Source organism: Dromaius novaehollandiae, chromosome 3, assembly GCF_036370855.1.
Source record: "Dromaius novaehollandiae isolate bDroNov1 chromosome 3, bDroNov1.hap1, whole genome shotgun sequence".
In the NCBI taxonomy this organism is placed as follows: Eukaryota; Metazoa; Chordata; class Aves; order Casuariiformes; family Dromaiidae; genus Dromaius; species Dromaius novaehollandiae.
The window spans coordinates 76916685-77493400 of NC_088100.1; the positions used below are offsets into that span (position 1 = coordinate 76916685).

Below are 576716 nucleotides of genomic sequence, written 5' to 3' on the forward strand. Positions count from 1 at the left end.
CTGCGATGACAGACGGGAAGGGTAATGGCTGCAAGCCCATCTGGGCCCTCAACCCACTCCGTTCTGTGACTGGTGCGGCGGCAGCGTGTCAGTCTCAGGGCTCATCCTGCAGCTCTCCCACCTCTGTGGTAGTACAATACATGAATTACACAAACTGGCACCACCATCCTTAAGGCAAATGCAGGCAAATGTACTGGTGGTTCTAGTGACACACAGCACAGTCGTGTGCAGCTACAAGCATCTGTAAACACTGTAGCTCTGTTCCTTCCATGGGGTCATACCACTCTGCCATAAAATATTGCTCTTTGAAATTGGTAAAGCATTCAAAGCAACGGTGTGGACGGACTCCTCAACCACGAAGAAGCTCTAGGAGGTCTCCGTATCACAGGCAAATCTTGTATAGATAGTGTACAGCACTTGGGCTCAATGGTGTTGGATGCCATGGCCAGCTTGGGGTGGGTCAGGCAAAATTTAGGCCCAGTAACTTCATGTCACACACTTATGTTAAGCAGGAATGGCCCTTGCTTAAAATGTACGATCTTTCCAGTTCTCTGTCATCCTTCAATGTCTTTTTTCTGGCTGTAATTCCTAAGCCCTTTCCCAAGGAGTAATTACCAAAGAGCAGCTCAGCTTCCCTCACTGGCTCTAGAAGCAGGGAAAGAGAGCCTCACATCTTGCCATCTCCATCTCATGCATTAGTGCCATTACTTCATTTCTGAGTGTTCACACTTCCTGCTTCTTCCAGTTCCCAGTGGCGTTGCACCAAGCTGAAGAGAGAAGCTGTGAGAACTGAGCACGATAAAAAAGCCATGAGGGATCAGCTATTCTGGCAAAGGCTTTTCCTTTGCAGCTTACATTTTGGAAAATACAAGTTTTGGGGAACTTGCATCTTTCCCACCCCAAAACTGCTCCCTTGGCAGTAGTGGAGGCAAAACATTTCTGGAATTAAACCTCCTCCCTTCTCCTCCTACGTAATGTAGCAGTATATTGGGAGAAAAATATCTATTCTGCTGAAGCTGGGGGACTGGAATGAAAGTAAATGGCGGGAAGCCCTTGGCAGGCTCATGAGATCTGAGAGGCTGCATTTCTTGGGCTTTTTTGGGCCCTTCTGGCCGTGCATCTCAAACCCCAGCTTCACAGGGCCTCCTCCCAAACACTGTCAGCTATTCCCAGTACTGAAACACATGTGGCTTTCTGCAACAGAACCTTTCTAGGCTCACAGAAGCCTAACAAACTGTGTGAAGAAAAGTCCCTTTTCAGGGAGTCTGAAGCCAAATACTCAAGTATGGATCATGGTCACCCATAGGCTGTCCCCTGGGGTGTGGTGATGCTTGCAGGGCGTCTATCCACAGCTATGCCAGCCATGCAGTCATATTCGCTGGCCCTGTGGGTGTCGAATGAAGGTTTCTTGTGTTACTGTAAAGTCATATTTTCTGTGTGTTCATTCCTGCCTCTCCCACTTCCCAAGACATGTCTTGTGGAGTTTGGGGTTTTAACCCCCCTTCCCAGCAGGCAGATGGTGATCCCTGCTCGGGCATGACACATGCCAGTGCTTCTCCCAGGCTTTTGCCAAAACTTGGGCTGTGTCGTAATCCCTCCTTATTTACTAAGCAAAGTTTAGTGTGTGCTATTGCAAAGGCTTCTGTATAAATCTAGGATGCATGAAGGCTTGATAATGGCTGCCCTTTAAAGGTTTATGTTAATAGTGGGTGCTGCGCGCTTCCTCTCCAGCCCTGTCAGCAGCATAAGGAAAGGGAGAGCAGGGGTTTGGCGCATCCCGGCTTTTGTGGCCAAAGGCTGCTTCTTGTGGCAGGGGCTCGCTGTGCCCCCCGCTCCCCTCTGCCAGCTTCCCGCAAGCTGCCCTCGCCGCTCACCGCTCCGGAGGCCGGGATGAGCCCCTCCACCCAGGATGGGATGGGCATCGCGGGACTTCACCACTCCCTTTGCAGGTGGCTTACGGGGTGTGGTTGAAGCTGGCAGGGCCAAGGAGCACACTTTTGGGTGTCTCCGCCTCCTCCGGGTGCTCCGGTCTCTGCCCAGACCTGCCTGCAGCAGCATCTCCTGGTCTTATCGGTTGGGCATGTGGCGTTGTGGTTAAAACTTGGCAAACGCTGCGGAGCTGAGCCCAGTTTCTCCTGGCTGACAGGCAGGGCTGATGGCGCAGGTTGTTGAGAGCATTTGCCCGTTTCCCTGCAGGGGCCCGACGCAGCCCCTGCGGAGCTGTTGCCTGGCGGCTGTGGCAAGCCCAGTCCCAGGGCCGCTTGCGGGTGGGGCGGGGTGAGAGTTGGTGCGTGAGACCTCCTGCACACCCACGGCACGCGTCGGACTTGGCCTTGGGTGCTGGGTCCCCACAGCAGCCTCGGCATCTCGCACCTTGCGTAACCCCCGCGTCCCCCTCCAGAGCCCAGGACCCCCGACGGCCCAGGGAGCCGGGGGCCGAGCCGGAGAGACCTTGACACAGTGCCACAGCGCCCTGTGGGGCACGAACGGCTGTGCTGGGCGGCTGCAGGAGGGCGAGGGGTGTCCATCAGGGATGACCACCACCGCTGGGATGAACGGTGCCCTGCGGTTCCCCTCCTCTTTGGAAAGTGACTGAAACTCTTGCTGAGTGGAGAAAAAAAAAATACCTAGCAGAAATAATGCTTTAAATCAATTTCTGTAAGGCCAAGGATAAAACCCAGCTCTCTTTCAAAATACTCTCTGGGCAGAGGGGAGTACTTGGAAGCCTCACTGCTAATGCTACATTTCATGGTGTGCGTTTTATTCCTCAGCTATTCACTTGAAGAACTTTATGCTCTAAACTTTTTTATTGATACTGAATCATTTATGTCTGTTACAAAGGAAGAAATTGTTACTGCACTGCCTCAAGAATCAAAGTAAAGGGAACATCTGCTCTAAACTTCTTGCATCCAATTATTGCTTGCTATGCATTATTACCTACTGGAGTAATGTGACTAAATTAAAGCTTTTTTTCTTTTGGCTGTTTTTATACATTGCTTTGGTATAAAATGTGTGGCTTGCTTAAACGCAACCTACAGCTAAAACTATGTCCATATGCAGCTGAGCCCACATGTACTTTGATGCAATTAAAGGGCACAATAGGAGCATTCTGAAAGACGGCCTGTAAAAGACCTTTTGTTCACTCCCCCATAGAGGCTGGGTGTGCAAGCATGTAAAAATGCAACCTTAAGGAAAAAAGCCTCCATGAAGAATTCTGTAGATACAGAGCTAGGTTTTCTGCAGCTCAGCAGTTGTCTATTCAGAAGTGGGGAAATAAGCTGTGCTGTGAGGGTTATTACAGTTTTGCTAGGAATCTCCCACATCACATTAGCAGAATCCTTTGGATGGAGGAGGAAAAACCCACCAGAAACATTCCAGGGCTGCGAAACCATAAACAGGTAAAACCAGCATCAGAGCTGCTCTGCTTGGAGAGAGGCAGCGACAACAGCAGCAAATCAAGCTAGTTGCACACAAGATAGAGACAGTTAGTGGTTATTTTTATTTTGCTTCCTTTTTAAAGTGCATGCGATATTACCAACTAGCTTAATTGATTGAAAAATATCTGGAAAATAAAGCTCTTGAACTTGCATGCCTGAAACATAACAGCATCACGTGTATAGCAGAGGCCACATATCTCACAAAATACCACAACATTTCACAAAGGAGGTTTAAGAGCTCCAATTGAATAAAGCTTTCTCTGTGAAATATCTTTATGGATCTACAAAGCAGTTAAACCCTCGGTGGGAAAAAAAATGTATGCATCTCTTACAGTACAGCAGCAATGGTGTAACTACCACTGAGGCCTCATTAATAAGGTTCTTCCCTTATCAGTAGAAGGAAAAAAATAAATCCTTCTTGCAGAAAAGAAATCTAAACTACTAAATTCTGACTATTTGCTTTTGAATCCTATGTATATAAAAAAATCCAGTTTTACAGTGTCCTGGCCTTTAAGAGATGGATCCTGCTACTTAAAGGCAATAAAGACTAATGGGGCATAAATAAACTATGTAGGACCATTTCCTATCAATAATTTTGCTGTTGACATAGTATGGCACTGGGTTTCATGGTCTGTATGATAGCAGCTTTTAGTTATAAGACAAATTGGGTACCATGTGCAGTAGGAAACTGGGGCAGTTGCAAACCCTGTAGTGTTCCTTCTTTTATACTTTCATGGTTGTTTTTTCTCCTTAAAGAAAGAAAAATAATGTTCCTCTGTTTTCAGTGGATTTTTTTTTTTTTTTGAAGCTTTTATTCCTTGAGCATTTTTCAGCTCCCCAGAAGGTGTTTGCATTGCCCCTGTTCATCGGTTTCCTTTCTACTGGCAAATATTTCCAACTGTTTATTAGCAGCATGTAGCGTTGGGCTGTCTTTGCATGTCTCCCATATCCTTATAATTATGTTTGGGGAATGGGGATGGATGGTGTCTTGAGTATATGTTTTGTTTCTCCGCTGCCTTCAGTCATTGCTGTTCTCTATAATCTGATCAACAGAAGGCAGTTGTACAAACAGTAGTTTTTAGTTTTCAGTTTCAGTTTCTCATGAAAATTTAAATGCTGCTCTTAAATCATACTGAGCAGTTTAATTTGTTTTGCCTGAGCCATTTCATGACATTTGTCTTCCTCCTCCTGGGGGAGAGGCAGAGACCTGGGCAACCTCCTTGCAGCAGTGGGGTAAACGGAGCCACGGCACTGCGGGAGCCGGGTGGAGGTGGGCAGGCTGCTGGAAACTGGGGAAACAAAAATTAAAGGAGGGCCCAGCCTTCCTCCCCGAGAGCGGGAAGCCCCAGGGCCTCCTAAATCCAGCAACACCGCAGGGCCATCTCCCGGGCTCTTGGTCCCTGGGGACGCCCACACCTGCGACTGGATCCCAAAAGGTCAGGGAAGCGGCTGCTCCTTCAAAAAGTAAGCCTCAAAGTGAAAATGGTGTGACGGAGATCTGGAAAGCAGCAGAAAGGGCTGGAAACTCGGCACAGGTCTGGCAAAGCTTGACTCACCTTTTTAGGAAGTCTCCTTGGAGACCACAGCCTGGAGTACATCTCCCATCCTCGCTGCACGAGCCCGGCCTCTGGGTTGTGGTCTCCAAGGAGACTTTGTGAAAAGGTGGGGGGGCCCTTTCCGATATTAACCAGTGAATGAGTCGAGTTTACCTTCTGCCTCACCCGGCTGCTCGTCAGGCCAGCTAGAGACAAAAGCATGTCTTTTGACTACGCCTTGAGTAGACTCAAATAGCAGATGTAGCTGAGGACGACTCGTTTGGTGCCACCTCGGGGACCAAGGCTAGAGAGCTGATGCCAGTGGGTCCTTGTCCCATGAGTGCGCAGCAGTGCTCGTCCACACCCACACCCGAGCCTGGTGCCTTGCCCCGGGGCCAGCAAACACCTCCTTCGCTGGCCAGAGCTGGCGGGCTACCCCGAGGAAAGAGGTCTTCTCCGGGACAGCCATGGCACACAGCTTTAGCCGGGGTGGGGGAATAAAGCCGGAGCAGTTTTTCTCTGACACCCCCAACCATGACTGACAAGAGCTCTTGCACCACCTGCAAATGCGATCATCTAACCTTTCTCCAGCTACGCTTGTATGGCACAGTGCTTCACATGCACCGAGCTGCCCAAGTCTCTGTACGTCTGCTTCTGTCCCTGCCGTGACAGGGAGTAACAGTAACGGAGAAACGCACATGCCAGGGGGCCGCGCTTGGTGCCCGGAAGGAGCAGACTTCGGAGCAACAGTGTGAACACAGCAATATTTCTCTGAGAGCAGTGTTTCCTCTGCTCCTCTTGACTGACTTTGCTCCAGGTAAGTGTAGGAGCTACATGTATGCTATAAATATGAAGAGACTGGGAAAGACCTGTGACCGCTCACTTCCTGCAAAGGCCAGTTTCTCATTCACTCCTGGGTGGAGGTGATGGAGCATTACCAATAGCACAGGGCATGGCTGGAGAGCCGCCTTCTCGCGAGGGGAGACCAGTGAGACCTGCTTAAGTCTGAAGTGCTCCAGCACAGAAGGGAAGCGTCACTGTTTCCTTTCCGCTTATAGCTGAGTAAACTGCAGTCACACAGAAAAAGTGTGTTAGCACAGAGGTTAAAACCTAGTCACTCGCGCTAACAACTGCTGATGCTCTTCTGGCGTCAGACCTCGTTGTCAGTGCTCGGCCTCAGTGAGAGCAAAATGAGGAAGCACTGCCATGTGGCTGCCTTGGTTTCAGGTCAGCATGGACAAACCCGGTTGTAGCTGCACGCAGCAAGTTTTGCAGCTGAATATGGCTTGTCTTAGCCTTGTGATTGGTCTTAATGAAGTCAAAGGGGCTATTCATATGCAAAAGAAGAGCAGGAACTGGCCCCCTGACCTTATGTTTAAACTTATGTTGTTGCTGTATAATAGGCTGCATATTTTTCCTGGGTAATTTGTTTTCTACCTTTAGCAGCACTTTAGAAGAACTGTATTTGCATTTTAACCATATCTTTATCTTATTGCTGTAAGGTCATTTCATTTGGCTTCTCTGCCTCACTTTGGTTTGTGTTCTTTTAATCTGTTTTACTCATTAGCTCTTAACCCGCATTTGTATATCTAAATGACTTTCTACCAAAAATTTCAGGAGGCCGGAGAGCTCTGTCTCTTACATTGTTTTGTGATTTGATATAAAAGTAGCACACACCTCGCTTTAAAGAATGGCGAAGGTTAAAATCAATCATGTGATCTATTTGATGTGGTGTGTTTAGAGACTGGAACAAAACTGCTGTTATCAGACAATAATGGGAATCCTGAAATTTGCTGTGAAAGACATTTCTTTTCTTTTACTGTGAACTTTACACCTCTTCACTTATTTCAATAAATGTTCATAGGAGTGCAATAAATCCAGCAGTATAGGAGTATGTATGAAGGGACATGGCAGTCTTTGCAACTGCCTGATTTTCCTACTGCATGTGATACCCAACTTTCCCACGGCACCAAGCCGTATGGCCTGGCTCGAGGCTGCCTTGTGTGGCATCCCCAGCACGTGCCTGGGAATGTGCCTTGTCTCCAGCTTGTGATGCACGAGCACATCCGCCTGTGGGTGGCCGCCCTGATGTCGCTGCTCAAGGGCTGGAGGACAATAACATAACCACAAAAAAATGGGGGGGGTGGCTGATGCCCAAAGGCCAAAGGGCAGCTGGGAGGGGAGTGGGGCTAAGACTTCAACCTCTGTGGAAGGGAGGAGGTCCTATAAAACCCAATTCAAATAACAGAAATGAGGAAACGAATGATAGATAAACTAGAGCTGAATCAAGCTGAGAATAATTTGCCTGCTAGACCCACTGTAAAGAGGCGTGTGTGACACTGGGGATGTCACCAGAGGCAAGGGAGGGATGTGACCATCTGCGTGCAGCCAGAGAAATAAGTGAGAACCACCTCAAAAGTCCCTGTATTTACAGCCACTTCCTCGTCTGCACCTTCCAGATTGGTACGATTACTTCTGCCAAAACTTCCTAGGGACAAAGATGCAATTTTCCTCACACTGAAGTTTAATGCTTAGCACCTCGGGAGGTGGTGCCCTGACCACAGCCTTCGCACCTGCAATGTCAGTTAGAAACTGGCCCAGCCAAAGCCTCGCTGCTGGCTGAACTGGCAGCAGCCGCGCTTGGAGGAGCCATCTCTCTTGAGTAAGATTAATAGGTCAAAACCCAAATCTTAAATCCCCCCCAGGAATCCTAAGCTGACGGCTCACGGGTTTTGACTGACGAGCCGAGGGCAGTGTCAGTCCCCACTTGGACTCAGCCTGATCCCAGGCTGACTTGTCCTGCGGCCACGGCTCAGCCTGTGGGCCCCCAATTGGGCTGGGGCTGCCTCTGTACCGGTCAGTTAACCAGCATCAGAGCACAGGCTTGAGCAGAGTCCCGTAACTGGACATACTGCGTGAATGTTAGCACCTCAGCATGGTTTTGGCCAAAGCCAGCTCACATGGTGCAGGGGCAGGATGCACTGTGGAGGTGGGCTGTATCGATAGGGACATCACACTTCAGCCCAGAAGCGTTCAGTCTATGGTGCAAGCTGAGCAATAGCTTTTGCCCTCAGGGCCTGCTTTCTTCACTAGAGCAGGTACAGAACTAGGGGCTGACTTGCTTTTTTGCTAGAGACCAATTTGGCCCAAGAGCTCCCCTGCAGCCCTGAGGCCAGTGTCCACCTGGGCAGCCTGCTGGGCCTGCACCTGCTGGCCAGGACACAGGCACCTGGGCCAGCAGGGTATCGCTGCGTGATCTGGTGATTGAAAAGATGTCGCAGACGGATGTCGCCAAGAAGGAAACATTTGCTCTACATTGTTTACGCCCCTCCAGTCATACATACCACAGTGAATTATGTGTTTCTCCCTCTGCCTCTAGCCGGGGACTGTGGTCTGGAGGGGAAGCGTTTCTCCTCACAGACTTCTCTTCCTTTTCCAAGAAGATGAAAGCTACCTTTTCATCAGCAGACCAGGCCTTTACGGGGAAATGCAGAGACCTCTTCTCTTGCCTGTAACCAGTTGCAGTCCAATCTTGCTTTTTCTACTGTGGAAGCAGATGCTGTACGTTAGGAGAAAGAAATTCCTAAGAAACAAATCCTATCCTTTGATGGCCTATTTAGGCTCCAGGGGGAACATTTATGGACAGCTCTATATTGTCGGAAGAGAAATAAAAAGTTGCTGTTTCAGAGGAGTGGATCCGAGCTGACCTGCAGCAGGGCCAGAATAAACTCATTTCTCAGGTAGTGGTCTTCCTGCCAGGCCACGGAGAGGCAGCAGAAATGCAGTGAGAGTGGCTTAGATCTGGCCATCCCATCCTGGTCTGTCTCCTCCTCTTCTCTCTGTGATGTTTAGCTCAGCACACTAAGGCACATTCAGAAATGCGTTTGAGCGGGTACAAAGCCACTCTACTAACAGGAAAAATGGGCCAGAGCTCCTCTGAAATGAAGGTTTTCAGAGAAGACCCAAGGAGGCAGTATGGGAACATATGAGGAAGCTCTCAGCACTAAAGGGTGGAAGGATTGAGAGATTTTACTCATAAAGAGGAAGGTGACAAACAATGAGAAAAGGAGGAAGTGTTTTGCGAGAAGGGAAAACAGACCAGTAGCGTAGGGTAGGAGAAAGGCATCAAGGCAGAGGTCAAGGCAAGGATGACTCATGGTGGGGAAGAAGGAGGAAAATGCAGATTAACAAAGGAGGGAAGAAAGATACTGATGCCTGTGGTCAGTGGGCAGAGATGACTGAACAGGAGGCAGAACTCTTGGTATGCTTTCTCTGCTCTTACAGTAGGACGTGGCGGCTAGATCTCTTGTTGAAGCAATATCCTTGGAGCCACCTGCCCAGTCCTGCAGGAGGTAACAATCTTGAGCTCATACTGAAGGATCAGGGTGCTGAAAAATGTTAAGTGCATAAAATTGTGATACAAGACAAATAGATACTTATCGCTGCACAGGAAAGAGAGAAGCTTGCTTAAATATTTAATCATGTTTTGGTTTGCAATAGTTTAATGGTGTTAAAACATCTAATACATGCTCACAAAAAAAAGCAGCATTTTAGATCTATAAATTATTCTGGTTGATTTTTCCTTTTTCCCCTCTAGATAAAAGTAACCATTTGACAACAGGCTCCCTCAAACAATTCAGCCCATGATAGTCTCATTACAAACTAACATATTCTCTCACACGTCTGAACCAAACCACTGAAAAAGTAATAAGGGATCATTCATAGATGCAGACTGGTGGCTAATAGCATCTTCACTTACCTTCCAAACACTGAGCACAGTTAAAATAAATTTGGGATGTATGCATGCGGAAAACTCGATTGCAGTCACATCAGGAACAAGCCAAAAATGGAAACATTCAGAATTACTAGCATAAAATTCAAACAAAGACCTATAATAGATGTCAGTCTGAGAGGACAACACATCCCCTGTAATCATCTCAAAGGGACTTTGTCAACGTGTCTGAGCTCCCACCTCGGCAAATACCAAACAGATAAACTGTATAACGGAGTGGTGATGCTAGATACAAACAGGAAAGACTGTCCCAGTGAGTCCACAAGAGTTTCCCTTTCCGGACACGTTTGGGCTTCAGTCCCTGCTGTGTTACTGGAGATGTATGCCAATGCATGTACCGTATAAGAAGAGTATGGTGGCAAGAGAAGGTGGATGTGCCAGTTTGTGTTTTTCTACTGAGGCCATCAAGATTTCCCTTTCAAACAGGGAAGAAGGAAATAATTTGGAGGTCCATTTTTTAAAATTATGTTAAGGAAGCAAGACAGGTGAAGAAAGGCCTATTTATACCTTGCAGTGCTGTGGTAGATGCTTCCAGCCATCAGCATTTTGAAAACCAGCCCTTCAGATTTGTCATGCTGGACCCAAGACTGCTCCTTCGCCAGGGGCAGAAGTGCTGGTGCACTGCAAGTGTGTTACATGGATGCCCCCCAGGTGGCCAGACAAAATAAGAGAGCTGTCACCGGTTCTGTAGTGCACAGAAATGGCAATTTTATAGATAATACTTGATGGTGATTTATTAAAGGCTGTGATCCTCCAACAGTTTTTACTATATCATCATAAAACGACACTCCTATATAGTACATTAGGCTGGGTAATTCTGTTGGTTCTTCGCCGGGACTGACAAAACTGTTTTTAAGGTTGCTTCATGTTGGCTGGTGAGATGAAAATATTTTTACTCTGAACAGATCACCAAGAGGGAAAAAAGCCATTTGGTCAGCACAGTATGGACCTTTCAGAGGGCAAGGAAAACCTGGGCATAAAAGGGAAAATCCAGCTGTCAGTTACATCAGTCTTAATGCAAAGTGAGCACCTTTACATAGCTGGCGTGACTCTGTTTCAGCACAAGTGAAGATAATAGCAAAATTTGTCTCTCTGGGTTAAATGCTTAGGGCAGGCAGTGAGAGCTCTTTGATTCCCGCCCCTACTGTGCTATTGACTTGCTGTGGGATATTTGGGTTGCAGTTTGACCTCTTTATGTCCTAATTTCCCCTTCACTAGCATAGAAATACTAGCTGTTTTGTTGTGGTGTTGTGGTGCTCGGTTAATGGAAGGAACATGCCAAATGCATTAAATCTAGTGAAAATGGTACTTGCAATGCAGCATTATTAGGATGTATGCATGTTTGCATTTTAGGAAACATTTAAATTCCAGCTCTTAAACATCCCTTGCAAATGGAACTTGCAAAAAAGCAGGGCGAGCATTGCTAACACAGCTTTGCCACACACTGTCAAGTACTTATAAACCCTATTTATAGCTACAATTAAAGATTCAGATATGCAAGTACTCCATTAAAAGACCACATTAATGAGCCCTCAGAGAAAATATCTCACAAAGCCTTTTGAGCTCGTAACTGCTCAGTTGTGCAGGGCTTCTTGCTTGTTAACATTCATAAAATATAAATACTGTATACTAAACACCAGCACTTTGTGGATGGCAATGACTTATCTCACCATCAACAACTTAACTTACTCAAGTTGGAGATGCAGCAGCAGAAGGGTGGTCTCCACTGCAGAGTGTCAATCTGCACCAGTTGCTCACATGCCATCTTATTTGGGGGTCTTCCTTATTAGCTTGAAGCTGAGTGTCATATGGACTTGCAGGTCAGTATTTGTGAGTATCATTTCAGAGCAAATGATCAAGCCTATCAGCTGAAAGTGGCAGAGCTGTGCCTACTCACAGCCACAGCTCCAGAGCATGGCAGGTATTCAGAGCAAAATCTAATAGATAAAAGTCACAGGAGATTTTTTTCCCTTCAACATAAACTAGCTGACGAGAAGTGTCATTTGGGAGAAAAAAACGTTGCTGTATTCAATTTGTCATTATTTCCCCATTGTCCTTTTCTGTTTGTGATTTTGTGTTTCCCATTTTCTCTTTTTTTCCTCTCTTGGAACTCTGTATTTTAGGTTGTGACAGACGTTCTTGCTTAAACATTTTTGATACATGCTTTATCTGCAATTGCTATATAAAATCCACACTGTGAAAATAAACATCACCTGAGCTCATTGAAAAATAATTCTCTGTAACCTTTAATACTGTATTTCCATCCATCCATGATTCTCAAATGGCTTTGTGGATTGAGCACTGGAGGAGACCATTTGTGTTTTATATCTGGCTGTCTGTAAGCTGAAGAAACTCAGGCACAGAAAGATAAAGTGACTTGTGGGAAGCTATTTGCTGTCGCCTGTTATCAAACAATCTAATTTCTTTTCTTCATGCTTTGGTGCAGTTGCCTTTCGAACAGAGCATGCCCTTGTGGAAGAAGCACTTGTGCTCCCAAACTGAAAAATAAAGACAGTATGTTTCAAAAAGCTTGAGGGCGGTTCTCACTGTTCGGATATGTCATTGATTTCAGTAGTACATTAGCAGGATTGTTAAGCAGGATCTTGAGTGCTTTGCTTTATTTTATAGCGGTGGATATTGTATAAATGGCCATACCTGATTGTTTAAAATACCAGCATCTTATTGTAACAGTAAGCTGGCTAGTGCCATAAAACTGCCTGACACTGTATTTACTGTGTGATTACTAAGTGCCTGATAAAACAGGGTCATTCAGGACCAATTGGTGATGCAGCTGAAGGCAGGGCTCTGGCACCATTGCAGAAGACCTTGCTGCTGTTTTCCTCATTACTTTCCTGTTTGTTAGCTGTGATGTTTCTTCTTTCAGGAGAGCGTTGCTGTGTCTCCTGCATGCTGGCTCTGCCTGAATCCCCTGCCCTGAGCACCACAGTGCTTCTGCGTCGCCTGGGCAAAGTCTGTAGGCGAGACTTGGACGTGACCTGTGCAGACAAACTTGAGAGCCTTCAGGAAAATCCCGTGGCCCAAGGGGTGGCCTGCCCAGCTGGGAGACCTGGGCAGGTTTCACCTGGTTGAGCTTGAGGTGTCCACCCTGTGCATGTCCACGGCGAAGTGGTGGCCCCTGCTTCTCAGATGATCACAGGACAGGGGTGTAGTGAGCGCAGCTGGGGTGTACCGGCTGGCCAGATGGACGTCACTGCTTCAGAGTGAGGTGTGCTTTCTCGACTCCGCTAAGTACATGGACTAGATCTCAATTAACTAAAAGGGGAGTGTAATCCCTGGTTTCCAGGTTTGTGTTCAAACATATGGCAAAATTTCACAGTGTGGAGCAGCTTTAACAGCAAAAACAGAGAGAAATTCAGCCCAGAGTCCCTACACTGCATGTCCTCTACATGCAATGAGAGTGACCGCGGGTGTTCTTTCTAAGGGGAAAATGGAAATTCAAATCTTCTGCTGAAACTGGAGGAGAAAGGCATTCGATCTGCGGTTATCCGTGCTGGGTCAAGGCTTCTCAGCTTGAGGCTGGGGTAGCCAGCCTCGCTGGTGAGCACTCCTTCACTGGACATACCCGTAGGCGCCCTGCAGGCCTGGCAGTGCTGCACAGCGGTGCAATTGTTTTTTGCGCCTTGGGCGTTGCGTGTGCCCAGTCATGGCCCTGAGGGCCCCAGGGCCAGAAAGCAGGAGGGAGCCAATGGCGATGGGGCAGTGGCAGCCCTCCGGGGCAGAGGGACGCACTCCCTGGGACCAGACTGCGGTTGGGCAAACCCCTCTTGGGCCCTTGGATAAGGAGGCTAGTAGGAACAGGCTGTACCCCAGCTTTGGGGATTTGGTCAGCCACGAGTAGCCCCAGTCCTTAACATCCACAGACTTGTCCATGGGATGGTGGGTGCCCCCTCTGGACCATTTTGGCAGTGAGCGTGGGTGCTTGGGCAATGGGCAGGAGAGCAAAGGTGATGGGGGACCCGGTGGAGGGGTTAGGAGAGACCTTGGTTTTGTAAGCAAACATCTTGGCAGCAGCAAGGGTTTTGTGTCTGTCTGCCAAGGGCAGGAATGGCTCTGTGGGGCTTCAGTGGAAATGTGAGAAGCTGCAGGTTTTATGGTCTCCCAAGATGAGCTGGCAACAGGGCTAGGGAGCTCAGCAGCGCGCGATTTGGGGCTTGAGGACTTACAGCAGCAGTAGGCTCTTACATCCATTGTGGATTGTGTGTCTGGGGTGCTTGTCCTGCCGTTTTTTTCTGGATGTGTAAGAAGCAAATTCCTACCGCTGAGGAATTAAACACTTTAAATCACTACAAAGCAAACAGGTCGTATCCATGTCCTTTGTGCTTTAGGTGGTGTGGGGAAACAAAAAAGGCTGGAAAAAACCTGCCATCTCAGAGGCAGCGATGCAGTCTGCAGGCTGGCCAGGCCCTCAGTCCGTCTCAATTAAGTATGTATAAATTAAGGTTCTGCTTGAGAGCAGAGGGCAAGATGAGAGAGAATTACGTGTGCATGAGGAATGAACAAAGCAGCAGCACTGGTGGAGGCAGGATCTGCCTGTGGGACAAGGGAGGCAGAAGGAGTCTGAAAACGGGGAAACTTCTTAGACAAAAGCAGTCAGGCTTTGAAAAAAAGGAATAACTTACACAAACAAAGAATCAGACAGCAGTTTTTATTCTGAGCTGGATTCTAGGTAGGCACTTAAGTGCCTTCACAAAGGCGGATCTTAATTTCTGTATCTTGGTTTCCCATAAAATGTAAGTAATAATACTTGCTATTCTCACAGGGTAGTGTGAAAACAAGCTTGTTCATATCTGGGAAGCACTCACACGCTATATGGGAACTATAGCAAAGATTACAAATACGTAATTAAAGCTGTGGGCTTGCATTGTGGAAGCTGGCATCTACCCAGCTTTGCTATGCTTCATGCAGAAGGGCTAACAGAAGAGGATATAAAAATACAGGCCAAAATTTAATGAGTTCTGAAATCAGGAACTGGTGACTCCCCCAAATTGGAAGTGCAAGAACATTAAACTCATGGAAAACACTAGCAGAGGCATATGTATTTTCCAACAAATTACAAAAGACAGTGAAGCGGTAGACTACAATGGGAAAATACTCAAAGCTATAGTCCACAGAGTTCAAGAAATCTGTATACCATTGAGAAATAAATATACTTGGAGTAGAAATGACCACTGTGTAAGACAAGGGAAATACAAAGAGCAATAAAGAAGAATATGAGACCTATAAATCAGCAGGGTCAGCACTAGAAGAATTGGTACAAGAGCCTATTGTGAAAGAAGAATGCGAGAAAATGATCCAAAAAGCTGAGACAGGAAAAGAAGATGAGAAAAGATGTGAACACAATAAAAGATTTTATAAATTTGGTGTATAGGAAGCCAAAGGTCACTCAGGAAGACAGCTATCACCTTCCTGAGCAACCGGCTACCTTGACAAAAAGGGGGATATTGCTGGGAAAGTGAATTACTACTTGTGTCTCAGTATTCAGCAGGGAGAGGTGGAAAGTCTGTCACAGTCTTTACACATTTTCCAGGGACAGAAAATAAACAATTATTAGCTCTAAAGGCTACCAGGAAACCCAGTAGTTGACTAAAAACACTAAAATCAAAAACTATTCCAAAAGAGGGTTGTTTACTCCCCAAATTTATTTTTTAAAATAGATGCCAAAGGGATGAAGCCAGCAGGGAAATATCAGTGGGCTATGGGAGAGGTACTTCGGAAATAAAGAAGCATCAATGCATTGATGCACCATTGCATCCCAGACCTTAAAAGGAGAATAATGGGGGAAGAAGTGTATATGAGCTCCAGGGACCACTCTAGACAGCTGATTACCCTTACCAGAAAGACAGATACAAAAGGAAAACATTTTTTTTTCCTTCATTAAATAAAATAAGGAAAAAAGGGACTTAAGAGGAATAAAAAAAATGACTTGTGGTATCCTTGGACTTCAAGAGTTTAGGAGATCCATTGCTCCATGAGACCTTGCTGTGTAAGATTAGAAGTATGGGACTGAGTCAGTAAATGCTTGGCTTGATTATTGAATCCAGGTGGTGATAAAAAGTATGCAGAAATTGTTTAGGATAGGGGTGGATAATGGTCTCACACATGCTTCTGTACTGAACTCTCTTAACACCATACAGCAGTCACCTGGAAGGAAGAACAGAAGGAAGTGAGCCCATATAACCGACAGCAAAGAGAATGAAGTCTTCTGCAAGCACAGGTTGTTTGCAACAGTATGTGGAATTTAACTAGAAAGAATGTGAAGCTGGGAAAAGAAAGTCATAGTAAAGGTCCCTTAAAGAGACAGCTGGGGAAGGTCAGCACTGGAAACGTATCTGGGGATAGTAGCCAAGTGTCTGTTTGCATTCCATTTTAAGGTTCAGGGAATGAAAGAACTAGGTGTGAACATTGCAATTTTTATATACTTTAATGGAGTTCATAACCTTGACATATGCATGTACAATCAGTAAGGAAAGTCAGGCCCCTAGGAATGGGATTCAAAGCTTGTTTCATGCTAAGTGGGCAATTAATCTACAAGGAATGCTGAGAAGAGGATATGGCTTAGATCGCCTTAGAGGGTATCTAAGTCCCTCTAAGGGACGTAACTACCTAGTGACATTAGGCAGTACAGTGCCTATGTCTGCTTGGTGTTCATGGCTGCAAGGGTGGAGCCCTTCTGGAGCTTAGTCATTTGTACTTCTTTCAAAAGCCTTCTTGCAGTCTCCCATTATGAGGGTAGTTAAAGCAGGTAGCTAGGACATGGGAAAAGTGAGTTCTCCGCCTGAAGATATTTCAGCCCATAGGTCTCCTGTGTAATGCCTTCTTGGATGTGGCTTTTTGAATTCCTACTGAGGAAAGATATTTTAATTTGCATGCATTGTACGTGGTCCACAGAGAGATCAAGATTTGAAGAAGCCTATGGCCCAATCAGGCATGCCCATGTGGCCCAGGTTCCCTGCCTGACTGCTGTTCATATTTCAGTATTATGTTGTATATTCAGTATTAGAAGTTGTGCTCAAATGCTGAAATCACCAGGGTTACAACATCTGCAGTATGTGGGAGGCTGAAGGTGAGGGAAAATGAGCAATCTCAACTGTATGTAGAGCTCTAGTTTAAATTTTGAAAGAAAGATATTCAGGTACATGAAGGCAAGCAGAAAATGAAATAAAATGCTACATTTGAGGCTACTGCAATAGATTATGCCAGAACTACAGATATCTTTCTTTGATAAAATTTAATTATTTTCTAGACAAAGGAAATATTTAGTCCTCCTGCTTACAAAGTGCAGATGACTGGTGAAGCCGGGGGACCTGAGGATTAAAAGGGTAATTTTGAGATAGACAAAGTTTTGGCTAAAGGAGAAATGACAATGGGTAAATTTGAAAAGGGAGGTAGTGGAAAGCAGTTAACAGTGGATCTCCCTAAGAATCAGTTTTGGGACCCCATAACCTCAATATGAAAGGGAGGTACTGATGACATTTTCTGCTGCTACGGTATCAGTTTAGAGGGAAGGCTGGGAACTCAGGTCCCTGTGCCAATCACCAAATGCTTTGGTATCAATAGAGGCAGCCTGATCATCCCAGATAGACACTAAAAGTAGACATTTACAGTTTGCTGCTGTGAATAGCTTGCTTTCCCCTTGAAAAAATTCTTCCCTTAACAAATGGACGTTATTTTGTCAATGTCCCCATGTAGTTCAAGTTGTTATTCTTAAGCTGTTTGCATAATTGACTTGTAGACTGAGGTGCAAAGGAAACCCATGAGATGCCAACGGTCATGTCTATAATCCCCATGCATGTTTTTGTGTATCTAGTCCAAACATGATGTCAAAATCTCTATTAACTCCCAACTGTGACAAGGCCAATAAGGGATTCCGTACTTCTAATCTAACTGCTGCTGGCATTCACCTATCTTCAAAGCTTTTTTTCGCGCTTTTGTGTGTAGATGTGTGTTTTGTGTGTAGAAATGAAGGGATGCTAGAGCTGCATATAGCTGTTGTTATGGTCGTGAAGCCTCCTTGGGAGTTAAAGTTTTCTGTGCGGTCTAGACATTTACAGTGAAGACGTTATACTTCCATCAGCAGGTGTAGACTTCTCTTATTGACATGGGAGACGCTTACCAGTAGTGAAATTTGGCAGTAAGATGTCAGGTGTATACACAAGGCCCGTACTACTTAAATCTTACAGAAACCTTATTTTGAAATAGGATTCAGTCCTGGTGGACTTATATGGGCAAAATCAGCCCACATTCCTCAGTACTGAGGCAATTTTTATCCCTGAGAGACTGGGATTTGCTAATATAATAATGCATCCTCACCATATTGATCAAAATGCACTACAAAACAACACTCTATACCATCTTTTCTTTTTTCTTTCTTTCTTTTTTCTTTCATTAATTTCAATCGTGTAATAAGAAAAGCCCAGTTATGTTAATTGATATGACTCCCCCTCAAGGGCATTGTGAAGCACAAAATAATTCCATTCATTACTGACAATGTAGGGACATGAATTTTCCCTTGAGGATCTGTCTCGTGTGGTGATTTGGTGACCATATAGAATGGCAATAGGATTAGGGATATATTGTTTTAAAATTAATAGTTTGTCTGGGGGCTGGAAAGTGGTGAGGAAAAAGGAAGCTTAAAATTCCAAAGATCACGTTTGTTCTCAGAGTCTGTTGCTTCTAACTAGTATTTATCAGGCAAAACTGGTCTGCTGAGACACCACTAGCCCCAACTCCTTTTTTTCTTTTTTTTAAGGCAGCTGAGCTGGTATTTGAAACATTCCACATACAAGCAGAAAACTAAATAAATGTAAAGCTGGTCAGATTCATTTCCCCTTTTTTATTTTTGGGAGCCAGAATTTCATTTCCCTAAAATGCAGTAAGTATTCAGACATGAGCTCCCAGACTGTCCTGAGCTCAGTGCAGTAACTGAGCAGCCGCCACCAACATGCCATGGTTTGTCTTCTGCTGTAACAGGTAGCTGGGAGGTAGGCAGGTGAGCTCTGCAGTCTTCGTGTGTGAGTCATGTAAGTGATTCTAACTGAGGAGGGAGGAAAAACAAATCCTCATTTTTTTTCTTTTCTTTTGCAGAGCCAGCAAAAAAGCATCTATTGCTACTTTTGCTGCATATGCAACATTTTCATTAGCAAAGGTTATTTTTGGAAACCCGGCTGCTTTTGTGTAGAGGAAGTGAACCTCCTGATGGCTATGTCATGTCCTTTGTTTCCACATAATTTTTTGTCTGAGCATATAACCTCCACCTCACTCACCTAACATCTGGCTGTGAAAGAGCAAGGAAGTTTCTGTTAGCTGTTCCTCTGGTCTTTTCCTAGCTGCTCCCAGCTGATATTATCAAATCTTCACTGCAGCTCTAATTTTGCTGGATTCACATGCATATTTTTGGGTATTGTTGCTTCTATGTCCTGGATGGATTTAGTGGTTTGACGACATCCTTCCTCACCATTGAAGAATAGGTCCAAGCCAGCAGTGACCCTTGCTGTATGGGTGTGTTCATTAGCTCAGTGAAAAATACCAAACAGTGTCAGACATGTAGATTGTTCCATCCCTTGAGCAGCCTCTGTGCTGAGGATTAGTTATAAAAAAATAATCAGTAAAACATGTTACAGATGAAGGCTATGACTCCAGAAAGGACCTTGCTATCAAAGGTCCCATGATGCAAGCACGTCTTTCTCAGGAATGGAGAGAAAGATAATGCGTCTTTTAACTGAATCAACAGAGATCAATACAAAGGCAGTAAGTCAAGAAATGGATGCATTAACCAGAGAGTAAGAACCAGCATACTCCCAGGTTAAACCATGGCCCCAGAATTAGAGATAATGAAGGGATACGGACCATATCACTAATTGTATTTGAAACCAGAAGCAAAAAAACCAAAACATAAAATAATTACAGAGATTCATTTCAAACATTTGCTATGGTAGGAGCTGGGATTTTCCAAGGGGTTGAAGAAAAAATTAGCGTCATGATCAGGAGTGAAGGACCTGTTCGCTCCTTGGGGTTATCTGCAAGTCAGTCATCTGTAACAAAGGATGTGACTAACTGACTTGATGGAAAAGGAGCAACATCAGCTGTGAACTGCCTAGTCACCTTCTCCAGGGTGCCCTGTGTTGAGAGAGAGCGAGGAAGAGAGGGAGCTTTCCTGTTGCCCTGAGTAAAGACTGAGAATCTAAATTTCATACTTCTACCCACCTGTTTTTAGAAAAAAACAGTAGTAGGTTCAACAAGCCTTTTCGAGAGGTTTGTGTAGTTGGAAGAATGACATCATACCAAACTAATATGCATATAAGAGAGCCGAAAGGCCCACTGAAATAACTGCAAAAAAAAAAAAAAAAAAAAGGGAGGGAGGAGGAATGCCACAGTAAATGTGGCATCTGACAAGTGCGGTTGTTGGTATTGTAGGTACTCCACGCATGATGAGATTGCTGAAACACTGTTTCGTAGGTTGCCACCCCAAGATTTGGAGAGAGCTGCTGGCTATATGCAACTCCCACTGTAATCTCTGGGAGATGTGACTGCCTAGCACTGCTGGAAAAAAAAACAGCAGGCTATAGACTTTTGTCTAAATGCACTCATTTCATAATCTTTTCTGGGTTTTTCCTTTCTTTGTCAAAGAACAGAATGAAATCCAAAGTTATCGGGAGTATATGTTTGCGTTCCTTTGCCCTGATCTCACACCTATGATTGCTGTTTTAATTTAAATGTCTTGCTTATTGCATCATGCTTTTGTAGGATGTTCTTGAAAAAATAATCCTGAATAAGCCAGCAGGCTGCTATATCTCTGCTGTTCTCTGCTGCCCGCAGTTGGAGTGGCCTAGCACGGGACGGCGGTTTGTAAATGGGGAGAGATGCTTTTGAGCAGGAACTGCAACACACAGCAGGCTGGAGGCAGCATATTGTGGGAAGCAGGATCTGAGACATTTACTTGACTCTGAAGTTGGCTACTGCAGAGACTGAAAGCAAAGATTGCAGCACGCAGCTGATCTGCCAGTCTTCTAGTGGTGATTACCGTTTCCTGCGGACTGACAGAGATCTTGGGGAGGCCCTTATTGCAGATAATCTCTAAGGCAGTACAACTACTTACAAAGATCATTTCCAGCATACTTAGTGTACGGAACAGTCGTAGCAGCCCACTGCTTGGGATACCTGGGAGCTAATGTTTGATCACTGGGAGTCCCCACCACAAAATCGAAGAGAGAAAAGCCAAAAAGTAGAAATCAGTTCCTGGAGATGCAACTACTCATTTGAAGTACTCACTCCACTGTCATAGAGCAAGCAGAAAAATCTTAGTAAGAGACACTTGAACCTTTTAAGCATCATCTCTTGGCAATAATGACCTCTCATGCATATTTATGTACAGCACTTAGCTTTATAATGGCCACTTGAAAGACATTTAATTCTTTTTTGCCTAGGAATGAAGCTATGTGGAGTGTGACAAAAATGTTCAAAGGTCCACATATTAAAATACAAAAATGATCCTGATATTTCCTGTATGCCAGCCAAAACTACCTTCAGGGAGTATATGGTTTAAGAATTTATACACTTCTTGATTAAATGTGTGTGTTTGCAAGTGTGTATACATACACATAAATGTTAGTAAAACTAGGTATTTGCTACAAGACATCATTCAGGCTTTTCTGGAAGAATTTCAGACAGGTTATATGGTCTGGTTTGTTTTGTAAAACCTTTTTGTTGCACAGAACTTAATGGTATTCATTATGCACTGAAAGCAAAATCATATGACTACCATTTCCTAAGTAACATAATTATCTTATTGATTCTTATGGGGCAAAACACTACTTTTATTGTTAATTAATACTGCCAAATCTGGTTATGCAATTTTGGATATAGGAAGTTCAGTTTAATGTGTGTTTAGGGGGAAATAGGCTAAAAATAAATGCCTTAAATATCTTTCTTTCTTTCTTTCTTTCTTTCTTTCCTTCTTTCCTTCTTTCTTTTTCTTTCTTTCTTTCTTTCTTTCTTTCTTTCTTTCTTTCTTTCAGACCGTGAGTATAGCCACTTGTTTGTGTGATCTCTGTTCTTAACTGCTACAGGAAAGTATGTGATATAACCTATTATCACTTTTCATCAAGGGGAAAGAAAAACAGACAATGAAACAAAATAGTGCCCTGTGAAAAACATTTAATAAAGCTTTAACTAGCTGAACAGAAATGTGCAAGGCAGTGAAACACAATCCTGCTGTTTCAGAACTCCCCAAAAATATGGAAAAATTAGAATATTTGCACTAATTTCAGGTGTGTACACTTTCATTCTTTCTTTAAGTGGAAATATATCCGAAAATGCTTGCACAGAGGGCACATAAATAATATTTTGTCTGTCCCATGGAAAAGGCAGTATGAAAGATTCATTAGACACTAGTACATATAATGACTTCTTGATTCTTTCAGTTCTTAGCCAGTGCTCTAATGAAATTCAAACCTGCTACATCTGCCATACCACACTGTTAATTAGTTTTCTATTTATTTAGCAGATCTAGAAGTGGAAAGCAATCTATTGCCAGTGAATTGTTTGACTCCTATGCTAAGTAGGCTGCATTCCAATCCTCTGATGTTGAAACTAGCATCAATCCAACTTTCATCTCATTGCCATGTCAAATTAGCACCCAGCAAATTCTAGATACAAAGACTTTTTTTTCCCTTTGGTTTGCAAAAGACCAGTAGCTCTTGGAAGTCAAGAAAGAGAAGCTAGGCAATATTTTTGTGATCTCTCTTTTTCCCCTAACTTGCTAAAATGGATTAAATATAGGAGGTATAGAGTGGTTATGGTTTATTTAGGAAGAACATGATTTCAAACAGACTATGTTTATTATGTAAAACAAAAAAATATTGATGCATATTCTGCCAGAGTTTGAATACAATACTACCCAGCCCAAGAAAACCCGGAATACCTTGGCAAAGTTTAGGAGATGACTTTTGCACATGCTTTGACATTTTCTATTTCTGTCTGTCTGTATCCTGTAATACACTGCAGCCTCTAAACATGGCATTCTTTATGTGACTTACTCCCATCCTGCAGTGTCAACAGACTCACTGGATTGTGAAAGTATAAAACAAAACCAGATAAAATTAGAAAAGAAATTGTTCGGAAGCTAAGCCATTAATCCTAGAATAATGCACTATGGGAGCTACAGTGTGTTAGAGTGGGGCAGCTATATACAAACCTATACCCAAACTTTAGAGCTGTCCTTGGACTTCGGGGTTTGTCTGGAATCCAGATATGATTTTGAAGAATGTGGTTTTCAATCAGACTAGTCCTAAACAATCTGTAAAATGAGTAGATAAACAGCTGTACTGAACTTTAGTAAAGCAATGATAAAGCTGATCCCCAACACTGCTATTCTTTGTAGAGCACCCTTGACAAAATTCTTAACACAAGCAAGGTGTCGGTTTTGAGTAACTTACCATGTAAGTCAGAGAAACACAATTCATGGTGCAGGACAGCAGTATACAAAACCAGGGTCCAAGAGCTCATTGGTGGTAGTGTTCACAGAAGAAAAGCTCCTTTGAAGAGAGATAATAAATCTTTTTTTACTAGACCAATAGATATTTTTGGAAAAATGTTTCTGGATTGCAAGTCTGAAACAGAAATAGTGACCTTTGTGTTAAGTACTGGTTGAAAACCAATCTACATGAGTTTAACTTTATTCTGTTAATTGATTAAATGGCTTTAGAACCAGAGAAGAAAAGTTTTTTTAAAAAAAATAAAGATGTGATATATTGAAAGAAAGTTCAAAGCCAGGACTTGACTCAGACAATGAGAAAAGAAAGGAGAAGAAACGTGAAGGAGACAATGTGTGAGAGAAAGTGGAACAGGAAGGGGAAAATGTGCAGAGTTTTGAAATGAAGGAACTTGATCTCAATTCAGGATAGAAAATTCATGTAAAGGGTCAAAATGAGACAAGAGAACCTGTTTTCTGATTGAAATTCATTGCTGTCTGTCTTTGCTCTTTTGAGGTTTGAGGGTTTTTTAAGTGATAGATACTGTCTTGACTCTGCTATTATTTTTTTGCTGTGATCCTCTCTTGTACCTTTAGAAAAAGCAACCTACCTAAAAAAGTGATATTTCTGAGTCTGAGGGGAAAAAAAAATAGCACAGCATAGTGGCATCTGTAACTCAGATTCAGCAATGACATGAATTCCCTAGTGCTCCCTGGAAGCCTCCATTCTAACAGCTCAGTGTTTCATCATTGTTGAAAAAAGTATTAAACTGAATAAGGCAGAGAGAATAATTTTCCTAAATATTTTAAGAAAGTTGTTTTCCTAGGCTCCTGGCATATTTACAAGAACTGAACAGCATTACTTAACAAAGCATTACATTAAGTGAATGTTGCATTTGTAATGGTTGGATTTTAATAGTCAGGAGAGGGGAAGAGTATAAAGTAGGATTTGTTAATCTTCTCCAGTGTTCATAGAGCTGAGTGGACTGAAATAAACAGCTGGGGTTTAAGAAAGAAATCTGAAAGCTAGAGTTCTAATAATGAAGCTCTGCAATGTATAACCATGTCTTCTGATGATTAGGAATAAATCCATGACTTTCAGGAGCCTTAAATATACATGGTCTGCAGTTTTTTCAAATGGATAGATTATCTGCATACACATATGGAAGAACTGCCGGAAAGACTTCTGCTTATTATGAACTGCTCATAATCTTCCTGTAAGTTGCCAGGGCTGAATCTCAGCCACAGCTCCCCTTGTTTCTGCCCAGCTGGGAAAATTTGGCTTTATCATACCTGTCCCTGGGCACTCCAGGTGCATGGTACAGTATATCCTCTCTTACTGATTCCATCTGCCCAGCACTAGTTTGGAGGAGGCAGGGAGCTCATCCTGAAAACAGAGCTGCTGTGGTGCTCCTCTTTTCTATTAAGTTATGCTCTTGTTTCTTATTTTGTGCAGTAGCATAAAAAGGAGTTTGTCTAATGCCCATATGCAACCGACAGATGCTTGTGACCATGGATGTTCCATAATCAATGAATGATAACTCATAATATCTTTAAATTTGCAGAAAGAAATCAGAATTTCAGCAAATTTCTGTCTTGTCTAGCTGTTCATTTTGATTGGCTACAGAAAAAACAAGCCAGTTGTGCATAAAACTCCATCTGTTGAGTAATATGTATGTGATTGGGAGGAATATTTAAAGAGATATTTGAGCAGTGTTATTGGAATAACACAGAAACTGAAGATGGAATCAAAATTCTATTTGAGAACGTACAGAGTAGGCTACAACAATCAGTATTCAATATTTAGCAAAAATATGGTAAAAGCAATAGATCCTGTAAATACAATGTCTAATGCCTTGGAAGCAATTGTGTAAGCTGTTTAAATTATGCCTCCATTTTACAATGCTGTGTAATTTGATTATACAAACTACACCTCTAGCTCTTCCCTATGCAGATGTTGCATCAAAATGCTTCTCTCAGTATTCAGTAGAGCAAAATACAGACTTTACTGAATAGTAGAACAAAATGCAGAGTATGAGGAGTTCTTTCATAATGTGACTGACATAACTCAAACTAACTGTTCTTCTGCTCTGTGATGCATAGACACAGCAATTCTGTGACAAGATTTAGCTGAGAAACATCCAAAATATGAACTAAGATAGTAAAGTATAATTTTAATGGTAGGAATGATTAAGACTCTAATAGTCACTGAAGAAACCTTCACATTTTTGGGGGGTCCAATTCAACTTCATAGAATTGTGGAACAACTCTGGTGAAATCATGTATGTGCCAGGAGAGGAAAAGTAAAGGAAAGAGAGGGGAGGAGGGGAAGCAATAAGCTCTACTTTCCACAAAATAAGACTGCTGGAAATAAAATGGTGTCAAGATCACTACTTTTGTTATTACATGCCTAAAAGGTCTTCCATAGTTCAGGCAAGAAAGTTCCTTGCCCTGGCAAGCTTACAAGCTAATTTAAACCCTTGTATTTGTGTGTTTAGTACACAGGAAAATGCAAAGCTGGAGAAAGGGTGATAATGGAAATATTGTGGCACTGTTCAGGTCAAAATACATGTTCCAAGGGTATCAGCCATGAGAAAAGATAAGGGTGGAAATTACTGTGGGACAAGGGGACATGTGGAGTAGAGAAGCTGTTTAGAGCAGCACAGCTTAGGGACAGTGGCATTCAGAGAGAAGCCTGGATAATTAGGCAAGAAATAACTTATGCAGGGCCTGAAAGACAAGAAGAAGCTTGACTTTAGCAGTGGAAAGTCAGGAGTTATGAGATAAACAAAAAGAGACATAGTAGGCCAAGAAACAGATAAGATAGTTTCAACAGCTCAGTTTTGTGTTGACCCACAATCAAGACAAGAATCCATAGAGGTATAGCTCCCCAGATGGAGAAAAAAGATCAGATTTTTAGAGATGTAAAGTCAAAAATAACAAAATGAGACACCACTTAAGGGGAGCAAATACAGGCAGGACCTGCTTGTACATAGTTACAGACTTCAGTATTACAATTTTTTTTTTTTTTTTTTTGTAATCAATCATTAGAAAGCATGGAGAAGTTTTAAGAGAATAGTAGGGACTTTTGTTTTACCTCACCAAAACTTAATGTGAAGGAGAAATACCCAGGAAGAGAAGCTAGTAAAACAAATGGAGATAGAGATTTGGATGAAGTGACTGTGGTTAGAAATGGAAAGCCAGAGGGGGTTCTTAAGTGTAACACAGTAGCCAGTATCAAAAAGTATATGATCATATAAAACACTGTAGAAAGATCATGGCTGATGAAAAGAAAAAAAAATTGAGGAAAAGCCTTGATGCATTTGGAAACAGTGTTCAACATGCAGTGTACGAAACGGGAACAGAATCCAGACTGAAAGAGTGTCTCTAACAACACTAGAAGATAGAAGTAAGAGGCATTACTTCTCAATCGCAAGTTTGAATTACAGGTGAAAGGAATAAGGAAGATGTAGCAGACCAGAGAAGCCTTAATAGGGAACATCTGAAGCTCAGAGGCAAAAGGAAGGTGAGAAGTTTTTTTTAACTTTAGGAAGCAAACTGTTCAACTGAAAGGAGCAAAATGAAGTTGGGGAAAGCTAAAAATGAGGCATATGTATTCTGGAGTTAAGTATGGTGGCACGGCTTTGGAAGATGGTAAGTAAGTGGAGGGTTAGGGTAAGGAAAACAGGAAAATTGAAGAAAATGGGAGAAGTGTATTGTGGAGACAGGAGAAGGAACAGAAGCACTAGAAAAGGGAGGAAAAATGTCTCTTGGAGGTAAGAGAACAGGAAACACTGGATCTAGTGAATTATCTATTCAATATAATAAGCAAAGTAGTAGTGAAGGACAGAGGGCAGCAATTGCATTTAATGGCATATCCTAATCCATATAGCACACAGTTTTATAGAGTAGGGCTGATTTAAGAACTTGCTAGTAAATGGAAACACAAGAAAAACATTCAGCTGAAAAGTTATAGGCATGATGTGCTAGGCACAACAGAGGAAGAACAGGAAGAAAGTTTCAGTGATGCAAACCAGCATGTGGTCTTCCATCAGAAAAAGTAACTTTTAAGGAAAAAGTGGGTTAACTTTTCAGGGACAAATGGTTCCCTAAAGTTTTGGGCATCATGAGCTTTGCACTCAATGAATGAATCAATTCTTAAAATGCCTGAAGTTACAAATTTTCTTTTCCATAGACCATGCTGTCATGCTTCTGGCATTCTGTTTATTGCATGCTTACTGTAGCCACTCTATCCCATTTATGATTAATGTCCTTCACCACCACCCTCTGAATTTCTCTTCAGTTCATTCTGTTACTTGGTAGAGCCTTTAAAATTTCTCTACTTCCATACTAGATTTTTGCCACTGTCAAGTCTGGCATGTGCTTAATGTTGTGTACTAAATCCAGTCCTTTTTTGTTAGCTCCTGACCCCTGTGCATGCTGATGAATGTTTTTCTCCTTGTTCCAAAAAATGCTTGCTTTCGTAGGTGATTTGGCATCCATGGCAGCAAAGTTTGCTTCTTGCTTTCTCTGGCTGCTGTTTACACTTCCCTCTCCTTTTCCTTAGATGTATCATAGCTTCTGGTGAATAGTTGTGTTTTCTGGCAGCAAGAAAAAAAGGCCTACTTCCCATCTGCTGAGACAGACTTTCTCTGAAAGGTGGTAAAGTCATCTCAGCGCTTTTTATATTTTGGAAGCCCTGACTAGGTCCTGAAAAACAAACAAACCAAAAAAACCCCAGCTCTACTTCTGAACCTGTGGAATGCCCTGTTCACGTTATTTTTCATTTACCTTTGAGAAATCAGAGTGTCAAGCAGCAGTGTCTTTCCTCTGAAGACTTAAAGGGCTATTGATTTTATAAATAAAATTGCCATAAATAAACACATATATTTGAAGAAGAGAGACCAGGAGTGAGAAGCACCGAAGTTAAGATCTCTTTTTTCCCCTCTCCTCCAGTCCCCCTCCAAAGACTCTATGATGCATTGACTGCTTCTCTGTACTACAGTGGATTGAAGGGAAATACGCACATAGCCCAGCACCACGTCCGAATCAGAGTTTTGCAAAAGAGGTTAACATGATGTCCTTAATAGGACACTATGCAGTATTCGTCCTTGTCCACTAAGGATTGTATAATGGCAGCCTGGGGAGTTCCACTGATTTTTTTTTTTAAATATAAGAAACATTGCTAAAATGTAGGGTTTGTGGGGTTTTTTTTTGGTGTTTTTTTTTTCCTCCCAGTGTGGCATAGTCAGTAATACGGTAGCTTACAAAAATTTCTAATCACTTCTTTCGTAATAAGCTTGCCTGTGTCAGTTTGTATCTGCATGTATGTGCACTTTTTAAAATGTGTATTTTGCTTTTGATTTTTGCCTCTCTAAAAAGCTAATTGTGTCATGAAGAAACACAAAATGCCGAGCTTAGGACTCAGTTTATTTGCAGCTATTGATACTGTGAAGTTTTCTTGTGTTTTGTTTTCCATTGATGCTTTTCCTAGAGTCTTCTATTTCACCATGTTTATATACCCGATATAATAGGAAAAAATAATGCAGAAGAAATGCCTGACATATTTTTACTGTGCAGGTCAGCCACCATCTCTATGGCATCTATTGAGACACAATTTTAATGCCTTTCAAGTATTGTCTTTTGACTTTAGAATATTTTTTCTTTTTAAGAAGTAATATATAGCCTCTTTAAGGAAAGATATTGTCATTTTACTCTTTAGTCTTGAAAAGCAGGGGTGAAATCCTAGCATCATTGAATCAATAACAAAATATCCACTGACTTCAGGGGGCCTGAAACTTCGCTCTAGCCTTAAAAAAAAAAAAAAAAAAAAAAAAAAAAGACACCTAAAAACCTTTTACATGTTTTTATGAGCTGACTGTAGTATAAATCCACTATTGACTTTATACTAAAATATTCTTGCTTCTGAATTACAAGAAACTGGAAAAATGTAATTGTATGCTTTGCATCTTGTGAAAATAGAATAACTGAGACCTTTCACACTCCTGCAGGAAAAAATAGTCCACCAATACTCAGAAATCATTTTGAGAAAAGCAACCAATATTGGTACAGATCCAGGTAAGCATTTTCACAGGTTGCACTCATGTGGGACTACTCATTCTCCTTTTCCCTGTTGCCAAAGAAAACAGTCTCAGAGTAAAGAGATCTGCTTGTTCACAGAATAATTATGGCATAATGCGAGCTTTAAGAATCAAGTCACTACTTTATTTCACATCCATTACTGGCTCTAGAGCCAATCTCTAACTTTTCCTGTGCTTGGGGAACTACATTGTTTCCCTCTTTCTTCTAGGACCTCTCCATGAAGGTCTCTTCTATCATTGCCTCTTATATATAACCAGTAAGCCATTGTTCAATATACAAATCAAATGCTCTATGCTTAAATTGGAATAGAAACCTTTCTGGGAAGAGATACCGGAACTTCATTCTTTGCAATTTTAAGGTGCCTGCATGCCTTTTTGTGGTGAAAATAGCTGTAAAGGGAGTACAAGTACTTCTCTGAATGAAGCTCTAGCTAACACAAAGCGTTATTTGAAATTTCTGAGAAGGTATGCCATATATTGTTTGCTTAAGGTTTCATAAGGTGATAGCCTGAGCTGAGAACTGTTCACAGTTAAAATGAATACCATACTATTACCAGATAGCTACACAACAGATGGGATGATTATATATATTTTGACCTCTCCATTTCCACTTCTCAAATGCATTTTTAAAACACCCCCCTCCCCAAATAAAACCCAAACCCTTTGTATGTGGACGCTGGTCTTCAAATTTATTTTCTAATCCACTGCTAAGACCTAAAGCACCTAACACATTTTGCTGCTTATATAGCCTTCTATGAACTAAGCTACTGACACCCAGAAGCAGTTTTTCAAGTTTCAGAACCAATTATTCTAAAAACTAAGCCTTTGTCCTGCTTGGCTGAAGCTAAATAAACTTGAAATTCAAATATTTCATTTAAAAGAATAGTCTGTTAATTGGTGTTGAGGTTTAAATATTTGAATTTGTTTATTTCTCCCTCTCCTCTAAACTATATTTCAAAAATATTCGCCTGTTATTACAGTCTATTAAATCAGACTTATCATAAAGGAAACATTTATTGCTATCTTGAGAGATGTGTAATTAAGATTGTGTTACTGCGCATATTTTACATTAAAGTAAATGTTTCCTGCAATTTGACTTTAATCAGGTCTAAAGGGCCTTAATAAGTATTCAGCTTATTTATTTATTTCCTCTGGACTAAGGGAAGATGTAATGTATCAGTTGGTTAAGTAAGTCACCTCACTTGCCATCACTTGAGTTCTGCCCAAAACAGCAGTATTTATTCCATATGCTTGTTTCTGCAAATGTTGACAGCTGGTACTAATGGACATTGTAGATGGAGGTTGCAAGCTCTGATAAACCCAGAGGAAGTTTGGAGCATTTGTAGCTTCCATTCTTGAAGCATGATTGGATGGTTACTTTAGCTATTTCTTGGCTACTTTACCCAATTTTGCTTGGAGCTGTAACTACTAGAAAGAAAGAAAAATTGCATAGGGTTTTTAAATTCCTCATTTAAAGTTGCCAGTTTACAAGCTTGTGTGGTTGTTGTTGCTCCCTCTTCATGCACTTACTGTTGTTCTTTACCACCTTCTCTGTTTCATCTACAGCTATTGCTGGAGGGAAATCTCGTCTCAAGCATGCAGCCAATGGAAGACCTGTTCTCTGCCTGTGTTCTATTCTTGTGCTGTCCCTCAGCTTGGTAGTTAATTTCATCCTTGATAAATATTTTTTCCATGGGGTAATTCAAGAGATATGATATGCAGCTTGATCTAAAAGATAATCAGAAAGATGATTAACAGATAGAGACTAGCAGGAAAAAAAAATACTACCTTTTTCTCAGTAAAACATTGCCAATTTTGAGTGGAGATGTGTCGAGATTTTTAGAAAAATCATTTATGAGCAAGAACAAGTTTAACTATAAAATTTCCATCAAGTAGCCTTGTAATACGGTATTATCTTAATTCTGCTGGCAGGGAGATGCACTGTGCATAAGAGCCCTACTTTATTGTATTGTAGTATATATATCTATATATTTTAGTATATTTATACATACACAAACATATTTGCATGGGTAATCTGAGAATTCTTCTTATCAGACTCTTCTAAATTTTGGCAATATTATTGTTACTGTTACTCTAATTATTGTACTATATAATAACTTCAGGTTACATCTATGAGCTTATTGCATGTAACAGGTAGTTTACACAAAACAGGGAGAGACAATTTTACCCAGTGATATCATAATCCAAATAGAAATAGCAGATAAGAAATGGAAGAAAGGAAACAGTTATTCTCCACTAACGGGAGACTTGAGGATAGAACAGTTCTCTGCTTTGCTTAGACTCACACAGGGACTACATCTGCACTAATAAATTTAGCAGTGAGAGGGATTGTATCCTGGTGCCTGTACTGTTCAAGGGTTAGAATAGCCCCAGGACAGTTTTCATGCAAGGCCAACTAGCACTTTTCCAAAGACTTCCTGGGCACAGTTTGATAGCTAGCATGGATGAAAAATCATTTCCAATAAATAGACTGCATGCAACCCCCCTGTGTTCGACAAAAGTTTCAGTTTGAGCATGCCCTGACCAGGCTGGCTGGCCTTATGTTCAGATTTTGGTTCTGGTCCTATTTAATTTATAAGACTAGATGCAGCCAGAAAGGCTGTAGCAAAATTTGACATTAAATCCAGATACCCTCTGTCTCATTACAGTGCCTTTCTAGCCTTTTTCCTCTTTTATATGACATTATTCTTAAAATCACCATGGTAAAATGACAATGGCTACATAAAAAACATTTTTTTTCCTCAGATTGATTAACATTTTGTGAAGTTTATCTCTTGTTTTCAGCTTTCTTTATTTAATACTTAGTGAAAATCAAGAAGATAAATTAAAGAAAGCAAAAGATAACTGATTCAGAAATAAACTTTCGAAGCTTTTAAAAAGCTCCACAATTAGATCATGTAATTAGTACTCAACTTATGAGCACTGACATTTGGTGGAGTTACATTTATGCAAACAAGTTCAGTTCACACAGTTTAGAAACACTAAATGATCTTTAGGAAGGAACAATGCTTGAGGCTTATGTAAGCTTCCTCCATAGATTTGCTTCCTCATATTCAACAGTTCTTAAAAGAAAAATTCTCACAATTTACAATGCAAAACTCTTGACAAACAAACAAATTAGCAATGGTTAATATTAAAAAAAGGTAGAAATAGAATAGTGCTAAATTATTGTATTTCTATAAGGAATATATATTCTTGAAGTAGACACTGCAGGCACCATATTAGTTTGTTTTATATTCCTTTTCAAATAAGTCTGCCTGTTTTGTCTGTGGTTTTTCTCATCTTTCAGCTGATCACCTTGTATTTATAAAGCATGTAGATTCTGCAGGTACAAATAACAAGTGATAAAACAATTCTCAGACAGACTCTGCCCCCTCCATGCCATGGAGAAATACAAACAGGAGTAAACAGGATAAGAAAAATACTCCAAAACTCTCCCAAATTCACTTTCATTCTTCCTAAGTGGCCACTGTTGATACTGGAAGCTGCTTGCCTAGAACAACTGCTAGACTCCTGAAGATTCGTGAAGAAATTTGGAATTGGTTTGTATAAGAGGGAGAAATGATGGTTTGTTTTACTCCAGTAGTATCCTGTTACCTTGATGTTACAACATTTAGCTTTTAGAGGACTTCTGTACCTACAGTAATATATCTTCATGGCTAGAATTTGGCTCAGGCTCCTTCACCATACCATGGAAGGCTAGTTACCTCCGAAGAACGTTTTCAGAAACTGTATTTGCCAGGGGTCCCAACAGAATTTGTAGAGCGTAGATTAGGCCTATGCCTAATCTTGATATTCCGTGGGTGATGCACAAAACCACCCATTTTCTTCATTTAGTATTAGAAGAGCATGTGTCTTTTGGGGAAAATAGTTTTAGGATATCTGGTGCTAGACCACCAAGCAATTTGGCAATTGTAGCTCCAGCACTTTGTAGGCTTTGTCTGTTAGGAGCTCTGTCTACCTACCACTAGAAATTTAGGCATTTGTGAGTACAGAAAGAGACTGAGTGATGCCTGATTTTCACGGTGTACACCTAAATCAGCTTGTTAGGTATTAGGAATACAGTAAGGAGGTACATCAAAACTCCCCCCTCCAAAAATAAAATTAATGGGAAGTGCATTTCTATTGGTTAGGTTCCCTTTCAGTTCAGTGGTACTCATGGAGAAAACTTGCTGTGAGGATCCATTACGATCTGTGAAGTGATTCTGTTACATTAGTGTGGGAACAATTTGACTCCTCCCTTCAGATAGGGCGACAGACCTCCTTTAGAGTGCTGTGATTCAGTTGTAGGAAATCTATTCCTTTTGGGGTGAAAAAAAAACATTTGGAAAAAAAACTATGCCTATTAAGCAGACTCTGGAAATGCCAGGGAAAAAAACAAGGCCGTACCCCACTGCTTTCAGGAGAAATGCGATGACACAGAATAAATGTTAGGGAAAAGGAAGATTGCTCATTTGTACATTAGCCTTAAAAAATGAATGTTGAGAGAACTTGCCTGCAACTTCCTGTGGATTTTTTTCATCCTTTAGGTGTATTGTGATTCTGAATTTGATCAGAGTTCTTAGGCAATGGAAAATAGTCAAAAATGCAAAGTTCACCTAGCAAACAACTTAAGGGAAGCTCTTGCAGTTCTAAGTCTTGATCAGTTTGGTAATCCTGACAGCACTGTGATTTGGATCCTTATAAGCAATCAATTCCATGACATTTTTATTTTTTTTTATTTTTTATTTATGATTTTGCACTGGGACCTGGAGTCTAAATCCACTGTGGGACTTGTGATTTAGGAGAGATGAATGTGCTCCTATCCTTCACAATTTTGATGCAAAACTGAATATGACAGACGATCACTAGGTAGCTTTGGTCTTGCTTTTAAGAACCCACTGAACACATTACTGGTTTACTTGTGCAATTGTATTTGTGCATTGCTCTCTTTTGGAAACAGAGGTTGTTCTAATAGGTTAGAAATCTGTGGATGCAAATGGCTTTCAGAGGAATAAAATAAGTGCTCAGCTCAGGTAACTAGCTTATGTCCTATATTCTATTTAAAGAATGTGAACTAGCTAATGTATAGATTGAAAGTCCTGCTGGTCTAGATGAGACTTTCTGGCTCCTCACAAGTAGTCTCTTTCTACATGAACTTCAGAAACTTAGGAAAAAGGCCTGTCCTTCCTGTCAAGGTGGTGAACTGATATTCAGCTGCTGGATGTATGTGTATGATATCTAGCTCAGGCTATAATGCCTTAAGCTGTCTTTGTAAATTCTTGTATTTTCCTGTTCCATTTCCCTTCGGGGAAAAATGCATATAATTGTTTTCCTCATCCCTAATCTGACACTCTTGTAGGCTATTACCTCTTTGTTTTGAGAATTTATATATATTTATATGTGTGTGTGTGTGTATATATATATATATATATATATAAATATAATTATATATATATTTCCCTGGTAGTTTAAACTTAAGCTTTTTATGTGGCTCTGACATAATTGCTTCCTGACTTAAAGGGGATTTAAGAACTTCAACAACATCTGCACTTGTATCTATAGTCCTGACTGGCAACATAGATTTACAGAAACAAAAAAGCAAGGGGGAAAAGGATGCAAGTCAAAGGATGAAAAAATCAACAAAAGTGATGCAATTTCAGTTCTCAAACACTCTTTATTAGCTTGTATGGAAATCCAGCATCTTGAGACATACCAAGGAAAATGGTACCTTTGGGTACCATACCAACCTTTGGGTATCCCAGGCAGAGTCACTGAAAATAGCAAAGTCAATATTCGGAGCTCACATAAACAATAGCTTTAGAATAAATGAAATGTAGATGGCTTTATTGGATTCAGTTACATATGAAATTGAACGTCTTCAAAACAAAGTACAATAAAAACAAGAACATATTTATTAGGGGTAATGTTTTATGAAATTCAGATAGGCATATTATAAATATGAATAACAGGGCCCAGACAGTGAAATACTATTACATTTTAAGAGCTAAGAGTTTACATTCTGCCATTACTTCAATAAGTCTTTTAAATGATGGCACAAAAGCACATTTTAAAATCTCATGTCCTGATTCATGATTATGAGATAAAACTGCAAAATTACTGTCCCACTTCTGTGAGCAGGGCCTTGTCTGACACACCTATATGTGCATAGGAGAATAAAAAGGGTTGGGGGAGGGTAAAGATGATTAAAGGTTGAAAAGAAGACGCTTTTAGACAATGCAATATTAAAAAAATTAAAAAGCATATTCTTTAATTTGCAGTTTTGAACTACCCATACTTAGAGGAAATTTATATTCTATTACATCTAGCTCTAATCTCAGTATACACTTATGTAGTTAATTTAAAAATAAAAAACAACCTGCCGTTTAGTTTCCAGAAAACCCCTAAGTGTTAAAATATTTAACCATCCCAAATAAATTTATTGAAAAGTCATCAAAATCACAGCAGAAAGTTTCATTTAATCACATGATTTATAACTCAAACTAAATGATGACACCTACCTGCACCTTTTATCATGGAAAAAAAAATTTGGATCATGTTTATTACTGTTGATGTTAAAGAAAACTGTATGACACTGAAGCTTCATCTTTACTTCATTACTGAGAGCACAAATCTAGTTAACACACTTTTTAGGCTTTCATTTTTCAATTAACATGTTTTATTTCAAATTTATTCTGAGTTGAAAAGAATAACATTTGCAGCTGAGGAAAGCAAAGATGAAACTTTGTTCTTTCTTTTGTACTCAGCTGTACGTTATTTTTCTCCTGGCAACAGATTTTAAATCTCTCTGCCTTTTTCTTTTCTTTTTCTCTTTCATGGGAACTGTTTAGTAAGTGCCAACATTAGAGTTGACAACGCTTTGTGTGTTTTTTTCCCTTTGCCTGGTTTCTGTGTGTGTGTGTGCAGGCATGCATTCATTAACGTATTTCCTCAACATTCAACAAGAGTGCATCATAAACCAGAGGAAAAAAGCCTCATAAATATTTAGATCTTCCCATCTACCTTCCAAAACTAAAATGAAAAAGAGTATTTAGTGAGGACTTGGTTTGAGTTAATCTGCATATGAACTGAAATGGGGTACAAAAGGATGAAAAGGTGGTGGAAACTAGCCTACAAACCCCATAGTCTCCAGGGGGTCATTCATCTTGTTCTTGTCAATACAATCTCTGTCTCACTACTTGGCTGTTTTCTGCGCATGACCCAACCGACCAGCTTTGCAAAGACAATGTTGCAAAGGATATGCATGCTTTGTTCCTAGTTTCTTTTTTTTTTTTTCCCTCTCTCTATTGGAAAATTTTTCTCAGAGAGAAGCAAAGTAATTCATGTTTTGGGAAAAGCTGGTTTCCCTAAAGGCTCCTCTATTTGTTGTCCATGCATTGACATCTGAACTTAGAAATTTATGTAAAAGGACAAGTAGGTTGTATGAAAAGCAATTTTAGGTAATTTGATAATTAATGAGAGAAAATACCTAGGAAGATCACAATGTAACTTAAAGTTTATTACAATAAACTGCTATACAGCTATGAAACTGTACAATTTGGACTTGACTATTTAATTTTGTGTATATTTATTTATATACAACCCCCCACTATTTCTAATGTAAGCCAAACTGTCAAAAAGTCAAAAATTATCGCCTTAAAATAGAAATTCAATAAAATTCTGTATTTAATATATTTTCATAACTATACCATAAATGGAATTCTGCAAAAGAATTTAGTATTTGTGTTAAGAACTGAGGGCATATGTAATACATTGAATTATTTAATTTTTATTTCATGAACTGAGACCAAATTAATTTTGAAGGATTACATCACATCAGATACAATGATTTTGGACCTATGACTGCTGTGCTTAGATGTCCTTTTCGGCCAAAGCATACAAGGATCACTAAAAAGACACAAGTAACGATTTCACACATGACATAATTCTTGATCAGAAACAGCCAAATGACAGCAGGTTTTTTTGACTGTTGTGAGAACAAAGTCAGAAGGAAATAACATAAGTAGCTGTCTTTCATCAGACAATCTCCTCATCTATAGTATGAAGATAAAACAGGACAATTAGATCAATACTATATGTCAAATGGTCATTTAAGTCACATAATCTATTTGTAATGTTATCTTACTACATGGCTAATCGACTATTTTGTGCGTGTGATAACAGAGGAGTTCAACTATGTTTTTTCTCAAATGTCTGTAATTCAGTCTCCTCATTAAACTAAGCTCTCTTTGTTTGTTTGTTTTGTTTTTTAGGTAGTTAACAGAGACCTCCCCAAAACTCCATTACTGGAACAAAACAGTGAACATGTCAATGTAATATCTTAGGTACAAGCCTCAGCATACATTGCCATGACTCCTTTACTAATCACTTTAACTGTTGTCAGTCTGCCATAAAGAACTCCACCTACTCTGACAAACTTCTAATGAAGTACCAAGATGCCTCTGTAGCCAGAGGGATAATTGATTTCACTACCAACCTGCAAGACAGGTGTGTACAAACTTCATAATGGGACAAAAGATCAATTACGTCTCTATTAATGAAAATGAGAGAGAGAGAGCTATAAATAGACTACCTGGAAGGAAAACTAAGGTAGAAATTTGTAAGTTTAGGTTGACTTGCAAAGGGCATGAAAATTGGCCGATTGGATAAATCATGACTTCTTGAAAGCAGGCAGAAAATTTCTGGAGATGAGGAAATGCCTTAAGCCCAGCAGTGCCTCCCTTCCTGCCTGTAACAGAGAAGTGGTTTGCAAGCTTCCCAAATGACAGGGGCTTTCCAGACCTTTCAGGGGTGGGTAGAGGGAAGGCTGCCTAATTTGGACTTGTTAATAACTGGTTTCATGTTGCCCTTTTCTAATCAAAACACAATTATAAAAATTCAAGAGAACTTTTTTCTTGCCTTGCCCCAAGTACGGTTACAGATCCTGCTATGACCTGTTGTTTTTTGAGCATATTGCCATACAAGGCTAAATATTAACATGTTAATACATAATAAAACAGCACTGTTATGCAAACTGGATAGTGAAGTATACTATCTGGGAAACCAATTTTTGCAGCTCTCAGCCCCTTAAGCTGACAGGACAACAGTTCTTCAATTGTATCAGGATGCAGAGGTGGGCGCTACAAAACATCTCACTTGTTTTTACAAAACAAAAACTGTAATCAGTATTAGAATTGCAATAATCTTTATTTTTCTAGTTTGACAGATTATGTGAACACCTGAAAGGTAAAGAAAACTGCCCATAAAACTTTCAGATACAGTATTTTTAACAAACATGATGACAAAAGAGATAGTATTAATATTTTGGTAGTCATCTTTTATTTAGGAATGATGTAATAAATTCTGAGATGGAACTACCTACTAGATAAAGTAACCTTAAAACTTATCCATAAGTTATAAGAAAAGTTGAAATATGTGTACATGGAAACGTCTCCTGTTGTAAGTGAACACAAAAATCTAGACTCATGAACTGTACAAAAGTCATTTGAATATACAGGAAGTATATTTCTCCTTGTATTTCAGTTACAAACAGCTCAAACATGAAACACTTCAACCTAAAAAGAACAATAAAAAGTTATGAGAACTGAGAGATGGTCAGCATGGTAAAGTATCATTTCCAAAACCTTCAAATTTAGCTGCAGTGACTTCTATGTCAGACAATACCATGCCTAAATCTAGGCCATTAGTCAATATTGCATACCATCTCTTTTGCCCCTAAACCATTAACGAACTTTTCAGTCCACTCCTCTTCCCTTCCACTCTGCAGTCTCTCCAACACAATGAATTTCTGAATGTAAAATAGTAATACATTCCTGAAAGCCAAAACTAGGGAATGACAGCATTATATTCAATAGCGTGATTTAATTCTTGTCAAAATCCTGAATACAGGCTGATGTTCACACTGAGAGAAAAGCAGCACATGTGTAGACTGTGTTTCTGCAAAGTGAGTTTCAAATGTCTATACAACTTGTAGTGTCATTTCAGATGTCCTAAGGTGTAAGAGACATCTGCACAAAAGTGGCAAATGTGATACAGGAACTTTGAGAGAAGAATGACCTTCTGGAGATTTAGGTGGACACCAAGTGGGATATCATTAGGCAAAAGAATCCCAACCTTTACGGTGTTGTTATAATTCTAACAAAGAGAATTACTGTAATGAAACAGTGAACTCCTTTTAAAATAACAATCAAACACAGTATTATCTAAATAGTACCATATGATCTTGAATTAAGTTTGTGTAGCTCAAAATGAGCCAGCCAGATTAAATAACAACCCAGAAACTTTCACCTTTTGGCTCAGAGTCTGAGATCCCTCATTTTACTGATTGTTATGACTTGTCCTTTGAGCTCCAGTGACAGTCAAACAGGGACCTAGGATGCACTAGTCTATAAATGCCAGCAGCCATGCACAAGCTTTGGAATGCCTCCTGTTTCTATGATGAGATCCTGGATCTATCCCAGTGCTTAAGTAATAATTCCTTGCACTTATATAGTGGCTTTCATCCAAGCATCTTAAAGTACTTTAGTACAAAATGTTTCATAGACTCTGAAGAGCAGAAAATGGTGAAAAGGACTCTAGGGCATATCATAACTACAACGTACGTGGCTAATACATCCCAGGAAAGAACCCCCACACTCAAATGAAAGTTTGTGGTAGGAGGAAAAAATGTGAAGGAATCAGTCATCTGAGAATAAAACAAAATTTAGGCTTCCTGAAGCAAAAAAAAACCATAAAAATATTATGAGACTGGACAATTTCTGCTGTTTCCTTTTAGTGTTAGTGCACAAATGCCCATGAACAAATAAAGCAGAGAGCAGGCTTCTGAACGTACTGTAGCATCAAGCATAATGGTCTTTGTGTGGGAAATCAATGATCAGGGCAGCACTGACTCTGTCCTTTGCTTCGGAGAAAGACTGTTGAGCAAGTCTGTCCCATCTCCAAAAGCTTTTAAGACTTGCACTGCTTGGTCCCTTTCTTTCCTCACAGCTTTAAGTCCTGATACTTCTTTTCTCCTATTCAGCCACCATTAAATATACTATAAATTATATGCATTTAATAGAGGTTTGGAATTTATAATAGATTTTCTGAGTCAAAAAATATTTCTAGATAAATATAAGACTTGAAAAAAACATTCTGGATGTTTCAGATGGACAAATCTTATCTTATTAGAAGGCTTAGCAAATAAAAATGAAGTCTGCTCATTACCAAAATGTTTAAAAATTCAAAGTTTTCTTATAATTCACGTAGAAAATTTTTCTGTGCAGTTAAATATAAGCTCCTTGGGTAAGGACTGCTGCTTTAAGCAACGCATCACCATCAATCCCTCAGTGCAAGTCAAAATTCATACACACTCACATTTCTGAGAGGTTAAAAGGAAAAAGTAAATTAATGCATCAATTACATTTTAGGCTCTATTTCCTTTTAGTAGTAATTCAGATGAATGATTAATTTAAATCTATTTACAAAGTTAAGGCTGAAACCCTTTCATGTGTATTCAACAATAACCAATATAGTATTGCATTTTATACCAACCTGGTGCACCTGAAAAAAAAAGAAAAAGAAAAAGACTTTCCAGTTTCTGTAGTTGTTAATTCTTTGCCTCTGTGGTCACCAAACTAAATCTGCAAATCTCCCCGACATGAACATTGTCTGTTTTTTTATTTTAATCCTATAATGAATATAAAAATACTTTTGATTGCATAATATCTTATAAAGAGATATGCCTTTCAACATTGTATTTTTAGTTATTTATAGCAAGTGAGAAAGCTGCTGATGGTACTACTGTAGTTGAGATTACTACATCACTTAATTAAAATGCAGAATGTTCTCCTGGACAGGTTTAAGATTAGCTAGCTAGTGTAAATCAGACAGATGATGAAAGACAAACAAGTATGTCTGAAATAACTAACAGTTATGATATATTAATTCTTCATTTCCATATATTGTAATATTTCAGTCTTTTAAAATAGAATGTGTGTTAACTGGACTCTAATGACAGACAGTTCACTATTAAATTTAGTAATGGTCAGTTCAGTGCCTCCACAGAGATAGGCAGCACATATGGTAGTACACGCTCACTGCTGCTGCCGTTTCTGCAATCCGTAGCACAGGCTAGCTTACAAAGTGTTTCCCTACATGAGTTCTGCAAAAGGGATGGGCCCAGAGCAATTTGAAAGCCTGCTTCCCTGTGCATGCCAGTAGCTGTTTAGCCACAGTAGCAATTATGTAACTGTACATGGATGTACATGATGGAAAGCAGAATGCCCAGCATACCGACTGAAGATAGGACTGTACATGGGATTGGAAATGTTGGGAACATGTGCATAGTTTATATTTCAAGAGATTATCTGGCTTATTTTAGTGAACTAGGAAGAATATTGATTACTTATTATCCGATAGTATAATACACAAAAATAAAGCAATATTATATTATGAATGTATAAATTACAAGATGTGAAGGCATCTATGAGCTTAGGGATAAGACATACCTTCAAAATGCCTGTGATTTAAACTGTTCAATTTGTTCTGTGAATAACTTTGTTGTTCTCCTCTGGCTCCTAAATTTAATTGCTGTTATGAAAGAGATGATAGAGTAGGTAAATTTTGTGTTTACAATATAATATCCCAATTCAGTTTTCTCTGCATAATTGCTGGTAATTTTTCCTTTTCCATCCTTTCCGAGATTGCTTTTCTTTCCCTCTTTCTCACTATATTCTGCCTTTCTCAGTAGCTTAAGGAAAAACAGGCATATATTAGACTTAATTTTTGCCTCCTACTACAGAGTGTGAAATTAAAATCAAACCAACCTAAACTTTGGTTTTGGTGCACAGATATTCCTCAGGAGCCTAGCAGAACTACCACCCTCCCTAGATACAGAGTTTTTTCCCCCACTACAATGCTATCTTTTATACAGGAAACGCCAGAGTTTCCTGTATAAAGGAACAGCATTTACAGATGTTACATATTTATGGAAATAACATACCTGAAGAGAGATTACTAGGTGATTACTCCATGGCAATCATGAACACTGTTTTAAGACCTTCTACTATGTATTTTATTTACATATATAACCATGTATAACCACAACTATCTGGCACTTAGGTAAGGTGATGCCTAACAGAGGCTTCACTCACTACTAAGAGTTAAACAAAATGTTTAATATTTTATGAAACAGATCTCCATCCTATCTGCACAAACCATAGTAACCCAAGGTACCTTCCTTTCACAAGGTACCTTCCTGAGAAAATGAGCAGGCACAAAATTTACGTAAAGGGTAGAGAATAGTTTCTTTGATTTAGCATTTTCTTTTCTCCTCAACCTAATAACTTGATAGACAGAGTAGAATACAGGTCTTTCTACTCTTGCACAAGTAGGCTAATCATGACAATCTGTCTTCTTCTGGCACCTTTTCTCCAACCTGTGGAATGGCTCAGTTCCAACAGGAGAGATTTTGAGGGCTATTACCCTTTTCTTCCCAGCTGTTGTACAGGTTAGCGCGCCTTAGGTATACAAGATACAGATCTGAATCCTTCCAGACTAAAGTATGCTTAAATCCCAGATCTTCCACATCTTCAGTGACCACTTTGCTGGTGAGCAGAACTTAGGCCATTATCTTTTCCAGGATTAAATGCAGCAGTGGAACTTAGGTCTATCTGTTGCGATCGGGCTATGTTAATGGATCAAGCTTATCTTCGGATTTAAACATCTTTTCAACTCTGCTGTGTAAAGGTAAACTGGAATTAAGTGCTCATTTCTATAGCCAGGATACACCTGGCATGCAGAGTAGACAGGTAAGCTTTAACATTAATATTTAATGAACTTGAGGACTACAACAGAGGCTTTTTGGTGGTTTTTTGTTTTGTTTTGTTTTTTAAACTCTTCCCCTTTTTTGGCTATGAGTACAAGGCCCTTCGCTTATTTGAACAATGCACTACAATGGCTTTTGTTTGAGAAGTTATCTGACAGCTTAACAACATAGGCAAAGGAAAGAGGTTTTCAAATGACAGTTTTAAGAGGCAGTCAGACACATCACAATCTCGATACAGTTGATGCTCTTGAGCTTTTTAGTCTGGCTCTAGATCTTACTCCGTTCATGTGTTAATCACCTTCCAGACATCAATGAAGACTGGATGTCCATCTGGTAGTGGCCATATCTGACTGCTGCACCCCAGGTGCAGTGTCTTATATAGCATGAATGGGTTGATACCGAATGACAAACGGACCTAAAGTGGCCTTTTTCCTTAAGTGACTGTAATGGGTAATTGAAGAATTGTTCCTTTTCCTAAAGAAGGGTAGTACTGTTACCTTATTGTTATAGACATTATTTGCAGAAAGCTGATGATGTCCAGCTGTAATTGCCTATGACTTGGTCTAGTGCCCCCGTTAGCATTTAGAAGAGATTATAGAAGAACAGGCTCGTAGGCTGGAAGACCCAACCAACAGAAACAGTGGAAGCAATAGCCAACACTAACTGAAAGAGTATGCTTCCCAGTAGTTATCAGCCTTCAGCTCTCCTATTTCCCATGCTGCTATCAGATATGAATGTTACAGCAGTAATTGAGTTTGCTTTTTATGATCAGTGCAAGGCCTTTACTGTAATACGCAGAGGCGGCTGCTGGCATTATCATAGTTTTCCTTATTTTGAGATTAGATTAACGCAATAAAACTTCCACACCTTAAAAGAGAAACTGCTGGAGAATACTGCAACTTGCTTGATACAAGAAGGGCTATGCAGATGAAAGCACAGGAGTTAAATACCTGGATTTCTGCTTGTGTTCACACTCAATTTAAGGTTTTGGGTTGTTATCTACAGAACCATAAACAGGACTGATTAGAAAAACAAAAAAAGCCCACATATTTTTCCTCTTATGGGAAAGCACAAAATCCAGTACAGTGCAACGGTATTTCTAGCTCCTCTGCAGATCAGGCTGCAGGCACACCAGTCTTCGTGGGAGCCTTCTCATAACCCTTTAACCAGAACTACTTCAACTTCCATCTTCCATGCACTCTTAAAATCCCCCTTCTGGGGCATGGAAGTACAGGAATGAAAAGGCAGAGAGGAACATGAGAAAGTATGCTTAAACAGTCTTTTAGATAACACTTTCTGTTTTTATTGTATACATGATAAAGTAAGATGTCACACAGACTTGCTTATTTAAAACTGACGGTGAGTTATCTGCAACACTTGTCACAACAGTTAGCTTCTCTGAAGGTATTTTTCCAACGACTTAAATTCAGTCTTAAAATATTTGTGGAAAAATGAAGGATGAGAATTTTTCCTAAGTCAGTTATGCCTAATTACACTGGCAGTTTCAGCACATAAATTTGACTCAATTTTTGCACTGTTTAGACTGAAAAAACAAGCCAGATTAACAGAGTAAGCTAGGGCTTGAATTTTACAATGCAGTAGCTTTTCCTCAGTAACTGGTGGCATGCACCATCTTATTCCCCACTAAATAAATGTAAAATAGCTTAGGGATGAGCTGTTTTGCTTCTATTGGTATGTAAGGCAATTGGCAGTTACTGTACAATCACTTGTGCTAGCATTTCTTACCTTAAATTATGTGCTTGTTTTGTCTGCTCAAATTCATACACTGGAAGCACTTTATGTGCAGGGAGCAATAACGAAGTGGTATGGGAACAGCTGCACCAAGTCTGCTGGAAAAGTCTCCCTTTGCTATTTTTACCATGAGAATCGGCAGTCCAAAAGGACTATTCTAATATTATTTAAGTTCATCTCATTTTAAGATGAAAGACTGCTGGCTAAGTGATATCTTTAATCAAACTGAAGGATTTAATAACAAGTTTTCTTATGGTTACAAAGAGCTTTCACTCACTGGGTTAAAAACAAGCAAATAAACGGCTACAAACGAACATATCTTCTTTCACATTGATCTACAATAAACATACAAGGATGACAATTTTGTTAGGTAGATATGGTATGTTTTAGCTAGGCACATTTTTAAAGCAAGAGGGAAAAAAAGCAACAGTATCCTTGTTACTAAATAGAAAGGGTATTGTTTCATCATCCATAGCCATACTGCAGTGTGTTTTGGGCACACTGTTGATGGACTAAGAATCCGAATTGAAGGAAAAAAACAGCTCATAACATTGTTACTGTTTCCTTGGTAATAAAACTAGTAAGTGCTTTTAATGAGATTATATGCGTTGTATGTTTTAAATGACAGAACCAATAAATATGACTTATATAAGCAAATAAATTTTTCTTAATATAAGCCAAAAAAATTCTGTTGTTCACACAAAGAGTTTTAAATGTTTACAAGAGAAAAATCCAACATGCAATAGAAAGACGACAATAATCCAAGGTAGATTTACTAACACGAGAAATACACTTTCTCTAAATTTTTGTCAGTGCATATCTTTTAGAAAAAGTAGAATAACAGTGCTTGACAATACCCAATAAAACTGCACACCTGTCAAGAAGATAATGTGGTCATGCTCCTTTTTAGTTTTGGAAGCAGTACTCATCATGATGAACTTAGTTTTTCAAGTTTTTTCAAATACTGTACAGTATATATGACATAACATTTGCATTTTGTATTAACTTCAAGCAATATCTAGATTTATATACTCCTGCAACAAGCAGTATGTAGACATATATACTCCTACAACAGAGACCACTGCACGGCAAGGCACATGAATAATGACTACGTGATTTCAGCGAACTAAATGAAGTGCAAAACAAAGAGATTTTATCTAGTCTTATAACATAAGCTCTACCAAACTACTTAAAATTTCATCGAGGTCTTCTGATGATATCCTAAATAATAAAAACCAAACAAGAAAATGAAGTAGCAGCGTGGGGAAGACGACGACCAGGAACACATACAAACGACCGTGTCATGCTACTTTGCCTCTGCGGCTGAAGCGGAGCACGTTAATTTTGATGCTGGCAGCCACATACCGCTTCTCCCATCACGTCTCCCATCCAAACCCGTCAAACAAGCCTCGAGTGATTCGCAAATGCGGTGGTGCCCTGTAAGCAAGACGGGCGTCTAACTGCCTGCCGGCACGGCTTGGGCGCGTAGGGCGGCCCGCGCTGCCGAGGGCCGAGCCGGCCGCGGCCTCTGCGGGCACTGCTCGCGGTGCGCTGAGGTGGGCGGACGGTGCCCCTGGCGCACGATACAGCGCGGCATCAGCCAGGCGCGGGAGTCACCGCTTCTCCGGGGTTGGTCAGGGTACGGGAGGTGTCCGGAAAGCTGAAGGTTGGACCGACACCACCTGCCTTCCTCCTTCGCTCCACGCCATCGCAGCCAGCCCCCTCCCCAACGGTCCATTCCGCGCCGTTCCGACCCCGAACGGGGCCGTTAAACCGCTCCCGACGCGCGCGGGCAGCGGCACGCACCACCTGTCCGACCGCGGTGGGGGGCTGGGGGAGGGAAGGAACAGCGCACACTACCCCCCCCCCTTTTTCTCCTCTGCCTTCCCCCGGGGGCTGGTTGCAGCGTCGCCCCCCAAGACCTGCTGCCAGGCAGCTCCCTCCAAACCAGCCTCAGCCCCCCGTACCTCAACCCCGCGCCGCTTTCTCCTCCTGCCCCCACGGCCGCTTTAAGGATTAGAAATTGCTCCTCGCGCCGCACCGTCACGCGCACCGCCCACAAAGCGCGGGCGCATGCGCATGCGCGGCGCCGTCAGCCGCCCCTCCCCCCCTCCTCGGCTGCCGTTCCTTTCCCCTCTGCCGCGTGAGACTGTGGCTGCGCGCAACGGCAGCCGCGTTGTAGGCGAAGGACGCACGCGCGCCGCGGCGCGGCTCGCCCCCGCCCCCTGGGCGCGCACGTGACCTAGCCCCGCCTCCCCGCTCCCCCTGACGCGGAGTCGGTGAAGTAGCAGGACTTTGTTTAGAAGAGTTTCTGTGCGCGCGCCTGCTTCCACGGGGCGAGACGGGCGGGCGGCGCGCGAGCGCCGCACGCGACGCTCCGCGCCCGCGCGCTTGCGCCACCAATCCACGCGCTCAGGCTGGGAGGGGGCGGGGCTGGGGGAAAAACCCCCTTCGGGCCCTCGGCTCCCCGCCCCTCTCCCGCCCCCCCGCCGAGCTGCGGCCGCCGCCGCCTCCCCAGGGCCTCGGAGCGGAAAGGGAGCGACGGTTGGCTCCGCCAAGCGGCGCTGCCGCCGGCCGCCAACTAACGGCCGCCCCGCCCCTACGGCCGCCCCTCGGCGTGCGCCCACCCCCGCGGGCCCTGCCCCCTCCCCTCCTCCTGCCGCCGCTGCTGCTGCTGCTGCCAGCGCAGCCTGAACTGAAGCGAACTCCGGAGCGAACTGAGGAGAAGTGAGGAGGCGGCGGCGGGGCTGAGACTCACCAGCCACAGGCGGCGGCGGCGGCGGCAGTGGGAGGGCGGGCGGGCGGGGAGGCGGAGAGGACACACCAGGCGCAGCGCGGCGGCAACAACAGCGGCGGCGGCGGCAACAGCGGAGAGACACCGGCGGCGGCTCCTCGGAAGCGGCAGCCTCGCCAGCAGCGCCCGCCCGCCCGCTCCCCTCCCACCCTCCCTCCCCCGCCGCGGAGACAGGGGGCAGCGCCGAGGAGAGGAGCCGGGCGCAGCGTGTGTGTGCGCGGGAGGAGGAGGAGGAGGAGGGGGACACATCGAGGACTGCACCGGCCGAGGGCGCACGGAGCAGGGAAGCGGCCCCGGCGGCACCGAGAGGAGGCGGCGGCGGGTCCTTGTGCCCGGGGAGGAGGGCGCAGCCCGCGAGGGGGTTTCTATCGAGTTTCCTCTTTTTTCGGTCCCTCGGACTCGGCGGCGGGCTCGCGTTTGTCTCCGGATTTGAATCCTCCTCCTTCTCCTCCTTCCTCGGGGAAGCTCCCCTCCCCGCCCCCTCCCCTCCCCCACCACCTCCCTGCCCGCCCGGATCCAGCCGGGCGCCCCGTGCCGCGGTCGCGTTGCTCGGCGGAGCTGGTGCGGGCGCTCGCCGTCTCTGCGCGGGTTTGGAATATGGTGGGGGAAATGGAAACCAAGGAGAAGCCGAAGCCGAGCCCCGATTACCTGATGCAGCTCATGAACGACAAGAAGCTGATGAGCAGCCTCCCCAACTTCTGTGGGATCTTCAACCACCTCGAGAGGCTGCTGGACGAAGGTAAAAGCACTTCCCTGCCCCCTCCGCCGCGCCCCGCCGCCTGCCTCGCCTCGTCTCCCCCCGGCGCGGGGCCTCCGCGCTGCCCCCTCGCCCCTGCCCCGGCGGCGCCGCCGTGGCCGTGGGGAGTTTGGGGCCTGTTTCCCTCTCCCGCCCTCTTTTTCTGACTGGTGCTCATCGCTCGCTCTCGGCCCTCGCCTGAGCCCTTAAAACAAAGGGGAAGTGCGGGATCTCCCCGCCCTGATTCCTCCCTTGTGGTATTGGGGGACTTGGCGAGAGAGTGGGAGGAGAAGAGGGAGCCCGGAGCGTGCAGGTCCCCGCTTTAGGGGCTTTTTTTGTTTGTTTGTTTAGTTTTGTTTTTCTTTCCGCGCTGTCTCCTAAAACCAGGGAAAGAGTCACTACCACATTGAGGGGAGGGAGCGAGCAGAGCCGCGGAGAGGAGCTCAGGAATGTGCTTTGGGGGGAGGCAGGGGAGGAGGCAGAGCGGCGTCCGCGGCTCCCGCTCGCGGCGGAAGGTGCCTGGAGGCGAGGGGGTCCTGCGGTGCGGGCTGCGAGCCGGCCCGCGCCGAGGGCCTGTGGAAGGGGGGTGCGAGGGTGTTTGGTTTCGAGATTTGGCTCTTCTGGAAGCTGCTTGAACTTGAATGACTAAGACCGAGGGGGCTGAGCTCTTTCTTTGGCTTCGGCACTACCCCACCCCAGACTGGCCACAAACTAATTACAATTTTCCTGTATTGTAAGAGAAGCGAGCAGATTCTTCTCTCGGCTAGTCTTACCTTTTAAAGAAGCTAACTCGAAAGACTCCTACGTATGACTTGGGGGGGGGGGGGGGGGGGAAGAAATTACGAAATTGCCTCCTCTGCTGCTGCCAAACGTCCAGTACTGCCACTAACCGTCGCGCCGTGTCCAGCCCCGCACCCAATTCCTGCTTCAAAGTGATGTGGGCCGGCGCCCCCCCCCCCCTTTTTTTTAATGCTGCCTTGAAGGGTGCGTCTTTACAAATACATGGCTACGTTTTGAAAATACGTTAAAAGCTGGGAACTTCACACGTCCCATACGTCTTTCCCTACAGTAGCAGACTACCATGTTGAAAATAAGGCGACCCATTTTTTCTTAGCATGTTGGATTAGCTTTGTTTGGGTTCACAGATTTGCCTGCCTTTCTTAAAAAAAAAAAAATTCCTTCCCTACCATCTAAACCTAAGCTTTCTGGAGAGTTAGACCAGTTTAACTGTTTTTGGTAGCTTTATAAAATTTGTAAAACCAGAAGTTAGTTATACAGCTTCAACTTCTTGAGAATCTTGGCATGAAATACTGAATTTTGAGGTTGTGAATTAGAATTTTTGCTTGTAGCTGTATTCCTCCTGGTTAAAACAACTTTGGGAAGTTGTTGACCTCAGAAGATGAAAGAGCTGATTATATTTGGTAGAACAACTCCCCGCCCTCTCCCAAGACTGTAGAAATGAGATAGTGACTGTAGTACAACAAAAAATAGCATATCGATAAAACTCTGCTTTCTGAAATAAATGATAGAAGAGTGCAAAAAACGGTGGAGAATATTAAAAGATGGAGTATGGGGAAACTATATGTGAGAGATTCTATTTTTATTTTGAAGAATTTTGATAAATTTATAGTGAATTTATAGTTTTACTTTTCACATCGTGTTTGTTCCACTGTTTAGAACATATGTTCTCTGTCACCATAGAAAACAACCTCTTCAGAATAATTAGCAAGGTTTTATTATAAACATCAAGAAGAAACTTGACCGAGAAGACTTTTTAGCACAAATGGGCTTTTCATACGTTTTAGGTTTTCTTAAATTCCTGAATCTCTTCAAGTTTATATATTTAGCCAGGGAAGGCCCAAAACTTATTTTGTCAGAGAACAAAAGGAAAAGAAATGTCCCTGGTAAGGAAAGGACACTGGGGGAAAAGAAAAGGAATGTCCGAGATCCTTGCTTCTTTTGAGATTGTTTAAATTCTAGAAGTTCTGGAAATCTCTGTTTTGTGAAGTATTAGAATCCCAAAATGAGGGAGATGGAGACTCTCGCTGAAAAAGTTCTTTTAAGAATTAGTTGTGTGGAAGCTATTCTTCACCCCTTCTTATTAAAAAAAAAAAAAAAAAAAAGTCTGTCTGTATTTCTAAGTAGCCTTAGAAAGAATTCTGCTATCCCTTTAAGCTTTTTTGCTTTTCTTGTTTACGTTGGCAATTGGTTGGAAGTATTGTGGAGGCAGAAAACTTTTTGGAATGTTGAAAAAAATGTTTCATGCAAATCTAGTAAATTGCTTCAAGACTTCAAAATTTGAACACTAAGGGGCGCCAGTTATTTTTTTCTGACACCGTGAAACTGGCTTTGAACTCCATTACTAATTCGAATAGTGAAATTAACAAATCTAATAGAAGATAGTGAAGTGTGACAAAATATTTGTGGATTTGTTCCAGTATATCTACTTGCATGCACTTACATATATTGTATGTTTGTATGCAGCATTACATAGGTGAATAGTTATAGTGATGTATAGCTGAGAAGTTAGAGCAACTGTTGACACAAATCACAAGAGTGTGAGAGGATGTTCTTTAAAACATCTGTCCTGATTATCAAAGGGGTACTATATTAAGTATCTTTAACTATATGCTACGTTGACATTCTTTGGTAGTGTATTATAGATTGCTAGAAATATCTTCAAGATTTAGAACATTTACTTAAAAGAACTACATTTAATATTTTCGGCAGTTGTTTTATAGTGCCTTTGAAAATACAAAATATTATGAGCAGCAGGGTGTGTGTATTTATGTATATAAAAAGTTACAATGTTCCCCCAGATTTGGTTCACTTCTTCCAGTAGATAATACTATGTTTTGAGTAGGGGTTTTTTATTTGCTACAAAACAGTTTTCCTGAAGATTGATTATGGTTGAGAAGAATAATATTCCTAGACAACTATCAGCCTTTGTCTTTTATTTTCTACTGGTCTAACTGAAGAAGTAGTCACAACTGTAAGATTTCAAACAAACAGAACATGAGATTGGTTTCTCTACCGCAATGCTACGTTTTTTTTAATGCACACCAGTATTTAAAACCAAAAATCTAATAGGCTAATGTTTTTATTACTTCTTGCAATTGTATGCAACAAGAAATATGAAATGGATCTGTCAATTTAGATAAACAATATATGTAATCTGTTTAGGCTTTAGAATGTATATCTCATTATTTGGGCTGTTACTGTCCTGTCTGTGTTATCTAAAACACTTTCTCCCTTCTGAACTTTTTCCTAATGTTTGATCTTTGAAAATCATAGTGCTTAATTTAGTAGATACTCTCTGCCTTTCGGCATTTGGTTTTGAAGATCAACTTGAATACGAGAGTTATATGGAGGAAACTTTTTTTTTAAGAGCTACTTTATAATAAAATATGAAAGTTATGGTTTTGTTTAGATTATAGATACCTTTACATATGTGTGCTTTTAACTTCTTAGGTATAAATAAGGCTTTTGTGGATTAACAAGGATGTTTAAAGTGCACATCATAATAACTAGGAAGCTGGATTGTTTTTATCAGGCTAGTGCAAACCTGTGGGAAGAGAGGGCTCTTCCTGAACGTGAAATAGGCTGTATTTCCTGTAATTGTTTGCTCCATCAAATGTGACCTGAATTTTTTGTATTTCAGCTTCTCAGATACTAACTTTCATGATTCTAACCTAGATTGTTTTTTGACAACCTGTGTATTTTGCTGGTCCCCATTGTGCAAAAATGAATAAATTGTACCTTTTATTCTTGCACTGCATTTTTTTTAAGAAGTCAGACATTTCAAACTTTAATTGCATTCCAGCCTTTTAAATTAACGCATTATTTTGTCTAGTTTAATCCTTTTGGCAGGTTGTAAACAAATATTCCTAAATTATTCAAGGAGATCTGAATAGTGTTTTTTCTGGAAAAATAACAAACAGCAGCCCATCCCCAAGCAAGGAACATTAAAAAAAATTAGGCTGTAAAGAATACAGAAACTTAATCAACAAATACAGTAATAACACTAGCTTGAGATTGCTCACTATGTGGTGTGTTACCAACAGACATCAAAAATATTTGTTGTCATATTTTTAACTGTGTATTTTAGAGGTGTTTTGTCCTTTTAAACCTATAGCTAACCAAAATGTTGTACTCGGTTGGAATGTACACAGATGGAATCTGTGGTCCAGTCTTTTTCTTCTTTAGAATAGGTATTTACGTAAACTTTATCAGGAATTCATTCTTTCTCTGTAAACTAACCCAAACTTCAGCCTTTGTGTCAACTAAGCTTGTCTTGAAAGCAACGTACAAGTTCTTGTATGCATTATGTATGCATACCTTTACATGTAAATTGAGCCATGAATCTGGCTTTTTAAGATAAGTCCAATTTAATGGCACATAGGCTGCTTCCTTTTGAACAGCAGTTATGATAAAAATAACTGTTAAAATATCGAGCAAGGGGTTAAGGAACATTAAACTTTCTGAGCTCAGTGCCCGAAAACTGCAGTTTTCATGTTAGTCTCATTGACTTCAACTAAACTCTCTGCAGAAGTAAGGACTGAAGAACTGTGTTCCAGTGTTGTAAATAACTTCCCTCTCAGAAGTAGTCTAGCTACTTTTGTACATGACCTTATTGTTTGTGATTATGTAAAGTTAGCCTGTATTTAGCTACGGTTTTGCTGACTTGTCACATTTGATGAAGGGGCATTGGGCACGCTAGCATGTCTTTTTTGTTGTTGTTTTTTCCAATTATATCAGATGATCCAATAAAAAACAGTATTTCGTTACAAACCGTGCCTCTTAGTGCAAAGTTAAGAGGAGACAAACACTGTTAAGATAAAAGCATTGCGATCTGTTTTTGCCCAGAGACTCTCGGGCTAATTTTTAAATTTTGAATAGTAATGTTAAAATTGTACAGTAAAAAGTAGGCAGCAAAAGCATTGTGTTTTTTTGTGCTGTTTATCAATAGTGCTCTTTTGAATTTTGTTCTTTGATCATCTTTAAGTCTTAGAAGAGCATTCTGAGGCATTTTCTGATTCACAATTGTGTAGTTACAACAGTGTTATAGAGCTTCTTGCACTTCTGTTTTCAATAACTTCGTGAAGTTGTTCTGTGTTGGTTTTGTTTTTAAATTTCATGTCCTCTATTATAACATTTCCCCCCCCCCCCAAAAAAAAAGGCTGCATTGCGAGTCATAGGAAAAAAGACCTTCATTCTTTTGCTTGGGGAAGAATATTTAAAACTTTCTGTTCATTTTTCTTCTCTTCCAGCAGCAGTTCATGTTTTTTAAGGAGTTATTTTTGGGGCAGTATCTATTGCAGCACTTACAGGGTTGCAGTTACCTGGCATATAGCTTTAAAATATGGGTGTTCTTTTGCCTGAAAAGAATCCAAAGTTAATAAAGCAATTATTTTAAGCTCATGTTTTGAAAGCAGTTCATTCAGTGTTGCTTACCAGTAATTGATTATTAAAATCTCTGTAATCAGAGTTGTTTTATAATAAACAAAAAAAGATAAGAGTAAGCTTACTATATTTAGTTCTGTATAAGAGCTGCTGACTCACTTGTTTTTAAAACAGGAGAAACCTGTTTGAATTCTTTGTCATTTTTTTTCAGTATTACTTGTTCCTTAAAGTTTGAATTCTGAGTTGCATTTTGTTCATCTGAAATTGTACACAAATGTTTTCCTAGTGACTAGTGTAATAAGTCTCTTGCCCTGGTTAGAAAGAAATAACCAAGAGCACATTAGATTAAGGAGTTGTAGATGGTGTTTTCATTGCTCATGAAGGAAAAAATTGAAGGTGTTGGTTAATATTAATAGTAAAGTGGGAAAAAAAGACCTTGAGAAACACTTAAGAGATTTTGAGAGCACTCTTAGAATGTCTTTATTATGAAAATGGGGCTTACATGTGTCGATAGGTAAAGGATCAAGTCAGAAAAAAAGTTCCTGGTGTTCCGTGAACATTGCGTGTGTGAAGAAGATGCTGGATATGAAATGGTTCCTTTTGTAGTTGGCTGACGTTTTTGACCAGCTTATCTGTACCAGTTCTTAAGTTAACTTTCTTTTTCTGAATACATGAAACAATGACAAATCAGAAATGGGATACTTTATTTTAAATGCTTTAAATAACGTAGAATTCAATTAAAAAAAAGGAACATTATGAATTGTCTTGAATTACTTTCTGTAATCTTAAGTACTCTCCTTATTGGAGAATGCATTATGATACAAAAATGCTATTAATTAGATGTGTTATTACATGCTGATCTGGTATATACTCCATGGCTGACAGGAGAAACCTGTGTTAGGCTAATTACCAGACCATCTTGACAGCTCAGGCTGATTGAAGTACAGCAGGAGTCTGCCATGGAAACTGATGGGTTATGTGCTGCTACTTATATGGGATGTCAGGGGGGAAGGGGAGATGTCTTGCCAAGAAGGCTGTGAAGTAATGAAATGCCCTCACTCCCTGACCCTTATCTTTATTGAGACATTATTCACAGCTTCTCATTCAGGCAGTGTGAATTTTTCTGTATTGATTTTAATCAAAATGCATATTACAAAATTTTTCTGTTGACTTTGACATTTTATTGAAATTTTAATTATCCAGTGCTAAGAAAACTGGTAGAAACAGTAAAACTGCCTGTGCTTTTAATATTAAGATGCTTAATGCAGTTGGTTAGGTCAGTGCAGGTACCACATAAGATATGTCTGCAGTTTTGTAGGAGAAGGGTTTAGGTCTGCTAAGCACATTGAAGCTATTCTTTTAAGCTTGAAACAGATGATAGGTGTAATTTTTATAATCCGCATTAGATCCCTTTGCTGTGATGATGCAAAGAGACGGATGGCTGGAAGTTAAGTAACGCTCTATTTCTGCTCTTGATTAGAGAAAATATCCAATGTTACCTTGTCTAGAGCAGTTAGGTAAATTTGAGATTTGGAATTTTTCAGTTGTTTTTATTGGAAACATTTAATGGAAGTAGAGTTAGCTTTTTGTAATAGTGAAGCTTACATTTTGAGACAACATATACTTGAATGGGCAGAGCAACACGACAGCTTTAAATAAAAATAATACCCAGCTTCATTAGCAGAGCTGCTTTATTTCTGTTGTTTCCATCAGAAACTTGTCTGTGCTCATTGCTTGGGAATCTAACAACAAAGTGGTACAAGTTAAAGCATTTTGACTTCCCTGTAGGTAGTTACGTTACTAGAACTTCTGTTGTTTGGATCTAGAACTGAGTTTCAGGTTTTCTTGATACTCTGCAGTGCTTTAGCAGCTGTTATTGTTCAGAATTGTGATGGTAAAAAGCTAACAGTTCTTTGTTATTTTATTGTGCAGGCTTAAAAGTACTAAGTAAATACCACTTGTTTCAAGATTGATATTTATATATATAATATATATATACACACAAACACATATATAAAAAATACTCAGGCACACGCGCACACACACATTTTGGAGTGCCAGAATGACAAATTTTACTTCCAGTTCACTGGGAGAAATCATTCTGGTCAAGGAAAATGACAGTAGGTATGTATTAATCGGTTTGGTCTGTTGCATTTTCAGTGGTTCATAGATGACTGCATAGCCCATTGGAAGTCAATTTTTGATGCATTTTTAAAAATATTTTTGACTGTTTTGCTGCTGCACCTGAATACATTTATTTTATTCAATATCGTAATAGGTTAGGGTAGATTTTTCTGTGTTTCCAGAATAATGATATACAATGTATCAGATCATTCCTACGGTAACTTCATTGTAATATTACAGAAAGTGCATCAGCTTAAAGTGTCTTGAGGATACCAGTTTTTAAAGGAGATAATCCATGAAACAATTTGTATAATGAATGACAGACATAAGAGCGTATTAGTAGCAGGGCAGTTAATGCTTTTAATGGCATATAACTGTATAAATGTTAACACTTCTTTAAATCTTGATTTGGAAAGGGAGGGGGGAAACAGCGTGACAAGCATTTAAAATCTGATTGCTTCTTGGGGGAAGTTATATTGAGGTGGTTCTGAGGTGTAACATATCCAAATGTCTGCTGCTATAAGAGTAGAGGCAATAGAAGATAATACAGTATTTTACCCTTATCTAGTGAGTCTGTTTCTAGCTTAAAAGCTCAGCCAACATTCTGGACTGGTCAGTTTTTGGTTTTGTTTTTTTTGGTTTTGTTTTTTTTGAGTTTGTTTTTGTGTGTTGCTGGGTTACTTTTCAGCCAGATCAGTTTTGTGATCAAGCTCTCCGTATGTGATCTCAGAATAGTTCTGCTGGCACAATGGCTGGGGTGGCTCAATGGTGAAGATAAATAGTAGGGCTTGGGGAGGGAAATAACTTGTTTAAACATTTACTTTAGTCTGAAACTTCTAATTGATGTAAACTGATTGCGCATCTGGTCCATTCAAAATTTTAAGGAGCTGACTATTTTCAGACTAGCTGATGCTTGCTGGAAGCCAGACTTAGCTGAATTTTTAAAATCTTTCAGCTATTGAAATAGTTTTTAATTGTCTAATTCAGATTAAAGAAGCATTTTGGAAATCTCTGTAACCTGTACTTAGTGGAAATGTTACTTTGCTCATCATTGTATATTTTCTTCATTAATGTCTGGGAGCCAGAATATGCCTAAAACCTAAAGAAGTAAGGAACAGATCTCCAGCACAGGTGTTAAAAATAGGCTTAATATTTTTGTTCATAATTTAAATGGCAACTCAACCAGAACAATTAACTGGTGTTGCTTAATGCTTCTATTTGTTTACCAGATTTCAAAGTGGTAGGAAATCTGTTAGTATTCTCAAAATTGCAGTTTAATCTAATAAACCTGTAAATAATTATATCAAAAGTTAATGCACAATTCTTAATTTTTAGATGCAGAATAAACCAAATCTATTGCTGTTTGCTGTGGAACACTTCCAATTTATTTGTCAGGAAAGGGAAGGAGGAGAACACAAGGAAAAGTTGTATGGCCCTGTGCTGTTTGCTTTTGAGTCTTGTTAGTCTTTTATATGTACTACCTCGAGTTAATTTCAGTTTGTCTCTGTGAATGAGTATGAGCAGTACCGGTAAACCACAGAAACTAATGCGGTAATTCTTTCAACAAGTTGCCACTCCTTCCCCCTGCCCCTCCAAAATCTCCCAAACTAACTTTTCCTAAATACTACATGTATAGTCCATTGACGAGTATTCACTACAGTTTGTGTGTAGAAGTTTAAGGTTACAATGCTATAATAGGCCCAGCTGTCCTATGTAAAGTATGAGATTTGTGCTCTGAAAATTCTGTCTGTGCAGTGAGAAAACAGTACGTGTTAAATGATGGTAGAACCAAGTTGTTAGTGTTTTTATTTCATCACTTAAATATCGTATCATGTAAAGATACATATAATCAGAGGCAGAGGGTCATATCAGTCAGTATAATGGAATTACTGTTTCTTTAAGTTACCTTTATGCTTTTTTGGAAATCTGGTACCATCTCTGAATCAATCTGAAGCTAAGAAGACTTCTCGTATGGATTTGTTTTTTCCTACTTTTTATGTAGCTCTGCCTTTTTTTTTTTTTTTTTTCCTCTCGTTCAAGCCTATTATTACCAGTTAAATGAAATCTGGGTACAGATAATATAATAGGGATTAGGAATGAATTTTAACCCAGATTCCATCAGGAGGATTGTATGTATAGTAAAACATCTTAGGACTAAGAATGATATTTTAATATCTCTTCTTTCAGGTATATAATTAACAACTATTATTATAACAACTTTTAGAGAGAAGTACGGTTAGCTGTTGTAATAGTGTGTTCATAGAGATTTGTTGATTCTCCTTTTTTTGAAATTTGTTGCAGTATTTTCGTGTTCATTCTCTGTGGATAAGTTTTCTTTCTGTGACAAGCCAAACATAATCCTTTTGAGAAAACTGGAGAAGAAATTAACAAAATACTTGATCTAAAAATCAAATCCACCTTGTTTGGAAGGAACTGAAAAAGTATGACTGGCTTTCTTGAGATAAGCCTATTAAGTTTACAGAATTTAAAGAACTTGCTTTTAGAGACCTGTCACTTTTAAAAAATATTGATGTTTTGGGGAACAAGAGGAGAAAAACCTTGCTGTATCAGCTTAATATAGGGTTAACTGATGTTAAATTCTGTATGTATTGCAGTACTTCCAAATTCTGATAATTCAAGTGTAGCTCCCAGGCAACTAAAGAGTAGTGCCTAAGCTCTATAGGTAGCAGGATACATAAACCTAGTTCCCATTGATTTAGTAACTGTATTTTATTGATAACTATTCATGAGGAAACTTGTTGGTTCCAAATGGGAGGTTTAATGCACACTGAGAGTAGCACAGAGTTTTAATACTGCTAAGTGTCTTCAGAAAGGTACTCTTGCATCAGCCTCAGATTAACATAGGATGAATAACAGAGCAATTTATCAACAAGGCAGCTCTGAAGAGTGTCAGCAAGAAAGCTGACGATGATGAAGAGAAATGGATGCTGCGGTATATAGCCACTACAGTTAAAGCTGGAGTTTTGAGAGATGGCAGCTGATATTTAGGTGTATACAGGATAATTAAGTGAGGAGGAACTGCACTCCTGTGCTTGGCTGACTAGAAAAGAAATGTCTCTCTGCACTTCAAGAAGTTTAGCAAATACAACAACTTAAACTAGCAGGTAGATGACTGGATTGTACCTTATGGAGAAAGGCTTACCTCAATCTTCAGGACCAATAAGTGAAAATTATGTTTTGAAGACAGACTCCTGAACTTCCCTTCTTGTTTGCAGTCTTAGCAAACTTACTTGGCAGTAAAGATTTGAGTAAGTTAGCTTTAAGGCAGAATGAGTTTGTTCTGAACTTGATGTTGGTTCAAGTTTTGTACTCAACATTCTTAGATTTTACAGCTTCAGTTACTTTGAATTTTGAATTGCTTTTTTTTTTTTCCTTCTTCCAGAAAGGATAAAGAAAATCATTGTGAGTTGCAGGAGATCAAACCAGAAATAAAATTGCCATTGTTTTTTGCTTCTTTCAGTGTAATAGGATAGCTATGTGGTGTTTTTTTTTGTTTTTTGTTTTTTCCCCCTGTCATGTGCACAGGTCTTTCTAATCCCCTTGAATTTGCTTTGTATTTAGAAGGGCTTTTTTCTTTTTTTTTTCTTTGCCACTCACTGTTATATCAAATTGTTGAACATGATACATTGAGGGCAGTTTCAAATAATCGCATTGAAGTTAGTGTTTTACTGTGTCTGTGTGTGTGCGCACGTGCGCGCATATGCTGTTTGTGTAACGAGTTTGTTTGTTTTGCTCTTTGGACTGTTGAGATACTGCAGGTACTCTTGGTTCTGTATGTGCAGGCTTTTCTTCAGCAGAACTCAGTAATGAGATAAGCATTGAAGATAAGTATTTCAGTATGTACGGTAGACATAACTAATATAGTATAATGGTAGTTATAGTAAAAAGCTACACAGATTAAACTGTTTTAATTGTTGTTAACGGTTAGGTCTGCTGCTCCAATTGCTTTCATATTTTAAATGTTCAAAAAAGTTTTTGTACTGGTAAAATCAAATGAGATTGTGTTTAAAAATATCTTTTTTTTTTTTCCTTCTCCTTTCTTCTGGATTAAGCAGCTTGGTTGCTGAAATTTTTGAGCTCCTGTTAATATCTAAAATGTGTTCCAGAATAATCAGAAGGACAGTGTGTTAAAAACAGTTCTCTTTCCTCAAACTTCAATTGTGTGGTCTTAGTGTTAGGTTTCCATGTACAAAGGAAAGATACTAATACAGTGATAATATTTAAAGAATTTTCTTCTTCTGGTCTAGTTACGGATTAGTTGTTTCTTATAGCATGTGATATATAGTTGGCAGCTTAATGTTGCTATAAACCATTCTTTGCTTGAAAGGTGAAGGAATGAATATAGCTTGTAATGAAACCTGGATAATTTCCAGGCTGTTAAGCTAATTGGCGAAACTTAATGCCATAGATATGAAAGCAAATACTATGCGCCTATGAATATTAGTATCATGAAAAAACTAGGACAAAGGATGTAATGTGATGAGTTTAAAGACTGTACGGTATAAATAACTACAAAAATGTATTATACATTGTTTTTGAAACCATTAAGTGACTATATGAAAGAAGCAGAAAAGTCAGAATACTTTTTCTCGCAGTGCTTGGCATTTTGAACTGAAGTATGTTCTTCCTCAGAAAATAGTTCCAATTTACACAACTAGTTTAACAGTTCAAAGTTAACCTTCAAATATTGAGATTACATTCTGCCTTCCTAAATCTGGACAGCAAGCATAAAATGGTGTTGAGGTATAAAGGTGTCAGTAACTGTAGTAGTGCGAGAAGTGGCTTGTCATCTGGTTCTTCAATATTTAAATACTTGAAGATCATAAGTAATATTGGGGGGACCAATCTTATACTTAAAATGTTTTCTGTCCCATAGTGGTCTCTTTTTTTATAGCTTGTGTTCTTTATGCATAAACCATCAAAATGTATTGTTACTTTGCAGCATTTTCATGTTAAGTGGTTTCAAATGTTGTAGGTTGCACATTAATGACTTTATTAACTATATTAAGTTGATTTAATGAGTGGTTTGCAGTTTACTTCTAGTTTGCTCACCTTAAGGAGCGGAACTAGACTAGTCAGTTTACAGTTAGTTTCCCTAGGATTCTTCAGCAGTAGCATAGCATAGTGTAGCAGTTTATTGTGCGCTTTTGGGTAATCTGTTTGGCAGAACCTTTTCTTGGAAGAAGAGAGATAGAGGTTCTTTTTATTAATGCTGGTACAATCTAATTGTCATTTCTTTTGCAGATACTGAGTTTTTACAACTTTATACCTCTTTTCCCTCCCCTTTGTCACACTGAGCTACTCTTGTCTCTCCTTTTCCTAACCTTTTCTGAGATTGAAATATACCTACTTTGTAATTCTTTACATATTGTAGCAACATCAGTGAAATTCTGCAATCCCTTGCACAAAAGGTAGCATCAAAATTTTTTTTCCTAAACTTAGCTTTTAAAGTTTATACTTTGCTATTGCATAAAAACAAAATAGCTTTTGTTATGAGACTTCCGAGACCAAATTCTCTCTAAAGTAGGAAGCATCTCCCCTGTCCCCCTCCCCAAGTTAATGGAGCGAAGTACAAAGCAATATGAGTTACCAGAATGGGATTTTCCATCTGTGGTTTGCAGACCCACTGCATGTGAAGAGTTGCTGAAGAAACAAAGAAAAAGGAGGTCTGTTGTTGGAAGATTAAAATTGGCTGTACTGAGCCTTCGCCTCTTTTTGGAAACTTTTTGTTAGTCTGTAAATGGAAAAGGTCGAAGACCACTGATTTAAAGTCATTTTCATCGTAGTAATTGTCCTTGTCCATGGGCTGAAATAAAATGTTGAAACAAGAAACTCCAAGGAGACAATGAAAACTCATTGTGTTCACAGTTCTGTTAGGTGAAACTTGTTTTGGCTATTTGGACTTACTCTTTTTTAGTACTTGCTGCTCTTACGTATTTACTGAACTAGTGATTATTTTTTCCCCTAGGAGATATAAAAAAAAATGTAATTATATTTATCAAAAGTGTAGTGAAATAGAGTCCAGTCTGTGGTGCTCCAGAACACTGGTTTTTTTTTTTTTGGTTGTGTTAATGTCCAAGAGTAGGTGTAAGGGGTCTAACCTACTAAATTCTGTCTAGTTTGCTAGTATTATGCAATAATTTTAGTAGCCTATATTTAAGGGCATCTGTTGCTTTCTGTTTCATTTCCATTAAAACCAAAAATATAAAAATGATAGATGTTACCATTCATGAACAAGGGTAGTAAAACAAGTTCCGTATGTTCATGTACTATTAGGTGTAAATATTTCAGAACTAACCTTTTTCTTACAGACTTTTTTTTACACCTACGGACAGTTTTGTGAGCAGGTAGGACCTGTTGCTTGGTGTTAGTGATAGATGAACCAGCAAAAAATAAGAATGTAATTTACAAGTAATTATAATATTAGCCTGAACATTTAGTGATCCACATATGGATTCTGCCTATGTAGTTAATCCATTTTTTAAAGCTATTCTGAACATAAAGTCTTAATTTGGAAGGTCCTTCTTGATAGATTTAAGAAATAGTTGAAACCACTGTAATTTCTAAGTTAAAATGACTCTATTGTTTCAGAAGCTTACACAATTGTGTGTTGAAGAATTGTGTGATTTACAGTTAGCATTTAATTTAAATATTGTATCTGTAACTTATACATTGGTTTGCACTTTTGCCACATGTTTTGTTGTTGTTGTTGTTGTTGTTGTTAAACTAACTGAAGTTTGTCAGCTGAAGAGAAAATTGATTATGTAACTACTTCATAAAAACTTACAGTATCTTAAACAGTTTAGTTCTTTAAGTAGCAGAGATCTTGGCTACCAGACTGGTAAAATAAATACTAGTTTTGTGTTCATATTGTCTGTCTGTCTCTCCCCTTCTCTCTCCGCCTGTTAAGGGAGAGGTTACAGAGTTATGAATTACTGTCATGGACAGGATTGAATATGATTTAAAATCATATTTGTCTTGGTGTAATTACAAGCTATACATAAGATTGCTTTAGTTGTAAAGCTAATGGAGGGGAAAAAAGTCTGCTTAAGACTTTGCATATCTGGCAGTTTTTAATATGGTTTGTTTCACTCTTCTTAACATGTTGGTGTGCTTCACTCTAGCTGAAAAGATGTATTATTGAGGGAAGAGTATTTTCATTTGATTATAGGCTGAAATCTATAATTCTGATACTTCAAAGTATTTTTCATTAAAACAAATTTTCTATTAGTTTTTAAGCATTAATATAAATAAAACATTTTGAATTTGATTGTTAAATTGAAATGAAATTTTTTTTTTGAAAAACAATTTGATTCCCCAAAATACAATATTGAAATGTACTCATGTCTGAGCATGGTGGATATCATTCTGGAAGCTTGCATATGGAATATTTTTTATGCTACAGGCTGATGCCTGTCTTCTGATATCTCTTGGCATGATACAGAGCACTTTCCTTTGTAATAAGCTGTATTTTAGTTAGTTCTACAGATTTTGACAAAACAGTAATCTCCCTCTTGTCATGATTTCTGTTAGAAAAACTCTGATATCAGCTCTTGCTGTAATGGCAAGAGGTAAACACCGATGCTGCATTATCTTATCTAGTTGATAATTTCATCTAATAGTCCCGGAACTTGATGTGCCAATTTTAAATGCACTGGGCTGTGAAGTAATTGGAACTTCAGCTTGCAAATACCAAGCTATTGTTTTCAGTGAAGTTGAGTTGAAATCAGCTTTCTATGCTGCATTGCAGTAGAAACCAATTAATTACAGTGTGACAAGATGCCATTATTTTTTTATGACAAGAAAAAGTTTCTAATGATATTCTGCAATATGAACAAATGTTTGGCACTTTTGGCTGAAATTTAACTTTAAATTAATTTTATAGTCATATAGGCTAGAGAGTCTCTGATTGTTTATTTTTGATTTTAAAGTCCATGTTTATGAAAAGGCTTCTAAGATTATTTCTCTAATTTATACTGCTGCTAATGCCATGCTGCTATTGCCTTTTTATTAGTCATTGAAGTGTAGATGGGTCATATGCAATAAAATGAAAATGCCATCTAATGTGGCATAAAGCACCTCAATTGTGTAAGATTTAAATATTTTACGTGCCCTAGGTTTAATTAATTTTTGAACTTCTACCAGTTAAATATCAAAGATTAATCGTTTGACAGTTTTGTATGTCTCAAGGCATGCAAGAATTGACTAGGACAGCAGTACTACTATATCTGATGTTGTTATCTTCACTTATCTGGCCACATAGTGAAATGAATTAAGAGGACATCACAGGAGAGATTGGCTATTGAAATATATTGGCTTTGTATTAGATGTTGGTTGTTTGCCCATTAACCAAGTATTTTGAAAGAAAAAAAAGGTCTGAGAGCAATCTGAGATGCGGCATTAGTTAATACAAGCAAGTAATACTTAAATAAGTTAAAATGTGAAATTAAAAAGCACTGTGCACTTCATAGTAAACATAGTTAACTGTATTAGTAATAGTAAGAGGTAACTAAACTATTTCACAGGTTAAAGTTACATTTCTTTGCTTTTTTTTACTACAATATTAGGGGCTTTTTTTTTCTGATTTGATACTGTCATTGCTGTACAGTAATTTAAACTCTCCGATATTCCATAAAGCACAAACCAATATGAATTTAACTCCTGTGCTTCATAAAGCTTTGGTACCTGGCTTTTAATTGGTTCTTATTTCTGTGGATCACTATGATTTTGCTGCTTCAGGATAACAAATAGTTCCCAATATCTCTGTTTTCAGTAGATTTTTGGTTTTAAGTATAGCATTTATGTTATGTGTTGTTTACCTTTGGTAGCATTTTTAAAAAGAAACAAAATTAAAATAGAACATTTGTTTTGATCCATTGGGAAGGAGAACACTAAAACACATGGCAGAGTCTGTCTGGTTTGCTTGAATTTTGTTGGTTCCTATGACTTCAGTGTCAAGAGACCGCAAAGATTCAGTATTTTGAGTATGTTTCAAGGTTGTCTAAAAACTTTTAAGGAAAAGTAGGTGACTTTGGTGGGGAAATTGGTTAAAAAAAGGAAGTTGAAAAGAAAAAGTAGGAGTGAAAGAGATGCAGAATGCTTAATATAATGAGGAAGTATGTTTAAAAAGTCTATTTTCTTGAATATCTGAAATTGTCTTTACTCATTTATTAGTGAGGAGTGCAGGATGTCAGCTGAGATGTCAGTTTGATGATTAATTTTATTTTCAGAAATGTTTTGATTAATGCAAGCAAACAATGTCAATGTATTTACTTTTAAACTATCGTCTGATAAAATCACTAAAAGTAGGATGGAATGGTGGTGTTTATTCAAAAAGTTGAACTATAGGTACCACCTATGAAGAACTTTCTCTGAGGTATACCCGATGTTAGGGCTTTTTTGTGTGAGTGATAGGTCCTTGCATTACATTGGAGACGCTAATGTCTGAATGGATGTGATGGCTGCTTTGGAATGATGCTGCTGTTAGCAGTGAAAAATGTCTTCCTTACAATTCATGTGCAGCAGGCCGTGGAGTGCAGCACATTTTTATAATAAAGGTGATGAATTTAATCACAAACTGGCAGCCAAATGGAAATTGCAGACCTTGATACTGGGAGAAAATTGCCTATAAAGCAACTCCTGCGAGAGCAGGCTTTAAATTTATCCACCCATTTCGACATTGGGGAGAGCATAGGAATTGCAGGGTATTTCGCTTGGCCTGTTTAGTTCAGATGGATGACACTTCAGTCTTCCTTTATTTAAGAACTAGATATAGTTTGTTAAAAGAATGACCTTGTTGCTTAAGCTTTGCATGGTAAGGCTTTTGGAAAATCTGTTCCTTTATTTTCTTGAAATATTTGCTCCTATTATTAAGTAGAACCTAGTATGCATCATGGGCTTAAACTTGACTGCTTCACAGTTTTCCCCTTATATAGGGGATTTAGCTCTAATGTGGTTTGAGAGAGAGTTAAAAATATATATACAAATATTTGAAGACTGGTTGTAGGGTTATGCTGATGTGAGAAGTAGTGTTGTAAATGATATAACTGATCTTACAACCCCCCCAGTAGTTGTGTAAGTAGAATGTTTTCTCTAATAATATTTAACATTCTGTGATAGAGGCACAGCATTTTACAAAATGTGTTGATACTGATAAAATTCAGCAAATTAATCTATTATATTAGTTTTAATAGTAATAAATGCTGGCATTTTTCAGATATGATAACTAGGAACTGAATTTACAAATATGATTTCCATTTATGGAAAACTGTATAAAAAAGCAAAACATCCCTTAGACTTACTAAAAGATGATATAGGTATCTTTTTATATTGAAATACTTGCAAGTAAATTAATTTAGAAATAAATACCTTTTTTGTTTTATGCTTACTGAGCTTCCCTACCATAAAGCTTTTGCACAGATCATCATTCAAACAGAATTAAGCATGTGTAGCTTTGGATTTTGTCACTTGCTTTAAGGTGAGGAGAATAGGAACACTTGTGGACAAAACATTGAGTTTGGTATTCAGAACAATGTAGTAAGCACATTTCTTTCAAAGATTTCATTGATTTGGTTTCTCCTCTTCAGTGGGATCAGAAGTGTGATCTGTACTGGAATGATTCTTGGTTACAAGTTCCCTAGATCAGTTGACAAAGCGATAATCCTAAATTGTGAATAAGTAGCCCAGTAAATCCCCACCAAAACCAAAATATCCCCTAGAAAACCAAAACTGTGTTAAGCAATCCTCCTAGATTATTTCTTAAAGAAAAGCTTCGGAAGAGATAGTGCTCTATATTAACAGAAGTCATTAGGATTATTAAACAGTTGTGTGGTGCACAGTTGAGCATTATTACTGACAGTTGTCAGAAGTTTGGAAGGCCCTGTGTCTGTAGTTAGTGAGTGGCTTCTCCATACTCCTTTGTCTGGAGTATAGATTTGTAGCAAAAATAAATGAATGGCTAATGAATTCTTTTGAATGTGCTTCACTACTTTGGCTTATCTCATTTCTATTTTGAAATTTGATGTTAAAGGAAAATCATTGCTTAAGCTGCTTCAGAAATGGACAGTAGCATTTCTAATCTCATTTTACCCAGTGCTAATCTGCTGAGAGATCATCAGGTTCAATAAACAAATTAACTTTACTTCCATGCTTCATTGTAAGCGGGACCAACTTTTCCTTAGAATTCCTTTTTCACCTAAAGCGGACAGGTTCTAATGTACACAGACATCCAGAGTTAGCTGGTATAAATCTCACTTACGTTCTTGTGCTTTTTATTGCCTTCTGACTCTAAGCATTCAGAGGTGCCCGTTCAGTTAGGAAAGACAAAGTGCAGGTCTTGGGTAGAACTGAAGCTGTAATGTGCATGTTGAGTTAACAGAAAAGAGAGTTTATTTCTAGTCTGCTTACTTCAAAAAAAGAGTAGGATCTGTCTACTTGTTTTAAATGACTGGAAAGCCTTGGAGAGAAGTTATGGAAGGTAGTTTTGAACAGATGTAGTTTTGAACAGTTTTTGAGCTTGATGATGCCAAAAGGAGGCTCTTGAAGTCTGGGAAGGTGTCCCTGTTGGTTCCTTTCTGCTAATTCTGATATTCAGTGGATCCTACTATGATCTATTTCAGCTCAGTAACCTGGGAGAAAGGTAACCAAACAAAAAGAGAAAATGTATGAATAGTCTTTTGCTTGATTAGTGAGTTGAATTGACTCAGTGAAGCAGAGTTGGTATGAGAGATGTTGGGGAACTATGTAGCTAGGAGTGGGAAAACAGTGATTCCTTCCTTCTTCAACAGCAGTGTGCTGTTAAGATTGGTTCAGCTGTCCTATATAAGTGTTTGCAGTTAATGTAGTTCTCTCTTTAATCCTGCATGGAAAGGAGTAGTAGTATGGCCAGCCCAGTTTCTTGGAAAGATGCTCTTCTGATGGTCCAAACTTCTGATTTCTTCTGGACTTTGAAGTGTAATCTGGGATATACTGTCTCTTTCCTTTGAAAACCAAATGGTTGGAAAAATGATGGATTGGTGTTAGGGTTCAACCCAGACCTGTTATATAGCTGCTTCCTAATACAGTGTTTGCAAATTTATGCATGTTCACAGCATAGTAGTTAAGACCTCTTTCCAGTCTTTCTTTTGATAATTTATGTAATTACTTATGTTCTTATTGCATGTAACTTAATCCTGATATGTTTTTGGAAGTGATTTCAACATGCTGATCCATATTGCATCAAAATGGGTTTTCTTTTGCTGCCTTTTTCATCTGCTATTGCCTGCATTTTAACAAGGCAAATCAGCTTGATTTACTTTCAGCTGTTCATCCTATCTCCTCATCTTTATCTTCTGTCTATTTTTTTTCTTTTAGGGCTCTCCTTATAAACAGATATATTGCACAGACTACTGCTAAGGTGTGTTTGTTTGTTTTTTTTTTCTTTTTTTTTACTTCCCCATATTGATACCTATATTATAAGCTTTCAGCAATTGATACCTACATTATAAGCTTTCAGCAGGAGCTTTCTTCCTTGAGATTAAGCAAGAGGTTCTCTATACAGTTCTCAATACGAAAGGGCTTGGTCTATGACTGAGACCTTTAGACACTGTTATAATACAAAGATATTCTGTACCTTTTTGACTTTTTAAAAATTTACTTAAGCTTTGATATGTGGTCTGTGCTGCTCATCTACCCTGTAAAAGTGAACATTGTTTTATATTAGTAATGCTCTTTTTGGTATTTTTCCATTATGTTTTTCTCTGTGTTCTAAAATTCAATTTTTAATATCTAATGTGTTATGTTACTCAGAATGATGTGGATTTCTTTCCGAATTGTTGCTATTAAACCTTAGTATAATGTGTAAGGAAGCACAGAATTAATCTCATGTAATTTACTTGATATGAAAAACTGAATTTAATCTGCCACTTTTTAAATATTTTTGAAGAATCTCAATCTATTCTGACATTTCATGGCTTTCATAAGTATTGTTTACTGCAACCTTACCATTCATAGTTTAACTCTGCTTTGCTTTGTTGACTGAATTTGTAAAGCCCTATTTTCAGTTTGTCCCTAGTAAATAAAAATATATCCTGGCATTTGTCCTTGAGGAAGACTTTTAAGGATTTTAATCTTTTAAGAGTGTAGGAATTGATCTCTGCATCAGTGGGCCAAAATCTATTATATTTTGAGAAATAATTATTTTGAGAAACTTTTATGAAATATTTCATGGAAATCCAGTTTTTATTGTTGTTTTGAGTAGTTTGTTGAAATGTTGAAAAATTCCTATTTTAAACTCTCCATCATTCAAATTCTGCCCCAGACATGAAACCTGTGTTAGGAGCAGGTTATCGCAAAAAGAGAAGACTTTTGATTTGGTACTATTTACTTAAATAAGGGAAAGGACTAAAACATTGAGGTGATGATGTGGATCTGTAAAATTAGACTTACCTTCTGGTTACTTTTCTTGCAAAAATGGGAGATGAAGGGAAGAAGATAAGAAACTTGGTTTACTTCCCAGTTTTACTGATGGCTGCTACTTAGAGAAGTAGGCAAAAAGAGAAAAGAAATAATATTTTCTCAGGTGGAAGCTACAATTTGTAATCAAAATTGTTCGAAATAATTTGTTAGAGTCTTGGTAAATATAAGAAGTAGGTTGTTTAGCTACACTGGTTGCTGTTAATGTACTGTAGAATGTGCTTCTGTATTGATTCCAACTGAAAACTGACTTTAGGATCCCTTTCCCAGTATTGGAAGTTCTTGGGAGAGTTATCTCGCTGTCTGAAGAACTTGCTTTTCCTCCTTGATCATTTAATGAGCAAATCTCCATGCTTCACTTAAATCATGTTACTGTCCTAAAGGGGAAAACATAAAATGGATAAAGTGGTGCTGCCCCCCCCCCCTTTTTTTGACTTGTTCTTTGTGGAGGTAGGAGCTCATGGCAGCCATTTCATGTTGAAAATTAGGCTTGAACTCATTTTTTAACATTCTTTTTCAGTAACTGTTTAGCTGATCCTCTTGACTTAGTCTATCATAGCAAGTGAATGTTCTTACAATCAGAATGAACTTTAAGGAATATGCAAATGTAGTTCTAAAGTTCTAGTTAGTCTTATGCAGAAAATCTTTTTAAGCAGCAGTCAATTCCATATGATGAAAATTAGCAAAATTCACTTATGTACATGGAATGCAGCGGCCTTAACATTTATGTCCTCATTTAAGGCGCACAGGTACAACTAAAAAACAGTCCTTTACAGATCACCTTTATTTTTTGAAATTTTTGATTTTTAAGAGGAGGCATGACGTTTAACACCAATAATAATGCCGCCTATCTAAGTTTGAAAAATATGCCAATGAAGATCATTTCATTCAATACTCATTATATTAATGAGGGGAACTAATAAAATCTACTCCTATTGCAAATACTTTCCTGTCAGGCTGTATTGTGTTCAGCATGCATGCAGGCTATTTTGAATAATAATTATAACTAGCATTGCCTGTTGTATTCCTCGTTCTTTGCTATGCTGTTTGGAATTTTATAAACTTTACCTAGAGTGCTTGTTTGTACTTCCAAGAGCATTTTATGATGTGACGACACCTTGTCTCATTTTCTGAGAGAAAATCATGCTGAAATGAGCTGTTCAAGTAGCATTGAATGGACAGAGGACCCAAAATATCACTACTTTCTTCTGTTCTGTTTTTTCACAGTACAATTTAATTGAAAGCAGTCAAGCTCTTACTAGATGCTCTGCAAGTCTAATGGCAGGAGGGGATTCACTGTTTGCCTATGCTTTTTTCTCTACTTCTTCAAAGGTGATTTCGAAAGAGTATTGTTTCCCCCTGCAGCCAGTATGTGGGGCAAATGAGGGTTAAAGAGAAGAGTTGGAGTGGAGGAGAGAGAGAGACTAGAAGAGAATACAAGCCTAAAAGGCTATTTTCAGGTTTTGATTACTTTTGTACTCCAAGCTTATAGAACAAGTCTGGAATGTTAAATGGAGGAAGAAAATGAAACTTTCCTATTCCCGTTTGGCATAGTAGGCGTTAAAATTTTATTTCCCTTCTGGTAACATAGCCTAAGCTATGTACCATTAGGAGTTGCGCTCGGCTGTGATTTAATGAACAACAGTTCATCTACTCAGGCGGAATATAGTTTTGGGCAATTAATGTTGGAAGCAGTAGTATAGGTTGGTGCATAGTTGAAGCCTCATCTTGGTTCCATTTCAATACCTTATATTAAAAGTTGAATTATATCTTAGAATAGCTTTTTTTTCTTTTTTTCTTCCTCTCTCAAGTTTCATAAGGCAAACCATGAAGCAAAGTTCAGGTGGTAACTTTACGGATGGGCTAGCAATTGTGATATTATAACTTTTACTGTAGTGTCTGGTACTGACCACTATCACACCAAGGATAATATTGTTAATATACCAGTAATTCTATTTTTAATGCGTAAGTTGGAATCTTAATTCATATACTTCTAAGAACCATAGCCATATTCTGGATGACTGAAATATGTAACTTAAAGCAACAGAAATGACATGTGGAATATGTCACGATGTCATACATCTGTTTTTCCTTAGCTGGTGTTTTTAGGTTGCTTTCTCTAAACTAAACTTTAGATTGGGAGCATCTTGTCCAGTAAGTTAAGCAGTATGGCAGAAGTCTTATTACACAGGCTTATCAATAACTCTGATAAAACTTATGAGTATGTCTATATTATATGTCCCCCTAAATGACTTTTTTGCTGTGTGTAACTTTGCAGAATGTTAACCATTTTTGCCTAAAACTTTTCATGCCAAGTATGCGTGGCTTGCGCTGAACAATATTGAAAGCTACAACTGAAACAGTAAAAAGTTTTCGAGAATGAAATAGGGGAAGGTCTTGGTGCTTTCAAACAAACAAAACCCTGCAGCCCCTCACCTCCCCCCTTCTTTTTCTTAATGAGCTTTGAGAACTTGCTGATGCAAGTGCTTTCATCATTTTGGTTTGAAAATCAGGCTAGGTTTGGATGAGACAGTTTGCATGTTTGTATTTTAACACTGAAATGTCCAAAGAGTCTATGCTGCCGAGCATATGCTGTACCTCCATCCAGTTTCTGATAATGAGCTCTCCTGTCCTAGTTAGGTGTGCTTTACTGAGACTTGGAGGCTGTATAATCGCAGCTGTTGGTTTCTGTGGAATGGGAATGGACTTGAGAGAGCAGACCCACTTTCCTGTGGTGTTATCGATTGCTTCCCTTTCTGCTGAAACTCCAGTTTTGAGAAGGAAACTTTGAATTTCAATTTAAAAAGAAAGCCAGGAAGTCTGAATGGAAAGGCTGTATTTGGACAAAACGTCTGATGATATAGCCATCCCTCATGGTTTTCAAATGTCTTGGAGATACAAGGGGATGTTGGATGGGAACTAGAACTGACTGGAAAACTGAAGGAATGAGGAATTCATACCCTGCATAGATGAAAAAATGGGATTTGAATAGGGACAAAAGATGGTCCTGCTGGGGTAGGAGATAGTTTTGGAGGAGGAAATCAGACAAAAGCATATGTCTACTAGAGGAAACTGCTTTCCAGAGCCTGGAGTAAAGCTAAAGTTTTGGAGTCTTGCCATGTCTTTGCCGTCAGCAAATATCTCTGAAACCCAGAGTCAGATTGTCTCATTCCTCCTCTGTTGCTGGACAGTATCTTCTTCCGCTGTCAGTTAATACCTTATTTTGTGTGGCAGAGGTCTTTGAATCTAAAGATGCCAGCTAGAGCTGACTGGTTGAATTTAAGAAGTTGCCAGATAGAAGTGCAATTGTTTTGCGTCTGTAAAGCTGATCCATAAGATGCTCATAGATAAGTACTTGCTTGTTTTTTCTCATATGAAGAGTGATATTTCTGATGCAGCATTCTCAGGTAGCAGTTCTCCTAACTGCTTTTATCTACGAAGGAACGAGTGCCAGATCTCTCTTTGTGAAAGATACAGTATCCTAACATCTAGCCACAGAATGTGGGTGAATATATGTGGCAGGTGACTTGTAGAACAGTGAGGAGCTTATAATAAATAGGAGATAAGTAAGGAAGATAAAAAATGATCTCATCTTGCTCGATGAATATTATTCAGAATTACCTGGAAACTTGTCAATTATGGTAAATATATTGCTTAACACATCTGTGTCTGTGTTATGCTGTGGATGTGTATTGTACTGGATTTTGCTGTCTCAAAGTAGAATTTTTGTAGAAAACAAAACAAATCCACCAAAACAAACAAAAAGCACCCCAACAAACCTTTAACTAGAGAGGATTTATTCCATAAAGGAACTGAATGTATTTGGAACTGAATGTATTTGGAAGTGTCTTGTGCCCTCAACTGCATCATGAAGTCTTATGTTTCTTTTTATTTGTAAAGTATACCAAAGTGTACTGTGAGTATATCCAGTTTTCAGCTTCAAAGATGAACGTGGGCACTGAGCATTTTTAACAAATACTGAAGCTTGGGAGGTGCATTCTAGGATCAATTGTCCTGAGTATCTTAAAAAATAATCACACTTGCAAGCACACTCTTTGAATTCTTGATGCTGTTTCATGAGATTGTTCATTAAGTTCTACTTCTCCCCAAAGTGGGATTTTTTTTTTTTTCAGACTTTTTAGAAAACATCTCTTGGTGCTGAGCAAGGCAGTCTTAGCTAAGTGAAATCGTAAGATATTGACCAAGGTGGTATATATTTATTTACACGGAAAGAAACATTGTGCATGTTCTTGAAGATGACATCTGTTATTAATGCTTTGTCTCAAGGCAGGGTTTAAATATCTAACAATAATTATTATTACTAATTAGTAGTAAAAATAATTGTGTATTAGAATTCCAAAGATTTATTTCCCTTCAGTAAATAAGGGTATCTTTGCTATGTGAGTATTTTGAAATCAAGGGCATATTATAGTATTGTCATAGTTCTCAGAATAGTTAAATTGCTCAAATATAAAAAGTCACCAGTAATTTCTCAAGAAGAGAAATTAATATTATGTAATATTTTAATCTCTTTGGATTGTACAGTTGAATGTCTTTGAGAAAAGATTGTGGGTGGCTTTTATTTATTTATTTATTTATTTTTGCTTAATTGCTCTTGTCACAGCCTAAATATCCATGCCACTTTGAATCTAATGGCAAAGAAGTGTGTAAGCTACCTCTGATGTACCTGCAAGTGATGTATTTTTATGAAAATACCTTCAGGGTGGTTTTGACTTGTACTGCCTGGAATACTCTGAGGGCAGTTTTGACAAGGACTTTCTCACTTACTAAAGCAAGATTTCAGCTTGCAAATCTGCCTGATGTTGGCCTGATGTTATGTGCAAATCAAGTGCTGTATGTAAAAGGCGAAAGAAGGATGTTTGGTAGGCTCAGCCTAGTCTAATTTTTCTGAGTAGTTATGGATGGAAGTAAGAACAATATTGCTAACCAAATATTTATTACTATTTACAGAGTAAATCGATTGAAGGGAGTGAGCATGGTTCTGTCTTATATTAATCCAAATAAGAGTGTATTTAATAATGGAGCAGACAACAGTGTAGCTCCTGTAAAATGAGGAATATCATCTATTCATCACATAAGTGGAAGAAACTTTCTTAATCTACCTATGCCTCTAACAGCCAGTGGGATTTCATGGGGGGTGTGTGTGTGTTTATGTGTGTGTGTGTGTGTGGGGGGGGAATTTGTTATTTTTTCTTTAGTTGAAGAGCTTTATTATTATTGAAAGTCAAACTTTGATATGTTTAACATATCCAACTACCAACTAGACTGAACATTCTATTCACCATGTGCAATAAAAACAAGTAAAATGGGGCAAATAAAAGCTAGTACCTTTCACTGCAGTGAAAGAAACCTAGGTAGAAGTGTTCTTGTTTTTTCACGTTATCAGATGTTGATGTTTTAGTGGTCGTTAATTCTCTTCATTAAAATTTTGCTGACTGCACAGTTAGAAAGAGCTAGTTGCCTTGCTAATTTCCTGCCTCCTGGTATTATGTTGAGTCAGATGGCTGAACTAATGCACAGTACAAAAGGATGGATAACAGTAAGATTAGTATACTAATGTCTCTTCAGTTTAACCCATATTCATGTCTGGAAAAATACTAAAGTTTAGTAAAAAAAACCACAGTTACACACATTAGTGTTTCCCCTAAGCTTGAAGCTAGGCCTCGGTCATTGGTTATAAGATTTAATTTGTTTCCAGGTCTCAGTTCCTGGGAGAACCATGTTTACATAGGCATTTTTGTGTTTTAGAAAATTATTCATGTGTATATATTTGCAATGAATTCAAGCGCACTTTTTCTCTAGTTTGATGAAAAATGAGCAGTATTTCAAAGCTGGCTGGTTATCTTAATCACTCAATGTGAAATTCAAATTGTTTAACAATTGTAATAGAAGAACTCAATGACAGTTTTTAAGTGGTGCTAGTTTCTGTCTGCATTACCTGGCATAAATACAGGCGTTTCTTATCTCCCTCTTTTCAACATCTTAGTTTAAAGTATTTAGTCTTGCCATAATGATGTTACTAAAAGTTTTTGGTAGTTATGTTTCTCACATGTGAAGTTCCATCACTGATTGTGCTTGTATAATAAACTACGATTTGTGTTAAATGAAAAATCTGTACTTATTAGCATATATAGTGTTTTTGATGCATTCTTTTTAAGACTGATATTTGAAATAAAAAGCTGTTGAGTAACTGAAGTTTGTACAAATGATGAGTGTGGGTTGCACAGCAGCTGATTAAACCATTTTTATAAAGTTATTTTTCCTTTCTCACCTGTCTAATTTGGCATAACTTGAAGACTGTCTTGCTCAGGAATTCCTAACCCACGCTATGTATTACATATATTATTTGAAAACTGATCATGCTGTGATTTTAATAATTTTTTTCTTACCTCATACCCTTCAATGGTGGACTCCTTCAGAATCTCGTTTCTCAAAAATCTTAAATTTTCTTTTTCTCCTAACCTTACCAGTTTCCATCTGTTTAATTTTTAGAGGAAATGTTGCCCTTTGAACTCTTCTTACACTGGTGGTTATTGTCAATGTATTGATAGTGAGCAATCCTATCCCGTACATCTCTCTTCAAAGCCAGTCTCTTTTTTTTTATGGTGGGCTGCTGTCCATTTCTACATGATTCTAATATCCTTCCATGATCTGAGTATTTCTTTGTGAATGTGGTTGACCAAAATCATGTATAGTGTTCTAGCTGAGTTCTTCATGCAATTATTTATTGTTGAAAATGCCATAGAGAGCTGCATCAATTAAGATATTTACTGTTCCACTGCTGTCTCAGATTGATCCTTCCTAGTTGGTTTGTGATTGATACAGGTTTTCTGTCCTGTCAGTTTCAAAAAGAATATTCCCTACTGGTGAGGCAGGAAAAAAAGAAAAAAAACCTTCTAGTTTTACAACATTAACAGTGCAGAGTGAGATTTCACTAATTCATGTTTAGAGATCATTCAGCTCATCCTGTACGAGGTTTTCCTCCACCTCTGGTCAATCTCTTTTTAGATCTACTTTTAGCACAGCTGTTGTCACTTTATTTTAGCTTATCCCTTATATACCCTTTGTAGGAATCCTCATTTCTCTGATTAAAATTCCATGTGGAGTATTGCATGTGACGCTCACATTAGTACTGCTCTATTTTATTCAGCACTCTCCTAAAGTTATTAGATTAGTCCAGCGCAGCATAATTTTGGTAAATCTTTTTTTATGTTTTAAAATACAGGAGTGAAAATTTTTAAGTTCTTCAGAATTTCTGAAATTGAGCATAGTAACAAAATTGGACTGCTAAGCCTGACTGGAATTTTTTTGTTAAACTAAATTTTGGAATCTCCTACTGCACAAGTATCTGTTTGGTTACTGCACTTCCAACTGCGAGTTTCCAGTTTTTTTCTGTTTCCAGCATTTGTGTTTGACCTCTACCATTGGGATGATTTTGCTAGCAAGTTCTCTTACTTCACCAAAGTCAGCTATTTTGAAATCTAACCTTAAAAAAAAAAAAAATGTTGTTCTTCTGTTTGAACAAAGCTTATGACTTGATTTAATGGCCGTCCTCTTTTGAAAAAGTATTCTCCATTTACGAAAGCCAAATCTTAACACAGTTTTGTATGTTGAGTCATTAACAACAGCATAGATAAATCTCAGTTTTATCACACCCAGGAATGTCTGGCTGGCTGCTGCTATACTGAGTAATTGATTATTACTAGATGTCTGTGCAAATTAAGATTTGATAATTTGTATTTGTTAATTTGAAAAATATAAGCTAAAATACATATTGGATATGTATAATCTTCTATTACAGATGAGTAATACTTGCCCTGTTGTTTGGTCAGCTGCCTTATCAGGTTTCTTAACCTACAATGTTGCCTATGCGTTCAGTTAGTAATGGCTTTCTTGTGATTCAGCAGAGATGTTGTGTATGTACTGCCTGACTCTGGGAAGTCTTACAGTACTTCCAAGTTTGTTTGAAGTTACTTGATGCATCTTGATGATGTCTTTAGAGCAGAAAAGTGCAATAGTTAATATGTGGATGACTGTCTTGTCAATGTCAGTGTTGGTAGGTGGCAACCAAAACTTGTTACTTTCTGTCTGGTGAACAAAGCACTGACAGAACCACATCTTTATGCTGGGATAGGGTAGCATAAAGCAAAATCATGTGATAGGGAGCAGTGTTTTTAAAAGTGGGATTGTATTACTGTCAGTACATTATCAGTGTAAAAAAAATGAATTGGGAGTGAGAGCAGCAAGTCCATTTTATTCAAACAGATTAGATTTTGGATGAAGCATATTTGTAGAGTTATGAGTGCTTTTACAAATACTGGAAAGGCTTTGTTTTGATATGCTGGCAGTTTAGAATTAGAGATGTTCACTTTCTGGCTAAATCACTTTCTCATGATAGATGTTTATTCTCTTTTTTTTTTTCTTTGGTGCTTGATATATTGCAGTATTAGGTTGGATCCTCATTTGTTAACCGATGGTTGCAATTTTTGTCTTAGATGCAGAAACTTAATGCTAAAATCCAGCTTTGTGTGATGATAGGTTTACTGAGACTATGGCAGTGATAAAGTTCCTTCATCACCATCTCAACAGAAGTGTAGTATAATTATTTTATAAAGAATATATAATGCTAATTCTTTGTGACTGATCAGTTTATGTTGATTAACCAAGTTTTACTCACTACCAAAGAATTGTGGTCCATGTATGCAACTTTTTTTAATGAGTCAGGTGCTCACTGTACGCATATACTATAGGAGGATCCATTTTCCGACAAGAAGACTGAAGCCAAGTTCTATGGAAGAGTTGATAGAGGATGTAGAATAGGCATTTCCATTTTTCCCCTGCAATTCCAGAAATACTTTTTAAGAGCTTTTGTGCTCCCTTAGATTACCTTTTTACATGGAAGACATGGGAAAGTTTCTTTGGCCAGAATAAAAACAATTGTTAATTGGAGAGGAGACTTCCACAACATTACTGTGTTAGTGGAAAACAGTTAATTATTTCTGGGTGATTGTGGAAGAAAAAAATACCCCATTCCTTTCATACAAAAAAGAAAGAGTGCATTACCTATTGGAATTTTTTTTTTTTTGTGTTTGCTAACTCTTGATTATGGTTGTGGATGACTTCTGAAAGACTGAAGAAATAACCTGCATGTGCTTTACGTGGTTCTATGTGGTAAATGGTTAGCTTTCAGACCCATCAAGGAAAGCAGGAAAGAATCTAATGCTGCTGCTATTTAATTCTTTGAAGTAACTTATGTAGGTAGTTTTCACTGATCATTTTCTTCTCAGCTCACGACTAAGGAAAACTGAAATTTAGAAGGCACCATTCTTCATTAAATTTCAAAATTGATTATTTTTGAGGGCCTCAACCAGTAATTTGTTTAAATTAGAGCCTTTTTAAAGGTTATGAAATAGCATCTTGCCTTATAGGCATTCCTTGCCCATATTCACGGGTAGCATAGTGTGTGGGATTTCTTAGCTGTTGTGGAAGGAAGTATGATGTGGATTAGTCTATTGTTTTCTGAAGTGCTTGGTATACTTTCTGAGTGAATGCCCTTCTGGCTTTAACTAGAGAACTTTCCATTGCATGATTTCATTAGCTGTTGTTCAGTATAAGAAGAATTTATTTCATGTGCTGAAGATGCCCGTAGAAATTGAACAGCAATTGACTTTGTTATGAATGGATAGGAAGGATAGAATAATGTTTCAAGGGATATAGATGTTCAGTTTGTCTTTCTCTTAATGGACTTTCTCTACCCAGAGACTGTCTAACTGAATTGTTCACAAGGAGCGATTTTGAAAAAAAAGACGGTAAACCAAGAGAAAAGGATTTTTTGGTTAACAAAGATAAGCATCTGAAGAATTAAAAATAAAAGTTCATTTAAGCTAATATTTTTGTGCTCTATAACTCTCTCAGAATAGATGGCTCCTTTCTTTCATCTCTCTGACCATGATTTGTAATTTGGACAGAAATGTATTACTGCCAACTGTCCTGTACCAAAGACGTTCAAATCAATTATTATGGCTAGTTGCCTAACGGGTGATTTCAGTTACAGGCTATTAAAAAAAAAAAAAAAAAAAAAAAAAAAGCTAGAATAAATTTAGCAGCTTGATGGGTGTGTAACTGTGCTACATGATGTAACCAAGTATTTTGATAACTTTATTGCAAAAGGAGCTGGAGAAGATGATTTCTGAGTGTTGTGCTTTAGCCTGTTACAAATGTGCTCATCCAAATCCACTTCAGTGGTCATGCTGTTGTGCTGATGGATTCTACCAGTGGAAAACTTTGGGGAGAGTTTGAAACTGTTAACCTAACCCATGTTGTCAGGAAATTTCTTAACAGAAGGCACAGTATATGTTCACGTACTTTAACTGAGTTATCACGTAAGCTTGATCTAATGCTGACACATCTGAGAAAACAGGTGAATATACTGGTTTCATTTTCATGATTTTAATGCTGACTTGTAAAACACTGAATTTCCTTGACTCTTGGAAGTTTAGTTTAGATTTACTATTTTCTGTCTACTAGCTAATTATTGATCTCAAGAAGCTTTCAGTTTTACAAAGACATGAGTTTAAATGTGAATGGATAGTGCTACATCCATTGCTATGATGTTAGTTAAGGATGGCTGCTAGACAACTGGAAGGTGCTTTTAACTATTCTTTTAGGAGCTTTTAAACTGATTTTGATGTTATTAAAGATTTTTTAGTTTTTATGGAGCGTAATACTAGAATATGAAGACACATAGCACTTCATTGCAAGTATATAGCGTTTAGAGTTTACCAAGGAAAAGAGGAGACTATACTTATTCTTCATATATTATTTTCTTAAGTGTTTACAGCTTGTCACTGTCAGAAATAATATGGGGTTGATGAACTTTTGATCAGACCTGTTGTGACTGTTCTCATATATCAGCATATTAAATAACATGACTACAAGTTTTAGCAAGTAGAGACAAATGCATAAGGCTGTTTTAAGTTTGCCAGCTAGTTATGTCAAAGTTCAGTGTCATGCTATGAACCAAAGCTGCTGATGGTTGAAAATTTCTCAGAACAGTAGTGTCTGTTTTTTGCACCATGGTTTTCACAGCTTTGGTGCTCGATCATGTTTGTCTAAATCTCAATTTTTAGTCTGTATTATTTTTTGAAGGAAAGGTGATAGGAATCTTATTTGCCTAATGCTCAGGCATTTCATTGATTAATAGCAGAGGAGTGGGTAAAGTAGATGCTTGCCATCATTTTAGTCTGGATACTGATGATGCTTGCAGGCTACAGGTCTATGTGGCACAATATTAAAAATGATGTGGTTTCCTTGCTAGCATTGCTATTACTGCTGCATCAGTGATAGCAGCAAGCAGCAGCGGTGTTAATGGTGAAGACTGTTAAAATTGTGATGAATAAAAACAACTATTTCTTTGTCAAGTAAGCATGCTAGCAGTGCTAGATTAGAAAAAGCATGAATTACCACCAGTAATAAAGCACTTAAAAGCTTTCTGTTGACATTTATAGGAAGAGAACAGACTGAGTATGGCCTGTTTGTTTTCGAAGTCAGTTTGATGCAAACCTTAAACTGCTCAAAACATAAGGAGTTCTGCAGGCTCTTCTTACAAAGGAAATGATGGAACTTTGATATTGAGAGAGCTGACAAATCACCGAAAGTGCTGCCTGCTAATCATTGGACTGACAGTTTAATCATCGAAAGTACTGCTAGATTGGGCTCAGAGGAACAAAAGAGAATAAACTAGAATTTTGCCAAGGCAACAGAAGATAAATTGAAATCTTAAATGCATACATTTCTTTTGGTGAGACTGCTGCGTGACTGTCGTATGACATATTCTCAATGGCTATGTCCAGACCTTTCAAAAGCAATGAATAAGAATCAGTGAGAAAGTGCTGATCAATTTGGTGTGTAGAAGGGGTAGATCAGATGATTCAGTCCTCCCTGAACAACTGTGTTTTAGGGCATTTGTGTCAAATCCTTTTTGCTGAATGAGCTGTTCAGCCTGTTTCTGTCTTGAGAAAGCACTGCATGCTCCTGTTTCTTCACTGTCATTTTGGTGTGGATGTCTGTGGTATAGTTAGTAAGCATGGTTGCTTCTATGGTCAGTAAAATACATCCAGCCCACTCACGTTTCCCTTACCAAACGGGCCAGGAGAAGTGGGTTGTGGGCCATGAAATTCTTAGACAGTTGAAGTCTGAAACACCACTGTTTTGAGGACTGTGGAGGGGTACTAATTAAAGAGCAGAAAATCTATAGAAATGTAAGAAATGTATGAGTTCTTGTTTATATAACCACCTTTTATAGTGTTTAGCAGTAGGGGTTTTCTTAGTTTATGTTTGTTTTTAAAGTCTCTTTTGAAACTTGATAGAAAGGAACTAACTTGTTTTCCCACTACTGCTTGGTTGCAGTGATTGGGACAGTTTTCTGTATATAAAGGACTGTTTATTCTTTTGAAAATGTGATAAGATTTTTCCCTTAAAAACTGGTAGTTTTATTTCGTATCAAGACTTGAGCCCAATTTTAAGTAACTTGGAAAAGGTAAAATCTATTTAGAGTTTTTTGTTCGTTTTCTCCCTTCTCTTAGGAACACTTAGGTCTTTTACTGGTTTTCTCTAAAGCAGCACACTTGAAGATGGGAAGAAAGATGCACTCGATATAGGAAGTTCTTTGGAATTGCTGAATATATTCCAAATAGAATTCTCTTGGCTTTAAAAGTGTTGAGAGGGTTCAGGCAGTGTTGTTTGATACTAATGGTCTGTGTTTCTTTCAAATTTCTTGACAGCTTATCCTGGGAATGGGGTCTGCCAGGATAAACCCTAGACGCAAATTCAGTGGACTTGGATTCTCCAAAGTGGTAGTCTATGTCTGAATGTTTGTAATGTTCATTTATCAGCTGACCAGTCTGAATGCAAAAGAATTAAAAAAAAAAGTGTATTTTCTTGCTTAAGAACACCACTTAAATTCTTGAATTGATGGTCCAGCAGCAAGTGTTGCGTGCAGTAAAAATACTTCATAAAAATATCAGCTTTTCCCACACATTTTGCTGCCTATAACATTAAAATTTAATAAGAAGGGACTTGAGTCAGTTGTTCCCCATCCCCTAGCTCAGTGAATTTGTGAATTTGAGTGGAACTATTCAAGTCTTCTCTGACAACTTTCAGAGTTCTTCATTTTTCACAGAAATTATTGTGGAAATATTGAAAGCATTAGTTAAGCTTGTTTTTTAGTGTCATGATCTGTAGTTGAAAGAATGAACTTTTTCTGTCAAACTACATAAAATTTTATGCTGTATGTAAAATTTTGGTGCCATTGATATTTCAAGCATAACTTGATTTGTGTGAGGAAGCAGAAAACTGAAATCGAGTATTCTATGCATCGCTGATATCGAGGCACCTTGAAGATTTTTATCTATATGAACATTAGTGGTTTTTCTCACCATACCTCTTAAAGCTTTAATTAAAAGAAGATTGCTTCCCCCCCCCCCCCTTGTGGGAGCTAGCTTATGATTGAGCATCTTCAAGTGTGTGGAGCTTTGCTTTTTAAGGAAGTATGGTGACTGGTGTTATAGGGTGGTTGGTGTTTTTTCATTCTGAATTTATTGCTGATCATGACTATTGGTTTGTTCCATCCCCACCCTGCTTACTGTGTATTGTAATCAAGAATGATAGATAAGTAGGTCTTACGACAGATGAGTGGCTCTTCTTTTCTTCAGTGTAAAGAGTTAAATGCTGGGCAGCAGTGGCTTATACTGTATTAGGCCTCAGAAAAGGATCACGGACAGAGTTGCATCAATTTAGCTCTGACTGTTTAAATTGTAATTAGACCAAACTGTTAACCTCAGAAGATTGTTGCGGTTTAATGTCTTCAGGTTCTTAGTTCTGATTTAAACTGCAGTGAGGAATCCATTGGTTTAAATACAGTGTCCAAATCTGAGCTTTTTTCAACAGATAAAACTTTCCAGTTTAGAAACCTTCCTACTGAGAAATTCTCTAGCTGTAGACACTGAAGATAAGATGTTTTACAAGTCAAGAGGTAATTTGAGAGGAAGAATTTGAACCTTTTCAGTGTTTTCTTACTTCAGATATGCTTGCTAAGAGGTTTATGTAAACCCATTTATAAGAGGTTTATGTAAACCCATTTTACCCTGCAATCCGGCAGCCTTAAACACATGTGCAGATTGTTACCTTTTTTAAGAGAATGGTAATCGACAACCAAAAGGCAATAACCTTTTGATGGTTTTTAGTGTGATCGCAAACGTTTATCTGAACACAGTCCTTCATGTGCTTAAGATGGAAGAACACTTTATCGTAGGTGTTATGAAGAAATCCAGAAAGTACGTATCTGTAGACAAATGTCATCAGTATAACCAGTGTACCCTACTTCAGATTATGTCTTAGAAATATATTAGAGACTGAAAGGGCTATTGGTAGATGAAGGAAATGGAAGATTGCTTGCATAGTGTCCAGGGACACAGGAAGAAAAATGTTCTCCTGGATCAGAATACATTCCCTTGCCATCATAGGTGACTACATCATGTAATCTTAAGATGGAAGAAGATAATTATATAGAAACTCGTTTGTCGTCTTTTTGAGTCTATTCCTCCCCTGCCCTCCTGTGAGCAAGACCAGTTTATCATTTACTGCTAAACTTAAGTCGTTTATAAAGTACAGACCAGACTATTGTTAAAGGTGAGTGGCATGGATTTTGAACTTCTTATTTTTACACATTGCTGCTGCTACCTATGGTAGAGGTGGGTACTTAACACTTTTCAAAAAGAGGCCTATTACTAGATCTGCAGAGCTCACAGGTTGGAGGTATGGCGAAGCTGCTGCTGTGTGCTTCTACCCCCGTATCAGCTATTATAATTAAGTATCTCTCTTTAGTAACTCTTTTAAATCCCTGGAGTGTTATAGAACATAATTACCACTACAGTGTTAAGATAGATGTAAAGTGGTTAGAACTGTACTTAGATGTTCGCTTTGAAAGTAGAGCCTGCGTTATTTTTAAATCAGTTGGCTTCCTGTGAGGTATCAATGTTGAAGAATTAGTAAAGAAACATGAATGTGGAGAAGCTAAAGCCTTGTGTACGAGCTCTGAAAGTGTTGTTTCATGAAACTTGCCAAAGAAGCCTTTGAGAAGGGAAGACAAAACATCTGTAAACGGTAGAGTGTAAGAAGCAATGTGAAATACACCTAAATGAAAGCCTGTTTACCTGAGTTCCTCTATTTTTGCTTTGATAAGTAGATGAAATAATGAAAATAAAAAGGCATTCTCTGAGGATCTGACGTTCCTACTTCTGTACTATACCTATCCTCAGGTTCTGAGTATTTCAAAACAGAGTAACACTGATACTTGCTAAAGGTAACAAGTGAGTAGAGCTTTTGGATTTTTCTAACATGCTACTGAATAGGCTCTCTGGAATCTTCGTGCACTCTTGATAAACTGCTGTTGGAGTTGCAGAAAACACAAAAGTAGATACTTCTATAGATACATGTAAATGCTTAAAATGATTAGCAAAGTTACAAGATACTCTAAGACTAGAAGCTTGAATTTGGCTTAATGGAGACACTAAAAGGAAAGATTACATCATCAAAATTCAGTGCTTTTGTATGGACTTAAAGAAGGTTATTGAGAGAAGAGGTACAATTAAATAAGAACAAGTGTCTGAGAAAACTGCTCTTGATCTTAAAAGGAAAAAAATCTTGAAGATATGGAAAAAGAATCAGCAAAATTTGGAAATGACCAGAGTGTGTATAAGACAGCTAAATAAGTTAGAGTTAAATATTTGGGAGAGTGTTTGTGATAGACTGGGCTCACAAGATGAGAAGGAAGCTAGGTTGTGCCTTGTCCGTAGTTAAAGCTAATGGTATGGACAGTTAAGGAAATCGGCAGAGATGAGAGTGAATGACAAAGCTTGAGGTTTGACCTAATTATTTTATAGTTTAAGCAACAGTCCTTCAGTTCTTCTAAATAGAAGATAAGTGAAAGGAGAAGCTCCTAGATTGTGTATTCTGCAAAAAGATTTTGGAGACCTGATGAGCAGTTGAAGAACAAATGGGAAAAACACCCTTTTTATTTCATCTATCCCTTCTGAATCTTTCTTCTGACATATCTGGGAAAGTATCTGAGCAAAGAGAGATAAAGTTTCAAGGAGCAGAAGAAACCATAGTACTTCAGAAGAAGTCAATGATGATGTTGGTGTCTGTTAGTGGTTATAGTGGCTTGAATGTAGGAGTGAGGACTATAAAACCTAGCAAAGAAAAATAAATTTCAGCTATCTGGCCTGTAGTGGAGTATAAAATCCAGAGTTAGTAGGTGTCTTAGCTTCATATAACATTTGAGGCATGATAGATGTCTTGGAATAGGTTTCACAAAGACCAGAATTTAGTGGTAGTCCTCAAATCGGCTTATCATACTATCTAAGTGTGCACTGAAAGTTTGGCTCCACTGTGTCACAAATGTGAGATGAGTATTTGCAAGGGAAAGATTAAAATAGATTTTTTTTTCCTTCCTGTGAAATCCAAGGCATCTAATGTTAGTGTTTGTTATATATGAATGATGCAATTTAAAATGAAACTCTTAATGCAACGCTTGTAGCTGCCAAATATAAATAAAAGTGGCCATATGCTACTTATGCTTCAATACTTCAGCAGACTGCCTAGCTTGTGTTTCAGTGTAGTGTAAGTTAATGGAAAATCTGAAGAGAGTGAAAAGGAAATAAAGTCCACCAAAAGATGATAATATTAGTTCAAAAAGATGTGCTGAAGAATTTCTTTAGATATTGAAGCCAGTATAAATAATGCTTGCAGTTCAGAGGATTTGTGCCTGTTGCCAAAACTATCAGCATGGAAGAAGCAGTGGGTTTTTTTCTTGGACTGTGATTGCATGATGACAAAAATCTGTGTTCTTCATGATAAGGAGGTGTTAACCACCAAATTATTCTATAGCCTACGTGATTATGTATGTCAGTTCCCAGTGGAGAAACCACTTCTTGAATATGCGGAATAAGTTTGTTAGACTGATTTAAAAGAACTCAGTTGAAAGCCGAGTCCGCACCGTTTCATAAACGCATTCATCAAATCTGAGGCCTCCCTGTCCCCCAGCTTTTCAAGTGATGGAATCTCAACTATAAATCATTTGGCAGAAAACAATTGTGATTATGAAACAGGAGGTCCTATTAATCTCTTGTTTGCTGCTGGAGTTTAAAGTGACTTCTCATTTGTGTGACTTCCTGTGGTCAGATTAAAACATAAAATTTCTGTTTTCACTTTCATTTTAATTCTGAACATTTTGAAAGTAGCTCTAACAATTCTAAATAAAAGACTAAATTAGTTTCTGTTTTTAATTTACAGCCCATGCTTTCATAAACTTAAAGGTGTTTCTTTGGTAACAATGCCTATGTAAATGTTACAGAGTTTTCAGTTTGGAACTTTGTTAATATGTTATTTCTAAGTAATTTTTCAGTTATATTGAAATAAACTCATTGAGAGTTTTTTATACTAGCTGAGTTTTTGTAAGTTATGAACTGTGTCCCCCCACCCCTAATTATAACAGTGATTTAAATACTTTCATTTCTAGAAAGGAAATATAAGGTCTTGATATGGTTTTTGGTTAAATAAGAGAAAACTTTGTCTATTCTCATATTAGGTTGAAATGTAGTGAAATTTATCTGGATTTGAATTATCTAATCTATTTTTAATTACTTTGTTTATAACTTCTGCAGGCATTTTGCAACCAAAAGTAGTATCTCAAGATGTGTAATACAGTGTAACTCATAGAAACAGTGCTTATAAATCTGCATTCCCTGGTGATGCTGAGGATTTTTTCATTAATTTACAATAAAGTAGTAGCAAAATCTCTGGACTAGTGGAAAAAGTATGGTAAGTTGACAGTGTTGGTGAGAAAGTAAAAAAACAAAAAAACAACAAAAAAACCCACTTCGATAATTTGATGAACCTTCCTTAACAAGAAAAAAAAAAAAAAAGAATTGTACTGCATAATTATTTTAGAACTTACAGAAAGCTATGGGCTTAATTAAAAACAAAGTGTTCTCAAGTCTTATTGATTCTTTGAACTCTGCAGCAAGGACAGAAAGCTGAGGAACAAGAGTATGATTTAGGTCCCTAGCTTATATTTGATTGGAGAACAAAGTCTATGTAGTGATCTTGGTTTTAGACTTCATAAATTAAAAATCTGAAAGCTAAAAGGTTCATTAGCTCCAGCCACATCTTCCCACAAATCATGTAACGTTATACGTTTTTATTTTCACTAGCGTTTAATTATGTTTTCATCATTTTTATAGCCTTTTGATTGTGGGGTTTTTTTTGTCTTGCATCAATATCTATTCTTTAATTCTTCCTTACATTGTTAATTATTTGGTATTGCAGCAAACTGGGAAGACTGGGGCAAACTTAGCCTTTTAGCTACTTTTATAATGTGATAATTGATAAATGTGTGGGGATTCTTTTTGTTTGGTTGGTTTTTTGAGATGCAAAGATGAAAGTATGATGCTCCTGTGTAGTGATAGAAGTCCTGAAAAAAGATCCTAAATGATTCTAGTGCTGGATCTTGGATGATGGAAGTGAAAATTTTCCTTGCAGGAAAATCACACGCATCTCTGCTTTGTTCTTGAAATTCCATCAAGATACTTAGTAGCAAGTGTAACTTTGTCTTTCTAATCTGAGACAATCATAGACCCATCCTGAGAACTGTTATGTCAATTAGTTCAACAGTTCTTGTCATCTTTTAGCTCAAGGTGTACAGAGATAAAGCACTGATACGCTGATTGCAGTTTCAGTGTTGGTCATGATATATCAGGCCAATGTAATGGAAAGAGATGGAATGAAACAGAACTGTGTAGTTCATGCTTATCCCTACTTCTTTATAGACAGAACTTTGGAAAAAATAGTAATCTTGGTTGGAATTGGACTGCTATCATTCCTATATGACTTTCTGGGGACTACTAGACACATGCTTATTTGTTTATCATATGCACTTTCATGTGAATATTGCTGTGTAAGACACAGGGTCAGCTCATCTACTTCAATGTAATGTCACGTCTTGGCTGAGAAATCTTAGCATGCATAGTAGCTGTGTGTAGAACTGTTTTGGTTTGCCTAGGTCTTAGTCCACATGAGAGAATTCAGATTTGGCACTGATGGTGACTATTTGTAGCTAATAAAACCCTTCTGGACCTGAGCTGGCTCCTACCACTCATGATTGTCAGTGCTATGTTTCTAGTTGCAGTGGACTTTAATATTATTGGGGTGTGTGTGTAAATATTTGTATATATATGTATGCATGCATTATAAAAATGTTTGTGTCTAGGCATGTACGTAATATATACATAAAATGTTATTCAGTAAAACTGACTGAGGTCTCTGATACAATACTTGTACTTTTTTCATTATCAGAGTAAAGATGGTCAGTAAAACTATTTATTATTTGGTTGTCACTCTGTGCAGTCAGTAACTGCTCCCTTGAGCTGTCAGATTTCTCATTGCTGAAAGATGCACCATTTCATTTCCAGATAGTTGATCTCATAGCTAGCAAATATTTATTTTATATATATATATGCATGCATTTTTGTGGGGGTTTTTTATGTTAGATACAGATTTTTATTTTTTGCTTTCTAGCAACTTTGCTATACTTAAAAGAAGTTAACTGTATTTTTACACACCTTTTAAGCCACATGAACAATTTTTTGTTCTCAGAAGTTGCAGATAATTTTTACCTGAATAGTGGACTTTCATAAACAGGATGAGTAGGCAGCGAATTTCCAGATATGGAGGAAACACTTATGATGGTCCCACAATGTAATTAACAGTATGTTTTTTGTTGTAAGTTACCGTAATGCTCATGGAGAAGGGAAGAAAATGGCGTTAAGATTTGGGAAAGATTAGAAAGAGGTGACTGTCATATAAGATTATAAGCTGTTACTGTGTTTAAGATTTAATATACATGTTTTTTTTCCCCCCCACAGAAATTAGCAGAGTACGGAAAGACATGTATAATGACACGTTAAATGGTAGTACGGAGAAGAGAAGTGCAGAATTACCAGATGCTGTGGGACCTATTGTACAGTTACAAGAGAAACTATATGTGCCTGTAAAAGAATATCCAGATGTAAGTATCTCTAGTTCCTAAATGTTGTTTTTAATTCTTGTGGTCTTCTCTAAATTTAAATTTCATGTGATGCTACCCTTGGATCCCACTGAATTGCTTTTAACAAGGTGAGACATTTCTTTAGGTAGGAGTGTGTGTACCACATGGTGGCTTGATATGTAGTAAAGCAAAAAGTGAGTGGGAGAAAGTCATGTTAAACATCAAACCAGTATAGATTATAATTTGAAAGATTTAAGATCAGAGTTTCTGCTTAAAATATATTTATCTTGTTTATGCAGTACTGTCAGTGTTGAGTCACTGTGGAACGAGTTTTATGGAGGAAGTAGTTATTAGGACAGTACTTTCCTCTTAAAATGTATGTCTCTAAGGGTCAGTAGTAGCATGCTTTTAGACCCTTTAGTCTGTACTTAGAATCTTTAGTGTTGTATGTCCTATACATGTGCAACCACTTCTGTTATGTGTAGAAATGTGCTTATCTTGTCCGCCCCTTAAGTTAAGCTCTGTTCTTGCTTGCCACTGTTATGGGTGCCATGGGGTGATCCATTCTGTTGTACACCTGCCTTTTTGAGGGAGAGTGGTTTCATTTAACTAGAAGAAATACTTAGAACTCTCTGCTCCAACTGTTTTTTTTGAAATGACTCAGAAAAATATGCCCTGTCAGAATCTACCCCACCCCTTTTCACTGATCACTGACAAAATGAGAAACTACATCACTCCTCCCTAACAGAATTTAGAGGTCCTGTTGCAGTAAAAGGATGCAGGTTTCACATGAGATATTTGCACATTGAAGTGGTATTAAATGGAAGAAGCGAAAAAACAACAAAAAATGGAACTAACATTTGTATATGGTGGCTGGTTTCTTGTGGCTTTTCCTGTTTTATTATTAGATCAAGTTCTCCAAATTGGGATGTATTATTTTGATGTCGCTTAGAACATACAGGTCGCTAAATAGAACCTCATTATGCCATACTCTACTGAAAATATTAAGTGCAAGTCATTACTCAGAATTGAATGTTTAGACAAATATCTCCTCTCCCTTTTCAGTTCTCACAAAGTTGATTTACAGCTTTTAAATTAAAAATACTTGCACTGGGAAAAAAGTTCAGAGAATTTGCATTAGCAGTAGGGACATGTCCTCGCCCACTCCTTTTGTTCTCCAAGTTACATATATATAGATGTATCTATATGCATGCGTGTGCACGCGCGCGCACACACACACACACACACACACACACACACACACACGTGTAGTACAAATATATACATGCACACGAAAAAACTGATCCTTGTGGAACTCCTTGGAATTCTAGATATATGAGAGGAACTGTGCTACGTGATTTCTTAATTATTCAGTGAAGCGATATAAGTATCTTTGTGCTAAACACGTGCACACGCCTCCATTAATGGCTTTTAAAAAAACAGCTTGGTTATTGAAGTCTTTGCCTTGTAACTGGACAATGTATCATTTGTGAAGGGTCGCCTTAGTTATCAGTTGCAGTTTCTACAGAACTTGATGCTGGATGTAGTAGAATCACTTAGTGTGAGGTAAGAGGAGGAGAAAGGGATTGGATTTCATATAACTTATTGTTAAGCTTTTCTTCCAGAAAACAAGGGCTCAGTAGCTCAGTCCTTGGCTGCCAGCTACTTATCAAATATAGTGCAAATAAGCAGGGAAGAGTTTGTCTGTAGTTGCTGTCAAAGCACTTGTCTAACTTGGGGTGTAGTGTTTCTTGTCTCTTGCTACTGCTAACTCTTTGTGTGCCTTCAGAAGAATGCCCTCAATTTGGTCACTTTATTTTATTAAACTCTTGCAAATTCAGAAGTTGGAGAGACTTGTGCGTTGTTTACTTGTGACCTGGGAGAAAAAGGTGATCGGTTCTTGTGACACTGTATGAAAGGTTTGCTAGAAAAGGTACAATTTCTATCACTACTACTTGGCTTGGCATTCTAGCAAATATTTAAACTAGTTTAACACATTCCTCTGACTGTCATTTCTGGGATTATTTTTAGCTATCTTCTTTAAATGAAGAAAGTAATAGTAAGTTTGATAGGTGGTAATTAAGACTGACCTATTCAGGATGTTTTGAGTGTTTAGACAATTCTGTGCTAGAAGGAGAAATGCTGCTTGTTTGATGGAGCACTGCTTGTTTTGGTCATGGTGGCATCAGTCAGTAAAACTCCTCCCAGCTGTGCTAGGTGTAATATTAGGTGCTTTTAGATTTACTTTCAGCTGTTAGGATATGAGTGTGTTTTCTGGACAGGTTTTGAGCGTGGTGGTACTCTGCAATTCCAACTTCCCGGGGGCCAAGCCCAGTGTTCTCTGTGCACTCCCACCTGTCTGTATTGTTCTTAGCTACTCAGCATGGCACCTCCACAGTTTAAATAATCAGTGAAGTAACTAGAACATGCCATTAGGTACAGTAACAGTTGTGTTCAGCTTTTTTCTTTTTCTGTCTGTCTTTCCTGCAAGTTGCAAAAAGAATATTCCATCTTGCATTCAGGCTAGTTGGAAAGTCTGCAGTGCGGTGATGTCAGCTTGTCTTAAAGAATTTAAAATTCACTAGTAAAGTTCATTGTTTCACTGACAGCAATTGTAATTACATAATGTTACATGAAACTTCTTACTTGTATCTAATAATGACTTTAAGTGTGGTCAGATATAGGGAGACATACTGTGCAGATTATTAGAGAGAGTTTGTATCAAATAGATCTGGTTAACTCTGTCACCATCATTCTTTTCTAATTGACAGTCTTTCATAAGATGATTAGGAGAAAAATGAGCAGAGATTATTTTCTGATGTAGATTTCTATCCTTTTTTTATAACAAAAGGAAAAATAAACATCGTTAAGCTTTTATGATCCTCTTATAAAGTTTTATTCTGGTAAATATTTTTAATTTATAATTTTAAGCATATAGGTTACCTGACTGTAGCGGATACTGCATAGTACAATAGCGTAATTCTGTGCATGGAATCCAAAATTAATCATGAGGCGTAAAAATGATCCGCCGTGAGTTTAATCCAACTTTTACACACTCACTCTGTTGTTTGTGGGTGAATAGTTAATGCTCTTTAGCATTTCTTATGCTTCAGATAAATGATTAATTTTCTTGAGTTTCCCAAAAGAGCTGAGACTAAACTTTGATATCAATTTAAGCAATTCTCAGAATTTGCACGTACAAATGTTGGACTGAATAAATGTTTTTCTATTATAATCATGGCTTTATTATTAATAAGTGCCCTGTTAGCTCTGATTAATGTGAAATTCTCTGTTGGAACTCTTCTGTGCCTCTTCAGTAAAAATGTAAGAACTCAGTAATTATCGCATCTTAAAGTAGCATATCCTTTGAGTATACTGCAGCTCAAAGGCCAGCAGTGATAAACAGCTTGTGCATACTTTCTGACCATTTTAGTTAAAACTGTTTAATTAGTGCAACCGAATGATGAACACAGGGATTCATTTTACTGTGGGGAACTTACTGACAAAACATTTAAATCCTTTTTCAATTTGGTAATATCGAAGTTTAATAGCATCCCTAATATGGATTAAGAAAATGATAACATCCTCTTTATTTATTGTTCAGATTCTTTTACTTAGGCTCTTATTCTCTAGTGGCAAACAGGCTTATGAAAGGAGGCTTAAAAAGCTGGCTTTGTTTACCTTTGCAATAGGAAGGCAAAGAGGGAATATAACTCTTCTCTGTAAATAAACTTGGGCTAGAAAGTAACCAGCAGCATTGGGGGAATATTTGGTGAAAAAGTCAACTACTGATGCAAGAACAAATGAGTGTGAAACAACTAAAATAGCTTACTTACTAATTTTCAGTCTGAATGAGATATTTGGAACAGCACTCCAGTAGAAGTAGTGGGAGTAAAAAAATGAAGGTAATTTTGAGTTGGAACTTTACATATTTATGAGAGGTTTTATATGCTCTGGTTGCAAATGGTAGGGGAATAAATATGATGAGAAATATCCCCTTTGTTTAGATGTTGGGAAGAATGGAGACCTGTCTTAATGTTGTATGAAGCCTTTTTTGCTTTGTATGAAGCTTTTTTTTTTCCTCCTTGTATCTTATGTTTTATTAGATATGCTTCTATTACTGACCATCTGATTCACACTTTGAAAGATAAGTTTCTTTTGAGTTCTGATTCACAGTCAAGAACTTGGTTTTTTTGGTAGCATCTTGCTGAAAGATGACACATCATGATAGTTTTGTTCAGAAATAAGCCTCTCGAATCTCCAGAGCATGTATTATCCAAGGAGACAAAAGGATGGAAGAGAATCTAGAAAACATTGGCAATAATCCTGTCCTTCAGTCTCTGATAGTAATCTTGCAGGTTCAGCATCAGATCAGCAGTATCGACAAACTCAGTCCATATCAAATCCTTGTGATGGAATTATTTCCTCCCCATTGAACTGTTCAAGCATTGAGGGAAATTAAGTTAAAAAACTGATTACCTAGTCATTTATTTGCTAATGCTCCAGTTTCATTCTTCCTTTTGGATTCCTTTCCTTTGGCTCTTTGCAGAAATTCTGTTTCTTGAAAAAATGGAAGGTGAAGGTAAGAAAAATGAAGACTAGATAATAGCATCTACTTCAGCTAGGGACAGTGTTTCCCTTAATATTTTTCAAAGTAAATTCATAAATCTGAGAGAAGAAATAAGTCGTACCCTATACCAGTATGCAAGTTGAACATTTTTGTTAGGATACATGCTTGTTATGGTGATACTCATATTAGTAACTTCGGATTAAATCATAGTATTAAACTTTTAGTGATGTCCAGCATATTGTAATTGTGTGTATATGACACTTCTACAAGCAAGTAGTGTTTTTCTTGTTTAGTTTCTATCCAGTTCCAGCTCGTAAGGGTAAAAGCTCTCTAATCTAACATTGACAGCTAGTGCTAGACATTTGGGTGCCTTCTGTACCCATGGAGTAGGAAGGCAGTGGTGGGGAACCCAAATGCTGGAGGAGGATGTTAGTCTAGAAAGCTAGTCTAGACAGTTTGTAGATACCTGTGTTTTTCTGTAAATGAAATAGCTAAGGTTTTATCTAATTAGAGGAAATTAGTCCTGCTCAAAACGGTTAACTTCGGCAGTTAATAAATCTGAGGTGGCAAAGCTTGTGTCCAACTGAACTTTTTAAAGAGCGGCTTAGGACCTAGTAGTCAACATCCGTCATGCTTGTTTTAGTTCATACAGTGCCTTTTATAATGGCTGGTCGCTCGCTGGCACATAAACATAGTAACTGTCTCTGTAGTTAGGCTTTCAACAGAAAATTTATTTCATCAGAGCTGTCATCTTAATTCCCTCTTTTGTTTGAATGTTCTAGCATTCTGTGGCTACAATTGAACATCTACTGCAACTGTAACTCCTCTGTCATTTTGTCTATGCTTCCTTTTATTGAAATGTTTTCCTCTCAGTGCTTCTACTTGAGTATTTTATGTAGTAGCTCTTAGAAGACTAAGAAACACAGAAAAGTTATGTGCAAATATCTTAGTTCAGACCATAATGGAAAGCTGACATGCATTGTGGGGCAGAGAAATTTGTGGAATGCGGATTTCGGTTTTCTGTGTTTTTTGCTCAGTCTGTTCTTTCACATGTCTATCAAAGTAAAGAATGGTTTTATATTGAGAGGAGAAAATACTTCAGCACGGTGTTTTTGTTAGCAAAATTTTGTGAATGTGTTGAGTATACTTGTTCGTATACACCTGATGAACTGCATGGCAGTTTTTTGTGAGTTGACATCTTGTGTACTTTAACTAGGATTGGAGAATGAGATAAGCATGGAAATACACTACTAAAGGCTAAAACCATACTTGTGAATAGAACAAATTTTAATGTCAGCACATGACTCTCTTGGGATGGGATGCGCATCCACTGTTCCTATTAACAAAATCTGTGATTCATATTTGAATGTGCCAATACATTTGTTTTCGGTGCAGTAAGCAGTTTAACTAAATACAGCACTTACCAACCAGCACTGGGGAAGAGGGAGATAGGGTATGTTTTACTCACTGTATTATAGGTATACTAAAAAGTAGTGAAAAGTAGGTTGACCTTCTGTGTTCTTTCTCTGCCTTACAGACTAGATAGAAATTCTGAAAGGTAAAACTATCTACCTTTTGTGAAATCTCATTTTGGTCAGCCTAGTTCTGAAGAGGAGTGGTATGTCTCCATTCTTATCTGCTGCTTACCAGATGCCTCTATTTCTCATTTCTAATTTTGAAGATAGAGCTCTATTTAAAATATATGTGTATTTGCAGATTCTTGTTTAGACACAGGAATCTCCAGTAGATGCACTTAATTGTGCCAAGTCAAGAACAGACCTTCTATTTTCTTCAGAGAGAGAAAGTTGACTCCTGAAGAATGAAGTCTGTAGCTGAGAAGTACAGTATGCTTTCAGGCAGCAGGAAATACAGAGAAAATTCTTTTCTTGAAACTAGAGTTGTTTTTAACTTTTTTAAAAACTTTTTCCTTTGGTAATTTTCAGTTGACAAAAGAGACCTTTAGCACTTAGCTGCTGTACTTTCCCTACAAACTTAATCTGGCAACTATAATACCATACTGTCTGTCTTCTCCATTTTTTTTGCATGTTCAGTGGTCAGTAAGCTTTTGAAAGACATATTAGATATTTCCTCCTTTTTAGTAGCTCCATAGTCTTAGGAATTACTGTTTGTACACTCAGATTTATGGAGTTGCATTTGCAGAAGTCATTCAGCATCATCTTGTTAGAGAACAGCATGAGTTGCATAGCTTCACCTACAAAGGTCAGCGAAATGCAAGTCGTCTTTAATAACGTTTGCTCCATGTTTCACCCGGACAAGACGACACTGAGCCTGCATCCTGGATTGCTTCTAAAAGTAGTTTTGACTGCCATTTAAATATCAGTCTGGTATTTTCCTTGTATCTCTCCTAAATCATACACTCTGGTAAAAATCAGATTGCTTTTCCTCAATATTAAAAGTTCTACTGGTTATTACTAGAATAAGTCTGTCTACAAGTGGTGCACTTTAATAAAAAACACTTTACCTTTTAAGAAAGAACATGGACTAGATTTTTTTCATAGAGGTGTGACATTTCTAGGTTTTGCTGTTTCTGAAGATCTTAACTCTCACTAATAAATTTTAAAGTGTATATGACTTGTCAAGGAAAAGTCTTCAGTATAATGTTGCATTTATAGCATTCATCTCTTATTTGAATTTTATCCATAATTCAGGAGTACAGGTTTGTTCTTTTCTGCACTTGCATCTCATCAGGTTGGTCCTTTATTTATTTTTGCTCTATCATTCTTGTTGAGAGAAAGATTGTATGCAAATATCAGCTTAAGAAGTAAACTTTCCACTTAGACCTTTGCTTTCCTCTTCCATATTTTGTTTTATAGGTTAGAAACTATTTTTTATTAACTTAGCTTGAACATAATAATAAAAGATATATGCTGTCTTTTATTAGAGATCTCTGTATGGGAGATTCTGAGTTTGTATTTAAGTATTCATCCATTGTATGGATCTACTCAATTTATTCAGTTAGTTTCTGCTACTTTTTAAGAAGCCAGTCAGAAGAGGGTTTGGAGATAGTTGTTTCATTTCAGTCACTTTGACATAATATTCAAGCACAATTCTAAGTTTGTGTATGAATATTTTCCCTTTAAAAGAACAGTTTAACATAGTTGAATTATTATGGGAAGGATCTGTTTCCTTTTGAAATTAAACTTATTTGAAACTAAATGTGTATTGTTTTTTCCACATGCATTCAATACTTCAGGGAAAATAATGTTGGTTTCATGAATACCCTGTTCCTTTTTGCAGCTTACCTGAATTCATTTTAATTGTCTATTGTTACATAGCATAGTGCCCTCTGCCCTTCAAAAAAGGCTCACTCACCTGTCCTAATTGTGTACACTCATCCACCTAACATTTAATTTTGTTTAGGCTGATAGATACTTTTTCGAAGGGGCATCTGTTTCTTTGGAGTACAGGCATAAATTTGACAACTCTACTTTAGGTATGTGGTTTTTAAACGATCAGAACATATTGACCTAAAAATTCAACTTTGTCCTAATTACAAGCATTGGTATGTGTAGAGTCTGAGGACACTGAGGGCTTTACCTTGCTGTCTGTGGTGCAGGGACTGCTTGGTCCGGGAAGATATTTGATTGAGTTATGATTGAAAATCATCTTAAATTAATCAGATTATTTTTTTTCTGCCAAATCCAGGGGGGTCTCAAACAAGTGAATGGATGCATTAAATAAATATGTTTGTATTGCTGTTGCAAATGTAATATAATGAGTAGTATAAATGACACATTGTTCTACTGTGGATGTATCTTAAGTACTGATGACAATGTGTTTATTACTCAAATCAGCATATTAAACTTTTGGTCCTACAGTGTATCCTAATTGTTTGAGTTTGACTTAATGGTATTTAATTGCTATTATTTTTAAAGTGAATGTCACTTGTATTAAAAGTTAAACAAAATTACTGTCACACAACACATACTAAAGCAATATTTCCTGGACTTTGGTCTATTCAGATCTTTAAAGCTAGCTAGTCAGGCCCAAATAATACCTCACGTTTTTCTTTTCTTCCACAATTTCAAATGCTTGTTGTCCTTGAGATTGTGAAGCTTGTAAACAGGGGACTGTGAGAGTCTTTCTGAAGGATTTCAGTTTCTTGAAGGAAATGGAAGCAAGTTTTGGAAAAGTTGAAAAACAGACAGATCTGGAAATGTGGCTTTGTAATACAAGCAGGGCTGGAAGAACTTTAGAATATGGAGATACCCATTACTAATGAGCTTGTGATCCTAAAGCGCATCAAATCTTTATGGTAACTGTCTTTCTTACATCTTTTTTTTCTGTGGTTCGTATGAGGTAGCTGCTCTTTTGTTGCAAAGAATGTGAGAAGTGTTTGTCTCCAGTGATAAACTGCAAGGGTGGTGTTCCTAAAGCTCTTTGAAAAGCCAAGAGCTGGTCAAAAGGGAAGCCGAAATGTAGTATATGCTGGTATCTTGATAATACTGTGATACTGTATTATCAGTAGTGCTGATGCCTTGATAGTACTGTGAATATTTGGGATAATAGTTTCAACATGATTTGATAGGCAAGGATGCTATCGTAATTGTGATACTAATCTTAACATGCTGCTCTGTGCCACTTCGCTGACTGAAGTACACCAAGGTGTGACTAAGTTGCGTGAACTTGATACAAGTGTTCAGGATGGCATAGTGCATATGTGGTGAGACTTGTACCCTTAAAATGCTCCTGATCAGTTTGGATTTCCAAATTTTCAAAATCTTCAGTTTTGTCTTTTTTGTCTTTTATGTATTACCTTCTTGAAGATAGAACAAGGAGTTAAAGTTTCATAATGTAACAGCTTTCAGCAGAAATCATTTTAAAAAAGAAGGTGGATTGGGCCTTAAAGCAATAAAGGAAATATTCAAAGGGTTATAATTTGAAATATCTTTTGCATTTTTGACGTGTACTTCAACAGTTTTTGGCTTGGATTTTGCAGGTGTACGTGTATATTGCACACGTCTGTAACAGTCTTTAGAAGGTGAATGGGATTGTTCAAGTTCTGACATTAAAAATGGTCAACAGTGGTCGACCCACTTGTGCAATTTTTTATTAAAAAAAACCCCTAGACAAACAGCATTTTTTTTTTTTTTTTTTTACTACATAATGTATAACGTAACTATAATGTGGTGAGGTAAGGTATACTTTTCTGTAGTAGAATCACATTGACGACTAATCCCTTTCTGTTTTTAACTTTTGGGAGGGGGTTCACTTTTATAGTTGCTTTGATCAAATAATTCAAAATTACTTTCTGTGAGTTGCTTTAGTATTTTGTTTACACGAAATTTTAGATCTGGCTTGGTAAATCAACAGAGAATGAATCTAATGCAGTGCGAACTACTGACTTGGAAATTGGCTGTTATGTACAGAACAGCTCCTATGGCTAAACATTTTCATTCTCTGTTTAAATCTGCTAGGGAAGTTTTTGTAGTTCTGACTGATGAAATATTTGGAGCCTTTTCCATATATTTAAAGAACTAGATAGCTATTTCAGGCAGCATGAGTTATTTTTTCTCAAAGTAACTAATAGTTCTGATTTCTACTGTAAATTTATATAAATTAGGAATTTTTACTATAAGCTTTAATTGTACAGATCACATTGCAGTATTCTTACAAATACTGTAATGTGTGTGTACAGGTAAAGTAGTAACAATTATCTAGTATTTATTTGGTGGTTGTTATAAAATACAGTTAAATCAGCCAATTTGGGTAATTAACATAGTCACATGAATGGAAAGCGTATTTATGTTTAGGAAGGTTAAATACATACCTTCATTTGTCAGTCACTTCAGAAACTGTGTTTTCAGCATCTCTTAAAATAGGATGACCTTTTACGTACTGAAACTGTAAAATGTTATTAACTTTATAAAACGATTTTTTTTTTTCCTCAAATGCCTTGATTGAATATGGAAGCTTTCATCGCAACTGCGGCTACTAATGTCTTAGTTCTTCCACAAAATAATACTGTGCGTTTTGACCATGGGTCGGTATCTCTCCTGTGTGGTATGGTGCTTGACCATTTTCTATTTTATGGTTATCAGAGTGTTATTTTGGAGGAAAAAAATAGTAAGTACTATTTATATAAATACAGCGTTTAAGGTCTTCTGATTTGACAGCATGTAATTTCTGTGCTTCCTCCCACCTTTAAAGGTGTCTAATAAATTCATTTTTGGAACTTAGAATTCAAAATCACTGAATAATTTAGCATAAAAGTCCTGCCTGAAAGTTATGCAGAACTTGACATCTGTAAAATTCCAGCAACTAATATGAAAAAATGAAGTGACTGCAGAGCACCTCTCCTCCAACATAATCTAATAAATTCATTTTTGGAACTTAGAATTCAAAATCACTGAATAATTTAGCATAAAAGTCCTGCCTGAAAGTTATGCAGAACTTGACATCTGTAAAATTCCAGCAACTAATATGAAAAAATGAAGTGACTGCAGAGCACCTCTCCTCCAACATAAATTGAAGTATAACATCAAAACCTGTTTCTGTTTGGTTAGCCCTTTATTTTTGGAGAAGGAAAAGTGACTGCATTTCTCTGATAATTTAAAAGAGGGGGAAAAAAGGGAATGATATCCCCTGAGCACAAAGATCTCCATTTCTGCAAAGTATTTATATCAACAGTATCATGATCTGCAGTGGTGCTCTGATTTAAACATACCTTTCTCAATTCTAATTACTGAGAATTGGAACTAGTCTACAGCAAAACTGCCAACTTTAAGTGCCTTGGGTAATGTCACATGCAGTAGCATCTAACTAAAAGGTATTATTATGGCAATTAGTTGTTAGACTGTATATCCTGAGGATCCTTTGTTATTGGAATATGAGTTTAATGATGTAAACTGTGATGCTTAGAGGGCAGTGCTGGAACCTTCGATTAGGTTGTGGAGACGGATATACACACAGCACAACTTGTTAGTTCTCTAGATAAATGTGTCTCGATTCCCAGGTACAGCACAGAATTGGGCAAATTTTACTCATCTCCTAGTGTTACTGATTTCTTGTCACTGTTCTGAAAACCTCATCTTAGTGAATAGGATAAAAAGATTATTCACTATCTCACTTAAGCATGCCTACTATTAGATTGTTCACGGGATCTGATTTCTTGAAAGGGTTTCTATTAACAAATCTTTCAATTACCATTTAAAGGTTTTTATGACCACTTAAAGGAGGGAACTACCAAACGGTACTGTGGGCCTTTAAATCATTGCAAATGGGCCTCTAAAGACTCCTATTTTAAAACCATGAAATTGTTAATTTGTCTATCTTTACAGCTTTCTCACTTATGTTGATAATTCTAAGCAATTTAAAATCCAATTATTTCCAAAAAATGACAATAATTAGATTAGTATTTTTACATGAACAGATCATGTAGCATAAAATTCTTTTTGAGGGATATTATTTTATACATACTTGAAATGAAATTGAAACAACCCTGTTAAGACTTTTTTAGTGGCATGAAGAAAAGGGTTAACCTTTTAAGACAATTTTAAATGGCAAGCAAATGTAACTTTATAGTCTAATGCACAGTTTGTATTAATATGTATAAAAAACATTGAGAAAACAAAGCAAATAATGCAAACAAATGTAGTACAAACAGGGAAGTTAGTTATGTGAGTTCTTTCCGTTAAGAACGTACATATTCTGGTTACTACTAAGGAACTTAATACAAACAAACTCAGTGAAAAGAAAAATGCTAGGTGTACTGTGTCTGATTTATTCAGAATTTATTCTCTCCTGTGTTGCAAAATTCATCTTTATGCTCATTTTGTATCCTTTTAGTCTGTTCGTATACCCTTCTTATCTTTTGATGCTGTTTTTTCAGATTATGCTGACAGTAACCAATGAGTTCAGAACAAAAACCATTTTGAAATAACTCATTCTCCAACCCTTATGAAATGTGGGTTTAGTTAACTTTAGACGTGCCTACTATTTATCCTTTTTAAAACTAGATGAAGCTGTGATAGCGAAGTGAGTCACTGAAGACAGTTGAATTGTTTTTCAGAAATAAACCTAACAGAGTTTCTACGCTAGTATGCTTGTAACAGAACTGTGATTTGAGACAGATGTATGTTTATCTGAGTTCATTAATGAACTCATTAGTATTCTGTGGAAGATATTTTAATGGTATGTTACTTGGAAACATGTTATGGGGGAGGGAAATCTCATCACACAACTTCACAGAATCAAAAAATTCTTTTAAATTGGATATATTGATTAAATCCCAAATGTTAAGTTTTCAATTTAGTTTTTAATCATTTAGACAAAGTTATTCATATTGAAAAGGGAAGAAGAAGACTGGTAATGTGAAGTGCTAGCATGGATAGAAAAATCAAGGGAAGAAACTCCTCCTGTAATTCTGTCTATTCTGATGTGTTCAGCCATTTTAATCAGCATAGATATAGTCTTATTTTGAAAATAGGAACATTTAGTTAAATACGCCCTCAATAGTTAAATACTCCCTCAGTACGTAGAGTAATTTGTAATGACTGTCTTGAGATGTGATTTGCAATCCACTAGCCTTTACAGAAGTGTTCATCTATGGGAACAGACTCAAAGTATCAATTTCTAACCTGTATTTTAATCTACTATTTAGAGATTCCAGCTTCTTGTTTAGAGCTAACCAAGTAAAATGGTGTAATTTCTTTAAGAAAAATGAATAAATAATTAATGATAAAATGAATTTTGAACATTGCTTTCTTGACAGTAAATGTCTTGGTGTTTCCTGGTACTGTGAGGACTTCTGTCTAATTAGGTGACGACAGCATAATGTTAATTAAACATACTTAAAGAAGAAATTGCTGTTTCACTGGAGAACTGAAGTTAATATTTATATAAACAAGTATACAGTTCATAAACAATGAAAATGAGATTAGGAGTTGAAGAAAAAAATCAAAATGTTTTTTTCACCCTGAGTACCTTTGACAAGGCATGTTTTTTTTTGCCTCTGAAAACTGATAAGGTCTTTCCTTTGTTGCTGTGTGTTCTTACATCTCCTAACTGCTGATCCAGCCAACAGTGTTGTCAGCTCAATGAGGAATGTCAGTAGACTGAAGCAAAAAGGACATTAAGTGGCTGACACTGAGCGATGGCAATAAATGAGATGGGAGCTAAATATATAGGTTTGTGACATTCTAGCAGCTGGCTTAAGCCCTGCCCTGCTGTTTGTTGCTTGGGTATACTAGCCTTAAAAAGGAAGAGAATGCATTGTAGCACTAGGAAGAAAAAAAACAGCTGGTGGCTTATCACTCAAGCTAATGACAGAGAAGGTCATAGGAGTTTGGAAGGACGAACTTTGAAAGACAGTGCTTTTATCAGTTATATAAATTCTTAATTTTGTATAAATAGGTCTGTGAAATGAGTCTCAGACTTGGCCATTTTCCATTGCTCCTTTGCGGGCGGGGGGAGACCTTGCCGTGCAAAGAAAGTTGTTTTAAAAGAGTTGCATTATTTTGCTTTTGATTCGAGGAGTTTTTTTTAAGATAATTTTACAGTAACATTCTTTTGATGTTTTCTCTTTAATGTGACTTTGGAAACATTTTAGTACTTGATTATGTATCTTGCAGCTTAATATCTTTAATATTAAAAAGTGTTTGTTTTTCTAATAGAAGAAAACAAATGCTCTCAAATGGTTCAATCTTTTATGTAGTTCTTAGTCCTCCTTTATTAATCAGTGATGTAGAAAAGTGTCAAAATAGTGTGCATTATTTTTTATGCTTTTTCAAAATGAAGGGTAAAGTTTCAAAAAATTAGTGTTTAACTGCGTAAAAGCTTCCTATTTGAAATATAATGGTAACTATATCCACTACTTTTACATGCAGTGAGGACTGTTAGAATTGGAAGATTAATCCTGCTTGGTTTATTTTGCTGCTTCTTGCTACATGAGTTTCTACTCTTTTTTTCCTCAAGAACTTGTTTAGTTCTTGAATCCAACGTTGATCTTTAAGCTGACCCAAAGTGAAGTGAAGAGCAAGACCTCTTTCTTGCCTCCTCAACAGGTAAACAAGCCTATGAATAAGCCTTTCTCTTCCCCTCTTTCATATCTGCAATGTATGTCTGTAGTGGTGGGGCACCCCAGGGGCAGTCTTCTGCTGGATTTAACAGGTGAAAGGGAGAGTGGTCTGTAGCTTTTCCAAAAAGAAGAAGCTATAGGCTTCTTACGCTGAACGGCTGAAACTTGTTCTCCAGCTTAAATCCTTTTCGTGGATTGGGCTCTTCTGTAAAGCTTTCCATGCTGTTAGTTGTTTTTAAGTGTGGACAGGCTCCTTGTCTAGCAGCGTGACCTGTTATGGAGGCAAGAGATCAGGAAATTCCAGCTCCTGTCCTATTAGGAAGAGCAGGCATTTCCCCTTCCTTTAATCCTTTTGGAGTTTTTGTAGAAGGGAGGTTTAGTTGAGGAGCTGAGTGGCAGCTTTTAGAAAACTGGAACAATAACAGATGAGTCTCATTTATCTTAACGTTAAGACCTATTTTTCCCCATAACAGAAACAGCTTCTCCTAGTTGTGATGGTAGCATCAAAGTGTTTTTCTACTGTTTTAGGGTAGTCTTTCATTAACTTATTCTCTTGATACGTGTTTGTTGTCTTTACAGGGATTACTAGAGTAGGTATTTGAAAGTTCAGGTTGACTGTATGTAGCCAGATAACACACCAGATATGTTTTTCAGACCTTGAATAAAAGAGATTAGAGATTGTTGAGCTTCTTTGCTCTGGGAATTTGATGTATTGCATTTAGTCAGATTTACTTTTTTTATATACCTCTGTATAAAGAGATTTATGGATATGGAGCTATAGAGTCATTTGAAAATCTTCTCTTGCATTAGTGCACAATACTATTCATGATGTGCTTGTTACCTTTTGAATTAGCCTGGTGGCACTTTGGATGTCAGTTTTGAATTCTGTAAGTTTTTTAGGTCAATGCAAACATCAGTTATGTAGTCTCGTAAAGAAACAATGCTTGCAGATTTCTAAATTGTCAAATTAATTTATTCTAAATTCACTATTTCAACAGTAACTTAGGTATAATGAAATGTAGAAAGAAATCTTACCATATTTGTGTATGCATGCTTGTGTGCACTGGATAAGTAAAAATTATAGGTAACGCAATAAACTTGGATTTATTCCTCCTACCTATGTCTGTGCTACTGTTCTATAATACTAACTTTTTCCATGGGATTTTTTTTTTACAGTAAAACTAGAAGCACAGAGCTTGTATAGTTTTGTGTTAGAAGTAATTTAAAGAAATTATTCTTAAATTATTTGTCAAACTTTATAGTCCATTTATCTGACTTCTGCTGCTTCTGTTGAAAGTAACTTGACCAGTGCAACTTTCACAGTGTTCTAAAGTTTCTTACCTCTCGCACAGTGTAACAGGTCTTCATGGCAGCAATATGATATACTCGTCCCCCCGCCCCCCAAGAAAAAACAAAAAAGACAACCTTCCATTAAAGTGTATTGCTTTCTAGCTTTCATCTGAATGCTATATGATCAATTACTAAAATTATCTGATCAAATGATATAACTGTAAATTTGATATAGAAAAATGTAAAAATCATAAAGATCCCCTGTGTATAATCCTATGCCAGTAGAAACCCTAAGTAGTCCCTTAATTTTAAATTAATAATTATGCAAAATTTCTTTGCACTAATGGTTAAATCTTGGGTTAATTTTTAGAAAACAATGGAGTATCAGTTAGTTGTGGTAATTTTAGAAGGTAGTTAAGTAGGTTTTGGATAATTAGTTTGTTTGATACTTGGTTAGAACAGCCTTAAAATTAGCAAAAGAATTTGTGGGGAAAGAAAGATATTAATCTCTTCCAGCACTTATGCTCTGGCAGAGCAATGCCTTTGAGTTAATGATATCTTTCTGTTAACATATAGAAACTTTTTTTTTAATCTCCTCCCCCTTCCTCACTGGGCAACATAGGCATTCATTGCATGGCAAAACAAGGTGGAATCTTCTGCCCAGAAGTACTGGAAATAAATTTTCAGAGAAGGCTATACTGTATTTTTTTTGGTTGAAGGTGTGAGTTAAAATTATGTTGGTACATTAGATGGCAAAATACTTTTTTTGAAGATTATGATTTTTTTTGTGTGTACAGGAATTACAACATTTAAATGCTTACAGTTATATTTTGGCCTAGACCTAGATCAAACAGAGCAGCCAACAGTTTGCTATGTTAACTAGTTTTAATGCGTTCATTTAACTAGGATTAGCTATTGCTAACCAATTCTAATGCTGTGCATTAGAATTTCAGTGCTAAAAAATAAATTTATAAAAGTGTTATTTTGAAGCTGTTATAATAACATTTTAATAAAAAATCTTTAAGCATATCTGATCAGTTTACCTGATAGCTTGCTTGGAGGTTCTCTTAAAAATGCAAGTTAAGATTTCAGAGAAAAAAGTTTTTATACTACAGTGCATGTCCATAACTGCCTCCCATGCTCTGACAAAATCTTTTTTATTTAAAGAACAAAGAAGTCTGTATTAACATTATTAAACTGACCTGGAAAGCTAGCCTGTTTTTTATAGATCTGATCCACTGTATGTACATGGGGTTTGTAAAGCTGTTTGTCAGTTAACAAGCTCTCAAAGCCCTCAGCACAGAGGTTATTAGAGGTGAATAATATGGATTTAAAGGATTTAGCAATTCATTCTAAATCCCTGCTATATTTCTAAATGCATTTTTATTTTTTACTTTTTTAAAGAAAGCATATTAAGCATTAGGATGCCTTCCGAATATAGTCTGTATTTTATTGAAATCGCATGGATAATCTGGTTTGTCTAGCTTACAGCTGCAATGATCAGAAAAAGATTCAGAGCTTTTTGAATGATTGCCAGTGGATGTTGGTCCACTGAGGCAGAAATGAATATAAATAATCTGGTAATTGAGAAGTCAAATCTAACAGTAAAATTTACCTTGTAGAATTGTGGCATCTTTAAATGCAATACCTTGATATTTTTCTTTTAGGATGGTTCTATTTTCTTATGTTGCTGTACTGTCTTGATGCTTGAATTGTACTGTACTTCATAAAAACAATTTTGTTTTTATTTTAGCAAGGAATATATTTATTTGTCACCCAATTAAAAAATATAAACAAACTCAGTTTTCTATCTAGAAGTAGAAACATGGTGTGCTGTTTATTTTGACATATTTTCACCTAATTTCCTGAACATAATTTGAGGTATAGTTTTTTAATTTGTTACATATGTTGCAAATGGAGATTCTAGTATTTGACTTTTCCCATAAGTATTTTTGAAATAGTTGCCCTCCATAGTTACTGGTTTTGACTATAAATAGATTAAATAAATTTTGACTATATGTTGATTTTAAAAGTAGTAAGTTGCAGATCCTAAGAGTGGGTCATAAGAAAACTTTCTATTCTAATTGAAATAGGAAAAACCTCCTATCTAGTTTGAAGCTCTTCTATCATGCTAAGCGTGAGCTTGTTAATCTTCCACTAAATAGTAGGAATATAGGTATTAGCAAAGAGTACTTGATTGTTGAGTAGGACTTGGGGTTACCTTCTGGAAGATGTAATATTTCCTTACATGATTGTTGTAATTAGTAGCCTACAGATTGTGTTTTGGAAAAGTGAAAAAAGAAAGTCTAACAGAAAAGTCCTGGTTTTAGTATAAAAATCGCTTATTTAGAATAAGTACTTATTCTAACACCTGCTTTAATATGTTACTCAGAGAACTTCACTAGTGTGACACAGTAACAAATTTTTAGGTGGACCAACATGTTCATTATAGTAATCCTTCCCTGAAGTCATGAAAGCATGTATTACTGATGTCCAAGAGGAAAGGCTGCAATTTTCAAATCTTTTAGCAAGAATGAGGTGTTATTGTTCATCATGGAATTTTTATAGTCTTATGATTAAAGCTTTAGAAGAAAAGATGACAAATTGAATTATTCTCTAAGTGTATATTTGACATTTCTTACCAATAGACTGTGCAGTCTCTACATAACCAAGGTCTTACTAAATAGACAACAGATGCTAAATATTATCTTCAGCTTTGTTCATAATAAGGTGGGTTGTATCATGTGCACACTCATTCAAGAGGTTTTAATTGTGAGCATAGCATAACCATTCATGTCTGAATTATACTGGTGCCCTTTTGTTAGTTCCCTAGATGACGCGAATTAAGGCTTAAACAACATGGAGAGTGTTTCGTGCAATATAAATACCTTGGTACTTAGAACTGAGATTTAAGTTGTCTGCCCAGTCCCCACCTGCTGTTATAGTGTGCTCAAAAGACTGGCTTTCTGGAGATCCTGTGGGATCTATACTGATGCAGTTGATCTAGAAACATATGTTAAGAAAAATAAAGGTCTAATTGGAATGAACTCAAAATGTTACCAAGATTACTACAATAAATATATTATGTGATAGCTAGGTTAAAGGTAGTCTAGAAAAGAGTAATAAATATAAGTAGTTGTATGAAGAGAACTCATTTAGTTTCCATTGCTAGCAGATGTTTTTCATTGTCACCTCTGAGATGTGTAATATACGCAAACTGCTTGTACTAATGTCCTTTTCATATTCCTTTGGATGCTGACATTTTTGTGTGATGTATCACAGACTTCAAATGACTGGATGCTCTCTCTGTTCTCCTGCTATATACGTTTTAGTAATACGTTTTAATTCTGTTCGTATCCTTTGGTTTTGCATTAACAAATACTTTCCTTACAGAAGTTTTTGAACTTAACTTGTCTCACCCCACAATATTTATCAGATCTTGCAACAAGATGAATTACTACTCTCTGGATTTGATGTTGAAAAGTGATTATGGTAACTGAATTAGCAAGCAAAATTAAAAAAAAAAATCCCCAAGTCTATATTGAAATTATATAATTAAATAAAGAACAAGCTTTAGTAAACTGCGTAAGTACATCAGACATAACACTTGGCTGCTTACTGAATTAAGAAAAACCCTTTCATCATCTTTGTTTATGGGTGATAAACTTTTTGCTGTTTTCTCTGTGACAACTCATATTTTCAGAGAATTTGAACTATTTCAGGCACATTCTTTCTGCTGTAACCACTCTTTTATTAAATGTGGGGGTTTAAATTTCTCATGCTTGAAGTAATCTCAAAGGTGTCTGACATGGGGTGCTAGGGGTTTTGATTTTGCTTATTGCCTAACCTTTGGTACCTAGTTGCAAATGTGACAGATCATAACTTTTTGAAGCTTGATATGCTGTATCTTGTTCCCCAATACTTTAAATGGTTTTAGTTTTAATACTTCAGTGCTGAAGAAGTTATTTCATGAAATCAGCTTTTTGAAAGAACTGCGTTATATGCCTAAGTTTCTCACAGCACAGTATTTCTAATTTACTGTTAACTTCAATGCTTATATGCTTCAATAGTTCTTGTTTAGCTCTGATTATAATATTAGAATGATGTGTGTCAGATATACCCAGCTGATACAAGTGAGTCTGTCTGACATAAGCAGATTATACATGTTGTGCTGGTATTCGCTACATACGTACCTGGGCATTTATTAGTTATTTCCCTTAGAAAACATGCTGTATAAAGGGATGGAGTGAATGTTTCTCAGGCATTGTTGTCTGCAGTTTGACTTTTAATTGCCAGTAGGACTTTCTGGAAGAGACTTTAAGAAACAACTTTGCTACTGTCGCCAGTAATCTTAACAACTACCAGTTTGGGTAGTAAAAATTAACTTCTATATGTGTTTACTATTTTGGCAATGGTAGTACCATCTGTTTTTTCAGCTTCCTCCCCCTGTAAAATCTCATCAGATAGTCTGGTTTTCTCAACTACGCAAGGAGTTGCCAAATTCCACTGGAACATATTTTTAATGCTCAAAATACATGCAAATGCAGTTAATGAAAGATTTTGCAATTTCAAAATTTTATTTCTGAAACATATCTTTTCTACTTAATTTGTTAGGTGTGAGTGAGTGTCACAGATGCGTATGTAAACTACTCATTCTTTATTTTCAGTGAATCTACTGTGGGGTCATTGAATAAGCTGTGTAGATGATACGCTTGTTTTTATTTGGTAGTAGTTCTCATTACTGCTTTTCTTGAACACGTAACTATGTAGCTGTTTACTGTTGTGACATGTGTGGTGTTGAATCACTAGAAATATAAAATAATGCATCAAATATGTTAGAGATTTTCTTTCCAGAAGAAAAGAGACTTTCCATTTCCTTAAATTACCACATACTAAAAATCTACTAATGTCTTTTGTACTGGATGAGACACTGGCCATACTTTTATATTTCAACAAAATGTCTTGACTGGATTAAAAAGGACTGTAATGTATACTGAAGGGCTGTGTCTTCTATAAAGCTCAGTTGGTATCTTACTATTGATGGCAAAAGTTATTCATGATAATTATGATTTAAAAGATTTCTTAGATGTGTGTTTTCTTGAAAGTAAGTGTGTGTGTATACATATATATCTATGCACGTACATATAAACATTACTATTTTTGCTGCTGTAAATAAAGCTTTGATAAAGTTGTAGTCATTGCAAAGATGGGTATTTGTTTATGATAAGTGAACAAACTTAAGAAAATGTCACTGCTAGAAGGCATTTTCAGTGTAAGGTGGACTAAATTGTCCATTTTAAAACTATTTTTACTCTTCTGTAAACTGCTGGGGATTCAATTTCTGATGCTTAAAGTAATCTCAATGCTATCTATAATATTATGCTAGAGGTTTTTGTTTTATTAAACACTAAACTACCTAACTGAAAGTATGATATTAACTGCTCAAAGTTTAATATGATGTATTTTGTTTTCTAGTCTCTCAGATGGTTTTATTCTTATTTCAAGTCATATGGCGTAATTATATTTTTGTGAAAGCAAGTATCTGATAATTTTTATGATTACCTAAAAATTAGCTTAAGGAGTGATAAGTGCGGAAATATTTATGGACTAAAAAGTGTGTTAGCAGTACCATAAATAAATGTGCCTTGAAAAACAAGAGAAGAAAAGCTCTGAAACCTGCTAGTTGTGGTAGGTCAGTTGAAGTTGGTGGGTTCAGGGTATCATCTTCTGACTGGTGCAAAGACCCCCTTCCATTTATAGTATGTTTCATCAGCATAATGTTATCTTTTATCTTCTACTGTAGTGTTTCTAATTTAACTCTTTTACATATAAAGCTGTTTCAATTAAATACATATATATATGCTTTTCTTTAGTAAAAACATACATGAAAATAAGTACTTCAGAATAATTCAATTTTAAGAAATATATCAGTACTTAGGAATAATGCTAATGTCATTCATGAAAAGGGTATTCACGTTTACCGAACAGTATCTTGAGTGTTATACACATTCATCACACTTTCTTCAGGATGCCTTTTTATTCTTGTTGCTGTTCCCTTCTACTTTTTCATTCTTTCATTGCTACGCTTCACGTTTTAACCTGTAACACTTGGTTACAGTAAAACTTGGGAGCATTTGGGAGTTTGAGTTAATTCCTGTTTTAGTGTATAATATGAAAAATGATTTGAGCATGGGAAGGGTGCACGTGAGGTACAGTTTTCTCTCCTGATGAAAATCCACTTAAAGCTGGCAGAATTATGTCTAAAGTTGACTGAACTGGAGAGAAAAAGATTGTAATTGAAAAAATATAATTAAGGAGAGGGGTAAGCTACTTTTTAAATGATGTAGAGAAAATCTGAAGTTTTTGTCTCCTGTTTTGATTTAAAAAAATAAATAAAAGAATTTATTGTATGTAAAGGTAGCAATCTCAGAACAGTAAAGAGAATCCAGCATGGCATAAGTATACTGAAACTGATTTCTACAGGAAGTTAAGAATTAATTAGTATTCAAGACTGGGCACTTATGGCTACAAGTACTCAGTTTTAGTCATTATGGTGTTGGGCAGTTCTCAGGACTTAAGCCCTAATGGGGATCAGGAGGATGGTGAGACCTAATATGCATTATGCCAGATTGTTAGAAATCTGCACGTACCGTGATAGTATGTTTTCCTCAGAGGTGTCCTATGCAGATCGTTATCAAAGAACAGACTCTTATATAACTTGAGGATTCTGTAAGGCTCAATTTTTTTGTTTAGATTTTTTTTTCAGATGTAAAGGGGTTTTTTGAAGATTTTTTGGTTTTAATTTTTTTTTTTTGAATTTCACTGTGTATATATATATAGTGATTATTATGTTTTAAAGTATTTTTAAAGTTCAGAGAGTGGAGCATCTTTTATTATCATGAGGAACTACTGAGATTTTCCTGCAATTTAAGTAATGTTTACTCCATCAATAAAACATTGGCATCTTCAAACGTATTATATCTGAGGAAGGTACAAGCTTTCTGAGGCGCCTCTCAATTTGTTTAAAACTGAAATAGATTTTAAGGGATAGCTCATTTGGGCTTCTTTCCAGTAATTAGTAACTAGCTCTGCAAATTCAATGTATAGCAAATCATTGGAACATTTGCTAATAGGACAGTAGAATGAATTAGTTTTTAATTGAGCAAAGTAACTTTTAACCAAATGCATGTGTTCATGCTCTTTCTCTTGCTAGATCTGGATATTTTAATTAAATCAAATTTTTTTCAAAATTCTTCTCCAGCAATAAAGGTGGGAAAAAAAAACCTTTTAATTGGATAAATTAGGCTTTCCTATATTTTATTTTTGGGTTTCAAGAGAAAACACAAAATACAAGAGGCACAATAAGAATGTGAAACATAACACTCAAGGCCCTCGTGATTTTAACTTGCCTGCAATTTCTTAAATACTGTACATTTGCCATACCCATATAAAAAATCAAACAGGCTTCTCTGCAACCTTTTATAAGTCAGTAGCTGTGAGTCGTTAGAATAATTCATTCTTTTTTCCTTTATTTCTTTTATTGGGGGTTTAGGGGCTGGTGTGGTGTAGAAAGACTAATAACGCCTGGTCTGCCTGGGGGATAATTGCTCTCAGCATAGGGAATGCAAGCTGTTTTTATCAGAGGATTTCTGACACGGAGTGCATGTTGGGCAGGATAGAAATTTTGTCAGCTTCTAGGAGTGTCAGTTGCCACAGAGCAATCATTAAAATCCCACAGTGGGTGCAAACATTAGAAGTCAGAGGAGCTGTTATGCTTCTCCTGATGTATTTGGTTCTGCTTAAACTCCTTCAGTAACCAAGAACCTAATGTACGGTCTCCAACGTACTGTTTGTTGTATTAGAGTGTATTTTGGGCATTAACTCAAAGAAGTGCAACAAATGGCTGGCTTACAGGATCTTACTGACATACATTTTATATGTGCTGAGGACTTGAGAAAATTCAAGAGTTTAGGAAGCTGAGGAAATGGGAATGAAAATGCAAAGAAGCAGGCAAAGGCGGGGGTTAGCAACATGGTATACTGGCTGAAAGTTTAGCAAGTGGAGGTTAAGAGGAGCAACTGAGCTCTGCTAGACACTGTAGTTTTTGGCTTTTTGTGAATCACATTCATTTCTTATGGAGATTGTTTCTTGAGTTCTAATTTTGAGCTTATACAGGCAGATGTAAGAACACAATAAAAATAAACTTAGTCCGACTCTTCTAATAAACAGGAAAATGATTATGAAATACTGCAAATGAAAGTGTTAGTCATAAAAACACCTATTAAGTACAGAGGTCCATTACTTGGGAAGGAGAGGCTAACACAATGAACTAAAACAAAGTATTTGATTGTTTATTGTTTGCTTATTGTTGATGTAGGGACTGTTAATCTTAACATGGGATATCTGCTTTATTTTTTAACATGTTCTCCCATTTCTAACATATGTGAGTTTGTATTCAAACGGATACAGTCTGATCACCTTAAATTGTAGATTAAATTAAATTATAGATAATTATTCCTGGTTTTGGTTCCTTAAAAGTGGGAGAACAAACGGTATTCCTGAACACAGATGTATTATTTGTAGGGGAACTCATGGTGATGAAGATGATTGTAATTGGTGAGAACACAGGACAAAGACCATGAGAAATATTGAATGAGAATGTGATAAAAATGGTCTTTGAACTTACTAGATGGATTTGGTTTCAATAATTGTGTTTGACAAGGTATCTAGCCTGGCAGATAAGAGAAGCAGTAGGTGCTGATGCAACTGGTTTCTGGTAAAATTTTTGACTCTGCCCCACTAGCAGGCTTGATCTACACTGTGTTTCCAGAGTTGTGGTCTGCTGCCCACTGGTCTGTACGTGGCCCGTTCAGAAGAGAATTGTAAATGTTTCTTTCTTACAGAGTTTTCAGCTAGAACTCTGAGGTAGCAGCCTGAGAAATTGAATGTTCGCAATGATCCATTGGTACAGAAAGTTTGAGAATCACTTGTTGAAATAACAGGAACTGGCTTAAGCTGTAATAATGGAGTACTGATGACTATAGAATCAACTAAGACTGCACCTCAGGTGGGGTCCTGCAGAGGTCTCCCTTGGCTTGGATCTCTTAATACGTTCAAGACTAATTTGCTCGCTGGAATAGAAGGTATACTTAGAGAACACTTAAGTCATACCAGATACTTTTAAAGACAATTAAAATTCAAAATGATCTTGATAAATTAGTGCCTGAAGTCAACAATGTGAAATTCATTAGACAAATGTGTTGGTGAGGGGAGATCATAGTTGCGTATAAATACAAAACTGGGGGAAGTAGGAGACATCAAGGTTGCATATGAATATAAAACTGGGCAAAACTGACTAGGCAGAGACATGAGAGAAAAGTATCTAGGGTTAATGAAGATTGAATGAAGTATAAGAACTGAAATTCTTTTGAGGGAGGAAAAAGCTGAGATGCCTTAATAGGAATATGGTTTGTAAGATAGTTGTTCTGAGTAACTTATCCTTGGTGAGGTCTCAGTTGAAGTACTGCCTTGTCTAGGCATCCTGCTTTAAGAAACGGAAATTGGAGTGTCCAAGAGAGGTAACAAGAATGGTCAGAGTTTTGGAAAGCATACCTATGCAAGAAGATTGAAGGCATTAATACATGCAGTTTGAAAAGAAAAGACAGTGAGGAACACAGTTATCTCAAAACAATTTATAAGGGCTTTTTATAAGAAGAGGATCTTCTGGGAATAGCTGGAAAAATAATTGGCTTAATTTTTAAGAGAATGTATTGTGGTTAGATCAGCCGTTCCTCAAGTAGAAGCCACAATTCTAAATGGCATCCTGACAATATGAATAAAGCTGCAAGCTTGAGAGTAATAAAGATTTCTCCTTCTCTTTTCTTGGAATCAGGAGTTGTTTTATTTTCATCTTTATCCAAATTATCTTATGTCTTATAATTTGAATTATTTCTCTTTTAATAATGATCCAATCTAATATGAGTAATGAAGTGATGTCATAGCTGGTATTTAATAAAATATTTAAGGCTGCTGTCTTTCTTGGAAGACAAAGAATGTAGTTGCAGTCATATTGGTAAAAAGAGAGCTTTCAAGTCAGGTGCACAGTATTCTGTTTTTGCCTTTTCAGTGGAATGGGATACATATGTAAAGATCGAGTAGTGTGCCAGAGGTGCAGTTGGGGAGAAAGGCAAGTTAGATGCTGTATACATAAGACTGCTGTGACTTTTGGTATTAAGCACAAAATGTGGAAGAAACACAGCATTTGATAAAGATTCAAGAGAGAACTTTTATCACTTCTAGCTGCTTTGTAGCCCAGTCCAGTCTTAGTGAATGTTGCTTAATTCTTAATTTCCTGTGATTCACAATTTGTGCATGCATTCACAAGTACCCTTAATTTTTAGTTGTTCCTCCCTGAGGGCTGATTCAGACTTCATGATGTATCTTTGGTTTTTTGAGCTTGAAATACTAAATTACTTTCGGAGTATATCTTCCTTCAGAACAGTTTAGCCATAGCGAAGCATAAACATTTTTGTTAAAGAACTTTAATTTGCTTGTGTTCATAATTTCTGTTCACTCCTAAATTATCTCTGTTTTTTGCAGTTTTATACGGATTTCAAATATGTTAAGTTATAGTACTTGAAACCAATTTTAATTAGATGGGGAAATGAAAGCCGACAGCTTTGCCATAATTCCATTGTATAGCTTTGTTTACAAGGATCCAAAATAACCAGACTTCAATCTTTACTGTGCGGTTTCTTTTCTTTTCATATGTATTCTAGAATTCAGTGTTCAGTCTGAAATTTCTGGCTTTATGCATATTTCGAACCCAATGCTACATGTTTGCACTGTAGTTGTCAGAATACTGCTATATATTCTTAATGCCATCTCCTCTTAATGCATTTTTTTTTATTTTGTAGTTGTAATTTCCAGGGTGTGTGATTGCAAATAATGAAAGAAAAAAAAACACCCTGAAATTAACTATGAAATAATGTTTCATATGTCAGAAACAGTTTAGTAATGGCTAAATGCCAGGATTATTGTGTTCTAATGGGGGGGGGGGGGTTGTCTCATGATATTGATGTTAGCCATCTGAAATGGAAGGCTTATTCTGTATGTATACTCAACTGATTAAAATACACGGCTTACAAAAAGTCACATCTGTTTGTCACTTCCACTATATATATGTGTGTGTGTGCATATATATATAAATAAAAAAAATTAAACATTTTCTAGAAATGTTTCCTGTAAAACCTAAAAATATATACATAACAATCTTCTTTTTTTTTACCGAAGGAACTTTTATAGAATAGGGTGATAAAGAAGAGAGTTTTTGTAGGAGATGGGTGGTGGACCAGCAGCCTGCTGGCCAGATGGAGTCCACCAAAACAATATGTAAGGGCAAGAGGGATTTTTTTTTTTTTTGAAGGCTTTTACATGTAGGTAAGAAGCAATTGAACAGGAGACCTAGAGGACTTCTCTGAAGGGCTTGTGGCCCCAAGCCATCATGAGGCTGGACCTACATGTGTAACTTGATCAGTTGCACCACATGGAAGTTGTGCATGTTTGGTCATGCAGCAAGAAACTGTGGGTTTCCATGATGTGATGCGCCTTGTCGGTCATGTTAGTGGTGAGGAAGGAAGGAGGCAGATTTTATCATGTGCCTTATAGTGCTTCTGTAAGAGGTGAGGTGACTTAACCTGGAAAAAATTATAAATACCAGTGCCTTAGACTACCAGATGATAAATTGAAAGGCTGTTTTCACCTGAAATTAGCCTCTTCCAGAGTAGAGGTCACATAGGTATCTAATGTACTAAATCTGAAATTGTTACTTGTCTCATCTCATTCTTTCATCTCAGGTATTTAGTGTAGTATTTTAAATTGGTAAACACTTGGTAATGTCTTAGAGATTAAAATACACCTTGTTGGATTTTAAATTAATTTTGTTTACTTTTGTTTTATAGAAATATTTTTTTTTTCCAGTTTAACTTTGTTGGAAGAATTCTTGGACCCAGAGGACTAACAGCTAAACAGCTTGAGGCAGAAACAGGATGCAAGATAATGGTCCGAGGGAAGGGCTCAATGAGGGACAAAAAGAAGGTAAGCTCTTGAAAGGTAGTATAGTTTCAGATGCATAGTTTCCTTTCCTAATGCAAAGGAAAAGGGAAGGATCCCTCCCCTCGCCGCCCCCCCCGCCCCCCCAGTAATGTTCTCCTTATGTGCTGCTTTAGTATTAGTATTTACAGTCTTAGTGGCTAACACTTACAGCCTTTCCTAAAGAAAGTAAGTGTTCATGCCTCATAATGGTGCAATTGGGAGTCTAACTAGCAATTGTATAGTATTTTGCAGTAATAAACTAACTTCTAATTGTGTCAAATGTTTCACAACGTAAAGGTGAAACTGAAGTTAAATATTTTTTTTAAGGAAGGATCGTTAACCTTTCAGGTGTTCTTAAGAGCTTTCTTGTATTGAAATACCAAAACAGCGGCTTTTGCAAGTCATGCGGATTGGAAAATGGATGTAATGTATTTGTGGCAATGAATTTTGTCTGTAACGAGTGAACAAACGAGCGTCTCATTTCTGCATTTATTTTGAGTTGGAGGAGAGTTGAAATGTAATTAAGGCTGTTCCTTGCTCTCTACTGCAATACATATGCTCTGTCCATATAAATAGGGAAACTTTTGTTTTCAGGATAGAGCCTTCCTGAAGGTCAAGTTGACATGATGGTATCTCCTGGAAGTCATTGCTTTTTGAAATTTTATTTTTTAGAGATTTTTTTTTCTCTCTGGTTACTGCTTGCTGAACTTGTACCTGCATCTCCACTTCAGTTTAAGATGTGCACTTAATACTCTTTTCCTTTTTGTTACCATAATTGTTTCTTCTTTTGGTTCGTTCTTTAGAAAACCCTTTTTTTCTTACCTGATCTGCCACATAATGTGTTCTGTTGCTATGTATGTAGCACATAGCAATTAAAATAGAAAGCTACTGCCTACTCGATTAAAAAACACAGATTTCTTAAAGCTACTGAATGACTGTTTCAAACTTCATGGCCTTTTTTCTTATCCTACCTATAGCTATTTCTGTTATTTAGATTGCTAACTTCTGAATAGAGATCTGTTCTGAACTGTGAGGGGTTTTCGGTTGTCTAGGTTCTGTAAAAGTGAGAGGGTGGTGTTGTCTTAAACGATGCTTGATTTATGGAGTTAGAGGAATTTCTTTTTAAAATCATTCTAATTTACATCCTGAATTCCTTCTACCTCCTAGTTTGCATGAACATTTAACATGTAAACTAGTCTTGTTATTATGGAGTTTTAAACTGTAAATTGGCAAGAAGAACTTTTTATAAAGTTCTTTTTTTAAAGGATTTTGAAATACAGGTTTCCTATGATTCGGGGTGGTATGAGACATTAAAAGTTTCATGAGTATTTAAATTTCAGCATACTTCAGTTGTCATATCAAATCGTGTGGGTGTTGATGTTGTGTGTTGAAGCAAAGCGTATGGTTGCCAATATGTGAACAGTCTTAGTTCCGTAATTTTGCTTATGACTATTAATAGTATTCATTTTTTTTTATACATTCTACTATATTGTAGAAAAGAGACTGTTCCGGGGCAGAAGATTTAGTGGAGATGCTGCCTTCCTTTTACAGTTTGCAGACCTATCTTAGTTTTCATTAGAGTATTCCAGCTATGCTGGAAAACTGCCACTTTTGGCTGGTAGAGTAATTAAGAGTTAAGACTTCTGATTACACATGCATAACATCAACAACAACAAATATTCTTTAAAATGTGGAAGATTCCAAAATTTACATTAGAAAGGATGAATTATGAAACTACTAACCTCAAAGGAGAAGTATTAATCCCTTAAAGATGAGGATAGTTTAAAGTTCATTCAGCTCTTTCCTACTTAACTATAGCTTTTAAAATACAGATTGCAGTTTTATAGCTAGTACAGTTCTTCAGTTCTACCCATAATTGAATGTCTGTTTATCATCACCCCCTTTTTAATTTAGGAATGAAAATTCTGGGTCTGGGGTAGTTCATCAGGAGTTATATAATCTAACTTTTATTCTGGATAAAATTATTAGTTTTGGTTCATTTATGTTCATAGACATTATAAGCTAAAACATTTCAGACATCTATTCTTCAGCAAGCTTGTAAGTGAGGCCCCAAACTTAATGGTCTAGAAATAATGCTTCACTATTAGTAGTAAACATGTATATTTAAGAAAGACATTAACAGTGTTGCTCTAATATATCCCTAAAAGTTTTGCAGATTGGCTTTGCTATGTGGAAAAGCATCTGATCCATTTAGTTGTGTTAGGAATAGCTATACTTGCAGGCAATTATAGTAGCAAAAAAAGAGAGAAGTTGCATCAATGCCTCGGATTTCTCATGGAGGCACCCATTCCCCCATAAATGTTCCATTTGCAGATCCTGTTCTGAAAAGCACCCAGAAGAATGAAGATTGCTTCAGACTTGTGGAAACTGCTGCATGCGTTTCCTGGGACCCCGGCTTGTACCCACAGTTTCCCCCCTCCAACCCCGCTGTCCCTTCTCTTCTCTTTCCTTCCCTTCCCATTCAGACTAGCCTGAACAGAAACCAGTGTGGCCCAGTGAATTCCAGATTGGCTGTGGGAGCCATTCTCCAAAATGTAATCAACTGTGCATTTTGTTAGAGCTATAGAGCCTTCATTCTTTGAATGCTTTTCCATTTAATAAGTTCTCACTGAAGATACGTCCGGGTAGTTAAGACTGAATGTGTTCTGTTTCAGTGCTATCTATAGGGCAGCACCTATGTTCCACCAGCAAGTGTACTGTATGTGCATACATTCTGTCCTGAGTTCACATGAGAACATTCTCCACTATCGTTGTTGGTCATCCGCTTGTGTTGTGACTTTATCCATCCAATGTTCATCTAGCTCCTAAATTCTGTAAAAAGTCTATCATGTTTACTGCCTGTGATTGCCTTCCACTATGCTTCAAAATTCACCCTTTCCTGTGGGGAGCCATTTGTCTAGTTAGCATGGGCAGATTTACTGTCTGGGGAAATATCTTATCCTTTGGAAGTGGTCTTTTTGCACTTTTTTCTCCTTTTTTTGAAAAGCTCTATTCCAAAGAGAAAATGCAATGTAAGCTACTGGAGTTTTGTCTTTGAGGAAAAGCTTGTAGGAACTGGGACCTTCTGAATATCAGTCTGCTTCTTTCCTTTACTTTGAAGTAAGAAAAAGCAAACTGTCTGCAGCAAAGTCTGGTTCCAAATGGATCAGATAGAAGGTAGTACACTCTTCAAGCACTGACTAGACCAGTGCTTGGGATGTAAGGATGTCTTAAAGTTATTGTTCCCATATAGGACAGGAAAAAACAGAAATCTGTTACCTCTTCTAAGACATCCATTGTCTGATACTTTTGGAGCACAGGGTGCGTGACAATTGATAATTTCATGAGATAATACTACAATTAGTGTTGAATTGCTTGATAGAAACTATTTTCATGCCATCCATTTCTAGTCTTTTAATAGCTCTTTTGCTGTTCCGAGGTGATTTGTATTAGTCACTTGCCTGATATATTTTTCAGTCACTGGACTTTTTGTCTGTGGTACAAAATGTTCTCTGGTATACTGTGTGAACTACTATTGTTGCTGCAGTAGCAAACCGCTTAAGCACTGATTACAATGCAGTTTACAGTGCACCTTGTACCCCAACTAGAATAGATCTTTTGGACTGTTTTTCTTCTGAAAATAAGAACAATTGGAAGCTTTATTCAATATACAATCACAAGCAGAATGAATTAAGAACCAGTGACATCTATCAGTCTCAGAAGTAAGAACACTTCAGGCGTGGGGCCTGTACTCCTTTTCCTTATGAATTGATGTTTACAGATGAACTCCTTAGTATAAGGCAAACAAGTTCCTTTGGCAATCAGACGTATAGTAGCCTCTCATGGAAGATTAGGTTATGCTTTGTTTTGGAAAGTCCTATTAGCTCTTCTAAAGGCAATGCTCTAAATAAGGAGGAGGCTTTCAGGGTTTTTCCTGTTTGCTTGAATTGCTTTGAAATTTTTAGGAGGTTATAGGTAAAGGTTAGTTCCTATGCATACTTCATAAGTATATTTGATATCTGCGAACTTGTTTGCCCAGTGCTAGTTATAAAAGAAGCTTTGCTGGAGGTGCTAAAGAATCAGTTGCTAACATGAGAGTTAAATGACACCAAATACCACCTTCTAGTGTTAATTATCCATCTACTTCTCTCTTCCTACCTTTCTAGTAGTAGCAGAATGCAAGAGAAAATAAAGAAAGACTGAAAGTGAAAACCAATGCAGGAAGATAAACCATCTTGATTTACTCTGTAGAAAATTTTACCCTCCTGTGCTAGCCTGTAAACAAAAATAATGAATTAGAAATCTTACAGCCACATCTCCACATGGTCAAATCACTTGAACTGGCATCAGATCTTGAAACTTGCTGACAGCTTTCCCCCCAGAAAGCAGGGAAAACCTGAAGTCATATGTGTCTGAGGCTCAGCTGGTAGTCAGGACAAATTCAAAATCAAAACTTTAATTACTGAGAATATTTGATTAGAACCTGGAGGTACTTTCAGTAGGTTGGAGGTGGGGGATGAGGGGGGGGCTCCAAGCATTCATCAAAGGCTAATGAATCTGTAACTTTATTAAGGCTCTGAAGCCATTCTTTGCTTAATCTAATGAATGTACCTGTCACTAGGTAGAATGAAAAATAGCAATTTTCACACCAAAGAATACTGTTTTATAAAAAGGAAGACTAGCCTGTGATGGATAACCAAAATGTTGGTTCTATATCTTTCATCTTATACAACTACTTTCAAACATTGGCACAGTCATAGAGACCTGACTCTATTTTCCTCTAACATGATCTCCCTTGATAGATTATGGGGCACCAACTCTTTTAAGCATCAACATTTTACTGTCTTGTATTTCCACCTAGATATATTAGATGGCTTTCTGGTTGCTTTTTTCCCACTCATTGAAAGTTACATAAGTGACCAGGACTTTAAATTAGATTCAAGTTATATGAGAGAGTATTTCTTAAAATAGCTGTCCAGATAAGGGTGGTGACTCATCTGCTTATTTCTTGAGGTTTTGACAGACTAGAGTGTTAAAATTTTATATGTGAATGTTTGAAAGTTGCTTTTGGCTGGTAATTCCATGCATTAAACACAATTTTGTCTCTTTTTGAAGCTTAATACGCTTTTGCAGAAGACATAAATTCCCTCTTTAGTAAAGTATAAAGTTTGCTACCGAGAAGTCATAAGTTGCTCAAGCACTGAAGGAAAAAAAGAGTAGAAAAATTTAACTGTCCTTTGATCAGGTTGTTTACTACATTTACATACTATATAGGAGTGCTGTATATTTGTGACATTTTAATACTTTGGGGTCTCTGAAATACCATCAGATATACTCTGTCCAATAGAATGCCTTAACATACATGTCATTTAATTTATAAAGTGAAGTAACGGTCATTAAATGATAGCTCAGCATACTTGCAGAATGTGTTGTTAAGTCCTATTAACTGCGGTTCTAATTATAGGATGCTCAACATTTGCGTTCTGTGAAAAATGCTGTATATGTGGAAAAATAATAAAGCTATGATGCTGGCACATATGTTGAATATATTTAGCAAATTGTAAAGTTCTGTATTTCTGAATGAAATGTTGATCTGCCATTGATATCCCTGTCTTCTCAGAGTAACTTGCGTGGTTCAGGCCCTTTACCTGTAAAATCTGCCTTGTACACAAATATGCTGCTGCTGTTTGACAATTTCATATATCAGTGTTGTGAAACCTGGCCGTGGTTCGGAGAGATAATGTTTAAAAAATCTGTAACTGCTTGCAAAGATGGGCTTTTGAGTACTTTTCAGTATGGTGAGGAATAAGGAGAAAAAAAAAAAAAAAAGCCTGTTTTAAGTGCTTGGTGACATAGGCATATGATTAACGTGAAATGCAAGCTCACGTATGTAATACTTGACTAAAATTACTGTCCTTTTATGAAAATCCCTTTCTGACAATGTCAGGGGAGCTTCTGCAGGTCAGATGCTTGCTTTTACTTTTATAACAGCAACTGTCAGAGTCCCTCATAAATATCCACAATGAAGATTACTAGTTGTGAAAATACCTCAAGTTCTGCTTGCCAGAAACTCCGTTACAGGCAGTAGGGACTGGCAGTCCAGTATGCTGAATTTCATGGACTGTGCTTTGTTACTTGTTGTGCTGCACGTGGATGCTGCAGCTTCTCTGTATAAGAGAGTGCCAAACTGATGGTTATGCTCACTTGTCACAAAAGTTGATAGCAATGACTATACTTTAAAGTTAATTGTATGAACAGACTGTGCAGCTAAGACTGAGGTATTATCTATACATCTATTATTGAATCTGCTAAGCTCAGGTAAATAAACTTTATTTACATTTCTCGTTAATAGAAGAATACTTCTGGCATCCAGAGTGCAGCATTTAAGTTATTACTCTGAGAACAATAAGCTAATGACTTCAGAAAAATGTTTGCAATGTAGCTGTGTGATTTCTTTCTAAAACTCATATTGATTTTTACAGCAAAATTTAATCACATTTTCTCATTGATATACATATCAGCATTAAAAGCTACTCTGATTTATCAAAACATTTTGAAACTTGAAGTTTTCTTCATACTTGCTTGTTGACCAGTATAATAATACACTTATTTTAAAAATTAAATGTAAAAAAAATATTAATTTAAAGGCAGTTTAACTCACCTATTCAACATATCACAACAGCCATTTTAATATACAGTGAAGAATCTGCCATATTAAGATGTATGAAAACAGGAAAATTTTGCATGTAGATATGTGGCAGAGAAAAATCCTCTAGCTTAGAATCCAAACCTATTGAAGAATATACTTATTTATATAATTATGGTATAGAATTTTAAGAATATTATACTTTGTATTCTATATACCTAGAATATACTTAGATACAACACTTTGCCTTCCTAGAGGCTCAATGTGAAACACAAGATGTGATGAAAATAATCTTGGTTGCTTGTCAGCTAGTATTTTTTTCAATAGTGAGCACTGCAGAAAATACGCTTTTTTATTCCAATTTTAATACCTTTATTGCATTTGTAGCCCCTTGTTTTGAATGCAGGAATTGTTGTAAAACTGTTTTTCTGCTTTTTTTTTTTTTTCTTTTTCTTTTTTTTTTTTCCTTGGAGAATTACTGAAGCGTGGCCTGTTTCCCTTCTCACCCACAGAACATGTCTCTTGAATTATGTCCATGTTAGTCTGGGAGTGGTGACCCTCTATAATCCTGCATCCCCTCACAGTAGCTATTAACTAATAGTGTTGGGCAGTGGTGGGGGGAGGAAGTCATCAACAGAAAAAGGTTATTCCTTAGCAAGTTGTGGATTTAATTACATAGGATAATTAAATGCTAAAGGCAAAATAGTAGAACAGGTATTTCAGAAATTTCAAAAGGAAATTGTGTTGAAGGTAGTATTTAGACATTTCTTGAATTACTCCTAACCGAAGGCCGAGTTCTTTTAAGTCCCTTTATAGGGGACCCTTTATAGGTCCCTTTATAGTCCAGAGTCTCTTCTAGACTATATCGTCTTTGACTGTATATCTTTCTACTTTCAGAGCAATTTCCTTTCCTTATTATATTCAGTTTATATTGATAGTAATCAAGTGTAGGCACAGTTAGCTTGCTTAATTATGGGAGTGTGAATTTTACAAGAAGGGAATATTTTCCTTAAATTTTATATAAAGCTTGACAAATACTCCCTGTTTGAAATAAGTTATTGCGCAAGTCTTTTTACTTAACAGATTGAGGAATGTTCCTCTTTTTAAGGGCAGAATGATTTTGTTTTGAAGGATAGAAAAATTTAGGTGCCTGAGGGCCATAAGAATAACTGCAAACCAATATTAGTCTTTCAGGAAATATTACTCATACATATCTGATGCAATGTATCTTTAAACAATTTAGATAATTTTTAGATAATTTTTATATGTGCTTTTGATTTTTATTGGACTGGTTGCTTCTACAACATGCTCAATATAAAGTTGCACCTTTGAGCAGGTTTTTTTTTTTACATCATTAAAAGATGTATGCTGTCCTTTATGATGTGAAAAGCAGCATAAGCCTTTGACTTAGACATGAAAATAGGTGAGCTAATGGCAATAAAGAAACACTTTAATAAAGACACTGGAAGCTGTAGACTACCCGGAGGGGTGTAATCTAAGCCACTGTAGTAGAAACCAGCTTCTGCACTTCACTCTCCTTTTGTCTTTTTTTTTTTTTTTTTTTTTTTGTCAATTCCCTGTGAGCAAAAAAAATAACAAGAAGCAAGAGAACCAAGATTATCCCAGAACTGGAAAGAAGTAGCATGGAGTGTAGTGGGGAAAGTATATATCAAGGGAATTTTGCATTGCTGTCTGAAGATTTGTGTATAAAGAAGTCTCTCTTTGTAAGTTTAAACTCTACATCTGTAAACAGTAATTGACTCATCTTCATCTATATCATGGTAGGAACTGTCTTTCGAAGAAAGTATTCATAAGCTTTTGTTAGGTGGGAAGTACAGGGAGTGTTAATTATTTTATAAAAAGCTGACTAGGCTACATCTCACAGCTGTTGGTACCTGCCACTTGAACAGAAGTTTTAAAAGGCTTGCAGAACTATTCCTACTGAATTATTTTGAGGTATTTAAAAAATCCTCTACAAACATACCTACATTTTTACTTAAGGAGTGAACAGTTTAAATGATGAAAAATATTTACTGAATTCTGAAAGTTTTATCATAGCACAAGACTAACAGAACATATTTTGAGAGGATTAGCCATACACATTTTTTTTTTTTTTAAATCAGTGAAATAACTTATTTTGAAATTAGCCTAAATCTTACAGGTTAGTCAATGGTGTGGATATTTTAGTAGTGTCAGTTAATTATCTGTGTCTAAAAGGATAAGTTGTTTCCTTTAAAAAGAAAAGAAAGGGGAACCTAGATTATTACTGGATGTGGATAATGAGCTTCTTCAAATTAAGACTTGATTAGATCTCAGTCAGTGTTGTTAAATAATATCGAACCATCTTGTACTTGCATTGTCCTTTAGTTGCAATAGATTTTCTTATGAAAAAATAATCCAGTCAGCAGGCAGAAGTTAGCACTGATGTGTTACATACGTATGTTACTACACAGAAAGCTTTTTTTCCTCTTAATCCTAAGGGAAGGATTTTTGATTTGTAAAGAAACTTTATAAATTAGTAGACTTCTAAAATATCTAACATGTAGGCAAGTCTGTGGAGTAGAAATACTTATAAAAGGCTGCTTTTTTTTTTTTTTTTTTTTTGAACTTGCTTAAGAACTAACACTGCGACTTTATGAGCTTGCTTACCAGAAATGGTTTGTATTCAGGGCTGGGTTTTGAGTAGTTTTGCTGAGTAGCATGAAACTGTACGTGAATTTCCATCTGGAAGAGACTCTGGACTTTGCTTGAGGCTCATCTGGATTTCCCTGAACTGCATGAAGGGTGAGTGTGCTCGAGTCCAAGAATAAAGGCTGAACTTTGTTGATTCAAGGAGAAAAGTACCATGTCTGTGTTTCCTGAATGTTCTTTGCAGCTCTCAATACGGATTTTATTTTCAGCTGCAGGCCGGCAGAATAGAATCCAGACAGTTGTCTGCCATCCTGCGTATGGCTCCTTAGGGTCAGATTTAGCAGTTTCACTGAGACTGATACTTAAACTCTTTTGCATGAAGCAAAAAAGCAAGCACTAAATGAGATACTACTATTGATGAAACTAAGCAGTTGTTATTAACGAATTACTAACTGAGCATTTAAAAGAGATATATTTGACTTTCTGCTCCTTTATTGTTTTCCAGATAGGGAGGTAATCTGCAGTGTTGTATTGTGGCAAGATACTAGCGTTCCTTTTCACCTTGGAAAATCATAAAGTATGATAACATTCACAATTTGTAAGTCATAATACGTTTCTGTATAGTTTGCTGTTCAAGCTTGTTTTTAGTTAGTAACAATTTTCCCTTTTTCTCAGGTCAGCTGGCTCTGCTTTAGCCCTTGCCTTGCCTAGACTTGGATTAAAACTGATATTATTAATCATGGGTAACCCTTTCACTAGACATGTCCTATAATAGAGCATATTAAGGATATGAATAAAGTTCAAGTAGCTATGCAGATGTTAATGGTTATGCAGTGGGATGGTACCCTTACTTTACAGTTTTTCCAGGTATATTTGGAAAACTTTTATGGGTAGTCTTTACACTTTTCAGATATAGAGGTGAATTTAGTTTTATTGATGGACAGTTGCATGCTTTCATTAGACTTTTCTGAGTCGTCAACAGCTTGTTCCCGCTAATTTTATATATTTGCCACATCTTTCTTTTGGTGGACAGCAAATGGGAAATGTGCTGATGGATGCAGGACTCTCCCAAAATTTTTGTGCATGCTGTGAATATACCTTAGAAATATACATGTGTTTAAAACTCATAACAACTCAGTATATAAGTATGTATTAAGTACCTGTATGAAAGGATTAAAATTTACTCAGATGTTTGTTAAGGCCAGATGCACAAATCTGTTTTCTTGTTAAAACTTGTTACTCTTGTGGTGATGTGGAACACTTAGTAAAACTTACCAATGACTGCTGAAATTACTTGGAGACTGTTTAACTTTATTAAAAGAATGTGACATTCTGTATAAATTGTCTGATTTGATTATTTAGTGTCACAAGCTAGTTATGGAACACATGCACAGTATTCATGGTTGCTTGATGACTTTATTACTATAGGTAACTCTTGAATGTAATTTGGGTAATAAATCAATTTATGGTTCTATGTTCCTGCAAGACAACTGAGAATGTAATCTTGTCCTCTAACCTTTAATAGCCTGAAATGGAGAAAACATTAAGCTATTTTTGACTGTTGGAAGTGGAATCTGCAAAACACTGACTTCATTCAGTCAGTCGTCAATAGCCTGCAAGTGCATGACAGAATGGGATAATTGGCAGCTGAAGTAGCTGGAAGACTCTGGCTCTAACAATGTCGGGAATATGAAATTCTTGGTTGCTTCATTAGAAAATGTTATTATGTAGAATGCTTGAGGAGAATGGATTCAATCGGCACAGGCAGGAAGTTGTCTAGGTGGTACAAAAGTGTCATGAATTTGCTATAGAGTTGGTGGCAAGCACCAGGATGTCTTTGTGAGTGAAGTAATAATATTCCTGGGGAATGAATCTACATGCATTGCGTGTATGAGAGCAATAGAAAATATTTTTTAGAGCAGTTATGTTTTTGGAGCAAGAGCTAGAGGAGACTTTTCTCCTTAAGGCTTTGTAGGATCATTAAGCACTCTCTCTCTCTCTCTTCTTAACTCTTTTGTTCTTTTTTCATCTAGGTCGGCATAAACTTTTTTCCTCTTTCATGAAGTTCTCCCTTGTTTCATAAGTTGTCTTCATTGTCCTTGCTTTGACATACAGTTCCTCTTGTTTTCTCTAAGAAGATCTCTGGCTGTCTTTTTCATCAGTATGGGAGTGTTGGTTCTGCTGACCTGTTTCTGACTGATGATGTGCTTTGCTGATCATAATAGTAAAAAGAGGGTTAATTTCCATGGTGCTTCATGTATCCTCTGCACATATAATGAGATGCCATGAAAGTAACTAAACTGAATTTTGAATTCTAGCAAGACTTTACGTATTAGCATGAAGGTAGAAAATGATATAAACACTGGAGTTAAACTAGTATTGCAAGTGGGAGAATTGGGTTTGAGTAAGAAAGATGAGATGCAGCTCAGTGACAGTAGACCTCTCATGCTATTAACAAAAAAATACTTAAGAGACATTTAACATGCAGAAGAGCATCTGAAGGTGTGTGGGGAGGGCGGGGAGGGAGGAAGACAACAAAAACATCCAAAAAATCAAAATTTCCAAGAATCCGGGTGATTGGTGAATTTACACTTTTTACTTGCATAGAAGTTTATTGGAACACAGTCCTCAGACTTGATTGCAGGTGAGAGGTCTCTGTAGGTAATTTGTAGGTATGACATGAGGAATAGGTAAAAATTAAAGGTTAAGACTAATTGGCATCTCTGTTGTAATTCTCGAAATGCCTTTTGATTCCTGACAGTGGTAGAATAGGCAATATAATTATCAGCCAAGCTGTCCTGGCTCTTATGCATCAGTTTGCCAAGTATGTTCAGTGTAGTATAAATCAGTTTATAGTTACTCTTATTAGGATAAACCAGTTTGCTCAAGTATTCCCATGCACAAATGGAAAGAATTAACTGTTACCGAAAAGAAGATACAAGCAGTCTGTTAGCCGAACACCTTGACCTGCGTATGGATGGCAAATGCATATAATCTAAGTGGTTCGATATAATGTTATTATGCAACATATTGTAATAAAGTTTTCTGTGATTAGTAAGTCTGGTGTAGGTGTTTGGTTTTGTCGTTGCTCTTCTCCTCCCTCCCCTTGCCCCCATCCTTTGGTACCGTTCTGTGTCATGGCACAGTAAGGTGGGTACGCCTGCTTCTGATGAGATGACACTTCCTGGAACCCAGAAGGAGGCAGCTGTTCTGGGAGGGATGCAAAATGACAGAGGAGTGAACTTTGCAGTTCCTATAGGGTGCTCATTGGCTGTCTACAAAGAAAGGCTGAAGCTGAGAGCTCTCTTTTTTTGAAATCACATCCTTTGATTGTTAGTAGTGTTGATAACAGTTTATCTTAAGAAAACTTCCTCCAGCCTAGTAATCAGCAAAATCAGACCCTGGTGCTATGAATGAAAAACTGCAAACTGTTGTCTCTACTCTCGAGGTCCCCAGTTGCTGTAGACCAAGTGCTGCACAGTTATCTGCTGTGCATCCTGGCACGCTCAGAAGAGTTCCTGAAATCCTGTCCAAAGCATGGACATCACTTGCCTTTGTTTCCCTAGTTTAGAGTTAGGATTTTCTGCTTTTGGCTCCTGCTCTTCATCATGTCAGCATGCAAGTTCCTGTTCTATCCATAGGGTCTTTGAACTCTGGAGGGCAAATACTGAGGTTTTGGCCTGGATGGAAATGTTTCCTTGGATTGTGTGGTCCTGTACCTTGGTCCTTAGTGCTTGCTGCTGCACTGACACTACTTGGCCCATTCTGTTGGCAAGTTGTTGTCAACTTTAGCAATTGCTAGATTTGTCCTGAGTAAATAAAGCAGTTGTTTAAAGAGTGCTGACCCAAACACATTAATACCAACGCTGTCACCATTTCTGTGCTGTTTGGACTGTTTGGGTAAATGGTTACTTGGGATGCTCAGTCCTGCTACCGTACAGAAATGATTAATGCTTCTCTGGCCTCAGACATTGCTAAAGGATTGGAATGCCAAACCACATTTAACCCACTGTCTGAATCCACCTGAAGTACCTGACTCTTGATATAATTGATCCATTTAACTGAATTATTTTGGAGCCACTATAAGATGCAGTACTATTGATTCTGGTGCCCCACACATCTAAAACTAAAGAGGATATTATTTTTAGGTTGCTGGGGTTTCTATTTTAACTAGCATGCAGAATTGGCAAAGTGTATAATATCATATAATTTCAAGAATGAAAAAGCTAATTGTTGACAAATGAAGAACTTTAAGATTTAGAATGGGTTTTTATAGAGAAAAGTGTAGGCTATTTTGTGTTGAGAATAAATGTTGTATTCACTGGCCATCTAGTGATTAAATGAGCGTCAAATGACCAAGAAGTCTGTGAGGTGGCTTTGAAGCAGTCGTTTATGTTTAAAGTTGACATGCTGAAATTGAACATTCCCATCTATTTTGATTGACAAAAAGACTTAGAATTTAAATCTGTGGATTCACATTGGCTCATACAGCATTCAGTAGAAAAGTCTTAAGATGAGCTGTGTTACAAGCCAAATGAGGGGATAAATGTAATAGTTATTAATGCAGTTTGAAATACTGTAGGTGATCTGGAAAGTAGTGAAATGTGATGGGGAGATGAAGGTATTGCAAGGACATAAATTGTTGCAGCCTGAATAGTGGAATTGCTCAGTATCCAGTCTTTTATAGGCAAAATTCAATTCAGCTTGAAATTCACCTTTTTGGAATAGTTAATTTGGTAGTAAAATTAAAATTCTTCTAAGAAACTTCCTTTTCTAGGAAGAATGAGATCTTTTGAATTGCCATGTCTTTTATATATATCTGAAGAAACAAATGTTTTGAAGAGCAAAATGCATTTCCTATTGATTGTATTTCAATTCTCTTAGGATAGTCTGATTTTTATTTGGTAGTTGGTAGCTTCAGATTTGTTACTTGCCACTTAAGTGCATTTGTGTTCTTGAAAGACTCTTCTACTATAAAAGTCAGGTAGGATAAAACATTACTTGTGTTGCTATTAAGCGCATTTTCATTTGGCTTTTTTCGCAAGAAAAGTAACTTTCTGAGTTGGAGTAGTAAATATACTAAGCTTGACTAGATAATGCTATACGACCAATCTTGCCAGCTGCAGAAACTGTCAAGGTCTTGGCATTTTGAATCTGAGTTTGGGGATCCTGGCCTTTCCTTCCACAATAGCAGGTGTTGAACTTTGCCACTATCTTCCACAGAGAACCACCTTCACAGGGAGAGGGAATTATTCAGCTCCCTCTGTCAGCAATCTAATTCTTTACGTCAGGCTGTAGCAGGTAGGAGTTGAAATATTCAGGTTGCATTTGCTGCTCAAAGAATGGTTCATAGTGGCCCTTAAGGAAGAAGCAATGGAAGGAATGCAAACATTGCGTGGGCAGCAGTGAGTCGATGGACAATGAGTGTTGCCTTGCTGGCTGCTAAGTAAATTGAGGCTCCCTTATGAGAAGAAGAGGAGAAAATAAAATGAAGTTGACCATTTAAAGGAAGAAATAAAGCAACTATGAAGACTCACAAAATGCCAAATAGTTTGGGTCATACACTTTCCCGTACTAGCTCACAGCTGTAAATGCTAGTTACTGTAAGAAGCCTTTGCGGTTTCTGTTTGGATTTGAGTTTCCAGAACACCTTGAGGCTATAGCATTTTGTCTGTGCTGGGCTTCAGAGTTAAACTTAATTATTCAAATTTTAAAAAGGCCTCTGAATTTAACTTGGGAGCCCAGGCCCTTTCTCACCTCCCGAATGGTGGTTGGCAATCGCAGAATTGACTAGGAAAACATTTTATTTACTTGCTTAATCTGATTTAAGCTATGCCTTTAGGAAGAGGACTGTTTCAGCTTCCTTTCGTAGTGTACGCTTCCTTACAGTTGAGTCAGTTAAAGAAAACACGAGAGTGTTTTAGAGGTTTTTTTTTTTTCCTGTTAGCTTCGAGGTGATTTGTGCTTAATTAAAAACAAACAAACAACACTATTCCTCCCCAGATCACTTCCTGTTCTTTCCTGATGTGAGTTTTGCAAGAGCAATCTTTCAAGCTATCAGTGGCAGACCAGAGTTGTAAGTAATTTTTTTTTTTTTAATAGACCAGTCCATCTACTTATTACAGTAATTCTGCTTTTTCCTGCTCTTTAGAGTTACTACCAAATGTTCTTTCCCACCTTTTTAACCTGTGGTCAGTAAGTCTTTGAAACTGTAGGCTACTCCTCTGTGAAAGCGTCACAGAAAAGAAAGTTCATATTGTGATCTAGATGCATGAAATTATAAGAGTTTATGCTTCTGAGAGAGGATATTTGTGGGCCCACAAATTAAAAAGAATTGAAATTGCTGTTCTTACCAAAATGATAAATCAAATGATAAGCTAATGACAGTGTGGTTTGATAGTAAGGTAGGGGCTTTTTATATATGAAGATATCTTCAAAACACAATGAAAAAATAAATGATTTTCAGTAATTCTGCATTTTTGGCTGTGTAATTTAACACCATGTATACAGTATCATGAAAAATACAAACTAAAGAGGTTTTATTAATTTGAAGTTACGATGAGCTTAGCCATTGATAGCCTTGGTAGGGAGTACAGTGCCCCAGTGAACATGGTATTTACTTCCAAGCTAGTTAACCACTATCATACATATATATATATATATATATATATATAAATAAAATTAATTGTAAGATTGCTTTCATTCCCTGATGAGCGATGTTCTGTGTAATGTGCGCTCACATATTTGTCTCTAAAACCCTGATAAATGCAATCTGTTGTAAGGTTTTTAAGACAATAGCTATTTAATGAATGGCTTGTGTGTACAGGAGAAAAGAATAAGCCTGATTGCTTACAATCTGACATTTGAAAAAGCATTTTTTTAGATCTCTGTTATTTGCATATCTAATTGCTATGTAATCAAAACTAAGTGAACTGTAGCTACTTGAAACCAAAAAAATGAAAGGCAATCATCTTTACAGGGGAAATATCCCACTCATATGCAAGCCTGTCTGAATATTAGAATTATATTCTTCTTGTGTTTAATTATAGGTGTCTGACTGAGCAGTAAATTTATGCTTGTGTATTAAAGGAGTGAATGTGACCCTGAAACATCAGCCTTCCTTTGTTGTAGCAAAGCGTTGGCATTGAGCGAACTTAACAGTGTTGTGTATTTTGGTGATAAGGGATTGTGCCAGAATAGCTGTTAATTACCTGCTTTGTTTGATATGGAAAGTAGTGGTTCCACACTTTTCTTCCCACCACTGACAGTACTCAATTAAAACTTGTATTAAACAGTGATAATGCTCTCATTTATCTGGTGGAGGAGAAGTGAGGTGAAGAAAATAAACAGGATTTTTTCAGCTGCTTGGAAGCTGCTTTGTTTTTTCATGAACCTACTGACAGTAAAAAACTGTTTAGTACAAGGTATTCTTTTTTATTTTTTAGAACTCTTAAATACTGCATTTTATTAATTCTGGCTACAACGGAAGTTTTTAAAATATCTTTAACATGGAAGTTATAAATTTGGAAGATGCGTATCCCATCTTGTTTCCTGCCATTCCTCTTTGTGAAGCATCTGTTGTCACGGTTTCCTTATTTCCCTGTATTTTGAAATCTTGTTAATGGAAGAGCTCTAACATAGCTAATGAACATAGCTGGTTTTCTTGGTTTTTGTTAATGTTTGCTTCTTTCTAGAGGTAAAAAAAAAATTTCTTGTGAATAGCATTCTTTCCTCTTGGATGTTTCTTAGGAATGGCGACCAAACTGTGTTTTGGATGGGAGCCTGTCACTTAGCTATGATTCTCTGCTTAGGAACTGTTGTTTTTCCATATGTAAACAGAAATATCAAGGAGGAATAAGGCAGGAAAGTGAAGCTACAAGACTTAGTAATCTGCATGTATAGTTCGTTATCTCCTTCTGGTGTTGATGCTATGTGAAAGATGCTATAAAATTGAAAGTATACAAAATCAATAAATAATAACAATGGACCTAGAATTGTTACAGTAATGCTTAAATTCTTTTTTTTATTTTGTTCATCCAAAGAAATTGGATTGCATTCCCTAAGTAGTTGCAAAGTTTTACATTCTGTAAAAAGCTTAATAGGCTTCTCACTCCAAAATAAAGCTATTCAATGGCTGGATGTTGAAACTAGGCCAAAAACGTGAAACAGTAAGTGAAGAGTAACAACTTCTGGAAGAGTTTTAAAGTGGATACACTAAATTCTTTGAAGATCTCAATGAATATGGAAATACACTGTAATTCCAATAGAATGTTAGACCTAGAGGTAAGAAGTATTAGGTAAACCTAGGTCCCATGCAGAAAGTAAAGATGGGTTAATTGCAATAATTAGGCATTATTAATGAAGTTTGTTCAGGAGGCATATCTCACATATTGAATGGTTAGCACGATCAGCTAGTCTTATATGTAAACTTAAAAAGAATATTTCAAAGCAGATACAGCAATATTTTAAGAGGTTTTTTAAGGTGTGGAAAATTTGAAAGATTTCCTTCTTCTATTAAAAACCTAAACAGAGCATCGTTGTTTAGGAGTAGAAAAGGAGCTGTTGCTTTGGTATTGAAACTGAGCAATCCCACAAAAAGCAAACAAAACTGTCGGGAAAAGTCAGTTTTGAAAAAAAAAATGTTATAATTGTGTAAATCCTTCATAGTCTGCAGAAGGAAAACTGTAGAAAGTCTTGTTTAGATAGATGACATTTCGCAAATGGTATATTTTTGAAATAGAATGCTTTTCTTGTAAATAAGAATGTATTTTGGGGTGTATTAAGTGAGAAATTCCATGCAACGAGTTAAATGGATGTAAGTAGCAATAAAACATTTTCATGACTGTGGAATATACTCTTCAGATTATTCGTAAGGCAATCAGTATAAACTTGTTTCTGCCCCACACTCGACTCCCCTTCCATGCAAAGTAAACAACTGAGTAAATAGTGAACATTAAATAAAAACTTAAGGTATTTATAATCTGGCATTTTGAAATGGAATGAACTCTGTCCTTTTCTTAGTTGTTCTTCCAATTTTCTGTCTTCTGTACTGTAAAAAATACTTGTGGAAAGTGAATTTGAGGTGTATTTAGATTCGGGTAACTATTTCATGGCATTCCAGTGTTGCAATACAGTATCCATATACCCCAGTCAGCTGCCCCACATAGGATTAGTTTCTGCAATGATTAGGTAGCTTCCAGTGTTCAAGTATGTTTCCTGAAAGGTAATTTTGTTTTTCAGATGAGTATTGCAGCCCATACTGTCCAATCGCAGCTAGTGTTTCTCTACTACCTAAGCTGGTTTGTTTTGATGCTTTCTTAAATTTTCATGTATTTCGTATAAAATCCCAACTTCAGGTAAAGTTGAGAAATATATTCTTGCAGAATTAATTTTCTTAAATGGACATGTTGTGCTTTGTTCTCCATGAAGCAAGGATAATGAGTGTATCTGGTTCTTTTGTTTAAATTAAATTTAATCTTGATTAATTTTGACTGATTTTGGTCATTTGAAAATAATCTACTGATTTTTTTTATAGCACTTTGCTTATATTGGAGTTGAGATTATGCATTTGAATTATATTTTTGAGCATCTGTCTGCTTCCTGTTTTCTTAGGTGAAATTTCCTATTTTGATATACAAAATTTCAAAATAATGTTGCTATAGAGAGTTGAAAATAATTTGTCTATATTTGGATAGCTATTAATCTACTTTAGTGTGATATAATTTCTACCTCTGGCTTTTCTATTCTCATATACTACTGAAATGTTTAATAATTCCCGAATAATGTTGAATTTCAGGAGTTTTTTCCCTTACTTTGCTTTGTGTGTCATGGACTTCATTCATATACTCAGATATGCTTAAAGGAAAATAGTTTATTGGTGAGGATTAAGCTAAAATTTGGGGGCTGTTTTGCTCAGGTATGGTTTATGCCCATGGAATCTCAGAGCACTCAAATGTCAGTCCAGCAGACTGTTTTGTGTGTGAAGTTCTGTCGCTTCGGCCGTATCCTGAGTGAGGCACTGTCGCTGTAGTCCGTGCCTCATTAGTGCTGAATTCAAAAACAGTGTTCAGAAACAAGTTTTAACGACTAGAGTGCTGGGCCTTTGCTGTGTGTCATGTTCCTGGCCTTTATGACTTAGTTTAGAAAAGCTTTTTGGTTTAAATAGGCTTAACTGTTTTTGGCGGATTTTTTGCTTGTTTTTTAAGTAAAGAGGAGAAGAAAAGCATGCTTGTCTCTGTGACCAATTCCAGACTGTTTTCACGTATTTTTGAAGAAAAAGGGAAGCATGATCACGGTAATAGGGAACAGGAAATAAAATTCTGCAACAAGTTTGATTGAGTCATAAATCAGATCAATTGGGCCAGGCCTGAGAGAGCAGGTGAAAACAGGCTGCAAACAGTATGTTAGAAGTATTCTCTGCAGAATAGTGGCAGTGGTAGCAGCAAGTATACGCTTTTCCTAAACGTATACATAAATGGTTATTTACCTGTGATTTTTACAAATATGTTTTGCATGAACATAGACAATTTTTTGCTTTCTGCAGCTGAAAAGAGTAATTTTCATATGTATCAAACTAGGTATTTTACAGTTCTTCTGAATTTCAGTCCATTCTCTGTCTTCCTACCAGCAGCTATAGTGGTATAGTGTTGAGATCTGTGTAATTACTGTGAGGGTGAGGGAGAATATTAGGGGATACAAAACTTGCAACCTTGATGGGTTTCAGTATCCTGGAATGATCTAGCTAACAGGACTGTGTCTTGTTATGTCTACATCCCACGGAAAATATTTATGCTCCTATGAAAGGGAAGCATTTAAAAAGTACAAATGAAAAACTCAGTATGGAGCTGTGTGCTAGTTATTTCTTTGCCTGGAGTTTCAGATGTGCTTATTCAGAGTTAATTTGGCTGTTTTTTGAATTATCAGTAAATATATATAGTGCAAACTTATTTCTTAGTTCAAGAAAAAGATGTTAAAATTGTGTGTCTGTGCCTGTGTGTGTGTGTGTATATATTAGCAGAAAGTGTTGACATGCCTGTGTTTTTGAATATTTGATATGCACGATATTTTTCTTTACTGTTTGGTTATCAGATTTAGTGGTTTATTTGTTGATAAGTAATTGGAATAATATTTCTGTCATGTACTCCTCTAGGATGGGACAGTGTTTTAAAGCTATTAGAGGAAGCTGTTAAAACAATTTATATCTATTTAACTGCCCAACTAAAAATGCATTTCACAATTATTAAAATGTTTTGAGATTTGTTACTTGTGTTCTGCAATCTGTGGATACAAGTAGAATAGAGATACTCTAATTATTACACTTTGATCATTTCAGAAGGCTCACTGAATTTTAAAATGCAGTTTGTCAGTAAATTGTTAGGTTTTTTTCTTCACCTTCTTCTGTCAGCAGTGATTTCAATTTACAGTACAGATGAGTTTTAGAGCATATTTGCTGATCTGCACTTTGTAGTTTCACAAAATTATTGTTCATATGTGTCTGAATATATTTTTAGTTGATGTCACAGGTCTTCCAGGATCAGCTGCTCAGCTAATATGTTTTCTGTACTCCCACTCTCCTCTTTAAGATTCACTCCGAAAATTTGGATATGGAAAAGGTTATTTAAAAGATACAGAGAAATCAAGATAGCATGTTTACATACATGTTCTCTTCTCTAAGTCTTTTCATCAAGGCTTGTTAAAACTAAGGCATGTCTGATTTCAGCAAGCAGCATTGACCCCTAGAAGCCATGCTTACTTACCTTCAAGGTTCATTCGTACAGAGTTACGCTAGTAAGAATGGGTAAATGTTCTTCTCCAGCCATTTGCAAATCTATGGCATATTAGTTTTTGCCTTTAAAAAGGAAGTTGTTTGTGTATATATTGTCATGACAATAGTCCAGTAGTGTTTGTCAGTGATTTTGGGGGGGGGGGGGGGGGGGGGGGGGAATCACAATTAATAGTCCTGTGGCTCAACTTCTGTTCCTTTCATCCTTCTCAGTTTGGAAATGTGATCCAATTTTATTTTCACTTGACATGATGCTGTACTTTAGCAGTACTTTCTCATCAGTCTTTGAGACGTCTCATGTCTCAAAGACAACAACTTTTTTGTTTTTGAGTACTTTGTTCATCCATTGATTTATCTATGTATTTAGCCTGTTCATATGCTTCAACTTCTTTATGGAAGGCAAGCTGTGCTCATTGGTTGCTTGGTGTATGCTGGACTGCAGTTGCATCCGTTTCTTCTGTGCTGGAGCTTGAGTGCTGATGTATTAAGTAGTTGTATGTTGTCTACTATGGCAGTTTACTGCCTAAAATTTTCTTGTAGTTTGTTTCAGACCTGATCATCTAGATTAAGAGAACATAGCATGCTGTTTACAAAAGTGGCATGTATATCAACCCTGCTTGCAGGGTATAGGGGAAGGGGATAGAATGGGAAGGAAATTAAGGTGAGCCTTAATGAGGATTAGCATTAACAGCTGCATGTATTTTGCTGGTAAAGTTGTTTTCTTGGGGATGGGGGAAGTGCTTTGTCTGACTGTTAATTTCAGTTCTGTAAAGAGCTGATTATTTCCTGTATGGTCTTTATTAAAATGAGATCTTTTATGAGTTTGCCTACATGTAGCAGCCTGTGCTTAATAGCAATTTATTACAGTATATTTCTGTTACACTTTTTACCAGGTTCATGCAAAAGAAATGGATGACTGTAAAGCACAGGAGCCTTTTTGATATGCATGTTTTACCCAACACAGAGTTATGTATTGTAATTTAAATTCAGTTTATATGGCATTCTTTTGAGTAATAGTCTCACATAGGTCATATGTGAGCTTTGGTTTCTGATCTACTGTGTGAAAATAAAAATTTTCAGAGTAATTAGTAAGGATGCTGTGAGACTCTGGTTCGTAGCAAGAACTCTGAATGTATGATCTAAGATTTGTATCGTATTGAAGGTTACATTACAGCAGAAGAGGAAACCTCTTTCAAATTACTATGTATTACTGGGGAGAAAAGCTGTGTGGTTAAAGCAGTGAAACTCGAACTTGGTATACTTTGATTTAATTCTTAATTCTTCTTTAAAGTCTTTCAGTCACACTTCCTCTGTTCCCCAACTTTTAAATGGGATTCCTCTCTACTGTGGAAATGTCATGCAATTGAGCGGATGCACCTTTAGTCCTCTGCTTAAATTGGCTTTGGTTTATATATGCAAGGGTGCTTGCTGTGGTAGTTTGCCAATTTCTTCACATGTAGAGCATCTCAAGATGTTAATGAGTATTTGCAAAGCCTTCTTGTATATAAGCTACCAGTATTTCATCCTTAAAAGATGGTTCTTGTTTGAAAACAAACTGTTGTTCTGGGATTCCTTAAGAATTCCTTAATTCCTTGAGATTTGTTATCTAGTCTGGTATAAAAGTCTCTGTACTTGTTCATTCCCCCCTGAATTATAAGGGGTTAACTCAGTATTGGCAGATTTCATGCTAAGTTCAAATATGTTTGTTGTCTTTCGCTGTCATGAACACCTTGTGTTCTGTAGTGTTGATCACTTCATCAGAAACGCAGTTTTGTGATCTACTTGATGCAGATCTAATTTTTATAATGGTCTGTGAAGACGCAGATCCAGAATGAGTGGCTGTGAGACCACGGCCTCAATCAAGAATTGCCTTAGAGTTCTTGTAGTTTGTCTTCAGGATTTACAGCCCTCCGCATTTAATTCTTCTGTGTGAAATATTTGCACAGGTAGGAGAGGTTATCAAGTTAAGTAGTTGCACAGGTAGGAGGTATTGCAGTATAAAAAAGGTATTAAAAACATTATTAAAAAAGGTAAGATATTTTGGTATCATTGATTTGTTAAGTAATCTTAAGGTGACCTTGACACAATTTGAATATATGTAGATATATATATATATATTTTAAGCTCGTGGTGTAATGGATATTGAAATAATCATAGATGCTGTTAAATCAGAATTGAATTCAAAGGTTTTTTACTTGCATTTTTCCTTAAATTATGTAGGATTGAAGAAGCTCGCATGCTCTTGAACAAAATAATTCCCGAGTCTGTAAGATAACCATATCAGTAGTCCTCAAAAGGTAAAATATTTTTGCTATCACAAAATATGGAGGGTTTTCTGTGAGTGGTATGGCACTGTTTGGATTGATCTAATGGCCAGTTACCATAAAGATTTTTAGGACTTCTGTTCCCACTGTTTCCTATACATCTTCCTGAGTCTGTTGATTTTGAGAGTTCCTTGAATTGGCTCCCTGAGCAAGTGTCCACGATGCAGTGGCAGCACAGGGGAAATGGAAGAATCCGGATCACCCTTTTCAGTGATAGCTAGTTGATTCCGTGATTTGATACACGAGTGCCTCCATTCCAAATGTGTTGACTTCAGCCTCCGTCTTAGACTGTTATTTCGCCATTGATTTCACCCAGCTTCTATATACCAAGGCGTTTTGATGAAGCAGGTTCTTGTTCATCAGAAAGGAAGAAACAGTGTAATTTTGTGGAGCTTTTTTAATCATAGCTTTGAAACAAAACCTTGTGTAGGATCACAGAATCTTACACTTTGTAGAATGAACCAAGCTTCATTTTCTTAATTTTATATTACTTTTATGTAACTTATTTTTAATATATTATTGTCTATATTTTTTATTTTAATAAAGAAGAATTTTTTAGTTCCATCCTCTGTTTATACTTCAAGTTGCTGCTGAAAAATAAACTTTACTTTGAACTGTGATGCTCTTTGAGCATTTTATTCAGTGCCAGTATTGTTGCAGTCAATGCCTGCTGCTTGTGCAGCTGGAGAAGTAACATTACAATTGTTGCTGGTATTATACAGCTAGTTAAACTGGGGAACAGGCCTGGAGTAAAGATGCTCTGTTTTTTGGGCTGCTGTTGTGAGGAATTCAGGTTATGTGAGCAAGTGGCCTGCTTAAGTCAGTGCTGTCCCTGAGAGAAATGCTTACTAAACTAACTTTTGCACCAGGTGTTGCTATATAATTAAATAAGATATTCTTTTGTCAGAGAAAGGTGTTTAGGCTGTCTAATTCTGGTTTAGCATTTCAGCTAGATCATGCTCCGTGTATGTAATGATAAGGAACTTCCAGTTCACTGATTTGACTTAGTTTTAAACATGGGCTACAACCCTTTGCTGGGTGAGAACAGTTTATTTAATTTAAAATAAATTGAAGGCAACATAATGAGTTACAATTTTAAATTTAATTTTAAGTAGGTGCATAGTTTTTAATGTACTTTGCATTTTATATTTTTAATCTTTTTAGGCATCCCACTTTTCTTTGATTGCATGTTTATTTTTGTAAGCAACTTTTTAAACTTCCATATTAAAAAAAAAAAAAAATGTGGGGGGCTGGGCATCATGCCTTTTCTCTCTCATACATATTAAAGTGTGGGTGGAAGGAATAGAAGGGACTTCAAGAATCCATTAGAAAAATGCTTTATATTGTCCAATCTTACCTAAAGTAGACTTGTGTTGTCAATAGCAGAAATGTGTAAAGGGTAGCTACACCCATTTAAGTGTCTGTTTTGAAGAATACCGATACTCATATCTACAATCTGGTAAAACATCATGCTTTTTAATGTAGCCAAAACTGACAGAGAAAGCATTCCTTTCTCAACTTTCTCTCTTCTCTTCCCTCTGCCTCCTCACCTTTGAAGTGTTATGTAAGTCCCAACAGTAACTGGTTTATTAGTTAGAATAAACTATCCTTTTTGCTCTTTTGCATCCACTATGAATTTGATTATTAATCCCCTCCCACACTTTTTTTTTAATTAGCATCTTGCTATCACATAAAAGGTGTTATTTTTTTTAGAAAAACTTTTGAAAAAGCTTTTATGTCCTGATGACTGTATCATTACAGCATATATACATACTCTCTTTTAAAAGCAGATTAGTAGTGGATGAGGACATAATGCTTGGTTCCCTATTTTAGTTAGCCAGCTCATGTTTATTCCCTCTTAACCAGTAGATTTTTGAGTCCTTTTGCAAAGGGCTTCTAAAAACTGAGTTTGTACTTTTTGCTATTTTGCTACGTAAGAAGAGGGCCTGAAAAGGATTTGAGACTTTCTTCTGATTGCTTTTTATCTTACAGATTTAAAATATGATCTCTTCAGAACTTCTAGGGACTAACTATTTTTTTAAGAGGTTATATAATGCTAATTCATAGAACTGCATGCAAAACACCAGTGAGGATAATGGAGGAGTATTTAGTACAACATCTCTTTCCAGAATTATTGGTCACTCAAATGAAGTAGGACTTGAGAAAAAACAAAGAAAACTGAAGTTTTCCTTTTCTGTGACTTAGCCTTTCTCGATTCTTGCATTGTTCTTACTTAACTAGATCTTCTTATATCATGCCTTCTTAGGACTTGAATCTCAAGTGTGAACAAGAAGGAATAAATTATGTTCATCACAAGATAAAACAAAACAGAGACCCTAATTCCAACCCTTCATGCCTCTTTTAAACATCTTAAAGCAGCAGAATAGGGCACAAGCCCAATATTTTTTTTGCTTTTCAGGTCTCCTTTAAGAGCAGAGACAACCATGATCCAGCAGTTTTGGAGGTAGAGGCAAGTAAATGTTTTGCTACTTGTAAACATTTCAGTAAGTTTTTGTGAGTCACCTACAATTTCAGGAGACCCTAGCTGAAAAAGAACCTCAACCCTCCCTTCTCAAACAGTGCATTTACTTTGTATGCCTGGTGCGAAGAAAAATATATTTAAGCTTTTATTGCTAGTTGACTGGCTTCACTTCAGTTACATATCGTGCAACACCTACTTGGTGTAACAATATACAGGCTTAATATTAGTAAGGGGTTTTGATAACAATTGTTAAAGTTTTCTCTTTGGAACCTATCTTCAAATTGTTAATTGTTTTGGGTGAATCATCATATTGATTTCCTTCTTTCAAAAAATCAATAGCTTGTATTTCCTACCTTCAACTGCTGGTGTTTCAAATCAGTTCTTCAGCACTGCTGCTTTGAGAAATTCAACAACCTCTTATGTATTGGATCTAAACCTGTAATTATTTCCATGTTGGGGACATTTCTGAGAGCTCATGTGGAGTGTCTCCTAAAGGTACCACTTGAGTTCTTAAAAAAGCAGTTGTTTTGCTCTTTTCAGAAGACTGTATTAGAGATGCAGGAAGGAGCTATGCATCTGTATTGTTGAAGTCTTAAAAATCAGTCAACCTCTGAGCACTAGTGCTCATCAGGAAATTTGACTCCTTGAAGTATCTCAGGCTGCAGTTCCAGGACTGTTCTTAGGATGATTCGAGTCAGCACTGCTGGTGTTCAGTATTGCGCCCGCCACAGCCTTGGCTAGGCTTACTGTCTCCGATCCTTGTGAAAGTGGTTGGTGATTTGAATGACCGTGATTAGCTGCTTCAGTGCTAAACCAGCAGAAAACTAAAGCTAGAAACTTTCCCTGTTGTTCTGGAGCACCATGAAGTGGGCCACAAACACCAGGGTAAATCAAGGTGGGAAGAGTAGCACTGACTCCAGAGTAGCTTAAACTGTTGTGGATCTACTGGCTCTAGGCAAAGTGCAGTAGTTATTCTTGAATTAGTTCAGCTGGATGGCCATGGCTTATTGATATGCTGTGGATATGATGTTTGTTACATCTTTTAGACAATAAATTCTATGGGATCTGCAGCTCATTTATTAGACACTTAAAATGTGGAACGTACAGGCTTGAAATAAGTGTTTGCATCACCACTAAAACTTTTTGCTGTGTTTACTTTTCTTATTTAAAGATGCAGACATTTGAAAGAAACTAGAACGTTCTGACCACAAATGATACTAGATGGATGCTAATTGAGAACTGGGAGGCAAAGTGGTAAAACCATAGATTAGGGTTTTAGTCCTTTGAAATATCAGAGATGTTTTGTGGGATGGGCTGGAATTCGTTAATGATTTTGGCCTCTTTCTTCTATTTGGAAGTAATTAGGTTCATTTATAACAGATGTGGATGAATTCTTATGGCTATAATATAGTGCAAAGATGAAAATGTAATAGCTAATACTTAAAGCTTGTATTAATTTTGTTGGCAGCATACAGTTGTAACATATGGAGAATTTTAATGACAAGTAGCATGCTGATGCTCTTAATTCTCATCTCATTTCCATGAATGCTTTACAAAGAACTTTTTTCCAACCTGTTCAGTTAGGAAACTGGTTGTTTTTTGATCTCCCCCTTCCTACTTGCTAATAAAAATGTAAAGTGTAATGTTGTATGGTTTCAAAACAATACACAGATCTTGGTCTTGAAGGATGCACATTTTCTCCTAAGATCAGGTATACATGAATGCAGTACAAATGTTAGTGTATATTTAACTTTGAATTCAAACTATGAATTGTTTTCACTTTTTTGTGTTTATGCAACAAACACAGATTTTATTGCATTTTATTTCCAAGTTTTTTAAAAAAGTGGTCAGAAATAATTTGTCATCATTTATTCCTTTATGGAAATATCATTTCAATAATACCACTTAAAGTTATTTTTACTTGTTGGATTTTTCCATAAGGTTTTTTATTTTAAAAGACTTATACTAAACAAAGGACTGATAATACTTTATAGTTTTTTTAAATGAACTGAAAATTGTGGTCTTTGTCTCATTAAGTGTAGAGAGCAAACAAAGTCCAAAATTAAAACTTAAGGAGAGATTCACTGATGGGCCAGAGTAATGAAGACAGTTGGGGAGTACTGATTGGTTATAATATTCTTGTTCCTTAAAGTAGTACTGCTGAAGGGAGCTACCATTTGGCTTACTGGTTTACATTGTTTTGTTACTGGATTGGTCTCACCTGAGAGATATGTGAGATTAAAATCCTGAAGATTGATCAACTCTGTGCTGTAAGCAAAGGCTTCCCCAGTATGTTGTCAGCAGTACTGTTGGGAGCCTTTTAATCCTAGGGCCAAGCTGGCATTTAGCCATAGTCTTTACTGGCATGACTGACATTGCATTTAAGAATGCTTGACACCTGTTTGATACCCCTTATTCTGCAGTCATTATGATCAATAGAGTTATTGCATGAAATTGGTTGTAAAGGAGGAGTGGAACAGTGGCCATATATTGAGGTATCTAGGTGGTAATTTGTGTGTTGAATCCTGTATAATTGTAGCAAGAAATAGAGGCAGCAGCTGTTGTGAGATAGTATAATTACAGACTATACACACAAGGTTTCGGTTGTAAATACATGGAAAGTTTGTGTGTGTGCGTGTGTGTGTTGAGATCATCTGAGACTGTTCCAAATTCTTCGAAGGACTTGGTTTTAATTTAATTCATGAAAGAGTCACCATTACTGTTAATTCTATACTTAAGTAACAGATCTGGGGAGTGTTTTCTGTATTCTCTATAAGTTGAATTTTTGTTTTATTTTTAAAATAGAAGTTAGTTGCGATTGATTTAATTCGTATTGTATGAATGTCTTGCCTATTACTTTCCAGTTATCTTGTACCTGTGTCCAGGTTATTCGTTTGCTAGTATGTTCAGTTTTTAATTGTTGTAACTCTATAAATACAGAAATAATGCAAGTATTTTAGGAAGAGGGAATAAAATGATTAGAAAACAAAGATATTTAAATATATACTTGTGTATTTACCAGAGAATTATTGTAGTTTTAGAGTAAACATGCTAGTTTAATAGCTTAGCACCTTAGTGAAAAAATAAGAGACTAGAGATGAAATGCAAGGGTAGAGTGCTAACATCAAATGTGATAAAATCTGAGAGTCTTAGTATTAAGCTCATTATGTAGCATTTAGAAATGCTGTCCTTTGTCCCACTTAGTACTGTACTACTTCACTGAACATGGCTCATGGTTGAAGAAAAAGTAGAATAAACGTGGACAATAGCATGCCGCTCATCTGTTATTTACCCACTGCTTAGAAGCTTTAGAATAGTATGAATTTAAAGCAGACAACACGCAGCCCATTCTTTAAAGCGAACAAACAAACAAAAACTGATGAATGAAAACCTGGTCTGAATACAAGCAATTTTTGTGCTGAGAACATTGCAGCTTTTTAGCTACAGAGCGAATCAGTTAGTTTATGGGTTAAAGTGATACAGAAATTTAGCTTTCCTGTTGTTTCCAATTGATAAAGAACCTCTTTTACCTGTCTGGACAGCACAATGTACTTGTTAGCATATGGTGAACTCTTACCCAGGATATAACATCATGTCTGCTAACAGTATTCTGTGGAACTTGAGTTTGTTATATTCATCAATGAGTTTGATTATTTATATTCTTGAAAAGACTCAAAGGTCTATAGAGGGGAAAAAAAGGATAAAAAGAAGGGGAAGAAAGGCTTTGCTCAAAGCATCCACCATTTAAGCAACGGGATGAGAACCACGGCCAGTAGTCTGCTCAGCAGTGCCTTCTCATTAAGATGAAGCCCTTCGGTGGTAGGCAGGCAGTTTTGTGAGGGGAACTGACTGCAGAATTAGCCCTGAGCATTGTCTCTGGTCTCGTCACTTTCTAATCCAAAATGCAAGGCATACTTTAAGTTTTTTGTAAATCTGAAAATTATAAAACTTACTACTGTTTAAGAAATCACTTACTGTGTGAAGAAATGAGAGAGTGCGAATAACCACAAGTGGCATGTTAATTATAACACTCCATTACTAGAAAGCACTCATAAGTGATTATGAAAGGAGTATTAAAAAAAAAAAAAGTGTTACATAATAGGGCAGCTACTAATGCTGCTATAATATGATTAAAGAAAGAGGGACCACAAAACTCAACTGATGTCCTCAGTGAAGTTGCACATTTTTAAGAAGAATGTTGAGGTTGTAAATTTAAATTAGAAGATGCCATAATTAAGATTGCTCGTGATGATGTTTTTGTATAAATGTAATTTTCTTTGGAGCTTATCACTATGCTATGGGTGGTTAATTTCATTTTCTTTGTGATACCCTTTAGGTAAATGGGAAATAGTCTGCCTTTTTCCCAGGTGAGCAACTCAGGTTCAACATTTGAAGCTGAAAATGTTAGGCTTTATATGCCTAACTTGAGGTGACTGTGAACTGAGCTTTCAGAATACTTAGCATTTATAAAGCAATTTATATATTACTGTAAAATTATATTTGACTTCAGTGGTACTGATAAGTGTCCAACATGTCTACAGGGCAGGCCCTAGAGCCGTAAGTCAGGCCCTCAGAGAATGGGACATTCTCATCCTCACCCTGCTGTTGTGGGTGGTTTGCCACTTTGGGCTGCAGGAGAGCACCTGAGCTGGCTGTGCAGGCTGCTGAAGGCATGCTTGATGGCTGGCTTCCTTCAGGTGATGGGGTGTTCCTGTGCCCTCCTTTGTGCTTAGTATGCTGCTTCTGGGATGTGTCATCAAGCCAGTTCAGCATGATAAACAGGCAGAAACCGAATCTGACAGCAGAAGCTGTCAGCTGTGTTGAACTGGCTCATTGAAGGGTTTCATCAGAGCTGTAGCTGGTGCAAGGACCCATCAGGAAGGAGAACAGAAATGAAACCACTCCTTTTGGTCGTAGCGAGCCGTTGTTCGGTTGTGTTGTTGAACTGCGCTCTACAGAAGAAGCCCTTCCATAGAAGAAAACTCAGCATCGTTTTGAATTGCCGTTTGAAAGAGCTGCTTTCTCTTAGTTCTCTATGTAAGATCAGTCTCCTGACTTCTAAGCACAGAAACTGTCTATAGCTGGCAGTGTTCATTTGAGAAACCATCTATGAAAAAGTTTAGCTTATGGTTTGCATCACATATTCTTGTTGCCATGAGAGGGAATTGAATTTAATTATTCATGATAGTATTTACCTGCCTTGATACTTGAGAATGTTCTTGCCATCCCTGGAAACCTACAGGAAGCAGGAGTCAGTCAGACACTTGTTCTTCATTATACGTCTTTAAGGGTTTCTTCAAGGCATATAGAACCTGGGGATTGAAATATGAAAGATACCAGATGTAATCATATCAATACTGTTAGCCTGCTTTTTATTAAGGACTGGATTCTGCACAGCACTTCAGCTTATACTTGAAATCTGTTTTAACATTGATTCCCTCCTTCCCTCCTTCCCTCCTTCCCTCCAACTGTTCATGTTCTTAAAGTTAACGAGTTTTGGCAACTTACACTGCTTGGGAATAGCTCTTTATGTTCAAGATAAATGCATAAGATGCTAGAGCTTTAGGCCAAAACCTGTATCACAGTCACGCCAACCTTGCCCTGGCAGTAAAAGAGGCTTTGCTTTTTCAATACACAGTGTCTTTCTGGGGTTTGGCTGCCATTCTTGTAGCCAAGCAGTAAAGTATTACTGGCAAAGTGACACAGGTTGAAGTATTAAAGTCTTAAAGTTACTCTCCTTTCTGTACCCTTCCCCCATCCAACACCCCCCACCGCCCTCAATCTAAGGAAATGAGGGGTGATTAACATTTGTTTTATCTTTTCTTCCATTTTGAAATTACATTGGGCAAGAACAGTTTATTTGCTGTTTCAAACAGAGATAGCAATGTATGATAATTGCAATTTGATAAATAGTGCCAGGAAGTCATTGGAAGCTCAATTACTACATAGGTATCCTTCTTTTAACTCCCAAGTCTTATTATTGTGGTTTTGGCAAATAGTAAAAACCTAAAGATCATAATATCCTAAAATAAAGCTAATCACATTACTATGAAATCATTCATTACAAATCTGATTTAAAGAAGCAGTAGTAACTGTTTATGTTCTTGGACAGAGATCACTTAAAACTTCTGTGTGCATATCAAAAGCTACAAATCTGTTCTTTTTTTTTGTTTTGTTTTGTTTTTTGGGAAAAGGTGAGAAGAGTTTTCTTACTGATTTCCTAAGCCTAGCTGGCAGTTCTCAAAGTAATTCTGTGCAGAGATTTATGACCATATCTGAAACTTGGCTATTACATTGCATGTAAAAGATGGTATTTTGCTTTTCAACTCGCTTGGCACAATGATATTATGTTAACATGCCCAATTTGAGTTTCTGTTAAAAATGAGGGTCTTCTATAGCTGTATCTTCATATACTTTTGTGCAAATATTTGGAGTCGGTGAAATTTTACTTTTTTTTTTTTTTAACTGAATGTTAAGATGGTTCCTAAAACCATGTTAAGGAATTGAATAATCAGATACTCAGCTCTTTATTGTAAATGTTAACAGCATGATAAACTGGAGAAAAATAGTTCTGTTTTTGAAAAGCCTATAATTATTTTGTTGTTAAAAGTAAATTATGAGTTGACATGACTATATTGTCATTTTATAAAGTTGTCTTCGCAATATACTCCCTTAAGCCCTTTACCATGATTTATGCAGAGGAATGTTTGTTGATTTAAGAGACTTCAGAAGCTACTATAATGGTAACTAAATATGATTTTTTCTTGATGGCTGTCTTTTTTCATTCTGAAATGCCTCATCTTCAAGGAAACAGCAAAAGCAAAGTGGTTGGATTTTTAAAACTGAGATTTAGTCACAGGGCTCTGGAAGTGGTGGGCAAATTTAAATTAGGAAAGTAAAAAACATGAATATGTTATGTTGGTATGGTTATGAAGTGCAGGGTGTATGCATCTCTTTATTCTGTTGGCTCCAAAAGGTGACCTGGCAATTTCAGTTTTTCTTTCTGTATTTCTCTCTCCTTCTTTTCTTCTCTAGCAGTTCTGTAAATTCAGCAGGAGGTAAAAATAGTCATTGATTTTTAAATTAAAAAAAAATCCAATTTAACAAATTATACATGAATTAATGTAATTAATATCATTTAGTCTGTTTCTTAGAATTTTAACGTAAATGAATAAAAATTGCTAGCATTCATACTTAGGCAGAGCATGAACAGCACCTGAAGAAAAGTGCAGTTTTATGTCGTGTGGTTTGAACATCATTTGTACATGGTGGTAGCATAGAAGAGTTGGAGCTAAATGTTTGTCTGAGAATTAACTTAGCTGAGCAACTGATCAATTTAGCATTGAGTACAAATTATTGAGGAGGGAAGTGATCATGCGGTGACCAGATTTGCTATATAAAGCAACAACCAAATCCCAAGAGGACAAAGAGGAAATACAGCATGGATTAGAGAAATAAAAGTGGCCCAAGTTCAGTAAAAGCAAATGTCATAATTATCTGGAGTAGTTGTTAGTGAATGTTACGTGATGATACTTCAAAAGAAGAAAAAATGTTTCAAAAATATATGAAATTGTACTTAGGATGTAAAAGTTGATCATGTTCTCTGTTGAATACAAAAATAGAATTTAAATTTTTTACTTTTACAACTACCAGGAAGCAGTACCACGCTGATGACTGCAGTGTTTTCACTCAATGTGCTGTAAATAATAGTGTCCAAATTGCTGTTGAGAGCAGACTTTTCAAACTATCCAAAAGTCTCTAAAGATATATTTGGAGGAATATACTGTGCAGACTAGAAAACTGAGAAAACAACTAGCTGACTTTTTTTTTTTTTTTTTTTTTTTTTTTTTTTTTTTTGCCTTAAATACACATGAGGAATAGTAGTAGCACTTTCCTTTAAATAACAGAGCAGTTATTTGGAAATGAAGCAGAACCATCGTTCTGGTGTTCCATGTAAGTTCCCTAATCATCAAACCGTAGGTGCTGATGGGGCACACTTTCCACCTTATGTGTTCCTTACACACATGAAAGCATAAGTTCCATATGTGTGGATAAAGAGAAGACTAAGGGCCTCAGCTTGGAGCTGGAAATAAAGGTTCTGTTCAAAGTGCTATTTATGTTTCACCCAATCAGTCAGTATTGCGAAAAGCCTCACAGTCCTGCATAACAGAACAGGAACCCTCCTCCTGCTGTCTTCCTTCCTCACTGGGAAGCAGATGCCTTCCACAATCTGTGTGGTGTTGGGGTTTTTTTTCACCTGTTGGCCAATGATCTTCATCTTATAGAAGTAGAAAATGGCTTGTTATATATGTCTTTGGCCTGATGTTAGGGCCTAGTTTAAGAATACAGGATGAAAAATAAGCATCAGACTTTCAGTTTAATTGAGACTGTTTTGCCTTTCAGCACACACTGTAGCAGAGTTTTAGGCACCTTTGTAAATTGACTGGAAGAATACAGTGACATTTAAAAGTTAAGCAGAGATTTCACCAATCAGTCTGACAGCTTGATGCTTAGAAGCATCAAAACAAAGTTTAAACTTTTGTTTATGAATTTTGGCCAGGACTTTTTCTTGAGCTTTTTCTGGAACATTGGTGATAACTCTCCAAATTATACATCTTCAAATGAAGAGAGAGTAACTAAGTAATGGCCCTGTGCAGAATATCTCCCGCACCAAGGCTAGTAGCTTGGTGTACTAATCTTCTTCTTGAGCAAAAATACAATGGTAAATTAAAATTTAATACATAGCTAGAGTAATGCTTAGTAAAAGCTGAGATACAGCAAGAATCTGTATATATTTGAAGAGTAAATCTAATATCTAATATTATATAGTAAAACTTGCCATTACTAACGTGTTGGTTCTATCTTAAAAATATCTTAGAGGGAAGGGGATAGATCAGTTTTCTATAGTGATTCTGTATGTATTTTGTGTTTTGTTTTTAACATCCTGTTAATGATTAGTAAAATAAAACTTCTAAAATATGTTAAGAATTTGTAAACTGAGTAATTTCCTTAGTATGTGCATAAAAGTGCATGGTGTATTGGTGTTGCTTGGTATTAAGATAAATTAAAGGTACTCATATTTGTTTGCCTTTCTGATCTAAAAGTTGTATAGCAGCATTGGCTTCATACTGATCAATAACATGCAGCAACTTAGAGCTAGTTAGGTTTATGCAGAAATGATGTTAGAGCCAGATGCAGGTTATTTTAAAGATAAGCTCTATCTACCTGGACTGTTAGTTTCATTAGTGACTGCTAATAAGTGGATTTCAGTCATAAGTTGTAATAAATGGGCTATCTCTGTATTTCCTGATTTCAGGATACTTTGAAGAATATGCTTATCAAGGGAATTTGATATTCTTTTATTGACATCATTACATTAATGGTGATCAATATGTGAAAATAGTTATAGTATTGTGAAAGGTGCCTTGTACTATTCATCCCCTTTTCTGTGTCGGAATAAAATTAGATATCGGTGTAACTCTGTCGCCCTGCTGAGTTTACTTCTTTAAGGATATTAGTAAAGTTAAAATGTTAAAACCCTTACCTGTAGTTGAAAGTTGGGGAAATAAATAGCCAACTCCTCTGAGCAAGTAAAGTTTGAATATCAGTATTAACAATTGCACTTCTCTCTCTAACAGATACATCCAGGTATTGTGTTTATGCTGTGATCTTTAAATGGTCTTGTGCATTTCTTAAATAGTTTTGTGCATTTCGTGTGCCAAATGCTCATTTATTCACTGAGGATATAGATGCATACAAAACTTTCTGCTTTTGTCAAAAAAATGAAGTGGAATCAATGAAAAATAGTTCAACACAATATCAAAATGATATTCACTACTTATGTTCATTCTTCAGTTAAAACTGTATTTGATTGAAGTCTATAACAGGTATTAAAAACAGATCAAAAAGCAGAAAAAGTACATGCAGGGAGACTGCATTTCTAGAACAAAATATTATGGACATTCATCTAAATTTAATAAGTCTCTTTCAGGGAAGTTGGACTTTGTGTGACTTGCAGTGTTAGCTTAAAATAATACGGCTGTGTTTGTTCACAGAGGTAATGGTCAGTAATATAAAGGGGTGTCTGTTCCCACTTTGTAGTCTTGTAAGTGCACTTTCCCACGCAAGTCATCAATAGTGAGGTCTGTTGTAGACCTTATGAAGAACTCTGGCTCTTGTTCTTGCATGAAGTCTCTGTCAGGGTAAGGTTATATTATTGCCTGATTGGTGCTTTTATTAATAGATATGTTTTCTAATAGCTGTTCCTATTTTACTCTCATAATTCTGTGATAATTTTTTGCTGGTATCACACTAAATATTTGGTGTGACTACTTTTTAGAAATTCGTGAGGGTCTCACACTGTTGATGTCATTTTAGTTCTGAGGTTCTTTTAAAGATGGTCGCCTTCTCTCCATAGTTAAAATGTTTTACCTCTCATGCACGGCCACAAAAATCTTTGTATCAATTAGAGGAAATGCTATCCTAATAAGCTTCAGGAAATGTAGTATATTTAGTTGGCTTTAAATGACTTGCATATGAATGAAAAGAACCACGGTCATGTTACCATCCAGCTGTTCAGTAACCATTACTGACTGGACAAAACTTTGCACGTCTGTTGTAGCTGTTTGAATTTTAAACTGCTATTTGTATGATATATTCAGTTTTCCAAGTGTATAAGCAAGCCCATGAAACAGTGAAGAGCTAAGTGACTCCTCTTTAATAAGACTGTATATGCAAATGGTCAATAACTGTACAATTAAAACTAGCTGTAGCTTCCGTGAAGAATCTTTACACACATTTTTAACTTTTTCAACTCTCAAGTGAGTTATTTGTTTTTGAAAGTATCCAAGAATGAACGAGAACATTTCAGCTTCAAGTATGGTAAACTATAGCGATGTAACATACTGCCTTTCTGTTGTCCTGCTTTCAGGAGATGTGGGGAGTATCAGAGTACAGGCATGTGGACAGACTTTTTAGGCACACTGCTAGTTGTGGCAGTGTTGTGGGTAGCTTTTTTTTTGGGGGGGGGGGGCAGGGAGGTTTGACACTGGATAGTTGCTGAATAAGGATGTTATTGTCAATAGCCAATTGTGTCCTAAATGAACTGGTGACAGGATGAGTGTCTACTTTCCCTGACTGAAGGTGTTGTTTCAGAGTCTGCTTAAGCTGATTTACAGCTGTGCTGCATCTAAAAAAGAAAGTTTTCCTATGTATTCATTGCCATCCTGGACTGGAACCTTTCCATCCCTCCTTCCTGTTGACAGGAGCGTATGACCACATGCTTAAGCCAGTTCTGCTTGCAGGCCCTAAAAGGAGTAATCTCTGTCTGGGGGTGTGTTTCACCTCCCACCCCGTTGTTGTCAGTAGTATTTATGCAGCTGCATGGTTAGGTGGACCAGGGAGATGATCCATCTCACAGCATAGGCTTGGAAGAAGCAATTGTGCAAGCGTAAGAAAGTGAAAAATCAGAAGTTTAAAAAATGGACAGACAAGTCGCTTTTTCCCCAGATCTGTACAGGATTAAAATGGCCTTGTTGTTATGGTCTGACATTCATGATCGTTTCTGCCTCCTAAGGCAAGTGAAATAGTGGAGCAGCATGAAAGATCCATAGGACAAAATATATGAAATAAGATGATAAAATTCCTACTTATTTCAGTGGCAGCCTTAGATTGGTTGAGGTGTGACAGAAAACTGTATCCTAAGTACAGCAACAGTTATCTTACCAGGATGCAGTACTGTCAGGAGTTGCCACAGCACTTGACAATACAGCTTGTCCCACAAAGCATTTTGCCTGGCACAACTTTGGAGAAAAATCTGCAAGAAGAGAATTCTTGAGATACAGTGGCTTTGCCTGGTTTCACTTGGGCAAAGAAACTTATACTTTTGGATAAATGTATCCTTTTTCCCTCATCCTGGGAAGCTTTCTGCTGGGTCTGCTAGCTGGAAGAGTTCAGTGTACAGCTGTGCAAGTGCAGCATGGAGGCAGTCGGAGGAGGGGGCTGCCTGGGGGTGGCTGAGGCTTCCTTGTCTGTCAGCAGACCAGCAGTATTGGGTCAGCTCCGTTGTATCGTGAAGCCACAACTTCAGAAAGACCCAGTGTGGTGTTTTGCATAGGGGGGAACCGCTCTGACCCCAGGACAGCTCTGAACTCAGGGTAGCACACGAGGTTTGAAGTTTCCTGAGCATGACGTCTGCTGAGCCTCTAAGTGGCCTAGTGCTGAATCTCATTCTGTGCATTTATATATGAGATTGTTTTATGCCATCCGGTTTTTCAGAATAGCTCTTTGTAGGTCCAGGGCTTTGTGTTTGACCCAGCATTTGACAGCAACTGGCTGTTTTTTTTGTGAAATAGAAGATACGGCTTTTTAATCCGGAATTGTCTTGAAGGGGCCCTAGTATACAATAATAATGGATAATAATAGAATAAAGATGTGCTGAATCACATTAACTTATTTGACACTCATGTAAAGAGAAAGTATGTGTCTGCATTAATTTAAACAATTGATTTGTTGCTTTTGTAGAAGAAAGCTTCAATAAAATTTTTAAATGTGAACTAAGCTACAGTCTTCTCCCTGACCAGGTGCTCCTCCTTCAGCATTTCTTTTGTTACATTATTTTTTCAGCAGCTTTCTGCTTGTGAACTGCCACCATTAGAAGCTCAGTAGGAGCAAAAGTCTATGTTAATTTGCCTGACTGTAGCTGCACAATTAAAGCAGTTTATCAGCAGGGGTTAGGACAATCAGTGTGTTCCAGTGCTTCATGTTATAAAATTACTTCTGTTGTTCAAACAGGTACTGTAATTAGTGTATCACTTTAAACTTTTTTTTTTTTTTTACAGTGCTGTCTTGGAATTTTGTCTGATAATAACCTCTGTAATTTTGCTACTTAGATAAGCATCTATTTTGTTTGCAGGCTACTTCTAAAGTAACAGCTTTCAGAGAAATATTAATGTCAAGACTCTATCACGTGAATACAGGCATAAATGCAGGGGTGTGGGAGTGGGGGGCTTTTTTGGTTTTCTTTTTGTTTTTCCTGGCAGCACTTACTCAGTTTCACTGGCAGTAATCAAAAGAATAAACTCTATCTGGTGGAATACCACATTTGTATTAACATTCCCATATTTATATTAATAACTATTAATTATTACAGACTAGCATTTAATACCTAGGTCTTACATATATGTACAGGTTGTTTCATGTCAACTAATAAAAATGCTCATGTTCTGTCCCTGATACATACGTAATTAGATTGTGCTTAGAATACAGTTTCATAGGACATCATAAGCCAGTCTTTAAGTGGCAGTTAACTGTTAAAAGCTGGTCCCTCACCAAGCTCTCCCCCCCACGCCTTATAGTATTGCCTTGTGTTGTCACTCTTCCCCTTCCCTGATCTTGTTCTGTTCACTTGCCCAACAGAAAAGAGGGAAGCGGGGTGGGGGGAAGCCTCCAAGGATTGGTTTTGCTGCGTCTGTGAGTTGACTCAGCTCGCTGAAGGCTGGCATGTGCTGGAGGCAGTGCTGAGGAGGCATAAATCTGTATGGCCAAGCGAGCTGGAACTTTTTGAGGCTGTTAGCTTGGTCACACAACTGGCGATGCTCTAAGTGGTGAAAGAAGATGCAAGTAACTTCTGTTTTGCCTGAGGGGGCTAGTGCACTCATGAGTATCAGCTGACATGAGGTTATTTGCATGTCTGATATTTCCAACTAATTGGCTTATTTCTTGCACAATGTGTTAGAAATCCTCCCTTGTCTACATGATTTTGTTGCAGACAGTATCCCTGAAACAGAAGCTTCAGAAACTTAAAAATGAAGATCTATAGGTCAGGTTGGCAGAAAGAGCAGTTACAGTGTTCAAAACTGTAAGATCAGTGTGGCCCATGGAAAGCTGGCAGTAACAATTTAGAGAAAATAGCATTCTTGGATTCTTCTGGCTTGGTCTTGCCAGTTGAACTGTGTTGACATAAAGTTGTTAAATAAGGTGTAATCAGTTATGAGTGGTTGAGTAAAGTTTCTCCTCTAAATGACTTGTTCAAACTTATCAGTGTGGCATTGCTAAAGATAATTAATATATTAACTCTTCTTCAAAGATATTTAAAATAGAGCAAGACTATAATTTACCTGGAGTGGTTTTTCTGATTTATCACTTTTTAAATTAAATTTAACATTCATTTGAAAAATTCTTTAAATCAATATGTTAACATTTTTGTAAGTTCACACAGCATCTTTTTTAATTGCTCTTACAATTATGTATTTTTAAAACTTTGAATCTGTGTGAATTAGGGAACAGAAACCTTCCCCTAGAACTGCTGTCAATTTATTAGACAGAATATATTTTAGTAATTTTACTAAATAGCTAAGTCTCTTTTCTCCTCATCTTACATCTTCCATTTTGACAGAGAAGTGGCTATGAGTGATTATAGTGTTTCTTATATCCTAGGATAATTTTAAGTTATTAAAAAGTACTTGAATTCATATATAAGTTTTAGTGGAAAAAGCGCATAGGATTGAAGTTGCACTTTTTTGTACTGTGAGCCACAGCTTTCAGAAAAAATACCTTTTGGAAAACTCTTCCTTTCCGATTATGTTCATTCTTTTTTGTTCTCTAACTAATGTATAGTTGCATGCGTACATATAGATACCTGGACAGTATTTATATTCAGCATTTATTTCATTTTCTATTAATGACATTTTAACAGCTTGTAATGACTAGACTCCACTTCACAATTTATTTTTTATTTTTTTATTTTTTATTTTTTTATTTTTTTATTTCTTCAACATAGTCAGTGGGCTATAATATGAAGGTCCTGAGGCCTTGCTGTGAGAATAAATAAGTATGAGGCTTTTAGGAAGTTCTTGGTAAAATACTTTCATGAGCCTCAAAATATATTTCCCTTTCACCTTCTCAGTTTTTCCGTCTTTTGAACAGTTTCAATCAAGCTTGATAGGCGCTTCTTTCCTTTGGGTTTAAAGTTTTTTAAAAATTAGGGGAAAGATAGAGGAGAGGCATAAAATAATACCTATAGCTGAGGGAAGTGTTGGGTACCAAGTTTCCATCATCTATTGTATATATTGATAGTAAACTGCTGTCTCTTTCTTATCGAGTCAGTAGTTGAGGCTTTTTTTTATAGTAATATTTTATGCAGTTGGATTTCAAGTAGTTGTAGAAAGAACAAATTTTTACTACTTGATCTCATGACCTTAATGGTGAGGTAAAAGTGGAACAGTTTCATCACAGTCATTATTTTATATGTACCCTGAGGATGATGATTGTATGCACAGAGGCAACTGAATGAAAACAAAATCTGTTTACAGAATTAGGCCATATTTAAGGATACTGAAATTTCTGCCAAACAAGAAGCACAGTGAAATTTCATCTGCCAGTTATACTGCTCTTAATGTTTTAATTTAGCAGACAAAGATAGTTTGGTTGTAATTACGCTTTTCTAATACTGTTGTTCCCCAAGGTTGTGGCATGTATGATTTTACTCAGTAATTTCCTGCATCTTCACTGCATCCAGTTTTCCTGTATTATTCTTGCATAAACAATCTCTGGGATATAGCAAAACTTCATGCTGCAAATTCCTTCTTGTGTATATTATGTAATTTTGAATATATGCAATTGAATTTATTTTTTCCCAAGCCTTTTGTTCAGGTTTGTGGTCTTTTTTTTTTGCCATTTCTTACTTTGACCTGTGTACCCTTCCTGCTCTGCTAGCCAGTGTATTCTGTCCAAAAGTAACTTGCAAGGCAATTACTGGTCTCCTGACATTTTTTTCTAGGTATACCTGGCAACCTGGCTGACTTGCCCTGCAGTGGTACTGAAGGGCAAGAGGCAGTGGGCACAAACAGAAATACAAGAAATTCTGTACAGAAAAAAAACTCTGAAACACCTGAAAACTCTGAACATAAGAAAAAACTTTTTTACTATAAAAGTGATTGAACACTGGAACAGGTTGCCCAGAGAGGCTGTGAAGTCTTCATCCTTGGAGACACTCAAAACCAGCCTGGACACAGCCCTGAGCAGCCTGCTGTAGGTGACCCTGCTTTGAGCTGGGGAAGAGGGTCGGACTAGGCAATCTCGAGATTCCTTCCTAGTCAGTCTGTAAAGTCAGCAGGTTTGCCTTAGCTGAAATTCACTTCAAGATAGCCATAGTTCATAGTTTTTTTCCTATAAAGTTGCCCAGCAAGTTACTCCTAGTCATTCTCTTTTGCCCATCTTTCCACTGTGTTTCCTCCAGAACAATTTAAATCAACCCCAAATCTTAAACACTCAAACTTGTCTGTTCCATGTTTCCCGAAACTTGGGGAAGACACCTTCCAGGTTGAATTCCAAATGTATTTAATTTTCAACCTCTTCAGCCTTTTCTATATAAAGCAGGACTGGGAAAAGAGTTTTTAAAGACTTGGTGCACAAAGAGGAGTAGCTTCTCTTAAGTTTTGATTTTACTCAGAAGGAAATATGTTTCCCAAACCACATTCTCAGAATTTAGGAGGAAAAGAGGCAGCGTAAGTGATTGCAAGAGGTGGCAGATTATTTTCTCTCTCCGCCCCTGAGCCTAGCCCTGGAATGTGTTTTGCATCCAACTTTATGTTGAAATAAATGACCTAGTGGATATTTGAATTGCCTGCTTTTGGTAAAAATAAATGTATTGGTATAACTTTTCACTAGCTTTTTTTTTAATACGCCATATGAAATTTCTTTAAAAAAAATATTAACCCACAAAGAAAGCAACCTTATAGGACAGGAGGGAATCGGTGGACAAATCCCAAGCGCAAGTATACTGAAATAGAACAGAAGAAATTTGAGGTCAGTTCCCATCTGTGTTCCCGTATTTTTTGACTTTTTTTTTTTCAAAAATATTTTGTATGGACTTCCATTCTTCTTACTCTTTCTTTTAGCCTTATCTGAATTGAGTTAAGAAATTATCCTCTCAATAGCAATAAGACTTTTGTCAAATTATTAGAACACTTCATGATCACAGAAGAGAAGTAACTGTCATTATTCAGTTACCTTACAGATAAATATTTGTGTCACTGTTTGTGAGATCTGAACAGGTGGTTTATGTGATTATTGACATTACACGCAATATTTGCCACCGAAAAATAAAGGGGTGTATTTTTTTTACGAATAAGGAATCTAAAGGGGTGTATATTTTTTGTGAATAAAAAATGTACAGTATCATCTGTGTGTTGTCTTGCATACAACTTTAAAAAAAACAAACCACATGGTGCAACAGAATAATTTGAACCACAAACACCTGCATTTGAGATTAGGCATTTAAAAGTTTGAGATTAACGTAATTACAGAGAGAGAGACTCCCTCATTTGATATAATAAATAGTTTTCTCGTTCCATAAATACTGTTGCTGCTTGATGAAGCACTGGTTTCCGAGACTTTGCGCTGTCCTATTTCCATTTTGAGAGCAACGGAGGGAAGCGAGCAGGCCCCGGCGGGTGGGTTTGCAGCGCGCGCGCCAGCCTTTGGCTGGTCAAGCTGGGGGAAGCGAAAGCTGCATTTAGACGTTCCCTCCTCTTCAGGAACAGAACTGGCTGTTTTATTTGTAGACAACTTTCCTTGTCGTTTGTCCTTCTTGCTCTGCCATGTTTTAATGGTACTGTGATGCCGGTTAGCATGTATCTGACAGGTTCGTAACCAGTACCTTTCCCATTCTGCCTTTATGTCAGTTTGCCACGAATCTGTGTGAGAAATAGCAGTGTGTTCTTTGCACTACCCTCTGTTGGTTTAGGAATGTGATCTGATTTATCATACATTTAAAATAATACTTTGTACTACCTCATATTAAAATGGTTTGTTGTTATCTTAAAAGAAAATAACTCACTCCTGCTTAGAATAAGAAAAATATTGAGTTGTTTAAATAGTAATGGTGCAGTTTTGATTATGATTGAGTGAAATAAGCTGCAAGTGCCGTGTGGTAGATATGTCTATTGAAGATTAAACTACAGCAGAAAGCACATATAACTCAGCTATGCTTTCTATGTCAGGTTCTGTTTTATAAATAAAAGTTACATTTTCTTTTTTCTTTTTTTCAGCTTCTGAAATTCACAGAGATATTTTTAAAGCCAGCATTGTTTAGAAAGTTACCTGAGATAATGTCTTTAAAATTAGTTTAAATGACACTGTTCTTAAAACTCATGGTAGCTGATAGTGTGTGTCAGAAGAAATAACTGCTTTCGTTTTCAGGGGTTATGCTCTTGGATTAGCATGTGTGCACAACAGGAAAAAGAAATTTCCTTCCAAGTACTGATTCCTTCAGATAAATTTTCCATATACCTTTCATGATTCCTTTTTTCTTTTTCTCCTTTTTTATCCTTGCCTAGTCCACAAAGCGTTTCAGACTTAAAAAAGCTGAATTAAAGATAGAACATTCTAAGAAAGAGTGCTCCCTCTGGTATTTATGAATATGAAGTACTTCATGTATTTGTTGGCATTAAATCTTTCAATATTTCTTGTGTGTGTGATTTCCTGGAAGAATTTTAATGAAATTCAGAGAAAAAGCCATATTTACAATTAACTTAGCTTGTGTTAATTCTTATAAATGTGAATTGTGGTAAGCCAGAACCACCTGACTTATAAGTAGGAGGCTCCTTTGTTATGTCTCATATTTTCAGTTTAACTCAATGATTTTAAAGAGGTGATTCTCTTTATGTGGGCCTTTACTTGAATTCAAAGATTGTAGTAATAAACTTTTCTCTTTACTGAAGTTTTATTTTTTCCAAAGCTTTTACCCTTAATTGTTTTTTAATTATGTTTATGGGAAACTTACTCAGCTTTACTCACTGTTCAATAAAAACGGAGGTGGAAAGTGTTCTCCATCTTTTGTTTATAGTCTCATTTTTGAAAGAATGAATACTTCATTGTGTTACTTGAATATATATATATCTGTTAATTAAAACTAGAATTTTGATCATTTACTTAAAAAAAATTTTTTTATCACTTGCTCTCTTTCTCTAAAAGTAGTGTTAAAACCTGCTTTGGGGATTATTAATGCCAATGATGCAAGAGGGTACCTGTGTAATGGTGACTGTCATTTTATATGGTATACAGTGGCCAGTATCAAAGCCTTGTCACCTCTTCCTCCTCTCTAGCTTTCATTCAGTATATCCAGCTCCATTTAGAAAATTGTAACTAACATTCCTTTTTTAGTGGTTGGTTTTGAAGATTTTCCCCATGAGTATTTGAAGTGAAGTTCTTAAATAGTGAAGAATTGTTGCTCTCTGTTGCTGTCCTTTGGAGCGATTTGTGTGAAATTTCTACGTATGGTGACCATTTCACTTTTCTTGAAAATATGAGGTTGCTTAACCAATCTGTTAAATCCCTGAATGGCTCCAAAGAATAGCAGTGTTTCCATAGGACTTGGTAGTCTTGTTTTTGTTCCTCTGTTGTGTGGGAGAAGGTACTGTAAGAAATCACACATGTTTTGCAGTTATGCTAAAAAAAGAATGAGATTCCAAAGAACACACATGCAACCCCCAAAACCTTTTATAAAAGATACTTTGAAACCTTGAGTACTCATTAAATAACACAATAAAACAAAACTCTTTATCTCCACAGTATCAAGAAGACTCTCCCCATCTCCTGCTGAAAATGCAGCTCATACAATTCATAGAGTGGAGTTTGTCTACTGTTTGGTTAATTGTTTTATATGGAATTAACAATGACTCATAGTTTCCATGTTTGTTTATTTATTCATTTATTTATTTATTAGGAAGAACAGAACCGAGGCAAGCCCAACTGGGAACACCTGAATGAAGATTTACATGTACTTATCACTGTGGAGGATGCTCAAAACAGAGCGGAAATAAAACTGAAGAGGGCTGTTGAAGAAGTTAAAAAGTTACTGATACCTGCAGTAAGTATTTATATGCAAGTCTCTGATTTACATTTCCAGGAGTTACTTCTGAAATATAATTAATAATGCAGTAGTAAGAGTAAGCCTGCATGGCAGCATCATGAAATTTAAATTAATATATTAAAGTATATATTATATCAATTTTTTTTGTATTTTTTTTTTTACTGTTAAAATGTATTATCCTTGGTAGAATTATTTCTCAGAATGGAAGAATACTTTTAAGAAATGTTGATTTTTCTGCCTCTTTTAGAGGTAGATACAGAGAGTTTTCATCATCGTTAAAAGGCAGTGCTGATCAGTTACAAACATTAGTTTTCTCACCGTGTTTCAGTAAAAGGGTACTTCTCTTAAAGGCTAGGGAAAAGTGACATGATTTTATGTTTCTTTGTGAGATGATTCTGATACTTTAAGGAAAGAAGGCATGTTTTCTGTGGTCTTCATACTAAACTCCTTCCAAAAAGAACAAATTCCCTCAGGAAGATGGTATCAGAAAAGCATTACTATCCCTGTATTGGGGAAAAATAAACATAGTAAAACTAACTTGTATTTTCAGTAGCAATAGGTTCATTTATATATATACATATATATATATATGTGTGTGTGTGTGTGTGTGTGTGTGTGTGTGTAAATATATGCATAAATATGTATATACAAACTTGTTTGTTTCCGTTTTTGGAACATGTTTTATCTTAAGAGAGTACTGATTATGTTCTTGTAAGAGCTGAGAAAATCCTGAGATGAATTTGGTCTTGAATAGAACTAGCAGGATGACGTCTTAAATGATGTTATTAATGACTTGTTGTGTGTGTGGCTAGTTTATTTGGTAAGATGAATTTTCTTCCTTGTTGCCCACTAGTATCAACTGACTTCTGCCCAGGCAGCCAACTTAAGAGCCTTTTGCAGAGACTAGAGTTTTACCCCATGATAGCCAGTCTCTTTGACCTACTCTATATTCTGACTCAAAGCAAAGTGACTCAGTGCGGCTTTATGCCACATTCCGTGCCCTTAATTTGCATGTTGTGGTGATTTTTGACACTTTTGTGCCATTATAAAATGATAAAAGTAAATTTACGTTTTTCTCAGTGGAGGAAATATTTTCCGTATTCTGAGGAAAAATTAAGTTTATCTCCTGAAAGAAAGTAGCAGGTTGGTATTAAAATGAGCTAGTGATTTTGGGTGCTTTCTTAGTGAATGCTAGTAGAGGCTGGCTGCAATGAAACTTGTGGTGACCTATGCTGATATAAAAAAAAATTCATTTAGAACTGTGGGAGCCAAAGAAATGTTGCAATATACGACATGCTTTAAGAAGTTACCAGGGATGAGGAGAAAGACTTAATTTTTGAATTAACAACATGTGGAATATTAAGTTGGAAGTAAGGAAAAGATGTAATGTACACCTTTTCACTTTGCACATTGTCAATCCTTGTGAAAAGAGAAGACCACAAGGGAAGGTAGATCTTCAAAATGTATACGTATGAAAAAGATCCTGAGCACATTAGGGTTGACTTATAATCAAGATTAGAAATGGCAAGAAGAAAAGAATATTTTTCATATGGGCAAAACTGAAACCCTTAGGCTCAGTTCGCTAGTCCCTTTGTAACAAAGCAAGTTTTTTTTTTAAAAAAAAATCCACCCTGCAACACACAATTACTTGTTTTCAAGCTTCCTTTGGTTCTTCTGCAACCTCGCTTCTGTTGCTGAATGTGGGATGGCTGAAGGGTTGCTCTGGAGATGATGATCTGATAGATCATAAAACCCAATATGTCCAAAGTACTGATGTCTATACACTGTGTAGGTTTGTGTTATGTCTGGTTTCTGGAACTGGTGTGTGTGTGTGTGTGGGGGGGGGGGGGGTAACATGGTTTGAGCCTCTAAAAAAAATGAATACAAGAGTAGTTTTTATTGTGATAGTGTCAGCCAGCTCCCTGTCTTGAAAAACACTCTGCCTCATTTTCGAATCAGTTGGGGGAACCCTGTAACCCGGGATATGAGATATTTTTCCCCTCTAGGGGGAAAAAATCAGGGCTAACTGTTGTTCAAAAATAGCATCTGTTGAAAAACACTTTTTCTGTCAATTCATTTCATTAACATCTTTCTGTATTTTGTGTAGGCATAACAGATTCAGGCTGTTTCTGGTATATATACAACAGAGTTACAGGTTTATTGGCTCTTATTGCTGAAAATCATACTTCATAGGGATAGGCATATGTAGTTGCATACTGATGAATTAATATATAGGTAAGCTTGTTTTTTTACTACCTACTGTGTCTCTTTAATTAGTCAAATAAAAAGGACCTGTTTAATCAAATTCTGGTTTCAGGCAATTTGGAGGATTGAAAAATTCTGTTTAAGGATATAAAGGTGGGAATTGAAAATGTTTCATACAAGAAACCAAAAACCTTTTAAGTAATCAGGGAAAAGTGGGGGCAGGGGGAATCCTAGCTAACTTTATGGTTTCTCAAGGAGAAAGGCCAAACTCCTAAATTTTTACTTAACATTTCTTTGGTATGAAACTTGCTATTTATTGTGGCTTTATTTTCAAGTTCTATGAAACTAATTCTTTCTTCTTACCATGGTTCACTGAGATATTGGTCATTATCTGGACCTGCAAGATTGTATGATACTGTTTCTTTCATGTTTTTCTTCTAAGAAAAACAGGAAGAAGAAAGCAGGCTGCAGGTTTTTGGGTTCACATTGAATTGCACCTTCCTCATGCCTCTTTCTAAAGTGAATCCTACATGGTATTGATCTCTCCTGAATTCATTGTTAGATTTTTAACATTGTATTTGTTGTTCGCTAGAGTTTGGTAAAGACAGGCAGTTCTCTTTCGAGACAAGAGTGGTTCTGGATTGTACACTGCAGAATGTAATAAAAAGTGCAGAGCCTGTGAAAGGGCACTTATGTGATTATTAAATATAACATCCTGAATTATGCTGATATGTTGTTATTAGAGATTTCGAATTATTCTTCAAGGTACTGGGCAGCAGGGCTGAGCTATGCTACTGTAGAAATGTGAGCGTCTTCTACATGTTCTAAGATGTGCTGACTGAGGTGTGCAAGCTGAATCTGTTTTCTAGATATTCCTTTTGTTATACAGATGTTCAGGTCTCTAGTTACTATTTCACCTTTATACTGTCTGTCTATAGGCTGAGGGATCTGTGACATAAGTAATTTGCATTCAGTACTTCTTACTCTTTTTCCCTTTGACTCCATGTTCTTCCTCTCTGAGGAAGTGATTGTATTTGTGGCTTTACTTAACAACACTCACTTGATCTGGAATCACAGCATTTTTCAAATCCTTTGTCTCACTGTTCCTGGGTAGGGGCAGCCGTAATGCTAGCTAGTTGCTGCTTCTATCCTGTTTGAAGACAGTAAAATAGTGTTAGTGGATGATGTTCCATGTTAAATTGTATACATCCTTTGCTACTATGATAATGGTATCTTAAGATTGTAATAGGCAGGAATAATGTTGCAGTAGAATATTGTGTAATTTTGTTAGTACATTTGGTTCTTGCCTGTAAAAGCGATACTAGACTTTTCAGTCTTGAATATCTTTAAATTTAGCCATATGGTATGGGGAAAACATATCATTGTTTAAAGGAAAAATTTACTGTGCTTAATTAAAATAAATACTGTGACAATATCACTGGATATTTGTCAAAATATAGTATTATTGAAAGCATGCTTGTAGATGATGGTTATAGTAACAAAACTTCACAGATTTGTACTAATGTATTGATTTCGCAATCTCAAAGTCCTTAGAGTAGATGAATGTCAAGGATTCATTTAAAAAGAAGTCATTCAAACAAATAAAACCATGTGATGCATAGAAGATAGTGAGATGATTGTTGCTTGTAAAATATTAATTATGACTTGAAAAGTAGATGGGAATCAACAAACAACTGATGTTGTCAGTTTTGTGCATCTTATAGCAGTTTTACGCGTCAGACAATTGCTATCAGACTGATAATATTTCCAAGCATATCATCCTGCTTAGTAATAGATGTGCAGTGTTTAGCTGAGGAATTTAATAGTGGAGTAAGGAAAGGATGTAAAACTAAGCAATTACTAGAACACAGTTCTCACACAAAGGACATCTGTAACGAATTTCTGTACAGCTCCAAATTCTCAAAAACTAATAAACTGTTTAACAGTAGAGGGCAGATTGGATAATTCTTCCCATATGGAGGAGCTGAAGTTGAAGCTGAAGTAACTTTAACTTTAACTTTGCCAATCCTAGGGTTAAATTTCAAGAAAAAAACCTGGAAAGATGCAAAGCCTCAAATATAACGCAGAAATACCAAACTGAAGTGAAGAATGTTGGGTTGTTACTATCCTTTAACCATATCATAGTTACTGCTGTGACTTAGTTGATTCCTAGCAAGCCATACTGAAGGGTAGATAAGTATGAATTTGTGAAATAGTGAAACAGAAGAAATAAAGCATAACTAGCTTCTCTAAACATCTTCATAAACAGCAGAGAGAAAATAGCTATACTTAACAAACGATAAAGTAGTAAAACTCAGAATGAGAACAACTGTGGATATACCTGAAAAGAATTGCCCAAGGGGCTGAAGCTGTTGCTGAAGGAAGCGATAGAATCGTGTTGAGTTAGGGTTTTCCTGTCGGGCGAGCTTGCTTTGGCCAGGGGTTCTGGTGCGGTTCGGTGGAGAAAGGCACTAGTAGAAAAGTAAAAATGGGAGCGGCAAGCAGAGTGCTTCGAAGAAATGTTAACCTGGACAGTATGATAAGAAATATTGGCTGTTTTCAGAGAAAATTAACAACTTGACACTGTAAAATTGTGTATTTCAATTTTGATTGGGATGCAATAAGAACAGTCTCACAAAGTTGCAACTGAAGTCTAGATCATGGAAAAAAGGAGGAAAGCTTGTGCTGATGATGAGTGCCTTCAGTATAAGCTGTGACAAAAGATAGGACCGTAGAAGAATTATTTTGAACTCAGAAGATTAAAACAGATAACATATCCAATGTTTATAAATGGAGGAGTGTCATATTCTGTATAGTAGTAGGCAAAGGAATTAAGAATAAAGGAAAGTGGTGGAAGGAATCTGGAGAAAGAGTGGGATTAGATTTTCTCTTTGAAGATAATGTTAGCCATCCTTTTGCTGTGAAGAAAAAGCATTGAATAAAATAATAAACTAAACTATTCACTGTAATCTTCATAGACTTTGAGAACATTTGGTAGTCTTCCTTATGACCATGGAGTGTCTTGAAATGTATGCCAACAAAAATATCAGCGAAGGATGGTATGAAGAAGTAATGTACACACAACTAAAATAAACAGATGTGGCCTAATGGTTAAACATAAATATTGGTGTTAAATGGGAAACAGTCTCTTCTGTGAATTCCTTTGCATCAATTTTGTGAAGAGATGTTAGAGAAACACAGCATTTCATGAACTCTTTGTTTTGCTAGAGTAGGTCCTTTCCATGGCAGCTCTGCTAACATGCAAGGATTTTACTTTTGGACTTTCTTCTTCCAAATGCTAGCTGTACTCTTATCAAAGCAGCAGCAGAAAATGACATTATAGAGTGTTTCATCTCCTTTAATGGGTTGTATACTGAATGTTTTTACAATTCGGAACATTCATTATAGTCATGCTTGGTATGCAAGTACTTGATAAGTAAGGCTAACTGACCTTCCTCTATTTATTCCCTGTTACTAGAGATGTTACTTTTTATGGTATTTCTATTTTTAGTCACTCCTAAATAGATAAAATGCATGTTTTAAGTAATACGTATATAATGGGAGAAAATGAAGGGGCAATAATATTGGCAGGATTTGTTTTTCAGCTAGATAAGTTAAAAGCACCCTTTTTTCCCAAACACTGCCTTTAAACAAATTTGATTAGATTTTTAAAAAATGTAAATTACTGGTATTTCCCTTACAAGTGCAAATTTGAGTTGTGGCTTATTTTCAACTTTTACATTAAACTGAAAAGTGTCTTTTGGTTTTACCTTGGCTATTTTGTGTGCCTGATTTCATACTAAAAACTGGTTGAGCTGTTATAGCAGAAAGAATTTTAATTGTGCTTTAACTTAAGAAAATGTGGATTTTGTAGTAATGCTTCACATTATTTGTTGTCCTGCAGCTGTAACAGCCAACAGCTTGAGATATAAATGATATTAGGAAAAGAAAAAGATTTCATTCATCTTAGCTATTTAAAACCCGCAGTACATTCCACATGTAAGTCTGACTTCCCTGAATAGCTCTTCCTAACTCATTCCTGCATGGTGTGCTGTTTTTTGTTTTCCCCCACAAATGAGAATATAGTGCAGCCTTCTACAGTTTCCCTGTTGAAATGTTGGTCATGCTGTGCAATTCATTGTTTGCTACTTGTTCAGTTAAAGTTACGAAAATGAATAGTAAGTGATGTGGCAGAAAAAGGACACTGCTGACTTTAAAAGCTTTTAGGAAAATCCTGCCTTGCATCTGTTTCATAAATTCAGATTCAAGCCTCTTACAGGGAATATCATGTAAATGATCAAAAGAGAAGCTCTGTAGCTAAGATAATGAAGCAGTGAAACTTCTTGGGAATGACTGCTGAATAGCATGTGGTAAACTTTTTGATGTGGGTAAGAGGTGATAATATATTATTGTTAGTAGCATAAGGAAACTTAATGTTTCCATGATACGTTGAACTAAGGGCCACCACAATCCTGCGTTTCTGATGATGTGTTGTTTTGTTTTCTGTTTTGCATTAGTAAGTACTGGCCTGCATCTGACCATGTAGTGAGCCCATTTGGAGAGCTTAACCTTAGATTAGCTGGCTTGCTGTGGAGTCAGATTTGTTTTAGTGCTGGCACAGTTGATGGAATGGGAAGATGGAAATAGAGAAGAACGGGATTGCAGCAGACCAGCTTTAGATATATTTATACTATTGTAGAACTGCATGTTGAGTATGGTCAGCTGCAGATAAGATGAGAACAAGATAATTGGATACTTTGTGTACTAGAATATGACAGTGGAAAACAAAAGAAGACAGCCTAGTAGTAGTGTTCAGTACTGGTAATTTCAATAGTTCTCAGGATTAGGTAATAAAAAATGGGTTGTGTTGAGCAGCCCTTAAGTAAATTCTGGCATACATTTTAATAGTTGTCTTCACCTGAAAATTTACAGTGTTGTACAAGTCTCGAGTTTTAAAGATGAGGGTAAGACTCTCTTACAGTAGATTACATATAAAGTGTTCATGTATTGTACTTGATGTGCTACTGCAGTGTTAATTTTTTGAGTTTTGGCTAACATTCACTCTTACCAGAATAACTCAGCCCAGCTGCAAGTGTGAAGCAGCTCTCCCCATCTTTGCACACAGTGGATCTGTGCATTGCATAGATTTTGACTGATGTTTCTTACAGATTTGGACATGTAGTTGACATGTAATCAAATCAAAAAGTAGCAGTACAAACTGAGGCACAGGATTCTTGTCTCTCTAAGCTTTTTTATATTAAAGGGAGAAAGAAGCTTCTCCAGCAGTTACTTGTAAGTACCTTGATCTAGCTGTTGCTCAGAGTCATCCTCCAGCCATCTTTGTTGATGGTTTATAGAACCTAGGAAAATCAGTTTATTGTGCTTAAAATACCATAAAGGTATTAAAGAAAATACTTTCTTTTCCCTTTTTTCTTCCTTCCCCCAAAATATTCTAGAAAGTGTGTGCCACCTTCCTCTGTATCCATTTCTTTAAGGTGTCTTACAGATGGATATATTGAAAGAAAATGTAGAATGCAATTTCTGAAAAAGATCTTGGGAAGTTTATAGTAAAATGGCTCTTCCCAGAGAGAAATGAAGAAGCTCCATTGCTTGAAACTCAGCAGATGTGCCCTTCCAAAGCAATGTTATTCACTAAGAGCTCTAAGGTTCTGCATAGGTTTTGTCTATATTTCAGAAATGTGCTTCATCTGTTTGGCTATGAAAGACTTAGCTGTGGAAGAAAATATGACGTGGATCTATTCTTGCAATTCATTTCGTTGTATCCATATCTTTTCTCATTCTTTATCCCACCTCTTCCTTGTTTCCTTTGTTTTCAGATATTTTTCCTATATTTCCTATATTCCTTTTTATGTTCCTTCTCTTTGTCTTGATGGCCCTGGAATAGGATTTGGAGGCTGGGGTCTTTTATACAGAATCTGATTAAAGTACTTGTCCCTTTATGCAAGGAGCATATGATGAAGCTGTGATTCTCCTTGCCTATCCATCTTGATAAAGATGACAAAAGAAAAGCTACAGCAAACTACTTGTTTGTGCATTATTGTCCTTATGCTTCCATTCTAGTAACAGTTGGTCTTCTAGTTTCCCATTCTACTTCATATTTTTGTCCTCAATGGCTGCTCAAAATAACTGTACTTTTACTTTTCAGTGAATTTTATGAATTTAATTTAGGACAGTTTGGTGTTTTTTAATTACAGTAATGTCTTAATTCTAGTGTGATTTTATTTATCTTGGGTACCAAAGCTTTTTTTTGGAAATCACAGCCTCATACCTAAGTGGAAGAAATGCTAATTGTAGTGTTGTGGTTCTTGGGGAGACATAGTGTAAAGAGTAGTCATTTTGTTGTTCTACAGATTTTTTTCTTTGTGCATTTTTTTATATTAGATGTATTAAGGAGGTGAAATCACTTCAGATACAAGTCTTATAGGTGGTATTTTCTGGAGGGATCTTACTGGTTGCAAAGATTTTAGTGTTAAGTAATAGTAAAGTAACCAGTGAGCATTTCACTTTCTGAGTTACTTAAAGCATGCTGTATTACCAGTGTTACTTTTGAAATTTAGATTTAGTTATATAAAAATAAAGCTTGTCATGTAGACATTTGTGGTTTAATGCTGGCTGGTGATTTTCTGTTCATCAAGTTTCTTTACCTTTTGCTATTTTGATAACTGAACACAGAAAATTCTAACCTTGGGAAGACAGGCCGAAATTTTACAGCTAATACTCATTAGAAAACTTAAGTGACTCTCTTGTGAAGAGCACAGAAGGGTTTGAGATTGCTGTAGAGAATTTGTGGGATTTCTCTTGGATAGGCCACTTTAGCTTATGCTTGGGAGCACTGTAGACCCTGTTAGGAGAAGCAACATTGGTGGGTGAGATATAAGAGATGGAGCTGGCTATTTAAAATAGCTTATATTGCAATTAGTAGCATACTTTAAATTCAACTTGAGACTGGCAAACAGACCTATTAGTCGGAATCAGTCCTATTAATACAAATGTTTTTGTTTAATACTAAAATCTTAACGTCTTACTGTTCAGGAAAGCTGTTTGTGAGAGAACAACCACTTGTTTTGCCTTGGAAAAATAAACTGTGTGAGACAAATGAAGAACTAAGAGGATCATCTGAATCTCTCCCAGGTTTTTAACCCGATGTAGCATGTAGAGTAATCATGTGCTTATCTGATTTTTCAGTTAATGGTATGTCTCTCTTGTCATTTGGAGCAGATAGGCAGTTGCTGTAGTGATTAGCAGAATACTGTTTCTTCGTAAGCCTGCATAACCTGGTGTATTGCTTTCAGTTGTCGCCTTGAAACTACAGATTGATTTCCAAACAGGCAGCTGGGCTGAGAAGGGAGACTTATCTAGCGATCCCTAGCAATGCTGCCTTGAGTTCTCCAGCATCTACTAAGAGATGCTTTATACCTCAGTGACAGGAAAAGTTTCAGTGAAATCTGGTACCTTCTTAGATCCCAAGGTCAATCAGCTTCAAGAAACACATGCATGAGAAATCAAGCTTTGTTAATTTTCTGGTCATAGAAACACTTGTGTGTTCCCCTGTGCTAGCAAAGAGACTCTTCTGAACAAATCTGGAGTTCCTCATCTTTAAACTGTGATAGTTGTTTACTGGTTTGTAGAATACTCTGAGGGGTAAATGTTTATTTAAAGAATATACTCTGTGGAAGGGTCATGACTGGAACACTAACTCTCTAGCAATCTGTAGTTTCACATATGGTCTTGAAAACACAAGGAGGAACAAAGTATATAATTTTTTAAAAGTATAGACTGTGGGGTAAATTTTAAACCATTCTTCAGTTCATGCAGAAAGCTATGCTAATAAGAAATAGCTTGATTGATCTCAACTTGTTGCATAGGCCTTCATATAAGTGATATTTATTACTGAAATATTCAATGATGTCTTTTCTTCCTAAGAAAGTAAATTGGAGGTTTAGCAGTTGTGCACACAGTCTCTTAGGAATCTTGCTCAATTGGGCAGCCTTAAAGGGACTCTACCAATACCTTTTGAGAAAATGTCACCTGTTGTTCCTGTATAAATCAGATAGACTGCACTGCTTCGAAAATATAATGTACCATGTAAGACAGTAAAGCTGATAAATGGTGTCATTTATTCTTACTGTACCGTGCTTTACATTCTATATATTTTGCAGCTGTTAGAAATAATCTGTTTGTAGCAGTTGCAATATACTAATGTTAATCATCATGAAATAATTTTTTTTTCACTACTTTTGTGGTTGGGATTTTTTAAGAAAATCCTAAATGAGTCCAGTATCCAGGTCCCATTTAAAGTTAAAATAATACATCTGAGATACACAGGATCTTCTGAAAATATTAATCTAGGTTACTTTCATGAGCTTTATAGTAAGCTTGAAAGATTGTGTGGAAATGACTGTAACAAGGCATGTTTTGATTCAAAATATAAGAAGTGATTTTTGCTGAAACATGGAAATTGATTTCGAAACTAATCTTTGCTATGTCAGACAACTTTTATGGGGATTAAGTCTCAACTGTTAGTGCATTGTCAAGTTGCTCTAGGTGCTATTTTTATTTATTTTTCACTGCCTTTTAATCTTTAATCAACTTCCTTTGAATGTGAATCATTCAAATACCATCCAAGTACAGATACATTTTAGCCCACTTTCAGGGTATGTGGATGGGGGGAGCCAAGAAAACTAGGTATCTTATTAAATAGGCACTTAGTGAAAGGCATCTGTAGTTTAAAGCTTGGCTTCTCTTACTACTTATAGTAAACAGTCTTTCCAATGCAGGTGGCTCTACTAGCTCATGGGGAAAAAATACTCATTCCTTTTGGTGTTCCTCTGGGATCATTTCTGTTTGCTTGGGTTTTTTTGGCTTGGCTTGGCTTTGCTTTGCTTCTTACTCTAATAACTTCTTTCAAAGACATGTCAAAGTAGAATTCTGTTCAATTAAAACAGTTAATTAACAGGGAACTTTAACTGGCATAAGAGCTGTAAACATTTCTCCTCTGTGACTTTTCTAAGAACAGCTTGTCTTTCAAGGGAAGCTATGTAAATAGTAGAAATCCAAAGTTTTGTCTTCAAAGGTCTTTAGATTATCAGCATGTGTTACTTGTGTTAAGATCATTTTAGAGGAAAATGTTGATGTAAATAGATTGTGAGTTGTAACTATAGAAATAAATTTAAAACAGTAAACATAATGTCTGTAGTCCTCTAAAGTATGTGTACTCTAAAGCATAATACAGTCCTCGTTGTACTTTTTTTTGAATCTCTGTCCAGATTCTCCTTTCAGTGCTCATCTATATGTACGCTTATGCCTTACTATGGGGTTTGTCCTTTAGATGTCCTATTAACTAGGCCAGATCTTTTTCTGGGTTTGACCTCAGGCATACGGCTTTACTTCCTTAATTTTTTCAGGAACATCCTTGTATTTCTTGTGAAAAATTCTTTTCTTCCCAAGAACATGCATATGTCATGTTTCCTGCTAAGGAACAACAGAGGACATCTGTCCTGTGCGTCGTGCAACGCACAGAGAAACGAACAGCAGCACCATCAGGAGAGCGTGGTGGAACTTAGAGGTTTCTCTGTTAACCTGTTTGGAAAAGAGAGTCTGGCTGGCTGTTCCTGCACTTGCATCAGTGTTTTGTAATCCAGAAGGAAAAAAGATCTGATCAGGAGTTAGTCGCAGCTGAAGGTTAGGAGTGACAGTAAAGCTAACCTACTTTTTTTGGCAAATGGATAATCTATTTTCATCATCAAAATTAAACCAAAACAAGAATTTTTTATGGTGACTCATGGGGTAACAAATGCAAAAAGAAAGACGTTGTTATAATACGAAGTATGAAGCCATATCTGATGCCAGGCACTGTCATGTGGGCTGATTAGTTATTTCAGAATACTTAAAAATGACAAAACAGTACAACAGAATGAGAGCGTTAACGTGTCTCTTAACTCCACAGTAAGGCAAACAGAGCTTTCATTCATTCACCATTTGTTCACCATTTGTCAAAAACAAGCACCTAGTCTTCAACCTAGAGAATGATCAGAAACTTCAAAATAAAAATTAAATTGCAGCCTCTAAAATAAAAAGTAATAACACGCATTAATTCTTAATTGGTTTAAATAAATAAAGACGAAATATAAGTATCGTTGAAGTTTGATAAGATTAACCTGTTTTAGGGAGGACAGAAGTGCTACTGGTTCGTCTCTGGATGAATTTGTATGCATCTCTTGTGAACATACTACATTTTCTCCTGTATTAACATGCATTATTACTAAGCTAGTGTGTTACGACTTCTGTAAACTTCAGTATCTGTCTAATGTGCTGAAAACAAATTCTATAGAAGACACTTAGCAAAGCAGCTTTTTCCTATGGGCTCCTGCATTATTGCACCTATCCAGGTGAATTTATCTTCTGTTCTCGTGGTAGTACTTACAACTGTATGTAGCGCAAGATGTGCAGTGCTTGATACTACTGTATAGGTATGCGCAGAGTGTTTTACAAGGCACATGAAGATACTTACCAGACCTCTAGAACACCAACAGACTCTTAAGAAAAAATGGAATATAATTTGGGCAAGCATAATTAAAGCGTGAATATGGTCATTTCTCAAATGCTGCTTGCATTTCAGATTAAGGTACATTCCTTTAAACTGTTGATAACTGTTCTCAATACTAGTCCTGACTTCACTGGCATCCTCATAAACCAATGGTCTAGAAGTCAGGCTAAACTGAGCTACTTTTTTTGCTTTTCTGCTGATAAGAGTTTGTAGACCCTGCTTCACCAGCTGGGTCATGTGGGTCTGACTGCTTTCATGGATGAATCAGCCTACAATTTAAAGATTTTTTTTTTTTAATACCACTGTTTTTCCTTAGAAATGTTTCATGATAGATTTGTCTCTGGATTTCTTATTTATTATTGCTTAATATTTTAAATGAAATTTTTAAACTAACTCAATTCTTTAGAACAAAGATGCAGTAAGTGCAGAATATGTCAGTAGTTTTAAAAATGAAAGGTAGCGAAAGCTGTAACTTTCTCAAATGTTATGATCCAGCTAATACAGAATTTAAAATCGTACTTAGAGAAAACCCAAATAGGAGATGGTAGCTGTCAGAATATTTTAGAAGAAATGGTAAAGTAGGCAATATGTTCTGAAATTAAATGTATCACTTGATATGAATCTCTAAGTCTTGAAAAGTTGACTTTGCCTCTGTTTTGTGTAACTGGCTAAGAATATGTCTTATTTTTGCGCATATGGTTCCTTATTAGTTCTGATAAGTTTTCCTGCTCTGAAAGAAACTGAAATATGACCACAATTAAGCAGTTTCTAGGAAAGGACAAAAGGTCATTGATGTGCTTTAGTTTTACCAGTAAAAGGATAGCTGTTCTCAGTCTTATATTTTACAGAAAAAGGTCTGTCTTCTTCCAGTTGAATTTCAGATTTTTCCCTTTCAGAACAGTCTCTGCGCCAGTGGTCGTAATTTTTCCCACAAGAGCTTACTGCACTCTGCTCGGCTCATTCTGTTACACTCACACCTGTTGTGTCCTTCCTATGCGTCACCTTGGACCAAGCATATATTAGTAACAGATTATAAACTCATGCTGTATGTTCCCTAAAAAGGTCCAGAATGCCTCTTCAGTCTAACTGATTTTGTGTCATCGGTGAAAATGGTTAGTGATGCTATGCTGCTCTTTTCACATAGTTTTGATTTGGTGCCTCTGCATTTTCTTAAACTTTCCGGAGCCATAGTCTTTTTGTTTGCCTTTAATTGTGATACAACACTAGATATGCTGGACATATTATAGCGTTTATGTCGTGATGAATATTGAAATTACATCTTTACAGCTGAATCGAATATTTCTTCTGTGGCAGGATTTAAAGTTCACTTCAGCTCATTATTCCAAAACATTACTTTTTTTTTTTTTGCTTAAGATACACAATAAATGCATACATGAATCCTGAGAATTTGAAAGCTAATATAGTAGTTGTAGTACGAAAGTGTTCTGTTTCATTGCAACAGTACTTTCTGATGTGAAAATGTCAGAACACTTTAAATTGAAAAAGTTCTTGGCTCTTAGCAATAAATGGAGACCTCTGAGTAGAAGCAGACAACACATTTTTTCAACTGAAATATCTGAATGAAGTATGTTGAATATATATTGTATATATTATATATGAATATATGTGTGTGATGAAAATATAGGTGTTGAAAATATAAAATGTTAAATTAATTTGAAAATAGCCAGCATTGTGTATATATATATAAAAAAGAAAAAAAAAGTAAAATCCCAATGAGGATTTTATGTGCTTGTTATAAGTCTCAACCCTCAGTTCTGATAAAGAGGATTGCAAGAGAGTTAAACTGTGGAACAGCTGCTGCTGTCTTGCATGATAAATAGGCCACCTCAGTGAGGACCCAATGACAGCCATATGAAGTTTAAGTGGTACTTGAATTCTAGCCATTTAAAGTATCTTTCCTGTAAACAGAGTCCACATATATAGTATCTTTAATTGAATTTGTAATAACTGTTTATTGGCTATGAGCAGAAGCAAACACTATTCAGGTCAGGAAACTTGTGGAAATTTCTAACTGGCTGGAGGTGGTGTTCAACACTTATTTCCTTTTCCTGACTAACTGTTGTGCGTTTTAGAAATGTCAATTAAATGCTTAGTTTAACAAACATATAAGCACAGTGAAAGAGAGGTGTAAATTGGAAAAATGGCAAGAATGCAGCATTGAAATAAATTACTTAAATTCAGTGGATCTTTAGCATTCAGGAAAATGGACAAAAAACCTCCGATAAAGAGGTCTCGTAACTCTGTGCCAATCTGGTTTTTGAATGGATCAATGAATTGTAATATCCTGATAGCAGGTTATGCTGGGCGTACTATTACTATATGTAGGGCCTAGCAGTATGCCTGGATATTTCTAATGTGTTTTAAAGAATGTGATGGGCCAATATGTAAGTATGCTATATCCTTGATATGTCTGTGCCATTCTTGTTTTCTTTCTCCAAGCTGAAGAAGAAATGGAGTTCAAAAAATTAGGAAATACATGATGTTTTACTTCAGAACGTTTAGTTTAGCCTTTGGTACTAGTCTGTCTTCTCTTTCCAACTGTCACCTTATTCTTTGTTGACTTTTATAATTTGGAGCCTTATGTAATCAAGTTTTTTTAATATTTTCCTGTACACTCTTCTTTTCACCTCTTTATTTCCATAATTTCCAAACTAATACTTCATCTTTCATTTTGGTTGTTCAGCTTTATACTAACTAAACTCCTAATTGTATGAAAGTACTGGTAAAACTCAGAAGCAATTTTGGTCTTGAATTAAGATAAGAAGCAGTGCATATTCTATATCTTTTTGTATAAAACTTAACATAAATGCTTAACTGACTGCTGAGGTGCATTTCAGCTCTAAGCCTCTCTCATCTGGTGTTATTTCAAACAAGGGTCTGTCTTGACTTAGTATAGACATGACCCTGTTTTGGATAACATAGGGGGAGCAGTTGAAGTTTTAACAAAGGTATATCAAGAGATGGATTTCTTTTGTGGGTTATAAACAAGAGGGAAAATAAAATCTATTAAATATTTGGAATCACAGGAATTTACCCCATCCTAGCTGAAATGTATTCCAGTAAAAGGAACTAAGGAAAATTCTTTCTAGGTAGGTCAGTCATGAAATGTTATATCGAGAAGGAGGAAGGTCATTATTGCCTATCATTTGCTTCCTTGTTGTGAAGTTTGTATCTCAAGTATTCCCAGGCTTGATAGCTACTTAAAACTAAGGAGCTGTTGGTGCTTGCACTGTCAGCATACTGGCTGTACGGTACCCCTAATGTTATAGTGTATCTCATCCTAATTCCTCATGGAAAAGGAAAGAGGCTTTCCTGAAAATAATTAACAAGTTGTGGTTTAGAGAAAATCTATTTTCAGATCAATATTTATCTTCCAGAAAAGGATTATGAGATAATTTTGCAGCAATGGCCATACCACTTTGTAATTCTTTAAAACGACATTTGGTTAACCACACACCTGTTACTTTCTTCACTGATGAATGGTCCCATGCAAACCAGCCAGGCATTCTGAAATGTGGTTCACCAGCATTGATATTGCCCTTGAAGTTAAATGCCTGAGAAGTCCTCAAATTCAGTGGCAAAACAGTCTACCAGTACAAGTATCTTTCCTTGTGCTGTCTGACTCTGTCACTGGAATTACAATATATGGTAGAACCTGAAATATGGGCTAATCAAAGCTAATCACAGATGCATTAACAGTCAGTAGCCAAGCTGGGACAGACTGTTAGAAAAGGTTGTCAAGAGATAGTCCCATAACACCAGGGAATTGTAGGCTACTTGTAAAGGACCTGTGGAAAATAATGACAAAAAATGTATGAACCTATTTTCATGTGCCCAGAACTCCTGGTGAAGGGGACTTAGCCTCCACTGGAAGAAATATCTACGGGTTCATAAATAAGTTAGTAACCACTGTAATCTAGTGCACTTGCTCTCTCCATTGGGTTCCTGGCTTTCTTTTGGGTAACATTTTATTCTGAGTATTCAGGCTAAAGCATTGTAGTAAAGTTAGTTTTGCCTCATTTAGGTGCGAAGAGGGTTGCGGGTATATCAGAGCTTACACAAATGTTATCTGAAGATTCAGTGCTTGTTTCAATGATTGCATGTAAAAGATGCTAACAGATTTTAAGATTTTTTTTTTTCTGAGTGCATTTCTTAAATGATTTGGAAGTTGCTCATTGCCTGTCTGCAGAGGATGTTGGTCTTTGATCTGTCTCATGGAAGATGTTCCTCTCATTTGATTTCTCCAGCCACTGTACACTGCACACATTTGTAATATCAATGCTTTCCCTTTGCCATTCTCTTTCAAAACCAAAAAAACTTCTCTTCCTCTTCTCCAGAATACTTAAGCAAATAAGAAACATTACGGGGAGGGAGAGACCACTCTCCTCATTCTTTCTAGAAGACGGAATCGAGCTGGGGCTTAGGCTTCCTGTCCCGGGCCAGGGACAGTAAATGTCTATTCTGTTCAACATTGGAGCTGCTCTTTGCCTTTCAATGGAAGAAGGAACAGCTGGGGACAGAAGAGCAAGAGAGCAGTCATTAGTTTCCTGCACACTTTCTGTCTTGATTAAAAGTGATGGGGGGGGGGGCGGGGAAGAAAGCTTTCTTACAAAAAACAAACCCCTCTCAAAATAACTAACGCTGTAAAATAAGATGGGTGGCTTTTAAAAAGTTAAGACATTCTGGTCACTGCAAGACTGGGCACTTACACGTTCAGTATAATGATACAATGCAATGATATTCACTAGCATTTTATGTAGTGCTTTAGGTTGTTACACACTGTTTAATAGTGGTAACAAGATGAATTCTGCTCAAAAGGGAGTGGAGATGTCCTAAATGTCCTCTGCAGTCAAAATGCTTTAGTTAATTGTTGAACTGTCTACTGTGCTGTTACGGGTTTTTTTTTTCTTCCTCTTCTTTCCTTAATTTTTCTCCTGCAAAACTTAGTTGATTGGAAGATTCTTTGTCTGCGGTCATGTAACCTCTCCTGTAAAAAGCTGTGATGTGAGAGTACATCCGTTCATATATGCAAAGGTGTTGCTACTGTTTTCCACCATGCACAGCCATTTTAATCTGAATGGGAAATCTGTCTAGGGACCAGAGTACAGTAATTAGCAGTCTCTTCAGAGTGTCAGAGCTGAATTACCATTGTAATGGTTTAGCTGGAGGATAAAAGGATTGAATTTGGGTCTGCCTTCCTGCCAAACTAAATGAGTTGCCATGGGAATTTTCAAATATAAGAGGCGTTTACTTAAAGCAATTTGGCAGGTTTGAATAAACTCATAAATTAAGGGTTTTAGAGGAGAGATCCCTGCTTTCTCTGGCATAGGCTGAACAGCAAAGAAGGCTGTTAGAAAGCTGCTTACATTCTTAATGAGAATAAGTTGATCCGTGCTCCTGTGCAGACTATCAGCTTATTAAGGCTAAACTGTTTCTGCTAAATACAGTACAGTAAGCACATTTTGAGAGACAGAGTTTGCAACAAATCCCTAGAGTAAAAAACAAAATCTGATTGCTCTAAACATAAATTGAATTTCCTTTGCTAGATTAGATCTATTTTCAAGTAATGCTATTAAAAATGGTTCTCTGTATTGTTTCAATAAACATTAACCTGCTATTGATTTTTAACTTTCCTCCGTGCATGTAATATTTATTAAAACACTTGTCAAATCTGCCTCTGAAAGGGGAGGAGGGCACTGAAGGTTTCTTTTGAAAGCAAATAAGGTGCTGTGGCCCTTCGAACTGTGTTTTTCAGGTCACATATAAATGCTTTCCCAGCTCAGACTTGTATTCTCTCTGAAGGGAGTTGGGCTTTGACCTGCTGACTTCTTTGTCAGCACCAATGGTATTGAAATGTGAGAAGACGGACTTGGTGCTTTCACAAATGCCTAAAGTGATGAACATCACTTATGCTTGTTTAACCTTCAGTTGTGCTGAAGAAGTCAGCTGTAGTAGTAAGAACTGATGACCAGTGTTTTGTGCTATTCTTTGGAAGCAGGTGTTTAGCATTCTCCTGGCCTTTTGGACCTGATAGCTTGAAGAAATGGTGAAGTCTGTTTTATATGTGCTTGAATACTTTGATATTGGATCTAAAAATACATATTCTAGCACATGTCATACTTGGATTAGTATGTAATTTCCCGAAATAACTTAGATTTGGTATATAGATCAAGGTTTAAATCTCTTGTCATTCTTATTGTGTACCTGAAATCTAAAGTCACCATAAGTATTGAGGTATTGTGGATGAACTAATTAAAAAGAGAGCCGTACTGTCCTAATGGTAGTAATTTAGATTTTTTGTTTAAAGCAGTAAAAATACACTTAGAACTCCTTGACAGAATCTTATTTTTTAAAAAAGTGTAGGAAAGTGCTACAAAGAGCTGTTCAGGATACAGGATTGAACCGAGTGTATCACTTAGTACAAATAGGTTACAGTGGCTCTCCAAATTGATGCTGTAAAATAAACCAAATAGTTAAAAGACCTGGGCTTGTTGGGTTTTTTTCAGCATTATGTTTTTCAAATTTCATGCTCTGTGTCTGATTTTCCAGCTTTTCAGGTTTTGGTTCCATAGGCGTGGGGAACTTAAACCATTTGCGCTTCATCGTATGATCTTAGTTTTGCAGTACCAGGGTGGAAAGTGAGGGGAAAAGTGGAATTGTTATGTAATATTTCACTTACCAAGGGATTTTGTAACCTGTAAATTATTGATCAGTCGCATCAGAAGCATATCCTTCTCCAGGGTGAATGAAGACATGCAACAGTCAAGTTACCTGATATAAGATGGTTATTTTCTTTGATGGATATTCTGTTTTAACTCATGAGCACTGCAGAGAGGAACCTTTTCTGTTAAAATATTGCTGTAACCTCTTTTGTAACTATGGTGTAGTCACCTAAAAATGTAACATAAAAACTGCATACAACTCAGGTTACCTATTACGTTGTCTGAGGCAAAACTGAGATGGACCTGCTGAGACTTGAATCTGTGATTCCAATTGCAGTAAAGATCTGCTTTCTGCTTCACTGTTGAACCCAACAGCAGACTTCTAGTTATTTTGTAGGTGGATATCACAAAATACCTGAGCACTTGTTAGGCCTTTCCAGGAGCTGATTTTATTTGCTAAATTGTAGAAAAGTAGCCTTCAATTTTGTGGTGATTTTTGAGAAGTTAGTCACCTTGCTCAAGTCTGACAAAGCATCAGAGCACGCAAAGGAGTATCAGGGACATAGACAGAGAAAAGATGAGAGTAATGTAGTGGATAAGAAGTGGGAAGCTATGCAAAGTACTTGTTCCCTGTGTTTAATTTACTATATTTCTAGTGTTTTTGGCTCCTGCTGGTCCAGGAATCCAGAGAATCAAAGAAACGTGCTTTCTACTAGACTAGTAGGGTAGCAGCTGTTTCTTCTCAAAGCTTTCCCCCCTTCAGTACTGTATTCTTTTAAAGTATTTTTAGCTATTCTTCATTTATTGTTTCTTCTGCTAGGTATTGTTACATTGGCCTCTGATCTCTAGATCTCACCAGTTTGTTTCTTTCTACGGTCCTTTTTGCTTAGTCACTAACCCATAAACTTTTGGGAGTAGAGGTTGTGCATACATGTAAATGCTGTTATATGAAAATTAATTTTTCATGTAGAAGCATGGAAATAAAATGCATACTCCTGAGTCATACAAGTCTTGGCTAAGGAAGATCAACAGTACTCACTAAGGATAATTCTGTAGAAGAATATAATACAGAAGAATATATATATCAATACATGCATTGATTTTTGTAGGGTCTTCAATATCAAATGGTGTATAATCTTCAATTTGTTAACAGGTAGGTCTATAAATACTGGATATTGATAGCTGGTGTGGATTTTAAGATGTGGATTAGGTTTAGGTGTAAAAATGTACCCGTATAAGGTGATGCTGTTTTAAAATAAATTTAAAATAGGGATTTTTTTGGTGTTTCCAGAACAAAGTGTGCTGAAAGAACTCTTGACTATCAAAGAAGCTTGAAAGATGTCAGCAAAACATGAATGCATTTAGACATTTACTAAGTAAGTGGTTGAGACTACAGTAGTCTTTGCTTCTGCTGAACAATTCTACAAGCAGGGAAAGAGTAGTTTGCACAGTTTAAGGTAGTGATTGGTAAAGTTGGTAAAGAAGGCTATAATACTATTCCTCCATTGATGACCACAGTGAAGAGAAGAAAAACCAAAGGAAGATGATTGCAAGAGAAATGGACAGAAACTGGGTAGAATCACATATAACATCATAAGAGAAAGGGAGAGGAATAAGAATGATGAATTGAAATATTTTAATATGAAAATAAGTCAGTTGATTGTCAGGTGATAGTTTCCAACTTCATCCCCAGTTGGTAAAGAGAATTGCATGCTCCCAGTTTGGAAAATAGGCTGCTGCTACCTAGAATTAGCAAAACGAAGACTCTTACTTCACATGCAGCTGAGTCAATCAACAGCTCCACTCAGGGGAGGTCTCAGCTCCCTCAATCTCTCCTCCCTTGTGCTGGCACTCGTCAGAGCCTGCAGTGAGCTCTTTCAACATAGTAATGTGGCAGAAAGTTATTCAGATGGAAAAAAAAAAAGAAAAAAAAGTCTTGCCAGATTAGCAGGTTGTCATAGATCAGCACAGGGCTAGAAAAGTGCCCTGCACTTTTGCACAGGAGGGTAAAAGTGAGGAAAGAGTAGGATTTTGACCACCAGCAGTTAGATTTGCTTAAAGTATTACAGAAGTGCCAGCTAAGAGGCTGTTTTACATCTTTTAAACTATTTTTGACTCCTTTTAAAGTAGTGTATCACTGTACCCAATCATCTAGAAGTAATTTGTAGTCTAGGAAAAAATTATAAGATAGCATTTTAATTTTTTTTCTCCTAGCTGCCCACTGTCATCTGCTGTACTTTTTGTGTACTATTTTAAGGGTAAACCTGTCTGAATGTGTTTCCCCTAGATTATTCTCCATAAAGTTTCTATTTGATTGAGTCCTATTCTTTTTTTTCTTCATTAAAGGTCTCAGCTTTCTGAACTCAAGCATGTGTGGATATACTGAGCTTATTTTTACACATTCCAAAAAAAAGTTTCATTTAGTTTTCCATTTATTTGAATCACTTCATAATTGCCCAAGTCATTCAGTCCTTTTGGACTTCTGTTGTCTCTTACTTTCCTTGACTTGAGTCCTCTGTCTCTTCCCATTGATAATGAGAAAATGAATATTCTGCATTTACTGTCAAATAGTGTCAAAAAACTTGTATGCCTTTTTGCTTCTTAATTTTTATGCCACATCTTGTAACTGAAAGCTTTAATTGTACTTTTCCCAACTTTTTTAGTTTTTTGCTTTCTGTAAGTCATTTTTTTACATGCATTAAAGGAGTGTTTTTAATACAAAATACTATGTATAAGTATATAATCCATAAAGTTAAAGCGAATATGTGAATTTAGGTATTACTTTGAAATATGCATGAGATTCCAGAGTTCGGGAGATTAAGCGGGGCTCAGGTGATTTATCCTGTTGTACAGAATATATTTTAAGCCGCTTTTATTTTTGGGTCTGCACCTTGTCTACTGGTATATGAAATGGTAATTCTACAGTTCTTGAAAGACAGTTTAACTGTACTTATGTCAGATCTCTGAATGGGAAGTTGGTTTCTCTAAATGGTTGGATTGGAACAATGAGTGTTTGGAGAACTGGAGTCTCTGAACAACATTAAAACATTTATGGGGAAAGACCTGGAAAAAAGAATCAAGGATAAAACCTAGAAATGCGAAAATGGGAGAGCATTGACTTGTATGACAGGGATTCAAGGATTGTTCTGAAAAGGGGTGGAAATTGCATATTGGAAATGGAAATGTGGAAATCTCGTTAGTAGGAAGAAGCTGATATTCCAATTCGAACTGAGAGTGATATGCAATGTGCTGGTAATGAATGCATGGGAAAAAAGGAAGTTACCATTGAATACAATCTGGGGTTGTTAGGATGGATTTTCTTTTAATATAAGAATTTTGCTTGTCCTTTTCTGCAAAGTTGATATTTAGGAGTAGTCAAAAGGTTCCAAGGGATATCCCACTTAGAAATATCATAGGATTATCCTATCAAAAATAGTTTCCTGAGCATGACATGACAGCACTGATCCAGAGTAGCTCAGTGATTGCAGCTTGTTTCAGCAGGAGTCCAAATACATAGCTGCTTAAAAACAGAGAAGGAAAACTGTTAAATGAAATTTTGCTGTAAAATCTGATCCAGAGTGCTTTAGCAAGCTGTTCAGATATAACAGTATAAAATTATGCAAAGTTCAGCAGCAAATAGAACTTCAGAAGTCTTGATTATCATTTATTTCTGTCCTGGGATGGTAGGCTTTTAACTTGCAGTGAAATTTGATCACATTTATGATGTGAAACCTGCTAAATGGTCACCTAAGTCTTGTGTCTGTGTTTCTACTGAGGTGGGAGGTTTTGAAATTAGTGTGTAGAACTGGAGGGGAGGACAGTGGGAAATGAATTATTTAAGATAGGCCTGATATATACTTCTCTCATTTTAAGGCAGAAAGTTAGACTTAAAGAACTTTAATTGTTTCGTCATATAGGCTCATGTAATCATGATTTACAAAATATATTTAAATGCTAGTTAATTCTTTTTTTTAAGATGTATGTAAATACTTCATATTTTGAGAGAGTTAAACTCCCTGGCCTAGTATTTGCATATATATAGTACTTTTTGTTATTTAGTGCTTACATTACAGGAAACCTTTGTTAAAATACAACTTCAGGAAGAAGAAAAGGGACGATTGCGAAGACTAACTTGAGCTTATAGAGAAGTTCTCTACAGAAGAACTCAGAACACAGACTCCTGCTCTGAAATTCAGTTATAGAGGACTTTTTCTCTTAAGTACAGAAGACTAGTTTCCATAGGGTATAGTTTCCAGTGCTTAGGAAAGAGACAAAGGCTATAAAGGCTTTTAAAAATGAAAGGTTAGCAAATAGCATCTATTAGCTGGATAAAAATGCAGTAGTTGCAGTGAAACAAGTCAGGGAGGGCCAAACTAACAGCTGACTGTCTTCGTCCCTTTTGAGGTGCTCTGGGACTTGGGGTTTTGCCCCTTCCCAGGCGCGGGACATGCAGACTGACCTTGGGGGAGGGCAGGGGGGGCTTTCTGTCCGCTCGCCGAGGCTGTGGCAGCTCGGGGGGGGGGGTGGGGGTGAGGGGGCTGCTGAGAGAGGAAGTGAAATTGCTTCTTCAATTCACAGCAGATTGTCCAGGTAGAGTCAGGTGAGATAGCTGAGGCAATCGGAGTGAGCTGGGGTGGGTGAATAACAGGGTGAATGTTTTCATCCTGTCCATTTTTTTTCAAGCTGTATTCTTATGTGTTTGTTGTTTGCTTGTTTTCTGTACTTTCTTGGCTTGCCTGTGAAGATTCTGCTACTCCAGATACTGCCTACTTCACCAGATTAGCACTTCCTCAATTTTTTCTGTGTCATTTTGATAAGACTAGAAACATCCCATCCCAGTTCACTTCCCTTTTCTCCAGAAAGTAAACACTTTCTCTCCCTTCAGCTCATTCCCCAGGAATTTCCATAAGCCTCCTATTTAGTCATGTCAGTCTTGAAAACAGAAGAAAGATCCCACGACTGTAAAACGTACTGCAGACAGCGGTTTGCCATTTAAGAAATATTTGGACCATTTCCTGAGGTCTGCTGGTCCTGGGTGCCCCCAGGACCGTCAGTGGCAGGTTAAGCCTTGTTGGTTTGGTCTTTTTGTTTGTTTTGTTCTGGGTGAGTAGATAAGTACACTGAGCTCTCTACCTATCTCTGCACCTGCTCTGCTGTCTTCTGATACATAGCGTATTAGGAGAAAAGAGAGAAATTTCTGGTCAGTTATTTCTTTTGGGGCTTTCCATTTGCTTAACCAAATGGTGAGTATCTCACTGGTACTCTCATACCCTCATACCTCATGGTCCTAGTCTCCTATGGATGGAAGACTACGTCATCAGTATTGTATTACGATCTCTCTTCTTTGTATGTGAAACGTCTCTACCTATAGTGTTTTATGGTTTTGCAACATGGCCTGCATACAAAAATGGCAGATTGTCTGCTAGTCATGCAAGACATTATAGTAGCCTTTTAAAAAATAAATAAATAAATAATAAAAAAAAAGTTTAGGTTTTACCTCAGACTCCAGAACACACTTTTTATGGAAACTCCTGCTTTATCAAAAAACCCAACTTTTATGCAAGCTTTTCCAACTGTGCTATGCATAAATTGCTCAGGCATATTTTCTTGTGCAATTTGGTTTTGTGGAATTAATAAATAATGGAAAGGTGTTTTTATCAAAGTGATCAGAATGTTGTTTTAAAGCTCTGGTAATAATTCCAGAAGTAAATAATTGTTGTTAGTTTTAAGGTTTTATAATCTTTCTTTGAAAAATGCAGCAGAATGCACTTTTGTATCCAAAGCCGAGTATTAAAAGAAACATAGGAAAAATAGGCTTTCTTGTTTGTCAAAATCTGGATGTTAAATGTTGACCTTTAAGTATGTGATAAATGTCTGCATCCACAGAGGCATCTTGAAAGAAGCCAGTTTTATTTTCTTTAACATAGTCAACAAGTTTTACTCCAGCTTCAAGTTCCAGATTTCTTCTGGAAGTATAATACATTTTTTAAACAAAAATTATTGTATATGTTTGAAATAATTTTGTCTAAATGGTGTACACTGGAAATATATTAGTCTTTCTTCCTGAAAGAAGTCAAATGATTATCACTTGTACTATTGTGGAGTAGCTGTAAGTGACTGAAGTATATGGTATTTTGAGAATGACTGCTGCTGAGGGATATTTACAATTTTTTTAATGATTTACAAAGAATCCACTAATCTTTAGTAACTAAATTTATTAAGTGCTGATGCCCAAGATTAAAGGAATTATTAAAAAAAAAAAAAAAGAAATGTTATGTGTATATTTTTCTGTAGTACTTACAAGTTTCACACGTGTCTTGGCTAAATGTGTGAGACTTTGCCTTATAAGGCTTTTAAAATTATGTTTAATGCTAAATCTGTTATATAAAAATAATCTTTAAATCACCATTCACACTGATAAACTTTGATGTCTTACTTGGGCTCCTCTCATGTGACAGTGCAAAGACATTTTCAGGGTTGGCTGGATTTTGAACTACCTTTTGTCCACTTTTGTAAGTGTTTTAACAGCTAATGCTGTTACCTAATGCAAAATGGGCAGTGTATACTTCTGTTCCTTGGCAGCGCCACGTTCCTGGTGCGGCGTTCAGCGGTGCGAGGGGCACAAAGGGCTCCTTGCTCACAAGATGGCCACAGGTTGCAGCTCTGTGGGAAAGCACGGCTGTGCAGCACGTGGGCCACGTGAGCTGCAGCACCTCCTGCTTTCAGGAGGGAGCCCCCCTCCAATGCCCCTTGTTTACAGCCGCAGCGAGGCAGTGCGGGGTTCCCACTGCCTTCCCTGCAAAATAACCATTGGCTAGCCTGTAAAAGCTGAAAAGAAAGCTCAATAAATAGCGAAGAAAGTCTTCTCCCTAGCAACCCACTGCCTTGAGCAGCTTGAGCCCTCACACGGAAGGTCATATGATTGACATATTTGTCCCCTAAAGGGAGTGCACACAATTGTTTTTTTCAGGTCTCTGTATCTTTAAGCTGTGCGAAGGCAGGTTTTAGGCAGCCGTAAATGCGATGCGGCTAGTCGGTTGGAATACCGCTGTCCTCTCGCACTGAAATTTGTGAACTCGGAGAACTAAAGAAAATAAAAGGACGGGCATCTCTGGAAGAATTAGGTCTGATTTTTTTAAACAGTAATGTTTATATTAGAGTACCAGCAGAGTGCATGTAAGACGCATGCCGTATTATATTCAACAGATCTATGGATTGCTCATATACTTGTAAGCAGCAGGAACTAATTGTGAACTGTTAGTACTCACATTTTAGCAGCTGTTGAGCGTTACTTTATATACTGAGAGCGGAGGTCCTTTTAAACTTTCAAAGTTGTTTCCTCGATTGGCCTAGAAATTTAAGACTGGCATCAGTTGTTGTCTTTGTGCATTTTACATTTTTTTTTCTTCTCTGATAGCTTCACACAAGAGTTCTGAATTATACTGTCTTGTGGTGTTAGGCTGCTCCCTCTTAGATTTTGCCGGGGAGGTGGAGGGAGGCAGTGTCAACAAAACTGTGCCATTGCACTGCCTGTTATTTTGAAAGTAAGACCATTTAGTTGAACGTTTTATGAAAGGTAGGGTAGGTGAAATCCAGATAGATTTTTTTTTTTTTTAAAGAAGTATTTTCCTCATAATTTTCCTTTAAAGATCCTTGTTGAAAATGTGACTACAGGAGTAACTGTGATAGATAGTCTTAAGAAGCTATTGCGAGACAGCTGCTCCCTAAATATTAACATTTTATAATTGCATAAGCCTGAACATTCAGGTTTTTACTCTGTATTGTAATACATGAGTTTATTTTAATTAGTCAGTATTATCTTTTCAGGACATCTCTATCTTTAAATTAAAATGTCTTAAGTTACCTGCACAGCTTGCTTTCCCATGTGATATTGTTGAACCCTGAATCCTGTATTTAATGAAGTGCATAAGAGAAGGCACTTGAAAGCTGTATACTAATTCATAGTAACAATCTTTCCACCCTTCATCACAAGCATTTATTTTTGTCTTGTTTCTGTAGAGAGACAGACTTGTCTCTTTCTTTCCAGGTTAATAAATCTGCTCTGAAATAAAGTGTCATTTTCCTTTTTTTTCTATTTCTGGGTGGGAACAGAGATTAAAAAACATAATGGACATGTTTTGCATATGAAAACATGGCCATATTTCAGTAGCATTTTGAGAATCAAAGGCTTTGTGTATGTACTAAAATATTAGCATATCTGGAAACAATAAAATCAGCTGGCACTGGAATCTCTAGAGTTTGCAAAAAAATGCATTTTTTTGGTTGATGTGTGAGTTCAGTGCCTTTGCTTCAGCTCAAGGATCTTTGCAGCCATTCATGGTGTATAAACCCAACCCTTCAATAGAAAACTGGGGGGGGGGGGGGGAGGAAAGATAAATGTGACAGGTCAGAATAGACCTATCTGCACATATTTTAATTAGATAATCATTAAATTGTTATTTTTGTAATAGTTGCCTCTAATCTGTATGTGTTAGAACAATCACCTTGGTTGTAGGTCATTATGTGATGTAAATTGGTGACGTTATCTTCGTAGTTAAATCATTTATGTATCATATCATTTACTTAATTCAGGAGATGTTAACCCATTTGTCCTGATATAACCAGAGTTTGTCAACACAATCTCAGAGTGGTTTGGCATAGTTCAGTCTGCTGCAAAGGCTACAGCTGGAATCAAGACCTGCATAACGTAGGTCCTGTTTGATTTCTGTCCTCTTCAGATTTATAGGATGTTCACAATACTTGCAGTGTGCTGACAGAGCCCTATGTGGGAAATTTATACCATAGGTTTGCGTGCAACCTGGTAGTATCTCATTCAGTATGGTCATGGCTTGGCTTATTTTTCAGAATTAAACTAACCAGTGCAGAGGAGTTTGGAATGTGTAGTCTCCCTGAACTAGAAATACCACAAATACAGTGTTTAGCTCCAAAAGTTTTAAACTGGGCTTGCACACTGTGAAAGATAGCTCTAGTGCTGTAGATCATATTATTGATAGCTATTTCATTTGAATCTTAAAAATAATAAACAAATCTTAATAAATTTATTTTGGTATAATTATGTCTTTTTTAAACATTTCAGAAGATACTGTATTCATGTATTCTCGAATTTTTGTTTTCGCTTATATATATGTTACGAAAGATGTGCTCCTCTTCTGGAGTTTTTTGAACTGCTGAAGCTCTTACGTGTGGCTCATGGAGGTTCTTGTCACTGATTTTATTAGCACTGTTAAGAGGCTGAGGTGGGAGGGAGAAATGAATGTAAGTTCAAAAAATGTTAAAGCATAAATTATAGAATTAAGTACTGTTGAATGTCTGATATAACTCATCTGAAGGACTAATTTCCTCAAAAGCCCCAAACCCTGTGATTTAAATATGAGCCCTTTATGTCCATCCCAAAGAAATGTCAGGATGAACATGACAGTCACTTAAGGTCAAGCGGTATGCTTCAGGTAGTCCCTCTCACCCTCCAGTACATTACCAACTAGTACCCAGAGGTTATATGGTGAAACAGTAGCTTCCACTAGATTCCACTGATAAAGTATTTCAGTCTAGCTTATAAAAATGTGCTTCGTGGTATTTTTCTGTACCTTATCTGTATTTTCTTGTTGCTGAAATGGAAGGGGGCCGAGGGGGCATAAGGACTCGAAAATATTACTGGTAAGCCAAGTATCGTGATTAAACAGGAACATGTCAGATAAGGTGATGGGACGTGTAAGAAGATATGCTGCCTTTTCCCCCCAGTGTATCTTTAACATTATGACCCATGAATTTGTCAAGTGAGACAACAGTCGTCTTTGCATATCACTTGAACCGAGAGCTTGCTTTGAAGAAGATAAGCAGACTGTGTTGCCCAGAGAAATAATGATGCTAATTTATCTTCACCTGTCCACCTAGACATAGCAGTGTGCATCAGTGTTGAAAAGGAAGTAGAGAAATAACTGAGCCATATAGCTTGCCACCTATTCAATGCCACAATATCATTAATGGCATATAGGATTCTTAGAAATATGGTGCTCCATCACCGTCAGAAGTGTCGAAGTGTCAAGGATGTGAAACTCTATAAAAGTTGTTGGTAAATATTTTAACTATCAATATGTATGTCTGGGCATGGAAATTTTTTTCAAAAGTTTTTTTTTTTTTGAAGGGAAAGGATGACAATGTTTATCCTTTAACACCAAGTAATAGCATAGCTTGTCAGAAGTAAAAGTTAGCCTTAATTCTGGTGTCTTGAAATAGGTAACTGATTAATAGTTTAGGTCCTCAAATTCAAATTTTTCAAAAAGGCTCTTTATGTTTTTACATCTGGTTATTGTCATCTTGTCTCTTTTCTTAGGATTTCATTGCCTTAGTTACTTTAGGTAGTATAATGAAAAGTTGGATATAAGAAAAGACCTTCCAAACAGAATAGATTTGAAGCATGTATACCTTAGCTTCAAGGATTCCAATCTGTTTTACCTTATGATCTTTTACAGTATATTTTACTTCTGGTATCTGTTTTTTGTTTTTAATACATGCATGTCTAGGAATCTGTAGTATATTGTGTGCGAGGTTTTCTCTTTATAAATTATGAATGGAAGGTTTTTGTCACTGAATGGAGACATTCATGTGTAAAGGATGTTTGACTGGCGCATAGTATGTTTGGAATACTTACTGATCTACAAGTGAATTGCAGTGGAACATTTCTCTTTGTCAGCGAGATAAAAGCATTCCGCAGCATGTCCAGTCAAAAGGGGTTTCACAGTGCCGGCCTATGGAGCTGCAGCTGCGGGGCTACCATAGCAGTTGGGGACTGTAGGAAGGCAGGGTGACAGACCCCTCGGGGCAGCAGTGCCCATTGGCTAAGAAAGATAAGATCAGTAACAGTAAAATATTTCCATGCTGCTATTATGTTTTACCAAATTTCATATTAAGCTAATAAGTTGCAGGTGTTTTCTACGATGCTGATAAGCGGTTTGAAGAATGATGAACGTCTTCCTATTTCATGTATGTGTCTTGCCAGAGATATGATGGTAGAAAAGTTTATTTTCTCTGCAAATTATGAATGATTTTTCTATTTGAAGAAAGATTTTAAGTATCCTTGTTCATTAGTATAGTGTGTTTTCTGTGTTTGCCAAGTTTTCTGCCATTCTGTTTGCAGTGTGTTTAAAATAATGTCTTAACTGTGTACTTAAAAATACATTGTGTTATTGGCAAAACTCTCAACCTGAAGTAGATGCAGAGAAAAGCATATGGACTTTGACAAAATGCGTTAGCTAGAAGAGGTAGCTCCTGTCTCTGAGGGTGGCAGGAAAGGCACGAAACTGCCACTGCGTATTTCTGTCTAAGCAGAGGTGGTGTGGGGCAGGCAGGAGTCTGCATGAGAAATCGCTGAAAAGGTAAGTGCTGCTTTTTGGTGCTCTTGTGTCACAAGATGCTCTTGGTTATTGTTTCCATGTGCCTGGTGAAATAGGCCCACTACAGTTGACTGGGAAGGATCAAGACTGAGTGTGGCCTCTGTATTTGTAGTTGATTTATGTATGACTTGGCTCCACCATCACATCCTTTGCCTACCTGCTGCTGCTTGTCTGCTCCTAGAAGGATAGCCTTGAAAGAGCTGGTACTGGACTGCTTTCTTAGCCGTAGCCAGAACAGCTGCATTTGGTATAAGCTAAAACTGCAGGCAAGTGCCTGCAGCCTTTACTAGGGCTGGGCTCAGTTCAGTTCCTGAGAATCCAGATGAAGTGCAGGAATGTGTGACAGGGTTGCAAAAATGTCATGCAAAATGGATGGCATTTGGAAGCTTGACTGTCAATCAAAGTCACTAGCGTCACCTAAATAAGCACTCCTGCATTATTATGAATGTAGGAAAAACTACATTTGTCATTTTTCAAAGTGGTTACTTTAAAGGAAAAATGAGTGTTTTATGGGGAAAGTATGTATGTGTATGTATACGAATCCTCAGAGTGATTTTTGTTCACGGAGTGGGTAATAATGAGAATTACAATACATTTTGAGACTTAACTGGATAAGAATTGTAAGGTCAAAGGAAGTTTATCAGGATAAGGTAGCTGTGCTATTGGTGACTGGATTGTTTGGGTTGTGAATTAACTGAGCTGCAGTCACAGAACTAGCCAGCTTCACGGGGGTCAGTTTTGATCCAGCAGCAGTATGGCAGTGCAACATGTGTGCTTGCTAGCTCGTGGATCTCTGCTCTGTGATGAACATTACTACTAGCTCCTTTTCTTTCATTTTCTCCATGATGGTATCTCCCTCTTCTTCTCTGCTATAATTTATTATATGCTTCTCATCCCGTTATTCCACTTTCTTTGTGTGTGTATGTATAAAAAATGATTAGTTTATGTTAGCAAATACTTAAGTCTGAAACTTGATTTCCTCAGGGTACTCTCTTTCCTTCAGGAAAGGCTCCTTAAAATAATTAGATTGTTGGTTCTCACATTATTTGACTTTGTATTCCAAATAAGAAATTGTTTGGACTACAAATCAACTGAATTTTTATATTTTACAAAACCTCTTCTGTCCTTTCTCCACTCCACAAGTGCAAAAAATTCACATTGCAAAACAACATGATAAAATACAAAATAGAACCCTGTGGAGAAGGTAGCTTGATTACTGCTGTTTACACTTTTTGATAAAATGAGCAAATGATACAGTTTTTGAAAACTAGCAGTGGGAGATATTAATGAAATAAGGAAAGATGGTGAATTCAGTAGGCTAGCTGTGTAGCAAGGTATAATTAATGCCATAGCCAAGAGTCTCAGGCATTTAGGTGACTGATATATAATGATTTCAGAAGTATTAGTTAAGTGTAAGTATACCTCTGAGGATCTGGGGATATCTGAAGTTTAGCAGGATTCAAGAGAAGCTTGGACATTGATACTGAAAAGAAGTCACTAGGGAAAAAAAAAAGATGAAATGGAGTGCTTTATCCAAGCTCCCTATTCCCTGACATGAAACAGGCTCTTACTAATAGTATTTTATTGCATAACTTCTAATAGCTTCAACTTTCTTTGAAACAGCCAGTAGTACCCAATATTGGAGACAGAATCATGGTTTTATTTGAGTGTCAGCATGGTCAACATTGGGCATTTTATTTTGAATTATTTTATTTTGGCAAGTGTTCCCTAGGTCCCTTGTTATTCTCTGTTGTGTGCCTCAAATCTGCATTCAGATGCAGAGACAGTGTTTTGTTGTCTCCCCTCTCCCCCCATGAGTTTAAACTAGTCTTATGTGTTTCCAGTAAGAGATGGTGAAGTTGTACACTTTCTGACAGTTCTGCAAAAAGGGAAGATTTAAAACATCATGACATCTGATTCTTGCAGAAATAGGGTAATTGCAACTAAATAATGCCAACAAAAGATTCTCCACCCGTTCTAATACTAAGTAAATATATACAGATATACTAACAACACTGAGAGACTTGGAGGTGCCAGTTATTACTAGCATTTTAAGCTTTGTGGCTGTTAATCCTACTCTGATAATGACTAAAAAACTAGGTACTTAAAACATCAGTGGTCGTTGGCATTCAGTCTCCTTCAGGTCTCTATTGCTAGCGCAAGCACAGCTGAACTACTGCGAGGAGTAGTGACCGTCGCTGCACATGCGGTGACCGCAGTTGCCAGCGCGGAGTCTGTTTTGGTAGCAGCTCCTCCTTATAGCTCTTCTGTGTCTGTATTCAGTGAGCAGCTGCTAAGTGCTTACATTTACAGAGTTATGTTTCAAGATAACCGTTTAAGGTTTTTTCCTTGATCTGCATGTTATATTGTGCATAAGAAATACCAGGGAAAGCACTGAAGAATTAAGAGGATGATAGATTGAGTCAATCACTTAAGCTTCAACTAAGCAATGCAAATCTGGCTCTAAGTGACCTTACTGATGTTTGCTTAAAGTGGCTTCCTCTTGGTACAAATGGCTGAGCTTTGTTGTAGATACCGTACAGGTAATGTACTGTTCCTTTAGAGATTGCCTTTGTATCCCCGATGCAACCTCTCTTTGCTTTAACAGAGCGCCTGCAGAAATGCCTGGAGCTAAGATAGATTTTGTCCATGTGCTGCATTTGATCATCTGTCAGTTATGAAGGGAGGCTAGGTCAGACAAAAGCGTGGGCCCATTTCTCTACCTGCATCGTGAGGTTTTGGCTGTTGGTAAATGATGTTCAAGCAGAGAACTTGTTATCACGGGATACACGATAGGGTGTGCAAGAGGGTCCTGACCACTCCTGTGACTAGCAGCTTAACTAGAGGTGGCAAGCAGCTACTGCAAGCCTAGGGTGCAGTGGGGGAGCAGGATTCTGCCCAACCCTAGTAGAGCGATGAGCACCCATGTCTTGAGATGCTGGTACTGTGTTACACAGTGCCATCTCCTGGGAGGAGTCGGGATCATGCCCTTGTGATCAGCCTGAAAGGAGCTCAGGTGTCCCCTCCCCTGCCCCGGGCAGTATGTAGTTTGAAAAACAAGATGCCAAAAATTTGAAAGACAGTGCCGATGCGTGCCTGGTAGGGCAAGTGCGTGTCTTCCGTCTGTGATGCATCACTGATACTGTCTCTAAAGATGTGTTTTAAAATATGTTCTGAAGGTTTTTTGAAAGAATAAAGGCTTATCAACTGCTGAGCAGTACTCCAGAGAAGTAAATCGCCAAAATAATAGTTAAGGGCTTGGTCGGCCTTGGATGTTGAAGTCCACTATTATTTTTCTAAATGTACTTTGTGAAATCTAGATAATTGACTCACCTTTTCTAATAGGAAGCTTAGTGACCTATAGGAAAATGTTAAAGATCCCAAGTAAGGATGATTACTTTGTCTTCCATTGCTTTTAAGTTTGTGTAACTCTTCCTTTGGGGAATGTCAGAAGGGAAAAGTCTTTTCTATCTTAAAATTAGCCTATAAATAGTTCCTTTTGCAAATGGCTCACTGTGGTCCAAAAATCTGGGATTACACAATTACTAAAATTATCCCAGCAAATGGAATGTAAGATTCAGCATTTACCGATACTCATTAATGGCTGTCAGATCAGTCATGTGAACTCTTTTGGGAGATACCAAACAAGTTTAGCAGCATTAATGGAGCTTTATGGGAGATGCAGCTGACACTGTGGGTTTTTTGTTTCATTGTTTCATTTAAAAAAGAGAGGGGAGGGAGAGGGCAACAAAAAGCTGGTAGCAAAAGTATAACCATTATGAAGGGACGAAGGGAAGGGAAATCTATGCGTTTAAAAAAAAAAAGCTTTATTACTAAAATAAATTAGAAAAATGAAGTTAATATCCACAACGACAAGAATTTGTGAACTCTGGATAGAAAGATAGAGTTGGGATTTTTTTATTGCATCATGATTGACTACTTAGTCTAGATAATTTACCAGCAGTGATGCGATGGAATAGTCATTTCTAAAATGAAGCAACTTTTGCGTGTAGATCATAAGTCTATTCTGAGTATGCCATATTAAGCATGCTGTAATCAGTATGTTTTGTATTCCAGAGAGTCTAATTTGAAAGACTAGTTTGAGGTCTGTGGATAGTACAGTACTTAATTGTACGATTAATTTATAGCTAAAATGGTAATCGAAAATTTACTTTTTAAATATTTATGCTAGAGTCATTGCATGAAATCAGTCTGCTTTGTCACGGTATGAATAGCCTAACTTGTTGCAGTGTGTAATCTTTGTCATGTAACTTCTTAGTGTTACAATTAGGACTTCCATCTCTCTCATCTGAAAGTAATTCAGCCTTGACCCATCTTACAGTGTTGATTACAAGCTGCTGATTAAAAAAATAAATAAATGAAGATGTTGAAAGTTTCCATCAATTGGGGGAGGGGGAGTACTTGAGCATACCTCACACTAAGTACTGTATTTGCTTAGATGTAATTTTAACTGGATTAAAACTCTTCTGTGTCTTTTTGTTTTGTAACTTAGTAAATTACTTCTCCACGTTTTGGGAATAAAATTTGTGTAACAGTTTTTTTGCCTTAAACTAGCCTGAAAAATTTTTCCCTAAAATTTTGGAACAACTAAATGTAGATATTCCTATCAACTAAAGTGATTTGTGAGATACCTTTCACTGTTGCAATGTTATGACACAAACAAACTTACATATTTATTTGATTATTGGTAGTGATAACTATTCTTTATCGCTTTTAATTTTGTTTTTCATAATTACTAGTGCTCTTGAAAGTCCTAATTCAAAGCATCTGCAGGAGTTGTAGTTTAAGATAGGTGAACAGCTCTCCCTGATATCAGATTTTGAGATTTTCACGCTATCTTAATACCCGGGCTCACTCATTACCTTGGAAAATCCTACTCAAAATATCTGGAAATTATTGTAATAACAGACAAGATAAGCTGGATTTCTTAAATTTTTAATTAGGAAAGGAAAAAAAGTGCAAAGAAGCTGACACTTAAACTGTTCCCTCTTCCATCGAAGGGAGAGTTTCAATAATGGCATATTATCTGAGGATACAAGATGGTAACTTAGCACTAAAGTAGACACTGATGACCTTGAATGGGATGATACATACATCTTTATTGAATCTCTTAGGTCACTGTCTTGTTATCTTGTTTGCAGAATGTAGACTAAACAAGTGGCAGTATTTCTGGAAAGGCAGATCAGAATATGTCTAGTCTTAATACTGTAAAGCTGTGCAAGATAAAATTATTTTTGGTTAATAACTGAGAAAGTGAGGTTTTAGGGGACGGGGCTGTATTTTTTTTTTTAACTGAATATTACATAATATTGATACAAGCTGCAGGATACTGAAAGAGTAGATAGCTTCAGGGAAGTCATTGTGTTGAATCAGAATTATTAATAACGTATATTGTATGAATAATAGTTGTATCCTAATCAGAATACATGTACACGTACCAAAATTAAGAATTTTGCCTTAAAGCAGTTTTTAATGTCATGTGTGGAAAGCTGCTCAAACAATTTCTTTCTAAAGTAGTCAGTATCCGCTACAGTCAATCATGTTACAATAAATTGTAATTATATGAAATTTGTGGTGTTTATTCTTCTTCTAATCCGCTAATAACAGCAATTAAAAAAAATCCTTTAGGAGTATGCATTTATTTATTTATTTATTCATTTATTTATTTTACTAAAACTTAAGATAAAGTTTCCTTAAGTACATTTCATCAAGCACAATTTAAACTTAACCCTATTTTTATAACTTATGGCATGGGTCTTTTTGCCCTCTAAGATGTTTATCAGTACCAGTTGGTGATAGACAACAGACAACTTGCACTTAATTTTAAGGAAACAGTAACACGACCTGCTGCTTTTGTGACTAATGGTGAGCCAGTATTTTCTGTGGTTAAAACTTTACACTTATTCTAGGTCCCTCAGATCTTGTGCACCAGTGAAATAGTTAGTCTAACTTTCTTCCTGTCTTTTCATATGCAGGCAGAAGGAGAAGACAGCCTTAAAAAGATGCAGCTGATGGAGCTTGCAATTCTGAATGGCACCTACAGAGATGCCAACATCAAATCACGTAAGCATGTCATAATCTTGAGGGTCAGTGCAACAGTAGTGTTTGCAGGTTTTGTTTCCCAAAGCTACTTTTTGGCAAATGTACAGTAGTAACTTTTTTGAAGATTAGAAGGCAGTAAAAAAACAGCAGAACAGTAGTTTACAGTTGCAGAGGATCTCCTGGAGATGGATTTTAACTATTCCTCCCCATGCACCCCCCCCACCTTTTTTCAAACAGTATGTATGGGTTGAAAGATTTACAAACATACAGTTTAATCAAAATTCAACCCTTAAGCCAGCTTTTTCTATTTTACAATATTTTTTCTCCAATATATATATAAAAGACAATGGACTCCTTTTCAATTTTATTTTTTAGAGATTAATTTGAGAATGTTACAGATGTTCAAGATCCTGTGAATACATTTTTCTGTATTATATTCCTTCCTTTCATCTTGCTTGCATGTGTCACCCCAATGTTATGTTTTTCCAATGATTCATCAACTGATTTCACACATGAGTTCACAGAGATCAGTGATGTAATGAGCCATTTTTATGATTTCTTTCCTTAGCTTGGTGTGTGAATGCTTTTGCAAACACTTGTATGCACAGTTTTAAATTTGGAAATTAACTATGTACAGCTACTAGTGAGAGCATATACCTACTACGTGTGATAAATTTTTTTCCTCTGATTTTAAATCTAAATTTTTTTCCTGAAAATGTAGTTGCTGATACTGTTCCAAAGTAAATTTTTACTGTAGCTATGATACAGATGTCAAATGTAAGCACAGTTAAATCAGTCTTTTCACTAAGGGCCTACTGATATTTGCAAAATTGTTTCTCTGTATAGTCACTGTTTCAATGTTGGATAAGTTTAAAGGTTGGAATGCAGTTATGTCAGTTTGAGAGTGCTTACACCAGTGTAATTATTCTGATTTGAAAAGAGAAATAAGCAGGGGCTTTTATCACTACAATGGTTGGTTTTATCTTTCTCCCCTAATCAACACCATAGTGCTTAAAACTAAATCACTTTTAAACCTATTTTAGTCCCCAATTTAATGCAAATTTACAAGTAAAATAGCTTTCAAATTGGCTTAAATGGATGCAAACTGTTGCATAGAAACTTTTATATTAATTTGAGCAGTTTCTTTGTCTGATCTATTCTCCTTGGTCTATTGCATCAGTATAAGTAGGGGTGATGGGAATTTTTTCATTTTTCTGACCAGAGGTTTTTCCGCTAATACTCACTTTTTTATAAAGAAGGCTTTTTCATTTTTGTGTTTTGACTTAACTGAAAACCTGAAGATGTAGAAATCATGATGGTTTATTTCACTTTTAAAAGGGAAAAGAACAAATTGGTTTTGTTTTTAGTTCTACATTAGACCTGAACTTAAAAAAAAAAAAAAAAAAAAAAAAAGTCTTCCTCCACACATTCCTATTTTCTGACCACCTGTTAAATCAATGTAGAACAACATTAATGCACAGAAATTTGTAAATTTTAACCCTCTAAAATGGACTCTAACCAGCTGATCTATGTTAGTTTTTAAAAAGTTGTTCATGTTGTGTGCCAACAGGCTTCAAATTAAGTGTGGAAGAACTTATGGAACAAGCTGTTCCAACAGAGTTTCTTCCATCCTACTCGCTACACAATATAAATAAGTTTTTGTCTTAAGTGCTACCACCATGCAGAAAAAGACGAAGAAAGAACAAAAGAAAATTAAAGCACGTATTCCCTTTAACATAAGCAAGGCCACAGTGAATTTCTAATGTGCAAGGAAATGTTTTCTTTTGGGGAATTTGGTACGGAGACTGCTTCTGAGTCTATTTTATTCATCCTGTAGTGGGAGAGGAGAGGCATTCTGTTTCCAGGTTATCTTGAACTTCACTGATCCTGGAAATTGGATTTGTCTATATGTTTAAATACAGTTTTAAGATACATAAAAACCGTAGAACTCATATGGCAGCTCTGCATAACTGAGTATCTGTGGACTCTGTAGTTGCACTACATTTTGTACTCTGTATTTGATTATGACAGTATTTTCCTTGTATCTCCTGCATGCATCTCAGTCTCATGCAGTCTTGATAGCCTAAGTGAAGAAATGTGTTCTAAACGGAGCTTTTGTGCTATGTAACCTGTTTGAGAAATCTACCTCACTGTTTTACAATGGCTTTTTTATTTTGCATGTTCATACTTAATCACACTGGAAAATGGAAAGCTGTTTGCATTTGAATGGTGTGCTTTGGCACTGTGTGATCAGCGCATGTACTAATGATTTCCTTTTATTTTTCTTCTTTCCTACTTTTCCCCTTTTTTCTCATTCTTTCCACGTTTTGTACTGCTATCTCTACACTTTCTTCTGAATTTCTTTGCTTACTGTAGCAGCCCTTGCCTTTTCTCTTGCAGCAACAGCCCAGGCTCCAAGGATTATTACTGGGCCTGCGCCTGTTCTCCCACCAGCTGCCCTGCGTACCCCTACGCCAGCTGGCCCTACCATAATGCCTTTGATCAGACAAATACAAACCGCTGTCATGCCAAACGGAACTCCTCATCCGACCGCTGCAATAGTTCCACCAGGACCTGAAGCTGGTTTAATTTACACACCATACGAATACCCCTACACGCTGGCACCAGCTACGTCAATCCTTGAGTATCCTATTGAACCTAGTGGTGTATTAGGTAAGATTTTCATATGCAGATGACTGGAGGTATATTGTATCTGTTTTTATGCTGTTTGAAAGCTAGAGATCAGGGGCTCAAAAAAACCTTGGAGACACCGATCTTTCCTCAGCTATATCATAAAATTACCTAGGAGGATTGCTCAAGTGGTGTAACTTTTAAACATTGTTAATATGTTTGCATTGTTAAATATGTGCATATAATATATTAATAAGGTTACTAAAAAGAAAACATTTGTGTGGCAGTAGTTGGTGGATACATAGACAGAAAGAAAAACAAATAGAAATTGACCTCTACTATAACATACATAATTTGTACTCTCATAGAGACCACATCTGTTTGTGCTCTCCTAAACATAAATTAATTTCCAACAGTCTTTAAAGATTGATTTTGCTAAATCTTTCTGGTAGCAAAATTGGAGAGAATTGAAGTCGTTTTTTTTTCCTAGTTTGTTTTTTGCTGCTTTATATGGTACATAATGGATAAATCTCCCTAGTGTCACAAAGCTGTAAATCAGTTTGTAAGCAGAAAATAATTTCAGTAAATAAATACATAGGAAAGTAAGTTCTGACTTAAGGATGATGCACTCAGCAACTTTACTGATGGCTTCTTTTATATACAGTGGATTGAAGTGTCCCTCATTCCTAATATTTCAGACCACTGACTTGATACAGCAAGGCGAGAATAATATAGCATCTGGAACAAGATGGAACAAGCTGTTCCAATAGAGTTTCTTCCATCCTGCTCTCTACAGAATATAAATAATCTTTTCTCGTCAGTTTGCTCTGAATTGCATATGACCTTGGTCCCGCATAATGTTGTTGATTTTATAGGACTTTGTTCTTAGTTTGTTCAGTGGCAGTTATTGATTTACACAAATTCTAAACATCTCTGATGAACATTGGACAATAAGGTTCAAAGTCAATATTTTGCTGAAAGAAATGTAAAAATCCAGTGTTTCACTTCAGCGACGAATTATTGTTGTTTGTGTTATTTGTACGTGTGCATGTTTTCATGTTACATTAATACAATAAAAAGGAAAATGTACTTCAGACTTCTCCCTTTCAGGATTAGCAAGAGTCACTAATAAAAATTTAGTAGGGCAAAAGTATGTAGTAGGGCTTTGTTTGGGCAGCTTAAGGTTGTTGTCCATTATCCCATAGCCAAAATTCAGTGACAGTATGATAATGTCATCATGTATTAATCTCTCACAAACACATTCGTGCTCTCCCCAGCTTCCCCACCTGCCCAATTTTTGAGTCCTCACTGGGGCACCTGCAGCACCTCCTGAGGTGAAGTGGCAGTTACAGGTGTCAGTTGCTGTTTAGTGGCAACCCACCCTTGCTGAATTCAGTTGATACCTAGTAGAGAAATACATCATTGCATAGGAGTAACTTAGTACAACTCAGGGAACTTTCATTGATCTCTTGCAGAATTTTATATAAAAGGAGAGGAGGAAGAATTACTCCTAAAATGGCCATTATGTACTTTAGGGCATAGCTGAGAGCACAGGTAAATTGCACAAAGTAGGTTTCACCCAAGAATCTTATTTAAAAACAATAAAAAAAAAGAAAAAAAGAAAAAGAAAACCACCACTTAGGTAGTATAGAATCACTTATTCTAATACAGCTGCTCTATCGTGAGCAATTGTATGCAGTTAATTGAATTAAATGAGGTTTTTCATTGAGTTTTAAATTGTAATGTACTCATTCGCATTAATAATATACTTAATTTTGTCCACTTTGCGGTGGACTATTACAATGTCTTAAATTAATTCCATTAAAAATAAGAGTAATGTGTCCCTATTAGTACTTTTGGGGATATTGGTGTTGGGATCAAATTTTAGTTGGTGACTAACTTTTAATTCCCTTCCTTTTATCTTTAGGTATGGCTTTCCCAACGAAAGGCTAAGAATTCAAGAACGGTCTTAACTGATCCTTCATCAGATCTGAATTTTAACAAATGCTTAGTTTCAGCAGCCTTGAAAAAAGCTTGGCCTAGCAGTCAGTGACTTACTTGCACTTTTTTGCACATAGTTATAAAATAAAATAGTGCTATTAATTTGGATTAGCCCCTATTATTACAGAGTAGCTGTAATTTATGAGTGTATAGTAGTATACTGACTGCTAAGTGTTTTATATAGTGTTTGCTTTACTAATCACCTAATTCATTGCAGTTCATACTTACTGACTTAAAATTTAAAATCACAATCTGTAGGCTTGAAGAATTGCTTTAAAACTTTATTTGTGGTAGAACTGGAAGTGATCTTAAGGTTAGGAAATAATTGTCAGTATTAAAAAATGGCATTATTTAAAATAGTCCTGCTGCAAGAAAGGCACTTCAGTGAATATGTGACTAGTAAAGCTTAAATGTGCTTGGGTCTAATAGATTTCATGAAATACTGTAATTTTGGGATTGTAAATGAATGGATTAAACAGGTTAAGGCCAGGATGTTTAAAATAAATGCAATATTAATCTGCACAGACAAACTTCTTATTAAGGTTAAGATTTGAAACTACTGTGCCTTAACTTGTTGCTTTTCTTAAAATGAACTTTTGTAGTTAATGATCATTTAAATCCATTTTGATAAACCTGCTGTTAATGTTTTCTATGAATGTTTTCTAACTTTGTCTTGGTAATTGCAATTTAACTAGGTGCGGTGGCTACTAAAGTTCGAAGGCACGATATGCGTGTCCATCCTTACCAAAGGATTGTGACCGCAGACCGAGGTTAGTTTAGTTCTGCAGTTCTTGTTTGTAAGAAATGCTTTGAGTGTACATGAGATTTGCAACACCACAGCTGGTTAACCAAATACCATATTTGACCCATTCATTATTTTTTCCTCAAAAATCTAAATAGTTAATAATTTAGAGCTTTGAGAATGCTTGCAGTTTTAAAAACATTTTGTAAACTTGGCTTTCCCAGCTAAATGAAATATATAAACTATGTGATATATTTAATATAAATGCTATAAACCAGTCCCTTTTTAAAACTATCCATCTGCTTCAGGAAACACTATGAATTCAGTACTGCAATAATTAATTTGTTTCCCCCCAAGATTTGTTCTTTTAATTGGTGTGGAAATATCAGATTGGTGTTGCAAAATAAAATGAATGGGTGGTTGCTTAATGAGAAAGAAGTAAAGGAATAAATGCCTCCTGTCTGTGTCTGGAGAAATCTGAAGATTTAGATTTTCCTTTTTTCCAATAAACTTTTGAGCCACTGTACTGTATATTTTGAGGAGGATGCATGTTCTCAGATACCTAACTGAATTCAGAAAAGCAAGGGCTGTGAAAATAATACTTCAAAAGTTGTTTGAGTTTGAATTAATAAGGGCAGGAGTGGGGGATGTTTTGGTTTTTTGCCAAAATGGATTTCTTGGTATTTGTCTTTTGCTGCTAAAATGTGTAACCTGAAGGAGAAGCAACTTTTGAAGTCCTGTTGGTGAGATGACATCCAGTATTTGGGCATCTCTCTCTAACCGTTGAATGGAAACTAAATCTTCATTTTTCTCCTGTTCCTCAAATGTAATGCCTTTGGACCCCTGAATGAAGTATTTAAGCTTATTCAGAAAAGTGATATTTTCGGTTTATTGACATTGGCCTAGGAAGCAGTGGGGGCTGAGCACAGAACTCCTGAATTCTTATCCCAGCTCTGCTGCTGACTTTCTGTGTGTGTTTTGGCAAGTCATTTAATCTCTCTGTGTATGTTTTCCCATCTGTAAAATAAGGATAATAATACTTCCCTACCTCACAGGGGTGTTGTGGGGGTTCTTGTTTGTACAGAGCTTTGAGGATGCAAAGCATTATGTAAGTGCCAAGTATTATTATTCTGCTCTCATCAAAATCAGTGTTGTGCAGGCTTCCATGATATTGTAATATTCAAAAACTATGTTCAGGTGACACATCTCTTAACATAGACTACACTTCACTTCTGCCAACCTCCTATAGATTAACTAAGAGACAGAATACAGATTTTAGTCAATACAGTAAAAATGCCCCTTCTGAATACTTGTAGTATTTATATAACACTTTCACCTTTCATATGTAGGGATCTCATGCTTTATGAAGAAGTGTAAAGCTGATGTACAGACACTACTTAAGTTTTCTAGAAAATTGCTTCTTCTTTTATGTTGCCTCATGCTATTACAGCCCATAGGCTTGTTCCTGTTTCTTGAAGACTCTTCAATGGGCAGCAGGTCATAATCAGAATAAGCTCATAGCCCATATTTACCAAACAAACAAACAAACAAACAAAACCCTATTTTCTCTCAGTAGCAATGGATATTAAGGAATTGCTTATCTTTAAAAGTTTGGCCTCATGTTGCCAAATTCAGTTTTTGCTAATGGTCTTTCTTGATCTGCATGTGGTAGGCTTCAGGGGGCAGGTAAAAACACCTATTTGTTTAGTTAGATATTTGCCAGAGACTAGTAAATACTGTGATGAAGCACAGGGGTTTTACTTATATGTTGTTTCATTTCATCATTGTAACGTTTACTTACTTAACGCATATTTTATTTTTTTCTGTGAAGGGCCTAGATGTTTCATTTGGGGTTGTCACTTACAAGTCACTGAAAATAATTATTGGTACCATTTCACTCCCTTTTAAAACATCCCCATTTTCTGATGATACAGTGTTCGTATCTAGTGATATTAGAAGTCCACTGTATTTAAAAAAAGAAGAAATGCACATAGATTATCTCCTATGGAATGAGTCATACATTCCTCTCTATCTCTTTGCATGAAAACCATGCCAGTTATTTCAGATGAACATTATTTTAAAGTATCATCTAAATTATACCAGAATGTATTAAGAAACTTACACAAAATTTTAAGATTGTACTTCGTTGTATTTTGAATTTTGAAAGACTAGATTATCACTGCACATATTTAACAGTTTTATGAAAGGTTTTAAAGAAAATACTGTTCAGCAATAAAACAGATTTTTTTTAATGTGTTAAAATTTTGTTGTAGAATTAAAATGCTATCAATATTTACTATATTCACCTATTGGGTTATTCTGTCAATTATATTTCTATAACTATAGCTATGAAAAACAATGTCAGCAAACCGAAATACTACTTTTTCTTCAATGTAGAAAAGGATTTTTTTATATAGTTAAATGTCACAAAAAATATATATGCATTCATTGGGTCTAAAGTTAAAAAAAAAAAAAGACTTCTAAGTTGACTTTCAGATGACTTTGTAGTACTACTGCATTCACTTCTTAAGTAGGTTTTATTTTATTTAACTATTCTTTGTGTAGTTGGGTTTTTTTTTTTTTTTTTTTTAGAGATAAGCACTGCATTTAAAGCAAGAATCTCCAAATGTGTAAATGTTTTACAACTAAGCATTTAGAATTGGTGAAGGGCTGACAAATATAGCTCATTTTAACTAAGAATAAATCCCCAGTTTATAAATAATACAAAATTGAATTTGATTCATATAACAGAGAGACTGACTGATTTACTTGTAATAAACTGTAAATGGTGTTGCACAGTTGACAAACCTGTGTGTACTGTAGAAGGCCAGAGACTTGGCAGAGGATGTATCACAGGTGTACTGGTATTTTTAAAAGGTAGCTTGCTTTGATTATAAACTCCACAAGAATTATTAATGCTGAGGATTTTCTTGAATGTTCTATCAAAACCAACTGTCACATAATTTATATATAAATTTTAATACCATTTAATCAAAATTGTAATCACTATCAAAAATGCTTTAAGAGTCTGTGTTTCTAGTGTACCTGTAAAGTGGTGAGATTGTGCCACATTAAATATTTATTTTTATTTTCGCTTATTTTTGAAACAGCTGTTTTAATTTAAGCAAATCCCACTTTAGCATGATTTTGGAGAAATTCAGGGAACATGTTGTCTCATTTATGCTACAGTAGTGATTTTTTTTTTTTTTAGTGTTTATAAACTGTATCCTAAATGATAGGCCATTGTTATTATGTGAAAGTAAATCAACCCATGAGAAAGATTGCTAAATCGATCTGTGAATATTACAGCTACTGGACTTCATTTTATGAAATGGCACAAATCTGACTTTGCACTGAATACCTTTCTCACTTTCATCTCCTCTGCCTTAGTCAAAATGGCAACAGTACAAAAACTTTATCAACCTCAGAATTTATTAGCTATAATGAAGCTGTTGAATGAGTCTTAAAAAAAAAAACAAAAAACAACAAAAAAAACCATACTACTGTTAAGTGGACCAAGTTTGGTGAAGGAGAATGTGAGAGAATGATTAAAGAAGGAACAGCTCAAGAACATTGGGAATGACAATTTTCCACTTGAGAACTTTTTTATGTTTTACTGTAATTTGTTTGTGTTTTGGGATTTTGTTTTTTTGTTTTGTTTTGTTTTTTTGCAAAAGAAAATAGTATTTACAGGTGGCTTCTTTTAAAATATAAAAATATAAAGCAGGAATGTATATGAAATGTCAGATTTTATTGTATTTGCAGAGTATTAGCTTTGAAAATGAATAAAGAGAGCTGTTTGTAGTTTTAAAATGCCTTATTAGTATCAGTTAGATATTTTCTCTATTTTTTGATGTACTTAGAGCTTTTTAAGTATAGAATTTAAAATGGCAGGACTTTTACAGTGTTTACATGCAAGTGCATTTTATAAGTGTCCTATACGTGTAAAATAGTATTTTGAACAGGAAAATGCTGGCTCGAGTAGTAGGCTTAGCGTTTTCCGCGTTTCCATGATGATGCCTACACTGCTAGACTACAGTTTAGTATTGCTTTGTATCATGAGGCCAAGAAATTCCATGTTGTTTGTAAATAGATTAAATGAAAGGCAATAAAAAATTTATTGAACAAAAAAACTTTGTTTGGCCCATAGTTTGTTGAACCAAATTGTTCCTATAAGCTCAGAATCCCTTAGGTTCATTTCTTTTAACAACCAGTTATTAATAATCACATCCATTATTAATAGTTGCTTTAATGCTTGCACCTGGGACAGTACTAATGCTTAATAGCAGTCAGATACTGATACCGTGCACTGACTGTTGTTTCCAAATTCTTTTTACCGAGTTCCAAAACTGTTCATTGTTTTTGTTCTCCAATTTCCTTCATCGACTGCTACTAACCATTAGTCGTTAGTTGTATTTTATCTCTATTTCTCCTGTTAACCAGTTTTGTGGGAGCGGGCTTCTCCTTCACATGTTCAAATCATGATAGAGGGCTGTCATGATTTTATTGCATTCTGTAGATGGTGTCAATCAGTATGTCAGAATTAAACATGCTTGTTTTTTATTAGTTGTGATTAGTTTTCATGTTGTCATTAAGCCGTCACTAGCTGGAACTAATCTCTTCTCTATCTTTTCTTTCTTTTTTTTGTTTTGTTTTTTTTTTTGTTTCTAACCACCCAGCCGCCACCGGCAACTAACCTATGACCTTCTGACCTCTGAACTCTTCACCCAATGATGACCTGACCATGCCTGCCTGCTGATCAGTTAACTGGTAATCGCCTTTGCTTGCCTGTCTTCAGTGCAGCGAGCTGGGGCACTTGTCCGTTCGTCTTACCATCTAACAAAAAGACAAAGAAATTGTTGTCCTCCAACTCCGCTTTTTTTTTCTCCTGTCTGGGTGAAAGTGGTTCTAGAACCTGCACTGAATAGTAGTAAAGCAATAAGGTCCAATTCATCCCTCAGCACTGATCATCCTCTAGTGTCCCACCCGAAGCGAACGGTAAGAAGGCCTCGCGAGAGACGGAGACAGATGTCCCTTAGCCACCCGATGACAGAGGCAGTTACTGTGAGAGACTTCTAGGAATATTTTTCTTCTCAAAAAGAAGTCAAAGCTCTCTCTGAATGTACTGTGTGATGATGCATCATGCATGAACCTTTGGTCAGGGATGTCATTGGTGAAGGGATTCCAAAAAGTATTCAAAATTTGATACGCTGTTTAGTCACTACCAGTGCCCTCAAAGGGCGGAAGTTGCAGCCTTTTTTCTATCGCCTGCCAAATTGGATGTTTTAAAAGAGAGTGTGCCATGAAATATAGATTGCAATGACTTTTCAGAACTATGTTAATGCAGAGAACAAAACAGCAACACTATTAAAGCAGAATCTGAGTTTAAATTATTTTAACCATACTTTAATCTCCTCGGAAGATTACATGAGAACAAGGTACATGCATTATGTGTCACATTACTGGGCAAACTGTTCAAATATTTTTTTTAAACCTCCCTGTATAGAAAAATTTCATTAAGGATGTAAAAGCCATGCTTGCCTACTTGCTGTATACATGTAATGAAATTGTAGATAAAGTGTAGTGCATTGAAACAAAATGAACAAAAAAGTAGATACTTTTACTATACAAGGGTGCTGGTGCAGAAAAAAATATATTTTTGGAAATGTAGCATTTTATACTTTCAAGTGTTATAAAAAAAAGAAAAAAAGAACAAAGAAACCCTTTATTTCATTAAATGATTTTTTCTGGTGGTTGTCAAGAAACAAAAGACCAAAAGAGCCTTTTAGTCTTTCTTTTTTATTTTTTAAGTATTGGAATAAGTCTAAAGAAAAGGAAGTGCCTTATTTTCTTCATGGTCATTTAGTCAAATGTCTTGTATAATCAGCTTCTCCCTCAGACAAGTTACTGCATGCCACTCAGTCGCCCAGTATGTGAAAAGAAGCTGTGAGGAAAGACAAATGATGAGTTGACCATATTAATTACCTGATTTTTGCCATACTAGTGTGACGTGACTTGCCAAAATCTCATTATATAAAACATTTTATAGTTTTTGTCAAAACCAGCCCATCATTATTTCAACAATTCTACTTTTACGTCATCGCTAATACAGTACTTGCGCAACGTAAACCAAAGGGTTCTGTGATACAGACTGTCTCATTCTAAAAGAGTATTAGCTGGGAAATGTTGGTAGAGATGGAAGTATTTCCTTATTGTTCAGGGATGGAGGGGAATTTTCTTGACTTTGGTTGGAATAGATATACATCAAGTATAGTAGGCTTCAGAGTCGCCCATAAAAAATAATGTTCTGTGGATGATGAAACTGAAAGTACTTAACTGGTTTTCAGTTACAGTCTGAGCATGTCCCCAGTTTTCAGAAGCAGCTCCTGTGTCAAACAGTATGCAGGTGGTTTGTTTTTCAGTGCCTGTTTGGTTAAAGTTAGATCTGCCTACTGACTTTTTCTTCATGATTATAAAAGCAGGAGAGGCACATCAGTTGATTGAAGTCCAGCTATACTGAGTTTTTAACCTTTATTTCCACATGATCCTCATACAGCTGGGTAGTTGCAAGAGTTGAAGCTATTGAACGCACAGTGTTAGATTCTAAAGACATTAAGTATTAGCTTGTGTGGGGCTCTACTAAACTTGGCAAATATCAGGTGATAATTTCATTCCCCTTCTTGTCAACTTATTCTCCTCCTGCAAATCTTCACAGCTTCCAAATGAAAGGTCAATAGTAAGCTAAGAGGGCTTACATTTTAAGCACCTGCATGGTGACCTCATCTAATATCTTGTCTCACCTGGAAATAATTATCAGTTTATTTACTATGCAATAGACATTCATCCTTTCATATTCAGCTAGCTTTTTGTTTATTGTTCCACTGGCTTTGTCTTCCTGTTACACATACAGTTGTATTGATTTTACTTACAGTATATGCTGTGCCATTTTGAATTTTTTTTGGTTGGTTGGTTTAATAAACTTGCGACACTCAAACATTTGAAGAGAGATTTGCTAAAACAATACCAGTATTTGATCCAGTTTCATCTCAGCTATGATAAAACCTGGACATTTTAGATGTTTATCAAAGGTCTTTTATGGGGGGGAGGGAAGTGTATGAAATAGATGTGTGACATGTGAAAGTAATGTTTGCTCTGAACAAACTTCTGAAAACTTAGTTGACAAAATTTTGGATTGACTTAAAAAAAAAAAAAAAGCATGACTTTTGAAATCTCTGAATGCCTTGGTTCTCAGTATTATCATTCTTTAATGACTTTTTCTTTATTAAAATAAGTAGTTTTAAGACTTCTTTCTGACAGTATTATGTAATTTTTTTAGAGTGGGTAGATGGGAGTGTCGCTTGTATGTAACCGTACAGATGACATGTATTTGTCTATTCTTTATTATCTTAGTAGTTTCATGCTATGTATGTACCATAACCAACCTATTGCCTATGAGAAACATGTAAGATAATGTATTTACAGCCATTGTTACAAGTTTATAATGTATTTTTCTATCTTGTTTTATATGTATGTTATATAACATTCAAAAGAATTTTTTTCCTGATTAAGAAAAAAGGATACAAAAATGCAAAACCCACAATTTTGATAACTGAAAAATTGCCAATTGTTTTGCAGTTCTTTATTATATTGGGAGTGTTGTCTTTCTTGGGCTTTTAGTTAGCTACTGGATGAATACATTAGACATATTTGGGTTTTAGTTGGGTTTTTACATAGCTTGCATTTTAATTCTTTGGTTCTTTGCTGTTTCTATTAACCCATAGCATTATTTTAATAAATGTTATAATACCAACCTACTAACTCTGGACTATGTCTGTTTATTAACCATTACATGTTTAATTAAAACAAACAAATAAAGACGGAAGAATGTAGTCTTGAGTTACTGGACTAACCCTGAAGAACGTGACCACAGATAACACAACGTGACTTGTTTTTATGTTGTTTGTCGGCTGACATTCTGCACACTACTATTAAGATGGCTTTGGTCATTCTGGCCTTTTACCTTGGGGAATAGGTGCCAGTAGAAATGGGAACAAAATAGCATTTTTGAGGCATTCTTCTTGTAGAGTCTTGCCACTTGCCTTTCAGCATCTGCATTACTAATTCCACACTTTCTTTTTCTTTCTCTAAAATAATTACTGTCGGCTCACAGCAAAAGAGCAAAGATGCCAGTGTATTGGTAAATCCTGTGATGGCATACAGAAAAAACCAGTTTGATTCTTTGTTGAACCATTCAGAGGTTGCAGTTAATCTCATAGTAATTTGTGATTTGTTGTTTTTGGCACCTGATTCACTGTTGCATCACGTGACATTTCTAAGCACAAAATACTTCTAGATATAATTACAGTATATTCGAAATACAAAATTGGGGGTGGGGGGAGTTCCATGCTGAATGCCTTATTTCCTTCATGCTATGCTATTTTTATGCAATCTTTTTGTACTTCTGCTGTAGTCTACCAGTATTTCCTAGCTCAGGGGAGTACAATTTCTGTAAGCCAAAGGTCAAACTGGATCATTTTCTAACAATTGCAGAAAGTACAAAAATACACCTTCCACTAAACTACCAAGCAATAGCCATTTCAAATTCCAGGGCTGCCTTATATGATCTTTATCTCTGTGGATGACTGTAGCAACATGAATGCAGGGAATTGAAATGGTGAAAATGCTGGAATAAATTATGTATGTTTTGAATGTACATCTATACAAATTATTTTTACAGAAACATTTCCGTTTCTTAAAGATTCTCTTTTCTGAGGCTTCTTTATGTGGCCTGGTTTGTCCTCCTAGATTTGTGATCTCAAATGGACAATAGTTACAGCTAATGTCTAGGGAGATCCATGATGTATATCACTTTTTCAGATATCAATGGTTAACTTTTTGTGAAACCCTAAATTTTTCCCCTGGGTATTAAAAATTCAGATGAGGAGTCTTTGCATCTGTTCAAAGCCCTTTAATTTATGATGTTTCAAAGCACGTATCTTGAAATAACTTGTGATACAAAATTTTAATTTTAAAAAGTTCTCACACTATTGATATTAATTACAATAAAACATGTCTTTGGTGGAGGAAAAATAGGCTAGCACTGATGAAAATACATTTTTTTAATAGCATTTGAATATTTGTTTTACAAAAATGTACAAGTACAGTTGAAATATCCATTTAGAATAGCTTCACTTTTAAAGAAATATTTTTTTAATTTAACATATCATTAATATGTTACTATCCTAAAACTCAGTGGTAGGTAAGCGATGAAAAAAATTACATCAGTTACAATGGATAACATCAGGATCTCTCGATTAGATTGAGGCACAATCATGATTTTAGAGCTAACAATTTATATTCTTAAAATATTTTTTGAAGAGGCAGCTGTTTAAACTCTTTGAGCTACTCTCCAGTTCAACTGAGACTTTCTGGACAGGACAGAAACTATTAGTATTTTTATATTGAAAAATACTTCTATTCCCAGAACTACTGTTATTCTGTAATATTTTTATTTTTTACATCTTTATTAAACATGAACTACTGTCATACTTTGTCCACAGTGCATTTTCATCTCATTCTTCATCATTTGAAGTAGTGAAAGTTGACCTAAACTTTGAAGTGCTTTAAAGCTAAAGAAAAGCAAAAACCTGAAAACTCTAAAATTAAAACTTTATACTGATTACTGTTGACTATTAAATGCATTTCTCAGTTTATCTCAGTAGCTGTCTGAATAGTTGACTATTTCCTACTTTGCTTATAGGAAAGAAACAACCTATTTTTAGAACTTAATTTGAGGGTAGCCTCAACATTGCTACACCACTGAAAATAGGTTGTTCTTTATTTATTATTATTATTATGGGGTTTAATTGTCTTAACATTACATTAGGTTACCCTTACATTAGGTAGACCTGTTTTTCTTTTTCTTTTTCAGTAGGTCAGAATATAAATAAAAACCACAGAGCCTTGCAGATAAAATCTGAGCAACGCTAGTCAGTTCTTAAAAGTGAATGATTGTACCAAAATACAATGAATTTGGTTTCTCAGAGAGCAATATTTCTGTGTATCAGTCTGGGGTATATCTCATAAAGAGTCTTCAGGGACAGCTTTCAGATATTTTTAAGGAACATATGTTCAATGTGTACTTACTATATTGATATTCTATTTGAACAGATATTTAAAAAGTATGTAAAAATCTGCATATGATTAATAGTTTATTCCCAGATTGTACTCTTTATTTGATGGGGACCACTAAAATGCAGGGAAACATTGAAGTGTGTTGCTATCCACTAAGTAATTATTTTGACTTGAGGGAAAGATACAAGTATTTGAAACTTTCCTTTGTATCTGGATAACAAAATAACATCATAAGTAGTACATTGTACGAAATGAAATCCAAGTAACACATTCCTAGAATGTAAGTACATAATTACTGCTATTGGAATTTCTATTTCATTTTTAATATATTTGATATATTTTTCTAAAACACTATTAATGGAATACTGTTCAAATAACATTTGTACCATAATGTTAACACATGGTAATCAATGTTGAATCAAACTGGTTAACAAAAGTACAGTGCTCTTCTTTCTATGTGCCTACTCACTAATTGCAGGTGGTATGGTTCTGTATAGGAGGTGGGTGTTAGGCACAGCAGGTGGTTACTTGCAGTAATAACGTCTTGATGCCAGCAGCTCTGATGTCCATCTTTGACAACAGACTTAACTAGGAGGAGTCTGACTCCCAAAGCAAAGTTTAACTGAGATCTGAAACTCTTAGAAGAATTATAGATGAAAAAAATATATATATATACATACACACACACACAAAAATATATATATAATCTCCTTTGAGTTGTATTATGGCAGTCTCTGTGAAACGTTTAAGGTTTTGTTTGTGCAAATAATGTATTCTGAGGGGAGAAAAACATGGACATTGCCAAAACACATGTAAATAAAACACCAATTATGACTGTACATTATGTGCAATAAAATAACTGGAAAAAGTGCATGTACTTTATCCTCAAAAGCCAGTTGACAGCTCTCAATGCTGCAGCTATAGTTTTATTTTCTGAAAAGTTAAATTTTATTCTGTATCTAAACAACAGAATAAAGAATGTACATTTTTCACACTTCAACTTTCATTAATGCTTTTAGCACTGTTATGAAAGATTTTACTTGTTGAAGAGATTTAAATTTTCGTAGTCATTTGATTACCAGGATATTTTTTTTACTTAACAGTTGCTTATTGTGTATGCTGTGTTGTCTATAATTAGCAATGAATCAATTATGCATTACATACCAAAAAATGCAATGCATATTTTGTATTTTATAAACTTCTTGGAGATGACCAAGTAATTACGATGTTGTTATAGTTCTGTAAGTATCACTATTACTATTGTTAGAGCAAATGAGGAAAAAAAGAAAAAACAACAGTAGAGCTAACATACTGGGGGTTTTTTGTTTGCTATAGAAAATGAAGATAATTTGCCACCTTAGCTAATATGAATCTGGTGAGAACACACTTCAGAGAGGAAACAGATTACTGTGTTTTAACATTTCCATTGATTTAATATGTATGTGATAACATCTGTTTATAGTTAGAGGGAATTTATATAGAAAAGGTTTTTTTTGCCAAAAAAAAAAGATTTCCTTCTTTAAATGAAAATTTGTGCGCTTCACAAGTAAGAACACAGTAGATAAGGTTGAATGAGGTATCTGCAGGAGCCTGGGAAAATATGAGAAGGGAGGCTATAAATAGCAGTGTTTGGGTACACTTCCTTTTCTGCATCATTCTAGGAAGGAAAGAAAAATTTGGTGTAGTTAGCATTTAAAGTTTTATTTCATGATTAATCTCTACAAAGTGTGCCATGTAGCCATATCTGAGCTAGCTTTAATCTTGCTAGTTCATAGCAGTAAAAATGTGGAGCCATTGTTGGATGTATGCCACTCGAGTAAGTAAAGCAGCCCTCAGTATCTTCGCTATTACTCTGGAAGCAGACTCAAGTACGCCTGCACGCTGCAGTCAGGCCTAGTTGAAGTGTGGGCACATCCTCACTAACTGCACTTTCTTGGGCTGTGTAGAATATGTGCACTGTTCAAACCCACTCCTTACTCCATTCAGACCCTCAGCTAACAGAATTATGACCACCTTCCTCTTCTCTTGCACCGAGAGAATTTACTCAGTAATATCTACCTTTGATTATATTCATGCTAGGTATTGTATTTATTGTTCTACAAATTAAAGGTAGATGTGGAAATTAATGACTGGAAGTTTTCTATCTACAGACTTTGCTGTTGCTTATACCAATGCTTTCTGCATAAGTGGTTTTGGTATGTTTATAGCTGATGGCCTAACTTCACTAGATTTCTCCTGAATGCTTTCACTACAGTTACTGTATTTCCCCTGAGGAAATACACCAAACTTAGCTATTGTCTGCCTAAGTAGGAGAGACATTAATTATCGAAGAGTGTAAAATGCAGTGTCTGAAATGAATGTCTTTTCACTTTGCTGTTCAGGTCTACCAACAAAAGTATGAAGAGGTATTATCTATTGCTTTCTCAGTATCTCGATCAAGATCTCAGACAGTCAAAAACAGACTATTGATAGCCAATACCTGTTGAGCTGATTTCTCCTAAAAATTATCAACCACAATAAGCCAGTAACTCCTCAAATTATACATCTTTAAGTCCTTAAAGCCAATATAGATTAGAAAGAAATATTATTATAAAACAATATAGCTTATATTTGCCTTGAATTTGTGTCATTGTATTTTCAGTGTTTTTTCTTTAGTGACAAACAACATTGACTACTGTGAGCAGCAGCTGGATAGCTCAGAGGTGAAGCTCAAGAAAAAAAATGAATTATGGCACATTTCTCAACATTGTGTCACTTGGGCAGCTCATCAATAAGTGAAGATGCTTTCTCTAAATTTTATATATATGTAAATCCCATATGCAGAAAGGAAACTAAGCAGAGCAATGGCTTTTGCTACTGGGATCTTTTTAGAACAAATTATGTTGATTTTTCAGTTCACTGAGGGTGGCCTTTCTGAAACAGGTGGTACTTCCTCTACCTGAAGCTAAGAAGATCCCACTTCCTCTTACCATGGGTCAGTCATTTAACAAGCAATTGACTCTGCCTTATGACTTCCGGTTTGTTTTCATAGTCTCTTAAATTATGGAAATGAAACACTTTTGTCTTTTGTGTACAAGAATGTTTGTGTCATGAAAAATATTTCAGTCTCTGCTTTGAAGGGTAGTGTTTTAAATGGGTATTTTTTTAGTTGAAGTTACTGCAATAAAAAGGCAGGTTGAATGAACAAAAATACTATGGGAAATGTATTACAGTAAAATAAAGATAATAGGATCACTTTATTTTGGAGTCTCATTGTATTAGGTGCATTAGGAATATACAAAGTAGTAATAGTGTAATGTACATCTTGTTAACTGTTACCTTTTGAACTATGGTTTCCAGAATTCCTATTGTTCAATAATTTCTAATAATGGACGAGGATGTCTTCTTGAGAAGAATGCACCTTAGTTGAGGGCTAGTTAGAGAACAAGATGTTGCAAATCACTTATATATATGTTTTTTCAAAGAGCACAGCCTTTTTCAAACGAAGCCAAAGTGAATGTTTTACGGTCTTGGCCTCAGAAGTTAGCTAATATATGGTAAAATCCTGATGCAGGTAACATAGTTTAATGGTTAGCCTAACCTGTTACTCTCCAAAAATTAAAACATCCCTTACGAATTTTGAGATTGCCACCAGTGTGGCAAAATCTAACACCGGTTTAATCTGAAGACCTTGGCATGCCTACTACTCTCGTAACTCCCTGGATTGTTTCTTAGAAAGTGGATCTAGTACTACAGAACAAAGGAAGCCACTACTTGCATGCTCTTGTATGCCTTTTCCCATGTAATCTTATTCTCAGTGATGAGGAACTTTGATTCTTTCCCTGAAAGGCAATGAATGAGGTAGATTTATCTTCTGTGGCACTGAGCTTTGTTTCTGAGAAAATGGGAAATGTGTACTTATGTGGATTAAAAGAATATAAAGAATAATAATATCAGAGCTTTGAACCCTGTCCTAAACAGGTGAATAAATGTGATTTGAACTTTGTGTGCCAAGAGGAGGAGACAACTCTAAACAAGAGCAGCATTGTCAAGAAGTCCATAGTAAGTTTATCAGAGACTGTATGTTGGGAATTTAACTGAAGAAAATTGAAATATATCAGTCCCTGAAGAATGGGTTTGCAATATCTCCCTGTTATCTTAAGCAAATTTGTTGATAATTTCTCTATCGTACATCTTCCCTTCTTTAGTTTAATCTGAATATCGTGTTTTCTTCTTCTAAGGTGCTGCCCTGCCCCCTTCTGTAGTATCTTACATTTACTAAACAAAGTTTACCTGCATTTGGATGGCCAGGCAGTACAGTTCATTCGTGGTACAGAAAGACTACAAACAAGACTTTAAAGTCTAAATTAGAATACGCACATGTGAGACTATTTAGAAAGCCTGTTTTAAGCACACATGACTGTCCAAACAGATGGAAGAGGAATGTCTCAATGATTAGGGCACCTATCCAACGCTTGGAACACCTGGGTTTGAAATGCTTCTTTCATCACTGATGATTTGTGCAATTTTGGGCAAGCCCCTTAGAGCCAAATCCACAAAAACACATAGTGGGAATTAGGCGTTACTCAGGTATACTCAATAAGGAGAGTGTAATTACCTAGATTTTCAACAGCAAAGTTCTTTAATGTTACTCCATAAAACAAAGCAGCATCACCTTATCTTCTTTTCCCTGTGTGCAGCAACAACAGCAACAAAAAAGGAAATCCCTGATCCACAAAAAGACAACTTACTGCTCCAGTGCAGAGGGGCAAATGCTGGTTAATAAATCCCCATCTCTCAAACGCACCTGTATTAGCTAGTTTAGCAGCTCAGCTCTCTCCCCATTTTATCTGTACTGTGTGAATGGGCCTAACTTAGCCTTGTCAGTTCCTTTCCACAGTTATCCATAAAGAAGCTCAGTACTGTTTTGCTTAAGGACCTTTATGCGTCTTGCTCTGAATCTTTGTACTTCAGTTACCCATCTGTGAAATGAGTTTAATAGGAATGCCCTAGCAGAGTGGCAGGTGTGGATAACTACACTCAAGGCTGAAGTGCTCAGATGGTACAGTGATGTCTCTCTAGTGTCATCCGATGTGTCCAAGTATCTTATGATCTTGAACATATTTTTAAAAAGCATATAAGCAAAATAAAATACCTTTGAATTCTTGTGTAGTCAAATCCACAGTATAATTTCCTAGGCCAGCTGAGTCCTCGTCTCAGATCAAATTACCTCAGTGGGTGTCAGCAGTGCCAGAGATGGCTGTCTCTTGCTTTAGCTTCATTTATGTTTATAACCTCCATAGTGCAGGCTCATTATGGATGGCCTGAGATGCATTTCAGTTTTTCAGTCAGTGTGTTTGGGGAGAGGTGAAGGGACAAAGAAAATGCAGCTGCAGTGAACAGCACTTCTTTATGTCTCTTAACCCATGGAATGTAAAAGCAGGGAGTAGTGGTTGCACTTGTGAGAACCAGTAGGATAGGCAAAATTGGGTTGTATTACAAAACTTATTGGTGGAAGCCAGAATTTCCTAGTATAACAGGAGTAACAGGCATGATAGTACTAGAGCAGATAATGTACTGCTTTTTACCTGTGGAACTACTAATTTCATCAAAGAGAAAAATACCAAGATTACTTAAATTTTCTATGGCTTTTCAGGAAAATGTATGGCTGCTCCAAAAACTCTGTTCTTCACTCTGTTCTTGAAGAGTCTAGCATATAGATGTTCTCACTGATTTTCGTGTGCTGAGGTTGTACAGCTTTGAGCTTTTGGTTAACTGTAGCTAGCCCAGTACCGTGATAATACAGTGATGGCTTGATGCATTCTATAAACCCATAGATTCATTATAATATAAAATAAATGTAAGGGGCAAGAAAAAGATCGAGTGAGGCAGCATCCTTTGTTACTGTTTAACAAAGGTGTGCAAGTATTGTGTAGGAGATGACATGCATTAAGTACACCGTCTCCCTTTGAGATTAGAAATTTAAAAGATGACTTTTTAAAATTCACATTTGGGTGCTGGATATTGTGTTTTATTTTGTCAGTATTGCTCTTCCTTGGCTGTGTTTCGGGGCAAAAGCTAGCATAAAAACACCAGATTGCCTATGCAATTATGAGAGGTCCTGATCAACTCTCAGACTACTATATGATTCTTGAAACTGAAATGCCTTAAAATAATTAACTTTGATGCAAGAACAACAATACTTGTTGCCTCAGGCATGTAGCTGTGAATGGTTACATTTGGGATGCCAATTTTGCAGTGAGCTTTCTATTTGCTTCTGAAGGAAAAATATAGTTTGTGACAGACAGGAGTCTTCAAAGAAAAGCCAGCATTAGCAAGTAGATATAAAGCAAAAGCAAAATCATCTAAGCAGTAATACCCAGGTCTACCCAGCAAAGTCCCATATTAACTGATTTATCATTGGTCACGCTCCACAACAAGCCAGCTAGCAGCCAAGCACTCTTTCTTTCAGCCAGCCCCAACTTAGTGGTAGGTGGAGAAGTGGGGGTTTATTTCCTCAGCCAAGTCTCTTTTTTCTGTTTAAGATTTTAACTTTTTAAACTAAGTATCTGCTTTTTGTTAGTTGTCATGTACATCACAGTGGCAATAGTGAATGCGATTAGGACTTTCACCTGCTCTAGATTCATTTTGTGACTTCCCTGTGTCAGAGAACCTTGAGATAAAGGATTTCCGCACTAGTAAGGGGCTGATCTAAAACAAAAGTGAAACCAGTGAATGAAATAAAGTCAAACATCTAACTCTTTTTAGGAGGGAGGGAGGGAGGGAGGGAGGGAAGGACGAAATAATGTTGCCTTAGAGCAATTTCTCCCTCGTCATCCCTTTTCCCCTTACAGTTTGCTGTCACTACCGACTACGGGCCAGACTGTGCACTTCTAAGAATCCTTCAGATGGAGTCAGTGGGACTGCTCATGTGAGTAATTTGCAATGCACACAAACTGGGCAATCAAGCCCAGTGCTGTTAAACTCATTTAGGCTGTAACTTCTGTGGGCAAGAACTTCTTTTCCTTGTCAGTAAAATGCTATGTGCACTTACGGTGCTGTACTATTTTCTCTGCCTTTCTACAGCTTCTTCTCCTTCTCATTTTCTTTCACCTTTTTCCTCATGCACTTGCTACTGTAAGAATAGGGGCAGCTTCTGACATGCTAAACACGCTTTGGTCCTGTGAGGGACTCCTTTTGGCCATTTAGCAGTGTCATTTTGGTTCTCAAGACTTCTTTGAGTCAAGAATCTCATTGCTTGATAGCAGGTTTGGAAAGGAGAGCACGCTTGCAAAGGCAGGAGAAAAGTTACATCAGTGACTGGCAGCAGCAGCAGAATCTGATTGCTAGTGAGTCAGATGTACCACATGCTCCATTTGCTTATTCCAGCCATATAGAAGCATGTGCAGACAAAGAAAATTTTTTGTGGGGAAAGGACTTGCTTATGCTGTAACAGTAAACTCTGTTTGCTTGGAATAAAATCTTACTTAGTATAATTGCCAAAATCCTGGGACAAAAAACTTTCGTTTAATTCCTGGGATGTCCTGCTCCTTTCACTGAGGGAAAAGTCATTGTTTACCTTTGTTTCACGTTTAAGTATCAGCTTTGATATGCCTATAATGGGGAGAGAATACAAGGTTTTCTGTCTGTACAGTTACCTATACACTTGCATATAAACAGCACTTTAATTTATTGGGTTGGAATAATGGCTGAATAGACATACCAATAGTGCAGTAACTCTTTTCCCTTGTATCAGATCTAATATGCCTGCAGTATGAAAAATGCTACTTATGCTTTGCTTTTAGGCTGAAATACACCCTTTGCAAAGGTTCTGCACAAGACAAAGGCACCACTTAAATCCTGCTAAGAGCTTTCATAGGCCTTCCAGATTCCCTTCTGATAGATATAAAAATCCAGGGATTTTTGCATTCTATTCATGGGTAAAGACACATAAATAATACCTTTATGATGCAGGTATGTATTTAGATATGCAACTTGATGGCAGGCAATTCTACTTCATTGTGCACATACTTGTTCTGAACCACATGGCTGGTAAGTCATGAAATATTAATGGCCATGCAAATCTTTTCTTCTGTATCACAAGCTTTGCTATGTTCCTGACCCCTGACTTACTTTAATCATCACCTAGGTGTGTGGTCTGTTACTATTCTGAGATATCTTGTGAATAGGGGCAAAGTAATTACTTGATCCCTGCCTGCTGCAAGAATCTTTTTGAAAAGAAAATGGATAACTTAAGAGAGATGCTTCCTCCCTGCATTGAAATAAATCCCTCCTGCTTGCTTCACAAAATTTCTTTTTTGGTGGCCTGAATGTAGATCTACTCTGTAACTCCTTACTGTTACTTTGATGTTTTTAAAACCAGCATTCTTGGATCTCTTAAGCCATCACTTGCTCTTCCATAGATACGATTTCTGATTAGATGTTTTCTCTCCTCCTCTCCCTCCTCCGCTAATTTTGCTTAGGGCATCCTTATAAATAAGCTACAGTTCCATTTGCCAGAATTTTGCTTGTAGTTTGTTTCAGGAAGGTCCAAAAAGCCTCCAACAAGCAGCTGCAGTGTTTATTGGTTCTAGGGCTATCTTTTCCTTCTTCTTAATAATGAGAAGCTGAATTAATGCCTGAAACATGAAGTTCCTTAAGAAGTGAGGCATATATTTTTTGGCATAAACCTCCCTTCCTTTGTCTGTCTATTCTCTAACATTCCAAATACTAAATACGATGGTGTTGTCTTTGTGGGGAAGTATGCAAGTGCTTTCCAGCTCCCTGCCAAACATAGGAGAGGGCAGTGATACAGTGCCATGCAGATCTGACAACGAAAGGAGAAACAGCTTTCAGGCAATACGGCTAGAGAGAGAGAAGTAACTATGGAAGAGTATATGCCATACGGGAGCAGTTTTAGTAAGTCAGCGTGATGAACGTATAATCATGAGTAGGTATTTTTAAAAGTGAGCGTTTAGTGACTGCCAAAAGTATAGTGTAACACAAGGACAAGAGTGACTGGACAGTTTAATACAAGGTTATTAAATATTGACCTGCAAATGATTTCTGGAGCAATTTTGCCCAAGTATGGAAGTCATCAGTGCAGCACCAAAATCAACGCTTTTTAAAATGAGAGTTCCATATAGATAGGGAGGTGGGGGAGACTAGCAAAGGTTAAAACATTTATTATTAAAGCCGAGAAAAAAGAACCAGAAAATTTCAGGTGCCCACTCTGTGATATCTAGGTTGATACAGAAGCACCTGTTTCAGCCTCTGCCTTTCATTATTCGCTCAATATATGCCATTTCTAAGAATCAGATGTCAAGCTGGGAGGAATCCTCACCTTCAATTTTAAAGGTATGAAGATGTCGACCTATCCTTGATTTCAGTCTGCAGTTAGATGCCTACATGTCTTTAAGGACATATGTGTCTGCCAGCAACCACTTTTCAGACTTCTGGTATCATTTTTTCCAGTCTTTGCCTCTGTTTCCTTTCTACCTGCTCAAACCTGTTCTTCACCATTTTCTTTCTTTCACACTTTTCTTGGAGTTTTTTTTATTTTTAAATGACCTCACTGACTTCCGGAAGGCCCTCTGCTTTCTGGTCTGTCAGAAAGGCTCACCCATGGCTTGGCTCACACAAATGATAGCTGCGAAGCAAAGCTAATCAGTGATTAAAAACTGACAGCCTCTGACCCCTGGGCTTGATTGTGCCCTTTGCAGAGAAGAGAAACCCCTAACTCTGTGCAATGGGAAGCTGACATAATATGGCCCAATTAATGCAATCTGAGCCATAGAGCAAAAAAATGGAGATGGAGGAATCCTTCTAGAAAAAGCCGATACATCTCTTTCAGTGTTATCTTGCACCGGTGTTATGTTGGGGTGTCTTGCTGCATAGGATGACTTATACGTGTCTAAACAATGTTAATGAGTCCGGCTGCAGGTGTGGCCCTCCCTTAGCTTACAAAGGTGACAATTACTAGCTCTATTTTTGAAGAGAGACTAGCTGAAAAGGAGCAGTGAGTAATGCTCATCTACCTGGCTTTGTAACTCTGAGCCGTGAGTCATTTCTAATGAGCAAGACCAAAAAAGCCGACCTGCCCATCTCATGCTTTCTTGAGACTCCAGGTTAACCTTTACATGCCTCGGTACAAAGTCTTAGGTGGAGGAGACCCTGGGACAGTGAGAAGTCAACAGCACATGTTGCTGGGGGATGGCACGATACACGCCAGCCTGCTCTGTCCTCCCTGCTCTTGACTATGCCCATGTTGCAGGGGCAGATGGTGCTCATTCTACCAGTCTATAGGCTGTTCTGCCACCTTCCACCCCTCTGAGCACTATGTCCTCCCTTGGGTTTAAACTCTACCTGTGGCCTTTCAGGACTTGTGGAAGCTGTCTGGCTCTGGTTTGAATGCAAGCTGTGGGCTGGGTTGGCTGCATGCAGAAAACTGCACCAAGTGTGTGTTTTCAGCAGCTTCCCCTGTCTGCATGGCGCTCTGTTTAAAGTGAAAGCACTTGGTTTGGAAGTTAAAAGGGTAAAAATGAAGGCTAATAATGGAAGTTTATAAATGCAGCTGGCATTCTAGTACTTTGTGTCTTTCATGCCATCCTTCATTTACTCTCCTTGTTCTTTCTCCTTCTCTTTCAATTATTTCTTGTTTTTATCCCTCTGTAAAGCATAGAGCATGCTAAGAAAAATGGGGGTGGCTGAGTTTGATTAGTTTACATGTCTATGGGTACAATATGGGCTGCTGTCTTAACCCTGCAAATGAAGTGATCCTTGAAGCTTCCACAGTGAACTCTGCTAAGGGATAACTCTTCATAATCTATGAATTTTATTGAAAATTATTTCTGGCACTTTTACAGAGCTTTGTAACCCTGAATAGAGATCTGTACACATAGCACTCCTATGTGGGCGTGTATTACTGGCACCCAGCAGTGGGCTACCTAACTCCAGTTCTGGTTGGGGCTTCTCATCTAGGCTACCTTTCTTGTCAGCTGAGAGACATGGGCAGCTCTAAGGGCAATTCATCCTAGATTAGGAGAAATGCCTAATACGAACAGAAGGAATTATCCTCTGGAGGTGCCCTTCTTTGTTACCCATCCAGGCTCCCTTTAGTTAGCTTAGCTGGAAACAAACTTTTCAGATAACCAAATCTACATGAGATGAATGTGACTTACCCAGAACTTCGTGCAAAGTCCATGGCAGGCAAGGTAGAGAGCAAGATCTCCCAAGTATCATTTCTGTGCCTCAGTCTTGAAACAAGACCATCCCCCCTCCTCTGTTTTAGACACTTCTGTCTCCCTTCTGCATCTGTTTTGAAGAACAGAAGCCAGTCTGGAAGATACACAGCTGTGAGCCCACAAAGATAGCTGGTTTCCACTGAAACCTCTGGGGTCCACCACATGTATCTGTGAGGCTGATCTCCCCCAGTGCACCTCCCTCGTTGCCCTTCATAGCCCTGGGGTTTCCTATTCTTGCAAGAACAGAGGGAACTGCTCTGCCCAGAGATCCTCATCAAAAAGCAATTGCACAGAGGTAGCAGGAGGCAAAATAGTATGAGTTCTGAGGCTGAACACATATTTGTGGAATTATTTCAAACAATCTGTATATTTCTTGTACTCATAATTTATTATTAACAGCCGGAGAGGGAGAAAAAAATTCATTAAACAATCAGCAAGGCATTCATAAGTCATTGTTGTGATCAAGTCTCAGGGAAACACATGAGGCTTCACAAATATATTAAGTTTTATCTACCCCAGTTAAGTTGTTTTACATGGAAAAATGAAATTTAATCCGACTGATCTGTCTGTGTAGCAGCTCAAGAGGAAACCAATTCAGATCCACCATAATCTGAGTAATAGGTTCAACACCAGCTTCCTCTTATCAGGGGGAAAAGAGCAGTTTCATCTCAGTTTCTGCAGTCTGCCCCATGCTTATCTACTCCCTGGTGGCCAGATATCAGAGCTGACTAATTAGTGGAGTTCCTCTTCCAGGGCCTGGAAAGCAGAGCATCTCACCATGATACCCCTCTCCCTTCCTCCTCCCTAAGGGAGATTTGCTGGTATTTCCTTTCCCCAGCATGGGAGCTGCCCATACACAGATTTGAGGAAAAAGTTTGAAAAGTAAACTTTTCCCTTGGCACAAATCTGCATTCTTTCTCCAGTCAGCCATGAGGCTGTAAGACACCGCTCTGACAAACTTACCCCTTGGAATCTTTCCAAGATCAGACAACTGGCAGGCTTGCCTCCTAACCACTCTACTACTTAATGGGATATTTTGGTTTTGTTTAGAAGACAAAGCTCACTAGCAGCCTCACTTCTTACCCCCATACTTTGGTTTCTCTACTGTTTCCTTGTTCTATGCAGCACGGATCCTGTATGGGATGTGATTTAAGAAACTTCATGAAGATGATTCTGGGAGCAGTGAAGTCTTCAAAGGAAAATTCTTGGGAAGTTGGAAACCTAGTGGGAGGGAAGATGTAATCTTTTTCTCATTTCAGATGAACTTCTGCCTTCCTACATGTGAACTTCAAAGCCTTTGATAGTCGTGAAGCATCAGAGGAGCCTTTATGCTAAGTAAAACCTATGTGAAAAGAGCACTGCTTCTGATCCCACCAGGAGCTGCTATACATCCCACTCTTTCTTATCTTTTTCATCCTCTGAGCCTGGATAAAGCAGTCAGTCCGCATTTGTTTGGGTGGTCATGGCTATACCTTTACTATGCTGTGTAAGCAAAACCCATTATACTGCTTACCTGCTGGGCTTGCAGGCCAACCTGGATACTGTGCTGTGAACCAGCCTAGTTGGTCCTTTGCTAGATGGCTATGCTCTGCGCTTTAGGACCCTGCACATGTGGCAGAGTGCACAGAGCAGCTTCCTTCCGTCCCAGCCTCCCTTACAGTGTCATCAGGCAGACAGGTTGGCTAAAGAAAGGTTACCTAAAAGGACATCATGACCACCAAGAGCTGGGACTTAGGGGCAGCAGCTCCCAAGAACAGGTGCTATGTGGATACAGCCAGTATGATGGAGTGGGGAATTTCTTCCCTATAGCAGAACCAATGATGAGGGCTACAGAATTAGGGAATGACACAGCATGTCAATGACTATCGTGTTCTTGGTGGATGATTTGCAAGGGGCCAAAGTAGCAAAGGCTGATATGTTCAAGCCTCACTCATTCAGTGCAACACAAGAGACTCAGCAGGGGCTGACAGAAGCTGCTGCCTGGGTGGCGGGGAGGTGGCCTGGGCAGGCTAGTAGACCCTGGGAGAGGTGGCATGGCCATCAGCAGATTGCGATGTGCCCATGTCTCGCTATTTCTTTCCTCAGGTGCTGTCAGAGTGGAGAAGCTGCAGTCTAGTAGGACAGGCCATGGCGTAGCCAGAGGAAGCGCTGAAGTAGTATAGACGCCTCAAGAGAAAGTGTCTATGAAGAGCGAACAAATAGCATTGGGGACTTTGCCGGGAGAAAGCAGTAAGTCTACTATGTGCTTCCTGCAGGGAGACTGCAGGTGAGCCATCGTTGGTCGACATGGGTAGAGGGCATCAGGTGGTGATTTCCTTTGGACTACCACCAGAGTGAAGTAATAGCTAGGGGAAACAAGAGCATTTGATCTGAGATACAGCTCTGAAAAGGTTGTTGTCATTATGGTATCATTTTCAGTTTAAGCTTGCCTCATCTCTGACAAATCTAGGCTTATTTGTATTCAACTCTTCCAACCAATTGATTCACATCCAGGCATACCTGATTCATGGTGTTTGGGAACACAAGTACCATCCAGTGCTTCTCTGTCATCCTTCACTATGTCTGTTCCCCTTCTGTTCCCTAGGCTTCCCATTCTGATTTATTTTCCCCTGCCCCTCCTGCTGCTGCTTTGTACCATTTTGCCTCCCAGGAGCCAGCCTGCCTCTGCCTTGCTCCTGCATGCTTTCTTCCTTCTCTTCAACAGGTAGCTCAGATGTTCTTAAAAGCTGAAGAAGTATCCAACTATTTTTGGAGCAATGCGGTGTGTTTGTGTTCCACTGAGAGAGCGAAACTTGCACTCTCTGCTACAGCATGGTGTTGAAAAGTAAATTTCTCTTGGTGTGAATGGAATGTAATTTTTGACATTGCCCCGAAGAGAGTGACTTTCTGCAGTGATGAGCTGAACTATGGACTGGGGCAAGTGGAACCTTTTTTTTTCCTCCATTTTTTTTTAAGCTTCGTTGGCTTGGTCATTACCTTTGTACAATGGCAGGTTAGGTCCTGGCAGGTGCAGTACACAGCTATACAGGGATGTGTGCAAAGCTGTGGTGGAAGTCAAGAGTGATCAAAGAGTGATCATAATGACTCTTTGTTTAGATATATCATAGAAGGACAATGTTATGGGTGGAGTTATATGGACCAGGGACAGGATATGAATTTGAACTGGGAGGCAGAAGGCTAAGTAAAATAAATGAAGTTAGCAGAATCCAGTCCTTCACATTACTAATGAAGCATGACTCAATAATGCTGATCATCATTGCCAAAGACAAATTTAAGCACAGCTTCCCTTCCTACCCTACAGTGTTTATCATGATGGTCCTCTCCAAAATGGGCTCACTTCTGCAGAGCCAGCATACATGACTTAGTGGTTAGCCAAAGGTCATGCAGAGGAGGGAAGATTAGTATCAGTCCAAATTAATCCCTGCCCCTTGTACAGGAAGGAAATGCATGGTGGTTTGTGAATGAACTGTGTTTGAAAGGTGAAGGGCTAAATCTGGAGGATAGAAACAGTACAACTACCTAACACAGATGCAGGTATGACAGTAAAGCTACCTTCACATTGCGTTACCTGTTACAGAAAGTTTTGCTAAATAAGATTTTAAAAAATATATGATAGAATGTTCAGTATGTCAACAAATGTGGCAAGGAGAGAAGAAGCAAAATCATGATGAAATCTGGCAGCATGATAGGGTGTTTTGGAAGACAAATCCTCTAGAAGAAGGGAAGTTACACAGAAAAGCTTTATTTTAATTGGAGAAATGAAGATTCGTGGGCTCACCAGAGAGGCTGCAAGTGATAAAATCTGAATGTAAGCCAGAGAAAGTATTTGCAGCTCTAAGCAGCAAGGCAAGGAAAAAACCCAACATAATAAAAGAGCAAAGATTATTTGAGTCAATCTTGTGTCTTTTTCAGATGATAGAAATCCAAGCTTAGTGAGGCTAAGAGGAAGGAAAATTAACTACAGCACGTAAGATGTCAGTTGCCTTACCCTTAAATTTTGCAAGACTTTGAAGAGCTAATAGCTGAAGAGGTAACAGTAAATAATAGGAAACTGTGTATGAAAGAAGCTTTCATGAGGAACAGTGGATCTGTTGAGTGGCCAGGGTGGAAAAGGAGAATCCTTGAAGAAAAGGTCTTCTCAAGCAGTTCAATGATTTCAGGATGTTGGTCTTCACTGTAGACTAAGACAGAGAGAGGTGTAATCCCAAGCTAATATTCTCAAACAGTAAAAACTGACGAACTGTTGGGCTTGAGCTAACAAGATAATAGATAGATCCTCCAGGGCAAAACCCAGCTGGCATCTGAATGCAGTTAGCCTACCTACAGGAAAGCTTATTGCCCTTTCACAAGAGTTTCTCATGAAGTTTCTTGTTATTTTCTGAATCTCAAGCAGAGATTTCTTGTCTGATCCTGTGTGATAGTTCTTAAATGTTATGGACAGAGGTGTAAGTAAAACATGCTTAGCAGGTCTTTATATGAAGTCTTCAAAATTTCACACCAGCTGTAGAACTCTGGGAGAAGGCAGGAAATAGGCCTCTTTCCCAGTTCAGATCTGTTGCCTTGTCATCAGCAGGCAGCATCTCCAGGCCTGGAGTTGTGGAAAATCACAGAATGACATTTCAGCTGGAAGAAAAAAAATGAAAGTCTAAAGTAGTCATTTTCCTTTTTGTGTAGAAGAAAAGGCTTTCAAACGCACATGGAACTAACCTACCTTGGCATTCACTGAAGCTGGTGGTAAACACCTCTTGACTTCTGTGGGGCATATCTAGATAGAGCATAGCTGCTTCTGAAAGCATCTGAGGCTCTGTTTGTACTAGAAGGGGTTTGATGCCCTGGGCTTGCTGCTCCAGCTGGTAGACTGCGTACTGATGATGTAGTTCATACTATCTAAAGAGTTCCTGACCTACTGAGTACATGGAAGTGTGTAATTTTATTCATACTGCTTAATGTAATTCTTTTTATTTATCACTTTATCAGTACAAAAATGTTACTAGACTAGTAAGCTTTTTGCTTAATATTATTGAATGGGCAGAAGTGGAGAGCTAATCTTTTTTCTCTTTTCTCTTTTTTTTTTCTCTTCTCTTCTCTTCTCTTCTAAAACTGTGTCAGATTAAGCAAACTTATAAAAGTTTGATTTTTGCTTATGTTTGCTGGGAAATTTGTTTCCTATTTTCATGTTTGTGAGAATAATGGTGCACTTAATGACTTCTTCCTACACTTTATTCTATCTTGTTCCAATCTCTTTGTATTTCATAATATTATACTCATCAATTTTATATCTATGTCTGCTTTCAAGAGGTGTTTGCTCAGATCAAAACTGCACAACTATGTGTGGTCAGAGCAGGTCCACTCCATAAGTGTCTAGTTCTGCTGGTTGCCTTCAACACCTTTTGTATTGAATAGTGGATCTGCAAATACAGAAAGACCTTCCTTACACTCCAAGCCCCAAGTATGGATATGCTGAAAGTTCCCAGACGTGTACAGCACCCTGCCTAGGGCTGAGGGGAGCAGGGCTCTGGGAGGAACTGATGGGCAGGAGAGGACAGTAGCTCCCCAGGGTCTCTCTTGGCTGTGACCCCATGTGGGCATGCAATTGAATTGCAAGAAGATTCAGCAATGACAGTGTCAGGACTCACTGCTGCCTCACTTTCTTTCTCCTGTGGGCAGCTACTCACTCATATAGCTCCTGTATACCCAGGGGAGCAGGGAATCCTATCTGTGATTTGGTGTAGCCATAGTGCACCACGCTACCACGTGTGAGGTACAACCTAGGTAAATGCATGGTACTGATGGTAGCTGTGCACCGCCCTCTCACCAGGCCAGTGCTCTCTTGGCTGCTAGGCAAGCTCATTTGCCTGGCTGGCCTGACAGAAAACTAATTGTGAAGAAAGCAAGAAGTAGTGTCCTGCTGAACCAGCTCATTCTGTGGCTGCACAGTTGCTAGGTCTGATATAAAGGAGGGAGATGAGATGGGCAGCCATGACCTGGAGGGGAGCAGAGGCTCCGCTTGGGGTTATCTAGGCACTGGTTTGGCCTTGCTGCAATGTCAAGCCATACTTGGAGACCAGCTGTGTTAATCTGCACCTACCAGCTTGAGTCAAGGGTTCTCAGTGCAGTCATAAGTAGTGGAACGAAAGCTGATTGCAAATTGCATCCATCTTGCATCAAGTTGTAAGGGGGGTTGTTTCTTGTTGGAGCAAGCAAGAATGTTTTCAAGTATTTCTATGGGAGAGAGATATGCATTAACAAAGTCAAGTTTTTTTGATTTGCACCTTTTTTTCTCCAGATGCAACAGAGAGTCAGTCTTGGACATCTCTCCATTGCAAATGTTGTCACATGCCTAAAGCCACTGGGAAATGTTTCATTTTTGACAAAAAAGTGGATGAAGGCAATCTGTCCTCCTCCTCCCCCCACCCAAGAACAAACTTCAAGCAAAATTTGGTCAGAAATATTCTGGCTGATTCCTAGATCCAACCAGAAAGTGGCAGAGGAAAGACAAACCCGAAGTGCCTTTACATCAGCTAGTACAAAAACTGTTTCCAGCTCTGGATTTCAAGACTGTGGCCAGATCTGGCAGGTGATATCTGGAGGAAATGTGGGGGAATATAGGGGAGTTGAGTTTGGCCTGTTTCTAAAATCCATGTGCAAGAGTCTTCATGTACATGCTTCATAAGCCCACAGTAAATACCATAATTTTCCCATTTCACAAAGTTAAATGCCCACATGCCCACCTGCACACAGAAAAATTGATCCAGGTGCAATTGGGATTCAGACAGCCTGTGGAGTTTAGAAAGGTCATTTTCAGACTGGGGAGAGATTGAGGGTGTTGCTGTTAATCGAAGAAAGGATATTTAACATCTTTCTGACAATAAACAATGCAAATAACATTAATTCTACTGTCATCCCTGTAGTCAGGTAGTGCTGTTAAGATACCTCTTCCGCTTAATGTAAATATTGTCTACTGTGCTGTTTTCTGTTTTCCCGGGTGGCCTATGCAGTGATTAGCAGTGCAAAATTTCCATTGGCGCTAGGGATCACAATACTGCTATAAGTCTTGCCTTTTTCCATTTGTGCTTGTTTATGAAGCCAGATGAAATGACTGCATGCACAGCCCCCTTTCTTATTCTCCCTCCCACAGGCTCTGCCTGTGTTTTGGAGCAAGCTCAGATTGCCAGGAATCTCCAGATATGTCTCCTTCCCTGCTGTCCTGTAAAATCAACAAACATCCCCACTTCCCCATCCCTGTTTCCCTTTTCTGAATGCTTAAAGACCTGGGAACTTAACACTTCTGGTGGAATTTCAAAACCCAGCCCAAACGCAAGTGCCAGATTCTAGCTAAACAGCTGCTGTGTACTGTCAGATCTACACACTACAATGATTTGTATAGCCCATTGCTGAACCAGCTACAGTCATTTGTTTAAAAAATAGAGAGACAGATAAATTCAACTCTTCCCCTTCTCCTAGCAAGCTGATATCATGTGCCTCTCTTAAAAATGGCTTGCTCCAGAATGCATTAGAGCTAAATTATCATTTATGTTTGTCACAGGGATTGCTAATGTGTAATGAGATTTTAGAGTTAATGTTTTGTACAAAGCACTTAGCAGAGCTAGGATGAAATTGGTTCAGGATTCTGATGTGGTGTTTTAATTAAAGATATTTTCCAATCAGGGCCGAGCAAATGACTTGTCAGAAGATTTTGTACCCATCAGCCAATATACCAGTGCAATCCTGGTCTCGCTTTCTGCTTTTGGATTCTCTTGAGGAAATTAGAGGAGAAAACCTCTTTGAAATTCTTGCAGAAAAGCCTTTCTTAGTTGGACAACCCTTATAGGAGAAGAAACCTGTATTTGATGCTCAGAAACTATCACCTGGATATCAGTGGTCTGATTCACTGCAAGGTGATACTAGCTTTGTGCTGCTGTGATATTGTTGAACCTGCAGCTACAGACTGGTGCCACACACAGACAAAAACTGAAAGCAATGCCAAGCCAGGTCCTGTGAGTTGAGTCCTGAGCTCTCCTCTACTGTACCAGAGTCCCAAGCACTGACTCTGAGCGCTAAACTCCTCTTCTCTGCTGCTCTGCCATCAGTCACAGAAACCAGGGGGGAGATAGGAAAATGGGTGATGGGAAAATGGGTGATGTAGCTCCAGAAAACAGATGATGGATTTCCAAAAACTGTACCTCGTAAAAGCATCATGATGATGACCAAGTTGTCTCTGGCTTAAACAGATTTCGGATGTATGACCCAACACAAAATCCAAATTCACATTAAAAGGCACAGCTTTTATTAATAGGTAGAAAATAAGGGTTGTTATTACCAAGCCAACTGTTTTCTTAGATTTTTCTGATCCATGCATGGAACTTCAAACAATATTTGGTCTTAAGCTGGGATTTATGCTTAAACAAAGTCACAGAGCTATAACCATGCAGGGAGTCTGGCATTCAAGGCTGGTTATAGGTACAGGCAATGTAAGTCTATGGCAAAAAGATGGTCACGGTCCCACTGTTTACTTTGCCCATATTACAGCCCTGAAAAGCCAAGCCAGGAGTCACTGTCAGTGGAGGGCAAGGGACACACATGGTGGTGGCTCCTGTTGGGAAGAGGCAAGAGTGACAACTTGCCCTTCTTGGTGCTCCTCACACTTAACTGGCTTCACCCTTCCCCTCCTACCTCTTCAGTGTCCAGTGCTGTGATTGAGGTCCCCAGATGTCCAGCACCTGCACCCTGGCTGCCTACCCAGGTGCACCCACCTCCCCAGTCAAGAAACAGCACCTGCCCACACCCCCAGGCAGCCCCACTGGAGGCTGAGGTACTCTGCATCAGCTCCAAGGCGGCAAAGTAGCACTGCTAGAAACCTGGCTGGCATGGGTGTGTTGCTGTGACGTGGTAACATCATTAACTTAGATAATAAGACTGAGGCATAGCAAACCACCCCAGCTTTGTATAGCACAATGTTTATTTTCGCATGCGTTTCTGAGATAAACCCTTTTAGGGCTGAATAGTTGTGAACCTTTCTGTAGTGTGGGCTGCATCCCACTTGGTATGAAATAGAAACAAATCCTTCTTTATATACTCATTATTTCCATTACATGTTTGTTTTTAAGAAGAGCAAAGAGAAAGCTTTCATTTTGTAGGCAGTCTTGGTATTACGATACCAAGAGTATGTGTGTGTCTGAGTTTTTTCTTGTATTTTTCTTTTGCAGGTTTGCCCATCTACATGTTCCATGACTGTTTAGAAACAGATAAGCAGTAAGCAGGGATTTTAATCCCCAAGAGTAAATTGTAACAAAATCTGTTCATTTGGTGAACTCTCTAGCTCGATATAGAAATTCACCTGAGCTGTGCAAAAGGATGTTACAGACTAGATAGAGAGGTGAAGGTGAATTGCACAGAAATAAATCTCTCGTATTTACAGCTCTACTGTCTGCTGGATGCATGAATATTCTGGATTTTGTAACATTTTCTTTGCTTTTATCCATAAACTTTGTCTGACATCACAGGATCTTACGAAATTACAAGGACAGAAGGAGGCCAAGCTGCCTATTTCAGGTCAGCCCCTCAATGAAATAGCATCCTACCCTATAAAACATAATACACACTGCAACTTCATTGTACATCTCTTGTCCAGCTGCATGGGTGCTTTATCTGTGAGAACATTGACACACGACTTAATGAGTATTGTTGACCTTTTCAAAGACAGTGAGGTACAAACATACACTTTTGCTGCCAACCTCAAACAGTTCAAAACTGTGAGTCAGATCTCCCCATCTCCTGAATTATAAGACTAGCTGAAAAATGCTCATGAAACAGCCAAACAAATGTGATGTTCTTCTCTGCCTTGGCTTTCATTGGTTTTGTTTTTTGAATCTTCAGAGATCATTCAGGGTAAATTTTTAAGTTTTTCAACCTCTGTAACCACAAGTGATAGAAAATTATGCTGATGTTCCCATCCATTCAGTTACAGGACTCCAGAAACTGGGGAATTATTGTGACTTCTAAGACAAGACTCTGTTAGCCCTTCTTTCTTCTGACACAGGTCTCTGCTAACATAGGCCGGTTTCCCTGGCTAGAAGTTAGGCTTCTATACATTAAATTCTGTGTGAAGGACAGCTGGGCAGGGAGTGCTGTGAGATAGTGGAGAACTGTGTTCTTGTCCATCGGGATGGTGCGAAAGCTTGTAACTTCCCTGCATGCTGCTATCAGGATCTTGAATGAGTTGATATGTTTCAGACTGTTGGGACATGGACTAGAAAAGGAGATCAGATATGGGTCGGTGGAGGGCTAGGACAGTGAGCCATGGAGGGATCCCCCATCCTTAGTGTGATTAGTACCCAGGAGGAAAGAGCGTACATACATGGTGGGAACTGGAAACACCCCTTCCGAGGGAGTATTTGCGGGATCTGCTTGGTAGGGCACCCAGGGAGAAGTAGTGATGAACACGCCAAGCATCCGCACCTCCCGCAGTCTGAAGGCCACATTTCGCACATGGCAGTGGCATAGTCAAGTGTCTGCAATGCTAAGCAATGGAGGCAGTGGCCTGGGCACAGCTCGCCAAAGAGCAGATCTGTGTTGCTAGCGCTGTCTTCACCGTGGCTGTGGGAACAAACATTACCAAAATATTTTCAAGCCTCCTGCAGTGGCCCCAGCACTCGGGTGAATGGAGATGTACACTTCTCCACTGGGCTTGGTGTTCGTCAGAGGAATGATTTCATGCCAACAAAATTCTTCTTGCTCTTATACTCACACTTTCATCCAGCCTCTGTTACCGAAGGGTCAGTTCTCCTTCTCTGCTACCTGCTCCTTGGAGACCCATCTCTGCCAACGCACACTGGAAACTGCTGTTAGCGCTAAGGAAAGCAAGCTGGAGGCAGCAGAAGGAAGAAAACTCTTAAAGTAGCCAGTCCATGGTAAGTTGCATACTGTGCTCAGGAGCCAGGCAGCAGTGCTCTGAGAACAACCTGCCCAACCACACCAAGCCTTGTCGTAATGATTTTTTGTGGTGTCAGAGGAGTAAAGTTGAGAGGGATATAACAGGGAGAGGATGTTGTGTGCAGTGACTATGTTTATCTGCCAGAGGAAAGGCTGAAGGTGAGGCTGGACTTTATGCACATGTGTGTGAACTTTGTGGGCTGCGATGCTGGAGGGGGAAGTTTTGGAGCATCTCCATTTCTGTGTGGGTCCTGAGGTGGCCTCAGGACCTCCTCCCACCCAGTCCTTCGCAGTGTTTTGGATCTGCAGAGAGAAGAGCATTGCTCTTTTCCTCTTCTCCTCTGCTTTTATATGCTTTGGGCCTGTAGAAATACAGGAGCCATGAGTGGGTGAGTTGGAGCACTCTGAGGGGGCAGTGCCATGTGTGATTCTGCTAGGACACCAGCTAATAATGAATGACCTTAGAAAAAAATGTGGAGACGGCTGCCTGGAATGCTGCCTGGAATGCTGCCTAGTAATACAGTGATTACTTACTAGTTTGTGCTTTAAAGTTAAAGTCACAACCTCCAAAACAAAGTGCTTTGCGCAAGAAAAGCTTTAGGAGTGCTTGTCTGGGCCAACACGCTCTAGAAGAGCTACTTGGAGTGAAGGTTTTAGGCCGTTTATTTAGAACTGAAATACAGACAGAATTTTCAGTGGGAACCTGCTAGGTGCTCAGCAAAGCTTAAAATTAGGTTGTTCTTTCAGCTGCTGGGTAGCAAGTACCATTCATGTTGCTGGGTCTCTTCAGGACCCATTTGTGCAAGCAGGTTAAACCTCATGCCCTCTTCTGCACCCCTGCATCTCATGGCTCTCTGTTCCCAAGGGCTCACATCTGCATTTTGACCTCTGTTTCAAGGTCTTGATTTGCTGCTCGCTCCCATAAGATCTCACACCTCTATGCTGGCTCTTTTGTTCTAGAAAACTTTGGTAGCCTTCAGTTTGAGGTGTGTATCCTTTTGCTCTCAGAGCCAGGGCTTTTGGACTCTCCAGCTGTCTGGCCTTGAATCCTTCTACATGTCAGGGCTCTGGAAATTTTGTGGAGGCTGCAGCAATCAACTCCTCAGTGCCTCACTGCTTTATCACATTTGGCTGTGCCCTTTGGCAGCCTTCACTTTGTGCTTTGACAGCAGAGTTTTGATACTAAATATGTTGTTTCCTGGGAGCATCAGTTTGATTCTTCTTTCACTGATATAAAACCTCTTATTCAATAACAATGTGCATTTTCCAAGTCTCCGTAGCAGGAGTCATCATGTTCCAGCCACAGATGCATGGGCAGAAGATGCCAGTGGGATGCCCTGGTTGTAGCAGCTGTTTATACCAGTGTGTCTGTTCACAAATGTACAAGTGGAAAATTTTGGGGTTTTTTTCCCCCATTGATCACTGTCCAAAGCATCTGAGGCTTCAACAGATCCAGGAGGGAGCAAGGTTGCCATTCCCACGGCTTTGGTACTTTCTCTCTACTTCTTAAAAAGTAGCAGTGTTGCACTTCAGATTCAGAATTGTAGCTTTGTTGACCCCCTTATGATAGGCCTGTTCTGGCACAGGGGCTGGTTGCACAGACTTGCAGCTGAGCAGTTTGGCCCTGGTGTAGGAACACACAGGTTTCTCCAAGCCTAGGGGTCCATTCATCCTTTAATGGTGCTTTTTTTTTTTTTTTTTTCCTTTCTCTGTTGCTAGTGCAGGCGTCTTGAGCATTTTGTGCCGTTCCTCTGTTTTAGGCAGATAAAGACATATGTAACTGTCAATATCTAACAGCCCAGTCCCTCTACCATTTTTCTTTTGTTGCTTTACACAGACTTTTACAAGTGGCTCCCTCTCAAATTTCCGGTGAGATGAATAATGTCAGGAGAGCCTGTAAATCTGTTTCCCTCTGAAGGGAAAGGAAGACTCAATAGGCGTGGGAACGCTGCTTGAGAGGCTGAGGAGAACATGATTGCAATTAGGCTGAAACAATTATGGTATCATCCCCCGATTCCTTCTCTCCTCCCCCGGAAAGGCACTCTGTTCACTGCATGGCTTTTCCCGAGCTTGACTTCCTTTGACACTCCAGTCTTTCCCAAAGTGTTAAGTCTATAACGGTGGGATGCCCTTAGTTTGAGGGGCCCTGTCAGTTCCCTGGCACCTCATCAGCTCTGAGTCTCATTGCTTTATTTAGTCTTCTTCCCCTTTTCCACCTTAATCTGTGCTAAAACAAGGGTGCTGATGGCTGGGAGCAATGCTGAAGCGATGTAAGGTGCTGACCACTCTGGTGGCACCTCCAGTGGTGATGGGCCATGGGGATGGATATCGCCTCCAGCCAAGGCACGTGGCCCTCCAGGGCTGGGTGCACCTACGCTGGAGCAGCAGCACTTCACAGCTTGGGAAAAGCTGGCATCTCCTGAAGGGATTTGGGTACACTGCCTGTGACCGCCCCTACGCAGTGCCTTTGCTGGGGTTGCAGTGGAGTCTGTGGGAGGGCGGAGGTAGAAGGTCACAGTGTCACCAGCTGCCTCTCTTGGTTCAGTCTACTGCTGCGGATGACTTATCCTTTTATTTGTGGATACCTACCACTGTAAATTGCCCCCGAAACAAGGCCTTGCTTTGAATATTGCACTGAAAGGTCACTGCGACGGGAATGTCACAACTCTCTGCATAAATACGTACACCAGCAGAGAACATAGCTGCTTTTTTCCAGGGCCCTCCGTTTGCACCTGTGCTTAATTAAGTCTGCAGGCAGAGCTGCAGAACAGAAGGAAGTATCTGAACAGCTAGAGTATGCGCTCCAAAAGCTGCTTAAATTGCTATTTTGATCTCTATCGCTCCTCAGAAACATTCTCTTTGTTTAATGGGAGTTAAGCTTTTGTTAAGTAAATCTAGCGGGTGCCTTGCGATTCCTTGCTACATGTTCATAACTAACTCTTTTTTTGCCTTCCTGTGATGTGCTCTGCGCTGAGAACTTAATATGCAGAACGCCACAATGGGCTGTAACGAAATCTCCTGGTCCCACTCTCCTCCTCCTGCCCACTGTGCTTGCACTGGCATGGGCTGTTGTTATGGGAGAGATGTTTTTTCTTTTGTGTGAAGCTCCTTCTTTTCAAACCCATAAACCCACAACTGCTTACATTGTGGAGCCTCGGATTGGCTGTGCGGCTAGGAGTGTTTTATTATGAGAAATGGTCTGTCGGCTGCAGACTCGCAGCAACATAAACGTGTTGTCTGCAGAAACAACAGAGAAGCAATGGTAGGCAGGGAGAGACTGGTTGTGAGTGGGAGGGTGAAGATATGGGGAGTGGAGGTCAGAGGAAGCGTGGGTTTGGAAACAAGATCAGAATGTAATGCTCTTCCTCACTGATTTTTTTTTTTTTAAGTAAAAAGGCAGATAAAACTGGCAGGTTTTAACATGGGCAGGTGTCCAGAAACTACTTCCAATGCTAGTAACTTATCTGTATCAGCTCTGCCACCCACTTCTCATCATCACTGCTCATTGGGGCATTAGGACAGTGCTGCAGCAGTTGCTTGTTTTTCAGCCATCAGATCAGGAATAGAAGCTGCTATTTTTTGAGACTTAGAATAAACTGGAGAAAAATCAGTGGGTTCCTGTCTGGCCGCTGACCAAATCAAAGCCTCACTTCGGTGTGGGAAGCTTCAGAGTGGGTTTTAAGCACAGAATATTTGTCACTGACTTTGCAGGCTTCATTGCTCTTACCCCGATCTTCCTCACTTGCTCATGCTGTGCATGCAGAGGCAGGGAGAGATGATAATGGACTTGCAGTTGTACTTGCTGTTCCCATAACAAACGGCAGGATCCTCACATAAATTGTTTGAACATGTAACACTGGTCTTATTTCTTAACGATAAGGGCTTAAGAACTGCCCTTTTCCAAAATGAAAGAAATGAACCAAATGTTATCTCTTTGTTTTAAAAAATGAGCCCTGCAACTACAACAACAAAAAGCCATTATGATGATCCTTAAAGGTCTAGGAGGTTTTTATGGGAGAGATTTTCCACTCACCAAGTCTGGCTTCATTCCCATTTTCTTATCAGCCCATGTGGCTCAAGTTTTCTAGGGCAGCTTGTGCTCCTACATGAAGCAGGACTGGGAGTGACCAAGGAGGCCCTGGAGGACATGTCAGAGGTCAGACCTGGAGGGAGAAGTAACTGCTCTGGATATGCTGGCTAAAGCCAAGTGCTCTAGATCTTGCACTGGTCCCAAGTGCAACAGTTATCAATTATATATCTGTACTCATTGTTTACACAGGTTTCTTGTTTATCATGAAATATTTACTTCCAGGCTCTGCATCTGCTGTTAAGACCAACAGTAGTGTCTATTGTTCATGCCAAGGAAATAAAATTTTAACGTAACCTTTTGGTGCTATGGCACAGACCTGTTAGGTGGCTGGTGCTGGACTCACTGCAAGCCATGGTGAGCAGCCTGCTGGCTCTCACCTGGACCAGTGAAGGCAGTATGGGTACATTTAAACTCGAAAATTTCCAAGTCAAATGAAACCTATCCCTCCTTTATCCAATGTTTAATAGATTTGTTTCTGGGGGCAGTGGGGAGAAATTTAAAAGATCAGTTTGAGCAGCATACACAGACATGCACACAGATGCAGAGAGGTTTGCACTGATGAGTCTGAGGTAAAAAACGTGATCATGTAAAGTTGCTTTTCTACCGTCATAGGGCAGAACTCAAATCCTTAGAACTAGTTTCATGATCTCAGGAACAGAAGACCTAGAAACTTAACCCATTTGATTTCTACATAGCTCTCTGGTCTTAAACATGCACAGGTAGGTTAATGCATGCACCTATTAACTCTCCCACTGTCAACTGCTGTTAGTGTATCTGCTTAACTCCCTGCTGGGCAGGAAATGAATGGGCTCCTCCAGATGCCATCTTGATGCTGTTCTTTTTTCAGTTTAGCCCCAGGGGACACATGAACTCCAGATCCGGGATGGCTCTCCCCAAGCTGCGTGTGTGGTTGTGCAATGCAGTCTGTAGGCATGCTCTCTCACATTAAATTGCCAGTTTAGCAACACCCCATGCACTTAGGTATATTAAGTAGAAATAATATCTTTCCCCAAAGGAAATAAGCATGATTGCTCCCCATGTTGTAGGTGAGGAAAATGAGCCGCTGAGAGTTTCAATGGGCTGATTCCTGCATCAAGCTGGTTGCTGAGATGTGAGTTGGCTCCTCAGGTATAACACCTGCCAGCCAGACTTGCGCTCAGCCCACTAGACCCCTGCTGAAATCTGGAGGGAGCATGCAAGGGTACTAGGAGCAGGATGGCGAGGCAAGAGAAGAAGACAGAGGGAGATTCATGAAAGAGAAGAGTGTTGCAGGCAAAAGCAAAGTCTTAATCTGTCTCCAGAGGCCTTATGACTTCTAAGTGAATGGCTGTTAGTAAGTGCAATGTCCTTTAATGCATTCTTTATTAGGTTCTTGGTGTGGTTGTACTTTAGTGGTGTGTATCCCAGTGATAGCACAGGACCGTAGAGAGAAGTTCAGTATTAGTATGCTTTGTATAATAGAAAGCAGGAGGATTTACTTTGCCATTTGGGTGGCTAAAAGTGGGAACATTATGTAGTGGCCAGTCAAGAATTAACATTAATCTAATATTTACTCTCTTCTTTGGATGTATCATAAAAATCTGTCTATGCAAGGAGAAGTAGGGGGAGGGAGGGAGAAAGAGATAAGGCTATAGCCAGTGTAGATAGGAGGCATGGCTGAGTGATGAAGAGTGAAAGATGCTGAACATGCTCAGGCCACACACGAAGGGCTGCCCTTGCTGTCTCTCTTTAACCGTGGACAAAGGCAGACCTTAGAAAGTGCTCAGCTGGAAGGGAGCATGACCTTTCTCTCTCACGTACACGTGCTACTATCGTTAAACTATAGGGTTGGTGACCTCTTCCAGAAGAAATCTCTTGTTGGCAAGGCAGAGAAGTGGATACCCGAGTTGCATGGGGTGCCATGTTCCTACTGCTGAGCCAAATCGTCATACAGGAGGCAGGGGCAGGTGTGCAAAGTCTTGCAGACACCTGAAATGAACTGCTGGAGCACATGTGCCACCTGTTTTCAAGAAACTAACATGTCCCTGAGGTACCTCCCACAGGTGGAAATGGGCTCTCGTGGGCTGAAAGTCGTTCTAAAATGTGAGTGGCTTCTACTGTGCTGTGGTGTGGCTGCTTTGTATGATTAATTTCTGAGTTCTTATTGGCAAATATCCTAAATGAAAATGAATAGGCCGCTGGCTGAAACAAGCTCAGGATTGCTTGGTACAGCTAAGCTAAGGGTTTTTTGGTGGTGGGTAGTGGGGAGTCAGGGAGAGAGATGTTATGTCCTGAACACAGGCCTGACTCATGCTGTCTTTACTGAGGCAGTGGGCGGAAAGGAGGGATACGCTGGCCATGAGCACTGTTGTGGATGCCCTTGGGGTCTCAGAAGTAGGGCCCCCTTCAGCATAGCCAGAGCTGCTGTGGCCCCAGCCCCTCTGCAGTCCAGGAGTCTGTCTGGGGGGCAAGGAGTTGCTGGGGCCTGTGGATGTCCACCGGTGCGGGAAGGAGCAGAAGAGGTGGCTTCTCTGTGCATTCAGGTTGGATCGAAATTCTTCCCAAGCAGCCACAGTGAGGTGGAGGATCTGGCTGCACTTGCCTAGTGCTGGGGCGGTGTATGCCTGCTGCTCCTTTTTAGCTTGCATACAAAGGCATGTCTGTGCCTCCAGGCTGGCCAGTTTTCACGTGAGGACTAGGGAGAAGAGGAAGTGCCTCAGGTCTGCCTGAGTCGGTCTTTCTCACTTGCGCTGATTCTCAGCACCCTGGTTGGGACATCTGGCAGGGAGCCTGCTGCCATTTAGGGGAGAGGTAGTCATCCTTGCACTTCCTGCACTGCCCTGGCATTTGCAGAACTGCCTCCCGTCCAGTCTGAGGAAGATGAAGGCTGCCCAAATATGCCTGGGCTGAGTTATGACATCCACGCCTCGGGGCTGTGTTCCCAGGAGAGTTGCTCTGTGCTGTCCTATTTAGGCACTTTCCATCACGGTCACTGCTGTGGATTGCGTGTGTCTTCCAGCAAAGCATTAAGCAACATGACAAACTACTGTCATATGCCTTTGTTCTTTCCTTTTCTCCCCAAAAGGAGAAGTCTGTACAGAAAAGTATCTGGGGTTCTTGTCCCACAGAAACACACATCCAGACAGGTGTACATGTACCCTTGTTGACACACACTTAAAAAAGGCAATATCAGAACTGTCCCCGTTGTAACACGTGCTCAAACGAAGCTCCATCCCCATCCCATTTTTGTGAAGATTTTTATGCTCCTCATGTGTTCTGCAGCCTGAGAGCACAGACACGGGTGCCAAGAGGACACTCGGCATGGGCCAGCTTTTATTTTGTTTGCATGGTGGGTTTTGCTGAATTCTGAGGGTGAGAATGCTCTCCACTCGTTCGTGTCAACCAGCGCAGCTGCACCTTTCTGTCCCAGCCCCAGCTGCCACAGCTTAGCTTTGCCTCCAGATGCATTCCTGTGCTGGGTGCAGTGCCTCTGCTCGCTCTGATGGAGATTTGCTGTAGCTACCTCTGTCTGAATTGCATCTGCCTCCCTGTGCATTTTTAATCCTCTTCATTTTCCATAACCTAAAATAAACCAGTAACAAATCTGGGATGCACTTCTCCAGCCAAGGCGACACATCCTTACTGGGCCTGTGGCATTTTACACTTACTGTGGATTCTGCAATTCTGCAGCAGTTCCTTTGGTTTGGGTTTTTTTTTTCTTTTTTTGGTTATACAGAAGACTTGTAAGAAATGTAGTCTTGTGTCAGTAACATTCAAAGGGGAAAAGAAAAAAAAAAAGATAACCTGCCAGAAAAGAGCTTTAAAAGTCTGACATACTATCATTCAGAGGAGGATTTTTCAGTAGAATTATGCTGGAATTTTTCCAATAAATATATTTTGCAGACTTTTAAGGGAGAGCTTTTAGATTAATGGAAATATTACTTATATTAAAATTCATCCCATTAAGCCATCAATTCCATTGTCATTGCAACATCATGTGCTTAATGTTAATGACATGCACAAATAAAAAGGAAAAAACACAAGGAAGCTATTTATTTTATTGTGCCAAAAGCTGAATCTGGCCTGCTCTGGAAAGTCAAATACAAGCCAGAGTGGGCACAAAGCAGGATCAACAGACACTTTGTTAAAATGCACTTGGGGAAGGTATATGGCATACCACGGAAATCTAAAAAACATATTTGGGCTTGTATTTCCAATGAACTGATTTTTTGACTCTGGGTAGCATCAGGAGGAGGCCGCCTGAGAAGAAACTTCAACTCTGCCACTTTGTTTTCAGGGCCTCATGATGAGGCGAGTGGATCCCTGACCCCAGCTCTGACACATCCCAGCTTGCTGTCACACCCAGGAAATGTGATGTGGATGAGAGCTGCCAAATTCAAACCATGTCTCAAATTCTCTGCTCGCATTTCCACGATGAGCTCTCACAAGACCAGATCTCATGGCACTTGTGTCAGGACCTTCTGCCTCCAGTCAGGCTGTAAAAAGCTGAAGGGCAGCCCTCCACATGTTTTGGAGCTGCCACTTCCCGTCCTGGAGAGGGGACCCAGGCAGAAGTGTGGGTGAGGGAGCAAGGGTGAAAAACTAACTGGCTTCTTTCCTTTTGTATGATACATGCTGGGTTGGCAGGGGGGAAGATGGGCGCCGAAGGTGCCTGCTCTTTCCTGTGCTTCACTTATCATCAGGCCTCAGGACTGTTGCTTGGGGTGGACATGAGTTCAACTGATGTCCTCCTGTAGTGGTTCTCCTCTTGAGCCATCCCCTGTGGCACAGGTTGGTATCCTCCTGGAGTCAGCCTTAGCTGTGGGGGTCTGTCGCTCTTGCCCTGAGAGAGATGGGACACAGAAATGCCCCAGGGAGGAGGTGGGTCTCCAGCAGACGGGAATGACTCTGTCACCCCCAGATTAGGCAGCAAAGCAGCAGGAGTAAGAAAGGATTAATGTAGCCCATGCAAGCTGCCATATCACAAAACTGCCATGGGTGCTGCATTGTCCCCTATCAGACTTCTCACAGCAACTTTTGTGTTGCAGTATGTTGAAGTGCCTGGTGGCTCTTTCCCATTTCACTTTGGAGAGTTTGGCTATCTTAGCATACAAGACCACAATGCTCCAGGGATTTACCCTGAATTCTTGCTGGAAAGGAGGTGGGCTGACAACCAGGGGATAGAGATATTCCAGCTCCAACATTTAAAGCACCACTTATAAACAGAAAAACACCAAATTCAAGTCTGGGGATTTTGTGTGGGCATGAAAAACAGTTCAAGGCAGCATCTAAATGTGGCTAACTGCAGTGGAGCTATCTATTTGGTGACTCAGTCTAGGTTTCAATTTATAGACTGAAGCAGGTTATTCAACAAAATAAACAAGCATAGAGAGCTAAAGACGAGGAATCATTGCCCATTGATATCTTCCATATCTATGTCAACACTCACTGTTGGGGTAGCTCAGGTAACAGCAATCTAGGTGACAACTACCTCCCACCTTTCATAAGACAAGCCTGCTGTTGTTATTGTGGACACACAAGCTGTACTACAGGGAATGCTGCATCCTGGGGGAAGGAACAAGCAGGTTTTGCTGGCCCATGGGGGCAGGTTCTCCTTGCTCCATGTGAGCTTTCCTGGAGGTGAAAGGGCCTTGGGGTGGGAGGGCTCTGCGTGGCTCAGTCTTAGCTACCACCAAACCAGGAAAGAAGGTTTGACCTAAAGCTCGTTCCATCTCTGTTGACCTTTTGGTCTGTACAGCAACTTGTTGGAAAAAGCACAGGGTCAGATGTCATGGCCCTGTGGGGCTTGGGGAATGTTTTTTAGCAAATTGAGAAACAACTCCGTTCAAAGCCTGAGGTGGCTTGAAATGAACAGAGAACTCAAGTAGGTCTCTAACACACCCCCTGGCTTTCTCATGCTCTCTTCTCAGGCTTTGCTATGCAAAATGAACAGTGCTTTTCTTGCTCAGACTAAGAATACCTTCCAGGCCAAGTTCCAAGGTCAAGCTGTGCATCTGGCCTTCTCCATCTATACGAATTAACAGTGTTCAGTACAAATGTGAAACAGTGCAAAGGCAGAGCATGTTCTGAAAACAACTTCAGGAGGACTGAACATATTGTTACTGTAATTAGGCATGGTTCCCAGCCATTTCATTGCAATTGCTATTTAGGCTCAGTTACCAGGATGGCTTCTCATTATTTCTTTTGTTTCCAGGTTGCTACTTTGCCATAGAAAAATTACTTGTTTTTCACCAGTAGTATTTCCCTTGGATTCCCTTGAGTGCTTCTTGCTTGTGGTCAATGAAAGAAAAGTTCACAGTGAATTTGACTGCTATATGTTGCCACAGCTACTTTTTCACTGCTTGATTTATCAGCCTCCTGAGGTAGGGATGGGCTTTCATTCAGGGACGCTGGAGATCACGTCCAGTGGTCTTTGTTCCTCTTTTGCCTTTAGCTAAAGTCTAAAGGCCTTTCTCCACATTCTGTTCCTGCACCCGTTTTTTCCTCCTGCTCCCCACGTGTTCTCAGTCTTGATTCAAACTGACCTTGAGCCAGCAGACCTTTTCACACCTTTGCAACCCAGGGAGAATTCACTCCCAAGGAAAGAATGGGCAGTTTGTACATTCCCATGATCACCAAGGGCTTCCTGTAGAGGAAAATAGTTCAAGGTTTCCGAGGCTCCCTTCTCCCACAACAAAATTAGCCTGTGGGCAGATGTACAATCAGAACATCTCTATTTATCTTGTCTGTGAGCCCTCCACAGCCAGTATTGTCTTCTTTGGGAAAGCGGTGAATTGCTTTGCATTACCCTCTGCTTCTCTGCACTTGTATTATCTGTTTTTCAGGACCCTGTATGCTTAGGTTGGTCCAGCAGTGAATATAGTCCTTTCCTTTTTAGCACAGTCTTTTCTCCATGCTGTCCTGCTTTTTTGGCTGCAGTCATATTTTGCCACATTTGTAGCTGAAGACTGTGTTGGTATGTATAGACTGTTTCTCATTTGGGAAATGAGCATGATGATTCTTTCATGTCTCATGGGGGCTTTCTGAAGGAAAACACCATTAATTATCTTGACCTCTGATCTCTATGATTAGCATATGTGAATACTGCATGTAAACCTGATAGATATTTGTAGCAAAACACTGTATGAGACTGAGATAGCACTTCTTTAGCTGGGCTAGCTCTGTGACAAGTAATCATTAACAAATGCTTGGTGGTCACGTTGACCTGAGTGTAAGAGCAGAACTCGCGTTTTCCTGCTCCAGTAGTAGAAGCCCTCATCACCTGGGCACAGGAAAATCTCTACTGGCGGTCAGCGGTGCGAGGTCCACATCCCACAGGGGATGAGTTCAGACTCCGTCCAGCAGTACACCTATGTTGTAGTCAATTGTAATCACTGTTAATCCAGTGAGAGTAATAAGTAGGTATGGACTCCTGCATAGGTTTATTGGTTTGAGGGGATACCATTGACAGACATAAAGCAAAGGATGATGTTTATCTGAAATTAATGTTGACATTTATTGAAATGTAGAGTATATGTTCACATCTATTATTTTGAATATTTTCATGAGAGCTACCTAGGAAGCCTCCATAAGGGGTATGTTTGCTAAAGGGTAATAAGTTTTTCTCTTAAACTAATATTCTACAGGGATAGAATTAAAGGTTCATTTAACAACTATTTCTTTCCTCCTGGAAGGTGAATTATAGTTTTCACTTACACTGCTGCAGCCCATCATAATGTGTTTGTGTTTATTTGCATATGTAATTTGGTTAGCTGGCATTACTTCAAACTTAGTATTACTCATTTTTGACAAGTAAAGAACAATTTAGGTCCTGATCCTTAACATTAATCTCATAAATTAATCCCATTGGATAAAATCTTGCTCCTGCTGATGTTGACAGCAAAACTGCCACTGATGTCATTGGAGCCAGGATTTCGCCTGCTATAAACATACACCTAAGCATTTGCAGAGCCCTCATCTTACTGACCCACAGTCTGCCAGGGGCTCTCCTTGTTTTCAGCCAGCAATTCCTATCCTCCAACAGTGCTGTGAAGACCTTGGGAGACAGAGTCTGCTGAAAAATCGAAGTTCGGTTGCAAAATTACTGAGCTGCTTTTCACCTTCCAAGAGTTGAACAGGTTAAAGGAGTGAAATCTAGGCTGTCCACACTGTTTGCATGTGGTGGTTACTCAGGGTCAGTGTTTCCCCTGTGCAGTCAGGCAGGGATTGCTTTTTGTTTGTATAGGTCTATCTCACAGCAACAGAGAGAAAGACATTATAAACATGGGAAAATCTGATATGGAAGAGCTGGCAAGGGAAACTGTTCATTCTTCTAGGACTAATATATATGCATGTATATATCTAATGAATGATATATTACATCTCCCAAAAAACAGTATTAAAAACATTGAGCTATGGATGGATGGTGTTCCCTGACTGAATAAACATCCTTTGTGGTTGGCTTGGGTTTATTTTATCTCTTTATTTTTCACTCTGACTATTCAGTGGGGGGGGGGGGGGGGGGGTTTCAGGTTTCCCAGGCTCTGCACAGGATCAGTTATTTTCTCCCTGTGTTCTTTGTGGTATTCTCAGCAGAGCATCTTCATCCTGTGCATATTCACAGCTGGCCGGGTGCACTCTTATTCCTTCTGTTTCCTGAAAAACTTAGCTGTAGAGGCTGAAACCAAAAAAAGAGGGTCAGCTAACAAGACAAGTCCCCATCTGGGAACTCGAGTACTTTGTTTTTGTTGAAACTGCTTGGCGCTTCATGATGTTAATCTTTTCCACCTGATAAGTTAGTCAGCTACAGGAGGTCATGGTTAGCTTTTACTGAAAGGAGAAAATGCTTTTTTTTTGGATGCAGGATGGGCTTATTTACAAAACATACAAATCCTGACCACAGCCAGAAGCAAACAGCAAGTGACAGGGTCTTTGCACCCAGCTTTCAGCTAGCACTAACACAAAATGGATTTCTTTGTTCTGGGAATATTTCCCAGTTTTGTTCCTCTTTTTTTGCTCTATTTCCCTAGACTATCACTGCTCTGCTGCAGACACAAAGCAATAACCTGATAAACTCTGCACCTTTCCATCTCCATTTACTTAGGTGTGACACATGCCTGTGTTTGGGATGGAAGCTCTTCCTCTGGGAAGTTTGTCACAAAAGCTGTGTTTGAAGGACAGTGCTTGTGGCTGAACAGTGACTCTGCGCTCAGAGTGGAGATCCTCTCATCTTCAGCTCCAATAGCACTTGGCTATTCTGCAAATTAATCTTTGGATGCCTGAAGATGGGAACCCAGAAAATGAGGTGCAGGCAGTGGCAGTCTGTGACAAATTTAGATTAGGAGCAATCTGTCACAGCTGGGGTGGTATCCAGTTCTGAACTGGTTGGCAAGAAATGCTCATTGACATTAGTGAGAGCACAATGGGGGCTCCACTTGCCCACAGTTACTATATTAAATGACCTGCAACTCAAAAGGTCTTAGGTGAAATTTATTATTTTGTACCCATCACATCAGTTTGCAGTGACATTTAGCTCAAGGCAAACTCTGAAGAAATTATAAGCATTTCTGAGCTAGTAGAAAGCAGGCAAATAAAAGATGTAAAAGAATAAATGAAATCGAGGTAATTTAAAAATGATTTTTAATGTAAACACCTGTGGATAATTTTCTTTGATTCTGTAGAAATAGCCCCCTTTTGCAGAAAGATTTGTGTGTCACACAGATTTTCCAAAATGAAATGGGTACTAGGAAGATTTTATTATAGAAACTGTTTTCACACTTGAATAAAGGAAAAAAAAAAATCTCCCCTATTCCTCATCACTGATACAGGTCCTTAGCTGGCATAACTTCTCAGAGTTGCTGTTGCTCTGTTGATGGTGCTCTCTGTTGCTCTGATGATGGTGCTTATTAAGAATATTCCCTCCCCCTTTTATCTCCAGGTATATGTATGTGTTGACATGTATGTGAAATGGCTTCTCCAGTCATTATTTTATTGCTTTTCCAGCTTGGGTATTAAAATGGAAAGCACATTCATTTAATACAGAAAGAAAAATGGAAATGTTATTTTAATATAGCTAAAGTGGCTAAAATAGCAATCAGCACAAACTGAGTTTGGTCCATTTTTTAAAAGTAGCAGGTGAATCACAGACCTTCATACTTAGATGCAGTCTCCCTTTGCATTTTGATGAGATTTCATGGCTCTTTCATTCATTTATGGTAATGCATCAAATTATGCTTTAAGAAAGTTAGAAATGAAGACAAGAGATGATGCTTGTTTAAAAGTATTTTACATAAATGCAGTGCCTTTTAATTTGGGGTAATGCCAGAGATTAGTATGGCAGTTTAGAAGGAAATAAAATGTTGGCATATCCTCTGCAAGCTTTCCTTCTGCTGATAGATATCCTTGCTACCACAGATATGTGGTTTGTCCACCTTTGTCCAGCTGTGCGCTGTAGAACAGTGCAATCATTTTGCGTTTTAGACAGATGAAGGTCCTGAATGTTTAGGCCAGTAACTTATTATACTTAGTGACCTGATACAGTTTTCTGAATGTTACATAAACATATCAGGACAAGGCAAAGAGATTTGGATAGTTTGATGATGAGAGCCAACATGTATTGGTGCACTTCGTGAGCAGCATTTTGGATTTTTTTCCACCCTGAGTCTAGCTGATATTTCAGAAGACGTAAAAAAGTAATAACTAACATTTGCCTTCGTAACTGCAAATTACAACCACGTATGGACTGTACTGCACTTTTGACAAATTACGTTTTCTCCAAATACAGTTGTTTAGAAAAATCATGAATTATTTACCTTGTATTTCTACAAAGAAAAGACATTGAAATCAGAATTTACTCTTTTTCTTAGTGTTGTTTTGTTTAAAACGCTGTTTTGTTTGTGATATTCTTCCTTCTCACACGATTTGATAAGTGTTTTACAATACCCTTCAAAGAAATGGTGGCTAAAAGGAGGCTGGGAAAGTAATCAGAGCTGTGAGAGTATTTTTGGAATTCACTCTGCCTGTTTATCAGGAGGAGTCAGGGAAACAAATGACATTTCACTTCCCTGGTCCTCTTCTGCTCATGTATATTTTGAAACTGCAGATGGAAGAAGCGCTGCTGAGCCTGGCCAAAACTCCTGTTGCACGCTGGGGCAGTCAGACTGAATCTGTCCATGCCACAGGAAGACACAGCCATTGATTTGGGGGGTATTTTTCAGCTGTTTCACCAGAACTGCCATGGATCAGCTTTTCAGGAGGACAGCGCGCTGTGTGTCCTCCCCAGTGATGATGACCACGTCCATGGGGTCTCAGACAGTGGAAGCAGGTGTCTGAGAGGCCCCCTCCTTGAGTTCCCTCCAAAATAATGGACCAAGCCCACCTATGGAGGTTGGATGATCAACAGTCAAGCACTGCAGGCAGTGAAATGCTACTGTATCTTGTGGCTGGACAGCGATCTATTAAGTAAGAACAAGATGAAGGTCTTGATTTGCCTTAGTAGGGGGTCAGAGTGCACTTCAGTGATTAGAAAGGAAGTGTTGCTTGTGGTAGGTCATAAATATAACACTCAGCATCTTGCACTCTCCCAGTCGACATAAATATTGGGCATTTTAAACTTCTTTTTAATACTATTATATCTATGACTGAAATCATAATATTTATGCAGGCTAGTTTTTCAAGAGGCATACTGGTTGTGAAAACAAGTTCCTGGCTTTTCCCCTTTCATGGAAGTAAGCTGAAGGTCAGATTTACAATGTTTTCAAGCTATATTCTGTGCTCATTTACACAGCTGTAATCTTGAGTTATGCCACTGAGGACAAGGAATTGCTCCAGACTTACAGGGATATAACTGATGGAGGAATTTAGCTCTGGGTTGCCAAAGCTTCATAGAAAAGGAGCTGTGAGGGTATAAAACTTGGTGTTCTTGAAGTAGCTTGTGCATATTCAAGGAATGCAAGAGCTCAAAGATTTATTAGTAGTGTTTCAGAGCATTATTGAAATAAAGCTTAATTATTTGCGTAATTTGCTGGAACCAGCATTTTAAGCATTTTTGATCAAGTAGATGCCATTAATTTTAAAAAGAGATGTACCAGGCTGCCCTCAAAAAGTGAAGTTAAAAAAAAAAAAAAGAAAGTCCATAATTTCAAAGCTGCCTATTTCAAAAGCTTTGAAGGTTGTTGTTGGTTGATTCCCTCTCCCCCCTTCACAAACAAACAGTCTGTTTGCAGCTTATTCATATGGAAGAAAGTTCACATCATCCCAGAGGGTCATTCCAGCAAGCAGGGAAAGGAAACTGAACCCTGTTCCCAGGCTTGCTGAGTTTTGCCATGCCTCTCTCTTCTGTCCTTGCTCCAGCTGCATAAATAGAGGCTGGAAGGTGTGTTGACCTTCCTTGGAGGAAGGAGCAGAAGATGCAGACCTGCGAGCAGTAACCCACCCATTTCTTTGCAGCCTGCAGGCAGTGAAAGTACAAAGCTCCTGTTCATGCCTCTAGCCTGTCCTTTCCATTCATACCTACTCCACAGGTACCCCTCAGTCCACATACGTTAGCTCCATGCCTAAATCTCTGTTTCTACATCGTCTGCCTGACAGCCCTCCAGTGAGTTGCCTCCCAGTAGCACTGCTTCTGAGGGTGGCTTGTGATCACCCGACACAGGAGGGTCTTCTTGTGGTGAAGACAGCAACCACACCAAGACTGAGCAGACCTTGCTTTCTGCTGATTTCTGTGGAAACTTTGGACAAGACTATTAACCACTCCATTTGTCATCTATTAAATAGCAATAATGATGCTTTCCTCTTTCCAAACGGGTGTTTTGAGTATGTAGTCATTATACTTATGAATAGATTGAGACTTAATGATGAGGGCTACAGAAATACCAATGCAGCCAGGTTATTAACTGTCATTTTGCCAATCCTCTGCCCAAGCAAGCTTTTGTTTTCAGGACAGTGGCTTTCTGTTTTCACCTCTTCTTTAGCTCAGATATTCTCTTCCTTTCTTTCCTTTATACTTTTGCCCCGGGGCCTCTGTGTAGGCCCCCAGCAATACTGAAGTGGCCAGCATGCCCTTTTGGGAGGCAAGTAGTATGAAGGGGGATGCCACTATTGAAATGTTGCATGCTCTGGCTTGAAAGACTGTGAAGCGTCTGCTCAGACTTTCCCCATCAATGCTTAACTTTTGCTTGAGCACAGACAGGCACCTCAGTAAGAACACAACTAATTACCTCTGCAGCCCAGCCAGTCCAGCAGTCAGCAGTATTCTCACTTGCAGCTTCTGGCTCTGCAGGGCTGATTTGAGAGTAACTAATTAAACACAGGTGCAGGCTAGAAGACTTGTTGAATTAATGTACAGTGTCTTCTTTTCAGGCGTTCGTAGCTCACGAGAAAAGAGCAAGCACCTGATGCTACAAATAATAATAGAGTTCCAGTGATGGAGGTAATTAATCCTTTACTATTCTGGTGTGATAGGCCACTGCTAGGGCTGTCATTCAGCTACTTCTAACACCAAAATGTGTCTCAGAGGGAAAGAACATGGAGTAAGTGAAAGGCTGACTAATATTTTCGTGAATTCTCTGGAGTTTGCTGTTATGGGAACAGATACATTTTCAGGTTTTTGGCAAGATTGTCAAGACCTGGTAGTTAAAACTCCAGACTGGATATTCAGACTCCCTGCTATGTTCTGAGCTCTGTCTCTGACTCACTAAGGCAGTATTAGCAGGCAGCAGCTTAAAATTAAAATTCAGGCTGCTTCAAATGACAAATGGACATGGAAGAGAAAAGCGAGGATATAGCATGTGGCTCACTGTGGGCTTCATTCTTATGCTCCTTCCTGGGCATCCTCTATGGCCACTGTCAGTAACAGGCTACTTACTTAGATGGACCTTAGGTTAATCCCAGTGGTGTTCTTCCAGATTGTGCAGAAGGTAGGGGGCTTGCCATGCAAGTGACTCACTTTGGGAGGGAAGGGTAATGGGGATGTCTAAGGACCCACAAAAATAGCAACTACCATTTTGGGATATTTCTAGTTGGTAACTTTGTGCCACCCAAATAAGGGTCCTTACTGCTTCAAATTAAATTCCAGGCCTCAAATCTCCTTTCCAGCTAAAATTAGGGGAAAATTCTGAAAACATAGCCTTCTGCAATCTCTGTTGTTGTTTACTCACTTGTAACATCTTTACTGCCCAGATACAGGAATTTCGGGGGTTTAAATGATGGTAAGGAGGATATCACATTCTTCAGTAACAGCCCCATGGAATGCAAAGCAAACAGAAGATCAGAAGCATTAAGAGACTTCAGCCTCAACACAGATGGAAAACAAAACAAAACAAAACAAAACAGAAGGTATGTGTTTGTTTTAAAGACAGTAGCAATTTTGTGCTCTTCTTGTTACTTCATGATGAAAATGTTCCAAAGCTATCAGGAATGTTTATAGTGAGAAAATAATTGTGAGTCTAATAAATGGATCAGATAGGACAGGCCATGTTTTATTCAGTGTGGGAACCAAACACTGCCATATTGTACAGATTTGCTGATCTGGAAGAATTGCACTTGCCCTACAGAATGAAGCTCAAAAGCTGAGTGCATGAATATGACAGTTTTTTGTTTTTTAATGCAGAGAATTTTAAGACAGAAACATTGTTGGGCGAGTTTTCTAAGGGATTCTGATCAACTTATGTAAGTCCAGGAAATCAGCAATAATTTATTATTCTGCCATATTTTCCAGTGGCTTTTGTGTTCTTTGCATCACAATTCTCAACGCAGTAGAGTCAAATTGTATTCAGGTATTTAAACGAAGGTTAGACTCTGCTATAGAGCTTAATGTTTGCTTCATATTAGGGGAATAGCTGAGTGCACTTCTTAGGGCCAGGATGTTTTTTGACTATTCTTTCTCTCTGTGTTGGTTACCTGTGGTTTGGTGGGAAGTTTTACACAGTGGAGTGTTTGCCCTTATTAGGTGTACAAAAGTTTTAAAAAAAGCTGTTATATCCCTTTTTATTTTTTACAAGAGGGAGAAGCCTCACTGACCCTCTCCTGGTTGTGGGTCCTGGTAGGAGAAAGTTTGGGAAAGGAAAGATGAAGCCCTAAGTTACAGCTCAGCTCATAGGAAGGTTAATTGTAGGATGTGTGTGTATAACCATGTGTCATGCAGGTAGCAAGTATGATTTTGTTTTCTGGATGCCACACCTCTTAAATTTCCAGGAAGCTGCTCTCTGCTGCTGCCAGTTGCTACAGAGGTGATCGTAGCACTGAGACAATTTTTGTTTTTGTCTTGTTGTCTTTATTAATTTCCAGTGTGTCATTTCAGCTGAAAATATACAATTGCTGTTAACATATTCAAAAGCGTGATGCTGGCTAGATGGCTATTTATGTCGCAGTAAATATTTGATTACGAAGGCTGTTATTTTTAGCCATAGTCATAACATATTATGGGGATTTATGAGCTTGAAAGATGGCATCTAACACACAACCGTTTGTTACCTTTACTATTTCCTGAGGCTTTTTTCCATTTTCCTTCATAATTTTAACCAGCGAAGTGGTGATTAAGAGAGTGTTAGTATGAACTGTTGCACATAAGCTGCATAGTAGGGAAAATTTGTCAAGGCTGAAATCATTGGTCCCATTCTGATGGAGGACACTGCAGCTGCTGAAGTAATAAACCCAGAAAGGCTGTATGAATATGTGAATGTACAAATGAATCTCAAAGACATGATTTTCGTATTCCTGCAATCACTGCTGTACATGACTGACAGCACAGAGGATTTAGATTTACTGTAGAGAGATGTAAATTGATAAGCCAGTAGACAGCTATCATTCTTCTTTTATTCTCTGTCTGTATCCCATGTCTTTCTCTGCTGGCATAATCAAAGCTGACATAGTGCATGCTATATCAAGTTATATTTTTTGTAATTATAAGACAGTACATGAGATCTGAGGGTGTTATTCAGGAAAAGACACAAAGCTCACTGAAATACAGGTTTTCAGTGTGATCCTCTGATGATATTGTTTTTCACATGGATTCTTAATACTCAGACTCTATGTCTAGTCTTTAAGCTACTGAGTGCTTTAAGATGGGATAAGGACAGTGGAGAAAAGGAAGATGTTCCTTTTAAGCAGAAGAAAATGTACAAAGCGAGAGACACTAGTGTCCTCTTCCTCCACCCTCAATGGAGTCTGAAGCATTTTGCCTCCCCCTATGTGTTTCTAAAGAAGTGTGCAAGTGAGATCTGGATGGATGGAAGAGGGAGAACTATCTGTAGCCTGGCAAACAAAAAAGCAGAAATCATCCAGAAAGACCCAAAGCAGGAATCAGCCTTCCTCTTAGCACTGAATGGTGTGGCGCACAACTTGCGTCATATGAGAAGGGGAGGCTGAAGGGGTCTTTTCCACTGATCCATGTTGTTAGGCTCAGCTGACTCGGACCTTAATTGCAGGGTTATTGGATCTAAAGAAAATAGACTACAAGCTACACTACAGTTGTTATGATGCAGATGTTCTTGGAAATCTCTTCTTCCTAAAAATGTCTGAAAATTTAAGGAAAAATTTGAACCCTAATGTTACAGATCTTTGACCTCAATATGTACATTGAATATTCAGATCCCACTGGATTCAAATGAATGTGAAACTTGGAAGAAGGAAAATAAGTGAAGCACTCCAAGCTCCAGAGCTCTGGCAGGGAGATGCTGTGTACATTCTGGACAAATCTCAGGGCCATGTGGATCTTTCCATATGCTTTAATGTAGACATTCTCTAGGTTTTTTTATTGAACTAACCAAAATAGTGAAGAGACAGAAATATGACACTTGGATTTTGACATTAATTATATTAGATTGAAAAATAGTAGGAGAAAGAGGAGTGCAAATGAGGAAATAGCAGGAAATAGCATTTCTGTGCAGTGCTGATGCATAGGCTACAAGCCAATAAAGAGGGAGTAAATGGGATGAGCCACAGATTTAGTCTGTGAAATTTGGTAGTGTAGTGTCATACTTAGGCCAGAACTCAGCTCAAGGTCTTCCTCCTGCCTCTGAAACCCGTCTGTGCACCTTGTCCTAACTCCCTTTGCAAAGATGGGCAAAACCTCCCTTCACAGTGGCAGTGGGAGAATTTATGTATTGCCATGCAGAACACTGTAGGGTTGTCGGCAGACAGCAGAGAAGTACAAGCCCTTGTCTTTCTCACAGGCACTGGTATTTGACTTGACCTACAGCTCCCTGCCCCCTTGCCTAACTGGATTCCCATGGATGACACCATTGACTCTGCTCACTGGATCCAGACCTGTGGTCATGGCCTAAAACCACAGTTCCCCTTAAAGCTTAAAGTGTCAGAACCATAGTCCCCGGAATACTGCCTGTGCACTGTGTCACCTCCTCACTCACCCAGTGACCATGAGGGTGAAGGCAAGGTAATTCTCTCCCCTCCATTTTCAAAGTAGGGATCTTCTAACATGCAGTAGGTCCTCTTCTTATATATAGCTAAAGAGGCAGTTACAAAGAGGCAGAACTGATAAATTTTTATTTATCTAGAGGCAGAACTGATTAATTTTTATTTATCTTTAAGCAATTAACTGCAGTACCAAAATTAGGAGCCTGGTTGTGCTAAATTGCCTCTATAGTTGATAGGGAAAGAGAAGAGCTTCTGAACAGAGATTTAGATCTTAGGTGCCCTTTGGAAGCGCCTGTTTCCTGATGCAGACAGTACCTGATTTCAGCACCTCGTCATTTTAAATGTTTCCAGTTAAGAAGGATGAACCAACCATTCTTCACAGTGTCAGGAGCTTGCCGAGGAGATGCGAGGGAAGATACTGCTGGTCACACAGGCCTGTCAAAATGGCAGCTCCTTGTTTTGTGGCAACTCCTGTAGCTACGACAGAAGGAAAATAGTCCAAGTATTTTTGGCTAGAAACTGTGAATAAGGAAGCATGCTGAACTACTAATAACTTTAGTGTGGTTGTCTGGAATTTTCTTTGAGATCCACCCCAGGTGAGTCCCAACCATTCTAGTGTTTAAATCTTTCAGTCGCAGGCATTTGATGTATTGCCCCTGTCACTGCAGGATTTTTCACCAGAGACTGGCCTTTTGGGGGATTATAGAGAGTATTTTGGGAAACGACAGAAATTTCTAGGCAATTCTTGCAGTGCAGACATAGGAGCTGCCCAAACTGACATTGCCAAATTATTTTGCATAGGTCACTGAAAAACTCTCTGAAATAGCTATGCAGACTTGCTCTGAGCACAGATTAGTTTCAAATGCAGAAAGAAAAGACCCAAAATCTTATTACAAATTTCCTAGGCCAGCCAATTCACAGCACACACATGTCAAAAGTGTGTTTATCGGACTGTTTTCCTAACAGGGTCATTATGTTTCCTTCAAGGTAATTCTTAAAGAAAGGGTTTATTTCTTCCCACTTCTTGTCTGTTTCTCTGGCAGGAACAAACCTTTGGGAGCTTCTTAGGGGTGAAAGTGTAGCAAAATCATCTTCTGGAATCTGTGTGATGGGTGTTTGTTAAATATTCCTTCAGAATTTGCTTTTAAAATGCATATTGGTTACAAAATAAAATGAGCCATTATACTCTGGCGTGTAATTATGTATTTAGGACACATGCTACATGCAGTTTCAAAAGAAATCTGCATGGAAACAAATTGCATTACATTTGCAATAGCTGAATGCAGTTGAACAGCAACACCTCAAGCCTTTCAAAATACTGAGGTCATTTAGACCATTTTCTGGAGCAATTATCTCCCATGCCTCAGATTCCTATTTCATTGCTTTTGCTGAATAGGAGCTGTACAGGTCTCAATACAGCATGAAAGAGGGGGGCTCGACTGTACAGGAGCGTTGATGGTGATTTAGGGCTCCTGTATGACATTCCAGGGTTAGTGAGGAGCAGAGATATTAGATAGGGACAAATTGCTGTGGGATTTATTTGAGACAAGGGTGTGCCTGTGTGGCTGACCAAGAGCATGGAAAGGTCTCTGGCTTCTTTTTTTAGGGATTCAAACTACCACCAAAGAAGTGTTGCTCATCCCCACTCGCTCTCACTGCTGTATTACAGTGTAATGCCACTTATTCTTCCTCCTTAACTGGTACTTCACAAAATATGAGCATCTGAGGGGGCTGTTCTTTGGAAATAGCTGTGTGTAGCCTGCAAGGATGCTGCGTGCCTGCCCGGGCCAATGGTGTGGAGCACTATCAAGTGTGCTTCCCTGCCCTGACACAGCCGCTCCTGCATTAAATCTACAAAACCCCTTTCTCGGCACAGTACAGTTGGAAATGTTAAAAGCCACACATATTAGTGTTGGCAGGTATAAATAGAGCTGCAGTAAATGAACTAAGTGCTTTGAGCATTTGGGGGCATGTTGGGGGTTGTTGTTTTTCCTTTTCTGGAGCTGAGCACTCGAGAGACTTGTATTAAACTTGGGACTCCTTAGATCCTCACGCTGGTTCTGCCACTTATTTATTGTTTGGCCTCAGGCTAGTCACTTAACCTCTTGCCGCCCTAATTTCCCCATCTAGAAAATTATATTTACTTACTTCTCCTGGGGATTGTGCAGGGCTTAATGAATACCTGTAAGGGATTTGGAGATCCTCAGATCTGAGATGATAGAGATTCATCATGCGTGCAAGAAAGCGGGAGCAAGCGCGTGCCCACGTGTGCGAGTCTGAAGGCATTCCTGGCCTGGAAGAGCATTTGAAAGTGTAATCAGCAGGGGAGGATTGTACTGCGTGTTTGTAGATGAACTCCTCTTCCTTGTGGCCTTTTCAGATGCACTGAAAGAGAGAGGAGGCAAGTGAATGAATGGAGAGGAAGGCAGTTAAGGTTAACTGTTTTCTCCTGTTGGTCCCCTGGATCTTCTTGTCAGTATGATAACAGCTGGATCTCCTAGGAAGGTAATGATCTTCCTGGAAACTCCATCTTGCTGCAGGCTATTAGTGAAGCCACGCGGACCCTTTGCTGCCCATTTCTTTAGCAGAAAAAAATGAACCTCTGACCAAAAAAAAAAAAAAAAAAAAAAAAAAAAAAAGTACTTTCATATAATTAAGCAGCATTAGAATGAGGCCTGTGCTTTTGCTGATGAACTTCAGTGAAAGCAGATGGTCACAATGGTATTAAAAGCTAAAGACTTCAGTCAAGCTTTTAATTGAAAACAATTGGACCCTGCTGGATGGTAATTACCTTGGCTGCTTGCAAATAATATCACAGCACTGCTACCTGTGAAGGAAGAACTAAAACTGAGTTAATAAGAACTGCTTGATCTGCATATAATAAACAAGGAGCATCCAAAACTATTTTCCCTGGTAGCTTCTCCCCTGCAAGATGCTTTCAAGTGGTTAGCAGTGTGAAAAGGAACACAGAGTGGCAGAAATTGAAAAGTGTAAAGCGTTAGCTGGGTTCATAAAATAACTTGAAGAACCTGTCTTCTTCCTAGCTCCCTTTTAACAGTCGAAATCCCAGACAGGTCTAAGAAAAACAGCAAAACAAAATAAAGTGACAAAGTTCTAGATTATGCAGTGTTCTTCCTCCTTGAATGGTAATAATAGTGGCAGTCTGTCTTTATCTTGTTTTATCCACTTTTTCCTTATCTCAGCTGATTGACTGAAAGGTTGGGACCTTCTAAACATCCAGAGTTCTTTTTTTCCTGTTCTTAATTGGAGTTTAATGATCTTTAACTTAACATGCCTCAATCTCTAACAAAGCAAATGTAGTATGTGGCCTATTTTTCAGTGCTTCTGTAAGTGATTTGATAATTTTCTCACTCCCCTTTTTATATGCAGTGATCAGATCAGATTTCTAAGGCTAGCCCACCTAAAGTGTTTCATAAAATCCAAGTAACTGCTGTTTGCTATAGATTTGTTGACACAACATGACATTAATACCACTTTACATAGTCTTTCTTGCTGGGGAAAATGACTTATATTGTTGTGTATTTGTGGCTGGAAAAACAGTCCTAATGTATCTCTCAAACACATGCCCTGACTGTGGATAGAGTGAACTGAATCTTGTCACCTTCCATGTGCACATTGTTTTTCATGTGGCTGTACTCTTGGGTATAGCTTTTTGTCCCCTTATGAACAGGCAATAAACTCTGCTGCTCTTGAAGACCTCAGAGAGCAGCAGCTGCTACAATTTTGCAAAATTTATGAGTAACTGTGAACTGCTAGTAAAAGTGACGCAATGATTTTCCATAACATATCATTTTAAAAGCAATGACTTTACCTGCTCTTTCTTTTCTTATCCAAATATTTGTCTTTTCAAGGCACCAGCCAAGACTTCATCTTGTCTTGTCTGGCAGCATGATGAAATGGACTTTTCCAGTTTGTTTCATCCAGGCCTGATGATTTTATGCATGGAGTTCAACTTTTATCCACTGAACTTGCCATGGTTAACACAAAGAGTGAAATCTTGGACTCATGGAAGTCAGCAGAAGTTTTCACACCGACTTCAGTGGGATTGTGCTTATTTTTACCTGGCCAAAACACTCTCTTAGTCTTATTGATGTAATGCCTCTGAAACTGCTGCTGGAACTTGGCCACAAGACATAAGTGTATCTCAGAGAATTAATAAAATTAGTTTGCACTGCTATTTCAGTTGACATATCCTAATTTGTATTTAGGAATTCCTGAATACCTTATCCAATGTGAGAAGTCTCACTTTTCCTACTGAGCTCCTGGAGGACAGGCCAATGGTTGATGGAGCAGATGTCCTTCTCTGAGCAATGGTCTTTATGCTCAAGCTGATGCCAGAGTTTGAGCAGAATTTTGCTCACAGCTTTTCTAGTGAATACCTTACCCTACTGAACTTCACAATGTTTCAAGGAGCCCAGAATTTGATCTGCTTTTGCACGTATAAAATAACAACAGTCCAGTCCTCTATTTATCAACAAACTTTTGACAAATTTGCAACTAAGAAGGCCACCTTTCACAAATATCTTAAGCTACTGACTGCAGTGATTTTATCAATTTTATAATAGCTACTTGCTTTTAGCTCTACAGAGTATGATCATGTATTGTAATTGCTGCTTGCAGCTTCAAGGGAGGTGGTATAGAGCATACTATTTTGAAGGTATATGTAAGGCATAAGCTCTATTGATCTATAGTATTCTGCGTTTGATTAAAGCTGAAGGGAAGCTGAAGCATTTAATCAATCTCAAAAGCTGCTCTGAGTATATTACAAAGCAATTGCGATTATTGCTATTATTTGACAAGCTATAGCATAATAAAGGAAGGGAGATCGTTTTTCTTGGAAGCACTTAGAAGTGTTGTGGTGCTTCTTTTCAGCCTTCCTGATGCTGTCACCTTGGAGGCACAGCAAAGTGACAGAGTCTGCCAGCTCAGACAGAGTAATCCTGAAGGGAAAAAACTAAGAACAGCCCCGCAAGAGCAGGTCCTCTCAGCTCACCAGTGTCTTCTCTTCCTAGTACCGAGCTGTGGCTGATAGCAAGTGCTTAGGGAAGGGTGACAAGAAACACAGCAAATATGGCAAATATATAATGATGCTGTCCAAACTGCAATCCTCTCTGTTCCTGGCAATCTCTGCTTTCAGGACATTCTGAACTGTAGGATATATCCATGCCTTTTTGTGTCTAAGAGCCCTAGATGGACCTTCTTTTCATTACTTTGTTTAATCACTTCTTGAACCTTTCTATAGTCTTGGCCTTAAAAACATCCTGTGGCAGCACATTGCACAGTTCTGTCACATGGCTTTATAAAATAGAACTTTTTTTCCCTTGTTTTTAAACTTCTTGCCTGGTGATGTTTTAGCACCTTCTTGTTCTTGTGTTACAAAAAGCAGTGAATAATTGTTCAGTGCTCATCTTTTCTGTATCATTCATAACACAGAGATCTCTGCCTCATCTTGTTCAGCTGTCTCTGTATTTTCCAAGGCTTTGTTTAATTAGTCTCTCCCTTCTCCAAAGTTGACCGAGACCCAGACTCTGACCACCCTTCTCATCTCTGTCTCTGTCCCTTTCTTCATTCTACTGCGTGCTTTTTGAGAGGGAGTGACAAAATTTTTTTGTACAGTATTTTAAGATGGGGGCTTCTGCATGTTTGTTACATCTTCCTTTTTTATGTATTGGATGATCTATACTTATTGCATAGGTTATAAGCAGTGTGTTTCATGTAATTCTGAAGACAGAGATATAAATAAAGAAGGCTTTTTAAAAACTAAGTAGCTGTGTGAAATATTTTTAGGTCTAAAATTTGTCTGATGTTGAATTTAGAATATAAAAGCGGAAACTCCTTAAACATGGTAAGACTTTTTCCCTAAAAAATTAATAGGAAAATAAATGAATAGATATGTTAAACAACAACAAAAAGCTTCCCTCTGTCATATTTGCAACAATGGAGCTACAGCACTTAAGCCTGAAACAGGATGGTGTTTGCAAACGCTAACTTTGGCTGCAGGTGGCTAGTGTCAGTTCTCTAAATCATTTCTTCAGTGTTTCTCCACGGAGTATAGAGAAAGACTAACTTCTGTTGGCCATAGTTAAATTACCTCTTAAAACTGGAAAGTGAAAAATAAAACTTAAATGACTCGTCTGGTCTTAATTACTCACCTGGGAAGAAACACCAAAAGTAAACAGAGCCTACATAGTGACACATGAATTAGGCCATTAACTATTGGTGCAGATAAAGTAGAATGGTATTAACAGGCTATCAGATGCACTTTTTTTACCTATGTTAATTTAAAAATGACATTGCTCTTCTGTATTTTGATTCCTTTTGGGAGAAGATGATTTGCACCAAATCCCTCTGGTCAAGTGTGGTTTGCTAGTCAGCCTCAAATGCCTAATATTGGTGGATATGACCTCTTTTGAGATAACTTTTTGAGCTAACTTTGGGAAAGGGAGAGTGAATGGCATGCCTCCACCTTCTGTTTCCCAGCCTGTCTTGTTTTCACCTCTGCCTTCAGTGCAGGAGGCCTTCAAAGAGATGATGTTATATGCTTAGCTTTTGCTGAATGAATCCATACCTGGATTCAGATTTTGTTGGGTTAACAGGCAAATGCAAAATGTCCCTGGTTTTGTTTCTCTCTTATGACATCTCTTCTGAAACTTTAGAATATTTGATGCTTCTCATGACCCTCATGTGAAACCCTATATATCCATGGCTGTAGTGTGCTGTAGGCTGAACCTGATGCAGCTTTCTTTGTTATGTAAGATTCCTATTGCAACAGCCTTTAAATCTTCTTTACAGTGGTTTCAAATGAGAGTCACAAGTCTTCTGGGAAACTTCTCTAGAGTTTCTCATTATAATGGTATGAGAGTCTTGTGAGTCTTATGAATGCAGGTTTTTCAGTTAGAGTTTAGTAAATAAAATTTCAGTTGGGAAATTTTTAGGTCCTCCACAGAGGGTCAGGGCTAGAGTACTTGCCCTGTGAGAAGAGGCTGAGAGACCTGGACTTGTTCACCCTGGAGAAGAGAAAGCTTTGAGGAGACCTAGCACGCAACCCCTCAATCCCTACAAGGAGAACATTGAGAAGATGGAGCCAGGCTCTTCATAGAGGTGCATGGTGAGACAATGGGCTTAAGTTGAAACAAGAGAGGTTTAGATTGGATATATGAAGCAACATTTTCACCCTGAGGATGGTCAAGCACCGGAGCAGGTTACCCAGAGAGGCTGTGCACTCTCCGTCCTTGGAGGTTTCCAAGACCCAGCTGGAAAAACCCTGAGCAACCTGGTCTCATCTCATAGCTGACTTGACTTTGAGCAGGAGGTTGGACTAGAGCTCCTGAGGTCCCTTCCAAACTGAATTTTCCTGTGATCCTATGATCTCTTTCTTCAGTAAGAAATTTACATATCTTCTAACTGTGGAAGTATTTGCACCAAAACCAAAATGGCTTGTATTGATATGAAGTTTCCAGATTCCTGGAGATATTGAAACCCTTCACCTAACTTGAATATCACTAGTTTCAGTTTTCTGAATGGCACGGATGGTTTAAACTACAGAATTAGGTGGCAGACACTTCCCAAGGGAAAAAGGAGTGTAGCAGACTGTTGACAATAGCCTTGCTTTCTTTAGGATGCAATTTGATGAGAATTTCTGTTGTGGCCGTGATAGTCTTGCCTTCCTCTATTTTCCTCTTAGTTGTGCCAGTAAAGGTCTGGTACAGCTACACAGCAAATCATTAGGGAAACCAGTTTAGATTAAAAGTGATCCTTTTTTTCTTTTGTTTTTACCTGTTTTTAAATTGATTCTTTGTGTCATTCCATGAAAATACTACTGGCACAACTGAAGCATAGTGCAACAGTAAGAACAAACATCAGGGGCTGCTTCAACTGATGCTATGTTTCAAAGAGATGCTTTTCACACTGTGGTTTTGCAGTCAGTTTTGAAGGGCCCTGTAAAAATAGCTCCCAGACTCTTTGGTCCCACAGATTGCCAGTTGAAGACAGCTCTTTGGGAAACGAGACCTAACGTCAAGTTTGTGGCAAAGAAAGACTAACCAAGAACAAGAAAACCAAGCTACAGTCCAATACACCGTACTTCATCTATGCTGTTTTGCCATTTTTTGTGCTGCAATCAAACAACTTGGTAACTGACCCCATCACACAAGATCCTGAGATTCATTTTAAACCTGCAAGATCATCAGTGTTTTCTGACCTGCTCTGAATGGGATCTTGTAGCTCTTCAGTTTCTGCTCCTGTTTGACATCAACTGCATATAGAATGGCTAGCCAGATGGACATCCTCCCATCTGAATGCCTTAGCCTTGTTGCCATTTTATAACTGGAGAATATGTCTGAACACACGGAAGTGAATGTATCAGCCACTTTCAAGAAAGGCTGTTTGAACAAGTTTTTGAGGAATTGCAATTGTTAGCTAACCTCACCTGGAAACAATGAGTGATGTCTTGCATGAGACGGGCCTGATCCTGCACCGTAGACCTCAGCCTTGCCACTGATTCTGGTGGGATCAAAGTGAGTCCTGGCCAATCCAATACTGACTTCTGTTTATGTTGCTTTCTAAAACTTTTTTTTTTTCACTGTCTATATTTCCACTTTTGTGTCAGTGAAAACATTGGATTGTTCCAGGGAATAATATGGAAAATATCCTACAGAGTTCTGTGAGTTTTGGCCATCTCTCCGAAATACTACAGTCAATTTGGTGTTTGCTTTGGCACATTGCTGTGAAAGACTGTAGAGTGTGTGTTTATACGCATACAGAGAGAGAGGGTTCCTGTTCATTGTACCTTTGTGAGACTGCCAGACTGTCTGGCCTGATCTATTCTGCTGTAAGTGAAAAGGCCTTGCAAGCACTCATTGTGCGCTTAGACTAGAGCTTGCTATGCGCTAAGCTTGAAAGAAATTCTGTCAGCCTGAAGAATCAGCTTTCTGCTTGAATATTGTTTACTCTCTGTTATTACAAGTAACATGTAAGATTACTTGTCACTGGAGAAAATTTCCCGTCTTTCCCTTGTTTGCTCTGTGTACTGGACAAAATTTCATATAGTGCGTTTTTGTGGGTCTCTCTTACCAGGCAGTCAGTTTCCTTTTGGGGACAGGAGAGAGAGAATTGTCCAAACAGAAGAATGAGAAATAATATATAAAAATCAGCATTAAGATTCAGTGCTGGGTGAAAGACCTGAACGTTGCTCTTGACAAAGGACATATTCTCCTCCTGTAGCCCATTCCGTTCTAAAGAAAGATGTGATAGGGATTTTCTGGCGGAGGGTGTTTCTGTCCAAAGTAAGATTTCTCTGCTCTGTGTGCCAATTGTCCAGCTAAAGTTCCTATCTTTGAGAAGATAAAGGATAACTCCAGCAGCCTGCCAGTGAATTGTCCTGCCCGTGATAAAGCTCATTCTAACATTCAGTGATTTGTCTGAGCTCCTATGGCAAACTCCCTCACTGCAGGACCTGCACAGACACTACTTGATTAGTAATTGTGAAATATTTTGATACTGAACTTGGAGTCTGAAAAGCAGAGCTCCATAGAGCTCAAATCTCTTTTTCTGAACAAGCATTGTAGCAACAAGTATTTGTCTCAGATTTCTTGTCCTGGAACGAATAGCTGGAAAATGAAGATGCATTGATAGGAATTGCCAAGTAACTGGATCCAACGTGTAGCCCAACTGGCCTTGAATCCTGTCTGTGGAGTATGAGTATTTGGAGGAAGATGCAAATATTGCTGGAATAGATGATTACAAGTGACCTGCACTGCTTTCTTGAAAGTCCTGTGTCAGCTTTTGTTTCAGGTGGCAGCTCTGTTAATTTAAGCAGGGGGGAATACAGTAACTGACGCTTAATGATTTTTTTTTTGTTGTTTTACCTGCCAAGTTTGCTGGTCAATTTTGCTTTACAAAATCTATAACCAAGACACACTGGTTTTTCCTTTTGTACTGGAGACATGAAGGAATTAAAGGATTCAAGATTGTAAAGCCTTCATGAATAATTTAGGCTCTTTTTCTGACCAATATTTGTTCTGCTACATATGCACTGATACTGGCCTCAGACATTTGTGGTATAAGCAACAGTGCCAAATCCTCGTAAGCCAAAAGGAAATGGGCTTTTATTTGGTGTCAGCCATCAATCTGTTTCCAACTTTCAGGACATGCTCTTGTCAATTAGGGACTCCTGCTTGGAAAACCTGCCCTCTAAGCTTGCAACAAAGATACTATAAGGACAGGTACACTCAAAGAATTAGCTCTACAACCTCCTCTATGTGCAGCCCAGCCTGCCTTGTTGCTCTTACTTCTCTACTTTTTTTGCTCTTGTGAAGAAATATTTAGGTCAAGACACACAATTACTCAGTTTCTCCTGCTAAAATGATCAAACTACCTGAGACAAAAATGGCAAGAGACTTCTCAAGCAAACCAGTTAGTGAATTTTTCTGGGTCTTGGCCTGATGGTTTTAGGGATCTGCTTGTCATTGTTAAGATCGAGGAAAGCCTGAGAGATTTATAGCTGAGGGACAATACTACTTAGGCTGGATCCTCTTAGATCCACCACTGGTGCAGTGAGACCTTTAGGCAAGGGCTTTCCTTGTTGTTGGCTTTTAGTGTTTTTTTTTTTCAGGGTTTGGAAATACTGAAAGCAAATACACCACTAGTGCAACAGGGTAAAGAGGCTTACTTTATCAAGAAATCACCTGATGAAAGCTCTGCTTGTGCAAACTGATCCTGTAACTCAAGTGATATTTCATACTCACAGGCTTCAAAGCATTGACCACCCAGCTAGCATCAACAACAAACAAGGTGAAGAATGACTAACAGAGCACCTTTTCGCTAGCAGTAAGATTAAATGTTTGTTTCTGCATCTTGAACTGCTGTGCCTGAGAGTTCAAAGTGGCACTATGCCTGTGTGTGTGTCCTCTCTGCCAGGGCATGGGCACACGCTTCTATAAAACTTGTCAGATTTAAGCTGCTGTTGAGAGCTGCGAGACATCAAGTGTAGCGCATTTGTGAAGATAAATGAATCAGGAGGAAAAGCGCTTTTGCTGTGCTGCTGTGGCTATTTTAATCTGAAAGTAAGACCCTGAAATGCTCTGTTCTACTTCAGTAATTCTAAGAGGAGCCTTTCTCCAGAGGTCTCTGGTACCCAGATTAATTGAAATAACTCCAAAGGGCTCTTTTAAATCTAATTCCCTCCCCCATGTTTGCAGTCTCTTTTTCTCTTTTTTCCCTTCTGTCTACACCCTCTCTTGAACAAAAAAGCTTTAAAATGCTCTTCTGGAAATGACTTGAATGTAATTCAGATGAAGTTAATGTGAAGTCAAGGTTGATTGCTCTTCTACCTGAAACCGCCGGCAGTGGCTGAACACTGGTGAGTGTGAGATGGGAGTTCAAACATAACTGGGAAGCTCATGAATGAACTGAACAAAGACCAGGCTGGAAGCTGGAAATTGCTGCTCTCCTCCTTCCCGAATGACCTTCTCAATTTGCACTGAACCCTTTGATCATTGTCCAGTGCATGCCGATGTGGCAGTTTGGGCTTGGCCCCGGGATATATACATGGGTGGAGGCTGTTGTACACTCCTGATCCACCCTGTTCCCTTATTTCCATAAACATTGCTGCATGTCACCAGGGGCATCATCTCTGCTTGTACTCCTTCAGTTGAAACACTGGACTGTCACCTGCAGACACAGCTCCCTTTTCCAGAAATCTGTCTAATAACAGCATTTAGAACATGTGTGCCTGTATTTTACACTTACTATTCTATTTTTGCCAGGTGCATTTCTATTCGATGCTGAAATCTAAGACTGTAGGTATAATAGTGCTATCCACTAGGGCACAGAGTTCATATCTTTCTGAAGTGGCTGCTCGGGGTGTGCTCCGCTGCCAACCACGGTGAGCTTGGGAGGGTGCTGCTCACTGCAAGAGCGCTGCTAGGATCCCACTTATGGAAGCACATCCTCCAGAACACCAGTTTTAGGGTGGTATTTTAGCACCATGTTCTTCTCATAGGGATTTTAGTGCTGGGCTTAGTGGCTTATTTAGAACCCTTGAGTCAAACACTAGTTCCTACAGTTTTCCTAATGTCATTTATACTTAAATGTTGACATGGTAATGTACAAAATGAGCTGAAACTTGAGGACAAAGGCTAACTGGTTATAAGGTAAAGTGAATGTGAATCAGTGATGGAGGTGCAATCTGTATTACGTTGTGTTTCTCTGTTCTAGTTATTTGTGGCCATTCTTTCAGCAGCAGGTTGAAGAATACACTTGCTTACTCCAAGCTGCCTCTACAGCTGTGTCTTCTCAGAAGTTGCCTCCAACACAGTGGCACAAGTAGACTTTTTGTGACTGAAGACTGTCAGCAGAAGACTGCACATCAGCTGTAATAAAAAACTTGGTTTTCTATTAAATTTTATAGTGAACTTGATCCAGGATTTTTCCAGTCTTCTGTATTATTTGTATGGGATAGTTAGAAAATACTGTAGGAATTTTACCATTTCCTATCAAAAATCTCTTTGGCTATCTCCTACAACACATTACCCTCTTATTAAATGACATCAAGAAGGCAGATTCAGTACCCCAGCAGGTTGTGCAAGGGATGTTGCAACCCAACAATCACTGTTCTCGTGCAAATCCTGGAACCACTTGAAGAGGATTTAGAAACCTACCCTATCTCTCCTCAGCTCCCCATCTCCCTGCAAACTACTTCAAAGGTCAGTGAAATAAATTTTGCTCAGGCAGGTGAAAAGCAGTGTCACAGCATCTCCTGATTCCTGCAGGTTTCCACACAGGAAGGGCTAAAACAATATATATGCAAGTGCCTAGGGCAGAAAACTGCTCACAGAATTGCAAAATCACCATGAGCCTGCCAGTGCTGAAGTTAAGCGTCCTGCTGGTGCCATCAGAAGGGTCAAATCATGTCAGTGGTAAGTGTGCATGGTTTAAGCGCTGGCCCCTTGCGGCCCCTGGGAGCAGTGAGTTCTGCATTGCCCTGGCAGTGCCCTTGTCTCGCCTATTCTCTCTCCTCGTCACTTGTCTGGAGATGTTTGGGCTTAGCTCCCCGTTTCTGGGATAGCAGCATTCAGGACTGCCTGCTCTGCATGAGCTGTCTCTTTACACCCCCTCCTTGTGTTACTCTCACAGTAGCTGGGTAGTTATAGCAATAAAAAGCCTCTGTCATTGCAAATAATCTATCTGGTGCTCAAGCAGGAAATACTCTGTCTCTTGGTATAGGGTAGAAGATGAGACTATAGCGCCTAGGACACCTTTACCCACTATCACTGTACCCATGTTGGGCACTGCAGTGCTTCTGAGCTGGTGTTGGGAGGCAGGGTAGAAGCCCAGAGTCCCTAAGAAACTTGTTGCATATGCTCGGATGTGGTGCCACCAGGCCATGTGTGGCTGGGGACGGCAGTAGCCCCTTCTGTGCCTCTCCTCATGGAGCTCCCATGAGCCTCATGTCACCCCTGGCTCCAGGAGAGCTCTGTCCATGGTGATTCAGCCCCCTAAATTGCTTACCAGGTTGATCAGCCCCAAAGCTGAGTGTGGGGATAAGGCCCATATCCTGAACGTGAATTGCAAGGCTCCCCTTAGGTGAAACACTGCTGTTGGTACAGCTTGAGGGAAAAATGGATCTGGTTTAAGAGAGCAACCTGTCTCTGAGATGATTTTAAATGTTCACATTTTTTATGCAGTGTTTTGGAACATTTCAGTTACTTCCATTTGGAATTCAATTCCTCTCTCTGTTAATCAATAACAGGTCTTAACAAAACAATATCTCACAAGAGACACAAGCACACAGTGCTGAACAAAACAAAACAGCCAGTGGCTTACAGCAACAACTGCTGCTACACAATGGGTTTTCAAAGCTCAGTATATATTTTGTCCCTAGTGGGAAAACCGTAACAAGACTGAATTAGTGGCTAGGCTTGCCAAAGGGAGAAATTAAAGTGTGACTGCTTGTCTGACACCTTGAAGTACCTTTATTTATTCTGGAGGAGAGGACAGCATGAGGAAATAAGATGCCTATTAGGGAAAACTATTTTGTATTGCTTTAGATGTGCGTAGTGGTACTGCATGCACGTACGCAGGGCTTGGTCCAAGTCAGAGGGGCCAGCAGCACTTTCTGATGAGAGGACTCCCAAGAGCAGCTGGCAGATAAGTGGACACTACCTACAGAGAGAGCTGCCGGGAGCTCGGGAAGAAGCGTGGCATTCAAGGATAGGACAGGCTGGGAGCCCCTTGTCCCGGATGGGGGGAGGCTAAGGGCTGATTTGCAGGTGGCTGTTTGGTGAGGGAGAGAGAAAAGAGAAAGACTATGTGAGAGCAAAGCAAATTCCCTTCCTGCACGCAATCCCCTCCTAGCCTGCAGACTTCACTGCTCATCTGTGGATCTTGACAGTTCCTTGCTCTGGCACTAATGGGCTTCAGGAGCTACCAGCATGCTGTAATCGCCTTGGTTCAGGGCTGAGCTTACACCTTTACAAGCACCTTCACCCCTTGCTGTTAACCTATGGTCTCTTTTATTCGGCAGCTAAGCTTGTAAATTCATGTAACCAAATAGCTGCACAGTTAACTGCCTGCATGAAAGTGAACAACACATCCATCTTCCAGTGCCCAGCTAGCAGCCTAATGACATCCCTCGCTTTGCTCGGTGGTACCCTTTTAAACATAACTAACTTTGGCACTGCGAAAACAATTGTTTCAGCATTAGCACAGGCCATACGGCTCATCTGGGCAGAGAGGAGAGGTTGTCTGGTAAGCTGCTGCATCAGGACTTGATCCAGCCCTGACAAGTGTCGCATGTGGAGCAGAAAGCTTCCCACAGCTGGCTGCCCAGCACCAAGTGCCACGTGTGCCGGTGCCCCGTGCTGTGCTCTCTCCCCAGCTCTGTGAGGTGACGGATGGTTAGGTAAGTCTTTGGTCTGCTGACAAGCTGTGCTTTACACACCGGAGCAGGAGCGTGCTTGCAGTACTTGCAGTAGTTTTATTTTGGGCTGTGACCCAGGCCTCCTGCACGATCTTTGACAAGTCTCTTGGAAAAGCTGTGCCTCAGTTTCTCTGTTTATAAAATGAGTGTAATTTTCTGAAGCAAAGAAGCACTAGGAGGATAGATGCTAACAAAATGCTCAAAAGATGTTAAGGTTGTCTCATCTTTGCAGTTCTTGCCAAAGTCTGTGGTTTGAATCCTCCAGTCTTGAAATTAATTGCGGCAAGAAGAAAGTAGTCAGACTATTCGGGCCTGGTTTCCTTTAAAATGAGTCTTATGCAAGTGCTCTCTGTGTGTGTCAGACCCCCTTCCAGTTTGTCCCCATGAGCTAATTTCCACCCAACGTGGCAGAAAGGTAAATGTCTCAAAGACAGTGCAATCCACTGGTTCTGCGAAAATAGCCAGCACGAGACCTTTCTCATGCTTCTGCTAAGGAGGAGGCTGGACTGCAAGTTCACCCTTTATTAGAGACTCCGCGTGAGAGCCCAGCTGTGGGACACAGTTCATAGGCAACAAGGCTTTATGACTTCTGCTGCTGCTGGTGTAGCTACCTGCTATCAAAGGAGAAAAAGTACAGCTTTTTGTCTGCAAATAAGTTAGAATTGCCATTGGCAGGGATCTGATATGTTCCCTTCTATCCCTCAAAGCAATCACAAGCAATCAAAGTTAGGAGCACGTGAATTGGCAGGGGTGGAATGGATATAGCTTTTCTTTATTTGCTGACTGCTTACCTGGTGTAACAGACAGTCTGAGAGCATTTCTTAATTAACCAGGTTCTGTCCCGTGTGGCAGACATACACAGCCAATGGGCATTATAGAAGTGTGGTTATTACACTTTGGCTTGGGAAAGGCCCCAGCATAGTTATATAGTTAAAGAAATAATCATGGAGAAAGGGAGAGGAGTCTTGGCTCTAGTCTCTAGTACAAAGACTGTTTGTTATTTTTATGTTAAACATCACTGGATCTAACCTCTGTGGACAGTGGGTGGAGGGTTAGTTTGAGCTGTCTTTGAAAACAATTTGAGCAGTTCACAGCAAGATCTGAGGGAAATAATGTTTACAATCTATATCCTGGCTCAAATTCCATAGACACCGCTCTCCTGCCCCATTGCCAAAATTAGCTGTAGCCACTGGCAGGCAGCTGGTGGCCCAAACATGAGCCATTGTATTTGGTCATCACTTAGTAGCTTTTATATAGTTATGCAGAGAGAGTTTATTCCCAGTTATTGAACATCATCTATGCTTATCAGTGTGCATTCATCTTTGCAGTGGCAGCAGGAAATTTCTAACACATTGAGCAGAACCCAGTGTCCTTAATCATGCACAGTTCCTGCTGATTTTAGCAGTAGACTTGCTTCATGGGGCAGAGTAGTAATGTGTCCCTCAAGAAGCATAGTCTTTTTCCCTCCCCGAAAGAGGGTGCAGAATACACTGCTCTGCTACTTGTCTGCCTGTCTGATGTCAAAAGTGTACAGGCAATTATACACAGGACTGAGATTTAAATAGCAATACTAGAAATGTTGCCAAGCTAGATAATATTAATGAGTCCAGAGTGTTTGTCGATTAGCCTTCCCATCCATTAAATCCAGGTTGCTTTCAGCTTTTAATTTACTCTACACAAACCGGAGACCCCTTTCCTTAGTCCTTTAGAGAACGAGTGGGCTCTTTCCCCCTCTAGTCTTGGCTTGGGAGGAGAGTGTTTGAAAATTTGCAGTGCACTAATTTCTGCCCCAGAGGAATTTTGGAGGAGAAACAGCTCTTTAAGTCATTCATTTGCCACAATACATTTGAAAGAGTTGGTGTCAGGGCTTTTTGTAATTATTTGAAATATTAAATAATGCAAACTAACAGAAACAAGGCAAATTACATAATTTATAGGCAGGGGGTGTCCATCTGCTGTCCCTCTATTCATGCAGGTTTTTACTCTAACAGACCAGCTTTGCATTCCCCAAGGTAGAGACTTGCATCCTGTCTGTGTGACTGTGTTAGTCCCTCTATCTCCTGGGAGGGAATGAATAATTTCTGCTTTCCTTCTATTTCTTCATCTCTGTCGGCTTCTTCACCAGAAAAGAGGAAATGAACAATGCCAGCACTCTGCTCACTCTTTAATTTTCTTCTTTTTTTCCCCATCACGAAAAGATAGAAGAGGGAAAAGACTGCAGGCACTCAATATCTACTCATCTTCTCAAACCTGCTCTTTAAATGCTTTTGTTGTCCAGTGGCGAGACGGTCTTTGGCTTGCTATATACTGGCTGTTTTATTTAAATGTATCCCCATCAGGGATCCAAAAGATCCAGTCTTAAAGCTCTTTGACATGATTTGTTTAATCGCTCTCTAAACTATTTATCATGGCTCTGAATCTGGAGGTTTTTCTTTTCTTTTAAGCACTATGATTTGATCCAAGACATCTGTAAAAAATCATGACTGACCTCCCATCTGGGCAACAGCTCAGCTCTGTCCTGGGGCTGGGTCGTGTCAAGTGTATGAGCTCTGTTTAAAAAGCAAAAAATTCCTGACATGGTGAAATTCTTTTCTTACATATTTGTTGACAAAAGGCGGGCAGGGGAGAGAAGGCAGCTATTAGAAATGCAAGAGCAAGATGCTGCATAGCTAGGCCAGAAGTGAGTGGAACATTTTGTTACGGAAATGGCCACGAAAAATGCTCCTCCCTGCATTAGAAAATAATTATTTAAAGCAGGATCAATTGCCAGTCCTCTTTGCCACTGTTGTCATTTGGATGTGGCATGTGTAAATAACATTTCCTCATGAAAGAAAACTTCCAGTGATGACAGCACTCCTCTGGCCACTTCCAGTCTCAAAGGGGAGGAATCAGCTTTTCCCTGGAAACAGTGTCTCCCTCTGAAGAGAAAACCCTGGAACTGTGTTATATTTTTCCTCTAAAGTTTCAGATGAGTGAATTTGGATCCCCAAATGCCATCAGAGTGGCACATATGCGGCAGAATTACTAAGAGGATTTTTAAGACATGTGTGGCACTGGACTCACATAGGATGACGTTCGTGTGAAAGTAAAAATATAGAGAGAAAATGAACAAAAGTATGTGACTTAAAGCAAAGCCCACTTTCCCCTGAGATCTCTATGAACAAAGTGGCACTACATGCTTTAAAACAATTCTTCAAAACAGATTGTTTTACCTCTGCGGATGTTAGCGAGCAAAGATCCTTTTATTCTCAGCTAATCGCTGTTCCTGGCTCTTCAGAGGGTGGGGACACATCTTTCAAGAAATCAGCTTTATTAAAAACACAGAGATGCAGACTTTTTTTTAACTATTTTTTAAAACTATGTTCGGGTTATGCTTTTTCTATTCTCTGTCCTCATTTTCGATTTTCCATGGAGATTAACCCACGCCAGACTGAAACACCCTCAGACTTTAGGAAAGCTCACATGCACATCTGGACCCCAGCTCCATAGCTCCAGCCCATTGCTGTTTGTTATTGTTTGCATTGCTTCAGGGTTCGTACAAAGTGTTCTTTCTAAAAAAATAAATATCGAAGTGTCTACAGAGCATCTGAGAGAAGCACACTAGGCACTCCTCCTGTAAGGTGTTATAGCCTTCGTGTCACAGGCACACAGGAAGGAAACTTTGGGGGTTGTGTGGGGCACTGGAGTCTCAGAAAAAAGACTTTTGCAGTATTATGGGCCTGGCCTCCGCCTCATTTCTGTGTAAGCCCCTGCACCAAGTGCAGGGAGCGAGTTAGGCTTTTGAGGAGCATTCAGATGTCCTGAGCAAGTGAACTCAAAGACCCCACCTGGCATGGGGATTTGAGAGAGATTTGGGCCAGCTGAGTTTGGCTGCTGGGGCAAGGACCTCTTCTGGTGCTGAGTAATGAGGAAGGAGACACGGAGCAACCCCTCCGCAGAGCCCCGAGGGCTGTGGAGACGGGGGCAGCACCGCTGGTGTGCAGGGGGTACCCGTAACCTTGTCATGTCACCTGCCTTTATCGCCCTGCCCTGCTGTGATCTGAGCGCCTCGCTCTATTTTTATCCCAATTTTCTGTGGATGAACCCTATTAAACACATCACTAGTGCTGAAATTTGCCTCTGCCAATAAAGCCATCTGTTTTATTAACTAACTGCAGCCTCCGGAGCATTTCTCAGGGGCTCACATCGGAGCAGCTCTCTGCGCGGCTGCGGCGCACTGTGTCGGCCCCGCTAACAATGGGAGGGGGCCCGGGAGGGCCCCGGCAGGAAGCGCCGCTTCCCTTGGATAATTAACCGGCTGCGAGACTGAGGAACGAAGATAGCCCACGAGACACACAGTACAAACTGCTGAAACAATAAACAAACAAACCAACGACCAGCACTTCCTTTTCTTATATTGTTCGCGCAGCTTCCTTAACTCGGGTTCCCCCAATCCCACCCCTCAAAAAACAGCCTTTTAGGCTTGCTAATGCTTAACCCCTCTGCTGCTGGTTCTTGCTGAAGGCATAAGCCCACGTTTTCCAACGTGGCTGCCAGCACAGGGCCCACCACTCCTCCTGAGGGCTTGCTGGAGAAGGCGGAGATCCGTGTTTCTGGAAGCGACAGAAGCACATTTACAGAAAGCTGGATGAGGGATGACATAGCCTAGCCATGGGGCTGCGTAGCTGAAATGCCCTGGCACCAGACCTGGGCCCTGCTGAGGCACCAGCATCCAGTTTGGTGGGTGACTCAACTCTGGCTCTTAAATGCTGATTTTCAGAGAAACTGGATTCAGAGCCAAGACCTGGAGAGAAAACTGGATCACAGCTTTCTGACTCAGACCCAGCTGCCCTAACACCCCTGCGGTTGTCCTCCAGTGTGACGTTGTTTCACCACCGCTGTTACAGGTGGATCAGCTAAGTCGCAGGTGTTTCCTACCCTGGTACTGGTGAGCATCCAATGCCGTGTTTCCATTGAAAACCTGTCTTCAGGCTCCAGGATGGCCTTCTGCCAGTGGTCTTCCCTCTTTTCTCCTCCCCTTTCCAAACCACTATTTGGGCTGGTTGTCATTTTGGTGTTTCTGGCTTGTTAATGCAAGAATTATGAAAGCAGAAGTTGGGCAGCGGCAAAACTTCCCTCCGCCCAGTTAATTTTTGCAGATGTCTCCCTGAAGAGCAGTTGGGGATTGCCTTTGTTTTCGTGCACAAAGTGTCATGTGTGTGTTTCGTCCCCGAAGGGCTGGTGTTCGCCGCACACTTGAATTGCTGGGCCGGAGGTGAGGATGTACCCCCGCATCTGTTACGCTGCGATACCAGCCAGTGGTTCCTGAGCCTTTATGTCACTGTATGTGAATGCTGCCAGGGAGAGGATGAAGCCAGGGACAGTTCAGGAGAATTAGGCTGATCCTGATGGAGCTGAGAAACAGCTTTTCAAAGGCAGCGGCGATATTTCTCCCCTGTCAGCCTGCGGATTCGGAGCAGCGCGGGAGGGCCTGCGACCCTTCCCTGGGGCGGCCCCCCAGCAGCACGGGCAGAGGCTGTCTGGGGGCAGGTCCTGCCTGCTGCTCAGTGCTCCCAGCTGACAGCTTATTTGTTATTGCTTTAAATACTCACTGTTTGTGTTAAGCACAGCAAGAAGTCTAGTAAACCTAAATGGTGACATTTAAAAAATGAAGCCTCTCAAGTAGATGTTTAATCTTTGTAATAAGGAAGTTATCTGCTAAATACCAAGTTTAATAGTTATGTAATAAGTCCATATCAAAACACAGATAATGACTGGTAGCCTATGGTTTAGCAATTGGTATTTAATTAACCTATAAAGGCTTTCCTGCTTAATCCAAATTACACTTCTAGCCCAAAGACTGTTTAAAGTACAGTGCTGGAAGTACGGTCAGTAAAATAGTTGCTTAGAGTGCAGTGGCAGTGGTGGACAGAAGAAAAAATTAGCTGAGGCTACGTGCATGGAGGGTTGGCTGCACGTGCAGAGGGGTGGCCACGCGCACACATCCTCCAGGTCAGGACAGGGCATCTCTTCTTAGCTCTGTGCTGTCCTTCTTCAAAATATCCTCTTCTCCCCACACGGCTGCTCCAGTGTAGCTGTATTTGCTCTGTCCCTTCTTGACAACTCCTCTGAAGTCCTCCGTGGTGGCTTTATCCCTTCATTTTAGTTTGATTACAAAACATGCTGAAGGGCCATTTGCACTGTAGAGTAGGTAAGGAGACATCCTGCATTAAGCAATGCTCTGGGTATTTGTCAGCTTTAAAGAGTTAGATGCATATCCCCAAGCCCCAAAGCAGGTCCCAGCTTTGTCACACTGTGGGACGCCTATCACTAGTGAGTTTTTTTAAAGGACAAACTCGCATTTGAAAGACTGGAAGGAGGCCTTAATCCTGGACTGGGGTTTTGGGGATGCCAGGACACGTGGTTTCAAAATAGTGCAAAAGAAAACAGTGTTAGTCAGGGAAAATGAAAGCCTTAGCCAGCATGCAGGGAATGGCTGAAGGAGAACCAAACAACAGAGAGAAAGCATGGGAGGTGTCTGAGCGATCATGTAGGCGAAGTAAGGGATACAAGGAAAAGCTTGAACACTTCCTGCACCTCCAGGTGAATAAAAGAGGATAGACATAGGATACCACACTGAGGAATAATGAAAACCTGTTATAGAGATTACTCAGTGTGATAGGAAACCTGCCACATTTGTACACTATCATAGAAATGAAAAAGATCCACTCTCTTTCTACTGCAAACACTGCTGGGGGACCAGGCGCCTGGGGGGAAAGGTGCATAGTGTGGACAGGGCAACACATCCTCCTGGGCTCCCGCGATTGACACTTGTTGTGTGCTCTGCTGAGCAGGCTGGGGGTGTCCCATCTGACATCCCCCACTCCCTCTTTGGGAAGCGCAGCCTCCCTGGGAGGGAGATGCTTCTCTCAGGCAGACTTTCGCACTTTGCTCCTGGTGTATTTTGGCATGTTTCAGGGCTCAGTGAAGTGCTTTTGAAGCCTTTTCTTTTCTGCAGCCAAAATCCCTCTGTGTTGCAGTGTGCGTTTCCGCAGTGGGGAGTCAAGTGGAGACATGATGGATTTGCAAATCCAACCTTCAGCTAAAAGGAAGTAATGTGGAACAAATTCTTCCTGCAAACAATTCCTTCGATTTCAAGGGATTTCCAATCAACCACCAAATTCACTAGTGTGGTGTAACCTCCCTGAAATCAGCAAAATGATGCTGTGTTCAACCAGCTGCTGAAACCTGAAGTGGAAGAGTGGTGCTGTGAGAAGGGCTTCAAAATGAGCTGGTAAGGGGCAGGTATATTGGCATGTCAGAAGGTGCTGTAAAAGACCCAATTCCTATTTTCAAGTCATGAATCAACGCTGTCATCAAAATCTCCTTGCTCACTGATTCATTACTGTGTGACATGCTAACAGCAGGCTGCTGCTATATGCCTCTTTTCACAGTGTTAAACAAAAAACTGGTTTTACAGTTTAAACAAAAGCTCTTTATCTGTTGCTTTGCACTGGTAGGATGTGTGGTTTTTAGGACTTTACGAGTGGCAGGGATGAATTGTGCAGGAAATGATAGTAACTGTTTTTCAGGCAGCAGCAGTCCTCCTTTGCCCTCTTTGTTAATGCTCAGTGATTCCTTACAGTGAAGTTGTACTGAGAGTCTTGCAGCAGAGCACAAGTAGACATGGTAACCAGCTTTCCTATTCTCAGAAGACCAAAACACAATCCCTGCCTGGCTGTGGCACTGAAAATAGCAGAACAGCACTTTTATCAGGAGCCCCCAGCTTCTCAAAACTCTGTATATGCTGTGCTTGAGAGATTCCTCAAAGTAGAGAAACTTTATTTGCAATCACTGGATTGGAAAGGCAGATGTTTTCCTTCCTTCCTCTCTCTGATGTCTAGTCCTTGTCAGTTTAGTTAACATCCTGTGTCCATGTGAGACAGTAAATGTAGTCACTTGGGGAACTGCCAAGGGTAATGGGAGCATGCAGCTTCTGCTACCGTTTTTTTCCAGCCCTTGCATCTCTTTCTGAAGAGTGGAAAATGCATCAAAATTTGTACATTGAAGGGTATAACGACAGAGGCTGGGCCAGTGGGAAGCTCAGTTTGCATGGCAGCTCTGACTGTGAACCTGAGGGAATAGCTGAACAGGAGGGAAGAATGAGAACTGGAAAATACAGCCAGGAGATGAACATGGTGACTTACCTCCTTTCCAGCTTTCGGCAATGAGGCTGTCTTGCAGGCTCCACCTTTGCCTTGTGCCAAATAAAAAGCACATGAGTGCTGAGATCTCACTTCCTAAGGAACCAGGCCTCTACATAGGCATGTTGCAGGATACTGTATCCTTCTAGAAAATATTTGGGAGTCCTGTCCAAATTCAGCTACTTCAAAGTTGAAAGTGTGTGTCAGCTGGTGTGTGGCACGCTAGAGTATTTTGGGACAGGCAGAGTATCATGAGCTCCTTAGAGTTTTATCTGCTTTGTTTAGGTCAATTTCATCTCTTAATTACAATGTTTCCTCTTGCGTGTCTGCAAGAGGAGAAACTGATTCAAAAGCGGAAAAACAATGCTGTCCTGGACAGCAATATGCCTGATGGAGATGCTGGGAACCAAGACAATAAATCGCTGTTCTAACTGATATGACTCTCCCTGTCCAGAAAAGATTAGCCTCTTTTCATTCAGCATCTAGCATAAAGAAGAAGCCGTAGTCCATGGAATACTTTAAATCTAAATTTTATGAATTATACTCCCTTGCACAGCTGCATTTTGTCTTTTGTGGTAACAGTTGCACAGAAAAGACCTGGTTTGTACAGTCACTGGTACAGAAGAGCCTTCAGGACCAATATTCATATCCCATGTTGCTAAGCATTACATGTAGACCTGTAGTAACAATAAACATTATTATCTCAATGTCTTATTTCAAAATGCAAAATACTTATCAAAACAGCGAAGTCAGTGTTGCAGTTGCACTGATGGTGAATGGTAGCGGTAGTGCCCCCCCATCCTTCTGAGCTGTATTGGAGGTGTACTGGAGGTGTACTGGAGTTTTTGAAGCTTTCGGACTTTTGGCCTTCCCTGTGCTCCCCAGTGCTGGGGCTTGCTGTGCAGGATGGACACTGGGACCTGATGTTTGTGGGCACCAGTAGCTATCCCGTGTCTTGGCAAAGGTGAGCACCAAGACTAGGATGCTAACGCCAGGCCCAGTGCATAAGGGATCTTGTGGCAAGTGGTACAAGCAGCATGTTGGAGATGGGTACTTCTGCAAAAATGATTGCACTCTGGTGTTCTTGGCTTCTCCTTTAAAAGTGAATGGGTTGTCTTCTGCAAACTTTTGAAGCAGCTGTGACACTGGTCTAAATACCATGTGTGTTAAGAGGAATATATAGATATTCATAAAATACGCCAGGGCTTGTACATCTGCAGATGGGGATGTAGGAGAAACGTCATAGCTACTTACACTGAAAGATGAGTTGAGCTACTTTTTGTGTGACCATAGTATGGTGATGGGAATCAGAGGGGAAAGGTGGAAGCAGGAGGTAGATGTCATGTCTTTTTAGGGTTCCTCCCCATCAAGACACAGCTTAATTCAACTAATGGCAGTAATTAGGGTTGATAATTAAGTATGAATTTCAGATTTCCATTACACTTAACCTCAGAGAGTTGATATTTTTGTACCTACAGTAATCTCTCCTATATGTGCCTAGAATTTTTTTTGTCTTCTGTTTTTTAGGTTTTTTTTTATTTCCACTTCCAAATCCAAGACAAAATTTGACATTCTCCATTCATAGGATATGGGACGTCACTGTGGAAATAGCTCCCTTGCTACCTCCTCTATCTCTGGGCTGATAAAGAGGGGGGATGTTTTGGGAGCCTGGCCAAGAGCGGCCATCTCATGGCTTACAGAATTACTGTTAATAGTGTCTGTTCTTAAGGTGGAGGCCAAAGGTGACATAAAAATGCCAACTAGTTTGTTGATACCGATGCTAGAATTAGAAGCAATTCAGGGGGCTAACTTGGTTAATTCTGAAAACACATCTAAGAAGAAAGTTTCATAGTCCCTGCTTTCTGGGGGAGAGATTAGCCAAGGCTGCTAAAGCAGACTTTAGATTTTGATTTGAGAATTTATGCCAGTTAATCATTTGCTCAGGTGGCTAGTTCCTTACCTGAATGAGCTTTAATGCACTCGGAGCTGAACTGCAATGCAGTCAGGACTCTGCCTCTCTTTTGTCGTCTGCCCCTAGCCCTGACCAATTCATACCAGCCATGTCCAGTGAGAAGCATAAATACGTTGTTAGCAAATATAGATGGATGTCTGCTTGGTGACTGTATCTGTCGTTCTCCCAGGATATTACCCAGCTTCCAGCAACCTGCAGCTTAGGAATTTCCTGAGCTTAAAGTTAGATCCACACCTTCACATTTATCTTTGATTTGTAGCTCTTTCTTATTAATTTTTGTAATTAGCTTCTGAATCTACTTAGACTTTTAGTCTCTGCAATATCCAATGGCAATGAGTTCCACAGTTTATCTCTGTGCTGTGTGAAAATATACTTCCTTTTGCTCTTTTTTACCCTGCAGTCTGATTTCTGTGATAACCCTGATTTCTGCATTGCAAAGAACAGTGAGTAATATTCCCTGCTCTCTTTCTAAAAAGCACTTCTCATAATCATTCTTGACATCTTTCAAGATTTTCCTCAATCAAGCCTCTCCTTTTTCAAACTGAGGAACCCTACATTGTTTAATGTTTTCTTATATGCCAGATATATACCTTTGATGATCGTTCCATATTTAGTAAAAAATCCAGGTACCATCAAGAATTGATAAATTGCCCAAACAGACTGATAGGAGCATTTTGTTTTCTGACCTTATCCCACAGATGCCACATTCAAGGCAGAAGGAGATGCCATGTGAAACATAGCTGAAGTTTCTCTGGAAAATGACCGCCTTAGTGTAGTACGATGTACTGCACTTTTTAGAAAGCGCAGTTTTCACTATCAATTCCATAGCACAGATATCTGAGCAATTGTCCTAAAATTACTAGGCAAGTTAAATGTTTCTGAGCACTGTCCTTTTAGTGCTCAGAAGCACCTGAGATAAGAATCAGTGTTTTTAAAGTGTTTCATATGATATAAGTTTATGTGAACAAATTATACATGATCTACCTACAAATACCCATAGCCATGTATTTTTAATGTAATTCAGATGCTGACGTCAGTAACCAACAACACAGGACAACACGAGTGCTTTGGGTCTTAGACCCAGACGTGGCTGTGACAGCACCTGTATCAAGTCCATTGGCAGCACTGACAGTCCCAACATAACTCCTGTCATTGCACAGCTCTCAGTGGGGTTAAACAAGTCTCATTTTCCTGCACCGGGTCGGGGGCAGCAGCCTGAACAAGATGCAGAGACTGTTTTCTGCTGCAAAGTTACCTCAGAAGTTCAAGGGAAAGCATGTGTGAAATTGTTAATATTTTACTCCCTTTGTTCTCTGAAAAGCAGAGGAAAAGGACACAGCTTGTTGTTATTTACAGAAGCACGAGTGCGGTTTTTTTGTTTTGGACTTTTTCTCTTCTTACATTAGAATTTGCAACATAGGAAGGGTCAGAAATAGGGACATCCCAGTTGGATACCTGAGCCAAAGAGGCGAAAACCAGCAATGACTGGGAAGTTTTGGCAGACAGTGATATGAGGAATTCATCTAAATTGTAACTCAGTGAACAGGTTTCTCTGCATAACTGATTGTTTCATAGAGTCACTGCAGCGGTTTCATTTCACTAGCTTCATTTCACTTTGTTAGTAAGGATCTGCTGGTCTTTCTTCCAAAGACTTTGCAAAAATACCTTGAGAATGACATAATTAAGGTGGATAAGGACTTGAAGTACACTACAGTTATAGACTGCTTCTTTTTATTTGCATGTTACTAAATATTTTATTTCAGTCTTAAAGTGTTCAGCTTTATATCTTCTTAAACACTCGGATGATGCTGTTTGTACATACCACGTTTCAGAGGGAGACAGCACTCAATGATTTTGCAAGCCATCAGTGGTTCATTAAAATTCTCAGCGTTAAATGGGGGACTTCCCCATAATCAAATGAATAGATAGAGGATACAGGTTTTTATTTTCAGGATTTTTTTCCACAGGCAGGTTGTTATTACTGCTGAGAAGGGAGATTCCATGCAAATCACAAAATCTGGATGATCACTATGATACAAAGAAGCTGGGAATACAATCGAGTGGAAAAAAGAAGTGGTAAGTCAAGTGACCAGGTCAAAATGCTTGCGAAATTACTTGTGTGTCCAGTATGACACATTGCATCCACCCCAATTAATAAGGGTTTCTACATTTGAAAAATTCTTGATTCAGTCAGAATACACATGCAAGCATTTGAAGAAAGGTGGCCATTAAAGATTAGCAAAAGAGAGCAGGGAGGAATATATGTATATATTTTCCTTGTCAGTAAAGAATTTTCCAGTCATAAGAGCGCCTTGTGCCGCATGCTGATCTCACAGATGGTGCTGTAAATCAGGGCTAACTCTGAAAGTGTCAGTTGAATTATCTTTGTGTAAATGGGATCTGAATTGGTCCCTTGCTGTGAAAGACAGGGATTGCCTAGAGGCGTAAGCACAGATAGGAAAACCAAACTTTTTTTTTCCCCCTTGGATTCTGACTCACTTTGTGGCTTCGAGCATTTTGCATAATTCTTTTGCCTTGGTTTCCTTCCTGCAAGGTCAGCTGCTGGTTCCAGAGGAACTCTTGAGCGGAGAACTTTGATTATGGAAATTGCTATAGAAAAGCTTGTTTGTTACCATTAAGGGTGGCAATATAAAACGTTTGAAAATTTTAGCTCAGCGAAGGGACTCAGAGGGAGAAAGGTACCACAGGTACACCAGAAGCTGTTTTTTAAAGTAGTAGATATTAATTCATATGATGGAGAGATGTGTAGAAAGAGAACATTTAGCTTTGAGGCAAAGATACCACCCAAGAGTGAAGCAAAGAATATGATCCTGTGACTACATGGGTCAGACTTCAAAACCTACTGCAAGTCCCTTGTGACTTGCATGTGAATTTAATTCCAGGCAGTAGCGAACACAAGCCCTTCTTCTTTGATGTCTGTTTGCCATATGTGAAATTTGCGGGTGTCCTGCAATATTGCTGTAGATGTGTAGAATTTAGAGGTCTTCTCTCTTAAGGAGAGACTGAGGGCGTACACAGCCCATCCCACTCTTTACCTCTCCCTCATTCCCCTTCCAAAAGACATACTCACTTTTTGATTAAAGACTGTGGGAATTGGGATCCAACCATCAATCTCCTGTACTGGTTGTCAGTGCAGTGACAGGAAGAGGGATTTGTTAAATTATGTGGGCACGTTACCACAATAATCTTATCTGAGTTTGCAGAAGAGAGCTGCTCACGTACAAAATCCTACCTCCCAGTTGAAGTACCTACCTGTGTACTTGACGGCGCCTAATTTGCTGCCAGAAGGGAACAAGCTGGCAACTTAGTAGCAGTGGTAGATCAAAGCCAGAGAATGATGTTTTCCTAATGTCTCAGATAGACAAATACTCAAGGACTAAGTAAAGAAAAATGCAGCCTCTGAATTTGCACAGTTTCTGGAAAGAAAATGCAAAAGTCTGCTCACCATCCTTCAGCTTTCTAATAGAGGATCCTGGGATGTGGCAACATCACAATATTCCTGGCCTTTACTATAACACTGGACACCTAGGATGGGATTAATTTTGCCTAAATGTTGTCATTTAAAAGCCAGATGTGTGGACTTCTTCCATAATGAATGGAGGAAAAGGAGGTGATCTGTCCAGCCTCTCTCTATCTCCCTTGGCTGTAGAGGGAGCCTAGCTGGACCAGAGACTAACTTACAGACAGCTAAAATTATTAAAGTTAATTGATTTTTTAGTGCTTCATACATTTTAGAAATTGCACACTTTCCCTGCAATTGTATATAATAATCTCTATTTTACAGGGAAAAGGAAAGTGAGGCTGAGATCAAGCCACTTTTCCAAAGACAGTTAGCAACAGAGCTGAGATTACAATGTACTTATATCTGACTCCAGCCCTCCTTCTTATTCTTTCAGATTATACTGCCTCCCAAAGACAATGAATAATTAGTCTGTGCGCAGAAAGCCATTTTCACTTCTCCTCATGGGCATAAAGGAGGGTCAAAAAATATGGCTTAGTGGACAAACACAGCCAGCTCCATCAGGCAGGTTCTGAGATTTAAAGTTGCTCATGGAACAACAAGGGCTCATTACCAAACTTGGCTAATTTCAAGTTCCTGAAGTTGGGCAGTGAGTTTCAGAAAATTGGGCTTGTGAAGAAATATGCAGTGATTTACCTGCCTCGCCTGACAACAGCATTGCATCGTTGCCCTTGTTCTCTTTGCAGAGCATATGGAAGCTGAGTGCTCCCTGGCTAGTATCCAGACATCCAAAAGTTAAATTGATGGGAATTGCCATGAGGGTTCTAGCTAATGGGAGACATAAAGAATGAAGCCTGTTTTATTTTTGCTTGTTTCTTTCCTTATGAGAGTTTTGTTCATAGAACAAACCTAGATACAACTGCATACAACATATTTCTTCTGCATTTCCTCCCTGGGGATGACTTACGCCAAGTTGTGATCTGCTTTGCTGTTCCAGCCCATTGGGCTCATCAGTTTATTCAACTGACTTTTTAAATGGACTCATTTTTCCTGACTTTGGGAAAAGTGGCAAGAATCTAATTGCACTTGCGGGTATGGGGTGTAATGTCAAGGCTGTGGGAAGGAGGGAGGGGAGAGAGGGAAAGCCAGCAGTCGTCTCCATTTTTCAGGGGAGGGCATTGCTTCTGAGAAAGGGAAGAGCTCAGTGGACAAATCTGTTGGGGTGGCTTGGTGTATTTGCACATCAATCACCTGTATATAGGATACATTTTAGATGACATAGCTGGTGTCTGCACAATACGGTGCAGGATGCTTAGTGGTTTCTTATCCACAGGGACAGATGTTACAGAGAAGTTTAGATATGCACCTGTAGTTAGATTAAATATTTGAGGACCTATCTTCTTCAAGCCATTAGAGCTTGGGGTCCCTTTTCAAGGAGTGCTGTATATGCACTCTCTGGACCAAACTGTAGATTAATAGCTCCGCAGATGGAGAAATATTTTTTTTTCTAAATCGCAGTTCTGTTTCATTTTTATGTTGCTTGCTAGATTAAGTTTTACTGCTCTCTGAGGTTTTTTTTTTTTTTCTGTTATGCAAAGTGAGATCAAGAATTTTTACTGTTGTACAGTTCGGAAAGATTTTTTTTCTTTTTCCCTGTAAGCAAAACTCAGAAAATCAAAGGTGATTCATCTTTAACAGCAAGTAATTTAAACCAAACAATGCCTTTTGATTTAGAATAACGGAAGAGATTGCAGAGTAGTGATGGGGTCAGACGAAAACTCACAGTGCACAGATTTTTATGATAAGTATCATTATATTCATGCACTAAACTAATTCTGCACTATCAGTTTTATTTGTGGGCTTTGTTTATTTTAAAAGTTTTTATTTAGTGAATTTATTCGTAGGGTGTGATTGAGAGCCTTGGAAATAGGAGCCTGCTATTCAGAGGATAGATATAAAGTTTCCCCATGGTGCCCTGCCAGTATGCCTCAGCTCTTTGGGACTACGACAGAAGAGTGAAAGAACAGTGACAGCAGCTTTCTGAGGTCACGCTAAAAGCCTAGCCTGTGTCCGACAGTGACCTATAACAGATGCCTAGGGCAAGAATGTGCAACAAGAGGCAACACGTAGTGATACTTTCCCCTAGGTATTCCCCTAGTCATCAACAGTTTGCAGCTGAGAGACTTCCTGCACAGGAGGCCGTGTTTCGTGCTTACACGCCTGCAGGGAGCTTTTCCTTCCACGCCACTGCGCAGCTGCTTATGACCCTAGGCACACACTTAGCACGACAACATCCCGTGGCAAGGAGTTCCACCTTTTAACTGCGTTTTTGCTGCCCCCAAGTTTTGGACTGGAAAGGAGACAGATAATGGCATTCATGTCCCTATCACTATGCAGCTCACTGGGAGGGACTTTTGGTCTTTGAACCTTTCATTTGGCAATCCAGTTTACCTTTTTACTGACCTCAGGCCAAGACTTAACATTTAGCACAGATGATGACCAACCCCAAACATTAAAAAATGGAGTCAGTCCTAGTTATAAGATTTTTTTTAATCACCTGCTTTTTTATTTTCAAGCTAAATAATGTGTTCTACTTCTCTTGTGGATTTATAACTGCTGGAAGTATTTTGTCTGTCATGCTTTTAATCTGTTCTATTTTATTTTTTCCTGGCACAATAAATTTAGGCAGCTTTCTGCTTGTTTAAGTTTAGTTTTTATGAATCTGCTTGACTCCAGCAGCCAGGATTTTAATAAATGGGCCAAGTATGGTGATACAGAAGAGAAAATCATAAGAGCTGGCAGCACCGGGATGACTTCTTTTCTTTTATTTTGTTGTGTTTTCAGAACACACTTTTAGGAAAGATCTAAAACATGCTGTACTTCATATAGACTGTTCCAAAGAATCACAGTTGGCTTTTATGCTTAGTATAGAGAGTCAGCAAAAAGTAGGTCTGGAGAGGACCTGTTAAGATGAGCTGGCTCATCCCCCTTTCTGAAATAGGATTCCTGTGTCATTTGTTTGTCTAACCTGGCCTTAAATATCCTCCAGTGACTGAGTTTCTGCAGCTTCTCTAGATAATCTGTTTCAGTGCTTAACTATCCTTATCACTAGAAAGTTTTTCTAATGTCTAAACTAAGCTTCTCTTGCTGCAGTCTAAGCTCATTATTTCTTATCCTACCCTCAGTGGAGATGAAGAACATTTATTTGCTTGTTCTTTGCAGCAGCCTTTTAGAAGAGTGTTATCATGTCCTCCCTCAGCCCTCTCCTCTCTAGACTAAACAACCACCATCCTTCACTCTCATCTCATAGGCCACGATTTCTAGACCTCTGAGTGTTCATGCTACTCTCTTTTCACTTGGCACATGTCCTTACTGAGGCAATGGCACCCAGAAAAGGACCCAGTATTTCTTCAGAGAGGAGACCATGACTGGATCTGATGCTGCAGGGCTGCCTCTCACTTATTGCTGATACAGCCTACCTTTCATCCCACAACAACATTTGTCCTTCCTCTGCAGCAGCGTGGCATTGTTGGCCTGTGCCGTGACTGAAAGCTGTTGTACTCCTCTGCCCAGCCCCTTGATGCAGAGCTGTGGCCTTGCCAGCTGTTCCCACCATGGGGCTGGGCATGGAGTTACTCCTGCCAGGGCCAGCTCTTCGCCCGTATCCCGATTGAATTACACCTTTTTTTTTTCAGATGTGCCCCACATTTGGGCACACAGGTGTCTCCCACCTGGATTGGGAGATCTTTGGGCTTCAGCTTAACCCCTCTGGAGATAATGTAATGCAATATGCAGACATAACAGAGGTCTGTCTTAACACGATCACTTAATTCTTAAAAGCACTTGAAAAATACTGGAAATCCTGACTTTTCTCTGCATCTTATCTCTCTTGCAACTGGGCAGTGTTACAGGATAAATTTTCTCTCCTCTCTTCTGCAAGCCGTGATTTCAAGTAATGGCCAGTGACTTGCTTTTCTTATAACAACTCCCTGCACTTGGGACCTGTGTCCCTTCTGCCATGTGTTCAGCTGCGAGGTTACAGCTCCCTCATCAGCCAAGCTCTCTCCCTCTTTTCATGAGGACTCAGCAAATATCCCAGAGCACCATGTTTGATGTTGCTAGACTGCTGTCCTGGCACCTTTTAGGGATAAACCTCCAGTCTGTTGTCTGGCATCTTTCCTGGGCCAGCCTGCCTGGAGCGCACCAAAATCACATTCCTCACACTTTCCAGATGTGCATCCAATACCTTGTATGGAATGGAGCTCATTGATGGCTACCAATGTATTTCACTCTTCACAGTAACTTCAGTATGCTTGTCAATTTTTCACTTCACGCACTGTGGCTTTAAAAATGCACTGAAACAGCATTAAATGATCTTAATGATGGTGGTGGGAATATCATGAACCTATACTTCCTTCTTTTCAGTACTTCAGAGCTGCTTAGGCCATTGATCTCTGACACACTTTGCAGTTTATAAAAGAAAGGCATTAAAAAGATTTCTCCACAACTCCTTTAAATCAACAAACAACAAAATTCAAATTCTGTGAGAAACAAGCAACTTTGATGTCTTTTTCAATCTTCCAGAAAATACCATGAAAAAGAGCCTTTTTACCTCTGTCTAACTAGTGTTTCATGAGTAGCTGCCCCATACCGGTCTACTACTGTGGAGAGTACATCATACTCAGTACTCCTTGCTGCTCTCCAACCTAGATCTCTCTGGAAAATTGATAAATCACTTTGGTAGTACTTCTCCGCTCTGCTGCAGCACACAGTTGTCAGCAGAGCCTGATGATAGAATAATAATTGGCGTTTCTGACAACTCTGAAAGAGTAAGTGTGGACCCATTATCACTGTCCATTGCCAGGACATATCAAACTGGCATGATCTCATTCCTACACAAGAACAGAGCCTACTACCTAATGTCAAGAAGTAAAGGAAATTCCTGAAAATTCTATACTAGAGCTGTCTTGCCATTTCCTTTTTTCTTATTCATTCCTGGCCTGTTTCTTCAACCCTCTCCCATTCCCTTTCCAAAAAGGGCAGGACATAGGTGAGGAATATCTGAAAAAGTGATTGAAATCACTTTTTGCAAGGCACATGATAATCTGTCTTCATTTAAGCAGATAAACCTGCCCTCCTCGAAAGGGGCATTACTAAGTTTCACCAATAAAAGCTATGCTGCTCTTCAGTTTTTGGTCTAGACGCAGGAGGAGCGTAGGTCCGGCACATGGGTAACAGGCCAAAATGGAGGGATAATGGAGAGTGAAGGAAACACTTGGTCTGGGGGAAGGCTGTCTGGTGAATACAAGAAACAAATGTTTCATGACTTCTGCAGAGAGTGAGACTGAACCGGCAGAGACAGTGGCTGTACCACCTTGAACCAAAAACATCTCATTGATGGCTGCAATATGTAAGCCTGTGAATTGCTCAGGCCTGTCAAGTTACACCATATCATTTGTATTAACTTGATATCTGGAGGTTCGCCTCAACCATTAGACAAGGTGTTTTATACTATGTCAGATGACTTGCATATAATATAACATAACTGTTAGGTTGCAGGTGCTAGAAAACTTTCTGATGCTGCTTCCAGCGCCTTCCTCCCCACTAATAGCTTTTACTTTAAAATAAAAGGCATTAGCAAGGCTATGTGCTAAGGAGCTCAGAAACTGCCCTTACTCATATTTTGTTTGATTGCCAATAGCTTTAATCAGTTACCTTTTCTGAGTCATCGCTGTGACTAATCCGCTTGTGAGACCACTTAGAATAGACTTCCTCAGAAATCATTTGTCCTTTTCCAACTGAACTGCCTCTGACCCAGAAAGATGACTTCAGCAAAAACCTTGGTCTTCCCTTGTATCATGGTCTACACTGAAAAAAGAAGACAGGTAAGTAAAAATATCAGTATGTTTCTTTGGAGCATCATAAAGTGTTCTACTGAAATGAGAAATATTTGTCATTTTTAATGCAAGAATAAAACGAGTAAAGTGACTTGCCAAAGTGTCCATTCTGAGGCAGTGACAGAACTCGGATTACGATCAATCACCTGAATCCCAATACCAAGACTTATTCACTAAAAATAAATAATCCTGACTTCTCTAAATCCATCACATTGGATTTTCAGATTCAGTTTAATTTGGAATATTGACATACCTTTCAAAATATTCCACCCTAATTATACCTACCTCACAGTGCGCCTCAATTACCATATTTCCATGTGCATGGATCATGTGTTATTTGTCAAAAAGTTTTAATTCTGCAGAACTGTGGCTTGTTCTTAGGTGTGGTGAACAAAAGCGGAAATGTACCAGGCATGGACCTTTCCTTCAAGGTTGAACTTTCTGTCCTTGGGGGAGAATGCAATATAAATCTTCCCCTTTGGGCAGATTATTTGGGAATAAGGACATTTTAGGGAGCATTATTTTTGAAGGGGCTTGGATTCTGAGAGAGTTGTGTTTTATATCTAAAAAAATATGTCAGTTTGGTAGATTTTGTTACAGACAGCAATGGAGCTTGTGCACTATGAATAGGTTGAGTATGTGTGATAGCAGCCTAGTGATTTTATTTTTTATTTTTGTAATTGATAACTATGAAAAGTCTAACTGTGGTCTCACAAGTTTAGCTGCCGCAATCCGAAAGGTGCTCACACCTTTGTATGTGGCATGTATTACTAGTGTCTTAGCAGATGTGCTCTTGGGTGTGCAAAGGCATAGTTTCACAAGCACTTCTTCTGATGGCAGTTCTTCTGACAGCACACAAACAAATTGATTTTTGTTGGATTGGCACACAGCTGCACAAAACCAGCTGCACAAGCAACAATGAGTTGGGTGTAGCAGGAGAGGAATGACCAGGAGGAAGCCTGGGGGGCAGCTGAGAGGGACGGTCATTGTGTGAAGTCTTCCACATTCCTCAGAGTGACTAAGGAGTCCCCATTCTGGTTCTCTGCGAATCCATATATTAGAACAGTTACCTTCTGTTTTTTGTTTTTTTGTTTTTTTTTTTTTTAATATTTAACTGATAGGGTCACTAAAAACCATGGGTGGCATTAGTCACAGTGTAGTCTGAGAGACTGCCTCCACACCTGAATCATCTAAGTTACTACTGCATGTGTCTGCATGTTTTAATTTAAATACGTATTAAAAAATACCTTAGTATTGTCACATATATATATGTATATATATATATGAACACACACATAAAAAAGTAGTATGTTTTCTGCTTTCAACAGTCTTTCACAATTGAACAGAAAACTGCAGATGTGTTAAAACCTAATTAAATACATTCTGATCTAGGGTTACCTAATTTTGCCCTCTATTTAATGTGATTCCTCTAGCAAGATCTGTGAAATAGTGTTTTTTCTTTTTTCTCTGTGTCTTAAATAATCTTTATGCTTCCATATGGCTTGCATGACTCAGACTTTATCATTTATAGATTAAAAAGTCACAATTAATGTCCTAGATAAGACTAACGAGTTGAGCATGGCAGATAGAAGGACTTTTTAAAAACGAAATTCTAACTAAATTTTAAATCTGCAGAGAATGCATAAATTCCCAGGGCAATATTGATTACGAAGAGTTAATTTGTCTAATGAGTCAATTCTGAAAAATTCTGCTATACCTAATAAATGAAGGTTGCATGGCTTGGTGTGATCATGTCCCTTCCCCACCCTCAACTACATCATGCAATGAAAACTGCATTATTCTTGATAATGATGCTAAATGAATTTTTTAAGGACTCGTTCTCTGAAGCAGGGTTTTGACTGTATATTACTCTGAATATTTATATGCTGTTTCTGCAGCTGTCATTCTGCAATTTTGTATTTCTGTTTTTGGTGGAAAATGTTCACTCAGCTCTGATTTATTGTTATTTTTAATAAAAATGTGCTGTTCCCCCATAGAAGAATCTTTTCTGACTCTACTAATCTGACTTGCTTTTCACTTTTATGTTAAAATCTCATTACCTGAGCTCAAGTAATCCTAAATAGGTGGTTACATTCGCTTTTTGGTGCAGGATGAAAGGAGGGAAAAAGGTTGTGGTGTCTGGAAGGTGAGATACACTTCTGATAACCTCCTCTATCTTTGTGTGTTTAGCTGAACCAAAACTTTTGGAGACTGTCAAACGACTGTTCTTGAACCTTTTGCTTTTGTTAAATGTAATCCCATTTATCTCAGCAGTCTCTTGGAGTCCATACCACAGCTCACTGAGTGGATGAATAGGCATTTTTTTTTATTGCCGTGGATACAGCTTAGGAAAGGGAGAAGGAAAACTCTCACAAGAGCTAGTGGAAATTCCCCTTGCTGGAGAGGGTCCCTCAGTGTGCTAATATTCCCACGTGCACTGGCCTCCAGCTCCCCAGCATCATGACAAGCATGAATTTAATTAAAAAAAGAAAGGGGAGAGTATAGTGGGGAAAAAGCCTTCAGGAAAAAGCATGTGTACCACATGCTGTAATGCAGGATGGAGGCAGACTCCTGCTCCTTGCACGTGTGCAGATCCTCCCCTGAGGCCTCCTCGTGACAAAGCGAATGCTCTGGACCATCCGCTCAAGATCAAAAGCTGCAGAAAGTTGAGCATGAGTTTCACTTCCCTTATCCTCCAGACAAGCATGTATTTGTTCAGGCTTCTTTAAATTACTTTTCATTGATCCAAGTATTTCATACTTGGGATGTTTCATACTCAGGTTAAAATATAAAAAGGTCACACATTGTAATTAAAAATGTATTCTCCTCATGAAAATGAAGGGGAAATTTAAGCTTTAATTAAGTTAGAAGAAAAAACATGAAAATCATCATTTTCTTATTCAATAGTTCTTCCTCATACATACTTTGGTTTAGACACACATACAATGTATTTTTTTACTCTTTCAAAACTATTCTTATGTATGTTACAAATTCTTTATCTTTGGGTGTAATCAGCAGATTTCACCTTGTTCATCTGTGCAAAGTCATCATTGCTGGTAATGATATGTGATCCAGGAGGAAATGTGATCAGATATTTTAAAATGGCTGTGATCTTCTGGGACTGACACACAGTTCAAAAAAAGTATTTAAGCAGGCTGGGATAGGTCAGTGTAAAATTTTAGCAATGGTATGACTATAATATAAGCAAGTCCACAGGTGTTTGGTGCACTATGTATTTTTGGATATTACTCTATACTACTTGTCCCTCAGATAGGGATGGTCTTAGATGATGCAGGACTCAGACAAGAATTCTGGACTATATTTAAACAAAATAAATAAAATTTGCCTATCTCCACTCCTAATTCCCTATGTGAGAGCATGTGTCCTACCTCTGACAGCCTTCAAACACACACCTCATTTCTGCAGACCCAAGTCCCAGACCTCATCCAGCTCCAAACCTCATTCAGCCTATCTCACCAGCAGGATGTTAATGCCTGTGCCTCCACATTTTTCAGAAGGCCTCTTCGTTTGCTTTGCCATGTCTTCAATTTCCATTGGAAAATGGAAAAATTCACCCCAATCATGCAGGAGGTATTTTCCAAAATTCATCGTGGAGGAATTTCCGAAAGCATCACTTCTTCCTTGCCTGTGACCCAGGGATACTGTTGACTCCTTTTTCTTATCCTGGAATAGATTGAAGAGCATCTGTTGCTTTTACAGCTGTCAAGTGTATCTGCCAATATTTGTCCTTATATTCATGCGCATGCTGCAGGAGGCAAATGCTTTATCCTTTCATTTTCCTGATCTCAGTTCCCCAGAAGGCTAAAAAAAAATTAAATAAAATGTAGAAAAAGTTTAGCACCAGAAGTTTCATTATTGTTAAGGGGTTTAATATATCATAATTGTTGAAGACTTTGCTGTTTCCTTGTGGGTCTTTCTTTCTCCTTCACTGTGATTAAGTTCACAGTGAAATTTAGATAAATATGACATTTAATGCAATCCTATTGTTACTGCTATGGAGACATGCCTTGTAGAGTGTGTCTACCTCACTTTGGTCTACCACAGCATGAAAAGTTCAGTATGCTTCTGCCAAACCTTCCTAGCTCCCCATCTTTGTTGTTAATAGCCTAACATATATCTAAAAATAATACTTTGCAACTTTAAACACTATTCGTCATCCTTAAAGTGCTTCACAGATTTCTGTTAATTAACTACTGTCAGTGTGGTTTTAGGCAGGCAGGGCCTTTTGCTCTCCTGGAAAAATGGTGAAACTGAGGTACAGAGGCTAAGGCCTAGATCTTCCAAAGTGCTCAGTATTTAAGAGTGTAGGTTTGTGTTATGATTTCTCTGGTGGCAAAACCACTTGAAAAAGTTTCTGTCCTCTCTCACAGTTCCTCCTGCAGTTTGTCTTCCTCCCAGTTACACCAGTTCTGTTGTTTGAAGTTTCAAGTTTGAAAGCAGATCAATAGCGATGTGTTGCTAGGAGTATGTCCTGGCCCCATGTCCTTATCCAGTCCTTAATTAGGACTGATTCCTGTGAAATCTTTTCCTTGTTAAGGGCTGAAGCAGAACCAGACCAGGACTTCAGATTTAGCTCATGGTGATGAGCTAAATGATGAGCTTTCAAAAGAAGCATATGCTCCTCACTGTGCATACACAAGAGGAGACATCCTTTCACTCTGTCTAAGGTGAAAAAATGTTTTGTAATGGTAAAACAAAACCACCAGCCCTTTCCAAATTGCTGCTTTTTTTTTGGGGGGGGGGGAATCTATTTTTTTTAGTGATGTCCTTACGCTATGACTTCACAAACAGGGCACAGGGAGAAGCAGGAATTAGTGGCTGAGACTGGAGGGCAGGCAAGAACTTTATTAACCAGCTTTGCCAATGAAAAAAATCATATTTTGGAATGATTTCCACTGAACTTAATAGGAGTTTAGTATAAAAAAAAACAGGCAATGTGGATGCAGATCTGTTAGGTCAACATGAATACTAAAAAAAAAATCACTTTTTTCTCTAGCTGGTTGCAACTCTTTGCTTAACAACTCCGTGTGATGTGATATGGGGTACAGTGCTTGACTTGCTGTGTTAGGATCGAAATCTTCGTTCCCCTAGCAAACCAATGGCAAACTCCCACGGAGCCAGCATGTCATACACTGCCTCCATCATGGTGTCAATGTGTGTGTGTCAGCTTTATGCACTGCTTCTTGTAATTTTTATTTCTGTCCCTGCTCCCCCCATTTTAATAAAGGGCATTTTAATGAGGACTGAATAGCATTTATTATCCAGAGAGTATATCATTTCCAGTTAGCCTGATGGATTGGTAAGAACATGTCTCAGCTCCACACAGCTACTGAGTCCTTAATTAGGGAGCTTTTCCTTAGTAAGGGCTGAACTGTGACACCACACAAGGCATTCATATTTTCCTTGTGTTGACAGTCCCTTCCTAAGGAGCACATGCCCCTTGTGAACACACCAGCGGGGACAGTCTTTCACCAGGATCCCCAAGGGGTTTGCTGGAATTTCACATCCGACTGACTTCAGTGCACAGGGGCTGTGTCTGCACGCAGGAAGAGGTTGAGACAGATGTAGTTATATTAGTCCTTTAACTCCTTTGCTTTTAAAATGCTTTAAAATGTTTAATTCTCAAAGTAGAGAAATCAGGGTACATCTGCATTGCTAGTTAAGCCTTTGTACAGACCCAGGACTTACCTCTGTATTGGTTGACCAACACTTTAGATCCTTAGTCCTAGTAATTTTGGTCCTTTTTTCTCTTTTGCTGGACCAGGAAACCCCTAGCTGCAGAGTCAGAGACTTGCAAGGCTTCTGTGAGAGCTGAGCTTTCTCTTTTAATGTGTTCTGGGCAAGATGCTTGTCCTCCCATGAAAACGCCATGGGTGTCTCTGGCCAAAATAAAGCCCTGGTGGCATGGACAGTTACTGCATCAGGAAAAACTTCAAAGAATTGTTTATTTCTGTGAGCTGGTGATGTGAAAGGACGGTAAGAGCAAATTGATAGCAACAACCCAGTGCCTTCTGTTAAGTGAAAGAAAAACGTATTTTGATCCTTTGGGAGATGCATTTGGACATAACTAGTCATGGAATATTTAAAGGAGCCTTGGGGGGAACTTTTGGTGAGAGAGCTGAGTTTGCAGCCACTACCTGTGGTAGCTGCAAACTGTCATATTTATTTTTCCTCTCCTGGGGGGAAAAAAACAATGCCTGTTTTCAGTGATGACGGGCTTGCCCTGTAAAACAACTTTCTCTATGACTATTGTGTAATATTCGTGGGGAGGCAAAACCGAGCAAATCAGATTTGTTTACAACAAATAGGACTTGCTCCTTGGAGGCTGTCACGATGCAGCTTTCTCAGTTCAAAATGATGCTAATTGGCTCCCACCTAGCTACCAAAGGGAGACTCTGTGAATTCAGATATGTCACCTGCTGGAAATGACTTGAAGACTGCAAATGTATTCAATTCCTCAGGGAGTGTTTTTTATCCTTTTAAATGGGTTTTTGTGTGAAGAGGTATTTGATAGAATATCCCCGGTGTAAGATAAATAGTTTCCCTGAGTTCAGGACTAATTATCCTCAGGGACACAACAGACCGAACAGCTAGATGAGCCAGAAATAAAATGGTATCTTGTGGTTACAGTGGGAAGTAGGCAGTTACACTCCTACCATACGTGATTAGATGGCTATCAAGCTTGTTATTGTAGGAGAGGAAATGACCGGCTTTGTCATACAGAGCCCCTACAAATAACAAAATACATGTGCGCTGCAGCATACTCTCTTTCTCTGGTGTGTGTAGCTAGATGTATAGCACCGGTAGTCTTTGCTGGTTAGATATATTTCAGACCAAATGCGTATGTATATAGGGGACTACAAATGATCAAAAGAGAGAATATTTTTTGCCCGTGGTGTTGCATATGCTTTTCATGTTTACATAACATATATATATATAACATATGTATGCATATCTTACTACAGAATAAGGGAGCATGCTTTAGTTCTTTCCTCACATCTAGGAATGAAATGAATTTTTGTCATGTTTCTCCAGCACTTGAGATTTTGTTTCTGTTTTCTTTATTTCTTCAGTTTTTTCTCCGTTATTTTTCACTGACACTTGGCTGCAACATGTGAGGCTTCAGGATGTGACAGGGAGCCGAAGGGTGAATGCGTGTTGAAATTGTTCTCACAGTCCGCACAAAAAATGACCAGAAATCTCATGAGAATTCCAGGCAAAGCTAAATTTTGCAGGTTTGGATTAGCGTGTCACTTCCCTCCCCACCCTCTCAGCCAAAACTCCCATTAAAACCAGCTGCAGTTTTGCCTGAATAAGGACCGCAAGACCTAGCCAAATTTCACAGGCTAAAAAGCTGAGCTGCTCCTTAAACTCCGGATAAGCATCTGAACTGCGTGCCACATTCCCAAATCAGATCACTCTGAGCGAGAGCCTTGCTCCGGTGCAAAAGGTGCTGGGTCAGGCCCCTACCCGCGAGGTGCAGAGAGAAGTCCCAGTTCCAGCCAATGGAGTCATACTTAGGACAGCGTTTTAACTAACTGCTGAGTCTGAGAGCTCAGAAGTCTCTGAGCGTAAGGCATGCTCGGGGAAGTGTGAAAACAGGCCTTGTCTGGCCGAAGCAGAAGTCCTCCCTGCATGTTCCCTTTGTTCCTCAAGGCAGTGCGGCTGACAGGATTTGAGGAGCAGCCTCTAAACATCCCAAGGATTCCTGACTTTTAAATATGAAGGTGGCATTCACAAATTAGAATTCTCTAAACACAGTACTTGCAACTTGTGCATTCACGTATTGCAGTCACAAAGCTATGAATTTTCTGATTTTTGTCACACTCTGATAAGATTAAAAAAACACAGTTAAATTCAGTCCTGCTGACTGAGTTGCAGAAGTAATTTCTCATTCAGTTGAAATCTGAAACTTTGGAGATTTCATGTCCACTGGGATGGAAAGTAATTTTATCAATTTCCATTAACTTCAGCTACCAATCAGGGAAGCTTTTATTTTCATCTTGGAAAAAGGATAGCGTATACCACCTACATTTCATACACTGACAGGAATTTCAGAAAGTAAGCAACTAAAGCTGGGCTCTCCGCCTGTTTAGAAAAAAACTCCTTTTCCTAAGAAAAATAAAATTATGTAGTTGCTCTGCAACTCTTCTGCAGAGGATTCAAAAGGCAAAACCTGTATGTTTTGAGACTTGCCCATTTTAAGATACTTTGAACAGCTTTGTGGGAGATTGTGGCCTTTCAAGCCTCTTATTTTTACACGTGTACCTCTGCATTTCTTTCAGGAGTTGCTCTTCTAATACACAAACATTTACGAATGGTCTTACAATGACTACAGACTACATTTTTTTCCAAGGCCTGCAGGGCAGAAAAGGAGATGTTGCCAATCTCTTATGAAAACAAGAACAGCAACATGAACTGTGTTCATTTCTTGCAGAGATAAATAAAATACAATGCAATGCAATGCAAAGAAGAGGTGCTTTGACAGTTCTTTTAGTTCCCTGAAATACCTGTGTTAGAACATTTGGAAAAAGAGAGACTCACTATTAGTCAGCTGTATTGATTTCTGCCACTAAGGAAAGTGGGAGAAAAAAATATTTACTGTGCTAAACCATTGGAGCTTTCAACCAGTTCATACTGGAAATTCACTCCTGTGTTCTTCCCTCCCTGGCTTCTCCTTTGCGGAAGGGAAGCCTGGAAGAAGCATCAATACAGAACAATGAGGGAGCATTTCCTGTATGCCCAGTCCTGTATGCCAAATAAAGTCTCTGAAAAAGAAATTGCATCTTCTTGCTCCAAGGAATGAGTCAGGAAGCAATCTTCACAATTATGACAAACCAAATATCTTTGTGATTAAACAATGATCATTGCTGCTTTTAGATCCTGTAAATGATTTCGTTCCTGTAAATGATTTTCTTGTTGTTGTGAGTAGTTGCAAGCATAATAGGTAAAATGGACAAAAAATTGTTTTAGCTGTTTTGTTTCCAGCTGTGCGATATTTAGGCTGAGTTTCATGAGAAATTCTGTATTTTTGTGTTTGAGAGAAGTGGAATAAATGCTTTATTTTTTAGGTTACTTTTGGTGAGTTTTTTCTCTTTCATTCACACAGGGATTATTTAAACAGTTGTTGTTTTCTTTCTTATCTAAGGATAAGCAAAAATGAGTTCAGCCGTTTCACTGAACTCTTAAACATGAAGGTTGATAGATAGGTAGGTGTATTTTTTAGTGTGGTTCTACTCAGAAAAGTGTCTGTGTAATAATGGTATCTTCTCCCTCAGCATGACTGCTACTTGTGTGCATTCAGTCAGATCTTTGACTTTATGACAGAAATAAGTCTTGACTGCTTTTTGCTCTTGTTAGTCCTGCAGAGACTACATAGCTAAGCATCAAATATAACTAAGAGCTAATAAGCTAGACTTTTCAGCGTTGAGCATTAAAGCCTCAGCTGCTGAGACTTCAACAGGCTATTGATTACACTTTACAACAATGGATCAGTAATTCCCAATCATCAACTGCGTCTACACAAACCAAATGAAAATAGGGGATGTGGATAGGTACAGACAAAGGCCTAATTTTTCTGAAAGGAGCTATTTCATTTCTCGCAATATTTGAAACGGAAAGGACATAGTTTCATTGTCAGAGCTCAGGTAGAACTTGAAGGACCAGGAATCAGATATTTTTTCTTTGTAAACTTAGTGCATTTGAGACTGAAAGATTGTAAGCATGGGACATTACAACACTATTTCATAAGTGTTTTTCAGGACAGAAAGCACAATTTAAGCACATTGGAAATATGGGGAAAAACTTGATGAGGGAAAAGGAATATTTAAAAATCCTATCTAGTAAGAAACTGATTTAGACTTGGAGAAAAAAATGGCAATTATTGATAGTTAATAGACACTTGGGTCAGCTAAATTCTGAGGAATATGAAGGTACAAGTAGTACGCTGGTAAAGGAGATGAGATAGATAGAATAATAAATAAGCAAACTTTTTTTTTCATTTGATAAGAATGTTGCCAATATATTTGAAGATCTATATTTTCTCGGTAAGACTGCAGTCTTGTGAGTAGACACAAACTCATATAATTCCAGCATCCACGTTTTTCTGTGCTGAAAGAAAAGTTCACTTCACTCTGTAAGTGTCTCAAATCTCAGGTTAAAAAAGAAATCAACATCCTTCTCTAAAGAAATGAACACAAAATAAAACCAAACAGAATCCTTATGTACTGACTTTTAATACAATTCTAAGACTGAGAAATCAACATGAGACAGTAATGAAATGGAAGGCTGAACTTCAAAGATTAAACTTAAGTTTGGCATTTCAGAGCTATGCTTTAAGACGATTTCTTTTACCATTGTTAAAATTTTTGTAACTAATACTTCATTTAATATCACCTGGATTTCTCATTGAATCTAAATACATGGTATAAAATACATAACACTTCTTCGATTTGATTCTAAAGCTTTCAGCTAGAGGAGTTCAAAGCTCCATGATTAGGGTTTGAAACTGCAGTACATGATGGTAAGTTGACTGAATAGATTTTCTGTGATCTTCCTGGAATTAACCAAAGAATTTGTCAACTCCTGCTGAATAGCTCAAAATAACTGATGTGATTCTAGAAATCTGAGGTAGGGACTGAAGAGTAGATGTGATATTTTGTAATTTTTGAAAATAAAAGCATAAATAAAAGAGCCTAGGAAAGTGTAATGGAAACTGCACCTGTTAAGTCCATTTTTCATTAATAAAGTAATGCAGCAAATCTTAAGGGAAAAATATCTGCAGTTGCCTGACAGCTGATGAGCAATAACATCTTTAATATAAAAAAAAATTATCTCTGACATACCCATTTGAATTTTTTTTTTTTAAATTACTGAATTTGTAGTCAATGGGAATGATGGTGTGACTGTGAAATACAGCATAACTCTCAATATTATTAAAGAATTTGATACAATGCCTCCAATCTTGAACAATTATTTCTTACCAACTTGGGCATAAGCATTGTCTCATGGATGGAAAGAGTGTAAATAAATCGTGGTGATTTGCAGCAAAATATTGAATCCTTGAAGGTGCCCAAGTGAGGTGGTGCTGGGCAGGGTTATATTTGATTCTGTTTACTGTGTTTATTAATGTTTTTGCAAGAGAAGTGTAAACTGCACATCAATTATATTCCACAGGGACTAAATGGGGAGGTGTAGCAGAGGATGAACTAATCACTTTATCACTTGTTGGGGACTCTCAGCTGGTATAATTTAGTATACCCTGATTAAAAGTGGAAATAAATTCTCCCTGATAGGAAATTTCTTTCCTAGGCTTGTACGTGGATTTGTGTTTTATTTCTTTCAGATACTATATATTTATTCCTGTGTGCTAAGTCCATTGGCTTTTCCCTTATTCTGGGTGCTGAGAACACTGAATAGTTCTTAAACTGCTTGTAGATGATGAAAAGTGCAAATAAAATAATTTTATTAATGGTGGAAAAAAGAACTGGATAACTATTGAGGATAGTAAGCTATACGAAAGGACCAGAAAAGGTTGGCAGAGTGGGGGACAGACTGCTGATGAACTCAGCATGCCTTCATTCTTTGTATGCCTTATAGTTACATGGTGTGTTCACCACAGTTGTGCTGAGACAGAGGAGGACATAACCATTGCAGCTTTGTTGTCTCCCTGCCACATACATGAAGAAGTCTCATGCAAAGGATAAACTATGATGCCATGCTGATTTTTGTAGGAAAACTTCTCTACTTCTTTCAATCCTGTCTTCCACCCTGGCCAAGGACCCTCTTACCGTGTACTGCTTTTTTAGCGAGCAGAGGAGGAAGGGGAAGACAGAAGACAAAGTCACTGCGTGGATAAGCCTCCAGAAGACACTTGACTTATTGGTCTTGAGGATGGAAATTCTTCTTTTTTCTACAGATGCAGACTGTCTTGGTATTCCTCAGCTGAAACCCTCAGAACAGTAGGTTTTTCCCTACTGTAATTTTAATGCCTGAGCAGGGCCTCAACAGCCTTTGGGTAGGTCTGCACGATAGCAGGGTTGCAGGTGTGATTGCAGCACATGCAATAAACCTGAGCTGGCTTTCATCCAGTTGGCTGATGTATCAGTAGCACTGAAGTTGCATAGTACCAAGAAGTGCATTTAGGCTTAGAGGAACTCGTGTTGCCACTGCTTCACTTCTTCTGGTGTCTGAGCTGCTCAGACTAAGACCATTTCAGTTATGGCTACTCGTGCTTTGAATGTGAGGCTGACTTGTGGGGCAGTTGCAGAACATGCACAAACTTCCTGTTGATCAAGCTTTCTGAGACCAAAGAATTTAAAAGGGCAAGGGCAGTCCAAACAGGCAAAGTCAACATGTGTGAGGCTGCTGAGAATGGTGCTTGTTATTGTAGCAGCATTTGGCCCATGGGAATGGCAATGAAAACTCTCTCTGTAGCATTTTATGCAGGCCCTTAAACTGCATGCAGACAAGACAGAGCTTGGATTTAAACCATTTAAGCTCAATTTATTTTAAGCAAGAAACATGCCCTTGCCTTGAAGCGGCTTGAAGCAGGGCATGCATTTTTGTCATCTTGCCTCTGGTGTCAACATGAAAATATTTGGGAGGGTAAGAAATGGGGTAGCTGGGGTGGTGATATGTTAAACATCTAGAGTAAGAGCCTGCCTGGCAATACCTAAAAGGCTCTGTGTTACCAGTGGTTGGAGGTAGTGAGATGTCTTATTTATTCCTTAGGAGTTTTCCACATTGATTGGGCTTAAATGTGCTCCTTCTACAAGAATGTCCATCAAGGTGATTAAATCTTGCATAGAAAGTGCAGTAAATTCTCTGAGAGACTCTTTTGCAGCCATTCTATGTTGAAGTAGCTTCCCCAGCATCCTGTAAATCAGGAACCATCAGCTGGTTTTGAGTTAGTTCCTCCACCCAGGCTATTCTTTGAGCAAGTACTGGAGACAGCTGTGTTTGGCTATGTGCAGGATCATCTGGGATCTCCCCTGTTATTTCGAGGCTGAGAAACCTGAAAAATAGAAGACAATGGGATGGGGATTGAAAACCTTCCTGCTGCCTCCAGCCACAGACCAAACCATGTGCTGGACAAACAGTAAGAAAAGGAGGTGAATACACCCTAGAGAGATGACCTCATGGCAGGCACAGGGCAGCATTAGCCCAGCAGAGCTTGAGGGACACTCATGTAGCAGCGAAAAGGAATGTCTTTGTGGCTTCTGTGTGCATAGGAGGAGGCTTGTCCAGCCCAAGGCACATTTCTGTAGTATCTGCTGTGCTGCTAACTAGGATCTAAGGCAAGATAGCTGTGATCCATTTGCTCCAGATTCTCTTGTGGGACACCACCTACCCCCAGAGACATGCGAAAGGAGCCCATGCATGGCCCTCTTTTGGCATGGAGATCGCCATTCTTCTTCGGGGCCTCTCAAGTCAGGAATTGCCTTGTACCCTCTTTCCTGCACTGGCACAAGGACCAGCAGGACCTGGCCCTCTATCACAAGAGTGGCGTTTAATAGGACACCCCATCTCTTCATTTATGGAGAACACATCAACCAAGGTCACTGTAAAGAAAATGCCATCGGATTCATTTTATTGTGCCTAAGATGCACTTGACAAGATGTTATTGTGCCACCAGCACCCACCTGATTTTCTTCTGCTTCTCCCCTGCTGCAGCACAAATCATGTGTCTGAATGTCTTTTGTGATTTTTGGATGCAGATTTATCCTGCAAACATTTAATAGGATCTGATTAATAAATGCTCCTCCAAACCCTGATTTAGTGTTCCTTTATTGGGCAAATCTCCTGGTGACACTGAATGATTGCTTAATTGAGGAAAAGTGGACATTTAGATCACAAATTGTCTGAAATGTTTGTGGGGAAGCTAGAAGAATCCCATTCTTCCATTTTTGTTTGGAAGACTTTAAATCCCTGACTAAAGCATATAGCAATTTTTATTTAAGCCCTTTTTTTTATATTCCTGTTGAAGGCAAGACTTGGGGATTTCCAGCTTTTCAAACAGTTCTCTTTGCAGAGGGCACAAGTCCATAAGTTGTGATTTTTGGATCACTACTCCTTGGTTGTGCTAATCGAACTCAGGAAGGTGGTAAAGGTTTTATACTGGCAGAGATATGCCTGAGGCAAGCTTCAGGCATATTGGCACCACAGCTGCCTTGCTGCTTTGCCAGCAGAAAAATTGTACTGTATAGACTGATTAGAGGAACATGGATAAAGGAGGAGTAGAGGATTCAAGGTAAAATAAACACATGAAACCATCAAGAAGAAGCAGTTTTTTCAGAGTTTTGAAGATTTTTCCTGGAAAGGAGTTCTTAATGCTTTTTTTTAGAGTTTTTCATCGATCAGTGTGCCAGTTTGGTCTGCAGTCGTGAGACTTGGCAAGTTTTAAATGGGGCTACTCCTCATTTACTTTTGCATTTGCAGTCTAAACCATAGTTTTAGATCATGTTCCTAATTATAAACCACAAGCCATGTAGGACTGAATTTTGTACCTGGTTCTTATTGACATATGTTTCAACTTCATGAGGCATTTTTCAATACCTATGGGGAGTTTTCAAGAAGACGGAGCTAGGCTCTTTACAACATTGCATGCAAGGTGGACAGGAGACAACAAGCGTTAGTTGAAATGAAAGGTTCAGACTGGATATAGTCAAGCACTGGAGCAGGTTGCCCAGATAGGCTATGCAGTCTCTGTCCTTGGAGTTTTCTAAGACCTGACTGGAAAAAGTCACGAGCAGCCTGGTCTGATCTCATAGCTGATCCTGCTATGAGCAGGAAGTTGTACTAGAGACCTCCTGAGGTCCCTTCCCACCTGAATTATCCCAGGATCTTATTCATTGCTAGTTTGTCCAGCGTAAATCCATCAGTTATTATGGGGAGTGATAGATTAAGATTCCTGCACATTCCCTTTCCCAAACTGGAAATCTTTTATTACATGGAAGGGCAGCCGGGACACTGTCTTTGCTGACAGTAGATTGATGTTCAGGAAAACACGTTTATAAATCATCAGGATGGGAGCCGAACTCCCTCTGATACTGGTTGAAAGGGGATTTATACATGTTTTCTAAAGCAGTTCTTTGGTCAGGTTGGCCAGGGCTTAGGAAGGAGACTGTCTAGTGATTCAGCTTCCATTCCTCCTCATTTCCTGGTACCTTCAGGGAGGCAGTGGAGATATTAATCAGTTGAACAATTTCACTGGGTTTACACATCAGTAAAAGTGAAGACAAACCAGGCCAGGTGGGGTTTCTGCTGACAATCTCTCCGCTGTGTTACAGTTATTGTCTTGGGACTTTATTCTTTGAAGTCTTACAACCTTCTGAAGAAACTTCTTGCCTGGTTTTTGGCTCTTTGCTACCAGTTAAAAGGACATTCAGATCCCATTCTCAAGATTTTCCCCCTCCTATTTTACTTTTGCCAGCTGGGTTACAACTGTCAATTCTCTTAGCAACCACTCATAGATCTTGTCTTGCTTCCTCTGCTCTGCAGGCAATGCTAATGAACCGTTCACTGAGAACAGCTTTTGCAGCATCCCAGATGATATCCTTGGAGAGTCCATCAGGAATAGTGCTCTGCTCCAGGATGGCCCCAGTTCTCCTCCAGGTTTTCCTGATTAATTAGAAATCTGTGTCCTGAACTACCATCCAGGACCCTCATGCTTATTTTTTTCTCCAAAGAGCAAGTTAGTTCCAACTCTTACGCTACTGATTTCAGTGGATTTACTGCTGGAACATGTATATCTTATTGTCTTTCACTTCTGAGTGCCACTAGTACTAAGATAACTGCAGTTTTATGAACTCTGTGTTTAGTGACTACCATTAAAAAGCAGCACTTTAGTGCCCTCTGATATTTGAGCTTTACTGTGGTATTTGTAGTATCTTCTATAGCAAGAACAAGAAGTACTGCAGTAAAGTCAAAATCTGAAGTGCTGTAAATGTTAAATTTATTTTAAACGACCCACTGCAGGCTGACAAGAAAGATATACTTAATACTTTAGTCTATAAATATAAAAATTGACCCAAGACTGTGTCCTGGGAAGGTGAGAAAGAAGTAATGTTTTTCTCTCAGAGAAGTTGCCTCTTGTGTGAATCAGTTACCTCTAAACTTTCCAATATTTAGGTTGTTCCATGATTACTGACATTTGGTGGCAGTACCGCAGCTCCTTTTTATCAGCCCAGGGGAAGACCATCTTTGCAAGGGCCTACCCTTTTCATACTGAAGTGAACTTTCATTGCTAAACTGTGATTGCTCCAGGTCTGAAGGGAAAGAATATTGTCTGAGGCCTTCAGCCTGAAGCTCTGAGCAACTGTAGTCTGATGATTTCATTCTGGAGTAGAAATAGGGCAGCTTCAGATGTCTAAAGCTGGCTACCAACCGAGAACGCCTAATTTTTAAAGCTGCTGGAATGAGCAGAAACTGTAAATTGCTAGGACTTTTAAAAAACTGCTAGGTATTTTGCAAATGTTCTTCACGAAAGGATTTTTGCATATATTCCTTATTTTGAGGGAAGACAGGCTACTTGAGTGAAGAACAGAAAATAATCCTGTTTAGCAAGAAAGTACTGCCGTACAGCTAAAACCCTTCTCTTCTCCATCAGTTCAGGAATAGAACTATTCTGGTCACAAACTCTTGAAGCATTACATTATTTTTCTACACGTGATGAATTTGTGAGGCGAGAAGAAGAAGGGAGCTGGTAGTCCTTTAGCCTTCCTTCTCTTTATTGCTAGTGCCCTTGGGTGTCACAGACCATGACCGTATCCTGTAATGCAGCTGAGCACAGCTGTGAACATCACCATTAAGATCATTCTCTTCTGCTTCAGCCTGGTTTAAAACTGACCCCACCTGGACATATTGACCACAGAGGATGAACGTGCTGCCCCTGGCCCACCTCAGCTATGCTCCATGCCTAAACTAGTGCTCAGAGAGCCATAGTCAGGCAGGTTTAGCAGTGGATAGTGAACCTTGCTGAGCATGTTTGGGTTCCTCCTCAGGCCTTGGAGTTTACCATCTCTGTTTTTACCTGATGTTAAAAAGCTATGAGACTGGGTCTGCACGGAGAGGCAAAAAGGCTGTTGCAGGGCCTTACTGCTTCATGTTTTGAGGTGTGACATTAGCAGTCTCCCTGGTGCTATGACACTCTATGAAGAGTGCATTAAAATAAAAGTTATTTGTAGAGGAACACTGTATTTATGGAATACTGATTTTCTTTTAGGTGTATTTGTAGTGTCAGGAGTGGGGCTAAATAAATGGATGTCTCCTGGTCTGAGCTGGCAAGGCTTCTTCTCTTGTGGTGGCTTAAATCTGAGATTGTCAAAGGTGATGAAAGGTTTTGAATGCTGAAGTGAAGACATTTTAGAAAGGCCTAATTCTCAGAAGACAGGTGTGGTGCACTTTTTGGAAATCAGACAGTTTAAGGTGACTCAGAGGATGCTCTGTGAATCTGCAACCGTTTCTCATAAAACTAGACCTCGGGCTTCTGTAGGGGGATCCGCATTTGCCTTCTTTACACACCCAACTTAGCTGTTCAAATCCACCATGTAGTTTCTCTAGGATCTTTCTGTAATCACTAGAGACACTGGTTACTCCAAAAACCTGTGCAGCAGAATGACAAAGAGCATGTCTGGAGCCCAGAGAGTCTAGCCAGCTACTATAGATGGCTGAGCTAGGCAAGTGGACAGTGCTAACGCATCTCTGAGAACCTTTCTAGGTATCTGCGTTCTGGATAGCAGCATTGTTGCTGTTTATAATTAATCAATCACAGAGTTATATGTAGGTTATATGTAAAACTATCTAAATACAGTTATACATCCTAAAGTTAAGATGCATAGTGGATGGATTGGGAGGTATTTGAATGCAGTACCAGCTTCTGCAATTGAATGTCACCGTGTGCTTAACCATCTTCAGTCATTAAGGAAATTGTGGGTATGAATGTATTTGTGTGCATGCATGCACATTTAGCTCTTTCCAGAACCCATCTGACTGACTCTGTTACTTCTTCAGAGTATAGGGTGTCTTTTTAAATCACTGTTATGTCACATCTATTTTATTTGCTTTTTAAAAAGAAAACATTCTTCTTTTAAACTTAAGGAAAAAAAAGCTTTTTAAAGTGCCTTTCCATAAAGCTCAAGGCTCCTCTGACATCTTTAAAAGTTCAAAACAACTACAACAACAAAAGCAAACCCAGCAATTTTCTCAGACCTGGAATGGAGAAAAATCCTTCTATTGCAGGTGCAGATCTCATCCACATAATATTCCCAGCCCTGTTCTTCTTTTTCCTCTCCCATTGTAAGCTTAAGGAAAGAAAGGTGTTTACAACATGAGAGGAAGAAAAACTAGTTCAAGTTAATTTTAACCAAACATGAGAGGAGAAGCAGGGAATGAATTCTGGAGTATGGTTGGCTTTGTGGAAAGGTCTGTGACAACTTCTCTGTCTCCAGGAAATAGAAGACATTTTAGCTTGATGCTTCTTCTGACCAGATATGGCTGTAGCAAGGCAACAGTTTGAGCATCCTCCCTTGATCCAATGGAGGGAATTTACAGTTTCAGTATCAATTCCTGTTCACTGTTCTGTGAAGTCCTTCCCAAGTTTTTATGTTTAAGAGCCAGAAAGACATATGGTGACCTCTTAAATAAAGTAAGTGATGGAATTCAGTCCATTGATATCTGCATAAAGTCACCAACTTCTCTTTGAGCTATATATAGCATGGTATGGTAGACATCCATTTTTCTTCTAAAGACAGAAAATAATGAGAAATCTACTGTATCCCACAGGAAGCTGTTCAAATAGTTCTCTCTTCTCTCTCAAAAGCATGCATTTCATGTTGTATTTGAATATTTCTAATTCCAGCTCCCTGGTGTTTCGTATCTTATTATCCAAAGATGTTAACATGCATTCAGTATGAGGCTTAGATGAGGTCGCTGGAGCAACTGTTGCTCCAGCTGTTTACCTGCAACCTTCCCAGAGGTTGCTGCCCACCAGAGCAGGGAGGGCTGAGTGGCTCCTGAACTGACAGAGTTTACAAGGATAAACTAATCCTGAGCAGCAGCCTGCGAGAGATGACAACTGAGCTGGTTCTTGCTGTAGCCATCCAGTTTGATCTGCTGCTGTATGTCTATCAATATTGTAATGTAGTAGACTGAAGAGCCCTCTTGTCTCCATGGACACAGTTATGATCAAATCTCTTCCTGCCTTCTCTTTGAACAGACTGACCTCCAAGTCTTTCACTGTAAAATGTGCATTTGAGACCTCAAATGAATTTTGTAACTCTTTTCTGAGCTATATTTCAACATGTGGACACGAGATTTGGATGACCATTCTTGGGTAATCATTCTGTAGTCTGTGTTAATCTACATAGACCTCTCTTTAATAGCAAAGGTGAACCCTTCTCATAGACACTTCTTTCCAGACAAGGTTCCCAGTCCTGTAAGTGCGACCTGACACTAGTCTCCTCCAACAAACTGTGGGCAATGAAGTCTTGATAGTTAATCCCTCCCCCCATTTAAATATTCTCTGGGAAACAAAAAGTAAATGGCAAAATCAGTGTTATTTGGATTACATTTTTTTTGCTCTGCTTTTCATCTCTGTGATGGAAGAAGTTAACAAAATACAAATCTTTAGCATTGAAAACACATTTTTATTTGATTTTTAAAGAGAAATACTTTATTCTTACAAGAAGCTGGTAGTTTGAAGCAGCATATTAAGACTGTTCATTTCCATGCAGAAGTTCACTGGAGTAGCTGTAATATATTGTGTTACCAAATTAATATGTATGAGAATGTCCAATATGTGCATGCAAAACCTCATTGTTTTTATGGCAGCTCATTATGCATAAATTCGATGAAGTCAGCAGTGTAGTCTGAATTCAAGTTACTTTGCAGTGAATTGGAAATCAGGAGAAGTATGAGCTACCTTGCATTTCAAGAGTAGGTGAAGTTCATTAATGTTCATTTTGGGAATGATTTAATGATGAGCAGTTGATACATTGCCAGCTCATAAAGTCAGCTCAATATCAGCTCATTAGCAAGAAGCCTAACTCCGTCTGAGTAGTTCTGAGACTTGTACCACAAACAACACTTAAGGGAGAATCATAATTTTATTAACAACAACCCTCCCCCCGAATATAAGAAACAATTTTTAAAAACAGGATGAGAGTTTAGAGCTGTAATGTTGAAGCTGTCTAGAAATTAGTCTCCAGGAAAGCTCGCCCTTAAAAACTGCAACATGGATAACAAGGTATGTCAATGTCTTTCTCATGCTAGCACAAAAATACTACTCTTTGTAACTGCTAGAAGCTGCTTACATAGAAGGCCTGCTATCTTATGCTTTAAAACATAAGAAATCAACGCTGAATTTAGTTTCAACTCAGTACACAGAAACAAATCAGTAACAACATAATCAAAAGCACAGACTACATCTGGTCTCAGTCAGTTTATGTACAACATTCAACACACTTGAAAGCACACCACCCACAGCAACACCTCCCAGACTGATGACAGCTTCCTGTTCTACCTTCCTCACTTTCTTTTCCTCATTTGGAGACTGTTCTTTAAAAATTGACAAATAAACAGACTTCATTTTCATGATTCACCTTTTCCATAATCTTGGGTTAGAGGCACTGGCTCCACCTTTTTTAGGCTATTCATACATTCTTGCATTTATTGTCCCAAGCTCCAAATGATTTGATCCATAAATCCTATTGATTTAACATGTATTTTTTCAGCTCCTAAGATGTTTAGGTCCCTTAAACCCATTTCACTTTCTCGTATGTTATTTGGGGATCCCAAATATCTGAGATTATCTTTTAATTGTTTGTTTAACAAAGTACTGATGTATTGACCTAATTGTATCTGTTCTCATTTTTCTGCTTAAACAAGCAAGGAATACTAAAAGATAACAAGATTGTTGATTGATTTGACTGCATGATGTTTTATGCAATCAGCCACATCAGCCACAACGTCAGCATTAGGTTTGCAATCAAAAGAAGTCATCTCTAAATTTTCAAGGAAGAGGAAAGCTGATGATATTAGGAAGAAATTCAGTTCCTGTAGTGAAGAATCATTTGTTTTGGTTTATTCACCTAACATATAGGAGGGCAATATCAGTAAATCAACTGGCAGCCAAAAACCTGCCTCAAAAAAAAAAAAAATTGCAAACTAGGAGCTGTCAGTTTCCTGCCTGTTAGTTTAAAATACTAAAAAACAGAAAAAGTGTAACGGAATACTGTTTTAAACAAAAAAATAGAAAATCTCTGTTATTTTTGACATACAATACATACAATTCCGCCTTTTTGAAATGATCCCCAAGAAGACCTCAGTTTCCTTCAGATGTTTTAAGATGCCCATGCCTAGGTCTGAACTTGGGGATGGATCCTACTTTTCTAAGCAGAGTCAAAACAGTGGATTATTTGGTTGCTTTCCGCTCTCTTACATGCCTAGTCAACTTCTGTAGTTTAAGAAAAGAGGGTAGAAGTTGATTGCATTTTTGATGTAAAGATCTTGCTGTCCTTTTGTAGGCAAGTCAGAAGCTGTAGAAGAAATGCAGACATAGGAAAGAAGTGGAGCCAAAGAGAATGCAGAAGTTCTTGCTAAATTTTTGGATTATTGTCAGTTTTGAGAACCTTGGAAGAAGCAATTTTGTTTCACTTCTGGCATACTTGTTTGAATAGAGCCATTAAAAGCAAGGGAATAATAAACTGTGAGGCAGCTTGTGACCCATGCTGCTTTTTCTTGCCTTCCTCACCCTAGTTAAACTTTAAAAGCTTCCCACATTATTGGCAAATGTTTCTTGCAGCTAAGAGGAAAAATGCAGCAAATCATCTCCTGTTAACAGGTGAATTACAGGTTTTCCCTTTGGGAGGAACCAACAAATATTTTCTGTGCAAGCGAACAGTTAGTTTGTATTGAGCTTGGAATGGAAAATGCAGAGACATTCTGCAAACTGAAACAGTTCTGAAAACATAGAAATGGGAAAACTAAGAACTTAATGTTCCTTTCTGCACCAAGAATGGCTATCATATTATGCAGGGCATATTAATGAAGAAATTAGCAAAAAGCATTTAGGACTATAACTTCAAGAGAATTGTAACCAACTTACATGTACAAAATATTTTCACTGCAGGCAGTGAAAGGTAAACTAATGAAGAAAAGACGTGGTGTTACATCCAAACCAAATAGTCTGTGCAGAGAAAGAGGGGCTACCTCTTATAAGCCACATCTTTTCTTCAACTTGTAAATTTTCCCTGTTTTTCTCATCTGAGCAGACTCACCTAGGTCTTATTCAGGTGATAGCAACTACCTAAAGTTCAGGGACATATTTTAGAATAAGGAGATTTATGCTTACAGATGTAGCTTTCTCCTGTCTAAAGTGCGATATTTTTCTAGGACTAATAGAGTTGTGATGACAGAGGTATTATGGTTTCTTGTTGGATCCAGAGGCTTGATCTAGGTGTCAGATGCTATGGATGCAGAGAGTTATGAGCCTCTGCTCTCTGCTGGCTCAGCTATAAATGGTACATGGCCATGTGAGTTAGGGATCCAGGCAGCAAGGCCATGTTATCACCTTGTCTGCCATATGTTATGCCACACAACATAGGCTTGGCTAGATCTTTGGCCTTGGCTTCACTGAATGGTATTTTTTCCCTGTCTGCTGCATGGGGGTTTTAATAAAAAGGTAAATCTTGCTTTTCTTACTTCCTTGAGCTACTCTTTTTTACTAAGAGTAAAGCAAGCAGAATCTTCTGCAATTGCTATTGGTATTTTCTCTTCCTCCTTTATAATTATTAACCTTTGCACTATCCCCTGCTGGCTTGAGTTGGTTAGGGAATCAGGATTTCCTGCTTCCTCATGCCAGACTGCAGTGAATGCTGTTTTACACTGTGTTGTAGCCTTTCTGCTGGCTTTGATTTTGACATAAGCTGGTGGGACAAGCTGTCATTTGTCACTCTCATGATGTTTTCCTTGTGAATGGGTTCTTTGACATCCTTTTGCCCAAAGGACAATGAGACATTCTTTTCTAGTCCCTTTAGTTTATTTTCTTCCACTGCTTATTGCTCTGCTTCTGCCTGACATGGAGAGGCAGTTACTAGCCTTTACAAATTTGCAATAGACATTAACCTGAGGCACTGACACAGGTATTTTTGTGATCCAAGGAAGATGCTAAACAGCTGAGGTAGGAGGGGGGTAGCTGTACCTATGAATGGAGCTGGTGCACTGTGGGAACCTTAGCTAATTACCTCTGGATGAAGAAACCGTCAAGGTCCACTGGCCAAGACGTTGGAGGCTGTTACCTGAACAGTTCCCGAGCCCCGGGCAATGAGCCAGCACAGTTCCCAGCCTGTGCCAGCCCATTAGCTGCAAGCTACTAATGTGACACATCCCTCACGACTTCTGTCGTCTAAAGCCAGCTCTGGATTCAGTCCCAGATCCAAGTTCCTACATCATGTGTTTTTTCCAGAATTTCTGTTTTTATTAGAAACAAACAAACACAGACAAAAGCCTAACATTTGTCATTGCTTAAAAAAAACCTGCACAGCTGATGCAGTGGTGCCTGCTTCAGTGTAGGACGATACTCATGAGAAGTGTGAGCACACTTGGGACCTCACTTTGATGCTAATGCTAAGGCTCGAAGCAGCATGAGACTCTTTCAAAATCACCTCATGAGCAAGTTGCACAAGAAAACCATAGCAGGCCCAAGCCCACACTTTCAAAGAAACACCTCTACAGGACTGAAAAAATGTTGAAATAAGTAAAGAGCTTAAAGAGTTTGCTTAGAATTTGCTTTGCTGGAATGGGAGGGTAACTACTGACATAGATATCTACTTTGGGGCTGCAGAAGATATAAAGGGGTGTCCGAGCGATCATGTGATTCAGACTTTCTGTTTCCTAATCGTGGTCTTGTCTGCACCATTGCCTTCTTCCAGAACTGAACATCAGGCTGGGAACATGCACTCAGTGATCGTACAGCCTAACCTATCTGAAGCAGTAGCTGTGTCTCTTCCTCTACTCCTTGCCCTGTGGGGTAACATGTTGAACTGGGCTGTGGGACTGGTCTGAAAGAAACGTAACATAGTCCCCAGAAGTAATTTGTCAGGTGTATCCATTCATCTAGTCTCCTTATGGCTACCTACACACCTGTGATGGCACAATGCAGGGGATGGTGCAGAAGGAATGAGAGGCTGGGAGGTAACTGTGAAAACTGGTGTGGCTACAAAAAGGTCAGCTGTTGAACAATACCCAGTAGCTCAAGTTTTAGGTCTGGATTCCAGCCTCCCCACTGCATTCCTTTACACCACTGGCTGTAGGAGGAGTAGCCAAAAGAGTAAGCTTAAAGCTGGGGTTTCTGATTGGTAGAGCTAGCACTTACACGTTTTATTTCTAAAATGACACCTCTGGATTCATGTAAGATATCTCAAAGCTGTTTTAGGTGGGCATGAGCCTTGTCCAGGGAAGCCCAGACAACACTGACATCTCCAGAGGTGGAAGGAAACACAATTAAGGTAAGCAAATGCAACAGAGAAGGGTCAATAGCCAGCCAAAAAGCATAGCATCCATCCTGTTTTGGCTATTAATCTTATAGAGTAACTAGAGTCTCGGGAAGCACCTTGCTTTCTTCTGTGCAATGAGGCAGCTAAGCAGAGGGCTGTCAGAAACAAAACACTGTATTGGGCAATTGGTAGCAGATTCCTCCTGGAAAAGTGGAGCTCTCTTTGAGGAAAGCAGACTTGTGCTAGGGCTGCACTAAAGGACCGTGGTGCAGGCGGGCAGCTCTGTCAGGGGCAGGTCACAGGAGGAGCTTTGTTTTGAAGAAGAAAGGAGTTGTTAATGGGTCTCCAAGACAAACTGGGAAAGGCCAGAAAGTGGCCTTGCAGCAATTCAAACCACTGCTGTTGGAATATCGTAGTTGCCTTTGATATTTTTAGTGTTTTCTGCAGACCTCTAAAACTGTGAAAAATGCTTTTTTTAAAGAAAGAATATCTGGCTCAGTTTATTGGATTTGCCCAATCTTTCTCCTCTGGAGATTACTGCACAGGAAACCTCATATTAATGATACAAAGAACATGGAGCTTGTATACGTATACTAGTCTCAATCTAAGACCTGTCAGGCACACAGCATTTGTAACAGTCTAGCAGTTTTGACGGATAGTATTTTTTTTTTGTCTTGGTAAGCAAATAAACCCATTTTATAGACTTTGTTACACCAGTGGGTAAAGACGACTTATACAGGTATTACTTGTCCCCCCCTTCCTCCCTGGACGGGTAGCCACATCTGGGTATGTTGTGCCTCTTTAATGGCACCAGTTAAGCAATTCATCTTCAGTGTAGGCAAGAGTGTCAGCAGGTAGTAAAAGGTCTCTTGGCTGAGGTAACTCAGTTATTAACTATGGAAACAGCTGGGCTTGCTCATGGTCTTTCCATCCCCTGGCTATTTGTTACCGTCTCTCAGCCAGCAGCTACTGAACCTGAAGCTTAGCTGACAGAGAAGCCTGTGAAAGCCCCTCAGTACTCCTTCATCAGGTCCACTGGGGCACTTTGGACACCTTTCTGTGGTGAGTTAAGATAACCTGGCTGACGTGAGATGAGAATTTTCCCTATAATCCGTTTTGCCAGCTCTTTTGTGTGCATGTCAAATTTCAGTAGAGGCACTTTAACTACCAGTGGGTGTGCAAGTAATGTCTTAACCTTGCGCTGCTGTTTCTGCAATTAGTGACCAAGAAAGAAAGGAATTTGATCTGTATATTATTTCAGTTTTCTTTGAATACACCCATTTTTCCATTTAATTTTCCTGTAGATTTTTTAGCCCTTGGAGTCCTTCAATATTTGGGCACACTGGCTCATGTTCAGGAGCAGATGTAGTGTGCAGCTCTTTCTGCACCACCTTGTTTTTTCAACCCAGGATGACAGTAATGTCCCAGTTTGTCATCTAATCCACCAACATCAACTGAAGCTGGTACTGGTGTATAACATGGGAAAGCAGCTAGTGCCTGCTGGGTCCTGCTTCTTGCAGGGGGAGTAAAACCTGGCAGAGGGATGGAGGAAGGCACGTGGCATCTCCTGGAGCTGCCAGGATTTGCACCCTAAACTTACTGGGCTGGTTTTGCCTAAATTGCACAAAGGTGAGTTCCTGTGACCAGAACTATGAGAGGGGCAAGAAGGATGGTAAATCTTCAAATGGTTTGGTTGAGATATGTTACTCTTTTTCTTCTTTTTCTTTTATTTTTTTGCTAGGTACAATATTAACCCATGAAAACTTATTATTCACATTATGACAACAGTCTAACGAGAATTTTTTTTTTTTTGTGCATATATACTTGAGTGTAACATTCTATTAGCATTATTTGGCTCTACGTAGAATTGGAAATTTCTTGTAATATCATGCAATTTCTGACAAGAAAAGTCTTTCTTTTCTGTTTTGTGGTAGCTTTCACAGTTTTTACAGTCCCTGCTTTGTTTGGGTCAGGCTGTAATTTTTCTTTAGAAACCCAAAGTCTCTGAAAAGTTATAGGTCTATCAAAAAGCAGCAGTTTAATTTTATAGGCACACCTGTGAATTTAATTCTCTCTCTAAAACTTCTCTTAAGTCCTTAAAGGGTCATTCCAAACTTGAGGGGGAAGTTATGGCTGCATTGCCTCAGTAAACTACACAATATATAGATATATTGAACCTGACTGTTGAGTGTTCATTCATCCTGAAACCTAGCCAAGTCACTTATAATTCCAAAAGGCACTGCATTTAAAATGAAAAGTTCCTCTTATGATAAAGGACTATTTATTTATTTTTTAAAATTTATTTTATTTCTTACTGCTGTCATCCATTTGTAACTGACAACAGCTGCTAGTAAGATCAATTGTAATTAAAAGTTTTACTCAGCTGAGGAAACACTTGTGAACTGTAAATTCTAAGCCATGGATATTCTTTTTCTTCCCTTTCTCTTTAAACTGAAGTAATTTTTTTTTGTTGTTGTTGAACAGGCTGCATCAGGCTTTTTACAGCAGATCAGATTATAGAAAGTGTAATTCCCACTGTCCTGAGGGCTACATTGAAGGGGAGAGGGAAGTCTGAGCTGGAGCACACCTGCCAGCTTTCTTTTAAAGACACTGCATTTGATGCTATCATTAACAGTGTTATATACAACAACAGCATTTCTTCCAAGAGTTTGACCCAAAAAACCTTTCTAGTTCATGCAGTAAGTTAGATAACCTTTTGTCTTGTAAAACCAGAGATAGCTATCAAACAAAATGTTTTAATAATCATTTAAAATGATGTTATGTGGTAGTGAATTTTCACATCCATTTTTCTGAACAGATGGCCTAAGCCAAGCCAAACTTCAAACTTATCCAAAAGTTTGCTAGAAGTGAGAAAAAGAAGAAAGTAGAAAAAGAAAAATGTATTTTTCAGCACAGGCAGCACCTAAAAACTAGAGCTGAATGACCATGATTGGATACAGTAAGTGACTTATCATTGCTAAAATTCAGACTAAAACACTTTTGGTTTACAGTAAAGTGAATGACTGTAGGTCTTCTATTGTGTGCTCTTTTTTACCTAAAGCAAAAGTACTTACAAAGCATGGCCAAATCTCTTTATGAACTACTGCTAACTTCACTAAACAAAAGAAACTGAAAACTCTGGACTGTCTGTTTTTGTGGATATTCACTGCAATTTTGTAATTTTTTGCAATTTTGAGTGGGTAAAATTGCCACTTTGTTGCAGTCAGCGAGAGCAGTGACATTTATTTCAGTAGGGCCAGGATTTCTGAGAGTCCATTACCTGAGGACTGTCCCTCCTCATGGATGGCAGGTATTCTGAGTGCTTCTCTGAACCCTTTGAGGTTTTCCTGTCATTAAGTGTGATGAATATCTATTCTGTTTTTCAGTGGAGGTTTTTTGTTTTTAAATACTGAAAAAGGCTGAAGAGCCATCGGGAGTGAATTGCATTGATTAGAAGTGCACCTTGGGGAAGCTTAAGACCCAATCCCTCCCAAGTATTTAACCTTGCTTAAGCTGAAGGGCTTCCACTGACCATCAGCACGGCAATTTGCATGCTGTAAGCTAACCCTGTGCTTGCAGAGCTTGGTTAGGCAGAAGCCCTTTAGAGCTATTACTAGACAGAACAATTGAGTTTGTCTTCAATGACAAGAAAGTTGTTTTGTTTTGTTTTGTTTTTAACACAGGATAACTTGTACTGTAGCTGTTATGTAGTAGAAGGGCAGCAGATGCAAGACACTTTGGTTTTACTGTGAGGTAAATTAGCCGAGGTCAAACCACCAGGGGTAGAATAGTGCTGACCTTGCCCAGCTGTCAGCAAAACCAGCAAGTAGCTGTGGCCACTTAAATTTTACAGCAAGATAACCATCCTAAGTTTATCTCATTTTTAAATAAAAAACCAAACCTCCCCACTCAGTGCCTGTCTGGCAGAGAAGACAGCGTCTTCAGTCCTGAGAGCAAGGGAGATCTGCTGTTCCAGTGGCCTCCATAAAGAATCCTGTTTATACTCTGTGTAGTTGAACCCTACTTCTGGGACAGTAGAAGTGAGGGAAGAAAGAAAGAAAGACTGGAAAAAGAGAGGAATTGTAAAGTGATGGAGGAGAGGAGAGATATAGAAGGCGTGACTAATACAAAATTCCCTTGTGAAGCTCTGAAGTATTCTGATTTCTACTTTGTTTTATTATACTTCTTAACAATGTTTTCTGTTTGTTCTTTAGCTCTAGAAAAATGATAATTGCTCCATATTTTGCAAATAGTAATGAGTTTAATAGATTAAATCGGTGGTAATGCTTATGCAACCTAATAAAGCTGAGTAGTTTGTAATCTACTGCATTAGGATTTCTATTCTTACTACGGTGGCAAGAGGGAATATGACAACAAGGGAAACAATTCTAAGAGCATGAAAACAAAATTCAGGAAAGACTGGGAGTCTTCTGACTCAGAATAAAATGAATTTATAATGAAACAGCCTTCACAAAAGAGAGCCTTTGATTCTTCACTGAATGTTATTTTCTAGAGGTATTTGAGAGTGTTGTTCATATCTTGGAATCTAGAGAAGAAAGAGAAATGACTTTCATTTCTTTTCTACTAAAACATTCCCCTGATGTTTAAGTTCAGTTTTGGTAATACTCTAATAGGTTGAACTTATACAGTTTTCCATTTTAAAACATGGAGTTTCATATGCATACTGAGCCTCAGGTAACCTCAGACAGTTGGGCAGCAGTAACGTCCTTGAATCACAGAAGAGGAAACTGAGGTGCTGAATGCAATTTCCTTAGCATTGCATAATACATCTGAGGCAGAGTTGAGAGGACAGTCCAATAGACTTCCTCCTGGCTTTATCGCCTGCATGTGCACTCTGAAGTTAGACACCCACTTGACTTACCATGATCTCCTCTGCCTGGGTAGATTTCCCCCCCGCCCCGGGGGAAGCACCTAGGATTGCAGAAGCACGTGAGAGTGAGAAGTAGCATTTACAAATATTGGTTAGTGGGTTGGCACTGAGTGTGAGTTAGGATGGAATATGCCACAGAGATCAGGGTTTTGACAGAGATGTATGGGTGAATCTTGCTGCAGTGATCTAGGGAAGTACCTGAGCTGAGAAAGGTTGTAGGTCTCAAAATTATTAGGGATATTTTATATGTTTGTTTTGTTCTTCAGCTCCTCCCTAAGCTTCACCTTTGGGCTTTCACAGGCAGCACGCTGAGCTAGCTGGACCTTTGGTCTGAATGGGCACGATGGCTTTTATGGTCTGCAGGTGCTGTTGTCTGTTGCTGTCCTTCCCACACCTATGAAGGGGAGGGAGAACTTACCCTTGCCTCAGCCAGTCCTTAACTCCCTCACAGTTTGCACTGGAAAATGCCAATTTGGGGGCTGGTGTGGCTAAGGCAAGTGCATGTGGTCCTGTCAACAGATGCTTACAAAGAAGGCAACTTCTGGCAAAAATAGAGAGTGGTTAGCTGTGATGATAATGTCTTAAAAGTGCTGCAGCTGGGATTGGCAGTGTTTTTCTCTTAAGGCATTAGCTTTGTTTTGGCGTTATACCCAGCCTAAGGTAGAGATAGGAATGAAAAAGCAAATCAAAAAACAAACCAAGTGCTATGTTATCAGTACAGTCCAAGTGCTATGTTATCAGTACAGTCCATCATGTCTTTTTGCTTTATTTTATATGTATGGACCTCACAGAGCTGAAAAAGCATATTCTTGCTCTTTTTTTTTTTAAAAAAAATCTTATGCATTATTTTCTGGATGAATTGTTTCATTATATGTCTGTCTTCTGGGCTTTTTTATTTTTATAAAAGCAGGATTTTGGCTTTTCCTTTGCAGAATCTTGAGGAAGCGATATTAATCAGCTCGTAGGTGTACTTGCTACAGGATGTTTGCATGATGTACACTGCGTTCACTTACTTCTAATTAAAATCATTGCAATTGGCTTATGAAGTTGATTTCTAAGAACTGTAGCACTGAGCTGGGGGCAGAAACAAAGACTTCTGGAAACTTCAGATATGTGTTCTACAGAGCATTTGAAGGTGTTTTCTGAATTGTTCCCTGCTTGCCTATAAATGTGTCTAGCAAAACCCCTTTATAAGCACATTATTAGAAACCAAATGGACATTTTGCTTATATTTGTATAACTACTATGCTTCTTGCTTTCTCTGCTGTACACCTATAAATGTCTATCAACTGTCTTTTCTGAAAAGTCAAGAGATCATTTTGTGTTAGGTCCAATTTAGGCAAGCAAAGGAATGGTAAAACAACATAGTCTTTCACACAGTATTCTTTTGCTTCATCTGGCATAGTTACCTTTCAAGAGTAATAATTTTGTTCTTTTGTGTAAGGATAAATGTGGTAGGATTGAAATGTGAGGCTGTACCATAGTACCTTGAATGTGTTGTCCTAGAAGATTGCATTAGATTTAATATCATATAGGACTGGATGGACAAATGCCTATCTGATTTTTTTATTTTATTTTTTTTTTATACACACCGATGCACTACTTTCATTTGTTTACTGCAGCACAGCTGGACACCAGGACTTGATCTTGCCACTGAGTTGAAGGGGCAGTGAGAGTTAGTGAGAAAAGAAGTAGTTCAGGCTGTGTTAGTTCTCATCAGGAGGGTTTTCTTTCACCACCATGGTAAGCATAGACTTTTATAGGAACACACCAGCTTTGACAAGGAACAACTATATGTGGGAAGTCAGAACAGGAATTTGCCTGTTGGTAGACATCACTGCCAGAGATCAATCTACTGATCACCGTCTCCATTTTACTCTTTCAAAATAATGTTGGTGAAACAGGAGAAACTTTTAGCTTTTTGTTGGAAATTCTTACAAAGGTGCAAATTTTAGTGGTGGCTCTTTGGCTATCCACCAGGTGGTCTCTGTTCATCTCTGACTGTTTTCACCATTCCTACTGAAGAGCAATGTGATGGCTGCTTCCTAATGGAACCAGGGTCATCGAGTCATGGGCTGACAAGGGATCTTATTGCGTCTGTAAAGTAACAATGTTCATTCAATGAAAAAAGTCTTAAATGCACAGTTTACCTTCGTTTCAACTGATCTCTGGAAATAATGCTTTTCTGCTTGCTATGCTTAGATTCTTAAAATTTTTGATACAATAAAATTCCCTTCAGCAGATTCCACTTTTTTTCCCCCCTACATCTTGAACAGTTTGATTCTCCCATTAATGGAAAAGAAGTCATTTAGCATTGTTAAAATTTCTTCATCTTGTGACTCTTCAATCAACTGAATAATAAGAACCCATTGTGTTCTTTACAGTTACTCTGGATAATAATAGTCCCTACAGTTATTTCACTTTGTAAAGTAGTATTTATTATAAATCCTCATCTCCACCCACTTTTTTTTTTTTTTTAATGCTATGACGGCATGAGAAGAAGTGAGTCACTTTTGTCTTGCTAGTGCAGTTTCCAATAACTTAACAGGAGCTTGAGCTTCTAAAGCTTTAATTACATTGTGGCAGGACATATATATGTCCTATATTGATACTTAAATGCCACAAAGTACTCTTCTCCCCTGCTTCCCACCCTGTTTTTACCCTTGACAAAATCCCACAGGCAGCTCAGCTGTGTTTGTGGATCTAATATAAATTTGGAAAGGGTGCACAGCACAGAATACTTCAGTCATGGATGGCTAGGCAAGGATTTTGCTATGGTTACATCTTCTCAGGTAGTGAGTATAGCAGATCTAGAGCCTGAATGAGGGGACTGTGTGACTGGCCAGAACAGGGTCACACAAATAACGCAGCATATCTTCAGCAGTGAGGGTGCCACAAGAAGCAGGCCTACTTAGGAGGAAAAGTTGAGGGGAGACTACAGCCTGCTTCCTCTTCCCATTCAGCTCTTACTTCAATGTTGTGTTCAGAAGTATTCATTGCTTTTTAAGGAAAACCTAGCTAATGTCCCGACCTTTCCCTGACTGTGCATGGTAAACTATGACCAAGCACCGAATCAGTACTACATTGGTTTCACCTAAAAATCCTATTTTAGCCTTCAGATTCATCGGGTACTCTGTTCTAATATTACAGACTTTTTGGCCTGAGTTTTTGGAAAGCTTTGCAAAGGTGGCCCATTTAATAATAAAGCTAGTTGTTTCTCCTGCTTTGGGATTTTGATTTGGAAGTTTCATGATGCATTTTTTTTTTTTCCTTCTCCTTCCTCATTTGTTCCGGCTGGACTAGTCTAAAGTGCAAGGAGGATGAATAGTTTTGGGGGCCCTCCATGTAACTTTGATCTTTCTCTTGCAGTCAGCAATCCATAAAAGTTCTGGCATGGTTTTCTTTCCTATTTCTTCCTTCTGGCAGCAGTCCCTGATGGGACATCAGGTTTGATTTCTCTTTCCAGTCATGCTCTGTGGCTCAAAGCCTAAATGTTGTGATGAAATTTGTTCTACCTCTGCCTTTCTCCTCCTTCCATCTTTCCCTCAGAAAGACTACTAAACAACTGCATTCAGCATGCTGGACCTCTGAGGGGAGTAGGGTGTCAGTACTCAGGGAAGTCAGAAGTCACTCATACAACAAAAGACTAATTACCTTCATTTTATATCCCACTGCTGTTAGATTTGTATTATCCAGCAGTACCATGAACATGCCAAAAGTACTCCTAATCTGACACAGGATTCTCCTGAGCCAGAAATCTCCTTTGGCAAAAGACCTACATTCAAGCTACGTAGAGAGGGCTTATGAAATGGTTCAGAGTTGGTAAAGCAAGAGACTGTGTTATGTTTAGAGTTGAAATGAAACCTGGACCTTCCCATCCTTGGGGAAATTTGGGAGAAGAAAAACAATGTATTTTGGATTGAAGCAGATCTTTTGAAATATCTGTGGACAGAAAATTCTGAAAAACTAGATCTGAAAATCTGGAAACAGAATTTTAGCACTGCATCCCAGCTCCAAAGCTGGAGTTTGGTTTAGCCAAGGTCTCTGAGCTGTGCACTTTATGAAGGGCATTCTGGGAACCCAAAGCTCCTGGGACTCCCATCTACTTGCCAAGGACTATTAACTACATCTGTGATCCTATGCCTCTGCATCAGGGAGACTGGAAAACCTCTTGTCTTGCCTCAGAGGCATTAGGCCAAATGAGCTGTCAGGGGTTCTATGTGGGCAAATGGGCACTAAATCTGGGAAGATTCTGCTTTTCCATTGGAAGATAGCTGACATCACCACAGTCCCACAGATGTTTTGATTTACAGGGAGTTGCTGTTTTTTCAGAAACAGCAAAATATTCCACTGAAATATGTCTTCCCCTCATTATTGTGATGTCCCAGACCACAGAAATGGAATCCACATATCTAAACTGCTGTTATATTTCAGATAAAGAAGGGAACATCTACTAATTGGCTCCTTGTTTTCTGCTCTGTTTTCTTTTTACCCTTCTAATAAATACAGTTTTCTCAGAGATGTCTTTTGTAGTTCCTTCTGGAAGGAATGGTAATTACTGAATGCCAGTTCTCTCCTACTTGCAAAACTTTAATACCATACAGATCTATAAGACCTCAACATCTCTCTTGTCTCAGGTGAAAAATGAATCCCATTTGATGATTGACCTTCCTACGAACAGGAGCTTCTCCAGAAACACATCAGATCTATTGGTTCCCAGCTGCTGCTAGGTAAAAATCATTATTAGAGCACACAAGGGAAAACTAGTTGCACCGCTGGGGCTTAGCTCAACGAACCTATTTCTTAGAAAATCCCTAAAATAATATGAACAAAGCTGTATAAAATATGTGAATGCATCTCTGGGCCTTTGAGGGAAGAAGAGTGTGGCTGAAAATTGATAGGACTTGGGGAGGTGAATAGTAGAAGTCAAATAGTTTAAAAAAAAGCATCTTGGAGAGTTTAGACTGAGTTTCTTCTCCCCCTGTTCTGGAAAGGCAAATAGATGACATAAGGTTAGAAAGTCTTTCACTTGGTAGGCAAGTTGCTTAATTTCTTTCTTTTTTCCTCATGTACATTTGGAGATAGTGTGTGCGCAGTCCACATAGAGTGATTAATTGAATGAATCCATTAATTCCTCGTTAATGGAATAGCTGATGTTGTGTAACAGGACCTTATACTGTGATTAGATTTTTGGGGTTGGGGCACAAGTGGATGTGATAGTAAGAATCTCTTTGGATGTGTCTGGCTGAAATAGTGAAACCTTAGTCTAGTGCTTTAAACATTTAAATTAAATGCCATGCATTGCTTAATGTCAGTGAACTGGCCTGTGCATTTACGGATTCTCTCAGTAATCAACTAGGGTGAAACTTCTGAGCACTGACATCATGTCCCCTGCTCTAATGGCACTGTGCTGCAACGGGGTACAATCTGCTTGTTTTACTTTTTCTGTCTGGCATAGCTTAGCTGGCTGATGGTAAAATGGTAGGAAGAGACAGCAATGAACCAAGGCTATGCATACCTGTATAAATGAGAGAGGAATGGTTTCTCTCTCACTCAGACATGGAGATTTTGTATATGAGCAGCCTTTAGAATAAGGAGACATTTTGTCCCACCTTACTCCTCAAAATGGGTCCTAATGGATGTGTCTGAGTCTGGCTCAGTATCTTCAAAGAACTTTGAAATCCTCTGAAGACAGTAAGTAATTATACTCTGTTATTATCACAGTCTATGCCCATCTCCTGCTCCCTGCAATACAGCTGAAAGAAAAAAACCACCTCTACATTTTTAAAAGTAAACTATTCCAGTTAAAGATATTTCTGAGAATAAAACAAGGAATAGTCATTTGAGAAATTTTTCTAGTTAACTTTCACATGTTCTCTGCTCATTAGCCTCCCTCCTCCCCTGTGCACGTGTACGTACACACACACACACACACACACACACACACACACACACACACACACACACACACACCCGTCCCTCCCTCCCCAAACCAAACTAAATTCTGTCCTCTGGTGAAATGTAATATAAAGCCAGATATACAGGAAGAATCTAGTAAGGGACTGTACTTGGTAATCCAATTCTGAGATGCTTGTTTCTTATCCTTTGTTGCTCCTTCTTTGTCCTATTGAAACTATAATATGTTTCTTGTATTATTTTATATTTCCCAAGCTTGTTCTCTAGTGGCTGGGCATGCCCAACAGTTACTGCCACTTAATTCTGTTCCTTTCCTTCAGACCTGAAAGTTAAGGTTTTTGGTAGACTATGAAAGTCATACCACTGAAAGTCCTCCAACTTAATTGCTGATGCTGTAATTGCCTGCTGGATGACTCTGCAATATCAGGAGTTGCAAGGGAACATGCCACGAGGGGTGCAGGTGGAGCTGATTTCTTTAGAATCCAGTTGGATAAAATTCTTTTGTTATTGCCTCATGCAGGAGGGTGAAGGTATAGGGCTGACTTTTATAGGATAAGTGAGTCCCAAAAATGAATTCCCTATCATTTTGTATAGTTTCAATTTTTTTTCCCCTCTGAAAATGATTCAGTTGGTGTTCAAAGATTTGCAGTATTATTCAGCTGTAAAGACAGAGCGTGTGATTTTGGGAATTCAGAGATGAGATTGCTGGTACAGTGACAATAGGCCATTGTGAGTAAGGCTGGGTAGAAAAAATATTTTTAATTAAAATCAGTTAACATGAAATTGAAGTCTCTGATCATTAACTGTTCAGAGTGACTTGAAATTCTGCAACTCTTTGGGCTTTGTCCACTGGCATGCAATAGGCATGTCTCCATGAATTATTCTGAGGTAAAATTATGTTCCAGTCCCTGGATTTACACTGTGTGAAATCAGTAAATGTTGTGGAAAAGAAGCAGAGGATAAATGCTGAGGGTGTGCCTTTATTGCAAAGCGAAGGTAATATATCTTTCCCTCAAGTCAATATGGCTCAAGAGAATGAGTACACACTGAAATTACACTCAGGTGGCTGCACCCATGTTAGTGCTGTGCTCACTGATGTACCTATGAGGCTGTGGTTTCTGGTACACATCCCATAGCTCTTGCTGTCACTGTTGTTAATGCGCTGAGCTCTTCTGCGGTGCTACCTGAGAGAGGGGCTGCTCCGTCCAGCCCTGTGGGAGGCTCAGGAAAGGGGTCAGAGAGCCCTGATGGCACTGGAGCAATGCTCTGCTCACTTGTTTCTGTGCTGAAGGGTGATTAGGCAAACAAACTGTGGCCACTTGTAGTGCTTGGGCTGGTCTGTGTAAGTTGAAAGTGCTACAACACGTGAGCTAAAGTCTTTCGGGATAGCGGGCATGTGCAGGTGCGAGAGGACGGTGCTGCGGGCGCAGTCCAGGGCGAGCCCTGTGTGATCCCTGCCCTGGCCCACCTCCACGCCAGATGGGAGCATAAGCAGAGCCACCAGCAACTCTTATTCAAAAAACAGATTTGGCATGACTGAGGCCTGTGTTTGGATTAGCAAGAACGTTTTCATTCATCATTGCTTTCTTCTTTTTCACTTTGTTCAAACCTGTGAGAGTTTTAATGATGTTGCTCTGCCGGGTGAATTTTTGTTGTCGTTGCCTGCAACCGACTGCAGTTCCCTTACAGTCATTGGCACACATGAATCAGTTTTAATGTTTGGGCATGTGTCTCACATCACAGTAACCAAGGCCTGTGTTGCCAACCTCAAGCATGCCCTTAAAATAAGCATTTATTTAAGTCATTACTTTTTTTTATTATTAGGTTTTATTTTTTTTCCTGTGCTTCCTAGTTTGATGTGTATTTATTTCATGTTTTCAGCCTTTCTCTCTGAGAGCTAGAAAAGAAATAACGTGAAAGATGCTCGTGCAAGTCCCCAGTTGCAGCTGTGATTAGAGCACTAGATTAATGGTAAAACTGTAAGGGTTGGTCCTGCCACAGGAGTACAATCACATCCATTCCACAGGCCTAGTCGGGAGTTAGAAAAAGGTGTGGGGACAGTACTATGAAGAGCCTCCCATTTCACTGTTTGTAGAGACTTAATCCATCTGAAGCTGTCCCTGCTGGTCAGCAGCTCATACTATGACGAGACGGTTCAAGGTTTGGAGATCTCTGGCCAAGGACTGAAAGGCCACTGTGGGATCTCTACACTGATCTCCTGTGCGACACAGCCCATGGGAGCATGCTGGAAATAATTTCTAGTTGCACAGTTGGTTTCCTGAGGGATGAAGAGTTGGGAAGGGATAATGGGATTTCTGGAGGAACCAGAGGAAGGCACAGTGAAATATCGGGGCAGAAAGAGGGCATCTGGAGTTTTAGGGGCTTCAAGCAGCCGCGGTTGCAGCTTTTCTCCCACAGCCCACCTTTCTCCCAAGGCTGCCTCGCTATCCGCAGCAGCGTCCCCAGAAGTGCCTCGCTGGCAGGGTGGTCCTCGGGCACATACCAGCCCCTTGTGTGGCCCCACAGGCGGGAGATGGCCATCCAGGGCAGGGTGGCTATTTCCTGCCTCCTCGGTTACAAAACAGGCAAGACAACTGCTTATATCAGGGTGCTGACCTACACAACTTTCTGCTTCACCTGTGGATTACACCATTTTTTTTCTTTATGCTGTTGTTGCCAGTATATTAATATTAAGGAAAAGCTGGCAAAAATCACCTGGGTCACAAAGCCTCCCAACAGTAGGAAGCCAGAAGAGATGTTAGTCCACAGAGCATCTGCTTCTCCTGCTTCACAAACACCCTGTCACAAACAGGGTTTCTTTCAGTAGAGGGTCAAGATTCGTTTCTGTCCAGAGTACAGCAGTTCATGAAGATTTCTCCATCTAGATAGTCTATTTATTCATTTAAATGTTGATAAGATTTCAGCTTTGTTTTGAAATGTAGAGGAAATGTTGCTTCTTTACCCTTTAGTTCACTTCCTCATCTTATTTACAATTTTACTTTAGAAGTTCAGTCCAGTTTTGCAGGTAAGAAGAGCTCTAAGGGTGGTCAGATCGAGAAACACTTCTAGATGTACTTTTCAGACAAGCATGTGCCAAATGTGAGAGGTTCAGCTAGGGGTGGCAAAATCCCCTCCACCTGTTTGGACTTGCTCCATCCAGGAGCTTTCAGAGCTTCAGTCTGGAGAACAAAGGCTTATTTTACTGAGGCAGGCTCTTAGAAAAACTGAAAATACACCTTTGAGACCTCCACAAGTGGCCACTGGGGACTCCCTGCTTGGAGAGGGTGAATCCAAGATAACGGCATAGTTTCTGTGGGAGCCTGTCTCCACCTAGGAGAGGACGACGCTTCACCTGTGATATAGAGTGCATACCAGAAGCAGAACTGGGCGGCAGGCCGCCTCTGTGTACCGCAGGCTTTTAATAACTTCATAGCAATGATATGAGTAATCCTGCGAGTATTCTGTAACGGTGACAAGAAGCCGGAGATAGTGGCGTATGTGATTTTCCCATTATGTGTTCTAGATACAGAAGGGTAACAAAATATGAATCCAAAAGTATATGATTTCAATAAAACCCAACCTATACTAACTACATCACTCTGGCATCTCTCCTGGAAGTATCTATTGGAATGAACAGAGATGAAAACGGAAAGGTCCTGCTAGTGTTACTAGATATTGTTTTATTCATTACAGTGATCCAGAGGTCCCAATTTATCTTGGCCCAGTCTGTGACCACACACAAGCACACACTACAAAAAAGTCCTGTCATCACGCCCTCATAGTATAACAGGAGGCAAGTGACAATTCTGTTTTGAGTTAGGGGCAGCTCTGTTTCTGCTCTTGAAACGGTAGAGAAGATTAAGCCCTTTTGAGACATGGTGGCACTCTTCAGGCAGTGGTCCAGACACACCTTACTCGCAGAGCAGAGGAGCCTCCTGGACCCCACAGATTTCTGAAGCACAGAAGCATCACTGAGCCTCAAATGGCAGGGCAGAAATGCACGGAAGAAAACCTTGGGCAGAGATATCTTATGTAACCCTGAAAAGTCCAGGAGAGAGCTTTTTTTCGTATTGTGCGCTGGTAGGAAGATGTGATCTCCTGTTGTGTGACACCTGGGAAACAGGACTTGGCGTTCCCTGTCAGAAAGCAGCATTCGTATAACAAATACCACGCTCTGCTGCCAATTTCTTTTTCCTGATAGAACCATTTGCAAGATCCTAAATTTGGGGGAACTATTGAGTTCACAGACAGTAACAACACAGATGAAAGTGCTACATAAACAACATATGTTAGATGTCTGATGTGCAGAACTGCTTAGTTCCATACAGAGCAGTAAAAACTGTATGGAACATAATAGCCCAATCTTGGATTTTAACAATGCAAAGGAGTACTAAAATGCAGCAACGTGAATCTCTATTTAATTTCCTAGTAAGATTATAGGGTTTTTTTCTTACATTCTACTGGATGTTTGCATAAGGGAAAGTGGTATATGAGTTGGATGTCAATGAAAAGGCCCAGTCAGAACACAGTGAGAACAATTAGTGTCAAATTCTCCTCAGATAACTTTTGCCATCTAAAATGTAGTCATCAGGCCTAAGCCAGCCATCTAGGCACCCTCTCCAGCCAAAAGAGAGGCATCTCCTGAGGGTGACTCACTTCTTTTTAGAAGGACATCTAAAATAGACAGGATGATTTGTCATCTGAAGGTGATTTGCGCTCTCCCTTCGTTACAGAGAAAGCTTTAGAGGGCTTGCTTATACTTACATGCTTACCCTTTAGATAGTCAGAGTTGGCAAGGAGGAATCTTTTCCTAAGCATCCAAAAAGCCTATACTTAGGAGGGTGTCTGAGCAGGACTACTCAAACACAAGCGCTGGTGTGTGCTGGCTGTGTTGCTTGTTGAGCTGCTGTCTGAAAGTCCAGCCTTGCCAGGCCTGCTGCAGCCTGTACCAAGTCCTTCATTTTCATGACATCCAATAAAGAATTACTGCAACTGCACTAAACAGCCTTCTGCAAACTGTTATTTTCTCAGTCTTGGCTTGCGTGTTCTAAATCGATTGCAGTTTCTGCTTTGTCTCCAGATTCATATTCATGTGCTGTCATATTTACTGCTTTTCTTATGAATTGTGCTGCTGGTGTTCTGACAACTGAGTGCTGCCTTGGTGGTGGCATTACTACAGGGCATTTGCGCTGTGCCTACAATGACAGGGCCTGACATTCAAAGCTTGGCTTCATCCAGTTGCTCGAGGGGGGCCGAGAGTGAATTCTTGCCTGCAAGCTGCAGCCTTGATGCCAGATCTTTTAAGAAAGCCTGTATCTCAGAGGTGAGAGCTCCCCTTCTTCCTGCTCATTAGGTGGTAGGATCTGCTACAGTGCTTTGACTTCTACTGTGCCACAGGCAAGAGTTGCTGCTGCTTTTTGCATTTTACCTGGATCATCGGCATTCTACCTCTCTGCATGTGGGACTTGGATTAGGTATCAGATTCAAGAAAAGGCTATAAGATGCTGACTGCTGTCTAAATCACCTCTGATTAGAGATGAAAAATTTATTTCCCATATATATGTGTATTTATGAAAGCATTGTCTGTCTGCAAACATTAGCATTTTTATCTACTTATTATATGTCAGGCAAAATGAATCATTCTTTGTGTGTGTGTGTTGTGGGGGGGAGATGTTATTGTTAAAGCTGCCTGCGTTTTTGGATTTCTGAATATTTCTTTTCTTCCTTTCCTTTCCTTTCCTTTCCTTCCCTTTCCTTCCCTTTCCCTTTCCCTTTCCCTTTCCCTTTCCCTTTCCCTTTCCCTTTCCCTTTCCCTTTCCCTTTCCCTTTCCCTTTCCCTTTCCCTTTCCCTTTCCCTTTCCCTTTCCCTTTCCCTTTCCCTTTCCCTTTCCCTTTCCCTTTCCCTTTCCCTTTCCCTTTCCTTTCCTTAGGACTTGGTACGATTGGTCTTAGTGCCTTGTTGCTGATACCTACCATTTGTGTTGCAGAGGACAGACAGAAATAGAATGGCAGATCCCTGCTCGGTTGGGAAGGAATTTGTTCCCTTGCAGTGACGAAGAGGGTGACAGCTACTCAAATGGTGGTGTGGGAGAGAGGGAGTGAGCGAACATGTGAGGAAAAACCCAAGCCTGGCTGTCACTGCAAGACACTGTATGGGTGGAATCCTTATGCCCTAGAGCAGTATAAAGCACTAGAAAATGAGTAAAAAAAAAAAAAAAAAAAAAATCTGTGCATAGCCTCCACCCAGGTAAAATCCTGCATAAGCACGCAGATACAAACGAAAACATAATCTGATTTCAGCCTCTTTGCGACTCTGGGTCTCTTCAGTGAGCTGGCTTGCTGGCTGACTTCCTCCCTCCCTCCCTCCCTGTTCTTTCTTGCTCTCCTAGCAGAGGTAAAAGGACTTGCTACTTATTAAGTTTCCTGCACTCTGTTTCCACTGACAAGTTAAGTCTTCCTGGCTGGTTGCTCCCAGTCATCACGTGAGGTGGCTGCGTTGCCCATGGAGCCAGGGAGCGCTGCTGAGGTGAGGGGCTGCTGCTATGGCCATCTCACCCTGCCATGGCTGCTCTATACCCCATGGTGACGAGGAGAAAAAAGAACTGAGAAATCCTGTTTTTAACATTTTGTTTGGGACATTTATATTGTTTCGATGAAGGTTTATAAGTGTAATTTTTCGCTCTCTTAAAAAGAGGTCCATTGTTAAGAGTACGTATAGTAAACAACAAGTAATCTCTTGTACTTAAAGGCACATAGTATCGGGCATGATACTGTGACTGAGCATAATTTAAGGTCCCAGAACTGCATAGACATGCTTAATTTTAGGATTATGAAGAATGACTATGACTTCAGTGAAGCTATGCCTGTGAACATGGGACACAGCTGCTCATGTATGTAATGTCTGCAAGATCAAGGCCTAAAACCTTGATCTACCATGGATAAGCTGACAGAAGTTCTGTCAAGCCCCTGTTAACAAAGCTTCTTTTTCTCTCCTCTTTTGTCTCAGAAAAAAAGGATTCAAGTCTTTTTCCATGGAAGGATTTTCTTAAGAAAGCAAACTGACTGTGAAGGGAAGGGACAGGGAGATGTATGGTCTTACTGCAGAGAAAACCTGAAGTAGGACCTCTACATTCTTATGTTCTTATGCTTTTTATATTAGGGTATCTGGTGAAATATAGGATGCTGTCTTTAGAATCAGCTCAATCTTCACCAACATTTTTAGCCTCATTCTGTGCATTATAGTGTAGGAATGGCAGAACTTGGTAATTATGGTGTGAAGTGTGTCTATGTCCTTTTCTATCCCATAGCATCCAATACTGCCTGAGTATTCCATAAACCTTTAATTTTCTATGCCTTAAAACACAGTGTTATAGAAGAAAATGTATTATGGCTCCTGTATGCTGAAAGCTAAGGCTCTCAGGCACTCTGGTGGCAGACTCTTAGCCAGACACTTAACTTATGTCAGCTCCCATCGTGAAAACTTTCATGCTTGAGTATAGAATTTATTCCCCAGGAATAATTGTGTGCGCAATTTTGAAATTTGCTCTCCAGAAAGAAAACTCAAAAGCTTGAATGTTTGTAGAAAACAAACTAAAAGGAAGTGAGTTCATTTAAAAATTCTAAGCACTGTAATAGCATTATTATTTATTATGTTGCATTATTTACTATCTCTCACACAGGCAGAGCAGCAGAGGGATGATTCAGTGCAAAGCTATCTTTTCAATCAGTCAAAATTTCAGTTGACCATTTGTCTTGGGTTTGGTACCTCAGTAATTCTCCATATCTACTTGCCAAATTGCCTACTCTAATAATTCACAGAGGTATGGATCCCCCCAGCTTTTTCCTTCTTACACCCTAAACAATACTTTTATGCAACTTTTCAGAAATTGCTATTAAGCAACTGTCCTCTCAGCTGCTTCATTACCTTCTTTCTCATGGTCATTCTCTGTAGCCTGATATGGCTGTGTGCTCAAACACAAAATGAGATGTATCTGAATGCCTGTCCTTTTGTATTAGCATTTTGACATGTGTATACACTTGAGTCTGCAAGTGGCCTCACAGTATATGAGTGTCTTAGAAGTATCTACAGATAGAAGGAACTTTGGGTGTGTACCAATGGCCTGTTGAGCTAAGTACCCCATCTGGCTTGGGGTCCAGAGGTGAGACAGGGACTGCTTGTGTTAAGGGCTGAAGGCCCCAGTCAGGAAGCAGAGCACCACTGTGCAAGCCAGCATAGGCACTTACAGCTCCCCACATGCATGAAGAAATAGGTCCTGTTTAATCCTCGTAAGAAAGAGATTCTTTTTCTAAGAGTTTCTACCACTGTAATTACCTAGGGTTAACTAAACTAAAAGAATTCATACAGCTTTGTCTGAAATAGTTTAAGCTCCTTGTGGATCACATCCATGTCCACATACCGTCGTGCCTATTGAAAGTCAGCAGACAGCATTCCAGGAGCAACAAAACGACTGCTCTCAAAGGTTTTCCCTAGCTAAATTTGCTCAGTCTTGTGTCATGAAAGAAACTTGGGCACAATGGCCTATTTGAGCTTTTGTCAGTAGGGGAAGCTGAATCATGGGTAAGGCATACAAAGAAGAAGCCACACAAAATCAAGATAATCCAATATTTGCCGAGTGATGCTTGCATGGCTTTTGTTGAGCCGTATCCTATTAAAAGGCTTGCAAACCCCCAGTGAGTTTTCCTACTAGTTCAGTGCTATCAGAGAGGCCACCAGTATCTTGCCAGAGAAGCAGAATTTCGGTTATGTTCGTTTTCTGTTTGTTGATAAGTAAACATAGATATTTGAGACTGCTGTATCCTTGTGGTTTTCTCATGGCTGTAGCCCTGTGTACAGAGTGAAAGGCCCAACAGACTATCTGTCCCTCTGTCAGAGAACCAGTAAGGGTTGAGCATACACAAGGAGATGGGATCGGGGGTCAGCAAGGACTGAAATTTGCACTTCAGTCCCTGACTTAGGACAAGCCAATACCCCACCCTCAGTTTTCTCAGGATCTGTCCTTATAAGGCTCAGTGCTAAATATTATTAGAAAGTATCTTGTCATGGCAGTATTTTTTCCACTCTCGGAACTAAATGATTTTTTTTTCTTATTTCTGTTTCTTAAAGTGATTTCATGCCTTGATAAAATATAGTCGTTTTTCTATGTTGCACATAGCAAGGTAGCCACTCTTGAACAGACTAAATATATTTTGTTCCCTCCCTGCCCTCACTGCAATACAAAACAGTAAAAGTAATTAGTCCATGGTATGGATGAATTGATTAGATTTTCAGCTTAGGGAATAGATGTATTTTAAAATGAGAGCCTCTGGAACGATATCTTCCTCCCCAGTACAGAAGTTGACTGCAACTCTCAACAGCACTATATTCCTGATTTTTTGCCTTTAATTTACTGTGCAATTTAGCTGAGGCCTTTAAACTCCCTAGCCTTGATTTATCATTGGCCTGTGGTCTCTGTTTCACCTGGGCAAGATAGGGCTGTGTAGAGCAGAGGCACAGTATACTGTGATTATCCAGCAGCTCTTCTTGACAGAGGAGGTGTTCCTGAGTTGGGCCAGGGAGGGTGGGAGAGGGGCTAGTAATTGGGACCCTCCCAGTGGTGAGTCTGTGCTCCTGCTGTCTGTCTGCAATGGCTACTGAAGCAGCTGGATATTATAGAGCAGCATGAAGAGCCATGAGCAGCCTGTTCAAGGGAGATACAGGCCAGCACTTCTCTGCCACTGCTCCAGGGCAAGTGCGAGGAAGAATGAACCGTGCAACTACGTTCTACAGTGTAAATGATGCCACAGGACTTAAGGATCTTTGGATAAAAGGTGCAATTAAGTCCTGGCATTGCTCTGTCACTTAAAACTGATAGAAACTCTGATTAAAGCCAAATTTAATTAACTTTGTTTTAAACAAAGATTATTATAAAACCTTTATCCAGCTGAAGCTTTATTTGCCAAGTTTCAGTGCAGGCCAAACATTTGCACGGCAGAGTTTTACACACACCTGAAATCTGTGGTTTGCAAAGGAAAAACTGGCAGACTTGGTTATATCAGCATTAACAGACATCCAGGACAGTTGAAAATACTGTCTCTTGCCAAAAATTGAATTTAAGCTTACTTCTTGATCTAGAAGATTTGGATAGATTTGGCTAGTTTGGGGTTTTTTTTGTTTTTTGGTTTTTTTTTTCTTCAGGTCCTTTCATTTAAATGATAGAGATCTGTCCTGAATTTAAATCTGGGCCACACATGCCCATTACTTCCCCCTCTGGCATCTTGTAACCACAGGTTTGGGGTGAGAACCCAGTCCCTCATATCAAGAATTGCAGTATTTCTGCCCAGTTTCCCTGCCTGGCCATGTGTATGGGATCAATGGTGAAGGCCGTTTTAGAACATCACATTTATCAAGTCAAGCAGTATGATGCCCTTTGAAAATCCCTAAGTCAGGAAAGAAAGGCAGAGGGGAGATGGGAGCCTTACTCATGTTTCACAAAGTCCACAAACTGCAGCCAGACTCAAAAGTGCTTAAATGCAGCCTGACTGCAAAAGGAATTCAATATTCCATTCTCCAGAGTGAATGACTCTGATCAAAGAGGATGCTTGTGAAAAGACACACTCTCTCTCCTGCCCCCTTCACTTGCAAACTTGAAGGAAAAAGGTGTGAAAGATCACTGTGCTATGGGAACTGAAAACCCCGTTTCCTCAGAGAATATCCATTTTTTCCTGCCACCCATCCTTTCTTGAATTAAAATATTAGTATTTATTTTTTAGAAAGGGGAGCCTTTTATTATGCTTGTACTGTGAAGCTGGCTTCAAAAAATGTAAGACAAATTCATGGAGGAAAAATCCATCAAGGACTGCTAAAGTGCTAAACAGAGTTGCAAGTACAATCTCTGGGTAGAAATTGGGAGAATACAGCACTTCTAATCAGACTATAATTCTTACACTCTTCCCTAGGCATCTGCTACTGCCATTGTCAGAGACAGGATATCAGGCTAGACAGACCTTTGGTTTGACAGAGTACAGACATTATGTTGACTTATCCTGCTAACTATGGAACAAGATGTCATTCCCTGGTGCAAGGAAGGGACAGGTCCAAAGTGTCACAGTCCTGCCCACGTGATCTGTTCCCTGGCAGACTCATACTGCACATTTAGCTTTTGGGAGCTGATAAAGCTATTGATGCTGAGCAGAATCCCTGGATCTCCCACTCCCCCTGCGGAGAGACTGCCCAGGGGTGGCATTTCATGGCCAGTTCTGTGGCCACTCTACATGGATGATTTCTAGCTCTGCAATTTTATATGAGAGTGCAGAGTAGTAGAAATGGTTCTATGCAGGGAGTAGGATATGGTCCTCCATGCCTCAGAAGGACCCTTGGAGAAGTTTATATTCACAACACCAGTGCTGAAAATATAGAAGCATAAAACTGCATCAGATAAAATAGTCATAATTATAGCAAGCATATGAGACAAAACCCATTGTCATTTATCTCTCTGGGGACACCATACTTTTTGTTTAAGCCCTGTTATTGGTGAAGTATGAGTTCTAAAATTATAATAATTAAAATGATTATAAAGTGTCAAGGATTGTAATCTTTTTTTTTTTTTTATATGTAGCTGGGAACAGTCTGTTCATTATTGAAACAAAGATTTGGCTTTAAACTCACAGCAGTTTGAAAGATCTCTGATCTGAATGCAGAGAACATGTCTGAGTGCTGAGGCCCCTTCCTGTGCTCCAAACTTGATCCCCATCCTCCTACATTTGTCATGGAAAAGAAAGGGTCTGTGGTGAGGGACAGTCAAGGACAGTGGGCTAGAAATATGTCACCTCTTGGTCTTCCAGGAGCCTCCTGGTGATTTCTGCCACATTATAAACAATAGCTGAACAGCAGTGCTGCTGGCATGTGGAAATAGGCAATAAGTAATTCCTACTTTCTGGAAAGAGATGCTGAGGATGACAAATCAAGAAACACTATAGGCATCAGCAATTGGAATACAGGAGCCCTTTCATCCCTAGCACACCCTCAATTCCTCACTTTATGTTGTATCTTGTGCTGGAGCTGTTTCCTACCATGGAGTCCAAGCTCCAGCTCAGGGCAGACCTTGGGGTGGCCAAGGTGTCCTGCCCAGCAGCCTCCAACAAAGGCAGAGTTGACTTTGAGCTTTGTAGGTTGCCAAGGCTAGAATTTAGTAACGCAAGTGAGAGAACTTCTTGAACCCGTGAGGTTCAAAATACTTTACATTTTCAGGTGAACTTTTGGGATGATATGGCCCCAAAATGTCAGCTATGTCTATTCCATGTCAGCAATAAATGAAAGCTGAGATGAGTGTTAGCATCAGGCACCCATCCAAAACTGTGGGAGAGAGAGGAAGAAATCTATACCATAGACTTCAAAGAACCCATATGTCTGATCCGGGACTTGTTATCTGTCTTTTCCTGGATCGTGCCCATATCTGAGAAGAGGAGGCTGGGTAGCAGCTGGGGAATGGAGGGAAAGAGGAGGAGAAAGGAAAGAGAATCAGAGAAACATTGATAAATTCTATTTAGTGAATAACACAATGCATGTAGCAGCACAATGGCCTTTTCTGCAGGCAGATTATCCCAGCCAGAGTCGTTGCTATATTAAAAAGAGGGGGAAAAATAGAGCACCAAAGAAAAGGAAAGGCAGACTGTACAGCGGCAATCAATGCTGCCCTTTGTGCTGCCTGACATTTGAGGGACTTGTTATCAACGATTGCTGGCTGCTTTATCTAAATGTATCTCCCCAGCTGCCAGGCACAGCACTGATAGGCAGCAGAACGTGCTGATGGCCCCAACAGATATTGCGACCGCCCAATTCACCCACGTGCCTTGCTGTCAGGGGCCTGACGGCTTCTGTCACTCCAGTGCTGGCATGCATGTACCTACCCCCAGACAAGGGAGAGGGAGAGGACATTTTTACTGCTACTCCTCCACATTCCTGTCAGCCACTGCTTTCTTCTTTTTAAAGAAGGAGGGGGAAAGGAAAGGCAGAAAAGGGCCAAATTTTAAAAAGTCAAGAAATTTTGGGTGGGGGGAGGGAGGAGCTGAAGAAAGAGGAAAATTTACTTTTTTATTGTTTGTTTGTTTGTCCTGCAACAGCTCTGTCATCTGCTGCTCTAGCAGAAATTGCCTTGTGCACTCTTGCCTTCTCGCTCTCTCCTCCTTTACTGCAAAAGAGTGATAAGAATAATCTACTGCTTGGCTGCTAGGTTGTCTCTTAGTGTGGAAAATGCCTCTCTTTAATATTTTCTGTGTATTTATGTAACATATACCATGTATGTATACGGAATGCATGGGGCTGTACGCAAACACATACACTTATGCATGCGATTGCCATTAATTTTCATGAATAGAAGATGATGAATGGGCACAAAGTAACAGTTAGCTTGTAACATTTCCTGCATCCCAGAGGATGCGTGTGTGTGTGCATGTGTGTAAAAATCTGGCACCTCAGTTCCAGCTAGAAAGTGACTGCTCTTAGGAGGAGTGCAAGCTGGCTCAAAGAAGCTTACCACTTGCTAAAAAAGTAGCCAATTATTGACAGCTTTTAAAGTACAAAAGCTCTCGATTGGTGTGGCCTCTTATTTCAAGAGACAGCTTAAATTATTACCTTTGCTGCTAGAAAGGTTTTGAGGTATGCAGGGAAATGTCAGCTCATAGGCTTGCATGTGTATTTATTCTTGCTGGTGCTAATGAATCCATTAAAAATGCAGTATGGGCACAGTTCAAAGATTTCCCTAAAATGAGCATTTTCTGCTGTCTGGGGGGAAAATGCCATCTCAGACTTCAGAAGAAGCATTTAGAAAAAAATGCAATACATAAAATAACCACACTAATACAAGGGCCACTGTGTATTAACTGATCTGTTTTTAATGATTCTTCACCAAAATCTAAAAGTAATTAGACACTGCTCTCAAAAAATAGATAATTCTAGGAAATTAGGATAAATTCTTATCTGTCTCATGCTCAGCTATCTTATGTTAGTTTGCATATTTAACACACATTTACAAGTTACAGACCTGATTTTAAAACTTCTGTGAACTACTACCTTGATCATAATAGAAAACCTCACATGCCTCTAGAGAAAGTTAATCTTGATAGTATATTTTGAGGAAATTTGGGCCTTTTTTTTAGCACTGTGTAGATCATCGCTGTTTCAATTAAACACTTCTTGCACCATTTTTTGTTTTTGTTCTGCAGTGAGTTACATCTACTTAGACTGTGAGATTTTTCAGAACAGTGTAATTATTATTTCTAGCCTACTATATTTACAGTGCAGGGTGAATGTGCATTACCCTGGGTCAGATCTTGACATCCTTCATCTGCATATCTTCTCTCTTTAGTTAAGTGGAGGAGTGGTCTAAATGAAGACCATAAATGCATAAACACTTTGGGATTTGGTTCTACAAAAATTAAACACTGGTGAAAATCAAAAGGCCCAATGAGGAGAAAAGCACACATGCAGGAGAGGTATTCCAGACAGTAAAATCCCTGGGGAGAGCTAGAGCCAAAGATCAGATATTAATATATACCTGTTTAACAGAATTATAACAAGCTATTAATAAAAGGCAAGATTTGCCTTTCGGACACGAGATGCTATACTAGAGCTTCAAGTGTTAGAGTCGAGCAGAGATGTCAGTTGGTGAGGGGTCTTTGATAAAGATCTGTCTGGGAACGCAAAGGGTTAAAAATCCAACCCTGACCTGTGAACTGAGCACCCTCACTCCCTGCCTCAGCTCCCAGTTTTAGCTGAGTCAAGGCATTCTTTGGTGCAAGAGAAACCAGCGCTGTTTTTTGATACGAGAAATAGGAACAATTTCATTATGCGTTATGGAGTGACATAAAACAGAGGCCATTCTGCCTAGCTTCACAAGTCACCCAAAATAAGGCACAAGCATTTTTAATTAACAAATGCTGGCCAAGCACCGAGTCCATTCGCCGTGCTGCCTGACCACGCGGAACAAGCCTAGCGTATCCCACGGCCCCCGCGCTGCTCCCCGGCCCTCCGCCGGCGCAGGCAGCGCAGTTCACAGAGCATAAGCTCAGACACGCATATAGCATAACCTTGCAGAGCATTTCTCTTTCTGTGGTGTTAGGAAGCCAATTCCTCCCAAGAGCATGTTTATATCAATCTAAAATTCATTTCAGCTGAAATATTTATGAGTTTTGGCAGGGGGAGGCAGGAGGTCTGGCTGTTGAGTGTGGTCAGATCAAGTTAGCTTCAGCTGGCAAGGTTGACAAAAGTAGTAATCTTGCTGTCCCTCCTCCCATACTTACATGAGCATTTATTCCAGGCCCTTTCTTAATGCTGTAACATAATTCATTAGGACAGCCTTAATGAGCTGGTAATTAGTCTGGTGGGAGGGGGTGAGGAGGGGAAATAGAAATGCTAGACAGAGAGTAAGTTGAGCAGGCTGGGGCACCTTTAAGAGCCCTGAGAGAGCCTTTTGTCAACAAAATGGATTGGGTTTGCAGGCAGTAAAACTTTCAAATGACCTTCGTGTCAAAATATTAGGCTGCTATTTTTTGCTAGATGGTGGTTTCATAAGCATAAAAAGTGCACATATCATTCAGAGTGCTGTGAAATTTGTCTCAAAGATGTGGTGGATTCTTCCCTCCTCCCCCCGCCTATTTTAGTTTTTCTTGCAAAGCTAATATTAGCTCTATATGGTATGAATGGGGGGGTAGGGTAAGGGGAATGGCATCTAATATCACAAATTTCTACTTAGTCTGAAGATAATGTTTATAGCAGCTCATCTTTGTTCAGCTGATTTTGCGTGCTTGCTCTTTCTTTTTTTCCTCTTCTGAAAAAAGCAGTAAAATGCGTACAGTGATATACATGCTAGAGACAGATAAAAAAGGTGGTGAAATTTTCACTTGTAAAATTCAGGAAAATTGCTTGTAGATGTTTAGAATTTATAGGAAAAGCTAGATGTTAATATTGCCCTGTAATTTAGAGGGTAGATGTGAGTATAACAAGTATATCAGAACCAACAGTTCATTTCTGGAGGAGGAGTGAAGCTTTGAAACCGTGGCTATTTGAGTGTTCCTTTTGTGAAATCTTTCTTTCCAAGGTTTAAATTTTGATATGGGGGTAAGGGGAGAAGGGTGACTATTTTCTACAAAGAAAGGATTTGATTACTCAAAACTTCAACTCATTTTGTGTTGCACTTGTCTTGAGGCTCCTTCCCTTTCTGTCCTGATCTAACAAGCCCCAGAGCGGTGGGACTTGTGTAACTTGAATAACTAGCAGAAGACTGATAAGACATTGCTTGAGCTGAACCAGAAGAACATGCAAGCAGCAATAACAGGGATAAGTAGCCAATTTAATGAAAGTAGAAACTAAGGAGATAACAGAAAGACAGAAAACTTGTCTTATTGATCTGTTGTGCAGTTAACTTACTTTCTTTTTCCACCATCACATCATACAGAACTATTAACCTATTCCCTCTCTGCCTCCAGTTTCTCACCTATATTTCCCCTTTGAACACCTGAGCCATTTATCATTTGTGAGCAGCCATTACAATCATACTCCAGGTGATGTATTGACAGCCAGGCCATTGCAGGTAGGTCAAATCTTCCCTCAGAAGTAGCCATGATTGGTTACCACAATACTCAGATAAGGGAAAGCCAGGGCTAGGGTTAATAAAAATCTATCCCTGCTTTCTAGCCACTGTTTTCTGGCTTGGTGTAATTGCTCAGTATAGGAAAGGCAGGAATCATATAAAATGTTTGTAAATGTGGCTGAAAGTATCAGGAACTGACCCAGTTTGAGGAATTTATTACTCCTTTTGATATGCTGAAGAAATGTATTTATGATCAACTTCTCACTGAGGTTGGAGAATGGTTGGGTCTGAGCCTCTCTCTGCATGTGTGCAAAAGCCACACAGGGCTGGCCACCTTGGAGCTCAGTAGTGTGATGGGATTTCCCTTTGAGACTTAAAGGTTATTTTTCTCACTTAAAACATGGAATTCAAAGAGAAACTTAGACAGGGGTAAGAATGATGTCTGACATCTTCTCATGGATCCAAACAGAGCCGGAAATTTTACTTGCATTTGTGAAAAGTTTAAACCTGGAGTTTCACATTACTGTTATTACTGATCATGTGGAAAATAAAACAACTTGGATAATTTTTTTTTCCCACTAGAATTCCTCTCAAATTCTTTGCTGGTGTTGCAGTTGTGCTCTGTCAGAACACCTGCATATGGATCACAATGACCTCTGGACAACATGCAGTTGGTTTTGTACCTGTTTCATTTTTTTTTCTTTTTTTCCCCCGCTTTTAAGCTAACAGGAAAACTGTAGTGAGTCTGTAGCATACAGATCCATTCAGAAAGGCTCCAAGTATGGATGGGGCAAAACATTGGCATTGCCCTCCAGTTATCAATCACGCTGGCCGGCTACAGCAAAGCTACTGATGAAACTCTACTTTTTTTTTTGCAGCCACTTACTGGCAGAGACGACAACTTCTTTCTACCTTCTAACACGTTATATTCAAGATGGCTCCAGGCACACGGTGCAATAGTAAAGGATCAAAGCTCAGTAAAGGAACCAGATCTGTTCACAAGGTGCAAGGCAATATTTCTGATACTTAATGCACCTATGATTGACTAATGTCGAAAAAAGATTCCTTCCAAGATTACCTTGCTTTTTACAGCACAGTTTAGACTTGGGAGGGTCCACCACACTAAAGAATATTTATACTTTTCCAGCGCATAGATGAAATCTCACAGATGCAGAAATTACAAGCATAGATTGAGGACTGGCAAGGCTGCAAGCACTGTCTAGCTCTCCTTATTATGAGACTTCCCTCCCTTTCCCCCTTTTATTTCCTTTTTCCAAACTTTGATTTGGGCTGAAATTTTCTCTGTTGGGTGTCTGCTGCAGAATGAAGTTCATCATTCTCAGGAACAGCAAATTTTAGCAAGGTTAAGGGAAAAATACATGTTAAATTCCAGTGATCTTTTCTTTGCAAAGTCCTATCATTGCCAGGAAAGACAGTATTTTTGACAGGGAACATTTGTTTCAAAGAGGTATCCTTTTCTGCATATCTGTGATGATTTGCCAAAATTAGCCAAATTCTTCAGTTTTTGAAAATCTGCAGCATACGTAAGCTCAGTAAACATTTCTTAGGTGATGGAAAGATGTCCTCATGCTCCATCCTCGGAGAGCAGCACTCTGAGCGGGACTTTGCTTGCTGGTGCCGCTTTGCATTGCTGTGGTGCTGGAGCTGGCCAGGCCCTAGAAAATAGAGTGAGAAAAAGTTTCTCCTGTGTGATTAGTGACACTTCTGTTGATCCTGGAAAGATGGAAAAAGGAAGTGGCTTCAAGTGGAGAGAAAGGAGAAAAGCAGGACCACAGACGAGAAGTAAGTTAAAGGGGCTGGGGCAAAGAACCTGAAGCTGATAACAGGGCTGAAAGTTTGTAGGTGGAAGACACCAAAACCAGGAATTAGGATTACCATGGCAGCAAATCCTGGGACTGGGTGGGCAAGGAGATGAAACATAAATCTGGCAGAGCAAGAGAGGCTGAGTGAGGCACTCAGAAGAAGCAGCTGAAATGTAGTAAGGAGGCTGGGCCAATGTGTGTGGTGTCAGATGAGGTTTGAGGAATACACAAGGAATCAGCTTCGGGCTTGGCTTGCTAGACGGAAAGGCTGTGCCTGAGTTTAAATGCCCAAGGGATGGAGTAAGGAGGCATCTTGGTGAAGAGAGGGGGACTTGTGAGGGGGAAACTGCACAGATTAGAGCAGAAGTGAGCAAGAAGGTGAAGTGTTGTATCAGTAAATACAGAATTATCTGTGTCCATTACACCAAATGCCTTCCCTGCCATGCCAAAGTACCTGCAATAGCCTCTAAGGTCCTTGAATCTCAGGATTGGTCTGCTATCAACAAATAGCCACAGAATTGATTGGCAAAGTCTTCCATCCCCTCTGAAAAATCAAATCGAGTCTCAGATTAGTAGTTCCTTTTGACTTAATATCCCTGTGACTTGCCTTTATGTACCATGGAAGTAAATTAACTGTGAATTAGTGCCAGAGCCATAAGGAACTCACACAGAAGTTAATAGTTCTGTCTTCATAGCAGGGACTGAATAATGTGCAGTAAAGTAAGAGCTAGGCAAGTATATAGAACAACAGAAACAAAATATTGAAGTGCAGCCTGTGCTGAGGCAAGGGTTATTGGGGCAAAATATATGATTACGTAATTAAGAACAGTATCCTAATTCAAGGGGAGTGAGTAAAGGCTGTGCAGGCATCCTTCATTCCAGCGTGTCCTAACTGTGCTTTGCCATCTGAATAATGTTCTTCAACTTACACATTGTGTGAGATATATTTATCATCGCACTTTCCACCTATCTCTTGCACAGTGTTGAGTGTCAGCAATTCACTGTACACCATCGCTCAGTAGCAATGTTATTTTTCTTGATCTGAAAATACCAAAGCTAAAGTTGTCCACATAACCACAACTCTGGTCCCTTGTGTAGCCATATTACACAACAGTCTTTAATTACATGAGCTTATATTTTTTTTCCTGCCGCATGGTGCTCAGAGACATCTGGCTGTATCATTCCAAGTGTGGCCCGGGCCTTATTTACCTCACACCATCCAAACTGCGTACTGACTACAAAATCATTGATCTTCTGTTGGGTGTTTCATCTGTGCTGTCACCAGTGTTCGAGTGCTTTATGCACATTCATGAATCTGAATTCACAGCACCCTTGTGAGACAGGAGGGTGACAGTATTCCCATTTTACAGATGGGGAGCTGAGTCACAGAGAGATTAAGGTCAAAGGACCCACTGATTTTGGGGCCCCAGTTTGATGTTTCTGAGTACTTAGTGTTTTTATAGCTCAATATATGTTCAAAGCACAGCTCCCAGAGACTTCAATTACAGCCTCTAGCACTCAGCACTTTGCAAATCAGCCCCCAGGGTTTCAAGTCAGGCATCCAGAAAATGAGGAACACACAGTTAGTGACCACCTGTGGTTTATAACTTGGCCAAATGTGTGTGGATTTTCACGGTAATAGCAAAAGGCACCTCTCTTATTCCTGGGTGATTCTTTCCTCTCTCTGTCGAGCCATCCAGTCCTGGCAGTAAAACACAGAGTGCTGCTGAGGCTTCTCAGTGGAGCAGTCACACATCTTCTGGGGTAGGGAGGCAAGAGGAGGGGACCATTCTTATTACTAGCAAAACAAAGCTGTTTGCTTTTATTACGTTCTTGAAAACAGCTGAAACCACCTTTGCTAAAACTTTCCATACCATTTCAGTCTCGAAGACACAGAGGCTCACCTACAAAGTCTTAAGCCTAAACAGTAAAATTTGGCAGAGTTATGGCAGACAAAAAGCAAAGTCTTAGAATGGAAGACGACGGGCAACCCCGCTGCAGGTGTTGCTACTTGCTCCACTTCTGCTGCTCTCTAATAATATCCTGAAGGTAAAGGGGCAATAAACTGAGGCAAATACTCTGTTCTTGTATGGTGTTGGTGTGTTAGCTGTGTTCAGCCTGGGGCAAATCTTTATGGCAGAGTTATGAGTCCCCTGGAAGTGATATTTTTAATGGAGACCTCCCTGGCAGACCATAATTATAGCTGTGCAAGTGGCTTTCATAAAAAACATTTACAATTTGAGCACAATGGAGCTGGAATCCCCAGACAAAAGTTGCTAGCTTTGATAGTATTAACAATAGTGAGATAGCAGTGAGCATGGTAGGAAGAGTGAGTTATATAAATGAAATAATAAATATGATTTGTTTTCTTGAAGTAGAGAGGTAAAACTGAATTAATCTCACGGTTTTATCTATATTCTACACCTTATTCTCTGTGCTGTCAGATGCTTGTTTCTGAATAAGGCAAAACATAGCTAGTGAAATGAAGTGGAGGTCACTTTGATTTCACAGGGAGAGAAATAATAGATAGAAATATCAGTTCATAGCATTGTATAAACTGGGATGAGCTCAAGTGTGGGGAGAAAAGGAGGATTATTGTATTGAAAAGATGCAGGTGATTCAGATTGACAGAGGAAAGCAAGGCTGAGAATAGATCCCTGGGATCTGGTGAGATCCTAGAAAAACTCAAAAATGGTTTCAAAAGACCTGAAAGAATGACACAAGACACTTGGGATGTGACTTTTAAGAACTCTTAAGAATCCAGGCTCCTTAGAGGAGCAATACATGTGAAGAAATGGCTGCTCTTAATTATTGTATTTTCTTGTTTACTGTGACTCCATGGTGCTGCTGATGAATCTGTTCCTTAGCAGCAGCATATTTTGCTTATTAGCTTTTTTGTTGTTCAACAAGAAAACAGAGAGGGATCACTGACTGACAGAGTCAGATTGCAGGGCAGCAACTCCTCTTGAATTGTTAATAATTAAAGTTCTGCTCAAATGTTTATTCTTTCTTGTTACCACTGCAGGCCTGTTAAGGTGCAATGGACTGTCCAGCATCATGTCTTATTATACAATAACAGCTTGGTTATGACAGGGAAACCTTGGACTTTGGAGAAAGTAGTGGATTAGATTTCTCCCTAATACTTCAAATAAATTGCCCATGTTGTCTCTAGGATGGAAGATATGTTCTGAAGAGTAGTGTTTGAGACCATGCCTTTAAAAGTACTAAGGAGAGAGAGACAAGATGCCTATAGGGAATAGAACAAGGAAGTAAGTGTCTTCCTCACCTGAGTCCAGCTAAATCCTGCTCACCTTTTGAGAGTAGCTACATTAAATCAATGAAATAATTTGCACCAGATCAGTAAGCAGGATTTGTTCCCTGGCAATGTTCAGACAGCTTGGAGTAGAAGAAGAAGAAGCCTCTACCCTCGGGAAAGGAAAACAAATAGAAAAGAAAATTCCCAGCTTCTTTTCATAAGTAGTCCTTTACAGGTCACTTTGGGAAGTTTGCATTTATGGCATCAGTACTTGAACCTCCTTTCTGTACAATGTGTGTGTGTGTGTGTAGGCTAAAGCAAGGCTACCGAGTGCCTGACAAATAGAGTCTAACTATGGCAGTGTGAGAGTAAAATAATGAGAGCTTAAGAATGTGGCTGATAAGCAGTTAGATAATGGACTAACAAGCAGGATGTCTGTAGTCCATCAAAGGGCTAATGAAGGTCTACATGTCCTGTGGTACTGCCTGAGAAGGATGTACAGATGGAAAATATCCCAGAAATGGCATTTAAGGATATACGTCATGTCCCGAATGTGTGACGATGACAATGATTGGATTCAGTGAGTGCTTAACCCATGGATAAAGTAATTACTCAATTAAAAAGTGCATGCTAGAAGCTGATAACCAAATAGTACATGCTTGAAACAAATGTTTACAAAGGAAGGTTGATGCTGGGATTCCTTGAATGGCGGCTACTGCAGGCAGTCTGGACACCTGCACGCGGAGCTGTGCTCACAGCCTGCGGCGCTACCTCATTTCCACTGAGGTGCTGGGGGGTTTGGGAGTGGATGCCGGGCCTGCTGGTCTTCAGCTGTGTGCAAGCAGCTGCGCCATGAATCCCAGGGATGGGGCAGGTACCTGTGGCATTGAGGACAATGGCTGGGAGAAGCAAATCCCCAAAGGAACGGGCTAAATAGAAAGCGTTAAGTGCTTGGCAAGGCTCCTTCCAAATTTAGGATGATGCCTTGCTTGTGTTGAACTGAGGGCCACAACCTCCCAAGAACTAAAGGGTGAACCAGATCACCTCGCCTCCTTTGCCAGAGTAAGACAACAGAACTTTTACTGATCACAGTTCTGGGCACATTGAAGCCTCTGCGATACTTTTAGACTCTGTCAATCATCTGATTTTTCTTGGTATACATGCAAAGGCTGATTTTTTGGGGTGAGCCATTCCAGACAAAGAAATTGTGGAGTTCAACATTCTGGTAGGCTTAGAAAGTGGCAAGAAAACAAAAGAACAAACAAGCAAATCCATGACCAAAAAAAAAATTAATAAAAAAAGACATTTTGGCCATTTGGTCATAAATAGTACTGTTCAATAGCACAAGAAATCACACAGACTGTGCAGGGAGACATAAAACCACTGAATTATGTATTAATATGTCATATAAAAGGAAAAAGTACTAAAGAAATACTGTAGGAAAAATAAATAAAACTACCATTAAAAGTGAGCATGTCCCATTTGGTCAGTTATGCTAAACATAAAACAACAAAAAGTGCCATTTGGAAGTTAACAACACTTTTAATTTTACTATTGACTTTTCCATTATAAACCATACAAAGGTGTGGTTAGACCGTAGGCTGAAGAATTGATTTTATGTCTGCATTCATCTAAATCAGTAGGCTTTTAAAATATACATGCCTGTCTATCTCTCTCTCTATATATATATGAGGGAGAAAGGAAGAAAGGACTTGGAAAGCTGGAGATGTATGATCTGGGTGACATTAAATTGGAGCTGATACCTTCTCAAAGGGACTATTGGGTACAAAGAGCGGGAGCTGAAATCTACTGGCAGCAGTGCTGAAGCTAGTGCTTTCCAGTCCTCAGGTCTGCGGTGGTGGTATGTATGCACATATGGGAAAAATGTGTCCTGTTTGAAGGAGCCCAGACTGTCCCGTACAGAGAAGGCACTGTTAAACAGTGCAAGTGGGGGACGGTGCAGCCCAGGTCGGATTGCAGGTTCGATTTCACTCCGTTCCTCAAACGTTCCCTGCTTTAATGTGAAATGACAGGTGCCGCTGCTGGCCGGCATTGCAGAGTTAGCTCTGTACGACTTGCAGGATGTGGAAAATGGTTGCCTGCATTTGCACAGCTGGGTCCGCTCTGAGAATGTGCCAGGACCCTTATTTTACCCACTGACCTGCCTCACTGAACAGGCTCTAGCCTCCTTCCTCTTTCAAGCAGCCGGCAGAGGCTGTGAAATGTATCCTTCAAGCCCGGGCTGTTCAAATCCGGATGCTGCTTTGGGACCATTAGCTGCTGTGGGTCTCCCGCATGCTTTGAAAGCCACAGCAGCAAAAGCGCAGCTAACGTCCTTGGTCACAGCCGGCTGGCGAGCCCTCCCTTCGGCCCCCGCCACCGCACACGCCAGGAATTCCTGTCCTGCGCACAAACCTCCGGAGGAGTTTAAAAAAAGGAGAGAGAGAAAAAGATTTTGATAGCAGAAAGCGCAATGACATGGAAACCACTGTGCTGCTACTTCATTAAATACACTGGCATGCCAGAGCTGCATTGCAGATATCCTTTCAGCATATTTTCAAAAAGCAAAACTCCCTTTGGTCACCTCCACCACGGTGTACCTGCTTTTCTTAGTCCAGCCATGGCGAAGCCAGTAACATCTTTGTTGCAAGGTGAAAAGCAGTGAGCTGTTGTAGTGACAGCTGTGGCTAAATCAGGTGTTCAGGCACCTGCACTTGAGCTGCTCCCATCTGCCGCTGCTTGTTCTTATTCCCCAGCTATGGTGTAAAGGAGCTATACTGTTTCCGCTATTTAGAGGCCATAGATCAACACCAAACAGAGGCAGTGAGACCTACCAAGGCTTATCTTCCTTCGTGGGGATAAATAGGGAGACCTAGGATGCCTGTAAAATATATTGCAGTCAATATGTCACATCCGCAGAAGAAAAAAGTGCCTATCTTCACTTTGGCTTTTGACATCAGCGTGTGGATTTGCAGGGCCTGGTCTTCAGGGCTCTTTTCAGTGGAGCCTGTCTCCAGCATTCAGAAAGTGCTGTGTTTTTATGTGGTTTTGCTTCAATTTTAAAAGCTTAGAACAGGGTTATAAAAAATGAAAATAGAGAGAAAGAAAGAGTAGAAGGCAAGTATGTAAATAATCACAATTAATCTGAAGGTCTAATGGTCTGTCTTGCTTACAACTGTAATTTACCATATGCTCTAGTACTTGTGTGAGACTCCCCAGCTCACGTGTTGTTAGTTTATGTAAGTGTGCACAGACCTTTGGCAAATTTGTATTTTTATTATGTAGAAGCTAACATTTAGCTTTCTTGTTGTGGGTATGTTGTAGCATATGTTAGTGTTTATGTAGCACTGGAAATGAATCTCCCGACTAGAAAATATTCTAGCAATTTGTTATTTTGACCTTTTTTATAATGATGGTTTGTCAATAGCAGAAGCAAAGCTGAGTGGGACAGGCCAGGCAAAGGCTAGTCATTTGTGTGTGACACCCATGGTATATTATTTCTTTTGGGTCCTTAGGGGATAATCACATCCAGGTATGATTCAGAAGGTCAACCTGAATTGGAGGGAAATGATTTCTCAGAAGTGGATATGAAATGGGAAGTGCTTTTTTCTTTCTCCTGGTTCAGTTTGAAAAACCAAGGTATAGAAGGGATGCCACACCTTTTTTTGTATTTTTGTGTGTGTACATGTTACTTTGAAATTTCTTTCAAACCAATTTTATTTTTAACTTTGTCATGGCAGAGTCTCTGTCGTTTTCAGTGGGAAATATGTTTACGTCATTGATATCTGTTTTCTCCAGGGCCTGCAGAGAAAAGCACACAATATGTTATTACTGGACCAAGGCCAATAGATAACATGCTATGATTTTCCGTGATTAGTGAGAAACATTTTAGTTCTAGCAGCATTTCAAAAGGTTTTCACTAAATTTTGGGTCTAGTTTTGTTCCAAAACCCTGTGCAGCATATATCAGAACTTCTCTGAGTTCCTGCATAAATGGATTTGGAATAAACTCTGAGCCAGCCCTAATAATTGGCACTACAGTCAAATCAAGAAGGAAATCCCCATACAGCATTCCTCTTGCACCCTCAGACCAAAGCTTATTGCATGCGGTTCCTGGATTGGGGAGAGCAGAAGTGCAAGCCCTGAGGACGTGACCAGGTAGTGGCCGACCACCAGTTACGCTGATGTGTGACTACTCCGGGAAGGACAGAGATGGTTTGGGCTGCTACATGTATGGCATAGTACAATTTTAAGTCCCCAAAGTGCTCAGACAGGCTGAATCTGTTTATATTAAGAGGTTGAGCTGCCACCACGAGCCGTCCAGAAGACGAGGCCTGTAAGCAGGGCTCACAGCTTTAAGGTCATAGCACACTTTACTAACTGCTGTTCCCGTTATCTGCTTGGCTGAGCTGTGCCCTCATTTGCTCCCACCCACCGTCCTTTTTTATTTTGGATAGCTCTCTGAGGCTGCTCCTTGTCTGGAAAAGTCATCTGCATGTGGGAGGGAGGGAGGGAATGGTGTGTCTTTCTCTTTGGTTCCCGTTAATTTCATTTTACATCATTCCCATGTGCTCTGGGCCTGGCCTTTGTCTTGTTTTTGGAAATATTTGTGTTCAGTATTCACAGAAAGGCTAACTTCATTATCTGCAGTTCTATGACTCTGCATGATGTGTCCAGGTCAGATTCAATGATTATTTGTCTGTAAATTAATAGCTGTGGGTTTTTATGACTTCATGTGATATCTCAGGCAATGTTTTTGAATTCAAAATGAACACAGGGCATTTTTGACTGTCTGGATATTAGATTCTGTACCTGTAGAGCCCTGAAGATCACAGCTTGTGAGCTCCATGAAAACCAGACTGGGAAAATGCATGGAAATCCTTTCAATTCAGAAATAAAGTCTCCTAGTATTCTATATGATAGGCTGTATAGAAGATTTTACCATTTTTTCCATACAACTTTGCTTTCACTGTGACACAGACACATTTAAAACTGCTCTCTATGTTGAAAATAAGGAGAGGCATTAGAAAGTGAAATCCAAAGTGATTACTACTATGAGGATTATAAAAAAAATAGTATTGAAATATGCTTTTAACTTTGATGTGACGGTATTTACAGAATTGATGTTACCTGAGTCTCTGCAAGCTGTATGTTCCAGGGCTGCTGGACATAATATGAATAGACTCTGACACTTAATGATTGATAGCACCGTGATGTTTCCATATAATCTTGAGCCCAATATCTACTGCATACAGAAGATGACCTGGGCAACAGGGAACCAAGACCTCATTTAGTTATATGGAAACCTAAATTGAGAAGTGCTTTAAAAATCAACAGGATCTTAAAATGAGTCTTATAACCAGCTCAGCAGCAAGTGAAAGTCTTTGGACATGAGGAGGGTATTTTCAACCAGTATTTTAGACTGTAACAAAGATGGGAAAGCTGGTTTCTATACAGCTCCCACTCCTGAGAACCCATGAGAGAAGACATATCCATAAACTTTTAACTGTCCATTTCCATTTCCAGCTGTTTTACCTCATTGGATACTACATCAGAAACACTTTTTTGCTTCTTTCTAGCCATTCTTATTGTAGTCTTCAATTCTCTCCAATGTGATACTAGCGAGCAAAAATCTTGTTTCCAAGTGATTTGCCAAACATGAGGATTCCTGAAACCAGAAAGTTTAAGGCTTGATGGCATAAAGTGCATTCAACATGAGTTAGGGTTTGCTGGGTTTTGTTTCTGTTCCTCTTTAAATGAAAAGTTTGGTGACTCACTGAAAATAAGATCTCACAAACCATCCTACCTGACACACAATGGAAATGTTAAGATGAACAATTTTGTGTTGGAAGGGCAAAATATGTATGGGAAAAAACATTTTGTATAGCTATGGTGATGTTGTGTGTGGTGTGTGCATGGCTAGGATTCATTCAAATTGTGAAAGTGTGAGGAAGTAAACAAGAATTTGAATATTTGTTATGAGAGAGGTTTCAGACAGTGTTGCTTTTTCTTACTTGTGTGCTTTCTGACATGTACTACAAAGATAGGGGAGTTTGTATGTAGTAGAGGTTAGATTATTTTGTGAATAAAATACCAAAGAAAAGGCCTAGATCTTCACTGTGGGAACTCATTGTGCTGTTCAGTCTTCAGCATCTTCAAAGCAGCTACCACCAGGCGCTGCAAGATGACAGCTATTAAAATTGTCACTGTCATAGCCTGGTCAGCCTCTCCCTCTTGGATACACATCAGCCCACTGTGGTGCACCCCCCAAATTGGAGCCATATGTCTTCAAGCTTTCTTAATCTGTGCGGAGGCCAGGGATTGTCTCTGATCCTGGGTTTCTAGGAACATTTTTTGTGGCACAGAGTCTTTCTGGATTTGTTTTCTGAGCTGAGATCGTAGAAACACAGAGTCTCTCTTTTTCTAAATTCTGTAGTCCGGGGTTCTCCAGAAGTAGCTCTTTTAGCTTTGCTGCAGGAAAAAGGGTGCCCTATGATGGAAGAGAATGACTTCTTATCTCCCTCTCCTGACCAGGTTTTATTTCTCTCACTCTGCTCCATTCTTTCCAGCCCTTGGAGAAAACTGTTTCTTTATAATTTTGTTCCTCCGACTCAGGATTGACTCTGGTGCTGACAGTCATGACTGACCAACATGTTCTGGGACAGAGATGCAGCCACCACTGAAGAATACAGGGTGAGGGCTCATTAGAAACACTCATGGGGGTTTCAGTCTACAAAGAGTCCATAATCTCAGACAGGTTTCACAAACTGTACCCAGGTTCCTTGATTCATGGCACAGAGACACTTATTCCACATCTGCACCATCATAGCCTTGTTTTTCAGAAAGCTGTGTTTATAAGCACATCTTGGGGAGGTTTTAGTTTGTTCTTAATAGACGCATTAACAAACCAAAGTGATAAGCGTGTTTCTACTTCTACAGAAAAAAAGCACACGCTGGCAAGACTGACTTACTGGGTATTATTTAACATTGTTAATGCTTTTCCATGTAGGATTTTTTCTGGCAAAATTTGGCTTTCTATGGAGCACAATACATATGAACTGGAACAGACTATTCCTCCTTAGTCTGTCAGCAAAACCACTGTACTGGCCTGACATAGCTGGAACAGCTCTTTCACATCTTTAAGCCAGAATGGTCTGAAGTTGACAAAGTGTTCGTGGCATCTCTTGTTTCTAGCTATTTTTCTCAATAACCAGACTCTGGGGAAAAGTCTTCAGATCCTTAAACAAGCAGAAGAAAATCACTCCCTTTGATCTGTGCTGTGGAAACTCCTCGCTGATCACTCCTCACTTGCACATGGAAGAACCATACACTGGCCATTACTGGCTGTTTTGCCTGCAGCAACAGCACTCGATATGGGCAAGGACCCATCTGCTGTACAAGCTGGGAGGAGGAATTTTTGTCTCCTTCATGCCACTGCAGTGGCTTGAGCAAAAGAAAATGTGTATTTCCAGAAAAGCCTGGAAGGATGCCTGGTCTGAAAAGAAGAAGAAAAAAGAATCTTCCAGATTCTTGTTTCTTCCCTTTCAGACAGAAAAATTGAGGGGTACATATAGCTGATGCTTGACATTTTGCCCAGCAGTGTCAGATGTTAGCTGTTGTTTGCTCTCAAAGAATGAGTGTAACTGCTATGATTTGACATAATATAGGTAAAACCTCCTATTTTTGATTTTTCTCATCTATCTAAACTTTTACACCGACCTTGTTACCATGAAGTCTCAATATTTGTTTGGTTATGTGCCAGTTAGATGCAGAATGTATAGCCATTTGGAAACTTTTATTACAAAACACTTGCTTAACTTCTTAGTGCATATGTGCCATTAGAACAAATGAATCACAGTAATATTTTGCATCATGGTTGCACGTGGCAACTGAGGATCTTGAAACATTTACAAATTAACTATATTTACCCTGGCTGTATTTTGACAGGCACTTGTTTTTTCCAGTTTGTATAAGATCTTCATGAATAATTCCTTATTCATAGATTTAATTCATTTTGATTTGTGCTGATCAGATACGCAGGTGACTTTCTGTGACTAGATGCCTGATTTCAGAAATCACTGTTCATTAATATTCCCCTTGTGTTTTTTCTTTAATTAATGTTAATTATAAACTAATAATAAAGAATATTTGCCTAAAATTCACTCTCTTGGTATCTCTAAAACTTCATTTAGCCTGTCAGAAATATCATGAAAAGTGAGCACAGAGAGTGTATAATTTTTTTAAATTTTGGAGTTATTTGCATAACAGTGTTTTTTACAGAGGAGAAATCTGAGGCCCAGGCATAATTTCCTTTTGTTTTTCTTTTTATTGTTTAATGTCATACAACTGTTTTGTGACAGAGTAAAGCAAGAGTATCCTTCAGTCCTGAATTTTTGTCACCGGACAGTAGTTCGTTATCTGGAAAAACTGAAAGCAGAATAGATACCTACTGAAAGCATGCAAGAAAAGGTTTTCAGATCTGATAGCATTCTTAGCAGCTTGCCCGCTCTGTACGTATGCAGGGCTAACAATGTGCTGGGTGCGCTGCAGGTATTCGCCTGGCAGCTCCCCGCGCTGCGACTGAACTGTGCCTCCAGTTCTCACTGCTGAGGGAGCTCTTTTATGTTACTTCTCCCCGTATTCATCTAAGGAGAGGCACAGTCAAAGCACATCATTAAAAACCGTGGTGCACTTTTAACATTTCCGTAAAGGAAAAGATGCCAGTCAGTAACAGTACCTTACCACAAGTAGTCCTGTACGCGTGTGTGACCTTGACACGTATCATAAGCCTCAGCCGCCATTCACACTAATGCTTCTAATATTTCCTGGCGGCAGAGAACATACTGGAAGTGCAGCCTTTAGGAACTGGTTTAAGGAAGGAAGAGTCAATGGACCAAACTGAATTGTGATGTAGGTGGATAAAGCTCCTTTGAAAGAAGCACTCGCTCTCTTCAGTGATTTCGCTCCAGCAGCAGTGAGTTTGTTCCCCTGTCTCTGGTTCATGAGACCACCTTCTTTTTTTCCTGTCCTCTCTCTTTCTTTCCCCTTTATGTCTTAATTCAGTGCTGTCATGATTTATACTAGCAATACAATGTGCAAGACGCGAAAATCTATATATCTATCATTATCCCCATCTGAACACTGGGACATGACATTTCAAAGTACTTTTTTGCCTAAACATTTATTATACAGTTTTTCAAAGAGAAACATGATCTTCTGTTGATTGAAGCTGGCTGTACTTAACAGTGTGGTCCACCACCCCTCTCTCCTATTTCATGTAGTCCATGAAGGCACCAGGGGGCAGGAACCCGAGTCATCTGTGGTTCTCCTTCTATTCCTTTGGCCAATATTATGGAGCTAAATATTTTATGATCCTTGTAGAAGCCAAGATACGTACATTTAGTATGTTGGACACCAGTAGGAACTTGAGGTTCAGTGTAAACATTCTATAGGAAAAAGTAAGAATTTGTGATAGCTTGTTACTGTATCTGGCTAATCTTTGTCAGCCTTGTGACAGTCCCACAGGGACATCTGACTGCAGTTAGCTCATTTATTATTGATTCAGTCTTTGGACAATTAATCAGAATTCAGAGAAGTTTCAGAGGTCTGAAAATACATACATAAAAACTAGGGATGTCCGAGCTTGCTGAAGCAAGGATGAGCTGAATATGGTCCTAAGAACCAAACCCAATTTTGCCCCTTTCTGAGGTTTGAAACAGGAGGGAAAATTTTTGAAGATATCTTTTACCTCCTCTCTCTCATCTTTGCTTCTCTGTACAGTGTAGTTCTAGGAGAGGCTAAGCATAAATAACAAAACACACTGAGAGAAACTATTCTTAACAATTCCAGTCCAATCTTAGATCTTTCTTCCCTGGTCACTCCCTCTTCAGGCAAAGTCCTGCCTCCCAGAACTTGTAAGGCACTGGAGCCTGAAATTAGCTATGTGATCTTATTACTGCAAGCCCTTGTGCTTTTTTTGGCACATCCACATATTGGTAGTTACTCTTGTTCTTTATAATTTAATTTTAGTCATAACATAATCTTGCTGAAGTAAATGCTTGTGTCTCCTTGTTTGTTTGTTTTTTTTTTTTTTCTATAAACATGGACTGTAAGGTCTAGATGCTGGAAAAAAAGTTGCTGTAGTGTAAGGTCCAGATACAAACATGTTGTACAAGCCTTTAACACCTTTTAATGTCTGTTAAAAATGGTCAAAAATTTTGTCAGGAAAATGAAAGACTGACAAAACTGGCATCTCATTAGAAATAAATTTTCACAGAAATTTTTTTTCTATGTGGAACCCCTGACAAAAATGAACATTTATATCTTGTTTCCTTCCTTATATGTGTGTTTTAGAAATGATTTTTTTTTTTTTAGTGGAAAATGATTTTTGAGTTAAGGAAAATAAGCCATGATCTGTCTTTATTTTAGAGAGCTTCTTGGAAAAGTTTCTAATGAACACTTTTCATTCAAGAAAGTGCGTCTTCTTCTTCCCACTTCCAACTGTTTTCGACTAACTTACATTTGCATTGGAAATATCCTGGTAAAATAAATTATGATTACATAGACAATATAAAAGAGAATTTGAGAAGTAAAATGTCAGAGAACTGATTAATGTTATAAAAGTAAGATATTGCTAAATGCTAAATATTTCCCAGATGCGCTATAATTCTGTTTATATTAGAACTAAGATATGTACTAATTTTATTAGAAGCAGTAAGTCTCAAAATAAAATATATAGTAATATGTTGCAAGATAGTTTGTTATTGGAAAAAGAATAATTAGTTGAGTAATTAATTGGACTGCGCATGAGCTTTTTTCCAGTCAAGGTGTTTAAACTGCATACATTGTTCTTCATCTCGTCATAACAAATTGTTCACAGAATGTATATGCTACATTCTGCCATTGAAATATGGATTCAATGTCACACCATTAATACCATGCTGAACATCCATAATTAATTAAATAGTTTTGGTACACTTTCCTGTCTATGTCTGTGAGCAGAACTGGATATAATTTGAGGATTTAATATATCCTCCTGTGTGTTTAAAGGAAGATTCAAAGGAGGCGGAGAGCTTAGGTGAAGAGGTTGGAGTTTTGTTGAACTCCTCCCATTGTTTCAATGGAAGTACCCTGGAGTATAATTGGGACTGAGACTTTGGTGCATGATTATGTGGCATTGGCAGTAATTTTATATTTGAGCTTAATTTAGCCGTAGGTCTCATTGTCTGAAAGATTTAAGAGTAACATTTTAAATTAGAGTCCCAACTATGCATTTAATTTAGATTTAATAAGACAGTTATTTGTTCTGGTAATAAAAAGCCCCATTGCATATTAAAAACATATTAATTGAGGATTAACACAGATGTAGTAGATTTAAAAATCTTTAATGTAAGCATTTTAAGGCATCAGTTGGCATTTACAATTACTGTAAATATATTAGGAGCATTAATATAACCACCTATTTCTTAATCTAGTAGATTTTGTCCAATTCAGAACAGAATGCTCCTGATGCTATGATTTTTTTTTAGAATAGGTCATCTCAACTGAGATTTTTTATACGTTGTTCAAATTGTGGCATTTTTTACTCCTGTTTATTCCTATAGGTGCTACCACTAAAGACATACGGTCACTTTCCTGGTCTGTTAAAGGGAACTGGTAACTGTGCATTGACTGTGAAGATCACTCACATTATAGGATGCTTTCTTCCAGAACGCAGATATTTCAAAACAGACATTTCAATCATTTCTGGAGGCTGAAAGCTAGATTCACTACCACTCCAGTTAGGAGGTGTTTTTATATTTGCATGTGCATAGCGGTTGTATCACTTAACTGGTCTGGTAGTACACAGAAAGTTACTACAGGTTTGTAGTGGCGTTGTACAGATCAGCCTGGGCTACTCCACTGCTCCATCTCAGCAGGCTCCTCTGCACTTTTTGTGGGTAACATAATTAATCCTAGGGATAGCTGTTAGTGATGCAGCCCATAATTTTTCCTGAAGTATCTGAGAGAGAAGGTGTCTGGCTATGCTGACTCACAAGCTGAGGTCAAGTGGAATCTTTCATGGACTATGCAAAACTGATATCCTGTGCCTGTTCTCTGCTTTTTTGGCAAAGCAAGTTTATGATCCACCTGGCATAAGATTGGCTTACAAGGCTGACCTCCATAATCCCCTCACTGAGGAATATTTTATCTTGAAGCCTGCTAGAAAGAGGGAAGGAAGAAAGGCAAGGAAAGACTGAATCTTCTCCAGAATTGTTTCTCCCTCTAAACGAGACTAGTGGGCTTGTGCATACAGGCAGTAAAGCTAAGGTATCCAGGGCTTTGAGGTGGTGAGGGAGTTAAAGTAACAGGATTTCCAGATATCAAAGGCAAGTGCATTTTTGTAGTCTGGTTCCTTAAAAAAAGCCCCAAATCTGTGGCATATTTTCATATCAAAATAACTATGATTTGTCTGTGTACCAGGGAAACTTATAGATGATCATAGTCTTTTCCCATCTCTCCTAAGATGGCCCCACAAAGACTGACTGCAGAAATCTTTAAGGAAGTTCTGTAATTGTATTTCTTTACATTTGTTATTCTTTTCTCCTATTACAGGACTCATGCTTTAAGGGAGGAGAGATTTAAAGGAAGCTCAGTGACAACACAGCTGATCTGAAAGAGGATGTGTTTATATGGAGGGTAGAGGGAAACAGTGCTTATGCAGCAGGATATTCATCAGATATTCAGCGTGGGAAGAGAATGTGAATGATTTTGTTCTCCTGAAGGATCAGGGTATGCTAGTGGAACTGGAAGGGATAAGGACAATGTGTTTTTTGTATGTGAATATGTGCAATTTTGTTAGTTGGTCTTCTCTTTGGGGAGTTGGAAGTGGGTGTGAAAGACGATGTGCTTTGCCAATACAGTAGTCTTCTGCTTTTCTGCTTACAACTTTTAGGGAGTAAGAAGAGAGTAGACTAGGTGGCTGTGCTGCTCTGTGGCTCCAGCCAAACTTGTCCTCTGCTTTCTGCCTTGCACAGAGATGAGTCTCCTTCTGCCTCTGCTGATCAGTTAATGCCTCAGCAGCATCCTAGCCTATTATTCTACTTTTCATCCTGCCAACAAGTTGTGAGCCAATTTCAGGAAGGCACCAAGTTTGATGTGATGACGGCAGCATTCCCCAGCGCATTGCAAGACATGGGGCCAGCAGTATGCATGATCTTGCCTTGAGGGTTGTAATGCAGCCTTGTAGTAGAATCTAGTAAGGATGTATTATTGTAAATCTTTATCATGTTTATTTCACTTTTCATTCACATTCCTTCCAATCTTTTGATTTTTAGCCTCAGGGCAGAGTCAGCTGTATATCCAAAGATGCAACTTTACATTGAATTAATGTGTATCTCTTTGCCAGTTAAGAAGTTAACAAAAAAGGAGTAGGTGTCACTGTTTTGCTTATGGTGGGAATTTGACAACGCACTGAACCAAGCACAACACACTTCTAGAATCTTAACTAGTTTGATTGCACCATCGACACTGTTATTTTGACAGCCCCACTCTCCAGCATCTGGCATAATTGGAAGCAGCAGCCAGCAGGTATCAGATGTCAGTATGAATGAGCTGCGTGAGCACTGACTATGAAATTGATTTGCTGTCTTTTTTAACGCAGTTTTGTAATGAAAGTAACGTAAAGTCCCAAACATACAAATTCTATATTTGTGTACGTACAGTTAAAACAGATATATATCTAAATTAGTAAGGAGAAAATATATCAACAGGAGAGCAGTATGGCACCAGCAAGCCCTGTTTCCTTGCAGGCGATTTTGGTAGCAGCTCTCCCTGTGTTACTGAAGAAGCTGAGCTAAACCAATAGCTGGAAACCAATTTTGGGGGGTACTTGTAAGGATCAAAAGCATAAAATATGAGAAAGAAGAACCCTTCAGTGAAAGAATTTATCTCTCTGTTATTTTAACCACTGGAGATAACGAGGAGAGAGAGACTCTGTGGAAAACAAGCCTCCAGCTTGGAGCAATTTTTTCCCTGATTTGCCATCAGGATGATCAAAACTCCTAACACTAAAAAACTGGCCTGAGTAAAGTCAATGGCAAATTTTCATTGACTTATTACAGCCAGGAAGCTGCCTGAGGACACATCTGAAAAAATGACTTTCAGTGCCTTCAAGATGCTGTCATATAGAGTACTTTCATATATATCAATAAAGATAACATCTGTGGAACTGGGATCTTGACCGCTGATTTGAGGAACTATAAGGGATAAACATGATGCCATCATCCCAAATCCTGAGAAAAGCCTATGAGAATTTTTTAAGAATTGTTGACTTCTAGGTAATGACAATAAAAACCATGGAGATAAGCCTTCATTAGCACAGAACTGACATCTATTCTCAAGCAAGGTTAGAACTGGGTATAAAAAAACCCAGTGTTTATGGTCCTGTTCCTCCAGCTTGAGGCAATACTTGGCTTCGATACAAGAAGTTTTCATTGGTTCATTCTGAAATGGAGTTATTTAAGGTTTTTCTAGGAACTAGTTGCAACAAGTTGCCTTTCTAAGAAATCAGTGTCAAAAAACACTTTAGAAAAGTCAGGTTGAGCATTAATTACTGAACTTAGCCTCCTTCTGGACGAGTGCAATGGGGAAAAACACTCACAACATCTGGTTCAGTGGGGCCCAAATCCAGTGTTTGTGTTTTCACCCTGACACCCAGTTGCATAGCAATAATGGGGAGCATGCGATACAATAATCTATATATAGGGGCCGATTACACTGAACCTTTGACTGGAGGCCAGCTAGTCTGGTATTCTAATCTTGGTGCTGACACAAATCCAATATTTGGAAGGTCACTTAAAGTTTTTACCTTAATTTCAGAACTTCTGTTGATTAAGGAGTGATTTGTGACTGTCTTGGGATTCACGGTTGTCAGAACATGATCCAATAGGCCATGTCATACCAGATCATGGGTGCCCAGCACAACTGGAGATCTGCTCTCTCAGGATAAGTACAGGATAATTTATGGGGAGCTGGCCACTCTGCTCAGAGAGCAGTTTCTCCACAGCAGTACTTTCTTCCCCGCAGGAGCAATGAACCTGATTTGTGTCTGATAGGGAGAGTTGGAGGTCAGTCATTCAAGCAGCCTGTCCTTGTCTTTCTCCCCACACAAGGGAGCACCAGCTAATGGTGCTTTGGCTCGGTGTGATGGATGGGCTATTTCCCTTCCTGGGTCACCTGTTATCCTAGGTAATAGCTTATTTTCCCTGTTTCTGGGGCTAGATCTGGTTTTCAACCTGAGCTCTACAGCAAGAATACAACCAGATGCTTACCCCAATAGACTTTGGACCTTTTCCATGGAAGCAGTTTCCACTGGCTTTTAGCCTTATTCTTCGACCTCAAGGGTGAGTTGTAATTCCACCTGGAAGAGGATGCTGTTATACTGACGGTCTCTGCAGCTCACTGCCCAGAGACACGCGGTAGAAGGAAATCCTCCCACCTCCACGTTGAAGCGCTGTGTGAGCGTAGGATTGTTAAAACGCAGGCCACTGCTGATTCAGCCAGTGCCATTTGCCATCATGTTCTTCCCCTCATTTTCTTGGGAAGCTTTCCTAAAGTGTGCAGGCCTCCAACAGCAAGTGGTGGAGGAGGCCTCATAGCACTTTTCTTCCTGCAACAGCAGAAATTGTTGCGCTTGGGAAGTTGCTGTCTACCTCTCTGGCTGTCATTGAAATCAGAAGGAGAGGAACAGGGACATGACCTAACACCATTTCCTGTCCTGTGTTAGGGAAGAAAAGCTGTCATCGTTTATTTAAAGGATTCTTTTACTGGAGTCGATGAAATGTTTCATACTGATATGTCTAGTAGTGGATGAAAGAGGATTCCTACAAGAATAAATTAAACAACAGTTTTCTGATAGCAGCTTATTTTATAATGCGTTTAACAGATTCTTCCAAACTATGTCCTTCCAGCCTGTTTCCTTCCCTTCATTGTTGTGTTGCAAAGGCGAGTGAATAGTAATACCAGTATTGCAGTGATAATAGTATTGCAGCTTCTATAAAGCTGCTTCCAATTTTCCCCATAACACATTGCTACCATTTTACAGTTCTTGCTTTCTTATTCCATTAGGCCCCCCATGGGGATTGAATAATGCACATTTTTCCATAGAAGTTGAATCCAGTTAAATATCTAAATCCAGTATGGCAGGTGTAAGTTGCTTCTAGAGGTGGCCCAGGAGGATCCAAATGTGCCTTCCCTCCTTTCTATCAGATGACTGTTCAACAGTTTCTGCTCTTTTCTCCTGATTTATTTCTCTTAAAAAGAATAGGCCAGTTTAGCTTGTTCAGCCTTCTACTCTTAGATCCTTTTAAAGAAAAATTTCAGTGGGATTAAGTGTGAGCAGCACGGTTAAATTCCTGTCTGCCTCTTGCTGAAAACTTAGCCTTCAGCTATTGTTGTAGTAGCAGTAAAACTTTTGCAACTGCATGAATTTTTTGAATGTTTTACTGTTCCCTTTATAGCAAAATTTGCAGCATGCACATCTGATGTCAAGTTCCTCTTGTGAGCACTTGATTTTTAGTGACATGAATATGACACAGACGGACATGAGAACCAGGCTGTCGACTCAGTCTCTCAGTGCCCTTTTGTTTATGTCTGTGACCTGGTCACATAGTACAAAGAGTTTCCTGCTGAACTACATGCAGCTGCCTGGCTGAAAAGCATGTGAGAGCGCTTTATTTGTCCTGCTTGCAGCCTGAGATGATCCTGGAACCAGCTCCCAGATCCCTGCCCTCGTTGTGATCTATGATATCACCGCGCAGCCTTCCCAAGGATCCTGGCCTGTCTGGAATCCGTGGTCAGGGATCTGCAGTGTATTACAGCATATACTTCAGCATACTGCTCCAAATAAACTATCCCAATAAGGCTCAGGTTTCTCTGGAACTTCACAGTAACACCACCAATTTTTGTCATGGAAAACAAATGCAAAGCAAGTGTTGTGAACATAAACTGAGGCTTGACTGGTTTATGTCTTTCTTTTTTTTTTAACACATTTTTTACTCCTTTGAAATCTCTCTCTCTGTGAATGGCTTATGCTGTCGGGCAAACCGTTCAGGTCTGTTTTCTCATTTTTTGCTGGTATTAAGTATCTAAAGATATACTGTGATCCATATGCTTCCCAAGATGGCTGTACCACATTGCATCGCACCCACAGCATACTAGACATAAAATGTGTGTCAGAAGGAGTAGGAAATGTTTGGGTCATGCAAAGATCAGCAGTTCTGGGGCCTTGGCAGGATTCTGCAAACATGTGAAATGCAACATTGCCTTGCAGCTGCCCAGTACGACTCTCAGGTGCCAAAATGGCAAAGTATTCAGTTGGTGCGGTTGTTTCTTAATAGGTCTGTGAAGAGTTACATTTCCTTCAGTTAAATCTCTACTGTGGGATGTCTGAAAATATACACTGTGGTCCAGGCACTCCCTATGTTAGGTGAGCAGAATCACAGTCCCTGGTATAAACAGCTTATGAAGTCCCAGGATAAAATGAGATTACAGATACAAAACCAGGGAGACGACAACCTGACAATCAGCATGCTCCAGCAGTGCAGCCTTCTGGGCACTGATTTCCTGATTCTTTTCAGCCATACAAGATTTTTGCTTATACTGCTCGTTCTGCACTCTGATTTTGGGTGGATCCACCAAGCAGGAGCAAAACAGAGCTCCTGGGGATACAGTAGCAGTAGGAACAGGGTTTCTCTCTCTCAACTTCAGGTAGCTTTTGGGCTAAACTAGTCATCCTGCACACTCACAGATGGGACACAGTCAAGCTTAGGCTGGATGCTTGTAAAAAACTTGAGTTGGATGAGGTGGATTCCACTGTCAGGGTCTAGCCTTTCAGATGTCTTTTGGGCATAAGACCTTACAGTCTTAAAAAATATAAATCTCTCCTCTGTTATGCTTGCCTGCAGATTCCATAAAGTAAGGTTATGCTAACTGCCCCACATTTTGTATGTCTTATTATTTGTTCAATTAATATCTCAAACATGTATGACAGCTTCTAAATAAAGTAAAACTTAATAATTAAATAACCTACACATTTATCAATAGCCTTAATTGAAGTGATATAATTTTCCTGTATGCCAAATTGTTTCACAAATCTATTTTCTTTTTTACTAGGGAGTTTGGATTTTGCACCTCATATTTGCCCAACAGGATGTATTCCTCCCTTTACCATCTCCTGAGGTGTGGAGCATCACTCTCATATCTTCAGTTTTCTAACATCCTTATTGCTACACTAGCTAGTGATCACATGAGAAAGCAATATTAGGAAACCATTTGGTGTATTTTTAGCTGTGTTCAGGCTGAAGTAGCAAGGAGAAGGGAGGAGTGCCAGCCACAAGTGACCAACCAGCTGTCTGTGGCCCACATTTTGGAAATCATTGATTCAAGTGACTAGCAGTAGGTTGTGGAAAGCTTCCCTTTTAGCTTGCTACATTGAATTGACCCAAACTAAACGTGATAGGAAGGTCAACTTGACTATAAACACCTTACAGCATGTGAGCAGTCTTCATTTATTTTCTTTGCCTTTGCTCGTTAATGAAAGAGAAATATTTTCATTGGCAGTGAGTTTCTTTTGTGCTGCTTTAGCTACAGGAGCAGCTGACACACTGCTGCTAGGGTAGAGATGCTGAGTGGCTGCTCTGTGCTTCTTCCCCACTCTTGGATGCTTGGTCATACCGTGGTAAGTGCTATGGTCATGTCTTGTATCGCGTGGAGTGAGGAAACCATCAAGAAGGTCTTGCTCCCTAAATCTTAATGTGACCGCCATCTACCAAAAAGTCACATTAAACATGAGCAAAGGCAAGTGAATCTTCCTTTTTCTCCGGGCTGTTGTCATGCATAACTGTTGGCCATGACTTCCAGCTCACCTCCTTCCCCGTCTTCTTAATCCATGAGTATTTTAGGAGTCAATAACTCCTTGTCATCTGGCACCTATTGCTATATATGCATCAAAGGCAGCAGCTTGCTAGAGGTTTGCATGCTTCTGGGGTTATTTAACTGTGCATGTGAGTAGAGCTTGCATTCCTTGTATGTCACCCATCTGTGAAATCCCCTGCCCCAGCTTCAGCCAAGCTTTCCAAATCATGGCTTCAGCTTGCTTTATCACAAGCGCAGCTACCCACTCCACTTGCTTCCCTGTCCCAAATGGAAACAGACTATGTCTTTAATGTGTATTGCCTGGCTTTTAATGGTTTTTGTTTGCTCTTGCTGGCCCTCAGTTCAGATCTCTGCAGGTAGACTGTTTCTGATCACAGCAGGGAGCTGGGGCAGGATCTTTCCAGGCCCCAGCATATGCACAAGACGGGATGAAGAAAGGCTTGTACATGCTGTGCCCCCACATCCAGACACAGCTAATCAGCCAGGTCTGCTTGGGAGAACGAGGCCGCAGATTCCATCTGAAATGGGGAAGCAGCCAGAGGAGCCTTGGTAGGCACCCCGCAGGGGCCACCCAGGCCCAATGTTAGATTTGCAACTCCTCAATTCTAAGACAAACACCCTGCTCTGTATTGCCTCCCCCAGAAGGTAACAGGCACCAAGTGGTAGCTGTAATAAATGCTGGGGGACTGAGTTCTTTTGTGTTTTGACTGGAGCTCTAGATTAGAAAGAAATGCCCCCAGCAAGAATATTTTGATCTCAAAGGAGACTATTTATTTTATTTTTTTAGGATGCATTTTGTAAATCACCCAGGTGATGGCAAATATATGTATTTAGATGGCAAATTCATGTTGCACCTTTGGTTTCAAGGAAATCTGACTGTGTGTGTGGATTTTGGACTGTTTACCTTTAAGCAGAATGAGGTTTTTGAAGTGTGAAGTAGCCAGCTTATCTCCATGAGATGTATTCTGCTGAATGAAAATAACTATGCAGAGACAGAGCTAGAAACAGGAGGAGTGAGGGGTGTGAACTCCTTCATTCATCCGAGGCGACCGTGTCTCCTTTCCCAACCCTGCACCAGTGCCTGGGACACTGAGATAAGCACTGATGAGATGCTTTTCAGTCTTGGCACCCTACTTTTTGCATGAGCTCCCAGAAAGCTGGCTAGCTCTTGTGAGGGGGGACAGTCACAGCCCTCACTGGGTGGGACTCAGGACAAGGTCTTGTTCGGGATGCGAAAGGGCCAGGAAAGATGAAGCATTCTCGTGCCTTCCCCTACCTGGGACCCCAGTGCAGCAGGGTGTATGGCTGTGCCACTGCAGTTCCTGTCCCTGACTTCCCTTCCTGCCATCCCAGCTGCCCATCCCCAGTGCCCTTCCCTGGACCTCCCCTGCCTCCCAGCACAGCTCTCACTTCTACCCCCGGCACATGTGCCATTTATTTAGGTTCAGCGCCATCTGAATTTTCTGCTTTGCTGATTTGATTTCTCTCAGACTGCAACCTCCTTTGACAGAGGCAGACCGTTACAACATGCCTCTCTCCTCTTTCCTTTTTTTTTTTTTCCTGTTTTCTGCCAATGGTCAGGTTTGAACTGACATTGGCTAGTTGTAGGTCAGGTTCAAAGGCATCAAGTATTGTCTGAACATCCCCTTGAGCAAGCAGCTGAAGTGAAAATGAGTAGTCTAGAAAACCTCTGTGGCTGCATAGAGTAATCCACTTTATGGGTGAGCTCCTAGCGCTGGCAGACTTCTTATATAATACAGGATTTTTCACATTTTAGCTTGAAATCCTGCATCCTGTGATAACTTTTCTGGTATGTTTTTAATACATCATGCAAGTTTTCAGGCTGAAATATGGAAAATTGCCCCACCTCACCCTTTTCTTCACAACTGCCTGGATTGGCTTGGAACTGCTACCTTGAACCACAAGCAGAGAGTGGTTATAATGAGTCAAGGGGGAAGGTGGGGTACGTGAATGGTAAATGGAGAGTTGCACAAAGGAAAAGTGCTGGGGTAGTGTGGTGGCAACATCCGATATTTTAAAAATTGTGATTTTAAGGATATTGCTTCCAGTTTTATTTCCCAAAAAAAGTAATGGTTGTCGTACAGTAGCTTTTGGATGTGTTAAGTGATCAAGGCTGAAATGTGGAGGGATGGAGGAGAACCATAGCCACGATTTGATCGTCACACACAAAAATAAATTGTTAAGATGACTAGTTCTACCAAAAACATCTCCAAGCATTTGTTGGTACACTTATCTCTAGGATTCACTTAGATAAATGCCCCCAAGTCTGGTACACGCATCCCACACTGACCCATGTGAAATCTCTAAGAAATCTTTGTGAGCATGTGGATTTTTAAGTCTTCGGATATTTGAACAGTGATGGGCTTCTCAGCTGTAATTATGGAGGAGAGAGTATGCTGCTCCAGCCAGGGTTCAGATCTTTAGCCTGCTTAATTCAACATCAGCTTGAATGAGACTCTGCTAATTGACAGCAGCTGAGGATGTGGCCCTTTCTAAAGGAACCTGGAGTAAAGGGAAATGACAGGCAGTGCCTTAGAATTCACAATATACAGGTCCTGTGTGTTTTCAGTATGCAGTACTCATAAGCCGTTGCCTGATGAATATAGCCTGAAGTGATGCAGGTGACTTACTGTAATTTTTTGCTGTGCTCTGTTCAGATTTATTTCCTAGTCAGTCAAGTGGGACACCCTGTAGATTAAGACTTAGCACACATATTTTGAATCTGTAGACTAGTACTTGAGGTGAAATAGGAATTACTTTATGTTTCAGAGCAGTGATGGCCTGAATTGCCAGAAATAACCATAATAACAAACTGCTTGTTTCCTGAGTCAGGCATATAGTGCGAACAGCCATAGTCTCGGTGCACCCGCGCTCTCCCTGTTTTTTAATGAAAATAACAGGGATGGGAAATTGTCCAAGACGAGTTTGTTCCCTTGGCTTGTCTGATATTCTTTTCAAAACTGCCTGCTGCTATGAAGAAATATAATTACATAGGCATTTAAAATGTGTGGGTCTTTAAAAGAGAGGAGTGGATGAGGAGTGTGTGAGCATGGAGCTAGCAACTGCATGTAAGCAAACCAAAAAGCATACACACAGCAAAAATCTTGTTTTCTGGGAAGTCTTTGGTGACTGTCTACTCTCCTAATTTTATTAGAACCATTATATAGAATTGGACTTCCAAGCTGACAGTTCCTTTCTTGCTTGAGTGTCTCATACATCCTTCCCTCCTGTTTGTACCTTCTTGTAAGATGGTTTATCCTGTCACTTGCTTCACTATGACTTTTCTGCATGATCTTTTCAGACTAACAGCATGGTTGGGTTTGGAGAAGCATGCCAGCTTTTTGAAGAAGACTTCACATCAGAGGATTTCATTGCATTCCTTTTAGGAGCTCTCACCTTATAAGAAATTTCTCTCTGACGCTGTTGCTTTCCTTTCTTCCCAGGACCTTTTGAATACCTGTCTTGCACTACGCCTTTGCTGTGAGACTTCCCTCTCTGAACCAATAAAATGTCTATAGTAGTCTGCTTAAAAAGCAAAAGGATCATGACGAAACTAATAATATACACATGCAAGCGTTCAGGCTTGCATCTCTGCTGGCAAATAAAGGGCTTAAAATTGTGGCAGCAGTGGTAGCGATTATAATGCAGACAAGTGAGGTCAGATGTATTTATCACTGCTTGGTAATTGCACTGTTTCAAAGCACTACCTGATCCTAGCAAAAGGGGGCCAGACCTACTCATGTCCATTAAACATGTATAGACTTGTTCAGACTGCATTTTGGGATTCAGGGAGTTTGACTTTACTGTTTTTTATCAGCTCGATACAAAAATCTCTTACTGCTTTGTGGCGGACTGCATCAACAAAGAGGTTGGCATAAGTCTGATTCCCTGCAAGTGTGAGTTCATATTACGCAAATGCTTAGCATAGGCACTCATGACAAAAGTCACAGTTTGCATCAACCGCAACCATTGCGGCTGTCTCTGAGGGACTGAGGAACAGAGGAATGAACCATCTCGTCAGCCATCCAGTCAGTCGTTACCAGTCAGCTGCTGCTTATGATGAAACCGGTCTTTGGGGGATTTCATTCTGCATGGTTGGCAATCTGGTATGTGTGACTGTCTGGTCACTGTAGTCCTATCCCACATTTGAGGAGGCAGGCCTTTTGTTCTGTATCAGGCTTCACATAGTTTGGCATCTGCTGATTTGTGCTGTCTGCTTGACCATTTGTTGCATTAGTGAGCTTTCTTCTAATCACAGTCCCTAAGCAGTCTAGCTCCTTGTGACAGTTCTTGTTTTAAAAGGTAGAGGTAGATGTGTGCTGGGTGTGAGCTCCTGAACCTCCTCTCATAGGAGCATATTTACACACATGAGAGAGAGACAAGCTACCAGGATTTGTTTCTGATTAACTGTTTGGTCACACTAGAGTTTCTAAGCATCAGGGCATGCCAGTGGAGAAAAGCAGAAGCTGTGTGTAATCCATCCTTCCACTGCTTCACAAGCAGCACAGCTGAGGGACGGAGGAGAGTGGTACTGATTAGATCCGCAGCAGTGATTCACAGCCTGGATTATAGTTTCTGCAGTTTGCTCAAGTTTGTACAACCCAAATATCAGATAACATTACGATTTACATTTTCCATGGAATGCTGTCTCGAGAATGTATTGATTTGTGCTGCATCAGATTACTTAAGAGTTGGAGAAAACCAAAAGGAGAATTTTACATTTTTCCTGCTGACATATGAAAAACAGGATTATATGACTTCATATCTAGCATTGCATAACCTTCAGTGTCCAGCTTTTGAAAGCTGCTTATGAATAACAATTTTTCAAGTGTCTTTAAGCATTTGAAAACTCTCTTTAAATACCTTCAAGGAAAACATTAGTCTGTTCCTGCCACCTTAGGCACAACAAGGTGCAGAGTGAGGAAGGGGGGAAAGGAAGTGGGAGGTTACTGCAATTCACCGTTTCCATTCAGTATTGCTTTACTTCTGCCTCAGACCAATCCAGGACCCAGTGAAGTTTATTCATTAACTTCCTTGGGCTTTTTGATGCTCAGGCCCTAACTTCAAAAGCTGCTGTCTTTAGTATCAGTGAGCTACCTGCAGAAGGGAGGGTACTTGTTCTTTTTTTTTTTTTTTTTTGGGAGGTGGGGGAAGGGAAAGGGAATGGACTATACTTTCATATACTGAATGGATTTTCATATACTATTTATACTTTTATATACTTCATATATATACTTTCATATACTGAATGAACTATACTTTCAAATTAAAGTATTTCTAAAAGAACTAATCACTTTTCTGGAGAAATTCAATGAAACCTCAATCAAAATGTTCAAATTATGAGATTAAGCCATTAGAAGACTGTAGTATTAAGGCACCTGCTCAAATGTACCCAACTTTCAGAGAAGCTGAATCTTTGTATTTCCCAAGAAACACAGTTCTGAAATAGCAAAATCCCTGGGTAACATGAGTGCTCAGTATCTCCTGAAAATCCGATCACTGTTCGTTATATGCCTACTTTAGTCATTGGAGTTTGACCTCAGATTTGACATGTGTGTGGAAATGAGTGGGGAGAGGGAAGCTGAGCTTTTTTTTTTTTTTAAACTTCTCAGCTGCTTTGCTTAGAAGTCACAGACTGCTCTTTGTAAAAGTGCAGCTGTGGCTAGTCCATCACACAGTATTTTATTTTAGGATAAGACAAGCACTGAGGCAACGTAGCTTCTATTGTTACTTGTCTGTCATCCTATGTTAGCAGAATTCAATGCATGCAGTGTTCACCAAGGAGATGTGGCATTAGAGCTGCATACGTAGATGAAGGCACCCCAGATGTGTTGTACTGAAATGTTCAGAGCCAAGAGCACACAGCAGTTACTTTTTTTCCCCTTGGAATCTGTAAAATTTGATGAGGCACTACCGACCCAATAGTCTCAAAGGAAGTAATAGCCTTTGCCACAGTGGGTCACTCCGTGATGCAATGGGAGGAGACATCTTCAAAGTGCTGTGCCATGAGTTATGCAATCTAAAATGTCAACTTGAAACAAGTCCAAGCATTACTCAAGGAATAACCATAGAGATGAATGCTCAGGTGCTGGAGGTGCTTGGGTGTTTAGAGAGTATAGCAGGTCAGCAAAATGAATTTAGACATGTCTGAGAAAACAATGGAAATTATAGAAAATGAGCTATTGAGAGATTTGATTCAATTTGTAGTGAAGGAGAAGGAAATTACCTAATTGTTTCAATGCACTAGAAGAAAAATGTACTTCTTCGTAGGGAGAACGCTTTTCTTAGTGTGATACTGTGGTTAAAGCCTAAGTCTCCCTCTGAGGAGGAAGGATGCCATGGGTCTGGTGATGAATGTTTTTTTCACTCGCTTTCCAGTGCTGTAGGGAGCACATTTGCCTTCCTTCACAAAAGACAGTGATGTGTGGGCTCTTGTGACTGATAATCTCTTGTCTCATCTTTTGCTTCCCTGTTCACTACCTCCACATAGTCCATTGCAAGGACAAAGCACAGAGACCCTGCATGAAGAGTGAAGCTGGGGTAGGGTGGAGAGGGGGAAGAGCATCTGTAACCTGCTCCCCATTTGATGTTCTCCTAACATAGATCTCCTTCAGTTTTGTTTTCTAGGCATTCTCCTGGCTTCAGAGGACTCACCAGGTAATGAAACTACCTCATGGTGAAAAAAAAATTGTTTCTGTGATATCCCTTTGCTTTTCTATGCCATTAGAGTAGCAGTATCCAAGTATTTCACCTGAGGAATTTGAGTCACCCTTCACCAGTTTTTTTTCAGAGTTCCTAGGAGTGTAGACAATGCTGAATTGCTAAAGAGGAAGGTATGGAGACAAGTTAGGGCAAGATCAGAAAAAGCCAAGGGTTAAAGAAAAGGCCTGAGATAAGCTGGATAGGACTGGGTCAGACAACCAGAGGAAAAGCCTCAGAAAGCTGGACTACAGCTCCAGTTGCCCCTGAAGGAGTGAAATGGTGATCCCTAATACTGGGATTGACTGCGACGCCCATCCACACATCACTACCTTTTTCTCAGTAGTAACAGTAACAGAAAACCTGTTTTTCCATGGCTTACACACAGAAAAAGCAGGACAAGGGGCCATGACCCACTCGCAGCAGTCTGCTGTCCTCAGAGAGTTGGCCACTGCAAGGAGGCACTCTGCTGTAGCCTGGTCTTTTACGTCCAGCAGCTCTGTGGTTGTCTTCTCTGGCAACTTTCAAAGTTTGAAGGCAGCTCAAGCAATTGCAAAACTGTACGAAAGAGAATTGCTGAAGATGGTAGATGATGAAAGAGTGAGACCAGTGAGGTCAATTCATGCTGTTCGCAAATACGTGAACCAGTCTGTGGTGCTATACGTTGTGGGAGGTGCATAAGGAGGTCTCCCAGTGACCTTCCAAAGCTCTGGCATGGGAACTTGGGTAAATAAATAAACCAAATCAGAAGCACCCTTGGCAGATAGATGCTCACTTACACAAACAGCCCGGAAAGAATGTGAGGGGAAAAGAGATGTAAAACTTACTGCTCCATAAATCTGACCTACTTCTCTTCTCACTATGAGTTCAGAAGGGATGCAACTACATGGGAATCTAGACTGTGGGTAATTCGCTAAATAATAAGAGGATGTGGTGATTATGTGGAAGGAGGAAATGAAAAAACATTAAATTCTTTAAATTCTCTCATCCCTTTTTGTCTTTATTTAAAGTGATCCTGAGAGGTTCAAAACCTGGTATATATGTTTTTTTCAAACAATTGACATAGACTTTGCAAATAGGAGAGCAAATTAAAAAGCAGAAATAATACATGTAGTTTTTAATGCCAAGTAATTGACAAGTCACAGTTGCTAAATATTCTGAATGAACAATTTGTAAACTGATACACGTAAAATTTTTTTGAACAAACAATTCCTAAGGCAATTAGGAACACAGAAAAAAATTCATAGTGACAGTGACCTGTTTTCAGATGATTTCTTTAAATGAAGAAAGCGAAATTGATTTAAAGAGAAAACAACCATCCTATAGTGAATTTTTTGCTCATAAGTATGTCTGAGATGTGTTTCTTCTCCTCCAGTAGCTTTTTAAGCCTTCATGCATGAGTCACAGGCGATATCATGAAACAAGGGATTTGCATGAAAAAATTTCCTCCATCTTTTTTAAACAGCCTTTTCATCACTTCTTATATGCTTCCAGCTTTTTCCCAACACCAAAACAGATAGGAAAAAATATATATAGACTATACACCTAATAATATCCTGTGCAGTTGTTTGTTGGCACCAAACATTCACATTATTCATGTTGTTATTTTTGAAGCAGTTACTGAGCTGGAGCTCCTTTTTAAACTATTTTCATCAGCAAAATGTACAACTTCTGGGGGATGTGTTTTGGATGGCTTGCTTTTTACACCAAGGTTTCTCATCAGTAGGTATTTTTAAAAATTATATATGTGATTTTTATTCTTTGTAAAAGTATCTTTTTTCCACAGAAGGCTGACAGTTTGCAGTTGTGTTTTTATACATCTTCCAAGTACATTTCTTTCATAATGATGTGCTGTGTATGCCATGCATGGATCTGAAAATACAACAATACAATAAATTGGGGGAAGATGGTGATTGATTTAAGAGACCCATTATTTTTACCACAGCTCTGCTAGGGGAATACCAGGACTGCAGTTTTTAACCAGACGTTCCACTGCTATCAGTGTCTTTTAGATAAGCCTTAAATAACAACTGGAAAAACACTCTGGACAGCTTTATGAAGATAATAACAGCAATTAAATTGCGATTCTTTGGGGAGAAACTCTTAGCAAATCACTGATGCAAATTTCTAAGTGAGATCTCCTCAGTCAGATACACAGAGGCAAAGAAACATGTCATGTGGGTAGGATTAATGCTGCCCTTGTTGGGTTGCAGCTGGAGTTGTGTCCCAGCAGGTGGCCAGGATTTGTGCTGCATGCCCAGGCTCCCCATGTCTGTCAGACCCCATGCTCCTGCCCTCCTCTCACTCCAGCTTTCTGACAGCTGGACCGAGCAGACTGCTTGTTTCCCCGTCTGCTGTATAGCTCCTGTCATTGACACCAGGCTTGGGAGGGGAAGGTCATCAAAGAAAATGGAGCCATAGAATACGGCAACTGTTGAAAGGCTGCGAGGAGCCTCATTCCCGCTTGTACGCAAAGATTGCTGTTTATGGTAAACACATTGAGTGGTGGCCTTGAGATGGGCAATAACTCATGTGTGAGGGGCATTTTTGGATGGGAGGAGGGGGAATGCCTCCATCTCTCCCACAAGACAATTAGCTGGAGCCTTCCCCAGTTGAAGCGTATCCTATCTCGGAGACTGTAGAAGCATAAACATATTTTCTCTTGTATACAGTTTCTTTCTTTCAAGGATCGATCGCATGTCAAATAGCTAATAATATCACACTATAACGGTCCACCATCAGTTTTGTGAAGGGTTATGACGAACATAATGCATTACAGACTCCAGGTTTTAGGTGCTGGGAGTCTGCAATTGGAAAGTGTAGCCTTGCAGAAGGCTTCCTCCACACAGCACATGAGGATGGGCACTCACTGATTTAGCTACAGTGGTTAAAGATTTCATTCTCTTTTTTTCTCTTTGCTCTTTGGAAGATTACCTCTGCTAAAGGCTAACAGTAGTAAATATATGGCGATCCCTCACTGGTCACAGGGCATAGCCTGACACATTAGTGCAGAAAGGCATGTTGGCACTAACTGATATGCTGGACCATAACCTGAGGAGGAGACAGATGCCTTGTTGTCCTGCCCTTGCTGTTGCAGTGTTTTTTTCTGGAAAAAGGTTGCTATGGACAGCAGGGGTTACTTACCTCCTAAAGCAACCCTTGGACTGACAGAGGCTTGTTTCTGCCCTGGATTGACAATCTGATGGTTTTACCAACCTACAGGTAAGAACATAAAACTGTCCCTCAGGGACAAATAAGGCCTATCACTTGCTTTTTAGGACACTGGTGAAAGGAGGCTCACTGTCTATGTAATCCCCTGAGTCTCCCTGCTCTAGATGCAGAGTGAGACCTGAGTTCAATCCCCATTTCTTTGTAAAGACATTCAAGTGCGTGTCATGCAGGTAAAAACTGATGGACTGTTGGTTAGGGCAAGCCCAGGGTAGGAGCTCTTTCCACCCCAATGGATATTAAAATATTAATTGAGATATTAATTGAGACAAATACTATAACTCAGTCAGCAGGCCACTTGGCTGGGGATAAAGCCATGGGTCCAGACAGCTTTCTGACAGCTGTCAGTTGGTAGTTAATCGACTGCTGGAGCTTCCACATAAAGTAAGTAACAGAGATATGAAAGGATCCCTGACTTTTCCTGCACTAGACACTACTAGTCCTGTAAAAACATGAAAAGAAATGATCCAGCTACAGTCTAGTTTCTGAGTCTGATATGGGCTGTGAATGCTGAGATACAGAGCTGTGAAATGTGGGTCTGTGAACCAGAAAAACTTTGGTAGGAAAGGAGGGGAGGACATCAGGGCTGGAGTGGGAATATCCAACAAGCATGAATAGCTGTTCCTGGTGGATACAATTGCTCATGTCCTTGCTTCATTTATATTCCCTCCATACCTACCTGAGTGCTCACTGACTTCATGGTGGCCTCCCAAATGTTCTGTGAGTTGTGCTGTTATTAGCTTCCTCTGGGAATAAATAAAAGTAATCAGTTAACTTGGAGCTGTGGTTATCTGAGTATTGTTACTTTTGTGGGAAATAAATTCAGCATTATGCATATGGACAGTGAGCCAGCAGTTAAGCCAAATTGAGGAATAATGGTGCCTTTAGAGCTTTTTTCCAAATCCCTGCCATTAGAGTTTTAAGTTCTGAAAGGAGCTTATTGCTTTCAGGGGGGACTGTTTTACCACAAGAAAATTGGAAAAGGAAGGAAAAAAGAAGGGAGGAGGGGACAGGGAAAAAAGGAGTGCGGTATTGTATAAAAACAATCAGGACTTAGTGGAAAGTGGAACTGGTTACTAATGATCTGTGGCTAAGAAAGTATTAAACAAATCCAGACTCCAGCCTCTGTGATGATAATACTCAGTGGGTGACAGGAATGCAACATGAATGTCAGTGAAGCAGGAAAGAGCTATAGCCCTGCCGTAGTGTGGTGTGTCTGTTGCCCTAGCTTCACTGCTCTGTCAGAGCCTGACTTCCTAATGCCCACAGAGCATCAGCAATGCAGACCTATTGTGACAATTATAACAATACTTTCTTAGCTGCTTCTCTCGAACCCTCCCTCCTTTCCCCCCCAAAAAAACCCAGCATATTTCTGTCTAATATCTATTAGTTCCCCTCAGAGTCATGTTGAGAATTCATTTGAAATGGAGTTGTAAGGAGCCTTTTTTGCAGTAGGGAAGAGTAATTGTTATCACTGCAGGAACTGTTGGATAAAATCCTATGGCCTGTGTTATATGGGAGGTTGAGCTACATGACTATTGTAGCAGTTCTTGCTGGCCTTAAAATCTGTGTCATTGTCTGCTTCAGCAGGGCTGACTTACAGTCTAAAGGTTGTAATGTAAGGTGGGTTTTTTTGGTGAAATACTGATGTTTGACTCTTTCTGTTTCCTAATACCTGTGATTTTTCATTTATGCCACTTTAAGAGTTCATCTTATGCATCATGTTTATTCAAAGTACTTTAGCTTTTTAATTTGTTTTGTTTTAAATGTTTTCAATGCCAGGTACTTTTAGTGTGGCCACAGCCTGTTGGGGCAGAGAACAAATGACATGGTTCTTTCCTTCCAACTTCTGTGGGCTAGTTTCTTCCTTGCCCTCTAAGCCCACTTGGCCTGTACAGCCCTTCAAAGAAGTGGGTCCTGAGAGTCCTTGACCTACTCAGGTGTCCCTGCATCACTGACTCCTAAAGCCAGTAACAGTCCAGTGGGAAGAGCCACCTTTCTGGGCTCATGGTATTCCCTACGTGCAAATGTGTCAGGCAGCAGTGGGGAAGGTGAAGGCAAAGCTGTTTCCTTTTCCAGTTCTGCAATGGGCATGGCTGCTGCAGTGCAGGAAGGATGTAGGACTGGGGCTAGTTGCAAGATCTGGTTCATGTTACTGTGTCAGCTACAGGACCCCTAGGAAAGGGAAAAGCTTATTAGTGTGCCCCTGTCACAATTTGCACAGTGATGTGTTGCCAGATAGATGTTTTTTGTGTCAAAGGCTAAATCCAGTCCCCAAAACTGAAGAAATTTGGAGCAATCACTGTCTTTCTGTCCAAGCATATGTCCAGGGCTCAGCTCAGTGAGGCTCTTATGTTTGTTGCATGTAAAGAGAAAAAGAATACAGGGATTAGGTATCTAGGCTCCATTTGGGGCCTCTCACTTCATTACTTTGCTAGAATATTTTCTAGTTTGATTACTTCAATCACAGGCTTCTTTGTTTATTTGCTCTGCTGCTAAACTGTGATTTCTCAAATCACTCCCTGTTGGCCCTTTTATAATTCTCAGCTTCCCTAATAACCTTAATTTTCTGTCCCAGTTTTCTTCTTCAATGTTAACACCTGCTATTTTCTATTTCTTTGTAAGCTGAAAACTGTTATGGCGGGGCTCTGTTTAGTAGAGTGGCTATGGTGAGCTGAAATATCCTAATCAAATCCTGTGCTCATATGGAGCTTAGGCAACAAAGAAATTTGAAAGAGGTGTAAAATAGTTTTCTATTCAAACAATGAAAAATCATTTGTCTTCACTAGTGTTCTATAGGAAGTTCAACAGAAACAAATAATGCGGTCATTTCAGTCAGACTGCAGCTCTTCATCTTGCTTGTATACCCGCATTATTGGGGAAGGAAAGGAAGAATACATATACATACAATATTTTATGCGGAGAAGAATGCAAGTATGTGAAGCAGTGGACAGTGACCTATTTCTCACCAGTCAGGAGAGCACTGTTGCTGAGAAATCTCTTCTTCATGCTGTCTCAGATATAGGACATCTAGTTATGCTAGTCCTCATGATCAGACCAGCAGGACTGCCAAAGAAAAATATCCGTTTTTCTTTAACAGACCTCAATGTGTTTTGCGTTGCAGATAAAACCAGTCTCTACTTATATACCTCACTTTGTTTCTGCCTAGAATTATCACCTTTAATCTCATTTGGCTCTCTGTAAATACAGTGAAAATTGTCTGACAGTTAAAGGTATAGCCCAAGTTACACTGAGGATGCATATAGTCAAAATTATATTCAGTCCCAAGACTGAATTCTGCATCAGTATAAACCTTGACATAACTTCAGCGGTGTGACTCTTTATCTGTATCAGTGGATGTGAGGGGAAATTTGGCCTTTCCTTTTGAGAGTTCTCCCAGTCTTCAAAAGTCCAGGAACATGGGGCACCTGATACCTCTTCTGTTGCTCGCTTTGAGTCTGGGAAACTCAACTCAAGGTAGATCATTTAGCTAGAGATTGGATCTGGAGTGGACTCCATGTTACTGTTGTGTTGGATGAAACCTGGCAAACACTTTCTGTATCAGCTTCCATAATAAAAGGTTGATATGGGAAATTGGATTGCAGAGGATAATGCAAAAAAAGATATGATGAAAGTATTCTTTGGACAGAATGAAAGTAGAAGGCAGTCTGCATGCAGGCAGCTTGGTAATGACTATCTTAAGAAGCAATGGCAGCCAAGATTAGGTACAAACACTTGCATTACACATGCCTATTTCTCATTTTCGCAGTTCAGTCATTGCTGTTGGTGCATTGCTTGCGATACAAGTTTTCATACTTTGTTGTCTTAGTAGTTGTTTCGACCATTGGGCACTCCTAGTCTAAACTGAGATGACTTCTTGGAGACCAGTCTCAGTAAGATGGTTTTGAACTTGTGAAAAGTTGGAATTGGAGGCTGAGGATTGGTCTAGTCCTGTTCTCAGGTGAAATTCCCTATGAGGAACTAACTCTGAAGTCTGACATTCATGTGTCTTAGGCTGAATGTACACAATTAATCATTTGTATCAATAGCTCCAACAAGTCCAGGTCAAGGACTCTGGCCCTGATGAGGCAGGTAGATACTGAACAACATGAAATCCTTGCTTCAGAGAACAAACAGTTTAGATATTGAACAATATGTGCCAAGCAAGACAGATGGACAAGAATATTGCCTGTCAGCATAAAAAGCTAAAATGAGTCAGGCCAAGGGCCCTTCAGCCCAGGATCCTCTCTCCTGTGGTAGCCATGAGCAGATATCCAAGGAAGAGTAAGAATAAAGCAAGCATACATAATACTCCTCCCTAGTGCTCTCCTAGCCTTCATTTACTTTCAGCTTAGAGAATTTCCTGATCTTTTCGAGCTCTATTTCAAAATGGAGAATCTTCCAACAATTTGTCTGTCCTTCTCTTGAATCTACATCATTTTCTTGTAAGCACAACTTCCTTTGACAAGGAGCTCCACAGGCTGACTAACTCTTGTGTGAAGGACCACTTCTTTCTGTTTGCTTTGAATCTAGTTCACATTAGCTTCATTTGACAGTCTCTAGTTCTCGTAGTGGAACAGACAGTGAAAAGTCAATTCCTATCCACCTACCGTATCATTCATGACTTTGTAAAACTCTACAAACCATTCCATGCTTTATCTATCATAGCTGATCTTTCACTGAGATTTTTCCACCTCTAGTGTTTCCTTTCTGAAATGAAGGGACTTAAACCGAGTAAATTTTCAAGCTGAAGACGGACAGAGTATTAATTATGTTTTTGTTTTGCTCCTTATTCCTAGCATTTAAATTACTTTCTTGACTGCTGTTGAGCACTAAGCTACACTTTCATGAAGCTGTGTATCCTAACTTCACACTCTCACTCCTGAATGGTAATCGTCAGCTTAGAATCCATCGTTTTGTATGTGAAGCTAGGATTTTTTTTGCCCCCATGCATCACTTTATACTTTCTGAAATTGAATTGTATCTGTCATTTAGTCTTCTGGTCACTTAGATTTGTAAGGTCTTCTGCAGGTCTTCGCAGCTGGTCCTCATTCTTATTCCCTTGAACAATTTCATATCATCAGCAAACTTTGATATTGCACTGCTCAACCACCTTTCCAGGTCATTCATGAATATGTTAAACAACACAGCTCTCAGAACAGACCCCAGCAGAACTGCACCGTGAAGGATACTTGTTCCCATTGCAAGGACAGGTCATTTACTATACCTTCTGTTTCCTGTCTTTTGCCCAATTATCTGTCCCTGTCAGGTCTTATCCCATGGCTGCTAAGTTTCTTTAGAAACCACTAGTGAGACACTTTGTCAAAAGCACTTCGAAAAGCCAGCTGGACTTCGCTTGACTGGCTCACCCTACCAACATACTTGTCAACCCCTTCAAAGAACTCTAATAGATTTTACAAGGCTGAACTTCCCTTTACAGACTGACATTGGCTCATATAAGTAGATTGCATTTAGCCAGGCATCTTGGATAAATACTGTCCTTTATTGTAGCTTCCACAAATTTGTGCACTAGAGATATTATCTGGCGGGCCTATAGCTCTCTGGATTCTCCCTGGTGTCACAAGTTTTCATGGTGCCCAAGAAGTTAAAGTGGAAGGTCACTTACCCCTGTTAGTAATTCAACTATTTCCTCCTTCATCTCTCTCAGAACTCTTACCTAAATGCCATTTAGTCTGAACAATTCATTAGTGTTCATGTGCGATATGGTAGCCTCTTCCAAGTTACTTCTGTTTCAGATAGATCCTCTACAGCACTGCCTTCAAAAAAGGCTTCCAGTGTGGAACTCTCCTCAGTTTCTTCTACACTGAGCACTGATGCAAGAATTACTTCTGCTTTTCTGCAACAGCCTTTCTCTCTCTGGGTACTCATCCTGGTTGTCAGTGTACCCTACAGACTGCCTGGATGGCTTTTTGCTCTGATGTGCAGGAAGAAGAATTTAGTACTACTTTTGATTGCTTCAACCAACTGTTCCTCAAACTCTTTTTTTGGCCTGCCTAATTATATTTTTATATTTAATCTGCCAGAGTTTATGATCCTTTTTATTTTCTTCATTCGGATACAGCTTCTGCTTTTTTGAATGATGCCTTCTCAGTTCTAATAACCACTTTTACTTCCCAAATCTTTAGCTCACTGCTCCACCACACTCGCTTCTTTTAATTGTTTCTCAAGCTTTTCCTAACATAGAGCATGTGCTGAAGCTGTGCTTTCAGTAAGGTGTTCTTCAGTAGCCTCTGTACTGCCTGTAAGGATTTCATTCTGTTAGCTACCCCTTTTATTTTCTTTTTAACAAGCTTCCTCATTTTCACATACTTCCACTTCTCAAAGTTTAGCATATCTGTGGTAGATTTTTGACCTTTGCTGCTCCAGTGGGGGTATTGAATCTAAGTACATTATGGTCACTGCTACTGAATGATGCTTTTCCTGTGAGATTTTGAATCAGATCCTGCATATTACTTAGTATCACAGTGGCAAGTACTTTGGGAGCCTGAGGTGAACAGAATTTAATGTAAAAAGGAGACAGCTCAAGTACTCAGAGCAGTATCAATACAATTGATTTAAAAGCAATATGGGGGAGGTAGGTTTAAGAAGTTATTTTAGAGTAGTAAACAGGGAATTTATCACAAACCATTGAGAGAGGTTAGTGTGGAGATGGACTGACTGAGGCTAATATCACTGGAAGAGTAGAGCTGGGGTCAGCTGGCAGATATATAGGCAGCGCGATGGAGTGACTGCAGGCGGTAACAAGAACAAACAGAGGAGAGAAAATGCTGGATCAGGAAGATAACTTTGGTAGCAGTACTTAGAATGGATTTGAAGGAGGATCAAGGAGTACTACTGGTTGCAGGGTGAGGCACGAGGAGATAATATGGCTTTTCTCCACACTAACTCCTTTATGTGAATGACGTTTCCTGTGTGCAAACAGGGCCAATGTCCTGAACGCATTTGGACAACTGGGCCCCTGTCTGAACCAGTTCATATATTTCAATCAGATTCAGACCTTATGAAACTTTAACCTGAATACATTCAGTTGTGATAGGAATTAAAGATTAGAAGTTGCAAGTGGGACTGAGTCTTGAAAAAATACCAGCGTGCTGCAATGCTACGAGAATACATGTACCATACTGCCTAGAGGATCCTCCAGTAAAAGGAAAACTAGCAGAAGAACCTCAGGTCAAAATTGCTAACAGAAGGCTAATCCTTTAACTAATTAGAGTGCTGCAGACGAACCTTTCTTTTGCAAAGGAAGTGGGTAATTTTGTGTTACTATTTTGCACATGCGGGTTTTATTCACTGAGGAAATGTAATTATCTATCTGCTTAGGTAATGCTTTTCTCCCCGCACCCCAGCCCCAGCTTAGGAATGAATGTGTGTAGAATGAATGTGTGCGGTAGTAACTATATACTTTTTTCCTGATTTATTTGGTCCCATACATGCTGAGTACATCAGGCATCTGTTTAAGGGTGCCTTTCTGGGAAACTGTGGACTAGTGGAGTATTGAACTTGGTATAATACGAATCTCTCAATAAATAAAAAAATCTCCTACTAAATCTTGCTTTATAAAGGCTGAGAAGAGAGATCTGTAGCATTCCACCTGTGTATGAATCGATATCAATCAGCCTTTAGGAGGTTTCAGGCTGCGTTAGCTGTAGAATAGCATAGTGCAGCAGCAAAACTTCCCTCACCTCCCTTATTGACAGTTTTGTTATGAAACATGGAATATTTAGATAGAGGAGATTCATCCCAGTACCGCAGACACACAGCTTTGTAATCTTTGCTTCAAGCCTATTGTGATACTCTCCATAAACACACCAGTTTCCCAGTCACATGCAACAGTGCACCAACTTGTTTGGATAAGCCTTTTCTGGAAACAAATTAGATTCCTAAAAAAAAAAAAAAAAATTGTTTTTCTGTCTTTTTTCATAGCTTTTTCTGTGTTTAGGAATATGGGCCAACTTTCTCATTTCAGAATACTCTGACTCAGATATGGGCAAGGTGAGAGGTTAGAGGCCTCATTGTTAATGAGAGAGGCAGCCTCTGATTTTTACACTAATTGAAGCATTTACATTTTTCAGCAGAAATAAAATGCAAAACTAACACATTCCTTGGAGATTTATAACCCCGTGATGGATTCTCCTATCCTCTCTCCCTTAATTATCCCAAATTATCTGAACTCTCATGAAGAAGAAAGAAATTAATATTAATATTCCATTTAGAATATACTCCAAAATGCAGTAGAAAATGGAAGCAATAATAATGATAAAGAGGGTAGCTGAGATGATTTGGAATATATAATCTTTCTTCGATTCATTGCAGCTTCCTAATACTAGAATAAGCCAGGAAAAGTCTGTCTTGCATTCATTTAACAGAGCAATTTTTGTGCTGCATTGTCTTTCAGTATTTAAGTAAAAGCTTGGTAAAATATTGCTCTATTAGATGCAATATTTTGGCTTCCTGCCTTGATCAGAAAAAAAATAAGGGTAAAAGAAATTGGATAGCTTGTTCGCAAGGGTGTTTGCACATGGCGGGGCAAATAGGTAAGGCTCATCACTGCAGAGTAGACAGGAAAAACAGCAAGAAGAAAAGAGCAGGCATAAAGTGGAGATGAAATGAAGCAGAAATTATAGGTTATGCTGAAAGAAAGGAAGGAATTACAGTTATCTGCAGAGTAAACAGTGAGGTCAAATTAATCAGAAGCTGCAAATGTTCAATCCATATATAAGGTACAGAGGACAAGGAAGAGGGGCTGTTTGCATGAAAGAGACTGTGACAGAAAGGTGCAACAGGAAAGGGTGTGAGGAAGAATGTGTCTTCATTCGGATGGTGAGACCTATGGGCATGGTAAATCCTCATTTAGCCGCTGCTTAACTGCTGATGGTGTGTTGAAGGTTTGTAACTGGTCTTTACTACTCAGGGATGGCTCCTAACTCCTGCCCCAAATTCCTTGCTCCCGACTTTAGGCCATTGCCTTTGGGCTCCCAGTGCCTTGGAAGGTGGTAGTTGTACGGTATGAGTAGAGGTGAGGCTTAGTTTTGTTTTAGAAGTGGCCTAAGGTGGAAAAAACCTTGTGAGAACAATCCTCGATGTTGGGGTACCATCTACTCTGGACTCATGTGTAAGCCTAAGTTCAGCTTCAAACTGGAAGGCAAATTATAAATTGGTCCCATAACCACTTCTTCATCTTGCTCTGTGTAAATTTGTTCAGTATTTGTATTAACAGACACTCATTGGGTGGAGCCACTGACTTTCAAAGGACCCATCCATCACCTGTGAGCACCTTGGTTTACATCTGCCTTGCCATTACACTCTCCGCAGTATTTACCAGTTATGTTATGCAATGAAAGTTATGTTTGATTTCTCATGCAATTTTTTGTGCTAAAAATGTAAGATTTTAAAGGCAGAAAGGATCTAGACTAACTCTCTACTCTCCTATTTTTCTAAACCCTTTCTTTTTCATTATTTTGTAACAACTTTGGCAGGTTGCTGTAAGAGTGGAAGACACCAACCAAAGTGAAGCCCATCTGCAAAGCTGTTGCATATGGCATCACATATTGGGCTTGAGAATGGATTGTGGGAGAAAAGGCTGTCTTATTAAAGAAAATCAACAAGGAATGATATTAAAAAGGGCAACGACACACTCGAGATCAGCTGTGAACCAAAGAAGGCGTTTTGCTGTTGCTCTTTAGCTTGAAAATAGCCTTTACTGTTTTTATAACACTTTGCCTGCTCTGCTTTGTTTGCTCAGCTTTCAGAGATTGAAGGAGTGTTTGTGAGGAGTGTTGAGAAATGCAGCTACACTTGGGTCTGGCAATATAAATGAGCTGGGACTGCTCAGTGTCCCATATAGTTGGGGCCTATGGTGCACAGGACCAAATGTACCTACTATCGCAGGTGACCTTACTGCAGTGCTATCTCCAGGTCACAGGAGGACACTGTGGATGGGCTGGGCTGGGCGCCACAACACCATGCGTCGCTATGCTGCATGTGCAGTGGAGCTCACCCCTGTATTGCACACAGAGTGCATCTGCAGCACATGTGCAGAGCTGTACCCAACAAAGTGCTGTACAGGACTGTATCCTGGCACAACTGCCTCGCTGTACTTGGATACTATGGGTTATAGTACGCTGCTACAGCTGCAATGGAGCTAGGGGGTGTTGCAGGTCGGATGCTTTGGGTTCATTTTTAGTTTGGAGTGTCTGGGAAATGAGTTTGTGTGTGTCAGCCTTCTTCTAAGGCCAAAATATCTGGGAAGAAACGCAAGGTCCTAATGCAGTGGTTTGTTGCTCTTTTCAGTCTAGGGACTTTTAGTCTAAGTCAAAGCAATCCTGTAATCCTGCCTCCTTAGCTTTATGTAAAAGTAAGAATGAAAACCAAGCTAGAACAAAGACCGCTGCTAAGGATAATAGTAGCAGCTATATGGTCTTGGTATGACTGTGTGTTTTGAATAGTTACTAGTGAATATGTGACCTTTAAACATAACGGAATGGGGAAACTAGATTTTATTTTTTTTTAGCCTGATGCAACAATTTCAATGTCATGCATTGCAAAAAGACTTGCAATCCACCATTGAGAAACAGTAATATCATGGATAAAGCACTGGACTGGGATTTTATTCCAGGCATAGTCATATACTTTCTACATTAATGTGGCCAAAAAAAATAGTCAGTCCCCTTTGCCAGTCTTTTCTTATCTATCTCTGAAATGAGAATGATAATCCCTTAACACCAGTCTGTGGCAAATACATGACTATTAACGATATTTACTAAACAGTTTCAAATTAAATTTTTCTCTTGTCCAGTTATTTCAGAAAACAGCTATCAAGAGAACCTGACTACAGCAATTGAAAGCTGTTACATTACACGTCTAATATGAATTGGCTGCCACATGCTAGAGTGTTGAATGTCCCAGGATGAGAAATTAAAATAATCTGTTTAAAACCTTGAACAACTGAATGCTGAAAGTATCATATGACCAAGGACACCTGTTACTGACTTCATAATCACTGTTTCTGAAGCAGTCATAAAAATGATGCATCTTAGATATGTTCCTCATTCATTTTGTCCATTAAGTAAGAGGAGATGTGAGGCTAAAATGAGAGCATTTTATTATTAGAGCTAGGTTTTGATTTCTGAATACCCTTTTGATTTGTTCTGCAGCAAACACTTTATGGATTGCTTTCTCGTTCACCATTTCATGAGTAGCAAACCATTTTTCAAATTATCACAGAAGAAATTAACATATATGAGAGGATGAGGCAAAAAATAAACCAGTGCGATAAACTGGACAAAATAAATACAGGCAGCTTTGTATATGCCTTATAACTTTTTCTGTAATGCCCTGGGTTAAAAAAGCAATCTGCACTTCTTCATATGAATTAGGATGAGACAGTGAATTCCAGGAGCTTGCCTGGTGCCTCTGCTTTGCCCAGAAAAATAAAAGGGTGTCTTTCCTTTTTTGTTCTTGTTTTGATATCCTTACAGCTCTCTCCTGTGCATCACCTACAGAATCTGCAGTAGTGCTCATTTGCAAGAGAAGTGCCGCATGTGTGTACACGATGCTCTGATTGTGAAAGACTTGCCTTCCTTCCCCTTTCTAGAGATCCCAAGGGCCACATTTGTCATATAGTCACTTTGCTATGAGTGTGTAATTAAATTTAAAGCACTTTGGGATGTTCAGCTGTATAAAGTATTGCTATTGAAATGCAAGTTGTTTTCTGCAGACAAACACAAAAGGGAAAAACAAATAAACAGCTACAAAAAAAACAAATGAAAAGGTTTCTAGGGATAAAAATGTGGACACTGGTAGATAAATAAAACATTAGAAAGAAAGGAAAATACTTCCGGAAAACAAATCAATAGGATAAAAAAAAAAGTTTTATTTGAAAAAGTTGACAGGCTTGCAGAAATTTCTAGCTTACAAGCTATTTACAGAGAGAAAATATGATGAATCAAGACACAATCATCAAAGTAAAAAACCTAGGTTTTAAAATGTTAACTCTAGCTTGTAGAGAGAGTCCAAATCTTTTCCTCTGTGGCATAAATTTGCACAGGCAGTAGAAGCTTTGAATTATAGAGTTTCTTCTGTATTTTATGTCCTTGGAGATAATGTTTGTCCTCTTGTGAAATGAGTGTGGGATTTTGTCCTCCCCAATTTATGACTACTGCACAATATATCGGAAACCGTAATTATTTATAAAAACAAAACCAAAAAATTAAGGCTGATCAAACTCGGTGGTGGATAGTTCTATTTACTCACTGCAAAATGACGTTTTTGCCAGAGTGAAACAATGGCAGAGTGTGGCGGACAGATGAGTGAACTTTTGCCTTAAACATTTCTTGGTACAAAAGGTGCAAGCAAACCATAACCCCGAACAAGCCATCTGTTCCCGGCGGGAACAGGACTGAGCTGCTGCGACCCCCGAAATGGTCTCCCTGCGACCACTCAGGACACACCGAGCCTGCGCTGAACCAGACCACGATCGGGCAGAGACTTTGGGGCCTGGACTATAAATTACTGCTGCTTAGTACAACTTCTATAAAGCTTGCTTAGCATGAGTAGCTAAATTTGCTGAAGCCTTAGGCCGCACTCCCTGGTTCAGTGAGAAAGGGCCCCAGAGCTGGTGCAGGCAGGAAAGACAAGGGGGTTACCAGCAGTTTGCATTCCCATGCTTCGCGCTCCGGGAGGAAGGATGTCAAGGCATTGAAGTGAGGCCTGCTTGGGCACCGGGACCCTGGGGAGCAGAGCCTCCTCTCGCTGTGGAAACAGTGCTGATTGGGGGGTCTGGGCTATCTCGGGGTCCAGATCATATTCCCTTTGTCTGGACCTTGGGAAATAACACCTACTGTCGCTGCTGGGGAAGTAATAAATTGTCAGGGCTTTGAGAGATAAGGGCAAGACCCGAAGAATGAAAACGCATCTGTCAGCAGAAACCACAACAGTAAACAACCTACCTAGGGACCCAATAAGGAGCAGGAGACCCCAGACCTAAATATTACTATTGGTCCAAACTACTGTGTGAAGGGTGGAGAGCTTAGATTGGAAAGTATAATTGCCCAAGGATTTCTTTGTTCGGGGTCCCTCTTCGGAGGCACCCAACTCGAGCTGTAACTACTGCACGCGTGTCATTACAATTTATTGATTTAATTTGCCTTGATTTGGCTACGAACTTTTCAGCGGGAACCTAGGGTCGGACCCTGCTCGAGTTATAATTACTGCACGCGCTTCACTAAAATTTACACCCAGGGTGAAGAGGACCAACAGGACGCCGCTGGATCCACGGGTGGTGATATCCCTTTCTCTCTCTCTCTCTCTCTCTCTCTCTCTCTCTCTTTTTTTTTCTCTCTCTCCTCCCCTTCGCCTTTCCCCACCTTTTCTCCCCACTCCGTGGAAAATAAAGTTAAAAGGTTGTACGATATTTGACTGGTTTTAGCGTCTTAATCTCATCCTTGGGATCGTAACGAAACCCCCCCGATATTGGATCGTAACGAAACCCCCCCGATATTGGATCGGGACACAGGGTTTACCCTGAATTTTGGTTCAGCCATGGACTGGACCCCAGGTACCCAACCTTTCAGGCGAATACCCTGACCACAAGATTGTAGAAGCATAGGCGTAATCATATATTCTTTCTCTCTGTTGGTTCACATCTGATAAGACAGAGGAGAGAGCTGCATAGAGGTCTCCCCTTCCAGAGGAGCCCCCCAGCCATGCGCTGTTAAGTAGGTAGCTGAGGAACAAATATCACCACATCCTACCCCTCCTTGCCTTTTTCTGAAAGGGTGCTAGTGTCTTAAAGCAGGGACATTTACCTGCTTCTTGCTCCCTACAAGTTGTTGTAGGAGGTCAGTGCTCCACCTGCTTGTAACCATCCTCTGCAGAGGTCACCATCCCCTCAAGATCTGCTGAGTGAGCTGCTCACACAAGCATCCCCTCATTCACCTCTGTCAAAATGAGCCAGGTTAGCACAGACCTAGTATTTAAACCGTGAAGGCTAGCCTGGCTCATTTTGGTGGCAATGGGTGAGGAAATGGCCACAGAGCAGTTTGGGTGGCAGTCTGGAGGGAGCTATAACCTTCAGTGGGTAGCAGTGGCAAGTGAGTCATGGAGCAGCCTTTGAAGCAGCCTGGAGGCTCACATCATCTTCTGACTTCAGTTGTGCCGAGTTCTGCATTTTTTCATTGCTTTCTTTCAAAGTATCTGGAAAATAAGTGGTACTTTAACAAACTCTTTTGGTTTGCAATTTTGGCAATCAAAACACTGAAATGTGATGTATACTATACACATTTCTTAGCTTACCTCCTAACCAAAACAACTGATTATCAATAAATGTGCTGTGTTTACAGTCTTCCTAGCTCTATGTAGGCCTTCAATGACCACTCATCAGCATATTTCATGCTCTGAAGGTCCCAGCTTGCTTTTGCTTTGATAGTTTGCTCATAATGAACCAAGTTCACTATTCTTTTTTATCTCCCAGTGGATCCATGCTTAATTGAACCTAAAACGGGTTGATGATTGTTCTCTCTACAAAATGTTAATTCTTCTTGGTTTTGGATTATAATGTGTTAGAGCCACATTATAATGTATTGGAGCCAAAAACAGAATTGGGGATTGCATTTCAATGTTCCAGTTATCTTCTGCACTTTTAATTATTTCTGATAAAGTGTCTCAAATGTGTGAACAATAATGCCAATTCAGATAGTCTTAAAATTATGATTTTCTGAAAACTATATCTTCTCACTGGTTTAGAGACTATATAGCAACATGTGCTTCCACTTCAGGAGGACTCTGGAGTGGGGATTTGGACATCCTTTAATGATGTGTTGCTTAAACTTGCTCAAGTTGTGCTTAAGTGAATCTCCTGGAATTTTGTAATTAGCTCCATGTGCTCAACAATGAAACATCCATGACAGCTTGAGTAATGCTATGCACTCTCATTTTCTTGGAGGGTATCTGAAATTGTTTCAGTTAAGCCTGGCAAATTCCAAATGTTGGCTTTGTGTTTCTCTTTGTTTGGAAAAATAAACCAGTGTATCTGATTTCCTGAGACGTATCTATAACCTCATAAGAAAACACGTCTTTACTGATTGCTTTGCTTATGCCCTAGACTGAAATGTAGTGAGAAGATGGCTAAGGCACCAGCTGAGTTAAAATTAAGGAGAAGGAAAGAAACACACTTGCACCATTGAAATCTGCAAGGTAGCTGTTATGGTAGCTTTACTGTTCATATGTTTCTAACAACCTTCTCATTTCACCTTATTGTGAATAAGGAGAGAAGATGTGCTGCCATAAATACTGGTGCATGGTCTAAGCTGCAGCTTCCATGATTAACTCCATTACTACAATGGATCTTCATTGGCCTGAATTACTAACATTCTTATAAGAAAGATAAGACTAAAATGGCTCTACCTGTCATTCACTGAGGTGTGAATTGACAATCAAATGATTGATCAATTTTTCTGTGCTTCAATAGCTTCTTTCAAGCCACACATCCTGAGCTACTGTATAAAAAGCTACAGTTACAGCTAAGTTTTCTAAAGGATAGGTAAAGCAAATTAGGCAATTAGACCTAATCTTAGATTTAAAAATTGAAAATCCATCAGTGTCTCTGTCTTGAAAAGAAAATACATTTCCAAATCTGAAAGGAAAAATATCCTTATAAAAGAAAACTTCTGTAGTCCCAACAGTCTGTCTGTGAATGGCTTTCATGACTTTCTAATCCATTTTTCTTTTGTTCATTTTTTCAAAAAACTTTGGACCTTAGAAGCTTTTAAGAAGGAGGAGTTTTGAAAGTGGAGCAATAGAAAGTGCTAAATATTTTATTACTGATTTATGAAAACATGCTTTTACTTTATTTCTTTAACAGAAAAAATTCCTAACAGTTACCAAAATGATGAGGATTAATGTATGAAAATGTGTTGCATGGCAGCTTCTGAGTAATCGATTTATAAACAGTTCCCTTTTTTATTATTATTTATGTCAAAATGGATTACAAGAAGACTAGCAAAATTATTGTAGTCAGATCAAACAGAATAGACAGGTCATGAGTTTTCATGTAACCCCTGCTGAAGCCTGACTGAGTCACCCAGTGTGCCCTCTCTAGTAGTTCCCTCTCTAACAGGAACATTGTGATGCTTTTGTCCAAAGACTCACTTTCTCGGTTTGAAGCAAAGTGTAAAGCACATGAAACTCTCAACAGTTTAGTTTAGGAAAAATGTTGCTTGATTTAAGACGAGCTCCATCCAAAAATCTATCTTTCAGTCTCTGTTTAGTCCTTTTTTGCAGCCGTTAGTGAATGTGTGCCTTTCCTGGTGGGCAAGTAGTGATTCGCTTGTAAATATGAATACAACCAGATTTGAAAGTTCTACACAGCCAGTCAAAACTAAGAAACAGTAAAGAGCTTCAGAGAGAAAAAATAAAACAAAACAAAACAAAAAAAAGGTAGAGGAGAAAAGTGAGACAGAAACCATAAAAGCAGGAAAGATGAGACAGACAAAGTCTGGGTAGCCATTTTGGCAAGCTGACTGGAAGCCGCTGTGCTTTACGCTGCAAGGCCTTCATCCAAGTTTCACTGGTGGCAGTAGAAAGGCTTCAGTGGGCTTTGATGCAAACCTAATTCAGCCAATTTACTGAATGATTGCTTTATTTCTGTGATATCCAGTCTTGTTGCTGGGCAGGGATGAGGAGGAAGGAGACGATAGGATGCCAAAGGAAAGTTGACCACACAAATGTAATGTTGGAGGCATTAGACTTGTATGCCTGGGTTGTTCAGCCTCCACAAAGAACCAAACTTATTCCCGTGGAAACCAATGTTTGAAGATGAATAAGTAGCCTGGCTCTCAGCAGCTCCCTTTCCTTTTCTCCTTTCTTCTCTCTTGGGATGTTTTGTTGTTGTTTTTGGTAAAGGGAAAGAAAGAGGCTCTTCACCTCCAAGCAGCTTGAGAAAAGACTGGCAACATTCATTCCTCTAATAAGCTGGCAATTAATGCAAAGAGGAATGTCCTGGATTTCTTAAAGAGAAGTATTTTTCAACAGGAGCTAGTCAAGATGTTGATGAGGTTTTGTTTCTCTTTTTTGTTGTTTAAATGGGATGTACACTTTCTGGAAAACGGGGACACTAAACTGGTGTTGTAAGTCTGCCCTCACGTGTTGGATTTTAACTCTTCAAGAGAGGAAATATCAGTGAATTCAGTGGAATCCACTGGATGCCACTGCCATTACCCAGATACAGCCCTTCAGATCAGCTCTGTTTTTTTTTTTCTTTTTGAGTTTTAGGTGCTGATGCGCACATGGCAACAGGTTGCATACACAAGGAATACACAGAGGCATGCACCATGTATTTGATATAGTAGATATGGGTTATTATCATTCCTGCCCTAAGTAGACAATGAATTCAAAGGCAGTGTTACAAAGGTGTTGCTGATAGTATCAGTGTTATAATGTGTTGCAACTATTCACTGACATGAAAAGAGACAGCCAAAGGTAAGCTGAAAAATAGGAAAATTAACAACTTTCAACAACTGAGGAAAATACTCTCAGTCTCAGTGATTTGAAATACATCGTTTGCATTTTGCTTCTTGTAAGGCACATTTCAGGCCCCAGTTCAGTATTTGAGAAGAATAGGAAGAGCGTCATATGGGGAATTTCCAGTGTGAGTCAGCATGGGACTGTGTTTAGATGGGACACAAGTGGTTCTGCAAGCACTGAAACTAATGAAGGCGGGTTTCCCACAGGCTCACATCTCATGGTTGATTAACTTTGGTGCCTATGGAAGTGTAAGTGCTCATTCCACTTTTGGTGCAGTCAGGCTCTGCAGAAGACCTTTTCCATGTGGATTCTTTGATATCTAAATGGTGATCTCATGCTGCAGCCTTTCCCTTAGTAGGGAATAAATCTTGCTTTCTCTTCCGTTCCCTTCTCCAGACATCTGTTTTCATGAAACTTGCAGGAACATAATTGTCTTTGAGAGCTTTGTCCCTCTATTCCACTTGGCTGAAATCAGCCAGTAGGCCCAAAATTATTAGGGAAACCAGACAGACAAAATGATTGCCTAAGCCTCATTTCCTTGGGAAACTAGGCTAAAAAGTTAATATTAGTAATAACTCCTGAAACTGAGCTACCGCTGGGGGAATTCAGTGTGCCACTCCAAGCTGCTTATGCAAAAGCACAGTCTGATGTATCACACCCATTGTGCTTTTTTCTGTAAACTTTCTCCTAGGTCCTAGCAAACAAGCACTCCTCCAGCCACTGTATGGTTGAGTGGTCATAGCAGTGCAGTGAGCAGAAGGCAATTGGAGCCCCTTTGGCTCTTGGCTTGACTTTCTGAGCTTGCTTGCTGGTGTTTTTGGATGTGGACCCCTGTTCACCAGAAGGTGATGGAGACCACACATCCATTTAATGTGGAGCTGGCCACTGCTTGGCCTTCTGAACATCTCTGACCTGTACTCTGATCAGCAGTTTGCAATGGGGTTTGCATCCTGTTACTGACTAATTGGTTTTCATGGCAAAATGTTTTTCAAAACAATCTTTTAAAAAATGTACATGTTCTTCTCCACCTGAATGTGTGAATGCTAATTTGGTTTAACCTGTCTGCAGGCCTTAAATTGTTCATATGAATTTGATTTTTTTAACTTTCCTTTCTAGACAATGATTTATGGTCTTATGCTGTGCAGTGTGAGAAACGTATTTTTGCTGTAATGGGTGGAAACCTGGATCTCCACTGCTGCTCAGGGTTTGCCTTTTTATCTGCACTGTGTGGTTCATGGTATGTTTCCTCCCTCTCCTCCTTCCCCCTTTCCCCTTTCTTAGAACCATGGTTAAGAAACTGCATTTATCTTTGCAGAAAACTGAAATTCTCAGCTCTGTTTCAAAAAAAAAGAAAAGAAAAGAAAACACATTTCACAGCAGACTCTTCCTTCTTCATCACATATGGTCAGTGATAGTCGCCTTGCTGAGATCTGTTCAACTCCCAGTGTGTTTTAAGAAGTTATGTACTAAAAAAGGCATATGGCCAAAGCCTCTTGGCTTGCAATTTTTACTGTGTCAATATGAAGCAGAGCAGTGGCATTGTAACCACTTTCCAGTGTGAGCTTATCTTCAGGATTTTGTTTTCTTCTGAGGCATTGACCTTTCTATTATCAGCCCTGCTGAAGGGAAGGAGTGCAACCATGTCTTGTCTGTATCATGTTGTTTATGGTTTATATGTGGCTCAAATTTCTGTCAGAAACTTCGTTGTGATTTTACTGCCTGGTTTTACATTCTGCCTGTGATGTACTAATTATTGGGGTGTGACAGAGCACTTATTTCCTATCATAAACCAGGGGCTGTTATCCAGGAATGAAATTTTGCTCAAGTCATGAAAGGATGTAACAATCTGAAATATTCTCCAAGGGCCATATTCTGATCCTGTTGACATTGATGGAAATGTTACTTTTGTGTTCACTGTGATAGCCACATAATAAAAGACAATGGAATTACAATGCCTGCTTGTATTATTTTTTAAAGAAACATTTCCCCACAGTACTGTGAATGCTGGAAAATAAGGCTGTTGTATACCTCAGCTGAGTATGTGGTTTAGCAGCACTATCACAGAATATTTAGTACATTAGAGAGCCACAGTCTTTGTGGATGTAAATCACATAGTTCCTTTCACATCAGGGGCAATGTACTGTTTGGGGGAAATCTCACTCTTGGTTTCAAGCTGCCATTTCCTTCCCCTTTTAGAGCTGAAAAAGCAAAAAGACTGCAGTTTTAATCCATTCCTAGTAAGGGGAGGATGGGAGAAAAGAAAGAAAATGTTTTGGAGACTGTGGAGTAGTTTCCTACTTCCATACTAACAGCACACAGTTAATGCACATGACTTAATAGAAATACACTTGCCCTCAGTCGCCACTTGCTTGCGGCAGAAGAAATAATGAAGTGTTTCTACTTACACCACCACAAGCCCTCACTTGAATAGCAGAAGCACAAGTAGAAACTAGATTCTCGCCTAGAGCAAAGGCAAAGTGACTGCAGCCTCCAGCCCAGCTAAGGCTCCTAAATGTGCTGGTGTGAGCGGGCACTGTCATGTGTTTATCCATAGTGTTAGAGCCTTACGTTGCTGTTGGTATCAGTGTTTTGTACATTCACAGGCTCTTTCCTCCTCCTCCATGGAAGAGATGACAAAACTTAACGGCAAGTAAAAGGGCCAGTCCATTTAGCCAAACTCTGGTAGATTAGACAACCCACAGTGTTCAGAATATGTGCTCTATTGTATTACAGACATTTCTGTTCATAAGAGCAGACTTCAGCCCTGTGCACATTCACGTGATTAAAAGGAAGCCAGAATGCCCCACCATGTCTTTATAGCACCAGAATGCAAATCTTTTGATGTACAGTTCCAAGTCTGCTCCTTTTCTTATTGATATTTGCCCCCTTTACCCTCCTCCTGAAAAAAAAGTGACTTTTTATTTCTAGTGTGAGTCTCTCTTTCTGATCGTCTACAGACTAAAGAGTTTGTAAGCAAATAGATGGTTCTTCTGTTCTACGTATCCCATAATTTATTGGCTTCTTGCACCTGTCAAGTGCCACATTTCCTCTCAGTGGGAATATATCCCTATTCATGCAATCCTTCCTCCGTAACTAGAGAAAGAGATAAAGTTACAGGTGTCAGTTAAGCCATGGCTGCTTCTTTGATCTTTCCTAGTTATTTTTTGTTGGAATGTTTCTTCCTATGTGTTTTTCCTGTGTAACTTGACTTCCAAATAGGGTGACATTTGTTTTGTTTTTAATAAGCCTGGCGCTCCAATTCTGCTTGTGCACCAGTGAAAAATGGAAGTGATTCTCCTGATCTCAGCAGAGAACACTGGGCTAAACCTCATCTACACAAAAAGTGTTGGGCTCACTGTTGTCTTGTTCAGAAATAAGATCTCTGCTTGTGAAAAACCTTAAGATATGTTGTTCAAATCCACCCCTAGTTGGGAATGCACTTAAGTGCTTTCATGAATCAGCAATATAGGGAACATTCACATATTAAGAGGACAATTTCATGATAAAAAATCAATCGTATTAAGGCAAAAAAAATCCTTACTTATTTTCTGTGGAAGTGATAGATCCTTTGTCAAGACTTTATATCTTTGTAACTAATGTGCTGTAGCTGAAACAGAAGATTAGAGCATGAAGCACAAATTATTGGGGAGGCCATTTCCTAGTGATGTTCAAGAGGTTGGACATAGTCTCTGCTGTTTCTCTCTGCACCACCAAAATGCGAAGAGTCGGGCTTATTTCTGAGCCTCCCAGCCCAGATGTTCAGGCATCCATTTATTACTTTAACTGTAATGACATCTGAATCATAAAAAGCACATTTTTAAACTAATACTGTTTACCAAGGCAGGCATTGTGCAGCTTGAACTGTGAATCTCACCTGACCAGTTTCATTTGTGATTCTGATCTTTTTCCCTCTGGTCCTTCTGTCCTTGCAACAAGATGCTGCTGCTTGTGTAAACTGGCAGGAGACTGCATGTGTTTCTGACAGATAAATCATTACCTGAGAGGTTTTTAAAAATCCTGAAAACATTTCTACGTATACACATATTTTTCTTTTTTTTCTTGGCAATGCCTTCCCTTTCATTTCATTTTCAAGTTTTCATTTTGGGGCAGAGTCTAGATCATTTGTTTTAGGCTTTCTTTTGATGCAGTTAGCGATGTGTTTCACCACTTGCTCTGTTGGAAACACTGCTGGACAAAACTCCAGACCCTGCACAGCCCCTCTGCCCTCTCTGCCACTCTCCTGCCCCTCCCGGGTCCTCTGCCAGCCTGTCTCTTTGGGTCAGGGTGAAGGTGAACAAACACACTCCTACGGCTTCAGTGCTACCTCGCAATGACACCTGCTGGTGGCATTACGGGACGCTGGCCCACCCGGGGCCCCAACAGCCACCAGGACCCCTCACAGCTCCTCTGGCATTTCCACTGTCTCCTCGCTATGCCTACAGAAGGCTCCAAAGATAAGCTTTTTTATTATTTTTTTTTAACCCTCCGTGAAATGAATTGCTATCTCCTTTCAGCTGACATGATGGAATTTAGATAATTTCAAACTAATTTGTTCTGCTGCATTTCCCTATAGCTTAGCACCCTTATAGCAAGTGAGGCAGCTGGGTGACACAATCCAAAGATTTTTGGTAGTGTATTTTTTTCATCTCAGCCTATTGGACTATTGTTTTTAAAACATTTGTAGTGCTATCACTTTGGAAGCAAATGTTTTAAAAATGTAAGGAATATCTGTGGGCTTTCTGCTATGCTTATTCAATCCTTGATCCTCTAAACACTTGAGAATTCAAATTATTCAGCTAGGTTTAATGAGGCTGACTCAGAGTAAAGTCATGTGCACAGAAGTCAAGGATTGGGGCCTTGATGTGATGCAATTTTAGGTGGTTACGAGTTTTTAAATATTTACTATTGAACAATTTAAAGGAGAGTTTGGGCTATATCTTTTCAGCAATGCTTGTTACCACAGGAGTTCTTTGGGTGGTTGTGGGACCTGGAAGCTTGCATTGCCGAAGCACTGTGATCTGCCAGTGCAACCTGAGGACTAGGTGTCAACTCTGGCTAACACATACATCTGCTAGCTTTGGGTAGGTTCATGCCACTAACCACTAAGATCTTAGATCAGTCCTTGCCTCCATTTTTCAGTTGATAGAATGGAGAAAATTGCATTAGATGTGTAAAACGCCAAAAAAATATGAAGCATCACCATGGGCTGTACTGTGATCCCTAACATAAAACACAAGAATGGGTAAGAAAATTTGACTAGAGTAAGAGCCTGCCCATTTTCACATATCAGCTTGCTTGTTCTCTTTTTTTCCTTTTTTCTTCAGTTGCCTTTGAACCTCCTCTTTTCTGGTTCTGAAGAGTAGGAGCAGAACTATGTACCGGTGATCTTAGTGGCTGCAGGTAGTGAGACTGTAGGAAGGGCTGAGGACCTTGTGCCGGCCATCTGAAGAGGAGATCTGGTATGGTTCTGGGGGGAAATTGGTTCAGATAAACTGGAAAAAGTGCAGATTAGCATGGTGACTCTTCGGTGGTGATCTCAGCCAAGCCTCTACGGACTTCCCGCAAGTAATCTTTAAGCTTCTCCAGGGCTTTGTCCTGACTTCATTCCTACTCCCAGTCATGAATACAGTGAGGAAAATTTCTGTTGAGTCATCTCTAGGAAATGTTCAGAGGAAAACTCACCTTTTTCATAGATGCTTTTTGCTGTGCTAAAGCAGCCACTGGACAAAGCCAAGTATCATCCCAGCAGTGTAGCATGGAGAAATTTGCTCAACCCAGATGGAGAGTGAGATTCTCTTCTGGTGTCTAGCAAGTGTACAAAGGTGCAACTCTTCATTTCAGAGGAGCTGCTCTTTTGCATAATGACAGAAAGACCCTAGAGTCTCTACTGTAAGAATAGAGGAGCAGACATCTTTTTTTTTCTAAGTGATTTTTATTCTGATTTTGCTCAGACTGCCAGATATATTTCTGTATGTTTGTCCTTATAATGTTGAGGTGGTAAAAGATTCGTATCAGAAAATTCTGACTCCAGGAAAAAAAACTTTTTGTTTTTTTTCTCACTTTAATGAAGTAAGATTTATGTTATGCTCAAATCTCTCCAGTAAAATTGAGTGTTCGTCTTCCACCTCATGGAGGTTTTTAAGCTGTGTTGCAATATTTATACTATAATTATGAAAAATAAATAAATGTAATTGGTTTTAGAATATTTTGTTTCACAGTAAAGTTATGAGATTATTGAATTTTCCTCCCCCTTCCTGTTGAAGTAAAATTGAAAAATCTCAGAATTTCTCACAAAACAGAAATTCCTCTCCTGTGCTCTCAGTACAGGATTCTGGAAAAAGAGGTCCACTTGTTTCTTAACAGTATGTTGAGGAAGAATGGAAAGTAGAAGGACATGAGAGAGGGGTGTTTGCTGGTGATTTGAAACAAAAGCAGGAATCTCAATTCCACTTTGATCTATAAGACACTTTCTGACGTGAGACAGCTGCTGTCTCTGGAGCCTTCTACATACCTCTTGAAATCCCAAGGAGCTTTCTTTTTTTAACCTGTATTGTATCCCCGTTGCCCTTGAGATCCTATACTACAGCTACTTCCCTCAGAAGGGTTTGATAAGAATATCTCTTTTGGACCATGTCAGTGTCAGAGAATTGCTGTCAAGCATCAGCAGACGCTGTCCCTCCCGCCCCCGGGGCTTTACAGATGCTATTCTAAAATTAAAGTGTTTGGTGTAGATAAGGTAGTTAAGGTTGTAATGAGGTCAAGAGTTGCTGGCAGTTTCTAACTAGATACTTTTTAGAAGTTGATCTGGTTTCTTGCTGTTATTTTCCTTTTTAGAGAGATAAATATAGACAGACCAAGTAGAGAAAAAGTCAGGAACAGGAAGCTTTTGAAAAATATTTTGCAATTATTCTGATTGCATTGTTTAAGTCAGCTCACACCATTTGATTATGCTGGCGTTGTCTGCAATGTAATGTGACATGGAATATGTGATGTAACAAGATATGCCTGCCAAAAGCCAATGTGCTTTGTTTTAGTCAGAATGTATTAACTCACTTCCTGAATAATTGACCCAAAGAGATTCTGTCAAACAGTACTAAATTATTCACTGGATTTCCAAATCAGCAGACAGTGTCCTTTAAATATTTAAGAATAATGTCAAATAATTTTCCACACCAAAAATATTCTTTTTTTGTGTTTGTTTAGGTTCCTTGCTCTTCTTTGTGGATAGGGAGGGAAGGATAATTAAATAAAAGCCAGTATGCCCTTGGAGATTCCCGTTCACTGCCTCTGCCCTCCCACCTACAAACACCCCCAAGCACCCCCAGAAAGAGAAGCAAATGCTTCTCCAGTTCAGCTGTCAGATCCAGCTGGATTCCATACCATTAGCACTTTTTCTCTGCCTTACCCTGTGTTTTAAAACAAAATCCAAACTCTCCACACACACACACACGCACATATATATTTTTATATTTATATATATGTGTGTGTGTGTGTTGCGTATGTGTGTATATATTTACCATGTAACTTCTGCCTTGGCAATAAGTTTCTCAAGACAGGGTGGTGCAGCATCGCAGGTTGCACAGCCAAGGCTGTTAAGTGCCCTGCTACTCTCTCCCTTCAGGCCTTACAGTGCCTCTCTAGGTGTGCATTATGAGATAACAACCTAACCGGATCAATTTTGATGTGGAAAATAGGTTTCCTTTAAAAAGGGACACCAGTGTAGCAGCATTCAGGTTCTACCAATTACAGTGTCTGACACCTTTCCCCTTGAAGGTTGCATGCTGAACGAGTGTAGGGTATATTTCTGGCTTGTTTAAAAGGGATGAGGACAGGCATCTGATAGCTTACCTTAATTATTCCATTTCCTCCTCCCTATATACATTTCCAAAATCTAATTATAGTGCTTGTGGCCCTTGCGATCAGCCGGTACCCAGAGATTAATACAAAGCCATGGGAAGGACAGCTACCTCTTTTCACACTTTATACATCATTGCAAATATATTCCAGCAGTCTTTTGATACTAATATTTAGGTACATTTATCATTGTGTTAGCATATGCAGTGAGCAATATTTACACTTTATAAGCTCTTCCAGGACCAACTGCTCCTATTACTCCTATTAAGTCCATTCAATTTTCCACCTGAAATACCACATTTGTCTAGTCAGGGTTTGACATCTATTTTCAGGGGGGTTTGCTTTCAATAACAAGTTTTATTTAATTGTATGTTCTGCTTCTCCCAAAGAATATGCTAGGCAATCTGTTACGTATTGTCAATCATCTGAGATGCACTTGGCTGCACTCTCATGTTTATTATCTCGGCCCTGATAAGAAGACATTTTTGTGTGTGTGCATCTGTGTGTGTTGAGGTGCAATTGTTTATCTGTTCTTCCGCAGCTTTATTTAGACTGGAATTTGTGGCAATGTCCTCACAAGTGCAGGAATGGGGTCCAGCGGTGTGCTGTGCGCCCATTTGTTGGGCAGCAAGCAGGGCTCCTCGCTAGGTTTGCTATTCCAAGCTACATGTGCTGTCACGCTGAATTCTTTTTTTAAACAACCAGCCTCCAGACTTATTATGTGCTCTTTACTTGTGAAAATAAATAAATATAGTTAGGATTCTCTTGCATCTGCTCCTCCCTTAAAGGCATCTAGAACTGGCTTTAGGCAATAGCAAACCCTATGACTCTGCTCATCCATAATTTAGTAAGAAGAAGCAAAGTTCAAGCTTTGAAGAAAAATACATATGAAATTCTCCTTCTTCATCATCATTATATAATAATAATAATTATAATAATTATTATATATTTATATATATGTATGTGTGTGTGTTTTGTGTGTGTGTGTGTATATTTACCACGTAACTTCTGCCTTGGCAATAAGTTTCTCAAGACAGGGTGCAGCATAATTATTATTATTATTATTAACTTATTGGAGGGGAAAGAATATCGGTGCTAACGATAAACTTTGCAACTCCCTCAAGTGCCAGAACTCCAGACTTACGTAGGTTGCCCAGCTTTTAATGCTAGACAGTTGTCACAAACATCATCAAATTCAATGTTTCGGCATTTTGGAACAGCAAGAGCAAACCAAGAATTGAGCAAAGAATGAACTGGTTCATCAGTTTGCCTGATAATTGGCATCCCACAGGCTCCCCTGTAACAGTATCAAGTCACTGCACAAGTAAATTCACTCCCAGAGTGAGAACTTCTGCAACAATTCTCTCTACACCGAACTTGCTTCATTTTCTGATACTTCCTGTGTGCTGAACCACCAGGGTGTGTGCCTGGTTGCAGTGTGGGAAGAGCATGTCCCAGTCCCAAGTCAGCAGTCACTGCATGCAGCAGAGCTGATGGACAGAGCTGGTTAGGAAATAAATTGCTGTTTCATGAGAAATTCTGCAGTTGAAGAAGATCTTTCTGTTGTTAAAAAGAACAGAAACAGGCAAACAAAACCATAGAAATTTCCAAGAAAAAATTGGATTATACTGAAGGTTTGACAGAATCAAAACCTTTGATTCTAATTTTGGCCTGCTAAAGATTCTATATAATATATGTGTATGTATATGTATATAAAAGAATGAAAAGTCATAATACTGAAACAGAAAATCTAAACCTTCTATTTCAGAAAGGCCAAGTTTCAATGCTGTGATCTTCCCTGAATCAATTGGTCTGTACTTCAGGTTGCATTTTTTGCAGCTTTTTTTCTTTCTTGCCTACCAACATTTCAGGTGGTTCAAGCCCAGGCTTTGCCATAAGTATACTGTTTATACCGTAGCTGGTGATCAGCGCTGCACAGAGCTACAGCAATGATTGTGATCTTTCAAGAGCAACTTTCCTGGGGAACCTTGACCACTGCGGAGGTTCAAACAGGCAGGAGAGAAGGGGATGGCAGTGTCCTGGAAAGCTGCCCCTGAAGGGTAGACCTTCCTGCAGCAGCATGCCCAGGCTGGTGGAGGCTCTTCCAGCCCCAGTGGGAAGGAGAAAAGGAAGAACAGGGCTGGAGAAGGTCAGTACATGGATCTGCTTACCATCTCCTAGGACAGAGGATCACAGGTGCCATACAGGCACCCTGCCCCTCCAACAGATGGGAAGGAGAATTTTGTCCTCTTTAGCACCGAGGGAAAGCCCCAGGGCTAACGGACTGACCCCCCGTGCTTTGCTGTGGTGTGGATCTTGCAAGTGTAATCCTCAGGCTATAACTGGATACAGAGAGGCTGAATGATGAATGATTTCCCCTGGTTATGCAGCTAATGGGCATTAGAATTGAAGCAGTACCAATGGTTTGGTGCTTTATAGGTGCCCTTAATTCCACGCACAGACATTTACTGTGTAGCCTGCATAAAACCAGTGAAACAAATGAAACGAGACTGGGGGCTGTGTCTGCCAAGCCAGCGTGATGCTGACATGCTACTGGCTGGGTTACAGCTCTGCAAACCAAGTTTTTCAGGGGAAAGGCTGACAAAGCTTTGAAAAAGAAAAGAACCTTAGACCTTCAGCGTAGCACTCTAGCAGGCAGCTCAGTTATACGCCTGGGTGTGCTCTGCATGCACTGGGGGGCTAACATGAGTGTGAAGCAAACATCTTTTGAATGACTTGATGCCAGAGGGGGCATGTATGGCAGCCTGAGACAGCCTCAGCGAGACATCTGACTGATTAGATATTGAGAGCAGGCGCTGAGGTACCAAGGTCATGCCACATCCTGTTTTCCTCCTGCAGCTGGGCCCTGACAAAATAGCAGTTGGTAAGACCACCAATCAGATAAGGTGACAATCTTCGACAGGCTCAAATTATTGTTGCAGCAAGAAAGGTCCAGATAAGATCAATCAAACACTGGAATGATTTAGCCATTCCTGATTTTTTTCCCCTTTTTTCTTTCTGAAGACACTTTACACAGCCTGCCTTTTGAATATGAATGCAGGGAGCACTTGTGGAATCTCATACCATCTCAGAGCAAAATACGAGCATTGATTTATGGGATGGATTACTGAGAAACAGTAATTCTTCGCTCTTTATGATGTTTTGTCGGAAGGTGCAGTACCCTCCAGTCAGAGCAGCATGATTTCAACTAGGTTTTTACAAAAGGAGCTAGAGAATGGGGGTGGTAGTGAATAGGGCAGCTCCTGTAACACAGCAGTTAATAAGACACAAGCACATAAATCATGTGACAGGTACTGAGTCTAACAGGGCAAGGCAGTAGTTTTTAAAAACAGCCAGTTAAGTTACTACCCGGTAGAAAAAGGCTGACTGAAAGCCACAGGTTTTATGCCACTCTTTGCAATTAAGGCTATTTTTTACCCTTTTTTCCTGTTTGAAAGTTTTTAAATGCATTATGGGAACTGTAAGAAAATAAAAGGGACAGACAGCACAGGGCTTAAACAGCAGGCTGTGCCATTCCTTTCCTCTTGATCTGCCATGGCCTGATCTGTTCCTCAGGCAGGTACACAGGACTGCGTTGTGGTCTCTCTCCTGCGTGACCCCATATACTGGATGCAGTTAAATTCCTGAGGGTCGTGGGACAGGAGAGAGACCCTGGTGCTGTGGTACAGCCAGGCTGTATTCCTCTTATTGGGCTTTGTGATCAAAGAGGTCTTGATTCTCCGCTGCCACCTGGAGTTGTGACTCCCTTCTTTCATGTGACTCCACAGGCAGCTTTATTATAATATACTCTACTATACACCTACTTCTCTTTTATCATCACCCCACTTATTAGAAGCAGCAAAGTCAAAGGGGAAGAAGAATCGGGGTAATCATGATTCATACCTACAGATGAGCCCATACCTCCTTGGTGTCCTTAATTTAAAGGAACACAAAACACTTTAATCCTGAAGTTACCAGTGTTCTAGCACAACTTACTTTTTATTGCTAAAAACTGTTTATTAACAGAAACACCATAAAACAGAGCAATAGAACACTCCCGATTGAATCATTCCGACAATTTTGTAGGCTTCCTGCATGCACGTGCCCTTCATTTTGAGCCTTTGTCAAGCACTCTTTGCCACAAGAAGTTGGGAACATTGGACAACACCAAAGTAGGCAGATTAGCTATATATGAGTAGGTGAATTCTGGTCTTGGTTCGTTTATGGCATGCAGAAATTTCCAGGATCACATCTTTTGGCCACTGTCATATCATGAAGTAGGGCATTGAAGTGGGATATGAGCAGATGTCACCACTGAAACAGAATCATAAGAATTGCCTTCCCGGAGGACATCAAAAGCCCATCTAGCTCATTAATCGGTCCCTGATAGTGATCAAGGCCTGATGTTTCAAAGGAAGATAAAAAATAATTGTAATAAACAGAGACAAAAATGCACCTAACTACAATCAGCTGCTATGGGAAAAAAGTCTTCTTGACTCTGGGCTAATCACCAGCAAATGCCAAGCAACAAAAGGTGAACAGCATAATTATGTGGCTGTGCTGCTGTGAATCATAAAGTGGAGTTTCACGATCAGTGCTGTCAGTGTCTATAGCACAATGCCAATAAGTACAGCTTCAAGGGGAATGGCTATTTTCACAATATGCAGTCCATATATCTGGAAGCAGATTGTATAGGTAAGACACCTGACTTGCTTGAGAATCACCACTTTCAGGAGGATGGGTGGTCTGGGCTGAGGAGCTGCCTTTAATTCCAGCAGGTACAATTACTGGTGCAAATGAGTGCAGCTTTTCCTAAGAGAATGTGTATGAGCATTGCTCCACCAGAAACAAGGAAACCATAGTGATTTGCAGCAACTGAAGAACTGACCCACAGGTGGTTACTGACTGCAGATTGCATTTGGAGGGTTTGGTTTTACAGGCTCAAGAAGATATTTGAGAGTAATAGAGAGTGCTGAATAATAGCTGCATGAATTTCATGGACCTGATCAGATGAGTTCTTTTCTTTGTTTTTCTTTTCTCTTTTTTTTTTTTTTTGTTTTTGTTTTTGTGCTAAAGAGACGAGCTGAGACTAGGAAAGATGTGCCTAGGAAATAATTTCCCTAGCAAGTTCTGGTATATTTTCCTGATAAATATTTTTAAATTTATTTTATGTTCTCCCAGCTGTTGCCTCTCTGCAATTTCTCTTCACATCACAGAATCAGAATATACTGCAGGTTACAGGCTAACAGAGGGGGATGCCTAAGCTAGTTTAAACTGAATGGTAGTTTGAAATAGCACTACTGCAGATAGATTTCTTTTGGTATCCAACCCAGTCTAAAGCAGCTGGCTATCTCTACCTGACACTGCTCTCTGGCATATATATATACACTTCCAACTCTTAGTCAATTAATAGAAAATATTGACAAACACTCTCACAATTTAGTATTTGTTTCTCAGTAAAAAATCCTTTCCTAAAGGCATTATGGTATAATTTCACTTGTAGCTGACAAAATATAAATATAACTCATGCATTCATCTTTGCCATCCACCTCTTTTTTGGCAGAGCTCTATGGGCAAATCCAGTGACACTGTAGTTCTCAAGAAAGCTATGGCTGGCTGTTGCTGCTGGCCTTGCCCCCTCGTTTCTGACCAAAGAGAAATCTTGGTCTCACTGAATTCACTGACAAAACTTTCTTTGATATTTCATGGGGAAACATATTTATTACAGCAAATACCCGGAGAGTACTCAGAGAGAATGAGATAGCCTGTTTCCTCTTCCGGAAATAACTGGACTTCACAGCCAGACTATCACTTTGAGCACTGATGCTAAACAAATCACCTCTCTCTGTTGCATAGCATGGCTCTTTTTTCACTGTGATGCTCTGAGCAGATGATATAATTATCAAAGTTAAAAGAGGTTTGGTTTTGTTCCTTTTTTCCATATTCGGTGTCTGATTTATATTTGCTTTTGGGAGATTTTTTTTTAACAGAATACAGAAAAACATGAAAGCACAAAGTGGTCTTATAGTTGCTAGTGCACAAATAACTTCTGAAGGGTTTAAGCCCACCTAGCTCCCACCCAGATTGGCTCCATCTCACCTAAAAGCCACATCTGCAGTCCAGCCCACTGATGTCCCAGGAGTTTTTTGCCCTGTGGACACTTGGACTTGTTAGATAATTGCCTACTTAGCCTGAATGTGTTCTGATTACCTAATTTTAGTTGCATATCCTTTGTCAGAAGCAGCCGTTCTGGTGAAGCAGGTGCTTTTCTCTGCCCAGAGCTGTGGTGCAATTCAAGCCAGCTGGATAGGCAGCCAAACTCCACCTGATTCCTCTGGAGGAGTCTGAAAAGTTTCCTGAGCAATTGTGCTGTGACCACATAGGAAGGCAAAGTACTATCACTTTGGGAATGACGAATGAACATAACAGTTCCTACTCATCCAGTCTGTTCTCAATGGTAGAGGTATGTCTGTGGCTTAAACTTCAGAAATACCTACAGTCCCATACGGTCAATAGAGACAGGAGCGGTAATCACAATGTTATTATACAGACAGATCACCCTCTGGAGACCTGAAAAGATATCTACTTCCTTCCATTTGTTAGAAATTGTTGGCATCACCTTGGAGCAGAATCCTAAAATCTTACTGAAGCAGCAGCTAAATGGGGCACTGCTGGAAGTAAGTGGACTGGATTCCACTCTTGGTTAGGAGGCTAACAAAAGGCCTACAATGAAAAAAAAGGAAAAAAGGAAACCGTTCAGGAACAAAAGACACTTCCTCTTTTCTCATTTGCAGCTCTTTGAAAGTCAAACTTTCTTCTGGTAATTGCTATGCAAACATTTTTGATGTCTGTGAAGAAGCATCTGGACACTTACAGTGGCATCTGGACATAAATATTAAAAGATCAGCTAAAACCTGATGCGAGTTAGCCATGTAGATAGCCATAAAAACCTCAACCACAAAACCTCACTCTTGGCCTTTTGCTACAAAAGTGGATGCTTCCTCCCTTGTTTTCAGTGTGTTTATGAATTGACACTTAAAAAAATGCATTCATTCAGTCTTGACTAATGGTAGGATTTTCTTTTTTTTTGACCATTTTTAATGAAACTGGAAATTTCCTGGCCTGACTGAACAGGTAGAAAATGTCCCTTACTCCCTCTCCAAACCCCCTGCTGAATTTTTGGTGTTCTACAACATGAAAGTTTTGATTTTCATTGTGAAATGTATGTTTGCTCTCTGCTCTCTTTGCTTCCCTTCCTATACACAGTCTGGACTCCCACTGAGTCTGAACGGTATGAATGCAGTGCCATGGGCCATGGGCTGAGCTACCTAGGAGTAATTACTGTAGGTGATTACTTCACTGTATTAAAAGAAGATTTGTTGATTTTGTGTACTCAAGCCTCACTGTAGCATTCCCACTGGGAAGATATAGTGTGAGGGAAGAAAAATGGTTCTAAGATCCTCCTGGACAGGACTTCTGAAGGAAAACAGTACACATGCACACACATACACATGCATCCCTGTTCTCACAATGTCAAAAAGCAAGCTAAAATGATAACTCAGTGGCTATTTTTCATCTTATAATTTAGGGTCTAGTCTCATGACTTTTGAGCCCCTCAGGCTGGCAAGTCTTCTTTTCAAAAGTGGCATGAACATGAAGATATCTAAATCCCACTAATTTTTAATGAGTCTGAGATGCAGATTGTCAAAAGTTTTTGAAGCTGACAGTAGTCAAGCATGTAAATGTGTTTGATATCCCAGGTCTTATTACCTCAATTTTCTCTTGATAAAAACAGGAATAATAGCTTTTGCCCTCCAGAAGAGAATACTTGAAAGCCTGAGCAGTGCTAGGATAATGGAGATCCTTTAAATTTTTCAAAGACAACTGGAAAAGGCATAAGTCAGTGGATGTGGATCAACTAAGCAATCCTGAATCTTCTGCATGCCATCACTTGCTCTCATCTTATCTTTTTCCCACTCCTGCTGTTCTCTTCCTGGTCTTTTGGCTGTGTTTGCCCTTTCACTGCAGGCTTCAGTGCTCTTTATGTCATTTGCAGGAGTGGTCAACTGCAAGTCATATATCCCACCACCAGAGCTAGGCTGCTTATAGGATGGATTTGGTTTTATAAAGCTTTTTCTGTTTCTTTATGTTCTAAAGTCATATGTAGTATTTCATGAAGAAAAAAGAAATGTTCTGATGGTCGTGCTCTGCGGTTGCTAACTCATTGAGAGATTTTTTTTTCTAGCTTGGCCCAAATGCAAGGTGAACAAATTGCTCTAAAAGACTCAAGAATGGAAACTCACAGATTGTTTATACTTATCTTCTGCCCGAATATTTGGTAAGGACTCTATAATTTAAATAAAAGGGCTATTTTTCCCCCAATTTAATGTCTTTTTAACAGTGTGGGAGTTATAAATATTATAATAATTTTACCACTTTCATATTTAAAAATATGCCCTCTAAGCATTTATATTCAAGATTTGTTTTTCTTCAGATGTGTAAATAACGCTTAGCAGTTTGCATCTCATGCATAAATCTCTCTCCTGTTGAATGTAAATTAAAAAATAATAACAATCGAACCCCCACCCCTTTCAGTTTCTTTTTTTCCCACCTCCTCATATTTATGGCAACTTATCTGGCTAATTCTTCCAAGGAGAATTTTGAGGTTTATGTGTGTTTAAAAAATAATCTTTTATTGAAGTTTTCTTCCACTGAGTAATAAGAAGCCTAGAGCTGATTAATAGTATTTCCTTTTGCAGCCCTAATGAAAGTATTTCAGGTTTTATGCATCCCAGATGAACCCACTTTAAATAGTGTGTGTATATGTGTGCATGTGTGTTGCTCTTTCTTGGGATTTATCCAAAAGGAACTTAGTTTCTGGGTTCCTTGTAGAGCAATATTGGTGCTGGCTTAATCAATTTCAATTTGCTTTCAAAGCAGAAATGAGGCATTTATCAGGATGAGCCATGAAGTGCTAAACGGGCATTTCATGTTGTTGAGACTCTTTGTGAAATTTCATGTCATTCACCCTGAAAGTTTTTGGAGCGCTGAATTTGCAAGAACCTCTTCTCTATCTTGCACTTACGCTGCCTGGTTACACCCTCAGGGTGGTTTACAGATTTCCTGCACTGGTAGTTTCTGTGCCCACTGATCAGTATCATGGGTCTCAGCCCACTAAAAATGCCTCCTCTGGAGAGTCTTGCTGCCTTCGTAAAAATGTGACCAACATATCTCATTGAATCATGTTCCTCAGCTCAGACTGACTCTGCTATTTCTGTATAGTACCTTCATCTACTGCCTCCTTGACTGCTTCATACGCAGAGTCAATCGCGCCCTAGGAAGCTCCGCTGCTGTGCAGCAGCAGCCACAGCACTTGGCCGGCTTGGACAGCGTGCCGCTCACACAAAGAGCAGCGACCCCCAATTGCTGAAGATGTGTCCCTAGGAAACTCCTCAGCTCTTGGGGCAGGTGTTGTTTTAGCGATCAGATCTAAAAGCTCTCCTAAGCAATAGTGAACATTTCTTTCGTTGCTGCCTGATCACAGCGCTGCTAAATTTAAAGCGGCAAAGAAAAGCAAGGACGTCCTAGGAGGACGGTCCCAGCTGTTCATCCCAGGGAGGCGAGCGGCACTTTTATTTGGAAAGGGAATGCAGGAACTCCAGTTTCACTGCGCAGGCTGGGGGAGTGTGGAGAATAGAGTAAAACTTGTGCTAGCTTCCTTCTGCATTTTATAAAAAGGCTTTTCAAATCCTCTCCTCTTTCATCCTCTCCTGCCCTCCTTGCAAGTTATATTTGGTTTTAAGCTCTCTTGGCTGCTGCATTGATAGTGCCTTACCATTTCCACTGCAGTTAATCAGAGCAGGCTTGATTATGCTTTTGTCTTTGATTGTGTGAATCAAGATCCTTCTGTCTAAGGTGAAGAGACCTCTGCTGTCCTGGCACCCTGCCACCTGCTCCATCCCCCCCAGTGCAACCAGGCATGGCCAGGCAAGCTCGGGGGACGCTGTGCCCACTGTGAAATCACACAAAGGGGGTCAGATGCGAAGCACTGGGCACTTCACTGCGGCTTTCGTGTAAGGAGTTGGGAGGTGAACGAAGCCACCACTTCAGCCTGTGTGTCATCTGCATGCTGCTGCATGAGGAGGATGTCGGAGCAGCTGGGAGGGCTCTGCCCTGCTTGCTGTGGGGTAGAGTGTGCTTCAGCACTTACAGTACAGATAATAACCGCTTTTTCAAAAACCATCTAGGGTAGCACTCATACAGGATGAATTGAGGAGGAAGAGTCATTTTAGATAGAAAACGAATGCTCACAATAATGAAATGGAAGTCCCAAGGAGCTCCATTTCTGACCAATTGTTTCTAACCACCTGCTCTTTACTTCTATCCCAATTTTACAAGGAGGGACAGGCATGAAAGTTTGGAGAGAAATCACAACTGCTTTGGTTTTTGCCATGGGCCTAGCTAGGTCACCCTGAGCCCGCCAGGCTCTCACTGTGATTGCTGCTTGTTTTGGGAGAGCAAGAACACAGGAACAACTGATGGGATGTGTGACAGCTTCTATGTGTTATGCAAAGTTAATCAGAAGACTAAACTGTATTGCAGGAGTTCCCAGCATGGCAAAGCTATAGATATTGGCTGTACTGGCTCTTCAGCACTTGCTCTTTTCCCAGACGCTTCACAGTCTGTGAAGCAGGGGAGAAGATACTTACCATTCCAGAGTTACCATTACTTACCATTCTATGCTTACCATTCCACCTTTCCTTTGAATCTCAGAGCTCTTTAAAAATACTTATTTAAACCCAGCACTCATATGGCAGTGACTGCTTCACAGGTTTATACTCTGAGGCGTGGAGGTGTTAAAGTTATTTGCCCAAAGTCTTAAGAAGTAGAGCTGAGCTGGGAGCAGAGCTGAGGAGGTGCAGTTCTTAATGTGCCACTCTAACCACTTGTCCACAATCCCTCCTTTTCATTTACCAGCAGATGATAATTTATACTATTGCCTCTTAGAATGAATAGCAAGTGCAGTATTGCTCTCCAAAGCTACCCAGGTCAGAAATTTTCCAGTTAAGCACACATGCCATCTAAAACCGCAGATAATATTTCTGAAGGACATACTATGCATCTTTTTTCTTCCACCTGCATAACACTAGGCTGTGTGATTCTGTTCTGGTTTTAAACAGGATTGATTAGCTGCAACTCCAATTCAGCTTGCAGAGTGTAACATTTGATTTTGCTGTACCTTTGGTTAGCAGATCACATCCTTAATACACTCTTACTTGTCAAGCAACAGCTCTATAGGCAGAGATGAAAGTAGCTGGCAAGAACACATTTCCTTTGCTCCTACAGGAGCAGATGACAGGTAACATGATCTTGACCTCTGAAAGTCAGGGACAGATCTGAGGGTGGGTAACCTAGGACTTCTGCTGATCATATAACAACAACACATGCTGGTTCTGTAGCACAGACGTGGCTTAACTCTTTGGAGGAGGCTCATTCTTTGAGTGTTTTTCCAGTTGGCGCTAAATTATATTGGATCCTAACTCCTTTAAAGCTAGACCAATATTTAGAATTAATTGGATAAAGGCATCCTGTATTATTTTCAATTTTAACTAATTCTTTTTTTAATAGAAAAAGAGCAAATTAATTTCTTGTAGACAGTGCTGTTAAATTTTTTGGGCGGAGAAGCAGCAAATCCTTGAGTAGATTACATCTTCAAATGAACTCATAAAGACCATCACTTTAGGATTTTTTTGCTCCCTAAATAGTGTAGTGTCTGCCCTTTCCCAGGGATATAGTTTTATACCATTGCCAAACATCAGGGGAGTGAAAAATATCATCTGCAGGTTTTAGTAAACTCACAGAAGTAGATGTGGCCATAAACTGGAAGTTAGCTAATGTATTTACAGATGTTCATTCTATTCCAGGTGCAACTACTGTACCTCAGAGATACCATTTTGCCATGGCCTATGAAGAACTGATGAGGTTGCATGATGCTGCTTTTTCAATCTTTTCTGCCAGTTGCTAAATTACATTATAAGGCACTAAATAGACACTCAATATTTTCCTTATATAAATTTATCATGTAGCAATTACTGCAGTTAAACACAGTGTGGGTATGTAATTTTAAATGGGAGGTGGCAATCAGTGTAATTAGAAAAGGAAAAGATGTTCCTGCAAAACAACCTCTGCATTACAATATTGCCCACATTATAAACACTTTACCATGTGGTGTGTCCCTTCTCAGTTACACAGTGTAGCTCCTGTGTTGATTCAGGCTTGAATTACACAGTAAATCTTGTTTGTGAATTTATAGACTCTCCCTTAGAAGGCAGAACTGTGCCAGCCTATTTATTTAAAGTCCTTTTTTCACTGCAACGGCCTGCTTTTGAGATGTAATACCTTACGTGCAAAATCCCTGAGTGACAGCAGCTCTGCAAGCTCATGATACTGATAATACATAACCTATTATCAATAAAATGGTGCAAGACATGTTATAGATCTTATTAACATAACTTTAAATTATGGGTACAAGTTTGACCTATCCGTTGATGGATTAGAAGCAAAGCTTAGATTGTTAAACAGTAGTAAGAGGCTCAGGGCATCATTAAACAAACTGTTTCAAGTGAAATGTCTGTATTTCACCATAAAAAGTCAAAGCACACCTGTAAAGACAGCTGTCCCCTAGGCAAGTTACAAAGTTTAAAGAAAACCAGAAATAACTTTTGAGGTTTTTTTTTTTTAAATTACATTTGCCATTACCTTGATAGTAATTATGATCCAGATTGCTCCCAGAGACCTTGTCCTAAAATAGTTTGTTCTGTGCTTCTCCTCATCCCCCAAGGCACACCTGAGGACATAAGTTCTGAATTGCCAGGAGATCTAACCAGTAACCACATCTTTGGATACCTGTAATGCTTACCTTGCTTGCCCTTCTGTCCCATTTCTGTGCTGAGATTCATTATGTCAAGACTAGAAAGTCTAGTGACAAGGAGGGTCCAAAGAGAGATTTAAAAGTCACTCTCCAGAACTGCAGGAGTCTGTACTGTCAGATTCAATGGTAGAATTTGGGCCTCAGATCACAAATTGATCATTTCCAGATTTTCTGAGAAACATCTAGGATGTTTGTGCATGCTTAGGTAGTTTGACTGATTTTAATTTATGGAGTGCTTTTATTGTGGATCACTAGCCACATCTCTTTGTGGTAGGCACTGTTCTCACTTGGGCAATAGGGAAGAATTTAAAGCAAGTCACTGAAATGATTTGCTTGAAATTATGAAGAAGAGCAAGGATAGGGCCAAGAACAGCTCATACGTGTCCTGATTCCTAGCCCTGTGCTTTATCCTGGAAAAATTCCTTTTCTTCTAAGTGTCAGTAGGAGTAGTCTTCTATAAGACAATAAATAAGGCTTTTTCCTCACAATGCTTTAACTCTTTAAACAATTTAATTTTATTTTTAGGATGTGAACATTTGATTTGTTGGGTTTTTTTGTTTGTTTTTTTCCTTGGTCTAGTAAAGATGGTAGGCAAGAAGCCCAGAAATAACTGCCTTTTTGCATTCTTTCTATGATATCATTTCGGGATCAAGTACAAAACGAAGACTGAGAGAAACCTCTCCCATTGACTTGGGAGGGAATGGAGAGAGACATTTTAAAAAAAAGTGTCCAGCTGGTGAGTAAGCTGACATGTACCACTGAGTCATTAGTAATGTTTATTCTATTAGACTGGACAATCTTTTGCTGTTGACAAAAAAGCTAACTCAGTCCATTGCACATTAAATTAAGAGAACACACACATGCACCATAATCACAACTCTCTCTCCGTGTGCACTGATCAGTAATAATTTCCTTTTGGGTAGGGGTGGAGGGAGATAACCTAAATATTTTCAGGTTAATTTCTCTCCTGTGCTCAGAAAGATCCTAGCATTTTAATAACAGCAACATTTTTGTGATGGAGGGCCCTTTGAGACTTAAAATTGGCAACAATAAAAGAACATATATCTTTGGCCAACAGCGCTACAAGTCATTCTGCTGCTTTGTTTTTCTTAATCTCTCACAGAGTGATGTAAAAAGCTTTATTTGATGAGTTTAAAAATGTTAGTTTTCATTCCTAGAACCTTGTACGCTAAAAAAATACAGGCACAAATAAGAGCATCGTTAGCCTTGCACTGGACTTCCTTGTCTCTTTCTCTTAACCTTAAAGTTTACTGTGATGAAAACTAGTAGCGCCTAGCTGTCAAGAAGCCAGAATAATGACATTTTGTGCCATTATTCTAATGTGTTTTTCACTGTGCATTTTCTTTAATTATTTGCATGAGTAATATCATTATGCATTCATGCCAATACAATTCTAATAATTAATTTACATGATGGCAATTTCTTAATGATTTTGATGTCAAAGTTAATAGCAACATCTGATAGTTGATCTTTTGGTGCTGACATAAATTTAACTTTTAATGTATTAATGCCAAAACCAACAGCAGCATTAAATTACGTTGCAGAAAAATAAACATCCACTGGGTAAAAGCTTCAGTGGAAAAGTCTTGATCCTTACCTGAGGTTTATAGGTTCAAAATCAAACCAAGGCTTCTAGACATACTGCATGTCATATTTTTACTTTATCTTGTTTTATTTATTTATTTACATCAGTAATATTCTGGATGTCTGAGATTTAATAGATAAAACTATAAAATATGATATAGTAGCTGGTGTTCTCTTGCCTCCACCTTGATGCATATATTCCTTATTTTTAAATTATAAAAAATGGATTAATTAATTAAACTTTTACTTTTCTGGTTCTTTAAACATGAAGTCTGAAGTGCTATCTGGTTGGGAACCTAGGACTGGTGTCTGAACCTGAACTTGTATCTGAGTTTGTGATTTCAGTTTGCACTGTGTGGTAATAATATCAGCAAAGTAGACTTTATGTGGAGTCAAGTACTGTTAATATCAATAAAACAAGAAACAGTGCAAAGCACAATAAGGTTTGAAAAATCAATATATTTAGTACATTGGAAATATTGTGCAGATAAAGAGATAACTGCAAGTATGCAACTGTATATATGTACACATGTTTTTATACAGACTCATGGAAGTATTACAAGATAATTAACACACAATGAAAATACATTCTTCAGTCTTTGTCCAGGTGCTCTGAAGAACTGTTTAGAAGTTTATAGAGATTTTTATTTACCAGTTAAATATTTTAGTACACCTTAGTATTGGAAAAATGTATGTGAAACAAATTATGATAACCATAAAATAGTGATGGTTGGTTCCCCCTTTAATCAAAAGCGAAGGCCAGTTCCATGACACAGTTGCTAACATAATATTTATTTCCATCTGTTTCAGACAGTTAAAAGTATAGATGAAATGTTAAAAACCATTACAAACAAAATTGATCCTGCCATGTATTTCAGCCTTTTCCCCACTTGGCTTTTCATCAATGGTATACACTAAGTGAGTGCACATTTCACTTTATATAGTGAGGAGATAATTATACAGCCTCATGGACTATAAAGAGCTCTGGGTGCAGATCCAGACCATCTGCTTTTAAGAACGTGCTATCTTTCCTTCTTCCGCTTCCACAAGTGGATTGTCAGTCCATACCTGCTGAATAAGAAGTCTACATGTCTGGTTCCCTTCAGTCTCTTTTGTCCTCGCTCTCAAAAATATCAGAACATACATGTCTGAAGCCAATCTCCCAAAACTCTGATCTGTCAGTGGGACCCTTTTGCTGGGCGCAGTCCTGTGGAGACGAACGTTGCTCCATTCAGAGACAGTTCCTGTTGAACAATTTTAAGAGTCCTGCTTGAGGTGGCAAAGGTGCAAAGAAATTGCAAAAAGAGGTCAAGGTAGGTGGACTGCATTTTAAATGGATGTTAGAAACAACTTACGGTGAAAGACTAACTTTGGCCCTAATGCACAGCTGTCCCAAAGTATGTAAAGTATGCAGCCGCCCAGGAGAGCTTTGGCACCTGCACAGCTAATCGCCGCTAGCTAGCGACAGCACAGCTGCTGCTCTCCCCTTTCCCTGCAGTGCATGCTGATGGCTTCTGCTGAGCCAGGACTGAAAGGCAGTGCCTAGCACGTGTCACGGAGAGGGTGCCAATGGCAGTGGCTTTGGGCCCTGATATTTTTCTAAGAAGAGGTGGGAAGCGGAAGGGATAGGAGAGACAGCAGGCAGGGGCAGATCTGGGGGCAGGAGTGGCCTCCACTGGGAAGAAAGTGCCTGGTGCAAGAGGCCTGACAGTAATGAAAGCAGAAAGCCTGCTGAGATACATGAGCAAAGCCGAATATCTATGTATGCTGCTTGCACTCTTGCAAGTGCAGGGGAGATCTTTGCCCATGCAGCATTATCTGTGGAATTACACAATCCATACATCCGTAGGATGTGCTGAAGTCTCCCCTTCCTCACCTGCCCTTCTGGAGAGCATGCTGTGTGACAACTGTCTGTCAATTAATTCCTTACACATATTTCTGCGGTGCTGTACCTTGGAAGGTGGGTGAGAAGCCTGTGAAGTGACAGGAACTTTGTTTACTCAGAATTTTATGGTATCCTATAACATGTACTATGAAAGCATATGTGCAGCTGCCTATAGACACTGTGCTCTGGTGGAGACCCTGGGGTAGACATGTCCGAGAGTCTTTGGACTCCAATCACCCTCTGTCAGGATACCTTACTGTGCATCTTATAGCACATTCAGAAGTTTAGGAATAAGCTTGGCCCACCTCAACCTTTTGTTCTTAAAAGATCATGGGACTGCAGCAGATACTAGCCATACAATAAAGGACAGCAAGACGGAGGGCTGGAAAAGAGTTTTATATATAGAATGGAGAGGATTTCGATATCTAGATTTTGCTGAATGCGCTTCTTCCCCCTAGCTTTGTCTATAGGGAAGATCTGGAGATGCTTTCCACTTCCAGAATAATTTAATTTCAGAGCCTTCATTTTTGAGTGTAGGAAAGGAGAGGAGGATTTCTATCTGTGTAAAAATTACCCTGTATTACTTAAAGGTGATTTTAATAGTAAATTTTTAAAATAATAGTATTTTATATTATGTGACTTTGAAAAATGGGTGGGATTTGTGACTGGTCACTTTTTCTGGGTTTTTAGAAGGCATAGGTTTTTATTGCTTAAGTTTCCTTTGGAAACAGCTTCATCAAGAACACATGTCTCTGTTTTAAGAATAGTTGCTCAACAAGGAGCAGTAGTGTAAATGTTATCTTTATTATAGGTGAGTAGAAAATCTCTTAAAAGCATTTCTGAACTGCTTTAGCTTTGTAAAGCTGATTGTTGGAAGGTATAAGAAATACAAGTGTGACTGTGGTTTGTACCCTGACTGAATTTCTCCCATGACTTGAATGAATTTCTCTCATGCGGCATTTCAGAGAACTCTTTTTTGCCATTTAGCATGTGGAATACCTGGGCAGAGAACTTTTTTTTGATGCGGAGCTTGTCATGAATTGGACACAACACTCTTGAAATGTGGTGTAGGAGTTCAAAAGCGAGGCTTTAAAAATTCAGAGCTGTCTGGTGACTGGGAACATTACTAATAATGTGTTTGAGCTTAATATTTGAAAATAGATGTCCCATAGACGAGAATAACATTAATCTCTTCCCTCCCCAAAATTCATACTCAGGTTTTCATAGGAACCCTAAATCTGGCCCAGATCACTTTGCCTGTGAATCAAAAGCTGCTCCCTATGTCTCACATAGACACCCACACCCAGCTACAGACATCTCATATTATCTTCCATTTCTTCAATCCTCCAATTACTTGTTACACTCATTTATTGTGGGCTGTCTTAAATTAGCTTCCTTGTGACTCAAAGATTTATTAACTGCTTAGGTGCCAGGAGTTTGGCATGTGTGTAAAAAGTCCAGACCTGGGGTGCTATATTAGAAGTCATTTGGGGAATAAATCATATTCTTTCTGCATGCTGAAATGTTGCAAAAGCAACAGGGGTATCACCCGGGACAGGGGGTGCTGCTGGGATGTCCCCATCACCCTGAGATCTCTGACTGCTTTGGCCATGGGGCTGTTGGCAGCAGCACTAACACTGGCCTGGTCCCTGGATGATTTGGGGATGTTGAGGGAAAACCAAGTGTTTTGAAAGCATCCGAAGCCCATCCAAGATTGCAGACAACCTTGCCCATCTCTGGGCCATGCTGGCCAGTGGTGCCACCCAAAGGAGGATGGCTGTGGGGCTGCTCCAGTGTCTGGAGTCTCCAGGTAGGGCGGTTTGGAGCAGCACCTTCTGGCTCCCTGTTCGCCCTCAGCTGGGGTGCGGGGGCTGCTGCTGGAGGTGCACCTCCTCTTGAGCCAACTTTGAGCACTCAAGCCTCACATGCCTCTGCTTGTTTTTCACTGTGCCTTGTCAACCAGGGCACTAAAGGGAGAATGACTGAAGACCTGGAGCAGCCATAAGGAAGCCCTGCTCCCAAGCCCCACCCCTCCAGCACAGAAATGCAGGGTGCTCCAAGGCAGGTAGAATGCGTCTTTTTAGAAGTATCCCTTTTATATGCATTATCCATCAAGTTTGAGGGAGATGGAAGCAACAGACCGCTAGCCATTTGCCTTAATCTGTTGCAAGCTCAGAGGTGTGACTAGGGATATGATCTAACTCCTGTGGTCCTTACTGCAAAAGTTGATTTCTACAAAGGTATTAATTAGTCAGTAGGCAGCCAAGCTACTAAGTACAATGCTCATTGTTTTACTCCTTGACAGCTAAGCTCAGGCTGGTTATTAACATGAAGAAAGCTTTCACTTTGAAAGTCTTATTGTTCTTCTGTCTTAAGTCTGCAGACTGCAAAGAGATTTCACTGTAACTGGGCAGTAATTAATGTCTATCTATTGCACTGTCTTTGTCACCCAAGGCTTTAAGTCATACAGTTTACTGACTAATTGTACTGAGTAACATTTTCTTAAAGCAATGTGTATTTACAGTCTATAATACTGGAATACATAAAACCTTAAAAATATGCTATGTTTAACTCCTAAATCACATGATTTTATAGAGTTGTGTATATTTTTTGCATCCACTTTAGCCTCATACAGTATCTCCAATTGTTTACATATGTTAAAATCTCTTGCATTTAAATAGCTCATTATGCAAATATTTACAAAATACATGGATATTTATTTTTGCTGTATCATCTATTCAATCACTGAGCTGAGATTTAATATCTAAACATTGTCTGCAGTGTTGCATGTGCAGAAATGAATTATGAGCAATTATGTACTATATACAATTATACAGGAAAAATTACAGGTTCAAAAAATACTGAAGTTGCAAAGCTGAACACTCAAATTTATGGAATGTCAGCATTAAGGTGTGGCCCCTGTGCATATATATGTGCCTTATAACACAATCTTAACTATTCAAATTCTGGTTTTCTCCCAATAGCCTTCAGCCAAAGTGCAAGTGTGAACGTGTCACAGGCCAGGGCCCTAGGCTCTGGCCAAGCCTTGGGATCAGACCAAGGTTAAATTTGCAATGTTTCTCAGACAAGATCGTTTTCCTGGAGCTGGACACCTAAGCAACTTAGCTTAACTAGCATGTTTCTAATTTTCGCATCCCCATTGCAAGAACTTGCAGCAAGAGAACAGCCTGCGTTAATTTTCCTCTCAGGCTAGAGCCATACACAGAGCAGGACTAATTTTGCATTTGAGACATTTGAAAGAGCACTGTGTTCTCATATAATCAACAACTGAGTCTGAATTACATTTCGTTGAAAGGTTTTTGACCAGAAATCTTCCACCAGGAAATGCTTTGTTGTTGACACTGAAATGTTTTGTGGGAATGTTTAGTTTGTGATGATATTTTTGACAGAAAAAAAGTACAAGCAATTCAAAAGCTGAAAAAACTATTTGTCACTGGCGGTTGTGTCACTGTAAGCCTGCTTTCTTTTCATTTGGTTCCAGAGCATATATTATTTATATTTACTATTCAGATGTTAAATATTACCACATAACCAGCACAATGATCCTGAAGTGTTTCAACACTGTTAATGCTGACATCGTGTAATTTAATTATTAGAAGAATGTTAACAGCCTTTGTGAACTCATAGTGCTTATATTTCCCATATTTCAAGAAAACAAAGAATGCCCAGAAATTTAATTTCAGCAGAAATTAAAACTGCTATAAGGATGACACCCAATGTTAAAAAAAAAAAAAAAAAAAAAAAAAAAAAAAAAAAAAAGCCCAAATGGTCTTTGCCCAAGTTATAAGCAGCCAGAGCAAATTTACTTGTTAGGCTGAGGAGTCTTAATAATAGATGGCATCCTCAGTTCCATCTATTACATTGCAAACAATTTGTCCTTGAAAGTTCTCTCCCTGAAAACAGTAACTGTATTTCATTTTTTAAATAATACAATTTATACAGAATTTGTAACATGAGAGGATATTTGATGCCAATTTTTTTAGTGTTAACTGAATCTGTGATGAATATAAAGAATACTTTTGTCTACAATAAAAAAATATTTCTTAAGCTAATTTATAGCAATGTGTTCCCTGCTTTTTATTAAAAGCCAGACTAAAGAGTAGAAGTGTTCTTAAACTGGAGAAAGGTTGGGCTACAGTAAGATCATTTGGATAAAGATTTCCCAATATTTTGAAATTCATCTGATTCTGAATCTTTTATTTCCAGTTCACAAAACACTTTATAACTTCCTTAGGTGCTTATTTTAATTCACATGTAGCTCAGCACTTTCTGCTTGTGGAAACAGGTAAGGCAAACCAGCAATGAAGGAGATTCTAATGTAGACAAGCCCCAGGAAATATTAGGAATCTCATTAAAAAGCAGTGCTTTTGTAACTCTTCCTACTAAATAAGAAGTAGTATTTGGCTATTGTCTGACAACAGTAGGGAGACTCCCATCAATCACATACTGACTTTGGCAAGATTTGGAAACATGAGTGCTCACAGCAGGCGTGCTCAGAAGCATAACATGGGCAGTAAGAACTCTACTTCCATGTAGGAGATTGACACAAAGACTTGTTTACCTGTAGGCTTGCCAGCTTTTTCCAGGATATATTAATTGGCTTGATAAAAGAGATCACCCTTGTTTTCCCCAAACCCTTAGGCTGAGGTGGCTACAACCCCTTCCAAGCTTAGTTGTTACATTCACTCCCTTACTACTTGCTTGTCAGTTTCTAGCCTTCCAAAGACAAAGATTCTTGAACAACTTTCCTGTAGAAGCAACGGGCCAAGAAAACTAAGAGGTGAAACTCAATGGTTTTATGAAGGGATTATAGACCTACTTTCCCTGAAGTAGCAGGCAGCTGTGGTTGATGATTCAGGGGTTCCCTTTGCTTGTGCAAGCCAACTTGTTCAAACTCAAAAAGCCCAGTATCTTTTCAAAAGAGTCACCTTTTTTTTTGGAGGCCAGCAAAAGCTGATGAAGATGTGGATTCTTGCTGCTAAGATACAGGCCTGGGAGTCAGAGACATCAGCCTTCACCCAGACTTCGAGTGTCACGTGGCTTCTCCTGGCATCTTTTCCTGGCCCTAACTCAGTCTCACAGTGTGCTCTTGGGAGAGTCAAGGCAGTTACACGTTACATTTTCTTATCTAAAGCAATGGAAGAAGCATTCAGAAAACCACTGATAGGCCTGTTATGAAGGCCAGGATAGTGAATGGCTCTGAGATGCTTGAGCAGAATGTACTGTAGATGTACAAATCATTAATCCAGCAAGCCTGCAACAGAATTCAGTGCTTGGAAGATGGTGCCCAAGCATTTCTACAGCACCAACTTCCTCTGCTCTAAATTTACAACTCTTAATCTGTTCCTCTGACACTCTCCCATCATTGGCCCAGACAAGCTCTGTTTCAGGTGAGAATCAAAATGCCTTTAGAAAGAGAGAAAAAAGCAGAAATGCAGAAGAACAGAAACACCTGTGCATTTCAAATATGAGTTCCACCCACCCCCTGCCATAAAGCTACAAAAATGTTGTATTTATTTATATATAAATATTTTTTTTTTATTGCTGCAACTTGTAAATAGGAAATGAAGTCACAATCCTCGAAATTATAATGGCAGGCACACAAAGACACAGTTGCTGGCACAGAATTCAATTAACAGATAGCAATCACCCTTGGGTGACTGTGTGAGGTGGAAATATACAGGCATGCTAATAAGTAATATCTTAAAGCCAAGACGTTTATCAGCCAGCAGCCAGGCATAGACATAAGTGTGGGCAGACAGCACTGCTCTGGGATATTTAATAAAACCTGCTCTCTTCATTTGAGGATTTGTGTTTAATCATTTGGTAACATTTTAGAAATATCCAGGCTGGGAAACTTCTCAGATGGAACTGCGTAGGTCAGAAAACTTAAAGAGTTATTTACTGATACTAAAAGAGTCAAAGGAACAGAGTGGATTCTAGGTAATGCTAAAAAAATTCTTTTTTACCATCTTTTTGACCTTTTGAGCTTCTGGGGTATGCTTGCTACATGAATCACAGCCTTATCTGGGGAAACATGCAGAAGACATTCATTAATACTAGGAAAGCAAATGATTGAACTGCTGTTTTAAATAATTTTTTAACTCTTATTTGCTTGGTTGAAAGCCTAAAGCTAAAGTAGTTTTCTTCTAGGCTCCTTGAACTTTAATTTGCCTTGGATTCTGGGCTTTCAAAGGCTTCAGGCAGGCCAAGATTTGTCATTGTCATCAACTCCAAAATGTTCAATTTAAACTTCCATGTCAGGGCTGACTTTGTGCCACAGCAGAGGAGTGGATTTGCAGGACTGTTCTGCATGCCTAAATACTGCTGCTTGGAGGAAAGGGCAATCCAGAAACAAAGTTGTAGGTTTTTTCACAGAAAGGTGGTATAACTTTGTAACACGGTTGCTAGGATCCTAATGTGGGACAAATGTAAGGCCTGGTGTTAGTAGATACCCATCTAACTCTCTAGGGTCAAAGTGTTCATCAAACAAAAGTGGTGTGAAGCAGGACAAATGGGGGCCAGCCAGCCTAGTCATGGGACATGCAGGAAGCATCTATGTGAGCCATTAACAGGAAAGGTTGGAGGCTTTTGACTAGGAAGCAGACAGTATGGCTGGTAAATGTTCTCATTGCTTTTGGCTTTGCCCTGCTCTGAGTAAGCAGACCTGCCTTTGGAGGTCATCAGCTCCCCCTCTGTCACAGGGGCCATGGTGGCAGAAAGTCTACTGTGCTTTCACTCTTGCTCCACCATGGTGCATCCACTGTGAGCTGGGAGTGCCATCCACACAAGGTGCTGTGTCAGAGCTCTTTTTTGGATAACTGGATCATGCCTCTGCTAATGGTCTAGCTTCCCCCATCCCTCAGGTTTCAACACTTCTGGTGGTCCACACAGGCTGCCGTCATCACCAGGATCTATGTAGTAGCTAAAGCAATTGGTGATTGTACGATTTGCATAGAGTCTGTGTAATTTAGTTTTGTCAAAGCAATTGTAAGAGAGAGAGATATGGGCTGAAACAAATGCTAAAGATGCATTGTGGACTTACTACAGCCACCCCAGAGGGTGGCAGGTACTCTCAAAACCTGCTTCTTTTTCCTGGGGATTCATGTAATCTACAAATCTATGGTCGTAGTCTTCTCTGCCAGCCGTTTCCCAAACTGTTGGCCTGCAGCCCAGCTTCTGCTGCACTCAGGAAGTTGTAAAGTGGCTCTGAATAGCTGCTGTGAAGCTGCCCATCCACTGCGCAGGGGACATCTCGTCACAAAGAGTTTTCAGTGCCCACCTCGCTAATGGATGGCTTTCTCCTATAGAGCATGGAACAATGTGGTGATACAGTAAGAGTTTATTGGTGTGAGTTTAGCCTGGCCACATTATTCATAGTAGCAACACCACAAGAGAATTGCACTGTTCATCCCTAATGTGAGACCAAAAATCCTGCAAACAGCACAATACCATCAAATGGTGTGTTTTTACCACTTTTTTGCAGAAAAGCTATTTGTATTCCCTCTGTATGTAAACCCAAACTGTCTTAATATTGCAATCCCAAACTGTGTGTTGGAGGAGAAAATAATAACAAAAAATTGCAACTACTACATTTTAGGAAACTCAGTCATAAGCACCATGATACTAAGGCCTAGTACCTGCTACCGAGCTGGAAGGGATTACGTGCTGTGCTAAAGTGGAGTGGGAAGTCCTACAACTCCTATGTAGTGGTGCAGAAGCTCATTCCTTGCTCAATTGCAAGTTACTGCATGGAGCCCTACAGTTGCTTCAGGATTGAACATTGTTCTCCTTTGCTGGGAAGTGTGCACGTGTACGCATGGGACACAGAGGGACTTTGTTTTTCTTCTTGTTTAGTTTCCCTTTACAGCTAGCAGCTGCAATAGAGGGGACTGTGAAGTGCACTCAGTGGAGCTATGTTAGCGGACAGAGTAGAGGTAAGTTGATCAAAAGTTCAAGACAATTGTAATTTACTGTGAGGATGACACATCATCTGCCTGACATAAATCAGGCTTTCAGGAGTCAGGGAATAGTTCAAGCTTATGTCCATTTGCTGCCATGCTTTTCTACAGAGCCTGTCATCAAGGGAGCCAGTTTGTGTTGGCAGTGAGAGCAAACAGCTGCTCTGGAGGAGCTGGGCAGAGACAAATGCCTCATTTCATGTAGGCACCAGGTGACTGTTAGGTGAAGCTGACTTTTCCATGCTTCTGAACTCAACCTGGTGACCTGGAAATGAAGGGCTACACAAGCCATTACCGGTCATTTAAGCTACTGATTCTTCCAAAGCACATGTCCCTGGTCCAGCAGTTCTGGTAGGGCCTAGAAGCTGGGCAGTGACTATTTCCTTATCATCAACGGCCTGAACATTTTTCCTATGATACAGCACAGCACTCATTACAGGAAATATATATTAAAAGAATTGTGTACATTTGAGATGGTGAGTGTTATTACTTGACTGAGAACCGATGGCTTAGGGGAACTACATAGCAATCTCTTGTAACTTTTGCAGGAAATGCTGGCTGAACTTGTAGAGATGCCTCCGCTTTCTCTCCTTCAATCCACATCCTTACAGGTATGGCCATTAAAATAAATTAACCCCTGAGCTGAGAGAGGAGCCTTAGATTTCCCAAGTCTAACAGCAGGAGCAAGCTCTCTGCACCTGCAGTTATTCCTGCAGTTACTTCATTTGCTATTGGTATTAACACTGAAAATGCTGACTGCAGGTGTTAAAGGTTAAATGTGTTTGTAGAAAATCAATAGCATAGTACCCCCTTCTCCCTTTCCCCTCAGCTTCTGAGGTGGAAAATGGCCTCTAGATAGATGAAGAAAATAAGTTAACATTTCTCTAGCTCTGAACACATGCATTTATGCAAGAAGATATATGTTTTATGACCCTAGTATAGCAAGTTTCCTCTTCGTTCAGTGCTTGGATGAGTGACTGAGGATTCTGAAGCATTGGTTATTATGCAGGGCATGTGTTTTAAAACGTTAAGTACCTTGATTGTCTCTCACATAGCTAGTGCTGTCAGCAGTTTGCACAGTGCTTTTATGTGTCTTTTTTCTCCCTGAGATACCTATGTTCAGTTTAGAACTGATTCTGTTTCTGAAGCAATTCATTAAACGTCTTCAGTGCACCACTTCTGTGAAGAGGTCAATTTGTTCTTTCTGCCTAGTGATGCAAAACTCTGAGCTTCAGTTGGTAACTGCAAGTATTAGGTGCATTTCTCGCTGTTTAACTTATGCTTTCCTTCAATCTATCCTCTCTAGCATCCACTGCTTTTAACATATACATTTAATATTCATGAAATGTGGAGACTGATGCTACTGTATCAGTGTACGACAGGTACAGTTGGGTAGTCTTGCATACACACAGTGATCTGTTCACTCTCTTCTGGAGGAACCATCTTTCCAAGGACAGAAAGTGGCTCAGTTTCTTTCTCTTATCTTCCTTTGTTTTTCTTATGGGGTGCCAGTATGATGGTGGGTTGGTACCTATTCATGCGATAAGGTTACTGGAACACAAGCAGCTTGAAGGTGATTCCTAATGCAACTCATGCCAGGCTGCTGGATAGCCATGGAGCATCTTTGGTTTTTGGTCCTCTCTGAGATGGCCTCCCTGGTGGATAAAAGTGGAACTCTGAGAAGAAGTCCTGTCCCTAAAACGTATTCGATAATGTTCTTCTCTTGCCCTTATTGCTTCAAGTGTAGTTGTATCCATAAGTGTTCAGGTATGTGTAACAGATTTTAGGCTGGATGGATTTGGACCACAGGTAAACTTTGCTTTGATCTTGCCAGGGTCCTAGATAAGGTTTTTCAACTGTTTTTTTTCATACATCCTACCATTCTCTTGGGGGCCAGTTTTATTTTGCCATTGTATTTCCTAGCTAAGAAAGTAGCATGTGGTGTTTGCCTAGCCTAGCAGTTCTGGAGGGAGCACACCGCTTACTGCTGAAATGAAAATTGGTACGTCATTACAAAACTATCCAGAGCAGATTGGTCAATATTAAATGAGTAAACCTGGGACAGCAGAGACTGAAGTAAATGGCACATTTCTATAGAAGATGAACTGTATTAATTAAACAGTCAGGGAGATATGAAATTGATATTTCCTCTGAATAGTGATTTTTTGGGTTAAATTATTGTATTGCTTGTTTTAGTAGTTACAGCTTTTCTTGGCAAGATTTCTATGTAATGTAAATGACTCAATACAATTTTATGTATGTGCTGTATTTTGCATATGATACAGGTTTTTTTGGAAAACCGATTTTTTTTCCTTTTTTGTTTAGACAAAGTCAGAATGTGAATTTAAGATGCAAACCTGATTGCAAAGATACCTGGAGAACATAACTCAATGAGGGCTTCAGAAGTAACAATGTCTCAGAGCTAGTAGCCTGCAAAACCTTTGCAATTATTTTTATCCTGGTGTAATAGTGTCTTCTTTCTTTCTTCTTTCATGATAAAAAAGGACTGGCAGAAATTTGTAGCTGGATCACTGAAAATGTCCGGTTCTCAAGGATGCTGACCAACTCGTTATTCTTTGTTTTCCTTCAGCTGAAATATTTTCAGCCTGTGCTTCATTTCCAAGCAAACAAAACCAAAAAAGCCCAAACAGTAAGTGATGCCATATATTTTCTATTGGAAAAGATTTTAAAAGCTCATAAAATGTCTCCATCCCTTACAATATACCACGTCACATTAATTTATGGTAGTCAATGAACAGATGGAAATGGTAGAGGAGAGAGATGAAGAGCCTATAATATTCTGCTTCTATTCAGAACTGTATATCAGAGTGCTCTTTCAGTATCCACAACTCAGGCACAGCATCTCCTCTTCCTCGCTTTAGAAAAAAAAAAAAAAAAAAAAAAAGGAAAGAAAGAAAGAAACAAATCCACATATTTGTGTTACATTATATTCTCCAAGTAGCAAATTCCCTCTGCCAACTATCTGTGGGTGTGCAGCCCTTCCTTGGGAACATGCTGTATCTTCTGAGTTCCTGTGTTTGCGATATCACAGTGCTTTTGCTTTGCACAGCCATAAATGGGGCCATTATGAGGGGCTGCTGGATGATTAAGATTCTGAGAGGGGTATGTTGCTACAAGCATGTTTAGTGAGGAAATTACAAGGCCAATAAAAAAAATGTCTTTGCAAGTTCTGATTGTATTCTTTTTTCTGTGGGTCTAATTTTTCAAGGTCTGGCTGGATCATGTTGAGGTTTTCTTTCATCCTTTTTTTCCTCTCCACAACAGGAGTTAAGGCTGGAATCTAAGTCCAAGTTAATGAAGCTGCCTCGAAGTTGAGGAAGGAGAAAATAAACTGCATCTCTGAGGCACAGACCACTGGAGATTCCTCTTTCAAACCCTGCCTGTGTAGCTCACTGAAATTATTTGATTTGAGAACAAGATAAGAATGCACAGCATCTGATTTGTAGAAATAACCTGGAGGAGGGAAAAACAGTCAGAAATACTAATTTCAGATATCATTTTCATCTCTCAGTTTCCTAATAGTCTTTTTGCGCTCTAATAGCACTAACCAAATATAGAACCCAGACTTTGGGGAAGTTGTGCACTGACTGACAAATTAATCCCCAAAAAGCCCACAGTTCAGCACTTCTTATTCTGTCAATATGCCATGACCAGGGAAGGTCTAGAGCATAATTCTTTCCCAGTTATTCATCTTCTCCCTTTCTCTTTTTTATCCTGGTAAGAAATACACCTGGCAATCCATTGCTGATTTCCCGGGAGTGTTATTCAGGCCAGTTTATTTATGTATTTATTATTCAAGTACAAACTATTGAAGTTCCTCATGGTAATCTGCAAATCAAACTGATAGCGACAGAGGGCTGGCCTTCACACCAACTGCTGCATGAGCCAAACATAGGCATCGTGGCTACTATTGCATCTGTGTTCAAGAGTGTGAGGAGCAGTTCAGTCTGCCTGCTATTCAGGGCTGCCCAGGCCTCGGCTACAGTTGGTAGACAGAAGTAGTCACTGTGCTTAAATTAAGCACACTCTGCTGTAAATGCCTAACTTTGGAACTGCAGCAGCTGCCCACTATTGACTGTATAGGTGTTGTCTTCGTTCTTTAGTGCAGAAAACATATTGATGCTGTAAAGGGAAGAAAAGGGATCTACACCAGGCAACAAAAAAAGTATATGTTGACAGATCTATTCCAAATTTACAGGGTTAAGAGATGTTAATGCTCCCAGGTTAAGCTCCAAGTAACTGGAGCAAGAGGGATCTGTCCTTGTGTCTCTGTCCCAAGACTCTCTGGGGCTGGGGGAATGTGTAGTACTTTTATCCACATGGCTGGTTGCAGGAGCGCAGCGAGGGCAGGACATCATTCCGTTTATCCAGTGCTTCCCTGGGGAATATAGCCAGGGGTTTCCATGCCGTCCTTCTTGGTGACCCTCCACCGTGGAGGTGGTCCTAGAGACACCTGGTCTCCAGTGCTGGGCAACCTGAGGCTGGTTTCTGGGGCAGGTCCTTCCAGGAACCATGTGGAGTGGTCCAGTGGCTGTCACTGCACCACTCCCTGCCACCAAGTCCGCGAAACCCCACCTCGTTCTCCATACGCATGATGGATATTGCCTTCAGCAATGGCGGTCACACTCCTTCTCAGAAATGCAAGACACCTGTCTCTCTTCAAAGGTGTACACACATGCACTGGCTGTTATAGTTTAGCTGCTGTATAATTACACTACCTTTTGTTTGTAGGTTTGTCCAGCTTACCTATGGATTTATGGGCAGCACCTCCACATAATCAAAATTTAGGCTTCAAATTTCTTTTTGATTAAAGGTATTTATTAGGATTGTATTTTAAGAATTTTCTCGGGAACCTTGTACAGTATACCTTTGGCAAGAATTTATTGCCTTCTATAGGCCTTTAAATACAACTGTGTTTTAACGTGTTAGCATGAGAAATCTATATTGAGGCTGAGAGGAAAGGTGCAAATTCAACTTGAAATGTGGTCAGTTTCAAAATAAAACGCATAACAGCACCTGCTTCTTAGCTCCCTTCTTCCTATTGCTGACTTTTTCACCAGTATTTTTGATACTTCATACACATCCATGTTACACAGTCTTTTGTTACTGCGTGAAAAACCTACACAAATGAGGTTCACTGATTACAAGCAGGAAGCAGTGAAATGCCTGTCAAATGCTTAAAGAAATCAAATCAAAAGAGTAAGGTCTTTTTTTCTGCATTGACTTACTATTGTACCTTCCCGTAACAAAGGATAGAAATATGATTTTGAGACTGTTGTGTCCCTTTACATGATATACTGGTCCTCATACGGTAGGAATCGCAGTAGGAATGTGCTGATTTACAATAGCAGAAGTTCTAGTTGCTTATTTGAATGCCATCTTGCTAGGTTACCTTGGTAGAGACATAATGTTTCTGTGTTTTTCATGTGACCTTGTCTCAGCTGCAAAGCTCAAATGTCATCTCCACTCAGGGAAAGGTTAGCAGTGAGAAATGTTTGAGCTTTAAATGGAATTTTAATTTTGAATAGGACTGTTTTTTATTGTGATGAACAGCAAGTTTAGATCTAAACATCTCTGAAACGTAAGAAGATTCAAACTTGGATCTAGATTGAATTCTTCAACTTAAATCTATTTCTAATATATGGATAATTGAACGTGCAAAGAGTGCACATGCACGTGTGCCTATGCGTGCACACACATACACAAATATATTGAAACACACACAAACAAATGTGTGTATCTTGCCTCAAGATTATATTGAAAAATAAGTGACTTATTCATCTTCCACAAGAATTCCATTCATGTTGACTATACCGCATCAATAATATGCAAATTAAAAAAGTTTTTAAAACCTATTTTGAATAGCTAAAGAAGTTTCCAATGGAAACAAAATCAAAGGAATGAACTGCATTTTTTTGGTAAAATATTTATATTGCCAGAGAGATAGATTTTAGACATGTCTAAATTGCTTTGACGTAGCTAGAATATTTTTAAATGCCCATTAGTTCCTTACTGTTGTTCTGTACTGATATCAGTTTAAGATTCAGATTTGAAGCGGAACATTAGAAGAAAGGAGGACCCTTCTTATGTGGCTAATGCAATGGAGATAATCTAAATGTTTGAAGTGTGAAGCTGAGATTGGCAGGAGGAGGGGAAGGATGTTGTGTGGGCAAAGCAGAGAATCAGAATGCGGAAATGAAGTAGACATAGAAACATTCTGGTTGTTCTACAGAAAATTGTTGTCTGATTTTTGGTTCTGCAAAAACAAAGACAGGGTGGCTTGGATTTGAATCCTGTTTTACTAGTAGATCCAGTGTTCAGGATCATTTGCATAACCAGTTCCAGCTTTGGCTCACTTCTGTTCTGAATAAGCAGTTATGCCATTTGGGTATTTTTCAATTCCCTGTGGGCTGGCAGAGAAAAGATATACAGCACAGAGGACTGAAGGAGATGATCTGTTTAATTTCTATTAGCTTGTATGGTATATCTTCCTAAAGGTAGTATGTTAAGCAACCCTCATTCCCATTACTGACCAGTGTATCAGGCACAAAAGCTTTGAAGCACTGCTATTGCAGAGAAATGTTCAGCGTTCAGCATTTCGAATGCCCAAGCCTTCCACTGCATTTTTTGCTCTTCTAAATATTTACAAATGTTTTAAGTAACTTAGGAACAAATTAGAACTCTCTCTTAAAGATGGAGAGCTCTGAGGTTCGTGTGGCTTCCAGCTTGGCAAGGGGACCTTCAGCTGATACAGGAGAAACAGGGAAAGTAGTCAAGCATTATATGCCTCCCCAAACCCTCATCTATAAATGCTAAGCTGGTGCTAAATCTCTGCTGTACTGCAGACTCTTCCTAGATGAGTCCCCAAATGTATAGTTAGCACCCAGAATCACACTAGCTAGTGCAACTGACTTTCATCAGCAGGTTTGTGGCCGTGATTTTTTTTTTTTTTTTTTTCCATATGGATGTGATTTTAGAGCATGACACAAGCCTGAAATGGAGACATGCAACCTTCAGTTTCATCTTCTCTCTCAACCATGGACACACACAAACTTAAAACAAGGGATTGTGCTGCTGAGAAAGTGCAATGTGAAAATACAGATATTTGGTTTACATCAGCCTTGAAAAGGCCCAAATGAGACTACATTTCCCTGCACCAAGCAGCCTGCGAACACAAGGTAGGAGACAGCTTCCAACCCCAGGAATTTGCCCTCTCCATTGATAATCTGCGCAGATGGAGCATATTGTGCCCAAAGTAATGCAAGAGACTAATTGGAAAGCTGAGACTACATCCCGGATCTCCAGCCCAGTGCCCAGTGTGATGAGCTACACTCTGTACTGCTTACTGTTTTCCTGTGGTAGCATTCAGATGCACTAATTGGGATTAGGTCCTCATTGCACTAAATGCTTCCTAAGCACAGAGGACGAAGCAAACGCAGTCATGAAAAGCCCAACAGTTGTAGCTGCTTATTTGATGGGGTTATTTTAAATCCAGTCGGTTAAACTGCTGCAGACACCCTTCATTATAGTCAAGACAATTTTATTTCAAGTTAGCTTTGATCTTTTAGGAATTGATTTTAGTGAAGTCAGTGTATCAGAGCATCTGATCTAACAAAATTGGTTTTTGAGAAGTGAAATGGGTGCAAATTCAGCATGTGCCTAGGGAAGGTGAATGTTTTTTCGCTGGGAAAATATCTTATTACTAGTTGGACTGATGTAGAACTGCATTCCCTTTTGGAGCTGCAGTGCTTCTCTGGATTAATATATTGCACACCGGCATTTCTAAATGTCCACTTTACACTCTTTCTTCTGCTAATTACAAGATGAAACATAAAAAGAAAAGGCAGAAGGAGCAATATTCACCAGTCAAGAAACAAGACAAGATGAGATGTGTGTAAGATCACACGTGAAGTTATTGTTCAGCCGTTGCTTACTGTTATTGTTATTGCTAAGTTATTGTTCATTTGCCTATTTGCTTTCTCTTTTTGCCCATTTATGATCAGGTAGAGCACATCCCAGTAAAACCCCGGATCCTGCACAGTCACAGTAGATCCTATCCTGATCTTAAGTCATGGTGAAATAAGAAGTACAGTGCCTAACCAGAAAGAGAGATGAGAAGGGTTACCTGAGGAAGGGACTTTCTCGTCAGCAACATCTGCACATACCCCCTCACGCACAGTCACCTTTGCTGTGTCTGTCTGTAGCAAGGCGGTTGGAGGCAGCAAGCGAGGGCACCTGTAAAGCACGTTAACCTGCTGAGCCAAGTCCCTCCACAGCTGAGCTGGCCTCACATCTCGCTGCAGCAGAAAGTAAAACTCAGTACTGCTCTATTTGTTTTTAATGTCTTTGTCTTCTGCCAGGTTAGTGTTTTAAATAAGTTTCCAAAGGCAGCTGACCTGGAGGTACAAGCAAGGGAGGTGGCTGGAGGAGGCCGGAGTGGAAAGCAGGAGCTTCACATCTCTGCAGAGGTGAGGCACCATCTTGTCAAAATGGAAATGCTGGAGGAACTGAGAATTATCAATGGAGAATTTCAACACGTGACCACTTTCTAATGCCATCCCACCTTCAGGGCTACTAAACTACTAAAATTTACTAGCCCTTATTTTTCTTTCACTCATGTGCTTTTAATTCTAACTTTTCATGTTTTTTTTTTCCTAAAAGATTATTCTGGTATTTTAACTATATTGTAAAATCAGTATTATGTTTTTAAAAAACCCTCTATTATCTTTAATTTGTTGTTGTTGTTTTTGTCATGATCGTTATGAGTTGTCGTATGGGAACTTTTTATCACGGAATGGTGAAATCTTTCATTTCTATTCTTAATAAATGGTAGGAACAAAGCCTCTGCAATCAAGGACCTTCTACTTCTGGTACTATCAGAAGAAGAAAGCAGGATTTCTACTTAGGACTTGTTTACTTTGTGCCAGAGCTGTTTCCCAAGCTTGATTTCTTCTGTAGGTACAAGTAGTGTTAATGAGGTGTTAATGTGTTTGGAGGCGATGCAGTCATAGACTTGCCTTTGATCAGTCCGTGTTATTTCCTTTTTTTTTTCTTTTTTTAACCTCAAAAAGCTGTTTGCACTATGAGAGCCCGTTGACTTAACAGAAATTTCTCCAGTAGCTGAAAGAACTTCTGAAAACAATGTGAAGTAAAACTCCCACTGACTGCAGTGGGGTCAGTATTGTTCCTTTGATTACAATTGTTTGAAGAACAAAAACATATTCCCAAGGGTGTGCCTACATGCAGCTTCTGTGCTCCTTTAAATACAGGCTTCAAATTAGTATATTGAAAGCAGTATGTAGACCATATTATGATGTGGTTGCATTATTATCAGGATTTTTGTGCCAATCTAGCCTGTTCCCACAAGTGTAGAGAAGCACACAATACCTTCCTAGCTGTATTAATACTACAGCTTCAATAATTTTTAAAAATTGCACCCTTAAGGAGCTAACTTGGTACAAGGACTGCTTGTATCAGGCTCCAGTTTCTTGGTTCATAATTATTAATACACATGAAAAATGAAAGCAAGGCACTTCATGCTCCAAAAAGCAGAGAAAAAAAGATGCTTTTATCTTATTGATGTGAGGTTCCTTATCCTCTCTTTTTTGTTTTCTCTCTTGCTCACTCTTGCTGACATAAAGCAGCACTGCCTTTTGTTTATCTGAGTCTCCTAAAAAAAAAAGAGATGGGTAGAAGGACCTTTATAAAATGAGCACATGCTAAGTTGAGTTAAAAAGCCATTTAGTGCAATGCTCATGTCTCATTCCCAGCACACTCCAGGCATCTTCTCAAGACTCATGTCTGGAACAATTAAAATTTCGAGTGGACAGTTGTGTGGGTGTCTGCATGTGCAGTTTTCAGGAAATCCAGTTGGCTGCAGTGGAACTTCCCAAGCATGGGCTCTATCTTCGCAGGCACTCTGCAAATATATCAGCAGAGGCCTGCTGTCCACTCTGGAGCACTTCCAGTATGACTAGGCTGGCCACACTCAGCAGGGAAAAGCCATGAAATGCACAGCTGGAGACAAGGACACAGTGGCAGCCACCGTCATGTTACCACTGAGGCTCTGGGGAGATGTGGAAGGCTTCCTCAGGAGAAGCAAAACTGAAATGGAAAAGGAAAGAAAGTGAAGTGAGAAAGAGAAGCAGGGGAAGGCGGAAGCTCACCAGAAAACATTGCAGGAGGTTGAAGGAAGCAGGCCACCAGCACAAATTGGCAACCCAGTAAAAACTGTATAAAAAGCTCCAGGAGCAGCTGGAGGCTCCCAGCACTGGCGGCTGCATCGCTTTCCCTCGTGGCTGAGGTCTTGTTCTTTTTGCAGTTTCCCCCCACAGGCCACATGGCAGGAAGAGGAGTAAGTTTGAATCACAGAGAGTGATTTAGATCACTCAAGTCAGGTTCCTGTTCCAAATCATACTTTAGAGATGCCTGCCTTTCTCCTGTAACTATAGAGAGCCCTTGGACAGACTGTTTTCAGTCAATCTTTTGAAGTCCTCTCCACAGCCTTCTCTTCCTCCACTCTCCTAATTCAGTTCTGAATGAGGGGGAGGGACGGAGAGGTGTCTCACTGAATACATTTAAATCCAAGGACTATGGAGATGGAGAACAGCTCTGACTAGGTCCCAGTTTAACCAGCCCTCTGGGTAAGAGATTCCTGCATTATCTCTCTCTGCTGACTGGAGTTTTTACCTTTTTGTTTGCTTGCTTGTTTGGAAAAGCACACAAACTCCAAAAGCAGGAGGGAGTTTAAACATACTAACAAAAGAAGCAGCGTAGTGAACCATGCATTTCTGTGTATAATGCTTGCTTATAAGCATGAGTGAAGTGTTTGGGTTTGTAAATTGAGACTGAGCGAGCTTGCCACTGCAAAGGTGGACATCTCACAAGGTAAAATGGGTGGCCCTGGAAGCATTTGTTGTTTGCAGTGAGCAGCTCTGGCAACAGCTGCTATAAATTTCATCTTCTAGTTCTTCCCCCCCGTCCTGGGTTTATGTTTTGTTGTTCCAGTTGGGGTTTAATGTGCTTTGCATTTCATCTGTTTTTCCTTTGAGTGTGTTTTGATTTGTTCATATTGAAGTCGCTGCTGACAAAAGGTGCCAGCCCATTTAACAGTAAGTACTCAGTGGGTGCCCAGAGCAGGCACAGTGTGGGGGGCAGCATGGGAAGCCAGTGGAGTGAAGAGGGCAGAGCCCATCGCTGGGGCAGGCAGCACTGGCTCTTCTTGCCTCCAGAGTTCATTTGCCCCTTTCAGTTGGGCTGCTAGGAGCATGTCAAGGACAGTGCTGATTTTTGGAAGGGGGACTTGGTGCTTTGGGTCTGAGATTATTCCACATGTTTTCACATCTGAAAGCTTCTCAAGGAGCGATCTGAGATGTTTCTTTTTGTGCACATACATTGAACTTTCTTTGCCTGGCTTCATACTTTTTTTTTTAACACATATGGTGATTGCTTCCAATATGTGCTTATAGAAACCAGAGACATTTGCATTCCTAGTTTAGGAGAAGACGGGGACTTGTCAGATATTTGATTTGAGTTGGCTTGTTATTTTTAGTTCTGGCTTATTGCAACCACAGTGCCTACTGGTGTATCTCTAGCTGATTGAAGACAGACATCCTGGGGGATAACTTTGCCTTCCCTTTCCTTTGAAAAGAAAAAAAAAAAAAAGTATGTCTCCAGCCCTGTTACTCATGAAGACAGCCACAAATATGTAAAGCAGACTCTCTGGTAAGACTGAAAGGGTGTTGCTGTGAGTTCTAAAAAAAAAAAATCAGCGTTTATTCACTCTGTCTTCTTCCATCATTCTGTGAGGTGCCTGTGGCAACCCATGGCACTGCTATTCAGAGCTCTGCTGGGATGGCTGCAGAAACTAAGTGGTTGCCATTGTTTTGGGTTAAAATAGTGGCAAACTGCTGAAATGAAGCTGTGAAAGATAGCCAATCTGAATTCAAAGCTTTACCAGTTCTAAAGCAAAACTTCCCAACACACACCCCTTATTTGTGTCCAGGCAGGTAAACTCCACCTGTTCCTTGGTTTTAGCATATTTGGGATAGTTTCCTTGGGGCATTAGCCAGAGAGGAAATGACTAGGGGTTTTGGTTAACACTTGTGTCTCTGGAAGACCAGAGTTCCTGAGATTTTCTCTAGCAACCCAGACATTATTCCTAGCACAGAAAGGCTCTGACCAAGTCTTATTGTCCAAGTAGACACTGGGGGAAAGGGTGAATAGGATTTTCTGCTGGCACTGAAGAGACTGTCATTAGAGAAACTGAATCAAAGACTCAGTTGTAGTTCTTCAGTCTTCCAGTTCTTCAGTCTTTCTTTCTCTTGATTGAGTTACTTGCGCTGCTGGTCTGACTTTCTTTTAAGGCATTGCAGGGTTTGCCTGCCCTAAAAATGAAGGCAGCTTGTTTAGATAAAACTGATCTAAATTAAAATTCTCTAGCTTGGGTGCAACTCTTGTAGCATAGCACTCAGCACAGGTTAGTAGCCCAAAAATTGACCTAATCTCTCTGTTTGGCACTATCTGAGAGGCTGTGGAGTCTCTTCTAGCAATAGCCATGCCTCCTCATTTAAAGCCACCATGGCAGAATTCTAAAAATTGGTGAGTTTTTCCACAAATGCAGGTCTTTGCCTCATAGGATGTAAAGACATTCAAGCTTTAGATCTTGTACCTCATTCTTGCAGCTCCTAGAAGTGAAAATGAGGCTAGGAGAAATGGCAAACATCAAGCTTCAAGCCTGCAAAATCTGTGGTTGCCAAGGTACAAATCTCTTCCAAGCAACATGCTTACTATGTTTCATTTAGTGAATTGATCTGATGGCTTATGCATCTGTGAAGCCACTGCCTCCCTTGCCCTTTTAGTTTTCCTCCCTCTCGCCAACCCCTAGGACACAGGCTTTTCTAGGCAAACTACCTTGTCTGTTGGAAGGAGACCTCTTTGCTCATTTCTGCCAAATGAGAGAAAATCAAAATCCTTGCTGAGCAGCAGTAAAAGAGCAATGTTGCTGCCTGGAATTGCATCAGGAACTCCTTTGCTTATTAGGCCCAGTAACTGCTACAGCAGAGAAGCACATAGCTAAGCTTGTTCAAAAGCCTACATATTCTTTCTTGCATTAAGTCAATTAGTGAAAAATAAAATAAGCAGCTAATGTGGGTGAAAGAAAAGGATCAAGTATCTCGTATCTTAGTAGCTCAGTGGAATTGCAAGGAAAGGGATCCTATTTGTCAATGATAAGAAATAAATGTTTTACTCTTGCTTTAGTCTTGAGCAAAATTCACTGTGTTTTTTACCTGCTGAGGCAAATGTGAACAAGTAAGCTAGAGAAACTTGTTTGACCAGTTAGTGCTTGTCCATGTTCTTTTCTGAACCACCTGGGAGTGTTTCTGGCTGACTAGCATCATCTTCTAATTCCTTTCAGCACTCCTACATGAGAATATAGGGAGCTGGAAACTCGCAAATGAACACACTCACTCCTCCCCAGCACTTAGCAGCACCAGGAAAATAAGGCAAACAGATGGGAGCCAGTATATCATCCAAACAAAATCCCACCCTTTGTGATAATGTGCCAGCTGAAGAAGAGACAGGATTCTTATTGGTGTCCTTTGCTGTAGATAACAAGTGTGACTTTTTAGCTCAAAGATAGCTAGTGAGAATCTGTTTTGCTGTTTTTTTTTTCTCTCTCCTTTGGGTGCTTGGCATCTTGTCAAGGTGATCTCTGAAGCCTGGGATGTGCAGAAGAATGAGACTTTCAAAAGGAAGATCCAGATGCCCTTGGCAAACTTTGTTTTCCCTAAATCCTACTTCCCTGCTTGGTCCTTCTATGGCTGGGGCTGGAGTTTTGCCCAGAAAAGCTTGCAGTTATTTAACAGGCTCTTGAGGTGGATTTTACATGGACAGGATGCAATTTTGTCTGGAGCTGTAGTGGCGGGCGGGCTTTCCTTGCCTTCCTGACAGAGCTCGTGTTATCATGAACAAAGCTTGCTTTTAATGGGAATTGGGATCACTCTCCCTTCATGTGCTTCATTTGTGACATTAGGAAATACTACTCAGGAAATCTCTCACCATCTGGGCCTGCAGCAGGCTCAACAGCTGCACCACTGAAGCTCCCTAGCAAGAGGCTCTTCCTCTGCAGCTGTCCCCATCAGGCTCTGCCACTGTCTGTCAGCAGCTTTTCTAGCAGCATCCATGTTAGTGGATCCTGGCTAGTCCTTTTTCCCAGCTTATAAATGTGTAGGGAGATTTCTTCACTTGCAGTTAATGTTCAGGTTTCATCCCTTGCTATGAAGTGAAGAAGCTCCTGCAGTGTTTGAGGAGGCATAGATTTACTCGGCCATCTCCCCTGCGCACTTACGCTAACGAACCATCACTTCTTACCTGCAGAACTTGCAAGCCAAGCGCCTCTTCAGCCTGAGTTTTGAAGTCACAGCATAGGGCTGCCTCCTTCCCTTCTCAGCTACAGTGCAGGCTCACTGTGCCCATGCAAAAGCTTTTTCCTCGGCTTCAGTATCACCTCTGCTGCACTGTGCACCTCCGTCAGCAGTGAGCAGTCTGTTAAACAGCCCTCTGCCTCACCCTCTGTGGGGACAGGGACAAGTAATGGTGACTAGGATGGGGTGTCTGCCAGCCCCATCCACAGTCATAGCTCTGAAAGTGAGGGACTGATCTCATCATGTGGCTGATGGTGGAGCTGGGGCTTATTCCACAAACGTACCTGCACATGCACACATGCTACCATTAGCCTCAGCAGCCTGCTAGGACTTTCATTCACAGTGGTAGCTCTCTGCTCTAGCCAAGCTCTGAAGGGCTTGTCATCCACTCCTAAATAAAGCTGAGGGTCATGTGACAGCATTTACTTTCAAGGCCCTTGGGATCTGGACCAAAGGTCCCAAGCAGGATGAGCCAACAGACAAAAAAGTGGGTACGTGGGTATGAGCAACTGTAAGTGTTATATATGTATATAGACATACATATACATATATACATGTACTATATACGGTATATACTATACAGTATATACTATACACTCACACACACAGACACACATACACACACACTGAGGATAACTGAGAGTAAGTTGCTCAGAAACCATCCAAATTATAATACCACAGTGGAAAGCTACATCAGCTCTACTGAAGCAATGAATCAGATTAATGCCCCACTATACTCCAGTAAAGGAGGATATTTATATAAATTCATTTCAAAGTGGACAAAGTTCCTTTTAAGTCTGTGAAACATTGCTATATAAATATATAGGATGAAAAACTTGTTTTCTAGATGATAAGCACCGCTACCAGAGACCTTACTACCAAGAATGGTCTTTTTGAAATTAGTACAGTACTTACTCTATTTAAAGTATAATACTATTAGGAGACAGAGAGAGAGAGAGAATGGAACAAATATTGAGCTCCTCTCTCTAAGTTTTACAGGTAAGTATTGTACTCTGCAAGGGTGGACAGACTATGGGAGTCCTTAGATACTGCCAGCAATTCCATCTAGCTAGTGAGTTTATGTAAAATCATTGACCTTGATCTGCGGATAGACCTCTTTAACACAATCAATACAGGTGCAATCAGATAAGAACATTCTACTGTTTTATTAAAGTGCATCTAATTCAAAACTCAATAACTCTCACAAATCCTTAATCAGAGAAGACATCCTGGGAGGTATTTAGGTGAGTGATCTTATAACTCTTGCTCTCTCCTTGTTAGGATGGCATTTTACAAATAGACAAGTCTGTTTCCTCTTTACCCTCTCTGCCATAATTCTTTCACTGTACAGTTTTGTTGATTGTGATGCATTTATCAAGTCTTTTTTCCTCTTCATTTATTTAGAGAGATTGAGTCAAGTGACAGCTTCTGCTTACTTTATGCCCCAGCATTACTGTGGCCAGGCATATAAATGCAACCGAGGCTCCCTTACTGGCACATTGGATCCTAAGTTCCAGTCCATGGATTAGATGTGCTACTCCATAGGAGGTGCAGTGCTGATGCATGCTGTCTAACACAGGGTGGCCTGGGATAATGAAAGAAAACAGTCCGTGTGTAGCATCGTATGATGATTTAAGTAGAATGAAAGCCAAAGGCAATGACTGTGTTTTTAGGAATGATTTTAAATCAAAATGATATACTGAATAAGACAAAATAAGCACATTGTAGAGAGCTCTGAGAGCACTGCTTAGAGTGAAGTAATTACGATCCTTTCCAGGTGATCCTCAGCATATTCTTTAGTAATGTGAAATGAATTATAATTTGGAGCAGTTGAGCTGAGGAATGATTTTTTTAGTCATTTAAGTTTGCATAAGGCAGGCTGAGGGCATTAGGTCTTCCACTTAAGTGCAAATGGTTGCACATGCTTAGCTAGACCCCTGGGTCACTGCATTACGCAAAACAGCACTTAGCCAGTCTATAAAATAAAATAAGAAAAAATCAAATGGGCTTGTAACTATATGCAGTACAGAGAGGCTCAATTAGTTGCAGTAGCTGCAACAGTCTCTGTAACAGATGTGTCCAGTCACAAGCAAGGAAGTCTGGACAGCGGCTTTTCATAGGCATGAGTCTTCCAGTTGTGATTCTGCTCCTTTTACTGCCTCAGACAACACAGTTATTTGGAGGTCTCATAGTTTTCAAATTCTGAAAAATTGTTGTGCAAATATTTTGGGTCTTCCTCAATCTTTTCCCCTCACTCTGTTTGACTAAAGGTGATGCCTACAAAGGACATTATGCACCATTTTCCAATTCCCACATGCACAAAACCTCCAGCTTCTGATGTCATTTCTCAGATGATCAGGAAAGTCCTCTTCAGGAGTATCAGGTTTTCTCTACCAAGTGGGCCTACCCACTTGATACAAGAATAGCTCCACTAGTAAAATTAGGCCTGTGTCCTTTCTGTAGAGGGTAATGAACTGTGCTCAACTAAAGCAGTCTCATATCTTGATTATGTATGCCCTGAGCTCCATCCAGGATGCTGGACTGGGAAGTGTTGTGTTTAGCATCTAACTTATTTTCCTTATCTTGATCCCAAGCCCAAAGCAAGCACACTCACTCAACACCAATTTGTTTGGGTACAGCAGTGCTGTGCTGTCCCCTACACAGCACACATGACTTCTGAGACCTTCTAGCCTTTAAAGCTTCTGATTCAGTTTCAGACACAGAGTTAGGGCTGTGAGCAAAACTGGTGTGTGGGAAGCATAAGGTAGATCAGAGGGAAAGAAGTGTCTGTGCTATGCTGAAGTGAAAAAGATGAGCATGTGGCCAGGACCTGGCTGGAGAAACCATTTCCTCAGAGTGAGATTGTGAAAGCTACAATTAGGCAACTTTTGCTTTTGAAAATGAATTTACTATCAAGAACAAAGACAAGAAGCTCTAAGCCAGACAAATTCAAATAAGAAAGTAGATGCATATTTATTTGAGAAGATCGTAGTTTTGCCATCCTTGTTGTTTTCAGATCAGGCCTGGATGTGTATTTCTGAAAGGAAAAAAAAGTGACGTTTTAATCAGGCAGGGGCTTTTGGTCTCAACAAAGGTGTTACAATTTGAAAGGTGATGGACTAAGCCAGGTAGTCATGATATGCTACTCCAGGCTTCTTAACGAGCAGGGTGAACAGGCACCATGGCCTGGGCCAGCCTCTTCTTGTCAGAGGAAGAGAGAGAGGTTGAGGGAGAGAGTGGGGAAGAAAGCCAGGGCAGCCCTCCTGAAACAGGTTTGGTGCTGCTGCTACTGAGGGAAGCAGAAAAAAGGGGGTTAATCCCTCTCGCCCAACCAACCCTGCAGTAGCTGCCACCGTATACATCCTAGTCTTTCCTGTCTATTCAAGCAAATGGCATGTATTTCCGGGGCTCTGGCATATGTAAAGCAGGTGTCATGTCCACTTCACTCTTTCTGGCTGTCTGCTAACGTAAGCAGCTGCCTGCCTGGCCTATGCCTCATCTCTACAGTCACCTTTGATCCCCATCTCCAGGAGCATGCCTTCTCTGTGCAGCAGTCCCTGAGGTTGTGCAGTCCCTCTGTGGAACAACTGCCTGATACAGCACGGTGCTCTGTCATCTTCGCTTGAGTCCTGAGGTCAGCAAAGTGTTAGGACTTGTCTGTGCAAGACCTAGTCACTCTATCAATAGTACTGACTTCTCCAAAATGCTGAGTTGCTTTATCAGATTCCATATGATGGCTTGAATCAAAGGCCTGATGAAAGTTTTTTAAAATTGCTGAGCACAGTTGATTAAACCTAACTATCTCTTCAAAACACAATTTCAGGAGAAGACGTGCTTGACAGTGGAATGGCTGAATGTAAAGCCACACTAAGTACCTTGGCCTTTGACACAAAAGGCATTGCTGATTCAAGCCATTGCATAAAGCAAAGACTTTCACTGCTTCTACAGCAGTGCAATCTCTCAATAGTTACTATATCTGGCCTTATCGCTCTTCTTCCACGAGGCAGAATAATGTTCTCTTTTCCTTTCATAATCAGAAGTGATATCCTATCATGTCTGAAAGGTGTTTCTTATATATTTCTGCTTTGAAAAAATGCAGCCCCCATCATCAGTGGAACAAAAATATTTTTAATCTCTGCAGATTGCAGTGTGCTGGGCCTGCAGTTCAAAAGCAGCCTCTTTCGAGTGGAGGGAAGAAACAGGTATATGGCCTTATGCAGCACTTTAGATGAGGAGGTAAAAAAGGAAAATACTGTTTTCTAATGCTAATGGCAGAAGAAACAATGAAAGGGAGAGAAAAGCATTCCAGATGCTGCATTATGTCTACAATGATATGTAACAGTTCCATATTAATCTAATAAAGCCATGGGATATGAGTAAGTTTTGTGCTTCTGCCAGACGGGTTTGGCACTAAAGGATTCCCACACCCGGTGGAAAATAAGGATACAAGAGATCTAATTGAAAATGGGAGCTTGAGATGCACAACAAGACTTTAAACTCTTCTGGTATTTAATGGAATTTGCTGTGGTGCTAAAATAGTATTCCCCCCTGTCATTCTGACATGAAAAACATTAGTGAATATTTGATTTTACTATGGAACAAATTATGGTAATAATGAGTCTTTGAGAGGAAAAAAAAGAAGTGCTCAAACTGGTACAGTCTCATTTAAAATGTGCATGTTAAAAATAGAGCAGATACACAAAATGTTGTCTGCTACTTCATCAGTGACTGTTATTTTATAAGATGCATGCCCTTTCAGTGTAGTGCTTGACACTTAACATTTGTCTGTCTCAGCCCCACTCTTACTGCGAACTCCATTCTTCTCTACATAATTTGGGCACTGGGAATGTATGAACAGTTACGTTTCAGCTCCTACTCAGCCATCCAAAACTTCAAGGTCATATGTCAGTGGGAAGAAAATCTTCCCTATCTTTGCAACTGATTCTCAGAATTAGACTTGATGGCATGAGTGACTGGTCACTTCTAGACAAACTATTTGTATAGCCAAGCAACTGTTTTTGCTGGATTTGTTAAATGTGTTTATTTTAATTTGCACTCAGTTTCCTCATGATGGTTGAATTCTAGGCAAGGAGGCAAGAAGAAGACCTCAGAGATGGATTGGCCTAGAAATATTTGTTTTATGATTAGCTTAGTAATAAGCCCATTGCTCAAGTAGTTGCTGTCACTGTCAGTGTTACGAATAATAGAGAGGCCTCTTGCTACCTTTTGCTTTTAATGTTGCCCTGAATTTCGAAAAGCTGATGAAAAAACAGGTTCAGTTTTCTATTCAAGGATGACATGAAGGGTCACAAACTCCCCAAATTCAGTTCTGATTAAGGAAACTCTGCTTGACCTTGAGCAAATCCTTTAATTTCACTTTTACTTCTTCCTTGGTAAAATGAAAATAACACTGGGCTCTCAAGATTTGTTAACAGAGAAGTTTCAATAAAGATAGCAGGCACTCTGGTGCCCACTGAGATCATTTCAGCAAGTTGGGACAGACTGTTGGTGTGGGAAAATATAAAATAAGTTTCCTTGTACAAACAAGCCTGGTGGACTATTTTCTCAGAAGGCAATGAGATGGATATCCTGTCACATCTTCTAAGCAGCCACGACTTCATAGACTTCCTAAGAAGAAGCTGTAGGAGAAATGCACTGGACTGATATATTGTTATGTACTGTTCCTGCCTTGGCACTCTCTTCTCAGCAGGCACTGCCCACTTTTTTGACCTCCCAGCCCTTTATAGGCCTGTAAATTTGGATTGGGGGGAGACTGAAACAACTTTCTACTCTCATAAACCCTATCACAGTTCCCACTACTGTGGTCTTTATCATAGGACACCTTCAGATTCACCTTCACCAGGGTGAATCTGGCCCAGCCTCTGCAATTTTCTGTGTTCATCTCCAGCACTACCCCTATTAGTCTTTTGCTGGTTGTGAATGAAGACCCCTGAAGATCATAGCTCACAAAAAGGAATCATTGAGTTCCTGATCAGCAGGAGAGGGTGATTTTGTTTTGCTGTCTTCTAAAATCAAAAGTGTGTGTCTTCTATGGCTTGGGTGACATTATATTAAACGGAAATGTAGGCATGACAGCAGGGATACAATTCTCCTGCAGATGTTATCAAGGTAAATTTTACTTTTTTTTTTTTTTGTAAGCTAGTGATTGTTCTTAATATCAGTGAGTTAATGACAAATGAGTGTAAATGATGAATGTCAAATGAAAGTGTTTTTCTGTTATAACTGTGATAGTTTTGTTTTATAAAAGCATCTAAAATTAAAAATCAAACAGAGTATAAGTATGCCTTCCTTTCCCAGGGATACATCATATAAGCCCTCTGCATTCTATTGACTGATTAAATGAAAAAGGGTTAGGCCAGAGAAGATCTGAAATGGATTTTTTTTCAGTGAGCAAGCCTATTAAAATCATTCTGTTTCACAGAGCCAGCAATATGATGTTTAAACAGTTTGAGAATGTGGGTCACTGGGGCTGACTTGCCAGCTTATACAGCACACAAATGCAGACTAAAGAAAACAATAAATGCAAACTGTCAGGAGATCTTATGAAGAATTTGCACAAGATCTTACTCCTAAATAGGACAGAGAAGACAAATATCTCGCAGTCAAAGGTTCCACTATCTTCACGGTTAACAGCTGTCCCAGCCAAAAATGTAGGACATGTTTAATATAATCTCTCTGTATAATGTAATCAGACTGTCTGAGGGATATCTTATGCTACTATGATAGTCAACAATCAAGTATGGTCAAGGACAGTCAAATTCTTTTATTGCACATAACTTGGCAAAGGCTAAGGAAAAACGTGTATGAATTTAATGGCTCAAGGCTTTTATTACTTACCCAATAGGCGATTTTTAAAATGTACTTCCTTGCCTTCGTGTCAAATGCAAAGTGAAATGGATGGCTTTAAAAATCATTAGTTGGAGAGGAGGAGAGAAAGAACAGCATTCCTCTGATGTCAGCCTGCAAACTGGTCTAAAAAGGACCTGAAGGCAGACAGAGAAACTACTAGAAACCTCAGGAGAGCTGTAAAGGATGAGACTATAGGACAAGTGTCCATCCATGTATGACAGCCTTTAGATTAGAGGACAGATCTATGGAAGGATTAGTAGCCACACAACTGTAGAACAGAATCCTGCCCTGCAAGAATGTGTGCCGTTTAATGGGGCCCCGAGAGAAAAACTGCTTAGATAACCATGCTGTAGTGGTACACTGGATCTTCTGCCTGCCTCATATAATCTCCCTTTAATGGAGAGAAGTCCACAGGAATGACTCAGGAAACCAAGGGATTTGAATGATTCGACCATGTGAAAGAGAATAAACATTTGATTTGGGAGAGGAATAACAGGTTTTGGGAAATGCATTCCCAGCCTATGGAATGGAGGCTGTTTTCCAAGATCATCATCTGTCGAAGGAACACAAGAAGCAAGTCAGAATTTTTGTCTTCAATTACAAAGACCAGGATACAATATTAGCAAAGTGAAGCTTTGGCAAGGGATTTAATCTTGATTACAATTCTGCTAGCACAATGATGAGGTACATAAAATGATATATTGACTGTTATCTTGACTTTTCAAAGCATTTACAAATGGTCTATTTCACGTATGGCAGGTAGCCACAATGGGGCAGGCCTCAACAGTTCTTTCAACAACCCAAAGCAACATCTGAAAATTAGAGATAATTGTATTCATTTGAGATGGATATTGGAATGTGAGTAGCCAGAGAACAGCTGTCCAAAGTAGAACGTGAACAGGAGGCCACAGCTGGTATGGTGGTACTCATATGTTAGTGACGTGATCTCCAACAAGCGTGAACAACCAAAACTTCATTTTGCCTTCTATTGCAAAAGATCTCAGAGCATGCACCCCAGCCTCGGACAAGGTTCACCATTGGATCAGTGCTGGTCAAAAGGCAGAACTGTACCTGCTGGAATATGACCTGTGGAAATAACCTGGATTTTCTGAAGATGGCCTGATGTTCAAACACTAACTCCAACACCGTGCATCTTGCAAAACTTGACAAGATCATGTTGAAGAGTAGAAAGACTTTAAATGGATCCTATGCAGGACTTTGTGGAAGTAACCACCATGTTCAGAATACACACAGATGTACAAGGTAGGTTGGCAGATTTCTGTCAGGAGATTTGCCCTGGAGGCATGCTGGAGATACTTCTTTGGTTGGGAACAGACAGTACATTTGTACTCCAATTAATTTCCTTTTTGCTGGATTGTGTCTAACTTTTATCATGAGCTTGACATCTTTCATATTGCCCTCATAAATTTACACAGTACAGTTAAAGTTCTTTGAGGAGTTTAAATTTGAAGAAGGATTGAAATATTTTAAAGGACTTTATAATGACACGTTAGAAGCACAGCAAATCCCTAGATAGCCTAAATGGATGGAAACATTCTAGAGTATAAATGAGTTAGAGATTAATCCATGGCACCTTGTGAAGGCTTGGAAAATTCTGTATGGTGCTACATCAGGAACGATCTCCTGGAAGGGAGAAATGTTGTCTTTTAGCCTCCTCCCACTCACCAAAATAAGTGTTTGGGGGAGAGAATCTTACTCGAATCACTGTTGCTCCATTGCAGCCCCTTTAATGTCAACAAGTTTGGAGAAGGTGAAGGACATGCCTCTGTGTACTGCAAGCTTTGGAGAATAAATCATGTGTCTTAAAAGACCTAGAACCCAAAAAGCGTTCACATTTAAAAGTCTTTAGACTAAAAATAACTAAGTGCAGCTGGCCATACAAAGAGGGCTTAGGTTACCTTTTCTGCTGGGAGAATTGCCCAAACTGTCCCATAGCAGTTAGAGCTAAGAAAGCTTGTTATACTCACAGAAGGCCAGTTGAAATGGTATCAGGATTCGGAAGCAGGTTTAAATCTCATGTGGAATGAGCAAAACTTGTAGCAAAAAGGGTATTGCTAGAACCTTGCTCAAATAACCAAAATGAGCCTTTAAAAAATGTTACATTAGTGGACAATTTTCAGTTGTCTTCCAGTCCCCAGTTATTTCTAAAAGAAGAACAGCAGAAAGACTGGGGCTTCAAGGAGTATGCAGACTCCTCCTCTTCCTCCAAGCAATTAGCAAAGGCTAATGAATCATCACTTTTTATGTCTGTAGGAGAACTCTGTGAAACAGCTCATACCTCTTCCTGTATTTCCTCTGGCTGAAAATAAATATATTTTCTTGCAGACTCTCCAAACTGAGAAAGTCCTTGTCCTTCCACATGCATGACATGTACAGATTGTTTCACTTTGCTTTTAGTAAAATCAGGCAAATATCTGAATGTGTGTTTTGACCAGCAAGCTCTGGAGAAATGGACATTTTGGCTCCCTGCATTGTGACTATGAAGACTATTCTACCCTTCTTTATGATGAATTGGAGATCCTCTTGGTACTATTTACTAGGTCCATTTTATTTTTGCCGTCTTGTTCAATTCAGAAGATGCAACCTGCTCCCTGGATGTAACCCTCCTCTAAGAGGGCTGTTGTGTTTTTCTGGAGTCATGGGGATTTGGTTTGACACAGGTAGCCGGACTTTTTGGCGCTCCTACCTCAGAGGCCCGCTTCCTTCTTACTGGAAGAAATAGAGAACTTCCTCTTGAAAACAGCATTGCATAAGCACCCTTAATGATCACCTGGGTGATCATTATAGATTTCAGATGAATACGACCTTCTGAGCATTAACCATCTATCTGAAGTGTGTTGATTCCTTCCTAACTGTGGCAGAATAAACAGCAGGCAGCTGGTGAAAGAATTTCTGGGAGGTGAGCATAGGAGTTCCTGTCTCAGCATTTCCTTTGTGAAGATTAAAGGTGCAAGTGTGTCAATCATCTTCTCTGTAAAGGTCTGAAAAGGTTGTCAGAGTTCAGTATTTTTAGCTCTTTAACAGATTATCTCTTTTCTCATTAGAGGTAACAATAGTTCTTAGGTTAAGAGGGAGACAAAAGCCTCATTAGTTTTGGAATTTCAAATGAACTCAATAAGAAACTGAGGAGATTTTTTTCCATAGGAACCTGAAAAGTTGCTTAAAGGATGTTGTGAAAAACAAGGGAAAGCCTTCTGCTTAAGAGTCTCTGTGCTAATGGTATACAAATATAAACTGCCTCAGACTGCTGCAAAACAACCTAGGAGCGTGCTCTACTCATGGCCTGTGCAGCAGTAGTCTGTCTGCGCTGGGGGTAGATGCAGTTTCAAAGACCACAGCATTTCAGAGAAGGAAGATTAGAAAAGCCAAGTATTTCTGTTGAAACCTGTGCTCACGGAGACGATGGATAGAAAGGCCATAGTTGCAAGGCCTTACACTGCCCAGAGAGACAACCCTTTAGTAAGGGCTCATGTAAGTAGGACAGAGACCTTAATGGAGCTGCTGCTCATGGCCTGCAAAGTGTCACTGCAGGGCAACAAAGTGATCAAGTGGTCTTATGTGTCCCACCCACAAAATGAAAAATGTAACTATACTTCTAGTCTGGTTGAGACCAAAGCTAAATATAATGGTGTATAAAAGCCTCTCTCTCTCTCTCTCTCTCTCTCTCTCTCTCTCTCTCTGTGTGTGTGTGTGTGTGTGTGTGTAATATTCTTCCTTTTTTACAAAATCAAGGCCTTCCTGAAGTGTCGTCATCAAGTCAAGCGCTTTGTAGCAGATTCTCTGTGTCAGAAAATTGGATCTTCGTTATGAAGGTATTCAGGAACTTGGTCATTTTTTCTTCTAAATAAAAGTCTTTGTGTTAAAGCTGTACTTATAATAAAGTTAGTTACTGCTGCCTGACACTCATCCAGCAGACCCTGAGTGTGCTATTGAACCAAGTAGCTGCTATGAGTATGAGCACTTGGGATGGAGAGGGCCAGGCACCTTGCAGTAAGCTCAGAAGCGTTGCATCCCCCACGTGGCTTTTTGCCCTATTTCATCCTGCCCTTTCTGTCAAGGGAATGGCCTTTGCAGGAGCTTTATCTGAGTTACTGCTGAAATTTGCCTTCTTTGCACTTTCTGTAAATGTGCAAAAGAGAAAGGAAGAATGAAAAAGTATACTAGAATCATACTAAGCACATTTCTTTTGAAACTCTAATCGATGAAAACGAGTACATATAATTTTGCAATTATAAATATGTGAAATAAACACATTAGTTAAGAAGTTATGCTTTCAAAACTGCTAATTGCTAACCAAATGCATGTTACAGGGCTTTAATGAACACTTTTTCATATCACATTAATATCCATTAGCTATATTTGTACTAGTAATGCTAATAATGTGCAAAGCCATTACTTTGCTACAAAGTAGATAGTACTGATTCCAAGCCTGCACTGCCCTAAAAGATTCATGCTTTGTTTGGTAACCTGAATTTTCAACTGGCTATCGTGAAAGAAGGTGTTTACCTGGGGTTCCATGGGAGTCTGTCAGGTCAGTTACTGAGGGTCTATGAACCAAAAGATGATAGGTAGGAACGCTGCTCCATCTCTATCATCTAGAAAGCAGAAGTTGACTGCAAAGGCGAATGCTCTGGCTCCTACTGAAGAGGATTCTAAACATTTCCTTGCATCAACTTCATCTCAGCTGCCTTGTGGACACCTTCATTCTTATCTTTTCCTTAAGGAGTTTCAGCAACATTCCTTACCGGAGATGTTTTTAGTTATATTTCATTTGATGTGTTATCTGAATGGATTTGTACTCTCCTATTCCACCTTTGAAAACTGTTGTTGTTATTTTGCCAAACATTGTTTGGGTAGTGGATGGAAACAGGAATGGTTATGTGGAGAAATTCTAACTCAAGTTGCACTACAATTTGCAACCACATTATACTACTTGCTTTAGGAAAACATTTATAAGCTTATTTGCAAGTAAAATATTTTATTATATTAATATCAGGAACATTTTATGCTACTAGTAAAATGTGTGAATTGTTTTAGAGACTGTTCCTGGATTGTAAAATTAACCATATATCTTGTAAATCAACAGAGAGAAGAAACCTCAGTGGCTGGCTCAGCTATTAAGCATACAGATTTTAATAATACCATGTTCCTGTTTAATTTTTAATTTATTTAACCACAGCATTTATTCTAACTTAAGGCCTACAAAATACAAATATTGAAAACTTTTCTAAGAACTATTAAACAGAATACATACATTTGACTCCCTGCGTAGTATCTTTCATCTGCTTTATATACTTGCAGTGTTTTAGCATTGGGGAGTAAACTGCTCTCGGCTCAAAAAATGAACTTTTAGCCATGTGTTCATGAAATGAATCAAGCTTACTGTGGTGCTGATTCACTGTAATTAGATGCAAGATGGATGCATATAGAAAAAACTGCTCCATATATCTCATCCATCTCTGGTACTACCTCTTTAGACTCTTTATTGGATTTGTTTTTTTCCCCTAACAAACCAAAATATAATTGCATAGGCAAAACTTCTCTTTCAGTGAAAGATCCAGATGGGAATTTGGAAAGGACAGGTGAAAATAACTAACCCAGTGTAAGCAATAGTAGGAAAAGGTTTGGGCCAAAGCTAGTGTGAAATCTTATTCTTACCTCTGGAAAAAGCTACCATGAACAGTGAAAGGGAGCAGATGCTAGTAGCCCATACCACATTCCTCTGGGGCAGAGCAGGTAAGAGCCACAGAGGGTAGCAGTAGAGCTAGCATGTAAGCACAGTCATGTATAACAACTCTTCTCCCCTCACATTGCTTTTAAAGCCTCTGGAACAGTGCTCTGCCCCTGTCCAAGCTCCTTTGATGCAGGTGCAGAAGAACCCCTGTCACTTCGATTTCATTTTCAGGTGTCAAAGAAAAACACTTACCACAATACTTCGTGGTTTTCCCTCTTCTTTCTTTCCCGTTCAGGCCATGATGTGAGGACTGCCTGACTCCGGGACTTTCACTGCAGGTGGGGATTTGGGGCCAGGAGGGTCCTTAAGAAACATAAAGATATTATGCCGCACGGTCAAGGAGCCAAAGCTCACTATAGATCTGCAGAGGCTCGAGGCGTGATTCCTTACCAAAGGGAACTAAGTCAGAAGTAACTCCATTAGAGTAAGCAGACTAAAACCTGTGTGAAGAGATCAGAAGTAGGCCCCATGTGGGAAAACACAAAGCACTTTAGATAATTGTGTGGAGAGCAAGGAACAGAAAAAAGTAATATCCTGCCTGACAGAAATCTTGATAACCTGGAAGACTAGGTGAAAGCCAGGAATGTAAACATCCTGTCGTCAAAAACAAAAAACAGACAATCTCTTGACATTTATGAAGGACTTGATCTCCTAATGAAATTAAATACTAAAGAAAACATAATGTATCTGAATAGTGCTTATAGGGATTCCCTAGGGAAGGAAAAGAAGTCAGAAAGTGGCACAAATGAGATCCTTTCCAAGGTGCTGGGCAGAGAGAGAGTTCCACACATGGAAGACTGAACTGGGGAAATCACCTGCAAGGGCAGTAATACGCTTGTCTTCCTGGTGGTGATGTCAGTGACCTAGACTCAGAGGAAAGAGTTTATTCCCTAAAAACAGTCAGTGTATTACTAGGTACACGGGTGTTAATCTCACACAGAGCACCTTGGAAACAAAAAGCAAGTCTCCTGGGCTTTGGATTCTAGAAACAAATTCTTCTTTGAGGTAAAGATCCTTGAGCTGGGCTTAATCCGAAGTCCCCACTTGGGACTACTGAAGTCACTGACAAAACTTCCACTGACTTGAATAGCGCTGGATTAAATTTTCACCGAATGTCATGAGAATTTGAACAGCAAAGTCAATCCAAATTTTGCAAATTGTCCACTGTCTTTATTGTGGATTAAACCAAACCCATAACCAAAACAAATTTCAAATTCATAGTGAATGAAATAAGGATAAAGGTTCATGTTGTGGATCCTGAATTCTTTTCCAGAAGAAATTCAAAACTGAATCAACTGGGGGATTACAGCATTAATAAGAGTTGTGTAAATATCACATAGTAAAAAAGAAGGTATTTGGTTAGCCTGCTCTTTTTGGCACAATCCATCTGGCAGAAACTTACACTTTTATATCGCTGTTGTTGCTCAAGAGCTCCTGGTGAGTAATTCCTGCTTTACAGATGGTTTGTGATGTAGCTGCTTCTTTAAGTCCAATTTCAAGATGTAGTGACACAGTTTATCACAAAATGTTTTGCTATAGTCTGATCGCAAGAAATCCAAGAAGCCAATTTCCAGTGTTAATTTTCAAACAAATTTGGTTGCTTTGCAGGTATATTTCTCAATATTAATTCATGATTTAATAATGGCAAGAAACAGGAGTGCTTGACTATAGAGGAATTTTTTTCCCTTCCAAGCCCCATCTACAATATGAGGGCCAAGGTCGCAGAAGTCTGTGAAACTGGTTTCACTGCAGAGATTGCCTCTTTTTGACAACGTAGGTACCCTTTCATCTTACCCTAAAAATATTACAAAAAAATTCACTAAAACAGACTATCCTTATGTAATAATATCAAATGAATTCAGCACATTAATAAAGTAAAGCTAGAGATGTGTGGGACGGAAGGTGACCTGAATTTCCCATGATGGCTTAGAGGATTATTCTGGCACTCACTGGATAGACATTTGTCAATAACTGCTATTCCTGAACCTCAGCGGCTTTGTGATAGCAATGACCTCCTGTCCTTGCTACAGCTTCCTTAGGGTCTGAAGGAAAACCCCTACTTCTTACCAGGAAAGATGAAGGGTCCATTTCTTTGGTGAAGCAACTGTTGCATAATGACTATGTAATTTTAATAGTCTTCTCCCTTGGCAGTGCTGCTAACTACAGTGGGCAGAAGGTGCCTTGGAGAAATAGCCACCATGTTTGACTGTTTATGAGTGAATTACACTTTGGGACAGTCACAAAGCTGTGCACTGGCTGGAGTACCCAAGTCTTGGGTGTTTTTTCCTGCCTTGGGTGAAACAGCTTGCCAAATTAATAAAAATCATTCCTGCTCTGATATTGTTATTACCCTGTAAGAGGACTAGGCTTTCTGCTCTTACCAGATGAGCTATATCAGTAACACTCCGTGCTTCAGTCTCGTCTTGTTGCTGAGTTGTCAACATTTTTCTTTGGCTTTAGTAGTGACATAATAGGCTAAGTACGGCTCAAGCAGATACCGCATTGCTACAGGGACACCAGAATAGGACTGCAACTGCTGTGATCACTCACCAGCATGCCAGACCTGGACTGCCCTTCTCTGGCTACACGCTTTCTCCTCCTGACCCCTGCTGCCCCAGAACTGCTGGCTCTGCTTCCCTGGGCTGAAAGGAGTTGTCTGCTTTTGTCTCGCCTATCCTCCAGAATCCCTTTGCCTTCTTCCCCTACCTGCCCCTGTCTAAAACTTCCTCATACACAAATACAGTATGTGATTAAGGCCTTGGTGAATACATTATGCTTTCCTGACACTTCCAATAAAAGGTATCAGTTGTCTGTTGTTTTTCAGTGATTTTTGGTTACATCTGAAGGTTTGAAAGCATGTGTGTAGTCAAAATGTTTTTAATTTGTGTGTTTTGCTTTCTGAGCTTTCTTGCTTCCTTGTTCTTATTCATATTACGTTTCCATAACTTGCTCGCAGGTTTTTTTCTTTTTCAACGAGTGTGGGAATTTTACCTATCAGATTGCACTGGAGAAGAAAACCTATCTTTTCAAATATTTATGGAAATAAAATAATAATGCTATTATCTACACTCTTGATTACCAGGATTATCTCATTGTATATATACAGATCCTCTAGATAGGCAGATTATGCGATCAGAAGGTTCTTAGTGGGCCCCAGGCTCAGAACACACATTAAAGCGGATCAAGCCTGCTTTAATTCATATGCTGCTATGCTAATGCATTTGCTCTTTCTCAGGAGAATTTCTGAAATATGTTGTTGATTTGAGTCCCAGTGCAGTCCCACTGAGGTAGGACAGCCAGTCACTTTGATGGACAATAAATTGGGGCCATCTTGAAGCAGCAATGTGTAAAGAAAGTTGTATGCCACTCTTCCAGGGATAGAAGCATCTCAGTCATTCACATATGTTGACAGACCTTGAGTATCTTGCTCTTATTTTTTTAATACTGCTAACAAATACTTCTAGAGACTAGTGAGCATGTCTCTCTCTAATTACACACCAATCTGAGGTGTTTAAGGGAGTATATCAGAGGGCCTCTTGGACTTGCTCATAATGTTGGTTTCCAAGAAGCTGACATCTCTTGATGGCTCAGCTAGCATGTAGCAGTTTGAGCAGTGAGCAGGGTAAACTACCCTGCAAATATACTTGGACCATCAGCTTTTTCTTCTTTTTTTTTTAATGAGAGACATGGTTGTTTTTTGACCAGGATACGTGCTCTGAATCCCTTAAGCATTTTGAAAAACTTCGTTTATAGAGTTTGAAAACACGCAGAGTCAAAGATGAAAGACTCCTTTAGAATTAATGATGAGGACAGAACTGATGTGACATCTGTGCTGAAATACCTTTACCTTAATAGTTTCTTTTCTACTTACTGCTGTGTTTCTGAATTTGCCTCATGGTTCCTACTCTTTGTTCCATGTGCTGGCAAATAACAGAGCTAAAAGATGTCAAGAAATGTGGAGTTCAGCAATGGAGACTATTATGGCACAGAAATGGGTTTTGACATTGAATTTGAGAAAAGTAAAGAGGACTAGGTAGGTGAAAAGTGGAAAGGTCTTTTGTCTTAAGAGTAATATCAAAGAATACGAAAATTGTGGATGAAAACAGAGAAGTAGAAGGGAATACGTAAATAGTAGACCATGGGAGGATTAATGGGAGTAAAAAAAACTGCTGAAGAAAGGAGGTGCTGTAGGAAGAGGTAAATTTTGCTGCACCTCAAAAACAGGCATAGGATACTTACACTTGAAATTCAAGGGTAGGAAATCAGTGAAAAAGAGCTGAAGAAAGTTGTGGCAGCAAGCGATAAATGACTATAGAATGACTTCAGTAACAGTGTTTTGAAAAGATTAGGTTCTAGAGCTCATATGGTAATATTCTTTTCTTCACTCCTCTTTTTTTCACAGGGAGGAGGGTAATCTATCATTTATTTATATGTAAAATGTAACTATCCCACCTGTGAGATGGAAGTGAGAGCTGGTTGTGTTTGGCTCCCGAGTCTCCCAGCAGTGTAAGGTCTTATGAGAAATCCTCTACTTGTCAGGCCTCTAATTTTATACACTGACAACTTACGCTGTTGCAGTCTAATCTTCTCTGGGACCCAGCGACTGGCCCTGTTACAATGCCTTGCTGCCCAGTTTAATTTAGTCTTCCCTGAATACTGGCTTTGAACAGAAGAACAGTGCCATGAGGCACAGGCACATACTTGTGTGTCTACAGCCACAGAGCAAAAACACAACCTTCCAAAATAGCTTGTATATATCCTTTTGGACGTCTGCTTAGTGTCCTGGCCCAAATAAAAGGTACGTACCTTCCGAAAATATTGTCCTGCAGGCAGATAGCAGTGTGCTCTCCCAAGGGCAAAGCTGAGAAGGAAATTGGGTACTGTTGAGCAAGACCCAATTTTTGCTTTTAATTTAAAGAAGGTTGCTTTAGTTAAGCCAGGGTTGGATGGCATTCAAATGCAAATCCCCCAGGCTACTTTAGGTGAACTTGATATCATCTTTGAGTCAGACTGGTCTCTTAAAATGCAGCAGGACCAAAAAAGGACTTGTGATTAAGGAGACTGCACATCCTTGGTGTCTTGGAAGTATTCCAGGGTATGAGATGATATTTCAGTCCTTTGCATTCCTAAGAATGTCCTTTTGTCCCATGAAAGGCTGACATCTTCCTGTGTCATAATGAAAAGATGAGCCAGAGAGGGAGGTGTCTGTCTAGTGAATTAGTCTAGAGACCAGCTAACAGATTCTCCTTACGTTGATTGACCGTTGCTTTTCTGGGCTCTGAAATGAAAGGGTGTCAGACTGAGATGCTAATTTCTATCCTCCAGCTGCCCCCTGTTGGCTGATCTACCAAGTCTGCAGTGGATCTGGAGTCCCCCATACGCTGAAATACTTGTAAGGGCTGAACACAAAGGAAAAAGATATTCAAGGAAAATCATCACTAAATGATAAAATTGTCTTTCTCTTGCTCCCTTAATAGGACACACAGTGTTTTTTCCCTTACCAAACTCTGTATGGTTTGAGTTTAAAAGGACATTAAACTTTTGGGATGGTGTGTTGGAAGCTGACAGATGCTTTCCTTTCTGGTTCGGTTTTCTTTCCTGTGGCTTTCTTTCGCACAAAACACTCTGTGCCAAAATCATTACTAACTTTATAAGGATAAAGTGGCAACTTCTGCTAAAAAAATCTCTCTTGTATGATGTAACTACATCCAAAATTCCAGCTAGGTAAACCACTTTCATTTTGGGTTATACATATGGAAATATGAATGCCAGAAAGTCTGACCTCAGCCGTACAAGTGTAAGTTGCACTGCAGTAGGTGGGAAGTCCAGCTAGCTAACTGAGGGCAGAACTGAGGTGTTTCTGCTGTAAAGTAACTGGGAAAGAAATGGCATTTTCTGCCACAGTAACTTATCTCCCCATATTTCCTTCTTTAGAAGAACATAAGGATTCTTCTCCTAGACTAGAGGGCCATCTAGCTCAATATCCCCAGGCTGGCAGAGCTATCAGCAGATGCTTAGGAAAAGTATATAAGCACAGGGCACATATAGTACGATTTTTCCTTTGGTGCATCCTATCACCACGCAGGAGTCATCATTTTTAAGACTTATTAAGCAGAAGTTGCAGAAGACCTATCATATTTATAGCCACTGATGGAATTATTCTCCATCTAAAAGTTGCCATGTTACTGATATATATCCATGTGTAATCCTGCTAACTCTACAAAGTCCATGCATCTGTAGATGCTAGTCTCTACCATTTTTGCCTAATACGTCATAAGCAGTGCACTGAACTAATCTCCCGTTCTGGAGCCATTTTCAGTTCTATATTCACAGCTATGATCCTCGTGTGCACCCCTCCTTCTTTGCCATGATGTGTGGGCAGTTCACATTCAGAAAATGCCAGCCATCCTACCTCACAGGGCAACTGTGTCCAGTTGTCTTTTCAGGAGATGACAGGAGGTTAGTCCATTGACAAGTTTTCCAAGAAGGTCACTAGTTATTGACAGAAATATTCTTCCATGAGCTAAAGAGGCTGTGAGGTAGGGAACTACATGGAATGACTGTCCAGTTTGGTGCCCTTCCAAACATGTTGCAGGAGCAGGAAGAACCCAGTTCATAGCTCCATGCTGCAGGACCAGACATCAAGATGACCATATTAATGACCACAGTAACTTAGCAGTCAACCCTGCAAGCCTTATCTTGTATGACCTTATTATGAGGTCTGGAAGTGCAACATCCTTCAAGCCCAGTTAGATTCCTAGGGAGAGCAGCAAAAGATGGAGAACTTTCCCAGGCCTCCAACTTCAGATGATCATGAGGTAAAATGGATCCCAGAGCAGAGAGTCCATAGGGAAAGTAGTGATGAGGGTGGGTAGCGCACAGAGGTAAGCTGGGGAACTGTGTTATGCAGGGAGGTGAACCAAGTAAGGACCTCCAATGATAGGAGCTTTCAGAAAGAGCAAATTCTTCTACTAGGAGAGATGCAGGAGGCCAAGAGGAATAGGTTAAGCAAGAGTGATGCAATATATTTTCCCATGGAAAGCACAACCCTACTCTTTCTAGAGATATTAGCAGCCCCTTTTGTGGTTATGCCTATAAATTCTACATTTCACCACAAGATAGTCAAAGACCATGCTAATCCAACCTACTAATCAGTGGTGACCTGAGGACTTTGCAGGAACTGTTGGCTGCAAAGGACAAAGATCATGGTGTAAGGCAGAATTACTTTTTTGAGGCAGGGGGTGGAAGAAATAGGGTCTTGAGGCCTATATCCAGGAAAGGTAATGGAAAAAAAATCATGTGCTCTAGCTATGTGTATAGATTCTTTCTGTCCAACATGTGCCAGTTTGCTGCATTCACAGATGGTGTATCAAGGGAGCCCCAATGGCCAGTTACAGCAATTCCTGCACTAATGTGAACAGAGCTTTTGATTTCATGGTTTAAAATAAAATGACCCACATATAATTACAGAAGCTTATTAATTTATTTGTTATGGGTCGGTAACCCTTCATAGTCTATAGCACCAGTTACAAGAAGGGCCAAGGGGATTAAAGCTTGAATTTAGCACAGTCTGATTCCTATATGGAAACTGGAAGAAACGAAGCACTAAATTGCATGTTTTATGATGATATCTTGTTAAGGAACAATTAATGCCCAACTTCGAAAGCACCAGATTCATGCCAAACAGGAGCAGTATGAAAACAGCAGCCTCATAAAGGTTTAAACTGACTGATATGTACGCTCTGTCTCCATATGGAGTTTCTACAGTGGAGATGGCAGCATTACTGGCAGGTTTAGTAAAGTCGGGGAACTGCATAAAGAATGGCAACCCATGTCCATGTGCAGGGGACCCAGAAATTCCTGACCATATCTGATACTCTGTCCTTTGGGATCTGGGAATACTTCAGCTAATCAGTATACAGAGTATTAAAAATCTGCTTCCATAAAGTGAAAAAGAGGTTGTTGGGTGGGACTTCTTCCACTCCCTATGCATCAGGCTGTTATTATATGAGGTGTGTGTGTGTTGAGTGAATGACCATGGTCTAAACACACTTAACAATATGTCTGGGGACTTATAATGAAGAGGCTGTTCCACCCAAGTCCAAATGTAATGGAGATGGAGTCTGGCATCTGGTTTGCCTGACTGGGTGGTGCTGAGCACCTGTGGGTCTTATGTTGGCACTCTTAGAAAATTAATTCTGCCGACAAGAGTGGAGGAGCCACTCAGTTGATGCAGTAATGTGATGGCATGCCTTTCAGACATGCTAGAAGTGGCACTGCAGGCACTGGCCCTCTCAGCTAGGCCTTGAGGTAGTTGGGACCCTCACACAGAGCACCTCACAGGAGGACAAATATCAACCATTGTGGACTTGGCTTGAACCAGAGACCCAGAAGCCAGGGAACTGCATGCTGATTCAAACTCCTCAAGCCATCTCTCATGGGTTTCAGAAGTTTTATTTTTACATGGTGATGCAAAACATTGCCAAGACTGCCTTGAAAATTATCCTGATGTGTGTGATTCAAATGCAAGGGAAAAACTCTTCAGTAGAGGTATAAAAGTTCATTCTCACCTCATTCTTTTTTCTTCTTGCTGTTTTCTCTACTCACTTCATGAGGAGGATACATATGATGCATTTGTCAGCGTTAACGGAGGAGTCCATGAATACAGACTCAGTTCAACAAGGCACTTTATGCCTGAGAGATGATCTCGTGGCCTCCATATAGGGTTGCTCATAAGCTTAATACTAGATAACACAGCTAAGTGCCTTTCTTTGAAAGGGGGAGCTATAAGGCTGAACCTTCAAGGTAAAGAAGATCTTAACCTGGATATCCAATTTCCTGCATAGCTGTCCTAAGGTGGTGGAAAGGGAGCATGCCTTTAAAGGAACTGTCTGAAACAGGGCAATGATTTAATTCCTTTTCTAGAGTTTGCACTGGATTCTTTTGTTCAGGTACATATAGCTAGCATGAGATGGCAACTTCCAAGCTACAGCAGCATGCAAGATTATTTATTGAATTTTTCCCACCATATGCTGTAAGTAAGGAAAACCTGGATAATGGTGATGTCACTAATCTGATGGAGAAAAGCCTTGCTGTTAAATTAAATGACTGTTCCATTTTTTACAGGATCTGGACTATTACACATGGCTGTAATGCTTTTTCTAAATTGGAGTAAAGATGATGCATTTGTCTAGGGCAATAAAACTGAATTCTGCAGGTGATTATTTTATTGGAATTGATAGAAGCTTATTATAGAAATCTAAGAAGGATTCAGGGCATCACTTCAGAAGAAAAGAAAAAACTGACCCTAACCTTCTCTCAGCTCTAAAATGAAACCCAAACATATTTCAGATTAATTTTATAGAAGGAGTCTTATCAGGTCTCCACTGATTCTTGACATTTTGCCAAGTTCCTGCCCTCCTGGTGATTCCCTCATAGGAGACAATCAGTTTTAGCCTGCATAAGTTGCCTAGAGTCTCCTCCAAATTCCTAGCCCATGATTTCAGAAACTGTTCTTCCCAGTTTGAAGATCCTGTTGCTGAACCAGAAATTTTGTCAGCCCTTAGCTGGGGCCTGGCTGCCACTGCATCCACTGCCACATTTTCCAAGGCAACAAGGAGGTGGAGGACACTTCAGTATTGCCAGACATAGTGAGCAATAGGTTTGTTGAAGGTGTTGAGAAAGGGCACCTAGAGAAGCAGGAGGACTGGGCTATATTGAAAAGACTACTGTGCCTTTGGGTGACATAAATAAACTAGCTTTACACTGCCAAGGTCAGGTAGTATTCAGTGCAGCTGCAGCAAGACGCAGCAAGATGTTGACTGCACATTAGGCTGGAAGCTCTGAAACAGCCCACACTCAGGTCTGTGCTATGCCAGCTTCATCCATTAGGAGTATATGAACTAGCTGGTTTAAAGCTGGTTTAGCTCTGTCCGCATGGTCTGTGCCTTCACTGCTGTCAGTGTCTGCAGCTTTAGCCTACCCAATGGTTACAAAAAAAGAGTGGGAACAAGGAAGGTAGCAGTCAGTGAAGGGGAAGAAAGCCTTCAGGCTTTGGTTAAGCACTGAGCTAAGGAGTCAATGCTTTAATTTTCTCCTGGCTTTTTGGATATTCAGTTGTACTGCTCGGCTCATATGAAAGAAGCTGATGGAAAACTCTTAGCAAAGAGTGGAAAAACTGACCCTGCTAGAGGCAGGAGTTGAGTTGGCAACAATTAGGTCACAACCTAGCTCTCATGAGAATGCTTAGCAGAAGCCCACTGACCGTGGCTGAACCATAGGGTTGGTCATTTTACAAGAGAAGTCTTTAGGTGATCCCCTTTCTGCATTTTTTTGTACAACCTATATTTTGCTTCCAAGGTACAGCCCATGTGATGGTGCTGGTGCTGCTGATCCCACGGTGCCCAGTCACAACTTTTCTTTCTGTTGCATAACATGACTCCTCAGTGAGATCTCATGGCTGCCGTGTCAGGATTGAATGAAAACATCGTGAAGAAGTCTATGGAGAACAAGAGATAGGATTATTTTGATGGCAATGCAGTATCGCAGGAGAAATGTGACTCTCTGGTTGCTTGCAGGTACCCAGGGCACGATTCAGGTGACCAAGAAAGGCTAGCCAAGAGATCTAGGAACAGGCAGACACTATGCAATAAGCTTGGTTTGTTTGAAATACATGTATGGGTGCTAATTTCTGGCATGCTTTTGTGAGCAGTGTTGCTTGAATTCTACAACAAGAAATTGAAAAGATACTACCAAAAAATACAGGGTGCTGAGATCTGTTAAGTGGAAGCAGCAAAAGAATTCTAGTTACTTCAAACCTTTTCTGAAACACATAAAAGATATCTGATCTCAGGTGAAGGCTGTAAACAGAACTGAAATTTTAGGAACATACAGAGATTCATTCAGTTAGTTTCATTTTGCTGCAAAATACAAAAATATGAAGTGATGCAAGGCAAACAGCTATCCATATAGTGGTCATCACTGTGCCTTCACCTAGAAAATTACAAGGACTGTGTTTATGTCTCTCTTTGGCCCATTCCTGTTAGGCTGGCTGTGTGGGGTCTCCAGATCCCTTTTTTTGCATTTTATTCCTCAAAGACTTGATTCATCACCAGATTGTTCCAGTTTTATGCTAGGCTAGTTCTGCTGATTTCAGTTAAATACAGGGAAGTTACTCTGGGATGACAGAGCAGTGGTTTCAAAAAATTCTCTTGTAATACTCCTTATGGCCCCTTTTTGATTTATTATTGATATGTTTCGGTAGTTACAGCTCTTAGAATTAAGATGGCCAAATCAGCAGCTTCACAACCTTGTCTTTGTCACCCTTTGTGTGTGTGCATGTGTGTGTGTGTGTGCGAGAGAGAGAGAGAGAGGGCCCTTCATTATCTCTTTTCAGCCTAGATGGGTTCCAGCTATACACATGCTGGTCCCGTTGCTCCCTAGTCCAGCAGCAATCTGTATGCAGGATAAGCAATTTCATTCATGGCTTTGAGCCACAGCTTCAGATTGCTGAGCAAGTAAAAGACCTGACACTGCCTCCCACTGTTGCAAATGAGGATAACTGTTGGCTTCAGTAGCATTAGGCAGCTTCAGAGTCAGAGGAACCTGGCCTGCAGAGATCCGTTCTGTGTGGGAAAGGACAACTCTATTCTCCCAGCATCCCTTAAGCATATGGACAGAGTCCCACGAAGAAACTCTGGATAAAAGAGAAGGTGATGTGTGTCAGCATTAAAGAAGGGTAAGCATAAGCAGGGGGATATGGGAGTTTCAGAGGTTTGGAAAACTCCTTGGAATTGATGATACAGTTTCTATGAAATTTATTACATTGCCCTTAGTGTGTCTAAAAGGAAAAAAACAGGAAAACAGACTGTTTCCTTCTAGCCCAAGCTAAGGCTTATGACCAGGATTTAAAATATGCAAATGTAAATAAGCCATTTAGGAAAACTGCAGCATAAACTAGCCCACCCTCACCAAACTGAATTTCCTTTAATAAGAAAGAATAAATCTATAGGTACAATGTTTCGTTTATTAAGTTCTCAGGGAAAATAAGGGATAAGAACTATAAAGATGAAGTTGGCAGTCAAGATTGAGGATAAAGACTTGAATGAATCCTACCGATTCCACAGGGAATGTGCAAATTCCTCTAATAGGTCTGTGTCATCTTTACTGGAAGCTGTTTAAACATGACTAACATTGGGAATATTTGATTGTACAACTGTGCCTCTGTTAGAGGTCAATAGTGGTTTCAGTGGGTCAAACATCTGACATAATTACTGCCTGGGTTAAGGGTGTTTTGGGGGGCTTTTCAGATCCTTTATGCAACTTCTCCCATGCCACAGTGATGAATGGCTACTTAACTTTCTCAATATTGCCAGTGCTCTGCTGTCACCAGCCAAGGGAATGCTTCTGTGCTCCACTGAGTCTAAGGATTTAAAGTGAAGGCCTCTCCCAGGTCTCTACTAAATGCCTTCCTGCTCCCAAGACTTCTTAATAGATCATTACTGGTCTACCTCTCTCTTTCATGGTATACCCCTCCCTTCCCAGTGCATATATTCCTCAGCTCTCAGGCTAGTGTGTGTTCTGAGACATTAAAATGCAAACCTCAGTATGGGATTCTTAAGGTTCACGTCCATCTTGGTGTCAGTCTTCCACTGGCTTTTCACACAAATGTCTGTGAGTGTTTCTGATGTTATAAGATGTGGGTTTGGGTGTATGACTTTATATTCAGTTTGCATTTCTTTTGCTTCTCGCTCACCTGTGCCCATGTTCCCCAAATTATTGTTTGTTTCATATAAGATTCCGCCTCATATTTTGCCTGATTACATTACTGTCCTAGCTAAGGGGTGATGTTAATTACATCAACATGGAAGGGAGATGTATTTTGTTTCTTCAGGTTACACATGTTGCTTAAGTGCATTTGGCTTGACTATAAACAGAAGCTGGTTTTATGTGTTCCTGAAGCAATAAATAAAATAATTTCTTTCTGGTAAGCAGAAAGGGGAGTATATTTTTTCTATGAGGCAGACTGGCTTGGAAAATTTAAATTCAAGATACTTCATAGTCACCTGTACAAGCAATGCTCTTTTACCCAAATTCATAATTAATTCTTCAGACAAGAGACATACATCTCTCTGTCAATCCATCCATCTATTCTTTGCCACAGTTATTTATATTGAGCTCTTTGAAAAGGTTACTAAGAGCATTTAATGTAAGTACCATTTTTTCACTCTGCTGACAGGATTTGGTAGCTGTAGGTGGTTGGTAGTCTGAATTGATGTGTAGGGTGTAGATGCTGATGTTTATCTCTTCAGCTACTAAGGTCCTATACATGAAATCTGACACTTCATGATTCTGGCTATTGAAAATAGTTCCAAATTTTTTTTTCAGGTAATCTATTGGTAAGCTTTTTTCCCAGAATTTTTCATTGCTACCTGTTTTCTTGAATTTTCAGCTATTTGCTATGCCAGAGAGTAAACAACTTGTACCTACCTAATATTCTCTTCCACCCTTCTGTCCCCTTCCCAGGACAGATTCTTTCCAATCTCTACTTCTACTCGTTCTTGCCAGTTTTTACAGGAGTCCAAAGGACTTGGAGAGAAACAGAAGGGTGACTTGAATTTCTCAAATGAAGAGGGAATCTCCATTTTAAAAATATTGTAGTAATGGAATAATGTGATTGATTTCCTGAATGTGTGCCACTCCAACAGCACTGAAACAAGGTGAATTAGTTTGCCTGATATTATTTAATGTTCAAACTCTTTATTACTTTCATAAAAAGAGAAAAAGGGAATATAACAAATAAATAGTGTTGAGTGTTGGTGCAAATTGAAATATAAAATGTTTCCATTATACAAAAGAGCAGCGGAGAAAAACAACAAAATAACAATCAGAAATAAAAGAAAAGAAAAAAGTGAGTGAAAACATGACAAATATAAAACTGCAATTGGTGAAATATTATGGTAATCTGAAAATAAATAATATCACAAATATTATGCTAACAAATTGGATGACACTTTCTGTTTTTATATGAAATTGTTACCCCCTAGAATCCTGTTGATATTCTTCCAGAATTAACGATATGTATACACATCTGGTGTATGTTATGAGAGATTTTATGAAAGACGTCTCCAGCTGTAAACTGAAAACAAAATTAGAGAAACAATGAAAACAGCCAGCAGCTGAAATACAATTACTTGCCTTGCAGTAACTGGTTCTTCACGGGGCCTCATCCATGCAGTTTCCATCATTAGAGCTTGTCCACTGGATCATTTTATTTGCAGGGAGTTCAGATACAAATTGGTATCTCTGGTCCTGCTACCGGCTTGGGTGTCCTCCACTGTGTAGTGCAGACCTGCCCAGAGACTGTACCATGTGCTTGGTAGCTTGCTTCAGATTAGACTAAACAGTCCCAAATTTTCCCTTCTCAAATTTTGTCTTAGCTTATGGTGAGCGTTCACAGGGGAAGTGAGCGCTGGGTTCCAAGGTGCTGTAAATTGCTATGTGTGTGCTAGCTTCCCCAGCAGAAAAGCCCTTGAAACTTACCTCCCATGAGGACAAAACCTGACTCTTCCAACCAGAAGTACCTGCTGGATCCATGCTTAGAAGCCTTCACACCCTCATCAAGGACTAACAGGCAGAGCTGTTCTTCACGTTCGTTGGTTTTCTTAAGCCATTACAGTGGAAACAAGATTCTCCTTTCCCTCAGTCCCCGCACTTCCAGTGAACTACCAGGTCAAGCTCTTTCTTGCTTGTTCTTTCCTTGGACATTTACTTATGAGTGACTTACAAATGTAACTTACAAACAACTTCTGTTACTTTCTGCACAGTGACACAACTTCAGAGTGGGCAGGGACAGACAGTGCCCTGCTCCTACCCACATGGTTGAAGCTGGGCTAACGCCTGGCAGTTAGGGCAATCTCCTGTGACATGCAGAGCAAAACCTCACCTTCCAGCTCCTCAGCCAGGGTGCAAAGCTGTTACTGCTGGAGATGCTACGTTTCTAGATGAATTTAGGGCTGACAGAGTTTCTAACAGACACAGTGTAAGGATCTTAGCACATCTGAGAACTAGGTCCCTGGCTTTCCGATCTGTGCACCCTGGAACAAGAGTGGGACCTCCAAGTTAGGGGCCATGGGAGACCTGTACTCCACAGAGTGATGGCACTGACTGATTGAGGTATTTTCAGAGTTAGAGGGCCTGTATCATTCTACAAGACTTTAATGCCTTACAGCTGCTTAACTTGGGGCAGGAGAGGAAGTCTAGTGTTTGCCCTACTCCAAAGATGAAGAAAAGCTCTTGACAGAGCAGAAGTGACCTGGCTTCTCCCTGTCTATTCATATAATATGAGACTAGATATAGTCTGTCAGCATTTGTATTATAGATCTCTTGAGCAGAGGCAGATACCCTTTGCATGCTACGCAGACAGCTCTGAGTTTATGTGGATAAATGCTCCCTAAGGGGGGACCATGGCCCAGATCCGATAAAATATTCAGGTTCCTCACTTCCCACTTAAATCAATGATCAGCTATTAACTGCCAAGCATTTCAGGGGCACTCCTAGTGCCATGGAAAGATCAAAGAGAAGCAAGACCTTAACCTGATAGTGAGATGTTTGTACAAGGAATGAGGTATTTCCAGAGAGTAAGACATATGAAAAAAGAAACAGGCATACTGAAAGCCAGGAACCATGAACTATTTTTTTGTAGCTAATGAAGGAATTCTGTGCACTGTGAGTAGGGTCTATGTGGACAATGGTTTGAAGAGGAACAAGAAGAGAACAAGACAAAGCAGAAACATTAGTTCTGTTTTAGTTTTGTTACATCCTTCTTGCACGGCCATAGACAAATAATCTAAATGCAGATTTTCAAGATTTCTACTCACATTTAAGCACCAACACAGCAGCCTCCAGGGTGATAATAATAACTGTGTTATTATATATTATATGTATTATAACAAAAACTCTATTGTGCATCTCAAACTCTTTTGATAAGCAGCATAAAATGCCATAAAACTGCATGTGGCTGGGATTACCCAGGTATACTTTCAAGAGGAAGGAAAGAAGGTAATCTGGGACAGACTCTCAGAAAGCTAAAGAAAAATGAGAAAATCCTCCAAAGAACATCTGAAAGGACCTGTTAGAGAGAAAGAGAAAGAAACAGGAGTAGAGGAACCTGAAAACCATGGGAGAATAAGATTTCAGCTGTGTCAGAGTCACCTGAGAGGTCAAGAATGAAATCTTTCACTACGATGAGGTCACTAGGGTCCTTAGTTTTTTTCTGTGGACTGCTAGAAGAGGTATTGGAAAGGGATTAGGGTAGAATTGGAGATAAGGATTTCAGACTTTGACTGTAAACAGCATATTCAATAAAGTTGAAGTTGAAAAGGAGAAGGAGAACGGGGATAGGGGACTAGAGCAGCAAATAGAGCCAAGGTTGCTTTTTTTTTTTTTTTTTTTTTTTTTTAAGGTAAGACTTACTGTGAGAGAAGAGCCAGAGGAGATTAAGATGCTGAAGAAGAGTAGGCTATAAGGAGGTCATATAAGAGGACATGACATCAGATGAAGCATTTAGAGCAAGTAAGTGGTGTGGTCAGGGATGGACAACAGACAAGAAACTTTTGCAGCTGAAATGGGTGGAAGAGAAGGCAAATAAAAACAAGAGGAAAATCATAGTATATGTTGATAATTTTCTCTGGAGAGGAATTGGCAAGATCAGATATGGAGACAAAAATGAAATCTGGAAAAGCAAAGGTTGCAAAATGGCCAGAGCAAATGCCCTCCTTTCCCTTGTTCCTGGCATGTCACCTACCACAGTGAATTCCCACATTGATCTCTCTTCTCCCACTGCTCATAAAATCTCTCCTAGCTGTTGCTGCTGCTGTGGCAGCATTAAACATACAGGGAAGACCATGCTGGGATATATGGAAATGAGAGTTGCCAGATGACCTTGGATATATTGATCTCTATTTGGCAACCAGTGTGTGCAGCCCCTTTGCACTGCTTCTGCTGTGATTGTGCAAATGATCTTGTCAGTAGAAGGAAGGGAACAAAAGGCAACAAGGAGAGCCCATGGATAAACCATTAACACAGATGGACTGTAAGAGAAGGGACAGCAACAGCACATTTAGCCAATGCAGTGATTGGCTAAGAGGAAATCAAGTGACTGATCCCTTTGATGGGTGGATGGGTGGGAGAAGTTACAAATTAGCTGCAAGAGCGATGAAAATATGAAGGAGCAACACATGCAGCTGCAAATCAAGATCATCAATATTGAAGTTGAAGTCACAGGTGAAAAACTGTGAGGAAAAGAAGCAAGAGAATCTAGACTCAAAATTAGAGGGGAAGGCTGATGGAGAAAAGTTGGAGGGATAAGACTTGACAACATGGACAGAGGAGGGAAAAGAAATATCATCTACAGTGCTGTGCAGGGGATAAAGAATTCCCTGGGAAGGCAGGGGAGAAAGAACTTAGAAGGGAAACCCAACTTTTCCACCATGGTCTAAGCTAAGGAAGGGGAGGAGACAGAAGGAAATACCTCTGTAAGTGAAAGCAGCTGCAGACAACAGAGACCTAGTCTTTGAGAGAGCAGGAATTTTGCAGCTCCCAGTGGAAAACTGGGAAAGCTTATTTCCTCATCTCATGGAGGGCTAAAGACAGGAGGGAGAGAAGATAAACTTATCAGTGTCTGTGAGGAACTCGGATATAAGGTGATAGGAATGTTATATAAGGAAAGAAGGTAGATTATATTCTTAAAGATTTTTTTTCCAGAATCTAATTAATCATATTCACAGCAAATCTGTGAGAGACTGAAGCACAGAGAGGGAGGTTTCAGGAGAGACTACTTTAAAATATACCTGCTAGGAGCCAGCTCTTAGAAAATCATTTTAATTTTTTCTGATCTTGTCTGGATAGAGTTCAAAAACTTTTTAAATCTTGTTTTGGCCTTCTGCCTTCATAGCTGTTTATTTTCTATGATTTTTATCCAACTCAGACTTTGGGGGCTATTTCACTGAGTTGGTTCAAATTTAGCTGATACATCCCTTCTTTCTTAGAGCAAAATCTTAAATGACTGGAACTTCCTAATGATATGAGCTTTTCTGTGATGAGTGAGGGAAAAAGATGATGCTGGATGCTTGCTAAGAGCATAGTGCCAGACTAGACAGTCCAGCCTTTAGACAACCTTCAAGCAGAGCTGACATAATACACTTCTTTCTGTCCTGCAGGTTTTTGCAATAGTTTGACACACATTTTCCTCTAGAATATGGATAAAAAATTCAAAAGATTGAAAATTCATATAGTAGTTAAATTCTTAAAATTTTTTTGGCAATTCAAATTGTCAAAATGTTAACTTCTATTTAGTCACACATTTATCTTCACAATGGCTTGAATCCCTATGGAGTCTAATGGGGGTTGTATTTCAAATGCCTGCTATTGCCTGCCTGTAGGCAGGTCTTTCCTGCTAACCTCTATCCTGTAGCACACCGAGTCCACTGAAGCCCATGAGAACCAGCAGTATATCTGCTGTAGTCTGTACACCATGCAACATCAGAGGAGAGATTTTCCCAGGGTCATGGTGGGGGATAGCTGGTGGTCCATGGTAGTTAGTGTGGAGGCCCAGGTCTATTCAAGCAGGCACGAGCCATCTAGACACAGCTAACTCTTTTTCTCAGGGGGCTGTGGAAACAACAATTTTGCTGGGGGGGGGGTCTTTCCCAGGCAGCTGCACCCCTGAGCTGTATCTACATGAGAGCATTCCCATGAGTGCTGTGCCTTACCCAGTGCTCCATGGTGTAGGAGGGCCTTGCAGTGGGGCCTTTGGGGCTATGCAAGGCTCATGAGCATGTGAATGATTAACTTGCTTAAAGCCAGAATGGGAATTACAGGCGACTGGGAAAATACATTTGCATCCTTTTGATTTTTTGCAACAATAATGTACTGAGAAGTATTTATATTATTCATTTCTTTACATTGACAAATCCTTTTTATAATGGTCATTCAAGCCTATTGTGGGTGGTGAAGTCAGAAGAGCTCAAGCAAAGGGAAACTGAGAAAACACCTCAAGCAGGCATTTTAAAACTCTGGCGTTTTTCTTAACACCTATTTATCTTCAGTGGATTAACAATTTAGATAAATGGCACAAGTATCAAGGAGTTAGCACCTCTATCCCTGCAGTTGTGGAGACACAGGGACCACATGCATTGTCAGTGGGCATGTCTACATGATTAACGGTATTGAAACACCTGCATCAATTATAAGTCACACTGTTATTATTTTGGCTGAAGTCTATGTGAAGTAACTTTCATACTGGCAGTATGTGAGCTTACTGAAGGCAGTGAATTGACTTCTAATGAACCAGGGAGCTCATATTAACATTATTCACCCCAATCTTCACTAGCCAAGGAAGCAAAAGATGGCTGAGAGGGGGTTTCATAGTCAGCTTAAGCTCATCAGAGATTGTATCGCCGTCAGAAAGCATAGTCTTGCCCTCTGCAAGAATGGACACCACATGTGTCTGGGGCTGAGGGCAAAAGGCAGAATATCCCTTTGGTGGCAGCTTAATCTTAGGCAGGCCTAAAACAATCATGAAACCACAGCCTCATATGCTTTCTATGGTCCTATTTTTCATGTAGACAAGATCTGAGTCCTGAAGTTCTCTACTACAGCCAAGCAGCACAAGACATACTATTTCCATTCTTTTAAGGAAAAAAAAAAAAAAAAGAGGAGAAAAACACCTCATAGAAATAAATATCCTCTTTCTTTAAGAAATAAGACCAATTAGAAATGTCTTTTGTGGATCATCTTTATGATGAGAGCTTTCAGAAGGGCCTTAGGAGTTCAAGAGCACAGGTGTCCTCATGAGGTCAGAAAGTGAGTCTGTGAGTCTGGCTGCAGATGGTTTAGTGAGTGTTAATAGTGCTGAAAAAGGTAGGATTTGTGTTTTCCCTCTTAAGCCCTGCACAAACGTTTTGTTTTGTCTGGTTTGGTTTTAACCAGATGGTGACTAATGTAGGAAAGGTACCTCACTACTAAATCCTGTCTGGAGACAGGGAACCTGTGTTTAGTATGAGGTCTCCATTGGCCTGTCCTCTTCAAGCTCAAAAAGCTGTGTATTATCATATGCAAGAATTATTCCATGATAAAAACACACTGAAGACAGGGATCCTAAATTTTACTTGGGAAAAACTCACAGAAGGCAGCCTCATATGGGATATAGACCGAATCTTAGTGAATTTACCTCATGGCAAAACTAAAGCACATTGCCTGTGCTGTGCTTTTACCTCTGGCTACACAAGTTTATTTGATATCTGAGGGGGTAAAAGAAAGCAACAATATAAAGATAGGTGAGGCCAGCAGCCTCTCCTTGCCTAGATTACTTAACAATAAAGCTATCCTTGTCCCTGTTGTGTTTTTTTACAGCAGGATAGTGAACATGTGCTAGTTATCTGCTAGTGAAAACTACCTTTTTTGTCTATAAAGATAGTCCTGGTGAAAGAGAGTTATAAGGAGGTCCAACACTGGAAAGCCTCAGTGAGGTGATTCTGCGAAGGCGCATTTGTGCAGTACGTACATCTACATTTTTAAACATTTTAGCATCAAAAACCTCAGCACACCATGAACGCAGTGTGGTCTGAGTTGTAATGCTCACTGTCTGCACAATGCTGTTATCCTGTAATTTTGCCTCAGGACAGGCTTAGCCAAGCCTGCATACATTTATCCGTATGAATAGCAAGTATTTCATGGAAGGCAGGAAGCAAACCAGGTGGGCTTGCAGGCCAGGGGAGTTTGGGCACCATGGTTTATTTACAAGGGGCAAGTGTGTATCAAGTGCCTTTCTCTGTATTGCCTTGTTATTTGCATGCCCAGCTCCTTTTTTGCAAAGACGCTTCTCAGGACTTGTTGCTGAAGCCTGTGCTTTGCTAACACGGGAGCCTGGAGTGGCTGGCCACACTGCTTTGGAGTATGTGAGCTTGTTTACTGTTTGCTTGCTACCATGGGTAAATGCACTTAGGAGCCTTCTCCCTCCTTCACCCCACCACTTTTTTCTTTTCTTTTTTTTTTTTTTTTTTTTTTGGTTGAGGACAGAGAAGCCTTTGAAAGCTTTTGATAAACTTATGTAATTGGGTATGTTTTCCAAAGCATGGCTCTGTTCTTTCTGAAGGCTTAGCTAAGAACATTATTCTGATTCTTCTGTAGGCCTTCAAAAGTGCCGATCCTTTCAAACATGTGCAGTGTGAAGGATTACAAATTTGTTTTTCAAAGGACCCCAAATCCCTGCTGGTTTCATCAGTTCCCCTCCTGGTGCCCCCAGTTTTCTTTTCCCCTCCAGCCTCTTAGCCCCAGCTCCAAGTGCAGCACACTGACACTCCCTCTTCTCCTCTCCCTCCATGTCTCACTTTTTCATCTTCTTTTCAGCTTTTCCCCCATTTTTTTATATGCAAACAAAAGTGCAGAGAAGCATTGCTATGGCAACAATGTCGCAGTGGGCCCTCAGTGTTGATGTGAGTTCTAAACTTTTAAAATAATGGCCTCAAAAGAACAGGAAGGGGACAGATTGAGACAGAGAAAGAGAGCGAGGGAGAGCGCAAAAGCAATGAAAAGTGGGACAAAACCATTGGAAATGCATTCAGGCTGACATCATCACCCTTTCCCACAGTGGTCATTCACTTATGAGGCTCCAGTGTCCATTCACTGTCTTAAAGCTAGCTTTCTAGAGCCTGGGGAGACCATCTTTCTCTGCCTGAATGCCTGCCTGAATGCCTTTTTTGTTGTGAAACAGTGAACTGTTTCTGAAACTCTACATAAAGGGCTGAGTAATTCACTTCAGTTGCCAGGAAGTCTGAGCCACTTGTGCGCTAACAATAGTTAACTTTATCTCCCACCCCAAGCCGAAAGTTCCAGCTGTAGGTCCCGAATTATAATAAGGGCTTTACTCATGCCTCTGAGGTTATGGTAATATTTTATACATCTTTTTTCATTAAGACACAGTCATAGCTACTGTTGAGGCACCGGAGGCAAGTGCTGTCGATTGACAAAGGGGGAAAAGAAAGGGAAGAAAGAAAATAGCTTTTTATATCAGGCAGATGGATTTGCTGTTTTAATACTAGAATTATAAACTTGGTTTGGGGAAAACAGAGGACCTTAAACTTAAAAAAGCGCATTAGAAACTTCAGATTCAAGCAAGACTTTGTGATTGTTTTCTACGTGTGAAATAGCCTCAGCTTTTCAGATCTGAGGATGTGCTGGGCTGTTGTTTTTATTTTTTGCTCTCCTTCTCTGTCCCTGCATTGCAGGCATGATGGTGACAAGGAAGTGGGTGAACCATGAGGGAACTAGATGAATTTGTTTGGGTTTCCTTTTTAATCTGGATTTGGATGTTGATTCTCAGAAAAATTCTGTGCAGTGACAGCACAGCTGTGTGTAAGTGGTGACACAAAACAGTGATTCGTACAGCAGTCCTGCAAAGCCGGTAACCATGGTGTGCCATTGAAAGGAGACGTAGAACATCAGTTCTATTCTTTACCTTCCAAACTAGTTGCTTTCTTGAGAACTAACAAAATCAAGTTCAGGGCAAGAAAAGTTCTAAATTATCTCTTTGGTCTCCAATATTCTGCAAAAGAAAAAGAAAAAAGGCTTATTCTTCACTTTGAAGCAAATGGTCACTGGGACTAGATTTGTTTCAGGGCATTGCTACCGACATGCCTGTTCAAGGCAGAAGTCAACACTGCTTGAACAACTCTTTCATTCTTTGGTGTATGTGTCTTGGCCACTGTGCCTTCAGAAAAAGCATTAGAAATGCCTAGATGAAAATAAAAGCACATTTTTTAAAGTCTCAGTCAATACTTCATTAAAGTTTATAAAAAAAGATTGAAAAATGAGTATAAGGGGTTTTTTTGTAAATTTGTAAATTGTAAAATTAATTTGTAAAATTAAACCACAGATGTACTTGGTGTATTCCTCTAACACAGTAATACTGTCTTCTTGATCTATACACAGACACCAACTGATGCCAGTGGGAGTTGCCTGTGTTGTGCACGAGGTCACTATAGGGTTGCTGCATAGTAAGTAAGTTGCTTGGCTTTTTGGATAAGTTCAAGTGTTGAATCACTTTCATATCTTCCTGCAAAGTGACCTTTACTGGGGGGAATACCGTGGTCTGATGGAGTGACAGATTTGAAGTGGCCCTTTCGTGTCTAACAGCAATGACTTCTGAACTTCACTGTGGGTTTATCTTGACAGGAATGAAAAGCTACTTTAGAGGGTGGAAGCTAACAAGTTATGTGCTGTGCACACACAGGTGCATGCGCACACATACGCATACCCACATATATATACCCACACACACTCTTCTTCAGCCCTGCTAATCAAGATGAACCTTGTGAAAGCAGAGTCAGACATCAGAATCACAAAACCCACAGGTGGTAGAACAGAGGGGAGAGGAGAGACATTTTATAAAAGACATTTATTAATCATGAACTAACTTTAAAGTCATTGAAGCTACCCCAGTGATCCTAATTGAAAGCTCTGATCTGCCAGTAGTGCGATTTTCAGAGCTCTCTGCATGGACTGCTTCTGCTCCTGAGCTGAAACATGTGAGCTGAAGCTGACTGTGTTATATTTTGACAACCCATTTAAATTAAAGGAATTTATTTGCTAATCCTCTGGGGGGAAGGGAGTGTAAATTAAAGGAACTAAGAACATATGATGGAGAGAAAAAATCCAGCTTTCTAATTTATAGTGACCTTCAGGAATCTCCATAAACCTTTACCACCCTCAAATGAACATTTCATTCCATTCTTGAGATAAGTTTCACTGCATGGAAAAAATTGGACACTTTTTTATATGTCCAAATGCAAATCAAGCTCTTTTGAAAGTCATGACCTGTGATACACACTTAAAATTTGTCTCTTAATATAATCTTTTGCCACATGTGACTGGATGATATAATCCCTGTCTAACCATCTCTTCTACCTCATAACATGGGAAATACTCCGAGCAATTGTATGCCTCAGCTATATGCAATGTGAGTTCATTCTCTCACTCCATTGAGCTATCTGCCCACCTAAATGTGTGGGACTGAGGAATCACCATGAAATTGGACCTGATGGCATGCCAGGAAAAAAATCAAGACAGATTAAAAAAATACAGTAGCCATACTGTATTTCAAATTGGTAGGTAGGATTTTTTCTAAAAAAAAAAAAAAAATGAGTTTTGTTTTTTTCCAGATAACCAGGTCAGACATTTTATATCCTGTGTTGTGAAATATCAAAAACTCATCTTTGGAGTTGCACTGGGATAGACCTTCTCCATGGCTTTTACTTTTTACTTATGCTTTCAACTTCCTTAAAGCACCTTCTTTGATCTTAGTGGCTTGCTCTGCCCCTTTTGGCTCCTAATGCTTTGTCCTCTGCTTTTAGCGACTTATTTTTTTTCCATTCATAAGCCTGGTTTCCCTTTCCTTCTGTTCTGATAAATGTGTCTCACTGCTCAAGTTTTCATTATTTATTAGGATTCTTTCTCCTCTTCTGCCACCTAGGTCCCGTTCTCTTGTTCTTATTCACTCCCCCTTCAAAGGTTTATTTTTCTGTTTCCAAGCCTCTATTGTTGGACTTACCTTCTTTTTTCATTAGAAAGTTCTGGCTAAGAAAGCCTCAGTATCCTGTCAGGGACCAAGTGAGCTCCTGATAACTGCATCTTACAGTCCAACAGCTGCTCAGATTTACCCTGGGTTCCAAAACTCTGTGAAGACCAAGTCAGTAGTGACAGATCACCCAGACAATGCCCTCTGCTTCTCCTAACAGCCTCAGTCCTGAAGACAGTGAGGTGAGAGACGCTCTGTGTTCACACTGCAGGTCTGACTTCCTCCAGGCACCACATACAAGCCATGAGGCTCCTACATGAGAAGATCTGAGGGCTTTCCACCCTGTTTGTACCTTGAGGAGAGCATGAAAGCATGGAACCTGAGCTGTAAGAGCAGGCTCTAACTTCTCTGGCCCAGTTTTTCCACTGGACAGCAATAGCTGGCTGGAGTTTTCTGCATCAAGCTTAAGAGAAATCTCTGCAGAACCAGAAATGGCAGGGGACCCTGAGGGCCAAAGCATTCCGTCTCATCCCCTTCTTCAGGTAAGAGCTGGGGAAAGGCAAGTGTTGTTAAAGCTGTTAGAGAGACATATAAGTGAATAAAGGGGAGTTTCATCCCTATGCCCATTCTCAGCACGGATCCCTACTACAAGATAATGTTGAGGAGAGAGAAAGGGCCTTTCCTTTTTTTACATTTTCGAAGAATAAATATCCTAAAATAAAACTCCAGAAGAGACAGTGAGCCTGATGCAAGACTAATGCATGAGCCCTATGTTTGAAGTTTGCCTGTTCATTAGCTGAATTGCTCTATTTTGATAGTGCTCTGGTTCAGCATTGTTGTAACACCTTCTCACTCAAACTCTGCAAGCCCAGTTTGAAGGACAGTAAGCATTTCTTTCAGGTGGCCAGGCAAGCAAAGCAAAATGAAAGCTGGTGGTGAGTGAAAGGAATAAAAAAAAGCAGAATAAGAAAGTGGTATTTTTCAGAGCCGCACTGGGAATGCTGCAGGAATTCTAAAGAACACATCCAAGATGAAAGGGAAGAGGAACATTTTTTGGCTGGAGTTGGTGCGAACAATTACAGTACCAAGAGGAGGCCTCTTTTTATAAAGGCTTAGGGAATAGACATGGCTGCAGGGCAGCAGTAGGCAACTTCTTTTTTTGTTCTTTAATGCTTGTCTGTCTGTATAACACAACCAGAAAACTTCATTTCTGCACGGAAAATGCCACTTAAGAATCAAGACATTGGTCCTTCATTCAGAAACCTGATGCTTTCCCAGCTATTCTCTCAAGTCATTTTTGCCAGTGAAGTCTAATTTTAACTGCATGTGCGTCTTTATCTTTTCTGAAGCAGGAAATATTAATCACTAAATCTGATTGGTCTCACTGCTGCTTACCCCAGGGCAGCTTTTTTAGCTTATGAAAACTGGTGTCAGTTGACATTGTCATCCACAAGGCTTGATGAGTAAGAGCTGAAGCTGAGCTATTTCCATTTTAACTAGACAATAAGACAGAGAAGCTGATAAACACTGAGGTAGGGTAGATTTCAGCAGGGAGGTTTTATGAAATGAAGTTTTCTCATTGGCCTCATACCCATCCTGTTACTGGAAATGGAACAGCCTATGCTCATCCTTTTAATGTTTTTATTAAGAGATCCCATCAAAAGACAGGAGAAGACTGTGCAGCCAACTGAGAAAATTAAGGGAGGAAAGGCTTATTGTTATATAAATGTCCCTCCTCCCACTTTTGCAGAGCTTTCTTGATCCTTTCAAAGCAGTCTCCCTCCAAGAAAAGAAGATGCTGTTAACTTGAGTCATACAGAGAAGAAATTACAACACTTCATCTTTTATGTAAACATTTTAGTCCTTTAATACCATTATTATTTATCTAGCACGAACAGAGTGCTATGGGCTTTCCAGATAACAAACTGTGCCCCAATGGGTATGACTGATACATGCAAGAGGATGTGTGAGTAGGCATCTAATTAAGGTGATGGCCTGTAATTAAGGAGATTGGCACTCGGTTCCCAGTTCTGCTATACACTGTGTGGTCGGGGTAAGTCAGACCAAATGCACTTTTCAAAATTGCTCAGCACTGAGCTTTGAGATGTGAGACCTGATCTCTCAGTGCATTACTTTTCCTGCTGTAAAAGAGAAGCCATTATGCTTTGTCTCTGTGTCTTTAGATTTCAGAAGGTGTCAGCAAACACATCTTCCCAGGTAGATGACTGCTTAGTATACTGGGACATGGTCTCGTTAGAGGCTTCAGTGCACTGCTACAGCATGATACCTCAATAAATGCATTTCTTCCTCTGTCAGAACACTTTTTGATTTTCTTCACTCAGTTCCACAAGCAAGCAGCGACATTTTACCTGTATTTTTAACAAGTTTTCTCCTTGCTTCCTTTTAAAAATCCTTTTTTTTCTTTTCCTTTGAAGGATGAATATTTGAAATTAAGCAGATGGAAAAGGAAAGGGGCAAACTGAATGATAGGGTTAAGGGTTACAAAGTTTAGTACAATGTTTATTGTCATTTCTTCCAATTTTTTTCCCCACATGGTATCCTGTGCTTTCTTGGAAAGAAGCTTGAAGAGAAAGCCAGGCAGAGTTGATTTCCTGATTTGTGTGGATACCACTGTAGAGGAAAATTCACTACACCTAATTGCCTAAGCAGGCAATACTTTCTGCTCTCAATGGATGGGATTTTCTAAGCAGATGCACACATCTGTTCTCTAACAGAGCTTCCAAATAGATAGAGATATGAGACTGATCTGGTCTAGAAGGTCTCTGTTTCATGTGGAAGGGCCGAAGTTATGAACCTCTCCAGGGTCACTGCCACATATCCACCCTTCAGAGATCGCCCTCTCAGATGATGAAAGGAAGCATCAAGTAAAAGACAGGGCAGAAAGGGAGAAGTAACTGTTTCTTCTGTTATTTCCTCTCTACGCCAGACCCTGTGCACAGCAAAGCAGAGGTAACGCAGGCACAGTGGTAGGACACCACCTCTCCCCTTTGGAAGAACAGCAGGGCCAGTCACTATGAGCTGGAAAGAGCTGTTCCATGTGCCCTGAGGCCTCTCTGTGCTCCACTGATGGCAAAATGCTGGGCAGGGGGTTGCCTGAGTTTGGATTTTGCACAGCCCTTTCCAAGTGCCTGCATGCCAGTGTGCTATGAACTACAACAGACATTAAAGATCCTGAGGCCCAAGGTCCTCAGTAGGCCTTTCGTCATCACCCACCCTTGTGCCAACCCCAGAGAGATTACTTACTCACACATCTTGGGGAGACGGGGCCAGGGTCCACTTGCCCAGGGCCCCCTACCTCTGCACACCTCTAGGGACCTGGGCTACCAGAGCTGAACGAACATCTGTGAAGTCCTTGGGTGTGTATTGCAATTCAGAGTCTGGCTTAGCCCTCTGTAAAGAAAAGACCCAGCGAAAATGTTTGGTTTGGGATCCCTGCCCATAGTGCATCCATGTTGTGGTTTTGGTCTGAGTGTAATATCTGTAGTTTTGTCTAATTTATGGGTGCAGACCTAATCCTCTTTTATACATAGGTAGATTACATGTACATGCACATATGGGCAAATGCAAAGAGCTCTCAGGAAGGTAAGCCATCACGTGGGGAATCCTGCATGCTGGTGGCCCACACTGAGTTCAGCTGATGAATAAATAAAGGAGTTCTGCCTTCTGACTGTCCCAGTCTCTTAACCTTTACAACCATTAACAACTTCTCCCTCTCACTGGAAAAAAAGACAGCAGTTCCTGCATTTTTCTGAGACACAAGCAACGCATTTAGCACCACAAATAAGCTCATAATTTGACAGGCAAAATGCCAGGAGAAGTGAAAGTAGATTTCTCCCTCCAAGGGTCTGAATATCTTAGTGATTCTTTCATTGTTTTGCAAATGCTATTTCCCTTTTGTTAAATCACAGGTTCAGGTCAACACACTCTTCAGAATATCATGCCCTGTCTGAGCGCATTTTCTTAACCTTAAGGATTCTAGCAGCTTCCTGCTTTGCCAGCCAAAACAAACACAACTCAAAATGCCCACGCTTGTCCAGAGCAGTCACTGAGTAGGTCTCATTTTTAATTTGCCTACAGATGGATGTGCCCAGTATTTTTTTTCCTTATGTGAAAAGCCAGCATCCATAGGATTGGCATAATAAGTATTTGGGAAGCTGTATTTGCTGTGAAACTCATCAAAAGGAATTAGCTACAGTAAATGAACAATAACTTTAGATGGCAGGGCTACAAAAAGAACTGAGGCTGATAAAGGCTGTATGCAGGCAGAATATTTAAACCCTTCGAAAATGAAATAATGCTTTGTCTTCCCCAAATGCCTCCCAGCCAAGGAGACCAACAGGTTTTCACAAGGGCCAGGGAAGCTGGTGACACCCCAGGGCAGACCCTGCCCACCCCTGGGGTCTGTGTGGGAGAGGAACCTTTGGGTGCTCCCTCCAAGCTGGACTGGGAGGACAAAGCTGCTCGCCTTCCCCAAGCCGCTCTCTGAAGGACCAGGCTTCCTTGTCACAGCTGGCCGTCTGGTCCTGCAGAAACATGGTGCTTCTGCCTAGCTGCTATCCCAGTGCTCTCCTCATCCAGGGTGGTGATTCAGGGAACAGAATAGTGCATCCCAGGCTTTGATATCTTCCTGTGGAATTGTGGCATCCAATGAAAGGGAGAGCTGCAGCATTTGCTTCAGTCACAGTAAGTGAAATTCTGACTAGATACGGGAAAAAAGTCCACATGAGAGTGGTTCAGTATTGAAGCAGGTGCCCAGAGAGCCTGTGGACTCTCCATCCTTAGAGACAGTCAAAACTCAGCTGGACAGGCCCTGAGCAATCTCTCTCAGGTTAAGGTTAGCCATGCCTTCAGCAGGGGGTTGGACTGGAGACATCCAAGAGCGCTTCCAGCCTCAGCTGTTCCAGGGCTGCAGGACAGGCAAGGATCAGAGGCACCTCTTCGTTCTTGTTTTCTCTTCCCAGTACATACCTTTTCATTTGACACCTGGGTTCTCTTCTGCTGGGAGGACAAGGTTTGAAGGTAACTGATCACTCCACATATACATCTGTTTTTTAGGAGCTCATATCCTGGTGGCAATACTATACAAATTTTACAAAATGAATTGACTTGTTCAAGATCATGCAGTACATTGGTAGCAGAGTGTGACTACACACAGGGAGTCTGAGCACCTAATGTCTTGTAGCCAGAGGACACACTCCTTCTTCTGAGGAAAGGAAAAGAACGTTTTCTGTGGGCAGTTTCCATGAGGAACTTGTCACCATGGTGAGATGCCAGTTGTAATTATACTATATAAACTTTATGAAATTCACATTTCTGAAATACACTTCTAAAATACACATTTCAGATGGCAAGAAAAATAACCTTAAAATTATCCCCAACAAATCAGATTAAAGGGAGAAGAACAACATATTTAATTTTGCTTAGTACTCCTCTGGGAGGCAATGGACTCCAGCCTTATTCATTAATATTTAATAAAAGCTTTATTAATTTTATGAAATAGAAGATTTCATTTCTGATTTATGCCTACTTCTTGGATCCCAATGGAACTTACCTCCTGTGTTATCAGCTTTTACATTTGCTCTTGAGATCTTTTTTTTCTTAATTCTATTTTTCCTTCTCCCTTAAAAAAAAAAAAAACTTTCTGAAATGTAGTGTGATGAAAACAATGAATATGAGAGAAGTTAGACAGGCTGCAGGACAAAGACATCACTACAGTCAGGACGTCTGTAAGAGTGAGCACCATATGATGGTTTAGTTGCAAACAGACATGAACCTGCTCCTCTCGCAGTCCCTGACAGGTTCCTCTGGAAGGGACTCAGTCCCCGGGGGCCCCATATGGTGATCATAGGCCCCACTCAGCACAGGAGCTAGCAGGCAGCACTGCACAGTGCCTCCACTCCTCACCAGGTTAATCCCACTGTAATTAATTAATCCTGCCATGACGAGGTGCATGGCTGAGGTCACTGTTGCATGGGTGGTTTAGGGTTCTGGAAGTAAATATAAAACCAAGCCCAGCTGCCATGCAGCAGGGACTGGCATGGCCTCATGAAGAGGGCACCAATCCTGCAGCAAAATCACTGCCTGCTTTAATTATCCATTTGGGAGACCTGGGAATGGGCCTCTCATAACTCCCAGCCCAGTCTGAAGCCCAGTGATGGATCCTAAACATCATCTGGGCCATCTATATGCTTTACCATATCATCAGTCAGTACAAAGAATTTAAGAGGAGGGGAGTGAGGAAAAAAACCTTCCAAGGGCCAGCATTTCTTGCTGGTGTGAGGCTGCCTGTGTGTGGTCAGGCAGAGGTGAGTGCTCACTCACAGCCACCAGCTGCTCTCTGATGACAGCTGGGAGAGGAGCCCTCCTCTGCTGCAGCCAGAGATGCCAAGAGTCCTCTACCTCTGGGCCACAGCAAGCAATAATTAGCTGAGGAGTGTGTTAATTTGCTGCATGCTCTTAGTTCTCAAACTGACTTTTAGTTAATTTAATGACAAAACAGATTTGCTTCCTGGCCAGTCCTTGGCATTTATTTACTCTCATGCAGGAATACCCAGGCTGCAATTGGAGAGGGAGGAGGCACCTTCCAGGCTGTGCCGTCCTAAAGATAGATGGTGGGATCAGGGCTGTTTCCCACTGTCACAGACCCTTGATCCTCCACGGTGCAGCGCCTGGGTGCTTCCCAGCTTTGTTTTGGAGTGGCTGAGAGGGCGCTTGACTGTGCTGTGGCTTCTGAAGGCACTGGGGGTTGACAGAAAATATTCTGATTTCCTGTTTCCCCCCAAGTTCTTTTTTTTTTTCTTGAAATGATCCATTTTGTAGAAATGAAAGAAAGTACCTCTTGGTGGGACAGAAGGGGGGGAAATTTTTTGCATCAATGCAATTTCTGCATTGCAGAAAAATTTGGAAATGATTTCTTGCTGTTCTAAAGTTTCTTGTTTTTCTCTAGAGGTGTGAAATTCCCTGGGTTATGGAAAACACAGGTCCTTGCTCAGGTTTCCAGGTCAGTGAGAAATTTCCAATAGTCTAAGAAGAAATCCCGGTGACTTTTCCCCAGTTTTGTTTGTGATACACACCACATACAAGGAATGCATTGCATGCGCCTTCTGAGCTGAAAGACGAAGTCAAGGGAATGGTTCCGGATTTGCCTGCATGTAACAGTGATTAATTTGGCCAAAAGCCTGTGACAAGAGCAATCACAAATGAATTCTGAAGTTGATTGTATTATTTCATCACACAGAAAAGGCAAACTACAGGCCTACTTTTCTTTCACAGGATATGATTAATTCCCATTGATTTAATCACTGCTGGTTATGTGTCAGGTGGGGACAGAGCAGGGGGAAGAAGAAGGACCCAACAGCAGAAAACCAAATATTACCTCTAATCCTAAATTTTCATCACTGTGAGTCACTGAAAAGCCTTGGCTGCGGGATAATGTTCATGCACCCAGTTTTTTTCTGCTGTAAACAGCAAAACATTTCATGAACAGAGTGGAGAATATAGACAGTCAAGTCAAGACTCCAAGATTACTTCATTGTTTATGGTAAAGCAGCAAGTCTGGATTTGAGAGGTTGCTAGTATCATGCTGTAGGGTCTTGACAGAGCAAACAAATCTCTAGTAAAATGAAAACACCTTTCCTGTGACAGAAATGCAACTGCCTACACAATTATTGGCAGCTTGAGAAGCCTGTGTAATCAGTCACAGGGATAAAGGACAGAAGTATTTCTAGATTCAGCACTTTTCTGCACACTTCAGCATCCCTCTGCAAAGCAATATGACCATTCTCATGTATTCTACTCCGGCATATCCCTTGTTTCTTCTTGTGAACTATCTTCTTTCTCCAAAAAAGAACACTGTCTATCAAGGACACCTAATCCCTATTTCTTGCTCTCAGGGGGTTCAATCATGTGGCAAGAAAGACCACAGCTTAGCTGAGCTAAAGTGGTCTGATCCTGTAATTTTTTTCTTCTACTTTCCTTTTGTTTTACAATCTACTTAGGATTAGGAACTTTCTTAGGAGATGTAATTCTCCCAAAATGGTCTTCTGTCAAAAAGGAGGAACAGGGAAAATCTTAGAAAGTTTGAAACTTCTTGTTCCAATAGTCTCAAATGAACTATTGCTTAAAAAAAGCCTGCAAAAATGTTTTATTTGACATTTTCCAAATGAAACTTTTTGACCTTTTGTTTCACAATGGCATTTTTCATTTTAAAAGTGGCCTAAAGTAAAAGGAAGCAAAGTTCAACAAGAGAACTAAACACCGGAGAGTGAAGCGTGCATTTCATTTTGGGTCGAACAGTTTATTCTGAATTACCCTATTGGGAAACCCAAAATAATTTTCTGTAATCTGAATAATATTTCTTGATCTGTCAAGATAGGACTAAAATAATAAATGCATCCCTTTTACCCCCTCAGCTTTAAGCTGAACACATGGTAAGACAAAGTGAACATTTTTTTATTTGATTTGCAGTGACAGCAAAACCTTGAATGACAAAAGAGCCACCAAAAATGTTTTTATTTTCTCTGTTGAATTACAGCAGGTCAGCTGCAAAAACACAGCAACAGCAATCTCAGCCCCATACTCTTTGCTGATGTTAAAACTGCAGCCCCAGATCATAAGGCAGAGGATAAAAAAATCAGCGGACATTGAGCCCCGAAACCGTCCAGCTGCAACTAAATTATTAAGCCAACAGGAGCTACCAGCTCTTTTGAAACCGTTATAATCTCTCACCTAAACACAATCCCAAGACCTTTATTTTTGTCAGTGAAGCCCCGCATTACTGACCTGGCTGCCCTGAGCAGCTTCCCTGGAGCTCTTAGCACATAGCGCTCAGTGCTGTGGCTGCTGCCCATGTGTGCTGAGCTTGGAGGCTAAAAATACCCTGTTTTACAAATGCTACCGCATAGCAGAAGCATTTATTTTTCCAAATGAAATCTCTGCATATGGATTCTGTTACCATCCCTGCTCCTCGGCTAGCACATGCCATCTGAGATGAAGCAGGTCTGTGAAACCATGACCTGCAGAGGGGCAGAGAAAAAACCATTTCTGCCCCTGGAGCCAGAGCTCCCCATAGGGAAGGGTGGGAGATGGAGACTCGGCAGCGCTCTTCTCCGGCACCTCTTCAGGGGGTTGCTCCCTTGGAGGGGTTGGCATCCATTTCCCTTTCCAGTTGCAGGGACAGCCCAGACTTGGCAAGAGAAGCAGGCCAGTCCCTCAGATCCCCACGGTGATGTCCTGCACTCACCCCCTGACATTTGAGTTCTGGTTTCCTTCTCCTGCAGAGCACTCTCGCCTGCACCCGCCTTTTACACGGAGGTTGTCCTCCTGGGAAGCTTTTCCTTTCGTCAGGGGGGTGGGACGTGGCTCTGCAGGGCTCCTAGCAGAAGTCTGGGGCAGCATGTGGATAGAGCATGGAGGGAGCTTGTAGGAAGCCTAAGTCTTTGTTGACTATACCATCCAGACACTTTGGCCGTCACTCCTTACCCTGTAAATCCAGTGCAATTGCATCAGCATGAGGAGAGCTGTATTTTTTTATCTGCACATGAGATCAACATTTGGCTTAGAGTCATTATGTACATATATATTTATTATATATATAATATATATAAAAATATATATGCCTTTATAAACATCAATGCATATAAACTTAAGAAGTTTGGCAACTCTGTGAAATGAAGAACACAAATGCCACTGCAATAACCTGTAAAAAGAAGTGACATCATGCTAGCCCTTTCACGCTACCCTTTCATGTTGCAACAGCTTCTGCAGAGAGGGTGTCAGAAGGGTCTGGATGACTTAAGAAGTTTGTGATGAGGTATGGAGCCCTTCGCCCTCAGCTCTCCAGTTTGGACATGACCCTGCACAGCAGTGCCTAAAGGTTGCTGCTGTCCATCTCAGAGCAGTCTGCTATTTGTGTTATTTCTGTCTCTGCCCCCAGTGGACAGAGACCTCTTTCTCAAAATCTGCCAGCCCCTTCGGCCTGACTTGAGGGTCCCATCAGAAGAATGTCTGTGAAGAGAATAGGTGCCAGACCGTACTTCTCTCCCTCTCCACCCCTCTCTGCCTGCCCTATGGGACAAAGCCTTCAGGAGCCTGCCTATGGATGCAGCAGGTTTCGTGCGCGCTACCACTGGCTGTATAAAAGAGCAGCATGTTGCAGCAGAAGCTCTGACTAGACCATGGTGCCAACCATGCACTCACAAGGGTGGCTGCAATATTATGGGATCCAAAAAGAGCCTTTTAAAAGTGTCACTGCTACCCACCAGGGAACAGCAGGAGGTGCACAGCAGTGGTCTGTGTGTCACTCACAGCAGGGACTGCCAGCACAATGGCTTCTGTTTTCACTGCCTGTTCAGTATTATTTGTTTTGTGTTGATACTGTTGACGCATTTAAAGAGATTATATATTTTTCCCATGGTGTAAACAAAATGACTTGCATTTTGCAAGGAGAGTAATGGTAATGAGAAGTCAGGCTTTGAGGGGGAATAATGGTAAGGTTAATGGCAAGGAGAAATAAATCTCGTATCCTTAACTTGGTCTGAGCTGACTGTCCTTTCTTTAAATAAATTAATAAAGTCAAGTCCACATGTTCTAACCTTATGGGGGGCAGGGGGAAGAGGGAATGGGCTGTGATCTCACTGTGAGCAACATTTTTAGTAGCTGATCTCTTACCATCAGCTTGAAACCAGCCTCAAACAAGGCATGAGTTTGGTGGTTCTCCCAGGGCTGATGTCAAACCTTTACCCTCCACCTCCCTTTTTCTTCCCTTGCCTTGAAGCAGCCCAGGTTTAGACATGAGCACAGAGATGAAGGGTGATGTAAGAAGTCCTGTGAAGCCAGCCAGGTTTCAAAGGTCACTTTGGGAGCAGCTCTGGCCCTTCACCCCCTACCTCCCACATCAGTCCCTGCCCCCTGCTCAAGCCCATTGCAGATGAAATAGGTTGATATGGGAAGAGGGAATCATGTTATTAATAACCCTAAATTGCAGCTCCCTGGAAGGTGCTGAGCATTCGTTTGTCCTTTGTTCCCAGGGGACAACATACTGTACATTGCAGCCATTCATTGTTTGGGTTTTATTTTCCCACCCAAATACAGAACAGTGACAGCTGAGCTGCTGTATGAGAATAGCATTAAAATGTGTAATGCACCATAAATAAACAGAAGTAGACAGCCAGGAAGCTGTGGTAATCACTGCTTTGATGTAGCATGAATTATGATGTGTGTATATATGTGAGTGTGTGTGTGTGTGTGTGTGTGTGTGTGGGTGGTGGTGGTGGTGGTGGGGTTTCAGGGCTTCATGTTTCTGGCTGTGCTTGTTTTGACTCAGCTGCTGTTGCTCTGGGAAGAGAGCGAATCCAGTCTACCATTTACATATCTCCACCTTCGCAGTGACAGCTGTTGTCCCTTGACTCAGAGGAAAGAGATCTCAACCTCTGCCTCCTGTTCCCTTGGAGTCCCCTCCTCCTCCCATGCCCTCTGCCCCACTGCAGAAATGCTGAAGCAAGAGTCCTGGCCTTCTCCCAGGAACAGGGTCAAGACATCCCTCCTGCCACCTAGGAAGGACTCCTGTAAAACTGCCCAGGCTTCACCATGACCTTCCAGACGTAGCTGATTTATGTTTCTTGGGTTTCATCTACACCAGGCTTTTTTTTTCCCCCCCCTACTGAATTCGCACTGCTACCAGAATAGTAAAATCGGCAATGGACACATTAAAGTAGGCAAGTGAGGTTATTAACAACACGGCATCATGTTTCACTAACAGTATTAAAAATGTAGATGGCTGTTGGTGTCTAGCGCTCTGGGACCTTTAAGATACCCATGCTAGGAGGAAAGAGAAGAAAGTCAGTAGAAAAAATCTAGCGTGGATATCTCCTTGTTGATTATCTTCTAGTGGCATCCCAGGGACTCCTTTACCTGGCACAGCAAGATGCTTGTTTGGAATAATCTCCTGCCTGCCCCTGATATGGCAGCAAGACAGCTTATTAAAACAGTGTCGCATCTTTTTTGTGCTCTTTGCATTAACGTTTCACCTGGAGCCAACAGTCTCCCTTTGAAAAACTTGTTTGGTCTGAATAGCCACAAATGAGTCTAAAAGTGCTTAAGTGCTGCTTGGGTTCAATGAATTCTCTGACCTTATGATAATTTAGGTGTCACAGGGCACCAACAAATGCCAAAAACTGTCTTACAGTCTGTAACTAGCAGCGTAACCACTGCAGAGCACCGTGGTGCTCAACCCACCTGCAAGGTTCATTAATGAACTGAGAGCAATAAAGTGCTCTAGACCCGCGTCCATAAACGCCCTCTTGTGGCTCCCTGGCCTGGAGAAGGGTCCCTTTTATTTCAGCTGCTGATTAACCAATTTGTCCTATTCAGCTCCGGGTTCTTCTCTAAACTCCCGAGTTAAAACATCACTAAATGGTTCATTCTTCTAATACAAGAGACACCATTTACTAACTGGGGGGGACACAGAGAAAGTGCAGGGCTGTGCTGCTTGGCTCTATGTACAAGCAGTTATCTCAGAAAAGGGAAAAGGTTTAAGAATCCAGAACCTGGAGCAGTTAAACATTTACAAATTTTTCATTCAACTCAGTCAAGCCTGACTGACATAGATAGTCATAATTAACTACTGAGACTGGGTAAAGATTTATTGAAACTGTGATGTATTGACATAACCAAAGGCCAAGCACAAAGTATCCAATCGAAGGAATGATTTTAACTAGACAGTTTCAATGGGAATTTGATGCCTAAATATCTGTGAGCATCTGGAGCTATATTTTTCCTGTTGTTGTTGTCACTTAAGCCAGTTACTCTTTATTTTATTATCATTTTTAGCAAAGAAGGAAGTTTGTGCAGAGGAGTCTTTCTACAGATAGGGACTGCAATGCATAAAAGCGGCAGGTAGCTCTGCCATTTCTCTCCCAAGGAATAATGATATACTTTGGTGGAGCTGAGCCTGGAGTTAAGGGTGTAACTAATCTCTTCCCTGCTCAGCATGGAATTGAAGGATGTGCTTAACTTTATTCACAAGCTTTAAAAAGTTTGTCAAACAGGCAACATCTTGCTACTGTGTGACATAGCTGGACACTAAGGGATGCATCAGAAAACATTGTCACAGCATATATATATTACCACACACGGTAATTACTCAAACTGCAAGACAATTATCATTCCAATACTGAAATAGCTGACTTGCACTTGCTTCACAAATTCCAGAAACACCTTCCTCGTTCAGACCTAACAGGCCTAATTCTCTATTATATTGTAGCTCCATTGCCCTCCAGCAACATAAAAGGCCTAGAGAGGCCAGAACTAGCCTCTGGGGAACAATCTCCGACAGATGATGCTCATCCAGACCATCTGTTGGCATACCACTGTGTCTCAGCACTGGCTCACTCCACCTGGCTCACAGACCTCCACCCAGGACCCTTGTTGGGAAAGGGCTATGTGTTTGAGACATGCGAGCAGAAAGCACTGCATATCAGGTACCCCGCAGCAGCATGTGGTCCTAGGGGCTAAATTAAGTCAATACAGGACACAACAAAAAATCATGAAGTACCCCTTCCCTCTCTGACTCCTAGCCCGCAAATCTCCTCTCCCTTTGCTCGCTGACTGTCTCCCTGCAGCCTGTATGACCTGGCAGAAAGAGAAACTAAAACTCTTCTGGAAGCAGAGCCTCAGGCTCTATCCCACACTCCTCCTCATGATTTCCTGATTTCTCTCGGCTGCATCCTGTGCCAGCTTCAGTATCCGTCCTAAAAACCAGGGCTGTGTTTGGGACACATGAAGATGCCCACTTCCTGGCAGTGAGGAAGCAATTAATGCCTCCCAGACCACACTCTGGATTTCTCCCTAAAATCCTGCTTTCACACACCCAAAAGGTTTGCCTGCACATAGCAATTTGTTTGACAGTTTGTTGTCTTTAGGGAACTAAAATATCCCTCATTTAAGAGATTTGCCTGCATTCCCTTTAATCACTAGCAGAGCTTAAAGAAGAAAGTAGATTTATTCCAGGAAAACAAAAGGTTCAGGTCTGGATTATGAAGCTGACAAAGGAGTCATAAAAGAGAAGCCCAGAAAAAGGTAATGGAGTTGTAGATTACACTGAATAATTCTTCCTTACCTATTCTGTATGAGAGAGTAGCTCAGAATACTTACCTTTCTTCTCCACGCTCCTGCCTTGTCTTGCAGAACTAAAACCTGTCACAAGATTAGCTTTAAAGATTCAAAGATCACCTTTTGCTCTTTGTAGAGACCAAACTTGATATATTAATAATACAAAATGGCAGTGTGGCTTCTGCCAAATCACCTACCCTTTTTGTTAGCTTTAGAGGCTCAAGCCATCCAACAAGAACATGAATATTTTTAACACCATTTATTGATTAGAGAATAAAGTAAGTATTAAACAGCAACAAAAAATAAGGGGATTCTGCAACGCAAGAGTTATTCAACAATGCAAGCCTAACTACATCAAATTACTCTGCTAATTTATATAAGTGAAACATACTTACACCAGGCCAAATGTCAGTAGGTCTAGACTGCTGAGACTTTCTGATTTCTTTTGTATTGCAGAAGAAAAATACATTTTTTTCAAATGAAAAATTATTGACACTTCAGTTATCCCCAACTAAAGTCAAAGGAAGGTTTGTAATTGTCTTAAGTGAAGTCAGAATCACACTATTGCAGTCCTCGTTTGTGTCATAAAATTGTCAAGCTGCCAGTTTCCTGCTTGCTTGTTAATGGCCTTTTTTATGATATTTAAAGCACATAAATTATTTGTATAGTGACTTATTCTACTTTGCAATTAATTGCAGTCTTTGGAATATATTTTATCTTACACTAAGGTTTTATTTTGCATGCTGAGGTCATTATACTTTCATTTTTATGGTGTTTGAAAGCTTTGCATTTGTCCAAAAGATATAAGCATGCCAGTAAATGATTGGATGCAAGTTCAGTGTTCTGCTTTCATCAGTCTATACCATTCAGTCAGTGACTTTGTTCAGTAGAGGTTTACATTTTAAGGTTTTTCTTTATTATTTGGTAAAGCTCCTGACACATTATTACTAGGATTTCAGGTAAATCCAGTATTACAATGCTCTACATTTTTACTCTCTTTGCTTTTTTTTTTTTTTTTTTTTTTTTAATCTTCAAGGAATAACAAGAATGAAATGTGCATATAAAACCATGGTACATCATAAAACATATCACATTTACATGAAGATAATACAAGCATGAAAATATTGGTAGTTATAAATCCATCTCCAAGAAAAAGGGCTATATTTCTCTGCATTCATCCAGCTGTTCATTTAATGGAAAGATACTTTCTTTAAATTGGCGAAGTTTTAAGGTCATGTATCTGCTTCTAATGGCTCAGTCTTTGAAGGACCATTCTTCTAGTTTGTAAACTAGCTCTCGACATAAAGTTATTTCTCCTGTTTGTGTGCATGAGGATGAAATTTGATTCATACAGAGCTAAAACAAGCCTTATATGCTTTTGCCACTGAAGATGTGTTCTCACAGTCTTAAGAAGCTGTATGCTCCTGAGGTGCATTAATGTGTGAGCCAGGTCTACAGAAATTACCTAAGCAGCCAAAACTGGAGATTTTTGGTATCCATCTGTTCCTTGTATTTTGAGGTCTTCAGCAGATTCCTGACCTTGTCAGAAGCTTGGCCATGTTTACCATGCACACCAAAAAACTAGAAAAACATCTAAAATAAGATGTGTTGCTCCTTGAGTAACTAACTGCCAATGATGCATGGACAGAAACGTAGCCTCTTAGGGATCTTCAGTTTGGGATACATGTACTAGAGGTCCTGTGGAATGGCAGGAGAGAGATACTGTCTTACCTATTATGCCATTATCAACGGAATTACGTTCTTGTTTAAAGGCTCCACTGTACAAAGAGCCGTATCTACACCTAGCCAAAGAGAGCTCATCTGGAAAAGCTGAAAGTTTAAACTGTAGATTTTTAACCTTTCACTATTTGAGGCCCTTGTAAAAAATCCCCACTTTCACCAATATCAGTTTACTGACAAAATGCTTGCTTTCCCTTAGCCATCATTCACCACCCCTGAGGGATTCACCACCACCTGTGGATCTCCCTGAGCCTACAAAACATGGTTTGAAAACCCCAAGCCAAAACAAAAGCAGAAGGAGTGCAAGGAAGTGAAGTGTGGAAACATTTCCTGATTTGCTAAGTCACCAGAGAATCTGTGTGACAGCTCAGGGCTGAACCCAGATCTTTCAAGTCTCAGCCTGTGCTTTAAAAACAACTTTGCCCTCAACTTCCAGGAAATATGTAACTAGATAGTACCTTCTGGATGTTTCATTTAGGGTCTGTGGAAAGAGTTTGTCAATGATAATCATCTCAAAAAGAAACCTTCCAACAAAACACAGTTATATGTTACTCAGATGTGGACTAATTTTATTAATTCCTACACACATTTCACTCTCTGGTCAATATGACCCAAAAGTAATGACATGCAAAATAGAATATCATTAATTATGTTAGTTTGAGAGTGGTTAATCTGGTCATGAGTATATATCAATATTATCTAAAGAGTTAATACTGATGTGGATGGTATGGATGGGAAAACAGTCCTTGTCCTAGCTGTTGATGTCCTACTATAATTGAACTACAGCATTCGGGTTTAAATTTCATAAACAGTGCAGGAGTTTTCTCAGTATTTTTTATAATAAATATCAATGAGTGACAATTTACCCCCACGTAAGTGAGATCAGTATTTACTCAGTGAACACATTTCTATTTAGTAGTTTTTAAATGCATACATAAATTAATAGATCAGCTTGTTAACAACTCTGAAAAATAATTAGTTTGTTGATGTAAATTGTTACTCAGCAGGAAATTCAGGTCTGCAAAATAACTGCACAGTTTCAGTTGCTGACAGTCACAGTGCCTTAAATCAATTATTTCCACAAGATCCATGATGCAGCTTATAGCTGCTGTTATTTCATTGAAATATTTTATTATTACTCTGATGGTAACATTTGCTGTTCTTTCACAAAATATCGTATAGAAGGGAACTCATCTCTCAGCCACCAGACCTAGGAAAATTTGCAAACAGAAACTGTCCTCAAAAGCATCCACTCCTCAAGCCTGTATCATACAGTTAAAATTCAGAGTGATGATAAACTTTGCTGAAAAATTCTTGACTCCAAGCTATGGCAGACAGAGAAGAATTTCTATATAATAGAGTGAGTTTAGCCATGTGACAGCAACCGAGGTCTGAATGCTGTAGCAAATGGATGCTCTTTGAGTTATAGAAATTAAAGGTCAGTCATTCAAACATCAGTTATTTTATTTGACTTACGTAATTAGTAGCCATTACAACACATTTCAACTGGCTAGTTAATATTTATTTACTTTTACTTCATGTCGCTAGAGCAGCACAAAAATCTCAACACACTGATGTGTCTAGCTGTGAAAAGCACCTACACTGTAATCAGGAGTGTCATTGCAACAAGGGCAAAGGCACCTCTGGTGCAGTTAGCCTGGGTACCATTAGCAACAGTACTCTGCAGTATGGGCCTGAGCACATAACAGCTGCCTCAGCACGTACTCAGCAATTCTGAACAGGTTTCTCCATTTATGCTGAATTCATGGTGTCACCCTGTGCTGTTGCTGATATCTATACCTGCTGAAATCACGCCTCTGCCTTCATGAACATACCCATAGAAACAGAAGTGCACCAACCCTCTCTCTTTAAAATGTTGAGTAAGATTCACGAAACTTGTCTGATGGAGACCACTGGCTAAGAATGTTCTCTGTCAACAGAAAGGATAAAAAATTGAGGCAGAAATGCAAATGCAAGAGCAGCCTTAGCTGTGCTTTGAGGAGCATAGTGACTTGCAGGCTATCCGTGTTAGCTCACTCTCTGACCTATCTACTGACACTGCTGTTTTGCAGATCCAGAGGAGCCTTGTTCATGAAGACAGTTCAATTGTCTTAAATAAGACTGCTTGCATACAATGTGGGGTTTTGTATGATACAGACAGTTAAACTTTAGAAATTGAATTGCTTCTCTGGTCATGTGTCATAGATACAGTCAAATGTCCATTGGATGAAATAGTGTGAACTCAAGTGCTGCAATTTACTGATGAGAACTTTCTATGAGAATGGAAGGGCAAGGCACACAAGTAGCTTATTCTTTGAAAAACCAATTATTTATTATTTGTTCTTTTTTATTTTAGTACCAGGAGAAGATAAGGTGAAATAAATGATTTGGCTCATCTCCCCTTATCACTGCAATCCTTTCTTGGGTTCACTATTGATATAATTTATGCTCGTTTCTCCATTTACTGCCGTTTACCTGTATCAGAGTTTAGCCTATACCTTGCTGATTAATTCTGATAGCTGAAAATAATACAAGGAGAATGTTTTTAAAGTAAATTATTACACAAAAAAGGTTTGCATAAAAATGAGATTTTCCGTCACCATGATGATGTTTGCAAAATAGCCTAAATTTTCCTTCAAATCAGACACTAGCTTATTAAATCCCTTCACCTTCACAAATACAAGAACTGGGGCTACCTTTGTTGTCATCCCAAAAGACAAATGTATTGGTAAGATAAGATGGAAAGGAAAAGCAGTTTTGATTTGATAATTTCTCCCCTCAGTCAAACACAGGTAGAGAAGCAGCTACGAAAATGACTTAAAATAAGCTTCCATGCCAAAGTCACATCTGTGCCCAGTTCTTGAAGGATGATGCTTGAAATGATGGGTGGACATACTAGTCTCTTCTGGCCTTAAAAACCTCTGATATGGAGTCTCTAACATACAGGAAAGTGTAGCTGTCTGTCTTTGAGGCAGCCAGAAGTACAGAAAAGCATGTCAGACTGCACCCTTTCAGGGCACACTGAAAGACCTCAAGGGAAGAGTGGTGACACCCTAACTGCAGTTCAGTCAGTGGGAGTATTGCTAACGAGAAGCTCTCAGGGTTCAAAGTGGCCTATGGAGGCAACACAAAATGAAGCAGTCTTTGGTATTTTGTGAAAATTTCCTTTCCTTGTTGCTGGCAAGAGCGCTGTGGACTGGGGTAACTGTTTGGTCAGGCTGTGAAGCTTCAAGGTGAATGGCTGTCCTTGGGCACATTTGTGTTCAGTCCTATTTGCATCTGAATTTGAACTGAAAGATCTGGAGATACACCCAAACCTCAGTCTCCCAGCATCGGCCTGGTGGTTGGGCACACAGAGAAGGGAGCCACTGGTGTGGTGAGCACTGATATGGCCAGCTGCATGGCTGGGATGAGAAGCCATGTGGCTCCTGTCCTGGGCTGACAGCAAGGACCTCCTGCCAGAGATACTGGCTGGCCACTTCGTTTGTCCTGGCAGGCCACAGATTTGAAGACATTATCCCAAAACAATGGGAAATGGGCTGAGCCAGGTGAAACTTGGCCAGTTCAGGTTATACACCACTTTGCTGCTGCAGAGCTCATTATGAACCTTACAGCCCTTTCTGGATCTAGGAGATAAACATGGAAATTCAGTTAAATGTATTGGCTTATTAAGGGTGACTTATCTACTTTCAGGATTTAGTTTACTTTGGTTGTTCTCCACCACAGGTAATTGTAGATAATTAAGGAAATGAGAGTCATCAGTTTTCTAGATATTAACTGACGCTGCTGTCCCTGTGTCTTAGCTTAATTTTTTAGATTGGTAAGTGACTTCCTATTTACAACAACTTTCCATATTTTTAACTCTTTTTTTATGGATGAGTTGACAAAAGCACAGGAAAGTGAGTGTGTGTTTCCAAGGGCAGCACAAAGCAAATTCAAATCTTAGATGACTACCACTAACACTAAGGTCTTTGGAGTCTGAGGTGCAAACCCTGGCTCCACTGGAGTCAATAAATAGTTGCTTCTTGGAGTAGCTAATCTGAAACCGCAAGGAGAAGAAATTTTTGATTTTCTCTGAATCAGTACACAGGTCTTGGATCAAACTGTAGATATTTAACTCACATCATCACAGCAGGAGAAAACATCAAAAAAGTTCATTGTGGCCATGTGTAAGTTAAAAAGAAAAAGAGGGAAAACTACACAAAAGTGAAGTAGCTAAAAGAATCAAGCAGAATAGTTGAATGTTTGGAGGGCTGTGCTTTATTAAAATCTGAGAGTCAGTATATCACACCTATAAAAAAAAAAGACAAAAATGTAAAACCAGCAATGGAATAAAGGAGGCTATTAGAAATAACGTATGCATCCATTTGAAAGTGGAAATCCTGCCCAAATAAGGAAAATAAAAGACAGCTTAAACTCATCCAAGTTGAATGTAGAACTGTAATGAGGCAAATTAGAAAAGGATTTTGAAAAGCAAGTTCCTAAAGGCATAAAAGTGACTAATAAGAACTTTCTCAGATACCTCAGCAAAAGGAAGCCTGTTGGAAAGTCAATGGGCTGAGAGATTATTAAGGTGAAAATGGGATACTTCAGGAAGCTAGGGCCATGGCAAGAAAGCTAAATGAATGATTTGCATCAGTGTTCTCTTCAGAAGAGGTTACAGAGGTTTCCACACCTGAACCATTCTTCACAGAGGACAGGTCTGAAGAACAGTCTCAAATCAAAGTGTCAACCAAAGAGATTTTCAGAGCAATTCAATAAAAATGAACAGTAGCAAATCTCAAGGACCAGGTAGCATTCAGCCAAGCATTCTAAAGAAGCTAAGATATAAGACTGCTAAACTGCTAATTTCTGAAATCAGCCTTGAAAGCAGAGAAACAGAAAGTGGCAAATGTGATGCTATTTAAAAAAAAGTTTAAAGAGTAGAGCTGAAAAACTACTGACCAGTAAAATTGATTTCTGTACCAGACAAATTGGTACAGATCATAGAAAATAGAATTGGTAAACACATCATTTTGTAGAGAGAAAACATGCCTCACAAATCCATTAGCATCCTTTGAAGGAGTTAATGAGAACTAGGCTAAGGGTGTGCTGGCTGATATAGTGGACTTGGGTTTTTGAAAAGCTATTCACATCACCAAAGGGTCTTAAAGAAATTAAATGGGGATGGGATAAAGGGAGGTCCCCTCACATGGTTTAATACATGATTAGATGAAAAGAAACAAAGATTAGGAATAAGTCTCCATTTTACACAGTGGAGACATGAGGCCCAGTTGAATTCCACAGGGCCCCTGCTGGGAACTGTGCTTTCTTATTTAGACTTGGTATGGAAAAGAGGATGGAGCCAGGCTACGCTGCATATCTGTAGCTTTCATATGTTTTCTTTGGTCAGAAAAACAATGCAATCTGAGTACAGATTCAGTACACAGGTCTTTATGACCACCAGATCTTTGGCAGGATCATGTAGTTGAGATACTGTGAGTCCGCAAGCAGGCTGGCAGGGAAAGGAAGAAGTATTTCTTTCTTAGGTTAGAAGCTGTGATAATGGTGGTCATCAGGGAACATACAACATATGCCTGAGACTTGACAGAGCTGGCAGATATTCCTCATGTATATGTCAAGTAAATTAAATATTAATATTGACCAACACTAGCAAAGACACATGTTGTCTGTGAAGACTAGAGAAGAAAACAAACTGCCAATCTGTAGGCCAAGCTGTTTGAATTATGGTACTACAGTGAGGAACAATATTTTATCAGTGAAATCTCAGATTTTCCCAAATTTCCACACTCAAACAGTTTTATTAACCTCATGTATGACTCCAAAGCTCTCTCTTATGGTAAATTTGGCAATCCAAGAAATCTAGGTAAATTTTTTTAGTGTAGATATATGGAGATAGTTGGACTTTAAAAGCTAATCATACCCAGTCACATGTAGAAATGTTTACCTTAGCTTTATTTAAAAAGTGAGCCTTTTCAGACACTTCCAGACCTCAGCCTGAGAGCGCCTCAGGGCAAGGACATCCTTTGTATCAGCAGGTACGCATCTATGTTATTTCTTCAATATTAAATAACTCTAACATTTCTCCTTTAGAGATGTTATGGTCCCATTGGACGAGATGTTGTTTTAAAATGTATCTTTCAAATAAATTGCACTATAACTGTTGCATACAATGATCATAACTCTTCACTAAGAATCTGTTCACAAAATGTATTGATGATACTTTGGGCTGTATTTCTAAGTCTTTTGCTTGCTTAACAGCTATTTTGGGGCATGGTGGTTAGCATGATTATGTATTTTGTACTTCCGAGTGGACACATAACAATCTAACAGCAAGGCTCTTTCAGTGGAACCAGGTATAAATAACAGGTAAATAAACCTTTGTATGCTTCGGTATAGGTTACTTACAGTAACATCCGCTCATACCCATTGTGTTTCTTATGGGGTGGTGGAGAACACGGCAGGTACTGCATACCTGCTTTGGGTAATCTGCCCAGGCAAACTCCTGTAAGGGGAAATAATGATTGATAAAAGTGAAATTAGTGATATACAGCACAAAACTGTCATGATAGCTATAAAAATCTTCTCTCCTGCTCTTACACAAGTTAATGAAATTGGTGAAATTAATGACTCCCTGGAACCTTTCAGGAGGACCTGATTGGCTTTTTTCCTTTAGGATGGTTTTTTTTCCATCACTTCGTTTCATTTTCAGGTGTTTCTGAAAAACAACTGTCTTCAGACTAGACACACCAAGATAAAACACCTCAAATCCATAGTAATTTTTTAAAATCATGCCCACAGACATACCAAATACACTGCCCAAATAAATCAGTGGGAGCCAAATCTGAAACTTCTGGAAGACCAGCTCTATCTAGCACGTATGTAGTAAGTATCCATAGTAAGTATTCTATCAATATGCCTTTTTAAGGCTCAGGGCAAAGAGTTTCACAGTTGCAGCTCCTTGAGAGGAAGAAGGTCTTGGCCCAGTACTGTGCTCCAAGAAGTGCTTCACAGATGCAGTAGTGCACCTACATGGATAGTACCCCTTTGGGAGAAAGTTATGTATTCATTGTTGAATGACAACAACAGTTTGGTTGAGTTTCTTTACTGCTGTGCAGATACTCACTTAGTATAAATCAGGAGGACCCCGCTGATTTCAGTGAAACTGTTCCAATGTATGTTGCTTACAGTTTGGCTCATCTTGTACCATAGGCAGCATACTTGTGTGGCTGCTGTTTGGCACTGTCTTGTGCTTTGTGTAATAACAGGCGGTGGCATCAGAGTACTCCAAGTCATGGCTATGACAAATCTGTCCTCATCAGTTGAGGTGAACAGGGCTATATCAGGTCACACCATCTGAAATGTGGAGTTAATGGGTGCAAGGCAGTGCCATACTGATCTGACAATGGTTTATATTGATGTTGAACAGTTGTCAATAAGGACACAAGTGCATGGAGATAGAAAGTCTGGAACATCCACCTGGGTTTTTCTTTTACTTATCCTCATTTTGCACAGGTTCAGTGAAATGGCTTGCATTTGCAGGGATACCAGGTGAGAATTAGGTCAAGTAGCACAACTGTGTCCCTGAAGTACTTCCATGGAAATGAATAGAATGATATGCACTTCTTTCTGGGTTGCTTTCAGCCCATTATCATTTCTGATGCATTTTGAATCAAATGAATAATCAGCTGACAGGTTCAGAACAGAAAAAAAAAAAAAAAAAAAAAAGTCTCTGGTTCAGGAGGTTCCTGAGCCAAGCTTGCTTGAGGCTGAGAGAAACTTCTGGGGAAGTCTCTCTACCTGTTTGTCTTGTTCTTATTTCCTTCCCCAGGCACCTCTTGTCAGTCATTGTTGATAGCAGCATTCTGGAGCAGCCAAACTTTTAGGATGAGCTCACAGGGCCATTCCTGCATATATCATGAATGGACAAAAAAGCATTTCTGTATCACAACTAGGAGACAGAAATCATTAAATTTCATCTGATTCTGCGTATATTTTTGAGAGATTAGGGAACTGCAAAACTAGCTAAAGCTGACAGCTGGCTGTACTGGTGTTACATCACTGAATTTTTCACTGGTCTTTTTTCCTTAATATATTTGTTAACTTCTGTCCCAGCAAGACTACAAATAAAGCTAAGCCCACCAGTGGAAAATGTCAATGAACCTTGACTTTGTGGAGATAGACTGTATCAAGGGAACAGAACATCTCTTCTGCTTGGACAATGCCCTTACCAACTGTGGGATGTGGCAGAGTATAATAAGCACAAATCTTTGTTAATGTAACCATAAAGTTTTACAGTTGAAATAGAAAAGATCAAGCAGTGCAGAAATTAGGTTTCTCTAGCAATTTTTAACTTGGCTGCATTCCACAGTTGGAGTATTTTCTATTCTTTTTTTTTTTCTCTGCTAAATGTGTCACATAATATATTCCTCTTTGACGCTAAATGTGTATGATAAGTATACAGGGCATGAATTGCAGTAGAGATAACTGTTGCCATAGGAACCTTAACTTTTGCATTTGCTAAGTTTGAATCTGTAAAAGTGCAATCATATGATTGCAATGATGGAGGGGGGCATGGGGTCACAGCCCTCTGACCCATCCCTTCAGAGAAGTCCCCTCCTACAACCCTCCCTGCCACCTCTGTGCTCTCAAACATCTGACCACCAGCAGGTCCGTATGTCAGGGTGGAGGGAATACTAGGGAAACTGGACCTTCTACCAGGATAATTTTATGGGTGACCATTGTGGTCTCTGACCCACAGGGGCTTTCAGGCAGGATCAGCTCTGACCAGTGTTGCTCTTCCATCTTTGACTAGTTTATTAATGCAAGTGTTCAGCAATACTTCCTTGTTCTTTGGCAATTCCAGATGTGTTTTCCCTTAGCCACTGATAGCTGCAGAGGGGAGGGATTGCCAGGTGTAATATTCTGTGATGTGAAGAGCTGGGATATTTATTGTTTGATAACTTGTACTGGAACCAAACAGAACAAGGAGCCCTACACTAGGGGCACAAACAAAGTTAATTCTTCCCTGAGCATTAGCCCTTGCAGTTCACTAGAGAAATATACTGCACAGAAGCTTTCCTCTTTAGACCCTTCTTTCTAAGCCAGCCCTAAAATGGGAATTGCTGTCTTATTGAAATTCTGATGTATCAGTGTGTTTGTTTACTCCCAAATAGAGCTGAAAACCTGAAACATCAAAAGTATGAAATAGAACTGCAGAGCGAAACATCTGCTTGGAGATAACAAAACTGCTCATCTCCAGTTGGTTCAGCACTGTATTGGCTTTTCCTGAAGAGGGTCTTTGCCTTGAGGAACTTTTACCTGATACCCTCCTTTTTTCTTTTTTTCTTTTTTCTTTTTTTTCCTGTGGGCCAGAATTTCTGGCTGAAATATAGCTCCTGGAGGATCTTAGTTCCTATTGGGGAAAAGCCCAGACTCAGAGTCCCATTGCCTACTTCTATGTGCAGCTACATGTCGCGGCCCGAAAGGAGTTGTTCAGGATGACCTCCCTCCCCTTGGGGCCAAACGACCAAGTTCGTGATGCCCTTGGACTGAATTAAGGTGAAACGACACCAGCCAACCGGTTTTAAGATTTATTAACACAAAGATAAGGCATGTGGTCAAATAGGATAATTCAATGGCGAATACTGCAACTAGCTAGACAAAAACAGATCTTACCAACATTCAACAAAAGAGAGGGAGAAAGAGAGAGAGAGAGAGAGAGAGAAAGATATCACCACCCGTGGATCCAGCGGCGTCCTGTTGGTCCTCTTCCTTTGGGAGTCTCGGCAGTGGGGGGGCTCCCGTCTGGTGGTAGGTGGCTCCTCTTCACCCTGGGTGTAAGTTTTGGTGGTGCGCGTGCAGTAATTACAACTCAAGTTGGGTCCGACCCTAGGTTAGCTCGGAATGACACGCATGCAGTGGTTACAGCTCGAGTTGGGTACCTCCAAAGAGGGACCCTGAACAAAGAGATCCCTGGGCAATTATAGCTTTTTCAAATTAAGTTTCCCACCCCCCCACGTGGTAGTTCAGACCAATAGTAATTTTTGAGTCTGGGGTCTCCTGCTCCTTATTGGATCTCATCGTTGTTCCTAGGCAGGCTGTTTCTTTTCTCCCTTCTCTTTTCTGTTGCAGTTTCTGCAGACAGGTGTGTCTTCCTTCCTTGGGTCCCACCATCATCTCTCAAGGTCTTGACAAAGAGGTGGTAACTCCAGCAATTAGCACTGTTTCAGCAGTGCACAGGAATGCAAATTGCTGGTAACTCCCTTATCGTTTCCGCCTGCACCAGCTCTGGGGCCCTTTCTCACCAAACTAGGGAGTGCGGCCTAAGGCTTCAGCAAATTTAGCCACTCATGCCAAGCAAGTTTTATAGAAGTTGTGCTAAAAACGGATCCCAAAGTCTCTGCCCGATTGTGGTCTCGTTCAGTGCAGGCTCGGTGTGTTCCGGGTGGTCACAGGGAGACCATCTCGGGGGTCGCAGCAGCCCAGTCCTGTTTCCGCCAGGGACAGATGGCTTATTCGGGGTTATGGCCTGCCTGCACTCCATGCACCAAGAAATGTTTAAGGCAAAAAATTCATTCATCTGTCTGCCACACTACAGAAGGAAGATCCAAGCAGAGGAGATACAGGATCTCTTCTACCACGCTGGGGAAATGCCTAGCCACTTTTGCAACATTTTGATACAGCCTGGAGAGGTAGCTTATATTCCACCTGTGTATGCTGTAGAACTTCTGTGGATATAAAATGCTTTGTTCTCAATAGTTTTCTGTCCAGAGATTTTTTCTAGCATTAAATTTAGTTTCCCCTTCCCAAAAGAAAGAGAGAGAAAGAGAGAGAGAGAGAGAGAAAGAACCTTGTGCTTCCTCCAAAGAACACACACAGAATCCTGAAAGAAAAGTGACACTCAACAGGAGTTGAAAGGTAGCTTCCCAAGCAATAGCCTTGTCTGCCATCACTTGATGAACAAAGTATTTGTTCTCTTTCTCTCTTGGGATGATCACCCATGCCAGATATTTTGGCACCTTTCTGAGCCTGCTGTCCAAATGGTATTCACTTACTAACAGAAGCATTTGTGTCTGGATAGTGCTCAAAGTTATACCACTGGGGTTTGCAGGGCATGAGAATTTTCAGCTTTGGAAAGAGAATAAAAGGCCACCTCCTTTCTCCTCAGGCAAGCAGAGACCCTGCATTCTCTCCATGTAGGCTCTTCTTTGTTTTTAGTCCAGAAATTGTCTTAGATCCAAGTCAACCAACAAAAGCTGATTATCTCACCTTTAAATAGAGGGATTACGGCAGAGAAGTTGAGGCTGGGTAACTGATCTCCCACTTAAACAGCTGAGGGGGATAACCCTTCAGATGAAACAAATTTGAAGGAAGAAGGGAAAAAATTGCCAAGCTGAAGATTAATGCAGAGCCATAGCTCCAAGCGTCACTGCAGACATTTGACTCATCATTCATAGTTATTTGTATCTATATAAAAAGGGAGCACAAATAAATAGCAATTTTAATTCCCTCTGCAGTAGCAAACCAGCTTTTCCTCTAAAAAGACTCACCATAAGGGAAACTTTGCTGAGATGCATTAAAGAGAGGAAAAATACCAATGTCAGTTAATACTGACATCTCTCTCTTTTCTCTTCCCACAGCCCTACAACAAATTCTGTGCTTTTCTTTCAGAGACATATATTACTTGCTACTTATGGTGGATATGCTGGAACTAAATGGGCTACAATTTAATTCCTAGAAATACCTTCCTTGGAACAAAACTCTTCTAGGAATAATGTGAAAAACAGGTCAAAAAATAGTAAAAAGAGATGCTCAGCAGGATTCAGATGCTACATGTGTGCAAAGGTGATTTTAAGCCACCTTTGCATTCCCCCAGTCCTTGGCTGCTTATGCCCATTCCCCTGGCACAAGCCATAGTATCCTGAAAATGGCTTTCATCTTCACTGGTGAAACGCAGGGTAAACCAGGATTGCTGAGGCAACAGTGTGTGGCAGCCTTCCCTCGGTAAACCGGGATTGCTGAGGCAACAGTGTGTGGCAGCCTTCCCTCTCTCTGACCATGTCCTCTCCGCAGCCTCTACTGGGAGAGTTTGGGAGTTATCTCAGCTTTAGTATGCTGACCAAGGACTTTTCTACACTGGTGCAATCTTCGTTAGGCTTACCACTGTGCTGTTTTGGTCTAACAGAGGGATGGAGGCTAACTCTTTTTTCTTCAGAGTTGACTAACTCTAAACTAAGTTTTCTTACATGTCCAGCTAGTACTTTTTTGACTCTGAACTTTTAAATATTGATAAAGTTCCTGAGGATCAAGAATCCTGACAGTAAGATGATGCAGATAGCACAGGAGTATTGTCTCTGTTCTCCATCTAACCCACAGTATCTAATTCTTGAAAATCTAATTTCTGAAGATAAGTTTGTCACCTTAGCAACATAGTTGGAAACGGGCATGATTCTGCTTTAAGCTGGCACAATTTCAAGGAGCTAATCCTGATTTATACTTAGGTAATTGAGAGGAAAATCAGACCCATTATATCAATAAGAGGAGTCATATTAAAAAAGGGCTAGAGGTTTAAACTGTCATTTCAGCCAAGACAAATAGATTTTCTTGTCACCCATCCTCATAGCCCATGACAGCACAGAGCTCTTGCAGATGGGCTTTTGAGCTCAAGGAGGGTAAGAACAAGCTATGAAAACACCACAGAGTGTCTTTTTGGCATTTTACTTTTTCCTCTGGTCTTCTTTATATCATCATAATCTGGATAAGAAACAGCAGCGGACAGTATGAGTAGCATTTTGATGTCATGCAGGCTACTGAAGAACTGGAAGATAGAGCCTAGTTCAAGTGTCAGACATTCATCGGCAAGATTAATTTACAGCAAAGTCAGAAATCCGAGTAGGTTTGAATGACACTCCTCCATAGTACAAAAAAGAAAAGTACTATGAAAATTGATGTGACACAGTGCAGAGGTGAAAGAAGAAATCAGTTTCATTTTACTTTAAGAGCATCTTAGTCTAGCATTGTAGTTAAGCCAAGCTAGTATAGATACCTAACACTAGTTTTAGAAGAGAAAAACATTTATCTTCCCCAAGTCAGGCCAAATTCTCTTTTTCTCTAATTGCTCTGGGGAAATCTGGATTTGCACCTGAACCAACAAAGCAGGATAAACTCCTTTTCATCGCTGAATGAGAGAAGAGACACAGATCACCCTGCAAAGCAGAAGAAAAGACTGCAAAGTAATTTTTACCACCAAAACACATTTTTTCCCTCCAGTGTGAAGCAATGGGGTACAGCAATCAAAATTGATTGTTCCAGTTAAAAGTCTGCATCATAATGTTACTGAAAAAGTAGCATGATGAGCTCAGCTCTTCTGACAACATGTCGCAGTAAATATAGACAGGAGCCCATTAAGATTAAAGAGTTCTTTGGCACATCATACATTTTCTTGATTCACTGTGCATCATTAAGCTTTCTTTTTTTATGATGCTTTGTTTATTTCATGGACAAGCCATTAAATTCAAATTACGTCTTGAAGGAAATTTACTGATTTTGAATCTTACTGCGGAAAGCTCTCATTATCTGTATTTGTATTTCTAATGTAAGAGAATGGATCTGTTCTTAATAGCAGGTCATACAGGTGAGGTGGTCTTAGACATATTCAATAATACTGCACCTTTTTGTATCAGTTGTAGCTGTTCTACTTCCACTTTTTTTTTGTGCAGAATCTCCAAATATTTATGTACCTATGTAAATCATGGTGATAAAAATGATAGAAAACCTTTTTCTTTCCTACAGCCCCTGAAGCATAATTTTAATGCTTTATTGTTGATTATGGTGACGTTAAATAGTCAGTAAAACATGTATATCTGCATCACACAGTGTGTAAATAGCATTTTAGATGCCTGTCTAAAATGCTTAGTGCTTTTCAGTGGCATGATATTTAAAATTGTACCTTTCCTTAGAAATCCCTTTCCTTCTTTGGCTGCTCAGTGGTCATGAATTTTATGAGTAGAAGACTAAACCTGTGTAATCAAATTCATTATACAGAGGTAGAAAGGCTTTATTTGCCATTAATTTGGAAAGAAATTGTGTCACTATGTCTCTCTCTTCTTTTGTTGAAAGATAAGCATTTTGTAACATGTAATAAAGTGCAAAGGTGACTGCTCAACTGAAGGTCTTGTGCACTTCTTAAAAGTCTTCCAAACATAACCACAGTTTCTTTAATCAAGTTCTGATTTATGTACCCCTGAGAATCCTCCTTCTCCCTCTTCCACTCTTATGTTAGGCTTTGCCTTATGCAATTAGCACAAAAGATATGCCTAGCTCAAAAATGAAAGAAAGGTGGAGGGTTTTTTGACAATAGAGCTTCTGACTGGAGCTCATTCAAACCCTTACTGGGTTTTAAGGAACTAGGGACAAAATGGTTTCTGAATTCATGGACACTTCTGTTAACTTTCAAAATGCTTGTGCTTGTCAGCTCTACTGTTGCCAGCTGCATTATTGTTTACTACATACCGATGCCGTCATCCGAGATGCTGAGTCTCTTCAACTTCACTGAGGACAGAATGAGTCTAGTATCTTGGAAGAAGTGCATAGCACCTTACAGGATCAGGCCCAAGCCATACAAGTAGTGTTATTTCTGCTCACATACAAATCATTGATACTGTGTGACCTACATGATAAAGCTAAGGTTTCTTTTTAACTTGACTGTCATTTTTATTTATTATAATGTTTTGCTGTTTGCAAAAGGCCCAGGAAAATTCTGTATTATAAAGATAAGCCGTTCTCTACTATTACATTGCATTATTGTGCGAGGAAAAAAGAGCATTCTAAGGTTGGCTTCCAAGATACATCAAACTGTTGCACTAGACTGCAGGTGGACTAATTATTGCATCTAATACGTACTCAGGAGGTCAGCTTTGAGCTTTGGCAAGTCAGGTTCTCTGGGAAAGCCCTGGAGTTGTCTGTATTTCTCATGCAAAAATGTTCTGATCACCTGCAGGACACCTGATAGTTACTTGGGAAGAAAATGCAAATACCATTTATTACCTAAACTGGTAGATTTCCCTAGGGGAATTATGGAAATACAAGTCAACCCAGAAAGTTGATAAACATAGTATTTCTTGAGATAGCCACTGATTCCTGTTCTGGCAAAGAAAATTGTGTATGTTTTCTCCTAAACATGTTAAAATTAAGTGGCTAAATACCCACTTTCTGGTCACACGTACTAATTTCCCCCTCATCCACGGAATAACATCTCTCCTCATAATCAGTCTGGTGTATCCCAGATGGCATATTAGCAGCAAGTTAACAATTACTACCCTCAGATTTAACCACTATAAAAGTAGGATTCTCCACTGAATTTCAACCCTACTCTTCCCCTTCCTTTTGTGCAGGATGCATGTTCTCCTAGGAGCTGATAGTAAGCCTGTCTCTCACAGCAGAAGATCAAAAGCATATGGTCTGTGGAGCATGCCTCACAGCTAGTGTGTGTAGGCCAGCATGACACTGCAGAAAGGACATCTTAAATCTCTGCAATTAAACAGTTTCTCATTTTCATGATGCTTCCAGACTCCACCTACATGAATGATGAAATCCTTGGTCCATCAATTCTGTGTAAGTTTCATCAGTGACTTTCTGTCTCTCATACTAGCCTGCTCCAGAGGTCAGCGTCCTCTTCCACATCTACTCACAGAGCAGGATGCTCGTTTGACACAAGGTCAGACATTTGCACCAATGCTGATGTGGTTAAAAGGAGACTGATGGTGAAAGCCTATCAGATCAAGCTCTTACAGATCATGATCATTCTTCTGACAGAGATTCACATACCCGAAGACTTGACAATGCAGATAATAGAGGATGAATTTTCCAAGTGTGCTTTATTTCTTTTTCCAGCACCCAAAATGTACATCTGATTTTTCTACTAACTGTTAGTCAAAATGAGCTTTGTTTAATTCATTGGGCTGTTTTGCAAATTGTTATATTTATACCACAGTGTTTTATGGTATTTATACTACGGCATAAATATTTTTGCAAGTGTACTATGAAACAGATTGCATCTCCCCCTCACTGTGACTTCAGAGTAAATTTTCTATATTTTTCTGAATGTAGCAGTGTCTTCCTATTGTTTCTGAGGCCACTGGCTCGAGACATACAGTTACTCATAGATGTACGTACTTGCTAACAGTCATACACACAGACTATTACACAAATAGACACCTCAGCTTTCAAAGATCTGTGACATAATCAGTATATGGCAGCTGGATTAAAGTGCTTTCATGGAGATTAAAACACTGAACAAAGCAGAAGGAATAATTAATCAAAATAAAAGTGGATGGAAAACCTTCAGTAACTGGTGAGATTTCTAAAAAAAAATCCTTATCCAAGTCAGTATGAAAAGCAAAAATCATCTTGACTATTTTTGAATGTTAGGAAAACAATATTGGTCTTAATGTCTTGATCCAACCATTTTGAAACTTTGCTTTTTGATTTAGAGTTGCTAAAATATTTTTAGTGTAAATTAGCTAAAAAGTCAACACCCTCCTGAAAATAATTCCAAATGAAAAGCACATTTCCTTTAGTGAGATCAAGACATGACACAGGGGACTTGGTGCTAGCTGGTAATTCAGGTTTCTAGGAATTAGGATTTTCATCTGGGAAGATACCAGAACTGGGACTCTGGTTCTTTCCTCCAGACTGGCATCTGTTTGTGATGGCCAGTGATGGCCTGATGAACATGTATGCACATTTTAAGGAGTAGATGATGTAAGCTCAAGCTATCCTCATCTTAAAATGCCCTAACAATGCCTTTCACCCTCATGCCTCCTGTTCTTGTCTGAGCTGTATTTCAGCTCATGAGAAAGGACTTAGGACACCACCTGGTCTACTGTGTAGGATCCACTCCCAGCATATAAGCTCAGTCTCTCCCAGGCTCTTTTGGGCCTGAAATCCATGTCCTTTTCTTTCTGGGCATACTCTAACCATTAGATTATACCACAGCTGCTGTGGAAAGAGCATGCAGTTCCCCTAAGCTTTCAGGGCCATCTGGGAGATACTGGCAATGGAGGTACTTCTGTTGCTGGAACCTGAGCTGTAACAAACCTTTGGGCAGGAAATATTGACCAGAATGGGCACCTTGGAGCCTGTGAACCAAGTTAGGCAGACTGGAAGTTTTCAGACTAAGTGGCATCTAATGAAATCAAGTGTCCACAGTGTTAAATTATCCCATAGCCCATCAGATTGCATTTCTCTTTGGGGCCTCCAAGGTTTTAGGCACTAATGTCTGCAGTAGTTGGAGTTAAACAGACTGGAGCCCATTTTCTTCTCAAAATTAATTCAGTTGGTTCATGCTTGAATACTGGCATGTGGATGAAAAAGTACTGAGGCATCACGACTACAGTAAACTGTGTTAACTGAAAGGGTCAGTCTGAAGGGAGATGCCTAAAGCACAGCAGCACGAATGTTTTAAGGCCAGTCTTATACCCCAACCCTCTACAGAATTGGGGTCTAATTCATTATCCTCCTTTACGTGATAGTAGAGAGAGTAAATGAAATGTGTTAATGAAATTTGCAGATGGTAATAAATTGATAGGCACCAGAGAGGACAGATAAATAATACAAAAGGGCCTAGAGATTAGAAACATGAGCAGGAGAAAAAATGAGATTCATTTTAGGAAAATGTAAGCTAATAGGTCTGAGCTAAATCACCCAGTGCACCAATACTGTACAGCAAGGAGATAACTGAAAGCTTTGCATTGGCCTTGGTTGCTTTTTCTGTAGAATTTTAAAGGTTTTGGTTTTTTGTTTTTTGGTTACAGGTTCTTGTCAAACAAAGAAAACACTGCCAGACCCAGCTGTCCTGGCTTGGTATTTAATGACCCTTGCTACTGCTGCTAGAATGAGCATGTGTTCCAGGAACAATTTCCCATGCAATATCTATTTAAAAAGATGTGCCAGCCACACTAGATGGGCACATTTGATGGATGTAATTAGGATGTCATTCTGCAGTTTTTTTACAGAGATGTGTTTAAATGGTTGTTAGGCATCAGAAGAAATATTCTCCATTAAGGTGACTAAGGCATGTGAAAACTTCTTTCAGTGTCGATCCAAAGACCACTGAAGTCAATGGAAGTCTCTGTGCTACTTGAGAGAGATTTGGATCTGGCTCTCCAGGCTTGTTTTTCCCTGTCTGCTTGGCTGGGAATTCAACAAAACTGTGTGTCATTTGCATTAGGAAGGCTATTGTCACAGCCAGAGAGGCTAGAAATCTTTTCTATTAGAAAACACAGGACAAGGAAGGGGAGGAGAAGCTGGTCTAGAGAACAAAACAAATTCTGCACTTTTTGTGAAGTTTTCTGCAGTGCAGTGCATGTTTTCCCTTTGTTAGAGTGTCAAGTGTGTGGCCTGTTATACAGAGCGGGACACAAACCTCTGCTCTCCTTTCCCAGATGTAATTACTTTTGGTGTATGACACTTCCTTATTTTCTTGCAAGACCTGGCTGTATAGGAAAAGCAAAATCTAGACCATTCCTCTAGTGTACAAGGCAAGTGCATAAGTTACCTGACAGCACTAAATTCAGAGACGACAGTGGAAGGTCTTGATTGCACAGGAAGGATGATCAAGCTGAAGTGATCCAACGCTAATTGCTGCGACAGTGTGCAAGAGTTACCTTGAAATTTCTCTGTAATGCCATTTTGTTCCATCAACCAAACAAAGTTATCATGAACTCTCACAGCCGTTGGTGGTATATTTCGTGATGACTGTACAGAATGAAGGAAGTATAATAATTAATGGGCCTGATTCCACACTGCTGAAGTACCTAGGAGGCTTTCTATCAGTTTTAATGAGAGCTGAAATGTACCTTAACTGAGCTATATGTGGAAGGAGAGGCTTCCTGAACTGTGTATTTCTTTAGCTCTGCCAAAGGTTCTTTAGGGGTCATTCCCTGTTTTGAGTGGAAGGCACATTTCAAGTCACAGACAAAAGGACAGCTCATCCCACTTGACAAGGCATTTAGGCAAGATAAGGAGACAATAAAATAAACTCCAACCTCCCCAGCGCTCTGGCTGTTCATTCTGCGGAAGCCAGAGGAAAGGACATGGTTTGCGATATGGTCAAAGGCTTAATAACTGAAGACTGCTGCAGGCTCAAGGGCCTAGAGGGAGGATAAATGCCAAACTCAGTGTTGTCTACTCCATCAGCAGCTCCCTGCTTTTATAGCAAAGGAGCTCCAGCCCAAAGGGATCAGTTAATCATAACTGGGGCGAGGCTATCCCTCAGACTGTCGAAACTGAGGATAAAAGCAACACTGGATTCCACTGCAGGTTATCAGGGAAAATTATGGCAGCCATATCTCCAGGCAATAGAGGCATGAGTAGTAATGGGAAAATCTGACAGAAAAAAGAGCTGTGTCTCCTCCTCCCACACAGACTAAAACAGCATTCTTGGACAACGTCCAGGGGGAGAACAGGCTCTCAACACACACCTAAATTCTCTACCTGCCTCGCTAACAGCAGTCGCATTCCATCAGCAAGCAGCACGAAGAGATTCTGGCAGGACTTCTCTCTGCATCTCTTCAGCCCACCGTCATTGCCTCAGTCTCCTCCAGACTCATTTGCAAATAGCCAGCTCCCCTGCAAGCCTCAAGTGTGTCTAGACATTGGCTAATCCCTTCCCTTGTGCCAGCTGGGTGACATCAGCATACTGAATATTGCCACAAATCTCTGCACAAGCCAGGTCTCTCAGCATGCATGATAATATGCCTTTCCCATGCTACTTTGTTGGAATCACTGCAGAACACAGGAATGCTGCCAACAACTACCTGTTAGGGTCTCTCTGGAAGATAAAAGTGACAATCTCAGAGGGCAACTCCAGGCATCCAAGGTGGATTCTGCAAATAAGTCATCAAACCTCATCCTCATTTCTATCCTCTGTGCTGATGGGCATCACAGAACCACTGTGGATTCTGTCTCTTTGTCTGTCCTTAGCAGAAGATAATCCAGCTGTACAAAACATATTTATATTTCTATATTAATTTCATATGCAGGCCTGTAACCTATTTGACCATGTTCAGGCAAATCTGAGGTTTCAGGAAATTGCTGCTTGCCCCAACAATAATTTCAATGATTTCCTGTCACGTGGCTGATTGTTTACCAATACACAAGATTGTCACCTTCAAACCTTGCTCTGCTGAGCACTGGTTTCCTAAAAACTACTGTAAGAATCAATGTCATTCTCTATTATGTATAAGAGAAACAAGAGAGCTTGTAGGAATGCAACCATTTAGTGCGTACTCAGAATTATCTTTAATTGTTGCATGGCACTTAAATACTTAGAATATCTTGAGATCAATAGATTGATTTAACTGAGTCATCTGCCTCCCACCTATTCAAATACTTATTCTCAGCATTGTAATTATCTCAGCACCTTTAAATTGGCTGTTATGAGTATCAGAACATCAAAGTGATAGCTACACCCCTCTTCTTAAATAAGGCTGTGCTGGCCCTCTCTGCTGTGGCCAAGAACAGGGAAAGACTGCAGAGGGGGAATATTTGGAGATGAGGCCATCAGCTTTTAAGGGAATGCAGTAGGTCTCTGCCCTGTCATTGAACTGATAAAAATTACCTTATTTCCAGGAGGCAACGTTCATGCACTACTTGAATGTTACACATGAAAACAGAACTTGTCACTGCCTGCTCAGATCATTGATCTGTCTAGTAGTCTAATATCCTTACTGCAGAAGTTGCCAATATTAAAATCTTCAGAAGATGAAAGATCCTGTATTGCACCTCACCAATTGTTCAACAGTATATGAGGGGAGAAAATCTCCTTCTTATCACCTACAGTGATCAATTCATGCCTTGGGCTATGAGATTTAATTGTCTTTAATATTGTCTTTAGTTTCAAAAAGTAACATTTGTAGAAATGATCTCTTAACTTTGTCTTACTCCACACTGATGTGCAGTGGACACTAGAACCAGAAACAACTGTTCAAGCACCAACCTCTGAGACAAGTGTAATTAGGTTTTAAATGTATACCTTTTTCATCAAATAAATAATAGCTAACTTTTACATCCATATAATAATAAAACCAGAATTTTTTTTCATCCTCCACATTGTTATACCAATAAAAAGCCACCCATACAAATGATTGAACACTGCAGTTAAGAGTTTTAAGAAGTTTTCCCCCCTTCTTTTTTCCTAGCATGCTCTCAACCCTGATTATCTGAGACCTCCAAAGCAATATATTTTAAGGAAGAAAATTAGGCAGATGTATCATCCACTATGGGATTTGAACCCATTGTCACTGGGGAGAAAGCTGCAATTTAATAGATGAAGATGTCAAACTACATTATAGGAGCTTTTGCGATTGCATATTTATCACTGTGTCATAGGGGTCCCTAGCAAACCAAAAGATTTCACTGTTTATTCACAGCGAAGACACTTAATTAATGACTAGGCCTAATCAGACTGTTTTATTATTTACAGGGATTCCAGAATGGCTTAGCTCAACTGATATGCAAACAAACCATCCTCTGCCTGCTCTAATTAATAATTCTGGACCAGACTCTCAGAGTGGCACTGTCAAGTAGCTCTTTGGTGATTTACAACACCTCCTACGCCACATTCACATTGCTTGCATGCAAATGAGGTGCCACCCCTGCAAATCCTTCATTTTAAAATACAATGTGCTGTCTTGTTGACTACAGGAATGCCCTTATCTTTGCACATGACTTAATGGAGACAAATGTCTGACTTGGGCAGGTTCATGGGTACCTTCGTGGACACACACTTACTCTGAAGTTATTTGAGAAATGTTTAGGAGTGAAGAAGAAGAATCCTCTATTGCCTCTGGCACAGTTGCAGCAGCTGACTTTTTTTACTGTTTTCAGCCCCAATCTCTCCAAAAAGGGATAAACTGCCCATTGTCTTGCACTTGCTAAATTCATTTCCATTGGTACTAAACAGAGGAAAGGCAAGGAAAACATGACAGAGTGGATGGAAAGTGATTACAAAATCAGTTGACTTCAACTGCACCCATAGGTAGGGGGGGCAGGGCACTGGGCAATTAAATGCCATATGGATCTGAGGATGGTGAGAAGCAGGTTTTCTTCCACAAAAAGAGAGGAATACAGTTATCATAAACTTGCAAATGGGAAGACGTTTGCATTTGCAAATGATTTAAGAGTGTTTTACATGGGTGTCCTGTGAATTTCATCTTTACAGTGGAGAAACTGAGGAAAAGAGCAGGTGGGTGACTTAGGAAGACATGCTACCAACAAGGGAAAGCACCAGTGGATTCATACCAGCAGAACTCATTTTCTCTGAAAGAGACTTCTGAATACAGGGAGAAAACATTATTAGCAGAGCAATATAAGCCAGAAGAAAATAGCTCATGAGTGTTAGTCATCCCACTTGTGACTGCTTCCCAGCCCTTTGTCGTTGTGAGCCATGCTTGAGAAACACTGTAAAGCTGGCACATCATCAAGAGAAAAGGTCTCCCTCAGACCAATTAGCCTGAATGCAACTCCAGTGCTAGATATCTATAGAACCTGTCATGTTTGTTCAACTCAGGGAACGAACACCTATGGTTTTGGGGTTGAAAGGTGGGAGTTCTGTACCAGAAGGCATGCATGCATATATACATGATTAGCTGAAGTACGTACTTGTTCATGGGCAGAGCTGGCTTTAGTATAAGGTCAGGGGGGTTCAATTACTAGCACAAAATAAACTGCCTGTTACATGGTACACAGCTTCCCAGCCCTGGAAGGCAGGAAGCTCTGGAGCTCATGGAGGACAAATGCCCCTCCAGTCTCCGCACTGCGTGGAGTGCCCATCCCTCACAAAGATGGTACTGAAAGAAAGTAATTATTAAAGGTTCACTGTTAAACTAAATTGAAGCTCTCTATGCTGGCTCCACCAAGGTGTTTCCTATTCAGTAATCTCATTAATTAGTTGGATAATGGAATGGATTGAATTTATTAAACATGGAGATGACACCAGCCTGAGAGAGGCTGCAACGTATTGGAGTACAGGATGAGAACTCAAGATTATCATGACAAATTGGAGAAATGGTCTGGGGAGGAGGAAAAAATCAATTAATTCAGTAAAAGTAAGTGTGAAGTGCTACATTTATGGTATTGTACAGAAATAATGAACCACACAAATACAAGATAGGAAATTAATTTCTCTGCAGCCATTCTTCAGAAAAGGATCTGGGCCTTAAACTAGACTGCAAGGTGAATATGAGGCAATGGAATTGTGAAAAAAAAAAAAAAAAAAGGAAGCATCATACTGGGAGGTATAAACAAAAGCAGTGCATATAAGACAGATGAAGTAGTTCTTCTACTCAGTTCTGGAAAGACTTTAGCTGGGATACTCTTTCCATCTTCAGCACCATACCAGCTGGAGAAAGTCCAACGAGGAACAAAAAGGATTAGTGATCTGGAAATGAAGACTTTTCAGGGAAGACTAGAGAAAAACAGGGCTGCATAATTCTGAGAAGACTTGAAGGGACAGATAATGATCAACTCTAGGAAAGGTTTACTGAAAAGCAGGGAAAAGATTGTTTCTGTGTTCACTGGCAATAAAGCAAGAAGCAATGTTTTTACTCCTCGATGAAAGAAATTTTAGGCCAGACATCAAAAAATTGTTGACATGGAAGAATAGTTTAACATTGTAATAGATTTCTCGGAGAAACTAGAGAAAGTAAGTAAGAAGGAAGACAGGGGCATGGTATCTGTCAGGAATGACTTAGATCTAGTTAATCCTGCAGTGGGTTGGGGAATGCGATATGGGATACCTTGACAACCCACTCTTCCTTGTATCTAGTACAGATTATGGCACAAAGTGGATTATACAGGACACATAGCTATCAGAGGGCTTTTGCTGATCACCATGTGATCCCTTTGGATCCCTTTCCCTGTGTGATCAAATGGGGAATATGCATATTATTTTTATGAATATGATCTCCACCTCTTTGTTTTTAAGATGAGGCACAGACTGCAATATTAATGCAGATGAGGTGGATGCCCACTAACACAGCAACCAGATTTATAGCCATAATTAGCAGCAAAGGTATCAAAGGGAACAACAAACCATTACAGGCCTGGGAACTAGGGAAGAAAAGAAAGTCAAATTAGTAGGAAGAGGCTTCTTGAGAGACGTCTGTAAAACTATGATGGGCTGGGATAGTCTGAGAAATGCAGACACAGGAGGCAAGTAGGCAAACTTCCTTCTGGGCCAGACAAAGAACAATTCAGCTACCTAAGCACAAACAAGCTGTCAGATTTGTAGGAAGATACTTGATTAGGTTTTGCTTTGCCTTTCTGACCCATTACAAATAAAGATTCTAGACCTTTTATCCATAAGATAAAGCTTTGTTTTGTAAAGACTGTCCTGTGTTACTGTAAAACTCTCATCTGTGTTGTCAATGACACATTTTAGACATCTAAAAGTTACCGCTTTAATTTTAACATGTTCACTTAGGGTTGCCTTTACATCTATGGAGAGAAATATAGGCCTGCAGTAGGTACTTAATCTCACTGACGTTAGAATGAGAGGAACCATCTTTTGGAAACACTCATTGACAATCAAGGCAGCCAAAGACAACTAGCTTAGACCTTTATCATGAAATTCAGCTCCATTTGGATGTGCTGAAGTAGTAACGTTGAGAAAGAGAGGGACTAACATCAGAGAGCTTTGTCTTGAAGTAACAGGGTTCAAGGACAACCCTTGGAGGAGAGAGGAGACAAATTTTATTTGAAAGGTTAAAAGCAGACCATGTTTATACCTGGCTCCAAGTCTAAAAAGACCCCACAGAAAGTATCAGTATGTGGTTCCTATGTGACTGCAAAGTAGTAGGGTAAAAGCTGCAGTTCAGAGTGGAATTCTGCTTGTGACCTAAACAGGTCTGTGTAAATTAGGTCCACGGAGGGAGCCCTTCCACCACTGAAGTATATAGTCAGTTGTAGGACAGCTGAGACAAACTAAAGTACTCCACAAAAGCTGAGGACCAACAGTGAAAGACACTTGCAAGTTAAAGATACTGACATTAAAAACACTCTACATACAAAAATTATGAATTTGCAGTGATGTGAGAAAAAGGAGAGAGCAAGAAAAGACAAAACGAAGGACGGAGAAAACTATACATAAAATGTTATTTGTATTCAGTGACTCAGCAATACCTTTTCTAACAGAATATGGGCAAAAATGTTGGAGCATCTGGGATTTTAAATGGCTTTTCCATCACACTCAACTTAAGGACAGATTGTCTTTAGATTTAAAAAGGAAACAAGGCGTAGCTGGATAAAGCAGACAGGCAAATGGACAATTTATCAAAATGTTATGCACTCAGCCAGATAAAAATTATTAATTTGTAACTGGGCTATTAAGAACTGTCAAGCCTCAAGTCAGGTTGGCAAATCTCAAGTTTGAGAATTCAATTTGTAGTCTGCAGCATTAAATTAAAAAGTCCCCCTTTTTGTCAGTCTTCACTGATGTTTGCAGATAGAACAGGGAGTCCTGGCATCAGTGAGTCTGGTTCTTAGTTATTCCTCTTCTTGGCTTGAAACAAGGGAGAGAAGGAAGCAGAAATACAACAATGCCTCTTCTGCTTGGAGTTTTTGATATTTTTGAGGTTGCGCGGGGTCTATCTAGTTCCCCCGTCAGACTCAAAGTTGAGCTGAGTTAAAGTTACGGTCACGTCATGGTCCCTGGGCACCATTCTGTTTCTTTGCAGAGACAAGACCTAAGAGGGTGACCTGGAGATTTCTCTGCTGTCAGAAATCTCACATGGCCAGCATGGTGGAAAGACAGAGCCAAAACTGCCCTTCTTCTGCTATTTGTAGATGTATATAGGCATAGGTCCTCCAAATCCTGTGACAATGAACAGTTTCACAGTTATCACACACACTGGACAGAGGAACATAAAAGGGGAAAGAAGGAACCTTTCTGTGTGCTTTTTTGTGGGGTCCTCCCACACTCTGACTATCTGTCTTTCATAAAGATTCAGATAATCTGATGGACTCATGAACTACCCTTGTTAGGCCTGCAACTGATTTATGCATAGATATGCAGAGTAGGTGGTGGTAGGCAATACATCAGTCTTCCATTTGTGAGATCTATAGTGAGGCTGTAAAATTTTTAGGGTCCTTCCTGCTTGGTAATGACAAGGTTTACAAGTCATTTTAAAAATGAACAGTCTTATTTTTGCATACAAAAGCAAAAAACAAGGTAATAACCAATACCTAGGCTGCACCAAAAGTAACTGGGCAGTTCTATTTTGTGCTATTTTTTTGCAGGGATTCTGGAAATGCTCCATGTAAAGGGAAAATTCTTTGCTGTATGCAGGGATAACTGTTACTTTGGGAATACTGGGGCCATCCCCACCAGACCTTTATAAAATTCTTTAAAATCTTTCTTTATCATTCTGTCTTAATAGTGTGCCATGCAGTGGCAACATAACAAGTTTTTACATGTAACTCATTACTCATTGCAAAAAGTTTCCAGAGAGATTTTTTTATTAATAATACAAAAACTTGTTAGAGTTCCCTTGCATTTATCCATGCTCTCGATGGAAAAAGTTGTAGTATTCTTTTCAAGGTAATGGACAATTTCTCAGTTTCTGAGGTATAACAACTAAATCTTCTCAACTTTTTAGTATTATCTACATAACGAACACCCAACATTGTTCTTGTTTTGTGTGCTAGTCTTCTCTTAAACCTTCATCGCGCTGTATGCACAAGCATGTATGCTCCCCCATGCAAACACATCTACTATAACAATTTTTTGCTGAGATCTTCACCAGCTAAAAAGCATTTGAGCTGCCAGTGGCTATGTGTTAAAGAGTTAAGTTCTCATCATAGATGCCAAGATGACTATCTTGGAGACTGCCAACTGGTTTTATTTATCTAAGGGACGGTGAAGGCAGTGGAGAGTGGTGGATCCATACATAGGCCTTTTTGCAGCCCTAAAGGATTATATCTTCATCAGACAGGGTAGGTTGGTTCGCATGGCTGTTTTGGTCTATAGTCTTAGCTATGCCAGAAGGATGGCATCTAAGTTGCTATTCACTGCACCCTCAAGTTTTCCCTACGGAGACAGTATGAGTAGTTTTGGAAAACAAAAGGTGTTTTCTATGGTATTGAGTTTCCAAGGGTGAAAAAAAGAGTCCACCAGCAGCCACAGACATCGTCAAGCAGTTTGGAAGGACTAGGACAACAGGAGTCCTTGGGTCCAAAGCAGCCTGGTGCTACTGTGAGGTCATCCGTGATCAAGCTCTTGCAGCTGGCAGGAGAGCATGCTGCAGTTGCTGAGCCACAGAGCAATTGGCTGTATCTCTTGGGAGCTGTGGTGCAATGAAGATCCCTGGGCTCTGGAGCTAAATGCATGCTTCTGCCCCACATAGCAGAGCATTTGCTGATAACGGTATATCGGCAGCACCCTGATCTGGAACTAATCCTGTAACTTTACCCTTGCAGATCCAGGGCCTGATTCCTTAACTCCTTTTCAGGTGAACCTTCTATTAATTTCTGTTAGATTTTATTCTGAGTGATGGTGATGAGGTAGCTCACCTTTTCCGGGAACAGATCATACATCTTGTTCTTTTACACTTGCTTCTAAGAGCCCTTTGGAGAAAGAAAGATTAAGTGCTGTGTTCCCTGTTAGGGTATAGTGGTGCAGCTCCACTGGTTTCAATAAGCTCTCCCAGTTTGTACCAGCAGACTAAGCACATGTTGGAGCTAAGTGACAAGGAAGAGGACAATTCTTATTATTAATTATTACAGAATTTCCTATGCAAATATCTAATTTATAGTCCTCACATAGACAAGATAGCTCTATGTGACAATGCCTTCCTATAAATCATTAATTTAATATATTAGCATCAGCATCATTTTTTCTACCAGACTATTAAATATCTGATATGATATACAGATATATAAATATATGTATGTAATAAATGGAAAAGGACAGTAGCAATTAAAAAATTATTATCTAGTTATGGTTCAAGTTAACTTCAATTACATCTAGAGTGAAATCATATTTAATATCATGCTAGTTAAAATATGTAACACAGTTTCCCAGCATAAACAGAGCCTACATCTACAGGAAATTCTGAATTAAGATTTTCTCTCAATCTTTAGAAATCAGTTTCCCTTTCATATATAAAATTCAATATTAGTATGAAAAGAAAAAACTACATAGCAACCACAACTGAGACTCTTATCAATTTTGAGTTCTACTTTTCTCTGCAATGCATGCTTACAGTTACAAGATTACCCTTAATCATTCCCAAAGAAATGCACAGTCTTAACAATTATATTCTTATAGAGCCTTTCAAAGTTTGTATATAAAAATATAGAAAATAATTACCCAAAGAAATGACTGCATCCAAATAATGTCATAATGGATAATATGGCACAAAATGGCTGGTAAAAACACAAGATCAGTTTCAAAATTCCTTCATAAAGATTAAAAAATACAACGATAACTTACATTTGTTCTCTGAAATGTAACGATAACTTTATTTTAGGCAAGATGGATGGCCTTTTTAAAATCATTCCTCATCTATCCATAATGAACTCTCTACCTCTGGGATTCAGGATGAATATTACTGTGAATTTAAACAGAAGCCAAATCACAACAGAAATGACTGTCTTTGCAAATCTCATCCCAGAAAATCTCTGCATTTTTTGCAGGGCATCTGGTAATAACTGGAAAAGCTTAGCTCAGAAACAGTGAATAAATGCTTCCTATTCCTCAATCTCATTCTGTTGTGATAAAGTTATAAACTTCACACTTGGAACATGGGTGATGGACCTTTAGGAGATACAGCTCAACGTCCGACTGTCTTTTTGGGGAGTTGTATAAGTGAGAAGATAGGAAGGACTAAGAAGGAAAGTATGGGCAGGAAGCAGACACTCTAGGGAGGCCTTGTGGTCAGCAGGTCCTGGTGACCCACCAAAGAGCCCAGACTATAGAAGTGGAGGTAACAAAGGGCCAGGAACTGCTGTGAAGAGCTCAAAGACTCATCAACAGAGTAAGATCGAGGAGGTTTGAAAGTACAGTGTAGAGTGGGGGGAGCAAGCAGGAGGGAGATAGAAGAAAGCACAGGCTTTCATAGCCCAAGAGTGTATGAGAGTTGTGCTCAGCTGTAGAGCAGCCTCTACACAAATCAGTCCATCAGCTCTGGACTATGGACTAGTAGAGTCAAGTAGGTCTTTGTTTACTCACTGGAGTGAGAAATGTCTATCAGACCTGAACAGCTATGGAGGAAGACTGAAAAATTACTTAGGGAGACGCACAGTTTATCAGAAACATGCTGCCTAGGACTTCTATATACTGATGTTGGGGGCACTACACCTGCAAACTGGGAATTGTTTGGAGAATTGAGGGATCCTCTCAGTGGGATTCAGAGGGTGATCTATCATATCAAACTGCTGTAGTAAAACAGTTTTGAAGACCATACACTGTTAAGCTAAGAATCAAATGAAAGCCTGTGTAGAGAAAAAAATCCCCTCTAAGCTACTTACAAACATATTTGTTTTTTAACCCATACAAGAGAATCTATTCATAATTTTGCCCATATTGAATTTCAAAATCACTAGAGGGTGTCAGGAAATGCAGAAACTTTTGTTACAAACTCAGCACATAAAACTCTGATTTCAAGTACATTTTTTCCCACACAGGCTCAGGAGTTATGATTACTTCAGAAATCAAGGTTTAGAGAATGATCAAGCATTTGGATATGTGTACAGTCTATTGACAAAGGAGAAAGTAGCCCATTTTAATAATTTTTCCTGAAGACTGGAAATTGAAAGTAATATTTTTAAAACAGGGTTCAATTAAATTAAAATGAACATGGAGTGGCATAACACATAGTTGTACAAAAACCTAGGCTTTAATCATTCCCCTTACGGCTCATCTCCTCAATATAAGGGATAAGTGCATTATCCCACAGTAACTCATTATGTTTTCTACCTCCATGTGTTCTGCATTGTGAGAGTCACTAGTTATGTTCTGTTATGCAGTCAGACAGTGAAATATTGGGGCAGGGGGAAGCAATGATAATTCCCAGCTGAAATTCCCAGGCTATCCTGTGAGGAACACTACCTTGTAAGAAGGGAGCTAATCACAGAAATAAAAAGAGAGGCTGTGGGATTTTATAAATCCCACCTGGCAATAAACCCAGCCAGCACTCAAGAGTTGGAGAAAAAGGACCCAGCTGTGGGGGATGAAAGAGCAGAGAGGAGAGGGTAAGGTCTATTACAAGAGTCCACCAGAAGAAGAGAGACATCTTCCTCCATGGGACAAGTGCCTATTAGGAGTTAATGTGGATTTCACAGGCATCTCTTGTCTCCACAAAAATGCTGCCAATGGACACGGACCATGCTTGTAGCACTCTGAAGCTGTTGCTCGCAGATTTGACTTAAACTGCAAGCCCGAGGGCAAAGTGCAGATGAAATGTTTCACTGGGTTAGCCTTGTATATTATGGAGTTTTGTCTTTATGTTGTTTGTCAGAAATACAATATATCACATGATCTTGCTGAGGCCTTGGAAAGACAGAGGCATATGAATACCAGTGCTGGATCCTAACCAGGTGGAACTGGTCTCCCAGATCTCAGAGGACCTGGTAAAATGGATGGTGGGATGCTAGGAAAACATCTAAATATGAAACCCATATAGATACTAGTCTAATTAGGGATTTTAAAAGAGTTTCCTCTAAATGGCCAGGAGAGAGATGTGACTTTACCCCTCCTTTAATAAAACCAAAGGACTATGACACAAGGTCATTTTTTCCCTTAGCAAAAGAAAAAAAATAGAGGATAGAAAATGTGATAATCTGTGAAAAATCACACAGCTGATTGTGACATCTTTATTGTGCTGGCTCCCAGACCAAGTCACTCACTGAAGTTCAGAGCAGGTTTTGTCAGGATTAGCAAGATGAGTTCCCTGGAGAGCAGAATAGAAGTAATAGGCCAGGCCATCCATATATCTACCTTGGCCATAACAAAAGACTATCAGCAAATTCTGTTTGCAAGGATCTCATGGGAGTGCTTTGAGTTTAGGGTTATGCTTTTTGGGACACATCTTTAGACGATGACAGTTATGTCTCATTGTGTGATGGATAAAATAGGTTGACTCTATAGGGAGTACTCAGCTGTGAACATTGCTGTGCATATTGCTGATGTTGGCATTTTGAATACATCCTGAGGCATGCAGGGTGCACTGAAGTACACAGTACTCTGACAGTATGCCTCACTCCCTTTAAAAGATGGGATCAGCAGGAAGCCTTATGGCCATATCTGGGATATGACCCGGGAAACAGCTCAGTGGAGATTTTGGCTGACAGAGAGCTTGTGGGCCAACTTGTGGTTTGTTTCACCAAGTCATCAGCCTTGCAAAAGACACAATGGGAAAAGTAAAATGGACTCCTGATATTGCTTTCTCTATGAGAGATAAGAGCTCCAACTGCTATTGCATGCAGGGGATTTTACTAAGCAATATCTATTAGCTTCTACTTCTGTGTGGCCCTCTGCATGGCTACCAGAACAGTTCTGTCTCAGGAAGATGGAGGGGAAGAGCACCTGTCCTTTGGAGTAGCCCAGAGTTTCCTGTTCATGGGAGAAACCATATGTTTTGATTAAAAAGAAGTATCAGATGAGTGACTGAGGCTCTTCAGTACTACTTATGGGAGAAACCACTTTAGCATAATCACAAACCAAATCGCCATGACATGGGTCACTAGCATGAAGACACAAACTTAAGAATACTGTGAAGGCATTTCGGCTTTCAGTTTTCCCACTTTCTGCAGGGCACAGAGCTGGGTAAAACCATAGGAATGTAAACTTCTCTTCTTGAACATAATACAGATTCCACTAGAGACATGCAAAAGAGTGAGATTTGTGATGGGGCCTGCTAACCCTGTGTGCAGAGCAATCTTATATAGCAACCAGGAACTGGGTGGGAGAGAATTTAGGTTTGGAAGAAGAGGGGAGGGGACCAGTTAGGCAATTGAGATGGAGATAAAGGAGCTAGCAAAACCCAAATTTGGGTTCCAGACTGAAGACTGACAGAAATCTCAGAGGCTTGATAGAGGAAGGGAATCAGCAACTGCATGGCCTAGACAGGCCTAAAGATTGAGAGAGGCTGGGATATGCCAACTGTGAGAGATGGCTGTGATACCTAAATATATCCCTGAAAAGGCGAGAACTCAGCTGAGGTGCCAAAGGTGGGTTTGTATGAGATTTGTTATCTACAATAGCATTGAAACAACACAGAACTAAAGTTGGAGGTACTGGAGAAAACAAAGTGGGGTTAGTAAGTTGACAGAGGTGGAGGAGGAAAAATACTTTGATGGGAAAGCTGTCCTCACACCAAGTATAACTGGTTTCATAAAGGCTATGAATGTCAGCTCTTGTTTATTTATGCATATAATTTGCCAAAGGCTAAATCCAGTCAATGAAAGGGCTTCATGATACCAGTAGTGGTACATTAATTGAAATATTTTGTTTTGCTTCTGGTTGCAGTCTGGATGCTGTGACAGAGCTGTATGCTTGTGCCAGGATGCTTATGGGCAATTGAATTAGTTCAGTGCTACAAGATGGCAGCATCCCATCCTTCTTAAAACTTTCCCCCTTCTTCAGTGCTTCCTTTTACATTTCTCTGAATCTTCTCTTGCTCAAGGTATTGACACAGAAAAGCAAGTTTTGCCAAGGTCATTTCCTTATGCATAATAAATTCTAAAGTCTCTTAATGTCTTGGACTTTAGGTGAGTTTCCTTTTGGTTAAAAAAGAAAGAAGAGTTTCAAGAGCAGGATCTTTCCTCTTTGTTTCAAGTGATATTAGTTTCCTTCCCAGTGTAAATCGCGTAGTTAACAGCTCTGTCCCACATGATGCTTAGCACCCTCAGAGTTGTTGAAGCCAGTGGATCTTAACAGACTCGATATCTCCAGATATATGTATTTGGCACCTACATGTCTAAGTAGAAGAGGCTTGGAATTTCTTGATTTTATCTGGAAAGTGCTCATTCACTGGGAAATAGTATTTAGGTACCGTGAAGCCAGTTCTGCCTGCGCTGGAATCACTATTGTCATAACTGACCTCTGTGGGAAAAGGTATGTTCCCATTTCAAGTCTCAGCTTTCCCAATTCATTTGTTTCCCAGATAACTGTATGATGATCTAATTTGAAATACGGTAGGTCCTTGCCTGTTTCCTGTTCTGAGATCTTTGGATGGCAAAAAAGAGTTTTCATCAAAGTTTAGATCACAGTCCATATGAATGGACCTTGAAACCTACCACTGTTCTGGGTGTTCATCTAAGGTCATTACAAGTTCTGTGACTTTCATGCACAGTTTATATCACACATTGGTATCCATGATCCCTCCATTACTGAAATTTTCCACACCTAATTAATAGGGAACTCTGGAAAACACTTTCCTTCTTTTCCCACCTCCTTTCCCCCTTTTGCTCACCTGCCCTTGCAATCTTGTAAGATTAGGCTCTACCAATCAGATCAGCTGCTGTTATAAGCCAGTGTAGTGACATTTATCTTTAATAAAACTATTCTGATCCTACTGGGGATCTGACTTCCAAGTGTGTTTGGGTCAAAGTGCTGGAAGCAGTAACTTCTGGCTATGAACAGTACAAACGTCACAGCTAACAGACTGTCCTTGACCTGGAGCTTGCTTTCTGGAACTGATTGGCTCTCAAGTTTCTTATCAGTGGCCAAAACATTGGATTTAGGTGATGTGGAATCCATGATAAGAAAGAAAAGTAGGTGTAGGGGTGGCACACCTAAAGACATGTTCTTGCGAGCAAGGCTTAAGGCATGTACTTAACTTGACCGATCTCCTGCCTTGAATTAAATCAACAATAAAGCTAACTTCAATTTCAGCAGGAGATAGTTTTCTCCTCTGACTTTTACATACAGTCCATCTCAGTTTTGACCACACACTTTAAAACTAGTTTTATGTTGAGAGAATATGTGGCCAACCTCTATATCCATGTTTTTCAGCTTAGCAACACATACTGTAGAAAAAAACCCGTATTTTTATAACAATATGAAGGAATATGAGGAGTCAACATGTCACAGGAAAGAGATGATATAATAGCAGATCGAATACTACAGTTTAGTCAAACAATCAGATTAACATTTCTACCATGTTCTTACCTATTAAAAAACACAGAACTCTGGTTAATACTAATCAAAAGAGCATATTCTGCAACAAATATCAATCTGTGGAGTGGAATCAATGAATAGGATTAAGAGAGGATTGTGATTCTGAAAATCCTGTGCATAACAGCTAGATTGTTCCCTCAGCAGCAAACACTGCCAAGTGGAGTATGAAGAGATTCAGACACAGAGAATTTTAGAACACACATTGTACACTAGAAGTAAAAGTTTCCAGAGGACAGTGACAATTTCTGAAGATTAGTACTTGTTTTGGGTCTTGATCCTCTACAGTTTAGTAAACTTTTCAGAGAGATATTGTTAACCCTGAGCCCTAAAACATTTCTCATGACATTTTCATTGAAACCAACCCAATACTACACAGTATTTCAGTTTCGGCTGTGAAGAAGCCCTGAAAACACTTAAAGGATGGGAGCTGAGAGAGGTAAGGTGCTTTTGTGCAGAATAAGAAGAAGAGTGCAAGGGGAAAAAGAACAGACTAAGACAGTTAAATTTCATGAGCCTACTCCATAGCCTTGTAGGTATTTCTGTTAGAAAAAAGGCACATGGTAAATCTGTTGAAATATGTTGTGATAAACCTTGGATAATCCAAAGTTACTACAGTGAGCAGCCACCAAGATCTAATGATGCAGATCAAAGGATTAGGCTAAAGATTTCTCTATCTAAAGATAGAGGTCTAGGAAATAAGGAAGGACCATTCTTTTAAGGATGCATCCTTTCTTTAAGTGGGTTTTTCATGGGTTCTCTATGCTTTTGTATTCCTGGTGAGAAGTGGAAATCACTGTAGAGCAGGTAGTGGAGAGAAGAGTCTTACCCAGCATCTTAATTTGGACAGCTAGACATCTATATGGGTCAGCAAACCATGGGTATGGTGAATCTGTTGGGAAAGGCAATAAGCAGTAACATGCTAAAAGAAGGACAATATGAACCATTATATGTCTATTTTGGGTAAGAGGGAGTGGAACAGAGATGAAGGAGGCCTACTGGAGATTGTTTCATTAAGTTGTTCTTTTCCTCTTCTGTCTTTTTGCTCTTTCCTAAATAATGTGCTGTTTGAATGAGCCTGCTTGATTCACTGTTTACGAGCAGGGGATATATTGCTCACTATCTGCTCTGGCAGTTTGATTTAGTTTTTCCTTGTTTTGGGGTGGTGGCTCAAAATAGTGTTAAAAGAAGATGTCTAGAAGCAGAACCTGGTCTTTGTTGCTGCCAGCCAGGGCTTAGCAGAAGGGCTACCCAATGAAGTGGTATATATTAAATGAAGTTGTCCCAAATGTGCGAGCCAACTGTACTAAAAATCCTGTTAGCAATCCACCCAGTATCTTTTATACCAAAGAATCTGTTACAGATAGTATACTGATACACAGGAAAGCATTCACCTACTGGAATGCAGTCACCTCCAGGGTGCAATGCAAGAGCTGTAACCATTTAAAGCTGCAGGAAGAGGTAATATATATCAGCAGCACATAGCTGATTCCTCTCATTTTCTACACAACACCATGCCAGAATTTCTACAGCTAAGCAAATAATATCAGACAACATTGTGTGGCATCTCCTTCACGTGGGTGGCAACAAGCAGCATAGCATAAGGGTTATTATAAATATTATGAATCTATTTGAGAAAGAACTCTCTTGCATTAATGTTCCAAAGCATATCAAATTAATATGACTTAATTTTTTTCAAATACCTTTCCAGCATCCAGCAAAAGAACCAAAAAATTATTTTTTCTCATTCTGTAGCATTTGTCATACTCTGAGGTCTGCAGGCATTTTACTAGAAATATCCCTGTAAATACTGAAAGGTCTCAGTGAAGACTGTGTGGAAGCAGAGTTTCCAACTACAGGCCTATGAAATCCTGTGTTGGTTTCACACACGTTTGCTAGAGTGGTGCTGCTGGCCTCACTTGACAAAGGCTTGCATCTTCATCCTCAAGCTTCAAGCAGACTCAATAAAAATTCATGTAAACCAGTGCATTTTGTTAACCTATCATTAACACATACCCCAAGGGGCCCAGTTATACTTTTTCTTACAGGGATCTCTTAGGTTGTATCCTAGAGGCCTTTTAATCCTGTCATCTCAGCTTTTGTCACAGCTGAGATTTTCCCACGAATGACTGTCGGCCCAGTCCCAACATTGCACCATGATCTCAGCGAAGGACTGCTAGGCCTCCCCCTTATGCCCAGAGCTAACTTTTGTACCACCCTCTTCTCTGTAGGAAAAGCAGAAATGAATCCTGCTGCAGAACTGCCTCAGTTATCACTTTTTAAAATATCTCCCTGAGGTGGACGTATTATTCTGTGATAGACCTCTGGATCTTCTCTATCCTAGAACCAGCTAAAAAGGGCCAGTGAATCTTCACTTCTCTGTTAAAAATCTATAGCTTAAAGTGGCCTGAACACTGACATTTATGTAAAGTTGCAGCAAATGGACAATCAGTGATAAATACAGTCAGCAGTATAAGTAAAATCACAGCACCCATCTTCCACATACTCAGTGCAACTAAATGTCAAGGTCGAGAAAGGAATAAAAAAGATATAGTAGCATAATTTGTTTGGAACATCTTTCCTGGATAACACTCACATGTAAGTAATATTTAGGTAAAATAGCCACTTGCCTTCTAAAAGCAACATGCCTTCATTTAATACATATATGAGCAATGCTCAAGTTCAGCGCGTTTGCTAGAAGCCAAGAAAACAGCCCCAGCTCTGAACTGAATGGCTGCTTTTGTCTCATTTAGAAGCAGAAGGATTTTCCTTATCCCGGGAAAGAAAGAAGTCTTTTCAGAAACTAAGACGTTGTGCCAGACTCTCTGCTAGGCATCATGGGGTGTTTTGAATGATCTGGACATGCGACAAAGAAAGTATCTGCATCCCTAGCAGGCAACACTGGCTGAGGAAGGGGAGCTTCTCTCCGCAGCTCGGTGTGCTGCCATCTGTGCTGCCATGCCAGGCAACAGGTTGCCACCTCAGAGGACACTGTCTTCTTTTCTTCTCCACACCTCTGTTCCCTTTCACAATCTGCTCTGACACATCTCTGACAGTTCCTGTTTAACCCCTCTTCCCTAGTAAATTCTCATTCTGCAGGCAAGGGAAGCAAACCTGAACTCTCTTCTGAGTCCGCAACACTGCTTATTAATCAACCAGGCAATTCACTGCTGAAGGACACAAGGGCCTCCCTCCCTGGAGGAAATCATTCCACACCCAGAGAGCTCAGTTCCACCACCTGCCCCCATGAAATCTAGGAAACAGCGTTTTGGGAAGCAGATTCAGCACAGATGTATACCATGCAAAGATCTATTGACTTAAGAGTATATCTATGCTGAATTTAGCTTGAGGAATTTAAAGCACTGGCAGCTTTTCTTCCTTCCCCATCGCCCCTCTGATATAGATGTCAGGAGACACACAGAATGCCACTTAATTCAGATTTCAGTATGATCATCAGTGTTTGTCATTTGTTATTCAGTTGTTTGCTTCTGCAGTGAAATGGTTTACATGGCACACATGAGCTGGGTAACCATTACATAAACTGTGCTCTTTGGCTAGATTAAAATTCACAGCAAACTGTGTGACAAGTGCTGTCTCTCTGCTCTTGGGAGGGCCACTGAGCTCTACCCAACCAGAAAATACAGGAATATTGTACCTGATGGTACATGGGGCAATAGCTAAGAGAAGCAAGAGAGACTGAAACAACAGAAAAAGCTTATTAGTGTAGAACTTCTGTAAAATATCTTTGGAAAATTATTTCTAAATGATCTTTTTCACACACACTTAAAGGGACCAGAAAAGGTCATCCATGGCAATAATACTTTTAGTCTATCGTGCTATCATGATAGGTATATATATCACTGCATCTGGTGTATAGAGTATAACTGATCTGTGCTAACTAACATTGACTAGGAATAGGAAAGTATGGAGACTTCAGTATCTTTCCTCTCTTAGGCCATCTATTCAAGGAGTAAGAAACACCCAGTAGATGGTCCCTTCTTAGAGAATGAAGGGTTCCAGGGCTGTACTGACCTTCTGCTCCAAATACAAAATGTTCTTTTATCTTCCCTCCTCTCACAAAGAGATGTATCTTTAAAACATATAAAGGAGCAAACAAGACATTCCTGTGCACACACATGCCCAGAAATGGGGATGAGAGAACAGATAGCACATGAAAAACATTAATTGTGCTTTTCAGTGCACTTCTGGAAGGAGTCAGATATGGCAGTGCTGTCCATGGCACAAGCACTTGAATAATACTGCAGAGATTTAATCTAAGCAATTGTGAAGGAAAGGAATTTTTTTGAAGTATCCTGAATTCATGGTGGGTTTTGTTTGGTTAGCACCCATTGAATTAAAATACGTGGAAATCACCTGGGAAGTTTCTGTTATAGATTAAGGCCCCTTATCGCTGCAGTTAAGAAAGTGCTTTTTCCACTTCACCAATCTTTCAGTAAAAACAAAGATAGAACTCAATATTCTTGATAGATCTTGGATAAAATGAAGGCAGGAAAGAAAATCTTTCAGGCCTGTTTTATGGTCTGGAAAGAAACAGGACTGCATATCTTGTCTTTTTTCAACTTGCAACAGCACGGTCCAACCCCTGGTGAAAGTCTACTCAAGCCAAAGGAGTTGCACCAGGGATCCTTTTGGCTCATGCTCTGAAACTGTCAGTAAACAAAAGATCAGATCCATGTATGTTCACTCTTTATTTATGCTCACCACTTTATTGCATATGATAATAGGAGAGGGAGGGAAACTTCCTCTGATGCTTTTTCACATGGCTTCCTGTAAGCAGAGAAATATTGGGGTTTGGCTTTTTTTCAGCTTGGAATAGCAGCAGTGCAGGGCTGTAAGTGATGTCCACCAGATACAGTGACTCATGGTGACTTTCTCTCCCAGGAGTAGGGGGGAGCCAGGAACCAGACTTTCCGTGTGGTTTCATGGTCTGCAGGTGGGGCACATGATTACACAGTGCCTGTGACAACTCCACAATTGAGCTTGTCTCTTACTGTAAAATGAGGATTCACAGAAGCACAAGATTAACAGACACCATCTAATTTAATGCCTTGAAAATATTGTTGGTGTGTTATCCAAACCAGAGCTCCACTGGTCAGCAATTTCTTATATGATCTTTATAAATTCTTTATAAACTTTAAAATTTGTAAATCTTTATAAATCTTTAGAAATCTTTATGAACTCCCTGAGACAATGGCAGGAATAATGTTATTTTTTATTGCACCATCTAGCCCCGCCATGATCTTGTTGCCTAGAACATCTTGTGCCCCCTCTTGAGGAACATTTTTTCACATGCTTTCTGACTGACTCAGATACAAAGTGGCATCCATTAAGAAAAGGATCAAGAAACAACAAAATGAGTTTAATTTCCAGGGTTTGTGCAACGACAATCTTACGGGCTGTTTTGGGGGTGCTATTACAGCTCCAGAAACACTGGCAGTGGCACATTGCCTGAAATAATAAGAAGCAGCAGAACAAGAGTGAACTTTCAGCACCCAAGATTTATGTGTCAAAAATGCCTCAGCCCTTGTACATGTTTTATGAGAGTTAAAATAGAAAGTATAGTCCCTCTGTCTCAGGTGGTGAACAAGCTATACTTCTACAGGATTTAGCTCTTAAGACATTCCTGAAATTCCTTAAACCTCTGAAATTATGAGTGATTGCTCCAGAGGGGTGTGAAGTCTGTATCTGGATTTCAGACTGAGTTCCAGTCATTGGCTATAATTGCAATGGAATTTTTGGTACCCAAAAGATCATAAGAAGCCATGGGGGAAAGGAATTGGAAAAGAAAGAAAAGGGCAGTTGCATTTTGAGGCATAGTTGTTTAATAAACATATTTTCCCAATAAACAAATCTGGGAAACTCTTCAGCTATACTGTGCCAGTGTGGGTAGGTCTGCGTTTACACTGAGGCTTGGCAACATGGATGTTTGACTCACCGATTATACAGTATAAACTCAGTGATCTGCTGAATGTGCCAAGTTTGAGAGGCAGATTTAGTCAGCTTTGCTCCTGATGAGTAGGACTGCGCTCTGCAAGTAGCACCTTACTTGAGATGGATTACTTGAGAAGGAAACTACTGCACAAAGAAAGTTTGTCAGTGTTGATCCACATAAGCATGTTTTTTTTTTTTTTTTAACTGCTAATGTGGGCAGAGCCTCATTAGAAAGAGGAGGTTTTTTAATGGCCTTTGAAGACTCTTTCATTTTCATTTGTTTCCAATGTCTGTCTCATTTTTAGCAAGGACCTGCTTGTTGCTAATCCTTTGCAGCCATATTCTTAAACATCCCATGTGCAGCACTTGTCACTGGCACACTGCTTTGGCTATAACCAGAGTGCATGATCATGCAGAGATTTGTATTTAGGGCAGGATTGTACTCCAGAAGCTGTTCTCTGGAGCTGTGTGTGTGGGCTCAACCAGAGAATATGCAGGTCAAAAGAGGAGGAGGTTCAATTCGCCATCTCCAGAGAGCCAGAGAGCCTCACAAACTCCATTGCACCCATTTATGACAAGTTTCTGTGTAGCTAAACAGGAAAACTTTTCCATAGGTTTTTTTTTAAGCTTTTCTGTAGAATTTTATAAAAAATTAGATCTGTGTTTCAGCATTTTAATAGGGATTTAAGTTCTAATTTTAAAATACAGTGTTGATTTCTGCTTTATTAAAATCTGTAGGACTTTTCCTTGGGACTCCTTATTCCTGGAAAATGTGGAGAACTATTAACTAAAGGCATGGAGAAGCCTAATTAAAACATGCTTGTGCCATTAGCTCACCTGAGGGGCAGAGGGGGAGGGGGCAGGAATTTGTCTGGTCTACCTTGATCACAACTGTGAATGAAATTTGCTCAGTACATTAGGGTGACTTTCTGGACATATTTCAGGAAGGACGGAAAGGCAGTGAAGGAACAGCATTTCCCTCTCGCTAATGGGATACACAAAAAGAAGCCAAGTTCATACATCTGTCCTCAGGTCCCGACAGGAGGAGAGAAGACATCCACCTTGTCTACTTCATCTATCCTTATTCCCTGGAAACCCAAAGCCCAGCCAGCGTCAGTTCTGCAGCAAAAGGTATTGACTGATTAGTGAGTGATTAATTTTTTGTCTGATCTGCACATCAGGTGTCTTTATCTATGCTGTTTCAGAGAGTGACAATTTCTCAAGTGGCTTTGCAAATGTGGTGGCATGCCCTCTTGTTTGTATGAGCTGATCAGCAGAGGAAATACCTCAACGAATGGTCATCCACTCGCTCACTCCCATGTGCAGAGGCATACAAACTTTCAGGTCCTTTTCTTACTGCAACTCTTGCTATTGAAAAGTGGACACTTTTTCTTGCATATAAAAGGTTGTTCTGCAAGGTGCAGATTATTCTTAGATTTAAGGGGCTAGTGGATTTCCTTAATATTCAAAAAGCAAACACCGCCACTATCATTATGAATCACTATTCCTGATGAGCCTAATTCTTTTTACTGCTATTACAGCAGATGCTCACATATCTATCCTCAGTGGCCAGATCAGTCTTCCCAAACTCCTCATAAATATGCCAGTAGGAATAGTGGGTATTATAACGGCATCCCCTGGCCTTGGCAGGAGAAGATATAGCTGCTGCTTCAAGTCAGCTTTCCAGACTGCTTACCTGCAAAGCCTAGGGGGACACCATGTATGGATCCCTTGCTCAACATTGCCGTTACACAGGCAGATACTCAGAGTGACAGAGTGACGTATTTCCCTGTAAATAGCCTTCAGTGCAGTGTTTTTCTCTCTGTGGCTATGAGTCTTCTTCTAGCATCATCCATCTTCAAGTGTGTGAGCTGTTTTGAGGTCAATTATAAAACTTTGGGGAGTTTTAATACAGGCAGTTTCTCAGAATACAAAGCAAGTGACAGACCCTGGAAAATAGGAAGCCTAGTGAAATAAAGTGTATTGTATTACACAAAATGGTAGATCTTTAAAAGAAGTCAGATTCATAATCTCTCAGATCAGGTGGATTATCTGCAAACAAACCTCTCCTTACCTGCTCATTTCTTTTGCTCTCTCATATGTGTCTTCCCTGCAGTGGCTAACCATCACCAGTATGCCTCCTTGAACAGCCACTCCTATTTCTCTGCCTCCTCCAGGGAATGCTGTCTCCTGTGGCCTTCTTCCATACCTAAGATATCACAGGGACCTAGAAAAAAATCTTTCCAATAAACTTGTTCATTCCTGGCCTTAGTTTCTAAACACTTCACATTTTCCCATTCCTATAAGTCTAACACTTCTCTGAGCCCATGTTTCCTCTAGTCTCCTATTGCCCTTTGCTTTACTAAGCCATGTGAGCAGAGAAGTCCTACAGGGACTAAGAGTTGAGACTTGGCCAGGAATGAACCAGAGCTCAGAGTCCTGCTCTGGATAAAGGGTAGGTACATGATAAGAGATAGTTTCAGCCCCAAAGAATTGGAAGCCTGTGTTAGTGAGGCTGGCAAAGCTTGAAACAGGAAAAAGTTGCGGAGTCCCTTGCCTAAGGCTAGGCAGCTGCCAAGTGGCTGAGTAAAGCCCTGTGCTTAAGTCACAATCTCTCGTTCCCTCTGTATTAGATAGAACTGCCTCTCAGATGCTTGGGGATAAAATAGATGGATAAAATTTGGCCATTCAGATCAATTTTTGCTTTGTATCTTCCATGTTCTTGTGTTTTTAAATGTGTTCCAAGGCCGCCTGAAGCTTTAGATGGGCACTTTTTGGCAGGGAGTTTGAATAAGACTGAAATCTAATTAAATAAATATAATGAGATTCTGAACCAGTTGGCTTATACTTAAGATTTGCTTGTGTTCAGCTATAATCCCATCTATAGAACACATGTAAGGATTAGCACACAACAGCCCAGAAGTACATACATGTTGCAAGATAACAGTATGCTTTCAGGTCCCACAGTTGGTGCCAGAAGAATTCCTCCCTCAATACATTTTTTTTAAGAAGAAGAAGAAAGAGGGCCCTTGCTGATGCCAATACTGTTTTCTGAAAGTAGTCTTACTCAGTGTCCTGCTGCAGCACAAAGGCACAGCACATAACAGGTGGTGCTTACAGTGGCACAACACTATGTGCAACAAAAGACATTTGATTCTCCCTTTTACATAGTTTTAACAAGAAAAAAGATAATTGGAAATCAGGGTATGGATTCAAAGGTAGATTACTGCTCTGTGTTTTAACTTAGCATACCAAGGTCTAAAATGTGTTAACATCAGTCCAATTAAGGATGTGGTGCAGCTGGATGAATATGCAGCACATAATGTATATCCAGGGGGTCTCACAAAAACCACTGTAAGTTCCAGGGCCCTCGGTCAAAGCTCCCTCTGCCACAGTTGACTGGATTTGGATCTTCACTACACAATCACTTTGCACTTTGGTAGATAGATGATTCATCTGAGTTCAAAATAACAATGAATCAGCACTGGCTGTTCTCAGGACATAGGTAATATTTTCATTTTATTCAGTCAGGATGCTTCTCATCAACTGATCAGCTTTCCTGGCTGTTGGTGTCACCCCACGGCACCACAGCAGCCTGGCTGTGAGGCATCATGCAGCAGCGGCCTCATTATAGGTTTCTCGAGGTTATTTACCAATTTGGGCAGTGCATATGTGATTGCAATGCCCTTGCCTTACCTGTGAGCATGCATGCTCAGCTGCAGGAACTGTCAAAATCAAGGCAGAAAACCTCAGAACCATGTAGCAGGGGCTGGAGTAACTTCATAATAAAGACTGGAAAAAAACCCTCGCCTAGCACCTCCAGGCAGCTTAGCTCAGGTTTTAAGGACTTCACATTTAGACTTAGCCACACGCAAACGTGTGTTAGGCTTCTAAGTCTTTTCCAAATCTCTTCATGATCTCTCCATGATATACAACCTAGAGCTAACTCCTCTCAAGAAGAACAAATCATGGAGGGTGATGAGGGTCAACCAGTATGACTGAAATGTTTCAGATGGCATTATCAGGTGCAGGATAAAGCCACTCCAACTCAAGCTTCCCGGCAGAATGTCCATTTCAAAGACACCATCTGTCAATCGTAAAGAGACTGGAGTTAGAGATCAATACTTCTCTATTAACTTCTCAAGCAGGGGGCCTGAATTAAGACTGCAGATCCTGGAAATTAATCTGTGGAAACTCTTTTTTTTAAAGTTATCACCAGTGTTATGAAATGGTCCCTCCAAGCTAGGGAATATAATATAATTCATACAGGTAAATATTCTATGGTCATCTTTGAGAAGAAGCCTGAACCAAGAAAATGCATTTCACTAGATATGTAACCAATTGTACACTGTAATGTGTGCAAGTAGGACCCCTTTCTCATTACTGTGGCAACCTTTTGATACCCTGAAGCTTAGAGGCTAATCATTGCTCTCTACAAATGTTACCAGCCCTACGTAGCTGGACATCCTTTCTTCAGTCAAGTTATGTTATTTCCCTGTCAGGATATTAATAATAGACCCAATAAGACACAGAGCCAATGCCTCACAAACAGTTTCCATAGGCAATACAGAGTGCTGCAGTTGAAATACATTTATATTTATACACACATAGAGAAAAAGGTCCTCCTTATTTCTTCCTGTTTTTTCTAGTCCTCATTAAATTTATCTATTCATAAAAAGGAACAAAAAGCCATTTTGAAATAGCATAAATGAACAACATGTTTCTCATAAGTTTCAAAACCATCCTCACTATCCAAAGCCTCTCTAAATTGGGATCATTCTGAGTCTTTAGTGTCTCAGTCTGTTCCTGATCGTAATCTTCCATCCTGGTATTGTTTTCTCCTGAGCAATGCCACTGTTTCATAAATCAGAGAGTGTAGACCCTAAGTAAGCATAGCACCAAAGGACACTTCTGGGGCAAGATTCTGCTTTGTTTGCAAAAGTACGACTCCGTAACAAAGTTACTGAGGTCAGTGAAACAAACTCCAGGCTCCCAGTGGCTGCCTGAGATCAGAGTATGGCCCACAGCCTGCAAAAGTTCTTTTCCATTCCAGCATACTGATGAGGAAGATATAATATATATTTAACAAAATGTCAAAATTCAGACAGGTCTAAATAGAGAATTAAATAAAAACCTGTAATAACAATATATCTATATTTTTAAGCCAGAAGCTTCTGTATGGTTTCAAATTCTTTTCATTCAGTTATTCTTGAAGAACTCCTAATAATGGTAAGAGAACAGATAAAGGCAAGCAGGAGGCTGTAAGTAATAGATGTCTAGGAAAGCTGTCTTAAAAACAAGTACACCTGTGAGGAACAACTGGCAGACTGTTGGGACTTTTATGGATAATTACATTACACAGGCTCTCATAGTGTCAGATACAATATAATAAACAGGCTGCTCACTTTGGTGTTCCTTATATTCAGCTAGAGCTATCTGGAAGGCAACTCTTCATTTTTCTGGTTTGTGTGAAAATTATGCCTTTTTGTTGGGAGCTCTTTAACTTAGCAGAATACCACACAAACCAGCAGTTGCTCATCACTGCTGTAAATTAGATTATATTAAACCGGCAGTGTTGAAATACTGCTGTCTGCATTGTCTCACTAACTTTTAATAACTGAGCTCCCTCCAAAGTGCTGAGCTCGCCACAGTGACATCTACTGATGACAGCAGAGGTGATGAGAGGCAGGCAAGGAAGGGCCCTGCCCTGAGAGGTGTTAAATGTGGATGTCAGCCCCTTTTGCCAGGGTGCCATCCACAGGTGAAGGTACTTTACACCCTGCAGAAGGCACTCGGGACCCTGTAAGACTGGGTCTCTAACCTATTCTTTTCCTATGGAGCCAACTCAAGGCTTATGCATTTTTTTAAAAGCAGTGCAGAGATCTCACTTCCAAAAATTGTTGTGAAATACACATGGAGCCTCTTTGCATTTTGCCCTGCCCTGTGCACAGACAGCTCACCAAGTCTTTCAGAAAAGCATCAGGGGAAAAGAAACCACAGCTTTTGGGCTGCTGTGAGCTAAAAAGTTTATTGGAAAGGCAGATCTCCAGCCTATGCTCCTCATTTTATCCATCCCTGCCTGCCACAGGGATGGGTGTCCATGATACAGAGGCTTTGCTGGCCAGCCCTGCACCCGGCTGGGCTCCCCATCTCAGCTGGGTGCTAAGGCAAGCTCTGGAGAGTGGCCTTTCTCTCCTGGAGCAACATCCAGCAACATCCAACTGCAGCCGGCATCCTCTGGGGTAGGTGGTGTCCAGTTGAACTACTGTCTGGGCACATGCCCAAGAGACAGCTGCTCTGAGACAGAAATTGGGAGCAGAGGGTGGGGCAAAATTTTTTTACAAAGCTCCCTGGTTGCACAAGACAAAATGATGTCAAAATGATAACCACCAGCTGCATGGTCTTTTTCTCCCATCTCCTCCATCACATTCAAAACAGCCACACCACCATGAGATGGAGGACAGGCTCTTTCCCCTTAAGCTTTCAGGTCTCTGTGAAATGATGGTACTGTGCCATATTAGAAATTATCAGGATGCTTAAGCAGGGAATACTTGGTTCAGGCTTCGATGTAAGGGAATATTTACTGCATTTAAGGGTACAACTTGAAGAAAGTGGATTTTTTTATGGGGCAGGGAGTGTTCTGTTATATATTTTTTAAATAACTAAACCTACCAGCCAACTGCTAGTGCATGGGGTAGGACAGCAAAACGTTTTGCCCAGTATTTGCCAGAAACAGAATCTTGCTTTAAGCATTTCTGGTAGTCATCTACTGAAGGCAATAAAATAAATGTAGCCATCTTTCAGAGTCTGCTTTAGGAGCCAATCTTTTTATGTTGTAATGACATGTGCATTTAATAAAGATATACAGTATTCTGAGGAAAGTAAATCTACACCCTTATCTTAGAGATATTTAGAGTGAAGATTTCATTTAATTGTGGCTCACTGCTGAGCACAATTTACCAAAATGGCAGTAAACTGCTATTGAACTGTAACATCTAAAGATGTCTAAGTGCTTGGCTAATTTGTGTCTTTTTTTTCTCCTTTGGAAGATAGTAATAAAATAGCTAAAAATAGGAAGAAAAGATAGCAGCAAGGCCTTAGAAACAAACCAGGAAGAGGTCACATACTAAGGGGAGTCTATTCTAGCATCACCCCCAAAAGTGGTACCTGTTGTCCACTTTTATTTATTTATTATTATTTATTCCTTATGATTTTTTTATTCACAGAGCTGTAGCTATACAATGACCCTCACAAATAAGTAAGATGAAGTGCTTATATCCCAAAGAGATGCAATAAAGCACTGTGAGTGCTTTTGCAACTTTTCTACGTTTGTGGGCTCCATAAGCAATTTCCCATGGGTAAGTTACAGACAAACTAAGTTTTCTTAACTGGGTTTCCCAGACCTTTGAAAGTAGCACACAACCCCCCACATCACCTCCAGTTCCACAAGCAGATTTTAAACGCAACTGCTGTAGGTACACAGAATTTATGTTGACAGCTGAACCCTTTTACCATCCCTTAGTACAATTCTGAGGCCCTTGATTCTGCATTAGAGCTACTGCCATAAAATGCTCGTAATGTAATTTAGCAGGAGATGGCAATAAAGCAAAAGGACAGAAGGAACACAAGAGTGAAGGAACTGAGGAGTTGTTGGGATTGGCTTATTTTTCAGAGAACCTAATCAGTCTCTGGGGCTTCGGCAGTTATCAATACTCTATCGCAGTGCAGCACCATAACATTCAGTGCAGAGACTGGCACTGGGCAGTGAGGGCTGGATGCTTACATGCTGGGGAGGGCTATGGATTTGGGAGTGCTGCTCATTGATACAAAACACCCAAGAAAGAAAGGTGAAACAGGAGTCATTCCCTTAAAAACCTCCTGCTCAGGAAAAGCTCTGTCTTTGGGTGAATGGGTAGTCACTGTACCAATTAGGAGCAGGGTGGTCCACAGTGTTTAGCGTTGCTTTTACAGGTCTCACTTGAGTTCACTCTTCCAAATCTCACTTGTCATGCAACGTAATCTGTCATTGGATCCCTGCTAATTAGTGGAAGATCCCTGGCAAATCAGGCCAACTCCATTGATTTACCTGCAGTAAGGCCCCATGGATTTTCCTTAATAACTGGGCCCTATGAATCATTTTCTGTTGAGTTTCTTCTTTCATCTAATTGTTTCCAGTGGAGCATTTGGTTTAGCATGAATCCCAAAAAATTAAAGTTGACTGAGCTGACAGGGTCCTGTTGCTTCTATTAAGTGCGAAATTTAGATGAACCATACCTCCACATCTAGGCCTAGCAGAGTGGGTGTCAGTTTTGAGGGGTAATTAAAATGAGGTATAGTATTCAAGTAACAGAAGAACTTGGGATTTCTGAGTAACAGAAGTAGTATGGAGGGTAGCTTAAAGGTGGGAATAGGAGGAGGTTCAAATAGGCAACCAGGAAGGAGGTTTAGGAGTAACATAGGCAGTGGGAAAGAAGTAGGAGAAACCAAAGAGAAAAAGCTGGCAGGGAAACCGAGTCCTGAGTTTTATCCAGGCTTTTATTCTCTACAACCCCCCTGCTACTATTTCTTTGTTGCAATATCAATCCTTCCAGCAAAGGAAAACGAAATACAATCCCTGGAAACCTCTCGCTCCTCGAGCAGTAGCATGTAGTCTACCTTTAGGGCACAAGGGGACTCAGCTACCCAAGACATCTCTGCCCTGCAAGGCAATGTAGCACACTTCTACAGTATAATTTAGCTACCATGATTCAGGCTGTGATCTTTGTGTCCACTGGGCATGAAAAGCGTTAGTCACAGCTGCAGCAGATTTTGTAAGGCTAAGCAATTGGCTCCTTTTCCTTGAAGTGGATAAATGAAGGATTCCCAACAGTCACTGCTCCCTTGGGAAGAGGCACTAGAAACAGAAATTTGTTAGACTGCAGCACACAGTATCAGTGCTGAGCTACCTGCTTATAGAAGGTTTGTAAACTGGCACCTGGGTAACGTTTATCAAGCATATTATGTTCAAGCACGATCTGAGGACTATGCATCTTTCCTTATTCTTATTAATACAAAGTGTAATCCACCTCTAGGAGATAACAAATGAGTAAAGTTCATAGCTATTATTAGCTGCAGACATGTGCAGTGTGAATATTGCACAACTAGAAGTTATCGCACATTCAAGTAAATTACATTAACTAGAAAATACCTGATTATCTCTTCAGGATAACAAATATATACGTAAGATATTTTAATCTAGTGATGCTAATATGTCTAGGGAATGTTATTACAATATGAAATTTGGAGGAATTACAAAAGTTGAATGCTGTGTGAACTTTACAGTTAGTGAAACAGTGCTCCTGTTTGGGAATGAAATAGAAACCAGAGATGAGCTTCACTGTGTTTAGGGGCTTGATGTCCGCAGCTGTGTGCACAGGCACATAAATGGCACTCTGCAGAATTGAAGAACTTGCTCTGCCATGAGGATTCCTCTTTTAATTATGATTCAAAGGCTGGATTCCCAAGATGGACTGCCCACCTTTCTCTAGATTTGCTAATGGGGACAAGTAAATGCAAGTATTGCTTTCCCACCTTCTTTCCTTCCCTTTAGAAGTTCATTTTATATGTTTGTTTCACTATACATACTGAGCTGTACATCTCTGCCACTTATGTTAGTGAGGAGTGAGTAACTGAAGTCAAATGATCTGAATGAGTTGTCTGAAGAATAGTGTGAAATTTATTTTAAAAATTCTTCAACAGTTGCTTGACACAGCAAAGAAAACTGAGAAAACTCAGCTGCATATTTATAGGAGTGGTGTCGGCAGCTTTCAGGTCATTCTGTCGCTGCTCTCCTGTCCTGTGATCAAGTATGGGGGAGAGCAGGTGATTTTTGCCAGGCAGCTGTGCAGCTATCCATTACACTCAGGCTGTGCTGGCCCCAGAAAGACAGCTCCAGGGGAAAGATTTACACATGCATTTTCTTACTTTAATGTGCTATTTTTTAAAGTGAGTTTTTCACTTAATTTACCCCTGGAGTTCAGAGTTCAGGACTCATGCCCACTGTCATGTTGTAAAGTAAAATAATGCCAAGCCAACCTGCTGGTGCAATGAGGAGAAATTTTTCTCCTCAGTTTCTCTATGTGTGACTTGCTACAGTTCTAGAGGAGATGAAAGGTATTCAGCTGGCACCCTTGGAGAATAAAATCCTTCACAGGTTTGTGTCAGTTCAGTGCAAAATTTCACAGTGGGTTCACTAAAGAGCCATATTTCTGACTAGAAGGGACTACCCTAAAAATGTCAGAGTAATTCCATTGTCCCTGGCTTATCCAGTCCTTGCCTGCTCAGAAAAGCCTGAGGTTGCTAACTAGTGCCATTCCTGGCAGCAGCTTTTGTAATGTAGACGGCAGCTCCCCGGGACTTTACTGAACCAACCCATCAAGCTTTTCACATAGACCCTGAACAGCCATCAAGTGGCGATGACATTCAGTCACTGCTGAGCTTCACCAGATCTGAGACAACAATCCTGAGAAGAATGGCTCAGTATGGATTTACAGCCACAGACAAGGAAAATTCTGAGGGCAATAGAAGAAAGCTGCTTTTAACTAATAGTGGAAGGCAACACTGATCAAGTGTTAACGAAAAGGGTCTGAAAACACTGAATGCATTTCTAAATGTTTGTTCAGTTAACAGACCAGATTGTGCCCATTTGTTATCTGCTGTTCATAAGTTCTGAAACTGGCCCTTTTTTGATATAGATATTTGAATTTTCACATCAGCAAGACTGTTTGCAAAGAACAAGGACTAGAATCTTGGCCTACCGACGTCAATAGAGTTTTGCCACTGACACTCAGTGGAGTCAGTTTTCTGCCCTGGGCACATCTGTGCATTCAGAATAGTGCACTGATCTCCTGATTTAAAAGTTTTTAGTCATCTATGGTTCAGAAACTATGCTTATGTGACTTATGACTCTGGGCCCTTAAACGATAGCCAAGTGATACATTGGCAACTGAAGCATGTTCCTCCAAGATTTACAAAAACAATAAACAAGTAAAAACAATATTTATCCATCAATAATTTTGACCAGAAAAAAATGAAGTAGAAGAGCAGAACTCCCACTAGTTAGAGGATATATTGGAAAACTCCCCAATTTTCTTTAAAAGCAAGAACGAAAGCTGCTATAACAGCAATAACTGCTTCATTGTTTATATGTTGTTTCTGAAAAAGCTGACTCCATACATCAGACATGCATAGAAGATATTAAACAAAATGGGGTTTTTTATACCTTTTATGCTTTATATTACTTTTCCCTTGAACTATCCATCTAGCCTCCAAAATTTTTTGATGTCATTTGCGGTGAAGCAGAATTAAAACACAGTTCTTGAATCTTGAGTCCAGTTAAGCATGTGAAAGAGAACTTTTTTTTCAAATATGGTGTACTGCATGCACTTTTATTACAGTTTCAGGTTCTACATTACTTTGAAGAGTGATCCTCCCTTCCCCTACTTTTCTGGCTTTCCTAATATTTTGACTGCAGAGAGGGAAAGAGCTTTCTTCTCACACATTTTTCTGCACTGACCCATGAAAATTATTTCTAGTTAGAAGCATTAAAAAGAAATCTGTCTGTTATCATTGCCTCTGAAAATTAGTCTCTTTGTTCTTACAGCTGACATTTTGGCTGCTGTATAGTCTGCTGGCTGCAGATCCATGAGCTGTTTTGTACATTTATTTTAAAGATTCTGTTACTCTCCCTTCTTCCCCTGCAATTTCCAGAGTCTTAAGTATGAGCACCATGCACAGATATATAGCCCTAGCCAAAATTTAGTGATAGCATGGGAACTATGAACAGAGTATATGTGTATACTGAGGCATGCATAGTCAAAGGAATAGTAACTTATTCCAGGGATTTGGCCAAGGAAGATAACAGAAAGTCATGGTGAAGAATGCACCTGCAGCAGAGCATCTAGAAAGGTCTGAAAGTGAAAAACCTAAAGGAAGAATAATTTTTCTTCTTTTACCATACTGTCTTAAGCACCTGTTAACAGTTATGCTGCTTCTTCAAGAGATCAGCATGAAAGGATTGGTCTTCAGTAAGTATTTTTGCCAGCAATAACACCTTAGACTCATGGTGAAGGCCTTGGGCTCACAATAAATTATAGATTAGCTGCTTGTCGCCTGAGTTACAGCATCTGTTCACATCCATCGTCACGACCTTTGACAAAGTGCAGTGCAATAGAGGCTGGGTTACAGGTCTGGTGTAGAAATGGCTCTGTCATTTTAGTATACTACTGGTGGCCCTCCTGTCACGGGATTGTTACCGAGTCTCTGCTGCATGTTACTGGTCCCAGAGCAGCACTTACTGCATGGATTGTGGGAGCACTCCTCATCTGCTCCAGCACAAAGTCCACCAGTTGGCTTTAAATGGTCAATGACAGCACTGACTAGAAGAAAACTGTTCATATAATCTGTTCTTCTTACTTTTGGGGGTGGGTTGGGAGTGGACATGGTAAACTTGAGCCATCAAGCAATAATGCAAGATATCTTCCACTGACTGAAATATTTGTTTGTCCACTGCTGGAGCCTTTAAGATATGAATTTAAACTGATTTGGTTGAATCAGTGCAAAACACTACATAAGACATATATTCTTTTTAAAGTAAGCCAAAGACAAAATAGTCCTAGGTTATCAAAAGAAGAGTGTCCACAATGGATTGCACACTCATTTAACTTAAATGCATTTTTAAATGTTCCATTTTGTATACTGTGAGAAGCGAGTGGAGATGAAGTAAGAGAAACAAGAAGGAAAGTAGTGGAACAATCCTTAGGTTTGCCCTTCTTTCTTTAAAGGCACATCTCTTGCATAATGCAGTGTGATACAGTGCTAACCAAGTTAGTCCTAGGATACCGGAGCCATTGCAGCTAATGAGCAGGAATTTCTCCACAACATTGCCAGAGATGATGAAGACACACCTTTAAAAAAGCACAGCTAAACACAAAAGGCAGCATTTCTCAGCCCTCCGAGGGAAATGGGATGCACTCCCGGACTGGAACGAGTAGACCAAGTGCAGTGGGCAGCTCTAAGTTTCACACATGACTACAGTATATGTAAATTCAAGCCATTTCCCAATGCAGGTTGTTTTCTGCCTGTCATAATGCTGTTATATTCAGGAAGATTTTCAGCCATCCATGAAAGTCTGGCTGGTTTCCTCAGAGGTCAGTTAGCAAAAACCTCTCTGGATGGCAAGAAGGCTTGTATTACTTCCAGGGAATATACAAATACTCGTAATACATGTGGATTTGCCCCTTTGAGTCCTTTTCAGATCACTACCAACTGATGGAATTTTAAAAAGACTGTTACGATGTCTTATTTACTTGCAGTCAAATTAGTTTTAGTAGAACCTATCCATTTCAGTTAATATGCTTTTACTGCTGTACTGAATTCATATTTAGTTAAATGACATTTCCTACAAAATTTTATGCTCACTTACAAAGTTTTAAAAGATAAAAGTAATACTATATGCTGCCCAGCTAAATATGACTACAAATTAGTATTTCCTCAAAACTTTGGGGCTTAAGAAGAAATTATATGAAATAATAAAACATATTCTCTAGAATAAGAAAATTATAGAATATACTCTAGTTAATGATCAATTTTTCATGAAAAATTATTATCTAAGTGCACCTGAATTTTCCTGATAAGTATCAGCATAATTGTAAAAGATTAAATGATATAACATGAGTAATTGTAATGTAATTAACCACTGATCACATCTTTTCTTTTCTTCCAATCTCATGCATGTCTATAGGTAGGAAGAACAATTAAGAAGTTATAAAACTGTTCACATTGATTTGTACAACTCTGGTTCAAAGCAGAGCAAAATCCCAGATGGGCTGCAAAATTAAACTCGCACTGTGGCAAAAAAATGAATTAACTTTGTTCCATTTTTTTGTCCTACTTTTTTCTGAAAGCCTATAAATTAGCCGTTACTTAGGGTTCTATCACAGAGCAAAGCATTTGTTATCCACTTAGCAGTGCTACTCATCTTTGCTATAGAAAATATCAATGTTAGTGCACTTCCACTAAAAAGCACTGAAGTATTGAAAAAATAGAGACAATTAGCTTTGATCTAAAATCCAGCACTTATATATACAAGAAATATAACTTGAAGCTTGCTAATGCATTTTCTGTGTCCCTTTTCTTTGGATTGAAATAAAAATACAGTCATTTACCTCACAGCAAATGCACTTATTAGTTTTTCTTGTTGCTATGTTTTTTCCAGGAGGATCTTCATTTCTTGGTATTCTTTTTTTTTTGTTTATTTGTTAAGGTTTGGGCTTCATGGGCTATGCTGACAATGTCTTAGTGAAGTAATACTGAAACAGCACAGCCTAGCACTGTCTGTGAATCACTGCCTTTAACTCTTCAATCATTCTGTAGACAGTGATATTTTTCTTGCATACTTTTTTATTGTCCTTGTAGCTTGTTATTGAGATGCTGAAAAAACTGGAAAGTCTCCAGTACCTAGATATACAAGAGAGTCAGAGGATTATGTTGGATCCTGAAAAGTCTGGGAGCATCCATGACTGGTGGAGGTTTGCAGGGACTCAGCTCCTCCAGACACCAGGTAGCTCATAACCAACCTGTTTGAATGCAAATTAATTCTTTGCTTAAACAACTGTTACAGTTTCAAATAAAGACTAATTTTTCCTTTTCTTTTTTCTTTTTCTTTTTATTTTTCTTCTTCTTTTTCTTTGTTTTTCTTTTTCTTTTTCTTTTTGTTTTTCTTTTTCTTCTTTTTCTTCTTCTTTTTCTTCTTCTTCTTTTTCTTTTTCTTTCTTTTTTCTTTTTCTTTTTTCTTTCTCTTTTTCTCTTTCTCTTTCCCTTTTTCATTCAAGCTGTTTTGTGGGCTGCAAAACTGGACCTGATTGAAGAGAGAAGGCTGAAATCGTCTCTTCTGCTCAAAGTCCTAAATCTTGCACCAGGTTTGGACTCAGGTAGATTTTCTTCACCATTTCTTTTTGTTTCACTCGATATATCCTTTTAATTACATTGGTGCTTGCTGGAGCTGCTCAGCTTGGAGGTTTTGACCCCTAATAAGTTACAGAAAATGTAACTTCCTCCTTATTGTCTCTTCAGTGCTGACTTGGAGGGATCACATGTGGTGACCCCAGTTTATTGACTCTAAAGGGCCCACTTAGTTCCTGGAGTCTCTGCTGAGGTGGTGCATAGAAAGCATACCAACAGGAACGCTTGACGTGACAGAGACGCTATGTCTACGCAGGCTGTGCTGAGTTTTCCAGTGTGCTTCCATGAAAGCTGCCAATCAGATGTCAACCCTGAGTTACCATTAACTCAGCGGTTCAGATCAGGATCAGGTCTTTGGTCATCTATCATTCTCTCACAAAAACTCTTCTTCAGGAATCCCAGCATAATCCTATTTATGTAGTGATACCACGGTAGGAATATACATGTAGCTGGCTAACTATGTTTCCAAGCAGAGGACTTGTTGCCTGAGTTATAACAAGATAATCAGGACTGATCTCTGCAAGTTCAGTTAACAGATCTGTCTGTGTTTAAATCAAGTGGTTTTTTTTTCACTCCAGTTTGCCCACTATGAGTGCACATCATGCTTACGTACAGCCTATACCAACAGCACTGAGCACTTGGACATCACTGAGAATCAAGGGTGGGCTGCTTCTCTCAGGGTGTCAGCTAATCTCCCAAGCCATCTTCTGCTGCTCCTTTTGTCACTTTGTTAGTTTTGACTCACTGTTTCTAATTGCTCCAGGAACATAGGCAGACAGGCAGTATGCATAGTTCTTTTTTTATCTGACCTGTTGAAACATTGCCTAGTCTTTCTCTCTGGGTACATCCTACACCACAACATAAACAAATCATACATAATAAATTGAATGTGGTACCTGAAAGCTCTCTTCAAGATTTTCTTTCCACGTCAAGACTGCCTCCCTACATTGTTTGTCTACTGCATTTACAGTTGCTCTAGGTTTATCTGTTGGAAACTGTGGCAAAGTCCATTCAGCAGAAAGGTCTACAGACTCAGACTCTTTTGGATGACTGAAAGAAACTGTTGGCTTCAATGGCCTCTTACTGAATATGCATGTCAAGAAACTCCCTTCAATTTTAAAGGTCATAATTGATGCAGATCCCTCAGATGAACTTTCCCTGACATGTTATTATGCCGGAAGAGAGGAACTCTCTCCAGTTGCCTGAATCCAAACTGCCCGAGTCATCACAGATTACAGGTAGGAGCTTGACAGTGTGTCTTAGCGGACGGGGTATCAGGCAGGGGTTCAGGAGACCTGGTGTCTACTCCAGGTTCAGCCGCTTAGAACAAGTCTGAATACCTCCTCATGCCTCACTTCCTGCAGGTGCAAAAGGAAGCTAATTGGACTGACTTCCTTTGCAAATTGCCTTGAAGTCTGCTGATTACAAGCACCATATAAGAACAAGCTATTCCTATTCTATCTGTGAATGTTCTTTAGCTAGTGCAGATGATGGAGCACAGGTAGAAGATGGACTGGAAAGAAGTTACACCTGATATACTGGAAATAAAAGGCCTGGCACACTCTTCCTTACTTGCCATTTCAGAACATGATTTACATATACCTTATAAAGAGCACATTACGAGAAGCCTGTGTCTAGCTGACAGAAACATGGGTAGCTATAGTGAGGTCAGCATCAGAAAGCCACATCCAAGTCTTTCTGTTTGGATACATAGGCAGATATCACTCAGTGACAGACCTGTTTCATCTGGCTGGTTGTATAAAAGCATCTGAAAGAGTGCATGGCAGGTCTAACATTACACATATGGGATGAACTTCCTAATAAATGTCATAGTGTCTGATAGCCTCAGTATCCACTTGTGTCCAGGCAGCTGGATTTCACCCCCAGTCTCTCAGGCATAGTGGTAACGCCTAGCCCATGGAGAGGAGCCCACACGAACCCTGGCTGTGCCTTTCTCCTGCACTCTGGAGGAGGTGTTGCAGCTCACACACATCCCACCTCCTTTCGCAAACAAGCAGATGATGGCTCTGAAATCAGCAAGACACAGCCATTGAGGAGGAGGAATCATCTCTCAGTTTGGCCCTCTGGGATCTCCCAGTAAGAAGCTAGTAGAGTAGGACTCCCTGCCCTACCTACTCTCTGCTGAGAGTCCTACTCCCTTTCCTGCAGCCTATTTGCAGGGGAGTCAGTGTGTACATACTCATCCACATGTAACACTGCAGAATCCACATGGCTGTGAATGCATGATTTTTGCTTGTTGCTCCAGGAAGATAGTCACAGAAGTCTTAATGTGCCAGACATCACTCTGAATTACAAACACTTAACTGGTTCATCAGAGAAGCAGCAATTGTTTTCTGTTGAGCTTGGAAACCAGTGTCCCGATCCAATATCGGGAGGGTTTCGTTACGATCCCAAGGACGAGATTAAGACGCTAAAACCGGTCAAATATCGTACAACCTTTTACCTTTATTTTCCACGAAGTGGGGAGAAAAGGCGTGTGTGGGGGGGGGAAGGCGAAGGGGAGGCGAAGGGAAAAAGGGAACAAGGGTAAGGGGAAAAGATAAAGAAAAATTGGAAAAGGAGAGAGGAAGCTAGCTACCACCACTCCGAGGCCGATGATGTTCCGCTGACTCCGCTCGAATCACAGCTCAAGCTGGGGGCCTCCGACGAGGGACGAGAGACGAGAGGGAGAGAGAGAGCGAGAGGGACCAAACAAAGAAATCCCTCTGCAATTATAGCTTTTTCAAATTAAGTTTTCCCACCCCTCACGTGGTAGTTCAGACCAATAGTAATATTTGGGTCTGGGGTCTCCTGCTCCTTATTGGGTCTCATCACTGTCCCTAGGTAGGCCGTTTACTGTTGCCGTTTCTGCTGACAGGTGTGTCTCCATTCTTAGGTCCAGCCATTAGCTCTCAAGGTCCTGACAAAGAAGGTGATAACTTCAGCAATTAGCACTGTTTCAGCAGTGCACAGGAATGCAAATTGCTGGTAACGCCCTTATCATTCCCGCCTGCAGCAGCTCTGGGCCCTTTCTCACTGTACTAGGGAGTGCGGCCTAAGGCTTCAGCAAATTTAGCCACTCATGCCAAGCAGGTTTTATAGAAGTTGTTCTAAAAACGGACAATAATTTACAGTCCAGATCCCAAAGTCTCTGCCCGATTGCGGTCTCGTTCAGTGCAGGCTCGGTGTGTCCCGGGTGGTCGCAGGGAGACCTTTTCAGGGGTCGCAGCAGCTCAGTCGTTGTGGCCTGCCTGCACCCCATGCACCAAGAAATGTTTAAGGCAAAAAATTCATTCATCAGTCCGCCACAACCAGCCAGTGTTAGGTGCTGTACAAACACCTCAGGAAACAAAGTCCCTACAACAAGTATTCATTCACTGAGGTCAAGTCATGCTATGCCTGCAACCGAAAGCTACAGCAGCAGTTTCTAGCTTTTAGTGCTGCAAGATTTTTATTGCTAGTAAAATAAAAGCAAACTGAAGTTTTCATTTAAATGAAGCCTATAATTTTGTGGGGACCCAGTGGCTACATTTTTCACATGGTTGTAGGAAGGGAATGAAATCTCTGGACAGCACTTATTATCCATTCTTCTAGGCATTCATTCCATATTCTGATAAAGATCAGCCTTGGGCTTTCTGATTATTGATCTCAGCCAAAAGGCAGATCTCTTAGCTCCAGCAAGTGTTTCTGCTAATATATTTTCCTTCTAACATTAATACCCTTTCTAATTTCAACCTCAAGAAGCAGCAATAAATTGCAGTCTGTGGCTTTAGCTTGTAAAAGCAGAGCAGACCATCTGAATATGTGTTGGACAGCTTGTCACAGCCTGCTGCAGAATCCAATTAATTCTCTTAGGTTGTTATGCCTTCCTTCACTACAGCTATTTTAATTGGGGGAGAATAAGGTTGGATGTCCACCCCAGTGGTGAAAAAAAACCATTAAATTTAGTTTAATTAGATGAGATCCCATCACACTTGCCTATATTATCTGCTAAAATGTACTGGGGAGTTTGAGCTTGTTATCTAAACTTACAGGCAGAAAATGTTCAGTATTCCTCCATAAGTCACTGAGGTAATGCATGAAAGCTACCTTTAAACACAATTGTGTCTCTTAGATGCCTTGACGGGGTCACGTCTTGGCTTTCTTACTGGATAGGACTGTCATTAACTTGTATTCCTTTATGTGGGCTATTTCACTGCAGGCAGAGGGTCCTACTGAAAGGAACTGTTTCCGTCTCAGGTGTATGAGGTCTGGTTGGGAAGGCAGCACAACTGAGAGTGCTGGCCCTGCCTCCTCACAGAGCCTGGTGTGGGGTGATCTGGGAAAAGGGTCTGTGTCCTGCAACGGGGAAGCACAGCCTTGCGCCTGGTGGCAGGGAGCTCATGTTGACTGGAGACTGGGATACCAAATGATGGTCTTCTCCTATACCGCCTTGTGGTCCCTTCTTTGGGATTCCTTCCAGATACACTGGGTTTTGCTCAATCAAAAGTCTCAAGCAAAGCAGCTGAGAGAAGATGATGAAGACCAGGTAGAAAAGAAAACAGCATTTGGCCCACTCTTTTGGGTGTCTGATACAAAATACAGCAAGCTCTTTCTCTGTTTTTAACACATAGTTTGCCGAATTACTTCTTAAATATCTGAAGGAAAATGCAGCACTGCCTACAGACAGATTTAAGCAGCAAATCACACCTTCCCAGCATACTTCTAGTGTATTATATACACAGTATTATAGAATCTCAGTTAATTACTGTGAATTATTTGCTTATGTTACTCCCTGGAATTTATGGGACAACACTTAAGTCTAAACAAATCTTTTTGATCTTTTAATGGATTTTATAAAGGCAAGGGTAAGAAAACCTCATGTGGGTTTCTATATCTTTGCATATTTTTAGAGCCAAGTTTTTCTTAAGCTGTTGACATAGAAAAAAAAGCTTCATTTCCATAAGCTACAGAGCAAGAATTACACCTAGTATTAAATGTAGTTACACAGGTCTGTAAATGATAATAATCCTTTGTTTCATTATAGAAGTGTTTCTAGAAGATACTAACAGAATTGTTTCAGAAGCAGTTAAACAAATGGTCCAGCTGTTGGGTGACATTAGCTAATCAGATATAAAACGGGGCCTGAAAAACAGAACAAAACCAACTTAATTTGTAAACTGGATATAACTCAAATGGCTTTTGCTTGCCCTTTATATTCTGGAGGAGTTTTCTCAGAAATGAGCTAGCTAGATGAAAAAGCAAGACAACGACATTTGTCTGGATCTCTTCATATTCACCTGAATCTGTAGTCACTGTACTTTAGTTTCATTATGCAGTTCAAGATCACAGTCTTGAAGAAACTAGAAGACTGGCACTGACTTCTGCCCATGGGCTACCTAACTAGCTCAGGGTAGTACAGGCAAACCTGAATTAGCCACCCCATGATAGAAAGGCCAAGACCAGGCCAGGCCTGCACCACTTCTGTGATGGAAGAGAAGAGGGGCGAAGACCCAGGGAAGAAGCCTAGGGAAGCCACAGCTGCCTCAGTCACCGCTACCTTGGAGGTAGGGACCCAAAAAGCTGTGGCTTGCCAGGGCTGCTCCTTCTGTAGCAGTCTTGACCCCACATATTCCAGCATCTTCCTCTGCAAGAGCAGCCAGCTTGGCTTTCAGTGGCTCTGGCACAGGCAGTGTTGGCAGAAGTGAAATTTCTTGGCATAGGCAAAATCTCTGCAGTCTGCCACCCTAGGCAGCTGCCTACCCTGCCTGTGGCTCGAGCCAGTCCCATATATATAGCTCTTTCAGATTATCTTCTTCTGCACATCCAAATGCTGTTTGTTCTTCTTTGGATGCCTTTTCGCAGCCCCCAGAAGCCCTCCTCCAATTGCAAATTTAAGTTGGCCTCAGAGTGTATTGCCTTAAAGATCTCTGAAACCACTTACCAAATAATGTTGTTTTTTTTTAACAGAAGTGTACTTATATTATTGTGAGGAGCAGCACTTTTTTAACACTAGAATAACTAGAGTATATGCTTAGCCTGGCAAGGTTCAAAGAGTTACTAAAGCTTTTCTATAACGTGTAATTGGGTATCATATTTTCCACAGACTCATTATACTGTACCTGTGAAAAATGATTTTGCAGCAGATAACGTAAGCCCCCTTCATGCTGAGTCCATGCATAATACAATGACCCCAGTCACAGCAGAAGGTTCTGCAACCAACTGAATTTGTTGCTGACAATCTGTGGCAAGCCGAGTTCAGATTTGTTGTGCAATGCAAAGAACTGATAAAAAGTGATCACTGGGCAGATGTTACCTCAAACTGAGCTTATTAATGTTCATGTTTCAGATTTTTTTCACAGAACGAAGGAGAAAAGGAACATAATCTGTGGAGTGCTGCCAAATTGCCCAATAGGCTGTCGATGGTTTGAGGACATCTCCAGCCCGTCCTCTTGATCACTTAGACCCTGTGCAGCTCTGAAGCCAGTCTCGCTTAGACCAGATTCCTGACAATTAGTCTTTTTTGATGAAAACCATGATGAGAAAAAATCCTTATGCTGGCTGCATCCAGAGACTTTATGGTCTGTAGGTGGTCTTTGGAAGCCTCTGGTCTATGCTCTAAATTTGCTTGGGATCTTCAACCTAGGCATCTACTTCAGGGATGGTTCCATATTTTGGCCTTCACGTAGGCTTCCATGAAGAAAAAGGATGAGAGTACATCTCGGCAGTAAGAAAAGGGCTAAAAAAATCTTGCTATGATTTCAGTTTCAAAGTTTGCTCATGTCTCTTGAGTTTTTTTCCAAGGATAACTGCATTTTCACAGTGATCTCCCATCAGAGTACTGCACAAGTCTGGCACTGCTGAACTTGCAAGACCAGTGAGGGTTATGTAGGCACAGCCTAGCTGAGCCCTCCCATAGACAGCTGGAGGCATAGACCACTCTTCCATCCACTTAATAGACTCCTAGTTAAAACATTCATTGAGGAAACTGGAACATGACCCACCTCAGATGGAGGCAGGTTTATGCCCACATCTCCATCTCCCATGAAAGCACTTCAGCTGCCAGGGGTATGAATACCACCTGTATGTAAATATGTTTTGGGAGACAGGGGTTGCAGTAGGGCAGTGCACTCTGTACATATATGCACATCTGTGTTTGTGATGAAGGTTCTCCATCCCTCCTTCTCAAGATCCACTACTATACAGGAGAATTCAGGAGTTTTTGAGCAAGAGGGAAGGCAGGGGAGAGAGAAAGATTGGTGAAAATAAAGAAAGCAGGAGCACGACCCCGTGCTTAGTATCTATCATATGTTCCCTTCCGTACATCTGGAATTGCTCCTCTCCTAAACAATTACTGGCTGTAACATAGGCCCAGAACCAAGCAACTAGGAGAGAGAAGTCCCTTTTCCCAGCTGAGTCATACAAGCACCTAGACACATTGCATGGCCCCAGTCACCTCTTAATTTCTTTTTCTTTCACTGGCACAGTTTCAGAAATAGTGGACATGTAGTGCCTGGCTTCAGAACAGTCTACAGCCTTATCCCTGGAGCATTTCCTTCAGAAAATTATGACATGAATTCCTTCAGTCACAGAAAGGTATTGAACACAGGTCCTCTATAGCTGCTAGAAGTAGGGGCTCTATGTATATAGAGGTATGGGGAGCAGCAATCCTAAATCTGCCTGCATGTCCTCCTAACGTGTTCTCAAATCACAACTACTGGATGGAGAAGGGAACTTAGCTAGAGCAAAAACTTGGTTCCTTAGCTTGATCATATGCTTGGTGCTATACTGCGCAGACCTGTTAAGGTGAGTAGTCCTAGATATATCCAGAAGTGAATTCTTCAATGCTCAGTGACCTTTGGAACATTTATATATACCTAAGTTTGTGTCACTTTTTTTTTTAATTGCAAACATCTATGTTAGTTACCTAGTTATAGCCTGACCGCAACCATTCAGGAGCCAGGTCTTGGGGTTAGGATCAACAGTTCCTTGGGTGCATCAACTCAGCACTTAGCAGTGGCCAGCAAAGCAAATGAGATATTAGGAATAGTGAGGAAAGGAATAGAGAAGAGTTGCAATGTCCACTGTCATGGCACTGTGTAATTTGTGGTGCTCCTAGATCTTGATTTCCGTGTGCAGTTCTAGCTTCCCTGATTCAGCAGATCTTAAACTGGAAAAGCATTCAGAGAAGGGCAAGAAGGATGATCAAGGTACAGAAAGGCTTCCAGATAAGGAACACCCAAATATGCAAGGGAATTCAAGTCTGGAAAAAGAGGTGACTGAAATGTGATATGATGGGAGTCTATAAACTCATAATCTGTATGAAAAGAGCAGATAGGAACTGATCATGCATTTCCCACTCCAAAAGACCTGACAGGTTCAAAGGAAGCGATACCTAGCGACTCTTTCCATGTCATGTAGTTAAACTGTATAAGGCTTGGCCTCAAATGTTGTGGAAACTAAATGCTTGGCTGGGTTCGAAGAAAGACTGGCTGATTAATGAGATTGCTGCATGCATACAAAACACAGGCAGATCAGGGAGTCTGTGGGATATTTGAATGTCACATTCTTCTGCTCTTCCCTAAATGTCTACTGTTGGGTAGGTCAAAGAGAGAGCAGTGGCCTAGATGGGCCTTTAGTCTGACCCAGCATGTCTGGTTTTATATTAAAGAACCTTGTTTTTCAGTATATCCAAGAAAGAGACAGATATTCTTTACTAAAGTACCCTGAATTGTCCCGTGGTGAATACATAGGGGACCTAGGCACCAGTATTAGATGCTTGAAGTTTAAAAGTATGGCTATATCTCAAGAGCCTTGGAGCTCAGTTTGGCCTGGCACTCTAATGAAGGTCTGAAGGAAACAATTTTATCCTGATTTTAGTCTGTGACATGAGATTTTCCTTGTCTTCACATTGTAAGCCACTTTGATCCTACTGCCAGAGTCCAAAGCCCCAGGTCTGTTTCTCTGACCCAAAACTGCAGGAACACCGTTCATCAGAGCATCACCTGAAGCAGGATTTACATGTCCCTTGCCTCTAGCCAGTGTGTCAGCTTACATAGTCAGTGCAGAAGCATGTTTCCCCAGCAATGTGAACTGATGGCCTTTTAAGTGGAAGCGTGATCTCCCTTCTTCAAGACTAGGCAGCAACAAGGCAAAGGTTTCCAGAATTGTAAGTTCAGATTTAGGTCTCTAAATTTGAATTTTGGTGACTCAATCCTTTACTGGAACCATTCCTAAGTAAATAACTTTAATTTAATTTTAATAAAAAATTAATGTCCCAAGACAATGAATAAGAAGGATCTAAACAAGATGACTTAGATGGCATTATTATGGGAATAAAATTCAGCTTAATTGTGATTTGTGGTTTTAAATAAAAAGACCTTTAAATCCTGGTTAATCTGATATAAACTTGTATTGCCATTCTTAAGCACTGCAAAATGTCAAGACAGGCTCCAAACATCCCTGAGATACATTTAAACATTACTAGTTCTTTGTTTTCTTAAGTAATAGGTAATTTTTAATTTACCTTCTCTTTGACTTTTTTAATCTACAGCGATCATATTTTCATTATTTTCTCTGACATCAAGAAAGTGAGAGGAAAAAAAAACTTGAAAAGGCCAAACTCTCATACCAGAAGCTGGGGTTTCTTCAAAAAAAAAATAGCTACAGACTTCCACAGTCCTCCTCCAAACTATAGAATATGGCAAGATTTATTATGAGCACTGAAGAGGGTAAAATATTAATGGAAATCTGACAGTATGGTTCTCTGTTGAAAAGGAATGGCATTGTCTAGCTCTAACATAAGTTCTTATCTGGAAAGAGAAAAATATCTGTAAAAATGCTTTCAGGATGAATATATATCCTTCCCTGACCACAGATTATGCCTGCAGAACATCCTGTATCTCCCAGCTGCTTTCTTGAGCCCTCTTGGCTCCCATGCTGCTAGCACAGGACTTTCTGTGCTCTATCAGAAGAAAGCTCCCACGTATTGTGAGTGCAGAGGCTTGAGGTGCACTTACGCTGAGGTTTGCCCTTACACTAAGCAATCTTTACAAAGTAGTTACCAGGGCAATAAGAAGAAAAGCAAGAAAAAAAAACCAAAGTCAAACTAAATTCTTTCTCTCTTAAACATGGGGAAAGAAGTTTGACCAGAGGACAAACCAATTCCTAGTCTTGGCAATCTACAAATAACACAGGAGGAGACCGAGAAAGGTGAAAGCAGCTCTGAAGAATGAACTAGTTCCTGGAAACACCTATGACCAGTGTGCAGGCAAGCAACAGCATGAGTCATGGAGCCTTTCTCTTCACATTCTCTTTCCCCGGATGCATCAAACTAACCAGTCACCTAGAGAGCAAGATTACATTTGTGGATGAGAGAGGATGGCCTAATTTCCACATGGAGAGAGGGTGGGTTCTCTGCTGAGACTGACACCTATGGCCAGTATGCAACTAATGTCACCAAGGTCACCAAGCAGCCACAAGGTAGTGATGACTTTCAGCTGCCATTGACCTGCCTGGATCCTAGCCAGAGACCTAGAAATTAAGAGAGTTTTGCAGCCTCTTACCATTCCCCTTAGCTCCCTTTTACTTAACATATTTCAAGCTATGGAACAACAGAAGAGGAAAAAAAATCAAAGGCAAGCAGATGTTGCAGGGATGATAAAGAAAGAGGCAAGAGCAAGGGGAAATTGGGTTGGCAGGCAAATGATGTGGAAAGATGCAGACCTAGAAATTAGTAGTTTCAGATTTGTGTCCATCACTGGTTATCCGTTGCACACCCATCCAGTATGGTTTTAATATCAGATGATCATTTGTACTATTTGCTTCTCAAATTTATAGGATTTTATTCTGCAGCTATTTGATTCTGTAATCTGCAAAGTGAAAGATGCTTTTTGTTGGCAATTAGTAGCACCATGGTGAGTCACTCCTCTACTGGTGGTTCACTCCCTCCCTCTCTCCTATAAATGCTTCTAAGAATAGCTGCTGTAGAAATATCTTTTAGCCAGGGAAATAGACCACAGACTCTGTCCCTAGAAGTTTAAAATTCCTGGTTAGTGGTTAGCAGACTATTAGACTAGAAAGAATAAAAGCCTGCAAGTGTCTAACAGTTGTGTTCCTTATTCATTTATTTTTGACTACTGTTTACCTGAAAAAATTCCCATGAATTTTCAATAAATTCAAGTTTGCATAGGTAGAAGGATGTTTGTTTGTTTCTTTAAGATTCAATAACAAATTGGTAAGGTCAATGTGTTGACACCATTTTGCTTATGAACAAACTATCATGCTGTCATGAGAAAGACAAAAGATTTGAATCGCATTATTACTTACTAGAACTTGCTGTGTTTTTATTGAAAGAAGTTCATGGGTCAGAAAGGGGGTCAGAAATTGTAGTCGTGACAACAGAATGAACACTTTACTTCTGTGGTGCTGAATTTTGTAGTGATCTTTACTGCTATAATGGTAGAATAACTCAAGTCACTCCGAACAGTTAAACCAGCAGAATTGACAAATTTTGCCCAAAGATATCAACATACAATCCCATTGTATTTATTATTATTTTTTAGTGTAATATCAATGAGTGCAGGACAGAAAAAGTGCTTTATGCAGCAGCAAGAGTTGTGTCCAATCAACTGACCTTGTGGACTCAGCCCACCTGAAATGACGTGGTTTTGCGTGGTTGCATGCAATACAGGAAATAGTGCTCAGTGGACTTGCTGCTCTTTTTAGAACCTACACTTTAAACAACAGGGATGATTGGCCACAGTGAAGTTTGGCAATGGATTAACCTCAAGGGATTTAGAAACAATGGTTTTCTAGGTGGCACTTTTAGTAGCTTTGTTACCCCTCAAGCAAGTTTGAAGGTGGCTAATAGGCCTGGTTTCTTTATTTAGCTAACTGCAAACTTGAGAGTTCTCTACTGTTCCTCTGAGCTTTCACAACTAAAAATCCCATGTTATACCCATACACGCTGGGGCTACTTTGCTAGTTCTCTACTGTTCCTCTGAGCTTTCACAACTAAAAATCCCATGTTGTACCCATACACGCTGGGGCTACTTTGCTGTCTTAGTCTCTTCCTTGAACATATGGTGAATTGTTGGTCAGGCTTAGAGTATCTGGGTATAGAAGCAGCACCGGCTGTCACCAATTGCTCTGTTCGCTATCCTGTGGCTTGCTTTTCTCCCAGGCATGTTTCAGATGCAGAAAGACATGTTCTAGGGCAAACTGAGAGCTCAGCTTGACTTCTGACAGCATAATTTATTCCCTGTAGTATTGGACTCCAACACAGAATGACAAGCCTGAACTTTGCACCTTGTGGTCTTTGAAGGAAAGTTTACTGGTTCTTTGTTCCCTCAGCTCACATTCACTGGGCTTTATACTCAGCCAGGCTAGCTGATGTGAACCATCAGTCAGTTTGGTGCTTTGCCTCTTCCTCCCTAAATGGCAATACTTGCTACTATGACAAATTCTGGCACAATGTCTTCTTGAAGACCAAACACGCTGCTGTCCTGGCAGCTTCCTAAATGCCATTTCCTGATACTGTACTGCATGCAAATTTGGTAAGGAAAGACAGCCAGGATGGCAGCAAGCAGCTGGTGATTCCCTCCACAAAAAAGAGGGACTGGCAAATGGCAAGGGAGGACGATGGCAGTGGGTGTGCTGTGATGTGGAGGAAAACTAGGTCAGGATGAACTGTGCTTGTTTGAGGTGCTGCTAACCTATACTCCAACTGCAGATGCTTTGGGTTATAGCAAGGGAGGGAAGGGAAGCAGAGTCAAAGTTCTTCATGCCATCAGTCACAGCAGCTACCTCCTAGGAGTGGTAGGGGAGGATTTTGCATGTGGGTTGTATATGGTAGGGTTAGTAGGACCCTTTGAGCTACATTACTGCCACCATTTCATAAAAGTTTCACATCCAAAATCTGAAAATGAAAATCTGTCTCCATGTTATGCCTCAGGTCAGCCTCGACACATTTGTTCCCTTTTAATTAGTTATAGCCAGCTCCAGGTTAGGTCAGGGGAGGCTGGAAGTGGGAATCTCAGAGCGAATATTTAAATCTTGTCTTATTGCATAGGGATAAACAGAAGAATGTGCCTCTGACTTTCTGAAGTCAAATATTGCACAGATTCTCCTAAGCACTAATTCCCAGTACAGCAGAAAGGGATATGCACACCACTACCTCCCTGAGAGTAGAAGGGCAATCTGGAAGTGAAAGTAGAACATGTGTACATCTATTTTCAGTTGCAGAAAAGCTGGACCAGGCAGGTTATGGATATGCTTCCCCTTCCCACTCTGGCTATTCCAGCAGGAGGTTACCATCACTGCTCTCCTCCAGCTGTTAGGCACAATTCTGCTCTCACAGATTTGTATTGATATGAGGGGCCTGTGTCCTCTCTCAGTGAAAACCAACCAGACTAGCCATATAGCTAGCCTGGCTCATTTTGCCTGCAGCAAGTCAAGGAACTGCAGTATCTATAGGCCATCAAGGCAAGCTTTAGTTGGTGCAGCAGATGTTAAAAAGGCCATGTTGCCTACATCCTCCAGTTCATTATAAGGTAATCGTGAATGCTGATGTCATATGTGGAGAGATTCACCCACCTCTGGGGAGCTGGAGGAGGACAGGGGAGAACAAAAAAACTTAGATATTTAAATCCTCCATGAGTCTGCCTCAGATGTGCAGGGGAGGGGACTAAGTGAAAGTTGCCCTCTATGTATTCCTTTGCACAGAGAGAAATTTCAACTAGAAAAATGAAGTGCTACAGTGATTTACAAGAATAATTACAGTATGGCTCTGGTTAGTGTCCTTAAACAAACAGGTAGAATAATGATATTGCTCAGCTGGCTGAAGAGGATGATGGACAACTGCAGTTATCTAAAAAATACCCAGAAAAGATTTCTTCAGATTTTTAAACAAATTTTCTTTGAGTGTGTTTGCATCCATTTTATGTTTTCTTCATATGAATATTCTGGCAGAAGGATTCCTGGCAAGAATGTACTTCAAAACAGTCAATATTGTAGAGTATTTACCAATAGTAAATTTGCAATCCCTGAAACGCATGATTCTCAGAGACATAATTATCCAACAGAAATACCATGTGACTAACACATCAAATCTGGCACACCTTGATTTTTTTCATTTTAATATTGAAAACCCACAACAAGCTGCTCACAAACAATCTACAGTCTAAAAAAATTTTATTGAAAATTATTCTGAGAGTAAGCTAAACTGAAGAATAAGGTAGGAAATATCACAGTCTGTTCAAAGAAATACATGGACAGGAAAAAAAGAGGACTGAATGCCTGAGTAAACTATTTAAATTATCATTGTTGGCAACTTAGTCATTCATCTCTGCTGGCAGCTTTACATTTGTGTAATATTCATGTCCCAACACTGTAGATATTTCAAAATTATTTGTCCTAGTGTTTACCAGAGAGGCTTTTGCTCAACACTGATACTAAAAATGACAGCCAATAGTGGTAGAAAATAAAAATTAGCTGCTACCACCATTTTGGGGGAGCTTTTTTCTTCATCTTTTTCAACAGTAACTTTTGAGCTAGATTTGTTCTACAGCTATGTTATCATTAAACCACCAAGCCATTATTATACAATTCTGGCTTTACACTTATTTGTAGCTTTCCCCAACAGTGCACACTCCCTGGTACCCATGCCCCAGTCCTACCTGCTTTCCCACCATGATCTTTGGTTATCCTTCTATATATTTAGACTTGCAACAGTTGTTCTATTTCCCTTGCCATGTCCTTGACTGTTGGCTTAAAGTATAAATATTATAATTGGTTTTCTCTGACCTTATTCAGCATAGATACAGTCCTATCATCATCTGTGTTTCATAACTGACTACTGATCTCACAACAGCAATAATTCCTTCTCTATACTGTTGATCATATTAGTCTCTTGTATGTAATTTTCTCTTTTTCCTTCTCTTTCTCTCTCTCCATCTCTCTCTTTTTCTTTATTTCTCTCCCTCTCTCTTTCTCTTTCTCTGTAATCCTTTTACTAATTTACTTGTTCTCCCCTTCCAGTGTATTAAAACCAGCCAGCAAACTTTCAGGAATCTATCTGAGCCTCCTATCTGAGCCTCTTTTTTTCTGTTTCTTATTTTACAGCTCCTCATGTGAAGTATGGTAGCCTTGACATATAAAGAAAAGTAATTTCAGGTTAAGGCCAACTATTGAGGAGAGGACTCCATACTTAACAATGCATTTTGCCATTTCTGCTGTAGAGGCTCTTCGAGACCCTGTTAAAATGTGACCTCTGACATAATATGGAAACCAAACAAGACATGTAAGAAATAGGGTTTTCAAAAGCAGGCAGTGTGCATCCAGGGAAAGTAATTGACACTGACAATTTCAATAGATACATAGAGTTTTGAACAAATATTAGCTATATCTTCACACACCCACATTCCATATCTGCAGACACCTACACACTTTACGATATATTTTTCACACTACTTGCCTGGCAATTAGCCTGGAATTTAAAATAATGAGTGAATTGGTAGATTATTTTAGGCTATATATATGTTTGTGTATAAGATGGCTGAATATCAAAACACCTCTCATATCCAGCTACCCCGTGAATGCCATGATTAGCTGTGTACCATGCAGACAGCTGTAGCATGGCACCTTCTTCATTTGAAGAAGCACTCTACCTCATGGGGAAACTTGTCTGAGTGAGATAGTACAACTTTGGGAATGATATCACAAGTCTGATGGTGTGATTTCCTTTTTGGAAATGAGTCTGACTATTGAAGCTATTTCTCATTTTGTGCAGGAAAAAAGAACCCCAAATAGTATGCCCTGGTCTAATTGGGACAACTGGGGAACTTCCTTTCTAAAAAAAAATCCCTTAATGGTTTCAGTAGCACATGATATTGTTCACCTTGCGTGATTTTACCCCCTTCCTTTCCCCATGTGATCATCTCTGTATGATTGGGAGAGACAGAGAAATAACCTACAAAGACAACTGTAGGTAGGCCAGCCAGCAATGTTGGTGCTGCCTCACAGATGCCACTTCTGTACCCCTTTTGAGCAGCAAGAGCTATGGAGAGGCTGAAAAGGAGAGGTTGCTTTGGCCTGTCTCTACCTCTCCAGAGCTGCTTATTGCCCTATTTGTTTTCAGCCATGAAATGAATTCTTTCAGAGCCTGGCCTTCTGCAATATCGCAGGTAGGAAGAGGAACTCAACTACCTCCTTAATTTTCCGCAATTTAGCTCTGGTTCTCCTGCTGGAAAGCTTTTATTTCCGCAGCTAATGTTGAGATTGACTCATTTCTGCCCTGCATGCTAGTCAAAGGCTTCCACAGTCAGCTGAGCATATCAAGCTTGATACTGTGCCATTGAAGTCAATAGGCATTTTGCCATCAAATAGGATAGAAACAGGAGGCAATCCATAATTAGTCGATTCTGATTGCTGGATGCAACTTTCTCTGAATTATTATTCTCTGGTAGTCTGTAGCTGACTAAACACTCTTGGCCTCTGTATTCCTGTGGACTCCCCCCTCCCCAGCAAGGTTAATGAAATGACAACTACTGCTCTTTTATGTCAGAAGAATGGGATGGAATAACATAAATAAGATAAAATATGAGTTAAATAAAAGCCTAAGAAATCCCAAACCATGGACGGCTAATGTTGGATGTCTACCTTGTTACCAGAATGTAAATAGTACCAGGGCTATCGATGAGCCTGAATTTATCATGAGCGGCAGCAGCTTGAATCTTCTACAGCAGCCCAGCTACTGCAGCACTGTTTGATCACCTCCTGCCTGCATCGCATCTGATTAACAACCAATTGCTTCAGCTCTGTGCTCAGGAAAGACTGACTGAAAACTCATTTAAATCAAATGGACGCTCATTACTCTCAGAATCCTCTCTGGGTGTAGCACAGTGTGACACTGGGACTATGTATTGTTCGGTTTTAATCAACACTGCAGATATTTGAGAGCGAAGGAGAGAACAAGGTTCACACTGCAGCCTTTAATGTGATTCTGGTGAGGAACTATTATATATTGGTTTGTGCCTCAGCATAGGGACCTATTTGATAGGTCCTGTCATCATCTACCTCCAAGATTATCATTCATGCTGCTGGGACGACAACTTTATTGGACTAAATATTGGCATGTGTCTGTGTGGCCCACACAGGTAAAGACTCTTCTTGGGCCTCATCTGTGTGTCTGAGTCACCGTGTGGGGGTGTAACAGCTGCACTAGTTATTATTAATCTCTTAGAAACGTCTTTACAGTGATTAAGGGACTACTGTATGAAAGCAGTCAGCTTTGTGGGCTCTAGCCAAGGAAGACCCACTAACCAGATTTTGTTGGAACCTTTAGCCAAACTGCTCTTTTCTTGGCAACTGAAATATGCATCAACATAAATGTAAAGTCAATTTCCAGGATTTTTTTAATGTACTTTATTCATGTTATTTGGACACTACACAAACCACTAAAATCAAAGCACAGTACTTAACATAGCCAGTCACTTTTCTGATGTGCCAGTGTATATAAATAAACCTGAGCAGGAAATGAAAGTTCATATTTAAGAGAAGGAAGGAAGCAAGCAAGCAAGGAAGCAAGCAAGCAAGCAAAAGAAAGGAAAAGCAATCATTTTCTTCTCTGTGATGACCTCTGCATGAAGAAGGGACTTCAGCAATCCTCCTGAGAGCTGCGTGCAGTGAAATGAGTGAGAAGAGTGTTGGCAGGTGCTGGACCCCCACAAACTGGAACCAGACCAGCTCCATAAGCTGCCAGGGGATCTGCTCAGGTAAGGAAGTTTCTTCTTCAATGTACTGCTAAGGGTGAGGCTTTTTGGAAGCAGAAGAGCTGAGCTCTCCCTGGGTATCACAAAGGTGGTATCCTGTGGCAATGGCCTGCAATAACATGGAATGTCAGGTAAACCTGAGTTTGACCAACTATAATGATCACATAGACAGTTTTACCCTCTGTACGATACTGAATAGGTCTGGTAGCTTGTTTCCATAGCTGAGTCAGGAGGAGCAAGGACTCGTATTTTCTCGTGGGTTTCCTCTGACCCCAAATATTGTACTTTCTTTGAGCTGTGATATCTTTCACTTCTGTTTACTCTGGTATATATATTTTAAAAAAGCCTCCCTTTTTTCCCTTCCTGCCCCCATTTCTGGCAGTTAATCAAAGCTTGGGTTTACTGTTCTGCTGTGTGCCTCATGACATGTTGTCCTCATACACTGGAAAGTGGCTGTCTCTAAAGCAACTTTATGAGGCCAAGTAAAGCAGAGTAAAACAGCAGCAAACTGAAGTTTGTTCCACCTTAGTTGTCCCAGGAGGGCTAGACTGGGGAAAAACAAGACACTATGAAGGAACCAAATAATAGGAATAAAAAAGAAACCAGACAGTCTCAGGAAGAGAGAGAAAAGAATTTAACTCGAGGCAGAATGTCAGATAGATATTTGGAGTTCAGAGTGCTACACTATCCTGACTATACTGAACTTTGACCACCTACAGCAATTTTTAAATCACGAGCTTTGTGTCATTAAGTAATTAATGTTGCAGTGATGTGCCATTTTCTCATGTTTCACTGCTCTCACTACACATCACATGGTCATCATTTCAGCTTCTATTGCATTAAAAGACTTAAGAGAGGACACTTCCTTTCTGATTTCATCTATTCTGCATACACAGTTTGTGTAATTTGTTTGTTTGTTTGTTTTCCAAGAGATTCCAGAGTATGTTCAGGAGGCCTCTGAAAACTATTTCTTCCATCTATAAGGCCAACACGCTCACCCTTAACGAGGCGGAGAAGAATAGCCACACAGGAGACATAGCCAGCCTCTTTGCTGTCTTCGTTTTGTGCACCATTCAAAACACATCCTCTTCTTCTGCCTCAGCATAGGTAGCTGAAAAATGATGCTTTGACCAAATGAGGTTGTTTACATGCACAAATGTATTTAGCTGTGTAAGACTATGCAGCCTTGAGTGACTTTCCAAGAGGGTGATGTAGTCAGAATATCACCCTGCATCTGTGCTCTCTGACCAGGTAGAGGAAACATGCTTTCCTCACCATGTTGGAGATGCTGCCAGTTCTCCCATTTTAATTTCATCTGTGCTGTTGATCTGCATCAAGAGGACGGGTAATCATGAGCTTGCCCCTCTCTAGTGCCCATGGAGGCATGTCAAGTCATTGCCACAACTGCAGGAAACAACTTCTCTAATGCGGCTCTGATCCTTGCAGCAGGAAGCAAGATGATGGTGGGAAAAGGTCCTTTCTTCCCCCAGGACCTCCACAAGGGCTGGAGACAATCAAATCTTTTACTAAGGCTTTGAACTGATTATATTTAGATGAAAGGCAATTTATAAACTTCAAACACTGTTAAAGAAAGAGGATGATGAAAACTTGGATGAAAAGGAAAAAAGAATATGTGCGTTTGTGTGTGAAGGAAATCACAGCTTTTGACAACACCAGTCCTTGCCGGGCTGGCCAATCCTGATGGTTGCAGAGGAGAAGGAAAAATGCCCTCTTGACCTCCCCAGTAAATCCACACTTGAAAGGGAGGGGATTAAAATATCTTAAAAATCATGTGCTGGAAGCTGAGAGAGCTTAACGTCTTCCTTAGGCTGATGTCAGATGACTTTCCCAACCCCTACATTGATTATACATGTACCAGCAGGTCAAGATAAAAGCACAGAAGTGTCAGTATATTAAGGCAGAAATGCTTGTAAGAAATTTTAGGTGTCTTGGCTTGGCATGGCTTCACTTTGCCGTCTTTGTCCAGGGGCTTCCACAATTCATGTCTAGATTGCCTCCATAGATTGTCATCTTCCTCCTCTCCATTTTGTGAGTGTAGGTGTGCATCCACATGTGAGTATACCTGGAGGAGGCCCCTTTCAGCTTTGCAGACCAGTTATGCTGGGCTGTCAGTCAGCTTTTCTTCCTGCAAACGAAGTAAGAGTTCATCCAGATTCCTTGCTGTGCTTAGCAGCATGAAATAAATAAATACATGAGAAATTTCAAGCATAGCTGTAACCCATCTGTTAAAGAGAAAATATATTAAACTTAACCAGGTAGCTCAAAAAAGGTAAAAAGTTTAGTATGCTAAAATAAAAAGAGATAATAATCAGTATGCTAGAATGAGATGTGTTAACAATTACAGGGAAATATTTAATAATATCCAACAAAAAGGAAATCTAAAAGAAAATTCAAATTATCTAAAGGCAGAATCTCCCAGAAAGAAATTTTTTTTGCATGTTATTAACAAATCTCTATGTGATGCTGATAAAACCATGTCTGATATTAGCAATAAATATGAAAAGGAGATAACATTACCCAAAACATCAGGAATCTGCTTCTGTTCAGTCTTCCACTAATGTAGTTATAGCTCTTGTGACTAAAATGAATGAGTGACAATTTTTACAGCCACCCTGTCTTCACAAGATACAACTGCAATGAAATTGCCTTCCCACTCTTGAGAGACACAAAATTTAACTTGTAGCCATCAACGAACTGCCCGCAAAGAGGCTACAAACAGTGAGCCACATTGTACTGGGGGGAAAAAAATGAAAACAAATCAAGGCTTGTATTTTTGTTTAACATCATTTAAATTCTTTTGTAATTACATCCGCAGGGTTTGGAAATGGTTTTTATTATTTTATGTTTCTTAAAACGTGTGAAAATATATATATTATCTTCTAATTATAAGGAAGGATAATTTTAGTTGATTCCTTGAGGAATACCTCCCCTGTCATCCACTAAATCCTTATAAACCTGGAACTAGTGGCTCCTTCCTCACCGAGGCAGATTTAGATCTAATTTACCCTCAGAATATTTCCAAGGTGATATCAACAATTCCAAAGCCTTATGAGCTCTCTTACAGCACGCCGTTGGTCCCGTCTGCTCTCTATTCTGTATTCATCAGCTTGTGGGTTTATTATGGCTCAATGGCCAGTACTCACGTACAGGCAGTTCTGCTGTCCATAGTCATCTCAAATAGCATCTCATTCTGCGAATAGTCTCCCTGGAACACAATGACCACCTGTAGGCCCTGGAGCAGTGCTTGCAGAAATTTGCTGTGATTTTGTCCTAGGTGCAGGGTCTGAGCCCTCATCCCCTGTCAGTGCTAACCAGCACTAGCAGAGCAGTGCACTTTTTGCTTGAAGACTGGTTGCAGAGTCCGAACCAGTGAAGCCTGTGGGCTGAGGCTGCATCTTGAATACGGACTGTGCAGTGGGCCAGCAACTTTACAACTTGTTCAATTAGCCTCATTTTCTATTTCTATTAGGTGCTGAAATATTTTCAATTTAAAAATAATCTTCCACATAGAAAAGTAATTTATCTCTCTGAGCTTCTCCATCTATAGGGTGTTTGCATTTCTGAGCAAGGCACTGTAATATGCAACATACCAAAAATAGCACACATACCTTGGCAAGGCTATATGACAACCAGCCTCTAGATTTTTCAAAGTAACCTAGAACTCAGTTTCAGGATGCAAAATATTTCTCCTGTTTGCAAACTGAATGTGTTTCACTGTGAGTGCCAGTGAGACTGAGGACTGGGAACAGCTTAATTAACTACACTGTTGACAGATAACCTTTGTCAATCGGAGGAAAAGAACCCTAAAAACTAGCACTATTGTAAACTGTATGTTTAGCAAAAATGAAGAAGTAATTGCATCTCTCTCTGACAACCATCCATCTTTAATATTAGTCATCCTCAAAAAGTCACACAGGAGTGGTTTATCTGAAAATCCTGAGAAGAGCCTCTCTGCTGTCCTCCCACATGATAAGGCTTGGCCCACTCTGCTGTACAAGCACATCACAGAGCTGCCCGCACTGTGAGAAAATTGGTGATTATTATTCTCATTCCTTTCTGTACTAACATCCTTGCCTAGTTGTATCCTTCACCTTACCCAAGCACACATACATCTCACCTCCACAAGAAATGAGATTAAAGCAGGGCCTAACATGCCTAAACATATTTTAAGTAAAAGAAGGAACTTTCTTAAACTGAGTAAGCTGGCGCTTTTGCAAGTAGTTTTAATGAGGAATGGGTGTAGTCCAAAAGAATCTGAGAAGTGGCTCCCACAGACTGTAACAAGCTGGAAGAAGAGTCTCAGGACTGCCTGCAAACATCTCTAAAAGAAAGACAGTGACTGCTTCCACAGGACCGACTTGTGCGTAGCCCAAAGGACTCCAGCTCTGCTGCCTCTCCTGCTCCCCAGTGAGTCCCAGGGGAGGAACAGAGCACCTCGCATGTGCAGTGAAACATGCTGGAGCTGATATTTTGACCATTGTGAGGATGCACCCTGAGTGAAGAACCTCTTCATGCCCCAAGACCCGCTCTACACCAGGGCCCAGTTTCAGCTCCCTTCTACCTTTCGCTTTCCTGGCACTTGGTAGCTATGAGTAAACATGGGGGATCCGGCAGGAGGTAAACACATTGTGCCTGTTGTGTAGCTCTGAGTGACAGAGTGGACCTGACTTAGGGTAATGCGCTTCTGAGCTTGGAGGACAGGCAAGTGTCACTGTTTAAAGCCTGAAGGAAAATTAGAGATGCAACTCTGCTGTGGAAAAGAATTACAGAAAGATCCTTTCTCCTTTCCAGCTATGGAACTGTTAAAACTCCATAGGACTTCCAAATGTTGATTTCTTTCTTTTTTGAAGGTCTGAATTTCCGGTATTGTTCCCAGACCATCACTATAGTGGCATGTAAGGGAATTTGTTGTTGTCTCTTGCTGTGTTTCATTTACAGCTGCATGGCATACATAGCAATTAGCTACTCATATGCTTTTATCTGGTCTCTAGTCTTTAGCATACTTTATCGTACTTCACCTTCTCCATATGCCCTAGGAAGCCTGTCAAAGCCCTAATCTCCTTACACAAAAAATAACTTTGAGCTATGAAGCCTGACACTGGCATTAAAATGCTTGATGGAATTTCTGCGCACTTGCGTCTGTGTGTGTGCGCACTTGTGGGAGGAGGAGAGACGAAAAACATTCTTTCAAATCCACCTGAGTAATTCAGGAGAGCATACTTGTTTGTGCATTTGGCAAATATACTAAAATGGATTGAGGAAATAAATTTGGATTTGTATCTGCAAGTTTCAAACAGTTATCTTTTTTGAAGGTGAGTTTTCATAATAAGCATGCATATTCTTCCTCAGTAAATGTAAGCCAACATCAGCATAGCAGCCCCAGTCTTACATTAATTTTTTTGATATATTTTTGTTCCTTGTAAACATCTATTTATTGCCATGCTTATACCAAAAATTTGAGAACAGGAAACTGCCTGATTAAAAATTGTAAAAATTAGGAAAATATAAAGCTAGGATCTTAATACTGAAGAATGTCATCAACAGGATTACTTTGATGAATAAGGTCTTGAACCAAAAAATAATGTTCAGAGAGACATCTCAGTTGTTTGGATGAACCTCGGATCCCACCAAAGTCGGTAGAAAAATTGAGTTTTTAAGGCATCAAATCGACAAAGAGAAGATTTCACCACAGTTTCCTCAAATCAGGACAAGAGACGTTGGAAGAAATACATACCAATAATTACTTACAGCAAGCTTTGATAACCTTTCTGGAAAAATTTCTCCTACTACTTAGAAAATTTCTCTTCCTACTTAGAAAACAAACTGAAAATATATATTTTTTTGCTAAAACGCTACCTCTTTTCTGTGTGTAGTAGAAATAAATGTAATCAGAAGAGCAGACATTTCAATAAAAAGGATTCAAAACCACATTTTTCATCAAGCTATTGTCTCCCTTTAACATTAACTTCATAGTGTCTGCACTTTCTGCTAGTGTCTGGCCGTAACTTCTCTTGTGGAATTTCAGCATCTCCGAATGCAGAGCTTCCAGCATTGCTCTTGCCCAGACACAAAGAACTGTCTCCTGCATGGCCTGCACACATTACTAACAAGTCAGAAAGAAGATGAAGCCACAGTAGTGACACCGTGAGCTCCTCACAAATGTAGTGTCCAACACCAGCGCTACAGACAGAAGCAGTCCTCCCTGGCTGCCTTTGGGACAGTGGCTTGCCACTCATGGTTCACAACGATTTGATAGGTACTGTATTCATGTGCCTTTGTCACCACAGCACGTAGATGCCACACAGGCATTACCGGATATGAGTTTCACAGCATTTCTGCAGAGGGGAGCCGCTGGGCCACCTTTGTTTTATAGAGAGGAAATTAAAACACAGAAGAGACTCAGGGTACAATTTATCTGGCTGTAGGTAGCTAGCCATAATGTAGCTGCCCCCTACAAACATAGTCACCCTCAGGCTCTCTTCACAGGCAACATAAAGAAGCAGTCCCATCTGGGGAGCATTTATTGTGTCCTGAGGTAGGAACAAAGTAGGCCTGATGCACTGTGCTCTTAAAGTCTCCGTTTCTCTCCATTTCTCGCTGCTGAGGGGAGACAGAAGTGACCAGCTCGGATGTACAGTGTAGTCATCTAAGGTTAGAGAGCATGAATTTCACCCAACAGCCAAAGCTTCATAGAGAGTTTCAACCTAAACTGGGACTTGCATCCATGTCTCCTGAGCCCCAGACTCCAGCTGCAACCAGAAGGCCAGTCTTCCAGTACTGCTTGGCACAGGTATGCCCCTGTGTGTGCAATGTGGTGCATTAGG

General features: G+C 39.7%; 1 protein-coding gene and 3 long non-coding RNA genes across 11 annotated transcripts; 2 read left to right on the forward strand and 2 right to left on the reverse strand.

Moving 5' to 3' along the window:
• Positions 1-14411: 14411 nt before the first annotated feature.
• On the reverse strand, positions 14412-31078 carry LOC112988967 (uncharacterized). 2 transcript variants are annotated; one of them, XR_003260674.2, is made up of 4 exons: positions 30885-31078; positions 23219-23317; positions 19049-19361; positions 14412-15926 (listed from the first exon to the last, which is right to left on the reverse strand). It is a non-coding gene; the product is annotated as an uncharacterized LOC112988967 (long non-coding RNA). The 2 variants fall into 2 exon arrangements; XR_003260673.2 differs by lacking the exon at positions 19049-19361.
• A 5555-nt stretch (positions 31079-36633) lies between these two features.
• On the reverse strand, positions 36634-47155 carry LOC112988966 (uncharacterized). The gene is made up of 2 exons (XR_003260672.2): positions 46902-47155; positions 36634-46371 (listed from the first exon to the last, which is right to left on the reverse strand). It is a non-coding gene; the product is annotated as an uncharacterized LOC112988966 (long non-coding RNA).
• A 555-nt stretch (positions 47156-47710) lies between these two features.
• QKI (QKI, KH domain containing RNA binding) lies at positions 47711-213436 on the forward strand. 6 transcript variants are annotated; one of them, XM_064509221.1, is made up of 8 exons: positions 47711-48467; positions 89468-89610; positions 117468-117584; positions 163173-163316; positions 200182-200269; positions 202628-202921; positions 205576-205650; positions 210302-213436. In XM_064509221.1, exons 1-8 carry the CDS (start codon positions 48326-48328, stop codon positions 210316-210318), a joined length of 1020 nt encoding a protein of 339 aa, XP_064365291.1. In that variant the 5' UTR covers positions 47711-48325; the 3' UTR covers positions 210319-213436. The 6 variants fall into 6 exon arrangements, 5 of the variants coding, with proteins under 5 accessions (XP_064365291.1, XP_025965624.1, XP_064365293.1 ...); XM_026109839.2 differs by having other exon boundaries at positions 47712-48467; positions 202649-202921; XR_003260680.2 differs by having other exon boundaries at positions 47713-48467; positions 202625-202921; positions 204807-205650.
• Positions 213437-222542: 9106 nt separating this feature from the next.
• On the forward strand, positions 222543-271776 carry LOC135327890 (uncharacterized). Of its 2 annotated transcripts, XR_010388450.1 has the most exons (6): positions 222543-222666; positions 228238-228464; positions 229064-229207; positions 255339-255408; positions 256158-256313; positions 271590-271776. It is a non-coding gene; the product is annotated as an uncharacterized LOC135327890 (long non-coding RNA). The 2 variants fall into 2 exon arrangements; XR_010388449.1 differs by lacking the exons at positions 255339-255408; positions 256158-256313; positions 271590-271776 and adding an exon at positions 233265-233865 and having other exon boundaries at positions 228238-229207.
• The last annotated feature ends 304940 nt before the right edge of the window (positions 271777-576716 follow it).

Bases quoted from the DNA above. Each gene is read 5' to 3' on its own strand.
- QKI (XM_026109836.2), top strand. From the start codon at position 48,326: ATGGTGGGGGAAATGGAAACCAAGGAGAAGCCGAAGCCGAGCCCCGAT. The intron at 48,468-89,467 runs GTAAAAGCACTT...TCCCCCCCACAG, and splicing joins CGAGAGGCTGCTGGACGAAG to AAATTAGCAGAGTACGGAAA. The intron at 202,922-205,575 runs GTAAGATTTTCA...CAATTTAACTAG, and splicing joins TGAACCTAGTGGTGTATTAG to GTGCGGTGGCTACTAAAGTT.